Consider the following 522444-nt stretch of genomic DNA (forward strand, 5'->3'; position numbering starts at 1 on the left):
GTTTGAGCCTGAGAGAGACTGACTGCTTCCTGCAAGGTCACTTCAGTGGGAGGTGAGGGCACTCAGCAGCCTGCAGGCTTTAAAAATCCTGCCCTGCCCTCATTGACATGAATGGCAAAACTCCCACTGGATTCAGGGGCAGGCCCTAAATTTGTCAGTTACATCTGTGATTTATGCATGGCCCAACCAAGAAATTAATTCCCATAATAGATGAGAGCACGATGGCCTTGCTTCACTCACGTGTTTAATAAGTAAGGGGACAATAGCAACAGAAGATTCCATTAACAGTTTGGGGGTGGACGTTTCCCTAAAGTTTTCTAATAATTTTATATCAGCAATAAAATAATAAAAAATAATCTCCAATAGTTTCCCATTACTGACAGGTGAAGAACTCTTCAGAACTACAAGAAAGTGAGCTAGTAACACCAGGCACTGAGGTGTTATGAATCATAGAAATTTCTAGACAACTCACGGTAGCTCTTATGGCTTTCTAATTCGATTATTTTCAATGGATTTTCATTTGGGAAAACTGCTTATGCAGATTTAAAAATTTTATTAAGATGATGTTTAAAAAAAGTGAACGGTACAGAGTTTAAGTATAGAAGTTTCTGTTTATCAGGGAATAACGTACAGATTATCAATGGGTGCGAAGTTTGGTTTAAGATCGGGTGGCGTAAGGAATACATAATCTGCAGTATCCCCGACTCGGGGTAAAAGGTTGATGGGTCAAAGTACAGACATTGAGCTATGAGGGTATGTTGTTCAGATAATGGCTATGTTCAGGTGTGGAGTATAGTGAGTGGATACAATGATAAGGATGGATTGACCCTCGTTTGGTGAGATTTAATGTTCAGTGAGTTTATGGTTCCAGTTCATGGGGTTGCTGCTCACCCGAGCCGTGCCTGCTGCCCCCTCCGCCCCGCGAGGCTGGGGCTGGCATTGATCAGCTGACAAGAGCAAACGGGACAAATGCGCACTTTTGTCAAAAAAAAAAAAAAAAAAGTCAGGACAGCTGGAACAGGGCTTAAAAAAGGGACTGTCCCAGCCAAAAGGGGATGTATGGTCACCCTAAGCAGTAGGCCAGACCAATTAAAACTGCTGGGACTTTTCTTGTTGTCTGTCTGCTCCTCTCAGCCATGATTCCTGTTTGAGACTGACTTACTCCCATCTGTGCTCCCTTTCTGCCATTGTGGGCAGACTCAGATTGTTGCCCTGCAAATTGAAGAAATCTGGGTGAGCCTAGAAAAGCTGCTAACTTTCTCCTGGATGCCTTTGCCTCTGTTGAGGAGGGCTTCTGCCTAAGAAACAGCTCTTCCAAAACTTCAGTAGACGTTCCATGTCCTCCTGTGACATATGCAGGCTCTGTAATCATACCCTAGTGCCCTTGGCCAGAAGACCAGGGGTAGGTCTCCCTTCAGAGCATCACCTGCCATATAAAACAGCCAGCTCAGGCTACTACTGTTGCAGCAGCAGGAAATCTTCCTACTTCTGTGAAACTCCCAGGCCTTGCGGAAGGGGGGAAGATTCTGGATTCACACGCTCAAACATCCTGTAAGTCAAATATTTGAACTAGCCAACCTCCCTTCAAGGCACTGTGGGCTGCCATCTAAACCCAGTTCACTACAGAAAGTACTGGAGCACGGGTACTTTCCAGACAGCTGTAACCCTATCAGGTATCTGTATCTAGCCAATACTATGTCACTCCTATAATGAGCACCTTTTAACATTCCTGTTTTCCTGGAATGACTAACCGGATAATGGCTCTCTGGAGTTTGATGTACCCATGGATAAGTCCGAGTTTGGGGGTGTAACCTGGGTAGCTGAGGAATACGAGTTCCTATGTGTTTTTATAGCAGACCAAGCCTGGTTAAAGTTTACAGTATGCTTTTCTCTCAGATTTCTATGGCCTGTATCTGGCAATAGGATGTATTGGATCTTGTACTGGGATGAATTGTTACAGTTCAGTATTTCTTTACTTATCCCATTAACTCTTCACACTCAGTGAAAGGGACAAGCTCACTGCTATTAAATTAAAGGAAGCTTTTAAAGATATGATTCTTACACATGTGCAATTAGTAACTTCCCCGAGGAGGCAATCTGTAAAAAAGTGAAACTGCTGGTGTAACAATTATGGAAAATAAATCGACATCCAGGGTTCAGAACACTGGGATGTATGTTGTGAATCTTAAAAAGTGTGAGTATTCAACTTGCATAGGACAGAAATGTGATTTAAGAGTTGTTGCACTTTTAGCAAGTTCTATGAAATGTGACAGCATCTGCTACAGCTGGCTCCTAAATGGACTCAAAAGCATTACTCTACATTCCAAACGTCTACCAAATTTTACCGGTGGTGTTACCAAAACTCTGTTTTTACCCCTCTGCTATACAACTCCCTGCGCAACTGTGCTTAGAAAACTGGACACTATGTTGTGATAGATATTTTTATAAAGCAAGAACCAAACTGGGCATTGAAAGAAATATGGTATTAAAGACGCAAGTGTCTCCTGAGCACCTGAGCACGGGTACTGAAGTAGCTGTGTTTTTTCCTGCCACTTGTTTCTTTTTTTTTTGTTGTTGTTCTTTTTAAACCCAAGTTCCTTCATATTCAGGTCAAATAGGTATCCCAGTAACACCCTTTGTTAAATAGGAGTTCTCAGTTAATATTGACACTATATTAACTGCACAGGCAGGCAACAGGAAGGTTACTTGATAATGGCTATTATGATTTTGTGACTGTACATAGACCTTACATAATTTTGATGGCAATGTGCATACTATACCCTGCATAAACATTGCAAAAATAGCATGGTCATCAGTAGGCTTTATAGCTGTTTGTGGAAAACGTCTTAACCTGCATTCATGATTATTGTATCCACCCCACTCTGATGCCTTTTTATACAGTTGTGGTGACCCCTTTTGTCAGTCATGTTCAAGCTAATTTACCTATGTATAGAATTTATATATTACAAACCTAATTTATACTGTGTTTTAACAGTTTGCCTGAACTGTCTCTGGTTTCTAAATTTTGTAATGTGAGTGTCAAATAAAAAAAAAATCAATTAAATGTTTTTGGTCTAGCTGTTCAGTTTTTTATGCATATGCAATTTTATTCTTGGAGGAGACTTAGGTAACTGGATCATCAGAACCGACAGCAAATTCTTGCTACTTCTAAAGTCCCTCTAAAAAAAGACAGACAAACCTCATTGCACCAGGCAGTTTTCAAATAAACAGATACATTGAAAAACACCTTGTAATTTCTGCAGTTTTTTCTGGGGTTTCCACTTCACTGTTTTATTTTTTCCTGTGTAGGTATGAGATTGCACTGCACTGTACATCACAATAAAAGCTAAACACTGATTGTCTTGATTACTAGTTATCAGACCTTAAGAAAATGTTGCTACAAACATGAATCCAAGACCCACAACTTCTTCTGACTCACAGGTGGTATGAAGGTTGAAGATTTTACAGTCATTTAATATACAATTCACTTGTACAACCACGTTTCATTATATTATTATTGTTATTTGCATTTCAGTAGTACCAGTTGAAATGCTTACTGTGTGGTAAGCATTCATAGTAAGAGTCAGCCCTGAAGAAGCAAAGTGATGTGCCCAGTTGCACAGGAAGTTAGTGGCATAGAAGTCCGGTCGCTTGTCCCATCCTGTGTCCTATCCACTGAATCGCACTGCCTCTCTAATTGTACTACTTTTACTTAACATGCAAGCTGATCCTGCATTGCTTTTACTCATGTGAGTAGTCCTTACCTATTGAATCACTGACTTCAAATCTTGCAAATCCTTATTCACACAAGTGACTTTTGCTATTGAGTAGTTCTGACTCATGTGAAAAGTCCCACTGTCTTCAGCTAGATTACTCTAGTGAGTAAGGTTTTGCAGGCTATGAGACATAGTAGCAAAAGAACTAGTGATTGCAGAGGAGGAGGAGAGAACAAATAACACGAGAACTGTGTACTCATGTTATTACTGGAAGATAGTACACTGAGCGGTATAAGAACCTATATAGAATAGAAAAGGGGTGGCAGTCCCACTCCCCTCCAGCCTGCCCCTTTTGGGGATGCTGGATAACATTGCCACCATCTCTCTCCCCCTTCCACAGTCTGTCCCGTAGCATTACCCTTCCCCAACTTGCCAAGATTAGAACTCCTCTGCTTTTATTTCCTCATGGTTAGCTAACAACCCCCTCAAAAAAAGCCATTTGTAGATAGGCTATTTCCACCTTTGATACATAATTCTGCCTACATAAACCTGTCACGTTGGGTGAAAATACGCTCACAGATTTTATTCTCTATATACGACACTCCTAGAATACCACAGCCTGATTCCCACTACTGATGTGCCACCACTGTCACCTGCTGAACAGAAAGGAAAACTAAATAATCATCAAAACAAATGTGATTTTTGTTCCCCTTATTGTTTATATTACGTTCCTTTTTTAACTGATGTAAAAGTTTGTGTGCAAGCATTTTGTTCTGCACACCACACACACAGGTGCGATGTTTGAAGTGCTGCTCTCAAATATGTTGCTTTATCCAATTAAATGAATGGCTACATTTTTGTTAACAACAATTATATGTACAGAAACCCACTCACCAGGCAGCACAAGAGAGCCTAGTAAAGTGAGCTGCAGGAAAGGCACTGGCAGAGGCAGGAAGAGAATGCAGATACCTGTCCATTTTCTTCTGTAGCACCCATACATGTGAACTAGTCTGTAATGCCACTACCTTCTCCTCTTCCCAAGCTCGAGGGTCCTCGAGACCCACTTAAAAAAGATGTTCATGAGAAATTGTCACTGGTATTGATTAGGTAGCAGGCCAATGGCAACCAAAAAAAAAGCTATTGTGCTTTATCTTTCTTCCTCGCCCTTCTCCTTCTAGTGCTTGTTTTCTGAGATTGTGAGCTCCTGGGGCCAGGGACTGTCATATGTTTGGAAAGCTCTTAGAATATTGTAGATGTCGTTGTAATGGTAATAAATACTATTAATTAATCCTCCAACCCCCTAGATGTTAGTTCCTCTTCATATTGAAGAACAAGAGGAGAAATGTTTCAGAGTAACAGCCGTGTTAGTCGGTATTCGCAAAAAGAAAAGGAGTACTTGTGGCACCTTAGAGACTAACCAATTTATTTGAGCATGAGCTTTCGTGAGCTACAGCTCACTTCATCGGATGCATACCGTGGAAACTGCAGCAGACTTTATATACACACAGAGAATATGAAACAATACCTCCTCCCACCCCACTGTCCTGCTGGCAATAGCTTATCTAAAGTGATCATCAGGTTGGGCCATTTCCAGCACAAATCCAGGTTTTCTCACCCTCCACCCCCCCACACAAATTCACTTTCCTGCTGGTGATAGCCCATCCAAAGTGACAACTCTTTACACAATGTGCATGATAATCAAGTTGGGCCATTTCCTGCACAAATCCAGGTTCTCTCACCCCCCTCCCAAAAACCACACACACAAACTCACTATCCTGCTGGTAATAGCTCATCCAAAGTGACCATTCTCCCTACAATGTGCATGATAATCAAGGTGGGCCATTTCCAGCACAAATCCAGGTTTTCTCACAGCCCCCCACCCCCATACACACACAAACTCACAGATTTTCAGTGTGGTGGAATCCGTGTTTAAAGCCTTACCTCCAAGAAATCTTCCTCCAAGGAAATCTTAATGAAACAGTTCGCACAAAGCTAAAATGCCATGCTTGTCCACAGTACGTGCATGACTATTCTCTAGTACCTGGCAGGAGTGAAAGTGAAATTGTGCACCTACACTAAAGTCATGTTTCACTTTAGGTATACAGTCAGTTATAGTAAAAGCCATGCTACACCTTAGCTGTTCAGTACTAGTTCGGGAAGGTGTTGCTCTGGGGAAACAAATCCCAGAGTATGCATCAGTCTTGCCAGCCCTGCTATGCCAAGGCTGACATCTCCACAGAGTGCTCTGTGGACAAGTCACTAGGAAGGAAATCCTAAATATATCCACTTTATCTTCAGAGACTTAAATTTCCCCTCAGAAAGGCTACTGTAAATAAATGACAGGTTTCAGAGTAGCAGCCGTGTTAGTCTGTATTCGCAAAAAGAAAAGGAGTACTTGTGGCACCTTAGAGCCTAACCAATTTATAGCTCACGAAAGCTTATGCTCAAATAAATTGGTTAGTCGCTAAGGTGCCACAAGTACTCCTTTTCTTTTTGTAAATTAATGAGTCTGAGTACTGATGTGTTTGAATAATAGTTCAGGTCCAGTTTCCCCTCATTTGGACGTGCCTTCTTTCAGCTGTGTGCAGTGTTCCTTTAATAAAAACTGGGTTGGTTGGGATTCATCAAATCACACGGCTCCGTGTGTGTGCTGAGTGCCACAGGAGTCAGGAAAAAAATTTTCCACTGTACAGAACTGTACATGTGGTCAGGTGCACTACACCAAGGGTTTGCTTACCTCTCCAGCATCAGTGCTGGAAGCAGGATACCAAATGTTATTCTTTATCAAAAATTCCATGTTCCCACAGATATCAAGTGCCTATTGGTCAATATTGATCTATAACAAGTTATATGGAACCAGAATCTGCCACCCTTCCTCTCTGATTTTGAAAGTAGTTCCACTGAAATCAATCAACTGGATCCACCAATTTTGGGCCCCATCAGAAATAAGCAGTAGAGGGTCTCATTGATTCACTGTTGCTGAGTGATGCATATATTCTCTCTATTTAGAGTTCCAATCAATTCTCCCATGGTTAATAATGGCATGGAGGATGAGTGGTTGTAGCTTTCTGGCTTAGATAGGAAATCAATTGTATTACTGCAAGGCTTTCTGGTGTTATGTAGGAGAGAAACCCTGAGGACAATCTGTTAGCCATTTGTTTAAGTCTGTCCATGATAATATAATTAGTCAACCTAGACACCAAATTGCCACAGAAGAATTTAGAAACAGGAAAAAACTTTCTCTGGCTCTCACAGAGAATATGAATCACCTAGCGAACAAAGTGAGAGAATGTAATGTTTGGTCAATTTGTTATGAGGAATTGAGGCTGTATTCATAAATGGAGATAAACAATTTTTAGACTGTACAATTCATTATAAAGCCTGACAAAGACAGTAATAAATTGGCCACTGATGCTAGGTGAGGGATGAAGAGGTAGAGATGTACAGCCCTGTCATAAATATAAAGGGAAGGGTAAACCCCTTTGAAATCCCTCCTGGCCAGGGGAAAGCTCCTCTCACCTGTAAAGGGTTAAGAAGCTAAAGGTAACCTCGCTGGCACCTGACCAAAATGACCAATGAGGAGACAAGATACTTTCAAAAGCTGGGAGGAGGGAGAGAAACAAAGGGGCTGGGTCTGTCTGTAGTCGTCTTGGCCAGGGACAGAACAGGAATGGAGTCTTAGAACTTTTAGTAAGTAATCTAGCTAGGTATGTGTTAGATTATGATTTCTTTAAATGGCTGAGAAAAGAATTGTGCTGAACAGAATAACTATTTCTGTCTGTGTATCTTTTTTGTAACTTAAGGTTTTGCCTAGAGGGGTTCTCTATGTTTTTGAATCTAATTACCCTGTAAGATATCTACCATCCTGATTTTACAGGGGGGATTTCTTTATTTCTATTTACTTCTATTTTTTATTAAAAGTCTTCTTGTAAAACACTGAATGCTTTTTCATTGTTCTCAGATCCAAGGGTTTGGGTCTGTGGTCACCTATGCAAATTGGTGAGGCTTTTTATCCAACATTTCCCAGGAAAGGGGGGGTGCAAGTGTTGGGAGGATTGTTCATTGTCCTTAAGATCCAAGGGTCTGGGTCTGTAGTCACCTAGGCAAATTGGTGAGGCTTTTTACCAAACCTTGTCCAGGAAGTGGGGTGCAAGGTTTTGGGAAGTATTTTGGGGGGAAGGACGCGTCCAAACAGCTCTTCCCCAGTAACCAGTATTAGTTTGGTGGTGGTAGCGGCCAGTCCAAGGATAACGGATGTAATATTTTGTACCTTGGGGAAGTTTTGACCTAAGCTGGTAAAGATAAGCTTAGGAGGTTTTTCATGCAGGTCCCCACATCTGTACCCTAGAGTTCAGAGTGGGGGAGGAACCGTGACATCTTTTAGCCTTTAAAAAGGGATCATTTCAGAATCTAAAGCTGATGCAGCGCATGAGATACTGTTTGTTAAGCATGTATCTCACTATCGGCATGGCACCAGTGCTTTGAGATCTGCACTGGCTGCCTGTTGCTTTCTGGGTATAGTTTAAGGTGTTGGTTCTGAGCTAAAAAACTTTGAATGGTTACAAGCAGCAAGGGTACCACAACATACTCCCAGTCCTGAATTTCCCCAAAACCATGTGTTCTGCAATCCCCAGCCCTCTCCTGGACCACTCAGAGAAATAATAAGGTTTGTTGCTCCTGTAAAAAGAGAAAAGCACACTACAGCTTATTAACTTAACTGGGGTAAACACACCCTTCCCTTCAAACATAGCACTGAGTTGGTTTATAGTAACAATAAAACAAATGTATTAACAATAGGACATAGATTAAGTGATGCGAAGTAAACGGAACAAAGTTAGAAAGGGTTAAAGCAAATAAAAGTGAAAACATACATCTAAAAGTCTAAAATTTAATCTGATAAGATACAGGCCAGGCTTTGTTCAAGATGAGTTCTTTCACCAATTTTCCCTTTTCCCAGCCATGGCTAATTTTCTCTCAGTCAGGACCTGCCACAGAAGCACAAGGAGCTAGTCACCCTTGTCTTCCTAGGCAAAAGATCTTTGCCTAAGCAGGTTTCTCACCTATATTCAGTTTCTGGAGACTTCAATCCCACCTTGTTTCTCCCTTTGTTTGGACATAGATTGTAAAGCCTAAGATCAGTGAGTATCCGTAACTCTTTATATAGTGCTAATACATACATTTTACAATGACATTAATCATCAGTGTGTCATAAGCTTTTATAAAACACCTCATTCGATAAACTTTTATAATACAGTAATATTGTAAGCAATCAGTTGATTCCATTTTTTATCACTTGATGTTCAGACCCCTGGTCTTTATAGCCCAGATAAAGTTTCTCTTTCCTGATAGAAGCTGTCTCCACCCTGAATTGTTAGCAAGATAGCCTTTTGTTTACCTAATATGTAAATGGACCTTCACTGTCTCTCCCTGACAACCAGACTGGTCAGAGAAGCAAATACGCTTTCCTTTATCTAGGGCATACCTGTTTAACAATTTCCCCTGATATGCCTGGTTTAAACACAGTTTAGTCATCATTCCAGCATATATCCATAACTCACGCATACAGCATGAAAGAGCATTATTGATCAGCGAGTTATTTGTTTTCCAATGACATATTACATGATACCTTTTAGGTACAGATTATAACCATAGTGAGTTGGTCAGGACAGCTGAAACCTATTACCTGATACCAGTGAGCCCTTGCCCTCTGACACTAGTATGCTCTAAGGGTCACACAACCTCAGTTAGTGGGGCTGATATAATCTTTACCTTATCTTCTGGTTGCTTCCGTTTGCTTACCATCATCACAGTCTCCTCAGCTAGCTCACTCTCATCCATGCTCGTATATTGAGAATGAAACTAAACCACACTCTCTGGGTCAGGCAAAATGGATAGATGGAGCTGAGTATTATCAGCATATAGAAAATATGAGATTTCATCCCATGTCTCCTCCCTATTTCCTCCACCTTTACTGAAGAGGAGGGATATGACGGGGCCCTGTGTGGTACCCCCAGGAGAGAAAAATAATTACCTAAAACTACTCTCTGGGATCTCTTATATGGAGAGAATGAAGCCACCACAGCAGCTAAGTCCCCAAGTGAGCTGGCAGCAGTCCATGATCAATGTGTAATAGATCGAGTAATATCAGTATGGCCAGCTGATCTTTAGCTATTGCCAGAAAATCATTGACCAGTGCAGTTTCAGGTGCCGTAACCTGTTCTGAAGCCAGACTGACAAGGATTGAGAAACTCAGAGGCATCTATGTAACCTGCTCCATAATCCTAGCCAGAAATGGAAGATCAGGATGTCCTTCCTTAAAGGAGGTCATGACATTCTCCATCAGAAAAGGACTAAGTGTTTCCCCACTAGCCTTCACCAGCCAGGCGGGACATGAGTCCAAAGCATGGGTTGTGGAATAGAGTTCTTCCACGAACGTAACGGAGCAGCACCAGCACAGGTTCTAGCATTGACCTAGCGGCCATCTGCTCAGGGTCCTGCTCTGCTGTCACAGATACAGACAGCTCAGTATGGAGCCTGAGCAAAATTCTCTGCAAAATAGCAAAAGCTGTATCCTCCCAGAGGGAAGTGCAAAAATGAGTCCCCAGCGGAAAGCAGCCTAGACAGAGCGGGCTGCGTGCTTTGCAGGTAGATCGGCTGAGAGAGATGGTGGAGATACTAAACATCTTCATCTCCTGCACAGCCAAGGGCATAGGAACTCAGGAAATCCTGGGTCAGGAGCAATAAGGACATGTTACTGCATTATTCACTGGTGTGGTTAGCAGCAGCTGCCCTGGGTGCAGCTATCACAGTATTAATTCTCTCACATCCTTCCTGGGGGGTTGTTTTCCTCCAGAAATCAGACTCCCCCATGGGTCCGGCTGCCAAGGGGCAAGGAGAGCCACTGGTGGTGCAGGTCTGTGAGTAACTGAATGAGTCCAGTAGGGTGGGATAGGTCCCCAAGGCCAGATCCTCAGAGTTATTTGGGTGCCCAAACGCCACTGAGTTCAATGGGAGTTAGGTATGTAAAATATCTTTGAGGTTCTGGCCCACAGCGCGCAAGGGCCTGTGGGCAGCTGAGTGCTTTCCACAGCTCCCATTGCACAGCCTCCCTTTAACTCCCCCCTCCAGCAGGGCAGAATCCTTCTGCCTCGCTTTACAGAGCCCCACAAATAGGGGATAAACCTCTGCTCCTCCTTCGTCCCCCCACCAGGTGGGCAGTCGGGAGTGTCTCCCTTTCCCCCCAACAGGGGGCGGAGTCTCGGAGCCTCAATGCTTCCCTGCCGCCGCTCCCGCTAAGGGGCGGAGTCTCGTTCTTCCTTTCTTATCCCATCCCCTGCTAGGTGCGTGTGACGCCATCCCGCACCGGGGGCGGGCGGGAAGCGAACTGCAGGTACCTAAGGCTGGGCGCGGCCGCCATTTTGTTTGTGTTTGTGGAGGGTTTCGGTCAGCTCCTCGCCTGCCGTAAGTGACGACGGTGACCTCTCCCGCATCCCAATCTCATGTCAGGGGCCGGGGGAGGCCGACGTCGTGGTGGACTCGAGGCGGCTGAGCTCCAAGCTGGTCGCTAGGGCGCTGTGGCGCGGGGCTTCGGGAGGGGCAGGGCGCTGCCCGAGGGGTGGGTAATTGTAGCGGGAAAGGGCCTGAGGGGGGTAATTTGGGGGGGGGAAGGGCCTGGAGGGGGGGAAGGTGAGGGCTCGTGGGGGTGATTCATTTCTGGACAGGCTTCGTTGGGCTGTCACAGGGGTGGCGCTGGCACCTGCCCAGTTTGCAGATAACCCCCGCGGTGAGAACCCTGCTGGTAAAACCGCCCCCGCACACCCCACCCCGGAAATGCCAGGGAGACTTGGGCCTTGGACCCTGACTGTAGATCGCGGTTGGCAAAGGAAGCAGGTGTCAGTAGAGGAGCCTTCCCTACCCATGCTGGGCCATCGGCCTCCACAGCTCTTACATCCGGGGGCCCTTTGCAGGAGCGTCCCAGTGCGCCTTGGCTCCCATGGTAGCTCATGGGGAGGAGGATGGCCTGTGATGGACCTGGGATACAGGCAGTTTAGGGGAATTGGGTCTTCCCTTTCCTTGCACGATTGGTTAGTACTCTCTGGGTACCTTTTTTACATTTAATTTGCATACACTCGATATGGTACAGTGACACAGCTGAACCGTTGCAGCGCTTTAGCATAGATGCTGCCGAAGCCAATGGGAGGGTCTTTTCTTGGCAGTCGGTAATCCATTTCCCTAAGAGGCAGTAGCAAATTCTTCTGTTGATTTAGTCTACCTGTCTACATGGGGATTTAGGTCAACTTAACTATGCAACTCACGGATGTGGATTTTTCACACCCCTGAGTGAAGTAGTTAGGCTGACTTAATTTTCTGGTGCATTCCGGGCCTAACAACTGCCTCACTTTTGCAAGACTGAATTGGTTAGGGTGTGATGATAAAAACTGGAATCCTCATTAATTTGCAGCTGAATGAAGGGAAGAGGAAACTTCCTCATCCTAAAAAGAGAGAAATTGAAGTCTTCAATTAATAGGCATGGATATAAAGAGGAATGGTTTTGGAGTAGGGCATGGAGACAAAAGGTGAGGAGTGGAGGGGTATATGGGGGAATGGCTTCTCGCTGAAAATATAGTCAGGTAGGCTCTGATTCTGGAAATGCTTATGCATGTGCTTAACTTTACTACCCTGAGTAACTTCATTGATTTCACTGGGACTACTCACAGTAGTAAAGTTAACCACGTTTGCAGGATCTAGTAGATCATTTTTATACCTTTTGATTCATCCTCTCTTGTAACACTGTGCTTTCTCTTCTTTTAAAAACTGATGATAGAAGTGATTTTTTAAAAATCTGTTTGAAAGAAAATTGGTAGGAAGTATTTCTTACCATTGTCAGAAGTCAAAAAAAAGCGAATTTGATCAAATTAACAACATTCTGATGCTGTTGTTTCATAATATTCTTTGTATAAACTTCAGAGTTAAGAAATGCTTCCAGGTGTGGAGAGACAAGTCAGAATTGCTGATATAATTGTCAGTGATCAGTTTCTGAAATGAGTGGTCATTCACTTGCCTTCTCATTGCAATCTTATTCAAGTATGATGATTGTAGTTTTATACTTTAATTTTAGAATTTGTCTTAATATGTGGTATGAGTTACTAGCACGCTATATATGTATGTGTGTATATGTTTGTTCCACATTTTAAAATATGTATTCAGAAGACCACTTTGGATGTACAAATGGACTTTGATTTCCTGATTGTATAGCTGTTCCCTAATTTTTTTTTCTGCTTGTCAGTAAGGCCATGTGCCTGTCTCAGCGGTCACTACATCGAACACTTGACAGCAGAAACTCTGTATCTGCTCCTGCACTTCTTTCTGGCAGAGCAGCTAACTTGAAAAACACCTGCATAGTTCTGTGCTAATGGAGTTTAAGAACTGTGGTTAGTATGGATTATAGTATTGCAGTGCTGCATATTTACCTAGGCACTAGGTTCAGAATGTGATTCTATAGATAATTCTAAAATCTGGCTCCGTGTTACAGTAAGACTGGCAAAATAAATCTGTGCAATATCTTAACTTATATTCTGAATTAATACATATACAGTTACTGGTTTATATATTAGTTACATATAAAATAACATATAAAGAGCTAATTGTATAAACTTTGTTATAATGTGGATTTTATTGGAAAAAATGTTTGAAGATTGTTTACTTTTGAGTACCCAAGTTAACATACAGCACAAAAAACAACAGTTACAAGCATACACTGGTTTATGGCATAAAGTTTGAAAATAAACATAACTTCTATAAACTTCAGTTCTGTATGAATAAATATTTTTAAGAAAATGTACTTTATCTCAGTCTTTTCCTGATCACCATACCATTGCCTATTCTCATTCTTGTTCATTCCTCGCTCTCCTCAAAAGGATTGACTTAAGGGTTCTCTCACTTTCCTTGCGTTAGTGAATTGGAGCCAGGAACAGTGAAAAATTGATTCTTTCACTTTATTTTTTCAAGTGAGGAGGTGGTTTTCTTTTCCTCCTCTCCGCAAAGCATACTGATATGGATGTGAGGCCTGAAGCTACCATCTCCACCTACGGTGTTCCTGTGAGCCCCTACTGGCCAATGACCAGGAAATCATATTGCATAAGAAACCTGGAGGAGAGGAGGGAAGGAGGTGTATTGCTGTTGGCTTTTATGGAGGCATGAGGGATAAATTTGGACAGTTTTGTTCCATCTTTATTTGAAGATCTCATTTATTAAGTAAATTATTTTTTTCAGTCACTTAAGTCGTCACTTAAGACAAATGTCAGTGTAATCATAAAATGTAAGATACTGAGGGAAGATAAGTTAGACAACTTATCCCTGTTTTATTTTTCCTTGTAACTAAATGTAACAAGTTTAGGGCGAAAAAAGATTTATGTACACATCCAAGTCTTAAACAGTCAGGAAAAATAAAAAATAAAACACAAAGCATTTATATAAAACAAGTAAGTTATTTGTGGAAACATTTACTCACTTCTTCCACATTTTCTCAACCCTGAGTGTTTTAGGATAACCTGTTTTTTCTAGCCTTTACCACCCCTTTCCTTATTTTACGTTTAGGAAAGTATTCTTTCTGTCTTGAAAAAGCAATGAACACTTGAATTTTGTGCTGCCTTCCAAGAATTATTCTCTCTAGATTCTAATACACCAAAATAAAATCCCATCACAACCTCTTGAATTATCGGCAAAGACATTTTTTTTTTTTTCTGTTTAGTCACTGACTATTTTCTCTTCGGAAGTTTAAACCCCAATGGAATATCAGACTTGTCCTTGTGGGTTACTTTGCTGTGATTGATAGGTTTTTAAATCTTCATTCATCCACATCCTGTCTTCAAAAAAAGACTAGACACTAAATTAACTTGAAATTGTTATGCTTAATCAAACATCCTCCAAGCGAGGTGCCCCCCCGCTATATAATGTGTAGGATTTCTTTGTGTCACAACTAGCAGCACACCTCTGATTTACTCAGTGTTCCCTTAACAGTTTGATGCTACCTGTAATTTTGTAAATAACACATTTTAAAAGTCCATAGTGGTTTGCATTCCATAGATCTTCCTTAATTTGCATAGTGATGAAAAACATTCTTTGAGTTTTTGAAGTGAACTAATATTCCAAAATGTCTTCTAAAAATTTGCTCTAATAACAGTAAGATCTATTAAGTTGTACATTTCATATAGTATGTAGTTCGGAGTACAGTTGGGAGGGAGGTAGAGGGCAGCTGAATAATGTGTAACAGGATAAAAAGAGGTAAGCTAGCCAGGGGGAGGGACTTGAAGGGGTACAAAATAATGGAATTTGTTTAATGGAGCTAATTTATGGTGGAAGGGGAAAGCTGTTGCTGACGTATATCAGGAAATTTTGTCTAGAGAGTGGTGGATATCTTGATCATTTCAAGGATAAAAATTCTACCCTGGGAGTTTTGCGGGATTCCATCTGCAGAGAAAGAGAGAATAATTTTCAGATCCTGAGCAATATATAGTTGAATGGAAATAGGTCCGCTTTTTAAAAATGGGTTTCAGAGTAACAGCCGTGTTAGTCTGTATTCGCAAAAAGAAAAGGAGTACTTGTGGCACCTTAGAGACTAACCAATTTATTTGAGCATGAGCTTTCGTGAGCTACAGCTCACTTCATTGGATGCATACCGTGGAAACTGCAGCAGACATTATATACACACAGAGATCATGAAACAATGCCTCCTCCCACCCCACTGTCCTGCTGGTAATAGCTTATCTAAAGTGATCATCAAGTTGGGCCATTTCCAGCACAAATCCAGGTTCTCTCACCCTCCACTCCCCCACACACAAACTCACTCTCCTGCTGGTAATAGCCCATCCAAAGTGACAACTCTCTTCACAATGTGCAAGTATCCATTGTGAAGAGAGTTGTCACTTTGGATGGGCTATTACCAGCAGGAGAGTGAGTTTGTGTGTGGGGGAGTGGAGGGTGAGAGAACCTGGATTTGTGCTGGAAATGGCCCAACTTGATGATCACTTTAGATAAGCTATTACCAGCAGGACAGTGGGGTGGGAGGAGGCATTGTTTCATGATCTCTGTGTGTATATAATGTCTGCTGCAGTTTCCACGGTATGCATCCGATGAAGTGAGCTGTAGCTCACGAAAGCTCATGCTCAAATAAATTGGTTAGTCTCTAAGGTGCCACAAGTACTCCTTTTTCTTTTTAAAAATGTTTCTGCCAACTTTTGGTATGTAAGCACTTTGCTCCAAGTTTGCATAGAGGTTCACTATTGTAAGACCCGTGCACCTGTGTGGAGTTTCTAAAATCAGTGGGGGCTCTCTATCTGAGCAGAAGTCTACTCTGGAAAATCTCAGGACAGGTCTGTACTACAGACCTATATCGGTATAACTGTGGCTCAGGGGTGTGAAGAATGCACATTCCTGAGCCACATAGTTATACCAACCTAACCCCCTGTGTAGACAGTGCTGTGTCGATGGGAGAGCTTTTCCTGTCAACATAGCTACCACCTCACAGAGAGGTGAATTAACTTCCAATAGGAGAAGCTCTCCCATCGGCGTAGTAACACCTTCACTAAAGCAATATAGCAGCACAGTTGCAGTGCTGTACATGAAGACAAGCCCTTAGTGTAGGATGAGGACTTAATCTGTAGCCATTTTTATATCTTGACAACACAGAGTCCTAACTATATACAACTCTTAGGCTATATCTGCACTATGGATCTTACAGCTGCACTGCTGTAAGGTCTCCTATGTAGCTGCTCTATGCCGGCAGAAGAGAGCTCTCCCACTGATATGATTAAGCCACCCCCAACGAGCGGTGGTAAACTGATTTCTGTATGAACCAGCCTGTTGAATCTGGATTAGTAGACTGTATCATTTCAGTGTATACTAAAATATAACCCTTCTTTCCCTTTAAATGTTTCCATGACAGATGCGGCATTCAAAACGAAGTCATTGCTCTGAGTGGGATGATAGAAAAAGCTGGGATCAAGGAAAGCACAGTGCTCCCCATAAACGCAAAAAGAGGTCCCACAGCAGTGTACAAGAAAGCAAACCCTATAAATCACATCATCTTGAAGTTTCAGACAGGTAAAAGACTTCTTGGGTTACCAATTACTGATATCTCTAATTGTAAATAAAATTAAATCAAAAAAATGTTTTGAGCAGACAAGACAAGTAATTCCTTTAGGATTTGGCTCATTATTTGCCAGATTTGAGAGAATTTGTTTTGCTGATACAATGATCTAAATTATTTAACTGTGATTCTCTGACACAAAATATTAACATGTAATCTGTTTCTGTGAATACCCACATAGCAAGGATTTATATTGAAATACAATATGTAGTATTAAATTTCAAATAAAATGTTTCTCATGTATGAGGATAGGGGAGGGAGGTGAAGTTTAGCTCTCTTAGAACATTTCATAAGAGGGTAAGTATGGGTTAGATTGCTTTAATTCATTGTTCAGGTGTCTTGCTTTTCTCTCTCTTTTTCCTTTAAGAGGGGATATAGTGTTCTGTGTCCTTCCTTTGAAAGCGGAAGACCACATTTTAAAGAGCTCATCAATTTGCTTCTAAAATGGTAGGAGTGGATGTGCGGCAACACGAGGTGCTCTTTTCCTTGCTCTGCAGCTTTCATGGCCCCTGCTTTGTGAGGGGAGAGTTTTAAACCCAAAAATCTCTCTGGTTCTTAGTGTGTTAATGGAGAGTACTAATAATAAGAGTAGCTCCCTTTTAGATTTTTCAGGATGGCAAATTGGTTTTAAGTTTGTGTCTTTTATGCTTGTGTGTTTTAAGGACATGGAAGAGGATCATTGGTGTATACCAAAGAAAGGGTGGGTTTGCACTTTATCTTTGATTTTTTGTATGTTTTAAAGAGACATTTTGAGTTGTTGGAATGGAATTATGCCAGCTGTTGAGACAAATATTTCCTATTTGGATCTGGATTTCTTGTTACTTGTACAGGTTATTCTGCTTACCCAGTTCCAAAGTAAGGTAATATATGTTAGACAGATGACTTAACCAGCTTCCTCATATAAATTAGCCTGAAAATCTCTAGCTGTTTGCTAGAGGGGGAGATGATATAAAGCAGAATTCGTGCTGTAAATAAAAATGCCATAAATGTTCAGTTAAGCATTAGCAACTCAAATTTTTCTTGTCGGAACATAAGTATTTTTAAAGTGGAGAAAATTCACTTTAAATGTATTTTCAGTCATTATTTGGACGATAGATCCATAAATGAGAGAGATCATCACGACCGGAGATATGTTGAGGAATACAGAAATGACTTCTGTGAAGTATATGACCACAGGCATTATCACAGAGGCTATGAAAAGAGTCACCATCACCACTATAGCAAATCCTCTGGTCGGGGCAGGAAAAGTAGTCATAAAAGGAAGCATAAGAGACGACATTGCTCCAGTCACCATTCACATTCGGTATGAGTAATTTTTAACTTTATTATTAATAGATTAGTGATTAAAACTTCAATCCTAAGCCACAAGTACCTTGGACAGATATATTTTATATATAAAGGGTTCATAGCTGAATCTCTTCCTGTGTACATATAAAGTGTGTGTATATATACTTATTAGATGAGAATTTTGGTACAGAGTAAACAGATAATACTAGGAAAAATTTTATCATTAGTACTGTTCTATCCAAGACTTGGTTCCATTGGAAATATCCTTTGGCCAATAGTTAGGTTACTGACATCCTCTAAATTCTGTTCTGGAAACAAATGCAGGGACCTTTCCTGCTTCACAGTGTGGTCAAACAGCTATTTTGCAGCCAGTTTGAGACACTGCTGAATTCCAGTACTAAAAAAGAATTGAAATAATGTATCCTTGTATTTAAATTTAATGGATAAACATGACATGTAACTGATGCCTGTAATGTGCTAAGAGAGACCTTTCTCTTCCATATCTTGCTCCTCGCATAATTTTGATCATTCATGTGTCTGACTGATGGCTGTTGAATGTTTTATTGAAGATTGGATAAGCAAATAGGCACAGTAAAAAAAAAAAATCCAGATAGCATGAATATCTTCAGCTCTAAGTTTTATGATTCTAATTATTCATACTTCCCCACTCTTCAGTAGAAGCAGAAAGATGTGTTAGATTATACATGGCAGTTCAAGGGCTTTTTGAGTAAATTTTTCTCTTTTGTTTCTCTAAATATGAAAAAAGTAATATTTAATTTCTAAAACCATTGTTTTAAAACCTTTTACTGGTCAGTCAAGGAACTCTCCCCTGGTTAAAAGACTGTATATATACACAATACAATAAAGATTATTTTTTCCAGTTTAATAGCAAGCTATTACTAAGTAATGACATTGCAGTCTTAATCTTTTAGTCTTCAATTAAACCAGTGTTTGAGAGACAATTGTGTTTTGTTTTCTGTTGCTTTATCACTTGAAGTATTTATCTGAAAATCTGTTCCTTGCCATGTTTTTCTTCTGTAACATAAACTGTGCCCTGTGAATTTCTGGGGACTGAATTTGAAATTGCTCCTGCCAACTGTTCGTGCCCTGGTGCGTAACTGAATGCCTGAATATCTCCCTGCTGAATGAATTGCGTATTCTGCCCTGAATTCACTGTCATATATTGATTGGCTGGACGATCTTGGTGCCGTTTCCAGAAGAGTCACCGAAGGAAAGGATCCAGGAGTGTAGAGGATGATGAGGAGGGTCACCTGGTCTGTGAAAGTGGAGACGTACTAAGAGCAAGATGTATAGAACATTTTTCAACACTTGTTTTAAAAAAGCTTTTCAGCAGAAACTCTGTTTAGAATAGTATGTCAGAGGAGGGGGGCTAAAGAAATCTTCATTGTTCTTTGTTTTGTTCTTTTGTGCTTTTTTGTTCTTTTGCATATCTTTTCTGTATAATTTAAATACTATTATTCAGAAAGTTCCAAAGTAGTAACTGAAGCTTGAGATTAGATCAAGAGATAGTTAATTGTTTCCATGACACTTGTCCAATAACGTAACATATTCAAATGCTGAGATTTAAGTTTAATTACGCTTTTATAATGGCACATTTTAAAATCTTACATTAATAGCATTCATCATTGGTTGAGTAGGTCAGTAATTGTTCTAACTTGTGTTTGTTCTTTTTAGATGAAATTATTGCCACGTTAGGGGAAGGAGCATTTGGAAAAGTAGTGGAATGCATTGATCACAATATGTAAGTATGTTAGTTATCTTCTTAAGGGCACTGTCTCAACAAAACCCTTGGCTGGGATCAGAAATGATAGTCCAAATGTTATATTGCTTTGACACAAAATGCAGATTCAGATAAAATGTAATGTCATATATTCTGAGAGAGTCTTTTTGTTTATCAGTATTGAAGGGACATCACAAACCTGAAATCTAGTCACACTTTAAAAATAAATGTAGTTTCAGATACTATTGCACCTGCTGCTGAGTTTGCCCATCAATTTTTGTGTGGTTCTTCAATTATATTTTACTATCTTTAACTGTTTTCTCTATCCTGTTGCTATGCAAAAGACACACAGCACTTACAACATTTGGGAAACAGTGAAACTGTGGTTATACACAAAATGCTGGCCAGCGCACTAAGTAAGCAAACTGAAAAATATATGAAAAAATATTCCTGGTTATGGAATATTTCTTTTTTTTTGTTTCTCAGACAGCATAAGCTTGTTCTGTGATCACATTTCCCTTGGGAAATGTCTGCTAGCACAGTGTTTCCTTCAGAAATAGGCCAGTTTATAATATTTAACACTGCTTTTAAAAAACTACAGTACAAACATCAACTAAACAGCAACTCCTCGTTAATTGCTGGGCGGATAAGTAGTAGTAACTCTACATCACAGATGGGGAAACTGAAATTGCTGTTGATAAGGCCACAAGTGAGTGAACCAGCATTATTGTTGTTGAAGTTACTATTCAGGAGTTTGAGACTGGAGTTTCTAGCTCATAACAATTTATTCAGTCCACTAGATAACGGTGGTTTTTTAACGTATTCATCAAACCTCTTACGAACACACAGTAAGACAATGTTGTTCTTCCTCATAGAATATTATGATTGTTTATCAAGGAACTGGCATATTTTTTGATCAAAACATTCCCCTCCTTCCTCTGTGTGTATTGGATCATTTCAAAAATGTACTTCAAGCTGCAGATTAAAGTAATTAACCATGTTTCATATCTCCTGTTCCCCTATCATGGTTATAGTTGATTTCTTCATCTCCTTTTGATGGTTAGTTCATGCTGTCATTTGACTGGTCCTTTTCAGGATTTTGGTGTCACATCCTGAATGATTTTTAAATCATTACCATTCAACTAATCAACTGGAGAGACAACATCTGAATGAGCGAGAGAGGATGAATTGCTTGGATCTGTGCTCAGCTTTAAGCAAGACTTTACAATTAGGGCTGTCCATTAATCGCAGTTAACTCACGCGATTAACTAATTGCAATTAAAAAAATAATTGCTATTAATCACAGTTTTAATTGCAATGGTAAACAATAGAATACCAATTGAAACGTATTAAATATTTTTGGATGTTTTTCTACATTGTCAAATATATTGATTTAAATTACAACACAGAATACAAATACAGTGCTCACTTTATATTTTTATTACAAATATTTGCACTGTAAAAATGATAAACAAAAGAAATAGTATTTTTCAATTCACCTCATACAAGTACTGTAATGCAATCTCTTTATCATGAAAGTACAACTTACAAATGTAGATTTTTGTTGTTGTGACATAGCTACACTTAAACACAAAAACAATGTAAAACTTTAGCGCCTGCAAGTCCACTCAGTCGTACTTCTTATTCGACCAATCGCTAAGACAAACCAGTTTGTTTATGTTTATGGGAAATAATGCTGCCCTCTTCTTATTTATGTCACCTGAAAGTGAAAACAGGCATTAGCATGGCATTTTTGTAGCTGGCACTGCAAGGTCTTTACATGCCACATATGCTAAATATCCATATGCCCCTTCATGCTTCAGCCACCACTCCAGAGTACATGTTTCCATGCTGATGATGCTTGTTTTTTTTAAAAAAAATTAATAAATTTATGCGTTAATTAAATTTTGACTGAACTCCTTGGGGCAGAATAAAAACAATGAGGAGTCCTTGTGGCATCTTAGAGACTAACCAATTTATTTGGGCATAAGCTTTCGTGGGATACAACCTACTTCATCAGATGCATGGAGTGGAAAATACAGTAAGCAGGTATAAATATACAGCACACGAAAAGATGGGAGTTGCCTTACCAAGTTGGGGGGGGAGTGGTCAGTACTAACAAGGCCACTTCAATTAATTCCCAACACATAAATACGACACTGGCTACAACAGTGCCATGCGGGCGGGTACCTGTTCTCACTTTCAGGTGACATTGTAAACAACAAGCGGGCAGCATTATCTCTTGCAAATGTAAACAAACTTGTTTGTCTGAGCTGTTGGCTGAAGTAGGACTGAGTGGGCGTATGGGCTCTAAAGTTTTACAGTGTTCTATTTTTGAATGCTGTTATGTAACCAAAAAAAAAAATCCTACATTTGTAAGTTGCACTTTCATGATAGAGACTGCATTACAGTACTTGTATGAGGTGAATTGAAAAATACTATTTCTTTTGTTTTTTACAGCACAAATATTTGTGATCAAAAATAAATATAAAGTGAGCATTGTACACTTTGTTCTGTGTTGTAATTGAAATCAATATATTTTAAAAGGTAGAAAACGCCCAAAAATATTTAAATAAAGGATATTCAATTATCATTTAACAGTGCAATTAATCACAATAAATTTTTTTTAATCGCTTGTCAGCCCTAATTATAGTGTTAACATTATAAAATGAAAAACATGCAGATTTATCAAATTACAATAGTGGGAAACAAGCCTTCAGTCTAAAAGCAAGCTAATTCTTATTCCTTTATCAAAGTTAATTTTCACTGCTGCCAGCACGGACATTAGAAAACATCAAGAACAATGTGGTGTATATTGCAGAGTAACTTTTTGCAGTACTCTCCCCTCTTTGGAAATGAAGACCCTTGTTCCATATTTTTGTCACCTTGAGACTAGACTACTGTAACACGTTCTGCTTGAGGTGAAATCTTGAAGCTATCTGGAAATGGAGGCTAGTGTAAAACCTAGCTTCCTGCTAATTAACCAGAGCTCCTGTTAAAAACCATATAACACTTGTTTTGCCTTCAAGTGCTAAAATTAAATGCCCAAAAACTAATCTGCAATTCTCCGTTGCCCACAATCTTCCAGTGTCCTTGGTGGTCAGGGTGTATTAGAATTTTGCATGTTTGTTTGAGAACTAATGTAGTTAATCTTTATTTCAAAGGAGAGGAATGCATGTAGCAGTTAAAATTGTGAAAAATGTTAGTAGATACCGTGAGGCAGCCCGTTCAGAAATACAGGTATTGGAGTATTTAAACACCATGGATCCCAGCAGCATGTTGTAAGTATAAACATGGAATATAAGCCAAAGAGTTAAGGATTTGCAAAATGAGCCACATATGAGATGAGTATTCACTTTACTTTCTTTTCTTTTTTTTAAAGCCGCTGTGTCCAGATGCTGGAATGGTTTGATCATCATGGTCATGTTTGCATTGTGTTTGAGCTGCTGGGACTTAGTACCTATGACTTTATTAAAGAAAACAGCTTTTTGCCATTTCATATTAATGACATTAGACAGATGGCATATCAGATTTGTCAGTCTATAAATTGTAAGTAAACTTTTATGTCTGCATGCATGTCTAAAAAGTTTAGGAAATATATATATAATAGTGTGTATGTATATATGTAATATTGATTTCCATTTTCTCCTTCTCTTGTAGTTTTGCATCATAATAAGTTGACTCATACAGATCTGAAGCCTGAAAATATTTTGTTTGTGGAGTCTGACTATGTAGTAAAGTACAACTCTAAAATGGTAAATTTACATCTTTTATTCCAATTCCCATTGGACTGTCCTTACCACTGCCTTTTACTTTGGTCTTTTAAAAAATAACTTGCCATGTGTAAAAGTTATAGTGATAAATTGTCTTTGCTAGCTTCCATATGTTCATTGAGATGTGCTGTCTTTCCTCTTAACTGACAAGATTGGTCTGATTTCAACAAACGATCTCTATAAAGTAGCAGAATATTACCTGATAGTTCTCACATGGCTAGTGTTGTTTACTGAGGTTCTGGGGGTTCATAGAGAACTTTTGATCTAAGAACTGAGTGTTGAACTTATGTTTTTCCTGGCTGCAAAAGTCCAGCATGGAGATATGGTGTTAGGTCCTGGCTCAAGAAACTCTCTAGATGTTGAGAATTGTGCCAGTTTTGTCCTGAATCTACTCCCATTTTCAGGAAATCTTTTTGGAAGGTTGTAGAGACAGTAGTGATGATGCCTCAGATTTACTTGACCTCTATCAATTTGGTTATGGTATGGAGAACAGTTTGGTGGTGTTGGTCAGTGTTCTGGCAGTTGACAAGGACAAGTGTCCATGCTGTTTTTTCTGTGTCTGTCAGGTGGTGCTATGCCAGTGGGGCCTGACCAGGGATGGAGAGGGTTGCTTTCCATTCTTTTCTGAGAGAGACCCAGAGCATAGCGTTAGGGTAACTGCTTGTCTGCCTAATAGGTTTGCTATGTAAGGTAACAATAACATAGTGTTCTGTTACGTTGCTCCTCCTTTTTTAATGTGCACAAGTTGCTTATGGAAATAGTGAGGTAATGTGGACTTTGCTGCCCTCAGTTTGTGGATGAGATCCAGTTCTGTTTCAGTTTCTTTAGATCTACAGTGGTGTAAGTTACTGTGTCTATCAGCATGCACCAAAGATTTAGAGCATGGAAAAGGATAGTCCTGGATAAGAGAGGTGTAATGTTAAGGATAACAAACAGATGAAAGGGCAGAGGTAATATGTGCCTTTTCTGTTGAGTTTGCATTTTGTCACTAAGGTTTGCAATTTTGGATCTTCTATATTTGAATGGTCAGATAATATGAGTAAGAGGGCTTTTTTACTTGCATTTTAGCAAGAAGGTTTTGTAATTGTATTTTGCATGTAGATTTTGCCATAGCTATCCATGCCTTGTGTCATATTCAGATTGACTTGCTCTTATGCACTATACCTGGAGATGCTGGTACAGAATGTGGCTGCCCACTTCGTCAGCAGAGCTTCGCCCAGAAAGCATAATGTCTGTGATTCAGAGATTGCTCTGGCTTCCAGTTAAGTTAGAGTTCATCTCAAGTTGTTGATCTAAAACCCTCTGTGGTTTGGGTCATGCATTCTTTGGAAACCACTTTATGCCTTATGTCTCATTGGTTGGTTGAGTGTAATAGGGACATTCTAAAATAAAATATTAAGATATGTTCAGCGAAGGCACAGAATTTTCAGCAGTGGATGTTGATTTTTGGAATTTTCATTAGTGCATATGTGCACATGCACTGAGCAAAAGAACCAGGGTGGATTAAAAATCAATGTTTTTTAATCAAAAACAGTAGTTTTTCCTCAAAAAGCATTCTATAAAAAAAAATCCACTGAAAGATAGTTTTAATTAAGATACATTATAGCGCAAAGATATCTCATCATGGAATAGGGATTATAAATTCTAATTCTGTAGTATGAGACAATATATTCATGTAACGTTTAAGAAAAAGTTTTATAAATGAGTTCCAATACTTCATGAATTAGGGATCCAATCTTATGGGGTTCCACAGGCTTCTGTATAGATTTAGGTTAATTTTCTATCTACCCAATGGGACTCGGTGCTCAGTATAGAAGATACCATCAGAGATGCTTAGTTTTTCAGTTCTCAAACTGTGGATTTGTGTCTCCAGAGGTAACATGCTTGTTAACAGCAAAAATGTTGTTTTTAAATAAATATATAGAGGTGAGAAATAACAGACCTCAACCCTATTGTCCCTCTTCAAATTTGTGTACACAGAGTCAATCCCTTACCTCTCTCTAAAAGTGCAAAGTTTCAAAAAGTTCAATGAATAGAAGATTGTTGGGGGTGGAATAGATCTGGTGGACAAGGAGAAGAAATCTGGAGATAAATGTGAGAAGTGAGGGACATATGCTTGTTTTGTTAAAATATTATATGTTTGATGTTGAAGAAAAAATCCAGAATACTTAACATTGTTGTTTTAGCTAAATAAAACGATTTAAATGTATATTTGATGATGATCTCCTCCTAATACAGCGTGGCAAGAAAATCCTCCAAATATTAATGATTAACCTGTTGAGTTGGAGATAGTTCACCTCCCAATGACTTCATAAATACCTGCTTCGATTACCTTTGGTAAATGAAATAACGAAACAATCATTCATTTTCTAACTGTAAAACTAATCTGAAGTTTTCAAAATAAATCACTGTTTAAAAATGTATAGTGTGTACCTTCTAAAAATGAAACCTTACATCTATCTCTGAGTTGTGAAGAATATGCATTAAGGTTATAACAGCCAACAAGAATGCACTTTTATGTAGAAAACCATGATTAAATCGAGTCTTCCTGACTAATAATTTAAATCATGATTTAAATCAAATCCACCCTGAACACAGCCCATATTTGCTCTGACAAGTTTCAGGACAAGTTGCACAGCTTGTTCCTTTTGCTTTGTCTATTGTGGGATTTTTTTTTTTTTTTTTTTTTTTTTTTTTTAGAGTTGGGCTGAATGGGAGTGAATGTAGGGAGGAAGTGCTGTTTTATAGGGCCGGACTGGAAGTTTATCATGTCATTAGGTCAATTGGAAACCTGTAGGTATTTTAAAATTATATGTGTATGAACCTAGAGCTTTAAATAAGCATGTCTATTAAGAAAATGTAACAAATGTGCATTTTGATTGTTACAGAAGCGGGATGAACGCACACTAAAAAATACAGACATCAAAGTTGTAGATTTTGGAAGCGCAACTTTTGATAATGAACATCACAGCACCTTAGTGTCTACAAGACATTACAGAGCTCCTGAAGTTATTTTAGGTCAGTAGAGACTTTCAGACCTTCTCATGTATTGGACCTTGTTTCTTAACTACTGTTCACTCCAGAGCTTTGTAATTTTCCATAAACTGCTCTAACTAGTTGTTGATAATCCTAATTATTTAATATATGGTCCTTTCTGCTATTACCATTTAGTAGGTAATGATGGCTTACCCTATTAATAGCTCAACAAAAAGCCACTTTCTTATTCTTAACTATTCCTTTCCCCACCTATGACCAGAGAGGTGTTAACAGGCCATTTCACCTTAAACGCCCCCTTGAAATATAGGTTAACTACTTCTGCTAAACCATCTGTTCTGCCTTATATTTGGCTGTGACACTCTCTGGGTATGACTACACTGTAATTAAAGACCCATGACAGCTGGCTCAGGCTGTGATGCTGTAAAATTGTAGTGTAGATGTTCAGGCTCAGGCTGGAGCTTCAGCTCTGGGTCCCCGGGGTGGGGTATGGTCCCCGAGCTTGGGCTACAGCCCAAGTCCATACATCCACACCTCAGTTTTGTAGGCCCGCAGCCCAAGCCCTGCAAGCCTGAGTCACCTGACGTAGGCCAGCCCACAGGTATTTAGTTGCAGTGTAGACCTACCCAAGGAGTACATTTCCCAGACCTGAAGAAGAGCTGTATATTGCTTGAAAGCTTGTTTCTCTTGCCAACAAAAGTTGGTCCAATAAAAGATATTACCTCACCCAACTTGTCTCTCTACTATCCTGGGACCAGTATGGCTACAACAATGCTGCACATTAAAAAAACTGAGTTCTCATTTTTTTCCAGCCAAATTCTGTTTTCTGTACTGTCAAAATGATTTCAGGGAGAGAAAAATGGTAAGGACAAATGGGTTAGGAATTAGGCAAACAATAGGTGGAGGTTGATTGGTGACTTATACAGTTTCAGCCTAAGCTAAAAATTAAACATGCTTTGGAATTTTTGTTTGTCTTTTGTAGCGCTGGGGTGGTCACAGCCCTGTGATGTTTGGAGTATAGGTTGCATTCTAATTGAATATTACCTTGGTCTTACGGTATTTCAGGTATGTATGTTAAGCAGTTATGTACCATTTTATTATGGACTCTTGACTTGATTTTCTAATGCCATCTACTTAAAAGAATGTAAATATAAGAGGCATAAAATATGTTTGCAAATTTAAGTATTATAATAGAAAGTGTAAATAGCGATACATTTTATATAAAGATAACATGATGTTACATGCAATGTCTTACAAAATATAAAGTAGTCATTCTTTTTTAAAATCCTCTTAGCTTTTATAACTTAAGCAAAACACCAAAAGTTACATAATTAATTTATTTGTAGATATGGTGATTTACAGGGAGGAATTAAGTAGATAGAACTAGGTTCCAGTAGTCTTTTGGTTGATGTTAAAGTTTCAGAAAATTAATTCAGATGAACATGGTGAATTGCTAGGTATGCCACAAGTCCATAGGCTTTGTGGTGGTCTTATACTGTATATGATCAGGAGAGTATAGGGGCAGTTATATAGCTGAGTAGGAGGAGATATGATATTGAAAGGCTTCCTATGCTTTCAAGAACCTTTGACGTGGTAGTTACATGTCTTAATGGGTTAGAGCATGGATGGAGTCAGTACCTCTAGGTTCTGCCCAAAACTCTGTCTCTGACTTAGTGAGTGATCTCAGGCACATCACTCATTCTATCTGTCCCTTAGACTATATGTCAGTAAAATGGTTCTAATAAGAATAGGTATTTAAGCTTAATGTTCAAAGGAACTTGAGCTCCTCAGGTGAAAGTCACTCTAAATTCAAATTCTTATAATATAGATCTACTCAGAAAACTCTGTTGTCTACAATATCTTTAAAAAAATTTTGCTGCTAAAGTGGGTACATATTAGTTTCCTAAACACAGTCTATAATATAAAGAAGCTGATAAGATTGGAATAATTAAATGTGAATGTATAATCTTATTTAGATAATAAACTTTTGTTCAGGGAACACTTTACTCTGTCTGGAAAGCATAGTGTATATTTATAGCATTGCATCTGATGAAGTGAGCTGTAGCTCACGAAAGCTTATGCTCAAATAAATATGTTAGTCTCTAAGGTGCCACAAGTACTCCTTTTCTTTTTACAGCACTGCATAACTGATTTTTTTTTTTAGTAATGTGTAATGATTCTGCGATTAAAGCAATGGATGACATTTGATGTGTAGATTAAGTATACTTAAGTGGAAGGGAAGAAATAGTATATAAATTGTAATGACTTTTTTTTTTCCTACAGACACATGATAGTAAAGAACACTTGGCAATGATGGAGAGAATGTTAGGACCTCTACCAACTCACATGATTAAGAAATCAAGGTAAATATGGTATAGAGGGAGCTAATAGCAACCCCTATATTTAGGTTGTGTGACACTTTTGATTCTTGTGACCTTTTTAGAGAAACTGTAATGTTTCTCTTGGTTGCTGCAGTACTTTGAAATTCAGCAGGGAGAAAGTCCTAGAGCCAGAGAAGTGATATAAATTATGAATTGTGCTTAAGCAGCGAGATGTTTGTTTAAAGAGCTATAATTTGTGCTGAGAAATTCTGGAGCATCAAAAAACAGCCCCTGAAAATCTAAATTGTGCAAGTGATTATCCATAAGACCAATTCCTAAGTCCATCAGTAACTCACCAGTCAGAAGATTTATTGTACTTTCCAACAGTGTTTAAAGTGCATGCAAAATTTGGGTAGCAGAAATGGGAGGGAGATAGCTGTAACATTCCAAAAATTTCCAACACACAGCAGTGTTGAGAATACAAATAAAGATGGATGGATTTAGAGAAAGAGACTTCACAGTTAAGTCTCTTTGAGATGAAAGATGTCTGTTCATAATTCTATTGGGGCAAGTCCTCTGGGTCTGAGGACACTGTCGTAACTGGTAGGAACTGGTGTGGGTCTGCAGTGTAGTGGGTCTAGGATGTGGGGAGACAGTGCATAGACTGGACTTCAGAGCCTAGTTCTTTATAAACTCCCTGCGTCTCTGTGCGCAGTGGGTTTTGGGCGATGGAGCTGGAGAGAAGCTAGTGGATTTTCTGCTGTGCCAATCCATTCCAAGCACATTGGGAGTGAGGGGTGGAGTGAGAGCAAATAGCACAAAGGTTACTCCATTTTTGAGACTAAAGAAGCAGACATGGAGTAATTTCAATACTGTGGAGTGGTCTGGTCTGGAAAGGAAGGATTTCTTCCCCACAACATAACAGGCACCTCTAGAAGACAGGCTTGGATGGTTGGGCTCCAGGTTGTGCCTGGATTTAAGCTTTAGATAGCTCACTCTTTTCTTCTTTAAGGCTGTCTCCGTAGATTCAGGAAGATAGCACTGTTAGTTACATTAATTGCTTGCTTGTTGGTTACTTTTACAAGTAAGTTTCAAAAGTTATTTTTTGGAATGGATGCTTACATTTGGCAGAAACTGGATAAGATTCCTGAGTCCTCCCCTCCCCCTCTCCCTCTCCAAAAATACATCATCCTACTTGTTGTTGACAAGTGTGTTTGTCAAGCTTTTATTTGAACCCAGTAGCTTTTAGGTGTTTTGGGAGTACAGTCTCTGAAGACTTTGAGAATATCCAGTTGTACTAAGAATTTCACTTTGACAACTTTTTTCAAAAACTAAAAAGATTAAATGTAAGAAACCAAAATTATGATACAAGACTAATAAGAGTTATAAAAATAATTAAGGTTGACATCCTCTCCTTTACATGTACCAGTCTAAGCTGAGGACAAATCATTCTCTTCTTTGAAGCTTCTGGTTCTCTAACTTGTCAGTCATGTAAATATAGTTTAAATGTTTGTTTTAGTGGTTTGAATGCCAAGGAAAAGAGAGTAATTAACCTGCGTTGTCAGTATTCTGCTGTAGCAATAGAGAACAGGTTTTCTCATGTATGTATGTTAGCTGGAAAATCTGTTCTTGAATCCAGGTATAGAAGGATATGAAGTATACATAATTTTTATGCTGTTTCAGAATTACTTAGAAAAATGTAGATATTTCCAAGATCAAACTTAGAAAATATTGCTTAATAAAACTGTTTCTATGCAGAAAATGCTATTTTCAGCATGATCAATTGGACTGGGATGAACATAGTTCTGCAGGTCGATATGTTAGGAGACGCTGTAAACCATTAAAGGTAAAAAAAAAAAAAAAAAAAACACCCCAAAATCATTAATTTCTTTCTCAGCTGGATTCATATTTGTGAAGGATCTATGTAAATGAGTTTCTTTCTTTCTTTCTTTCAGGAATTAATGCATTGTCATGACTCAGATCATCAGAATCTATTTGACCTTGTTCGCAGAATGTTGGAATATGATCCAGCCAAAAGAATTACTCTTGATGAAGCCTTGCAGCATCCTTTCTTTGACTTATTAAAAAATAAATAAATCAGAAATCTTATATATTTCTCTGAGGAGACTACATAGACTGTGTCAGTTAACAGAGCTAGCATGAGATTTTTGTAAACTTTAATTTATTTTGTACAGTTAAGTTTAAATATGTCCATATGTTTTGTATCACTGCCATGTTTATCTTGTTGGTCAGTCTGGTTTTAATCATGGATGCCAAAATGTAAAAATGAAAAGTAACAACTATTTTGAAACAGGTTGCAGTTTTTTAAACTTGTTGGCACACTAATACTCTTTCATAGAGAGGTCTAACAAATACCACCTTTTTCTTTAGTCTGAAACATGAGTCCATGTGTTTAATCATTAAAGTTTAAACAATGCTTGAAAAAATGTTGCTTATATACCTAACATTAGATATGTACCCATACATTTCTGTATGGAGACATGTAACATTATAAACTAGTGTCCTTTTAAATATTGAAATATTTTACATGCAGTTTAATTTTAAAAGCCCTTAATTGTTTTTTGTTTTTCAAATTCAGTAGGTCTTACTGTAACCTGGCTATTTTTACCTACTCAGCAGTAATCTTCTGAACTATGGTTAATGACACAACTGCAAATCTAAAGAGAGGAGAGCGTACATTTGCATGGGTCATTTTTTACCAAATGTTTGGCATGATGCATATGTGCATAAATATAATCTTGACTAGTCCGAATTCCTGGAAACTTCTGTTGGCCCTGGTGCCCATACTGGCAAGTACTCCTTGGTTAAGATGAGTCTGCTAAGAGTATCACTGACGTTTTCACTTTGTTTGACTCTCTAAACACCAACAGTTTCCTTAGTAAAGTGCCTCACGGTAGCATTTTTGTGGGACTCTCCTGCTCATGGCTCCCAAACATAAAACCCGTCCCTTTACTCCTAATGAAAAGGAGGGTAGAGGAAGTATTGCCTACCCATGAATTTCAGGGTGAGGGAATCTGCATCACTAAACTTCTGCCTACCAGAAGAGGGACTCTTTACAAATTTGTACTTCTGTTAAATAATTTTAAGTTGGCCAGCTGTGGATAAATACAGCAGGAATATGGCTGTAAAAGAAGTCATGCTTTTTTCTATGAATTGCAATGTGACTTTTCTGTCCTAGTAGCAAAATCATCCTCATTAATGGATCAGACACTTACATGATCTCCCTAAGTATTAAATCTTCATGACTTAAATATTCTCATGGAGTAGGTCTGTATTTACTTAAGAACTAATATTCTGCTGTAGCCTCAGAAACTGGTAACTCTTGCTAATGAACATAAGTTTGGCAGGCCTTTTCAACAGTGCAAAGGAGGGGGGAAGAGAAGATGGATTCTTAGTCATAATTGCTTAGTGTGGAAACCAAGTCATTTTCAGACATATTTTCAAGAAAAAATTGGCAGTCATTGCCAGCTCATCTCCTAGCTGCATCACCCGCTTCATGGTTTCATTGTATTACTCAGTGCTACTTAACTCACTTGACACAGCATGATTGGCTTGTCGGGTGGGAGGGTCTGTGCTTCTGGAATATCGTTCATCTAGTGGTTCCTATAAGAGTCTGGGTTGGCGATGTGCAAGATATATCTATTTATCCAGGTCTTTACTACATATTCTGTAGGACTGCACTGCAGCAAGGTATGAAAATTAAGTAAAGCCAAGTTAAAACAGGAAATGCACCCTTTAGAATTCTTTACAGCTGAAGTGTTGTTCAACCCAGTCTTCCTTAAAAGCAAAAAACAGAAAAAGGGTTTGTTCAGCCTTTTCAGAAGGCTGATTGCAGCCTCAGCACTAGGCTCCAAGTCTGTTCCTTTAAGTGATCCATAAATCAGAATAAGATTCAGATTAGTGGTCACGTTCCATTAAACTGTTTTTGGGTAGGCGTCTGGTTCTGTCTCATCTGCTGTCACCTCTCTTTTGAAACAATGGAATTGTGCTGGGGAAGATCTTCCACAGCCCATTCTTCGCTGTAGACATACCAACTCACCACATATGATTATCTTTCATAACACTCACCCCTTTAATATAGTCTTCCCCCTCCACTCCCTTGCAAGCTCCACCTCTCTCGTACCTTTTTTTCCACCTTACCTAGCTGACCTAATAGAAGGAGAGAGAGGTGATGTACTCTTCTCTATCTGCAACACCTACTGCTGTGAAATACAGGCCTCTTCCAAATGGGTAATTTCCCTTTGTTCTTAATTTATCAGTCCTCCTCTGAAATTTATTTACCACAACTATCCCTGAGGCAAAGTGGGAGAAAGTAGGCTCACACTGGCAAATCAGAGGCAGCTGTTGGGCTTCTGCCGAGGTAGCAGTCCATCCAATGACGACTAAATCTAAATAAGTGCATTGTTATAGTTATCCCATCAACCTCCAGGGTTGTACCAGGCCCACAACAGTGTAGAAATTAGAGAGGGAGAAGATCTCTCTCTCTGCTCTGTCCTGTTCAACTCAAAAGTGAGTAGTGTAGCTTTCAATAACACAGCTACTAAAAGATGCTACATAGGCTCCTACCGTGATAGATTTGAAAAGGAAACAGCACAGCCACAAGCACTAGCTTGTTTACTCTGAGATGGAAATGCAATAATTTTTTTCAACTTTAACACACACAAAAAGTAAAATCAAGATACACATAGCAGCTCTGCTGGGGGTCCCAAATGGTGATGCTGGTGCTGTAAGTGTGGAATAAGACCTTTCCTGGCAGAGTGCAAGAGGTTCCACACATAGAAGTACTAGGGAGCTGTGGATGCAGCTGGGGACCAGAAAACTGCCAGAAGCTTCTTCTAAGATGTCTGTCCAACTTGTCTTGCTTTCTCCCTTGAGTTCCCACAGTGGTATTATCTTCACTTGAAAAAAATCAAGGGGATTAGGGAGGGAGGTTTAACCATTGTTAGCTAACACATCTTGAAATGTGGACAAGGCAGGTTCTAGGGTCCCCCTATGTGTTCATCTCAACCTGCTAGCCTATATGTAAGCTAGAACTGCCCTGTCTGCACTAGAATTTTATTGCATGTTGGCTAATGCGGCAATAAACCCACCCTTTTTTCTAGTACTGAGATACCTGTGTGGTTTTGTTTCCATGTGTGGCCACCAATAGCTTCCCTTTCCTTCCAGAATGCAGCCCTCTGGTGAATAGTGGTAGAAACAACATAGAAGCTCTAAGGTTAAGGGGTGGGTGGGGGGAAGCAAACTGGAAAAGAGGATGGGGAAAATAAGGGTTAGGAAAGATGGAAAGGGAATTAAGAATAGGAAGAAGAGATAAATAGGGAGTGAACTGGAAGAAAGTTCAGAGGAAAGGAGAAAACTGAGGTAACTGAGATGGAGAGAAAAATAGGAACAAAAATAAAGCAAAATCTATATGGAAAAAAATAAAGACAAGAAGGGAAAGGAACTGATGGAAAGGGAAGAGGTGGGATCCATATCAAGGTTGACATGTAAGCACCAGGTGCAAGAGACAGCCACATAGTCATCACAGATATGGAGCAAGGCATGTCTCCCATCCCAAAAGGTTGAAACCATGGTCTGACCCAGAGAAAGAATGAAGATTCACAGCAAGCCGGGAAGAAAAGGCTTATCTGGAAAGAAGTGGGAGAACAGTCCATGCCATAATGGTGATGGTACAGATGTGCAAGAAGCCATTGATGCATCCTCAGCATTCGAACATTATTGTTGTTCTCCATAGTGATCTAGTCTGTATTTTCTCAAAGTCGTCCAGCTTGCTGAGTCATTTATAAACCACTTACACAAGCCTACGTACTTTACTGCACTGCTCCTCTGTGCATGAAGCTGCTTATGCTAACATTGCAATTCTATTTTTCTTACCATCAACTAAACCTCATTCTCTCAAAAAGTACTTGGGCACCTAAGCCACCTGACTGCAGGCAGTGGGTTCCCATGCCTCCCTGGAGCTTGCATTTAAGCGACTAACTAGGAGAAAGGGTTGAGGCCTAACACATTCCCCAGCCTGTGGGCATCTCCCATGGGCTAGTTTAGGCAGATTTCATTTGCAGTCATCTAGCTTTCCCCATTCACTGTATAGGGAACCTAGGTGCCTAACTCAGCTTTGTGGATCACAGCATTGTTCCTCTGATATTCTAGGTGCCTAAAAGTTAGGTGCCATGATATCAGTGTTGTGATCCTTAAATCCCTTGGTGGATCCCACCCCCCTAGAGATTAAAAGAAAGTTCAGCAAAGTGCAGGCTTGCTCAAAACAATTTACTTGGGGTTTCCTTTCTAGCATCTGTTTTTCAGTTGTTGGAATTCCAAAAAATCCTCTGCTCTGGTGCTTATCTGCAAATTATATTAATTTCCATGGCAACAGAATGAACAAGTGCAATGAGGTGGTTTACAGAAGAGGAAAGTATTATTTAAATGTATACCTGTTTGTATGTGGTGTGTTAGGAGTTGATTTGTGTATATCATAACAGAGGCCAGGGATTTATTCATATTTTCTGCCTTCTCTTTTCTTTCCCCACTCATGCGGTTGCTCCTACAAAACTTTCTCCCTAAAATTATGCCAACATCTCTTAGAAATGCACATTCTGCCACCCTTACATGGGTCTATGGGACTAACTCACTGTGAGTAAGGCTGGCAGACTCTGTTCCCCAAAGAGGAATTACAAGTTACATTTTATAGCATGTAAAAAGAAAAGGAGTACTTGTGGCACCTTAGAGACTAACCAATTTATCTGAGCATGAGCTTTCGTGAGCTACAGCTCACTTCATCGGATGTAGCTCTCGAAAGCTCATGCTCAAATAAATTGGTTAGTCTCTAAGGTGCCACAAGTACTCCTTTTCTTTTTGCGAATACAGACTAACACGGCTGTTACTCTGAAACCTGTCATTTTATAGCATGTGTATCAGAGGCTAGGAAAACATAAAATCATCTGAGCATTACTTTTTCTAGGTTAGGGGACTATGAGGCTCCTAAATTAATAGTTTACATGATACATTACAATGCAAATAATAAAAGGGGGCCAGTTTGGTATAAACAAACTGCAGGAAGTGTTTTTGATAATCATAATATGAGTTTATGTAATGACTTTGTCCAATACCAGTTTCCTTCAAACAAACATTTGCAAACAAGATGAGGCACTTTAACCTGATTAAACTATTACACGTGCATGGCATCAGCATTATTACTTTAGTGCCACCACAAAAGTGCATGGTGTTTGGCAGGTAGTCTTTGTTGTTGTTTACAATCTAAACTTTAACTTTTGTAGAAGGCAAATATTTTATCTTGTAGATATCGCTCAGCATGAAAGATAGTTGGAAGAAGATAACACGATTCTTTTCTTTATAGCTATCTTGTCACTCAATCCGCATGATAAGAATGCCTGATGTCTCTTTTCAATTTTCTTTTCCTTGAAGTAACCAGGGAAATTCAGTAGGATTGGTCTGGCCAGTCTTCTGCCGCTGGAGGCCGCTAAACTCTACGGGCAAAACAGCGACAGTGCAACGCGGAAGTAAGAGCCTACACTAAAATCTATTGCAAAGTTGGTTGAGGAAGCTTTCCCGAACAGAACTGAAGGGTTAGATGTCCCCGCGTCCAAGAGCCCCACTTCTCTGATGAGACACAACAGAATGCCTCAGTTCAGTCTCCTGTCTTCCTTTGCCTTAGGCGTTTTAGGTTTTCTCCTCCCCCACGCTGTATTTGACTCTTGTCGGGGACTGTGGGATACAAGGTGTGCGAGGCAGGCGAGGCAAGGTAAAGTCGGATGGCTGCTTGTCTGCCCTTACGTGGCGCAGCGCCCTGTACCCAGGCTGGCGTTAGATCAGTTTGCCCCCGGGTCTTAGCCTACGCAGGGACAAATGCCAATACCTGCAGCTGGGGGAGCGGATTGGATACCGACTCTTACTGTGCAACGGCCTGGCTAGAGCCCAGCGCAAAGCGCATCCCCAGCGCACTGAAGGCCACCCCTGGGGCAGCGGATTTTTGTCAGCCCCTTGAATGGCCGGGCGATGAAATTGTTTTGGGGCTGGAGTCTCCCGGCAGGGGCTGCGGCCGGCAGCCAGGCTCCCGCTCCCCGGCACCCCCCCCTCCCCCCGCACGCGCGCGCCCGGTGGGGGCAATCTGGGGGGGGGAGGGGCGGAGGAGAGAGGGCAACGGCTGCTGACGAGAGACCCCAGCCCAAGGCGGGTGAGGGGAGCCCACCTCCACCTGCAAAGCCAAGCCCAGGGAGAACCCTCGGGAATCCCAACGCCCGACCGGGCGGGGGGGGGTTTAGCTGGGAACCCCCAAGCTTCGGGGGTGCGCCCACCCCACAGGTGAGGAATATAAAGGGGCGTGGCTGGGTTTGACCAGGGGGTCGCTCGTCCTTCATCGCTCCTCAGGCAGCGGGGCTCTCCCCTTCCTCGGGGGGGGGGGCGAGGCCCTGGACCCCGCTGTGGGAAGCCTGGGGGTGGGTGTGACAGGGTCCCCGGCGCACGAAAGGCGGCGGAGGAGTGTCTGTGCCCCCGCCCGTCTGTCCCGCCAGCCTGCTCCACCCCTGGGGCGCGCAGGAGGCGCCCATCTCCTTTTCTGGCCGGGGCTATTTGCATAGCCCCCGCGTGCGCTGGGAGCGCGGGGAGGGGGTGGGATTATTGCCGAGTTCCCTTCCATCCACCCCCCGGGGGGGGGTTACAGAGGATCTCCCCCCTCCCCAGTTTAAGACACACTGAAGGAGAAAAGCGGCTCCTCCGCCGCTTCCCGCCCCACTTCTCCCGCAGCCGGCTCCCAAGCGCCGCCGCCTCTTGCTGCTGCGGCTGCTGTTGCGCGCCCGGGGCGGGAGCCGCTCGCTGCAGCCCGAGGGCGGATCGGGGCCGCCGCAGACCCGGTCTCTCTGCTGCGGGACCATGAGCCAGGGCGACGGGAGGCTGCGAGGGGCGGCGGCTGCCGCCGGGCTGCCCCCAGCCGGCGCCCGGTGGGCGGGGGGCGGCGGCTCCGCAGCCCTCTGCCTGCTCCTCTCGCTCACCTCGCTGGCCGCCTGCCTGCTGCTGAGCGCCAAGACGTGCGAGCTGCAGGGCAGGGTGGCGGCGCTGGAGGAGCGGGGCAGCCCCGGCTGGGCACCGGGAGCCCCCCTGAGCCCCGGACCGCTGCTCGCCCTGCTGCAGCCCCACATGGAGCAGCTCTTCCGGGAGGTGAGTGTTGCGGGGGCCGGGCATGGGCTGCGGGCTCCCCGCAGGGGATTTTGCCCCCGGCGCTGGGCTCCGGCCCCAACTTGAACCCCCAGGGATGGGGCTGAGCCCAGAACCCCTGAGTGTGTCGGAGGGAGCACTGCAGCCTGGGGGCTTTGCAAGTCTCTGGGGGGTGTATGGCACAGCTCTGGCTTGGAGGCTGCCTGGCATACGGCAGAGAAATGGGGGCCTTGCGGGGGGGGGGTCCCAAGACGAGCCTCAGCTCCCCCTGTGCCAGGGGGCTGGGGCCAGAGTGGCCTTTGCGTTCCCATCAGTACCTGACCCCTGTAGAGCCTAAAGGATGCCCAAGCCCCGCCCCGTAACATTAAGCCTCCCCGGCTTGGGTTCTGGCTATGCCGTGGGTTCAGTTCCCAGTGAAGTGAGCGGGAGCTGAAGGTACTAGTACTAGGCAGGATCGGGCCCAGCTGTGACTGTGAGGTGGGCGAGTATCATTATCCCAAAGGGAGACAGGAGAGGTTCCATGACGGCCCGAGGTTACATGAGTGCAGTCAATATTACCTGCTAACTGGTGGCAGGGTGCAGACTGGTTTCAGAGTAGCAGCCGTGTTAGTCTGTATTCGCAAAAAGAAAAGGAGTACTTGTGGCACCTTAGAGACTAACCAATTTATTTGAGCATAAGCTTTCCTGAGCTACAGCTCAGGCACAGAGATGGTTAAATGAACTGCTTAAGGTGATATGCTGCCTAGTGGCAGGGGGCACAATAAACCCCCTAAAGTGCAGTAGCTCTTGATTACAAGTTTGAGTAGCAGGCCATGAAAGATGGGATTATTGATTACTTACCTTGCAGCTAAAGTAATCGATTAAACAGTATAAGCACCTCTGGACTCTGAGAAGAATACTGTTGATATAAATGAAAAGTGTAAATACTGTGGGTCAGATTCTGCCACCTTTATTCACACTGAATACCTTACTTTGTGAGTAGCCCTGTTGATTTCAAGGTGGTTAACTTGTGGAGTAAGATGTGGAAGAGTTTGGCCCTTCAGTAGTGATTTATAAGGGGGAAAAAAATCCATGAATATAGCAAATTTTATTCCTGTGGGAAAAGAGAATCCCTGTATTTAAAAAAACATTTATCTTTGGCTGTAATGGACAACTATTTTTATGTTACACGTACATTAACGTGGTCCCCCATTATTTTACAGAGTATCATAAAGCATCATATAGTACAATGGTGCTGAGTTGATTTATGGATGATAGGAACACCAACAGCTACTGTTCTTGTATTTACTGAGTCTTTTGCTATGATCCCATAGTTTCTTGTGCTGAATGAATTGTTCCGCTTCCAGAGTGAGTTTCTATATTTGTTTCTATCTTCTAATACAAAAACTAACACTACTCAGGAGATTATGAGTTTTGGTGCCAACTGTAGTACTTAGTTCAGGTGGATTTTGTTTGAGTGACTTTTGTCCAGTAGTAAAGAGTTTTGGGATACTATTACTGATTAGCTAGTTTAGAATATAACCTTAATTGTTCATAAAACTGAAGCAGGTTATAGTGAGATTCCAACAGGATATTAGTGGGTAGTGTAAGCTTGACATCTGTGGAAGTGCCTACACAATGGAATATTGGGTTGGCTTTTTATTCTTGTATTGCATCACTGGTATATAAGAGATTGTCTCTGCCCCAAGAAGTTTGCAATACTGAAGGCCCCAATACTGCAGAAAGCTTACATATAACTTTACCCTCTTGAGTAGTTCCATGGAAGTAAAGTTACACATGTACTTGAGGGTGGAAAGGGAAAGGAGACAACAGTAAACAGTGGGAAGGGACTGTTGAGAGATCACTGATTTAGCAAGGAAAGCAGAATGTATATGTTGCTTGCTTGCTTACATTTTAAATTATGGGTAGGTGTCAAAGAAGGGAATAGGTGAAACCACATGGAGGTCTGTGGTGTGAAGTTAACAGAAAACTGAGAGATGTGAAGGAAGAACCCATCGTTGCCTGGCATTCAGAAAGATGGAGACTATTCCAGGCACAGAGGGTAGTGTTAATACAGGGGTGGGGGCCATATGCCTTCTCACCTATCTATCAATCAGTCATCTAGGTATGATTTACGGGATAATACGGAGTATCAGTGCAGAGAGGGTGCTTGCAAACGAGACACTTTCAGATGTGTTTAGATTATTTCAGTCAGTAAATATGTGTGTACGTGGGGAATTATACTTGCTCTCAGGCAATGCCACAGAAACAGTTTCTCACTGAGACTTAGTAAAGTGTGGAAAGCTTGCTTTGTATTGTGAATACTCAGATGGGGATTGTAGAGGGAAACTAAAGTGAAACCACATAATTGAATTCCTAATGCAAGAATAAATATGTTGAAACATTTAGTGTGACCAAACGTCTGTCAATAATGAGAGCACAAATTTTTAAATGAGTAACAGATTCAAGGAATGAATGCTAATTAGTCATTCTGCTATCTTTTTAATATGTACAGTAGGCGTCAGTCCTGCTAAACTACATCTTCATTTATGTTCATTTTAAATAACAAAAATGCTCTTTGATTAACTTCTTGTTAATTATATAAAACATGACTAGCAAAGTAACTTTTTTTTTTGCGCTTGAGAATTTCACTATAGGTAAGACTGTTTTACCAGTCTATTTCATGACCATAAACTGATATTTACAGGTTTTTTTCCTTTCAAATTCTACCACCAAATCACAGAAGAAACAAACCTAAAACTAGATATAATATTGTGTCCTCTGTTACTGCAGAGCATTAATGTACCCTGCTACTAGAGCTCTGCTGACATAACCTTTGAAAGTGAGGCACATTCAAGGGCATAAATACAATACAGCCGTGCTGGGATGTGTTCCATAAAAATACGGCCGGGGGGAGGGGGGAATGTTTGTCAAGAAGAACAGGATAGGAAGTCAGTAGAGTAGAGAAGAAGGATGGTCTTGTGGCTAAGGCACTGGATTGGAATTCAGGTGACTAGATTTCAATTCCTGCCTTCGCGACAGAGACCTCCCCTCTAATGGTATGTCTACACTGGCAGAGTTACAGTGCTGGCCGTTACAGCGCTGCTCAGAGAATGCTGAAGGGAAACCATTGTTGTGTGTTCACACTGTCAGCTGCCTGTGCAGAGCATCTCTTCCTCTTCTGCTGCTAAGAGCTGTGGGAAGGCAGAGGGGGTCGTGGGATATCCTGGTTCCTGTCCCAATGCCCCGTGATGCATTGCTTTGCATCCCAGCAATCCCCATGCTTCCATCTGCATTTGGTGCCATCTTTCAACAGTTTGTGTACTGCATGCTCTGCTCTGCCTCTTTGGGCTGCAGGAATGGATTCCACACTGTTGACCAATGTGCTGCTTGCTCTCACTACCACGTCATGAGTGGCAGTGGAGTTATTCCTTAAACTACAAAGGCAAGAGTAGTGCAACATTGATCTCACCATACTTACCAGCTACGACACCAGATTGCATGTGGCATTTACAAAGGTGCTGACGACAGCACCTTTGGGCTTGGGAAACAAGCACTGAGTGGTGGGATCACATCGTCATGCATGTCTGGGATGATGAGCAGTGGCTGCATAACTTTCGGATGAGGAAAGCCACATTCAGGGGACTGTGTGATGAGCTCACTCCAATCTTGCGGCGCAAGGACACGAGAATGAGATCTGCCCTGCCCTTGGAGAAGCGTGTGGCGATTGCACTGTGGAAGCTGGCTACTCCAGACTGCTGCCGTTCGGTAGCTAACCGGTTTGGAGTGGGAAAGTTGACTGTTAGACTCGTGTTGATGGAAGGGTGCAGGGCCATTAATTGCATCCTGCTCCGAAAGACGGTGACTCTGGGCAACGTGCCTGACGCTGTGGATGGCTTTGTGCAAATGGGCTTCCCTAGCTGCAGAGAGGCGATAGCTGGCACGCATATTCCAATTCTGGCACCAGACCACCTAGCCACCAAGTACATTTATCAGAAGGGGTATATCTCATTGGTTCTCCAGGCACTTGTGGATCACTGTGGGCATTTCATGAACATTAATACAGGCTGGTCCGGAAAGGTGCATGATGCACACATCTTTCAGAACGTTGGTCTGTTCAGGAAGCTGCAAGCAGGGACTTTCTTCCCAGACCAGAAGATTACCATAGGGGAAGTTGAAATGCCCACTGTGATCCTTGGAGAGTGTGCGGACCCCTTAATGCCATGGCTTATGAAGCCATACGCGGGGCACCTTGACAGCAGCAAGGAGCGGTTCAACAACATGCTGAGCAGAATGACTGTTGAGTGTGCTTTTGGCTGTTTAAAGGCTTGCTGGCGCTGCCTATATGCTCTGGCTGATGACAATATTCCTAGGCTTATAGCCGTGTGCTGTACGCGCCATAATATTTGTGAAGGGAAGGGTGAAAGCTTCACTCAGGGCTGGACTGCAGAGGCTCAGTGCCTGGAGGCTTATTTTGAACAGGCAGAGACCAGGGCTATTAGAGGGGGACAGCGCAGGGCCATAAGGATCAGGGATGCCTTGAGGCAGCAATTTGAATCTGAAAGCCACTAATATTTGTTGCTATGCTCGGGATTGCAGTGCTTGTAATGCTAGGAGGTGACTGTGATTGGTGCAGATGATGTACTATGAAGGTTTAAGAAAATTGCCTGTTGCTTTGCAGGGCTCTGTTTACTTTCAATTAATGAAATAAAAGATTGCTTTCAAACCAAAACAATTCTTTTATTAAAAAGCAACAACTGGAGGAGAGAGACAAACAAAAAACCACATCAGCGCTGAGGGGGATGCGGGAAGGGAGAGGGTCTTAGGAGGAGGTGGGGTCCCAGGATGGTTAAAGATTTGTGTATGTCCAGGTATCATATCCAACCTTGTCCTTTAGAGTACAGTGCTGCGGGTACTGTACTTCAGCAGGGCTAAACTGCAGAGGGACGGGTGTTGAGTGCAGTGGGTACTGGGAGTACACGGTGCTGGACTGTGACAGGGGAGGAGTAGAATGCAGCAGGTACAGACTGGAGCCACGAGGTTAATAAGAGTGTGTTGGCTGTGTCTGGGGGGCACATAGGAACGAATTTTGCGACAGCGGCTGCAGGGGAGGGCGGGCACGGAGCTGCTTGGTTTGCAGCGCTAGTAGCGCCTGGAGCATGTCTGTTTAGTGCTCCATAACATTTAAGAGCTGCTTCGTGGGTTTGTTCTGGCATGCTGCATTCTCCTTTCAGTCCCTCTTCTCGCTGTCCCGCCACTCTTTCAATTCTTGTTTTTCAGCTGCGGAGTGCATCATAACGTCACGCAGAAAGTCCTCTTTAGTTCTTTGTGGCCGCTTTCTAATTCTGCGCAGCCGTTCAGCCAGCGATAAGAAAGAGGGAGACTAGGCTCCCAAGCTCATATCTGTGAAGCCAATATGCAACATTTTACAGAAGCAGTATTGTTTGCAACACACACACCACTGATTCAGTGATTTGAAAGAGCCACTTTTCACATACCTATCACTAACTGGCTTACCCCAGCAAGCACACATGAGCCATAAGACCCCCAGAATGGTGAGTAACTGCAGGAGCAGGGGAAATCTGTGTTCCAGGACCATACTGTACACTGGGCACATGGCTCTTGGGGAGAGCCAGCACTGTGGGGGGGGCCTTATGATCATTACTGTCCCCACATTTTCCACAGGCTGTATTCATTATGGAAGATACCTCACTCCTGAGGGTGAGCAGGGAATCAAGGGAGGGTCTTCTCCAAGACTGTGGCTTCCACCCTGGCCCTTATGGAAATCTGAGGCAGATTCCTGTGAAGTGAGGGAGTCAATCAACACCCTGTTCCACAGCTTAGACTAGACATGTGGTGGTACGTGCATCATACAGACACAAGCCTGCTTTCTGTAACCCTCCTGCCCCCAACAACTTGCTTCAGCGATTCCCAAAATCAAAGAGAAGAGCTGCTGGCTGCATGCGTCTCTGACCTCCAAGTCGTCCTCTGCCTCTGGGTCCCCCTCCACATCCTCATCCAAGATTTCCTCCTCCTGACTCGGTCCACTCTCAACTGGCATGTGAGCCACCCAAGTATCCACAGCGGCCTTCACAGTGGAGGTGGGGTCACCACCGAGTATCACATCCAGCTCTTTGTAGAACTGGCAGCTCGTGGGCGCAGCACTGGAATGCTGGTTTGCCTCCTGCGATTTGTGGTAGGCGTTCCGCAGCTCCTTCACTTTGACCCTGCACTTCAGTGTGTCCTGGTCATAGCCCCTTTCTGTCATGCATCATGAAATCTGTCCGTAGGTATCAAAATTCCTATGGCTGGAGCGCAGCTGGGACTGGACAGCCTCCTCTCCCCAAATGCTGAGGAGGTCCAGCAGCTTGGCATTGCTCCAAGCGGGGGATCGTCTGGTGCATGGAGCAGGCATGGTCACCTGGAAAGATACGCTGAGACCACTGCACGCGTCACTGAGCAAACAGGAAGGGGACTTTCAAAATTCCCAAGGAATTTAAGGGGTAGGGCTCACAGTTGGTCACCTGAGGACAGGGCAGTAGAGGTCAAACTGATGACCAGAGAGGCGAGAACAGGCATTGTGGGACACCTCCCAGAGGCCAATCGCAGCGCTGTAATCAACCAGGGTCACTGGCACCACGGCGCTGTAGCCCTGGCACAGAAAACTATACACCTCTCATCGGGGTTTTTTTTGTTTTTTGTTTTTTTGTTTTTTACAGCGTTGCAACTGTCTAGTTTCTGCACACTAAGTGGCTTGGCAGAGTGTACACCTCAGGAGTTTCAACGCAGAAAGCTGCTTTACTGCGCAGAAACTTGCCAGTGTAGACAAGGCCTAAGCTTGGACAAATTGCTTATTCTCTCTGTGCTTCAGTTCCCTATCTTCTGCTTGTGTATGGTATCTCTTTCTCCTGCCTTTTATCTGTCTTGTCTATCTAGATTGTAAGGCTTTCTTTGAGGCAAGGGCTGTCTCATACTATGTGTTTGTGTAGGGTCTAGCACAATGGGGCCCTGATCTTAGTTGAGGTGTGTTGACAGGATTTCTTCCCCTCCCCTGCTTTTCTGAATGGAGATTCAAACAATGGGTAAATAAAAAACTCAACCTCATGAAGTTTATGTGCAAAACAAATATCTTGGTGCCCAAATTGGGGTTTATGCACCCTTTTAGTTGTAGACCCAATCCTCAGGGATTTCATGCATGCTTTTGTAAATTTGACCCAATAAATACACAGACCTACGCTAGTGTTCTCTGAAGTCTTATTTGCATAAAACCTCACTGAGAGTTTATGTTGCTCTTTAATGAAAACATTCTATAGATTCATAGTACAGTGTACTCAGTGGTTCTCAACTAGGGGTACATCTACCTATGGGGGTACACGGGGTCTTTCAGGGGGTACATCAGATCATCTACATATTTGCCTAGTTTTATAACAGGCTACATATAAAGCACTAGTAAAGTCAGTACAAGCTATTTCATACAGGCAATTACTTGTTTATACTGCTCTATATACTATACACTGATATTTAAATCCAATATTTATATTCCAATCAATTATGGTAAAAATGAGAAAGTAAGCAATTTTTCAGTAATAGTTTGCTGTGACACTTTTGTATTTTTATGTCTGATTTTGTAAGCAAGTCATTTTTAAGTGAGGTGAAACTGGGAGTACGCAAGACAAATCAGACTCCTGAAGGGGATACAGTAATCTGAAAAATTGAAAACCAGTGCTCAATACAATATGTATTTAACCACATGGTGCAGGTATAGTAATATCTCCGTTTACTCCTTAACAAAAGCTTGAATTCAAAAGGCATAGTTCTCATGCATAAAAATTTTAATGCGAGGATTGAAGAAATATTTAGTTGTAATCAGAGCCGGACAATTTAGTTCACAATGGATTTATTGTTCCTTATTAGCCATATAGTGTTCAGATTAATCAGTTTAATGCTTAGGAAAATTCAATAGAAGACCGCAACACTCATTTCAGAATTAAAGAGATGCAAATATTTTCCTTATTCCCCAAGATATCTAAATCTAATGAATGGATTAAAAATGGGCTAATGTACATTCTTGCCCTGGGCACTTTCATCAGTTTTATAATAGGGATGACTGTAAAAGTCATAAATGACTCACCTGTAATGCTCAAACTGCAATATGTGGTTGTCAGAGAAATGCATGATGGATTTGGGAACAAGAATGGTCTAAACTAACAGTTGACTGAACTCTCTGTATTCTTTTAGGAATTTGTGCAGTTTTATAATATGTGGCTATAAAGCTCTGCAATCCAAACCAATACAAATGTATGTACAATTGCAAGCACTGCACTGTGTCAATAAAATGACTTTTTCACCCATAGGACACTAGGGACACTTTCAGCCTTGGGTCAGGAGTACTGGCTTGTCAGTCTTAAGTGCAAGTCAGCAGCTTGGTTTGAGAGCAGTGAATAATTAGGTTTCCTATGTCTGGACTGAGTTATGTGGCTATCCCAGGATTCTGGACAAGAGGGTTTTTCCTAGCCAGTTAAGACTGATGAAAGTTTTAAACACAGTTTTTTGGGGGCATTTTCAGATGACAGATAACCCTTAACTTGAACAAAACATTTTAATAGATATGTTCCTCTCTCCCTGCTCCCCACCAGAATCAGCGACAGCCAAGTTGGGGGTCTGATTCAAAACCCATTCCGATCAGTGGGAACCTCTCTGTTTACTTCAAGGGACTTTGGATTGGGCTCCTACTGGATAATAATGGTCAGTTTAGATGAGCTATTACCAGCAGGAGAGTGAGTTTGTGTGTGTATGGGGGTGGGGGGGATGTGAGAAAACCTTGATCTATGCAGGAAATAGCCCGACTTGATTATGTAAAGAGTTGTCACTTTGGATGGGCTAGCACCAGCAGGAGAGTGAATTTGTGTGGGGGGGTGGAGGGTGAGAAAACCTGGATTTGTGCTGGAAATGGCCCACCTGTTGATCACTTTAGATAAGCTATTACCAGCAGGACAGTGGGGTGGGAGGAGGTATTGTTTCATGATTTCTGTGTGTATATAAAGTCTGCTGCAGTTTCCACGGTAAACATCTGATGAAGTGAGCTGTAGCTCACGAAAGCTCATGCTCAAATAAATTGGTTAGTCTCTAAGGTGCCACAAGTACTCCTTTTCTATTTACAAACCTGCTGTTGTGATAGGTGTACTGCAAGTGTGCCCTTGTTTTCTCTAATGGATGTTGTAATGCTGTTGTTGTAGTACAGAATATTTGAAAATGAGGCAGCAGCTTCCATGCTCTGTGACCAAAAAAGGAAAAAAAAGGCTTTTAATGTATGATGATATATATGAAAGTGTTTGGAGAAAACAATTTTAAAACTCAAGCAGTTTTCACCCTTCCATCAGTACAGCACCCTGTAGTTGGAATTGTTCTACTGTGTGCCTGAAACCAACAGAAATATCTACATATATGCAGATAACATGGGCTTAAAAATATGCAGTCAAGTAATATACCATCAGTGCTACCACCATGGATTTATTATGGTGACTTCTAGGGGACATTTTTACATCTCTGTGAATAGGTTGTTTCCTGCAGTTTGTGACAAGCTGGAGGAAAACTTTTGGTTCAAATATTCCCAGTGAAAGAATAAGTATCAGTATTATGCTGATGTTTGCTGACGGAGGAGGGTAAATAGTGCCTAATGTTTTCAGTGTCCCATAAGCTTGTAGAAAGCAATGTAGCCTATAAGTGAACTTGGGAAATGTCATCTAGATGAAATTACTAAAAGGTGGGTGCACAGTGGGTTGAAAGACCATACTCAAAGAGTAGTTCTCAATGGTTTGCTGTCAAATTGGGAGGGTGTGTTTAGTGGTGTCCTGCAGGGGTCAGTCCTGGATCCAGAACTAGTCAATATTTTCATTAATGACTTGGATAATGGAGTAGAGAGTATGCTTATAAAATTTGCAGATAACACCAAGCTGGGAGGGGTTGTAAGCATTTTGGAGTACAGGTTTAAAATTCAAAAAGCTGGAAAAAAGGCTTATGTGATTCTGGGGTATATTAACGGGACTCTTGTATGTAAGACACAGGTGGTCATTTTCCCACTCTACGTGGCACTGGTGAGGCCCCAGCTGGAGTAGTATATCCAGTTCTGGGCATCACAGTTTAGGAAGGATGTGGACAAATTGGAAAGAGTCCAGAGGAGAGCAACAAAAATGATGAAATGTTTGTAAAACCTGACCTATATGGAAAGGTTGAAAACACTGGGCTTGTTTAGTCGTGAGAGAAGAAGACTCGGGAGACCTGATAAGTCTCCTAATATGTTAAGGGCTTGGGGGTGTGCACAGGGGGGGCAGGCAGAGGCATGGTCCCACCCCAATGGTTGGCGGGGGCATAACTCCTCCAGGGCCGCAGTGCGGGCACAGAACGTGTCCTCCAAAAGCGGTCAAATTTAAATTCCTGTGCTATTATAAAGAGGATGGCGATGGATTGTTTTCCATGTCCACTGAAGGTAGGACAAGAAGTAATGGGGTTACTCTGTAGCAAGGGAGATTTAGGTTAGATATTAGGAAAAGCTTTCTAACTATAAGGGTAGTTAAGCTCTGGAATAAGCTTCCGGGGAGATCATGGAGTTGCCATCGTTGGTAGCGTCTAAAAACAAGTTGGACAAATGTCTGTAAGGCATGGCCTAGGTTTCCTTGTCCTGCCACAGTATCTCTGGGCCAGATTCTGCCATGCTTAAGTAGTGTCTTATTTGGCAAGTAACTTCTTTGCTTTCCAAGGGGAAAGGTTTTACTCTCCATGAGTAAGGGTGGCAGAGGGACCAATTTTGAATGTCTTGTGTATTATTTTAGAAGAAGCTATTGTTAAACTGAAAAGGAGTACTTGTGGCACCTTAGAGACTAACCAATTTATTTGAGCATAAGCTTTCGTGAGCTACAGCTCACTTCATCGGATGCATACTGTGGAAAGTTTAGAAGATCTTATTATATACACACAAAGCATGAAAAAATACCTCCTCCCACCCCACTCTCCTGCTGCTAATAGCTTATCTAAAGTGATCACTCTCCTTACAATGTGTATGATAATCAAGTTGGGCCTGGATTTGTGCTGGAAATGGCCCAACTTGATTATCATACACATTGTAAGGAGAGTGATCACTTTAGATAAGCTATTAGCAGCAGGAGAGTGGGGTGGGAGGAGGTATTTTTTCATGCTTTGTGTGTATATAATAAGATCTTCTAAACTTTCCACAGTATGCATCCGATGAAGTGAGCTGTAGCTCACGAAAGCTTATGCTCAAATAAATTGGTTAGTCTCTAAGGTGCCACAAGTACTCCTTTTTCTTTTTGCGAATACAGACTAACACGGCTGTTACTCTGAAACCTATTGTTAAACTGGACTGACAAAAATAGAGGTGGAGTTTTGTCCATAGCATGAAGAGGATTTGTTTTGTAATTTGGCCCTTTGTACGCATGCAGTGATTATATATTTATTCTCTAAATATCTTCTTTTTTTTTTCTTCCCCCTCTCCCTCTGGACAGAAACTGGGTGAAGGATTAGCCAAGCTGCGGACAGTGCGAGAGGCTCCATCTGAATGTGTCTGCCCACCAGGTATGTGGAACAGTGACATCTTTATACCATTACCACCAAAGTTTGACTGTTGGTAAATTGTTGATAGTCTTACTGGGTTAATACTGCCCACATTCCTCTTCTTTCTTTTAGCTGCTCCTTTATATTAAATGGAATATGCTAACAAGTTTAGATACCTCCAAAAATGAAGTGCCCTCTTCTGATCAACTGGATTAACTTTCCTTGGCTTGCATTTGTGTGTTTACATGACTATGGTGTTTGGGGCTTGAGTGGGGGAGCCATGTGCACTATTAAGTAACTGTTTTACTCTAACAGATGTACTGACCTTGTGCCCTACACAGTCCACTGAAAGACATTCAGAAAAAGACCTACCAAAACCTCTGCAGTTTAAACATCAGTGTGATAATTAAAAGCTGTATCACCACCTCCTTTTAAGATGCGAGAGTAGCTTCTCCAGCATTGCTCTGCATATGAAAACTCTCATTGGCTGTTTAAATTCCCTCACACAGTTTAATGAACTTCCTAGACAATCAAGATCTTCCTGTTTTGTTTTGAAAGAGCACCCTCTTTAGAAACAATAAACATCTTCAATTAGTCTGCGTGGTAATCACATTTACACAAATGTACTCGAAATATTCAGCGGTTGTAGTAAATTGTTTGTGATTCGCCTTATGGAGCATTTCTAATTTTTTTTGCACAGATGTGTTGTGAAGATGAGCTAGATTGGACAATGTTTGATGATGGAAAATGCACGGAAGTGCTAAATTTTCTTTAAAACATTTATTCAATCATTATTGACTCAACATTGACTGTAATCTCTTTAGAACAATATGGAAAGCTTACGGTATGTAGAGCTGTCTGTACATTGTGCACGGAGGGATAATTTTAACATTTGAGGTCAAAAGCTTCCATATGAGTGTATTTTAGTCTTGTACAGAAATCAAAGTCTACCTAAACAGCACTGATTAAGATGAAATTACTTTTGTATAAAAAGCTGAAAGTTCCAGCATTTGAAAACCCAGTAGATAAAAAATGTATTCTGGGATTTTCCCAACACACTGGACAAGAAAACTATCACAGTCTGGCTCCCAGCATTATTCCTTACTCATGAGACAAAAATGGTGTAATGGTGTTTTTCCTTTTGCTGTTAAGCCTTAAAATTATACATAATAGCCTATAAAATATTTGACTCATGGCTCTTTTAAAAGCATTAATGCAATTGTAGTAATTGTATTTAATTTATTTGCTTGTGGTTAGCTAACGTGAATGGCCTTTATGCTCCATGTCTGGGCTGACTGTCTTGCAACCAGACTAGATTAGTTGAGAAACAAATCAGGGTTATTTCAGCCCATATCTGAATGTCCGGGAAAGTCTGGAAGAAAGGCCTTTTCTTTTTCTCATGCACATTTTGGCTCAGAGGAGGGAAAATTAACTTTATTCCCTTGGTGTTCCCAACTAACAATAGCTGACCTGATGCTCTTCATCTCTGTTCTGTGCTTTCCTTCTGCTGACAAGGCAAATTATCGCCTTGGGACCAGAGCTGGCAAAGTCAGTGGGGCTCTGGGTGCACACAGCTCACTGCAGGATCGAGGTCTTGAGCTGCAAAATTTGTTAACCAGAGTACTTGTAATCAGGAAGGTACTGATGCCTGCTGAGTTAAGTGTTAAGCACTGAAAAATCCTTTTAAGCACAAAAGGCAACTGAGATCCAAGAGTCTCTTTTGTTGCATAGGTGAGCCACCACTCTGTTACAGGGCCGATGGATTTGTTTGAATGAGTGGGGGGAAGATATTCAAAATAAGTATTCTATATGCTGGTCAAATACTTGTTGCAATTGTAGTAGAGTAATTTTGTAAGGAAAAAGAAAGAAGAAAAGCTTTTGTGAAGCGACTGGTGATACACGGTTACTGTGAACCTGCTACCAATCCTGACTCCCGTCAACCAATAATAATATTTGTACCTGTGTAGTACTCTTCCTCCAAAGAGATGAGTGCTTCGTTAAGTTGGTGGTGGTGACCACGCTTCCCCTTATATAAAACTGAAGATTTTTCAGTTTTTTCTGAAGTTCAGCTGACAGCCATTTTTATTTGTCGTAGCAGCCTTTCCTCCAATATTCTTTGCTGAGGAATATTAAATTCCTCTGTGACCCCTAGTTAAATACTCTGATCCTCAACAGTGCTGATCACCTGCAACTGTCATTGAAGTCATCTGGAACTGCAGGGATAAGTCACATCTTTAGAAAGCTGTGGCCAGAATCTGTTCTCAGATCTGGCCTTTCTGCAGCAGTCAGGAGGTGCAAAGGGGCCAGAAACTGGCTGCCACTGGCCAGTAGAGAATTCCCCTGTAGGAGGAGAGTTGCTGGCTGGTGCGGGTGTGCTGGGTCTAGGTCAAGGATCGGCAACCTTTCAAAAGTGGTGTGCCGACTCTTCATTTATTCACTCTGATTTAAGGTTTTGCGTGCCAGTAATACATTTTAACGCTTTTAAAAGGTCTTTTTCTATAAGTCTATAATATACATACAGTAGTTTAGTTATAAAGTAAATAAGGTTTTTAAAATGTTTAAGAAGCTTCATTTAAAATTAAATTAAAATGAAGACCTTATCAGTTTCGTGTGATCCTTGCCCTTCCTTTTCCTTGTTGAGTTTTCCAATGTCTGGCACCTCTTTGGATACTTTAAGTTGCACACTTCTGAGTGATTAGTTGTTCACCAGCTCGAGAGGGACAGAGGACAGATTTCATGTGTGAAAATATCTGTTCACACAGGTATGTGGATCCAAATGCTGAAAGCATTACAATCGCAGTTTTCTTCAAACAGTTAAATTTCACTGGCAGGGACATCCAGCAGGTCAGAATAGAGGCCCCATGATCTCTCTCGGTAGCTTCGCAGATCTCCAAACTTTGATGCCCACAATTCTGAGCTTTTTAACTGAATGAGCTGCATTTTGAAATCTTCAACACCCATCCACTGAAATACAGACCAATCCAAGTCACTTTCATTGAACTTTTCAGCTTTACTTAGAAAAGAAAGCATTGGGCCAAATTGCTGGAAATCTTGAAATCTGTCAGAAAATTCTGATTCCAGTTCTTGCAAGTAAATTCTAATCTCAACTTCAAATGCAGTGCACTGTTCCACGTGGCGTGATAGCGATGTAAGCAGCAAATCAGGACTTTAAAATATCCCAGTACAGTGGCGCTGGAACAATTTTTAAGGTGGGGGTGCTGAGCTGCGCCCCCTCTTGCCTCTGTCTGCACTCCTCACTGCCCCAGGCTGGGGCTAGTGGGCCACAGCTGGGGGCAGCTGCAGACACCCGGGCCAGCAGCCGGGTCCCTAGGCCAGCAGCAGAGCCCCCCGGACCAGTGGCCAGGACCTGGGGCTGGCAGTGGTCTGAGCGGGGCCGGCAGACGGAACTCCAGCTGGCGGGGGCTGGCGGACCGGACCCCAGGTCGGCAGCAGAGCCCACAGGACCAGTGGCTGGGACCCAGGCAGTGTGAGTGCCACTGAAAATCAGCTCGGGTGCCACCTTTGGCACGCGTGCCACCGGTTGCCTACCCCTGGTCTAGGTGATTGGAGTTGGGGGACCAAAGCAAGGCAATCCTCCCCTTCTACAGAGTCAATTAAGGACCCTTGGTCAGTGGTGCAAGTTAGAGCTGCTTGCAAACTGCTCCAACTCTCGTTGGGGCCAACAAGCCAGAACTGAGTGGAACTCAGTCACAGGAGAGAATCAAGTTCATAGGCTTAATTTTACCCTTTCCAGAACATAGGCTAATGTAAGGTGATCCTTCCTTTTATTTGGAGCCGTATTTGGTTTTAAAGCAATACTTATGCTAGCTATTGTAACTTTGTTTGCTACGTTTGGTATACGTTTGTGTTTCATGTAACTCTCCTTCTTCGCATCTTCTATACAAAGAGAACTTTTCTTGCTGTCCTCCCTGCCTTCATTATGAGGCTGGGGCGCTGTTGCTTGATTGAAAACACTTCCTAAGGGAAACTGGCCAGGCTAGGGAAAAAGAACAATTCAGCCACATATAAAGATGTGAGAGCTGGAAAAACAATCTCCTGAAGGGAAGGGGTTAACCATGATAAACCATCAAGTTAAAAGAGACTCAGAGCTAATGTGACCCGTGTCCTAGATATCATAAAATCACATGCAGGAGCCCTAAATCAAGGTTGAATGGTGGGATAGGACACCAGTTAAGCACTGATTGTGCTTTGACCAAATGGCTAATAATTTTCTAGATATTTTCATATGGCTTAATTGTTTTTGTTTTTTTAATAACTTGGCTTGTTTTATATGATCAGCTCTCAGTACTGATTTAAAAAAACTTTTAAAAATGGTAAGAATGAGTGACTCTAATTATAGAGTGTGTATGTGTGTGTGAGAAAATAAAATTCTTAATAAATAGAACCCCAGCAGGCTTTCAGTTGACTCTGTTTTGAAATAGAAAGTAGACAGTTGATCCACTGAGAGACACTTTTGTTATTGTCTATAGAGGTATCATTGGCCACCAGAGGGAGCCCATATTATTTCATGAATACCATAGAAACAAAATGAGAATGACAAGGAAAAGTAGCTCATGAAAAACCTTGGCTCAAGTCTATGATGCTAAAATGAGGTACGTTCCTAGCTCCCTGCAAGGTCTGCGAGTTTGCAGAACTTCATGAAAATCCAACTTAATTTACATTTTGTTTTCATTTCTTCAACAACAACAACAAAAATTGCCTAAATGTGTGGCTAGAAATTTCTCCATAACTTGTTCAGCTCCATAACCTGAGTGTGAGAAGGTTGTTGCACAAGTTCCAGTGTTTGGTACCCTCGGGGCAGTACCCCTCACTGGCCAAGTTTAGTGCTGAGTGAATAGTAATGGTAGTGCTTGTTTTCTGTCTTGGCTTTGTGTCACAACTATGACCTTTCATTTTTCAATGTCTCCAACTCCTATAGCTTTGGATACAGCTGTTTGTATTCAATCCAGAACTAGTAACAACCTCCTTACGTCAACTCCATGTGAAGCACCACCTCAGTTGAAAGATTTACTGGCATTCTCTGACTCATGCCTGTTATAATTTGCAGAGGCCTTTAACTCCTGTGTGCCAGTTTTTCTTTTTCTGGCTTGATCCTCATGTGGCCTCTATTAGATAAAATTTGGCAGGTGCAAGAACACTTGCTTGAAAGGCACTCAAGTGGTGGAGCTCCTAATAGCTTTTCAACTGATGCGTCCTTGGAGACAGATTAAAAAAGCAAAATGAAAACCCTCTGCTTTGTTCACTAACAGTGGTGAAACCTGTGGCTAATAAAAAAAAAATCATTGTATTTTCATCCACAGTGGTTTGAAATATTTTGCCTGAAAGACCCCTTATAAATCTAATATTTGCCTTATGAGAAGTTTTTCTGCAGTACTAGTAATACATGAACTCTTCCAAACGGTGGTAACGGAGCCCTAAGAGCTTGAGATGTTAGATCATCTTAGAACCAAGCAAGTACTTCCTTTTAAATGCGTAGATTTAAAAAAAACCTGAATGGTCACCTCGTATGTAGTTTAGACAGGGCCTTGAGTGCTGCACGTGTAGAAGATGACAGCTGCTTTGCTGGCAGAAGTAGAAGGCAGACATCTATGATATGTTGTTTCCGGTTACTGTCAGTAAAAGAAATGAAAGTTGGGCCGTGATGGAGGAAATTCCTGCACACATCCCCCTCAAAGAGTTCCCCTCTGACTGCTCTCCTGGAGACTGGGAGGAGGGTTCCTTCCATAGACTAGGTCTGCTCCCAAATCTGGCAGATCCTCTGACATCCACTGAAGGTCAGGGCCATCCATGAAGTGGCTTTTGTACACCACCTCATTTGCTATGTGTCTCGGCACACTTCCCCTGAGCCTTCTTCTCTCCCACACTTACCCAGAATCTCTGTGCAAGTTTCCCCCTGATGGCATGCTCCAATCTGTTGTGAATGGGCAGCCAGAGGAGTAAGACAGTTGTCCCCACCACCTCAATCATTCTTTGACCTCTGAGATGAAGGTGTCTGTTTCACTGGTTTCTTTTGGAGTTGATGCTGCTCTATTAGACACTGGATTGAGATCTCCAACTCATGCCCAACAGCCATCAAACAATGATGAGTTTTGGAGACTGTCTGATATGTATCAACTTTGTTTTGATTCATTCATGCCTCTCTGAAGTGTAAGAGCAGTTCCACAATCACACAACAGTTCTGTCATCGATACATTCAAACAGGCAGATGTACAGAGAAAAAACCTTAACTCACAATTTCTCGATTTCCGTATGATAAAATTTTCTAGTCTTCACCTTGAATTAATGTTGGATTTTTGTGTGTGTATAACAAGCTGCATAAAATGTTCAGTATAATTGATTGGAACATCAAATTAATACATAAGTATTTCCTAATAATGTCTTGGCCGCAAAAATTGTGGAATGGTGCTTCGTACCTGCAGGAGAGCAGATGGTTTTAATTGTCTAGAAATGGAACCGTGTGTGCCTGGGAAAGAAGATTAGGTGAATTTTAATACACCTCTGCAGGCTGAGTGGCCCCATACTATTTTCCCCTGTTGCAGAGCAACTTAATAGCTTGTGCTTTCCCTTCAAACATTTCTGGGATTTTTCTAGGAGCCAAAGGAAGCCTGGGACTTAACTCTCACTGAATTCGGTGGGATTTGGATGCTCAGTTCTCGCAGGCAACTTCAGAAATCCCAGCTATCATGCCTAAGCCTGTTAGGGTATGTCAACACTGCAATACAAGACCCACAGCTGGCTCATATCAGCAGACTTGGGCTCATGGGGCTTGGGCTGCAGGGCTATAAAATTGCAGTATAGGCATTCAGGCTCCAGCCTGAACGTCTACACTGCGGTTTTATAGCCCCACAGCCTGAGTCTGCTGACATGGGCCAGCCGTAGGTCTTCTCTTGCAGTGTTGATATACCCTTATGGCAGGGGTCTCCAACATGGTGCCCGCAGGTGCCATAGCGCCTGCCGGGGCATTTTTGTGCACCCACAGGACATCCCGCTGCCGAAATGCCGCCGAGAAGCATTGCCGTTTCTCGCCGGCATTTCGGCGGCGGCGCTTATTGCTGCTGCCACTTCTCGCTTCCCACAAGAAAGGTTGGGGACCACTGCCTTAAGGTAGGATTTGGCTGTACAGAACTTATATCAGGTTGTAGAACAGTTAAGTGTACTAGTAGATCCTATGGCTCCCAGTTCATTGAAATACCTGGCCAGTAAAATCATCATTTTTGTTGAGTGGGGTCCTCAAACATCTCTTGCTATCTGAGCCCCCTAGGTTGTCTTCCCCACGTAAACATTGAAATGGAACTTCCCTAATTAGCAGAGTTCAAAGGTAATGGGGCTCATCTCATTTTTTTAGTGTTGACCACTCACAGACTTTACCCAACAGGGGGCAAGATGTTTACTGCTGAGTTTGCAGATTGAATTGAATTTTAACTAGCAGGGTCTCTGTTTATCTATGTTCTGCAATGCCAGGCTTCTAATATCTTTCCTGGGCTGTGTATATGAAAGATATATCCTTGTGTGGGTTTCAAAATCCTAATTTTTGATCGCTTAAATGGACATAGTAAAAATAGTGAATGGTGCATCAAATGGAAAAAAAATCTTGAATTTCCCCTTAAAATTCATGGGGTCCTATGCTCCTTTATTGTCTTTTTGTGTACTAGTAAACTTGAATGTCTCAGATTTTTTTCCATTCTGTGAGATTGATTTCTCTGGAGCAGAGTAATGATCCCTAGCAAAACACAATATTTGTTTTTATTAATTCCCCAGTTAGAAAAAAACACACAGATTATCCCCCAATAAATCTTGTTTTTAAAACTCCACTATTTTGTATTGTTCCTCTCTACAGTAATTTCATCCATGTCTTGGCATCTCCCTGCACCCCAACCTTCATTTCAGCAAGGTTCATCTTTCCGTTCCTCCTTTGCCCACTGGAGCATTAGGCAAATCATACAAAATTAGGTCGAATTTATAGAAGTTGGTTTTGTAGAAAGCGTTTTTATACAGTTGATTGTGTGTGTCCCCACACAAATGCTCTAAGTGCATGTAGTCGGCGGAGCATGTCCACAGTACAGAGGCAACTGTCGACTTCCGAAGCGTTGCACTGTGGGTGGCTATCCTGCAGTCTCCGCCGCCCATTTGAATTCTGGGTAGAAATCCCAGTGCCTGATAGGGCTAAAACATTGTCGTGGGTGATTCTGGGTACATATCGTCAGGACCCCGTTCCCTCCCTTCCTCCGTGAAAGCAAGGGCAGACAATCGTTTTGCGCCTTTTTTCCTGAGTTACCTGTGCAAATGCCATACCACAGCAAACATGGAACCCGCTCAGCTAACCGTCACCGTATGTCTCCTGGGTGCTGGCAGGCGTGGTACTGCATTGCTACACAGCACCAGTTTATTGCCTTTTGGCAGCAGACAGTGCAGTATGACTGGTAGCCGTCATCGATGTAGTCCTGGGTGCTCTTCTAACCGGGCGCCTGGGCAAACATGGGAGTGACTCAGCTAGGTCATTTCCCTTGTTTCGTCACGTGGCGATTCAGTCCCGCACTGTCTTTTAATCTGCAGCTAGTAGAAGATGATGGCCAGTAATCATACTGCACCGTCTTCTGCTGAGCACCCAGGTGTTGATGATGGCTAGCAGTCGTACTGCACAGTCTGCTGCCAGCAAGATATATAATGATAGATGAAGTGGATCAAAACAAGAAATAGACCAGATTGGTTTTGTATTCATTTTCTCCTCCCTCCCTCTCTTTGTGAAATCAACGGCCTGCTAAACCCAGTTTTGAGTTCTGTCCTTGAGGGGGCCATTCAGTTTCTCACAAAGCCACCCCCTTTGTTGATTTTAATTCCCTGTAAGCCAACCCTGTAAGCCATGTCGTCAGTCGCCCCTCCCTCCGTCAGGACAATGGCAGACAATCGTTCAGTGCCTTTTTTCTGGGCAGACGCCATACCACGGCAAGCATGGAGCCCACTCAGATCACTTTGGCAATTAGACAGGTTTCAGAGTAACAGCCGTGTTAGTCTGTATTCGCAAAAAGAAAAGGAGTACTTGTGGCACCTTAGAGACTAACCAATTTATTTGAGCATGAGCTTTCGTGAGCTACAGCTCACTTCATCGGATGCATACCGTGGAAACTGCAGCAGACTTTATATAAACACAGAGAATATGAAACAATGCCTCCTCCCACCCCACTGTCCTGCTGGTAATAGCTTATCTAAAGTGATCATCAGGTTGGGCCATTTCCAGCACAAATCCAGGTTCTCTCACCCCCTCACCCCCCTCCCAAAAACCACACACACAAACTCACTATCCTGCACCTGGATTTGTGCAGGAAATGGCCCAACTTGATTATCATGCACATTGTGTAAAAAGTTGTCACTTTGGATGGGCTATCACCAGCAGGAGAGTGAATTTGTGTGGGGGGGTGGAGGGTGAGAAAACCTGGATTTGTGCTGGAAATGGCCCAACCTGATGATCACTTTAGATAAGCTATTACCAGCAGGACAGTGGGGTGGGAGGAGGTATTGTTTCATATTCTCTGTGTATATATAAAGTCTGCTGCAGTTTCCACGGTATGCATCCGATGAAGTGAGCTGTAGCTCATGAAAGCTCATGCTCAAATAAATTGGTTAGTCTCTAAGGTGCCACAAGTACTCCTTTTCTTTTGGCAATTAGGAGCACATTAAATACCACGCGCATTATCCAGCAGTATATGCAGCCCCAGAACCTGGCAAAGCAATACCGGGCAAGTAGGTCACGTCGGCGCGATGACGTGAGTGATGAGGAATGGGGGGGAGGGATAGCTCAGTGGTTTGAGCATTGGCCTGCTAAACCCAGGGTTGTGAGTTCAATCCTTGAGTGGGCCATTTAGGGATCTGGGGCAAAAATTGGGGATTGGTCCTGCTTAGAGCAGGGGGTTGGACTAGATAACCTCCTGAGGTCCCTTCCAACCGTGATATTCTATGATTCTATTCTATGATTCTATGACATGGACACAGACTTCTCTCAAAGCACGGGCCCTGGCAGTGTGGGCATCATGGTGCTAATGGGGCAGGTTCATGCGGTGGAACGCCGATTCTGGCTCAGGAAACAAGCACAGATTGGTGGGACCGCATAGCGTTGGAGGTCTGGGACGATTCCTAGTGGTTGCGAAACTTTCGCATGCGTAAGGGCACTTTCACGGAACTTTGTGACTTGCTTTCCCCTGCCCTGAGGCGCAAGAATACCAAGATGAGAACAGACCTCACAGTTGAGAAGCGAGTGGCAATAGCCCTATGGAAGCTTGCAACGCCAGACAGCTACCGGTGAGTCGGGAATCAATTTGGAGTGGGCAAATCTACTGTGGGGGCCGCTGTGATGCGAGTAGACAACGCAATCAAAGATCTGCTGATGTCAAGGGTAGTGACCCTGGGAAATGTGCAGGTCATAGGGAATCCCATTGTGGCAAAGCCATCCACTAACTGTGGTGGGGCCATAGACGGAACCCATATCCCTATCTTGGCACCGGAGCACCAAGCTGCCGAGTACATAAACCGCAAGGGGTACTTTTCAATAGTGCTGCAAGCACTGGTGGATCACAAGGGACGTTTCACCAACATCAATATGGGATGGCCGGGAAAGGTACATGATGCTTGCATCTTCAGAAACTCTGGTCTGTTTCAAAAGCTACAGGAAGGGACTTTATTCCCAGATCAGAAAATAACCTTTGGGAATGTTGAAATGCCTATAGTTATCCTTAGGGACCCAGCCTACCCCTTAATGCCATGGCTCATGAAGCCGTACACAGGCAGCCTGGACAGTAGTCAGGAGCTGTTCAACTACAGGCTGAGCAAGTGCAGAATGGTGGTAGAATGTGCATGTGGATGTTTAAAAGAGCGCTGGTGCAGTTTACTGACTCGGTTAGACCTCAGCGAAACCAATATTCCCACTGTTATTACTGCTTGCTGTGCACTCCACAATATCTGTGAGAGTAAGGGGGAGACGTTTATGGCGGGGTGGGAGGTTGAGGCAAATCGCCTGGCTGCTGGGTACGCACAGCCAGACACCAGGGCGGTTAGAAGAGCACAGGAGGGCGCGGTGCGCATCAGAGAAGCTTTGAAAACCAGTTTCATGACTGGCCAGGCTACGGTGTGAAAGTTCTGTTTGTTTCTCCTTGATGAAACCCCCCACCCCTTGGTTCACTCTACTTCCCTGTAAACTAACCAGCCTCTCCACCTCCCTTCGATCACCACTTGCAGAGGCAATAAAGTCATTGTTGCTTCACATTCATGCATTCTTTACTCATTCATCACACAAATAGGGGGATAACTACCAAGGTAGCACCAGGAGGGGTGGTGGAGGAGGGAAGGACAAGGCCAAACAGCACTTTAAAAGTTTAAAACTTTAAAACTTATTGAAGGCCAGCCTTCTGTTGCTTGAACAATCCTCTGGGGTGGAGTGACTGGGTGGCCAGAGGCCCCCCCACCGCGTTCTTGGGCGTCTGGGTGAGGAGGCTATGGAACTTGGGGAGGAGGGCGGTTGGTTACACAGGGGCTGTAGCGGCAGTCTGTGTTCCTGCTGCCTTTCCTGCAGCTCAACCATACGCTGGAGCATATTGGTTTGATCCTCCAGCAGCCTCAGCATTGAATCCTGTCTTCTCTCATCACGCTGATGCCACCTTTCAGCTTCAGCCCTCTCTTCAGCCCACCACTTACTCTCTTCAGCCCGCCACCTCTCCTCCCGGTCATTTTGTGCTTTCCTGCACTCTGACATTGTCTGCCTCCACACATTCATCTGTGCTCTGTCAGTGGGGGCGGACAGTATGAGCTCAGAACATTTCATCACGAGTGCGTTTTTTTTCGCTTTCTAATCTTTGCTAACCTTTGGGAAGGAGAAGATCCTGTGATCCTTGAAACATATGCAGCTGGTGGAGGGGAAAAAAAGGGAGAGTGGTATTTAAAAAGACACATTTTATAGAACAATGGCTACACTCTTTCATGGTAAACCTTGCTGTTAACATTACATACATAGCACATCTGCTTTCGTTGCAAGGTCATATTTTGCCTCCCCCAGCGCGTGGCTAGCCCCTCCCTCCTCCCCGTGGCTAACAGCGGGGAACATTTCTGTTCAACCACAGGCAAACAGTCCTGCAGGAACAGGCACCTCTGAGTGTCCCCTTAAGAAAAGCACCCTATTTCAACCAGGTGACCATGAATGATATCACTCTCCTGAGGATAACACGGAGAGATAAAGAACGGATGTTGTTTGAATGCCAGCAAACCTACACTGCAATGCTCTGTTGTACAATGATTCCCGAGTATGTGCTACTGGCCTGGAGTGATAAAGTGTCCTACCATGGTGGATGGAGTCAGGCTGCCCTCCCCCAGAAACCTTTTGCAAAGGCTTTGGGAGTATATCCCGGAGAGCCAAGAATGCCAGGGCAAAGTAATCATTAAACATGCTTGCTTTTAAACCGTGTATAGTATTTTAAAAGGTACACTCACTAGAGGTCCCTTCTCCGCCTGGTGGGTCCGGGAGGCAGCCTTGGGTGGGTTCGGGGGGTACTGGCTCCAGGTCCAGGGTGAGAAGCAGTTCCTGGCTGTTGGGGAAAAATGGTTTCACAGCAAGCAAGCAGAGAGCTATCTACAACCTCATCATCATCAGCTTCCTCATCCCCAAAACCTGCTTCCCTGTTGCCTCCATCTCCATTGAAGGAGTCAAACAACACGACTGGGGTAGTGGTGGCTGAACCCCCTAAAATGGCATGCAGCTCATCATAGAAGCGGCATGTTTGGGGCTCGGACCCGGAGCGGCCGTTCGCCTCTCTGGTTTTCTGGTAGGCTTGCCTCAGCTCCTTAAGTTTCATGCGGCACTGCTTCGGGTCCCTGTTATGGCCTCTGTCCTTCATGCCCTAGGAGGTTTTGGCATTTCGAAAATTGGAACGGAGTTCTGATAGCACGGATTCCTCTCCCCATACAGCGATCAGATCCCGTACCTCCAGTTCGGTCCATGCTGGAACTCTTTTGTGATTCTGGGACTCAATCATGGTAACCTCTGCTGATGAGCTCCGCCTGGTCACCTGCAGCTTGCCACGCTGGCCAAACAGGAAATTGAAATTCAAAAGTTCATGGGCCTTTTCCTGTCTACCTGGCCAGTGCATCTGAGTTGAGTCCTGTCCAGAGCGGTCACAATGGAGCACTCTGGGATAGCTCCCGGAGGCCAGTACCATCTAATTGCGTCCACAGTACCCCAAATTCGACCCAGCAAGGCCGATTTCAGCGCTAATCCCCTTGTCGGGGGTGGAGTAAGGAAATCAATTTTAAGAGCCGTTTAAGTCGAAAAAAGGGCTTCGTCATGTGGATGGGTGCAGGGTTAAATCTATTTAACGCTGCTAAATTTGACCTCAACTCCTAGCGTAGACCAGGGCTAAGTTACGTTAACTAACAGATTTTATCAAATCAGATTTTTTTTCCTGCACAGTGGTACTTAGGCCAAGATTTTCACAAATGGGGGCCTAACATTAAGCTCGTATATAGGAGCTGCTGGGTGTGTGACACATTTGAAAAATCAGGCCATCTGTTTAGAAGCCTACTCTCAGGCAAGCTATCTTTTGATTTGATTTGGTAACCTTGGCCCTGGTTAATATAACCCCATCACGGATCTGTTAGCAACTTCATGTAACAAAGCAACATCTACAGCTCAAAAATGCTGTTAACACTATTGCCAGTGGTGTCCCCATTATGGCTGTGTCCAGACAGTGAGCCCACTGCTCTCCCTAACTCCCTTTGGGAGGTGATGAAAGACCTCAAAGGGCATCTGGAGAGGTATCTGCGCACCACATGAGCGCTGCAACGTCTGGCCTGACTTTCCCATGACCTACCTGCAGTAGCTAGTGACACCCTAAAACTCCTTAAAAATATTCTAATCTCCAAGGCCATGATCCACTCCCTCAGATAAAACAGGGACTCTCTAGTGTTGCATTCTAAGAGGTACACAGAAGGCTGTGCTGTTAACTCATTCAGTGCTAAATTGTCTGTCTGAGTTAGGTAGGAACCATAAACGGTTGCAACCTCAGCTATGGCGCAACTGCTATTGCTCTCTCTAATGTTTGAGTGGCCTCCATCACTGTAGCATCTGTGACTCTTGCCACTAACAGGAATCCACTAATCATGAAAGCTTTCCCCACAGAAGCAAGTTAATTAGTTAATGATGTTTGCTCTGTATTAGTGATGTGCTTGATCTGTGCCCCATAGAGTGGTCTCGCCAATATTGCAGCTCCAGTGGTCTCAATGCTGCCTGCTGGGATTTTCCTCACTGCAGCAATGTGATTCTTCCACCCTGAGGGGTATCTTTGGCAGTGCCTGCTGCTGCTTTTACTGCTGCTTCACTCCTATTCTGGGGGATCTGGTGGGGAGAGGTGGGAGAGAACAGCATTAAAGGGGCATGCAGAGGGAGATGATCTTTGGCTGGCAGAAGGAAAGAAATGCAGCTTCCATCGAATAGGATAGTGACTGATTAAGAGCTGAAAGGGCTGCTCTCAGATAGGGGTCCCCCAAAATTACTGCAATTGTTAGTTCAGTGAGGCATGTCCTAGATTCTAAAAAAATCTGTCGCTGTCTTCTAGTAATGATGTTAATGTCTCTTGTGGGCCTTTAAATATGTTGTGGGTGGGTGCTCTCTTCTGGTTGCTCAGCAGCTGTGAGCAGGCTACAAATACTAGTTCCAGAGTGGTACTGACAGCAAGGACACTGGTGCATGACCAAGGAAGGAATCAAAAAGTCCTGTCGCCTTAGTTTTCAGCTCTCTTAAACACACCAAAATAAAACAATGGGCTTGAACCTGGTCCAGTTGAAGTCCCAGGGCAAAACTCCTGTTGATGTGAAGTGGGAGCAGGATACAGTCCCAGAGTTTACCAAATACAAAGGTCCAGAACAGTGGAGTAATAGTGGGCCCTTTCATAGTGCTATTCATCTCCAGAGCACTTTAACTTATTAAAAACGATGACATCAATGGAAGAAGACTTCTAACATTTTTCTTAAGGCTCCCAAAGCTATTTTGTGAGTAATGAAAACTATAAAAATAAACATGATGCCCATGGCCTCTAAGAATCTGTATGTAACTTTATCTTTGTCTTGACGCATTAAGTTAGTTAACTAGACCCAGATACCCTTGATGTAGACCTCATTTAGTTCTGGGTTTCCGAAGATTAGATGAAACTAGAAACTAGACTGATGAAACTAGACTGATGGTTGTTTTTCTTGTGTTGATTTGTCTAGGAATTTCCCATTGGCTTCCCCTCGGTGTCCTTCCCCCCGCCCCCCTTATTTGAATTCTGTCTGAATGAGTGGGAATTGAAAGTAGATTACATACAGTTTGGCAACTACTGTATCTTTATGCCATCTCAGTGAGTCAATCGTGCTATCATTTCTGATCAGTCCTGTGTGTATAATGGGATTAGAATGCGTTTAAATGTACTTTAGGTTGATTTTATCATGCATGCAGTGTTGAGAGAAGCAGTTTTTAGCACAAGCCCTGTGTGAAAATGATTTTGGCCTGTCAGCTGCTTTTGGCAGCATTCCTGCAGTGATAGCTGTGCCACCAAGAAACGGCAGGCTGCTGCTATTTAACGGTTTGGGTTTTAGAACTGTGCACTGCATAATGAGCATCATCACCTTGTGCTTGGTGTGCTGTACTAAGGGGTTGGGAAGTGGCTACGTAAGTCAAAACCAAATGTGAGCTAAAGCATGGTTAAATTTATATTAATGATATTCTGCACCCTCCCCCCAGACAGAGGAATCTGCTTTGTTTGATATCTGTTTTCCTAACTGACATTCTGGGGACCCCAATGACTCATGCCACTAACTCCTTTCCAGAGGGGCAAAAATGTACCAGCTCAGAAAATAGGTGAACAAAGCTGCTGCTGCCACTACCAACCTATGGATTGTTCAGAAGCAAGAGTTGCACAGTGAGGATTTACTGTTTCTAGAATCCAGTGGATTAAATTGTTCAATCTGCCTTCATTTTAGGATGCATGAAATCCTGGGCCATTAATAAATTCTCATCTCTTGCTCAGCTGTGCTGCTGCACCCAGCCCAGACGGCATGGTCTTGTATTGGTTGATTGGTTTGTTTTCTGTTGCTTTAAGATAACAAGGTGTGGGGTTCAGATGTTGCTTGCAATTATTACAATTGGGAGCACTGGCTGTTTGGGAGTCTGAAAGGACAGAAAACAGGAAGGAGGGGGGAGGAGTTGAGAGGCTGGGAGAAATCTACAGAGGGTGCAGCAGCAGCTCGGTAAAGAGGTTTCCACATTGAAAATAAAGTCCTGTTGAAGCTTGTTAGTACCTTGCCTGGTTGATGCAACATTTTGGTGATGAGGATGGATCTTCTGCCTCTGAACACACCTGCACCCTTTCTGTAAAGCCCTGATGAGCCTCCAATTGCTTTAACCACCTGGATCCATATGTTTGAGACTTGTCTACTTGCAATCAGTGCTACAGAGATTTCTGAAGTAAGAAAGCATGCTCTGCTAATCCACTGCCTTGGAGCAGAAGGGCAGAGTATATTTTACACTTTTCCCCTTGCAGATGATAAATATGAGACTGCACTCACTGCATTAAAGATTTTTTTTGTACCAAAAGTGAATGTAATAGCTAATCACTACAGATTTTGCTAGCGTGAGCAGAAACCAGGAGAAACTATAATGCAGTATATTGCTTCTCTGAGGAGTCTGATTGTAATTTGTGACTTTGGGAATATGGCAGATGAGATGATTAAAGACCAGCTCATTAGAAAACAACCATGCTTCATGTAAGAGAACACTTACTTCTAGAACCACAATTTACACTAGAAGAAGCAATAACCATTGCTACTCAGATTGAATCAGCTACAGCTGAAGCCACAATAATGAGCATGGATACAGCAGCCACAGTCCAGGCTGTGACTCCTTTGCAGAAAAGTTCGCTACCACTGCAGACACACAGTTGCAAGAGGAAAACTAATGAAAAAACACTGCATCAGCAAATTCAAAATACAGTAAAAGCATGTTTTTGCTGTGGATCCCCACAGCACCTTGCAAGCTACACAGGATGTCCAGCAAAAGTAGCTCAGTGCAATCATTGCAAAAAGATTGGACATTTTGCTAAAGTATGTCGCAGTAGCCAGTTCAATCAAAAGGTGCATGCAGTTCCATTACCAAATGTTATTGTACTGCGCGTGGACAAAATCACAACTGCACATATTCCAGAACAGATAAAGTGCACTGTAAACGTTTCCACCATACCCTCAAGCAAACCACACTCTATTTAGCTAATGTTGGACACTGGCTCAGCAGTATCTATCTGCATTACTTTAAAGGTGTGCCTCCTACTGAACCCAGACTTCACTTGGTGTGCTATTTGAAAAACCATATTCCAGTACATGGCTGCCTGCCAGTAATAGTTACTTTTGGTGATTGCTGTGTAACTGCAGAGTTCTACATTGTCCACAAAGGCACTCCTATCCTTGGCAGAGATTTATTGGCTGCTTTAAATCTCAGGGTAGTTAATGGACGAATTGATCTTCCTCAGCAAAGCACTCTTGCAGTACACACACCAGTTTCAGCTGGGACCCAACACCAACTTGAGGAGAAACTCGGCTGTGCTTATGGGTTTCCGCATAAAATGCGGAGTAATGTGTTGCCTGTATGACAGAAGTTACGACGCTTACCATTTTCAGTCAGGGAAACTGTTTCAGAGGAACTTAGAAAACTTGTTCAAAAGGACATTATTGAAGAGCGACTCCTCGGAATGGGTTTCACCTATAATAGTGACGCAGAGTGGGTGGAGGCATTTGCCTTTGTGTGGACTTAAGGGAGCCAAATAAAGCTATTGTGATTGACACTCATCCTCGCATAGAAGTATTTGCAGAACTCCATGGAGCAAAGATGTTTTCTACTCTTGATTTGCAGAGCGCATACAACCAGGTTATGTTGCGTGAAGATAGCAGAGACTTCACAGCATTTATTGCACATGAGGGACTATTTCGTTTTAAATGTGTTCCATAAGGTCTCGCATCTCCCCCAAGTGCCTTTCAAAAAATGTCATTGATTCTGAAGAATCAACATGGAGTTCAGTGCTATCTGGATGATATTATTGTGTTTGGAAATACTTCTGAGGAGCATGATGATAACCTGCAGTCTATACTAAACTGCATCAGCACAGCAGGCCTCCAGCTCAATAGGTCCAAATGCAAATTTAGGCAAACTGAATTCTCCTTTCTGGGGCATACAATTTCATAGGCTGGACTAAAACCTGATCCAGATCATATCCAGGCAATTTCAAATGCTCCTCCTCCAACAGATTTGCAAACCTTACGTTCCTTCTTGGGTCTTACCTTCTGGTATGCAAAATTCATTCCCAGTTACGCTTCTATCATTAAACCGTTACGGGAATTACTACGGAGAAGTTCAACCTTAGTGTGGACAATGGATGCACAAGATAGTTTTGAAATGGTGAAAGACTTGATTGTACATAGTCCTGCATTGAGTCCTGCATTGCCCACAATTGTAACTACTGATGCTTCTGATTATGGACTTGGGGCTGTTCTCATACAACTGCATGAGGACAACACAGAGAGGACTGTTGCATTTGCTTCAAGGACATTAAGTAATGCTGAGGGAAAATATTCTACAGTCGAAAAAGAAGCACTTGTGTCTGGGCTACTGAAAAATGGAGAACTTACCTGTGGGGCCGCATGTTCAAGTTGCACACAGACCACAGGCCTTTGACATTGCTCCCCACGAAATGACTGGGAAGAGCAGGATACCGTATTGCTCGATGGTCTGCAAGACTACTCTTTCAATTATGAACTGGAATAATAAGCCTGGAAACCAAAATGTGGTCGCTGATTGACTTTCTTGCCTGCCTTTGCCTTCATCAGATGGTCCGCCGGAGGATGAGGATGTAGCGGTTGTGCTTATTACAAGCACTCTCATTGCAGTTACAAGAGAACAATTTCAAGTTGCTTGTTCAGCGTGTCCAATTCAACAAAAACTATGGGAATTTCTGACAGAGATGGCCCAGTCACCCTAAAAACCTTGACCCAGTTTTGCTGCCTTATTTTAGAGTTTGGGATGAACTTTCTTAGTGCCAGAAGAATTACAGTCAAAACTCATACATCTGGCACACGATACTCATCAAGGAATTGTCCAAACGAAACAACGATTACGGGATCTGTGGCCAGGGATGGACTCTCAAACTGAAGCAATCCTAAAATCCTGTGTCACTTGCCAAATGCATAAGACAGTAGTAACATGTACCCCTCCATTATAGCCTGTTCCTCTTCCTGAATCTCTATGGGAAAAAGTGGTGATTGACATTGTAGGACCCTTTGATGCTCCTCCAATTTACTGCCGTTATGCCATCACTTTAATAGACTATTTCAGTAAATGGCCTGAGGTAGCGTTTACACCACAAATATCTTTTGCTACTGTAATTAAGTTCCTCTCTTCAGTTTTTAGTAGGGAAAGTAACCCCAAAGAACTGGTTTCAGATAATGGTAGTCAATTTACTTCCCTGGAGTTTGAAACTTTTCTAGCACAGAGGAACATTTTACATAGAATGTCATCCCTATATTACCCTCAAGCCAATGGGGAAATCGAATGGTTTAACAGAAGTTAAATGGTTTAGCCATTTGCAAACTCAGAGTTTGCAAACGGCTAAACTAGAAGGGCGATTGTGGATACCCTTCACTGTTGATTTCTTGCAAGCATACCGGGCTGCACGACATGCCACAACGCAAAGATCACCTGCAGAGTTACTGCATGGGAAACAGATGAATACTAAACTGAACATTGCTGGATTGTTAAAGGCACAACCTGATGCTCCAAACGAGGATGATGTGAGAAAAACAGCTGAATAGAACCAAGCAGAGTCTAAGGCTTTCACAAACAAGCGGCAGGGTGCTAAGAAACCAAAGTTTGTGTGTGGTTCCTTTGTTAGAATACGAAAACCTGGAATTTTACACACAGGGGACCAAAAATTCACAGCTCCTCTTAAAATCATAGAGAAGAAGGGACCTTACACCTGTCGACTTTCTGATGGATGGGTATGGAATGCTTTTTATCTTGCACCTGCCTATGCACCAAGAGGAGATTATGCCAACACCCAGTCTGCATTGGATGACTTCGCCGTAGTACCAACACAACAAGACACTGCACTGGAACCGGGGCTTGAGAGACGGCCTGTCAGACCCACACGACCACCTGTCTGGACTAGAGACTGTTATGTAGTATCTACAGTGTTTTCAGTGTAATATTTCTGCCAACAGTATAGTGTCTTGTTTCATATTTGTTCCTGTGGTTAGAACAATAATGTTTATTTTAATTGGGAGTTTCTTAAGAGAGGAGGGAATGTGCTGTTTAAATGTCGCTTGTAATTATTAGAATTGGGAGCACTAGCTATTGAGAGTCTGAAAGGACAGGAAACAGGAAGGAGGGGGGAGGAGTTGAGAGGCTGGGAGAAAGCTACAGAGGGTGCAGCAGCAGCTTGGTAAAGAGGTTTCCACTTTGAAAATAAAGTCCTGTTGAAGCTTGTTAGTACCTTGCCTGGTTGATACAACACAAGGGCATATCTTTTTCTTGTAAGGACTGTAAGGTTAGTGGGTTTAGGGCAGTCTAAGCTTAAAAGAATCCAGCAATATCTTCATTGCACTTATCAAAGACATAGCAGTGTTGTCCTGAAGAATTAGGCTTTGATCTTACCAGAGCTACAGGTACAACAGTCCCAGGTAGATGCTGGGTTTTCTGTTGCTTTGTTTTCCAGAACAATTTTGTGCTAGAGAAGCAGAGTTGGTTCTTGCTCCTGAGGATTTTCTGTAAAGGAAAAGATCCTTCTAAGGTCTAGGAGTATAAACACTTAGCACATAATATCATACTTTACATCTTCAGACCTCTAACTTGCTAATCACCATAAATATTACAATCACCATTTCACTTTTGGGAGTAATTCTGACAGTGTGGGTTTGTCTAAACTAGCACTTTTGTCAGAAAAACTTTTGTCAGTCAGGGGTGTGAGAAAAACCACACCCGTGATCAACATAAGTTGCACTGGCAAAAGCACTGGTGTGGACAGTGCTATGTTGGCAGGGGAGGCTCTCCCGCTGACATAGCTACTGCCGTTTGTTGGGGGTGGTTTAATTATTGCCAGTCGGAGAGCTGTCTCCTGTCGGCATAGAGGAGCTACACAGGAGACCTTACAGTGCCACGGCTGCAGCAGTACAGCTGTGCCACTGTAAGGTCTGTAGTGTCAACATAGTTGAAGACTCGCTGTTGGGGATAAACTGTGGCCATAATAGGATTTTAACTGAGTGAGACAACTGGTGGTGAATCCAGCTAAAAGGACTTAAGTGTTGTTTGAGAGACAAGGTGGGTGAAGTAATATCCCTTATTGGACCAACTTCTGTTGGTGGAGTGGAGAAGCTTTCAAGTTTACACTGAGATATTCTTCAGTTCTGGGTTAGGTGGTGTTTGGCTGACCAGCGTGGATGGGGATGTGCTGTGATAAACCATTTTAGAAACATGAAATGGCTCAAATATGGATTTATCGCGTTGTTTCACCACCCCCAGCTGGCCAGCCAAATCAAGCATAGATAGATCTGCCAGACTTGTTCTTGGAGCTTTAAAGCAGCTCAGCTTGTTTGTAGTTAAATTCTCAGCATAGATGGAGCCGCACAGTGGTTAGATGATTTGCCCAGAATCCTAAAGAGAGTCTGTAGCAGAGATGGAGGCTGGGAGTTCCTGGCTTTTGGTCTCATGCTTAGTTCACTTCATTATGCTCTCTCTACAGCTTATACTATTTGGCAACGAGCAGAAAAATGTTCCTGTGCCACTTACTTTTTGATGGAAATTTTCCACTGAAACATTCTTTTCCCAGCTTCTTGTGATGTGAAAAGTGAGGCCCCTAGCATCTCCTGAGCATAGGAGACCAAGCTCTGTGGAGGCCTGTACTGTGTAGGCCAGAAGCTTACATGTATGCTGCATTCAATCAAACAAAACAGCCAACTTTCATTTGTTTGTGACTGCCCTGGTTTTTGTTTTATGAGCAAAACTAGTGGAAGATCCACAAAAGCGGGCAGTTGAATTCATTGAGGGAGTTGGAGAAGTTTACCTGGGTGATCAGAACTTATCCCTAAAAGCCATGAGGCAAGAGTCTCCTTTACCAAAGGCTTAAATGATCTGAGCTGAAGCCATAATTGCTCAGTTTACGCTGAGAATCTTTATAGCCTGTCTGGAAACCCTGCTCCTTTGAGGGTTATCTGGAGGGGTTGTCAGTTAATGATTCTGAAGTGTTCAGAGAAGCAAGTTCAGCAGTATTGTACCCCCCTCCCCCGTCCTCCAAGGCTCTCTGCCTGGCACCAGGATGCCAGAAATGGCTGCAGAGAAGCCTGTTATTTCAACCTGGCAGTGGAAAAGGAGCCTGTTGTAGGCTGTGTGCTGGGTCTCATGTGGTGCCCTGAGATGGCAAACAATTGAAGTGACCTTTCCATGTGTGTACGTTAAGGTAAGCTCTTCTTTGAGTGACAGGTCCTGCTGGTGATACAGTGCATGGAAAAGTAGGAAAAGAGGATGGATCCGTCACTCTTTTGATCGCTGTTGTCCTAACTAAATATTTTGGTGACTCTCTAGTTGCTAACTGTTCAGGAGGGGCTAAAATGTAGCAACAATGTACTGGCTCAGAAAGTAGGTGAATTGCTGCTGCTGTCTTTACCAACCTATAGAGCTGTCATGAAGATCATAGAATGATAGAAATGTAGGGCTGGAGGGGACCTGGAGAGGTCATGTGGTCCAGTCCCCGCCTCCCCCCCCACCCCCCGCCCCGGCCGAGGCAGGGCCAAGTAAACTAGAGCGTCCTTGACAGGTGTTTGGGAATTCCAGACCTTCTCTTGCTAACCTGTACCAGGGCTTAACTATGGAGGGTTTTTAAAAAATTCGATCAGACCTAGTATGACAAATGAGATGTGGACATGTCAGAATTATTTTCTAAAAACTCTCACGGTTTTCCCTCAAGATGCAGTAATCTTCCCACCCCCGCTAAATGTGTCTACAAAAAAATCACAGAACGTTTCAACCAGCGGCATGTCTCATGTATGTCTCTATAACCTATTTATATCTGCCATCCACTCCAGTGTGGAGGAACTCAGCGAGCACAATAACTCGCATTACTACATCCTTGCAAGTTACAATCAAATGGTTTCAATGACCTAATTAAACCTCCACCTGTTCTTATATGTTTGTCATAGTCAGTCTTTTCCCTGCATGAGATAGAAGCTATGCTGGTGCCATGGTATCCCTCAGCATTAGCATTTGGCAGCATTCAGAAATACAATGTGCTTCTTTAATTTCATCCCTGCAGTAAATGAGTTTAGCTCCAGAAGTCCCTGTGTATATGAACTGTTAAATGGGCTCTTGGAAATTCAAGGCTAACTATCGGTTTGAAGTCTCATCAACTTTGAAAAATGAGTTGAAGGACTGATAAGTGTTGAATTGCCCTATCACATGTGGTTTTATTTTTCTACCTTTAAATCTTTTCCTCTTCACTGTCCCTTTGTGAAAACCCACCTGAAAAAAGGGGAAAGTGACTATTGAAACTGACCATATTGGCTTGCAACCTGGATTGTGGCCAAAGAGTGCACAGTACAAGCCAGGAGAAGGGGTAAAAAAGTAGTATTAAGCCACCATTGCTCTTGATCTTGGGCCAGCTGTGCATCAGGTAAGGGAACAATGGGTCAGTCAGGGATCAGTGACGTATACAGAGACCCTGGCCACAACCCCGTTACCCAGGCCAGGCTCCCTATGCTGTCAGCACGGAAAGAGGTACCATAAGTGCCACTACAGTGGCTTTACACAACTGGAGGATTCCCAGGACCCACAGTGCCAACGTTAGGGCTTCTTTGCATCATGGCATGGTGGAAAGTGGTCAGAGCACAGTGCAAAACCTGGCTCAATCTGCTGTCCTATGCACGGACTAATCAAACTGAAAAACGGGGGCCAGGGAGAGAGGGAAATAAATATCTCCTGGTCACTTACAGTTGCAATCATTTTTAGGAGTTACTTGTACCAACTAATTAGATTGTAAGCCCTTGTAGGAAGGCGCTGTCTTATTTGTGTGCCTAGTGCATAGCACAGTGGAGCCTTGATCCTTTTTTGGCCCCTCTAGATACTACCTCAAATAATAAATATTAAGAGGGAAAACATTTTCAGGCACAACTGTTTGTTTGTTTTTGGTTTGAAGATGACAGAATCTCTTTCAGAACTAAAGTTTTCTTCAGAAGCTTAATTCCTGGAGATAGTGGGCTCATATTTGCCTGTTGTTCATTGCCATCTAGATGCTTAGGGCGAGACCCTGCAAAATGCCAAATGCCCCAGCCCCGTTCCAGCAAAGCATAGATTTTACTTTAAGCACGTGAGTATAGTCCCATTGAAGTCAGTGAGATTACTTGGATGCTTAAGTGCTTTGCTGGATCAGGGCCAGAGGACTCAGCATCTTGCCGGATCAAACCCTTGGAAGACAGATGTAAAGAACTGCAGAGAGCACACCAAACATGCTGTTGGTTTTATACAAGTAATACACACAGCAGTAAATCATCCAAACCATTTCCCTGGTAGTGGAGGGTTTATCCTCCATGCTACGCTGCTGTATTGTCCTGTCCAATGTAGTTTTCGAAGTCTCAATTAATGGACCTGCTGCTCCGTCCTGTCCTTTGGGGGATCCTGTTCCTCAGTCTCGTATATCTTGCTGTCAAGAATTTTTTTTGTCTAAATATTAAGCCAAAAGTTTCCGGAAATAGTAGCACAAATTTTTGGTTCTTGCTCTGATATTTATGTTCGGTGGTGGTTTTCTTTCTGCAGGATGAGGGAACGAAGTTGTGGGATTGTTTCTCAGAGGCAGTGGGGGTATGTTGCTGGTTAAAAAAGTCAATCATCATCCTCTTGATACAAGTGGCAGAGTTGTAGACATAGTGGTTAATTGGCGGAATAAAATCTTTTTCTGGAGGCTTCCCAAGGCACATTGGCCATGCTAGATTTTGGGTAAATCTTGTTGGTTGGTTGGTGGTGGTTGTTTTTTTAAATGTTTTGCTAATATTCATGTGCTTCCCTTTTTGTGCACAATATTTCAAAAAAATTATTCTGAAGACACTAAAAAAAGCTTGGCTTTTGCTGAGCAGCAGCTGGCTCTTATGTTAAAATATTAGAAAAAGAGACTGAAATAGTGACATGGATTAAAAAATCCCCAAACCCTACAAGCCAAATCGTTGGCTAGATGCAATTGAATAATATAGGCTTCTCCTTTCATTGTTCTTCCTTTGCTCCCAGTTCTGTAGTTCTTACTCACACAGGTATCTTTCTTGAGTCACTGAAACTGCAGGGAGTAAAGTTTATCTGCCCATGTTTGTCAGGTAGAAGCTCTGCTAAATGTAGGTGAAATCTGTGTGCTATTCCTTGGTAGATACATTTCAGTAAAGGAATATTTGAAAACAAAATAACACATTTTCCATGCTAATTAAGAAACAACAGGTAGAGATGCCTGTAGGTCCTGATACTGTGTTCCTTTCACACCCCAAACTCCCACTTACTGGGATTTCAGGATGCACAACAAATGTGGGGTCTGGCCCATCTGATGCATAACTACTCAGACATGAGCTCTTGAGAGGGGAAAATGTGCTTTGTGATGTGGGGATGGGGTGGGGAATCTAAAGTATACACGTGAGCCTGACTTCGAACTGATCGCATCAGGTTGGCAGACACCTTTCCGTTGTTTCAAACTATAGGCACAGCATAATTGTAAATAGTCCCTTTGGGATTGCAATCTGTATGGTGGTTTTTGTTTTTTGTCACCAGTTTGTTTTGTTTTCAGCTATTTAATGAAGAGGCCCAGGCGTGCCCCACAGATAATGGGAGGTGGGGAATTCTCCGGTTCAGAGCATCACTTCTCCTAACTGCCATAAAATAGCATCCTTTCCCACCCTCTCAGGCTACTTCATTTCTAAAATATGCCTCAGTCAATCATTTTTAAAAAATGAATAATAATTATACTATAATAATGATCATAAAGAATTCCCAACCATCTGTATATCTGTGGGTAGGCTTTAAAAAAAACACTAGAACATGTCTACCAGCAAAGTATATACTTCTGGAAATGTTTGTTTATTTATTTATTTGCGTGTGTATTTTTCTCTTTACTGTCCTGTTTGTGCACAGTGACTACAAGTGCTCCCTAGCAGTACTGCCGGGCGGTGGAGATGGATTGCCCACATGTTGTGTAGGGAAGGATCTAGCCGGTTTGTGTGTCTTGGCTGATAAGAATGATTGAAGAGCCTGGGTGAGTTTGCTGTCCGTGGAGATGTTGAATATATTCTCCTGGATTCAGACACACACTCTCTGAATAATTGGTATGGTGACTTCTATATGCTTTGCATCCTACTCATCTTAAATTGGTTGTATAGTGTCTGTGCTGCACACAGGGACACTCTTGGGTCTCTATCCTGCAGACACTTACATACATGTTTAATCTTAGCACCTGCATAGTGCCAGATCCACTGAAGTCAGTGGAGCAAAACACACTCTTAAAGATTAGCATGTGGGCCTTGATGAGGAGATGTAATGAATGGGAGTTGAACATCCCTTTTCTTAAGACACTGAAGTCTGTCCTGTTGGTTAATGGCAGTTACTGTCAACTTGTACGAAAATGGCGATTAGATGAGTTGCCTCATCAGGTGGAACTAGGTGCTGGGTGTGCTTTTGGAAGGAGTGGTGTTGTGAATAGTGCAGAGCACCTGTACAGAAGGTGATCAGTTTTCCCCTCCTCCTGCCCCTTCTCACCCTGTTCTAAGATGTGTGGTTTGAGAAACTGCCTTTCCAGCCATCCTGATTATCACTACAAAAGGTAAAGGAGTACTTGTGGCACCTTAGAGACTAACCAATTTATTTGAGCATAAGCTTTTGTGAAGTGAGCTGTAGCTCACGAAAGCTTATGCTCAAATAAATTGGTTAGTCTCTAAGGTGCCACAAGTACTCTTTTTCTTTTTGCGAATACAGACTAACACGGCTGTTACTCTGAAACTACAAAAGGTGTTTGGTATTTTTTCTCCTGCTGATAATAGCTCACCTTAACTGATCACTCTCATTATAGTGGGTATGGCAACACCCATTTTTTCATTGTGTGTGTGTTGTGTGTGTGTGTGTAATCTTCCTACTGTATTTTCCAATGCATGTATCCGATGAAGTGGGTTTTAGCCCACGAAAGCTGATGCTCAAATAAATTTGTTAGTCTCTAAGGTGCCACAAGTACTCCTCGTTCTTTTAGCTTTTGAGAACTTTCAGCCCCTACATAAGCCTCAATGAGCAACTTTCTCCCTGTTCAGAGCAATATTATTATTACAGTGATAACCGGATGATTTAATCCTGTGATTTGAATATTCTCTTTCAAACACTGCTTTTTAAAAATCACTCCTTTGTTTGGCTCTTCCCCAAGGACAAATCTGGCTTGCTTGATAAAGTGTGGATTGCATTCAGCTTGAGTATTTTTAGTGCCCTTCCATGCAAACAGTTAGCTGTCTTTCTCTGGTAATAGCCCTTGCTATAACAGTCAGCAAGAGGTTCCCTTTGTCAAGACCAGCAGGACATGAACTGAAGCTAAACGCAGTTAACTCTATCTCCCGGTGGGCTGTGATTCTCAAGTTTCTAATGGGTTTGAAGTAGCCTGTTGTGTGCTCATTGCTTTGCAAATAGCATCCTTGAGGACCACAGAGCACATTTTAAGGGCAGCTTCTCTCTACCTGTGAGGGAAGTTCAAAGCTTTCCATAGCAATGCAGAAACTCTGGACAGAGGAACTCATTAGGGCTTATTAGAGTAAAATGAGTGAAGGAAAATGAAATGAAAACAAAGCTACAGAGAGAGAACCAAATTCTTTTACCTCACTGAATACGTTTTCATGGCTTTTTTTTTTTATTGGGTCTTATTCTGGGCTTTGATTTAGTGCAATTATTGTTGACAGTTTTTCCTTTTAGTGGATTTTTGGATGGACTATTTTGTGTTCTGGAAGCCACCATTTTGGGGCTCAGCAGCTCATAACTGTGTGCACTGCAAGGACACTGGCTCTTGGTTGGTTTTGTAGCTTATTTGTTTTTAGTTTCCGTTCTCCCCCCCAGAAGGATTCAGTTACATTAACCGTCTTTTAGACATATATACGATTACATTATAGGGATGATACTTTATAATATTACATGTAACTAAACAATTCCAAACTCTTCTCTTGGTTCGAGCTGTTCAACAATAAAACAAGTTGCGTGTTTCCAGCCAAAGCTGTCCAGTTCCCTGCTCTGCATTATAGCTGATTTGATGAATAAATATAGCAAAGACCAAGTATCTGTTTAGGATGTTGCACATCTTCCTGCAATATGTTACCCCCACTCCACCACCTGCCCATATGCTTTGCCATATTACAATAGTTTTACCTCATCTTCACAACATTGACGTTATCGTCTCCACAGACTGCACTGACCCGTGTATATAACACATTGAGTTTTTCAACTAAAATTCATTCAGTCAGCTTCCCCACGCTGCCATATCACACACATCATGGGCTCCCACTTGTTCTAATAATTTGCTAATTTTTATAGGGACGACAGCAGTGTCACTTTAAGGCAACACTGCTGAAACAGTAAAGCTGGTTATATATAACGTACTCTTGAAGCCAGGGCATTTAGAGTCTATTACAGCATCATAATGTAGCAATTTCATACACATGACTATTTCATTCTCTTCAAATACTGTGCTCACATCCAACAGGTCATTGGTCTCTGATGTGAGTGAGTTGCACCTATAATTAAAGGTCTGTGAGCATTTTCATTAGGGATTTACGATCTTGGCCAAAATAAGACTTAGTCTGAAAAGTAGTGGTTAAGGTCTTAAATTGGGTGCACTTAAGACAAACTGATTGAAAAATAGTTGTCTACAGTTCGAGAAACCAGCGAAATAAGATTTCTTGGGTTAGTTTTATAATTCACAAAAAAAAAATTATGAAATAACGAGGGCAGTTGAGCACGTTTGGGAATTGTCTACTGAGAAAAAAGTTAAACCTATGGAGACTTGAATTACAAGAAGAGCTGTACATCTGAATTGGGGCACAGGGGCACTCTTTTTAATACGGTATCTGGACCTGCTGAGCATTGTTTGCTGTTTGATGTGCATGGTATGGAAGGAAGTATTGTCTAGTGATTTAAAGACCGTTGGTCATTATTAAACAGTGACAAGTCTTGGCAACCCCAAAAGCTCAAAAATTATATCAGAACGCAAAAAATATGACACTTTTTTTCCCTCCAATTATTTTTGTGCCTTTATGGTTTCGTCTTTATATTTTACTTTTAACTGTCCCTGTCCACTCTGTGTATTTGGTGGGGAAGGGGGACAATTAGTGTTGCCGACTCTTCCAAATTTATTGAGGTCTCCTGGCTGTCTGATGGTCCAGAACATCCACCTTCCCCCCCAGCCCAGCAATTAATTATGCTCTGCCTACCTCCACATCAGTTCTGCCCCCAGCCCCACCTCTGCTCTTCTTGCAGCTCCTGGGGTTCTTCTCCTCCTCCCTGCAGAGCTAGATGGTGGGGGGGGGGCAGCAGCTCCAAGAGTATGTTACACCCTCTTCTCCGTTGTGGGGCTGGCTGGTAATTAATGCATGCGCACAAGGGGGCCGAATTAAGGCTGCACAGGAAAACTTAATTCTGCCGTTTCCAAACTTTTGAATGCTTAACTTTGCAAGTGAAATAATGTTCTCTGAACAGTGTTTGCATGTGTAAACTACAGATAGATAAATAACGCACATGTGAGAGTACTTAAATACTCAGTTTAAAACTTAATTTGGTTCCTTAAAGCTGTGGCTTCCAAGTAACACATTTTACCCATGATTTTAATATATACACTGCATATAATTTTTCTTCTCTTACACATTCTTTGATGCGAGCACTCTGTATGACATGCATTCTGCTGGAAATTATGCAGTTAGTCCTCTGCAGCTTTCTCTTGTTGACACTTGGCCCATTGAGCTGTCATGTGTGAGAGAGAGAAGAACCTTGTCTCTTTAACAGCAATCACAAAGCTGATTTCTCTTTTTCTTATCTCACTCATAATACCAGGGTGTTTGCTTACAAGGGGATTCCAGAGCTGGGTTCTGGGTAACATCAGAAATTTAACACCATGAACCAAGAAACCACAAACGGTCTCTGAGACAAAACGTGAAAATATTTTTTCACAAGACCCCTTTCTGCTTCCAGACAGACTGATCTTCTGATCCTTATGTGAGAGTCCCTATTTGTGATTCTAATCTCATCGATTTCAGTGAGATTGCTTAGGCCAATGAGGGTTCCAGGATCAGGGTCAATTTATCTCTTTTTGAATCCAGTTATACAACCTCCTCTAGAAAGGTGGTGACTCAGCAGAAGGAGTTTTTGAGACTTCCTGATATACTTGGAAAAAGAAAAGGAGTACTTGTGGCACCTTAGAGACTAACCAATTTATTTGAGCATAAGCTTTCGTGAGGTACAGCTCACTTCATCGGATGCATACTGTGGAAAATATGGAAGATGTTTTTATATACACAAACCATGAAAAAATGGGTGTTTGTCACTACAAAAGGTTTTCTCTCCCCCCACCCCACTCTCCTGCTGGTAATAGCTTATCTAAAGTGATCACTCTCCTTACAATGTGTATGATAATCAAGGTGGGCCATTTCCAGCACAAATCCAGGTTTCCTCCCCCCCTCCACCCCACTCTCCTGTTGGTAATATAAGCTATTACCAACGGGGGAGGGGGGGACCTGGATTTGTGCTGGAAATGGCCCACCTTGATTACCATACACCTTGTAAGGAGAGTGATCACTTTAGATAAGCTATTACCAGCAGGAGAGTGGGGTGGGGGGAGAGAAAACCTTTTGTAGTGACAAACACCCATTTTTTCATGGTTTGTGTGTATAAAAACATCTTCCGTATTTTCCACAGTATGCATCCGATGAAGTGAGCTGTACCTCACGAAAGCTTATGCTCAAATAAATTGGTTAGTCTCTAAGGTGCCACAAGTACTCCTTTTCTTTTTGCGAATACAGGCTAACACGGCTGTTACTCTGAAACCTGATATACTTGGATGTTCCTAATTCTATTTTCTTTGCCCCAAGACAGGTCTCAGATCACGATGCTGCACCTCGCTAGATTTACTGTACTGTGAGTGCATCTTTTCCAATGAGCAGTGCTGCTTGGCTGAGAGAAATCTTTTGAGATGGGAAGGAAAGAGCAGATGATTTTTGTCTGGTTGAAGGACACGCTCTATACACGTTGTCTTAGGAACCCTCACAAATTCACATGTATCGCAGATGGGAGCCTCTCCCTGGTAGAGCTCTGCTGGAGGAAGAATGGTTAGTAGGTTTGGAAAGTGCAGAATTTAACAGCCCATATTCAGAGAACACAAGACACATCCTTGGAGTCTGCAGGGCAATTTCAGTGAAGGGACCTCAACTCAGGGAGATGCTTCCCCTCTTGGTTTCCCAGAGCTCCTGTTGGGGTCTAGTTACAAAGCTTATCTATTTTCCCAGACCTGTGCTGGATGTGGGCACTGAGTGGCTGATGACAGCATCTGTTTTGTTAAGCTAGGGAGGGTTTTAATTATGTACATTGGTCGAATTTGTATTTTGCATGTTTTGGGTATTTTGCATGTGTTGCACATATGGTCAGAGCTGTGAGTGGGGCACGTGATAGATAAGTACAACACAAATTTCCTGCATGAGACCTCTAAATTAAATCTAACATGCCTCTACAAGCCCCTCTTCTCCCTCAGCTCTTGTCACCTGCACTAACCCTCCCTTCACTTAAGTCTTGATTTCTTGTATTATCTTTACAAATTAGATTACAAGCTCCTTTGGTCAGGAAACTTGTGCTAATCTGTACTGATAAAGAGCCATACACATCCCTATTATAAAGATAATGGAGAGATATGTTCCATTGTGTGTGATAGACTGGTGTGGATCATATCTTTGAAGTGTAAAAACACCACACTTGTAGGCTATTTAAATTTTTATCAATGAACTTGTTTTAGTCTAAACCTCTTAAAGGTACTGTAGCAGTAAGTTGTTGAACTTAAAGATATTTGTTTTGCAAATAAAGTAGTTTAGGTCTTATTAATTAACTTGTCACTGAGTGTGTGTGTGTGTGTGTGTGTGTGTGTAAAAAAGGAGAGGGGGAACCCAGAGGGGAAATACCAATTTTGTGGGTTTTGCTTTTAATGAGTTTGCAAAGAGCTGCTCATATCAGGTGCCTAAGAATCTTACCCTTAAACCCGTGTGGTGTGGGCAGACCACAGGGCTGGATGTGGGGGGCAGAGCTCAAAGCAGGTACAGGGCAATGTGTGTTGGGGAAGAACACAGGACTGGGTGTGAGGCATTGAGACTGTGGGTCTGAGTGCAGGATGGAGGGCAATATGCGGGGAAGAATGAGGGACTGGGCATGGGGCAGCATGAGAGAACTCAGGACTGGGTATGAGGGAGCAGCAGGGGGAGGGAGCTCAGGGATGGGTGTGGGAGAACGAGGGGAGTACATGGGGCTGGGTGTAGGCCAGGGGAGGGAGAGTTTGTCTGGGCCCTCTCCTTAGGCAAATTCTAGTTGCACTTCTGGTTAAGCTTCTGGATTTGAAGTGAGGAAGTAGTGTTGTGTTGCACCCTTGCAGAAGTAGGATTTTATGTTTTTGTCTAACATCGCTGTCTGCTGTGAACATCACACTGTGCACATTGTTTAGTATGTTGGACCGCTCTTATATTTAGGAATTGTACAGTGCAAAAGACTAACGAGCAGCCTAATGAATGAGTCCATCTGAGAGAGGGCTTTGAGCTGCAAATTGCTCAGAAAGCCCTCTGATCTAGGCCATGTATCCAGGCGGATCCCACTCAGGTTTGTTATGATGAACTGACCTGATCTTTAGATGATACCAGCCACTATCACCTGAAGTTACTTTAAATAATTAACATGAAAGGCAATTTGTACTTGACTAGTTTGACTTGTGTAAGTGTAAAAGCTGAGAGAAAACAGATGAACAGACAGAGCCGCTTAAAAAAACAGCCCTAGAATGGAAGGGCTGCCAATACCTTGAGGGGGAGCCAGGAATGTTGTGGGCCATGAAATGTTTTTGTTTTGCTTTACCAGCTTTATGCAGCCAAACCGTAATCAGAGATGTCATGTTTATAGGAAAAGAAAGGTCCCTGTTTAGAGTACCTATGTGATTAATGCAGGGAATGAAGATCAAGGAATCCTTTACTCTCTTAACAAGAGGACTTCTGCAACCCCTTCCCCCCCGCACCCCGGCAAAAAAAAAAAATATCTAGGTTTACTTTTTCCAAATCTTCCCTTTGCTTTTGCTGTTGTTCCTCTCTTGTTGTAGCAGCACAGCCTGACTAGCTAGATTGAACCGTATAAAAGACAAAAACCAGAACATGTTTGCCTAACATCGGTGCTGGGTTGGAGAGCTGTGTCCAAATCTTGTACTTTCAGTTCATTCTGTAAAATATATTTGGGGGATGAATGCTCAGTGAGATGACTCAATCTAATTATGCATACTTAGAGCATCTCAGTCATACCACTGCTTCCTAAAAGATTAAAATGGGTAACATTAATGTCTGGTCTTTTTTTTTTTCTTGAGAATTCTCAGCTACAAATAACCAGTTTTAACAGGTCAATAACACTCTGGGGTGGTTTGTTCATGGGGATTTGTGGTTCGAGAAGACCTTGTAGCTCAACTCACCTTCCCTAGAGAACCATTACATTTTTTGCTGGTCTGTATTGCACAGAAAAATACTTCGGATAATTACCCTAGTAACTAAAAATAAAGGAAAAAAAGAGAGTCAATATTTTTATCTCAAGTGTTTGAAATAATTAAAATAGTATCTTCTTCACCTTCTGTCATTTGTAAGCTAGAGAATGCTGATATAATTCATAATCAGAAAGCTGGAGCCAAACTAGCAAACTAAGAAAAGAAACACTTTGAGAAGCATTTTCGATGATATAGTGGGTAGAGGCAGCAAAAATGTCACAAGTTAGTGTACCATAGTGTTTGTCCAGTTGTAAAAAGGACTGGCCCTGCAGGCAATGCCACTGAGCTGTGATTAGACCAAGAACTCCCATTGTGAACAAGGCATGTCCGTTAAAGAGTGCAGTTTCACAAAGTCTAGCAATCAGGATGGTGAGTCAGCTAATGATAACACAGTGAGTCATTTAAACTGCATCCACACTGCAAAATGTTAGTATGAACCAGAGTCTCAGTGGGACTTGGGCTTGCCCCCCTCGCTCCAGCTACCCATAGGGTGTGGGTCCTGAGGGCTTACTGACTCAAGTCAAACAGATTTCTGTGTGGACGGAATGGGGGTTTGGGCTTGAATCAGAGTCTGAGCCCGGGCTTACGCTGCAGACATATACCCTTATTGATCCAGTCGTCTTGTAATGCCTTCGGGGGCATCCTGCTGCTAGTGCACTGTTGTGGAGTGAGATAAAACTGAGGTTTGGTCCTGGCACCTTGGGATCGTAAAAGACCCCCTGGCATCCTTTGCAAGAGTGAGGGTGTAGATTCCAGTCGGGGAATTTCCTGTATTTAGTATTCTGCACTCAGTATTGTTAATTTCCAGTCCTGTTGCGCACATATTAGGGGATACATTGTAAGCTCCTTGGGACAGGGACTAGGTTGTCTTTATATGTTTGTTTAGCATCTAGCACAATGGGGTCCTGGCCCCTAGACACTACTGTAAGAAGCATTTAAATGATCACCATCTGCCAGTTTTCCACCTGGGGAGTTTGCCTTTCACTAGCGAATGAAGTGATTTGCTTGTGTGTTTGCATATTCACCAGGGCTGACCTTCATATTTTTAACTTTCCTCTTACCTCTCCAAAACATGCACACTTTGTGTGCATATTTGTCCATCGTGCAGCTGCTAGGGTGTCATGGAGGTTAAGTCCATTAATGGCTGTTAGCCAGGATGGGTAAGGAATGGTGTCCCTAGCCTCTGTTTGTCAGAGGGTGGAGATGGATGGCAGGAGAGAGATCACTAGATCATTACCTGTTAGGTTCCCTCCCTCTGGGGCACCTGGCATTGGCCACTGTCGGTAGACAGGATACTGGGCTGGATGGACCTTTGGTCTGACCCAGTATGGCCTTTCTTATGTTCGTATGCTAGAACCCTTTTCTTCTGCTCTGCTCACCTTCCCTCCTTGAATCCCTGGGTTGCCTTCCTGTCTCTTATCACTTTGGGTGAAGAAGAGGGGCTTGAATCTGCAGACCTGGATCCACACATCATCAAAGGGTGTAGACAGACACCCTGGGAGTTGCTGGATTCTTGTTTGAATTCTTCATCAAGCTTGTATTCTGATTTGAACGTCTTTAGGACTGCATACAGTGTGCAGATCCTTCAACTCTAAATTCAGGCACCATTGACCTTAGTAGAATTCTGTCAAGTATCCATTAAAATAGCTGTAATATGTGGCTCTGGCATGCTTGGGCAGGACCCCAGAGTCAGGCATGTCCCCTTGTTATGGGCATAATTGGGATGGGGGTGGTTTTCAAACTTCACTCCTTAGTTGTGTATATTAATAAAGTCTGTCTCTGTTTTGTGGCATCGATGCAGTGAGAGATACTAGTGGAAATCTGTTTTCTTTTGTGTTGAGGGGATCTTATTTGTTTCTCCTGCATGTTAATATTCAGGGTTTGCATTTGTTATCCAGATAGAAACATAATTCTCTGGATCCATACATCTGTATGATCGTACTATACAGAAGTATTTTGTTCCGTAACATCTGACCATTTTAAATTAGATTTTTCAGCTGTATCATACTGAACCTTGATCACTAATATAATAGACCAAACGCATTATATTAGCCATAGTATGTGTGCCAATGTAATTGTCATGGTGGGGGATACTCACAATAGCAGTGTTATGATGATTTAAGTTCTCTTTAAATGGGGGAATTGGTATGCTCTGAAAAGGGGAAAAAAGAAAAAAACTCTTCTTCCCCTCCCCCCCATCCCCAAGTTTATAAGTGGCTGGGTCCTGTGATGTTTTTTTGGAAGCCAGCAAATGAAATCTTGGTTCACGTTGAATTGGGAGATCTTGGCATAACTCACTGAAGAATACGACCTTTTTAAAAATCTGTATTGCTTTGTAGGTTCATCTCTAATATACTGTCTGAGCTGTGACTCTGACATTTTAATGGTAAAGCACAGATGTGAAAACTTTCCACCGGGCCCTGGCAGAAATCCCAAAACACTGTTTCAAATGGGGAAGACTTGGGTTTTTGTGTGTGTGCCACTAATAAACTCTTTTTCCCTCCCATCCCCACGAGTCTGTTTCAAAGAGCCTGGGTTTATAGGAGGCTATAAACAGAGTGTTGTGTCTTTATTGTGGCAAGGACTAATACTGTAGGAGCATCTGTTTAGATGTATGTTTGAGTTTGATGAAAACTTATCCAACATTGTGAAAGCTAAATAAATATTATAATACTATTGCTCCTTTAAAAAACACTGGAACCCAGTAACCAATAACTGAAAGGGACATAGATATTATAGTTTTAGAACTGCTGGTTTGAATATTATTCATTTGTACCTTATGTTGTAGAAAAGTCGCTTTTCCATCCGCCTATTCAGCAAGCAGTATTGTATTTTTTTTCCAGTTGGGGAGCCATTCTCCTGCCAGAAAAGATAGGAAATATGTGTAAAATTTATGGAATATGCATATTATGTAGCGGTTTCAAGATTTTCAGAGTCTGTTATGGCTACACTTAACATGGTACAGCTGCGCCACTACAGAGATTCAGTGTAGATGCTACCTACACCAACGGGAAGGTTTCTCCCAAGTCCCATCACTGTAGGTAATCCACCTACCCAGGAGACTGTAGCTAGGTCAATGAAAGACTTCTTCAGTCGACCTAACACTGTCTACACTGGGGGTTAGGTCACTATAGCAGTGTCTGGTAGGTGTGTGGGTGTATTTTTCATGCCCCTGAGAGACATAGCTGTGCCGATGTAAGTTCCCAGTGTAGACCAGCCCTGTGTCTGCTCTTAATGACTAGATGCCTGAGCTGAGTCAGCCTAGCCCTCTAGCCACCTTGTGTTTATTTGGGGTGTGATGGGAATGAAGCAGTTCCCTTGATGCTGCCCCACTGGCTCCTTGTAGGGAGGGAGGCAGAGCTGAAGAAGAGCTCTGCTCCCTGATTGCTGACAGTTGGCGGAAAGGCTAAATAGAACACCTTCCTGCCACTGTTCCCTCTAAGCTGTGTGCGTGTGCGCACGCACACAGATCCTAAACCCCACGCACATGGCGAAACACCACACGCACAATTTGTACAGAAACACAACAATTTGCACAGAAGAAATTTTTTGCGTTCATGGCCTGTCAAAAATTAGAGGGAACATTGCTTCTTGCCTGTGTTAAAGGTTTTGAGTTCAGCAGATGGCTGCTGCTCCATGGTTGGATGGCTATGCTTTTGTGTAATTAGTGTAGTTCATGCTTAACCTACCTGTGTGAGTTCACAGTAGAGCAGGGTGAAATTATTCCACTAAAATTTTCTTCAGCGAAAAATGCAGACTCAGCAATGCTGGAATGTTTTGGGAATTTGTGTTGATTTTGCAGAACAAAATCCCCTCCTGAAAAGTCAAAACATTTTGGTTTGACATCTTCAAAATGAAACGTTTTGATATTTTTCTGTTCTAAAACTTTTTGTTTAGCCATTTCTTGCAATTTTATTTTTAATTAAAAAATGTGCAGTTGAAATAAAGCCATTTGATTTCAGCTGAAACAATGTTTTGTTTGTGCCAAAAATTAATTTTTTTTTGGAGCTTTCAAAATTGTCAGTGAACCAAAAAAATCCATTATTTGCCCAGTTCTCACCATTTTAGGTGCACTCTCTGTAGCTGGTAGCCCTTAAAACAGGTCAGAATCAGTCAGACTAGGTGAGAAAGAGTTTCCAATTTTAGGACCTGCTCTACCTCCCAGTCAATGGAAAACCGCCTATTGCCTTGAGTGGGAGCTGGAACAGGCCTTTATATAACTGGGAGGAAAGGGGATCACTTGTGACATGAACTAGAAATAAGCTGAGCATTAAGGACTGGTCTGAAGTCTGGGGTAGGGCAGCCTCATCTCTCAGTATGACATATGGCCAGGCCACTTTTATATGGCCGAGCAAAGCAAGGCCTATACTCAATTTGGTGTCCTTCTGTCAGTAACATGATAATTTTGAATACTGCTTCTGATCAATTCCAAAATTTCAGGGAATGTTCTAGGCATCACTGGGCAGAATCCTATTGATTTTGGTGGAAAATTGGAAAAATGGAAGAGGAAGGTGAGGGAAGAAACAAGGCATCTGGTTAGTAGACTCATCAGTGGATAATTAATGTCTATAGATCGAAGAACCAGTTGATAGCAACCTTTAACTCCTGTTAGTACAACACCTCATCTCAGATCTGCCTTTTGCTACAGTACAGTTTAAATTGTTGAAACCCTAAATACCTGAACTGCCAGCTTAAAAAAAAGAAACAATAATTGTAAGGGGAAAGAGGAGGGCACACGCAGACCCTGGCCTTATGGGGATGGAGAATAGGGGACCCTAGTATGAGGGAGGGAGGAATCGGGGGGGCAACGAAGTGTGCTACTCCCTAGTGATAGTACTTGTAATTATTTGTTTGTATCACTGTAGCACAGGGAGTCATGGACCAGGAGCCCACTGAGCTAGGCCCTCTACATGCTTTATCATCTACCTGGCTTATTGAATGCCCCAGCCACTATGGCTTTGACATGCTTGGACAGGACCCGAGAGTTGGCCATATCCCCTTGTTAGGGGGATAATGGGAATGAGGGGATCTTATCAAGCTTCATTCCTATGTTAATTTGTGGATTTGTGCTGGAAATGGCCCACCTTGATTATCATACACATTGTAAGGAGAGTGATCACTTTACATAAGCTATTACCAGCAGGAGAGTGGGGTGGGGGAAGAAAAAACCTTTTGTAGTGATAAACACCCATTTTTTCATGGTCTGTGTGTATAAAAACAAACATCTTCTGTATTTTCCACAGTATGCATCCGATGAAGTGAGCTGTAGCTCACGAAAGCTTACACTCAAATAAATTGGTTAGTCTCCAAAGTGCCACAAGTACTCCTTTTCTTTGTTAATAAAGAAGTTTAGTCTGAATATTTCTGCTTTTGTGCCTGCTAAAATCTGCTTTTCTTCTTCATTGGTGCCACTAGATCTTGATCAAGACAAATGTATATGCTTAAAAATGACCCCCATTGTTTGTGGATTGTTGGGCATTCAATAAGTTCTATCTCCAGTGCATTGATTTCAAGTCTGCAGTTGACCTGAGGAGTCTGCAGAGCTCTGCTAACATCTTGCATTTCCATTAGCATGGCATTGCTGCTGTCGTATGAAAGATGTTTCTTGCCTACAAGAAAATTTATGGCTTTCTGCAAATGATGGTGTGTTTTAGAGCTGTCCGCACAAAATGACTGGAAAGATTCAGTCCTCCTGAGGAGTGATTTGCAGATAACTTTCACTGTAAGCAGGCCTGTAGTATGACACACACAGGAGAGGGGTTGGCTTTTCTTTGGGGTGGATGGAAGTGTTCCTAGCGGGAAAATAAGATTTAAGATTAAATAGATTGTGACATGACACTTTCAAAGCTTATTAAACAAGAAAATGCAACAATCATGATTAAAATTCAATAAGTGGTGTTTTTCTAATATTGAGAACTGTTCCACAGCAAAGCCTAATTAATACAATCTGTGTTAAAGGAATTAATCTGTTTAAAAGCAGAAACTTTCCATGCGCCAAACCAAGACACACAAACACAAGAGTAATAACAGACACTATCTAAACCTAAGAGGAAGAGGCAAACTTGCTTTTTCTTTCTGGACAGATCCTACACTTTTATGTGGAGTGCCTAGAAACCATGATCAGAGGCACTAGAGAAGGGGCTATAAACAGAAGTACATTAAAGCCCTTTTCCTTTTTGCTGTGAAATATGTATGTTTTAATACATGTGTATGAGAGAGAATAGGTTTCTAGTGTACTAATTTTTTCACAGAGGCAGCATGTTGCTCTGTGGCCATGGGTTCAGGTTTGTATAATTTTTTTGGTAGTGACCAAAACGGGTCCAAGCAGAGCTGTCCCATCCATAGGATGGCCCTGCACTTTAGTGGGCCCCGTGCTCCAGGGGAACACAGAGTCCAGGGCAGTCTGGGGGATTAGTGGGGGGCCTGGTGCTAGCAGCAGCGAGCGACGTTCCTGGATTTTGGTGGAGCGCAGGCACCACGGGCCCATATAACTCCCTGCCTATGTCTGTGGCACCACTGGTTCCATTCCCTACAATCGGCTAGTCAGAATTCCACAACATCAAAAAAAAAAAAAATTTGTTGGGCCTGGCAGTTTAATGAACTGAGTTGACCATGAGCAGGGGCCCATTGTGGTAGCAGCCCTCCATGCAGGTAAGTGACCATCCCTGTCCCAGAGAGTTTACAATTTCAAATCACAAGAGAACCAAAGGGCTGGAGGATGTTACTAGTAGTATCCACATTTTACAGATGGGGCACAGAGAGAGTAAATGACTTGTCCAGAGTCACACAGGAAATATAAGGCGAAGCTGGGAGTTGAACACCACTCTTCTGAGTGTGTGTTTGATGCTCTTTCTTTATTGACCGAAGCAGTTCCTTAGTTCTGGTTGGAATGTCTCACTGACATTCTCAGAGCGTTTTAGAGCTTATGTGGTGATGAAGATTTTAGAAATAAATAGTGAAACCCTTAGTGCAAAATTCACTTTGAATCTCCAGTTCAGTATTAACTTACTCATTTCTTCATTAGTTGGTGTGCTGATAAGCATCCTACAGGGGAGTGCTTCAGTTCTTCTTGTCTCCCATGTTTCTGTTGGGGGTGCATTGTGGACTGAAATATGTGATGTGGAAAAGGGGAGCACCCTTGCACGATATGTTCTAAAACAGGGAGACTTAGAGGGAATTGTTTGATTGTAAATTAAAGCTGACCTTAGCTGGAATAACATGCATTCTTTATCCTCTTCTGATGTGTAGTCAAGAGGGAACTGTTTGGCAGCTTATCTCTCAGTCAAATCAGATCTCCAAATGCAAAATCCTTCACTCAGGGGCATCATGGGGGTTTGTGATCCTTCCTGTAGGACTCCAAAAGCCAATTGGCGGATTACACTGAGAGTACATCTACACTTATGGAAGCGTGTAGAGAACAGACACTACACACCCAGCTAGCACCGATATAAGTAGGAGTGTAGATGGGGAGGAACAGCTTTGGTGGGTAGAGTAGAGTGCCCTGCACACTCAGGGTATACATCCTTCATGGCTCTCCCTGCCCCCAGGTAGGGCCTCCCTTGTCTACGCTGCTGTGTTTAGTAGTATAGTGTCTCGCTGCCTCCCTCCTGCTGGAGCCTTTTGCTGCAGCATGTAGCTACATATGGAGTGCCTGTTCTCTACACGCTGCCGTAGGTGCAGGCATAGCTTGAGACATAAATACAGTATTTTAATCTGTGACAGATGCTGTGCTTTTCATGTTTGTAAAAGGAAAACAAGGCCAGTTTTCCTTGAGAACCAGTGCTTCGGAAACTCCAAAGATGTGACTCCTGGGGTGAATAATTTCAAGTATAAAAAAATAAAAATTCTGAAACATAATTTGTGGCTGAGCAAAATGAGGCATGCTTTCTGTTGCCTGGATTTGCAGCACTGTAGCAGCTGAGCTTTCAGGGCCCCCTTTGAAGTAAGTGGGAGCTACAGGCACAAGTCCAAAGGCAGAATTTGCACTAGCAAACACGAGTGGAAAATGTGTTGGGGGATGTAGCGTTGGACAGCACGTAAGGTGCCTGTCAATGGAACTGGCATTTGCAACTCATCTTGCAACCAGGGTGTGAACCAGCTGTCAGGCCACTGATGCTGTGGGCCAGATTCTTAGCTACTCTGTTCCTGCACTTGAGAAAAGGACAGTGGTGGGGCAGCAGGGAGTTAGCTTTAAGTCACCTTTGAACATCCTGTATTTTGGGGTTGTGCGAGGCCTTGCCTGGCCTCTGGTGTGGCTGCTCTAATTTACACTCTGCTACCCATAGCCTTCTATGGGTCCCGGGCAGCAGAGAATAGCTGTAGCCCAGTGTGCGCTCTGGCCATGCTCGTGACCTGCCGCAGATCTGCACCTCCTACACAGGGTGGTTTGGAGTAGGGCTGATGTACAGCCTTTGTACCAGCTGGGAAGGCTCCCTGAACCAGGGGGTTGTTTTCACCCAGGCCTCTTTTTACATGCTGGCATGGTGGCAAGGGCCTTTAGTATAACAGGGACTCGGGTCCTGTGTGCGAGGGCATCAACTAGGTCCGCTTTGGAGGGGAGACCAGAGAGAAGGAGCTTGGTTGCGAACCAGCAAATCCCAGCTGGACACCACATGGTGCGTGTCCAGTATTCAGAAATTGCCTTTAATGTGCTATGCGAGGCCAGGGAAATAACTGAGTGGCAGCTGGACTTTTCCACGGCCTTACGCAATGAGGTTCATGTAGCAGTGCAGACAATAAACTTTAAATGACTTACCTCAGAGGCACTTTGGTCTTGTGCATGCGTGATCTGGGTTTTTTTGGTGGGTTTTTTAAAAAAATATTTATAAATTGACAAACCATTCCCAGTGAAGTGAAGAGTCCCTGTTTTAAAGCATGAGCACATGGGAACAGAACCCAGGTTCAACTTTCAGCCTTAACTCTGGCTTTTGAGAGCTCAGATTCTCAAATGTAGATGTTGCACTAATGTCAGCTGTTTGCATGCAGTGAGGTTGGGTGCAGGTTATAGCCACAAAGTTTGAACCTGAGTCCAACATGTGTTGCGGGGATGTGATCGCATTGGGATACCTCTGCTTCAGGAGCTTGTGGAAGGAGTAGGAGAAAGTGGGGCCAAGTGCCTAGGGAAGCGGCAGGCCCTCTTGTCACCTGTGCTCGGAGAATGAGCTTCGAGAGCCCTGGCTTTCCTGTGCTGGCACTGTGCATGATGACAGGTGACACAAACTACCTCTCGTGTCTGTCATCACACTGTTGTGAGTTCATGTCTGCCCACCTTGGACTTGTGGAGTTTGAGTTAGTGTCAGCAGGCTGGTTCGGATGACACTAGATTTGGATCAATGGTAGGGTTACCACCTTTGACATGCAAAAAAAACCTGGCACTCACCCACCCCCACAAGGCAAACTCATTGCAATCCCAACCACAAAGCAACTCCGCAACCCTCCCCCTAGCCCTCTTCAACAGCCACTCATAGTATCTAGAGAGAGAACACACAGATAAGATGGGTAACACCGCAGTTTCCTCACTCTCAGGTGACTCAAACCCTCTCTCAGACACATGCGTGCTGTTTGCATGGTAGTGGGCAGACAACTGCTGTATGTTTGAACAGTTTTGATCTGTTATCACTTAAACTGTGAAAGTAGGAACACTGCAGCATCTTTAGCTGGGCACAGAAACTTTTAACGTTGGATATCCCAGTGTATTGTGGTGGTAATGCAAATCTTTAGACCCATTTAAAAAACCCCTGGCAGATTAAATTATTTTTCTGGCAACTGGCAAATCCATAAAAAAAAACAGCCAGGCCGGTCAAATACCGGCCAGGTAACCCTACTCCCTGCCCAAACTGATTGAAAAGCCCTTGTTCTGAACCTGTCACTTCTATCCTGCCCAGTCAGCTATTACACGGTTCACAATTTTCTGTAGTTAGAGAGCAAGCGATCTGCTTTGTTCTGCATTTAGTTTCCTTGATGAAGCCACAGAAGACACTTGTTCCCTATGATTTGTCTTGCTCTTAGAGCTAAGCACTACAAACCATTACACAAATATGTGGGCTAAGAGTATTTTCAGCATACCTTACCTCTCAGATTTTATACTGCTTCAACCAGATGGCCTCGTGTACAGTGTTACAGAAAAATGATTTTACATTAATAATTTCACTTCAACATAAAGTGTCAAGTTGCACACGTGTATAATTTTAAAGAAATATCCTGGGGGGGGGCAAGATTACATTATCTTGGGGGAAAGCAAGTTGCTGTATATGCCATTTAATTTCTCGAGAGCTGGCACAGTGCCTGGGATATTTGCATTGCTGAAATTAATTTCATACTTGCTACATATACCAAATAGTATCTACATTGAAGTGCACCTTTTCAGCTCTGCCCAGATGTGGTTTTCCCAGTAGGTGTATTAGAAATAGACCAGAATGCCAAAGAAAACACAAAGTATTCCACTGGATGGGAAAAGAGAATTAAATTCTGTTTCCTAAAGTGGTGGTTACGTTTCACACAGGCAATTTTTATACCTAATAAAACTCCATTCTGGAATTTGCAAACGAAATAGATTTTATATTGGCACTGACGTGGCTTCAGTCGCTGCATTTTGGTTTCATTCAAACGCTTTCTGTGATTCCAACATTTGACTTCAGAGAAGACACTTTGATGGAATGCACCAGCAGCATTTTTTCCCCTCAAAGTCTCTACTTTTATTATTAGGACTGAAAATTCAATGGAAATGGGTGGAGCAAAGCCTTCTTGCTAATACACAAGTGTCTCTTTTGTTGAAATATGATTGATGGTGATTTTGTTTGTCTTCCGTTAGGGAAGTGGTGCCTTGAGTTAGGCTGCTGAAGAGGGCAAGTCAAAATAGCAAAGCTCGATGGTTTTTATACAGTAAGGTCTGGCAATCAGCCCTTAGCACATCACTTCAGCGTTGCAAGGTTTGAAAGATATCAGGCTACGATTCCCCCAGACATGAGCCTTCTACAATAGCTGACTAACCAGACAGAATCTGTCGGGGGGGTGGGGGGAAGCAACGAACCTTAAACACTTCTGATAACGGAGACTGTATCAAATCCATGGCCTTTTAGTATTTTACAGTCATTACTGGTGCCACATACTTTTATAATTGAGAACTTTCAAGGTAGCCCTAGGGCTAGAATCCACAGGTTCCTCTTGGGCAGACAGCTCCCCTCTCCATTGCTTTGATTAAAGGAGAATCTCTGTTAGCTGTACAGGGTATATGGAAAACAGTTGAACTGCTCTGGGGAGAAGGGCAGTAATGCATGAACACACCAACCAGTTTATTGCAAAAAATACATTCTTATAATCCACTAAGGAAAACTGCTGCAGATCTGTTTCTTCCTACTTGCAAAAGTAGCAGTGACTGTTTTAAAACTTCAAAACACAATGGCTTTTTTTTTTTTTTTTTTACTTTAAAGAACAAGTGTCTTATAACTGTTGTAACTTTTTCCTGATTATATTTCTGGCATTTTGAGTTTGTGGTACCATCCTTCCCCTCATTCTAATACTAGGTAGGCTACATACACTTGCCAGATGAGGAAGTATTTGTTAGATTGTAAACTCTTTGGGTCATGGAGTATCTTTTAATTCTGTCCGTGCCTAACACAGTGGGGTCGTGGTCCGTGGCTGGGGCTCTGTGGTGCTAGTATAGTACAAATAATCAGTATTATTATTTAATATTCATGGTATTTTTACTGAGATTTTTTTCCACCTTCTTTAAAAATAACCTAGAAGGCAGGGAAGAATCAGGGCCTACTTCCCTGTAACAGACAGATGGAGCCCAAAGAGCATTAACGATCTAGAGGATGGCATGGACTGCACCCTCAGCAAGTTTGCAGCTAACGCTAAACTGGGAGGAGTGGTAGATATGTTGGAAAATAGGGATAGGATACAGAGAGACCTAGACAAATTAGAGGTTTGGACCAAAAGAAATCTGATGAGGTTCAACAAGGACAAGTGCAGAGTCCTGCACTTAGGATGGAAGAATCCCATGCACTGGTACAGACTAGGGACCGAGTGGCTAGGCAGCAGTTCTGTGGAAAAGGGTCTAGGGGTTACAGTGGACGAGAAGCTGGATATGAGTCAATAGCGCAGCCTTCTTGGCAAGAAGGCTAACAGCATTTTTGGCTGTATAAGTAGGAGCATTGACAGCAGATCGAGGGACGTGATCATTCCCCTCTATTTGGCATTGGTGAGGTCTCATCTGGAGTACTGTGTCCAGTTTTCGGCCCCACACTACAAGAAGGATGTGGAAAAATTGGAGAGTCCAGCGAAGGGCAACAAAAATGATTAGGGGGCTGGAGCACATGACTTATGAGGAGAGGCTGAGGGAACTGGGATTTAGTCTGCAGAAGAGAAGAATGAGGGGGGATTTGATAGCTGCTTTCAACTACCTGAAAGGGGGTTCCAAAGAGGATGGATCTAGACTGTTCTCAGCGGTACCAGATTGCAGAATGAGGAGTAATGGTCTCAAGTGGCAGTGGGGGAGGTTTAGGTTGGATATTAGGAAAAACTTTTTCACTAGGAGGGTGAATGCGTTACTGGAATGCGTTACCTAGGGAGGTGGTGGAATCTTCTTCCTTAGAGATTTTTAAGGTCAGGCTTGACAAAGCCCTGGCTGGGATGATTTAGTTGGGGATTGGTCCCGCTTTGAGCAGGGGGTTGTACTAGATGACCTCCTGAGGTCCCTTTCAACCCTGATATTCTATGAAAGTTTAGATCTGAAGCACTGCTGAATTGAGGAGGGGGAATCAAAATAAGAATTTGCCCATACTTTCCTGGGATAAATTGCAATTGTCAGATTCAACTCATAGGTAGTTCTGGAAGGGTTAGTTTTTTATTGGTAAATGTTGATTTCATTGTACATGAACAAACTGACCAAAAAGTCATTCCATCAATGATGACTGAAATGTACAGATCAGTAGCATTTTTCTTGCCTTGCCTGAGAACTTATTAGAAATTGATTTAATGATATTTACTCAGTATATTGTGGCATGTGATATTGACAGTTTGTTTTTAATGGTTCTAAAGCTTTAACTTTTTGAATCTCAAAATCTACTGTCGTTAAACAGTTTTCTAACCCCCCACCTCCATAATTTCCTGCAACTGTGAACATTTAAATAGACAAAAATCTGAAAAAATGCTTGAAAATAACACCCATGTTGTTCGTTGATATTATATAAAAAACAAACCATCGAATTCTTCCAAGCCGATTCATGGGGTTCAGAGCAGTGAGCTTGCATCCAGAACCTGTTCTGAGTTCAGGCCTCTTTCTCTACAGCGTAACTATTGTTTGGACAAGAGATCATTGTTTTTACTAAATCATAAGGAACAAACTACACAGCAATTCAAGAAAGTCCTAGTTTTAAAGAGGAAAATATGTAGCTTTACATGCGAAAGTGTCTTTTTGTTTGTTAATTTAGGATGCATGACTCAAACCTGATGATTTGCAAGTCTAAACATTCCCTGAATGGGTATATCAATGACCTGTTTGTTTAGTGAACTAATTTAGATTTGTTTATGGTGTCCACAATGTTTATGGCTGTTCCTAGAACCCTTCTCACAGGCTTATTCATGTGGTTTCACATACCTAAACTTTTTTAAAAAACAAAATAGTTAAATGTTTATTGAGCAGTTAACCATAAATTAATTGTACCAGATAGAGTTCACTGTTGATGCCTGTATTATTTACCATAAGTGTTTCTGCAGTAAATTACCTTCTCTGTTACTGCAGCTACTTAGTAGAGACACTGAGGTCATTGGCTTTTGAACACAGAGTGTGGCTGGTTTACTTGCAGTCCAAGATTTTATATATTTATTTAATGCAGGAACCTTTTGAGATAGTCTTTTTGTTGTTGTTGATGGAAGAATTTTTGTTACCAAATTCTATTATTGCTAAAGTCACATTTTGTTCATTTAACCATGGGACAAATTCTGGGACAAGATGCTCTTTGTAAAGCACCATATACCCCGATGGTATTATGTACAAATAGTATTTCCAAAAAGGTTGGGGGAGGGGCTGTTATACCTTCTGTGGCAGCCCTCCATGCACACACATTATTATAATTAATTTTTCATATTGCAGTAGCACTTAGAGGTCCCCAAGTGAGATTGGAGCTGCATTGTGCTAAGTGCTGTGCAAACACATAGAAAGTCAGATCCTTATCTGTAATGTTTAGATTGCAAACACACAAGACAAAGGGAAGAGAGGGGAAATATTATTCTATCCTATTTGCCAGTGTCAGAGATTAAGTGACTTAGCCAACATCACATAGGAAGTTGTCTGATTGTACATCCCCTGTGTTCCAGTGCAATGCCTTCACCACAATCCCTCCCATCCTATCGCTTGGCAGTGAAGAGGCACAGCTGGGGATGTTGCCAACTATCCAGCATTGTATGGGTTTAATTCCAGCTTAAGTGGGGGCAGCCCTATCTTGCAGATACGTTTCACCATCCCATAAATGACTGGCTGGTAAGATGCTATTTCACCATGTTTCCTAATATGGTGACACACATACGCTACACAAGGATGTTGTCTCACTGTCATCTCATAAATGAGTTGATCTTGTGGGTCTCTTTTTATCATACTGATGTGAAACACCTAGATAATGACTCCTTCCCAGTTAACTGTTAATTGAACTAGATAGCACCTATTACAAATCTAAGTGTGTGTCTAGATTTGGGCCTTGATCCTACAGACACTGAAGTATGTGCTTAAATTCACTCACACCAGCCTCATTGTAATCGATGGGACTACTGGTTTGAGTAAAATTAAGCATATGCTTAAGTGTCTGCAGGAACTTGGCTATAGACAGTGGGCTTGATTCAGCACACCCTCCACTTGCAGAGTGGACTGTGGGTTTGTAAATGTGAACACAAAGGGTTTACTGGATGGGATTTTACATGCACTTTGCAATATTTGTTGGAGCAGTGAGGCTAAACAAAAAGCTTTAGTCCTGAATTCTCTGGAGAATCGTTCCTGAAACACTTCGTGCATAGATTTCCGAGTAGCAGCCGTGTTAGTCTGTATCCGCAAAAAGAAAAGGAGTACTTGTGGCACCTTTGAGACTAACAAATTTATTTGAGCATAAGCTTTCGTGAGCTACAGCTCACTTCATCGGATGCATGACCACTCTTGTTACAGTGTGTATGGTAACACCCATTGTTTCATGTTCTCTGTGTATATAAAATCTCCCCACTGTATTTTCCACTGCATGCATCCGATGAAGTGAGCTGTAACTCATGAAAGCTTATCCTGAAATAAATTGGTTAGTCTCAAAGGTGCCACAAGTACTCCTTTTCTTTTTTCAGGTAAGGTGAGCTATTACCAGGAGGAGAGAAAAAAAAAAAAACCTTTTGTAGTGATAATCAAGGTGGGCCATTTCCAGCAGTTGACAAGAACCTGTGAGGAACAGTAGTGGGGGGAGGGGAAATAAACATGGGGAAATAGTTTTATTTTGTGTAATGATACATCCACTCACAGTCTTTATTCAAGCCTAAGTTAATGGTGTCCAGTGATTTTTGTCATACAGGAGACTAAGCTTTAAATAGATATGGTTTTACAGGCAAGTGACTCCACTAAAACCAGGCAGCAAGCAATATACTGGGTAAACAGAATGGTCTCTAAATAGAATTCAGAGTGGTAGCCGTGTTAGTCTGTATCAGCAAAAACAACGAGGAGTCCCGTGGCACCTTAGAGACTAACAAATTTATTTGGGCAAAACCCTCAAAAGCTTATGCCCAAATAAATTGGTTGTCTGTAGGGTGCCACAAGGACTCCTCGATGTTTTTTCTAAATAGAATGTTTACCTACTTTTCCCACCGGGTTTCAGTAGGTCTTTGACCAGTTCTGACTTCTCAGCTAGACAAATATTTTAATCAACATACGTGTTGCTTAATCCATGAGGAAAATGCACTTGAAAGAAAATTTACTGTTTTGTTTGAAAAGCTCTAAATGGCTCGAATAGTTTTAAACTGAAAACATGTATGTTTATATTAACACGTATCTCTTATTCACCCCTTCCCAGCTTTCAAAGTGAATGCAAAATTCAAGAGGAAATGCAGTCCTTTATAAATGTGATGGGCAAATATCCAGATGCATTCCCTCTCAGTCTGAAATCTCCTCAATACAAAACATAGCCCTGACTTTCTGCTCTTCTGTACAGATTGTGTTTGGGGTTTACTGGTATTTTTGCAAGCTGATATAATTGCACCTGAGTAGTTTCTAACAAATTAAGAGCTAGTACTGTCCTCTCTCTAAAAATCATACTAGCCCTTTGTTTGTTTTTCCATTGTGCACCCTTTGTAGCTAGCAGTTCAGAGCAGGTTTAGGCCAGTGGAAACTGCTTTGAAACGATGGACTTTAAAAAAGAATACTTGCTTCAGTGCAAGCTTTATAGTGACTGAAGTGAGTGTGACATTCCCCTCATGTTATCTGGACCGGTGATCTGCTAGGTCACTCCAATCCTTGATTCTGGGAGTCAGCCTTACCCTGCTCAGCTGTGAGAACCCCTCAGCTGTGAGAACCCCTCTGTTCACGCACAGCCTCTGGCATGTAAGCTGCTTGGATTGTGCAACCGAATGACACTAGCCAATATCTCCAGTCCCAGATACAACCCTAGGAACCTCTGTCTTGCAGTGTCCAGTTATGCCTGCTGGACGCTGCAAGCTTATGTGAGTTTGTCAATTTAACAAAGAAATTGATATGTACCAGGCTTGTTATTTTGGCTTTGCGCCCCCTCTTCAGGGTCAGGTGAACATTACCTCATCATAGTCCCTAACTGACCAAGGGAAGGCGGGGTGACTAACTCGAGAGTCCAACAGATCCTTTGTTGCTGCCTAGGCAGGTGTCCTTTGTTCCTGTGAAGCTGGGTTTGTCCCATACATGCCCTGATGAGGTGTGAACTGCCCGTTTGTTCCTGGAGAGTTTTGCCCGGGCTTGTTTTAAGTAATGAGGACACTCAACCTCATAACTATATACATGAAATTACAACCTATAACATTACTGTAACAACAATGCTCAGTGCATCATGAGCCTTCCGAAGACACCCAACATGACAAACTTTGCATTGGATGCCACACAATCATATTATAAGGATGAACATGGGGGTGCAGGGTGGTTCCCCCAAGATACAAAGTGTCACAGTGAAATATTGCAAAGTTGATGTAATAAGCGACTTTCATACATTTTAAAATCCCATTAATATTGAAGGAAAAAAATCCTCCAAAAGTATTTTGAGGGGAAAAAAAATAGTGGTGTGTCCCTATGTCATTGCACAGGGGAGTAAGAGGTGTAAGCGTCTTGGTATTGCCACTCTGAACATGGCAGAGAGATAGACAGACACCCTATAGAGCAATTTACACACGCTTTCCATGTGCAAGTGGGTAGGGACACAGCATAGGCTTATCTCCACTCCGCAACATATCGACCAGCACAGTGAGCTGGCTTAAGAGGGAAGTAAGCTGCACCCTGCAGAGGGCAGATACAGCCCTATTTCCCCCACAGAGCAAGGGGGAGCTGGGGAAGGAATCATGATAGCATCTCAGTTTCCTCCCTAGACTTCTCCTGGGGTGATGCAGCTATGCACTGCCCCTTATGTCTTGCGAAGTGTAAGTCTCAACCTAACCCTGCATGAGGATCTCTGTAGAGCTATTAAAGGTTGCAGTATGAGAATATTTCTATTCCTGGAGTGATGACTGTGAGAGGAACTCTCTCCGGAAATTCCCTTCCTCTCTTCTCTCTAGTCTCTGTTTTCAGTTCATTACTGGAACAACTGGTGTCCTGATCCCCACTGAAAGATTTAAGGCTCTTTAAAAGTTGGTTGAAGACCTTGTTCTTTCTGGTAGTCCAGCTAGGACGATGTCATCTAATTTGTTAAAAAAACAAGAAGTAACAATTTGTCTATGGTATATTTAGGACTCATCTTAATTGTAATGGCTTTGCCAAGTCAGTTTTTACAGTAAGTTCTAAAATTCAGCACAGACTCTCAACCTTTGCCTTCTAAAGACTTCAGTGCAGCACCCTGACATGAGAACTGTGACATGGGCATCCTTGGAGTTGCCATGTGTGATAATTTGAGGTTCTCGTCTGTACCAGTTCTGAATTGTGGATCATTTTATGAAATGATCATTAAATTATTTAACTGTGACACTGAATACGTTTCCCAGACCTGAAGGAGAGCTCTGTGTAGCTCAAAAGCTTGTCTTTTTCACCAATGGAAGTTGATCCAATAAAATATTACCTCACCCACCTGGTCTCTCTGTCTCCTGGGAAGCCTACATATACGGCTCCACCGTGAGTTAGCAGGGTTATGTCATGTCTTTGCCAGGCCAGAGACAGTGGTGAGTGGTCAGCATTCAAATGTGGTCTATTGAAAGTAAAACACCTTGAAATGATGGGTTTTGCTCTAGCTGTGAGAAGCACACTTCCTCCTCTTGTCTGAAGGGATGGGCATGCATTGGTGTAATGGAAAGTTTCCAGGAGTAACAAAACAAGCAGATGCCCCTAGCAGGCATGTATAAATGTATTTGGGGGGGGGCCTGAGGAAGAGAGACATAATTTTTGTACCAGATTAAGATAAGGGAGGCTGCTGCAGGGGTAGGATAGGCTAGGGGCAGAGGACCCTGCTTGCTGTAACATAGATGATTTCCCAAGGGAAGTGTGAGCTAGTGAGGGACATCACGTTTTGGATGCTTCATTACTTTGTATGTTCTGTACTCTCCGGTGCTTTACATGATTAAGGATTAAAGAGCATAAAGATGTTGAACTGAACAAAGTGTACATATGTGTGTATGCTTCACAACTACTGCATGTCTCTGCGAGAGTTAAACTGTAAGCTAGAAGCTTCATACCTTTGGGGTGGGGTTCTTGGAGTCTGAAAGGACAGCAGTGCCCCCTGAGGGGCTAGGCAACGGGACAGCAGGTCCCAGGATTTGGACTGGGTTGCCAGATATAAGGTCTGTGCCCTGAGTGTGCACCAAGGAACCTGAAGATTGGGACAGTGGCTGGACTTCGTTCAGGCTCCAAGAGTCTGACACACCCAAGGGATCCACAGGCTTGAATTCCCCTCACAGCACTCCCAGTGGGTGGCCAGGAAGGGGTGCTCACTAAGATCTGAGCTGCATGGAAGTGACACAATGCCTACTCCAGTAGAAGTGTGCTAGCTAGCATTACCTTCTGTTCAGACTCAAGCTTGTGGGGAAGCCCGAGCTACGCCATCTTGGCGTGGCTGAACTGCTCTCTTTCTAGTTTGGCTCTTTTGTACACATGAAATATTACTATGGGTTGGACAGTGGAGTGCTTGGCTCAAAAGACAGACAAGGTCCCTCTCTAAAGCACTACTTAGTGTTTGTACGGCACAATTTGCCCCATCCTGACTGGAGGCTCTTGACACTACCCTGATATAGATAATGACAGTTTCTAATGTTGCCAGTGAGCCATTAGGTTAAAGCGTGTGAGCCTCGGCATTCTAGACTGAATATACTTAGCCTAGTGTGTAAAAGAGGAAAGAGCCTTCATGTTTTGATGAAGATAAGCATCATCCACAGAATCTGGGGACAACTCACTATTTCTGTCTCATGCTTCATTCTGTTATCTTTATTGAGCACCGCATTGCACTTGATTTTCTGCAAAGTAGAGAAGATGGTATAGTCTCTGACCGTACCTTTCTGATTCCTCTTGGATTTACCAAGCAGATGGTGACTCGCAAAGTGAGGGAGGTAACTTCTAAACTACTTTCCTTGCTGAGTGAACCTTGATAGGTTTTCCAGAAGCAGCAAATGGTAGCCCAGATGTAAGCATAAGCCTCAAGATCCTCTAGCAAAGTAGGTTGTGGGTGTCATTGAGGTTATCTATAGCTATATACGGAATGATTTTAAACCTTCTAATTGAAGGCTCTTGACCTATGCGGAGAACTAGTTGTGGGTCTCATGCTGGGGTAGAAGGATGCAGGAAAATGTTTAAAAGCAACCAATCTTAACTTACTCTTGTGTTTTAGAGACTCTTACTCTAAAGTTGCCCCTTGCATCTGTTACAGGTTAGTTTGCCTCTGTGTTTCCAATATATGTCTAACTTTTCAAGGGTTTATAATTAGACTGCAAAATTTCAGAGATCAAAGTCTGGCAAATATGGTTTCAGCCTGAGAGGAATATTTCCAGGGAAGAAACAAATGTAGTGAGTTAGAAGAAAAAAAGAGATTTTGTTATAGCTCAAACATTTGCATTAGTTCAAACAATGCAGTTTAACTAGTGCCTAAGGGACGGTCCTCAGATGGAGTATGTTGACATAGCTCTATTGAAACCAATGGCACTATGCCCTGGTCTACACTAGGACTTTAGGTCGAATTTAGCAGCGTTAAATCGATGTAAACCTGCACTCGTCCACACGATGAAGCCCTTTATTTCGACTTAAAGGGCTCTTAAAATAGATTTCCTCACTCCACCCCTGACAAGTGGATTAGCGCTTAAATCGGCCTTGCCGGGTCGAATTTGGGGTACTGTGGACACAATTCGACGGTATTGGCCTCCGGGAGCTATCCTAGAGTGCTCCATTGTGACTGCTCTGGACAGCACTCTCAACTTAGATGCACGATTGTTTGCCCTTGCTGTGACACAGGGAGGGCGACTGACGACATGGCTTACAGGGTTGGCTTACAGGGAGTTAAAATCAACAAAGGGGGTGGCTTTACATCAAGGAGTATTTCAGGCAGGACTTCACGGAGGGTTCCAATAAGAAATGGTGCACCTAAGTTATTGTTCTTATTGGAACAAGCAGGTTGGTCTGGCCTCTGATTGATACATGGCTAGATTTACCTCGCTGCACCTTCTCTGTGAGTGACTGCAGTGTGACCTAGAGGAATGAGTCCCCTAGACGGGGGGTGGAGAGGGTGTTGCAAATGAGTACAAAACAAATCTGGTCTATTTCTTGTTTTGATACACTCCATCTATCTTTTACATCTTTGGCTGGCAGCAGACGGTGCAGAAGGGCTGCATGCTATCCACATCTCTTGCCTGCTCACCATAAGATGGTTCAATAGAACTGACTGCAGGACTAAAGAGAATGACCTGATGAAGTCACTCCAAATTTAGTCCCTGCACCCATGTCTGCCCAGGCGCTCCTGATCGACTTCACAGAGGCGACCAGGAGCACCTCGGACATGACGATGACGGCTACCAGTCCTACTGTACCGTCTGCTCCCATAAGGCAATGGGTGCTGCTGCTGTGTAGCAATGCAGTACCACGTCTGCCAGCACCCAGGAGACATACGGTGATGGTGAGCTGAGCGGGCTCCATGCTTGCCGTGGTATAGCGTCTGCATGGGTAACCCAGGAAAAAAGGCGCAAAACGATTGTCTGCCCTTTCTTTCACGGAGGGAGGGAGGGAAGGGGGGCCTGACGACATGTACCCAGAACCACCCGCGACAATGTTTTAGCCCCATCAGGCATTGGGATCTCAACCCAGAATTCCAATGGGCAGCGGAGACTGCGGGAACTGTGGGATAGCTACCCACAGTGCAACACTCCAGAAGTCGACGCTTGCCTCGGTACTGTGGAAGCACTCCGCCGAGTTAATGCACTTAGAGCATTTTCTGTGGGGACACACACACTTGAATATATAAAACCGATTTCTAAAAAACCGACTTCTATAAATTCGACCTAATTTCGTAGTGTAGACATACCCTATGACCATTAACACCCACTGAGGGGCTTCCCAGGCTTGTTTTTGTGTCTCTTTTCTCCTAAATCGTAATGATTGCAAGTTTCTTTATCTTTGAGAAATAGACTTTGTGCATGAGAACTGACTACTCTTCCTAAGGATTTTTACTAGGAAAAAGGATCGTTTACATAACTGTTTATAGTAACTAGTTAGGGATTTTTCAGGTCTAATCAGCAACAGGTGTTTTTCAAAGTCATCTTTGTAATAGTGTGTATACAGTATGTGTTTCCATGCTAGGTTGACTCTTCTTCTTGGTACCTTTTTAGGTAAACAAAATGCATTTTAAATTTCTTATTACCCGATTACACTGCTGCCGTTTTGTGTTGTGTTCATAGAGCAAATGTGATGTCAGGCCTCTGCCCCCAAAACAGCTTACAATTTATCTGTGTGGTATTTACATATCAGACACTTGCCGTCTATTGCAGGCACTCTTGTACCATGTTTTAACACATTCATATGTTAAATCATATTCATCAAAGAGCTAATGCAATATGAAATCAACTTCTCTTCCACTAGGCTGGATATAGAAAGAATACACTAGATGTTATCCTGTGTACTGGTCACTTTCCCAGCTGGTAGCCCTTCAGCAAATCCACCTGTGAAGACTTTATTTCTGGATCAGTTTTGCTTCAGACAGGTGATCCTATATTAATATGTGGATTTATATAGCTTTTGTCTGGCAGCTCAGCTGGTAGTCTGTGATATGAATACACAGATCAAATAGTCCTTCAGATTAAAAAAAAAATAAAGTTCCTTGTCAAATGTTTGACTTGAGCTTATTTAATGTAGTGCTCTTGAAAAATTATGCCAGCTTGACAGCTCTGGAAAATGAGGTCCTCTTTACCCCAAACAAAAATCTAGCATGAGCAGCAGCAATGCCAGTTTCCCTAAACTGCCCTGCAAAACTTGCCTCAATCTGGATAGTCAACCTGGGGGAGTAATTGTCTCTGGCTTCTCTGCTGATTCTCACTTGTTAGGTGGTATAGGCCAGGCCTACACTACCAAGTTTTCTTGGCATAGCTATGTCAGTCAGGGTTGTGGAAAAAAACCACATCCCCCTAGCCAACAAACTTATGCCAACAAACTGGGGTGTAGACAAGCTCTGCTGATAGAAGAGCGCTTCTAATAGGTAACATCGTTTGGGGAGTGGTCGTGTTACACTGGGAGAAAAATTCCTTCTGTCAGCATAAAGTGCATCTACGTTAGGGAGTTCTGCTTATACAGCTACACTGGATAAGCATTTGTAGAATAGACAGGAGCTTACCTTCTAGGGATTGGGCTGAGGCAACCAACTCCAGTAACTTTTTGGGATGTGGACTATCTCTTTGTTATAGTTGTGTATGGTGCCTAGCCCCAAGGAGCCCTGATCTTTGTCTGGGGCCTCTAGGTGCAACTGCAATATGAATGACAGTCCTCCCTCAGAGGTCATTGAACATCCATCCAAATGTAGTGACTCTTGGTTGCTACCCACCTAGGCTTGTTTCAGACTACAGAGTTAGGCATGAAAGGCTCCAGGTTTCATTATAATTCCTCGGCGCCAGCTGTTCCCTCCTTCTCTTAGTTTTCAGTGTCAAAACAATGACAGCAAGTTTTCTTGACAAACTATACGATTTCAAAAAAAGAAAAGGAGTACTTGTGGCACCTTAGAGACTAACCAATTTATTTGAGCATAAGCTTTCGTGAGCTACAGCTCACTTCATTGGATTTCAAATATTCTTCCATAATGTGCGCTCTTTAGAATAACATTTGCTATTAGGGTAAATAAATCTTTATTACAGAAAGGAGTCGCTTGCCACTGATCTCTGCTCTCCTACCTATAATGGAATATATTGCCTGATAAAAATCACTCCGAATTTCCGACTGAGGAAGGCATGTCTCATTCTGCATTTTCCCTTCCTTTGAGGAAAATATCCAGGTGGACCATAAAATGAGAATGAAAAAGCAAAAGGAATGACCCAGGTTTAGGATGAAGACTGGTATTGATGAAAGGATACAACTGGATCACATATACTGAGAGTGTCCATACCTGAGGGAAAAGTGCCAGATGTCTTATCTCTCTGCTGTTTGATAACGTGGGAACACTTCATGGGATCAGACATCTCCTCCACAAAGTAAAAAAGATCAAGGTGTTATCCCAGTGTCACACAGATTTTTAAATCTCATATGGAGGAAAAATATCTTTTTAAGATAAGCTTTTCTGAAATTTCTGAAAATATTTGCTTGACTGGCATCAGCTGTTCATGTAACTGTATAAATATGAATTTCATAAACAGTAACACCCAGAAACAAAAAGACTTTGCTGTACTGGATTAAAAAAACAATTCAATGGGCCACATTAATCACTGGCATAAACCCATGAAATCAATTGAACTAAAATGTTGTAAAATTCAGTCTGGAGATTTGTATAATACATCAGTGTTCCCTTTTAGGAACAGTTTTGCTCATAATATTGTTATTACAACTTATATTGGGGTAGCATCTCGGAGCCTCAGTCATGGACCAGGCCCCCGTTAGGCTAAGCGCTGTGTGAGTGTAGAACAAAGAGACTGTCCCTACCCCAAGAAGCCTGCAGCCTAAATAATTACTATTAGGGTTGGGATGGGGGTAATGAAGACAGGCTAAAGACTTGAACGAGAAACGTAGCTTGCCCATTAATTTCAGTATCTGGTCGTGAATATGCAGTATAGCAAGTACTTTGACATATGAAGTTTGATTCATAATGAGTCACTAGTCAAGGAAATAACTAACTCCTCCTCCATTGGCGACACACAAAAGTCTCATTGCTGGTTTTCCCCGGTTTGTAAATGGCACTTTAGGGCATAATTTATTTCAGCGCCCAATTACACACACACAATAAAAAACTGGCCTCGACCATTGCTCTTCAGGCTAGGTAAAGCAGCAAAGACCAGAGCAAGTCCATCTGGCTCTCGTTTGGAAGCTCTATGCTGTTCTTCCCTTGTCCTCTCAAATGAATGTTAGCTGTATGTTAATTTCTACTGTTTTAGGGATTATGATCTTTTGATTTCCTTGCTTTTTCATTTGCTTTGACTCCAGATATACATTGCAACTTTATGACGCAGCCATCAAAGTTAAAAGCTCACATTTAGGCTGTCTGGAACAGCAGTGTCTCAGAGGGGATTGAATGAAAAATGCATCTGTAAAGCTCAGATGTTTTATAGGGGATGCTTCATTTCTGTTTTCATTTGAAACCATAAAGAGGGTTATGGGTATTTTTGCATAACATATACTTATAAATCTATTAAATGTCAGCCAGTTTACATGCTATAATGGAGCCCTGAGTACTCTTCTGCCTTTAATAAAAAAAAAGTTGAATGACTGAAATGAATTAAATAGCCACACATCCCCTTTTTTAAAGCTACAAAGCTGAAATAAATGAATGTTTATTGTAAATTATAGCAGAGTGCTTGCTTTCCATTCCAGTTCATGTTAATGTATCAGCTGCTTTTGTTTAAAAGCTTAGTTGGGTAATCAAAAGGCTGAACCCCTAACACCAGCCCCTTTTCTCTTGCCATGTGCCTGATAACACAACCCCAGTACTTTGTAGTGGCAGCCAGTTCTTCCTTGACTACTGCAGGCTTCATAGCCCGTTAATTTTGTTTCCAGACTTTGACAGCAGACAAGAAGGGATCAGACATCAAGAACCTCTGCTCCTTTACAGTCACTGGCACAGCACGTTTTCCATTTGACTTTGTCATTTTTAATTCATTTATTGGCATAAAGCAATGTCTAGAGTGTCTGGTGTTTTGACCAGATGCAGCATATGGGCCCCATAAAATCATTGTCCATGGGCATCCCTGATTTTGGGCAGGGAGGAATCTCCCTTTTCACCAATCAGTACGTTTTCTAAGCTGACTTCTAAAGGTGGTGACAGTGCTAGGTTCCAAACACTTCTCCTTCATGCCAAACAAATATGACTTGGCTCTGTTCTGGCAGTACCTTGGTCATAGGTAACAAGGTGGCTCAGTTGCCATGCCTATTCAGTTATTGTTCTCTGTGCTAACCATGGTGCCCATAAAGGAACTGGCTGAGATTACAAACTGCTTTTTATAGGTGTCGCCAGACAGCCATCCATGACTGTTAAGTCCATTACTGACCAGGCCTTAATCTGAATCACTGACTTATACCCGAGAGACTGTACCTCGATACCACTCCCCTTAACATCCTTGTCTCACCCACAGCAACTACTCTCACAACCCCCGCCCCCTTTCAAAGGGACTGTCGATGATGCTGTGTCAAACGGAAAATGCTTGATCACTGACTAATTGAAGGTATGTGCATCTAGGGGACCACTATTGCAACCTGTGTGAGGGTTGTTCTTTTTTTAGTGTCTCAATTGTACTGACACGGTTATGAAGCAAATACAATCACCAGTGTGATCTGGTGGTGAGAGCACCATATTGGCTCTTGGGAAACCTGAGTTCTGTTCCCACCTCTGCCACTGGCCTGCTAGATGGCATTGGGCATATCACATCCCTGCTCTGTTTCCCCATATGTAAAATGGGGATAATGATACTGATCTCTGTAAAGTGATTTGAGATATGCTGATGAAAAGCACTGTGCAAGAACAAGGTACTATTTTGACACTTGACTCTAATTTCCTTTTTGAAGGCACTGACATAAGACAGTTTCACACACGTTCCTCTGGTTTATTTTAAGATGTGGGCTGGCAACCATTCAGATATCTTTGCCCATGTGAATGACATGATTCATCAGTTAAAGGCAGTTTCTAGCTCACCCAACTCCCTGACATCCGTAATAAACTCAGTGGTCATTGGGGGTTAATATCAAATATGTCAGGGGAGTGGTAGGATGACAAGCATCTCTGTATAGCTTCAGTTTCTTGATCCTTCTTCCTGAAGCCACAGGGAAACCGGGGAAGGCATAGCCTTTGTTTGGAAGAGAGAGAGAAGATTTTGATTATTCACTTAGAGCCAAAGACATTGTGGCTTGAACTGTTACTTCTTGGGTTAAGTATCCCTACAATGGACAAAATGCTGGTTGCAATGCATGCATCTGTCTCTGTGTTTATGCTCTTTATGTCACTGTGGTATCCAAGTGCCATACACATTTCGAAGTGAGCACACAAAGCTGTGTCCAACCCCTGTACAGTGGGGATTGTTTTATTGTGGGAAAACTAGGGCTCTAAAGAGCCATGGCCCACTCATTCTATCCCAGACATGAGTTCCACAGTGGTGGGTCAGCTGTAGAGAAAGTTCTGTTTCCTGTGTTCGTGAGACATGGGCTAGCATCCCTGGTGGAGCCTAGACTGTCATGCAAAAAGAAAAAGAGTACTAGTGGCACCTTAGGGACTAACCAATTTATTTGAGCATAAGCTTTCGTGAGCTACAGCTCACTACATCGGATGTAGCTCTCGAAAGCTTATGCTCATATAAATTGGTTATTCCCTAAGGTGCCACTAGTACTCCTTTTCTTTTTGTGAATACAGACTAACACGGCTGCTACTCTGAAACTGGTAGACTGTTATGGGAGATTAGGGTTGCCATCTCTGAGACGCATCAAAGGTGGCCACTAGCTGCCCCACCCCACCACTAACAAAAAGGGGCCCAGGACTGACTCTAGCTAATTATTACCAAAAATGTTTTAGAGAACAATTTACACAAATAAAAACAGTTACTTTTCTTACCTTATTAGTAACACAGTGTTGCAGTCCAGACTCTGGGGAAGTGAATTATAGTGCACTCTGTCCCAAGGCAATACAAAGATTGGCCAGGCTGGTTAAAGGCTTGTTGAAAACCAACCAGATGGCAAACCTATTGGAGGTCATTGCAATCTTGCTATCCTCAAGTCACTAAAGCAATCATGAGATTCATTGTCTTCTGGTTGCTGAGTCTTTCTGGTGCGCTCAGGTCACGTTTTTTGTCTCTTCTCCACAGCTGTGTTTTCAGAACGAAAGCTGAGATTCTCCTATAATCACTTGACTCCACGAGCTGGGGCTTCAAGAAAGATGCCAAATAACGGAGACTCCTAATTTAAAAAATCAAGAGAGGTGGCAACACCATGCAGTCTCTTTTGGGTAGGCTGGGTCAATCCTATGGAGGTTTAGGGATTGGCTCCTGGAATATATGTTAGCTTTCAGAAATCTGTGTGTACTCCTCATGAGATGTTTTCATTGCAAGCTAATGACGGATTGCGGTCCTTAGAGAGATTCTGTACCATGGCTGCTCAAATTCCGGGTGGTTTAAAAAAAAATATTGGATGCATGTATTTTAATTATTAAACCAGATTAGTGAGCCTGCTGCATCTTCCTTCCTGTAGACTCTGAAGTGTTATGCCAAGAGGTCTCCTGAGGTGTCTGTGTCCTTGAACCTTAATTGGCCTTTATTCTTAAAAACAGAATCTTGGCTGCACTTAAGAGTAATACTCAACATCAGTTTACTTAGATTGTGTAAAGAAATTCTCCTGGTCTTTGGTCTGTGAGGATACTATTGAATGTCTAAGTACAAAGAAAAAGGGTTCTGTCTCTTGGATGCTGTTGTGCACATGCAGCTGTAGTGCTCAGAAAGGCAACAATACGTTTCTATGCTAATGCTACATTTACAACTGATAATTCTCTTACCACTCCTTCTTTTTTCCATGACTCTTCTGCTAACTGCTTTTAATTCAAATCCTTGTGCAGGTGAAAACTTCTTGCCTTATGGTTTCTTGCCATATGCTTTTTCTATACATAATATAGTGTAATGGAAAAATAAATATAATTTAATAAAAGCCTATTGGTATCAATACCAATGCGTGTTTTGTTCTTGCTTATTGTTTAGTCTGAACCCCTGGATGCACTGACAAAGTGGATATTGTTCCACAGGATCAACTGGCAACATGTGCCAGTCTTCCTTAATGTGGTGCTGACATGGAACACGGCTTGAAACAAAAAGTAGAACAGAGTCATATGGCTCATGTCTGGGAATTATGCTATTTCTGTCATTCAAACCCACCTCTAACTGGAGCAGGGAAGTTACCCGGTTAGTGTAATGGTTTTAAGTTGGATGTATTTGCAGTTTCACTTGTTTGCTACTTTACTTAATGTTAGGGGTTTTTTTTAATGTAACATACGTTCCCTTCTCTCTGTACTACGAATCATATATTAGTATGGAGTTCTCAACGCATGATTCATGGCTGTAAGTGTGCCACAAATATTTCAACAAAGGGCTATGTGAAACTTACTATTAAAAAACGGCACCTTCATTTTTAGCAGATGTTGCTTAGTAAGATTGTACATAGCATTGCAGAACCTGCCTGGCTGTGAGAGAGGGAGCTAGATTTTTATTCTGGTTAATGTACCATCAGCAGAATTACTGACTTAGTTTCATTTGTAGAGCTTTTCCTAGTGGTGATCATGAAAGGCACCCAGCTTGACTTTCAGATCCCTGTATGAATTTTCAGGTCTGGTAATTAGAGAAACGTTTTTATTTGCAGACTGGTCACTTTTGACAAAGGAATCATTGAGTCAACTGTTAGGATGACATCTTTATAGAGTTGCTCTTCATTTGTGCTTCTGGTATCAAGGAATACCGGAAAAGAATTTTCTATTAATAATAGTCATAATTGTCTCCCACATGGCCACAAAAATGGGACAAAAGTCTTGCAAAATGGGGAACAACTGTGGGATTACAGCAGCATAAAACTGGTGTAAATGCTGTAAGGAATCTAATATTTTTACCTTCCAAAGTCAGGCATGGGGGTAAGTTTAACAATGTTTTGGATTTCAGTTGCAATAATGGTAAAACAATCATTAAAAGTTAGCAGCACTGTTGTGGTGTTGGGTGTGTGCTATTCCCCTCTATTTGGCACTGGTGAGGCCACATCTGGATTATTTTTGTCCAGTTTTGGGCCCCACACTATAGAAAGGATGTGGACAAATTGGAGAGAGTCCAGCGGAGGGCAACGAAAATGATTAAGGGGGCTGGGGCACATGACTTAGGAGAAGAGGCTGAGGGAACTGGGCTTATTTAGTCTGCAGAAAAGAAGAGTGAGGGGGGATTTCATAGCAGCCTTCAACTACCTGAAGGGGGGGTTCCAAAGAGGATGGAGCTCTGCTGTTCTCGGTGGCAGATGATAGAACAAGGAGCAATGGTCTCAAGTTGCAGTAGGAGAGGTCTAGGTTGGCTATTAGGAAAATCTATTTCACTAGGAGGGTGGTGAAGCACTGGAATGGGTTACCTAGGGAGGTGGTGGAATTTCCATCCTTGGAGGTTTTTGAGGCCTGGCTTGACAAAGCCCTGGCTGGGATGATTTAGTTGAGGATGGTTCTGCTTTGTGCAGGTGGTTGGACTAGATGACCTCCTGAGGTCTCTTCCAACCCTAATCTTCTATGATACAGCTCCATTTTTTGAGTGCCCAAATGCAGGGGGCCTAGTTTTTCAGAGTAAGTATTCAGCGCTTTCTGGAAATCAGGATCCTGTAAGTCATGCTACGTTGGGCAACTAGGAACAGAGGCCTGATCTACACTACAGAGTTAGGTCGACGTAAGTGCCTAACTCTGTAAGTGTCTACACTGAAATGTAGCTCCCACTGATGTGACTAGCCCACTACCAACTTAATAACTCCCATCTCCATGAGAGGCACAGTACTTAGGTTGATGTAGTTAGGTCGACACAGTATCAGTGCAGACACTGTGTTGCTTGCATCAACTGTTGCTGCCTTTCGGAAACTGTCCCACAGTGCCCTCACGCTGACAGGACGTGTGCTACCGACACAAGGAGCATAGTGTGGACGTGCAAGAGTGATTCAATTACTGTGGTGGCTGTATGTCTATGTAACTTAGGCCAACTTAATTTTGGAGTGTAGACTTGCCCAGAGATCTGCAAAATCACTAGTCCCTTCTGAAAGTCTTAGCAAAGCCCCAGCTTCAGAGTTTCTGTAGTTCTCTCCACAGTGAAACGCTTTGGTCCACTGAATAACACACACCCTTCAAGGAATGAAAACTCGAGATTCCCCGAGGCCCAGTGCCCACTTCATGATATTGGTTTCTAATGCATTGCCTGGCTAAGGGAGGAGATGACATTTAACAACTGTCTGTGTTGTAAAATCCATTCTCTACATTTGGACAGCCTCAAATGTTAGGAAAAAAATAACAATGAAGGGTGAACTTGTATAGTGCACTATTGCTTGGTGCCTCTACTCAAGTGTCCTAGCTAATTGCTTGAGATCTGTATTTTCTTTCACATTGTGAAATCTGTTGCTGCTCCATTAAATGCTCAGAGCTACTGTGTCTTACAGTGTGATAAGCCATGGCATTTTAATTCTGTTACTAGAATTGCTGCTTAAGTGTGTTTCGGCTGAAGAGCATTTACAACTGTTTGTTGTGGTCTGACTATGGTTATCATGTGTTGAAACTATAGACAATCGCTCTCCCTCTCTCTACACATAGCACATGATGTATAAGAAGGGAGGAGAACTTTTTTTTTTCCTGAATGTGGAAAATTGGTTTGACGTTTTTAGTAGTGATGAACGAGCCTAAAGAAGTTCAAGGGTCCAGTTCAGGTAGCACCCGAGGTTCCCCCCTTACTGTCAGTGTTGGACTGAACTTCCTAAAAACTCTGCACACCACCCTATGAAACTTGTGTGAAAAACCCAAAATTAAAAAGATAAAGTACAGCTGCAAAATCTGGATTTCAAACACCAACTGTTCTTCCTAAATTCAGATTTGTAAGTGGATTCTAGTTTCTGATGCTCACAAATTTGGTATGTTTGCATCCAAGTTTTTAGTTTGGATCCATCTATCCATCTCTTCATTTTAGATATTTTTCAATTGTATGTATGCGTGGCCGCGTAGCCATGCAAATAATTCAGTGTGCCATGTGCGACGGATTTGGAGCTGCTCGGTAATAATGTATGAATGCTGGTTATTGGGATGTTTACTGTATGAATATTTTTTTTTTAGTTTAATAGGGGTCTGTTGAGGGGATCAAGTTGGAGAGGAAGGACTGGCTCAAGAAAGCTACTTCTCTGCAAATAAGTGATGGTTGTTAAGAGACAATATCAGGACCGGAAGCTTCCCAAGAACATGAGATCAAAAGAATTATAGTGCAGTTTAAAGAGGGACTGATACTCTCAAAACTGAGGGGGGAGGGTAGCTGTTCAGGGGAACCATGTTGTGACACAGCACCACTGGGGAATCTGAAGAAGCTACGGCAGCCTAGCTTGCCATCAGGGAATGTAAGGACTTCAGGTAAGATGGGTGCGTGCAGTTTATTTTAAAGTTTTGTTTTGTTTTTTCCGAAAGGCTTTAGTCCTATTGTTAAGTAAACAATACTTTGGCTTAAGAAGGCTGTTTAGTTGCTCTTTATTTATTTATTCTTGTCATAGACTCCCAAAGGGAACAATTGCAGGCTCCGAACTCCGTCAGGTGTGCAGTGTAAGCACAGTGAATAGACCAGGTCAGTGCCCTGTGGAAGAGGGGGAAAATTGCAGAAATCCACTCTCAGGATAGATGAAGGCAAGAGGCTTTCTGGGTAAGTCTGCACTGCAACGTAAGCCCAGGGTTCGAACCCAGGCTCAAGCCTCAACCTCTACCATCTACACACAAATTGTGCTTCCCCAGGACTTGGACCCAGGGTCCAAGTACTCCATGGAGGGGTGGAAGATCCAAGTCTGAGTCAAGCTGGGACCCCGGGTTCAAGCCCTATTGCTTTGCAGTGTAAACGCAGCTCCACTGGACTTGTGCTCTGGGAGTCCACCAAAAGTATCCCACGGTCCTGTGAGCTGATTTTCTTTGTCCTCTGGACAAAGTTTGGTGGATGGTCGAGATTTCCCACGCTGCAAAACCACCAAAGGGTTGGAGTAGACACATTTTGGGAGGGTGCTAGAAAGTCTGGGATATGGGTGGTTGGACTCATACTGCATAATGCAGTGTAGATGCTGCAGCCCCAGGTTGGGACCCGGGGATACAAATGAGTGTAGACAAATCCAGGGTCTGCGAACTTGAGTTCTATTAAAATGGTTAGCAGAATAGGTTCTACTAACCATGCAGTGCAAACATAGCCTCTGAGACCAGGAAGGGGACCAAAGAGCAGCTAGTCTTGTCACTGTGACACCTTTTATTTTGAAAACCCACACAAATGTGTTTATACATATGTGACTGTCATGTACGTTATAATTGACTTCTGACAGTCCTAGTGACTTGCATATCCACACCTGAGTATTTGGTCCATCGTGTCAGTCGTTTTAAAACAGACCAGATACAGCTCTGATGGATAGTAGGGCAAATCCAGAGTAACTACTCTGATGTTTATGGAATTACTGTGGATTTACACTGGTGTAACTGACAGACTAATTTGGTGAATATCTTTATAGCTGTTGCTATTTGAAAAACAGGAAAATGGTTTTGGAAAAAAAGCTGACATTTCCAAATTGTTTCTGTATATCAGGGTTTGAAATGGACACATTGTCCATTTTTATTGAAATTTTTTCACAAACACCCAGCTTTCAGTAAGAATTTTAAATCAATTTTATAATTATCAGTAAATATCATGGAACATTTTAGCAAGAAATGTGCAAAAACTTGATAATTTTTCAGTTTCATTTTTTAAAAAGCCTCTTTTCAACAAACCTCATTTAGAATTTTTTTTTTTGACAGCTTTACCTGTAATCTCAGATTTGTTGCATATAGAAACAGACTTTGGTGAAAAATTGAATATTCCCTGCTAGTGTGGAAATATTGCTGAACGCTTTCCATGTGGTATTGTTGGACAACACTTGCAATGGGACCATCATGGGAGTTAATTGACTTCTAGTGATTTTTTTTCTGGAAACTGATGTTTGGCCATTAGTTATGGTAAATCTGAAACAGTAATAGCTGGGTTTCTTGTTCAAGGATCTTGTAGCCCTAAGCCAAACACTATCTGTGTAGTGAAGGGAACTGTTCTACCATAAAACATGAGTTTTTTCTTTCTGTTTAGTGGAGAGTTGTAAGACACATTGTTATGGAGTAGCTTTTCCAGTTCCTAAAGGTCCTGCTAAGGAATCTTTTCTTTTCTGTTCTGTCTGAGAGCAAGAGTCTCCAGGTGGAAATGCTCAGACTTTGCATTTTGGATTGCAGTTCAGAAACCCAGATATTTCTCACGATGAAACCGAAATTAGTCCTGGGGACAGATCCTCAGCTGCCAAAAGTCAGTGCAGTTACATTCACTTAAATGCTTATTTACAGTATATGAGGATTTTGGCCCGTAATATCTAGTATAATTTTCCTGCAAGTTGTTTTTTAATTATATCTTAGTTAAGAAGCAATAAATAATTGTCTGTTAGATTTCACATAGGGCTTTCACCCCCTTGCCAAATGTGGAGAGTTTCTGCTAACAGCAGGAGTTGTTTATGAAACCTAATATGAGATTATAAGATTGCTGGGTTTACTTGTAATTGAATTTTACAAAGTGCCTGATTTGCGCACTGAACAGTAAGCAAGGGACCACAAACACGAATGAGGCAAATTATAATGCAATTATTTAAATGCTTCCAGAACACTTCTGATCACATTAGAAAGCCATTTAACACTCAACTATGCTGCTGTGTTTTTAAAAATATACAAATAGTTCTCATCTCTAAGGCGATACCATCCTGCAAGCCCTCTGTGCCATTTTAGAGGGTGTGTGCCTTAACACTGTAACTCTGACTGCTATATAATTTGTCTGGAGATTCATAGATGGACATGTAAAGTAAAAATGATAAATGACTTGAGGAAAAACATTTTTTGCAAACTATGGAAGAGTTTTAAAACCATGGGCATTCATAATGCTTGAAAAATGGGGCTATATGTAACCATCACATAGGGCCTGATCCTGCATGTGCACTAGCATGCTTAAATCCTATTGTTCCAGGAGTCACTTAACAAGTCCCTTTACACAGGCTGGATGGGAGGTTACGTCAGGGTGGAATTTGGCCCGTGATTTTTCAGTTATGCTTTTTTGATCCTTCCCTGTATTGATTAGTTCACTATGAAAAGGGCCCCTGTTTCATTTTTAAACTTTTTAAAAAATTCATCTCAAACAGATGGCACTGCTGCCAACTCTTGTGATTTTTATCACAAAGCATGTGATATCTGGTGATATTTTAAAAGACCCAGCTTCCAGAGTCATGTGATTGTGAGAATCTCAGCTTTCATTTAAAAAAAAAGGTAATTTTTTCTCTCATAGTTGTAGAAGAAAGCTTGAAAACACACACCCTAAAGGCTCAAAAGGGAAATGAAGAGATCTCAGAATGCATTATCATTTAAAATAATCTCATGAACTTTAAGCCAATCTCATGATTTTAGGAGCCTCGCTTATGATTTATGAATGCTTGGGGTTGGCAATACTGCAGATGTCAAGAAAACAGGATGGTTATTGGCACTGAATAGGAAGCATATGGGATTCAGTGGGTGGGATGGGGGAGCTAAAGTGGCAGGAGTCTCTGGAATGGCTGGGAATGGGATACTTGGCAAGTTGCAGAAGAAGCTCAAGAGAAGTTTGGAACCTGGAGTTTCCTTTATGACCAAATTCTTATTTATATTTTTTTTCTAAAAGTTTCCCAGTATTCTTTCATTGGGTGTAGCAGTCTCCGAGCTGTGTTACTGATGATCATGCAGAGTATTGACAGTGCTGTGGGAACATAACACTTTTCACCCAACTGGAAGATGGTTTTGCGATTGAAATCTATCTGTGGGGTGTGATCCATGAATTGGAAGCACAGTCATGTTGCACCAGAAGAATTAGAATGTAATTATCGGTTTACAAATTCCACAGACATGCACACAGAAAACATCTAGGGGAAGTCTATACTGAAAATGCTGTAGCGCGTTAGAGAAGATGCTTCTACGACGATGGAGAGCTTCTCCTGTCAGTGTAATCTGCTTCCCTGAGAGCTACTAACTATGTCAGTGGGAGAAACTCTGCTGTCAGCATAGCACTGGCCTCAATTTTATTTTATTATATTTTAGTTCTTGTGAGAGCACCTTACTCTTTCAGGACAATACTTAAGCGTGTACCTGAGTTTCAGCATGTGAGTAGTCTCTTTGGGCCAGATTTTTAAAAGTACCTTAGGTACCTATTGCAGTGGTTCTCAACTGTGGTCCATCGTTTGTTCAGGGAAAGCCCTTGGTGCGCCGGGCCGGTTTGTTTACCTGCCGCATCCGCAGGTTTGGCCGATCGCGGCTCCCACTGGCCGTGGTTCGCCGCTCCAGGCCAGTGCGGGAAATAGAGCGGGCCGAGGGATGTGCTGGCCGCCCTTCCTGCAGCCCCCATTGGCCTGGAGCAGCGAACTGCAGCCAGTGGGAGCCGCGATCGGCCGAACCTGTGGACACGGCAGGTAAACAAACCGGCTTGGCGCGCCAGGGGCTTTCCCTGAACAAATGGTGGACCACAGTTGAGAACCACTGACCTACTGGGACTTTCAAAAGTGACACTTCTGAAAATCATTCTGTGCACCCTCAGTACCTTTTAAAAATCTGGTCCTTTGACTTCAGTGAAAGAACTCATGTTTAAAATTAGGCATGTGCTTAAGTACCTTGCTGAACAAGGGCTCAAATTTATGTTCATCATTATCATGTGGCTTGGGGAGCTGAAATGTGAGATGCAATGCATCTGGTGATTAAAGGGTTTATGAGAACCTTTTTCAATCCTTTTTTTTTTTTTTTCACACAAGTGTTTATCATAGCTGTCCTGTTAGATTTCACTGTGAAACAGAGGAAATTTGGTTGAGCTTTCACAGCAATGGAATATCCCCATAGCGTCTCTTAGGGGTCAAACGAGTTCAGTAAGGGGGTATGACTCCATTGTGTCTGCCAGCAGGCTGCAGTCACATTGTCAAATACTATAGGAAATTGTTTAAGTTGAGCAGAGCGTAAGAATATCTGTGCTGCTTACATTTTAGAGTGTGAGATCCCAGATAATGTGAATCGGGCCATGTTCACAATGAGGGAGAGTCGTAGGGCAGAAATTTGGCATTCCTTTCCTGCATTCACTTGGCAGTGAGCAGCAGCATATAAAGGGGTGGGTGAGGTTGGCTTTCTTTTTTTTTTTTTTTTTAAATTATAGCTGGGGATTGGACTCACTGGTGATGGGAGAAGAGGCATAGGCCTACAAAACATCCTCACTCAACGCTAAATTTGTTCTGAACGGATAGCAGTTTTGCTCGTGATAATCATAATATGAATCCAGATCCCAGACTTGCTCAGCAGCTGCAGCTCTGCTGAAGTCAAGGATGGCTGCAGGGTGGCACTTAAGAGTTGGTGTATGATCATTTGAGTTACAAAGCACCACTGCCCCCACCCAATGACCTCCAACACATTTGAGGTGGCTCTTGGTACTAAAAAGAACAAATTGTTAGCCTAATAAAACGATGGTCTATCTTTAAAATGTGCTTTTGTTTGAGAGATTACAGTTCTGTTACACAATCAGAGCCTTTGTTGTCTAGACCGTTTGTGTGATGGCTTTAAAAATGAAGCAGCCTGGAGTGCAGCTGATAGAAGTAGAAATCATTTCTTTGGAGGGATGATAGACTATTTAAATGTTGTACAAATAGGGCCCAATCCCCACTGCCTTACTTGTGCAAATAATCCCATTGGTTGAAAGAGGCTACTCAATGGGTAGAATAAGCGATATAACAAGAGCTGATGGCTGAAAGTGGACGCTAGACTAATCCAGGATGAAAATAATGTGTCCATTTTTGACAGTGAGGGTAACTAATTGTTGGAACAATTTATCAGGTATTGTGGTGGATTTTCCATCTCTGAAAAAAGAAAAGGAGTCCTTGTGGAACCTTAGAGACTAACCAATTTATTTGAGCATATGCTTTCGTGAGCTACAGCTCACTTCATCGGATGCATACTGTGGAAACTGCAGAAGACATTATATACACAGATACCATGAAACAATACCTCCTCCCACCCCACTCTCCTGCTGGTAATAGCTTATCTAAAGTGATCACTCTCCTTACAATGTGTATGATAATCAAGTTGGGCCATTTCCAGCACAAATCCAGGTTTTCTCACCCTCCGCCCCCCCCCCCCCCCCACACAAACTCACTCTCCTGCTGGTAATAGCCCATCCAAAGTGACCACTCTCTCTTTACAATGTGTATGATAATCAACGTGGGCCATTTCCAGCACAAATCCAGATTTTCTCACCCCCCCCCCCTTTTTCCAAAAACCACACACACAAAGTCACTCTCCTGCTGGTAATAGCTTATCCAAAGTGACCACTCTCCCTACAATGTGCATGATAATCAAGGTGGGCCATTTCCAGCACAAATCCAGGTTTTCTCACCTCCCCCCCCACAAACTCACTCTCCTGCTGGTAATAGCTCATCCAAACAGACCACTCTCCTTACAATATGTATGATAATCAAGGTGGGCCATTTCCAGCATAAATCCAAGTTTAACCAGAACGTCTGGGGGGGGGGGGTAGGAAAAAACAAGGGGAAATAGGCTACCTTGCATAATGACTTAGCCACTCCCAGTCTCTATTTAAGCCTAAATTAATAGTATCCAATTTGCAAATGAATTCCAATTCAGCAGTCTCTCATTGGAGTCTGTTTTTGAAGTCTTTGTTGTAATATTGCAACTTTTAGGTCAGAAATCGAGTGACCAGAGAGATTGAAGTGTTCTCTGACTGGTTTATGAAAGTTATAATTCTTGACATCTGATTTGTGTCCATTTATTCTTTTACTTAGAGACTGTCCAGTTTGACCAATGTACATGGCAGAGGGGCATTGCTGGCACATGATGGCATATATCACATTGATGGATGTGCAGGTGAACGAGCCTCTGATAGTGTGGCTGATGTTATTAGCCCCTGTGATGGTGTCCCCTGAATAGATATGTGGGCACAGTTGGCAATGGGCTTTGTTGCAAGGATAGGTTCCTGGGTTAGTGGTTCTGTTGTGTGGCAATCTCTGGCAATTTTAAAATCAAGATTGATTTTTCTAAAAGATCTGCTTTAGTTGAAACAGGAATTATTTCGTGGAAATTCTGTGGCCTGTGTTATATAGGACATCAGACTTAGATGGTCCCTTCTAGCCTTCCAATCTATGAAGAAAGATTTGGCTAGTATTGTTCCCTCACAAAATAGGACTCATGTCCTGGCAAGTGGAGTGCTGAGCCCACTGCCTATCATGATCTACGCTGACTAATAGTGTCTCATTGCTTCCTTGTGCTTTCCCATCTGTCTATGGATACCTGTATGTCTTTTGTTTTATACTTAAATTATAAACTCCTTGGCAGAGGGACTACCTTATTATGTCTATACAGTGCCTAGCACCATGGGATCCTGCTCCATAAGGCTACCTAACCACCACCACAATACAAATAATAATAATAAGAGTGGCATAGTCAAAACAAATAATGGGATTAATGTGTACAATTAATGTTGCAGCGTGGACAAGTGTGTGACTGCTGACATCTTACTGGACTTTCTACACACTTGAAAAAACATCCATGCAAACTATTCAGTGTCAAAGTAATAAATATGTTTAGACCATTAAGAAAAAAATATTTGACAGTATTTACCTGATCGAGATTAATGACTGATCTATAGATCTCCTTGTCTTCATGTAAATATATGAAGTGATTTTTTTATTTAAGCGTGTATTATTTGACAGGCAGTTATAATGGCCCTATCTATCACTTGCAGTAAATAAATATTTAGAATTTTAAAAACCTTCCAGTAGATTCAGTCTAGATTGTAACTGGCCATTTGGAGTTTTGTGATCTGCTGGTGTAAATATGTATTTTGGCAGAGGTACTCTGACATGTGGACTAAATTGATTGCTGGTTAAATTCCAGTTCCATCAATGAAGTTGCACCAGGGATGAGTTTAGCTTAGCATGTTTAACAGATATCTTATGTATTATAGTTCCTGTGTTTATGCAGTAGGCACTTCTCAATATTAAACATCTTGGCCATTTTTGTTTCCTCTCTGAAAATATTGAAGGCTAATGGATGATATGATGAACTGCCAAACTTCACATCTTAAACTACATTCCTTTGGAGCTATAAGAAAGAAATGAGCATCTCAAACTGCTTGTGCATTTTTTCACTTTATTGTATTCTAGCTCTAAAAATAATATAACATAAAACATTTTTGTTTTTAGTTTGTGCAATGAAATGTGGTTTTATGCTAAAACTGCCCATGCTAAGATTTTAACATGCAGTGAATGTTTGTGGCTGAGTTATAAACTCCTGCAGATCTGGGTTTGCTACACAACTGCTGGGCAAGGTCATCCAAAGGCTGTGTGTATGCTGAAAGAAAGATATGTTCTTAACACGGGTTAGCTAACCCGCATTAACTAATTTGGGTTCAAATAGCAATGAAACTCATGAAAGCTTATGCTCTAATAAATTTTTAAGTCTCTAAGGTGCCACAAGTACTCCTGTTCTTTTTGCAGATACAGACTAACATGGCTGCTACTCTAAACCTAAATGAAGACATGGTAACTCTGCTTTTAACTTGGGTTAGCAGCTCAATTTCAACCCTAGCCTCCCTTAAAAGTTTTAACTGGAGCTGCTAACCTTAGTTAAAAGCAGAGCTGCTGTGTCTTCACTGCTATTTTAACCTGAGTTTGCTAATGAAGATTCGCTAATCAGAGTTAAGAACAAACGTGTGTTTGTTTGTTTGTTTGTTTGTTTTTTTTATCCCGGGTGGACATACCCAAAAAGAACCTGACCTAGCGTAATCCCCAGCCTTGATTTCCAGACAAACCGGAACCTTGCTAATGGGTTGGATGAGCACCTCCCTAGTCTCCACCCACCTTTCCCTCAAACTCTTATTAACACTGTTTGTTCTCTCCTGGATCTGATCCAGTCTTGCTTCTGTCCTCTCTGCTCCACTGACACTACTTTCACTTGGTGGCCAGCTCTCAGGCCCTCTGCTCCATCCTCATCCTTCCAACCCCCCTGCTAGTTTTCACAGTGTGGATTATGCTCTGTTTCTCAAATGGCTTCTGTCAGGCTGTCCTCTGTGGGTTCTCCCACTTCTGTCTTTTCCTTTAGAACAACTTTTTTTTAGACCATGGTTCTCCTCCCCTTTTTCATGCTCCAGAGTCAGATGAAGGAAGAAAGAATTCTCCCAGGGTTCTGTTCTTGGTTCACCACCCCGCCCCCCTGTTCTTTGGATGATCTCATCCAGTCACACAGCTTCAACAGCCATCTTTGTGCCAGTGACTTGCAACCTGAACTCTCCTTGTTCCCACCCTGACTCTTGAAGTGAATAGACTGTAGAATCAAGTGAATCAGAATTGAATGTAGCGTCTGTGTTAAGAATAGGCCTCCCACAGAGTGGCTGTCAGTGAGCTACCTGGATTTGTGCAGGAAATGGCCCAACTTGATTATCATGCACATTGTGTAAAGAGTTGTCACTTTGGATGGGCTATCACCAGCAGGAGAGTGAATTTGTGTGGGGGGGGTGGAGGGTGAGAAAACCTGGATTTGTGCTGGAAATGGCCCAACCTGATGATCACTTTAGATAAGCTATTACCAGCAGGACAGTGGGGTGGGAGGAGGTATTGTTTCATATTCTCTGTGTATATATAAAGTCTGCTGCAGTTTCCATGGTATGCATCCGATGAAGTGAGCTGTAGCTCACGAAAGCTCATGCTCAAATAAATTGGTTAGTCTCTAAGGTGCCACAAGTACTCCTTTTCTTTTTACTTACAAAGCTGTTAACCTGAAGTATCGGATATCTTCTTAACGCATGTCCCTAGGCTGACAGCGGTGAGGCTGGTGGGATTTGGGTTTTAGTGCATATGACCAGATCCAAAAGACATGGTATGCTGATGGAGTAACTTTGTTTTAAAATATTGTTCACACTAATAATTACACATATTCTGGTAGCCTATTCTGTGTTTGCTAATCTGTAGTATTTCATGTATGTACTAGGCTCCCTAGAATGTTTCTGGTTATCTTGTTTGGAAACGTTATTTTTGTACATATTGAGCTCTGTGATGCAAGCTGGGACTATAATGCTTTGCTCTATATAGCATTTTCCATCCACAGATTTTAAAGCAGTTTACAGATGAAATTTAGATTTCATTTTATTTCTCCTTAAAATATGTCACAGGCTATGGAAAGATTTGTTTCAATCAACCGCATGAAGTCATGGTGTTGGGGAGGAAGAGAACAGAATCACAGAAAGAGGGCAGCTGCTTTAGAAATGAGAGACATGTTTCTTCATCTTCTTTCCTTGCAAAATACGTGATGAGAATAACCTGAAAAGCTGCTGTGATCATCACTATGGCACCTTAAAGCCTTGTGGCTGAAGCATTCTTGTCCTGACGCACTATGTGCTGCTTTATGTAGGAAAATAATTTTGAAAAGGGATAAGCTGCTGTTATGCTGGTATAATACTGCTGTTAATACAGTGTGCTTTTAGCCTGTGGATTTATAGATTTAAAATGTTAATTGATTAAATGAACCCTTATGCTGGAAAGCCTATAAAATGGTATTGTTCATATTTGTGTTGGAACTGTCCTCTGCTGTTCAGCGTTCAATAGCAGATTAACTCTCTGGTTGGAAGCCTCATATTTACTGCAGTCTGCTGGCTATCAGTTAATCATGGTATTCTCGTATGCGTGTAGTTCCTTTGAGGATAGAATGAAAACTCTGGTCCAGCAACTTTTCATATGGAAATATTAAAGAAAGCAGAACTGAGAATCATGGGGAGAAGGGGGGTCTTTTTGTGTTTGTATATTAGATTATCCATTGGATTCCTTCTAAAACATAAGTCTATGCTTCATTTTTATCATTAGCTGAAATTTAGATAGTATTTATGCTACAGCTAGATGGCACATGGTGGATGATCATTTCGTATGGACGAACCCCCGGACAGTGTATGGACTCTAATAGTCAGTAGCAGACAATTAATAAATTAGCTAAAATGTAACATGGCCCAACCTTTGGCTAAAATGTACTTGAATTTTTATCAAATCAAAAGGGAGCATTTAAGTTTATATTCAACCAATAGCAGAAGCACCTTTTCGAACAGTGTACACAGACCAGATGACTCTGCATTATCAAATAATTCTGTTCTCAAAGAAATCTGCTTCCATATCACACATCTGTTTCTCTTGGCCTGTTTCATTAGTAGAGGACATTTTCACAAGAGACAGAATCTTTGTTCCTTAAAATATAATCTCTTCTTTCTGCTTATTTATTCCTGACTTGAAGTCCTAATCTTATGCATGTGATATGATGTCATAAGTGAGGGATTTGTGGTAGGTTCCCTAAGAATCCAGAAAACATCCACACACATTTAAAACAAAAAGGTGTATTCTGACGTTGTGCATGAGTGTTTAGTGACCTGAAAAAATGTTGCCACAAAATTTTGGTGGATTTTTATTTTGAAGTGTCACCTTACACAGGCAACTTAGGTAACTGTGAACAAAAATACAAATCTGCTAACTGTTGGGAAAAGGATGCATGGCAGACATACCCGCTGCAGTGTGCAAAGTCTGGAGCCTCTGACTATTTTCCTTACTTGCTACATCAAACATTTTTTCTCAAGCGATGGGGTGAGAACATAGCACGTTTCCATTCTGACGCTGAGAGGTCTTGATTTCTGCATCGTTCCCATGAGAAGTAGGAAAGAAAAGTCAGTACTGGATGAAGAGAGCAGTCATCAAACCATGACTGACCTTAAAGCTCCATGGACCTGCTTGTGATCCTGTGCTCTTATGTAAGTCTGTGTTTATACCTGGGGAACTGCTGTTTAATATCGGCTGTCAGTGTAGGAGCCCCCACTGCCTTCCCACAAACTGCAGTGGCTGCTGTTTGACACCCGATTTCAAACACAACAGAGTGCAGCATAGGAATGACCTAAGAGTGCAATGCATTGCCCATGTTATGAGACATCATTTGGGATGTTTAATGATTTTGGTTCAGCCAAGCACTTAAACACATGCCTATGTGGGTGGTTGAATCAGGACCCTAATGAGGGATAGACCCAGACACGACTTAGCACTGAATAGCCATCTATCTCTGCTGAACTACCTTAAGAGCATCTATCACTGTACTCTCTGGGGACCTTACTCTGGTTTGCCTGGAAGGGAGCTTCTGAGATCTGGCAGCATTATACTCCTCTCAGTGAATGAACGTCTTCATCAGCAGGCCCCTAAAATTATAGTAATCATTCAGACATAGAAAGAAGAAATAAATTAAACCCTTAACAGTGTTGTTAAGAAATGTCCTTGGAATACCTTTGGTAAATGGCTATAGTGAGTGGGCAAACTGCCATAATAGTTTTCAGCCATCACTGAAAGTTTAACCCCCTGCAGCTGACAACGTTTTGCACAGTGTGAAACATTTGGAGAATTATAGGTTTCTTGGTAAATAGCTGAGTTAAAATGACCACCATTTCATCTTACTGCTGCCTGGGAAAGGGAGATGCAACATATGCAGAAAAATGTAGTGCTATTCACTGGTGGTCCCAGCTATCCCAACTCTTTGCATAGTAGGCAGACAATTATTTCCTACACTTAAAGATCCAACTTACCTAAAACTTATATTGGTCTTACAACTTTGTGTAGCTGGTACAAAGAATTTGGTTCAGCACTATAATATGGGCACATAGATTAAACTCCTTACGGAAGATGTATTAACGTAAAATGTTCCCTGGATTCACTCCTCTGTCCAGAAGTCTGCCTTGGACATAAATTAAGCTCACTAATAAACCTGTGAGCACTTACGTTTATGAAATAAATGTCTTTAAACACATCAGTGTACTCCACTGACAAATTTTCACATCGAGGAAGTTTATAAGTTTGAAATCTAACCCATTTTAAGTTACCAGAGCACAATAAAATATTTCAATTTTTTTTAAACTAGGTGGCGATTTTAAATAGCTTGATTTTTTTAAAAAAAAAGTTAGGGTTTTGTAAAACTAATTTTGAAAACCTGTGGTATTGCAACTTTAGATTACAATTTATAATGACTCTAACTGTAAATGTTTGTTTTCTTTACGTAACACTCTGGTATCTTATCTGAATTTTCCAGAACATCAAGAATTAAGACCTTGATCCTGCAAGCACTTAATCAAGTACATAATTTTAGTGAGTCACACCAGTAGTCCCAGTGGGTATGTCTACACTGCAAAGAAAAATCCGTGGCAGTGAGTCTGAGTCCAAGTCAATCAATTTGGGCTCATTGGATTTATGCTGTGGGACTGAAAATAGCAGTGTAGATGTTTCTGCTTGGGCTGAAGCCTAGGATCTAAACTCTGGGAGAAGGGAGGATCTCGGAGCCCCGGTGGGAATGTCTGCACCCCTATTTTTAGCCCAAGTCAGCAGGGCCGTCCTTACCCATACGCAAAGCACGCAGCTGCATAGGGCACCAGGGAATTTGGGGCACCAGGACCAAATTTCCTGGTGCCCTGCGCAGCTGAGTGCTGCTCCAGCCCCTGCACTGGCTCTTCCCCAGACCCCTGCCCCTGCTCTCCCCCCAGCCCCACCCCCACTCCCCTGAAGATTGCAACTAGGCCTGACCCTGCACTCACAGTGTGGTAAGTGGAGTGACTTGGCCCTAACCTGCTCTGCTCCCCTGGCTCCCAGCTGCACCACCGGCGAGTGCTGGGAGGCAGTTTCCCCCTTCCCCCAGGCCTCCGCAGGGGACAGGGGCTGGCCACTTCCTGCGGAAAGTGGAGTGACCCAGCCCCAGCCTGCTCTGCTCCCTGGCTCCCAGGCTTGGGGTCAGAGGGGAACCGCCCCCCCCGCTCCTGTCTGCGGAAGCCTTGGGGCTGCGTAGGGCACCAAAATAGCTAGGGATGGCCCTGCAAGTCCGTTGACCCTGGCTTTGAGACTTGGTGCTGAGGTTTTTTCTTTGTAGAGTACTCATTGACTTCCATAAGACTGCTTATGTGCTTAAAGTTAGCCGTGGGTACAAGTGTTTGGAGCATCGGTATTTCAAGTTGTGTTATTAAAAACTTTTCTCTTATTGATATGAAATCTGTTACTTAAAGCTGCAGTATTAGCAATAAAAAATTACTCAGGCTGTCAATACATTAATAATGTTGTTGTGACCTTTTTATACACACAGACCAACATTTTCACATGTCTGCAAAAATTCCTCCCTCAGATGAGGTGCCTAAAAACACTTATGTGATTTAAGAGCATAAGTGCCACTGACTTCAAAATACAGTACCAGAGGGAGTACAGCCTGCTCTAAGCATTTCAACTTTCTTAATTAACATGGGGAAGTTAAATACTGTAAATCGAAAGGTGGTAGTGGTTGTAAATGAAGTACAGGCTGTGGCTTATCAATTTTGTGTGTGGGTTTGTGTTCTTTTCATGGTGAGAATGTTAATGAATCCCTGGTCTTGTCTTTTTCAGCAGAAGTGAACATTTCAAAGTGTGAAACTTGTTAGTAGTAAACAGCTCTATGTAAAATCTGAAATTTGACGATGGGGCAACTAACAATAGGCACATGGAAATAAAACAATCTTGTGACCCCTGACTAGTAACTCCCATAGTGTCCCCTCTTTCAAGCAAGTCCGGTTTTCTTTTCCTTTCCTTTATAAACCTAATACTCTAAGGTTTCAGAGTAGCAGCCGTGTTAGTCTGTATTCGCAAAAAGAAAAGGAGTACTTATGGCACCTTAGAGACTAACAAATTTATTTGAGCATAAGCTTTTGTGAGCTACAGCTCACTTCATCGGATGCAAGTGAGCTGTAGCTCATGAAAGCTTATGCTCAAATAAATTTGTTAGTCTCTAAGGTGCAACAAGTACTCCTTTTCTTTTTGCGAATACTCTAAGAGTCTGGTCCTGGTGTTGACCCACAAATCCTCCCCCACCATTATGGAAGATGAGTCTTAAGTTTGGGGGTGGCACAAAGATTCTTTTGCTGACCCTTGTGCTAATCTTAAGGCTGGCTGTCTAGATAGTAATGTGCTCTTGGTGGATGGGAGTCAGTAACATTGGGAGGAAGAAGTGAATAATTGTTTTGCAGGACCATTCAAAGTCGCTAAGGACAACTCTGGGACTAGATGACCTCATATATCCCTAGTTTTGGACGTTCTAGGGGATAAAAGATATTGTATCATTTGGTAGGCCTTTTTAAGGGAGTTTGGGAGGAAAGAAAAGACATTGGTTCTGTTTTTGGTTAGAGAAATCCACTCAGTCAAGAAAGTAAAGTATATGAAAATAGTGCTATGTGGATGATGTATTTAACTTTGGGAAATCTCTTAAATAGGTGTACTAGTTTTGAATAAAGTAGCTCTGCTTCAATAAGTAATAGTTCTTCTGAAAGTCTTTGTAGCACTGCACCAGGATGTGTAAGGAAATGAAGTAAAGCAGACTCTGACCTGCTTATTTTTATCTGGGTGCTGTCAGTTCAACCGCTCTTGATTGTTGACTTCTGCGTTCCTGCAGTTTACTTGTTTATCTGAGCAGAGGCCAAATCAAACAGCACCAGAATGTGTCCTTACTCTCCAGTGATAAAGAATACCTCTGAGAGGAAATTACATTGTAATGTTGGGAGCAAAGGAATAACTGAGACGTGCATGTGAAAGCATTGGGTTTGCTTTTCTTAGAAACTCTTCCCAGAGCATTTTCTCATTAGATCATTAAGAGTTTTTTTGTATTTTATTTTGTTTTTTCCTTTCAATAGGCAAATGTGAAACCCCCGTTACTAAAGTAAAAATTATATTTTTATAAGAAATTAATCTAGTAATGGTAGAAGGAAACTAACTTTCTAAGACAATGGGACTTTGTACTGATGGTGCTTGGCCTTCTCTGATGAGGATTTCTGAACTATGCTCAGAGTTGATGATTTTTCATGCACTGTTAATCGATGTGACTAATGTGGTGCTATTTATTTGCTCTAGAAAATCATCTTGGTCTTGGCTTTAAAGTTCATACAAGCAAGGAAATTCAACCCAAAATTTGGGTTCATGCTAACTTTTTGACTACTGTTTCTGACCTGTTTAGAGATCTTCTACGAGGAAAAAACCCAGTGTGACCACTGTTTATTGTGTGATCATAATCATCTCACTGTTACTTTTTGCTTCCTCCCTCCTGTTTTAAAGTATCCATCTAATATACTTAGGCGCCAATGTGGCAATTCACTGCTGTGCCTGTGCTGAGTTCCATTTGAAATCAATGAAGTACAGGATCAAGGCCTTAGATCGTAAGCCCTTGAAGGCAGAGACCATCTTGTCATCATGTGTACAGAGAGCCTAGCATGGAGGGGTCCCAGTTCCTGATTGGGAAAGTCTAATGCAGGGGGTGTAGACAACTTCTTTTCATTTGGGAGGGGAAGTAAAGTAAAAAAAAAAAAAAATAGCAGTCGAATATGCTTTAAGGACCTCTTCCCCCACTTCTAATAAAGTAGATAAGCTTCTGTTCCAAACTCAGCGTTTCCTCTGTTTACTAATGCAGTCCCTATATTTGCCATCAGTTGTCAATACTCACAAAAGCCTATGTGCTAAAATGAGACACAAAGTATGTGAGGTGATATCTTTTATTGGACCAACTTTTGGTGAGAGGGACAAGCTTTCGAGCTACACAGCCCTTTTCTTCATGTCTGGGAAACGTACTCACAGAGTGCCACAGCTAAATACAAGGTAGAACAGATTGTGTAGCACAAGTAGTTAACACATTCCAAGGGACCTTTCAAGTTAACGCTCCTCCAGTCATGGGTAAGGTTGCCAACTTTCTAGTTGCACAAAACTGAACACCCGAGGCCCGCCCCTGCCCTGCCCCTTCCCTGAGGGCCCGCCCCCCCCGCTCACTACATTTCCCCTCCCTCGGTGGTTTGGTCTCTCCTACCCTCACTCACTTTCACAGGGCAGGAGGTTGAGGTATGGGAGAGGGTGAGGGCTTTAACTGGGTGTGTGGGCTCTGGGGTGCGGAGAGAAATGAAGGGTGTTCAGGGTGCAGGAGGGGGCTCCGGGCTGGGGGTATTTGGGGTGGAGGAGGGCATGAGGGCTCCGGCTGGGGGTGCGGACTCTGGGGTGGGGCTGGGGATGAGGGGCTTAGGGGCAGGAGGGGGCTCCAGGCTGGGGGTTGGGACCGAGGGATTCGGAGTGTGGGAGGGGGCTGCGGGTTGAGGCAGGGGATTGGGTTGTGGGAGGGGGTGAGGACTCTGGGCTGGGGGTGCTGACTCTGGGTTGGGGCCAGGGATGAGGGGTTCAGGGTGTAGGAGGGGGCTCTGGGCTGGAGCAGGGGGTTGGGGTGCGGGAGGGGATCAGGGCTCTGGGCTTGGGCTGCAGGCTCTGGGCTGAGGATGAGAGTTTTGGGGTACAGGACAGGGCTGCAAGCTTAGGGGGTGCTCAGGGCTGGAGCTGGGGGGTGTTGGAGCTCAGGGCTGGGGTGTGGATTTACCTCAGGTGGCTCCCGGTCAGTGGCACCAGCGGGGGGCTAAGGTAGGCTGCCTGCCTGTCCTGGCACCGGGCTGTGCATGCCCTGGAAACAGCCAGCAGGTCTAGGTCCTAGGCTGGGGTGGCCAGGAGGCTCCACACGCTGCCCCCCTCATGCCCACAGGCACTGCCCCCCATATAGGTAGCTGGTGCTCGGGGTAGGGGCAGCGCGGAGCTCTGTGGCCCCTCCGCCTAGGAGCCAGACCTGCTAGCCGTTTCCGGAGCGCCGCATGGTGCCCCAGGACAGGTAGGGACTAGTCTGCCTTAGCACCGTTGACCGGACTTTTAATGGGTGTTCTGGCTGTTTTGGGAGGGAAAAAGTGGGGCTTGGGGGAAGGCAGCTGGGTGGGTTATAAGAGGATATGTATGTGTGTGCTTTAAAAAAAAAAAAAAAAAAAAAGTATCTGACTTTTTAATGTGAAAAATTCTGAAACAATTCTTTTTGTTTGATTTTTCCTTCCACCAGTAAGGTCTTTAAAACAAGATAAGTCTGAAGTTTCCAACTTCTGCAACCTTTAAGTCCCACAGGGAAAAAAACAATTTGATATTCTTGTTCTAGTTTTCTTGCTGACATAACTCAAACATAACTTATTTTGCTCAGGCTCTTACAAACAGATTTGCCTTTGAGCTGAGACCAAATATGGAAAACTTTAGCCCCTAAAAGAAGTTGTTTGTGAAAGTTATTTGCAGCTGGAAAAGAGGAGTTAATTTGGAAATACCATCTCAATCCTAACAGTAACATTCTCAGTAACATAGTCCCGCACATATATAATAGCTTATATCTTTACCATAACCTCTTGCTGTTCTGGGTGGCTTATCCCAGCATGAAATTCCTGCTCAAATATTTTCAGTTAACAAGTTAAATAAGCTGATGGACAATTACTTTTCCCCAATCTCTTCTATTATTTGGCACTTGCAAAATTCAAAGCATGAAATTAAAATGCTTTCTATGATTTTAAATTGGAAACCCAAGGAGAAGGCTGGTATATGTTTTGTTTTAAGTGGAATCAGGTTTTAAAATAATCACCTCCCTAATTGGGTCTCTAATTATTGTTTGTACTATAGGTCTGTAATTCGTTGGTCAGAATGATGACTGACAGATATACATTTGAGAGCGAATGCTCTGTATTGAATAACATGGGAGTGTTGTGGCTGCAGTTCATGGCCAGCTAGTGGGCTAGATCAGAATTCCCCCATCCAGTGGCTGGATTTGCTCTGTGTAGGTGTCATTACTACAGCCTAGACCAGGGGAGGGCAAACTTTTTGGCCCGAGGGCCACATCGGCGTTGCGAAACTGTATGGAGGGCCGGGCAGGGAAGGCTGTGCCTCCCAAACAGCCTGGCCTCTGCCCTCTCCCACTTCCCGCCCCCTGACCACCTCATGGCAGGCCATGAATGCTCACGAAATTAACAACTCAGAGCTATTCAAATAAACTCTATTTAATAAAGATACATTTTAGTGGAAATAAACATAAAACCTTACTTATTATTATAAATATACCATCATAATGTATTACAATAGTTAAACCAAACTTAACCCCTTTCCACACCCTCTTTGATTAATGTGAACAATGCAGCTGGTTACCCTTTTTTACAATGGCATCAAAGTCCAGTGTCATTTTTGTTGTAGAAATCTGCAATACTGAGGTGAGATGCTGATCAGTTAACTGGGATCTGTAGTGAGATTTGTTATAATTCAGCAGGGAAAATGTTTGTTTGCACATATAGGTGGAGCCAAACAAAACAAGGATTTTCTGTGCCACCTTGTGGATATTTGGGAACTTTGTTTCACTCAAGGGGGCATAAAACTCATCCAGTTTTTCTGAATTGTACTTTTCCTTCAAGGTGGAATCACACTGGAGATCAATGAGCTCCAGTTGTAATTCTTGTGGGGCTTTCTTGTAGTCAAATGACAGTGGGCATGACACCAACTCCAGTGTCTTCTCTATCTTCTCAAAGTCAGAATCGATGAGAAAATTCCCCGTGCACGTCACTCAAAATTTTGCTGTACTTTTCTCTCTGGTCTGGTGACTGTTCCAAGTATTTCAGTGTTGGAAAGTGAGCGAACACTTTGTCCTTAATTTGTTTTGAAAACCAGGCTAACTTGGCTTTGAAAGCTGTCACACTAGAATACAATTTGTGTACAAACACATTCTTTCCTTGCAGGTTTACATTAAGTTCATTTAAATGTGCCAAGATATCCACACCAACAGTGAGGTTGCACACCCAGTTTGAATTCTCTAATTCAGGAAAATCATTTTCTTTCCCCTGCATCTCCAGAAAACTGTGAATTTCATCTCTGAGCTCCCACACTCACTGCAATACCTTTCCTAGGCTAAGCCAGCGGACATTTGTATGATGGAGTACGTACTGGTGTTTGGTGTCAGTGTCTTCAAGAAGGGAAATGAATTGCCAATGATTAAGTCCACTCGCTCTTATGTAGTTCACTATTTTCACTACTGTGCGAACAACATGATCAATGTCCAGAACATTTTTACAGAGGGCCTCCTGATGTATAATACAATGCAGAAAAATCACCTCTTTATCAGGGTCATCTTCTTTTACTTTGTCCTAAATTCTTTTTAAAGTCCTACGTTTTTCCCTGTTAAATTTGGTGATCCATCTGTGGTTACGTTTGCCAGTTTACTCCAGGGAAGCTTCAGATGTTCAAGGCACCCAGATACCCTCTCGTATAAATATGATCCCTTAGTTGTGCCTTTCATTGATTCCATTGATAAAAATTCCTCTGTGATTTCAAATTTGTCATCAATTCCTCTGACAAAAATCAGTAACTGTGCTGTGTCCTTAATGTCAGTGCTGTCATCAAGAGCTAATGAAAACAATGTAAAGCCCTATGCTTTCTTGTTCAACTCAGAAGCCAAATGTTCATCAGTCACTTCTACATGGCGAGTAACTGTTCTTTGTGACAAACAAATTTGAGAACATTAGTTTTGGTAGTCCGGGCACAGCATGCCAGAAACATCAACCATGCATTCTTTAAAAAACTCCTCTTCAGCAAAAGACTTACTTTGTTTAGCAATTTTAAACACCAGAACTTGCCTTTCTAGCGGCTTCCTGAATTGCAGACTGTCACATGTAAATATTTTGCTGAGTTTTTAAGTTTGTGGCGAGTTGCTCAGCTTTTCTTGCCCTTTCCTCAGTTGTTAAATTGCTGCCATAATTAGGATGTTTTGTTGAAAAATGGCGATTCAAGTTGTACTCCTTGAACACCGCAATGCTCTCCTGACAATTCAGGCATACAGCCTTTGAGTTCATGTTTGTGAAAAATATTTTGTATTCCATTCTTTGTTGAAAACCCAACAGTCATTGTCCACCTTTCTTTTCTTTTCTTTTCTTTTCTTTTCTTTTCTTTTCTTTTCTTTTCTTTTCTTTTCTTTTCTTTTCTTTTCTTTTCTTTTCTTTTCTTTTCTTTTGCAACACTCAGTTTTGAAAGGGAAAAGAAAATCCTAACTGCTGCCCTTATTTCAAACTGCTATTTTACAAGATGCATGCATTGTGAAAAAACTGGGCCTTCTCTCTAGACTGGATTTGTCAGGCATCAGTGCCCCTGACAATTTTGAGCCATGGCACTCTATCCCAGAATCTATGTGGACAAGAAGAGGCAGGTGTAAACTCACCTGTAACTTTATGCAGCAGCCTCCCCGCAAAAACGTTCTTACTATTGTACTTTGACTTCTGTTTGCATGGTTGTATTCCTTAAAAGTTTGAATATAATAAGGGATTTTACCGCAGGGTGGCGAGAGGACTTATGAGGGGTGGCGCACGGGGGGCTTCACAGAGTGGTACCAGGGACTCCTACAGGCTCTGCTGGCAGTGTGACACCAAGGCAGCTGTGCCATGTGCAGACAGGAGCAGCTGCGGCCCTGGGTGGTTTCCCTCCACTTGAGGCTCTCGAGGGTGGAGCCGTAGGAAACAGGGAGGGTATTTAACACACTGCTGCGTAAGGGTGGTGAGGTCATACCTGAGGAATGTGGTGTTTTGCGTGCAGAATCTTCCCTGAAGATGGTACTGAAAATGACTGCTCATCACTGAGGAGTGCCAGGCAGAGTGCGGCAAGCCCCCGGCCCTGCTCCCCCGGCGGGAGTGCAGCAAGCCCCCGGCTCTGTTCCCCAGCGGGAGCTCGCAGGCCAGATAAAAACGGCCCGCAGGCCATAGTTTGCCCACCCCTGGCCTGGATTCTCATGGCCCTTATGGTTATGTCTACACTGGGGGGGTGGGAAACGGACAGACCTCGAAACATCACAGCAGTGAACCTGGTAAACTGACTTGGAGTCACAAGTCTCGTGCTATGGGGTTAAAAATAGCAGTGCAGAGATTCCTGCTCGGGCTGGCCCTGGGCTTTGAGACCCCCCTCTTCCCCTTGCCAGGTTTCAGAGCCCAGACTTGTTGACCCAGGCTCTGAGACTCGCTGGTTTAGTTTAGTTTTGCTCTTTTCTCCCTCCACCCCCCCCCCCCCCCCGGTGGTGTAGACATACCCTAAGGGCCTGTGCTGTGCTCAGCAGGTCAGCCTTCTGTGTGTACCAAGAGTCAGATCATCTCACTTCAGTGGATAAAATTATATCGTTCTCTCATAGCTGAAGTGCTACTGATGAACAGGATTGTATTTCGCCTTGTGCATTGGGGACAGACCGGTTTGCTGAGTTCTACGGAGGTATGGTGACCTGTACAAACCTATTGAAGACCTTGGAGTTTCACAGAAGTCAATGAGGCCGTCATTTGAAATCTGTGTGGCTGTAGATGTCACTGAAGGCTTAACTTGGCCTACAGAACTTTTGTTGCTGATGACAGTACATCAGAAGAAAAGAGCTCAGCTTACTCTAAAACCACTTCTAAAATGTCTCAAAGCCATCTAGGTGTATCTTGGATCATGTGTCCCTATCACATACTGTTGCCTAGCGTCAGATTGCTTGTTGACCTCCTCTTCCTGTTTATTTAAAGTTAGTTGTAAACTACTGCAATATAGATATTAGTTTATGATCATTGTAATAAACTATCTGGTTTGAACAGATTGAACAGGTAAGAGGTTTCCTATTATGCTGCATTGCTAAAGGGGAAGTGGGCTGTGGAGCAGAGATTACAGGGATGTCGGTAGGGAGAGAGAAGAGATGCTTATTACTCAATGGAATATTGCTTCCTTGCCTTTTCATTGTATTTTGTGTTTTGGGTTGGCCTCAACAAATCAGGCAAATGTATTAGACAAACACCTGTCAGGGGTGGGCTAGGTACACTTAATTTTGCCTCAGCACAGAGGGGTAGCCTACATGGCATCTGGAGGTGCACTCCTGCCCTACATTTCTGTGATTCTGTGAAATAAGGAGTACTTGTGGCACCTTAGAGACTAACCAAAATATTTGAGCATAAGCTTTCCGGTGAAGTGAGCTGTAGCTCACGAAAGCTTATGCTCAAATAAATTGGTTAGTCTCTAAGGTGCCACAAGTACTCCTTTTCTTTTTGCGAATACAGACTAACATGGCTGTTACTGTGAAACCTGTGAAATAAGGGAGACTTGGAATTTGGAACTCTAGCTTCTCAGGTAATAAAAGGAATAACTAGTTTTCAAACTAGTTGAAGTCAGTGGGAACATTGGCCATGTAATTTAACCCCTCTGGTTTTCAGCCTGTAGGATAAACTAAGAAAAGTTTTTTTTAATAGTTCCCCTCAAAGGAAAGCCTGCATACTCTGATACTGTGTACATGGTGGAATAAAACCTGTCCTAGAAATTCACTGTAAGGCAGCACTCTTCTGACTTCAATATACTAAGGTGGAGATGAAAACGAACTTCCTCCAGTGTGTGGAGGAGCATGATCACTGGTGAGCTCATTTTAATGACTGAAGGCAGAATTTGCCTTCGGAGAGCCACTTGGCTGATCTCAACTCAGATAGTCTGCTCTCCTTGGGAGTTCTGAGCACGTAGGGGGAGCCGAATATCAGAATCCAGATCTGCGGTGTGCCTCGGAGAGGAAAATGTTGCTCTTTGTTTGTTGCTGTTATGTAATAAATTCCCATAGTGACTTATACATTCGTTCCATTTGGGGAGTCAGATGGGATGAAGTTACTTGTTTGATGAAATTTCCTAGCCAAGTGGAGGGAAGGAAATAGAGAAGGCTTCTTAATTCCCTGTAATCAGTATGTTTTTGTTAAATTTTCTTTGCTTCTCAAGCTGGAAATGAATATACAGTTGTCTTTTTTTAAGTTAGATCCCATAACACATTGAAGATTAAATGCCATTGAGTTCAAACTTAATGTTGTCTGAACATGACATTTCAGCCATAAGATATCAATCATCCGGTTATATAGCATTGAGGCACACTCAATGCCCAAGCAATTACATTCATCTGAATCACAAAAGACGTGCATTTAAATACTCTGCCCCTGCATTTTATTAGAATAATATTGGACATAGAGGCATCTTAAAGGATGAATCTGTAATGTCTAGCTCATTGCCACTTCTGAGTTAAATGGAGTACATTTGACTCTTGGTTGAAAGTGACGCATGTTAACTAACTTCATTCTGCCCAGGTATGGCAGCACACATGATAGGTGGTATCCCTCATCTTATTATTTTATCTTTAACATAATGGAGGGAACAGATGGCCAGAAAATAAGGAGAAACGAGTAAACTTCTTACATTTCAGAAAAACCATTTAAAACTTGAAAATCTCACCTGATAAGAATATGATCAAAAGCGTCTAAGTAATTTAGGAGCACATTAAATTGAGACTTTTGTTCCTAAGTCACTTAAGATTTTCAAAAGTACCTATCTTGGGTTGTTGTGGAATATTTTATAAACCCATATTTACTAGATGTTTTTGAGAGAACTGACCATAAAATTTCATGCAAACAAATAAAATCTCTACACGCTTTATTCTAGTGAAAAGTTACTGCAGATTCCAAAGACAGAGCTGCGCAATTTCAGGATAACAGGGCAAGGCTGTTCTATCCTAGGTTAACCTCTTAGCCGTCATTAGTTACCAGACTGATTGTTAGCTTTCAGTGGATGTAAAAGGACTAGAGGATGACCAAACTGCTGTATTCAGATTTTCTCTTTCCTACATTTATTTATAAGTGAGTGCATTAGGCACTGTTAACAGAACTTCCAGAAACCGCTCTGTGTGCTGAAGATCATAAAAGGTTCCAATATAGGGACCTGAAACTCATTTCACACTGGCATATGTGAGATCAGAATTAGGCCCATAGTTTTGGAAGTGTCAAATACAGTAAAGTTCTTATTTCAGTCCCGCTGAATGACTGCACCGAAATTTGGACTTGAAATCATTTTCAAATTGATTCAGAAATAGCTTAGATTCCCCTCTTCCCCACCCCATGCCCTAAAATTGGATAGAAGATCAATCTAGAATTATGTTGACTAAAATGATAGTGTTCTGCATTATCAACATCTTATCGGTGGACAATTTAAAATGTATTAACTTGAGCATGGCTGATAATGTCTAAACTAACTGGTGAATCATATGCAGTAGTAGTAGAGTAATCTAAATTTCATATTAATGTCTACATTTCTGTGTGTGTGTACACACACGATAGAGAGAAATGAAAGCTATAGCAGTTTAATTTGTACGTAAGGATCTGGCTAGCTAGTGAGCTCTTTCTGTGAGTGCCTCTGGCTCAGTTTCCTTTTCTGTAAAACAGGGATCATGATACTGGCCTCCCTTGTAAACCACTTTGAGATCTACTGATGAAAAGAGCTATGTAATAGGTAGGTAGTGGTGGTATTATTATTATTTATTTTATTTATTTATTATTATGACATCGATAAGTGCTCCCATGGAGGAGTTTTGTAGGCTCCTGAAGTTAACGTCCGTTTCAGAGAATTGCTAAACCTAGGTAGTTTTTCTGCTCTTGTCCAGAATCTGGGAGAATATTTCGGTGGAGGCAAATGTTTAACTGGAATGAAATGTACCAGCGTAGAGATTTAAAAACTCCTGTGTGGTCCACGGCAGCCACTTGTGCAGATAATGAGCTTGAAATCATTTTATTCCTTGACAGTTTACTTATGCCAATCTCAAATTTCCCAACAGTTGATTCTATTTTTAGTATTCGTCATTCTTTCCATCCAACTTTTAATAGATTTAACTAATCTAGAATAAATTAAATGTTGCAATCCTTGTCGTCCCCCCCCCTTTTTTTTTTTTTTTTTTTAATTATAAGCATGTGGTGGTGGTGTGGTTTGACACTAATATTAGCTGTTATGCCTTGTAATCATGAGAGAGCATTTCTTGGTGTCAATGTTTTTGAGGCTATGCCTGGACTGAAGGACACCTGTTTGTTCAGGCTTCCACCTCTGACAAGTGTGGCCCGTTACTGCATGGAGCTTTTTGTGGTAAACTGAACGTTCTTTTTGCCAGCAAGTTAAAGAAGTATGGGCTGGATGAATGGACTATAAGGTGGATAGAAAGCTGGCTAGATTGTCGGGCTCAACGGGTAGTGATCAATGGCTCCATGTCTAGGTGGCAGCCGGTATCAAGTGGAGTGCCCCAAAGGTCGGTCCTGGGGCCGGTTTTGTTCAATATCTTCATAAATGATCTGGAGGATGGTGTGGTTTGCACCCTCAGCAAGTTTGCAGATGACACTAAACTGGGAGGAGAGGTAGATACGTTGGAGGTTAGGGATAGGATACAGAGGGACCTAGACAAATTGGAGGATTGGGCCAAAAGAAATCCGATGAGGTTCAACAAGGACAAGTGCAGAGTCCTGCACTTAAGACAGAAGAATTCCATGCACCGCTACAGACTAGGGACCAAATGGCTCGGCAGCAGTTCTGCAGAAAAGGACCTAGGGGTTACAGTGGACGAGAAGCTGGATATGAGTCAACAGTGGGCCCTTGTTGCCAAGAAGGCCAATGGCATTTTGGGATGTATGAGTAGGGGCATGATCGTTCCCCTCTATTCGACGTTGGTGAGGCCTCATCTGGAATACTGTGTCCAGTTTTGGGCCCCACACTACAAGAAGGATGTGGAAAAATTGGAAGGAGTACAGCAGAGGGCAACAAAAATGATTAGGGGACTGGAACACATGACTTATGAGGAGAGGCTGAGGGAACTGGGATTGTTTAGTCTGCGGAAGAGAAGAATGAGGGGGGATTTGATAGCTGCTTTCAACTACCTGAAAGGGGGTTCCAAAGAGGATGGCTCTAGACTGTTCTCAGTGGTAGCAGATGACAGAACAAGGAGTAATGGTCTCAAGTTGCAGTGGGGGAGATTTAGGTTGGATATTAGGAAAATCTTTTTCACTAGGAGGGTGGTGAAACACTGGAATGCGTTACCTAGGGAGGTGGTGGAATCTCCTTCCTTAGATGTTTTTAAGGTCAGGCTTGACAAAGCCCTGGCTGGGATGATTTAGTTGGTGTTGGTCCTGCTTTGAGCAGGGGGTTGGACTAGATGACCTCCTGAGGTCCCTTCCAACCCTGATATTCTATGATTCTATGACTGCAAAATTATAAGGGCTATTTTTTCTTAAACTATGTCATATTTTGAGCTATTCTGTAATAATGCATGAATACTGTGTGGTGACCTTATTATCGGGATGTTTACTTGTATGCCTATACTGGTGTGTATAATTGGATGCTGGAAGAAAAAGAAGCATGAAGGAAACAATGGCTCAAGATAAGCCACTCCAAGGTAAACACTTGGGGGTTGTTATGAAACAATGGGAGAACCACTGTGCTGAGCCTACCAAATTAGTTTGGACAAGTAGGACAAAAACCCTGAACTGACAGGAACAAAGGAACTCCAGCTGGATTACAGAGGACTTTCTCTCTCACGGGGGAAGGTAGTTGTTGGGGGGAACTCTTGAAGGAAACCCGTGACAATCTAGGGTGACTGGAGAAGTCAGGCCTGTCTAGGGTACCATCAGGTAAGACCGGCGTCCATATAGAATGTTCTAAAATCCTTTTCTTCTAAAGAGTTTATTCCACCTATTTAAAATTAAACAGTACTTTGGTGGAAGAAGGCTTTCTCATCTCTGTATTCACCACTGGCAAAAGACTCCCAAAGGAAAGAACGGCAGGTGCTGAACCAGACCTGCTAGGTAATCATAGTGGATTAACAGAATGGTGTAGGCCAGGGCCTGGTCTAAAAGTGGGAGAACTGCAAAAATCCTCTCCAGGATAGGTAAAGGCAGGAGCCCTGACATCTGAGGGCCTGTCTACACTTGCCTCCAGAGCAATCAATCCAGCAGGGGTAGATTTATCGCGTCTAGTGAAGATGCGATAAATCAACCGCCGAGCGCTCTCCCATTGATTCCAGTACTCCACCAGAGTGAGAAGCATAGGCGGAGTCGATGGGGGAGTGTCAGCAGTCGACCTACCGCAGTGAAGACACTGCAGAAAGTAGATCTAAGGACGTTGACTTCAGCTGTGCTATTCACATAGCTGAAGTTGCGTAACTTATATCGACCCTCCCTTCTAGTGTAGACCAGGCTTGAGGGTGTGTACTCTGAGAGACCAGGAAGGGGACAAACATGCAGTGAGCCCTGTAACTGTAACACTAATAATGTTTTATTTTAAATAAATGATTTTCAAAAAGTTTGTTGACATGCCACATGTGCATAAGTTGAGTGGAATTTCCTGGAAGATCTCGTGGATATGGAATAAGACACGGGTCTTGTGAAATTAATAGGATGTGGTATTGTTAATTAAAGTTTTCATCAATTAATGCATTATGTGAGTTTAAGGTTCCACGGTCAATTTTATAGTTTGCATATCCTGATGTTTAAAAGCTTCACTTTGCAACTTTAATGTTCGTTTGACAGTATTTGGTATGGAGTGTGCAGTATACTGTTGTCATAAATATAAAGGGAAGGGTAAACCCCTTTGAAATCCCTCCTGGCCAGGGGAAAGCTCCTTTCACCTGTAAAGGGTTAAGAAGCTAAAGGTAACCTTGCTGGCACCTGACCAAAATGACCAATGAGACAAGATACTTTCAAAAGCTGGGAGGAGGGAGAGAAACAAAGGGTCTGTGTGTCTGTCTATAGTCTGTCTTTGTCGGGGATAGACCAGGAATGGAGTCTTAGAACTTTTAGTAAGTAATCTAGCTAGGTACGTGTTAGATTATGATTTCTTTAAATGGCTGAGAAAAGAACTGTGCTGAATAGAATAACTATTTGTGTGTATCTTTTTTGTAACTTAAGGTTTTGCCTAGAGGGGTTCTCTATGTTTTTGAATCTAATTACCCTGTAAGGTATCTACCATCCTGATTTTACAGGGGGGATTTCTTTATTTCTATTTACTACTATTTTTATTAAAAGTCTTCTTGTAAGAAAACTGAATGCTTTTTCATTGTTCTCAGATCCAAGGGTTTGGGTCTGTGGTCACCTATGCAAATTGGTGAGGCTTTTTATCCAACATTTCCCAGGAAAGGGGGGGTGCAAGTGTTGGGAGGATTGTTCATTGTTCTTAAGATCCAAGGGTCTGGGTCTGTAGTCACCTAGGCAAATTGGTGAGGCTTTTTACCAAACCTTGTCCAGGAAGTGGGGTGCAAGGTTTTGGGAAGTATTTTGGGGGGAAAGACGCGTCCAAACAGCTCTTCCCCAGTAACCAGTATTAGTTTGGTGGTGGTAGCGGCCAATCCAAGGACAAAGGGTGGAATATTTTGTACCTTGGGGAAGTTTTGACCTAAGCTGGTAAAGATAAGCTTAGGAGGTTTTTCATGGAGGTCCCCACATCTGTACCCTAGAGTTCAGAGTGGGGGAGGAACCTTGATAACTGTACTTCAGAGTTTAGTGCTTTTGTACAATGCTGTGGATCTGTGTTACATCATAGTAGCTGAATCACTTAGCTTGTAAAAGCACCAGATAAAATACGCAAACCACTACGAAAATGCAAGTCTGCAAGTTATGACAGTGGGGGGGTATTGGAACATTTTGGAGTAGGGCTAATAAATAAGAATTAAACCATTAATACCACTGCATTTTTGGTGATGGAAATAGCTTAAGCATATGTGTAGCTATCATCATGGAATGCAGTACAGATAAGTGGGATTTCCCTGCTGATGAGGCGGAAGTGTGGCAAACAGCCACTTGAAGGGAAGGGAAGGAAGTGTGTGTTTGGAGGGGGAAGTTATAAAATACTGTGATTTTTATAGTAGGTATAATAAAAGATAAAGAATAGAATGCTTGTCTTGAAGTTACTATATAAAGTAATGAATATATAGAATGCGACTAGCAGGGAATAAAATGCTATATGGCAATAGCTGGGATGCGTCTCTGAGCTGATGGATTCTTAAAAGCTTTGAACAGACTGGTAGAGCTGGGTGTGTGTGTCTGCTTGGGAAGCTAGATGAATAAACAGAAGAAAGTACCAAGACAGGAGTCTGCATAGAAGACTAAGGGAGTACAGAGGAAAATTGGTTGGGGTGTAGGATGGAAGAAATACTAATGAAAATGAGAAGCAGTGCTGAGATTCAAGAAGCTGGGAGATGTGGTCAGAGAGAAGGAGAAGGAAAGAACAAGTGGTTACGTGTTTGTTATAAACTGCAGTGATTTAAAATTTAAAATTAAGTCCGCCGCTGCTTAAAAGGTCCGAGGAAGACTCTGCCCATAGCTGGCATCAATTTCAGGCCTGAGGACAAGGATAGTCAGATAGAGGGGCATTTGGCCCTAATTATGGGATACAGGCAGCTAGGAGATGGACCACATCTGGGAAATATGAAACACTTGGTCACCCCCAGTAGTGCAGTCTTCATGCTGTGCCCAACTTTCTCGCAGGGACTGAGGTTTAAGACAATAGAACATGTGAAAGTGTGTCTATTTCAGGAAAGATACAAATGGGGAATTGTCAGTCTAAGGGCTTGTCTACACTGTGATGTCGTGGACAAAAGTTTTGTCTTTCACGGGTACTTAAAGCCCCTGCCCTCCGCCCCCTGCGAAAGACAAAAGTTTTGCTGATGCAAGCGGCAGTGTGAACACAGCTCCTGCTGACAAAGCTAATGGTGCTCACGGTGCTGGAAGTATTTTGTCGGCAAAAGTGCCGACAAAATACTGACAGAGCGTTCACACGCACTGACTTTTAGAGACAAAGCTGTGTCGACACAGCCTTGTCGCTAAAAGCTGCTTAGTATACACAAGCCCTGAGTTAGTAACTCTTACAAGAAATAAAAAGTGGAATGATTTCCACGGTGTGCAATGTACCCAATGAATGTAATGTAGTCTTCTATAAAGTTTAGCTCTTGCTTTAAACTTCATACTAATATGGTGCACTTGCAGTGCTGTAATTAAGGTTTTGTTAATGTTTCCATTTTAGTGTCCATATTTTTAGGACCTTGGAAACAAATCACTCCAGCTAGCAGCTTGGCTTACATCCATTACACCGTTTCTGTGCAGGCACGACTGTTATATTCCTAACTATATGATCATGTTCAGCTGCTTTGTTGCTGTTCAGAACAGATAATTAGAACCATCTAAGTTAGTAGGGTTTCAAAATCAAGAGCTGTATGGTATGTTGAATCCGTCACCAGGCTGGCAATGTGTGAGAGACAGCCTGACTGACACAGGAAAGCCATCAGGGTGTTTCAGTTCCAAATGCTACAGAGAACGGGGGACATAACAACAATGATCTGCCCTTTATGTGAATAGTACCTGTCATCCAATAATTTCAAAGGATTCTACTAAGAGGAATACATATTATTATTCCCATTTTGTAGGATGCGTTCAGGTTCTATTTAAATCAGTTCAGGACTGCAAGAGTTTGAACCTCAGCAGATGCTCTTTTAATACCCCTAATTTCCCCTTTCTCCAGAACATCCCAAATTGTGCCTGAAGACAGCAACTCCAGGACCTGAAATTCCCTCTCCTTGGGGACCACTATTAATCCCCCAGAATGGGCCCTACAGGATTCAGATTGTGCATTCACCCAGAAGGGGTAGTAATTTTAGATCGGGCTTGGGCATAAAGAGATTCTTTATCTAACATTGGTTGCACCCAGATAAGGGCCTTTGTTCATAAAACATATGTCAACATTCCACGCCAAAAACGTGGCAGAAAATAAGTCCTTTTCTCTATGAATTCTCAATTCCCTGCAGTGTCGTTGGGCACAATTCAGACATCTCTTGGAAAAGTCTCCATAGCGATTGTTTTAATAAAAGATGCGTAGCAGTAACGCGTTGTACCTTTCGTAAATGCTCTCCAAAAGAGCACACCTTTATGTATTGAGGCCCATGAAAGCACTGGGGAATAATTTTCGTTTCTCACCGCAAAGGAGGATGACTTTACCTGGAGAAGCCCTTCACAGACCCAAACATGGCACTTCTACCACTAGACACCCTCACTTGTGGAGTCCCATGAGGAACTGTTCTCTCTCTCCCTGGTCCTGTTCAACATCTTCATGAAGCCACTAGGTGAACTGGTAAAATTACATAGACTCAAGTGCCAGCCATATGCAGGTGACACACAGCTATCCCTATACTTCACCACTTACAACCACACCACTACCAGCAAGTTGGTCCAGTGCTTGGCAAGATCTGCTTGTGGTTAAAGAACAGCTGGATGAAGCTGAATCTGAGCAAGACAGAGATCATGCTGGTGGGCAGAGGGAGGCACTTTTTTTGCAGCCACAGTGTGGTCTCCTTCGTGTTAAGGCCCATGCCTTTGATTGGTCAATTGAGTCCATAGCTTAGGAGTGCTCCTGGACTCACATAGCAGCATCTGTCATGACTGCTTAGCTAAGAGACTCTTTTCCAGCCTGATAGTTTAAGACCTGGCCTCAATTTTATACATGCCTTCATCACCTCCTGTCTGGAGTATAGTATACCTGGGCAAGAAGCCATCAGCCCTTGGGGAAACTTCAGAATGCTACCACGTCTCCTTAGTAGTGTTAGCTACCATGAGCATATCGCACCTTTCCTCTGCTCTCTACATTGGCTTCCTATAGAATATAGAGTCGAGTTCAAGGTCTTGGTCCTTATCTTCAAGGTGCTCAATTGCCTCGGCTCAGGATATTGAAAAGATTGCCTAAAGTTCCAGGATGAAGACTGCGATTGACAACTCTGCTCCTCAGGCACAGTGGAACACTCTACCGTAAGCGTCAAGCTTATCTGTGCAGGAAATGGGGCTTTCTCAGGCTGGTCTGAAAGTGTGGTACAAACTCCCATAGGAACTAAAGACCATTGCAAACGTCACCACCTTCCATTCCAAGTGTATGGTGCACTTCTTCAGCTTCCACTCTCTGTCATAAATACATGGTGGCATGTGCATTTTATAGACGAAACCATACCAAATCAAAACATCACACTGCGCACAAAGTTGTTGATAGAGGGGACAGACACATGTGACAGATGGTAGTCACATCCCTTACTGCACGACTGGAAGGTGTTTGGATGCTACAGTGATGAGGACAGTATCAGAATCTATCACTGCAGATGTTGAATCAAGTTACAGGTGACCCATGGAAGAGGAAGCTGGTGACTAGGTGAATGTGTTTTGCTTTATATACCATGAAGAAATAGGAGTATTTCTTCAGACTTTAGGAATTTAGTCCATGGATTTAAGCCCATATTTTCCAAGGCATATGGGTGTCTAGAGATTAGATATTAGTGATTAGTGGGATATTTTCGAAAGTACCCATTGATGTCATTGTTCTTTGAAAAGCTCACTAGGGTTATGCCAACACTGTAACTGGGAGCAACCCTCCAGCCATGTGGACAGACTCGTGTTAGCTAAAAACAGTTGTGATTCATAGATACTAAGGTCAGAAGGGACCATTATGATCATCTAGTCTGACCTCCTGCACAACGCAGGCCACAGAATCTCACCCACGCACTCCTGCGAAAAACCTCTCACCTATGTCTGAGCTATTGAAGTCCTCAAATCGTGGTTTAAAGACTTCAAGGAGCAGAGAATCCTCCAGCAAGTGACCCGTGCCCCATGCTACAGAGGAAGGCGAAAAACCTCCAGGGCCTCTTCCAATCTGCCCTGGAGGAAAATTCCTTCCCGACCCCAAATATGGCGATCAGCTAAACCTTGAGCATATGGGCAAGATTCACTAGCCAGATACCCAGGAAAGAATTTTCTGTAGTAACTCAGATCCCATCCCATCACAGGCCATTAGGCCTATTTATCATGAATATTTAAAGATCAATTAATCACCAAAATCATGTTATCCCATCATACCATCTCCTCCATAAACTTATCAAGTTTAATCTTAAAGCCAGATAGATCTTTTGCCCCCACTGCTTCCCATGGAAGGCTATTCCAAAACTTCATTCCTCTGATGGTTAGAAACCTTCATCTAATTTCAAGTCTAAACTCCCCAATGACCAGTTTATATCCATTTGTTCTTGTGTCCACATTGGTACTCAGGGTTTCAAGACCACCCAACCCCCAGCTTTGAGAGCCCGAGCTGCAGCCCTGAGCCGCAATGTCCTTGCTGCAATTTCACACTAGTGCAAGTCTGTCTATGCGGACTGGGGACGCTCACTCCCTGCTGAAGTGTAGACATACCCTAGGTATCTGTTCTATAACATTTTTGAAAATATAGCTCTTAGTGGTAAGATATTACACCCTACCACATACTGTATGGACGTTCAAATAAACATAATTTTTGTCGCACTTTGTTTTCCATTGGTATCATTGTTCTGACCATTAGGTGTTCATTATTTTGTTCTTGGGTATCTTTTTTTTTTTTTTAAGGAAAATAAAAATCTAGCGCATTTAATTTTTATCTGCAGATGTAGTCTCAATTTTTCTACTGTGCAGCTGCTGCTGCCATTTCCCCATGGTCTAGTAGTATGTCTGTGTGTGAGCATTGCTTTAACAAACTCCTGCTATTGAAATGTTTCCTGAGTTGTTTTAGTTTATAGGGGGATTTCAGAAGTGGATCCAGTCAATTTCAGCTTTTATTTGTACAAATTTTAAATATTTTTATCTTGAGACCCCAGTTTTACAGGAAGTTTCCAGGAGCTCAAGATAGGACAATTTGGAGATGCCAGACTACACCATAGAGTTGGCTTCTCCCTCCTCCCACCTCACCCCCCAAGCAATTTTTCCTCAAGCCAAGGATATAGCAGGTGGGTTGGGAGCCCTGGGACTTGTCTACATTGGAGTTTTGCACTGATGTGATTTCTGATGTGTCTATACTAGTATATACTTCCAGTGGAGTTGCCTTGCGCTGGTTTCAGGCTAGGGTAAGTTGCATTTGTGTAAGTCCTAGCCTACATTATTGGCAGTATATCTATCATAGGGTTTTGTACTGCCTTAGCTACATCAAGCTACAACCCCTAATGTAGATCCAGTCCCTAGAGATCTCCTTGCTTACTATGGAATGTCAGGAGTATGTAGAGACAAGGTAGGATTGGAAGGGATGTGAAATGCCCCATCAGGGTGGATTTGATTTAAATCACTAGTTAGGAAGACTCAATTTAATCATGGTTTTTCTACATAAAAGTGCATTCTTATTCACTGGTGTAACCTTAATACATATTCTTCACAACTCAGAGATAGATGTAAGGTTTCATTTTTAGAAGTACAAACTATACATTTTTAAACAGTGATTTATTTTGAAAACTTTTCAGATTAGTTTTACAGCTATATCAGCAAATGAATGAATGGTTGGTTGATTATTTCATCTACCAAAAGTAATTGAAGCAGATAGTTCACCTCCCAATAACTTCATAAATATCACCAATTCAACAGGTTAATCATTAATTTTTGGAGGATTTTCTTGCCATACTGTATTGGGAGGAGAACATCACCAAACAGACATTTAAAATTGTTTTATTTAACTAAAACAAACAAAAGCGTTACATATTCTGGATTTTTTTTCTTCAACAGCAAACATATATTTTAACAAAACAAGCGTATGTCCCTTGCTTCTCACATTTATCTCCAGACGTCTTCTCCTTGTCCAGATCTATTCCACCCGCAACCATCTTGTATTCGTTGAACTTTTTGAAACTTTGCACTTTTAGAGAGAGGTAAGGGATTGACTCTGTGTACACAAATTTGTAGAGGGACAATAGAGTTGAGGTCTGTTGTTTCTCACCTCTATATATTTATTTATTTAAATACATTTTTGCTGTTAACAAGTATGTTACCTCTGGAGACACAAATCCACAGTTTGAGAACTGCAAAACTAAGCATTTCTGATGGTATCTTCTAGACTGAGCACTGAGTCTCATTGCGTAGATAGAAAGATTAACCTAAATAATCTAAACAGAAGCTCCTGCAGCCCGTAAGATTAGATTCCCTAACCCATAAACTATTGGAACTCATTTACAAAACTTTTCTTAAACATTCCATGAATATATTGTCTCATACTATAGAATTAGAATTTATAATCCCTATTCCATGAGATATCTTTGAGCTATAATGTGTCTTAATTAAAACTATGTTTAGATCAGTTTTTTCCTCAAAAAGCATTTTATCAAAAAAATCCAATCTAAATAAAAAAATTCAATTTTTATTTTTTTTTAAATCATAGATTTTTATCCACCCTGTGCCCCATGAACACAAAGAGCAGAAGGGTTATTGTAAATGTACTTTAAGCCCATCACTTTTCCCCTGCCCCCCACCCCCCAGCCAAACCCGGGCAATCTTTCACTTTTGTGCATGCATGTCTGTTTCTATCTAAAATATAACGCCACGGTGATGAACACAATAGAAATCCTTTGTATCTATGTATCATCTAATATATCGGAAAGAAAAATCCAAAAATACTGTCACTCTAAGCATTTGTAGCTGGTTCTCAGTGTTGTTCTTGGTGTGTTGTAGGTTATAATTTTTCTGCACCAATTGTTACTGCATATCTTGTAAATATTTATAACCTAGGGCTTGGGAAAACTTGTTTACCAGCACAATGTGCAACTTGAAACCTTCTGAATCTCTGACTAAGATAGGATGTAGCCAAGACTTTTTTTCCCCAAGTTTGTGTGTGTATGTACCAAGTTGCTATTTCCCAGCAGCTTGTACTACAAAAGGGTGACATGATGATAGCAGAATACTGGCAAATAATGTATACATAGGGCCTGATCCACCAGTGATGGAAATCAGTTAAACGAATCCACTGAATCTGACGGGCTTTGGATCAGGCTTGTACTAAGTTCCATCCTTTTTTTTTTTTTTTAAAGCTGCCATTACTCCAGTAAGAAGTGCTCCTTTGAATTAATTTTGAGACCATTCCAGGCCAGTCATGGCTGTGCACAGGACATGGAACACTTTCTGAATCACTCATTAACTGTGGTTATTTCCTTTGTGTTGCTCCATGCTTGGCAGTAGAGTAGACTGTTTATCAGCATTGCTCTGAGTGGGGGCATCCCAGGCCATGGTCTTTTCCTGAGCGACCTTGTGCGCGAGGGAAAGGCTTGGGTCTTTCTCTCCTTTGGGGCAACGTCCACACAGAAGAAATAATCTCAGCACTTCTGAGCTCAGATGATCTGCCCTTAATATATTACTGATTTGGTCTATGGAAAAATAGGGCTCTGTAGTGTCAGGTGAGAGTGAATAATTCTAATGGGAAGCTGTATGTATCTCTCAACAGGGCAATGCACTTGCATCCATGCTCCTACCCTCACCCAAACTTTGCCCGACTAAGGACTACACCGTGGCTTACTGGGATCTAAAGTTCTGCCCCAACTCGCAGCTGCCATCACCACCTTTAATGTGGAGATGCAGCCCACAGAGATTAGTGGAGCACTGCACGCTTGGACCACAAGCCACATTTTAGCATGCTCTATGGAGTACATTCTGGCCACCTAGAAGGGTGTAAATCAGGGTCTGAAATGACCCTCCGCAGTTGCAGACAGAGATGTGAAAGAACAGCCCTGGTATTGAGGACAAGGGCAGAAAGTGATGGGTGGTTGTTGTTGTTTTTTTTAAAATACCATGCTACGGGAGGGCCCATCATACGATAATACATTTAGTAAAAAGTGCAAGTTGAGGTTCAATGTATTTAATTGTAGTTCTGCATTTTATTCCGCAGGTGGCTAGTTTGTTGTAACATTCAGCCATGTTAGTGCTGGCTGAAGTGTTATTCCACGTTCTTAGCAATTGCAAAAGAACCAAGTTCCTTCTGTTTTCATCAGAAGATGATGTACTAAATGGGAATCTCCCATTTGCTTCATCTCCAGCTTTGCTAAGGAACTTGTGCAAAGTAATTACTTCCCTCAAAAAAAATCTCCATTAAATGTTGCTCATGCTATTTGGGCACCAGCTGATTGCACTGAAAAACCAAAGCCTCCTTTGACAATCTCACAAGCTTTCAGCTGATGGGCAGTACCTACGTAAGTAGAGAAGTTTTTTCAATGGACAAGAATTTCGTTATAAGGAAAACAGTACAACAAGTCACGTAGTAGGAGTAAACACATGAGGAGGACATGGGAAGGGGGAGAGAGGAGGAGAAGGGAGACGGATGCAGAAGAGAGCTGGCATGCTACTGAGAAACTATATAACTTGCTCTGACTTGGCAAGGCCCTATCCTACAGCAATAGCGACTCCTCTTCTCCAGAATTTGCTGCTGTGAGATGAGCACCCTTTGATCAGAGAATTCTGATTAGTGAGCACAGTGCTGAAGAAAGAAGAAGTTAGCCATCTGGCCAGTCCTGTCCTCATAGCTGTAAATTAGAAGGAGGGCACGTGAGAAGTTGGAGCTATTGTTTTCTGTTTGTTTAGCCTTGTTTACCTGTTGGTAAGCCAGTGGAGGTCCACCCCTCTATCTTCCATCAGCAGGGTTTTTTTAAATACATATTTCTTACATATTTTGTCAGTTGGCATACGTCAAAGCAGCTGTCCCCAGAAATACAAGAGCGATAGCAAATAACAATTGTTTCAAATTAAATTCTAATTGGGTGCAGATGCTGTCTGTGTTCTCTAGAATTTCTTTTGAAACGGCAGATGGTCTGTTAGTTTTGGGGTATGGAGGGGATTTTTCCATCTCATTTTCCCTCTTGTGCCATTTGCATGACGTGTTAAATTAGAGTAGGATATAAGTGGGAAAGTAATACCCTGTTTAGACCTGTCTTGCCTATGAAAACACTGCTTCCACGGTGGCATTGTTTGAGCAAATTCTCAAAGTGACTCATGTGCATAAGCAGTGCATCTCCATGCTTTGCCTTCAAATCTAGCGGAGCCCTTGGGAGCTTGTGCTCAGTGATTAAATGTAGCCAAGATTATATTGTGACTTTAAATGGAGTTGGCATGTACTGTCATGGTCAAACTGCAGGTAATTTCCCCTGCTTTGTTAAACTCAGTGAAATGTAAAATCTTTCTTCTCCCACACTCTTGCTACTCTCAAAGGGGACTAGGGAGAATCTCAGTAGATCAGTGGGAAATAAATCGAAGGTCCATCTTTAGAAGACTTGCTGTGTACTGCTTGTGTCTTTATAACAGAGAGATTGTCATACACCTCTCAGGAGAGAATCCTATGTTTGTTGCTCATTTTTTTTAAAAAAAAGTCACTTGATGTGATTCTCCACCCCTCCTCCCCGCCCTCCTGGACATTGAGCAGCATCCGCTCCCACTGAAGTCATTTGTAGCTCTAGGCTCTCAAGACCTTGAGAAATCAAGATATCTGTTAATATTGTTGAGTCTTGATGGGTGTTTTTTAATTTGTTGTAGCCTTATCAGTAGTCCCAGGATATTAGAGACAAGTTGGGTGAGGCAATACCTTTTGTTGGACCAACTTCTGTTGGTGAGAGAGACAAGTTTTCGAGCTTACCAGGAGCTCTTCTTCAGGTCCGGGCATCGGTGCTGGCTTGAAGTGGTTTCCATTATATACAGGACTTACAGTTTAGTTCAGTGGCTCTGAGCACCCTCCCTCCTCCTCCCTCCCCCCCACCCCCCCGCTATACAAACTGTTTTAGCACCCCGAGTAAGGGTGGTTTTATGTCATTTTGACACCTGAGCTAATGAGAGGAATGAAATGAGTGATGCTGTTCATTTCATACCCCTATCAAGTTGCTGAGCACAGAAGTTGAACTACTTTATCTAATGACCCTAAGTTTGGTGGTCACTTCAGATGTTTCTCTAGTTCTCATCAGTCCATGTCCCTGAATACATTGCCCAGAATTCAGTCTCTAGAGCACCCTATCCACAAAACTAGAGAACTGAGCAAACATGATGAATGTATTGTGTGTGTGTGTGTGTGTGTGTGTGTGTGTGTGTGTGTGTGTGTGTGTATGCATGTGTCCCCCTCAGTCAGTCAAGAAGAAGGATATCAACTATGTTCATGCTATGGTGGCTTGCACTGGACCTTGCCTCTGAGCTAATAGATTGCTTTGGTTGACATTGTTTACGCTTGCTGCCTGTGACGTTTTTTCCCCACTCTAATGTGAGGCAAAACAGTTCAACCTAGAAAGTCCTTTTAATGGTTACAATCCTTCTCCTGGCTTTGCCTTTCTTCTTCCTTTATGCAATATTTTATTTATTTAGGTTTAAAATAATTAAGACTCCTGTCCAAGGCTCTAGACATCCTGACGTAATGAATTAAATTAAGTACATTATATAAATACATTATATAAATACAATTACATGTCAGCAGCATTAAAATCATTAGTTCCACAGGAATGCAGCCAGCCATCCTGTTTCTTTCATCATCTAGGAACCATACGCTCAGCTCTCTCCAAAACTCTCAAACAGATGTCTTACATGGCATGCCTGGACAGTCACCAAATTTGGGCTATTTTGGATCAAGGGGGAGGAGCAAGTTCGGAGCCCTGAGACCACCTTGCCAGCCATCCCCCTCTCTTGTATCACTGTGGAGATCGACTGTCAGCACCCCTGCTGACCACAGTTGTGTCTTTGTGGCCCAAGGAGAAAGGCCTTTTGGCAGAACTGGATACATTTCTGATGGTATTATACCTTCCTTCTTGGGTCACTGGGAATTTTGGGAAATTTTAGTGGAAAAATGGTCAGAGAGAATGTTAACGTACCCTTCATATTTATTCAGCACTGCACACACCATGAACTTCATGATTTGTTTCATTTCATTCCCACTAGAAAACTTGGCTATCCAGAAAAAAATAAATAATTTGTGTAAATCCCAGTGAAGCTGATGTTCTGTTTCTTGGGATGTCTATCTGATGATCAGGTATTTAGGGTACTCAGAGCTGATTGGAAAATGGAATTTCCATGCTTTGGGAAAAGCTGGTATTTCTTTGTTTTTGTTCTGAGTTAGGAAGAAATGTTTTAAAAAAATGAAACCTGTCATGGCATGAAAAGTGACAAAAGTTTGATTTGGAACTGTTGAAAAGAAAAACTTTATTTCTGTTGAAAATGAACCATTTCAAGATTTTGACTTGTGACATTGATTTGAAATGAACCTTTTATATTGAATTGCCATTTTGATGTAGCATGACAAAATATCAATTCACAGCTTTAGTTTCAAAAGTTTTTAGTTTCAAATCGGTATTTCGATGTTCCTTCAGAAAATCAAAAGACTTTGTCAAAATTGACATTTCCAGTTTTGAAAAAAACACATTTGCTGATGGAAATTTTTTTTTCCCCCATCAGAAAATTTTGACCAACGAGCTATAACATAACAGCGAAGCCTTGCTAAAGACACTGAGATACAACTCAACCCCACAGTGACGCAGAATAAGCATATCAAGTGAACAGTCAGTATCATGGTACAGGGCTGACTGCAGAGGGACAAAAATCACTATAGTAAAAACTCAACACAGCCAGGTGACCGGTGGGATTCAGGAGGGGATGGTGTCACACCGGGGAGCTCTAGCAGGGCTGTGTGTGAGGCACTGTAAATGTATCCAAACTGACAGATGTATCGCAGTGCATCATACAGTTTTGGTAGGAAGTGCTCTGTTGGTTTGAATGATACCTGGAGAACACAGAAAAACTACTGCACGATACTTGGCGATTATCCCAGAATGTTTCATAACTTTGAAGATCACCTGGATTTTCCATCTGTACAATGGTGAGATAGGAGAGGCTCCTACCGAGCTAGTGACTAACAAACAGCTTCTTCCCAGCAAGCAATAATAGCCTCCTGCTGTTAGAACCTTCTGATTCTAGCAGTCTCTGTGCATAGGCATCATTCATCCACCTCTAAAATGCAGCTATTTTGAGCCAGCAACATACACGCTGGTGTTTGAGAGGGAGAAAGGGAGAAATTAATATTAATACCTAGCACTAAAAAGGGGGCGTGTCATTTTCAAAGTGGCTTGCAAACTCATCCTGACAAACACCTGTAAGAGATGGGTGGAGAAATGATGGTGGAGAGTGATGCTGTGTGGCAAGTGGCTTACCCAGGGCCATAGGAAGAGTCTGTCTCTGAAAGAGGGTTAGAATTGAGGATTTCCTGGTTCCCAGTCCTGTACTCAAGCCAGGAGGCCAGGCAAGGGGGTGGCGGGGGAGGAGAGAGAGAGAGTGTAATTCAACAGAGAAAATGGCATGGAAGATGGAAGGCAGTCTGGGTATTCATTCAGTTTTCCCCCCAGACACCTTTTGAAGGCAAACTGAGCCCAAGGCTAAGGGTCATTGTGACTAATTAGTTAATATTTGCATGGTTCTTGAAGATGAAAAGTGCTGTAAACACACTCTGGCCTGCAGTGGACACCCGTAGAGCAAGAAGCCAGTAAGTATTAATCTACTTAAATTCCTCTTGTTGTTTCAACTGGATAAATAAATCTTACCAAGGTCTCATACAGTACTGGAAATGAGGAGCTCTTGAGTTCTAATCCTGGCTCTGATTGTAACTGTCTGACATATCTCCCGGTTCATCCATCACTGATTATATTAAATAGTTAGGGGTAAGTGGCAAAGGCTTAAAATTTAGGTTCAGATTAGCACCCAGGGTTTTGCATTTGTACTCAGAGTTTATCTGAACTGTTCAGACCTTTGGAGTCTGCAAAACTGGGCTGGAAAACTAACAGGAACAGGCTTTGACGTGATTTTCCTTGCACTTCTCCAGCCCTTCATGGGTGCAAATAATACAATAGCAGCCATTCTTGCTGTATTTAAACACTTTTGGTTCCAGTGCCAAACAGAAACTGGAATTGAAAGAACCCATGTACCTAAGCTTTCAAAAATGTAAAGGTTCAGATGAAGAGCTGCTGTTCTAAGCCAGGGGTGGGCAAACTTTTTGGCCTGAGGGCTGCATCGGGATTCCAAAACTGTATGGAGGGCCGGGTAGGGAAGGCTGTGCCTCCCCAAACAGCCTGATCCCCACCCCCTATCCGTACCCTCCCACTTCCCACGCCCTGACTGCCCCCCTCAGAACCTCCGACCCATCCAACCCCCCCTACTCCCTGTCCCCTGAGTGCCCTGCCCTCTGTCCACCCCGCCCCCTCACAGGCCCTCCAGGACTCCCACGCCTATTCAACCCTCCCTGTTCCCCATCCCCTGACCGCCCCCCCCCCAGAACCTCAGCCCCATCCAACCGTCCCCTGACTGCCCCCCAGGACCCCCTGCCCCTTATCTAATCCCCCCCACCCCTTTACCATGCCGCTTAGAGCAGCAGGACCTTGTAGCCGCACCACCCAGCCGGAGCCAGCCAGACTGCTGTGCTGCCCGGCAGGAGCTCGCAGCCCCACTGCCCAGAGCACTGGCAACATGGCGAGCTGAGGCTGAAGGAGATAGGGGACAGGGGAGGGGCCGAGAGCTAGCCTCCCCAGCCGGGAGCTCAAGGGCCAGGCCGTAGTTTGCCCACTTCTGTTCTAAGCCATAGTTCAAGGGTGCTTTTGTGACTTTCATTAGAACTAGTTCCTCTCTCCCCAGTACTAACATTAGACTGTTAAGTTTAGCAATAAACAAAATGTAGGTGAAAACCATAGAGAATCTGTTATGAGTTAATTTCCATTCTCTTTGGACATGCTAGAGGCACACGGGCTTTGGTTTTTTGGTTTTGGATGTTTTTTCATCACTTGGTTCCCTCCCACAAGAGAGAGGGGATTTATAGGGAAGAAATCGGAGTCGTTTATACTTGAATTGAGTGTTTTTGTGCTCCTGAGTTAGTGAGTTAGCAGCTGCTTTTGATCTCTCTTAGGGAAAGTGAGAAACTGCAGTGACATAACGGCCTGTCACTTTACCTACAGGGGAGAAAGAGGAGGAATCAAGTTAAGAAAAGAAACACAAAATCAGCAAATAGTACTTCAAATTTCCTTTTCTCTGGGGCATGTTCAGAGGATCCACCCTTAGAGACAGGTTTCAGAGTAGCAGCTGTGTTAGTCTGTATTCGCAAAAAGAAAAGGAGTACTTGTGGCACCTTAGAGACTTTAGTCTCCAGAGAGACAGGAGCAGTTCCAGGAGGAAAAGGCTGTACTAGATATTGTGTTACAAATATGATTGGTTTATTATCAAAGTATATACAGGAGCCATCTGCAGTTTTTAACCTAAAGAATATGTTTCTATATGGGCTTGGAAATGTATCCAATTGTAAGGCAAGGACTGGGAAAAACTTTAACCAGTGCTAAGTGGGACTGTTACTGTCCTCCCTCCTGGCAAGTGGTCTTGAATTGGATTTGAAAGATGAAAGCAAAGTGGAGATAACTGATGGGCGGTTATATAATTAGTATTGTGGTCTAAGTTACAATTTCTCCTGACAAGGTTGACTGGGTGCACTTAAAATCATGTGGTGGTAAAATGTGACCAATTATGTAGATGTTAACTGTTAATGAGGTGCTTTCTGAATGGTGAAAGGCAAGGGAAAGGGGCTTAGTGAAGCAGAAATCTTTTCCGTTATGTGGTTCACAAAAGGACTTTTCTTTGAAAGTATTTCAGTCGCTATGAGCTAAATTTGGGCTAAGTTTTCTTTTGTTGTTCATGTTTCCATGAAACTCCTTTAAGTGACATCTCTGTCTTTCTACTATATGAAATGAGTTTAAATCTCATTATTGGTACTTTACTTTTGTGTAAAATTAAAACCTCATACTCCTTAAGAGAATATTTAGGATTTTGTTGGTCTTTGTTGTGTGTAAAAGTAATTTTTTGTTATTTTTGCTTACTTTGATTCACTCATTGGCATATTTGCTATGAAAAGATGTACAATTTAAATCCCCTAATCTGGAATATTTGTGATCTTTCCTTAAACTGCCTCCCATCTCTGAGAGAGTCAAAGCCCCAATGTCGTCTTCAGGCTATCCTTATGATGTTGTTAATAGTGCTTCTCTAATCAGGGAACAGAAATAATACCAGGAGACTCATGTGACCAATCAGAGCTCAGTAATATAGATCAAATTTTGAAGGAATGGTTAGTGATATAGGCCCTGATCTTGCAATCAGCCATGCATGGACAGACTGCTGCGCTCAGTGGTAGAAATGGTCTGCCCATGGAGAGTTCATTGCAGGGGTGGGGACTTCAGTTAAAAACAAACATCACAACAGTGGATAATTTTTTTTAAAGAAGTTTTTTTTCTCTGCTCCCAGACATTCCACAAGCAGAAAGAGGCTACACTGATCAAGTAAATTAATTGCTCCACTGTAGTCTGAAAAAAAAATCAGGTTTTTTACTACGGGAAACGAAAGTAGAATACAGGGTCCTGCAACTACAAATAACCTGTTCCTGAAAGGTTTCAGAGTAGCAGCCGTGTTAGTCTGTATTCGCAAAAAGAAAAGGAGTACTAGTGGCACCTTAGAGACGAACCAATTTATTTGAGCATAAGCTTTCATGAGCTACAGCTCACTTCATCGAATGCATCTGATGAAGTGAGCTGTAGCTCATTAAAGCTTATGCTCAAATAAGTTGGTTAGTCTCTAAGGTGCCACTAGTACTCCCTTTCTTTCTGTTCCTGAAAGTATATAATGTTGATTTAAAATTAGAGTGAGGGTGGGTTGTAATTTGTCACAGAAGGGGGTTGAACTAAGCACAGCATGTGATGATTCTGTGTAGAACCTGTATTTACAGTTGAATAATTAAAAGATAGTATTGCCATCTATGGTCTGATCACTTACATTCTTGTTGACATTTCATTGAGGTAAGCAGCAGGGCAACCAGTTGGGAGCTCAAGGAAAATAATCTGTAGTCCTGCCAGATGCAATGTAATGATTTTAGCATGCTATCAGCTCTGTCGGATTTGTCAACTGTTCTTTGTTGACCCTGGTTTTTGTAATTGGTTAATCAAGAAATCAATTGCAAGGTAAAACAAATACTCCAATTTGGAAAGGATTAGACATGATGATAAATTATGTGATGTGTCACAAAACTGAAAGCAGCTGTCATGCCGCAGCCCATGATAAACCAGTACTCCTTAATCACTGCAGCCCATGCAGCAGCAAAGCCATTTGTAGCATTCAATGATTTTGCTTGATGCCGCACAAGTATCTTTAAAAATGCAAGTGTTTTTAAAATGCTCAGTGAACTGTAAGGTATAAGGATCATGCCCCCTGCCTACAGTTCAGGTTTTAAAAAAATGTTCAGACAGAGAAATTTAGATCTTTCCCTTGATGCAGCACATTTAACCCTTTCTGTTTTTGTTTTTTTCTGGTTTGTAAACTCAGTAAATTAATAAACAAATTAGTTTTTTCAGGCAGGTTAACTTTCCTTCCCATCTGCTCTTCCCAATTTGGGTTGAGGATGGGAAATGTTTTCCACCTCAGTTGTGTATTGGGTCAAAAGATAGGGAGAATTCTGTTCTATGATTTTAATATGCCCCTGTGTCACTATGCCCCATATTCTTCATAGTAATATTATTGTGATACGATTATTGCATAACTATGATGTATTGTGTATGTACAAGAGGTCATGTGAGATATCATTGAAAAGGTTATGATTTACTGAATATGATTATCCAATTTCTATGCATGTATCATTTTGATATCTGAAGTTAGGAATATTGTCTATGTATCTATTACAAATGCGTTTACACCTGGGGAATATCCACTAGTCTAGATGACAGGCTGGGAACAGCCCATTCAAGTCAATGGACCATTAGGGAGAACAATAGGTATTAGAAGAAGCTAATCTCCCACTGGGGAGCCTTCCTAAGGATGCTACAAACAGCCTCAGAGTCATGGCTGCTGTGACTCTACAGGGACATGTGACCAAGTCACCTGGTACTAGACTCCATCTTGGAATACCAATGTTTTTCCACTGTCCGGGCATGTGAATCAAGCTTGGAGAGAAAGGGTTCCTGCCATATGCAAAAGCTTTTTAAAGCAGGGGAGTGGTTCTTCACTGACTCCCCATCCAAAGGAGACTCTTGAAAAAACATGAGGAGCAAGGACTAAACTGGGGGGAAGTGCTGGACCCAGGCTAGAGGGATTTCTATCCTGTGAAAGGAATACTTGGGGTTTTAAGCTGCAAGCAAGTGCAGCTTGCCCTTAAGAGCCTGCAGCCAGCTTAAATCATCATTTTAGGGTGAAAATTTTGCTACTTGTATCCAATCTCCTTAGTATATTAAGCTTAGATTACTTTTTGTATACTTGCTAGGTAATCTGCTTTGATCTGTTTGCTAGCTCTTATAATCACTGAAAATCTCTTTTTGTAGTTAATAAATTTGTTTTTGCTTTATCACAAACCAGTGTGTGGGGAATTATAACTTGGGGCAAAAAGCTGTTGTATATTCTCTCTCTCCACATTGAGGGAGGGGGCAAATTTCATGAGCTTACGCTGATCTCTGTGCAGCACAAGGCAGTATAACTTTGGGTTTACACTCCAGAAGGGGGTGTGCTCTTGAGCAGCTGGGCGGTTCCTTAGCTGTAGCCTCGCCATGCAGAGCTGATCACAGTAGCCTCTAAGTTCTGCAGTGGGTGTGTCCCTACCTGTGTGTATGCCGGTGAAAGACCAAACTTGGCAACTTGTCACAGCACCACAGTGTGAGAGGGAGCCCAGGCTGGTGGGCCAGGGGAACTAAGTGCAAAATACACCAGTTCCAGGTGGCACCCCACAGGGAACCCGTCACAGTCCCCTCTAAAAACAGGCTGACAGTGTGATAGGAATTCATAGATAGTTCTTTGTGGTGACTTGCTGTCTTGATTTTGTACAAGTCAGTGGATTGTGACATCTTTACAGCTAAACCGCTCAGCTTGATTTGTAATGTGTATTGAACTCCAGACAGAAATTACTGTCTGTCCTGATTTTTTCTTTCTCTTAACATTTACCTGAAGTTGCACATGTTCAAGAAACTCTGAATCTTATTTTATTGTATTGAAATGCTAAGCAAAGACATGTCTTTTCCCAAAGCACAGAGTTTAACAACAAAAAGCAATTATTTTAAACTGTTTACCAAAAACAACAAAAAACAACCCAAACCCATTATTGAAAAAATTGTGTGTTTTCAGTTAAATAATAGGCAGGTTCCTCCTTATCAGCTAATAACTTCCTGGGGCCTCCTGGTTAACCAGAACTTACTGTATAGATCTAGGTCTTGGTTCTTATTTTTCAAAAAGAAAAGGAGTACTAGTGGCACCTTAGAGACTAACCAATTTATTTGAGCATAAGCTTTCCTGAGCTACAGCTCACTTCATCGAATGCATCTGATGAAGTGAGCTGTAGCTCATGAAAGCTTATGCTCAAATAAATTGGTTAGTCTCTAAGGTGCCACTAGTACTCCTTTTCTTTTTGTGAATACAGACTAACACGGCTGCTACTCTGAAACCTGTTCTTATTTCTGAGAGCCTGGGCCCAGGCCATAGAGACTATCTAAAACCCATCTAAAGCTCCAGAATGAAGACTGTGGTTGACAGCTCTGCTCCTCTGGTACAATATGGAACTCTCTGCAGTAAGGGTAAAGCTTGTCTGCGCAGGATGTAGAATTTGTTGGGGGCTGTTCCGTTACACTCAAATGAACTCCCTCTGGAGCAAAGAACCACCCCAAACCTCATCATCATCTGCTCCAAGTACAAGGTGTATATCTTTGACCTACCCTCTCCAACATAAATAGATAGCAATGTGTATCTTTAAACCAAACAAACTCTACTAACATGCTTCTCCCCTTGGGGAGAGGATGAGAGAACAAATACATGACAGATGTTAGTCATGTCGCTTAATGCACTACTGGAAGGAGCTCAGATGCTACAGTGATGAGCCTGGCATAAAACCTATAGAGAACAGAACCTAGTTTATCTGCACTAACCTGTACTGGCACTAATGTGTGGAGGAGATGTAGTAAAGGAGAGTAATGAGTGTTTGATGGCATATGTATGTACGGGGAGCAGGACCACTGGGTAAAGTGGTACTCTGTCATTGGCCTCTGACATCTGTACTGGCATCTACACCGATCAGCTGAAATGCAATACCCTGTGCTTCAGTATACTGTCAACAGGCAAATCTGTTCTTGGGGTGGCATTTTACTAGCACAGATTGGCAAGATTCTGGTGTATTTTGTTAAATAAACTTTCATGTTATAAAGCCGTGCAAGAAAGTATGTGTGGTGGTGGTGGGCGGAGGGATGGAGAAGGGTGGTTATGTCATTCTTAAAGGAACGTTTCCTTGCTTAACATGCAATGTAAGTATTGTTATTGCTGAAATGCAATGCAACTTAATTGAATTTAATATGTGCAGACCAAGGAGTTTTTCACTCAACGCTTCAGCTATTAAATCAGATTGTGATGAAATCGTGTGCTTCCCTGTTTCAGTTCTAAAAATAAATTGCAAAAATGGTGTCAGTTTTCCCATCTTGCACAAGTCCCGAAAGATAAATATCCAACCCTAGAGCATTCCAGTGTTAGAATACTGCTGTGAGCCACTCTGTTATGCTGTTCAGTGAGTGATGTGGCAAATCATATTTTACAGAAGGAAAAGGGATATCAGCCACAAATGCTGAGATTTCAGCTGTGTAATGATGACTACTGTACATTATTTTCTCCCTATATCTGTCCTGTATAAATAATGCTCTCTGTATTTTCTTCACTGTGGTTTGAAACTTACTTGTCTCCGTTGTTGTTGCTGTAAACTGGTGTAATTTTACCTCTTCACACCCCCCACCCCGCTTCCATGCTTTAGATTTTTAGGTCAAATGTTAATGACAGAAATAGTAGTATATCCCTCCTTTTTTAAAAAATTCTATTAGAAAACATAAGGGTCTTACAACTCTGTATCAAGTCAATGGCAGCTGTGGATATTCAGAACCTCTGAAAACTAGTCCCTAAGTTTCTACAAACCATATTCACAGTGATCACTGTAGCCAAAGCACCATCACCTGGGTAGAGCTGCCTGAAATGTTCCACTCCAAACCACAAACACTCTTAAGACCAGCTCTGGCTAAAGTCTGTCACATCTGTGAACAGTCGTGCTATGAACTGTGGTGTTCAAATCAGAATGTACGGACATTTTTTCAAGCTGTGTGCCGTGTCCTTGAGTTGTGCATTTCCAGTTCAGTGCTGTTCTTGATTCAGTTCATGTCAGCTGTTAATAAGAATTTTGTTGTTTCAACTTGCTCATGACATGTAGGAAAGCAGTTGTTGTGTAGATACATGCTCCAGCTGTTGTTGCTTGGGTGCATGTGTGTAGTAACATGATACACAAGTGTTGTAAGGGAAAATTGGGATTTATTATACATTAAGTTACTAATCACATGCTTGTGCAGTTTTCAGTTAGCCAGCTATTGGCATTCATTTATAGTAGCAGAATCTGCTATGCCTTCTGGCTTCTGAGCCATTAAGTTACACTTTGTTACACAATCATGAGAGTGAGAATCCACTCCTTCCTCCCACCTTCTGTTCCCCCAGTGGAAGCTGAGCTTTCTCATGTAATCCCATGGCTCTGGAAACTGAAGCTTGAAGAAGAGCACCAGTTTTTATGAAAAACAAAAACAAAAAAATGAGGAGTACTTTTGGTACCTTAGAAACTAACAAATTTATTTGGGCACAAGCTTTCGTGGGCTAAAACCCACTTCATCGGATGCATGCAGTGGAAAATACAGTAGGAAGGTATATACAATGAAGTGGGTTTTAGCCCATGAAAGCTTATGCCCAAATAAATTCGTTAGTCTCTGAGGTGCCACAAGGACTCCTCGTTTTTTTTGCTGATACAGACTAACACAGTTTTTATGAGACTCTTAGTGAAGTTGCCAGAGTAGGCAACATTGTAATAACACTTTCGTTCTGATGAGCTGCCCTGGCAGCTCTTCAGTATGGATTGGCTGGTGCAGAGAGTGTGTCATCTTTCTCTTACTCACCTCCCACCCTGTTGGTTTAAAAAAAAAAAATGGGCACAAGGCTTTGGTTGGCTCACTTGGCACTGCCCGCGATTGTACTCCATGTACATGAAAACAAACCCCGGTTGCAGTGTAATTTTAGAAGTACTGAGTACATGGGGTGGCTATTGAAAGTTCTGAGCGCTCGATACCTCTGGGCCGTAGGTGTATATTATTGAAACTAAAAGATAAGAGACACCATCTCTCATTTACTTAGTGCTCACTAATGTGCCTTGCCCTTCACTGTGTAGAATAATCAGAATTGTTGAGGGCAGTTGGTGGGGGTGTGTGTGTGTGTGTGTGTGTATGTATGTATATATATATATATATTAGTCCACATGGGATTCTGTATTTGTTCAGTCTTGTAAAAATGGCTCTCATGTTGATATTTACATTTGCAATGGTATAATTTTAGTGAAGAGGGTAGAGATTTAAGGACCTGTCTCATAATCTTAAAAAAACAAACAAACAAAAAAACCCCCAAGACCTTGGCAGATCTGTTCCAAGCCGATTTTTGGATGGGTTAGCATAGCTCTTCCGCTCCCCGCCCTCTTTCATTACGGCTGTTGCCTGGTGCTCTTCTTGCAGAGATGCCAACAAGTGAACTGCCTTCTTCATAAATTGAACCAATTGCCAGACCCACTTACTGTGTTGCCAGGGTGTCAATTGACCTGCTGCCACCAGTGATTGCTTATTTCCCCTCTGCAATGCCTGCTGGGTTTGCCAGTTCAGCTCTAATGCAGGAGACCTGAAGGGGAGATGGGGGATTGTCCTGTATCCAACTCCTTTTCTGAATAACTTTTATTGTTGCACTTCGGTGCACAGATGCAAAGTGATCTTATCTTATCTTATCAGATTTTATCTGATCTAACCTAACTTAAGGGTTTCCGGTATGACCCATCACTGTCGCATCCAAGCACTTCCCAGAAATATAAATCTGCATGGTAAGCTCACTAGGGGACTTCAAGGAGTTCGCTGCCCGTCTCCCCTCCCTGCCTGAGGAGCCTCTGCTTGGGAAATATCCCCGCCCCACCCCCCCATTTCCCCAGCCAGCTATCTTTAAGATCAGGGCAGGAAATGAAGCAGGGTTGAAAGGTCAGGAGCATACGGAGAGTGCTAAGGATAACCTGCTGAAAAACACACTGCAGTCTTCTCGGCTGTCCCACAAATGGAGAGTTTTGCTGCTGTCCAGGCCGAAAAGTAATAAATAAATAAAGGCAGGTGTCCCTGGAGAGAATACCATTTAATGTTCACTGTGTCATAGGTCAAAATGCAATAACTGTGTATATTTAGGGTAGCAATGGGGAACAAGATGGAAAGGAAAAGATCCTTTAACAACCAATAATCAAAGTTGGGGGCATAAGGTTTACCTTTTATAGCTGTATGTCAGTGCCATAAACATTCAGTCCATTTGCATTGGTAAAAAAAGCAAGAGAACTACCAGAAACAGAGTCTAAAACTGGGCAAAAGCCCTGTTCTGGTTTATCTATAGCACTGATCTCTTACCATAAATTTCCCCGCAATTGTTTCTATCAGACTGGTAAGGGGAAAGAGTTAGTTAATAAACTAGGTCCACAGCAGCACTTGATGGAGTTTGTAAGCAGCTTTCCGAAAGATTCACCGTTCATGAGGAAATGCTCTAAAGAAGCTTTTCTCTGAACCTTGTGAGGCATTTCTCTGTTTCATCCTTATTTTAAATTAAGGCTAGACTGGAATGAGATGCTGTGCAGAGTCATACAGAGCAAGATCAACTCGCCAAATAATAAGTTATTTGGGTTCTAGGTGAATGAAGTGCAAATCTTCTCCCTTCCAGGTAGCTGGGCTTGGCCATGGGATTCTGCATAGAGCAGGAGGTAGGAAACCTCCATCATAGTCTGTTGGGTAGCAGCAAGTCTGCTCAGCTGCCACTATTCCACCTTGCCTCTGAAATGGGCCGTATTTCGTGGATCTGCAGATTGGAATCTACCACCTCTGAGGTGGGCAGCTTCTGCAGACTTGAGTTACAGAGTATGCATGTCTGTGCAGCCCCCGCATGTGTAAACAACTCCTTTTGGGTTGACAGCAGGAATGTGTAGTACAAAATGCATGAGCCACCAATGATGTTGTCATGGCATGCTGTGTGTTTTTCATGTGGCTGTTTAGTCCAATCCATGAAAAGCAAAGGATGTCACATGGGAATGTGCAGGCTCCCACTGAAGACTTGGTAAGATGCTTGGGCTTTTTTCAGTCCATTTTTTGTGACTGTCTTCCTCCAAAATGTTTTGAAAGTTGTTTCTCCACCCAGGTCTGTCCTTGACTTCGAAGTTATCAATATTATGCAGGATCTCCCATTATGCAACATAAAGGATGTCTCTGAAGAGTTTTTGTTGACCATCCTTCCTATGAGTTCTGTGTGGCACCTTGCTACAGAAACCTTTTTTGAGGAGTCTGATTGTCTTTGCTCATTCTGATAATGTCCATCTAAGATGAGCTTTGATAATCGTTGCCTCCATGCTGATTGTTTTAATCTTTCAAGGATGTTAGTGTTTGTGTGTGGATCTTCAGAATAGAGCAGAGGCAGAATATGTGAAATTTTTCAAGTTGCTTAATGAACCAGTACCTAGAGGAAACAAAGTCCATGCATGACTCACAGATTTTACAGGCAGAAGCCCTTGCCCACATGGAATCTTGAATGTCTTCAGAAAGACTTCTTATGTGGATTGAAGCATTCCAAGATGCATTGTTCCTTAAGTGCTTCTTGATTGGGCACTTAACTTTGTGAATTCCTTTCTCCAAAAACTGACCAAATCCTCTACTAAGGTTATTTAGAAATCAAGCCAGTACACAGCCAATATTCATAACTTCGAATACAAAAATGATACATGCATAGAAATAGGATTAATAGATTCAGTAGGTCATAACCTTTACATAGATATGTTACATGGCGTATGTAGCATAGAACATATTCCAGTTATGTCATATATATTCATAAGCATGTTTCCATAAAGCCTTATGGGGGGCACTGTCACAGGCTCCTATTACTCCCCACCCCCTGTCCCGATTTTTCACACATGCTGTCTGGTCGCCCTATTCCCCTTACTGATTCATCTGCCTTTGGAACCCTCTGCATCCCTGGAGTGGGAGGAGGAGACAGGGTTTGCTCAAAAGTGGAACACTCTATTGTATCTTTCATGTGATGTGAGTTGTTGTTGTCGTCTTCTTCCACATGACTTAAAAATATCAATGTTGGATGTCTTCGTCTAGGGTGGTTATTCAGTTGATTGCTTCATGTGATGCAGAGTGGAAGATATCACCAAGATAAGATCATTTTGGGCATTGATTGATGAGATGTTCCATACTTCTGAGTCTGTTTCCCCATTAACAAATAGGATTGTGTCTCAGTCCCCATTTATGGTGAAGTTAGCATCATCTGCTATGTGATGTGCAGATGCGATTCATAGCGGACTATATTTTCCGTGGGGAGTGAAAAGCCACTGAGTTCTTTCCAACCCTGATATTCTATGATTCTATGATTCTATGATTCTTTGGTTAGATCCTTGATGGTGTTTGTTTGGGATGTTGGTGTCCTTCCACTTTGCTCACTATTGATCTTCAGGGAAAACCTCTGAATCTTCGAGCTCTTGTGTTTGCAAGCCAAAAGAGTTTTCTCGATTTGAGTTGGAATTGTGGTATTTAGATCTTCAGGTATTTGGAAGATCCTTGTTCGCTCGAACATGATGGGACTCCTGAAGAATTCTCATGTTGCGGGATGAATTTGGGTTGGCTGGATATGCGCCAGTGTGGGAAGCCATGGTTGTAGCATTGATTTTTTTTTTTGTGTGCCCATAATGTTCTGCATAGTGGTGTTAAGCTGAGAATTGACAAGTGGAATGTGGAAGCTGTGTCCAGCTGGGTGAGCAGTATTCTGCACTAGAGTAGACAAGGTCCAATTAAGAGGTTCATAGAGTTGTTGCATCGGCTCCCCAGGTTGTTCTGCCAGTTTCTGGATGAGATTTGAATGCATCTTTATTTCATTGTGAGTCTTATTTAGGTGCTGCTGATATGTAAGGCTGTGGTCTAATGGCGCACCAAGGTACTTTGGGGCGGGATCATGTCTTATCTGCTGGCCACCCTAACCCAGTGTGAAGTGGATGTGTCAACAAACACCCACCCACATGTGGATGAGCAGGTGAAACTGCTGTGAATGTTGTGCCTTGCCACAATTGATACGGTGATGGTGTACAAAATGTGAAGTGAGCCCATGGAGGGGAAAGAGCCTGTAGCTTTTAAAAGCCTTAAACTAATTAGGAGCATGATATTTACAGCTCAACCTGGTGGCCTGGGTTGCTGGCTGCCTCTGCACTGTCAGCATGAATTGGTATCACTGTGCAATCACAGCTGAAATATCCAGGCATATCATATAACATGCTTGATGAAGCTCCCAGAAGAAAAGTTTTTATAATTGGGTGTTAGGCAGATGCCAGACGGCTAGCTAAGTTCATGGTAATTATGGACCGGGAAGAACAGACTTGCTTCATAACACAGATGTGGATTGGCTTGTTCACATGCTCTAATTGATTGTTTGGGGTTCAGTTCGCAGAGGATAGCTAATGTCCACTAGTCTGGAGCTGCTGTGGGGTGGTGGTGGTTGTTGTTGGTGTTTTTTTTTTTTTAATGTGCCGTGGAGTTTGACCCATGGAGAGCAGTTTCTTTCTTGGTGAGCTCTATTTATCATGGGTAAAGCTAGTAGATTCAGGCCCATGGAGTGTTTTCTCTTTGCAAGGGTGTTTTCTCTTTGCAAGGGTGTTTTCTCTAAGTGATGAAAAACTACATTACCATATGGTTCATTATCTTGCCTGACCCCAAGTCAAAACGGCTTCCTGGAGAGAAGAGCCCCATGTTGAAACCAACTTCATGGAGACGTTTTTTATTTAAAATAAGTTCTTAACAGGAGGAAAATATTTTTGTGGCTTTTTACTGGAAAATCTTTTTGATACTCTTGCTGCTTCATGCATGAGAAATTGAACATATGTTTGCTGCCTGTTTCTCTGTGGTGGTTTGAAGTGATCACTTTGGTTGAATGAATGTATTTTTCTCCTGAAATTTCTCAAACTCTTTCGTTAAAAGAACATTTGTTCTTTTCTTCCTTTCCTTTCATTGCTTCATACTGTGTGTTTTTAAAAAGTGCATATGCTCAGAGCATTTGTCTAAATTGGAGCTGTAACTAGGCTCTTCAGCGCCTGGGGAGAGCAAGCATACTTGTGTCCCCTGCTGTTGGGTCCCCATCATTTCTCCACCCACACAGCTTTGTTCCCTTAGCAGCTGCCTCACTCGCTCCACCCTGGTTACGACCCTAGTCTAAATAGAAGAGTGCTGAAACGTTAAGCACACATTTGTAAAGCATCAGTGTCAGAATTACTAGGAACAACTTGGCCATTCCATCAGATCTCAAGACTCTTTCTCTCTAAGCGTATGTTTACCCTGCGGTTAAAAACCCAGGGCTGGCCCAGCCCAACTTGGGCTAAGGGGCTGTTTAATTGCAGTGTAGACACTGAAGCTCAGTCTGGAGCCCAGGCTCTAGGACCCTGTGAGGTTGGAGGGGAATATATCTACATTGCCGTTAAACAGCTTGTTAGCCTAAGCCCTACAAGCCTGAGTCATCTCACATGGCCAACTGTGGGTTTTTAACTGCAGAGTAGAATATCCAAAGGCGAAGATTTTCAGAGGCACAAATGGCATGTGGGCACCTAATGCCCATTGATTTTTAGTGGGCGTTAGATGCATTGTGCCTTTGACAATATTCTCCTAATATACCAAACTCTCCTGACTTTTGATAATAGCTCATCTTAATTAATAAGCCTCTTACAGTTGGTATGGCTACTTCCACCTTCTGTCTGTGTGTGTGTGTATATATATATATATATATATATATATATATATATATATATATATATATATATAATCTTCTTACTATATGTTCCATTCTATGCATCTGATGAAATGGGCTGTAGCCCACGAAAGCTTATGCTCTAATAAATTTGTTAGTTTCTAAGGTGCCACAAGTACTCCTGTTCTTTCTTATTGCGGATACAGCCTAACACAGCTGCCACTCTGAAACCTGACTTTTGAGAGTCTTTGATATTTGTTTTTTAACGTAGCTACTACTGATCTAGAGGGTTCGTTGCTTATAAACACAATGGTTCACAAATACATTGACCTGTTATTGTGTATTATGCATTTGTCTGCGTCTTAAGATTGGCAGTAAATGTAAACATTTGTTGTAGGCCACAGTTCTGGGGAGAACGAGAAAACAGTGGCCGTGTAATAACACAAATAACAATCACATCCGTAGTGTATCTCATAGGAAAGCTAACAAGTTTTTAGTCTCCTGGTGGCTTTCTTTCCTTTCATATGATCTCAGATCACTTCCCACAGATTAGTATCTTATGTCACATTCCCTTTTGTTGGTACTGGACCCTTTTTTTGATCTTGTCAGGCTTCTTCCCTTCCTCTACCTGAAACAGGAAATCCCTCGCTTAGGAAGATCACTGGCTCCACCTAGCAGGAAGCAAAAATTGGCAAAAAAGCCCTCCTATGCCCAAGGAATTTAATTTCCCATCTGCATTTTGGGTGCAGGGCAAATGGGACAAATAACAGAAGTGTTACTATGCAATAAAATTACCAGACACTTAACCAATCTAACTGGTTATCAAAGGCTTTGGCACAGCATGCTACCTTTATAACTATGTACACCTGTCAGTACCAAGATTAGCCAGCCCATTCACAGTGGGGCAGTGGATGGTGCTCAGCACTTTTGGCTTTGTCTTCATTGCAGAAGAGGTGTTTTTGTTTTGTTTCTTTTTTCCCATCGAGGTAGCTCAAGTGAGATAGCTATTTCAGTGTAAAATCCCAGTGAAGACAAGACCCAAATAGTTGTTACCTCAAAGTCAAGATCAATCCTATACCACCATGGTAAAAATTGCCAGCTCCCAGGAGACTGAAGCCTTCTGTTTAGCCACAAAACAGATCCATCATGGGCAGTATAAATTTCCATCTGTTTCCCAACCAGTGATGTGAGATGGTAGATCCATTTCTAGGGGTCAGAGTCTAATTTTGCCTCTGTGGTCTTTTCAGTCCTTAGCCTTTCTGCTGAGATTATCAACTGTAATACAAGTAGTAATAATAATTGAGCCAATTAGCACTGGTTTTTATAGTGGTTGTTTTATGTGGCCCCCCCTGTACACTGGATATTGGTTTGATACCACTTGCACATGAGCCCAAAGAATAGAAAGGGAGGAGATTTCGCTCATGTCATTACTTGTCTTGTCTAAATACAATGAGACATCCTTGTATTTAGCTGGCCTCCTTATGGTTGACATCAGAGTTCCTATATTGTCTTCAAAAACTAAGTGAAGAAAATATTTTGCTTTAAGCCCATGTACAATACCTTCTAATATAGTCCTTGCTGTGCATTGGCCCCTGGCTAGCACACAAGAGTGCCTGTGATTGAGAGAGAAGTCCACTACAAATTTAGAGACTGAAGCAGTTGGGAGGATTATTTATAAGATCTGAATATGAAAATATTTTCATTTAGATTTAAAATATTTTCCTTTCAATGGCTCTTTGACTCTACGCAAGGGCAGAATGCAGCAAAGAGACTGCTAGTTAGAGAGCGTTCCAACTTTGCAGCTGTCATTCTCCAGCATCTTGACGTGACAGCTTCACAACCCAAGATCACTTTAGATACAAATGGTAGATCAAAAAGGATGCATATAGGAGGAATCATCACTTTGGAATCGTCACTTGGCTGTCTTCTTGACTTCCCTTGTTAATAATTCGCTGTCCACCGGGAGCCCCATTAAGGTAGAGATGTTGCATGCAGCACTGTTTACAGAAGTAAACATAACACCTAATATTAATGCAGATAACCAAAAGGCTGCACTCATGATTTATGGCATGGTGTGCACAACAGCGTAACAGTATCTCAGTGCAAGTGCTGTGGCATGACAGCCACTCAGGAAGTGTCTGTCTGAGAAACAGGTGGTCACATAAGATTTGGGGCTCTAAATCTCTTGCATTGTACGTTTGTGTAGGCTGGAACTTAACTTAAGGTCAGCTGTTGGGCTTCTTTGATGATCATGTAAGGGTTTGTCTACATGGGAAAATTGTATAGCTATAGTGGAATAATTACATTGCTATAGCTGTGTCGGTATAACTCCCCTATATGGACCTCTCTTCTGGAATAAGCTACTTTATGGCATAATTCCTCTGCAGTAGCTATGCCAATCAATTTCCCTGTGTAGCAAACCCTTAAACAACAAACCCAAACCAGGGAGCTATTAAACGAATGGCTCTTGTCAAATGGTCATTCTGAGGATTTAACACTGAGTGAACTGCACTTTTTTAATGAGCCTATTTTTAAAAATGGGCAACAAAGTTTACGGTTACGTATAAACAAAAGTTCATTGGCACGTATAGCATTGCAAAATGCTAACACGTTTCCAGCCTAATGCACTTCAAAGGGGATAAACCAAAGAGAGCCTTAAAGAGCGCAAAAACAAACACGCTGTGTGATCGAGATGCTGTAAAGATTTTATTGCCTCTTGTTTCGGAAGGTCTTCCTAACTCAACTGGGCTGTCCCAAACATAGCACAATAAAAATTTTATATAAATGTGTACTGTACTGTCCTGTTCTCTCTCTACTAGTATTTCATGAGCAATGTTAACGTGGAGTTTTACCAGGCTTTAGTCTCTGAGGGAGGGTCTGAGTGTGCAAAAAGGGAAGCATTATTAATGTGTGTTCCCTTTTTTTTTCTTTTCCTTGCATGTTTGTTTATCCACTTTGATTGCTTGGACTCTTCTTGGTCCCTCATTTAAATGAAATCACTACTTCCAGGTAAGATTTGGTATATATTGTTTAAGAGTAACAGCCGTGTTAGTCTGTATTCGCAAAAAGAAAAGGAGTACTTGTGGCACCTTAGAGACTAACCAATTTATTTGAGCGTAAGCTTTCGTGAGCTACAGCTCACTTCATCGGATGCATACTGTGGAAAATACAGAAGATGTTTGTTTTTATACACACAAATCATGAAAAAATGGGTGTTTATCACTACAAAAGGTTTTCTCTCCCCCCACCCCACTCTCCTGCTGGTAATAGCTTATGTAAAGTGATCACTCTCCTTATCACTCTCCTTACAATGTGTATGATAATCAAGATGGGCCATTTCCAGCACAAATCCAGGGTTTAACAAGAACGTCTGAGGAAGTGTGTGTGTGTGGGGGGGTGGGTTAGGAAAACAATGTACTACATAGTTACCAATGCATTTATACATCTTTGTATAAGAGAGAGAGTATTTGATAATGTAGCACAGGACTTTCAAACTCAAATGACCACGAGAGCCACATGAGGACTAGTACATTGGCCTGAGGGCCGCATCACTGACCACCCTCCCCACCGCTGCCCTGCCCTCACTCCACCCCTTCTGTGAGGACCCGCCCCTGCCCTGCCTCTTCCCACCCCTTCCCTGCCCCCATTCCAACCCCTTCCCTGAAATCCCCACCCCAACTCCACGCCCTCACTGCCCCCAGGGAGTGCAGGAGGGGGTTGGGGTGTGTCAGGGGGCTCAGGGCAGGGGCTCGGGATGCAGGAGGGGTGCGGGGTGCAGCAGGGGGCTCAGGGCAGGGGGTTGGGGTGCAGGAGGGGGTTGGGGTGCAGCAGGGGGCTCAGGGCAGGGGGTTTGGCTGCAGGAGGGGTTCGGGGGGCAGGTCTAGCCTGGCACGTACTGGGGGCAAGGCAGGCTCCCCGCCTACCTGCCTGCCCCACCCCCCGCGCTGCTCCGAGAAGCGGCCAGGACCTGGGAGGGGTGCACAGGGGTCTGTGTGTTGCCCTGGCCGAGCCTCCAGGTACCTCCTCCGAAGCTCACATTGGCCGGGAACGGAGAACCGTAGCACGGGGGCAGAGCAGGCAGTCAGGGAGCCTGCCCTCCCCCCGGTGCTTGCTGGGCCAGAGCCGCTCTAGGTTAATGCTGGGGGGGCCCGAGGGGAGCTGGCGGGCTGCAGAAAATAACCCTGCGGGCCGTGTGTTTGAGACCCCTGGTGTAGCACAAAGATTTTGGGTCTGCCCTTTCTCAAAGATTAGTCTCATGGAATACATATACATATAACGGAAGTCAGTGAAACTACCCTTTAGTAGGCCCTTTAATGCAGCCATTGCAAACAAATGCTGATTTTTTTGAGAAGTGAAGCTATGCATGAGTTATGTTTCCCCAGTGAGAATTAGTGAAACCTTCAGACCACATCATTTTTAGTTACTCTGAATGTGGCATGTGTAGTAGAAGCTATTTTAGAAAGTTTTTTAGCGAATTTCCAAAATTTGTTTGGATTATATTTTTCTGAGTTTTGAGTCTCCAGAGTCCCTTAGTACCATATATCCAGATTGGGTAGCTTAATTCTACTGTACAATTTGAAATCTTTCCAAAACCACCTAAGATATGGTGTGATTTTTGTTTGTTTGGTTGGTTTTTTTTGACACATAGAAATGTCTTGGTTTTAAAATGTGCTGGGTCTGGCACTTCCAGGTGTAGAAGCAAGGGCTATGAGCCCCATTTGAAAGCTGGGAATCTCCCATTTCTCATGTTGAGCCCTGATAGATCATAAGATATTGACCTTTCAAACCTCTGACTGTGGCCAGGCCAGTGTAATTATGTGATGGGGTATGGAAAAGTTCTCATTTGGGAGGGAAGATGGAAGCATTCCTCTATCAGTTAGAAAAAAGACTCAGAAGCTCCTCAGAATTTGTAATGATTAGAAATGATCCCACTGGGCATGGATTCTAGCCAGCATGCAGGCGAGGCAGAGTGAATGCAGTTGATGACATTCCAGTACAATTTTTGCATGGAAGAGAACAGGGAATAGGGAAGAGAGAACAGTGCACAGATCAGAGGTCGCCAAACTGTGGGGTGTGCCCCCAAAGGGGGGCAGGAAGGAACGTTGGGAGGTGAGTTGCAGAGCCTTGGTCAACCTCCCCAGGGAGCAAGTGTCATCTAGCCCCACTTTGCCCTCAGCTCTGCTCCTGGCCGTGGCTCTGCTCCCAACCCCGCCCTCAGTCTCAGCCTCCAGCCGGGCCTCCACTCTGGGACCCAGACCTGCCCCCAGCTGCAGCCCCAACCTCGACCCTCTTACCCATGTCTCCCCTCTGCCTCCCCCCAACCCTGAGCCATGGCCCTGGCTTGGGGAGGGAGCGCAGACAGGTGGGGCGTGACACTGAAAAGTTTGGGGACTACCAGCATAGATTTTTTTTTTCTTTTTGGTAATTGTCTCTTCATTTCTGACCAATCTGAAATACATGAATTCTTATTACTACGGTGAAATGTTCCACAAGCAAAACGAAAGGTCTGTGTTATGAATATGCAGCAGGGTGATAACTTTGATTGTGGAACAGGGAGCTCTGACAGCACCTCTGAGGAATCCTATTTTTCTTTGCACTTTTGGGGGGACAAGGAGGAGGGGCTATTGTGTATTTAAAGTATCTGTTCTTGACAAGACTGGTTCAACTAAATCTGCTCTCTGCAGAGCCATTCAGTTGAGCCCCGTCTTCAGAGCCTAAGACTCAGTGTATGACCTCCTTCCTGACTCCAGACTTCCGAGGGTAAAGCAGTCATCTGAGTGAAAACCTGTGCTGTGCTGTTTTGTTTCCACGACAACAGGACAAGCCTGTGGGAAGCCTCTGCTGAAAACTCACCAGTGAGATCTTTCCTCCAGGTCAAAGCCCAACACATGTTCTAAAGAATATTGTAGTTTTTCTAAATCGAGGATGATAAAATCTTCTAATTTACAGACAGCCTTAAGTTTCTTGAATAAATCAGGAATTGCAACTGTTGTGGGCATGTGGTGATTTAGCTCCTTGCCCGTGTCATCAGCGCTCTGTGCAAAACTGTAAACAGTTAAGCAAGAAAGACAAAGTCCTCTCTTCCCTAAGAATTGCTGTGCTCTGAGCAGCACAGCCGGAAACCTTTGGCTCTGGAGATCAGATGCTTGATTCTCACAACCATAGGATCAGAGTAACTCCCATTGGCCTCCATAGCAGCCAATCATGTCCTGCCATGGGGAAAACTGGAATCAGAAAGATTGGTCTCAAAGTCACTGTCTTAAAATGACCTTCTTAGGTGCCTAGCACTCACTAACTTTAATAGGAGTTAGGCCCTAACTACCCTATGCACTTCTGTAAATAGCCCAAATACCTTGGTAAATCTGGCTTCTTGTGCCTACTTCACAGGTCAGCAAAGCCAGCAGCCTGTGCTCAAGAAAGGGACCCTGGAGGAGTTGTTTCAAATAGAGAGTCCGGCTTATTGAGAATCTCCCATTTAATCTCTGCTGCATTGTCACCAGAACTGCTGGCTGGAAATACTACAATTTGACCAAAAAGAAAAGGAGTACTTGTGGCACCTTAGAGACTAACCAATTTATTTGAGCATAAGCTTTCGTGAGCTACAGCTCACTTCATCGGGAGCTACAGCTCACTTCATCGGATGCTGTATTTCACGAAAGCTTATGCTCAAATAAATTGGTTAGTCTCTAAGGTGCCACAAGTACTCCTTTTCTTTTTGCAAATACAGACTAATACGGCTGCTACTCTGAAACCTACAATTTGACCACACATTCTAGAACAAAAATTGCTTGTAATTAAAGTTCACTAGTGCGGATAACTGAAAAAATGTAACGTTCACCTTCGTGCTACAGTCTGCATGGCAATTGCTGAATAGCTACATGGACATAGCTAAAAAGAATGAACAGTCTGAGTAGTGAGTCAGCAGTGCATGCAACTGGACTGCAGGGTAGCAGCTGTGATTTAATAGCAGAATCTTCTCCTCAGTGGACATTATGAAGATCATTGTTTCGTGGTAGCTATTCCACTAGACATTAACTTCTTATAAAATCAGTTAAGTGTCTTTCCAATTAAACTCAAGAACTCAACCATATCTACTGTCTAGATCAGGGGTCTCAAACATGCGGCCCATGGGGTTATTTTCTGCAGCCCTCCAGCTCCCCGCAGACCCCCTGCCCCCATCAGCATTTACCTAGAGTGGCTCCCTCTCGGCATGCACCAGGGGCAGGGCAGGCTCCCTGCCTGCCTGCCCTGGCCTCGTGCAGCTCAGGGAAGCGGCCAAGACCGGGGTGGGGGGACACAGGGGTCTGTGTGTTGCCCTGGCTACGCCTCCAGGCACCACCCCCGAAGCTCCCATTGGCTGCGGTTCCCCATTCCCGGCCAATGGGAGCTTCGGGGGAGGTACCTGGAGGCACGGCCAGGGCAACACACAGACCCCTGTGTCCCCCACCCCAGACGGCTGCTACTCTGAAACTCGTATTCCAGTTCACCTTCCCAGCTGGTTACATGCAAACTGCTCTAGAGTTGTAATTAAGTGTCTAGTGTTGCATCCAAATTGTCAAACGATAGCAAAATGCCATCTGGATGAATTGTTCTGTAATGACTTGGTTTATAGTGTGTATGTAGCCCTGCCTTCTGCGGGATAGGGATAAGTACTGCTTAACTGTGTGTTGCTACGGCTCGGGTTGGTGTACAAAGGATAAAGTTAAAAGAAATTATTGTTCATACGCCTATGTTCTAAAGACCCTACATTCTTTCTTTGGTTCTGTGTGTGCGCAAATGAGCTGCCAAGTGCAGTGCACGTTGTTCACAGGCACACGTTTGTTATGGCTGTCTCTTGCTCCTCATGTTCTACTTCAATATCTCTGTTTCAGTGTTACCAACAATTGCAAGGGGCTTGAGGACTACAATAAGAATTAGAAGGGACAGTGGACATCTAGGTTTTGTAACCCGAGCAAAAGAGAACCTCAAAGCCAGACACTCTTGGTAGCTGTAGGCATACTTCAAACTGTCCGTTTCCAAATGACAATATTGTGGACTCTTTCTTAGCTACAAGGCAAGACTCTGATTCTGCTGGTATGCGGCAGCACAGCACAAACTCTGCTTTCGTTGTTGTTTTTTTTTCAAGTTGCTCGCTGTTACAATTGTAAATACAACCTCCGAAACGTGCACTGATTGTAACCCATGCAGAGATATCTTCCTGAGTCAGTGCAGAGTCTTGAACAATAGTTCTGAGAGGTGTGAACTGCCCTGTTAATTTCAAGGAAGAATGATGTCCGATGATGACGATTCAAATGCCAACATTCGCTTCATGATTAGGCCACAGAGGCTAAATTCAAACTCATTATTTGCATTGTAAATGGGTCACCAGTAGACTAAAATGTTGTGGATTAAAATTTGTAGATGCAAAGGTATTAAATGTGATATTGGGCATAGTTATTGGTCTTGTCCACATAAATATATGCTATAATTGTCATTCAAATAATAAAAAAAAAGCCTGCTTGTTAGCACCAATGTCATAGAATCATAGAATATCAGGGTTGGAAGGGACCTCAGGAGGTCATCTAGTCCAATCCCCTGCTCAAAGCAGGACCAATCCCCAATTTTTTCCCCCAGATCCCTAAATGGCCCCCTCAAGGATTGAACTCACAACCCTGGGTTTAGCAGGCCAATGCTCAAACCACTGAGTATCCCTACCCCAACTCCATGTCATTTTAGCACCTCATGCTGAAGTAGTTCAGTGTTATGCAAAATGTGACTTTTTAGGAAAAAATGGATAGCAACATCAGCATGTGTTAAACCTGTTTTGATTCATCGGTGATGATGCATTTTCCATTCACTTTGAAGTATTGCTTTTTCTGTTGATGCCCAACATTACCTCTCCTGTAGAGATGATACACAGAATGAATGGCACATTTTCTACATACAGGGAAATGTGGGTTAATTTTCAATTATACATAGATCACAAGCATGATTAATATTGATTTGTGGTAACTTTTCACACACACTGTTTGTGTTAAGTGATAGAATATATACTATATTAAATTGCGTGGTTAGTAATTGCTTAGACATGGATTCAGTGAATATTGCAATTCTTATTTATTCATTTATCTGTTCATTCTACTTTCTACCTTGATTGGATTTTGTTGTTTTCTCATGATAAACTGCTTTTATTCTTTCCTATATTTTTCTTTAATTTGTTTTCTGTGGAGGTAGCCATTCCAGGCAAGCACAATGAGATGGCTAAAGTAACATTGCCAACCTGCTTAAAATTTGCCTAACATCCTGTTTTTAATGTGTAGTGTATGTATATATATATATTGTTGGCTTTTTATTTTGCAAAACCATTTGGAAGTCTTCAAAAAATTGTTGCTCTTTCTATTGATCTCTCATTGCTGTAGGTGGCTATTTCTGATGTTCTTTTCTGTTACAATATTTATTGTCTTGTTTAAAAGAAAGTAAGTAAGTTGCTGCATTTAGATCAGCTTTGATTTAATACAAAGTGTATTTTCAGCAGTGTAGTTCCACTGTGTGCATTGTAGAAAACCCATCTGTCTCTTTGCCTATTTCAACATGAACTGGCTCTGGCCCTGTACAAGGATTTGTTTAATGGGAGAAGAAACATCTTTGTTTTGGTTACTAAGAAAAGTTGTTTTCCTACAGACCCTTCAATCTGGAAATAGAAGGCAAAGCACGGGGAGAAGAACATTGTAAAGCTTGGAAATGGTGGGGGGATTTCAGCTTAAGAGGCACCAGGCCTCCTGGTCACCCACTGCTGAAAAATGGTGACATCTATCAATCCATCAAAGAGTGGGGCAGCAAGGTAAACAACCCCAGTAAACAAGAACATCTGGCTCCCATAAATTAATTGGCCATTTACACAGTGAGGGTTGTTTGCATGCAGAAGCAGCCTTTCTTGCTAATGTTGTCATACGCTTTTGATTCTCCCAGGTTCATCCATGAATTAGCTTGGCTTGTTTTAGTCAGCTGGCTTTCATTTATTTTACTTTGTCACTCTTGAAATGAACAGGAACCAGGCAGTCATGAATCATGACATTGACACTTTGTCTTTTGATCCTCCATAGTCTTGCTTCTATTTTCTCTTATAATAAGAAACTCAAGAAAGCTGGAAAAAGGGATGTGGGGGGCAGGGAGGATCTGTTGAGCTTGTCTCCACAAATACAAGTTCAGCCTCCAGGTTGCCCTCCACATTCCCACAAGAAATCTTTTTTCCGCCATGCTGTTGACTGTGATAGATGGTCTGAAGTGCTAATGAGTTTCCCTTTTTACCAGCAACTCACTTGAAAAGCTGCCACAAACGTGGGAGCATGTTGGGTCTTCTGAACCTGACATGGCCTTTCTTGAAGACACCTTGTAAGATTGACTAACCATTTGTGGCAAGATATATATTCCCACAAACAACATTAATAGGTTTGCAGCACACTTTGCGTCTGAACCATGTGAAGGACAGAGGTACCAGTACATGAAGAGCTTGATGTAAGGATGGACAGCATTTTGGAGTGCATCCAGTGGAAAGACTGAAACAAACTCAATCCAGAATTTATATTCATGGGCCCAAAGCCAGTGCATGCTGAATGAATCCCAGAAGTGATATACTGCTCAGGTCATGTGTCTTTGAAAGGGAAGGGGAAGTTTTGCCCTTCTGTAACTTTTTCCTGGTGCGTCCATTCAGTGCTTAGAGAAGTAGCTGCTTTCATGCTGCTTTGGCCAAAGATAAAGTACAACTTTCTTTTAGGAGGCAAAATATAGCTGCTGCCATGTTTGTCACCCTGGATTGTCTTCTGGGCCTTGGAGCCTTACACATCATCTATTGTCTCCCCTTTTCTCACCTTTCCTTCAACTGCATATTGGTTTCACTTTCCTTAAGATGAGGAGTTCTGGTTGTGGCTCTCTGGAGTCCATAAACTGTTACTCATAAATTGCTACTGTGTCAACTGGATGGGTGGCTAGATAGTGACCGTAGGCCTTTCCTTACTCACAGGAGCAAGAAGTGCCTTATTTATTCAGTGCTTACAATTTTCAGCACCAGTCAATGAGAGAGAGGGGAGGTGGAGCATTAGTCCCAAATTCTGCTCCCCGGTCAGTAATGCATTGTGTCTTCCACATTTAAGAGGAATATAGAGCCCATGATTAGCGCACCTTTTTCAGATTTTTGTAACCTACATTTAAAAACAAATTTCTTTCTAGTAGATGGTAATGGCTGAAGATAATGTATGAATTCCACTCTTAACAGCTGGGATTAAGTCTTGCTAACTTGTCTTTTTGGTAAAAGACTGTAACACAAGATGCTGCTCATGTGGCAGATAAATTGAGGATAGTCTCTTGAAAATCTTGAGCTAGAGCTAATGGGATCCAACTGGTTGATGGGAATAAGGCAGCACTGTTTGTTTTTAAAAACAGAACCCAAGGAATTTTGAGGCAATTCCTGCTGCACGTATCAGGACTTCAATTTTGCAAACATAGAACCTGGTCCTACATTCTGATCTACCCGGATGGACAGATCCCCTTTGTCCATATGGAACCCCACTGCCTGCCTGAGTCAGATTGTTGCCTTATTAACATACGGAATGTATGTTGCTTGTGAGCAGGGGTGAAAGTAATTTAAAGGATTTACCAATGCGCCGGAGTCCTGAGGGGGGTGTGGCCTTTTAAATCAAGATTTAAAGGCCCTGGGGCTCCAGCTGTGGCTGGGAGCCCCAGGGCCTTTAAATCACACTGGAGTTACCAGATGCAGAGGCGGCTGAGAGCTCAGGGGCGAATTAAAGGGCCCAGGGCTCTGGCTGCTGTGGAGCTCCGGGCCCTTTAAATCACCATGGGAGCCCAGCCGCCGTTACCCTGGGGCTCCGGCAACTGGGCTCCAGTGGTGATTTAAAGGGCCTGGGGCTCCCCATAGCGGCTGGAGCCCCAGGCCCTTTAAATCACTGCCAGGGAAGCCGGTCTTGTCTGGCATGGTGTACTGGCTCTTGCCGGTACGCCGTATCGGACCGTACCAGCTTACTTTCACCTCTGCTTGTGACCATCCTCTGTATGCTTGTGAGCATCCTGTTTCTTCCAGTAGCAAAAACTGAAACCTAGAAAGTATTTCAAATCCGAGAATGGATTAGAGCTGTTTGATTTATATATGTATTCCTATTTCTATTGAATTTAATAGCAATTGTGCTGTTTACAAAAACTTAAAACAGAAATGCACACAAGTTCTTCCCACCAAATTGCTGTACAAATTAATAGTACCCATCAGCCCTTTCCTTCACAAATTTAGATAAGTTTGACATACAATAAGCTCTGAAGGTTAGCAAATTCTGGCTCTCTGCAGAAGAAAAATGGAATTCGAGATCCTGTGGTCCTTCATGGAGAGTGCCTTTTTTGCAGCATGGTCTCTCTGAACCAAAGAGACTGTTAGCTTAAGCACCTTCACTCATCATAGCTATAGCGATATCATACAGGGAGGGAGGTGGTCTCTCAAGATAAGTCTATGCTGCCAAAAAAATCTCACGGCAGGTCGTAGCCTGGATCAACTGACTTGGGCTCACTCTATGGGTCTAAAAGTAGCAGTGTAGATGTTTCCACTTGGGCTGGATCCTGGCTCTGAAACCCAGTTAGTGGGGATGGTTTCAGAGCACAGGCATCTACACTGCTATTTTGAGCCCCCCAAGTTCCATGAGCCTGAGTGAGTTGACCAGGCTCAAGTCAATGCCATGGCTTTTTCTGCTATATTGGTGTACCCTCAGGCATCAAGGTTCCAAGCCATTGAGGGCTTCATAGGTTAATACCAACAACTTAAAGTTCCATCTATAAACCAATAGGTGTCCAGGTTTACAATCGAGAGTTTACTAATTCAGAAAGCAGTGATCGTTGTTTGCTGTGCAGTAGATGAATGTGAACCAAAAAACGTCTAGAAAATAAGGAAACTGTAGATCGGCATAAAGATGTTAACTCTATCAGTGTATCTATGCCTTTATCTGGATTAGCAGTTGTAGCCAGCAGGGAGATGCAAGGTCTAGTTCAAAGTTTCTCAAACTGGGGGTCGGGATCCCTCGGGTTGTAAGGTTATTACATGTGGGGTCATGAGCTGTCAGCCTCCACCCCAAACCCTGCTTTGCATCCAGCTTTTATAATGGTGTTGTAAATTGAAAATACTTTTTTATATATTTAAGGGGGGGTTGCACTCAGAGGCTTGCTATGTGAAAGAGGTCACCAGTACAAAAGTTTGAGAACTACTGGTCTAGTTGTTGGAACATGAGTCTGACTTGAGAACTGAGGTTTTGTTTGTTTTTAAAAACAGAATCCAAGGAATTTTGAGGCAATTCCTGTTGCATGTATCAGGACTTCAATTTTGCAAACATAGAACTTGATCCTACATTCTGATCTACCCGAGTGGACAGATCCTCTCTGTCCATATGAACTCCCACTGGGGTCTGCCTGCCTGAGTCAGATTGTAGGGTCAGGGGCATACAGAGTGCAGTGAAAGGCATCTGCTATCTTATGCCATTGTATTTAAACAAGGAATCCAAATTTCTTGAAAAATCATGTTATTTGTCAGTTTATAAGCCAGTTGAGAGAATACAAACTAAACTTGTACATTCTTCTCATGCAGGCTCTGTCTCAGAGAGGAACTTATTAGATAGTATTCCTAGAATAATAATCATAATCGAGGACTCCTGGGTTCTTTTGGCCAAGGTTTCACAAGACCGTGTTTTAGCCAGGGTTAGTCATTCAGCATATCTGCCTCAGTTTCCCCATTTTAACATTGTGATACTTCCAGTCCTGCCTCCACAATGCTGTTGTGAGAGAGTTTGTAAATTGTTTTGAAATTAAACAGTGCTACAATAGAATATAAATGGGTATTTATTTATTTATTTTATTTATTTATCTAAACCCAAAATACTGTTCTTTCATGGGCTTAGCTAGCTCCTGTTTTAAAATTGTGTTGATTGCTACAGGGCTGCCACTTTAAGTGTAATAATCCCACAAGTCCCTGCATTGAGGGAGATGTATTATTCCACTGTATTAGATTGTGGCTTCCATTTTCAACTTGTTCCTCTGAGTGGGTAAGCTTTTTAAATGCTTCATTATGGATGAGAGATGCATATTTCAACAGAGACCACTTACAGTAAGACTCTTCAAAGCATAAAAGTGGCTATGACCATTCAGGTTGTGCAAATCTCTGAATCACATCCTGTGGCAGCCACAGGCCTTTTTTCAACTGCCAGCACCGTTGTGTTGCTGCTCATTCCGTATGTTAACACGTCTACGTTTTGAGTTCTCATCCAAAATCCATCAGTCTCTGATCCTTTCAACAAAGTTTGCTCCCCTTACTTTCCATTTGATGCTAATCCAAATGGCCTTGGAACTAGTGGTAAATGAATCCCATGGTATTCAGTCGACCTTGGGCTAGGTGAATCAGATCCTGAAGGGGCTGGCACTGGGACAACTCTTGCTAGCTCACATGGAGGTTTGGGCTCTGTAGAAGGGGGAAACACATTCTGTTACCCCAAGTCCTTCCCTAGTCACTCACACCCTGAACGTCCCCATTCTTAGATGTCTCCTGGGATCCAGTGACCTGTCTCACAGTCCTTCGTGAGCCAAGTTACTCCATCAGGGTTTTCCAGGTGGCTGCTCCTCCATTTTCCAGATTTGAGGATGCCATAGGCCAGCACTCCTCTCGTTGAAATTCATGATAATCTTTGGCTGTCTTCACTGATGAAAAAAGGTACGTTTTAACTATGAGATAACGAATGCATGTTACTTATCCCACTGGAAGAAACTTAGTAGAGACCAGTCACTTTAGCTTTACTGTGAGGTAAACTAGATGAGGTCAAACGCAGGCCGGGGAACATGATGCTGACCTCACCTAGCTAGCTTATAATAAACATTACAAGTGCCTTGTCTCCACTTAGGGTTTTACAGCGAAATAACTATTGCAGGTTTATTATCTTGCTGTACAAAAACTCCACGTCTGTGTCAGGGAAGGCAAAGTCTTTGTGGATGCATCTTCATTAGGAATCTTCACTTATCTCATGTTAGCTAATGTGTGTGACAATTATCAGGAGGAAAAATCCTAGTGAGGACAAGGCAGTCTGCAGTTTTTAATTCAAGTTGGCAGGTCAAGGTAAAGACTATGTGGGAGCTTCGGGTTTACCTTGACATCCTAATTGATGGTAAAATCTCAAATTGCCTCATCTTCAATAGGATTTTCCCCCAGATAGTTATCATGTGTTAGCTACCTTGAGAGAAGAACACACTTAAATTCTTCCTAATAAAGACAAGGCCTGTGGAGAGCAGGAAGCAACCTGACTCTCAATCAGATAGTATATTGGATACATTTTTAATTTTGTGAGGTGAATTTTTTGGGGCTAGGACTGTCTTCTTTTGTGTCAAAATGGTGCTGAGGATATAGTTGGTGCTTAAACAAAATGAGATGCTTTGGGCCTAATTTTGCCCTTGAAGTGTGATGTTCCAGTGGATTCTTATTTTACTAAGATCTATTGGGGGGGGGGAAGGGGGGCAGGGGGCAGGGCGACCAGATAGCAAGTGTGAAAAATTGGGACCTATATAAGAAAAAATCCTGAATATCAGGACTGTCCCTATAAAATCAAGACATCTGGTCACCCTGATTTGGAGAGGGAAACAGGAGTGGTATATTAATGTGAGGCAAGTAAAGAATACGGAGGGCACCTGCCTGTGGGTCGTATGTGATCTGGCTAAACTGTAGGATGCAATGAGTAGGTAAACCTAGGAGAGAGAAGGTTGCAACTGCCAAGAATAAATATGGTGTTAGTTCATCTTAACTAATTAGCCTCTCACAGTTTGTATGGTAACTTCCAACTTATCTGTGTGTGTGTGTATATCTTACTATATGTTCCATTCTATTCATCGATATGTTCCATTCTATGCTGTAGCCCACAAAAGCTTATGCTCTAATAAATTTGCTAGTCTGTAAGGTGCCACAAGTACTCCTGTTCTTTTTATGGTGTTAGAATAACAGTAAACCAAGAAAAATTACTGGCTTTTCAGTGTCAGAGATTATCGAAGACATAGGCAAAAATAAACCAGAAGATGTCAACACTGAGTGTGCAGAGAGATGTGATCTAAGCATTTTGGCTGACAGAATAGACCATTTGGACAGAAGCTAAAGACAATAAAGATAGCTACTGGGTCATTCTTGGCCATTACTGTAGACCTCCAGGCAGTTAAGATGTTTCTTTTAACATCTGAGAAGTGTAAAATGGTCCAAATTTTGATTGAGTAGAGTTTTTACTTTTGGGTATTAAGTGGGATAACAAGTGTGCAAAACTAAGGACCTGTTCTTAGAGGTACTGTAGTCTGTAGCCCAGTCTTGATTGGAATTGCTTGCTTGAACAATTGATTTAACAGTCTACAGGGTCAGAGGTAGTTTGGACCTAATTTTAGTAAGTGAGCCAAGTATGATAAATAAGGTTGAAGTAGGGGAACAGCTAGGATCTAACAGTTACAGTATTCTTCCATTTAAAATATTCATTGCAAGTGTAAGAGGAAGCGGCAGAAGGTTTTGACTGTAGAAAAGACAACGTTGAGGGGATGTGAAATGCCCCAAGGAATTTTGATGGGAATTCATTAATGTCTGGGAATTCTCCTGGAGAAAGTGAAAAATATTTAAGAAATAGTTGGAATAGCTGTAATTGTAACTTATCCCCATTTAATCTAAACAAGATAAAAGGCAAGAGAGGCCCATGTGGTTAAGCAAGGCTATAAAGATTAGCATAAGCAATAAGCAAGACTACTCTACTCTAAAAATATAAACAATCCAGAGAAGAGGAGCATCAGGAGAGCTGTAAAAATAACCAGAAGTAAGTTAAAAGTTTAATAAGAGAAGCATAGAGAAATTAGTACTGTTAGAAAAATAGTCTCTAAAGGGCTTTTCAAATCTGTTCTCAATAGACACAAGAAAAAAGGGAAAAAGGAACTGGAGATGTTGAATAATGAACTGGCAGATTTGATGAACAGCTACTATACCTCTTTGTTTACAGAGAGAAGAGAAATCTATCAAAGTTTGGTGTCCTGTATTTTTCAGCAGGGTGTCAAGGTGCTGGTAATACTTGTGGGAAAAGTGGGGGTTTGTCTACACACAAATTTGCACCAATTTAACTAAATGTATGGTTTTAAACAATTTTAGTTAAATCAGTGTATGTTTGTGTGTAGATACACTTTTATTCTGGTTCGAGTGACTTCTGTTGAGTTTAATCCATTTTGTAAAGCTTAACAGAAAAAAAGCTACTCTTTAAACTGGAATAAGAATGTCTACACACAAACTTGTATTGATGTGGCTAAGTGAATTTTCAAACAGAACTTTCACTAAACCAGTGCACGTTTGAGAGTATACAGTGCATGGTTAGCTTTAAGGCAGAGGTCCATCTATGAGGATGATTTTTAAAAGACTTGCAATGGTTGGATCCTGCTCCCATTAAAGGCAATGGTAGCACTCCCATTGATTTTAATGGTGTGGACTCAGGGCAAGCAGAGTTTTAGAATTTCTCTAACTGCCTGGAACTGACATATTTAACACAGTGTATTTGTTTAATCAGTTAATTAAGTGGAAAGGGCTAGGAGATCAGAGCTGCGAGACATTCTCCTGTTTCAGAATGAAGGGGAATAATGTAAGCCCTCTCTTCGCTTTGTTTCTGTTCACACACTCCTGAGCTCTATCTTCAGTTTCGGATACTGGATGCCAAATGAGGAGTATGTTTTTAAAAAAGTGTTCTCTGAAGCTATCAAAGCTGATTCTCAAGGGTCAAAAGCGGGGGGGCGGGGGATTCTTGGTGATGCCATGTAAATATTCAGAATTATTCATTTGTTAAAATGAAATGGCGAATAGGAGGAACAAATTAAACTGCTTTTCCCTTTTAAGCAATCAGGGTATTGTGTGGGAGTCTTTTACACTGGGATTTACAAAGGAGCCCTGAGGGATTTGGATGCCCATTTCCTTTGTCTCCTTTGAAAATACTAATTTGGGTGATTTCGGCAGTCATAGAAGTTGCTAGTGCGTGTAAGGGAAGATGTGTATCTATAATCACAAACCTGACTTCACAATAAACCAAGTGGATCCATGTGTATTTTCTCTTAGAACTCACATGATAAAATTTGCATATTGAGTTGCATACCCCATATGTCTTTAAGTGCACATAAGAGCACAATTTTCAAATGTATTTACCCATAGTGCCTAACTTTAGCCAAGATTTTCTAAAGTGCCTAATAGACTCCTAAGTGCTTAATTCTTTTTGAAAATGAGACTTTAAGCTCCTAAATCACTTAGGCACTTGAGAAAATTTTGCCTCGAGAGCTTTTATTTACAAACCTAAATTTAGTGAAGGCCTAATTTTCTGAAAGTCTGCTCCAAGTGTTCAGACTTTCAAAGGGTCTGAATACTTGCAACTGTCATTTGAAGTCACCTCTGAAAATCAGACCACTTATTTAGGTGTTTAAATATGGATTTTATATACCAAACTTTAGGGAAACAAAGTTAGAAAACTCTGCCCAGTAGTGTTAGCTCAATAAATGGTTATTTAAAGAAATTAAAACTGTCATATTTATTGCACTAATGCGTTTATTGAAACCTCTAACATTAACAATTAAGATTTCTAAAAGAGGATGACTCTCAGAGAAGGGGAAATGACAAAATCCAGGAGTAAGTCCTCTACTACATTTCTTCTGTATTAGTTGAAGTAGCGAAGATCCATAGAAATAGTCTATTCTATTTCTGCAGAAGTGGAAAGATTTCATAGAAGCCTCATCAGGAAACAAGAGTGACAGAAAACGCCAGACACTTTTCAGCAACTCCTGGCCCCTCAGCCTCAGAACTGTGATGTGCTTCTAAGAGTATTTGTTTTGCTAAAACATTTGTTGGCAGCTTGGTATAATGATAAATAAAAAACAAACAAACAACCAGTGTGCCTTTCAGTGAATGGTGTTGAAAGAATTCCTCCTGTTGCTTTCTTTTACCTACTAATTTGCTAAATCTGACTTTCCGGCTTCTCAGGATGGTATAGGTTGAATCCACTTAACTCCTCTCCTATGGGCTAAAGGAATCCGTTGATGGGGTGCTTATTACTTGGTTGAAGAGATCATGCTACAATTCATTTACACCTAGGATGTATTTGTGGGTTTTCCTCCATCTCCCCTAAAATGGAACAAGGTTTCTGGTGCTTCAAGACCGTGCTGAGCGTGATGGCTTTGAAAATATGGGTACAAGAAATGTATTAGGGCTTTGATGCTGGAGATAAATGCAAAAATGACTGCTTCTTGTGAACTTACATTTAAAGATCAGAGTAGTTTGGAGATTGTGTTCATGCTACCAAAACTACCTGTGGAAAGAACAATGTAGCTCTGTGTGGCTAAATATTAATTCCATTAGTGTATTTCTTCTCAGATTACATTAATAATAATCCTATTCTAAAGTAAATTTCTTAGTGACATTCAGCAATGTGTTTGCTTATGAACAAATTGAAATATATTCATAAATTTCAAGCAGATTCACCGTTATTCACCCAATAACATTTGGCTCAAGCATTTGAATCCCTGTCCAGCGCTGTAAAATGTAAGAAGCGACTTGGATATGCACTTTGGCCTAATTTTGTTTTACTGTGGAAGTTTTCCCTTGTATTCCTGAATAGGTTATGGCTCATAGTTGCTAAGCAGAGAAATCTTATAGCTGGCTGACATATATTTAAATAGGAAAAAGGTTAAAGCAGAAAATGTCTATTTTAATGATGGGTTGTTGTCATTGCTCTTTCTTTGGGATTTTATGAGTCTTTTAATTAGCTTTATGGTGCTTGCTTTTTGTCCTGACTCTCCTTATCCTATTGTAATAAATAGAAAATAACTTATTAATTGAGGAGCTGGAGTTCCTTTTCTGAAGGCTAACTCCCTGTTTTAAAATTCACTCACATACAGATGTTGGACTGTTGCACTTTTAAGTGACCAGTGGATAGAATGATCTATTTATTTTAGTTACTGCTTTGACAAAGAAAAATTTTTCCCAGGGAGCAGTATTGCACAATTAACCTTTCTCATTAAAGACATTTACCTCCTTCCTTTGGAGTAGGTGGGTGAGTCTATTTCCCATTTAGCAATTGCTATGTAACGCCCCCCACACACCCACACATCCGTTGATTCATATGTTAGCCAATACATGTATGTTGGGCACAGTATACACCACAGCAGTGGGCATTATGCACATGGTTTTGTGTGGTGTGCACACATGTATGCATGTATAAAAAGTGTTGGAAAGTTATGGAAACTGAATGTATTGTGTTCTCCCCACAATTCTATTCACCTATGTCAAGTAATAACACTTTGCAAAGCAGAAGTCAACTTTGGCATTAGAAAATAAGAAGTCTGTCAAAAGCAACATATGTGAATGGTGTGTCCAAGCACCAGTTGGGATATACCTTCATAGAATCATAGAATATCGGGGTTGGAAGGGAGGAAGTCATCCTCAGGAAGTCATCTAGTCCAACCCCCTGCTCAAAGCAGGACCAATCTCCAACTAAATCATCTCAGCCAGGGCTTTGTCAAGCCTGACCTTAAAAACTTCTAAGGAAGGAGATTCCACCACCTCCCTAGGTAACGCATTCCAGTGCTTCACCACCCTCCTAGTGAAAAAGTTTTTCCTAATATCCAACCTAAATCTCCCCCACTGCAACTTGGGACCATTACTTCTTGTCCATGCCCAACTGGTTTGGACTGTAGTATCCAAAACAGAGATAAGAAAAGTACAGAACAAAACAACAAGTTAAGGAACTATTACAAACTGGTAGGTTGGATTTTAGTAACTTGTAAAGAGTTTTGTAACTCGTTATATCATAGTATAAATATTACTAGCTGAAATGCGTATCTTTGAAGCATACCTTCTGTGTAAGGCGAACATCCTACAAGAATTTACTTCTCTGAAGGAATATACGTATGTCTTCTTTTCATATTGTACTGCTTGGTCTTTAGACAATAATCTTGCCTAAATTCAATAACTTGGTCTCTTGAACATTTTTAAAAACTAATCACTAGTGTAGTTAAACAATTTTAGTTAAACACTTCGTAGTCAACACATGCCACAATGATACAAATTCTATAATTATTTAGAATGGGATCTATCTTATTGTTTTACCTTGAAAATCTGGGCATCAGTCCTGTGACTGGCTACATGGTCTACTTTTAAATTTTGTAACCAACCTCATTTTAGGGGACTGTAGGCTAGCAAGAGTGGTATGCTCCAATCATGTGGATGGATATATTACCTTTTCATGTTTTAGAGGTAAATGACAAGTTAACCACTTGTTATGTACTCATCTCTGTAGACTTTGGTTTAAATTTTAAAAGATGAAGATACATACAAGCCAACAACAAATAAGCAGTATTTTGAGCCAGGAACATCATTACGGTGCTAAACAAAGTGATGAAATAGAGTCTCTAAGGTGCCACAAGTACTCCTTTTCTTTTTAAGGATTTTAAGACGTGTCCAAAAAGCTAGCTCTGCATTTGATTTTTCTATCTATCTATCGCTGGCATCACTGTAGTATCTGAGCACGTGACCATCTTTAATGTATTTATCTCCATAACACTCTTGTGAGCTAGAGATGTGCTCTTATTCCCATTTTACAGATGAGACAGAGACTAAGTGCCTTGCCCAAGGCCACAGGAAGTCTGTGGTTTGAGCAGGGAACTGGACCTGGGTCTCCCGAGTCCCAGACTGTTTCCCTAACCACTGGACCATCCCTTCTCTCAGTTGTATGATTGCATGGAAGCAATGTGGTGATTATTTTTGTACCTATCTGTAATGAGTTGTGATCACCTCACCAACCTGTGATTTGGAGCCAAGACATGGATTTGCTACCAATGTTGTATGAAAGTGCTAGGAACTTCCATATAGAATATCTAGTTGAATGCAAATAGTACAAGGTTGCTTACGAGATAAGTTCATTCTATGGCACTGTGGTCTTATTTTTAATTTAGGCAAAACTAGATCTCAGTACTGGTAGCCCAGAGTGCTGTGTTTAGTCTGTTGCAGCACTGTGAGACGACAAGAATGAGCTTTCAGTGAAATAAGTGGGTTGCTGTTGTTTTGTAACTGAGACAATCAAAGCAACCCTAAGGCTAACTCTCAGCCCTGTTCCTTGCTTTGTGTTCTAGCTTTTACAAACTGCCTCTTGTGAGGGAATTTGATTTATCTTGATATCCAAGAGCTTGACGTGAACACAGATGGTGTTGACAAGGACTCCCCAAGAATTAGCACCATATCTGCTTCTTTGTCTCTTTAGGACAAGCAGTCGGGCTTGCAAGAGTGTTAAGAGGAGCACTATGTTACGAGGAACAGACTCTAGCCTCCTGTTTTTGTACACCTGACACATCTCTTGATTTAGTTCTTCATAACTTTTCTGACTTGATTTTTGCTCTTGTGTGTCTGGGTTTTTTATTTATTTTTATTTCCTTTTGGCTTCCCTCCCTTCTGATATCCATTTACTCTAAGTTATGCTTCAATACAGAAATCAACAACTAAAGTCCTATTTCCAACAAGTTTAATGAACAACAGAAAATGAGAAGGAACTACTCGCACTACTGCCAAACCATAATGTATCACTTCAGTTCCAGAAAACACCACAAAATCTGGTACATGTAGAACTGGAGTCGTAACAAGATGGAAATTTATAATTTTTGTGGGAAATCTTGCCACTACAACAATTTTCTTAACAAATGGCGTCAGTCATACTGAAATAACCAAGAATTCATCTTCACCTTGGCTCAGCTGTTGTCAATTTACTTTTTTGGATGGACTGAGTTGTTTATCCTGAATTTTAAATATGATAGTTATCTGTCTGCACACAATCGCTGACAAATTTAAAATCAAGATTGAATGGTTTTCTAAAAAGATATGCTCTACAAATAATTTTGGGGAGGCCAATGTTATACAGGAGTTCAGACTAGATGATCAGATCACAATGGTCCGTTCTTGCCTTGGGATCTACAAATCCATGGCTTACATCATGCTTTCAGTGGTACACATGGAGAAAGCCTGGAAACAACGATGTTTGCTCTTCCTCAGATAGTAGAGGTACTTTCTCTCCTTTAGGTTAGATATCAGCTGAGTTGTACTGTAGTCACACTTCATAACTTTATAATATACAATATGGTTGGCTCAAGGACCCTGGTTACAAAAAGGACACTTCAGCCTGTAAATTATCTCAGTGCTGGGTTTCACCAGGCTAGAGAATATTAGCTGTGCCAAAACATACAGTGGTCTTTATCAGATAAGCTCATCAAGGACTAAAATGTTCATCTCGCTACTAGAATTTAGGCATGTCTGTGAATGTCCTGTCAAACGGTATGTCTGTTCTTTGCTAACATATATTTTTCCTGGGAAAATATTTTGCCTACAAACACCCAAGATTTTTTTACACAGTTAAGTATGTCAGAGAAGCCTACAGACAACCGTGGTAAGGTTGTGAAGTGATAGATGACTGCTGAAAGCAGCAGTGTTTATCTGATGGTCTGCAGTTTTTAAATAAGTCTAAAACCTGCACTGAAATAAGAATCTGCCCAGTCCCCATCAGGCTCATAAATTGTTTAGTTACTACTTATTCTGTCAATCACACTAGATTTCAGAGAGATCTAGGACTCACAATGAGCAGGGAAGTTGGAGTCCATCAGAGGAAAGATCACCTTTCAGACCATAAGGTCAAGTTTTGTGAGGGTTTCTTTTTATTATTTATTGCCAAAAAAGGAGAATTGAGGAATTTTAGCTCTATAGCATTTCTTTTGAGGTTCTTTAATAATATCCTTTTTAAAAAAAAAACAAAGAACACACTTGTGTTCTTGATTATTTTTGGCATTTACCTTTGAGTTTATTATTATTTGCAATGAATGTTTTCCTACTAGGAAGAAAACTAAAATTAGGATTCTGAGAGGGAGACACTGCTACCATGTCCAAAGTAATGGGGTCAAACTCCTTCAGACAGGTTTCTAACACTTGGTCACGCTAAACTTAAATGCCAGTGAGTAGTCCAGCTTTGGTGCTAGCTTTTGTAGCCAGTGGTGCTAAATGCCACGTGGACTTTACATGATAAACAGATTCCAATCCAAAGCACCACTTCTAGTGCATTTACTGTTTTCATCTGCTTTCTATATTAAACAACAATATTGTCATAAAGCTCTTCAGTGTTCTCCCTACTGTGAGAACATGAGAAACCACATCAAGGACCCTGAGACTTTTCTATAATTTTTTAAAATAATTACTCACTGGTTTTTATAGTAATCCATGGAAACTTGCAAAAGAAACTGGAGCACATAAAAGTTGGCTTTCTCCATTATGTATAAATCCAAGTCTTTGTGTAGCTACAAAAAACTTCCAAAAGACCATCAATTAACTCCATCCATACTTATCCCTTTGCCTTCTTGTGGTTGTTGTAGTTCGGTACCACCTAGACCCCAATGCGCTAGACACTACAAAGCTATAGTAAGATGGTCCATAGCCTGAAGATCTTATGACCTCAATAGACAAGGCAAAGTGTGGGAGGGGAAACAGAGAAGTAACTTGCCCAGGAATTCAGCAGTGGGCAGAGCAAGGGGTAGAACCCAAGGCTTCTGACTCAGGTCAGTGTCCTATCCAGAGGACCATGGTACATTCATGTCTGATACCCTGCTCTGATCCTGGCTTGTTCATGCCAACTCATCCAGGTATTCCCCATGTTTTCCCCTATCTCATTCTAGCCCTGATGTGACTCAGTGTAGACATTCCCTTCAACTCCACCTTTCTTATGTCTTCCCAGCACACCACCTCTACTGCTAAATAACCCATTTGGTTTCTTCTGCATCACTTCTCTGTTGTAGCCTCTGCCTTTCAACCCAGTTTGTGGCTCTCCTGTCTAAAGATGCCACAGAATTCACCCCTCACTTTGGGAGCAGAGAGATCTACCTATGTCTTTAATGCTAGCTTTCTTAATAGCCCTAGTGAATAGCTCCTTCATTTGCTTTATAATCATATCTTTGGAGTTTCATCTGAATGAGCCTTCTTCAGTTGGTTTGTATCAGCAAAGATTTCTCATTAGTACACTATTGATTTTGCAGCAACTGGTTGTTACAAATTTTGGAGTGGCAAAGTTCACAAAATATTTGCAGAAACTGCTAAGTAATGTTTTTGACCAGCGTGTTAAGCCAGATTGCCAGTAACAGTTTGTCTTCCACATCAGGGGCCTGATTTTAAGAAGCACTGAACATGCACAACTCCAGTCAAAGCCAGTAGGAGGTGCGTGAGCTCAGCACACCGGAAGATGAGGCTGTGCGTGTCACTGACACATCATATCCTGAATCCAGCATGACTTTTTGCAAGGGAAGTGTTGATGAGGACACACAACATGCTAAAATTTGGGGGTTTAAACATACACTGCGTGTACATAGGCATAGTGGAATATAGTCTGCATAGAGCACAAAAAGCTGAAGCCAGTGGAAAAATAAATTTGTACTTTGACAATTTACATACACTACTTCCAGAAACAATAAGATGTAGTTGGTGTACAAATAAACAGTTCCTTGTCTCTGATGAATTTGCGTGGCTCAATTCCAAACACAATCAGTTTCCAGGGAGGACATCTTCAGGAAAGGGTGTTGGTTTACTACTTGTTTTCCTTTTTATCTTTGGAGAATGTACAGTTTTGAGAAATTATGGGGTTGTTAGAAACTGTGTCAATAGATGGAAGTTGGTGATCCTGTTGTTTCTGTCAGAATTCCAATGAATAATTCTGAATTGGTTCTGAAGGTCCTGTTTCTTTTAAGGAGTCTCAATAGACCAAGGTCAGGATTTAAATGACCCAGCAAGGCTGGATATGAACAAGGTTTTGAATCTTAAATCCTGGCCATTTTAGCACATTAATCTCGCTGTTTTGTTTTGAACTTTGATAATTGTGTCTGTGCACCTGTTCGTTCAAGATAGCAGCTTGTGTGGGCTGAGGAGGCAGAACTCCATGAAAATATTTGGCACTTCCTCTAAGAGAAGTAGTAACAACAAACATGGTAGCACTGAGAGATTCCTTAGCTGTGCTAGAAAATGATTTTTGTAACACTATCAACAGCTCCGATAAAATATTCTGAATTAAAAGAGGAAAATATTAACTAACAAAGTTGTCTTCAACCTTCATCCATCCTAAGACTATATCCTCCCACTGAAATAAAACTCCAGGGCACAAAACCACATGGGAAATTCTGTGAGGTGACCCTTATAGGCAGAAAAGAAGCAGAAGAGCCAATGGATTTGGCCACCCAACAGAAGGATGTCCCAAGACCTGTGGGCATGTGCATGGAGGACTAGTATCTTCATGTTGTTCTCTGGGTTGCTGAATGTCTAAGCCTTGCAGTTGATGGCTACATAGTGCAGAACGCTGTGCAATTTAATCCTGACTGTCAACATTAACTCCCATAGGAACTTTCCCATAAGCTTGCTGGGGGGATGTGTAGAGCACCTGCGGCCAGCCACACAACTAGAGATCACCTGCAAGATCTTCTAAGGTCTGCTAGCAATGAGGTCCTCTGCTCACTGTCATTTTGAGGGACATAAGAGATGAATATCCTCCCCTTTTATCTCATCTCTGCCACAAAGAGGAGGGCATACTATCGTCCCTTGCTGTCATAGAATCATAGAATATCAGGGTTGGAAGGGAGCTCAGGAGGTCATCTAGTCCAACCCCCTGCTCAAAGCAGGACCAATCCCCAACTAAATCATTCCAGCTCGGGCTTTGTCAAGCCTGACCTTAAAAACATCTAAGGAAGGAGATTCCACCACCTCCCTAGGTAACGCATTCCAGTGCTTCACCACCCTCCTAGTGAAAAAGTTTTTCCTAATATCCAACCTAAACCTCCCCCAATGCAACTTGAGACCATTATTCCTTGTTCTGTCATCTGCTACCACTGAGAACAGTCTAGAGCCATCCTCTTTGGAACCCCCTTTCAGGTAGTTGAAAGCAGCTATCAAATCCCCCCTCATTCTTCTCTTCCGCAGACTAAACAATCCCAGTTCCCTCAGCCTCTCCTCATAAGTCATGTGTTCCAGACCCCTAATCATTTTTGTTGCCCTCCGCTGGACGCTTTCCAATTTTTCCATATCCTTCTTGTAGTGTGGGGCCCAAAACTGGACACAGTACTCCAGATGAGGCCTCACCAATGTCGAATAGAGGGGAACGATCACATCCCTCGATCTGCTGGCAATGCTCCTACATATACATCCCAAAATGCCATTGGTCTTCTTGGCAACAAGGGCACAGTGTTGACTCATATCCAGCTTCTCGTCCACTGTAACCCCTAGGTCCTTTTCTGCAGAATTGCTGCCGAGCCATTCGGTCCCTAGTCTGTGGCGGTGCATGGGATTCTTCCGTCCTAAGTGCAGGACTCTGCACTTGTCCTTGTTGAACCTCATCAGATTTCTTTTGGCCCAATCCTCCAATTTGTCTAGGTCCCTCTGGATCCTATCCCTACCCTCTAGCGTATCTACCTCTCCTCCCAGTTTAGTTTCATCTGCAAACTTGCTGAGGGTGCAATCCACACCATCCTCCAGATCATTTATGAAGATATTGAACAAAACCGGCCCCAGGACCGACCCTTGGGGCACTCCACTTGATACCGGCTGCCAACTAGACATGGAGCCATTGATCACTACCCGTTGCGCCCGACAATCTAGCCAACTTTCTATCCACCTTATAGTCCATTCATCCAGCCCATACTTCTTTAACTTGATGGCAAGAATACTGTGGGAGACAGTGTCAAAAGCTTTTCTAAAGTCAAGGAACAACACGTCCACTGCTTTCCTCTCATCCACAGAGCCAGTTATTTCATCATAGAAGGCAATTATATTAGTCAGGCATGACTTGCCCTTGGTGAATCCATGCTGACTGTTCCTGATCACTTTCCTCTCCTCTAAGTGCTTCAGAATTGATTCCTTGAGGATCCGCTCCATGATTTTTCCAGAGACTGAGGTGAGACTGACTAGCCTGTAGTTCCCAGGATCCTCCTTCTTCCCTTTTTTAAAGATGGGCACTACATTAGCCTTTTTCCAGTCGTCCGGGACTTCCCCCGATCGCCATGAGTTTTCAAAGATAATGGCCAATGGCTCTGCAATCACATCCGCCAACTCCTTTAGCACTCTTGGATGCAGTGCATCCAACCCCATGGACTTGTGCTTGTCCAGCTTTTCTAAATAGTCCCAAACCACTTCTTTCTCCACAGAGGGCTGGTCACCTCCTCCCCATGCTGTGCTGCCCAGTGCAGTAGTCTGGGAGCTGACCTTGTTCGTGAAGACAGAGGCAAAAAAAGCATTGAGTACATTAGCTTTTTCCACATCCTCTGTCACTGGGTTGCCTCCCTCATTCAGTAAGGGGCCCACACTTTCCTTGACTTTCTTCTTGTTCCTAACATACCTGAAGAAACCCTTCTTGTTACTCTTAACATCTCTTGCTAGTTCCAGGTGTTACTTGGCCTTCCTGATTTCACTCCTGCATGCCCGAGCAATATTTTTGTATTCTTCCCTGGTCATTTGTCCAATCTTCCACTTCTTGTAAGCTTCGTTTTTGTGTTTAAGATCAGCAAGGATTTCACTGTGAAGCCAAGCTGGTCGCCTGCCATATTTACTTCTTTCACATTGGACTAATGGATGAACTGCTGATTTCAGCAACTGTCTTGATTATTCAACCAAAAGTTGAATACAGATTTCAAGTGCACTTTCATTATAACTGGGAAATGATTTTCCAGCATTTTTTTAAAAGGACATGTAAAGAAAATACACATTTAATAATAAATGTCACCATCTTTGCTGGAATTGAATGCATGTACTTTACCTGCTCTATACTGATAGTGTTGCTGGTTGGTTTTATACAACTGAGAAAGAGAGACAACAATAGCACATGGTGGAATACAAACCAAAGCTCCAGTGTTGCAAGTTGATTCATGTGAGTGGACCCTTACACCCATCCAGAGCCCCCCAGCAGCCACTGATGCTCCTCTTGAGCATAGGGTCCATGCTTGTAGATCAGCTTGCTTGATCAAGGCCCATGTTACTGTTTTAGACCGCTCTAATGACAAACGTTTTTTAAAAATTCTCCCGTAGAATGTTGTGCTGCATAAGCTCTGAAACCATTTTGATTTATGACATAATGAAGTTATGTGGCTTTGAAATAAGTTCATGTGCATACTTTACCAAGAGATCATTCCAAACTTCCTTGTTCTATATCCTGCCACAAAATACCATGACCAAGCAGTGGCTTGTATTGGTCTGTGGTTTGGCAAATAGACTCTGAGATTTAAGTGAAAAAGCTTAGAAAATATCCCTAGCTCTATGATAAGATTTGTAACTCGAGAGGCTGGGCCCAAGTCTGCTCTTGATTACATGGCTGTGTGTCAGGAGTTACTTCAGATTATGCAGGTGTATCGGAGAGCAGGATTTGGCTCACTAGCCACATAAAGTAATTTAGCAATCAGATGACATTCAGCATAATTTTCTAGGAAAATTGTCAGCAGAATCCATTTCAGTGCACGCTTGGGGCCTGCTCCCGCTGTCCCTCTGTTCACAAGTTCCACTAAAGGTGATGGAGTTCTGTGTGCACAGGGCTTGTTGGTTTGGACCCTTACACTAGTCATCTTGTCTATATAATGTGGTAGTCTTATTCATGAACATAGCGTGTTCTGGATTTTGCAATTTCACTGAGTCACTCCAAAGTGCATGAGGTGTGGTTTGGTTTTTTTTTGTAGTTTGTTTACCCAGGAAATATCAGCTGAGATGTAGCATCTGGTTTTCAGCAAGGTCCTGCCTTTTTTACCCATATTTCCAGCTGGGTTGACTAAGGCATAAGGAAGTCTATGGTGACCTTGCCCTGGGTCACCCAGTGAATCAATGGCTTATTTTAGATTTAAAAAAAAAACACCTCTCATAGCTCCTAGTCTTTAGTAGTAATTACTAAAATTACATGGCTTTTTTTATTCTGATCTTTAAAACATAATGGTAAGGCAATACCTTAATCTTCTGGAAATATATGGAGATGAATCCTACTGAAATTTTAAACGGTGGTTGGAGTGTGTCAATTATAATTAAATTTGAAAAATAACCCCCCCCCCCCATTGAATGTCTGTATTTGATATATTTAAAATATCTAAATTAGGAAGTCCAAATAAATAGAAATACTGTTCTTTATTCTATTTAGAGTGAGCTTTAATTCAAATTTCCTATTAGAACACTTAATTGACTGTAGAGGAGCAGGTATGTATTGCCTAGAGACTTGGACAATATTAAGCCACCTTTTTGTGGTATAAAACTCCACTAATTTGTTCTTTTGCCATAGGATCCTTCTGTGAAGAACTACTGATTTTTGCCCTTTCCCATTTGGCAAATATTTCCATGTCGTTTGAAGGCAGATGACATTGACATGCCTGGTTTTGTTTAACAGCCTTTTCTGCTTCTAGAGAACCATGTCATGCAAAAGCATCTTTATGCATCAGCCTCCTTGGATGATGTCATCTCAGCTCTGGAGATAGTGTCATTTGTCAGCATCTGAAGAAAGCTCAGCAAAGCGAGCACAGCACCTTTGCTTTTGTTTGAGGCCATTTTCATGCTGAGACATCTGCCTATCATCAGCTCGAACGGGGTGAAGGAAGGAGATTTGTCTAGACTCCAGCCTTCTAGTCCTGTCTGAAATAACCCAAAGGGCTAACACAGTTTTTTTTATGCAGAGAAAAACTGCCGTCTGTCCATAATCTAAAGTGGGAAGTTAATTGCTTTGATAACTGCATGGGGCTGTGAGAAAGTTCAGGAACTCTGTAAAATAAAGGGAAAGGATAAAAAATAAGAAATTAAATATATAGTGGCTTAATTACTTGAAATGGTAATAGTTATTTTTAGTAACTGGATGGGTAATTTGGGGCCAGATACTGCCTGGTGCCCAGGGTGGGAGCGGAAGGGGATTGTTAGAAGAATCCCCATCCCTTGCACAGTGTGTGCAAAGGCCAAGCAATGTACCAGTCCCTGTATCTGAGACCACAGGGGCCACTCCTTCCCTAACTCCTGGGGCATGTGGTTCTGCAAAGTGGGGATGGGTAGGCAATGAGGCTATAGAGTCAGAGATTCCAAGGCCAGAAAGGACCACTGTGATCATCTAGTCTGACCTCTTGTATTGCACAGGCCGAAGAACTTCCCAAAATAACCCCTAGAGCAGAACTTCTAGAAAAACATCCAAATCTTGATTTAAATATGGTCAGTGATGGAGAACCCACCATGACCCTTGGTAAACTGTTCCCATGGGTAATTACTCTCACTGTTTAAAAAAAAAATGTATACCTTATTTCCAGTCTGAACTTGTCTAGCTTCAACTTCCAGCCATTAGGTTGCACTATACCTATGTCTGCTAGATAGAAGAGTCGATTCTGGTTCTGTCCTGCATTTACCCTCATTGTCTTCAGTGGGAGCTTGGTCAGGCCCATTGCTCTTTAAGTTGCAAATGTGTAAACAGTAAGATTTTTATGATGCAACTTTTTATATTGTTTTTCTAAATGCATATTCTTGTAAGACTGCCACTCACAATACTCTTCTCCCAACTCTTATGCTTTCTACGCTCTCCCTATCCTACAGGCCAGTGGTTCTCCAACTTTTTGTATTGGCGAACCCTTTTCCACAGTAAGCCTCTGAGTGCAACCCACCCTTACAAATTAAAAATTGTGTTTTTTTTATTTTATTTTAATTTAACCGGGGCTTGGGGCTGACAGCCCCACCAGACAGCCAGGCTTGGCGCTGACCGCTCATGACCCCCATGTGACCCCCAGCAACCCACTCAGGGGGTCTTGATCCCCCGTTTGAGACCCCCTGCTGTAGGTCCTGCAACATATCAACTGGCCTATCCTCTGGTGAGGAGAACTGGCAAGAATTCAACCCAGAGTCTGTCATCTCTTCCTCTGTTGGTCAAATACAGTCATTCTTCCTATGCTGGAGCTCAGTGTGCTGTCTCTACAGCACTCCCAAGTCTCTGTTTACTCCAGGAGAGATGGATCTCGTAGAGGAAACTGAACTTGCATCTCCCTCATGGCGATGTGTTGAGCTGCCATTAGACTGCTAGGTTAGACCCTAGATTCATGGCCCAATTCTGCCACACTCTTACTCATTAGGGATGAAATTCACCCCTATGTGGAGGGCAGCAGAGGACTATGCATCATTTACATCAAAATAGGGTTTAAGTGGGATTTCAGTAGGTGCACTGGTCTTGAACTGGCCTCTGTGCAGGGGAGAATTTCACCCTAGGAGTATTATTTTGCAGTTCTGTTGATTTCAGCTACTTGGGAGAAGAGTACCACTTAACCTGAAAAGAATCAGCCCCACTGTGTTTAACAGTGGAAGCTGAACAGTTAGTCATGTCGTTGAGTGAAATCTTGTACTGAAAACAAGCCTCCTGAAAACAAGTCTCCTGCTGCTGTTTAATCTTGGATGTTAAAAAAGGAAAAACACAGCCAAAAATGTCTATATTTTTGCATAGAATTTAATCTTGTGTGTCTCCTGCAGGACCAGCCAAATTCCATGCTCTGCACTTTCAGTTGTGTTTGTGCGTGAGTTCAAGCAGTGCTGCTTATTTGACTCCATCCACCTCAGAGCCAAAGCAGAGCCTTGCTGTAAATCTCAGCAAACCTTACATAATGCAGATCAGCTAAATGCGGATGTTTAGGTTGCTCTGCAGTTGGCTCTTTGCATTCACATGTTGCTTTCATTAAATCTTAGCAGCTATTTTTTTAAAGGAGGGGGGGAGAAGAGGAGTAAATTCAGAGCCAAAATTAGTCATGTGAGACTCAAAGTTTGTTTGTCATTTGTTTGCAATTAAGGGTTTTTTTGTTTTTGTTTTTTTAAAAAGATGGTGGGTCTGGCGAGATCTATGCAATGAGTAGGGAAAGGAAAGGCAGTTACTTTGCAGCTATACCTACTGTACTGTGATGTTAGTCTTGCTGCTTTTAATACGATTTTCTTCGTATTGCTCTCCTAGCTACTTTTGCTCCCTTTAAAGAATAGATTAAGTTCTGCAGACTGCAATCTCCTCTGAACAGGTAAGGCATAGGCAGTGCAACGGAAGCTTTCCCTGTCTCACCCACATGCTTCAGCCTTATCCTGGAAAGTCCACCTCCCTGTGGAAAGCCAGTTTATTCTCCATTTTATTCAGTCCTTGGCTTCTCTGTGACTGCGAAGAAGATACAAGTTCGACTTGATGTTATTCTAATTGGTTCTTGTAGTAACCTCATCACTGTAGTATTTGAGCGCCTTTCAACAATGCATTAAGTGATGTGACTAACATGGGTCACTTGTGGTTCATTCTTTTCTCCTGTTCTCTTCCTGGGGTGGGAAGGGGGGAATGGTGCGTGCAATGGAGTGCTTTTGGTTTGGTGGGTATTTGGTTTTAATAAATTATATATAAACTCTGTTGCCAACCCCAAGCTTTGAGAGATCATGAGTCACCCCCTACCCCTCAAAAATGAAGAAATTGGCTTAGAAATAATGAGATTTGAAAATATATATAATTTTTATTTTTTTATTTCTGGCTTTTGAGCCTTTAGGGGTTGCTCAGCTCATGTTGTCAAACTTTTTTCTGCAACCAGGAGGGCGAGAAACATACTTTTCTATGAAAGCAGTTTGTCACATAATCTCGTGAGTCCATAAACTTAATGAGAACCACCAGTGTCACAAGACTTCAGATAAAAATGTGAGAGATGGCAATGCTGTTACTGATGTACTGATAGAGAGTTCTTCCCAGGCAACTGGAGTGGGACCACAGACCCATTTAACCTAGGTTCTTAGACCCCTGTTGGGTAGTAAAAACTAGTAGTCATTTCCAGTCTGGGTTGGAACTGAACTGGTCACCTGGAGATGAGACTTGAAACTTCATTGTCAGTCCCCTGAGCTGTTCATTTTCCCATTACTGTTCTCTCACCATCCTTGCATGTTAAGATACATTCTGATTTGAAACCCTAATGATATGTAAGGATTCTATCCAGGACTCTGAACCAGTTCTCTGCAGCAGTTGTTCTGCATGGAACCAGTATGTCAAGGCTGTGTCTGTGTAAACACCCCTGTACTGCCCAGGAAACATGCCACAATCTTGGTTTGGAAGAGATCAGAGATAATTCAGCCTCCGTGTCCATTTAGTCAATGTACTCTCTGCTGAGAACATCAACAAATGTGCCAATAGCATATCTTGGAAATTAGAAATAGGATAAACCTATTAGATCTTCTAGTCCTCCTTCACCCCCATTCCACCAATGCAGGATTGTTTCCTCCAGCATGTCTCTGGTGTATTTAAAGTACCAAGAGACGGGACTTCCACCACTTCTTCTCTTGGGAAATTATTCCACAGTATAATAGATCTCATTGATGGGATATTTCTCCTGATTGTCAGCCTAAATTTTAGCACCTTTTACTTAGTCCCTTTTGATGATGATTTCTAATGCACACTAAGTAATTCCTTTCCTGTCAGTTTATACCTCATTTGGGTGCTGCTTAATCAGTTGCTGTTTAGTCCTTGTTAATTTTGCCTTCAGCCATGTGATCACTTTTGTTTTTCTCTGAACTCCAGGTGTTAATACATTTTAGGTGCATAGAATCAAAAGCAATATTTAATTAATGCCAGAGCTGAAGTGTGTGGGACTGTTAGACTGTTATTTCCCTATTCTCTGACAGAATACCTTTTGTGTATGCGGTCTAAAATTATATTGCATTTTTTTTCTTCTTGGCAACTATGTTGAATTGCAGACTCCTGTCTAATTTGCTTTCCACTCTCACAAACTAGGTCTCATTCAGCATTATTTCTCCCATTCTTTCTCAGCATTATTTCAGCATCTCATTCCCACTGAAAAAGTGTGAAAACTGCCTTTTCCAACAAAAAATACAGTGTATGGTACAGAGTATTGTGCCTGCATTCTGTGGCTGAAGATTTGTTATAGTTATATCAGTGAAAGCATCAGCTATGCATATATTTTAAATGATAAATTGCCTTAGATGAAACCTAATTTGAGATTTATAAGGAGAGAATTGAAAAAGGGAAAACATCTGATTGAAAATTGAACTAAAATCGCATTGATGATGTGTTGTTGAGTTCAATGTCAACTAAATGGCCTTAAATTATAGTAAAATGAAAGCAAGCAGTGAGCAAAACATTTTACTAACCATTGGCTTCAATAATTTAGTTCATGAACGTGAATGTAACTGTTTCATTTAGGTTGTATACATAATTTTTATACAGATTTAAAAAAAAACAAATAAACTACAGGGGAAAGGTTTCATAAAAACTGTAACAACTGCTCTTAACCTATTTGATGCAGTTCATAGAATCATAGAATATCAGGGTTGGAAGGGACTCAGGAAGTCATCTAGTCCAACCCACTGCTCAAAGCAGAACCAATCCCCAACTAAATCATTCCAGCTAGGGCTTTGTCAAGCCTGACCTTAAAAACCTCAAAGGAAGGAGATTCCACCACCTCCCTAGGTAATGCATTCTAGTGCTTCCCCACCCTCCTAGTGAAAAAGCTTTTCCTAATATCCAACCTAAACCTCCCCCACTGCAACTTGAGACCATTACTCCTTGTTCTGTCATCTGCTACCACAGAGAACAGTCTAGAGCCATCCTCTTTGGAACCCCCTTTCAGGTAGTTGAAAGCAGCTATCAAATCCCCCTCATTCTTCTCTTCCGCAGACTAAACAATCCCAGTTCCCTCAGCCTCTCCTCATAAGTCATGTGTTCCAGACCCCTAATCATTTTTGTTGCCCTCCGCTGGACGCTTTCCAATTTTTCCACATCCTTCTTGTAGTGTGGGGCCCAAAACTGGACACAGTACTCCAGATGAGGCCTCACCAATGTCGAATAGAGGGGGACGATCCCGTCCCTCAATCTGCTCACTATGCCCCTACTTATACATCCCAAAATGCCATTGGCCTTCTTGGCAACAAGGGCACAGTGTTGACTCATATCCAGCTTCTCGTTCACTGTCACCCCTAGGTCCTTTTCCGCAGAACTGCTGCCTAGCCATTTGGTCCCTAGTCTGTAGCTGTGCATTGGGTTCTTCCGTCCTAAGTGCAGGACCCTGCACTTATCCTTATTGAACCTCATCAGATTTCTTTTGGCCCAATCCTCCAATTTGTCTAGGTCCCTCTGTATCCTATTCCTGCCCTCCAGCGTGTCTACCACTCCTCCCAGTTTAGTATCATCCGCAAATTTGCTGCTGGGCACTCCACTTGACACCGGCTGCCAACTAGACATGGAGCCATTGATCACTACCCGTTGAGCCCGACAATCTAGCCAACTTTCTACCCACCTTATAGTGCATTCATCCAGCCCATACTTCTATAACTTGCTGACAAGAATACTGTGGGAGACCATGTCAAAAGCTTTGCTAAAGTCAAGAAACAATACATCCACTGCTTTCCCTTCATCAACAGAACCAGTAATCTCATCATAGAAGGCGATTAGATTAGTCAGGCATGACCTTCCCTCGGTGAATCCATGCTGACTGTTCCTGATCACTTTCCTCTCATGTAAGTGCTTCAGGATTGATTCTTTGAGGACCTGCTCCATGATTTTTCCGGGGACTGAGGTGAGGCTGACTGGCCTGTAGTTCCCAGGATCCTCCTTCTTCCCTTTTTTAAAGATTGGCACTACATTAGCCTTTTTCCAGTCATCTGGGACTTCCCCTGTTCGCCACGAGTTTTCAAAGATAATGGCCAATGGCTCTGCAATCACAGCCGCCAATTCCTTCAGCACTCTCGGATGCAACTCGTCCAGCCCCATGGACTTGTGCGCGTCCAGCTTTTCTAAATAGTCCCGAACCACCTCTTTCTCCACAGAGGGCTGGCCATCTATTCCCCATGTTGTGTTTTCATTTTCCAGTGGGGCCTCCCCAGGAACCGCCAAAGATTGTGATTCGTTGTTTCTGTAGCCAGATCTCACTGTTGTATGTTCCCCCTCCGATCGCCATATTTAGTATTCTCCTTTCAGCACTCACTGTATTGCAGTAACCCCTTTAACTTAGCTATTTTTTTTAATATTCTGATGCTGACACCTACCTTAAATATAAACACATTTGACTGCATGGTGAAGCACACTTATCCAGAGGAGGAGGGAGGGTACGGTTAAGTAGGACACTGTCCCAAGACTTTGGACACCTGGGTTCAATTTCCAGTTCAACCACAGATTCCCCATATGATCTTGGGCAAGTCACTTAAGGTATGTCTACACTGCAGCCAGGAGCGAGCCTCCAACCTGGGTAGACAGACTCGTACTAGCAGAGCTCAAGCTAGCTTGCTAAAAATAGCAGCGTGGACAATGTGGCTTGGGCTCTCAAGCTCACCCAATCCCCTAGGCTTGAGAGCCCAAACTGCAACGTCCATACTCCTGGCTTGAGACCCACTAGCACAAGCCTGTCTACCGAGGCTAGGAGGTTGGTCCCAGCAGCAGTGCTTGCATACCCTTAGTCTGCCCTGGGCCTCAGTTCCCCATATATCAGTCATGCTTCACTACCTCATAAGGGTTGTGTTGGGTAATCATTGATGATTGTGGGACACCCAGATGCAATAGTGATGGGGTTCATTTATGGCCTTCCTCTATCCTTGTACTGGCTCTTCAGAGTTCAGGGGAAAAACCTTCTGGGCTAACTGCATTCTCCTCCAGGCTGATGCTATTGCTGCTTCTGCTATAGGAATTCATCTAGGGCCAGCAGGGGGCCATTTGTTACCCTGCCAATTAACCTGTTTGATCCGTTGACCTTGCCTGGGGGTTCTAAAACCAGCTCAGGAGCCCACAGTAAGAACTATAAGACAGATTGCCAAGCAGGGCAAGGCTTTCAGAGTGAAAACATATGCTAAGTTAGAACTTGCTCTTGCAAACTCATACTCATGTGAAGTCAGTAAGGCTACTCATGTCAGTAAAGGATTACAGGCCTGGACCTTTCCTTTGCTAGGCAGTATTAAGTGAAGATGTTTAAAGTAAATCTTGAAGAAATTCTGTATGTTTTCTCCTCCTCTGTCCTCCTTGGTGATGTGACTGTATTAATGCTTCAGTGCTGCAAAATAAAACCATGCTGCAACAAATAGTATGCTTAAATGTTTGCCTATGTTGGCTTTTCAAAAACATATTTCTGAAATCAAAACCACTGATATGTAATAGGGGTTGAAAATAGACTTAATTTGCTACACCTCTGAATATCCCCTGATTCGATATACATAGAAATGTCATCACATCATCCTTCAGAAGCAGTTGAATGGTGTAAACTATAACTTGCAGAGAACAGTCATTTCAGGCTCCAGAAATTGTGCTTCAGAGAATGTTAAAACCCCTCCTAAAAATTCAAGTGAGAGGAATGCATAATGTTCACAAGCAAACTAGATGTGAAAGTGTGAAGCATAACAGACATGATGCATGCTTCCCTGTAGCTCTTTTAGTAGCTTTGTGAATTCTTAGCCCAAAGGCAGTGAGTTCATAACCTACTCTGGGACTCAGGCTTGTACACAATGTTCACGCTCAAGTGCTAGGAGAAAGTTGCACTGTGAGATTTGCCATCATTTAGATGAAATATTGAGAGGTCTCTTTAACCCGTATTTGGTGGCTGTCCAGATAAAAACTAAAGATCCCATGGTATGTTCAGAAGAAGTATAGGATAATCCCAGGGCCCTGTAGTCTTTCCTCTGGGTTAAAAAAAAAAAAAAAGGTTCTGAGGTCCAAAGTTATATGCGAGTTTTTGCTAAGTACAACTGTTCTATTTGCCTACACAATCACCAATGAGACTTAAAGCTGGCACTGCTTTTATGCTATGGGAAGCACAACTATGCAGAATTAAACAGTTTAACAACCCACAAAAATCTTGCAGTTGCCAATACACTTCATCAGTTTTCATGAGGATTAGGTTAGATTTCTTGATTAAAAATGTGATGGGTTTGTACAAGAACTGTGTGTGTGTGTGTAGTCTAGCGCTTTTGGGTGAATTCATGTTGCCTGTCAATGATGTGCTAACATACAGCTAAAGGCAGTTGAAATGTACTCAGTGGATTTCTGAGGTGAGTCTGATGAAAAGCCCGCTCACTCAGACCGCTAGTGGGTAGTATTCCCTCTGTCGATCGAACTGTCTAATGAGACAGAGTTGTGGCAGCCTCTGGGAAACCATGAGAAGGCTCCAGTGTGGAGTTAATAAGAAATTAGAGACACTGCCAGAAACAGTTAGATAAACAGAGATTAGGTTTAAGATATTTTTCTTTCATTTTGATTTATGACAGCTGCTCCGTTGAATCTAAATAAGTTAATCTTGTCTAAGGCAAACACGGAGTCCTTTATTTGGTGGAGGAACACAGTGGTGGGCAAGGGACATCTTGTGACAGTGGTGGGTGGTGTGGAGACGCAAGTCTAGTACTTTTTCCTTGATAAATTTACTGCTTTCGTTTGTGTTTGTTAAACTGTCTGATGTTTATGCTGTAAATTAATTGGCTGGGTTTGGAGCATCTGGACCATGGCCTAGGTATAAAGCTCTGAGACAGGACAGACACTGGGATCAGTAGTAACCTTTGAGCCTATACTTCCCACAGTAGCTTTAAGCATTGGATGAGCCTCATAGGATTCAAAGGTGATTTTTCGCTAAGCAAACTTTATTCAAACCATCCCTCCCTGGGTTTACAATATTGGGCTGGAATGGCCTTCCACATGAACATAGCATCAAGTCTAGGCCAGAACCAGGAATTGTTAGAGGTGCCTGAAAATGGAAAGATAGCATGAAAAGCCAGACTTTTCCAAACTTCAACAAAACATTTTGGTTCAAGTTTTGTGTGCAGGCTGAACAACACTGCTCCAACTCATGTCAGCTTTAAAAAATGAAACGCCCTTCCCTAAATCTAAATAGTCGACAAAAAAGCCAGCCAACACAGTCAGCTTTCCGCCAGGTACTTTCAGCGTAAAGGAACAAAGCACTGGAATGGCTGGAGGGATTTGCTCCACTGAAGTAACAGATTTGTGGCAGGGGCTGCATGTGTTGCAGCTGAATTTCCACCACACGTTTTAAGCCTGTGTACTTGTCACTAGAGGAGAATTAAAATGTCTACTCACTTAAACCAAAGAAGCTCACCTCATCTGTGGCTTGAACTCTGAAAAGAAAAACAAGGGATTTAAAACACAGTTTTAAAGTACTGTTGTTGTTAATATGACTGTTCCTTCCAAGTAATAAAACCAGTCTTCTTTGAAGATGACACTGTGGTATTGTATTCACTAAACAAACACATTAATAAATTCCATATTTTAGGTCTTTGCTCTGAAACCATAGATTGTCATGCTGTCAGTAATTTAGCCTTTTCCATATTTGTTCACTCCACTGTGATGTGTTGATACCCATTTAGAAGCTTCAAGAAAGGGAGAGAGGAGTTAGAGGTTTTTTGGAGAACGTTTGCAAAAATGCAAAGACATAAAGACAAAGCATTTGAAATGCATTAAATACTAAGTAGAAAGATAATCATTTATAAAGTGGCCCTTCCCAGCCAATTGCTGAATTATTCTAGGTCCAAGATTAATGCATTCATTTCAAAATGTGACTATTAGCCGTTTGTAGATAATTCATCTTAAATAAAACCAGTCTCTTAAGAAAACAGAGTCATACATAGTTGAAAGTTCAGCATTTTTTAAAAGGAGCATATACATGTTCTAGGATTTTCTGAGCTCTAGATTCAATGCTTGAGTGAATCTTCTACAGTGCAAATATTCAAAACTTATTTATTCATTATCTCACTTCCTACTGCCTATTGCAAGGTGTTTGAGCCAAAAGCACATTAAAACTGCCCTTTGGGCGTTATATGAGGACATCTTCTCTAGATCCTTACTTGTGCCTGATACAGCAAAGATTATTTCAGATGCACTGGACTCCCTCCTAGATTTTAAAAGCAGGGATCAAAGGCCCAGAGAACTGATGGAGGTATTGGAAGAGTCATAGGGTTGTTGATCCATGCATTATGGAACTGTCCTAAAGTAATTACTTTTTGGAGGGACATGAGCTTGAGGACAAATCTCAGAACCAGAAATATTTAGTTTGGGCCTTTCCAGTTTGAAAAGAAGCCTTAATAAACATCTGAAGTGGTGATTTCTCTCAGCTGAGTGACTGTTCCTTCAAAAGTGCAAGTCAGCTTATATGCCGAGAATCAAGGACAAGAACATTGATTTGCTGGAAATAGTAACCCTTGAAAGATGGGCAACCAAAATACAAGAGGAGCTTAACCTGGAGGAAATGGAAGAGGCAGTTTTCCAAAGACACAAAAGGGCAGCGAGGTGCCCAACTTCCTTGAACTTTTGATGGAAGTTGGGCATGTAACTTTCACTTTACTTTTGCATACCTCTCCCATGGTATCTCCCAGATAACACCTTTCCTTATAATTGAGATATTTGTTTGTTTGGTCCATTTGACCATCTGTATTGCTCTCCATTGTTTTTATCCTTGCTTTAATTTGGGGCAGGGGGAGGGCCACTACTCCTCTGTTCCCTTCTCTCCATCATGTTTACCTTTTCCTCCATTTTGTCAAAAGGCAGCAATGATGGGTGTTTGTCATGTGGTGGGATAGGAAGAAGCAAGGGGCCCAGAAATGCACCCATGGCTACCACAAGATCAGAGAGAGAGGGCCTGATCCAAAGCTTGTTAAAGTCAACGGAAAGGCTCTTATTGACTTCATTGGGCTTTGGATCAGTCACTATTCTGAGTAAGACTAGAGTCTTAAATTCTCACGTTCTTCCAGCACACCCCTGTCACTCTGCTTCAGAAACACTTATTGCTAATGAAAAGCCCAATGAGGCCTAACGTCTAACTTTAACTGGAGGATAGGATTGTGCACCAGAACTTGCTGACAGGTCTTTCTGCCTCGTATTCAGCTGGCTTCCTATTGGAATCCTTTCACCTCTGACTTTAGATTTGTTCTTTTTCTTTCCTTTTGCTTCAGAGTTGTCCTTTCTTTTTCCTTTGACTTTGGACCAGTCCTCTTTCTTTTCCTTCTCTTTGGCTTTATTCTGTGTCTTCAACATACTTCTCACATCTTCTACCTCAGGACTCTCCTGCATGGGACTGATTCACCAGTCAAAATTTCTTAACCAAACTGACCACTTAGACCATCATTTTCTGCATATCATCATCCACCATATAGTTCATTGTAAAACTCTCATTACAGACTTGCCCCTGTGTCTCTTGTGAGATCCCCAGAATCTGTGGAAAGGAAGCTCATCCTTTGTGATTTCACTAACAGCAGCTCTCTAATGAGCCAGATTTTTTTTTTTTTTAAAATGTGGAGTGGGACCAATATCTTTTGCTGGGAGCTTCCCGTTTGACATCCAGCCAATGAGCGAACTGTGCTTTATCTGCCTTAAGTTCTGTGCCCTTGGAAGCTTTCATCTCTCTTAACTTTGAACATGGAGAAATTCTGCTGGTGCTGGAAAAAGGGGAAATGAACTAAACATTGGAGGAAAAGAGAGGAGGAATACTGATTCACTAAGAAGTATGGTTAACCTTGTATCTCTGCAAATGTTTCCTGTTGGCCTCAGAGCTCCGGTCACTGCCAGAATATGGAAACTTCAACAAAACCTTAATTCAGACATTGATTTGTGAAATGACAGATATACTTTAAATGGCATCTGTGGATTCATGTCGCAACTATGGACGGTTCAGTGTTGTTGAAACTACGGAAGTGGCATCCTCTGCTGAAATACTGTGCAGGGCTCTGGAAAGCAAAGTGTATGATTCTGTGTCTCTGTGCTAAATATTAAAGTGATATATTTAAAAGAGCTCTGGCTACAAGGACAATATGAAGTATAATTCCACATTGCTTTCAAAACATTAGTCACTAAAAGTCAGACTGCAGCAACTCCCGGTCTGCACGGCAGGAGTTTATCATGATGTGGAAGTGTTGTGCTGACTGAAAGTAGAATTTTTCCTTTCATATTACTTTTTATCTGGCTTTTATTATCACTTGAATGCAGTTTTTAAAGTAAAACAAGAGCTGTTACAACCTCCAAATTATTGTTGTTCTTATAAAACTCATTCTTTTACCATCCCTTGTTGTGCAATTTTGTCTGGTTTGGAAACTGTATTTCTTGAACCCCTGAGTGGGAGATGATAGGAATTTCTGAAGGAGAAGGGATTGTATTAGATGTACTGATAAGGGCTTCATTTCTGGTAACTTGTTGATTCTGAATGCTCTCTGCTTTGGACAAAGGTTCAATTATAGTCTGGCTTGAAGAGTCATACAGGTCACTCATGGACATGCACACTAGTTTTGACAGACATTTTAGGCACAATTTATCTCCCATTGATATAATCAAACATCTTAGGTTTCCCCTTAGCAGCAATTAGCCAAACTCTCATTTTTTCGGAAATCAGTTTGGGAAGGTGTATTTGTCTAAGACAGATTGAGAGCTTGATTGTGCAGTGAGGTAGAGGGAGGTGGCATGGTCTAGTGGTTAAGACATTGACCTTGAAGTGAGGTGACCTGGCACCCAGTCCCAGCTCTGCTATTGACTTGCTGTGTGATCTTGGGCATGTCAGTTACCTCACTTGTAAAATATGGATCATAATACCTTCCCACATCTATAAAGTGCTTCAGGTTCCACTGATGATAAAAGCATAAGTGCCAAGCTGTAAACCTTTCAACTATTGAAGACCTGGGTTAAAGTTCTGAGTTATATTACATATGGGAATATTACTAATTAATTCTTAAATTCACCACTTTTCACAAGTGTGTTGGAGCTTGCTGCAGTTCCACAGCTCTGTTACGTGCTGTTGTTGCTGGTGAGTAGCACTCTTTGTTTGCCTTGTTTTGTAGCATAGTGTAATTCTACTAAGGCCTGAAATAGAAAATAAGCAAATATGGGACAACAGACTAAGATTAATAACAAAATCAATTACAGATCAAGGCAGGGGAGGTTAGGTATGTGGTCAAGTAATGATAAAAACTGTGAATTAGATGCAACATATAAAACGATTAGATATTTAAAAAATCTTGACCATTTTCTCCCATCCCTTCTGCAAATTGTCTAATTGGATTTGTAAATTCTAGGGTGCAGAGTCTGTTTTTCCATGTGTTTACAAGGTGCTTAGCACACACACATACACTGTTACTGTTTAGTAACATACAGATTATATATGGGCCTTCTTTCTCAGGCCTTTCCAGCTAGGTTGCAAGCAATACTAATCACTAATGAGCCTATTCCTTTAAGAATGGACATTATCTTGGATAAAGCTGAATGCTTTATCTCTTGATTATTTAGGCAGTTTCAAAATGTTAGGATAATTGAATGACCAAATTCCTCACTTGCATTTATGTAGAAACAGTTGAAATCCTCACACTTTGTTTCTTTACTTTGGGAAACAGCAATCAAGGGTTAGTTACCAGGTTAAATAAAGTATCTTGTAAAAGCAGTTTGTCTTTATGGCATCATTTGAACTTTAGAAATATATTTTCCTTTTGGGCTAAAAGAATTTGCAAAACTGGCAGTTAAAACCCCACAGGAAAACAGACTTCCACTGTGAATTATTCCCACCAGGGCTCCCAGATATGTAATGTCTGACCTAGCATGGCCTATTTTCAGTTTAAATACAACCGGATATCAACTTGTAGTAACACAATCAGGCTGGTAACATGCATATGGATTAGTGCTTCCTTGGCCTTTTGAAGCTGTAGAAATTGGAACTATTTTATAAATGCACAGAAAAGGCATTCTTTTGTAAGACAGGGCAAGAGTCAAAAAGTCTTTACAAGGCTGAAAGGTCAAAATCTGGTGTTCAGAGGAAGGACATTAGAGTAGGTGTCATATAGACACTTTTAAGAAGTCTCCACAACTTCAAAGCACAGACAACTGGGTGTTCAGGCCATTGGGTCACTTCCTGTAGGAGACTTAAAGTTTGCCAGAAAAGTGTTTAGAGAAATCCAGGATTTAAAAATTAATGACCAAGTCGATGGATTTTGATACACACTGCATCCGATGAAGTGAGCTGTAGCTCACGAAGGCTTATGCTCAAATAAATTTGTTAGTCTCTAAGGTGCCAAAAGTACTCCTTTTCTTTTTGCGAATACACACTGTGTCATTTTTTACTTTAGAAATCTGTTGGAGAGAGGGAGGTTTTGGAGGGTTTATATATATAATATAATATAATTAATATATAAAATATATAATACAATAAATCTCCATCCATCCTCTGGTCCCCAGTAATACCTGGCAGGTCCTTGCTTTTACATAAAGAGATAATGCTGAATGTGTTTGTTTTTTCAGTATCATGCCTCATTACAATATTTATTCTCAAGTTACCATTAAATTTATATAATTAATTTTTCTTAGCTCATTACGTTGCCCATTTGTGATTAAACTAAGTGGTATCATTTGCTGGTCAGCAGGTAGTGTTTTCCATCTTGTCCCTCTTCCTCTGTCAAGCTGCATACTTGAGAGATCATTACATTTAGTTAAAGATGTTCCCATCTATTATTCCACTAACTTGGGTCTATATTGTGCTTTTTAAGGCAGGCCCTACATAGGGGCAAGTGCACATATCCACTGCCCCAGCAAGAGCTATGGGAGACCTGCACCAGGCAGACACAAGTGTGTGTGGGGGAGGGAGGGGGGAGGTGAGTGCGGCACCACTCTTTGTGATGTTGGTTCTGATGTTCTGGAGATCCAACAGACTGCTGGGAGGTGGTCACAGGCTGACCCCTTCTGCCCTCCATGAGGAGGCTACCTGCCTCTGTGTGTACTGGCATCATCATCGTCTTCAAGCACCATCTTCCACCGTTTGCGCTTTGAGCACTTGGGGCTGGGCACAATCCCATCTGTCACCTCTTGTGGGCACAGTTACTGCTCAGACAGAATATGTATTTAATTACTCTGTTATCCACTGTAGCATGACCAGCAATGGGCTATTTGAAGTACCCAACCTAACTGCAAATAATACCAAATCATTTCTTACTAGGAATACCAGTGCTTCCTGAAGCACCTGGACCTTCAGAAAACAAACCATCTCGAAGGGACAAACTGGGCTCACAAATCTAGAGCTGTGTTTCCAGGGCTACCACTCTGGTTAAAGGAACGACTGGCCTGTTGCTCTTTTCTTCTGAGCTGCTCCAGGGGCTAGAGCCTTGAACATCCATACAGAAGGGCAGTAATGGAAGAGAAGTTAAGGGGAAGGGAAAAGTATGTGCCTCCCCATCATAGAATATTGATGGGGGCCTCTGTCTCTTCTGTGTCCCTTCAGCAGTAGCCCTTTCCTGACAGGGATCACTTGTGCCACCTCCTCCTACGACAGGAGAAGACAGGTCTGAAGAAGCTGTGTCCGGTAGAGAAGTGGCAAGTATCTACGTGTGTGGAACAGCATGGACTACTCATGACTGAAATGACAGATTTATATTTGTTTTGACTATTCTCAACCATTCCCTGACTCAGTCTCAGACATGTTAGCCATGATACCCCACTGCCTTGGCTGGCTTCCTTTAGGGTTTTTTGTGGGCACTTTTTTTTTTACTTTCCGTTTTTGCTTGTATGTTTTCAATTTGGTTATGGCACCTGAATCCCATGGCAATGGGTGGGGCATAAAAATAGGTGAAGAAACAAATCAGAAGATTTTTGAGACTCTTTGAAATGGTTCTGCTAATAATTGTAGGCCTTAGTTGATGCTATTATTTATTTTTGTCACCATAGGTCCTGAGAGCCCTAGTAATGTACCAGGATTCCACTGTGCTAGGCATTGTGCAAACACAGAACAAAAAAAGATGGTTCCTGCCCCAGAGAGTTTACAAGAGACCATAAGTGGATACAGACTGTCTGAACAGGGGAGACAAGGACACAATGAGACAGAATTAGTTAACACGATTGGCGGTCACAGCAGTGCATTGGCAGCCTAAGCTTTCTCAATTTTTTTTATAGGCATCCTGGCAAAAAGGTGATTTAAAGAGTCAAAAAATAGACAAAAAGGCTGCTTTCGGCTTTAAGTATTTAGTCCTGTGAGCGATCATTGTTAAACGCACCACACTGTGTTTAAATCAGACCTCTTTTCCAGCAGGAATTGCTGAACTAGACAGGTCTATTGAAGACCAGAAAACTGATGCCATGTGTGGCCAGAGGTTAGTTCAGTGCCATGCCCTCAGAGAAAAAATCCTGCCACTTATTGCTGTCTTCAAGCTGGAACTTAATTATATTCTGTTTTTCTTAGGATTTTCCCAAATCCTTTTCCTTTCCATTGGTACATAACTATGTTGTTTTTGTTTCTATTTTTAAACAATCTCTGCATAGACACCTTCCAGCTGATTTTAATCAATTAGGAAAAGATATTGGAAACTTGTCTGTTTTTGTCTGACTCTTAGACTTGATTATGAAACATATCCTCTAATGGGCACTAACCAGGCTTGGTTTTTTGTTGTTTTTTTAAACTCAAGTACCATTGCAGACCAGGCACCATTTCGACAGTCACATGAGTAAGAAATTGAATTCAGTTGTCTTTTCTTTATTTGCTAACAATTTGGAGGCATGCTTTGTGGGTTCTGTTTCATCTTATTAAGAAATCACTACCAGATTGCTGGTAAATCAGGCTCCTACGGTGAGTCACATAAGCAGTTGGTTTGCCTTTTACATGCGGTATAAACAAAATAATTATAATCAACAATAATGAGATTTTTATTGGTTTGTAAATTGACTCATACCCCCACTGAGCTTTGAGTGTTTAGCAAGAGCCATGCCAATATTTAGGACAGCATCGCTGCATGTTGGCTTATAAAAATATCAAGTCTGGAAGCACAGCTGCTGGGTGCAAGTATGTAGGCTCACTAATAATAATGAGACGACCAAGTGTTGTAAACCTTTACTTGTTTCTCCCTCCAGGATAATTCCCCTGGGGCTGAGTAAGGACTTCAGGATGTGGTTCATACAGGGGCTTATATAGGTCATATTAGATTGAAAAGCCACCAATAGAGATGTTTGAGCTATGAGGTTGCTTATAGGAGCTTCCTGACTGAGCAAGCAGCAATGGCTCAGTCCCAACCTCAGAGGGCTGAAAATTTTAACATGCCTTAGCATAACAGAGGGGAGGAAACGGGGGGCTGTGAAACTGTATTTTGCGGCCCTTGCTACCCCAGAACCTACAAATTCTTGTCCTCCATAATCCCACCATTGTGCACAGGGCAGGCCTACAGATTTTGAGACGGGCTGGAGAGAAGTTTCCTATGAAACTCAGTAAGCCAATTTTCATTTGAAAGGTTAGCATGTATATGTGGTGAGGGCTGAGGAGAGGGTATGGATCTTGAGGTCTTTCCCAACATCCTGCAACTGATACTGGCCATTGTCAGGGACCAGATACTGGGTTAGATTGACCACTGGTCTCCTGAGGCATGGCAACTCCTATGTCCCTAAGAGGAAGTGAGCTCCTGGTTCCTTTTTGCTCTAATAATATGCTTATATCAATTGACATCTTCAAGACTCTCCACAGGGAAAAGGGTTTTTTCCCTGAATGAAAGCTGAGATTGCCATTTATGGGGTCCCAAAGTTGACTCACTAATGAAGCGCACACTGGAGTGACCTCCAGTGAATCTCAGCCCAGAATATACTGAAAGGATCTTTTATGACAACTATAGACCCGCACCAGGAAAATTTTCCCAATGAGTGGCAGGGAATCATTTTGCTTGCATAGCCCTACTCAGGTTGGTTGATGAGACAAGACCCAAACTAGCAATTACTATAACCATCCAAATAAGCATGATAATACTAACAGGTTTTGAGGTTGTACTTGCTAGTGTTAATGGAATTGTTACTTTACTTTGTTTTAAATTCTCCGAACAGCTACGGCAAATGTTGTTTTCTCCCTGTCATTCAGCTGTACCAAGCACCTCACTCTTTCAGGAGGAACTGGGAAATCTTCTCAGATTATACATCTGCTGCAAACGTTTGCACCTTGGATGATGTAGCCGATCAGAGAGGCTTTGTTGGCAGCTGCATTTTTTCAGAGAGTGGAATGCTCTTTTGGTCTTTCTGTGAAACATCTGTGGGTGATTTCTTCCTTACCCCAACCTGCACTCACCACCTTTCCCCCTGCTCGGTTTCTGGGTAGCCAGCTTTCAAATACAAAGTGATTCATCTATATGCCAGAAAAATACATTTGTACGAGTGCCACTACGACTCCAGCTGCAGAACAGAATACATGCGAGTTACAGTTACTTCAGGGAAACCTTCAGTGATTCGTTCCAAAGCCTTATACCATTAAAGGAATATTAATTAAAACCAAATATCTGAGGGGGAAGGAGATATTGAAGGCCCTGGGTGCTGTTTTATGAGTAAAGGATTTCAGAGTTTGACCCACAGGATGGTGTGAGATAGTATAAGGGGTTCTATGGGCATGAGTTTGGGATATCTGTATTACTCCTATTTTTAAACCCTCTCTACCATAACCTCTCCCTCCCCCTTCCTCCCCTCCTCCCCCCCTCCCCCCCAAATCCAGTGGCATTAGATGTTCCTTGCCCGGGTGGCTCATGAAATAGTAAAACTTAAGAATTCCTCAGTCAGAAAGCTCATTGGCAGCAGCAGATTTGCTGTGCAGTGAGCCCATGCTAACCAAGTTGCTCAACGCAGAGTGCAATTGTAACACTGAGTGCAACATTGTCAGTCCTTGGATCAGTGTAGCTTACTTTAAAACAACCGTGGAAGTCTCTAGCCCAGTGGTTCTCTTTCAGACTACTGTACCCCTGAAGCAGAACCCTGTTGTCTGGGGCTGAAGCATGTAATTTAGCTTCATGGTGCCCCTGTGGCAAAGGGCTCTGGGCAGTTGCCCTGCTTGCCACCCCCAAACACCAGCTCTGCACATGCAAACCCCCTAAGCCTGTCCTGTGACCCCCCTGGAATCACGACCTCCAGGTGGAGAAACATTGATCTAGATGAGTTGATGTACCCCTGGTTGAGAACCACTGCTCTAGCTTTTCTAACTCCTTCATATGTCTAGCAACATATATACATTGTAAACTATGGGCTTAATCTTGCTCTTGTTTCTTATGTGGATGGACCATTGATGCAAACAGGAGTTGAGTGTGGACTGAAGTTGACATGGTTCTTAGTCTAATTGGTAAAATGGCAGCTTCCTCCTTCAATTAATTTTTTTTAAGCTAAGGAAACGAATTATCTACTCTTCTATTTAATTAGATGGAGCAATTCCAAAATCAAATCCATAAATTGCAGTTTTCCTTCAGTTTAACCTGGGGAGGAAAGGAGAGTCAGTTGAAAAAGAGTAAGAGTCCATCACAGTTCGGAAGCTCTTTTCTAACTCACTTGTATGCCAGTGCAGGCCAGTAGTGGAGCATTGCTGAATGATTTGTTGAACTTGCTTGTTGAAGAAAACAAATGCCAAAGAGAGAGCAATAAAATGTGTCTTCTGAGTTCTTAGATATCCTTTTCCTCCTTTCCTCTTTGAAATCCCTTGTAGACATTGTTCTCTAACTTAGTGGCCTCTAAGCACAAAGAAATATATTTTATGCATCTCTTACTTAGCTTCATGGGACCAGCTGACAGTTTGCCATAATCAACTTGTCCATGACTTGCTTGTATATCTGAGATCCTCTATTGCTTTTGAGCTAATCTTATTTTTGTTCATTATTATTACTACGCTGTGCCAGTTGGCCTTCCATGCTGATCAGATGGGAGGTGGTCTAAGCCCAGGCAGTTATGCCCAGATGGTTTCTTTGGGGTACTGGATATGCAACTAGCAATGTTCTAAGGGCCAGATTAACTGGGGCCATTATGACAACACCCCAAGCAGGCTGGGCACTTTGGTTTCAAGCCATCTCTAATGAGAAACATGCATTATACTTAGAAAGCAGGAGCTATAGGAACTCTTGATAAGCTCACGTTACATTACGTTAGGAGAATGTTATTTGCGCCCTGTGACATTGCACTCAATATGATTTTATGGAAATATGCTAATCTGTGAATATAATATAACTGGAATATGCTTCATGCAAAAGGTCTCTTGTAAGGTTGTATTACAAAGCTAATAATCTACTGAGTGTGGTCATCCTATTCATATGAATGTATCATTCTTGTATCTGAAACCAGAAATATGAAATATAACTCTGAGGTCCTATTGTAATTATGCAAAGTGTGGACCATTAATGGTGGTTTGGAATCTTGATGGCTCCCATTAACCAGGACAACTGACTGTAGATGGCTCTGTTTACTTGCAAGCCTTCCTGTGAGTCAGGCCAGGAAGAATGAAGGCTTGGGGTCTCACAGGACATGTGACTATGTCACCTGGTACTGGAATCCATCTTAAACCTGGGGCTTTTCCATTTAGGAGGAGGGGTGGGGACCCTGAGAGACAAAAGATCCCTGCCTTGTGCCAAAGTTGTATAAGGGGGTTGAACAGAACAAAGGGGGCTGCAGTCACAAGAAATCCCCTAGCTACCACCTGAGCTGGAACAAGGACTGTACTGGGGGAAAGGATTGGGCCCAGACTAGAAAGGAGTCTAGTCTGTGAAAAAAGCTTATTGGAACATCTCTGAGGGTGAGATTTACCTGCATTTAGTTCCCTACTATATTAGGCTTAGACTTGTGTGTTTTTGTTTTATTTTACATGGTAATTTACTTTGTTCTGTTATTACTTGGAACCACTTAAATCCTACTTTTTATATTTAATAAAATCACTTTTTACTTATTTATTAACCCAGAGCAAGTAATTAAGACCTGGGGGAGCAAACAGCTGTGCATATCTCTCTATCAGTGTTATAGAGGGTGAACAATTTGAGTTTACCCTGTATAAGCTTTATACAGAGTAAAACGGATTTATTTGGGGTTTGGATCCCATTGGGAACTGGGTGTCTGGGTGCTAGAGACAGGAGCACTTCTTAAGCTGTTTTCAGTTAAGTCTGCAGCTTGTTGGGGACGTGGATCAGACCTGGGTCTGTGTTTGCAGCAGGCTAGCATGTCTGGTTCAACAAGACAGGGTACTGAAGTCCCAGGCTGCCAGGGAAAACGGGCTCAGAGGTAGTCTCAGCATATCAGGCGGCAGTCCCAAGGGGGTTGCTTGACCCAGCCCGTCACACACCCATCTTTAACTTCTGATGTTCCCATCTAATTATTTAAGTTTGCTTGTGCAAAAGTGTGGAGCGGGGCTGGGGAGATCTCTTTCTGCTTTACTAAAATGCCATCCTTCCCCAGCCCTGTTACAGAACTGCCATTCAAGTTAGCATCTGAGAAACTGGTTCCCCAACAGTAGCATTCTGCACCAACCATTCTGCTTTGGTCAGTAATGTGGCAGCGGTGCTCCTCCTGGCAAGCTTGAAATTTGTGTGTTAGGTGCTAACAGTGACAATTTATGAAAACCAGCCCCAGAGGATAGTTTGACAGCACTGCAGGAGCTTTTAGAAGCCAGCTGTTCATTCTGGTGATTCACCGTATGAGTAAAAAGAAAAGGAGTACTTGCGGCACCTTAGAGACTAACACATTTATTTGAGTATAAGCTTTCGTGAGCTACAGCTCACTTCATCGGATGCATTCAGTAGAAAATACAGTGGGGAGATTTATATACTTTATATACTTATATAGAGAACAGGAAACAATGGGTGTTACCATACACACTGTAAGGAGAGTGATCACTTAAGGTGAGCTATTACCAGCAGGAGAGAAGGGTGGGGGGGAGAAAACCTTTTGTAGTGATAATCACACACCACACAACAGAAGCATTAACCCAGGAACCTATCCTTGCAACAAAGCCCGTTGTCAACTTTGTCCACATATCTATTCAGGGGACACCATCATAGGGCCTAATCACATCAGTCACACTATCAGAGGCTCGTTCACCTGCACATCTACCAATGTGATTTATGCCATCATGTGCCAGCAATGCCCCTCTGCCATGTACATTGGTCAAACTGGACAGTCTCTACATAAAGAATAAATGGACACAAATCAGACATCAAGAATTATAACATTCAAAAACCAGTCGGAGAACACTTCAATCTCTCTGGTCACTCGATCACAGACCTAAAAGTTGCAATTCTTCAACAAAAAAACTTCAAAAACAGACTCCAATGAGAGACTGCTGAATTGGAATTAATTTGCAAACAGGATACAATTAACTTAGGCTTGAATAGAGACTGGGAGTGGATGGGTCATTACACAAAGTAAAACTATTTCCCCATGTTTATTCCCCCACTCCCCACACTGTTCCTCAGACATTCTTGTCAACTGCTGGAAATGGCCCGCCTTGATTATCACTACAAAAGGTTTTCTATCCCCCCCCTGCCCCCCGCTCTCCTGCTGGTAATAGCTCCTCTTAAGTGATCACTCTGGTTACAGTGTGTATGGTAACACCCATTGTTTCATGTTCTCTATGTATATAAATCTCCCCACTGTATTTTCCACTGAATGCATCCGATGAAGTGAGCTGTAGCTCATGAAAGCTTATGCTCAAATAAATGTGTTAGTCTCTAAGGTGCCACAAGTCCTCCTTTTCTTTTTCCGAATACAGACTAACACGGCTGCTACTGTGAAACCTGTCAGTATGAGTAAAGTTTCCTAAGCTAATGACTATGGTTTTGTTATGGTAAAGTCACTCCTCTGTAAGCTCATCTTCAGCAGCAAATTTTCCATGCAGTGATCCCATGTTGGCCAGGATAATTGACATATAGTAGCTCAGGGATAGACTGTGGCTAGCTGCACACAAGGCCAGGATGGGGAAGGACACAAGGTATTTCCTTCACATGCCTATGCACAGAGGTTAGTCACAGTCTTGTGCAAGGTATGCAGGAGATCAGTGCCTACCGTAACCCTAATGTCCCGGAAGGAGTGAGGAGGACTTTGTGGTCCACCATGTCAGTCACCTATTTTAAAGATCTGCATATTATGCCAGTTACTGGCAGCCAGTAGCATGCATTAGAGTGGCATGTTAGCCTTTCACTATATCTCTCACTGCATAGGGTACAGGTGTTTTTATGAAATATGGATTTGCGCAGAGATATTAACTGTTTCCTGTTTCTCCCCCACGGTCCCAGGCCATGTTAATTCACAATTAAGTTTATTTTTGAAATCTGATAAATATAGAGCAACTTAAATTACTGTAGTTTGAGGCATTTTGACACGCTGTGTGGTTTCTCTTCTGATAGAGGGAGATTGGCTGGTTTAAATGGTTGTAGAAATTTTCTATAATGACTGAGTGGATGCATTGACAAAGCAAATAGCTTTTCCTCTTATAATCACTTCATCTACTATGTGTAGCAGTTTGAGAAGAGGGAGAACGTTTCTAAAAGTCTTAGAAATTACGCAACATCATACACTGAATGGCCAAATTCTATGCCTGTTGCACTGAAGTCAATCCAGATGAAAGTTCCCTGACCTCAGCAGAATCACTATGGGTTGACACTAGTGTAACTGAGAGCAGCAGCAGCATTCATCTCAGTGTAGTGATGAGACCTTCAATGGAAAGGATTCATGTTCTCAGTCTGATTGGAGAGAGTATATCCCCAGATTACATATCAATATGACTTTTTCTTAATGGTGAGGTCTGTTAGAAGGATGGTTTGTCAAGGAAGAAGGTGGAAGCACCACTGTTCGGGAGTCCTTAAATCATTTTATCCTGTCTATACACTTCTCCTATTGGCACACCCTAAGGCACTTTTCCCCTCAGACAAAGGGAAATAAATTTCCCGTGAGCCCAGTTCTGTGTACCACTCAGAGCTGTTAAAATTGGCATATGAAGGAGCCTTGTGGGATTGCATTTCCAAGTCCTAGGCTCTGTTGTGTGCACCCTTGTCATGGACTACCAAGCAATAAGAGAACTTCAGTGAACAATTTACCACAGCAGATTGCTGAGGCATTTGCAAAAGTGGCCTTAATTAGTACTCACAGAGCCAAAGCACCTGACGTTTTGATTTAGAGCTGCCACTGCATTTAATTCTAGAGTAGGCAAAGCGGCTGAGCGTACAATGTAATATCCAGGAAACGGATGAGAGGATTTAGTAGATCTTTAAAATCTAGGACTATTTTATACATCTCTAGAATTTTAGGACTGTTGAGCTTTGAACGCTTAAGGCTTTGGTTCGTTCATTGATTTTCTTCTTCCTTCAGCCAATTTGCCTTGTATCAACCCTAGGTGTTGGTAGCTGGATGTATTATAGATGCTCAGGATTGTTTACAGCTATGCCCGTGACCTGAGCGATGGTTGCTCTGCTATCTCTATGAAGTTTTTAGCATCTGCTACGCATTTGTCCATGGCAAGAATGATGATTCCCCAGGGTATAGCTGTCTGGTGCATAGATGATGGCAGACCAGGGCAAAAAGCAGCATTTGGCACATTCCAAATCAAAGCAGCCCTCATCTGCGGATGACCGTGTCATTCGGAGATGATTTACATAGTGACTCTTGCCCTAGATGAGGGTGTCTGTTCTCAGTATGCTGCTTGGCTTGTAAAACTTGGATGCAGCCCAACTAATTAACCATACTGTGTGTTCTAAAACATATTTAAGAAAACAAATGCAGAGAAACAGCTCTTTCCTCATGTTCTACACTCTTCAATTGCACTGGAAGCCAGAAGTGGAGGAGTAACATTTTCCTTTGACATGAGTGTGAAGAGTTCAAGCTTGAACTCCTGAAAAATAATAAAAGGGTATTTCCATGGGAGAATGAAAATTAGGATGGAGACATTATTAGGTTCATATATGTTCTATATATGAACCTAATATATATGTTCTATATATGTTCAAATTTATTTGAGCATAAGCTTTCGTGAGCTACAGCTCACTTCATCGGATGCATTCAATGGAAAATACAGTGGGGAGATTTATATACACAGAGAACATGAAACAATGGATGTTACCATACACACTGTAATGAAAGTGATCACGTAAGGTGAGCTATTACCATCAGGAGAGCTGGGGGGACAGGACCTTTTGTAATGATAATCAAGGTGGGCCATTTCCAGCAGTTGACAAGAATGTCTGAGGAACAGTAGGGCGGGTGGGGGGGGGAATAAACATGGGGAAATAGTTTTGCTTTGTGTAATGACCCATCCACTCCCAGTCTTTATTCAAGCCTAAGTTAATTGTATCCAGTTTGCAAATTAATTCCAATTCAGCAGTCTCTCGTTGGAGTCTGTTTTTGAAGTTTTTTTGTTGAAGAATTGCCACTTTTAGGTCTGTAATGAAGTGACCAAAGACACTGAAGTGTTCTCCGACTGGTTTTTGAATGTTACACATGAGTAACTTTCCCCGTGCAAGTATTTTCACTGACTTCACTGGGACTATTCACATGCATAAAGTTTTTCATGTGTGTAAATGCTTGCAGCCTTATACCCTGTGGCATCATGGGATAATGTTGGGCATAATCTGGTTGCAAGAGAAGGATAGTCAAACACAAGAAATACCTCAAGCCAGAAGTAAAATCTCCCTCTTCATTCCCCAGAAGAAAAGTATGATCTTGAACTAAACTTGGGGAATTCAAGAAAGCTACTGAAGTCTGTTTTCCAGTTTTGTTCTGGGGAAGCTAAGTTAGATCTCTTCAAAGGGACCAAATAAAATAACCTAGTCTTTCTTCCAAACTTTCCATTCTATCCTTGTTGCAGCATCAGAGTTTCTATACAAAAGTGAAAATTTTCAACTGTGAAATAATTATCTGCCTTTATCAGCATTTTAGTGGAAAGACTTATTAAAGCTCTGATACAGTATCTTAAACTCTTCCTTCCATTTGTGTGGACTTGAACTTTTCATAGCTGCTTTGATAAACCTTTCAACAGGTTTTAAACTACTAACAAATGATCACATTACACTCTCCATTAAAAATATATTCATCTTACATTAATGATGTATTGTATCTGCATATAATAAAATATCCATTCATCTGTGCTGCCCCTTATATTGTTTAAATAGTCACTGCCAGAGAATCTGGCTCCAAATTTTGGTTCTGTTTAAAAAATTAAACATATTACAAACTAATATTTTAATTATTTTTTTTATATCAGAGAGGGTATTTTTCAAAACATTTGTGCCATGTTTGCAACCTAAATTCTTTGTCTATTAGAAGAGGTATAAAGTGTGCAAAACTGACTAGAAACGCAGAACATTTTTTTAATTATCACTACAAAAGGTTTTTTTTCTCTCCTGCTGGTAATAGCTCACCTTATCTGATCACTCTCGTTACAGTGTGTATGGCAACACTCATTGTTTCATGTTCTCTGTGAAAATAAAATCTCCCCACTGTATTTTCCACTGCATGCATCCAATGAAGTGAGCTGTAGCTCACGAAAGCTTATGCTCAAATAAATTTGTTAGTCTCTAAGGTGCCACAAGTACTCCTTTTCTTTTTGCAGATACAGACTAACGCGGCTGCTACTCTGAAAAAAGAACATTTTCATTTCATGATCCTAGATGAGCAAAATGCTGAAGTAATATAAATGGCAATAAGTAAAGAAATAGTATAAATCAACTTCACCATGTTTAGATTTCATTATTAAAACAGATAAGAATTATTCAAGTGTTTTTTCCAGCATGGCATTATCCATTTACAGTGGTACCTGTATTGCAGAATGTTTTAGTAGTAAAAAATGTTGTCATCCTATTGTATGATGTTTCATATACTTTTTTGATCACTGTTTGGTTTCAAGACATTCTTTTCACACCACTGTAATACTGTGTGACTGATTTCTCTCTCTCTCTCCCCCTCTCTCTGATATTTTGATGTACTTTTTACAAAAAAAGTGACACTGTCAGTATTCATCTTTGTCATCAAAAAACAATCCCAGAGAGGGCACTGAGCATTAAGAAACCCCGAATTCGTGCTTGGACTGAGGGTGCAAAAAACCTGGCTAATTTCATATGTAATAGAGAAATTACTGATCAATATGTATTGGCTAAGGAGAAAATATATATTAAGTAATAACTTCCTCTTTCCTAGCAACTTCTGGCTGTATTGTCTCCTGTTCTGAAGATACATCATCAGCATACTGTTTCAAATTGATGTGTTCTATTTACCTTTAGGAATCTGATGCAATTGATGTTTGGAAGAGAGAAATGAATAGATTGTGGTAACTACAGTATTTAAAGTAATATTCATGAGATATTCTGTGTGGATCAGACAGCCAGGTCCTATGTTGAAACAATCACACAAGTGAGATATAATTACCAAGAAGACTCAGGTTTTTTTATTGCAAGTCAAGCTTGGTGATTGGAGAGTAATTTTATGGAGTGTGTTCTAACATACTACCTGCAGGCAGCTTTTTGTTCAACTTACAAAACTACATTTCATTTGGATAAGTTTCAAATCACCTAAAATGGGGGGAAAAGTAGGCCAGAAGACCGATGGACTCAAAGTATAAAGAAGGCATTTAAGGAGGAATTGTATCCCACTGCAAGCCTCAGACAGTGCATCAAACTATTTTCTTATTAATATTTATTGGCTGTTGATTAATATGATTTACTAATATGGTTGTCTGTGTGCTTGGCACACATTTATAAGAGGTGGTCTCTGTCCCAAGCATCTTGCATGAGTGTGTCACATGTTTGCCTCCTTCTACTCTGAGTTCTCGTGAGGCTTGTTGTGAGTCTAGCCTGCCCACAAAGACATTTTAAAACCCTTGCTGGTAAGACCAAGTTTTTCCATAAGTGAGGGTGAATGTGGAAGGGAAAACTTAGACTGTGACATTTTTGTGGCAGTGACCTGCTTGTTCTCCTATAAATTTGTACAGTGTTTGGTGTAATGGGGCCCCAATCTTGAGGTTGCTACTTCGGTATAAATATAAAATAGCATTAATAAACCCCGCAGTTTTAATCAGTGTACTTCCCTGTATGAAAGATGAGGTAGTTAAAAAGCAACAAACATTTCAAAAGACAAAATACACTTGAACAACAAAAGCCTTTGTTTAAAATGTAACTTCACGGCTCATTCTAGTAACTTGCAAACTGCTCTTGACCATGAAGTTACCTTCTTGTGACAGATATTTATGTGAGTAGCCCCCTGATTAATTGAATTAGAATATACTCACATTAAACGCCATGGCATTTTAACTATGCTAGCATGTCAGAATGGCTTCTAGAGCGGGTAGTGCATCAGAAGGAACTCTGAACTCAGCCTCTGATCCATTTTGAGGTTTGCTGATCACCAGCTCTTAGGGTCTCAGTTCTCTGGACTTGGATTTGAAGGCAAAAGCTTTTAGAACATCAGAAGTGGCAACATCTGGGATATTGGCGTGAGCGGACTGTCCTGATCCTGAACCATCTGCTTTGTCTGTGTTTTGTGCAGTATTAAGCCTCTTATGAGTGTGACTGCAGATTTGTTTTTTAGGACCAAGACCAGTTTTGGGTCAATTAGAAAGAGGAGTTACTATTCCTGTATTAGAAACCCATACAGAACAATATACTTACCCCCTTCAAACCTAGTGCTGGGGTTTTGTGTGGCATTTCAGCCGAATACCATGCAGCCAAAGCACTTATCCTCCCTCATAAGTTATGCTTAAGGGAAAGAAAACCTCTATGCAAAAAGACACAATGTCTGATGTAGAGTCCTTGGAGCGTGTAGAAAATACAGATTAATATTCATTAGTGACTCAGGGGAGAAAAAGTCATCACTGTAAAGAATCCACCATGCCCCATGAGGAAATGAAGCACTGCTAAGGACTGACTTCTGGGGGAATTAAGGGCACTCAGCACCTTTTTAGGGGGCACTCAGCATCTTGCGGGATTCTGTTCTTCGGCTTCAATTCATCAAAGCATTTATGCACATGTTTAAGTCCCTTTGAAGACAATGAGACTTAAGCACATGCTTAAGTGCTTTGCAGTATAGGAATGAACTGCTGACTTGGGCTTAATAATCAGCTCCATTTCATAAGTGTGTTTAAAACCAAAGCAATTAAATTTTGTCACTAAATAGTTCCACTAAATGCCATCTTCAGAATGCAACAATGAATGAAGGATCTTTTCCGAGTCTGATTTATTTAAAGTTCTACTCTATTTCCTGATGGCAATTTAAAAAATATGTGAGAGATGCGGGCTGCGGGTGGGTAAGTGTCAGTACTCTGGTATGGATCAAAAGAGCTTTCTTTTAAAACAAAGTGTGAGTGCATGTATATAGATGATGCACAGACTTTGGTGAAAATCTCATGCTGTTGTTTTATTTCCTAGTTCTAAGGCAGTGATTGTGCTGGAATCAAGTCTAAGAGAATGAAAGAAAAGTCAGATGCAGTTGTATTACTTTGACGTTATTTGTAAACAGCATTGACTTGCAGTTAAGTAATTTAATCATTTAAACATATTTTTAAAAAACCACCCTCAACCTTAGCAAATCCAACTAGGATTTTTTCAAAAGGGAGAGAGGTTGGTTTTAAGAGTTATTTTTTGGAATCATTTGGGTTCTTTATTTTTTTTTAAAAGGGAAAAGAAACAAAAATTTACGAATCACCAGGGTTATCCTAGGAAGCTGGTATACTTTTAAGAAACGTTGATAGATTGAGGATATCTTTATTCCATGCTGAAGATGCACCTGGATTTGAAATGGGACCAAAGAAGTGTCCTACAAATGAAGCATGGGTGCAGTGCATTTTTCTGTCCCTATAGCTAAACCGCAGGTTAGTGTGGTAAAATTATTTATTGAACTGTGCAAACTGCTGTCCTTAGAAATGCTGTCTTGAAACCAGCTGTGTAAACGTTTAAATGCATTTTTGTATTCTGATTATTATTCTTTTCCCCCTTTGTTATAGCAGATTGTTCACTTCTTGTTAGTAAATGAGTTCTCTCTGCAGCCTTTTGTAGAGAAATCACTATTGCATTGGTCAAGATATAAAGCTGAAAGAAGGGAGTTGAACATAAGAAGCCTCAATTCTCTGTATTCCTCACCAGAGAACCATATTTCACACACAATGACCAGAACTCAACAGTCTGGCCAAATGCTGCTTCACTCCCAAATCTTTCGTGGCTGGGTCCAAGTGACATTTCACACAAGCTCCTAACTTCATTGACATTGCTGTAGCTGGTAGAGACTGAACACATTTTTACTGAGATACCTACCCTGAACAAAATAACAGAATTGCCAAGCATAGAGATGGAAAAGTTCCCCTGTCCTCCCCATTTCCTGAACAGTGATTGTTCCCTCTGACAGATTTTTTGTGTGTGCTTTGTTCAGTCTGGTTTAAATATCCCCAGTCATAAGGCTTTTGCTGCTTCCTTTGGGAAGAATATTCCACTGTCCAGTATACGGTCATTTGAACTGTGAAAAATCCAATAGCATGAGACAATCTGTACCCCCTGTGGCCTCAATCCTACTCTTATTGATAAATGTGGGAATTTTGCTGTCAACTTCAAAGATAACAGGATCCTCCACTCAAACCTTCTGAGTACAAAGTTTATTTTAAGCTGACTTGTCTCTTTTGCACTAAGTGTATAGGTACTTATCTTACAATTTATTTCAGCAGTTTTAAAATATTAAAGACAAGTATGGTTTTATATACACAAACATAAGCCTAAAGGGAGGGAATCTCCAAACTTTGTTTTCCTATTTTGCAGTGAGGGCTGTTGTTTCTTTATGAGCGAGTGGTTTTGGATGTGTCGTTGAGTCATTAAGTATTTATCAACTTTGGTTATCAGAGAAATGGACAAAGAAAACAAAGTATATAAAGAAATATGCTTCAGAAATGTAGTCGTTGCTGTGTCAGAATAAACTAATTGTTTACATAGCCCCAGTATCCTGCCTCTACAGCAGTATATATTTGATGCTTCTGGAGAAGGTGTGAGGACACTCCATACTGTACTAGAACAATTGCTCATTATGGGGGAAACTGCTGCTTAACCCCCAGCTGGTGATCAGTTTATGCCATGAAGCATGAGGACTGATAACATTTGTCTTTTTTTACACGAGCCAATGATCTGGATTGGCTATTCTTATTCATATGTATCTAATCTGCAGGATTAAAAAAAGTCCTGCCTAACATTGGAGCCAAAGATTTATTTATTAAGTCTAGGTTAGTAATGTAGTGGTAACAGATTCCTGGCCAGGACCTTGTAGTCAATCGCATGTCAGCCGTACTTGAATTTTTTTTTTCAGGACTGAACATATTTCATTCCCTCTGTGCCACAGATTAGTTTTATTGTTCACTTGCATCCTGTTTCTAACATCTGAATGCCATTAAGCTTGATGCCCAGTTTGGTACACAATATCTGACTAGGCCTGACATGGGTCTTGTATTGTGGCACCATCTCCTTTACTCTATAGTCAATTCCAGTATTTATCCAAGAATCTTGTTGGCTTTCTTTACTTTTTCAGTGTCCTCTTGTGATTGCTGACTAGAAGCAATACTATTGTCACTCTATATATCAGTGTACCATATTTACTGTGTACTTTGCTTTTTGACCTAATATATTAGGCTGAAAAAAAACAGAGGACTTGAGAGACTAACAAATTTATTTGGGCATAAGCTTTTGTGGGCTAAAACCCACTTCATCGGATGCATGCAGTGGAAAATACAGTAGGAAGATACACACACACACACACACACACACTCTGAAAAAATGGGTGTTGCCATACCAACTGTAATGAGACTAATCAATTAAGGTGGGCTATTATCAGCAGGAGAAAAAAAACTTCTGTAGTGATAATCAGGATGGCCCATTTCAAACAGTTGACAAGAAGGTATGAGTAACAGTAGGGGAAAAATTAGCGTGGGGAAATACTTTTAACTTTGTGACCCATCCACTCCCAGTTTTTATTCAAGCCTAATTTAATGGTGTCCAGTTTGCAAATTAATTCCAATTCTGCAGTTTCTCGTTGGAGTCTGTTTTTTGAAGTTTTTTTTGTTGGAGGATCTACAACCTATCCCGAAGGAAGATCCCTCACTCTCACAGATCTTGGGAGACAGGCCAGTCCTCGCTTACAGACAGCTCCCCAACCTGAAGCAAATACTCACCAACAACCATACAACAAAAACACTAACCCAGGAACCTATCCTTGCAACAAAGCCCATTGCCAACTCTATCCACATATTTATTCAAGGGACACCATTGTAGGACCTAATCACATCAGCCACACCGTAAGAGGCTCGTTCATCTGCACATCTACCAGTGTGATGTCTGCCAGCAATGCCCCTCTGCCATGTACATTGGCCAAACCAGACAATCTCTACGCAAAAGAATAAATAGACACAAATCAGACATCAAGAATTATAACATTCAAAAACCAGTCGGAGAACACTTCAGCCTCCCTGGTCACTCAATTTCAGACCCAAAAGTTGCAATTCTACAACAAAAAAACTTCAAAAACAGACTCCAATGAGAAACTGCAGAATTGGAATTAATTTGCAAACTGGACACCATTATATATATATGTATTACATTATGTATATATATCTTCCTACTGTATTTTCCACTGCATGTATCTGATGAAGTGGGTTTTAGCCCATGAAAGCTTATGCCCAAATAAATTTGTTAGTCTCTAAATTGCCACAAGTACTCCTTGTTTTTTTTGCTGATACAGACTAACACAGCTACCACTCTGAAACCTATATTAGGCTGGGATTTCCAAATAAGCATCAGGGACATAGGTGCCCAGTTCCCATAGAACTTCAGTGAGATTTTAGGTGCTTAACTCACTTAGACTCCATTGAAAACCCCCACCTTAATGACGGAATGATACTCTTTTCACTAAAGAACAACAAAGGAATTGATGAATCCATCCAACTTCTTAATCTGTAATATCCTAAATCAGTTTGCACTTCTGAACTAACTATAGAAATAATTGTAGAAAGATTGAAGCCAAATACATGTTCTATATTTTACCTACAAATCCAGTTGCTTTGTTAAATCTGGAATCTTACAAACAAAAGCCTTGTAATTGTAATATCAGTAACAGATATGATAAACTGAAAAATGCACTGTGCTAGATGTGTGCGCTCTGCCTATTAGATTTCTTCTATAACCTGATGGTTCAGGAGTTCTTTTGTTGAAGAAAACCTTTGAGTTTGCAAAAAGTTCCTATAACAAACGAAGATTTTAAAGTCTGTATTTTCTTCAGTGCATTTTCATTTTCACCTCCAGATCTAGAGGTTGTGAAGGGGGAATGTTGGCATAACAATGTACTACATGACATTAAAACATTGTCTGATTCAGTGGTGACATAAGTACCTGTCATTAAATCACTATCCAAACTCGGACATAAGAAGATGATCAGTCAGACACAGCTGGTGGAATTGAGAAAGGCTTGGAAATACTAGAGTTGATAATATATTACATTTATAAACTGTCTTTCATCCTAAAGGATTTTACAAACTTCATACATGCAATGTAAAGATCACTCGCCCATTGCTGAAATGCAGTTTGGAATATGGGTTGAAGAGAACAAACATAACAGCTGTTTAACAGTCCACATTAACATAGCATTGGAAATTTAATGTGAAAAGTGTGTTCTGCTGAAACTGTAGGGGGAATTGTTAGTTGAACTGAGTGAAAGTACACAACTGGAATTTGGCTGGCATATCAGAGTTCACACTCCAACAGGGCTGGGGCCGAAATCTGTCCTTAGCATATCCCGCAGGGTAGACATGTGGTTCCTCCCCACAATGTTCTATGTAACATACTTTGTAAACTCATTATCAGACTAGTAGTGGTGGTGGTGATAAAAAAAATATGTAACTGGCAGGTTTAATAAGGCAGACTAACGACAAGTTCATAAGAGAAAAATCTGCAGCTGATGCAGTATGGTAGCAATTTGCTAAAATGATGGCAACCTGGTCTGTTGAATGATGACCAGACGTTAGAATGGGCTTAACCATCTGGCTGAGTCTCTAACTAGGAGCTGGGATGCACTGGGTGGGTATCCCGAATATTAACTTTTTCAGAACTCAGCCTAGGATGCCTGTGGTCTTGTTGGCAGCTCTCTCAGATGAACCAAAAGGAAATCTCCTCTGGCCAGGCTGGTAGGAAACGTGCAAGAAAAATCTCATCTGGAATTTGTAGAATCCATATTTTCCATTTTCTTCCCTTTCTGTTAGTGCACATGTCAGCCAGACACTAGAGCAGACTAGCCATAAGGCTTGTGTCAGAGACAGGATTTGTACACCATGTACATTACTACAGATGAGACTCAGAGAAGAATCTCTGGTCTAAGCAGCAGGTCTGGCAAGTAAGCTAAAAGGAGGAACTAACTAGAGCTGGTTGAAAATTTTCCATTAGAACTGTTAGTTGATGGAAAATTGAGCTTTCAATTACATTTTTATGCCCCCCCAAAAAACGGGGGGGGGGGGGGTCCAAAAGCTTTCTGTGGAAAATTTTGACTTTTCATCAGAAAAAACTAACAACTGACAAAGTTTTTGGCTGAAAACCAAAAAATCAGTACTGTGCTTGGTATTATTTCGGTGTTGGGTATAGTTAAGGGCCTATTAGCTTACTACTTTTGATTCTAATTTAGAGGACTCAACAAGTGTGCATTTATATTCTTACTTAGCGAACTGTGCTTATGATTAATGAACCATTTTTCTGCTCTTTTTCTCTTTCTAAAACTGATTTGCTTGGGGTCTAGAGAGATTCTCAGGAACACAAAGCGCTGACTGTTGTTCATTTAAATTTTTGCAAGTGTTACTTACAAATAGACTGTAACAAATGTGGTCACTTCACTATGCGTATTGTACCTAGTATGTAACTAATCTGGATAAAAAAATGGCTCAAAGACCATTTTATTTTAGCTAGGCCAAGGTAATGTCAATCTGGTTAGTGCTTGATAATAAAGATGCTTCTGATTTCTGAAGTCACTACTGTATAATCTGATTACAGTTGATGTAGTTAGCTAAAATCCAGCCTCCTTTCTCACAGAATCCTCCTTCCACTGACAAGTGGAGCTGGAATGTTCTAAAGGAAAAAACCCTTTGAAACAGAGCTGAAAAGTCTTATGTATTAGTCACGTGACATGCCAGGGACAGTGTCTCACACCAGAACCTTTCGTTTTTCCCAGGAGAGCATGAATTGGTTTTTGTCCCCTCAAGGTGACTTCCCAGCTCCCTTTATGTCTCTTTCCAGCGGCAACTGAAGAACCAGTTGGGACAGTGATAGAGCATGGCAACTTCTTCAAAGGATTTCTCTGAAGGATAAATAATTTCTAAATGTACATGGCCTGGGTGGATAGGGTCTTCTACTCCAGAGGGATCAAATTCTCCTACCAGATTAATACTTTGGGGTCTCTAGGAGATTTCTTTGTCAGACACCAAGAGAAGTGCTGCTTTTGGAACACCTGTTCACTTCCCTATTTAACATTGAACAATAGGAAATAAACTGTATCATTTTCTGAATAAAAGAATTTGGGGGGGGGGGGCGACCCTCAAAACAAAAGCCTGTTGTCTTATAGAACTGGCTTTTTCTGTAATAAATCATGTTACTTGATAGCTAGGTACAGTTTACTTATTGATGGCCTTTTTAAAAAAACACAACCTTTTCCTCATCTGAAATGAGGTCTACTGTAGCATGATCTCCAACAGATGGCATTGCTGAGACTAAAACACGATTAACCCCATGTGGAAATCAGCTCCAAGAAAGGGCTATTGGAACTTTGCTTGTACAGAATAGCTGAAACACATAGTTATACAGGGTTGCTGGAATTGTACTTGTGCAACATAGTTATAACGGTCTGTTATAAAATTGTATTCTTAAAAAAAAAAAAAACTGCTGGGAAGCTTGGGAAGGCTTTTCTGCTACATTTGGGGAGAGTGCTGGAAAGCTATATACCATGAGAGTGATCTAACACTCAAGTCAAGTGCAAGGGATCATCCATTCCAGATATGCTTTAGTTTACTCCTGGGCAGCTGATGTGTAGTCAGTGCCCAAAAGCCTATTCAAAGGCTATAATAAGTGAACCATGTGCTTGTAGTTGACTGATTTTGCCCAAGATTCTGTTCTCCAGATGCTATAATATATATGTACTAGGTCTGTTTCTTATATTCCCCAAAACTGCTGTATAAAGGATAATATAGGAAATTAGATTTTTTTAATGTCTTCTGCATTGCAAAAACTGGTAATATCTTTAACTGGATGAGGCCCTTAGGGACTAAAGCTGTAAATTAAATAAATAAATAGTCAAAACTTTGCTCGGCACTGTCAAAACCAGCCGAGTTCTGGCGTTCTCAGAACAGTACATCTTTCACAATGGCAGAGATGGTTTTTTCCATCCACAGACTTCTCCTACGCACTGGGAGAAGCATGGGAGGCTCAAGCTTTTAAGGAAGAAACGTTCAGTGAGGTTTCAGGTTGAGCTGATGGTTTCTGGGAGAGGTTGAAAGTGACCAATATCCGATGTCGGAGAGCCACAGCATTCAGGGGGCCACAAAACAGCACCAGTTTGGAAATGGAGGCTATGGGCATTCAGAGCTGTTCAGAGCACACACTCGTGTGTTTAAATAGGCTTTTGAATGAAGAAGGGCCAAGGGCACTTGTTCTCTTAGGCTCGAATCCTAGTCCTCTTGAAAGCAGTGCTAAAATACATTTACTTCCAAGGAGCCAGGATCTGGCCTGTGAAGGAGCATGATAATGGTCATGAGTGGCATTATAAAATGGCTCACAGGGTTGGCAGTAGGATGTGTTGGGCCTTTCTCCAATAGGCCTCCACTTAAATACCAGAAGATGTGCAAGTCTTGGTTCACCTCAGAGTGGACGGATGTCGAAGTCTCTGGCAGCACCATCATCATTTGCTCCCTCATGGCAGTCCCAGTGCACAGGGCAAGGACTGGTTGGGTGTTGAGACTGGACTTTGCATGCCTAGAGCTGATCCCTTCATGTTGAGATTGCGGCTAGAGTTGTGCAAATAATGGGTTTATTGGTTCGCTGGCAAGTCTGAAAAATCAGAAAAAATCATTTTATTTCTGGTCAAACTGAAAATGAAATTTTCCAAAATGTTTGGTCAATCAAAAAAATTGAAAAAAATTGTTTTGGGTCAAACAAATTGTTTCACTACTGAGCTCTCTGTAATGTTTTTTTTTTATTAAAACAAATTAATTAAATTAAAAGAAACTTCTCTTCAAAAATCAAAATGTTTCATTTTGAAAACGTTGAAACAATGTTTTGAGTTTTTTTCAGAGTATTTTTAGGGTTGGTTTTTTTCCCCCCCAATCAAAACAATTCAGCAAAATTGGCATAAATTCACCAAATGTTTCAGGTTGAAGTGAGTGCATATTTCACACACACACAAAAAATTTCAACCAACGCCAGTTGAGACACACTGGGACACAGAGAGCATTCACTGCCGTTGTGCATGTTTCACCTGTCCTGTGGGTTGGATTGTCATACTGCACCTTTCATGAGCAATAAATTCATTTAGAAAAAGTCAGTGGAGGAGAGGGGGGGTCAAATATGTGTTTATATATTTCATAATGCTAACTAATATAAAACAGAACTGCGCTTGTTACATGCAAGTCTCTTACAGCCATTACACTAAAATGGATGGAACATTTATATACCAGCTGAAAAGTATTAGAAATAGTTGACATTGGAAATTGAAATAGATTGGGGGCACAGTGGGAGAAGAGAATGATGATGACTTTTTAAAGAGCTAGCTCTAAAAGTGCTTTAAAAATTACTTAATGGCTTACTGAGACAAAAATCTGAAAGAAATGATTGTACATAAATTCCAGGCCACTAGTATAAGGAGAAATCTTACAGTGATGGAAATGCAATGGGAATATGAAAGATCCCAAAGAAGAAAAGGGGAGCAGGAGTGCCGGGGGTTGTGAAATATAACAACTTCTTTAGTAGAGAGATTAAAATACTCCAAACCAGTGGTGGGCAACCTGTGGCCCATGGGCTGCATGCAGCCCGTCAGGGTAATCCACTGATGGGCCATGAGACAGTGTTTACATTGACCATCCACAGGCACGGCTGCCTGCAGCTCCCAGTGGCCGCGGTTCACTGTTCCTGGCCAGCTGCGGGAAGTGGCGGCCAGTACGTCCCTGGAGCTTCCCACAGTTCCCATTGGCCAGGAATGGCGAACTGCAGCCACTAGAAGCTGTGGGTGGCCGTGCCTGCGGACAGCCAATGTAAACAAACTGTCTCATGGCCCACCAGCGGATTACCCTGACGGTCCACAGGTTGCCCACCACAGCTCCAAACAATAGTGTTTCAGAGATGTTGAATTCCAAGAAAGGTTTTCTTTCATTTTATTTAATCAAATTAGAGAACGTCTTTGGTTTCAGAGAGTCACTTTAGAGCACACATTACTTTAATATAAAATTCAATCCGCTCACTCCTCCTCCTCACCGAGGAAAGGTGGTGAAAATGACCAGTCTCTCTGTCTTTTTTCAGACTTTCAAAGCAGTGTGTTTAGGATTCCAGTATCTGACTTGCAAAATGGGAGGAGATGGATTGGCTCTTTGAACATGTGGTCGGTCTTACGTGCGGCTCACACTGCGTTTTGCAAGAGTACATCTGAGACTCTGTGCACTTTTTTTACAGTAGGAAAATTTGCTTTGCTAAGAGAAAAATGAGCTATTTGAAAAGTTTCACTGCGTTGTCTTGCTCTTTGATATTGTATGCAAAATTCTTACAGATTTAACTTTCATGTTCCTTGGGGCTGCAAAGCTTTGGGTTTTTTTATAAATACATATTGCTGCCAAAGCAGACAAATAGCCTCAGTGCTAATAAAGACATGGAAATTAGCCCCTTTTTTCCTGACCTGTGAATGTTTTTGGTTTACATTTGTTTCTATTGCATTTAAACACTCTCTATTCAATAAAACTGGGCATAAGGGAGTGCCATTATTTGCCCACAAAATTGTCAGGAAGTGACTTTGTTGTACCTTGGTTTCATCCTGGAAGCAATGGCTGGAGTGTTTCTGAAAAGGTTTAAGTTGTTATAACATTGTCCATTCCAAAGATGGGCCCAAGCGGGAAAACTTAGATCCACTTCCCCTCTCCCTCAGATTTTGAGAGGTTCAGATTCAAATCCAGACTCTGTCTTGGTCCCTTTTCTAATCCCTATGCGTATGTATCACATCTGGTCATGCTCTGCTACTTGCGCTATCCCACCATCAACCTCAGCCTGGACCAGTCCACTCAAGAGATCCACTTCCTGGACACTACAGTGCTAATGAGCAACGGTCACATAAACACCACCCTATACCAGAAACCTACTGACCGCTATGCTTACCTACATGCCTCCAGCTTTCATCCAGACCACACAACACGATCCATTGTCTACAGCCAAGCTCTACGATACAATCGCATTTGCTCCAACCCCTCAGACAGAGACAAACACCTACAAGATCTCTATCAAGCGTTCTTACAACTACAATACCCACACCCTGAAGTGAAGAAACAGATTGACAGAGCCAGAAGAGTACCCAGAAGTCACCTACTACAGGACAGGCCCAACAAAGAAAATAACAGAACGCCACTAGCCATCACCTTCAGCCCTCAACTAAAACCTCTCCAACGCATCATCAAGGATCTACAACCTATCCTGAAGGACGACCCATCACTCCCACAGATCTTGGGAGACAGGCCAGTCCTTGCTTACAGACAGCCCCACAACCTGAAGCAAATACTCACCAGCAACCACACACCACAAAACAGAACCACTAACCCAGGAACCTATCCTTGCAACAAAGCCCGTTGCCAACTGTGTCCACATATCTATTCAGGGGACACCATCATAGGGCCTAATCACATCAGTCACACTATCAGAGGCTCGTTCACCTGCACATCTACCAATGTGATATATGCCATCATGTGCCAGCAATGCCCCTCTGCCATGTGGACACAAATCAGACGTCAAGAATTATAACATTCAAAAACCAGTCAGAGAACACTTCAATCTCTTTGGTCACTCGATTACAGACCTAAAAGTGGCAATTCTTCAACAAAAAAGCTTCAGAAACAGACTCCAACGAGAGACTGCTGAATGGGAATTAATTTGCAAACTGGATACAATTAACTTAGCCTTGAATAGAGACTGGGAGTGGATGGGTCATTACACAAAGTAAAACTATTTCCCCATGTTTATTCCCCCACCCCCAACTGTTCCTCAGATGTTCTTGTCAACTGCTGGAAGTGGCCCACCTTGATTATCACTACAAAAGGTTCTCCTCCCCCCCCCCCCCCCGCTCTCCTGCTGGTAATAGCTCCCCTGACCTGATCACTCTCATTACAGTGTGTATGGTAACACCCATTGTTTCATGTTCTTCATGTATATAAATCTCCCCACTGTATTTTCCACTGAATGCATCCAATGAAGTGAGCTGTAGCTCACGAAAGCTTATGCTCAAATAAATGTGTTAGTCTCTAAGGTGCCACAAGTCCTCCTTTTCTTTTTGCGGATACAGACTAACACGGCTGCTACTCTGAAAGTTATGCTAACTCTCATAAGTTACCCACTGTTGTTTATAGGATGAAGAATTAGTTTGACCAAAGGGGGCATAGTTATGACCACACACAGCCCTGGGGATGTAAGCTGTGGCCCCTATGCTATAAACTCTTAGCTATGTGAGTAGTTCCATTAAGTTCACTTAGATGTGTGTACAGCTACTCACGTGTGTCAGCATTTGCAGAATAGAGGCCTATATCATTAACTCCTAAAGAACTTCATTGGTGCTTGTGTGAAATTCTGGTTTCATCTAGGCCTAGGAGAGGGTATCAGTGCTCCTTGTCAGTTACTATATGAATAGTGAGTTGAATGAAAACTTTCAGACCACCAGTTCGTTGGTTGTTTAGTTGTTTTTCTGGTCCATGCTCTCTAACCTGAGTCAGGAGTGAGGATGGAGAGGCTAAAAGTTTCAATAGTGCGCTAGAGATTAGAGTGAAATGTGAGGGACAAGAATATTTTGCAAGAAAGAATATTTTTGATAAAAGCCAGCCTTATATTTTCTCATTCCCTTTCATTTCCCTCCTTTTTCCAGCACACACAACCCTTTGCAGCCCTCTTTCCTCTGTTTCAGCTGCCCAAAATTAATACAAAAGATGCACTGGTGTTTCTAACATGAAAACAGTGCATGTGAGAAGAAACTTGTGCAAATGCAGAGAGAAACAGAATCATATTACTCTTTAAATACACCTGTGGCTACTTCTGTCAGATGAAGTAACCAGACTGGGTGAGGCAGGCAGGCTGGTGAGCCCAGCACATGTCGTGAGACACTTTCTCCTAAAGGCACACTTTCTGTACAAGTGGGAAAAGCAGTTCTCCAGGATGGCAGCAGGAGTAGCCCCTGCTCACTAGCATTGATTTAATTGTAGGCATAACCTTTTCCCTCTTGCTCAGCAGCGTGCGCATTTCTGTGCACGGGCAGAGGCTTCTCTGCCTTAAACAGAGCAAACCTGAGCACTTGGCGTGCATGCGCTCCCTCCAAGTGTTCAGTTTTAATTATTCTGATCATAATTCATAGCACGCTCACAAATGTCCTGTTGTTAGACTTTAAAAGCCTGGGAAATAGGAGATTTCCCTACTACAGTTAATTCCTGCTGAGGAGTTTGGTGAGACAGCCCTTTTCCCCTTGGTTTAGAATTATCACGTTTTGGGCTTAATGCAATGAAAATCTGCAACTCCTCAGATCCACTAGCCAAACTCTCACGGCCTAAGGGAGGCACAGCAGCTTTAGAAGCTGCTGCAGTCCTAGCCAGGAGCAACCGCACTGCACAATTGCACCACAGTCTGCGGGACGGCATTCCTCCTCTTCTACCCAGAGTTACCGCTGTGCCAGACAAATGCCTAGTGGCTTTTATTGTTGAAAATGAATTCCTTTAGAAATAAAAAACACCATATTGGGTGTATAGAAAGAGTCATAAAGGAAGGAATCCCAGAGCATTTTGAAGTTTCTGACATGAATGATTTTTCTCTCTCCCTCCCCCTACCCCAGGGTTTTTTGTCCCACTCTTGTCCCTTGGCAGGTTGAGATACTCTGTAGTCTTTGGCTATGAGGGCGGAGGTGTGACCTAAGGGCCTCTCAGTGCCAACTGGCGGAGGGCTCCCACTCTTCTGTGACTCCTCTGAGGCCTGACATACTCTCTACACCTAACACATTGCTGTCATCATATTTATATGTAAAGAGCATCATGTGACATATCAAATAAAAGCTGGTGACTTGCTGGTCATTAATACCACTGGGTGATGTATGGACGGATGATGTATAAAGATTTCCAGCACACATACATAACTATGTTCCTGAAATATGTTTTGGGGGCAGACTTGGTAAACACGTTTGTCCTAGGAAAAGGAAGGTTGGTTTGCCTCTGTCTGGAATCTCAAGGATGCCAGAGACAATGGGCAGTTCATTTGCATTTGAGGTAAACAGCAAGTCACAGGAAGATGAGGAAACAGCTGGTTTGCACACCAGCAAACACCCTCCGCAGTCTGAACACAAGGGGGTCATCTGACTCTTGAAGAAAAGACAATGCACTTTGGAGAGTATAAGGAGAAGCAATAGGGCATCTTGTTATCTGACACTGAGGGACCAAAGAGGTCAATGATCTTTGCATCCATGAATGGTGGATCCCCAACTGTGGGGGGCAGGGACAAAAGTAACTGAAAGTGAGAGGACTTAGACAAACGAGGAACCTGCTAAGGTTAATATTCAGTGTCTTGAAGCATATATTATATTTCTGTTTTACTTGTAGGCATTTTCTGTATCTGTTATCTCTGTTTAGCAGCAGTTAATCTCTATTCTTTATTAATAAATTTATTCTTGTTTTAGTATAAATCCATCTCAGTGCTGTTACGTTACAGGAGGTGAGCAACCTCAGTTGAGCCTGCAGGCTGGTGTTTATTCTGTCCCTTTGGAGTCAGTGGACTTGGTATTTCTGTAGGCATCCAGTGATTGGCTGGAGGAAGACACTTTTGGAGAGTTTGTGAACTGAATTATGCCAAGAGTTTACAGGCAAGGCAAGGACGGGCGATCCTTTGCTGGACTGGCTAACAGACTGAAATGTCAGAGAGCTGACACACAGTTTAGCAGCTGGAAATCTTTCACTGAGGGAGAGATATAACAAGGTGGTGTATAGTTCTGGATGCCCCAAAAAAGCATCACAGGAGGGTGGTGGTCAGTTTGCTCCCTCTATCCTGCATCGCCCTTTTCCCCCAGCCCTTTGAACAGCTCATTCCCCCAGGCTATGTAGGCAATGAGGATTTGGCTTTGTGTGTTTGGCCATAACTGATAGGCCTTGCAGTTCCAAGCACCTTCTCAGACTGAACTAATGACGGGTACTCCAATAGTACAGGCCCACTGCCCCTGGGCTCAGTTGCAGTGCTTTAAAGCATTAAGTAAATTGCAGTGGGAAGGATGCACAGTTGGGCTATTTATAATGCCCTGGGTATTTTTTCTACCAGTGTGGGTTTTTTTTTTGTTTTGTTTTTTTTTAACTGGCTCTTTATAGAACAATTATTTGGTGATTGCCCAGTGCGTCCATCTGTGGGTTTGGAATCAGGGGCAGCAGGTTTGTATAATTTTTGGTGGTGCCCAGAACAAGTCCAAGTCCCGCTCCCCGCCCCACACACCTGCCTAAGGCTCTGGGAGGCAGTTTGGGTGCAGGCAGGGTACAGGCTCTGGGATGGAGTTTGGGTGCTTGGTGCAGGCTCTGGGCTGGGGTAGGGGATTGGGGTGCAGGAGGGGATGTGGGCTCTGGGAGGGAGTTTGGGTGCAGGTTTTGGTATGGGATGGGTTTGGGGTGTATGAGGGGGTGCAGAAGGGGGCTTGGGGTGCTGGATGGGGTGGGGTTGGGTGCTGGGTGCGAGCTCTGGGCTGGGACAGATGGTGCAGGAGGGGGCGTGGGGCTGGACCGGGCATGAAGAGTTTGGGGTGCAACAGGTAGGCTGTCCTGGATCTGGGGCGGGGGGGCAGAGAGGAGGACTCTCCCCGCCCCGCCCTCTCCCTGCCGGCAGCAGTGCACTGCAGAGGAGTGGGAGGGCCTCCCTCCCTAGCCTGACACTCACGCAAGTCCCCCGCAGGCTGCTACTCAGGAGGTCCAGCCAGAATAAGCCCTTCCCCACCTTGGAGACAACTCTGAGTTGGGGCTGCCATGCACCTCCTCCCTCTGCGGGTGCAACAACCACCTCAGCCTGCCCCCGGCACCACTCCCTTGTAGCTGGCAGTGGCTGGCGAGGGAGCGGAGGGCGGAACTGCAGGGGGCAGCTGCCTGCTGCCCGGGGCAGGCAGGGATACTCGAGGGAGGTGCACAGGGGCAGCAGGCGGGGCCTGGACACACTCTGGGGGAGGCGCGCAGGTGCGGCAGGCGGGGATGGGGAGAGACCTGGCTCCGAACATTGGTGGAGCCAGGCTCCCGGGCCCTGAATATGCTCGAGCCCGGGCACCACAGGCCCATATAACTTGCCACCCCTGTTTCGAACCACAGAAGGCTTTTTGTTTTCTTTTGTAACTGAGTCATAAAAATCTGCTGAGAGCTTTAACTCAGCATGTGTTTCTAGCACTGCTGTTCTGCAGCTGTATGGTTATTGAAATGTTTTATTGTTTCAATATCATTTCAAAGGAAAGTGATGCCCAATTTGAAGGGATATATTGAATTCTCTTCCTGTAGATTGATGATTAAAACATGGGATTAAAAATGATGCAGGTGCTCAGACTGCATTTCAAAATTTACAGGGCCAAAAGTGCAGAGTCTAGACTGCCAGTGCCCTTGGACAAGAGCCTGAAAGAAGCCAGTGTGGCTGTCACGTATCAAACCTTACTTTCGAGAGTAAGTCTCTGTGGATACTTGCTGTCACAGTTCAGGGAAGTTGTGCATGTATATTCCCCTTGTAATCCACCAAGGCCACCCACTGTAAGCTCTGGGCTCCTCAGCAGTTTCCTCTCTTGGGCAAAGACCTGGGACTCTCTCCCTCCAGACCGGGGTATTTTAAAGCTACCTAGTTTCCTGCCTATACTGTCAATTCCCCAGCAAGTCAGACTATCTAAGCAGGCCTGCTCTTCCTTCTCCTCAGAAGCTATTAACCATGTAATTGCTCATAGGTATAAATTATCACACATTTATTCTTCAGGTGATCACATTTAAAACAACAGCCCACACCAATAGATTTACCAGAGATCACTTGAACTCCAGCAAGGGCTCTTTTTTTAATCACAAATTAATAACAGCTGTTAGGTAAGAACAAGCACCCCTGTGAATCTGAGAGTTGCTCCTTTAGACAGGTTTCAGACAGTTTGGGTCTTTGATCTGCAGAGACCGTGAACAGGTAACTGGCCAGACAATGGTCCCCTCCTCAGGGCGAAGCTTCAAAAGGTGCCAGATCTTTGCATAACTGGAGGTGCTAATTTGCATTTACCTTCCCCCCCCCATTTCCTAGGCATCCACTTTGTTTGTCTGGCACACAGTTTTAAAGTAGTCAGTTAACGCTCATAACACTTCCCAAGGCTTCCTTTGAGAGAGTTATGTACAATCCCAAAATACTACATACACTTTGTCAAAGATACTTGAACTTAATTCAGTAGGATTTTTAATTCAATAGGGTTTGTGCAGGAAATTGGCATCTCTGTCTGTCACACTTGTGTAAGAAAGACTTTGCAAAATTGGGTTCTGAAGTGTGTAAGAAAACTGTGCAGTCCACTCACCAGAGTAGTGGTCTGTAAATGTGTTGAGGATAGTGGGTAATCTGGTTAGCCCACACAAGTGCTCTATGAGATCTTTTCATAAAGAGCACCTATCGCATAGGATTATAAGCAAGAGTAGAATTAATTTCAGTTTGTGGTGAGAGCAATAAACTCCCCTCTCCCTGCAGTAACTATTGGGGCGGGGAGGGGGCCATAGAAGAATCCAAGAATGCTTCCACATGTTGCCCAGTGAACATGTGATGATTTGTCATGCACATTCTGAGTGATTGGCATAGCACACTGGGCAGAATCTGGAGTTTGGTTCATGTTACTCATTGGATTTTATGACCCATAGCATGCAGAATGTGATTGATTGGCAAGACACCCTGGCAGAATTTAAAATGTTCTACATGTCACCCTGTGGGTTTTCTGACTCATCAGACATGCTGATTGATTAGCACAGCACACAGGCAGGGACCAAAATTTCTCTTTGAAGTCACTTCTGGCAAATGTTGCACGGGTTCCATTGAACAAACATGTAGAAGGACCTTGTTGTTTTGCTGCTGCTTCTCTTTATTGTACTCATAGAGTTCCCGTTTCATGTCTCTGAAAAGGGTTGTTGATTGCTGATAGTAAGGCAAGGTTTGTGGTGTTGTGTTGTGTTCCATAGTGAGATCGGAATGTGCACTGTGATGTGAGAGCAGGCTTGTTTCTCACCATTCTGCTTTTCCATCATGTGGTTGTTTTGTGTCCTCTCATGAAAGCAAGAATTAGCACATGCAGACTTGAGGAAAAACTGAAACTTGAAACAAGCAGAATAATAGCTGGTGCTTTTGTAGCATTGATGATGTCTTCTCTCCCACTCCCAACGGCATATAACTGAGAGACAAGAGATCAGGATAAATGGTAGCTCTAAAAGGAAAATTGGTAGGTGCTTTCCAAATACTAGCTGTTCTGCTTACTCCTAGTGTCTAAAATGGTAATTAACAGTAATAATGAGAACTGGACCTGAGCCAGCATCCCAGATCCAAACACTCTCCCTAAGTTTGGGGCAGGTTGGATTTACATCTCAACTGTGCTGCTCAGACCCACTTCTGGTATTAATACAATTATGCTTGCAGTTTTTAAAGTGTGTCAGTAGAAACTAAATGTATCCATTTCATTTCACACTTGTTTGTGGCCAAGAGTGGGTGAATGAATCAGGTCATATAAAACAAGACCATCCCATCTGCCCTGAACCATCTCCGTTTAAACGTGCAGGGAGAGGGAGGAGTCTGATGACCCAATGGTTATTGAACTGAGTGATAGGAAGGATGGTGTCAGCAGTGAAAGGGAATGTGGGGAGTGGAGGAGGTTTGGAAGGAAAGATCAGGAGTTCAGCATTTGTCCAACTGTGATGTCAAACAATAAAAGACACTATCCGTCTTGGGTACTTACATGATGCTATTACCATAGTACCTGGGCACTCGACACTATTTAATGAATTTATCCTCACTGACTGGTAGGCTGTTTAAACCCCATTGTATCCCCACTTTCCCGGAAGTCTCTACTGAGAAGATCTCCCACATCCTAGGCTAGTGTCCTAACCACTGAACCATCCTTCCTCTCTGTCAGGTCCATTTTCAAGTGGGTTCTTAAAGTCAACAGAATTATGCAAATAGTGCTTTATAGACCAGAACTCTCACAAATGGGCTAAGGCACAACATGAGTTACTCCTCACAAGAGACAGAAAAGGCAATAAGAAGAGGTTCTTTAAATACATTAGAAGCAAGAGAAAGATGAAGGAAGTATGGGTCCTCTACTTGACAGTTACTGACTTGACAGTTGCTGACATTGACAGTTGCTGAATGCCTAGTTTGCTTCAGTTTTCACTAAGAAAGGTTAATGGTGACCACACACTCAACACAATTAATATTAACAACAAGGGGGATGGAACGCAAGCCAAAATAGGGAAAGAACAGGTTAAAGTATTTTAAAGAAAGGGAAAGAACAGGTTAAAGTAAAGAACAGGTTTAATGTATTCAAGTCAGCAGGGCCTGATGAAGTTAATCGTAAAGTGCTGAAGGAACTAGTTGAAGCAATCTCAGAACAGGTTTCAGAGTAACAGCCGTGTTAGTCTGTATTCGCAAAAAGAAAAGGAGTACTTGTGGCACCTTAGAGACTAACCAAGTGAGCTGTAGCTCACGAAAGCTCATGCTCAAATAAATTGGTTAGTCTCTAAGGTGCCACAAGTACTCCTTTTCTTTTTGCGAATCTCAGAACAGTTTGCAATTCTCTTTTTAGAACTCCTGGAGGATGGGTGAGGTCCCAGAGGACTTGAGAAAGGCAAACGTAACACCTATCTTTATAAAAGGGGAGCTAGGAGAAATTGGGGAATTATAGACCAATCAGCCTAATGTTGATACCTGGAAAAATACTGGAATAAATTATTAAACAACCAATTTGTAAGCACCTAAAGGATAACATCCCTTGGCCCATGCTGCTTCCCACAGCCCCTATTGGCCTGGAATGGCAAACTGCAGCCAGTGGGAGCAGCGATCAGCTGAACCTGCAGATGCTGCAGGTAAACAAACCGTCCCAGCCCGCCAGCAGATTCCCCTGACGGGCCGCATGCCAAAGGTTGCCAATCCCTGCACTAGACACTGTTACACAACAAAATCCCTTCTGCAAACTTGCACGTTTTTGGAGGAAAAGGTTAAAAAACTGTCAAAAGACACGTTGCTATAAAAACACAGACAACTGCTTATTGGCTGAACATTTGAGGTGGCTCCAGAATGTGTGTATCTATAAAAAGTCAATTACAACTTAATTTTCTGAAATAGAATCCAAATGCGCTTGGTAAAGAAGGTAACATTATAAACTTCCATGTTTTACTAACTCTGCCTACTTCGGGTTAAAAAAACCAAACTAAACTCCTCTTTGGGGTGTCTGAGAAAACAGACAGGGGTAATATGAGATTGAAGGGCCACACACTTTGGAGGACACCAGAACACAGTCTGATTTCATGCCTTTGGTTGCTTGATTTGCCCGCCTTCCCCAATTATAGAACCTGTAGAGCTGATGGCAGGAGCTGGGACTTCATATCGAAGGCAAACTCCTGGTTCTGGAATCATCTACAAGATTAACAGAGTAGGTTCTTATAGACACAGTGACAAATGAGTCCATTTCCAAGAAACTGTCCTCCTAATGAACTCTGTAATTTATCCATTTGAGATACCAGAAAATGGCAAGCCCTTATGTAGCTATATTATAGTACAGAAAAGACCTTAACTGGAACGTACAAGATTTTCTCTGAGTAAAATCAGGAGCTGACAGAAGTTGAAAGCAACAGATAAGCGGATGGGGAGAGAGACCTGTGGCCTCAAGCTTGTATTTGAAAGGGGGAAGGGAGGGAGAGAGTCCATAACCAATAAGGTTTTAAAAAAATGTTCATAATACTGAATCCTATTCAAAATTCAATGCATCATTCTGCGCTGGTATGAAGACAAGCCTCAATTAACTCCAAATGTTTTTAAACATGTACCTAATATAGAGTTGCTGCTTGTCAGTGTCTATCTTTGTTACTATGGTCAAAGACATAGAAGCATGTTGCTTCTCAAAACAGCTCGAGGCCTTGACTTTAGACGTTACTTCAATGTACGGTTTCAGAGGAACAGCCGTGTTAGTCTGTATTCGCAAAAAGAAAAGGAGGACTTGTGGCACCTTAGAGACTAACCAATTTATTTGAGCATGAGCTTTCGTGAGCTACAGCTCAGCTGTAGCTCACGAAAGCTCATGCTCAAATAAATTGGTTAGTCTCTAAGGTGCCACAAGTCCTCCTTTTCTTTTTACTTCAATGTAGTGGTCTTGTTAGACTGTTTTACACAGTCAGTGAGCTGTTTTTATTTGAAAAGGATTCCTTAGTAAGCAGTAATATAAGATGGAACACAAAGGCTTTCTCTGTTCTCTTTGAAGGCTGCTTTTCCAAAGGCATTGAGTGGGAATAGGAAAACTACCACTTTCAATGAAGTAATTTAGAGTGGCTGGGAGAGAGGGTACTTGTGTTACTGGAATTAGGTAATTGTAATCTCTGATGTGATGTACATTGGGCATTACTACTCATTTGATTCTACATCTCTTTTGATAGACAGTAGATCTACGATCCTAAGTCTTGTACATCTCCTTGTTATTGTACTGCTAGCATTTCTTGTGTCCACAACAGCCACGTACAGCCAGGTAACTGGACTTGAGCAGGAGGGGTGGCAAAATTTTTCTTTTTTTGTAAAGCAGAAAATTGAGTTTTCAACAAAACAGGTTTTTTCACTGGAAGTGCTCTCCTAAAAAAAAAGGATTTTTATTTTTATTTTTTATTTTTTGGTCAGAGAACAAAAATTTTGGCCAAAACCCAAAGATTTCAGTTTTTGTGTTTTCAGTTTTTTGAGTAAAAGTTAAAATCCTTCTGAAAATTTCAATGAAAATTATAATTTTGTTTGTTTTCAAAAATTTCAGTGGGGGGTAGGTGGGTGGGGAATATCTCTTTTCCTACCTGCTCCAATGAGCTGGCTAGACCTCAGTATTTTAAACCTGGAGGTTGTTCGTCTCATCCTTCAGCTGCTTGGGAAGCTTGACCTTGACCTCCCCTGTTCCTTTCTGGTTGATGTAGACTTTGTGAGGCTTCACCAGCGTGAATCCTGCAGACATATCTATTGGCTGGTTCTGAGAAGTATGGTCATTATTCCAGGGTGGAATTAAATGTAAACGGTGGAGCTGTTTTCTACAAACTGCTGCTCCAAATAGTACTCAATGCATTTAAATTAGAACACATCAACCTGCATGTGAGCATAATTACAGAAATTCTACCTTGAGTTACTGGCTCTCTTTGGAGTGTGGTGGTATCTGAAAGTTACTGCAGTGTAGGAAGAACCTGCACTGTCCTTGCAATTGATTAAAGAAAGAGAGACTGTAAGTAAGGCAGAAGGTTGTAGCGCAGATGGTTTGGCTAACACAAAGAAGCAGTTTGGCCCTCTGGACTGGAAGCCAAGAGACCTTCTTTTGGCTTCTGTTCCCAACTCGCACTGGCTTCTTCAGTGACCTTAAGCAAGTCACTTGAATATTCTGTGCTTCGGTTTCTTGATCCATAAAAAGTGGATAATGATACGTATTGTTCTGTGTAAAGTGCTTTGAAGATCTCAAATAAAAAGTGTTACCTAAGTTTTAAAAACTATATTAGCTATTTACATCAGCTGGGGTATAAATTGTAGTGTGCACCAGTGTGTCACACATTAACTGGCCTCTGTGTACCCCACTGGTGCACACCAAAAGTTTCCTACTACTCGCTAACATGCACTATGTTAACGGGCACACTAGGGAATTTTTAGTGTGCGCCAGCAGCATCCACGTGGGCCAGTTAGTGCATAACACGCTGGATCACACTACAATTTGCACCACTCCGATGAGCACTAACACACTGTGTAGACAAGTCTTGAGAATGAAGTGCGCTTTGAATGACTGGCACATGGGGTGTGTCATCTGGGCCACACATGCATTCATTATATGCTGCGACCCATTTGTCCTTGTTGCTGCAGGCTGGATTGTAACACAGTACAGACTCTGCTGCTCCAGAACAGGGTATGCCTTTTAGCTATTAATTGTCTTTTCTGAAGTGTGTCATTAAACTAGCAGCTCCATTTAATTACACCCCTGACCTTGTATTTCAGAAATGCATCTTGTACAATTAGGGCTAAATTGTGCCTTGTATGAGGCAGCATTCTGCCGGGGAGAGGGAAGGAGGTGCACCACCCAAGTGGTGGCGTCAGGCAGCATTGGCCTTTTGGAAGCCTGTGGTTCTGCACCATCTGTTTGTCCCCAGCAGCTTTTGGCAGCATACCTTCAATTGTGCATTACCAGAGTCTTCGCTGACCACGGCTGCCCTAGGAACCTCTATAGAAGAAGGTTCCCCACCACAGAAGAGTCTATGTGGAAAAATAACACAACCCCAGGCTATGTTAACTTTTCTAGGAAATCTTTATCTTGCCAGCAGGGTCCCTTGGCTTACCCATTCGTCCTGCAGCCTGTCACAGCTGGGGCATGGGTGGAGCTGGCGTCAGAGGCCAAGGGTCAGTAGCCGGAGCCAGAGTCAGAAGTCAGTAGCTGGAGTCGGAGCCAGAGTCAGAGGCCAGGAAGCAAGAGCCAAAGCTGGAGTCACAGACCAGGAACCAGAAGCAGCCTGTTGGGGAATCTGCCTGGTTGCACAAACAACTTCCTGGTGTCCTCTCCAAGCTTAAGAGTGTCGGATGACTGCATAGATGCAGCAGTTGTCCAGGGACCAGCAGACCCAGGTTTTAACCCCATGGATTCGCATGAAGCCTCTCCAATTCCATCCTGCCACTGATGCTAGTTCCACCAAGTATACTCAACAATGTCTGCAGTGGAAGTAGCTGGGCCCTTTCTTCCATGCAGGAGAGGAGCAATCCCAGCCTGGCGAGGAGGCTTCTGCTGTTAGTTTTACGTTTGTGCTGCTACACTGAAACACAAAGACTCTTTCCAAAATAACTTCACTGGTGGATGTGCGGAGATCACAACGCTCATTGCAAAAAAAAAAGAAATCAATTACTTGATGGTGTACCTGAGACCCTCTTGTAACACTCAGTAAAGAAATGAGTAAAGCAATAGAAACTGAACATTCTTCACAAATGTTTTCTGATCACTCCCCTCTGAATTGGTGAATTAATTGGGCAATAGGTGGCAGTAACTCTTTGGCTTGGAGGATGATTGTCGTAATCATAGTTCATAGCCATTATAAATAAAAATTTAAAAATGCAGATTAGAACTTCATCCAGAAAAACAATAACTCTAGCTGATGACTCTACATATGGCAAACATTTCAACTATATTGTAGAGGTACACTTATATCCTAAGGAAACTTGCTGGATATCTGAGAGTCAAGTAAAACATTCAATGATCTTATGAGGGCCGGTCTATACTTAAAATGCTTCATCAGCACAGCTGCGCCATTGTAGCACTAAGTGAAGATGTACCTGCGCTGATGGGAGAATTTCTCCTGTAGGTGTAGTTAATCCATCTCCCTGAGAGGCAGTAGCTATGTCGACGGAGCTCTCCCATCGCATCAACATGGCACTGTCTACACTGGGGGTTAGGTCGGTATAACTACGTCACTCAGCGGTGTGGATTTTTCACTCCCCTGAGTGACATAGTTATACCAATATAGGTCTGCAGTGTAGAGCTGGCCTACGTCTGCATCTTAATCTGAAGGGTAGGGTGGGAAGGGAGATTGTAGTTAGGGCAGCAAGTGAATGAGAAATGCAGTTGGATTTTCCTGATTTTTACTTCTTTCCAGGAGTTTAGGATCAAAACTAGAATCCTCATGTACTGAGATTTACAACAGATAACATGGATGCATGATAAAATGAATTTCAAATTAATTTTTAAAGTTCAGAAGATCCCCTGAAGTGGACCACTATTTGCTGAAGTGCCAGCATTTTTTTTTAATTTTTTTTTTTTTTTTACAACTTGCTTTCTGCCTGCCCCATGATATCTACTGCCTTTGAAGTAGCTACAACTTAGGCCAAAAATTGTGACCTCAGAGAAACCATCAGTTCTGCACAAGGGAAGAATCTTTGTCGTCAGTTCACAAAGAGACATGGAAACAGACTGGAAGTCTGCCAGCATTTTGAGAAGGATTTCAACTTAGTAATAGCTGCATGCATGGAGTAATGCTGAAGGGAGCATGACAGATGCTAGGCCCTGGTCTAGGTAGAAACTTCCTGTATAAATCCTCTTCACACCAGGTGGGGCCTTTAGGGGAAGTAATTCTGGGGCTGAATCCTGCAAAATGCTGAGTGTTCTGGCCCTGATCTAGCTGACACTTTAAGCAACATACATGGTACCCTTAAAGTTAGTGAAATTATGCTTATACTTAAAGCAGTATTGCTAACACCAGGTGTTTACAAATTGTGAATCAGGCCCCCAAATAAGTGAAATTTAGCTGAAAAATCATGAAATTTAAAAAATAATAATTCTGGGTTCTTTTAGGCCTCATGTTTTCAAGCTTCTCTTTGCAACCAGGAGGGCTTGAATTTTACCTTTTTTTATGTTTAAGTAAAAGCTGAGATTCTGTGGGATCAGGAAGGAATTTTCCCCTAGGTCAGATTGGTGGTGACGTTGCGGTTTTTTGCCTTCTTCTGCAGCATTTTGGAGTGGATCCCTTGCCAGGATTATCTGGGTCTATCTCATCTAATCAATTCCCTGCCATTGCAGTGCCATCCCGTCCTTTCTGCTGGTACCTCCTGTCCTATCTGCTGTCTGTAGCACAAAACAATCTGGCCTCCTGTGGGTCTCATTTACTTTGGTCTCATTTCCATTTTTGGGTTTAATGTGAGGTGCTGGGTGGTGCTGGTGGTCTGTGACATACAGGAGGTCAGACTAGATGATCTAATGGTCTCCTCTGGCCTTAAACTCTATAACCATATGATTCTCATGCAGTCACCTGACTCCAAGAACTGGGGCTTTTCAAAAAATACCAAATGTCGCATGTCTCATGGTAAAATCATGGGAGACAGCAACGATGTTAAAGTTAAGCATGCATTTAAGAACTTTGCTGGATAAGGCTACAGTGCTCAGCCTTGGAACAGACCCCTCAGAAAAATTCGTAATACAGCAAACCGATCATCACGTGCAGAAATTGAAATTAACAGAGCTGGTTTTGCTAGGGGGTTACCATAATTAATTGTCCTTTGATGTCTTATCCCTTCTAAATTAACCAAAATGAATTAATTAAAATTAACTCATCAAATACAAACAGTCCAGTTGTCCCCTGGATTGTATTTTACCTCTTGCATTCACCCAAAGACAAGAAACAAACTTTATTTTTTTACAGTTTTTTTTATAAGAGGAAAATAATAAGAAACTCCATAAATGGATTAAAGCCAGGCCATGATGTTTGGGTATGAGAGTGTTGGAGTGAGAAGTAGGGTGACCAGGTGTCCGGTTTTCAACCCGAACACCTGGTCGAAAATGGACCCTGACAGCTCCAGTCAGTATTACCGCCTGGGCTGTTAAAAGTCCGGTTGGCGGTGCTGTGGGGCTAAGGCAGTCTAGTCCCTTCCTGTTCTGGCAACACACTGTGCCCCGGAAGCAGTCAGCAGGTCCGGCTCCTAGCTGGGAGGGCCATAGGGCTCTGTGTGCTGCCCCTGCCCTGAGCACCAGCTCCGCACTCCCATTGGCCAGTTTCCAGCCAGTAGGAGCTGGGGGGCAGTGCCCACGGTCGAGAGCAGAGCCTGAAACCTCCTACCTTCCCCCCCTCATCCCCGCTCCAGATCTGCTGGCTGTTTCCAGGGTGCGCGCAGTATGGTGTCAGGGCAGGCAGGCAGCCTGCCTTAGCCCAACTGTGTCGCTGATCAGGAGCCGCCTGAGTTAAGCCCAGTTTCCCAGATGCTATATGCTAAGTTTCCCTTGGGAACTCTGCGTGTTTGTCAGGTCTCATGGGTGGACTCTGGGTTATCCTTCAGCAAAACAGGCTCTTTCTCCAGAAAGATTCAAGGGGCAAGTGTGACACCAACAGACCCTGGTTGTCAGCAGGCGAGATTGAACCCAGGAACTTCTGGAGATTAGTGCAAGAGCCTCTGCTGCATGTGGTAAAAGACGACTGGCTGTTAGTTAAGGCTGTAGAGCAGACTTATTTAACTCTCTCTCTAAGTGGTCTCGGTGCCACTAGATGGGGCAGAACACCACGCCCAGGAGGTGTCTGGGTTACACAGGGACAGAGGAGTGTGGTCAAAAGTGAGTAATGGGTGAACTTCATGTTACGGAAAAGGTTCATTTTGGGGAAACACCCCAAACTTCAGGATGATTTTCTAAACTGTCCAGACCTCTTTCATCTGCAGAATTGGGCTGGAACTCTTGTGAGAACTGAGTTTTCTCTTGAGATTCCTCGTCTTTCCCTAGTTTGATTAGGCCAGAAATACCAGAGTAGCTGATGTTTGCACTCCTACACAAACATTTTTGAACCTCCACAGAAGTTTAGTTCATTCTTGAAATGAGGGATGGACTAATATTGGAGTCTCTTCTTATTTATCCAAATACACTGGTGAAGAAAGTCAAGCCTCTGTGTGCCAGGGACATGTAGAAGTAGGGTTGTCACTCATCCAGGATTGTCCTGGAGTCTCCAGGAATTAAAAGATTAATCTTTAACTAAAGATTATGTCATGTGATGAAACCTCCAGGAATACATCCAACCACAACTGGAAACCCTATGTAGGAGGTGTCTGGTTCAGTGAAATTAATATGCAAGTCTCATTTATTAGTGTTTGTGATCACTGTGGACCACACTGTAAAGCAATACAAGTTCCCTCCAGGGATGTATTCAAAAATGTTTGTATTTATGATTAGACAATTCAAGCTGACAAGCCATATAGCTGAGGGTGATAGAAAATGAGGAATGTGGACTTTTTTTGGCAGTCACAGGATAGCTTGGAAATTTTTCAGGAAGAGGATTAAGTCTCACCGCTCTTTGGGTCAGGGTTAGGGTAATTGACAGAGCCAGATGTTGATATTGAAACAGGGGATTATAACAAAAGTGTGGAGACAGTCATCTGTAGCACCACTACAGACTGGCTATCAAAATAAAAAATGATGCACCCTAGAAATCCCATAATCAAACATGGTATTTTTGGGATCCTATCATTTGTGTATAGAGGGAAGCAGCAGGTAAATGCATAATTAGCAGATTTCTGATACACATTTTCACCTGGGATTGGGGTGGAGATGGATGTGAAGGAGAAACAAATGGACAGAGCTCTTAAATTGGCTGTGATGAAAAATGGGCTTTGTGGCCCATTTCTATTTGGAAAACTGCTAGCTTGTGCATCCTGAAATCAGCCATGAACCCTGTCCATATATAGTGGAGTTTGTTTTGTTGGAAAAGAATGTATTGGAAAACCAGAAGTAAACCAACAGCCACCATTGTAGTAAAGATTTTAAAGCTGATATTTGATGTGAATTACAGATCCCTTAACAATCAGAGAAAATGGTCAAAAAACTATTTCTTCAGGGAGGGAACTTTTGCATGCATACTGGTATGTGTAAGCAAATAACAAATTGATATTTGGGAAATGGATTAATACCTCTCTGAACAATTGTAATATCCCTTGTTCCCCCAATGTGTTCTTGTCTAACCTCTCCTAGATAAGTTCTTATATTACACTCATCACTGCGGTATCTGACTGGCTTGGTAAAAGGACATTTCACTTTTTCACTGGGCAACACAGAAAAATACAGTGAACTACAGTTTGTAACATAGCAAGAGTTAGAAGTTAACTTGTCCAGAAGCTGTTGTGTGAAAGTAGTGTGGGTGAGACAAAATTGGTCTTAGCTGAATATTTGAATTCTTCTTCATGTGCTGTAGCCATAAAATATGTCAGAGCAGGGGGAAAAACAGCAGCCTGAAGTCTGAAATGAAAACTCATTGAGCCAGACCCTTATTACATGTGATTACTTTCTAACAAGAGATGGGCTCAAACCAAAACACAGGATCCAAACACCCCTGAATTTTGGCTCCACATCCTAATCTGTAGCTTGGAACTCATCTGTAGCAGTATCAGCTAGTGATTAAGAAAGAGAACTGCAGCCAACTAGCCAGCATTATATTATGCACAGTAGTTAGCTGCCTTAACTGATGTCCAGCCACAGCCATAGTGCTGCTTGTAGAAAACTGCTTTCTTTCCATTCAGCCATCTAGCCCTCATAATTGTTCCAGTCAAATGTCCACTGAAGTAAATTCCTGTTTGTTTTTCAGTCTTACATGATTCCAGATAATTCTGTGTTTCAGCATTGACACAAAGCTGGGAGGTCTTGCCAATATAGAGAAGGACCGGGATATCATACAGGAAGATCTGGATGACCTTGTAAACTGGAGTAATAGTAATAGGATGAAATTTAATAGTGAAAAGTGCAAGGTCATGCATTTAAGAATTAATAACAAGAATTTTTGTTATAAACTGGGGACGCATCACTTGGAAGTAACAAAGGAGGAGAAGGATCTCGGAGTATTGGTTGATCACAGGATGACTATGAGCCGCCAATGTGATATGGCCGTGAAAAAAGCTAATGCGGTCTTGGGATGCATCAGGCGAGGTATTTCCAGTAGAGATAAGGAGGTGTTAGTACTGTTATACAAGGCACTGGTGAGACCTCATCTGGAATATTGTGTGCAGTTCTGGTCTCCCATGTTTAAGAAAGACGAATTCAAACTGGAACAGGTACAGAGAAGGGCTACTAAGATGATCTGAGGAATGGAAAACCTGTCCTATGAAAGGAGACTCAAAGAGCTTGGCTTGTTTAGCCTAACCAAAAGAAGACTGTGGGGAGATATGATTGCTCTCTATAAATATATCAGAGGGATAAATACCACAGAGGGAGAAGAATTATTTAAGCTCAGTACTAATGTGGACACAAGAACAAATGGATATAAACTGGCCATCAGGAAGTTTCGACTTGAAATTAGATGAAGGTTTCTAACCATCAGAGGAGTGAAGTTCTGGAACAGCCTTCCAAGGGAAGCAGTGGGGGCAAAAGACATGTCTGGCTTCAAGACTAAGCTTAATAAGTTTATGGAAGGGATGATATGATGGAATAGCCTAATTTTGGCAATTAATTGATCTTCAACTATTAGCAGTAGATATGCCTAATGGCCTGTGATGGGATGTTAGATGGGGTGGGATCTGAGTTACTACAGAGAATTCTTTCCTGGGTGTCTGGCTGGTGACTCTTGCCACATGCTCAGGGTTCAGCTGATCATCATATTTGGGATCGGGAAGGAATTTTCCTCCAGGGCAGATTAGCAGAGGCCCAGCCCGGGGGGGGGGTTGCCTTCCTCCGCAGCGTGGGGCACAGGTCACTTGCTGCAGGATTCTCTGCACCGCAAAGTCTTTAAACCATGATTTGAGAACTTCAATAGCTCAGACATAGGTTAGAGGTTTGTTACAGGAGTAGGTGGGTGAGATTCTGTGGCCTGCGTTGTGCAGGAGGTCAGACTAGACTGTCATAATGGTCCCTTCTGACCTTAAAGTCTGTGATTCTATGATTTTTGTTGTGTGGCTTTGGGCGCTGAAGCGTGGTGGCATGACTATCCTACTCCTACTGTCACACAAGTATTTCTAATCTGTTCTTAGTGCACTACCCACTCCTGGTGACAAGAGAAGGCGTTGTGGGGATGAAGGACTCTGAGCATCATGTTTGAAGGTTAGCCATGAACTCAAAATATGTCTCCAAAGAGTCTATTATACAGGGGAAAAGAAGTCCCCCAATCCTTTTTTTGGCTGTAAAGGACTCTGAATCCAGTGACACTAACCACACTCACAGTTCCAAGATAAACTTCAGAATCACCATTCATCAGAAGCTGAGGGAAGGTATAGTGGCTAAGAAGAATCCTTGAGTTAGCCACACAATAGCTTTGCTTCAATTCCAGCAGCTGTTGATATTGTGGTCTGCTTGTTGAGAGTTTTGTGCTATTTTGAGGCAGATATAAATCCAGTCATGCTGCTTAATTGAATGAATTTTCCAGTGTCTCATGCAGGAGTTGTATCTTTCAAATAATGGGTCCCATTGTAATTAATTGGAGCACCGGGTAGGAAGAATTAATTATTTCTTTAGACTTTGAGGCTTTTTTTTTTAAATCAAACCTTAAAATACGTGCAATGTCAAGTCTTCTATGACATGCATCTGGCACTCAATAGGAAGGGAGACTGTCCAGTCAGGAGCAGAGCAGACTCATCCAAGCCAGCTCTTTCAGCGGCAATAGGCAGACATGTCAGTTGTATGCACACTGAGGATTTTGTTACTGATTCCATCTACTATTCTTCTGTTTATTTCTCTGATTCCAGCAACTTAATTTGTGTTTCCGGCAACTGTTTGTTTGCTTTGTGCAGTGGTAGTTATTTTAGCCTAAATATTTTATATATTCTGTCAAGTGTCCAATTTATTTTTGTTTTATGCAATTTCCTGTTTCAGTCAATATTTTTCCAAATAATGGTTCTCCAGAGAATTGCTTCATGTAAGCATCCCACAGCGCTTGCTCAGGCAAAACTCAACCCTCCCCTTGACTTCAAAGGGAGTTTTTCCTAGTTTGAGGACTTTAAAAGCAAAGCCATGTCATGTACAAAGAGAGAGTTAGTTCTTCCTCATTAAAAAGAAAATTCTATCTAGATGTAATGCGACCATTGAGAGGCACTCCGGGAATTGAGTAACCATGGGGTGGTGGTGTTGTACCTTTGCTCTTCTTTACCTCCTCCTTTTATTGCTTGCTAACCTCACTTTGTGTCATGTATCAAATTAGACTGGGATCTCTTTGAGATAGGGTCCTTATCTTTCTTCTGCAAAGTGCCTAGAATACTTTTGGGTGCTATAAAAATAATAAATACTGCAGAAAATTTGACCAATACTGAATATAGGTGGCTGGGACTTCATTATCCTTTGCCTTTTTCAATGTGAAGATACTCTTCTCCCTAAACAATTCTTTGTTCTTAGCATGCCAAACTCTGGTGAGTCATTGAATTCCTGCATTTCTTTCGGAAGCCTGATTTGGAAATTCACTTTTATGTACGCCCTTTTTACAGTAAAATGGCACTTTAGCACATTTTCCAAGAAATGTTATCCCCAACTGAGAAATAGACTTAAAAGCACTAGACCAAATTTTAAACCCTAAAGAACAGGAATTCTAATGGACGTTATATACAGTCTTCTGGTTTGCACTCTAATAGGCTTCCTAAACTTGTAAAATTAATTTGTCTCTTGCTGGAAAATGAGACTGATGACTAGATACTACTTACTTTGTAAAAGCCAGTTTTCAGTGTGAGGACAATGATGAAATGATTATGGAAAGGAAGTTCAGCAGTTTGTTCCCCAACTCCTATAAATAAGGTCATTAGCTTCTCCAAAGGGAAAAGAATTGGCAGGAGTTTCACTGAGAACTGCTGGAATATAGTGTTTGTTCATCTCCTTTTACATGGTTTACCAAGCAAAATCAGGAAACTGACTTGTCCGTCAGCATCATCACATTTGTTATAGAATATTTATTGCAGAGGTGTCAGTCAAGGCAAATGGCAACTTACCTCTGAAAAGTTGGTGGAAGGAGAGAAGTTAACATTTGAAGAGTGTGTTTTTTAAAAACTCCCCATCTTGTCTTTATTCCGTCTGAAGTCTGGATTCCTTTTTTTTTTTTTTTAGCGTCTGATTTATCATTATATAGCTTCAACAGAAGTGTTTGTAAGATTTACTCTCCTTAAACTGTTACAGCAAAATGTAAACATGTATAACTCACTATAGCAAGGAAAAAATGAGCATAGAATCCAAGCATTTTCAGCAAGATGTTTAGTAGATTAAAAAGAGAACCATGGAAAGGAGGCAAGCGGGTTGAGCTGCCATCTGTATTTGCCTCACTGCTGCAAGTGAACAAAGTAGCTGAAGCTTGTGAAATCTGAACTTTTTAAGGGGAAATTAATATAACTGAGCTTTATTTACCAGCTTCATCACTGATACAGAAGTTCTGTAGTGGTTATTACTTCAAAAACAGCAAACATCATTCTGGGACCTAATAGCAGGAGCTGGAAAGACATGACAAGTAATTCTTCCACTCTGCTCAGTACTGATAAGGCCTCAGCTGGAATCTCATGTCCAGTTCTGAGCACTGCACTTTGGGAAAGATGTGGACAAATTGGAGAACGTCCAGAAGAGGGCAACTAAAATGATTAAAGGTCTAGAAAACATGATCTATGAGGAAAGATTGAAAAAAATTGGTTTGTTTAGTCTGGAGAAGAGAAGACTGAGGGAGGACATAAGTCTTCAAGTACATAAAGGGTTGTTATAAAGGGGATGGTGATAAATTATTCTCATTAACCACCAAGGACAGGACAAGAAGTAATGGGTTTAAATTGCAGCGAGAAAGATTTAGGTTAGACACTAGGAAAAGCTTCCTAACTGTCAGGGTGGTTAAGCACTGGAACAAATTTCCTAGGGAGGTTGTGGAATCTCTGTCATTGGTAGTTTTTAAGAACAGGTTTGACAAATACCTGTCAAGGATGGTTTAGATCAGTGCTACTCAAAGTGGTGGTCTGCAGACGGGCATGCCATCAGCTGCCAGTCTGCGCGCACATTGAAAAAAAAAATGCCAATCCCCCACATCAGATAGCTTGAGAGCCACTGGTCTAGATAATACTTAGTCCTGCCATGAGTGCAGGGGACTGGATTAGATGACCTATCGAGGTCCCTTCCAGTCCTACATTTCTATGATTTCCATGACAGAACAAAGAGTGACCAACATCTACCGCATCATGCTATCTAAGATGCCCTGTAATTTCCTCTGCTAAGTATAGGGAAATACTGGAATGTCTCAGACACAATGGTGCTGACTATTAAATGCGGCCTGTGGTGTGACGTTAGCCTATTTGCAGGCCAGTTCACTAAAATGGAACTCATTTTACCTTCAAATGCAAGCAGAAGAGTTAAATAAATAGATATGGTTGAGTTCCTGGCTGGATGTAAGAGAGAAGTTTCAGAATCACATTCTGTACAAACTGAATAATATTCTTTCCATTTATTACATCACTGTGTCTTACTCAGTGTGACATATACTCAACCAATCAGTGTTTTGATAATGAAGGGCTAGATTCACAAAAGGATCTTCACCTTACTGCCACCCAGAATCAGGCCCAACTGGGACTCTCAAAACCCTGGCTCAGCCGCTGCCTGTAGGCGCCTACATTTTTGTACTAAAAGTTCTCTGGGCACCTGTGTTTCTGCCTCTGCCAGATGCCTGAGCCCCAGAGCGATGCCCAAACCAGAAGGTAGGTGGTCCTCCAAAGAACATAACTTCCAGATCAGGGCCCTATACACAAAATGGCCAGGAGAGGCAGGAGGTGGAGGAGGAGAACCTTCCTCATAACTTTCAGCCCAGTAGTTAGGGTACTCACTTGGGACCCCCACTTCAAGTCCCCCCTTCCACCTGACAGGGAGAAGGGATTTGAACAGGGATCTGCCATCTCTCAGGTGAGCGCCCTAGTCTTTAGGCTATGGAACATTCTGAGGTGGGGCTCCCTGTCTTCTGTTGAACCGGTTCCACTGTGGATAACTAAATAAGAAATTCACTGGAGCACTGGACCCTGGGTGTCTCACCTCACAGGTCGGGGTGCTCTACCCAGCAGATGACAGAGTCATTCTCATGCCTGCTCGCTTTGATCCAGTGATGCCCAGACTTAGGTGCCTATCTCTAAGAGAGGGAGTGAGGTTTAGCACACAACCCTTGGCTTGGCATCTCCCATTGGCTATTTTAGGTGAGGTGCCTCATGGCATGCTGCCTTTTGTGAAACCCATTCCGAGGCATCTAGCTGTCCCCATTCGTTGTATAGGGAGCCTAGGCACTTAACCCAGGCTTTGTGAATCCCATAGATTTTTCTAGGTGCCTAAAAGTTAGGTGTGGTGATGCTGAGCATCACTGCACCTGTGTCTTTGTGAACCTAGCAGCTCAAAATATCCCTTGTTCAACAAAAGGTTCATAAGACCAAATCTTCAGCAATGGTTGCAACAGGATCCAAAGCAAAATTTGTATGAACCAAACCTGGATTGGAGAATCTCATGATTAACTAGTGTGCATGAAATTAAATGGTTTGTGGGTGCAACAAGTGCATGTCTGTTGTTTGTTAGACGTGGCACCTGGAGCTCAAAACATGTCCTCAGTCTATTTTAAAGAGTGCTAGGTGGAAGTAGAGCAACAATTGCAGAGTATAAATTACAAGTACTTACATGCAACTACCGTTGTAAAAGGCAGCTGTGCCTCAAAAGAATAGTTGAAATCACTGATGATGGTTCCAAGAGTGAAGTGAATTATGAAGATGAGGAGCATGAGTAAAATTATATTGTCAAGTGTTCATAGCACAAAGTCAGTTTTAGGGGGTAACTTGGCTACTAACATGCCAGCAGTAAGTATCCCAAAAAAGGATGATAGCGGTCACCAAAGTGAAAGGGAATTTGTTCTGTCACATAATCCTGTAAAAAGACACTTGAATGTATTCCCTTCACAGGTGGAGATAATTATTGGTGGATCAGGGTTCTCCTGGGATAATCCTTCTTGTCAGTTTTATTCCTAACAATCTAGCAGATAGTCATTCTGAAGACTTGTTTTATGAAAGAGATGTTGTTTTTCACTCCCGAATATAGTAAAATGGATTACTCCATGTCAGATTGGCTTGACTTTGGTTTCACACATCAGAGAGATGTATGAGTCAGATGAGATACCTGCTATTAATTATATAGCATACTGTATTGGATCCAAAATAGAAGCAGCTGTCAAAAATAAATATTGCAGTATATATGCTTATTTGGTTGAACAGTAACCACTCAGATTATGTACAGGTAATATAATTAAAGGGAGACTGCCTAGTAATGTGGGTGAGTTGAGATTGTGTATTCCCTTATGGTAAAATCTGACAACCTTTCTATAAAATTTTTTAATTAACATATAGAATTCTAATGCAGGGTTATAATTCTCTGCTAAGTTCTGTAGGACTATTTAATAGAGAATGATATTGCGTTGTTTTTAGAGTAACTTCTTTAGAAACTCATTTAATTTCTGTAGAAACCTGATGATTTCATGTCTATTCAGCTCTGTGGACCTTTTTTCTATATAAGGGTTTCACAAAACATTTTTGTGAGTAGAAAAACTTTTTTTTTATTCAGATTTGGTTTCTGTTGCTGCAGAATAATCTTTTAACCCATTAAAAGAACATAAATCCCATCTCATAACACCCAAACTGATTGTGTTGTATATTATAATCTGAATGTGATAAAAGTTTAAAGGATAATTGACAGTTAATAATCAAGCAGCATGTATCCACACTTGGGACAACTGAATTAAACATGTTATGCTAGCAAATTATTATCTCAGAAAAGAAGCATTGTCCAGAGCAGGAAACTGGAACTCGGGATCTTCCTAGATTCTATTCTCATTTCCACCAGTAATGTTACATACCTTTAGGTAACTCGCCCTCTTTGGTCCTCCATTTATCCATCTTACCATGAAATGACAGCACTTCCTAACATCGCACAGGGCTTTAAGGGTTCATTAATGTTGAGAAGCACTCTGAGATCCTCAGATGAAATAAACTCTGGTTCTCAGGGCAGATTTATATAGCGTAAAGTGAAGTTTACTGTGACCAGAACGTGTCCAAACAGTCTGGATTTAGCTAATAATAGTAATGAGGTCTACGATCTTATGACTGGATTTGTTATTGGCTGAAACAGCTCGCCTTCATAGGCAAGCCTAAAATTGGGTCATTTGCAGTCCATGTGTCATCAGTGTGGATTTAACTGGAATCAGAATTCTGCCCATTGTATTGCAAATTAACCTTTAAAACTAATTTGACTTTATTGGCAAGACGTGGAGATGGGTCACATACAATAATCAATTAAAAAAAATTAAGGCCATCCCCACTGTCCCACCCACTTCCCTAGTGGAAAGGAGTATTGTTGGCTTTGTTCTTGAAAGATGATATCACAGTAACACAGATGTTTAGCAAAAACCTTGCATAGAGCATGTTCATATGAAATGTTGCCAGTCCAAAATCAGAAGCTGTCCATAAAGTGATAAATTAGTTAATTAAGCAAAGTAGCAGCCCAAAATTAGTATAACTGGAAGTGAATCCCAAAATTGTGCTGAATTCATTGATTCTGTACTTTGTAATTCTTGTCTGTGTTACATGACCCTTCTCTCCCCATTCAAACTACGTCCATCCACAAACTTCTACCATTCAGTTTCCATCACTAAAGTGGAAAAGATTGGCTATTACGAATGTTTTCCTGTCTTTATTTTTCTGGCTGTGTTTCATGTTTCCACAGTATTTTGTACCATTTTTCTCCAATTCTGACACTTCAAGTGCAAGTGGAAACTGACAGTGATGTACAAATTTAGTAACATCTTGTATAGCTTCACTCTGGATACTTGCCCTTATTGCTTTTCATTGTGCTCTCAAAATTTAAAGAACAGCAGTACTTCATCTCGACTAAAACTGTGAGCCTTTCCTGGATGTTAAGTCGAACCAGCAATCTATCATTCATTCTGTTGATCTGTAAACTGTACAGATGTTGTGAAGTAAAGTACTGAAAGAGCAATCTTTTTACCTGCAAATATTGTCATAAATCATTTAATTTTCCTTTGACATCTTTGGGATGTTTTCCTCCACAAAAAAGTAATGTACATCTCCTCTGTTGTTGTATCAATCCTGGTCTTCTGTCTTTTATTGTGAAATATTTAAGGGTGAAAGTGTTTGGTTGCCATAAAAGAAGGATTTATAGCCCCTTTGCTCAACAGAGGACTGAAGCTTTGGAGCTGAAATGGCCAGTGTATCACACAGAAAGATGTTTTCAGTTGTAGATAATAGATTATTCATCTGGAAGAAGCAGTCAAGCAATGCTACTCACTTCATAATAGCTTTCTCATAACATTCGAAGCTGTTTTCGAGAGTAGTTGACATAAAGCAGCCAAATAAAACAAACTGTTAATCAAATAAGATGTAGTGAGGAAGCACAACAAACGTGGTTAAACAAATCACAGTGGTAATTTATTAATTCACAAATTGAATATAAGCTTGCAAAGCTCCACAGAGAATCTCTTAGGCCCGGGGAACTGTGCAGCTCCAGTACTTGATTGTGATCACACAATTCTCTCATTTTGTGCAGTATGATGACTCCTAAGAAGTCTTCTGTCTAAAATACAGTAATTGTTGTATCCTTGCCCATGTCCCTGCTTGCAAACAATACATAATCTCCTCTTCACACGAGAATTAAAAAAAAGTAACACAACTCCAAATTCTGTGTCACCAGAGAGCCCAGAAAGTGAGGGCCACTGTATGTAGTAACAGTTACAGTCTCAGTGAGTGCTTTTTGGAAATACTGGGCCATGGCTCTTCATTAATTTCTCCTATTTGCCACCTAGTGCCAAGCACCTATTGTGCATGCTGCCTGCCAGAAAGCCTTCAGCATACCTTTTGGTGCCTCTGCTATGTTTTTATACATGCTGAGGTGCCTTTCATTTCTCCAGGCCTTCTTCATTCATTTACATCCATTGCAAACTGTATGCTCAGCAACTGGGTCCTTGATTCTGGAACACATACTCCTTGCCCAGCAAGTTGGGATCTGTTTACCTTCAGGGCCTGTTTACTCAAGCCTATGCATAACTAAAGATTTGAGGTATCTTGTATCTATATGTACCTTTCAGAGTAACAGCCGTGTTAGTCTGTATTCGCAAAAAGAAAAGGAGTACTTGTGGCACCTTAGAGACTAACCAATTTATTAGAGCATAAGCTTTCGTGAGCTACAGCTCACTTCCTCAGATGCATATCGTGGAAACTGCAGCAGGCTTTATATATATACAGAGAATATGAAACAATACCTCCTCCCACCTCAGCCTGGTCCAGTCCACACAAGAGATCCACTTCCTGGACACTACAGTGCTAATAAACAATGGTCACATAAACACCACCCTATACCGGAAACCTACTGACCGCTATTCCTACCTGCATGCCTCCAGCTTTCACCCTGACCACACCACACGATCCATCGTCTACAGCCAAGCTCTGCGATACAACCGCATTTGCTCCAACCCCTCAGACAGAGACAAACACCTACAAGATCTCTGTCAAGCTTTCTTACAACTACAATACCCACCTGCAGAAGTAAAGAAACAGATTGATAGAGCCAGAAGAGTTCCCAGAAGTTACCTACTACAGGACAGGCCTAACAAAGAAAATAACAGAACGCCACTAGCCGTCACCTTCAGCCCCCAACTAAAACCCCTCCAACGCATTATTAAGGATCTACAACCTATCCTAAAGGATGACCCAACACTCTCACAAATCTTGGGAAACAGGCCAGTCCTTGCCTACAGACAGCCCCGCAACCTGAAGCAAATACTCACCAACAACCACATACCACACAACAGAACCACTAACCCAGGAACTTATCCTTGCAACAAAGCCCGTTGCCAATTGTGCCCACATATCTATTCAGGGGACACCATCACAGGGCCTAATAACATCAGCCACACTATCAGAGGCTCGTTCACCTGCACATCCACCAATGTGATATATGCCATCATGTGCCAGCAATGCCCCTCTGCCATATACATTGGTCAAACTGGACAGTCTCTACGTAAAAGAATAAATGGACACAAATCAGATGTCAAGAATTATAACATTCATAAACCAGTCGGAGAACACTTCAATCTCTCTGGTCACGCAATCACAGACATGAAGGTCGCTATCTTAAAACAAAAAAACTTCAAATCCAGACTCCAGCGAGAAACTGCTGAATTGGAATTCATTTGCAAATTGGATACTATTAATTTAGGCTTAAATAGAGACTGGGAGTGGCTAAGTCATTATGCAAGGTAGCCTGTTTCCTCTTGTTTTTTCCTACCCCCTCCCCCAGATGTTCTGGTTTAACTTGGATTTAAACTTGAAGAGTGGTCAGTTTGGATGAGCTATTACCAGCAGGAGAGTGAGTTTGTGTGTGTATGGGGGTGGGGGGGATGTGAGAAAACCTGGATTTGTGCAGGAAATAGCCCAACTTGATTGTCATGCACATTGTGTAAAGAGTTGTCACTTTGGATGGGCTATCACCAGCAGGAGAGTGAATTTGTGTGGGGGGGTGGAGGGTGAGAAAACCTGGATTTGTGCTGGAAATGGCCCACCTGCTGATCACTTTAGATAAGCTATTACCAGCAGGACAGTGGGGTGGGAGGAGGTATTGTTTCATATTCTCTGTGTATATATAAAGCCTGCTGCAGTTTCCACGATATGCATCTGAGGAAGTGAGCTGTAGCTCACGAAAGCTTATGCTCTAATAAATTGGTTAGTCTCTAAGGTGCCACAAGTACTCCTTTTCTTTATATGTACCTTGTATCTATATGACTGGTTGCAGCATCTCTTAATTCCCTTGCATTATTATGATATTTGGGGTTAATCTGGTGAGGGTCTGCTTGCTGCTTATCATTTTTGTTAATTGTAAAGATGTCCAGATACTTGTGCAGTTGGTGCATGTCTTCTAAATGCAACTGATTATGCTTTTCTTCCTTCATTTTGCTTTTTTAAATAAATCCTCTGCATTAGCGGTCATCCCTCTGTTGCATGATTGGTTCAGATTTGAACTTGATCATAGTACTGTATCGGGAATTCCTAGCCAACAAACAAAAAAAACTTAATATACTGAAACACTTTTTCTTGATCCATCATGTCAACCATACTTTTCTCTTCCCTACCTAGGGCTGCACTATACTTCAGCTGATATCTTCAACTGAGACCTCCTCTTAGGTTTCTGATGAAAGTTGTACAATGCAGTTCAAACACACTGCACTGGAAATAATTACTGTATTGTTCTGATCATTCATACTTGCTTAATGCTTCAGAGGACTAAATCTATTTCCAAGTGTAGATAACTATGTATTGACTATGTCTTGAATATGTTGTGGTGGTGTAGCCATGTTGTCCCAGGATATTAGACAGGGTGAGTGAGGTAATATCTTTTACTTCAGTTGGTGAGACAGACAAGCTTTCAAGCTTACACAGAGCTGTTCTTCAGGTCCGGTAAGCCCAAAAACCTCTCTCTCTGACCAACTGAAGTTGATCCAATTCAAGATATTACCTCACCCACCTTGTCTCTCTATATAATGAATACTGTATTTCCCATAAAATTTATACTTCATTTCCAGATTTTTTTTTTTAATTTTTATTAAAAGCATGTCTCCCTGCTGGTCAAACGGGTTAGAAACAGAGTGAAATTGGTGTTTATTCATGATCCTCGTGGGGGGGCGGCTCACTGTAACTTTAATTATGTTTTCAGGTAAAGTTCATGTGGCTAAAATCCTATTTAATATGTTGGAAATTCAAGAACTAATATGTTTCAACACAACAGAATCAAAGCTAACCGAAGAACCTCATCAGTTTTTTTAGTCTTTCCTGTTAAAATTTTTCGTCACTGATTTCATTCCATTATCAGGACTAAAATATAAAATGCTGCTTGCGAACAAATATAGCCCTTGGGTTTGGGCCAGAATTTCTTTTACGGGATAAACTTTTGTCTGAAATGAAAGCCAAACAGCTGCTCACAACTTGGGTTTGACGAAGTGATCTAATGCTATTGCCCTGATCTCAAATGTGAAGCTAAACGATTTCTGTGCCAGAGTCTCTGTGCCAATCTCCTGGTCCCAATTTGTCAGAACAAAGTGTGTTGTTGTTGCAGATCTGGAAGTGAAACCTTTTTGTTTGATTTTTCACGTAATTTAAACTTTAATTGGAGAACCCAAAACTGTTCAGAGACTTTTTCCCCAAGCAATATATCCTGAATATTGGTAGGAGAATAAAACCTTTGCAGACCCTTCCCACACACCCAAAATTCTGTGTCTGCATATACACATCTTTCCTCTTCAAAATGCTATGAAGAAAATATCCCGTCTTAGCCATTGTTTTACTTGACTTTCACTTTCTCTCTACTTAGTTATTCTCTTTTCCCAACTTTTTTCTATCCTTGCTCTTCTTCAGTTTTCTTCCCTCTTATCTGTCTCTCTCTTCAGCTTTTCCTCAGACTGCCCTTTTACTTTCCTAGCCTTTGGTGAGTGAATTTTAGTTCTGATAAGCAAGGTTTAGGCATCTGAGCCAGATGTAATGCTGGCAGGTGTTGTGAGAGCTTGTCATTGTAGGTCTGCCAGTCCATCTTAGTTGCTCTCATGCTGCAGCGCTGGGACTGTTTTCTCAGCACAGACTGCCAATTGCACGGCATTGTAACAAATTATGTCTGATTTTTATTGCGTGAAGATTTTTCCATGAGGAACTTGAATGAGACCACAAATCAAATTTGCAACCAGGTCTCTAGCACTGAAAGATTTGTTAGTACATTAACTTGCAAAACCACTTGGTCCTAGAGACACCACAGTCTTCAGGAAAGAGCTTAATTTGGAACAATGCAGCCGTGTTAATATTAGCAAATGGGTTTTGTAAAGGTGTTTTGGTGAGAATTATTGCATACAGTAGAAAGCCAGGAGTTGATATATCTGCGGTAGAAGGCCTTGCAATAATTTTTCCATTTAGATGAATTCCTTTATTCCAGTTACAACATTATTTTTGAAGATTACAAAAATAAAGTGTTCTGGCTCAACAGTTTGTCTTAGAAAATGAACTTAGACCTGTGGTAGCTCATTTAAGAATGTAATAATGTCACACTGCCAAGAAGCGAGTCTCTCTCTGGTCCCCATGAACCTATCCCCATGAACCTTCACAGCCACAGACAGTGGAGTCGCATCTTACACAGGGGTTTAGGTTCTAAAGTCAGCGTGTAAGGTAAAAAGTGCCTATAGTCAAAATTACCCTTGAAAATCCCTTAAATCGCCCATAAAGTACAGTATACTGTACATGGTTTTGTGTATACAACCCTGTCCAGTAATATGTATAATGTATACAGTAATGTACAGTATATAATAGAGTACATATGCAAAATATAATTTTACAGTACTGTATTTTTAATTACAGGGAATAATTACAGGGGGCCATCAGGGCTTGATGTCAATCCAGGAGACAGAGGTGATAGAGAGCGAGTGGTAGACGAAGTGGTTGGCTCTGGTTCAGCTCGAGAAGTTGATTGCATGGGCTCATCTGCTACTGGTTGAAAAACATGGTGATCGGCAGCTGTCTCTGTTGTCTCTTGAGCTGCTCAAACATTTCTTGATACGGTCTTAAATCATCTGTAATACTACTTGTGATTTTGAGGCTTTGTTCCATAGAGGAATCGTATTCAAAAATTAAATCATTCAAGTGTTTCACTGCTTGGAACACTTCAGCAAATTTATGAAGATTCCAACTTGCTGGCTCTTCCGGTTTGTCGTCATCATCTTCATCTTCTGTAGATGATTTTATCAGTTCCTCTAACTCTTCGTTAGTCAGTGTTTCTCTGTGGCCCTCAATTAATTCTTCAGTTTCTTCCTCAAGGATGTCGATGAAGCCATCACCACCCACTTGCCTGACCACCTGAACAATGCATTTCACTTCTTTGTCAATGGTCGGGAAACCCTTAAAATCATTCATACATTCTTTCCATAGGTTTCGCCAAATGCATTGACTATTTCAGGCTTGATTGCATCCATTGCCTGTTTAATATAAGTGATGCAATCAGTAATGTTGAAGGACTTCCAACACATTAAGATTGGGATCAGCATCCATAGCGCTACATATCCGTGAGAACGTAAACCTAGTGTACGTGGCCTTGAAACAGCGAATCACGCCTTGGTTGAGAGGTTGGAGGATAGAGGTGGTATTGGGGAGGAGAAGGACGACTTCAGTGTCATTATACGCAAACCAGAGTGTTGCAGAGTGGCCAGGAGCATTGTCTACGATCAGCAACACTTTAAAGTCAAGTCCTTTCTCTTCGAGGTAACGCTTGAGCTCCGGAATGAAACACTTGTGGAACCAATCCAGAAATAATGCTGCTGTCACCCAAACCTTTTTATTTGATTGCCAGAACACAGGCAGGAGATTTTTGTTCTTGCCTTTTAGAGCACAGGGATTTGCAGCCCTGTAGAGCAAGCCTGGCTTTATTAAATGCCCAGCTGCATTGCCACAAAACAACACAGTCACACGGTCTTTAGCTGCTTTGAAGCCAGGGGCTTGTCTTTCTGATTTCAAAGTGTAAGTGCTGTTGGGAATTTTTTTCCAGAAGAGCCCAGTCTCGTCAGCATTAAAAACTTGTTCCGGAAGATAGCCCTTTTCTTCTATGATTTTCTTTAATTGTTCAGGGTAGACTTTTGCTGCCTCTTCACTGGCAAATGCAGCTTCACCGGTAGTTGCACTTTTTTGAGGTTGAAGCGGTTCCTAAAACTGTTAAGCCAACCTTGGCTGGCTTTGAATTCCTTCTCATCAGAAGGCTGTCCCTCTTCGGCAGGAGGTTTGAACAGCGCGTAGAGGCTAAGAGCCTTTTCTCGCAACATGTTGCCATTGATAGGCACACATTTGCGGTTCATGTCCTCCAGCCATAAGTTTTAATGCCTTTTCAGTCTTCACTAAAGTCTTATCACGCACCTGGCTCATCACGTTAGCACTTATTGGAGCACTTGATGCCACGGCTTGACGAATTTCTCTCTCCTGAATCTTGAAGGCATGGATGCTGGATTCGTTGTGGCCATATTTATGTGCCACATTGGAGACCGATATACCATCTCTCAATCTCTCAATAAGTCCAACACAGCCAGTTTTTCATCCAGCGTTGGAACAGATCACTGTTTGTTAGGTTGAGCACCAGATGAAGTAGTTGGCTTGCGTTTAGGGGCAATGTTGTATGAAAAATATGTACAGTATCTTTAAACACTAGAATCACACTCAGCGCAGCGAGATGCTCACACTATGAGAGGCACAAGGGAACTGAGATCAACTGAGGGAACAGCAGATTCATGTCTCACACTCACTCTGGGGCATATGCTAACTGAGTGGAATGGTGGGCAGAATCGCCAGCACTATTTACAGGTATCTTGTTCTTTTTTTTTTGCCGAGTGCGTATAGTTGAATTCGTGTTAAGTTAAATGCGCGTGTGATATGACTCACCTGTACTGTGTATCTGCAAAATACACTGTTTGATACTCGCCTTGCACAAAAGGTTTTGATTTCCAAAGAATCTAAAAATAAATTATTGCGTACACATTGAGACGAAATGTGTAGCTGGAATACAGCTATATTTTTAGTTTCTGCAAGATTTATTACAAATGAAGTAGCAAAAGGTGGAGGGAATTTAAATTGTGGCCAAAATCTGCACCTTGGTTTAATAAGTTATTGTTAACTGAAGGAAGGTGTACTCTCCTGGCACAGTTTGCAGCAATTGAGTTTCGTTACCAAATATTTGCTAAAAATACTTAACGTAGCTCTGTTACCATTGTAATTGCAGACATAAATTTACTTTGAATCATGCATTATTTTAACAATGAGGGTAATTTGCCGCTGGAACAATTTACCAAGGGTTGTGGTGGAGTTTCCATGACAGGATATTTTAAAATCAAGATATGCTCTAGTTCAGGCACTGCTCTTGGACTGCAATCAGGGGGTCAAACAGCAGATCAAACTAGATGATTGTGATATCTTGCTCAAGGCACCCAGAACTGTGAGCCACTGTGTCACCCCCCCCCCCTTCCTCAGCAAGTGAGGGCTCTGCTGCTGCCAAGGTGCCTGTCAGCTCCCTGACACATCAGCCTGACTGCTCTTTAGGAATCTGCCCGTCTAAACCTTGCCTTGTAGGTAACAGTCAGTGAAAGCGAGTTCCCCCAGAGGTATCTTTCTGCAGTGCCCAGTCCCTCTTGCTGCTTGCAAAGGGACAGAGCACATGCCAGCCTGTCAGGTTAGCTGAAGACTCTCACTTCACTTTAATACAGAACACTGAGCGGGTTTTGTAATAAAACAAGAACAGGTTTATTAACAAAGAACAGAGATTTCAGTGATACTAAGCAAGAGAAAAGGAGACGGGGTATGGTTACAAATAAAACATGATTTTCAGTGACGAAGTTAAATTTAGCAAATTACAATCTATGCCTAAGCAGTTTTCTTTCTCGCATCAAGTTGCCAAGGGACCCAACATTCACCGAACCAAAGCGTGCTGTTCCCTTTATTCCCTAACTCAGAGGTGGGCAAACTATGGCCCGTGGGACCCTCCTGCCTGGCCCCTGAGCTCCTGGCCCAGGAGGCTAGCCCCAGGCCCCTTGCCCATAGCCTCAGCTCACTGCGCCGCCGGTGCCATGCTCTGGGTGGTGGGGCTGCGAGCTCTTGCCAGGCAGCACAGCTGCAGAGCCGCAGCCTGACCCGGTGCTCTGTGCGGTGGTGTGGCTGGCTGCAGCTGGGCTGCCTGTCCTGGTGCTCTTGCCGTCAGCCACTGGTGCTCCAGGCAGCGCAGTAAGGGGGCAGGGAGCAGGGGGGTTGGCTAGAGGGCAGGGGAGTTCAGGGTGGTGGTCGGGGGTAAGGATAGTGGTTGGTGTGGTCAGAGGGCGGGGAACAAGGGGGTTGAATGGGGGCAGGAGTTCCGGGGGGCAGTCAGGAAGAGGGAGGGTTGGATGGGAAGGCGGGGGGCAGTCAGGGGCAGGGGCGGTCAGGGGACAGGGAGGGGTGGATGGGGCAGGATCCTGGGGGGGCTACCAGGGGACAGGGAACAGGGGGGGTTGGATGGGGCAGGAGTCCCGGGGGGGGGCCTTCAGGGGGCGAGAAGCGGGGGGGGGGGTCGGATAAGGGGCAGGGTCCGGGCCACACCTGGCTGTTTGAGGAGGCACAGCCTCCCCTAACTGGTCCTCCATACAATTTCGGAAACCTGATGTGGCCCTCAAGCCAAAAAGTTTGCCTGCCCCTGCCCTAACTTACAGATAACTAAAATGCCTTTGTGCTCCCTGAAAATTACCCAAAGTCTATTGTCTCTGTCTCCAAAGCCAAGAAGGATTTCTGAGGTGCAGATTCTTCCCCCTGGTGTGCTTACTAAGCCCCAGCTTGATAGCTTTGTTCACTGTGTGTGTAAATGTGCTTTCACTGTCCTCTAATCAAAATGAAGCCAGTCAGACCGGTAAATATGCATTCCTTTGCCTGGGGCAAGCTGGATTCATGTGCTGCATCTCAAACACATTTTAATAACCTATTTCCAGCACATATGTCTAACTCTTTGTACACAACCCGTACATACATCACTCAGTGATTTTTCAGGACCAGCGTGTCATCAGTTTACTTACGATATGTGATACCTTTTACGTACATATTATGACAACAATGTGTTGGGGGTAATGAGTATGCCAGGTCTGATATGAGTTAGTGTTGTGGGCCCTCTGCCAGTTGGCATTGAGGGGCTCCCAGGCTCACACCTCCCCTCTTACAATACAGCAGCAAGGTCAGAGTCCTCTTTCCTGGACAGGGCATCTGCCACTATATTTTCTTTCCCTTAATATGCACAATTTCCAGTGTCATAGTTTTGCACTGTTACGCTCTACTGGTGCCTTCTGGCTTTTCAAATCTATGGAATAGTCTACTACTTTTAGTGTAAATTCATAGATTTTAGGGCCAGAAGCAACCACTAGATCATCTAGTCTGACCTCCTATATCACACAGGCCACAAAATGCCATCGTGACTCCTGTAATGAGCCCAATAACTTGTGGTAGACGAAAGCAGATCTTCCAGAAAGGCCTCCAGTCTTGATTTGAAGACTTCAAGACATGGAGAATCTACCACTTCCTTAGTAGCTTATTCCAATGGTTAATCACCCTCTCCCAGTTGAAAAATCATGCCTTATTTCTAATTTGAATTTGTCTGGTTTCAGCTTCCAGCCATCTGTTTTTATGGCTTTCTTTGCTATGTCAAAGTGCCCTTTCGTACCCAGAATTTCCTCCCTATATTGAAGGAGGTGGGAGGGGTTGGAATGAGAGTAAGTTTGTGAAATGTCCTGCATTGCATAGAAAAGTCAGTTGATCCCTGGAAGTAGAAAGCAATTACAAAATCAGAGTTTGGAGATAGTAACCATCAAGTAATGGTGTTTGAAAATGTATCTACCGATACAACAGCTATCCAGCTTTGAGGGAAAGGTTTGGGATTGCCATAGGTCTGATGTATTCCCCCCCCATTTGTGATCCGCTCTGAGGGGAACACCTTTCTCATTGCCAATATGGTAATAATGCTTCTGGAACCTACGGTTTTCTTTCCCCAGACTTCACTTGGTTCTCTGGTAACGGAAGCCTGTACCAGAACATCAGCAACTTTATGTGAACATTGTATGTGAAGGCAGGGCAGAAATTGGTGTGTGTTCTGTAATTTAAAATACAATTGAGTTCTTATTCCACATTTCCTTTAAAACACACACACACACCACACACGCAAATACAAGCAAATATTGGGTGTGTCTCTGTTCATGTTCATTTTAAAACTATGTAAGTTTGCGCATGCAAATTTGGTGCGGCTGCCAAGCAATTGGCAAGGTGCAGTGTCTCAGAGTCTGGGCATCCCTGCTATAAATGAGCTGCTTACTATGTCATGAATATCTGAATTTTTGTTTTTAAATCATTTGTTTGTGAAATTGAAATTCGTTTTAAGAGCTCTCCCTTGACTAGTACTGCCAATATTGCACATTTGTTTAGTAAACTCTTCAAATTAGATTTATCTTATGTAGCTTCACACATCAGAATCTCTTGTCTGGTGTTCTTTAATCCCAAATAGCTATCACCTTTTCTCCTAAATATCTGTCATCTGTGTCCGGTTCTCCACTAAGTGTTGAAAGATGTTGGATTCTTCAGTAGATAGTGCTGTAACTTCATTGTATGGTTCACTATACACTTTATACAGGGTAAACATACTTAGAAACAGCCTTCATTACTCGTATTTTAACCAGAGCAAGATCTTAGGTTTATTTGTACTATCTTTCTGTGTTCATTAATAAATTGATAAACTAAATCATAACAGATTAAGTTTATCTTCTTCTTAAATTTCATAAGCCTCATCAAAAATTGCTTGCTGCTCATCTCTTGGCTTGATTAGAGAGAGTTCCCAGTCCCCTACAGAAATCTAAACTGACATTATTAATCTTCAAGATGAATTGTTACTGTTTGCGTTGACCTTGCGGATTGGGGGCATGGAAATGTCAAAGGGCTATATTAGTAGAATCACAGCATGTCGCTTTAGAGCAAAATTTCTCTCTGACTAGTATTCTCAAATTTCCCTTGACTTATAGGTGCGGTAGCATAACCTGGCACCATCATGTGGTATTGCTAAATCTACATATGGAATAAACTTACTTACTAACTATGGTGCTTCCATTCCATGTGTTACAAACATGGAAGGATTTTTTCTTCCGGAAGGTATATTTATAAAAATAATTAGCATTTCCAGAAGCTGTCTAAAACATTTTTGCATGAAACATGCATTACTCTTGATCCTTCATTTGAAAGGAGTTAAGGTTCTTATTAGTGATGCTTTTGTGAGGTAACACATGCAAAACATGTTAATCCTTTAAAGGTTAAAATAAATATACTCTGCATGCTGAAGGCGTTATGAAGGGATTTTGGAACAGAAAGGAAATGTGAAGTTTTTAACAAATTTTTAAAAGATGTTGAAACTGTGCTATGAAATAGTGCAAGACTGGATGAATTTTGAAACAGGAAAGCTAATTTTGTTAAACATCATTTGTAACATGAATGATAGCTGCAAGTATTGCCCATGGAACCATCATGGACTTATATTTAGGATAAATCTGTCTGTTTCCCCCAAGCTCTTTATGGTTTGCATTTGCCAGGTTTCTCTTTTAGGGAGCGTAGAGACAAAGAGTATAGAAAATCTTGTCAAAATTCTGTATTGCCCATTGATTGTGTCCTTGAATGTGTTCACACTATATGGAACAGTGTTTTTAAATACAAAGGACATGTATTTTGGTTTAAGCCTTTATCATATACGTACTTGTCTGTGTAGTTATGGGGATCATTCCGGGGATATGTGAACAATTGCACAGTCCATCTGTTGTCATAATCTGTTGTCAATTTCTCACTGATTGACGTTCTGTCACATTGAATAATACTGGAGATTGAACAAGAATATTTTTTCTTGGGGTGAGATTACATGAGGCTAATGCACATGGTATACATTTCCTTAATTATTTAAATGGTCTGAAAATGCATCTCTTATCAAAGATGAGTCTAACCTTGTGTGAGTGGTAAGTGCCCCATTAGAGTTTAAAAATATAACTAAATTGACTTAATACCGTAAACTGATAAACAAACTGTATTATCTTACAGATATTATGGAAATGTCTTGCAGTTCTTGGAGCGATCAGGAAAAAGAATTACATTGTTGCCACTTACTAGAAACACGCTAGCTAGACAGAGTGTTCTCCACATGCATGTACACCTGTTGGCTGTTTGTAAACAAGCTCATAGTTGGATGTGCAAATTTGCTTACTCAACTAGAGCAATCCTTTGCTTTGTATACTTAAATAAGTCCGTAAAAGCAGAATGACTTTGCAGTGTGTGGTCTTGTGTTGTTTTTGCCACTAAAATTCTATTCTCTACCCACAAATGTTATTTGTGTGTGTTGACCAAATATATCAATTTGACCTTGCTTCTGGTTGACCATGTGGTGGTGTGTCAAGTTACTGTGAGAATCAGTCACCCACACAGTGCCCTCGGCACTACAAGTGACATAGTGTTGCTGACACTGTGTGGATGATTGATTCTTATCAAAGTAAGGAGAGCAAACTCCCTCTTATGTACATTATAAGATTTCTGGTCGTTCGCTATTGTCATTGTTGATGAGTGTTAAACCATTTCCTCTTGATGTATGGCAGAAAATGCAAGTCTCTTTCATTCCAGACTCAAGATGATGATGCTATTATGTTTGATTTGCTCCACCCTTGAAACACGGTACAGTGCCACATGAGACAATGGAATAATATCATAAGATTCATATTGTGCTCTCAAATAACAGGAGTTTGCCAACTGGTGGTGGTAACTTTATATTGACAGAACCTTCCTGGGCACATGTTGAGTCCTGTGGTGATTTGCTTTTGTTCCAAACGTCTGCAACCCACTATTTCCACAATACAATGGGCTCCTAACAAATGTAACTCAGGACTATAAATCTATTATTGGACAGAATGGCATTCCTTAGTGCATGCTGATGTTTATTTTGTGGTATCTGTTTACTGTGGGCATGTCTATACTTAAGGGTAGATTGGCACTGCTGCAATCGATGCAGTGAGTACTGATTTAGCGGGTTTGGTGAAGACACACTAAATCAATGGGAGAGCACTCTCCTATCGATATGTGTACTTCACCTCCCCGAGAAGTGTAGAGGAAGTCGACGGGAGATGCTCTCCAGTCAACACAGCACAGTGTAGCCACCATGGTAAGTGGATCTAACTATGTCGACTTCAGTTACGTTATTCACTTAACTGAAGTTGCGTAAATTAGATCAATTTACCGCGGTAGTGTAAACCAGCCCTGTGTCTCTACTATAACCAATCTGAAATCATAAGGAGCTCTTATATAAGGATAGCTCTACTTTGGGATTTAGGCAAGTTATAGATAGTAATAGACCTTTTGGGATAAAACGAGAAGACCTTATATTTATTATTTATTTTTTCCTACAGCAGTAGAACCTAGGAGGCCTAGTCAAGATACAGGGATCCCAGCTGGGCTAGGTTCTGTATCCACATAACAGAAGAATGGTCTCTGCCAAAAAGAGTTTTCAATCTGTTTAATTTTGATCCAAATCCTTTTAGAGGCTTTGAAATGCCCAGATGAATGTTTCTATTTCTCATTTCCCGCTACAGTGGTAAGTGGGACTCTGTTCTTGTAAAATTTTCCAGGCCAATTTTGCAGACCTAGCAAGGATTTGATAGTTTGCAGGAAGATCTAAACTTTTCAGTAAAAAGAAAAGGAGTACTTGTGGCACAGACTATTTGCGAATACAGACTAACACGGCTGTTACTCTGAAACTTTTCAGTGTTTATTTTAACAATTTGAGGCTTTCCCATTCTTTGACTGAAATGCTGGATTAATTTTATTATCTGAGTTGTCACTTGCCCAAGTGCAATGTTAATTAGTGCATTTCTTCTGAATAAGGGAACAGATGGTACTGAATTCTAAACATGTTACTGCCACGGAAATCAGTTGCATTGGAAGCTACTGACAATAGTTTGCATTTAGTAGTGTTAAATTACTGAATTCAGTTACAAACTGTGAGGGATCTAGGAATCTAAAACTTGCTCCTTGTTTTGGTCTGATAAAAGTAGAATTTGAGGGCCTTGGACCTTGAGGACACACACAGCAAAAGCTGGCTTTGGACAGGGTTTTTGGAGAGCTATTCGTATGTTCCTGGAGAACAATGAGGGTTGGAAAGGTGGTTTCTTGTAGCTGATTTGCTTGTTAAAGTGAGTTAATTGTTTCAGTTTGGTTGCTTTTTAATGCTGCAGGATGCCATGGTGACATTAAAACGTCAGTTAAGCATCAGGACACAAAGAACGTTTGTATAGATTTCTTCTTTATTATTATTTAATTCTAAATAATTAAATAATGACATTTGTAACTATGGAAAGTAAATTTCCTTTAGGAATACAGTGAATTAATCTGTCATTGCATACACTGGGTCAGATGAATGGGGAGCGCCATTGTGCTGACAAAGAAACATGAAGCTGTGTGTGTGCGTTTAGTTTATCAAAAGTGGCAAAGAGTCCTGTGGCACCTTACAGACTAACAGACGTGTTGGAGCGTAAGCTTTCGGTGGTGCCACAGGACTCTTTGCCGCTTTTACAGATCCAGACTGACACGGCTACCCCTCTGATAGTTTATCAAAGGTTTTCAAAGTGATCAGCCTCGTCCAGGATTTGTACTGAAGCAGCTGTCTAGAAGGAAATGTGGAAAATAGAAATCTGTCACTTAAGTGGTACAACCTGCATATGGCAGGATGCACAGCTGCCAAAATATAAGCGTCCTCTTGTCTTTATTAAAAAAAAAAAAAAAAAGTGTATTCCATAATTCCATTTCTGCCCTCCACCATACGTGTTTTGTGCTGCAGCCATGCCAGGGTGTTATCTGAAAATAGCAAGAGAGAGAGCAGTCATAACAAAAGAAGGGAAAAAATCAACCTAAGTGCAATTGTGGCTTTATTCCAGTTACTTCTTAACGTATATCTTAAATAAAAATTCATTTTTATCTTGGATGCTAATGAATAAACAAAAGAGCTGAATCCACTGACAGTCTGAAGAAGCTGTCTGGTGTGGGTAGAAAAGAGAACCAATTTCCTAAAATAGATATTACAGCATTCAATTCTGCAGTTTTAGGGCTCAGACTTGCTCCCATTAAAACCAATGGCATAATCTCCATTACTTCCAAAGGGAGCAGGGTTGGGCTTTTCAGTAGTTTAAACATGTGGTAAAATGCTAAGATTCCACTTCAGTTAGCTCTTCAAATGATCCGGGATGTTTTGTTCATTGCAAAAAGAGTTTGCTTAAGGTAAGAGGAATAGGAGTTAACCAGACTTAAGAAATCCCACAATATAACTGGTTGTCTCCAAAGATGCCTCTGGCCTTCTAGATGAGCTGTAATGTCTTTAACTAAAGTGCACCACTCTCCTCAGTCTCGGTGAACATTCAATGTAGTCAATTTACTGTTGTTTGGTTTTCCTTAAAGGGTGGAATTCACTCCCTAGGCAAGGAGATAGCACCTGGCCTATGCACCACATGACCCTCTCTTTGTGCTGGTCCTCTGCACAGAAGTGAGTGTCAGGCTATGTGAATAGACTGACATCTTGCCACTCGGTGTTCACAAGATACTGAAACATAGAACGTGGGGTCTCTCCTGATCATCGGGACACGTTTTGTCCACCCCGACCTCCGTGCTACCCCATTGAAATCAATGGAACTGAGACCGTGAATGAGAGAGGATTTTCTTGTTTCCTTTCTTCAATATTCTGTTACGTTTGGAGGGAAAAATCAAAATAAATTTCAAATGTGCATTTCCAGCATGATTAAATCAGACTCGTAACCAGTCACTAGTAGTTGTGCAGTGCAACGTATGGGAGTGAAGGCTTATTCTCTAAGGCTGAGAATAAATGGGTTTTGAAGGGGAAACTGGGATTATAATTTACCAGTTTTTTTCCAGGCCTGACAATGTTGAACAATTAAAATCTAAAAATTAATCTATTGTCTGCCTTGGCGCTTACATAAACCTTCTTAATAGATACATTCTGACCTGTGGGTAAAGGGAGAGGAGAGTGGTTCCTAAATGTGCTTCTACTTTGATGTGCACAAACCACTCTGTAATGATGTGGGAAGGTTCATTTTAGACATCCCCATTCATTTAATCCTTTGGTGTCTTTTGATTGAATCCTGTTGGATGCGCTTAACGTAGTGGTGTCATCTTGGTTCAGCCCTTTTGCTAGTAGTAATTAGAAAATGAAACGTTTCTCATTAAGTTTGCTAGTGCAGCTTTTGGAAGCTAAGGTCAAGTTTTTCAAAAGTGATTAGTGATCTTGGGTGTCTGTTTTTGGGAGCCCTGTGTGAGATGCTTTAGGGAGGCCTAATTTTCAAAAGGCGAGTGCTCAAAAATTTCTGCAAACCACATCTGCTTCAGGTGTCTCAAGTTGGGAACCCCACATCAGGAGTCACTTCAGAAAATCTTGACCTAAAGGTAGTAAGTGCAATGTGTTCTTTTAATGGTGCTTATCACATTTATCCTCAAGTCAATTTTTTTTAGAAATTTGGTCAGGAAAACCCATGTGACTTGTTCTGTGACTAGGTAGATGGAAATGTATTTCCCTGTACTGAAGATTTTTATGCTGCTGTATCTCAGAGTTTGGGATGCCAGAGTTTTTTATATGAAATACTACTTTATTGGAAAGGGATTTCATAATATTTAGCCTGTGAGTGAGGGGGAAGAATTTTGATAACCTGCAATTAAAATAACTGATACATCTTTTGAAATATGTCAGCCTTCAGCTAATGCAGTTTTTCTTTTGTTAACACTCCAGCAAAGGCTACAGGATGTTTGTAACACATGAAATTGCAAGTACAGTGCTCTTGTGGGAGACATGAAACAAACAGAATGAAGGAAAATGTGTATTTCATTTGTTTTAATCAGGGGCTTTATCTAAAGTTACATGGTGCAAAGTTGGATTTTTGAAGTATTGAATACTTTTTTTGGCAGTTGTCATAAGCAGTGTGACAAAGTTCCTCCTCTGCCTTGGTGGGTCCTGTGCTTATTGGTGTATTTTCTCGCCTCAGAGGTTCACAGCAGCCCTCAGTTTGGCCACTTTCATGGCTCAAATCTGCCGTTCACTCAGTTAGCCTCATCATGGGCCAACATGGGGAAAGGAAGAAGAGCAATCCCCACAGTCTCTGTTGATCCACCTAGTGGATCGGGGAACAGGCCAGAGACCTTCCCCTCTGGTGGAACCCACAGTCCAGTTCAACTCCTCCAGTATCAAATTGGGGGGACGGCCCGCTCTCTACTCTGGGTTCCAGCCCAGGGCCCTGTGGATTGCAGCTGTCTACAGTGGCTCCTATAATAGCTGCGTGACAGCTACACCTCCCTGGGCTACTTCCCCACGGCCTCCTCCCAACACCTTCTTTATTCTCACCAGATAGATAGACCTTCCTCCTGGTGTCTGATAATGCTTGTACTTCTTGGTCTTCCAGTAGTACGCCTTCTCTCTTTCAGCTTCTTGCGCCTCTTGCTCCCAGCTCCTCGCACACGCACCTCAAACTGAAGTGAGCTCCTTTTTAAAACCCAGGTGCCCTGATTAGCCTGCCTTAATTGATTCTAGCAGCTTCTTGATTGGCTGCAGGTGTTCTAATCAGCCTGTCTGCCTTAATTGTTTCCAGAAAGTTCCTGATTGTTCTGGAACCTTCCCTGTTACCTTACCCAGGGAAAAGGGACCTACTTAACCTGTGGCTAATATATCTGCCTTCTATCACTTTCCTGTATCCATCTGGCCCGACCATGTCACAGCAGTCATACTGCCTTTCGTTTCCATATGGATGATGCACTCAAAGGAGAGGGGTTTTTGATACCGATTAAAGGGTCAAGATAACTTTAGTCAATATTTTCAAGTTATTGATGATCCCATTATTACTAATGTATGGCCAAACTGAAGAAAAAGAAACCCCACAGTCACACACACGGAGGTGTAAGCAGTGCAACCTAGTGGTCAGAGCAGGAGTCTAGCCTAGTGGTCAGAGCAGACTCAGAGGGCAGAACCACAGATGTGGTCAAGAGACAAGCCAATAGTTAAAGCCAGGAAGCAGGAGCCAGAACAGAACCCAGGGGCAGAGTTGCAGTTGTGGTCAGGAGACAAGCCAGGGGTCAGGAATCAGGAGTACATGGGCAGGAGTGGAGCAGAAGGGGTTGGAGCAAGGGCCAGAGAGGAAGCAGGAAGTAGGTCTGGCACTGCTGCAGGAGTAGAACACATTGAGCACCCATTGTATTGCTCCAGGGTTTAAACACTGATCAGTTGGCTCTTCTGACCAATCAGGGAGCACAGTCACTTAGTGGGCCCAGTGGAGTCATTGAAGACCGAACCCAAAGGCAGCAGAATTCCTGACCCCACTAGCACTTATAAAATACGGGATAGTGTAACCTTGCCATAAGATATACCATGGTCCTCCGAAGTTACAAATTTAGTAGGCAACCTTGTTATCGATTTAAAAACACACACAATACACAGAAGTTGGGAATAACTTATCTTTCTTTGAATTCTTTGCTAACTAGAGACATTTTTGAAAAACTTCCCACTGTTGATAGAAGTGATCAGGTGAACCAATGTTGCCAACATCAGCTATCTGGTGTACATGGGCTGTGGGCTGCTGATGAGACTGTCAGCATCTTTTCAATTAGACTTTCTCGCATGCAAGGTTAGAATGATGTGGTGCTATCCTAGGCACTAGCTCATAGTGGGCTGTCTCTACAGCTGATGTCCCACTGTTGTTATCTCCAGTTCAGCTAGATGCTAGCAACGGCAAGAAACATTTTAAAAAAAAAAATCTCCCTAGCGTAGAAAAGACTTAAAAAGCCAGGCTTAGTTTCAACTCCTGTGTAGTGTGGTTTTCCTAGTTATCCTACTTAAGTTCTGTTAGAAGAACACAAGGAAAATTGTGGTTTTATAATTCATTTGAAGGTAATTGTTAAGGATTATAAATTATTTAACCTCATGTAATTTGATGCTGGTTCAATATCATTAAGATTTATGTTGCATTACTGTCACTTGCGTAATAGCTATGCCTTTTTTTTCTAACCTCATCAGCTATCCCATATCAGTGCTAAGAGTTCTTTATTTACATTTTTATGCGAGATATTTTTGGAGAGGAGAATAAATACAAAGTATAAAGCAGTCTATTTCTAAACATCTTGTCACATTCAAACTAAACAGTCTTATTCCAGCACATGAGATGTGAGCACTGACAATATCAAAGCATTAGTAGCTTTCTAGTAAGACTACAAGTTTAGTAACGTGGAATACAAGAAAAGACCATGAAAAATATTGCTGTCTGGAAACATTACAAGGAATAGCTGATATGCACAATGAAATAGTTGCCATTCAGTAACAAGGTAAAAAGTTCACAGTGCAGCGTAGAACAGACTAGTTATATTGTGTAGTGGTCATTTATATTGTCTAGCATTGGGCTAATAAGTGAAACATGAAAATCAACACTGTTTTAAAACTCATAATGAACTGTAAAATATTGGGAAAGTTTAAAACCTCACATTTTCCAGCAGTTCAGTAAATTATGGCTAGTTGAGCTAGTCTGCCCAAGGGAGTTTGCAAATAGGGCAATGTGGTGCCAGACCCACTCAATGAACTGCCATAATTCTCTCCATACCAGGAAAGCAGGTCCCATTGTGCCCCATGTGGGTGACTCTTTCCCCCTTGTAATCAAATCAAATCTGGTTCCTTGACCTTTGTCTCCTGTGCACATTCCTGTTCTTGTGATAAGGTAGAATTGGCACTTGTCACTGAAATTTTATGGGTAAACTCCTGTCCACCTTACCCTTGTAAAAAACAAAACAAAACAAAAAGGGTGGGGGGTGAGCGTAAATTGGAGTTCTGCAAAAGTAAGGTGAACAGGATATATCACTACATGACCAGTCTGTGATTGTGCAGTCATATGCAGGCAAGACTCCCATTTGAAATGAACGGTAGTCTTAGTTGTGGGAGAACTTTCAGCCCCGGGGCCCTCAATCATTAGTCTAATTTTTCAGCTGCATGGTTCAAAATGAATAGGGCACAGTTAGATGGAGAGGCACTAATTTTGTCGGTCTTCCACACACAAAAATTGTATTCCAGGAACTGACCTGCACTTGAGGCACATTCATTATTCCTTGTTCTGTGAGTAGAGTTGGGCAAATAGCTGATTTTTTTCAGTTCACTGGAATTTCCAAAACATGAAAATAAAACTGGGTCAGGTTATGCTGCAAATGACAATTTTCAGATTTTTTTTGTGAATACAAAAAGTTGTTTAAATAAACAAACATTTTGTTCAAACCAAAACCGAAACGTTAGTTCCCAGGCCATTGTAACCATTTTTTTTCCCCACAAAAGCAAGTGGCTAGATTCACAAAGCCATGGGGGGAAGAGAAGTGTGCTTACCTTATGCCCTCTAGCCCTCTGGTTAGGGCATTCCCCTGGGATGTGAGACCCCCAGCTGCAAGTTCCTTGATCCAATTACTATTTATTTATATAAATTGGAATAGCTTCAACAGGGAGACCCACTCCAGAATAGCCATTAGCCCAGTGGTTGTCTGTCCTCCTGGTCACCCGGAGGGAATTGTGGGAAGGCACTGGAAGACTATCAGCATTCAAGTCATTTAGAGTGCATCCACGCTACAAAGTGGGGGGTTACCAGCCCAAGTGACAGCAGCACCCAGGATCTAACCCACACCCTCAGCCAGGCCAGCTAGCCTGGGTTGAAAGCACCACTGGACAGGAGTGGGGAGCAGATAGGGGCAACTCGACAGACCCTTAGTGTGGGGCTTCTCCAGGGTGTGTGCCCACGAAGTGCTGAGCCTATGGGTTACCGTAACACCAACAGACCCTGGGCATCGGCAGGCAGGAGCAAACCGGAGACCTCTGGAACTTAGTGCATGAGCCTCTATCACATGAGCTAAAAGCCAACTGGCTGTTAGCTAAGGCTGTAGAGCAGACTCATTAATTGCTCTCTAAGTGGTCTCGGTGCCACTAGATGGGACAGAACACCACACCCAGAAGGTGTGTGGCTTACATTACGACTTAATAAATAATCATAATTGTATAGTTAGTGAACTTGCCTTGGATCCTGTTTCTTCTGCAGATGCGCTTACATAGCTTGTATTTTACTTTGGAAATAGATTTTATATCACTATGCCAGTTCCACCTAGAGATATGATTTATGACCTTCCATTCTCTTCTGTTCGTCTTTTAGCTTGAACTGGTTAAATCCTTTTATTCCCCCTCCCCGCTTGCCATCCCAGGGTCTCTAGCCATTCTTCAAGTTGTCTTTATCTACCAGTCCTTTTTAAGTTAAAATGAGTCATCTCAGAGGATAGCCTGAACCAACTGATTGGTTCAGCACGCCAAGTAAAGTGGATTGTTTCATATGGCTTCACTTAGAAGGAAGGAGAGAAGGAAGGAATTTTGCAACACAAGTCCACTGTCCAGCAATCGGCATAAGGAAACTGCAGTGCAGTTTTCGCAATCTGTTCCAGCATAAAGACCAGTTTACCTTCTCATTCTTTGGGGAAAAGTTCATGGTTCATGGGCAGAAGTCAGGGTAGAAGGAGTCTGTGATGCTTGCTCAGCTGATATCCATTGGTTATTCAAGTTATACAACAGAGGTTTTGAGACCACAGCTCTGCAAAACTGAGCAGTTTGGGGTCACAACATTTTGTGTGAACCTTCTTGGGTTTGGAGTCAATCAGACCCAAAGACTCAAAGCAAAACACAACTAAAGGCCAGCTATGGGTTGAAACCACGCAGAACCGACAATCCATCCATGGTTTCCAAATGAAGCCAAGACCCTGCCTAGGTTCACTTCAAATTTGGACTAGGTGCTGTGAAACGTTTCTGAAAACCTGGGCAATGTTTTCTGTTTACTACGGAAAGTTCCTTTTAGATCAGTGTCAGAGACAGATTCTTTCAGGGTACAGAAAAAGGTCTAAAGTTCTCCACTGTCTTGTACCTCCCACACCCTTTTTGAATGAGAGTATTTGGGTATAAGTTCAGCAAAATTTCCCCCCAGAATATGTTAGAAAATTTTGAAATTTGTCATCTTTTGGAGTAAAAACTATGGAACCACATACTGCAGTGAATTAAAACTATGACCATCTAGCAAAAGCTGGGTTGTTGGGTTTTTTTCTTTTTTCTTTTTTTTTTTTTGGCTAGCAAACCTCTGGAACCTAAAACAAAAAGCTTTGCAGATCACAGGAATGATGAGTAGAAATTAAAAATCCTTTATTTGCAAATGGAATTGTATTTCTTGATACTAAACAACACTGAAGAGTAATATCCTCCTTTCAGTTTGCCTCTGAAATGTACGTTTGTGTCAATGGGAGGCTTGCAAATAAAATAATTGGAGACTATGCCTAAAAATGTGTTAGCACTAAGAAGGGCTAGGGACTCCAGAGCTTGGCTAGGGACTCCATTACTTATTAAGAAAAGGAATCGTTCATGCAAATTGTGAGTTCTTTGTAAAAGGGCAGGAATATTTAATGACTCTGTTCCCCATCAAATAATAGTAGGCAGGGCTGGAAATAGAATAGCTGCATAATTGGGAAACACTGGGGTTTTCATGATGAAAATGAGCAGTGCTGTTTCTTGCTTTTTATTTTTCATTATCGTCTGTGTCAGATGGTGAGAACCAGACCAGAACCAGCCAGCTAAGGGTAGACCACCAACCTCAATCACGTGTTTTCTTTTGGCCTCATCATGCAATTCACATGTCTCCAGGATCATGGGAATTGTAAGCTCGGAAAAATGGTTGCCTTATTCCAACAGGGCAATTGAAAATATTATATAATGAGAATGCGACAGGTTGGACACCCCACCTCTCCGTCCGAGTTGCCACCTGATGTGCTGGGGTTAAACTGAGCCTCTCCTGCTCAACCAGCCTGGGTTCCATCTCCCTGCTTTGTGGAATTAGGCTCTCTGGCCTCTTGCAGCACACACACAGGCAGGGTCACACCCTGCTGCAGACACAGACTGAAGTCAGCTCTCTGTGAGAGGGCTCCCCCAGCACTCACGTGCCCATCCCTTTTGGGAGACAAACCCAAAATAATACAGTCTTGCACTGTATAGAACTATCTGTACAGTGCAAGCTCATAAAATTCACCCTCTTCCTCAGTGTGAAGACTTCTTGCCCCCCTCCCCAGTTAGAAATTGCATAAACTGGGTTTAATAATAAACAAAACCAATTTTATTAACTATTAAAGGCAGGGTTTAAGTGGTTCCAGGGATAGCAAACAGAACAAAGCAGATTTCCTTAGTAAATAAACAAAACCCACTAACTGAGCTTGACACCAGGTAGGTTGAATAGAAATTAGCAGATTCTCACCCTGAGTAATAAACAGACTGGCAGATTCTCAAGACACAAGTGGCCTTGGCTTTCTCAGGTTTTCATACAGAGGCTAAAAATCCTTCCAGCCTGGGACCATCACTTCCCACAGTTCAGTCTTTGTTCTTCAGGTGTTTTCAGGTGTATTGTTGTAGGGAAAGTGAGGATTCCTCTTTTATATCTCTTCCCCCCCCCCCCCACCACTTGGTGGAAAGCATTTTTGCTGTGACCTGGGTCAAAGTTCCCATTGTGTAGAGCGATCTCTGAGAGGTTTCTGTTGCACACAGTTCCTGGGGTCATCCTTATGCATGTGTGCATTTCTTCAGTAAGCCACTAACATTGTTTGGCCTCATCTAAAGTAGCACATTTGGAATACAGAGACATGGTTAATATTCCCCGCTTCAGATACAAAAATGATACATGCATGCAAATTGGATAAACACATTCAGTAAATTATAACCTTTCCAATGATATCTTACAAGACCCATCTTGCATAAAGTATATCTGTTGTACCATGTTCATATCATAACCATATTTCTATGAAGAATATGGGGTGTAACAACACAGAGCACTCCCTCCAAATGGAGTGGTAAGGGGAAGAGCATTCCCTTCATGTGCTTTAGCAATGGATCAGCAAAGAGAGGCATTTTCTCCAAAACAGTTTTTTGCTATAGTGGACATACTAAAATGTATCTTAAGCACCTACTGTTTTTCAGATGATTCATAGGGGAGGATGGCGCAGATGTGAGGAAGCTTTTGAATGTGAAAGGAATGGCTTGTTGCATATTCTCTCCTGGTCCTGTTGCCTGTGAGGTTTATTTCCTGACAGTGATTTCCATGTAATAAATAGCTCTTTTCTCTCATTTCCACAGGCCCTCCAGGAAGGCGGGGAAAACCGGGACGACGAGGAGAACCTGGTAAGCCTCATGTTTCCTCCTGTGGAGTGTGGTGCACCCAGGTGATGATTGGAATAGTACTTAAAAGTACTTGAACTGCTTGATAAAGATACTAGCCACCTTTATCTAATTGACCTGTGAAATGAAGAAGTCCCATCTCCCATGAACAATAGGTTATCTATTGATTTAAACCCTTCAGCTCTACTGGTACCTAGCCACAGTGACTTAAAGGGGCACTATCACATTGATTATGCAGGTGTGTGTCTGTCCGTGTGTAATTTATTAGTCTGCTGTTTTTTCCTTTAGCCATGTGTGCCCCATTCTTTTTCAAAAAGAAAAGGAGGACTTGTGGCACCTTAGAGACTAACCAATTTATTATAGTCTCTAAGGTGCCACGAGTACTCCTTTTCTTTTTGCGAATACAGACTAACACGGCTGTTACTCTGAAACCATTCTTTTTCAAAGAAAGACAGTACAGGGAGAAGGGAGGTGGGCATGTGAACAGTCATAGCAGGTAGTAATACAGAGAGAAATATAAAAGGCACATATACAGTGTCTCGGGAACCATACACCAGCTTATTATTTTAGGATTACTTATACATTATACACCTGGTGTGGTCTATTAAAATGTTCACAGACTGGGAGTCAGGAATGAGTGAATTCTAAGCCTAACTTGTGTTGGTCTTGGGCACAAATTCTTGAGATTCACGTTCACCCATAGCCTTTACCTCAGCTAGCTAACTCATATAAAAACTATAAACTTCCTCATCCTTCGCAAGGATTTCCCCTTTTGTTAGTCACCATGTTTTAGCTAACTCGAGATAAGAACACACCTGTCTCCTTGTGAAGACTGTTTTTCTGCCTTTCTTGTGAAATGGGGCTAATGATGCTTCTATATCAGCTTCAAAAGGGTATTTGCTTTATGCTTTGAAGCTAGAAGGTACTACGGAAGTAGAGTGGAACGAAGTTGGATTTGGGAGGTAAAAACATATCTAAAGAACTACATGGAGTTTGTGAACAGTTATACAAATTAAAACATGGTGGATGAAATTGTTGGCCTCCCAACTTTGACAGTGCCCTTTTAATTTGGTCTAAGCAAACGTGGCACTGTAAATATGTATTTTTAATTAGCAACAGGGTTTCTGTGCCTTGGATATAGTTTCATTTCAAGGGCAAGCCAAAAATATTCTCAGGTGGTGCAACATCTGGGGCTGTAAGCCCAAGCTGGTCATATCCCAAACTGATATAAACACTCAGCTATGAACTTCTAGAACACACATGATGGAATTAAGGGTAAGTAAATTTCGTATCAATAAAAGTGTAGCATGTTGTCAGCCTGTGGAACTCAGTGCTGCAGGAGAACATATAATCATATACTTTCACTGAATTTTCAGAAAGGGCTGAATAATTTTTTGACCATCAGTATTTGCAGTTAAGAGGAGGTGGAGCGAGGTAAATCATGCACTTCAGGCCACAGAACTGATTGCCATAGAGGTCAGGAAATAATTTCCTTCGCTTCCTCACTAGAGGACATCACATATTGGGCCAGGTAAACATCAGAGATTGTTGCAACCAGCAAAAGGATATTGGACTTCATGGGACAGCGATCCAATCTGCTACAATGAATCCTGTTCTGCTTGACTAAGTCCAGCTGTCGAGGTGGAGTATCCTGTCATGTGGTTTTGATTTCTTAATGTTGCACTCTGCTCCATAAAGTTATTGGTTGGCTATAAGATTCAACCAAGTGCTAACTGCAACGTTCAAACAGTGAATAGTGTTTAAATACTTCAGTTTATTGAATTTTCTCTTACGACATTGTCCATCTATTCAGTCGTCAAACATTTTAAATCAGGGGTGGGCAAACTTTTTGGCCCGAGGGCCACATTGGGGTTGCGAAACTGTATGGAGGGCCGGGTAGGGAAGGCTGTGCCTCCCCAAACAGCCTGGCCCCCCACTCCCTCCCACTTCCCTATCCCTGACTGCCCCCCTCAGAGCCTTCGACCCATCCAACCTCCCCTGCTCCTTGTTCCCTTACTGCCCCCTCCCGGGGCCCCCCCATCCGACCCCTCCTGCTCCCTGTCCCCTGGCTGCTCCGACCTATCCACCTCCCCACCCCCTAACAGGCCCCCTGGGACTCCCACGCCTATTCAACTCTCCCGTTCCACGTCCCCTGACTGACCCTGGAACCTCCGCCCCATCTAACCGCCTCCTGTCCCCTGACTTCCCCCCGGGACCGCCTGCCCCTTACCCAACCTCCCCACCCCCTTACCATGCCACTCAGAGCAGCAGGACTGGAAGCTGCACTGCCCAGCCTGCGCAGCGGCGTGGCTGTGGGGAGGGGGGGACAGTGGGGGAAGGGCTGGGGGCTAGCCTCCCTGGCCGGGAGCTCAAGGGCCGGGCAGGACAGTCCCGCGGGCCAGATGTGGCCCCCGGGCCATAGTTTGCCCACTTCTGTTTTAAAGACATCATTGAGCTTCAAGATGGTGACCTCTGAGAATTTGTACTCAAACTATATTTTAATATTTCATGTGAACAGCCTGAAAATATGATTATTGTGATGCTAGTAGCAATCGTATTAAAATAGCATCTAGGGTCCAAATGTGAGATTGGGACCTTGTTGTGCTAGGCACTGTACAGATACAGTAAGAGACTAACCCTGCCCCAAAAAGCTGCTTACATTTTACATATACAGCACCAAGAGTGAGAGAAAGAAAGTGCTATTATCTCTAATTTACAGATGGGGAACAAAGGCACAGAGAGACTAAGTGACTTGCCGCCGGTGATACAGGGAGTCTGTAGCAGAGCAGGGACTTGAACTGAGGTCTCCTGAGTTCCAGTTCAGTGCGTTAACCATAAGAATATCCTTCCTCTTAAGGAACAGAAAATTGCCCTGGGATCAGACAACAACCAGCAGAGAAATTATGAAGAATTAATGAGACTCAAGTATGTCTCTTTAGATTTTTCTGTAATTGGGGAGGGAAACCAAGGAGAAACTGTGGTTATTTTTGGCAGGGAGGCTCATAGGGCACACACTTGTGGTTAAACTATGCCTTACACTGAGATGGAACAAGAGCACACAATGCAGTACACTAGATACAGCAAAGTAGTTAAACACAGCCTATGTAATGAAGCCCATGAGAATTGTCATGCTGTATTACAGATATAAAGAAAGGCAAAGAGCAGACTTCCCTCTGCATATTGGTTTTGGCATAGCTGCCAAAAGTTTGTTTTCATAGATAGCTTGAACATATATTTATATATTTGTTTCATAATCTTACCACACATAAACCAGGTCCTTGTTCTTTCACCACAGCTGATAAATGGGAATAAAAATTTGTTTGCCTAGCATGATAGCATCCCTCCCTGGAGACTCTATGTGGTTACAACTTCACAGCCTCCAGACCAATAATGTCTTAGTGCCAGAAGGCTCAGCACTGGTTCAGGCTTACCCTGGGGGAGGTCTTTCTCTGGCAGCTGTTAAAATTACAATGTTAAAGCTTTCTAATACATATGAGGCATTCAATAAATTTGTTCTAAAATCAAGCAGCTTTCCACAGTGATGTTGGAGAGATCAGCCTGGTTTCTCCAACCACACCCACTTCTTGATTTAAAACACGACTGAACCATTTCTTTTCTGTTTAGATTTGGACAGTATAAGAATTAACCAGACAACTATAAGTGTATAGGAATTTACAAAGAGTTCATCACTCTTGAAGCACACTGAAGACGACTGATGATGGGCATTGTTTATGGGTGGATAAAATACTATTTCAAAATTAATTTAAAATTTCCTTAGTAAAACTAAAGTACTTAAAGGACATGTCTGAACTGTGGCGCCATTGGGCCAAACGCAAACCCAAGTTAGGTGGTAAAACTGCTGATACTCTGGCCATGCTAGCACTTCCACTGTTGCCACTCACGGTGACATTGCACTCGGGCTAGACCAGCCCTGGCTAACAGCGCTAGTGCAGCCAAACATAAATGGGCTCTCTCTGCTAATCTGCTCCGAATTCAGCAATTCTTACCAAACAATATAGGTGCTCAGTACTACGTTCCAAAGGGATTATCACCTTTCCCTCCTCCTCTGCTCTTACTGACTGGGGACAAAAAGATAAATTGTTTCTACCCCATGAAGGGAGGAATAGGAGGGGAATTCCTGGCTCCTGGTCTTGCTGCAGCTGCTTTTTGAGATAATAAAGAGGGGATGGTCTTGCTGCAGCTGCTCACTTCTGGAAGTGATATGGTCTTTCAGAGCTGTCCCCTCCCCACATACATAGATAGGCCTGTCTGCCGGCCAGGACTGTACTATCCGTGGGATACTGTACTTAGGCTATCCGTGGGATGAGTGCTGTAAATTTTCAGTGCAGAGGCAGCCTTTAGTGGAAAGAAACTTCCCCATAAACCCAGCCAAAGCCCTGCACTGGGGCAGTTTGAAACGCTCTCCCTGTGAGTTCCACTGCATGTTCCTGCTCTTGTCCTTTGGCCTGGTCAGGAGGTAAGTGTGTTAGGAGCCAGGACTGTACACTTCGAAAGTAAATGCAGAGGCACATTTGTACATGGCCTGAGTGTTGTGAAAATCTCTACGGAACAAGTAAAACAAATGTGAATTTGGGGGTTTCTTGAGTCTCCCAAACCCTTCTTGTCCATTACAGCTACAGCCCAGGTTTCTTCTAATGGTCTTCACCGACCTTCATGTTTAAACAGGAACAATGCATAGATTTGGAAAGCATTTTTGTCAGTGTCAGTACAGTTAAACAGTCCACAGATTTATTGAGTCGTTGACTCTATCCGACCCGTTTTATTTACTCCTGCAGTCATCTGGCTCTTATTTAATTGTTTCCATGTCTCTGACAGAGGAGCAGCCGGTGCCATGGATTTCACATATGTCTCAAAGCTATATGCAAAGAAGGAATCACCTTTGTAAAGGGCATTCAGGTTACAGCTTCCTGGAAGAGGCTGCTTTTTTAAAAAAGTCAGTGTAAAAAATCAGTGTAATGTTGCAACTATGGGACCAAGATACCTTAAACAACTAATCGGTCTCACTTGGGAAGCACCATCCTGCCCTCACCTTTCAGGTGTGTCTACAGAAAGCAAGAAAGCCACTACATGAACACTGAGTGCATCAACTGGCTTGTGGGTCTCACTTATCTTTGCAACTGTTTGACGTGTTCAGGCAGCCAAAACTGTTTTGGACAGAACTGCTACAGTACATTTCTGTAGAGCAGTGGTTCTCAAAGTTTTGTACTGGTGACCCCTTTCACATAGCAAGCCTCTGAGTGTGACCCCCCACCTTATAAATTAAAAACACTTTTTAAAATATATTTAACACCATTATAAATGCTGGAGGCAAAGCAGGGTTTGGGGTAGAGGTTGAGAGCTCATGGCCCCCCGAATAATAACCTCGCAACTCCCTGAGGGGTCCCAACCCCCAGTTTGAGAACCCCTGCTGCAGGACATACTACAGATCCATGGCTGTCCCAGTGCTTTCTGGGATACCTGAAGCATTTATCCTATAGTGCTCATCACTCTTGCTGGGACTAGGGGGCTTCAGGATAATTTTCTATATATGAGGCATTGCAGGAGACTGACTCAACGGATTCATATGCAACACAGGTGGCTTCTCATCTGCACCGGGAAGAAACCATTGTAGATACCACCTGTTAAGTAGTATCTAAGCTAAAGAACTCATCCAAGGTGTTGCCATCAAAGCAAATTTCTACAGAGGGAAAACGCATCTTGTTAGAAAATGTGTTAGCTGACATGTTTTAACTAACACAGCTTGGCACCCTGGTATAGACAGGGAAAAGTGATGTTTAAAAATGTTAGCTTGTTCATGGTTATCCTCTGCAGCCAGCTAATATATTCGTTAAATATAACTGTCCTTTTCCACGCTAAGGGCAAAATCTTATTCACATTGTGTTAATATGTTCTCAAACATTAAACATTTTCCCTGTGTCAATAAGGTCTAACTGATTAAGGCCACGTCTATACGTACAGCGCTGCCGCGGGGAAGTTTTACCGATCCAGCGCGTCTGGTGCAGACGCTCTGTTCCGACCTCTGCAAATGGCAGAAGCTCTGTCAGCGGGAGAAGCACAGCATGTTTGGAATGAGCTATATGCCAAAAATAATGAAAGCAAAAGATTCTAAGTTCTTTGGGCCTGGGGCTGTCACTTACCACATGTTTGTATAGTGCCTGGCACCACAAAGCCCATCCTGGTAGGCCTTTGGGCACTACCCCAGTCTAAATATATATTAATAATAAATAACTAAAGCTGGATTAAAAGAACAGGAATACTTGTGGCACCTTCAAGATTAACAAATTTATTTGAGCATAAGCTTTCATGGGCTGGATTGTTAACTAATTTGACTTCTTTTTCCTCCAACATATCCACCTTTGTGTGCCTGTGAGCATTTTCAAATACTTTGATATGCATTTAGAGTTCTGGCTATTTAACATAAAGTCATAATTATAGGAGTTGTTTAAATCTAGCAGTAATAAATGCTGCAGGTTATAGATAAGAATGGCATCCTGCCAACGCTATGTTTGTTAATGGGGTATCTGTCAGAAACGGCTCAGACTTTGTTCCGTAGGTTATTTTGTCTTCCCATTTTCCTTTCTGAAATATGCCTCTGAAGTAATTTGTTGTGGAATCCCAAATTTACGAAGGCTGTTTCCAATTTTTGCTTGTTATAATAATAATAATTTCCAACTGGTTTCATTCTGTCTGTAGAATGTTGAAAATAAACTGATCAACTTTTTATTCATAATTTTGACAAATTTCTCAGAAAGGGAGAGTGCCTCATGCAGTGTACCTACATTTAAGGGAAGGAGAGCGAGCCCCTTGGCACAAGGCTAACTTCTTTGCTTATTGCCTTGTTAAAAAAAAAAAAAAAAAAAGACTTTCTTCTGTAGCAGACAAGTGTCTCATGACCGGCCTGTGAAAAACATTGAGCAAGTCAGAAACGATGTAGTTCTTGGACAATATTTAAAAAAAAAAAATCAAATTTGGTTCATTCATAAATCCCTTGAGGGACTCCTATAACTTTTAGAATTAATGAAATCTTCTAGCCAGTTCTGCCCTTTATCAGTAAAAGTTTAGCATAACTGATATCAATCAGGATATCAAGGTACTACTGCCCTGAGCTGCATGTTGCAAAAGATGATCTACAGCGATCCACGCAATTCAGTTGAGCCTCATGACCAAGGCTGAGGCATTTTATAAGAGCACGTGGCAGATCAGATATCATAGTTGCTTGCCTATATTTGAGGGACACTGTATCTGAATTAAGGCAAAAAGACAACAAAGTCTAAGGAAATTAGGTACACCATTACAATCCCATATTAAAATGCCCTGACTACGTCACTTAATTTGGTGTTCATTAAGATGAAAAGGGGCCTTGTGTGGGTAAATTGATAGAAATTAGTGACTAAATCAGGTTTATGTTAAGAGCCAGATTCTCTGCTGGTAAATTGGCTTAGGTCCACTAAGTTCAATGGAGCTACGCCAATTTACAACAGCTTAGGATCTGGTCATAAGAATTTAAATCTGTGAAAGTACAATAACAGCCATGTCATAGCCTAAGGTAAAGATAATGGTCCTGATCCGAAGATGGGCCAAGTTGCCCCCGTAACAAATTAAACTTTGGATGTATGCCCTTCTAATATATGCCCTGCATCATTCACAACTCACAATGAACTCACCATGTTCAGGCCCAGATGCTATCAGGTCTTGTGCTGAATACATTGAGCTGGCCTATTGATGCTAACAGGCCAGTTCCTGGCAGTATGTACCCCGTGCCGTAATAAATAGTTGGTTTGGATCCTTATTCTGCACAATTATTTCGTTTTTATTGTTTCATTTTTAAACACTTACATGTTTTAAACTAAGTTTTTTTAAAAAAAATTGAAAGCTTGAAAAGATTCATAAAAAGAAACAGAAATATGCTTCTCATTTAAAATTGAGTTTCCAGTAAGCTGCTTTTTTTTTCTATTTTAATTTCTCCCACATTTTTTTGCATTGAATCCATCTCTGGTTTTGATCATGTAGGAAATGGAGCATGAAGAGGCCCAAAAACACACAGTGTAAAAAGCCTCTCAAACAAGAGTGGAACATGGATGTCATTGGTCCACAGCCCAAATGTTCACCCCTGCTGCACAGTGCTGAAGGGATGGGAGTGTGGGAATGCTGTAGAAATTGGTCAGGAGTAGGCACCTGCATGGTGGAGGTGGTTACGCAGCAGGAGATGCCATGTTTCCCACTGCCACCATCACCACTTGAGACTTGAGTTCTGTGGGTCTGATCTAAAGCCCACTGAAGTCAAGAGGAGTCTGTCTTTCTTTTGTTTTCAGTTACCTTGCCCTGTGTGTGACGCACAGCATGTTCCCCTCTTGTGGCAACATAAGTGAGTAGCAGCAGCGTGACCCAATGGTTAGGTGCAGGAGTGGAAGTCAGGAGAATGTTCAGTGAAACATGGAGCCCAGTAGCTGAAATGTGGTGATGGAATTTGTGCCTCGTAAGTTGCTATGCATCAGTGGCTCCCTTCCGTCGGCCAGGTCTACTCTAGGAATGCTTGGCTGGTATAGGTATACTGACGTACTATAGCAACAACGCACTCCTAGTGGGGACGCAGCTTATCCCAGCAAAACCAGTGCAGCCTTACCCCTAAGTGAAATAAGCTATACCATCAGAAGCGCAGCTGTGCCAGGATAACTGCATCTATGCTAGGGGCTTTTGCTGGCACAGCTGTGTTGGTCAGAGGTCCCACTCAGCTCCTCACTCCCGTGAGTTGACATAGCTATGCCAGCGGAAGGCTGTAGTATAGACCTGGCCGCCTCCTACAGACACCAGAAATGGGAGCAGAGAACTCCACAGTGGCAGCTGCACGGTTCACAGACTTTTAGCTGTATTGCACTGCCACTTGCTGCTGCCAGCTCCGGGCCTTCTCCAAGGCTCACACGCTAGAGATAAAGATTCAGTTTTATCCTAGTGTGGGAGCATTCATGTACAGCTGCGTAACGCTCGCTCCAAAACCGGGTCGTAGATGCTGTGTTTTATCTACATGTGGAATGCTGTCAAACTTGATGCAAAGTAGAAATATCCCTGCTACGTACTGTGTTGTATTCCATGATACTTTGCTTTCTTGTGGTTAATAAGTGTTTGGGGTTTTGCTTTTGTTTTTCAGGACCTGCAGTAAGTACCGTGGATTTTACTCTTGGGTCAACAAAGTTAAGGCAATTTTTTTCCTTTCTGTATCATTTTACAAGAACAGCCTTTTTTGGTAGAGGTGTGTAAGGAAGGAAAATTGGTACCAGATGCTGTTTCCCCCCCGCCCCGCCCCCTTGATTGTAGACAACTAGTTTAAAAAAAAAAAAAAGCTTCAAAAATGCTTAACTCGCTGCCCTAAGGAGCCTGTGGCAATTTAAAACCCAGCAAATATTCTGTAAAACACATTGTTCTCTTTTTTTAAAGAGTTCTTTGGTCAGTTTCCATGCTCAAAAAATGTGCACACTGTATTAATATTTTAATGTTTTGATGTTTTAAATTTGAAAACTGTCCATCTCACTTCTCCCACCTATTGTGTCTCGGTTACTGCCTATCATTAGTGATGTTGATAGTCCCGCACTACTGTGATTCAGCCAAAAAAATTTATAGCTTTCTTCTCTCTTCGGGGCTGCTTGGCCAGTCATAAACATCCCTTGCAGCATGGCCAGAACCTTTATGGTGAATGCATTGTTTGAAGGGATGGTAGTTGAATATGTGCTAATCCCTCCTCCTAAGAAAACTTTCAGACACATCCCTCTTTATCCCCTCCAATGAAATCCCCAAATCTGTTACTTTCCCAGTGCTCTTGGGATGAGAAGTTAGCCTTACTGGCACCAGTTAAATGCTGTCATGGATGGGGTTTTCAATTGAACCTAAGGGAATTAGGCACCCGCCACCTTCCGTTGACTTCCTGAAAGTGAATGAAAGGCATCTAAAACCTTTTAACAGCTTTTGAAAGTCCTGCTCTTTATATTTCAAACCTGCCATGCTTTTCTTGATAAGCAATGTAATGTCAGTCTCAGTTTCTTCAAATACCATTCCCTTCCTGCTAAGGGCCAATGAGACTGGGAGGGAGTTACTCCAGTAATCTCTGCAATGCATTGATAAACCATCTTTTGATCTAGTTAATCTCCAAGTCTATATATTTCATTTAAATCCTTGAACTGATGATGAAACACAAGTAAAATGTTAGGGTGGTAAAACTCAGCAGTGTTGGTTCGTGTGGGTTTGAACAACATTTTGTGTTTATACTTTCAGTTAATGTGCGTTTATGTCCCTTGAGGTTTCATTTTTCTTTCAGGTTCATTTTTGAATCTGAAAACTTTCGCTATGTTGGCTTGGTTTTCAGTGGGAACCATAGAAGAATGTGCAGTTAACAATGATTTTGACCGATAACCTCCCTGAGGGGAGGGAAATGGGGCTTGTCTGAAACTCTACGCAGGGACACATTCTGTTATAAAAGTTGTGCACGATATTAGCAATCAGTCGGTGGCGGTATCTGTCTGCAGAAGCCTAGGTAAATGAATTTGTCCGAGCTCACTAGTATTTAGGAGTTTAGTCTGTCAGTGAAATCATTTTTCTGTAAATATTTTCTAAATAAAAAGTTCAACAGTCTGTTTATCCACATAGTACAATGAGTATATGGGTCTCCATAATATTAGCAAGGGAACATTTATTGGGGGGAAAACAATTGAGAAGCAAGTGATTCCAGATTACTTGGCACTGAGGTGAGCTGGGTATTGGCTCCTGAGCTTCCTTGTTATGCACAAAATCCAGAGCATGTTTTTGCTTCTTCAGCAAAATCATTATACACACTGACCTTCTAGAGCTAAGCCATAGGGCTCCGTCTTCGAGACATTCTACTCTGGATTTACACCAGCACAATTCAACCACACAGAGCTTTGCATGGTATATTTTGGGCAGTTTCCCCCGACTAAGGTACCCTATGGATAGGGTGACACTATTTCCTGAAGGGAAAATGAGACAGTGCTTGGGGCTAGCCCGAGTCCTCCCCCATTCCCCACATGGGGCTGGCATGGCCACTTCCCTGAGCCCTGCCTGCCCCCACACATGAGGCTGGGGCTGGCATCGCTGCTCACCCAAGCCCTGCCTGCCCTCCACACGGGACTGGGGTCACTGCTCGCGCGAGCCCTGTCTGCCTCCTGTGCAAGCCCTGCCTCCTGCCCCACGCAGGGCTGGCATCGCTGCTCATCTCCCTGCGCGTTCCTCTGCACCCCACGTTTTTGACAAAAGTGAGCATTTGTCCCATATGCTTTTGTCAGCTGATCAAGTTGGCAAGAGCAAAGGGGACAAATGTCCACTTCTGCCAAAAAAGTTGGGACGGCCAAGACGGGGCTTAAAAAAGGGACTGTCCTGGCCAAAACGGGGTATATGGTCACCCTACCTATTAATTAAATTTGTGTTCTGCAATGTATTAAATTATTTGAATTTGATTGGAATTCAGAAAAGTCTTTTATTATTATTATTATTTATTATTTTATTTGTAGGTAAACATTAAAAAGATGATCTGCTTCCAACTCCCTATATATTTTAAAAGACACATTTCTTTGCATTTGTTGCTTACCACCCCTTAAATTACTAAAAGTGAATATTTTAACAGTTTAGGCTCCACTCCTGCAGTTGATACCACAAGGTGTATGCAGTCTGCCTTCATCCTGTCAATTATAGGATTGAGGCCTGAAATGTCACTGTATGTGCTGTCCGTTCACTTCTATTAATCTGATTTAGCTTGAACAACATATTTAGAAACTATTTCCTTTTGGTCTCCAGTTACTTTGATTTTGCTGGTTATCACGCGCTGTTGAATTGCAGACACTGCATAGGGGAGACTGGTGAAGCAGAGAGGCCCCGCGTCAGCAGAGAAGGGGCTAATCAGATCCTTTGGATCCAGCTAGCCCTGTCTGCCATACCTAAAGGGGGAATAAAAGGAAAGAACCTGGCCCAGTCCAGGGCTGACTGGCCAGGTAGAAGGCTTGAGCTCTGTCTCTTTGCACAAATGGACTTTTGCTGGTGGAGAGTTAGCTGGAGCAGCCCCTGCGGAGTAGCAGTTCTCTCCCAGGAGAGAGCAACGCTCTACTAAGAGACTGCTTAGGAACCAAGCCCAAAGGAAAGGGCAGGGAACACCCCAGGGGAAGATTGGGGGTGGTCCAGTACTGAGTTGATTTTCCTATTTTACATCAAAATGTTTCAAGGCTGAGCCCCTCCAGTAGCCCCCGAAGGGGTTAAGACTGAAAGAACAATTAGCTGGTGGGCCAGAACCCACTTCCGTGGACACTGGAGACAGAGACTTCCTCCTCTTGGGGAGATCCACAGCCATGACAGGCAGCTGGGAAGGTCCACTAGGGGGCACTCCTGCAGCTATACCACTACGAACATTTTACTCACAAACAAGACTCTCTTCCCCCTGCACTCTTTTAGACTTTTTTTTAATGTTTTGTAAAACTTTTCTTAATAAGCCCTAAATCTGTGGCTTAAGACTCTTTAAACTCTTAAAAAAAAAAAAAAAAAAAAAGTCCTAAAACCCACAGAAACACAATGTTATTTTATGTCAGCAGCATTGCAGTTAAGTCTATTACTTTCTTATGTTTCTTGATTTTTGGCCATAAGGAACTGATTACATTCTATACATATAGCGTCACATTATGCTAAAATGCATTCTCAATTATGTTGGCCACTAGTAGTGGTTGTTCTGGTGTTTTATTTTTGGCTGTCATAAATTAGTTGCATGTATGAAGTATTAGAATCTGTGGTACAGTATTTAGGTCTGTTAGATGATGGATCATTCTGTCTGTAGAAGAAGGAGTGTGCTAGTCAAATACTCTATAAAGACTCAGTTACAGAGGATATTAAAATCACATGCTGAGTAGGAAGTTTCTACAGTCTGAAGGATAGATTTACCATATACTATAATTTAACATTTACTGTAACAGATATTAACAAACACTTTATGTATTAAGGTACAGACCATGGAAACTTACCAATAAATGAGGGTTATGATTTACACAGCGTTTCCTACTTATATATTTATGCTTCAGTTGTCCGGTACCATAAACCTTCATAAAAATTACACTGTATATTTTATCTGAAGTCTGTAATTTGTTAAATGAGTTGTTATAATTAATGTCTTGTTCCTGGAAGAACCTACATCTCTGTAGAGTGTGTGTTAAATACTGCAGTGTCTCTTTACTAGACGTGGATGCTACTGTATTTAGATTGGAGGAAACTTGAGGAGAAAATATAGAAAGTTGACACAATAAGAAATGTATGAATGCACCTACCATTGTATAATAACACCATGCCAATAAAGTCCACGTATATACAGTATCACATGACATTGCTATACTAGATACAACCCTGAAATTTAACAGCTCTGTACTTGGAATCTGTATGACTTGTACACTCGTTTGTATATCCAGATGGGCAGCTAACTACATGTTTAACCATATATCTAGCTGCAAACATCCCTTTGGAAAACAAGGAGACTAGAAAATGAGAAATGTCCTTGGCCAGCTGTGTTTTGTGTCCCTTTTCTGATGTTGCATATCTGGATCATTAAATAAGATCTTTTCTGTGTAGAGCCCAACTTCTATTTTAACTTCACCCTAAACAGGTGCAAAACCTTGAGCGGGGTTGGGAAATCGCCTCCTCCCATAGAAAAAACAATGGAAGGGGGATATAGAGAGGGGAAATCCTCACAGAAGTGGTTCACCCAAATCCCTCCATCAAGAGAGGGCAGGGCTTGGTGTTTGTCCTCACACACTGCTGAACTGCCCCAGGTCACAGGTTGGGCTCCTAATCCTGCAGATTCCCCTGAGGTCTTCACAGACAGGGAGACACAAAGCCATAGACACAAACGGAGACAGTCACAGGGTTCCTCCTGCTTCTCCCCATTGCTTTTCTCAAGAAAGGGTCCTCAACCCAGAGGGGGCACTATGCCAAAGTGCATCTATATCTTGCCATCAGATTGCTTAAAGCAGAGTAATGTTCCTCATTACTTCTGTGGGGAACTCTGCCTGCTGGCCTGCAGTGGCGCCTGGCAATATGTCCCTGACTCCACTGTAGGATTGCATGAGAGGAGGGGATGGGTGGGTGGGAGCAAAGCCCTTGCTAAGTAGCAAATGTATACAAAAAGTCAAAAACAGTTGAAAGGTGAAGAGATGTGTATTTGATTCACACTTGTATCAGTTTCCCCTCCAATAGGAAAAGTTCCTCTTGTGATAGCCTGCACTTTAAACGTTGGTGAGTTCTTGCGCCTCCCACTGGCTGCCAAGGATGCAGAAGGGACTAAGCCCTCCGGGTGGGTCAGGCTCTGAGTTTTACATATTGCAGTGTGTTGTCAGGCTACTGAGAGTAGAACTGTGACTGACTTTTTTCTTGTTGTCTCGCTTATTCACTCCGCACAGGGGCAGTCAGGACGAGATGGCTACCCGGTAACTCTGCCATGCCATTTATATTTTACTCTCTTCTAAGCTACGCCTCGCATTTTGCTCTTTTTCCATCAGCCATCGCTCTCTTTGCCTGTCTAAGATTTTTTTCTTCCTTTTCTCTCCCTTTAGTGGATATGGTATTTAAGGGATTTAATCTTACAGCTCTAGAGCAGATTGTGCATTGTATACTAATGATTATTGGCTAAATCCTGACTCCCTTCATATTTGTAGGGAGGCCTTACTCAAGCAAACCACTGAGAGCTTGCCGGAGTATAAACTGAGTGAGGACCTTGGGATTTGTCTCCATGTTAATGCTCAGCAGTAGAGGGGCCTCGTTTGGGTGTTGACTTGCTGAAGGAAATGCACAGATAGCTGAAAATGAGCCTTGATGTATCCATATCTAAAAATATCCCAATTGTTCTTTTCTAAAGTGTGTTACAGAATGGGGCACCCTACCACCTCCAACTGTGATCTCACAGCTAAGCAATGCTGACCTCAGTCCCTTGGTGTCAGAGCCATCCCTTGGGTACAGCAAATCGGGGCGACCGCTCCGGGGCCCGCACTTTGTGGGGCCCCACGGGCCAGTGCAGTTGGCTGGTGCAGTCAGTCCCGGAAGTGACGGTTTGGTCCCAGAAGTGACGGATTTGTAACGTCCACCCCAGGCCCCCTGCCCCACTAGGGACAGCCCTGCTGAGGGTTAGACAACTCTGGGAAGACCCAGGAGTGGTATGAAGCAGTATAGGTAATTCAGTATGTGGTGCTGTTCCCATTTGCACTGGTTCTAAAGGATGCTGCTCAGCCAGAGGGTGTCTTCTTTCTGAGGAGAGAATAAACCAAGGTCCTGGCTATTTTTTTTGTTATGATTTTGTGACACTTATTGCAAGAGTAGGAGTATTAACCTGATTCTGGCCAAATCCCAAATTGTGGATTTACATGTGCCCCACTACCCCATTGTGTAGCTACTGTGTATTTTTAAACACCTGCCATGTTCCACCCCAGAATGGAGCAAGTGCCTGCAATTCAGTGGTGAGCAAAGTGATTGCTCCGTATGCTGTGTGTGCAATCAGTCAGTGAAATCACAGTGTACATCCATTAGGGTTACAGTGCACTGCAGTTTTGCAGCTGTTTTTGTGAATAATGTACAGTTCACACTGTGTTGCTTGAATCTCTGTCAGGGCTTCTTGATGTTCCTGCTGTTCCCCTTCTAAGGGACAGGAGATGATTTAGGCTTCTCCTTGCTATGACAGACATCTTTTTAAAAGAAGCTGTTGGGAAAATGCACTTTCTTGTTTTCCTCCTCCTTGTGCTCTAGCTTAATTCCATTTTGGACTCATACAAACAGCAAAAAGAAAAGGAGTACTTGTGGCACCTTAGAGACTAACCAATTTATTTGAGCATAAGCTTTTGTGAGCTGCAGCTCACTTCATCAGATGCATCCAATGATGTGAGCTGTAGCTTGCGAAAGCTTATGCTCTAATACATTTGTTAGTCTCTAAGGTGCCACAAGTACTTGTTTTGTTTTTGCGGATACAGACTAACACGGCTGCTACTCTGAAACCATGCAAACAGCAGAAACTTGCAGTGTGTGATGGATGGATAGCTGAAGTGAAAATGACTAAGGGAAAAAAGAAACACTTTTCACTTTTCATTTCCCTGGAACTTGTTTTTGAGCCGCCCTGGGAAAAGATTTCCTCTGAGATGCTGGCCTCGCAGATTGGGCAATGTAATAGTAAATTAATTTCTAGGACAAGCCTTTTGTTTCATTACATCAATAGCAGGAAAGTATGCAGTTGCCCTTCTAGTTGGTTTTAATAACTTAAACTCAGTATAAAAACCCATTCTGAAAGGAACAGTAGGAGACCTGCAAGATTCTTTGTAATAATTTATAGTCAATCGGACTGCTTATTTCCAGAGGAAATTACAACTACCATTCATGTAACCTACACCCACTCAGAGTGGTACCCTGTCCCCCTCTAGTGGTGACTGGTTGCATATAGTGGTTGATGAGCCTGCTACAACCTTGGTTAATAGACATAAGTCTATTAGCTCAGGCAAGTAGAGGCACATGCTTTAAGATTCCCAGGTTCAGTGCTCCCTGCTGGTGGTCAATGCAAGGGTGTGGTATTTGGGGGGTATCTCTGTTTAAACGGTCAGTGTTTTCTAATGTAGTATCTGACAGAGTGTAGCAATTCCTGGGGGTTTTGGTCTTTTAATGGTGACCACTGTGTATCCCTTTTAAAACCTGTCCTGCCTCTGCAGGTCCTGCTCTGACCATATCAACCCCTGCTCCCTCCCCCACATAGTACCATGCACTTTTCCTGAGGTGCTTGTCTGCCCCACACACCACTGTTTAGAGTAGCTTCCTTGGGTTGTGTGAACTCAGGGTTAAAGACTTGAGAGGATGTTTGGAGGCAGGATTACTACCTGAACCCATCCTGATTGCCAGTGGCTCCAAGGTCATGGTAACACACTGCAGTTGGCAGCAGCTTGGGAGTTAACCTCTTATAGCTGTGGAAAAGGTTTCTAGGAACACTCCAGCGACAGCGTGGTGAGGTCTCTCAAGCTCCTTGCACTTTCTGCCCAGAGTAGCACTGCTGGCAAGGCCTCAAGTACCTACACATCATCCCTCTCCCCTCGAAAGGACCCAGTCGTCGTGACCAGGGGGAAATGCCAACCCCAGAATGCACATTCATAGCAACACGGACAACTTTTTGCTAACTGTGAAGTGCCAGGGAACAACCAGTAGAAATCCCTCTGAAGAACAGCAAACATGACTGAACAGAAGTTTATAGAAATGCTTAAGTGGCTTATCAGAGGTTAAGAATTTAATTTATTAAAGATTAAGCATGAAGGTTTTGCTCTAATTGGACCATTCAATAGCAATTTTAGAATGACTTTCTTCTTCAACAGGATGCTGACTAACCATTTATAAATTAGTGCTGCCCTTGGGAAATATTGTTTTGTTGGGTTTGGGGTTTTTATTTTTTTTTTTTATCCCAATGATATTTTTGGCACTGCCAAATGCAGTTTTAGTCGCAGGCTCCTGAAAACCAGAAATGATGGAAGGAAATAAATAATTCAGTTTACAGGGCTAGGATACAACCTTACAATCTGCCCTGAGGGAGCATACTAGTCACAATCCCCTTCCGGGTGCCCCCATCACCACAGCTCAGCTGGTCAGAGTACTGGAGGGAAACAGAGTCAAAGCTCCACCTATTCCTCACCCCTGCCTTTCTGTCTGCAAGAGGGCAGGAACCTGTTGCTGCCCCACTGTGGCTGCTGTTTCCCTCCTACCCCACTGGGCCCTGCACTCAAGGTAACTCATGCAGTTTCGCTTTAAGAGCTTGGTCAAAATAGGTGCAAAACAGAGTGAGCCAAACCTGCCAGTGAGGCTTGCCAAAACTCATCCGAACCCCAGGCTGCTGCTTCCACAATAAGTAGCTTTATCTAAGAAGGAGGCAAATGTATCTCTCTTTTCTGAAGAGTCCAATGCCCTTTGGAGAGGAAAGCTTAAATAAAAGCAGGCACTTGTGTCTCAGATTCGGTAGCAGCACATGCTGGCCTCCATCACATCCAATTGCTTGATCAGACTGGTCTAATGATTTAGTCACTCCTGAACAGGTAGATGTTTGGGAGGTGGTCTGTGCTACACATGCTGCTGTGGTTAACTCTGTTACTCATTTGTGGTTTATAAAAGAGAGATTAGCTAGCTAGCGGGCTTGCTTTCTGTCCTCTAGCTGTCTCATACTGCGTATGGAAACCTGAATTCATGTGCAGTCTCTTTAGTGATCATCACTGTGTCAGGATGCCCTTTTGTGAATTTATGATATACAGATGGGAAACACTTGGCAGTGAGGTCAGTTCAGCAGCTTGCCTTCAAGTTAAGTGCAGCTCTGTTCATTGCAGGACATTTCAGGCGGGGCGGGGGGGGAATGTTATTTACACTATCTGAGGTTTTGACAGTAAAAGAAGAAACAAAAACTTCCCTGATATTTTCAATAACAGGCATTGTTGTGGTAGAAAGGAATTTTGGCTTTGTGTCTGTCGTGTGAGTTTAAAGGAGGATAAAAAGTCCTCCATCTGTTGTGATGCATGGATGGGATGTCTGCTGTCTATTCCACACACGGCTTTTTGACAATTGATGGAGCTTACATTTTTGGGTCATATTCTACCCTCAGTTACGATTGTATGAGTCAATAGGATTGCATGGCTGTAACGTAGGGCAGAACTTGATGTAGTCTTCTGAGCAGGTAGAGGGATGCTCTTTCTACCGTCTTCTAAATTTCCAAGAACAGTGTATTTTAACAAAAGTTGAAAGCAATTCCTTTTAATCTATATATCCCTTATCCAATGAAATAAATACATGTAACCTCTGGCATATTAGGAAATAACAAGTCTAAGTCAAATGGTTCTTCATCCAGGGTCATAAATGCACATGACACTTAAATTTCTGGGACCTCAGTAGAATCCAGCAGATGTACTGGAGTGTTTTGTTACATATGTGGCTATTTTAATCTTGAGTTGAAAAAGTTATTTCTATAAGAAGATAAAATAACTATTGTAGAATTTGAAAGGAATGAACCATTTAGAGTTCTATAGAAATGTAATAGGGTTATAAGAAAAAATATAGAATTTAATAGTGAATTATCTTCTTTCAGGAAGCTTATTGCACCATACTGTAAAATTCTATAGCAGAGGTGTAATACTATATGAAATTCTGTCGGATGGTTGAATATTATATTAAATTCCATGGACCACAGGTTGGAAACCACTGCTTTAAAGCATCCTGAAAACCAGTTTTAAAGACACTATATAAATAGGCTTGGGAGGATTAGATTTTTATTAGTAAATGTCGATAAATGTCAACTTCACCATACACACACAAGCCAAAAACAAAATATTTCCATCAACGATAACTGAAATTTACAGATAGGCAAATTAAGAATGTAATACAGTAAATATCCAGTGATTTAGACTTTCCAGTAAAGTTTGTTACAAATGGACTAGCAAATGAGTAGTAAAAACGGGTATGATTTGTTGGTTTAAGGATATTTAATTTGTATATTTTGATGTATGATGTTGATGATTTCTGTTTTAATGGATTTTAAAGCTTTAACTCTTTGAAACTCAGCATCTATTGTCATTAAATAACTGTCTCATCCCCTGTAATTTCTTGCAACTGTGAAAATCTAAATTGATAAAAATTGAAAAAATAATGCTTAAAAATAAACATTGATATTGTCTATCGAAATTATAAAAAATAAAAAGCATTCTGCCAAGCCTATGTATAAAATAAGGCCCAGATACTGTAATGACATAAGCACATGCATAGCTTTTTGCACAGTCTTGATTGGATCAAGATCTAAGACTAAGGAGAAGTGAAGGAGTAAAACGTTTCATTTTAACTCTAAAACAACTAAAAATATTTTATTGTGCTCGTCCTAGCTATGTAGATTGCAATTAAAAACAAAAAAATCCTAAAACTTCTTAGGTAGTTTTAGGCTAGGATGTAATCACTAATTATAGCTTCTGAGTTATTCTAAATGCAGACTTCAGCTGGCAAAACAATAAAGTTAGTAAATTGCCAGAAGACTAACTTTAGCTTTTATATATTTGGTTCAAAATTGGAAAGGAATAAACTTTGTAGCATTCTTGGCAGAGAACACAGCAGAAAACAGCCCTTCTTTTTGTAGCTTTTTTTATGGAAACAATTTTATCATACAGATTATTAAACTATCCTACCCATTGCCAAAGTGATCAACTGTTATTGTCTCTTAACGTTCTCATAACAGCTTGGAGGAGAGGAGGAAAGTGTTTTCATTATGCCTCGTGTCATTGAATACTCTAGAGATGCACTGTTATTATTGTGAAGCAGTTTGACTCAATCCAATAGTCTGATTATAATTATGATGACTGGGGTAGATGCGTAGTGACCTCCTTGGGGTACTGTTCCTTCTCCCCATTGCTTGGGGATCTAAAACAATTTGAGTTTTAATGTACCATTTTCTCCCATACATAGCCTGAAAACCAGAGGGTGAGGGTGAAGTCCCAGTTTCTAAGAGTCTATCAGATTAGACCTGGAGCAAGTCCACGTCAAAGATTTGCCTAGAAAAAATCTTCATTCAAATACTATAAAACTTTGACTTTTTATATTTAATCTACTGTTAAGCCTGTCCATACAATGGATGGAACCATGTTAACATCTGACATGTTTAACTAGTACAGTTTAGGCCCTGATCCTGCAAAGACTTGACACGCAAGTGGTCCCATTGAAGTGTGTAAAGTTAAGCACATGCGTAAGTTTTGTAGGATCAGGGCCATAGTAAATTTTCTTGCTATCAATGTAGCTGTAGTTCCTTTTATTTTCTGAAATGTTATGAAACCCTGGTATAAACTACTAGGCCACTGATAGCAGAGTTTGATTATCATAGCTCTTAAAATATCCAGTAGTGTGGCTGGGACTAAAAGGAGAATGCCAGAATCAGGATAAACAAGACAAATCAGATATATTCCTTCCCTCCACAAATGATTTGTCTTTTGTGCTCTCTTTCTCTCCATGATTCATAGATTCACAGGTTCCAAGGCCAGAAGGGACCATTATGATCATGTCTGTCCTAGAGCAGATCTTTTAGATAAATATCTAGTCTTGACATAAAAATTGTCGATGATGGAGACCCCATTGTGACCCTTGGTAAATTGTTCCAATGGTTAATTATTCTCATTGTTCTTCCACTCTGAATTTGTCTAGCTTCAATTTCCAGCCATTGGATCATGTTATACCTTTCTCTGCCAGACTGAAGAATCCATTATTAAATAGTTGTTCCCCATGTAGGTACTTAAAGACTATAATCAAGTCACTGCTTCAACTTCTCTTTGTTAAGCTAAATATATTGAGCTCCTTGAGTTTGTCACTGTAAGGCATGTTTTCTAATCCTTTAATCATTCTCATGGCTCTTTTCTGAACCCTCTCCAATTTATAACCATCCATCTTGAATTGTGGGCAGCAGAAATTAACACAGGATTCCAACAGTGCTCACACCAGTGCCAAATATAGAGGTAAAATAACCTCCCTACTCCTACTCGAGATTCCCCTGTTTGTGACTCCCAGCTGTTTTGACCATAGCATCACACTGGGAGCTCCTGTTCAGCTGATTATCTACCATGATCCCAAAACTTTTTCAGAGTCATGGGTTTCCAGGATAGAGTTTCCCATTCTGTATGCATGGCCTACGTTCTTTGTTCCTAGATGTACGGATTTACATTTAGCTATGTTAAAATGCATATTGGTTGCTTTTACCCAGTCTACCAAGTGATCTAGATTGCTCTGAATCAGTGAACTGTCCCCTTCATTATTTACCACTCCCCCGAGTTTTATGTCATCTGCAAACTTTTATCAGTGATGATTTTATGTTTTCTTCCAGGTCATTGATAAAAATGTTAAATAACATAGGGCCAAGAACTGATCCCTGGGGGGACCGCATTGGAGAAACACCTGCATGATGATGATTCTCCATTTACAGTTACATTTTGAGACCTATCAGGTAGCCAGTTTTTAATCCATTTAATGTGTGCCATGTTAATTTTATATCATTCTAGTTTTAATCAAAATCTGCGCTACCCAACTCAAATTCCTTACAGAAGTTCAAGTATATTACGTCAACATTATTACCTTTATCAACCTAACTAGTAATCTCATTTAAAAAAACCGATATCAAGTAGTTTGAGAGGATCTATTTTCCATAAAGCCATGTTGATTTGCATTAATTACATTACACTCCTTTAATTCTTTGTTAATCGAGTCCCCAGTCAGCCGCTCCATTATCTTGCCCTAGACTGATGCCAGGCTGACATGCCTATAGTTATTCAGGTCATTCCATTTACCCATATGAATAATTGGCACGATATTAGCTTTCTTTTCTGCCTTCTGGAACTTCTCCAGTGTTGGAAAATCAACAATAGCTGTCCAGTGAGCTCCACAGCCAGTTCTTTTAAAACACTTGGATTCAAATTATCTGGACCTGCTGATTTAAAAATGTCAAACTTTAGTGGCTTTGTTTGACATCCTCCAGAGATACTAATGAGCCATGCAATGTTCCAATCCATTCAGTAAAAATAACTCTGATCATTTTGGCTAGCTGTCTCCTTTTTCTAAAGCAGTGTATGACAAAGGAGCCAACATGTTCCAAATGAGATCAGGGCCCATTGTGCTAGGCACCATACAAATACATCTCCACCCCACAGGGCTGTCTAACTAAATAAGACAGACAAACAATGGGAATGGAAAGAGACACAGAGTAGTGATTGGTTTATGGTCACACAGCAGGTCAGTGGCACAGCTGGAAATAGAATTCAGATTACTTGATTTCCAATCCAATTCCCAATCCAGTGGACTGGAAAAAGCTACAAAAGGTTCTCACAAAACTGGGTACCTGGGCAACAAAATGGCAGATGAAATTCAATGTTGAGAAATGCAAAATAATGCACACTGGAAAACATAATCCCAACTATACATAAAAAATGATGGGGTCTAAATTGGCTGTTACCACTCAAGAAAGAGATCTTGGAGTCATTGTGGATAGTTCTCTTTTAAAAAAAAACAAAAAAAAACCCCACTCACTGTGCAGCAGCAGTTCAAAAAGTGAACAGAATGTTGGGAATCCATTAAGAAAGGGATAGATAATAAGACAGAAAATATTATATTGCCTCTATATAAATCCATGTTACGCCCACATCTTGAATACTGCGTGCAGATGTGGTCGCCCCATCTCAAAAAAGATATGTTGGAATTGGAAAAGGTTCAGAAAAGGGCAACAAAAATTATTCAGGGTTTGGAATGGCTGCCATATGAGGAGAGATTAATAAGACTGGGTCTTTTCAGCTTGGAAAAGAGACGACTAAGGGGGGATATGATAGAGGTCTATAAAATGGTGACTGGTGTGGAGAAAGTAAATAAGGAAGTATTATTTACTCCTCATAACACATGAACTAGGGGTCACCAAATGAAATTAATAGGCAGCAGGTTTAAAACAAACAAAAGGAAGTATTTCTTCACACAATGCACAGTCAACTTGTGGAACTCTTTGCCTGATGATTTTGTGAAGGCCTAGAATATAATAGGGTTCAAAAAGGAACTAGATAAGTTCATGGAGGATAGGTCCATCAATGGCTATTAGCCAGCATGGGCAGGGATGGTGTCCCTAGCCTCTGTTTGACAGAAGCAAGCACAGAATGCAACTGCACTGTGTTGTTAGGAAGTGTGCAACGTACGACATTTCATATATAATAAAGTAAATTTTTCTGGGGTTACAGCTCTCTAGTTTTCCATCACCATTCACCACAGTTTCTGACACATAATAACTGACGTGCATATGTCAGTGCACGGTCCTAGTGGGAGAAGATGTGAACAGAACCTCATCGTGAGGGAGCTTTGGAACATTCCAACAAGCTTGTCGCCCTCACGCATTGTTCTGGTAAATATGGATTCTGCAACTGGTAGTCATTGTGTACACAGTGACTGAGAGTTGAGGAAGCAGTGGGTCCACCAGAAGGAGACAGACAAGGGCAGGAAAATTAGGAAGCCTGCTGCTTCTACTTCCACCGAAACAAATTCCGCTGAGTCACAAAACTGATTTTCAGCTTCAGTCCCGAAGTCCATTTTTGGCTCGGGGAAAAGTCAATGCAAAAAGGACACAGGGAAAGAAAATGGATTGGGGGGAGGGATAGCTCAGTGGTTTGAGCATTGGCCTGCTAAACCCAGGGTTGTGAGTTCAATCCTTGAGGGGGCCATTTGGGATCTGGGGCAAAAATTGGGGATTGGTCCTGCTTTGAGCAGGGGGTTGGACTTGTTGACCTCCTGAGGTCCCTTCCAACCCTGATATTCTATGATTCACCAAAATGTTGGCACAAGGCTGGATTCTGTAAAGATTCACATTGAGTAGGACTTTGCTCTGCGAGTAATCCCATTGAAACCAAGGACGCCATTCATGGAGTAAGGTACTACTGCATGGGATGAAGGGTGGCAAAATCTGGCCTAGAATGTTTCCAGCTCTTGGCTCAGCTCTTTATCCTTGATTTAATGGCTTAGACGGGTCCTCGTATGTGGGCTGGAACAGTTACTGTCTATTTGATAGGCTGTCAGTCGGCTTGTTGGTGGGCATTTACATTCATAAGGCTAAAACAGCAGTATACAGATTGGCTTTATAGGAAGCAAAGAAAGGGATGCCTTCTCCTGCTTATGTTAGCAGTGTAGACAGCTGAATTTTCAGGGAGTAAAGAGAAAATGAAGACCAGATGCAAGAAGAATACCATAGACCTTTCCCGCTAACACTTAAATGCAGTGAGATCTTCCCATTATGGAGCCAATTAATGAATTCAAGTCACGTAGGGAAGAAATAAGAACTATTCTATTTTATAAAGGTTCTTATGCATGCTCATCACTCTAGTTTCTAAGCGGCCTGATTCCTTTAGCTGTTCACACTAGTGCCTTACTACACGGTGCTCTGGGACTTGGGAATAGATCGGGGCAAAATATGCGAACTTTGGCCACCCCATTTGCCCTCCAGCTGAGAAACCCACAGGCATATGCAAGAGGGGTAGGACAACTCAGTCAGGTGAATCTTGTGGAATTTCTGAGGCATCATTCCCTAGACATTTGTGGGGGAGTGTTTAGAAGCAGTGGGGCTTCACAAGGAAGAAGGCATCCCTAAGTTCCCAGAGACAAAAGTTGCCATGTGAATGGCTCCCGTCTTCAAGGCTGCTGTCTCCGTACAGTTCAGCTAACTGCCAACATCATGCTATGCAGCACGGCTCCTGTAGTCCCACTACAGTGCCTCCATAGTAGAGGAGGTTAATATGCTTCCAGCTACTAGAGAAGGTACCTTCAAACCATCACCACTCAGCCCCATCACCATTCTGGAAACACACTCTGGGATTTTAACAGCATGTCTGAACTTCAGGGCTCAGTCCTGTAGGTGGCCTGGCTTCAGGCAGTTCCAGGCAGGTGGTTGCACTGTGGTGCCAGCAGCCAGGATGATGACTGGTTTACTAAAGACTCACTCATGCTACGTGGAAAACTTCAACAGCAACAACAAAAAGCCTGTTTCTACTGAATAGCTTTTGGCTTTGATCCAAAATCCTGGTTCTGAGCTGAACTTCCCTTTCTATAAAGAATGGAACCAATACGTGGGATCCAAACAGAGGGAGTTGAGATCTGGATATGAACTTTAGGAAGGTACAGTGTGTTCACATTCCACGTGTTAGAGAGAGGCTTGTGGTCAAGTCTGGGTCTCGAGGTTTGATTCAGACCCATCACTACTGTTAAGGAATGATTCTCTTAACACAGTAGATCTTATATTTCTGGACTGCGTTTTTCTTCCCTTTCTCATTTCAGGAGACCTTTGAAGCCTTTTTTTCTGCAGGAGTTTCATGTACCTCTGCTCCTTATTCACCGCCTGATGTCATGATCCTTCTGTAACATTATAATAATCTCACAGCAACAAATGGCGATGTTGCAGATTAGAGGATTATGTCTTTGAGTTGGGAAAGAAGCACCAAGATCAGATGAATTCAAGAACCAAGAGTCTGTCTTTTTGCAAATGGCCTTATTAATAGAAAGCACAGGGGGAGCAAATTACAGAAAATGTGTGGTGTAATAAAGAGTTGTCTCCTATTTTTCTAAATTTTCCTTGCAGCGTTAGTGACACGAGGGGTGTTAATTGTTAATTTGTCGCCTTCAGTTTGTAATTTTGATTGAGAGAGTTTTATAAACCGTAGTTGTCATGAGTGCTGCATGTGCACCTAACTCGTTTCTTACTGTGATGAGAGCTCCTGGGGAATGACCAGAGCAGGAAAAGGAAAACCAGAATTAAATTCTGACCTCTGGCCAGTTGGAACTTTTGCTGCTTTTGGCTGAATTTTAAGAAATGCAAGGAATCCGAACGCAGGCAAGGGTGAAATGTGGAGACCTTCCCCAAATTAATACAATAGCCTCAATCTCTGCAGTAACAACCTCCTTTTCTTACGACGGCCACTGGTGCTAATAGAATCAGCTGATGGTTGATCCTGCCCAAAACTGTTCAATAAAATAAAATAGAAAAGAGGGAAAGTGGATTAATATTTATTATTTGTACTGCAGTAGCACCTAGGAGCTCTAGTCGTGGACTAGGGTGCCATTGTGCTAGATGCTGTACAGACAGAACAAAAAGAGACTACACTGCAGTGCTTCTGTGCATTAGGGCCATTTCTTCCATTCTCTGAACAGCTGCCCAATGAAGAATGAGTTGTTTGAGACGAATTTTCTAAATACTTCTTCATTAGGAAGAACATTACTTGTAAGGTTACGATCAGCCCCAGTAATGACGTGCTGTAACTAAACAGCTGAGACTCTTTTAAAAATAAGTAAATAAATGAAATAGTTTTTAAAGATACATACAGTGGGCTAAAATCTTCTTTGGGAGCCACAGTTGTAACTCTGGTTGTCTCACTGAAGTCAGTTATATGTATGTAGAAATAGAACTGGAACACAACAGGCAGGAGAGGTAAACTCAGTTTTTAATTTAATTATAAAGACAAAAATTAAAGCCTAATGTTGGGCAGCTTATGTCTGGAAGGGAAAGGAGTAAATGCAAAAAAGGAACTTGATCCCTGTAAGTTTCCTAATGCAGAAGCTCTGTAGAACAGCAGAATAATGGAACTGAGGGCAGCTTTAGACCTTGGCCGTAACCAATCGAGGTTTTTTTTCCCCCCTGAGCTATTAGGAATTTCAGTTTGTGTAGATAACTAAGCACAGGAAAGCCTATGTAAGACCCAGTAAATGTGTTAAGACTGTAGACAGGCTGATCTACAAGAAATGAATAACATATGCCAAGGAATAAATCCTCAGAAACCCCCATTCCTTATGAAGGGCACTCTATTAGTGTACCAGAAAAGCGCACACTCCAAGACACATGGTTAGCTAGACTTTTTGAAAAGAAGGATACTTGAATGCCAGCAGTCATGCCATAAAGAGCTGCTTTTACAGGGAGAAATTAGAAATTACTCACAACTTGACAGTCTGGTAATTTGATGAATTGTCAACATGTGTGATAATCACTTAGTCCTAATAATTGAAGATATCCCCTTAGAGTATTAAGCCAGGCATATTGAGAATGCAACAGTTTGTCTGAAACAGAGCTGCAGCTACTGCATAACCACAGACCGTTCTGTGCAAGATATAGTATACCAAGCAGCTGTTTAACTCTTCAGTATTTTAAGACATAGTTTGTATTTTATGTGCTTTAATCAGTGTCCATCCTTTAAATGAGGACTTTGGCTGCTGTGTTAAACACTTAGTTTTCCTAGGTAGCTTCACCATGGTTTATAACACTGTAATTTAGGGCCCTTTCCTGTAAACACCCATTTGAGTATCCTTACTCACACAAGTTCCATTTACTTCAGAGGGGTTACCTTTGTGAGTCAAGTCACCCATGCACATGCTTTCAGGATCTCTTTCTCAATGAGAACCTGACCTACATAGTGACATAAACATGCATTTTTATGAGGGGATAGAGGTAATCTATAGAATACCATTAGTTTTATTGTCTTTCACCGCAATTTTAGTATAACTTTTATTTCTTTGTGACCAGGTCCAATAACATGTGACTTTAGAAAAACTCTTTAAGCAGAAAGTTACCCTCGAACGTACTTGTGAATTTCTCTGCCATATTCATTTAACAATAATATAAGTGGGGACAACTTTAATTTTGTAAGACCAGTCCTCTGGGGAAGCAGGATGTTTATGCTTGGATTTAGGGGTGGTTCTTCCATTGGAAAGACAAAGCGCCCCGCCCCCCGCCCCACCGGGACATTGCAGTTGCATTCATTTAGCCTTTCTGATCCCTGTTTTTTTTCCAGTGGGCATAACAAGGCAGTGGGGGTCCTAGCAATGACTGTAGTAGGCACTTGGGTTCTATGGTGATGAGCACTGTTCAGTACAGGTTACAAGGGTAGGTTTTGACACAGGCATAAACGCTTTCTCTGGTTCTGAAGGTGTATATGTTTCATATATCATCAGACCAAAGGAGTAACTCCATTCAAGTATATTTAATTACACCAGGGATGAATTTGGCCCAATCAATTGCCATTCTCTTTCTAAATGTGGTGCCCATGTGTCCAAAGTTCTAACATAGGCTAAGTGTGGTCCGGCTGGGCACTCTTCAGGCTTGCCAGTGGTGCTCTGCCAAATCTTGGTTCCCTCTTTCCCCTGTGGTATCATACCCACATCTTCAAGTGATCCTTCCAGGGGGACTCCTTAACCCTCCCATACCCCATCTTGATGGTGCCCCTCAGAGGAAACAGTCGGAGATGCTCTCAGCTTGGGAGCTAATTAGGTCCAGCTGGTCCTGGTTCGGCTCAGCATCTTAAAAGCGGGGTGGGGGGTGGCTAGCTTCAGGCCATGGGAAGAGGATAAAGTGGCTTTACAGACTAGACACCAAAGGAGGGAGTTCTGAAGAAACATTAGATCTGCTTTTTTTGTTGGCTTGTGCATTTGCTTTGGAGTTTACTTGCTGTAATGCTGCATGGAAGGAATACAGAGTCCTCAGCCAAATGTGTGTTTTCCTGCTTAAACCAGAACTTCTGAAATAAACCCCACTCCTATTGAGGTATTTTGTGTTCAAATCTGAGCTTGCTATGAAATCTCTCCTTTTACCTTTTTACACCACGGTACTGCCATAGTCTCCAGCCAGGGGTCACTGATACTTCCAGCCTGCTCCTCCACACGAGTACAAAGTGCACTGACTACATCAGGATCCAACATACTCAAAAGACAAATGTATACACAAACTAAGCTTTGGGTGTCTACCTCTATCCTAGTATCCTCCAACCTAGTATTGTACTTATCCAAGACCGGTAGCTGCTCATGCTACCGGTCTTGGATATTCCCTATTTGTGTTTGTGAGGGATGGCTGATGTATTGGAACATTGCTACCCAACCAGTTCTACTACACTGTTGTCTGCTTTCCTGCTTCCAGTGTGTTTGTGCGTGGAAATTGTGTTGGAGGTTCTGCTTGTTGCGCAAGAAAAGCTGAAGATTTACTCCCACGCAGCAAATGTGGAGGAAACCCAGCTGGAATCTAGCAGCACTGAAAAACAGGGAAGGATTGGCACCAAAAATATATATATAAAGGAGTCAAGAGATGAAGTGCTTGGATGAAATGCCTACATGAAACACTGCTCCAAAATGGTGGCTTACCTGCATTAAAACCGCACAGAATCGGTGTCCTCTCCTGTGTTTGGGCATTAGGTGAAATTCCAACCAAGGTTTAAACACTTGAAAAAAAACTTGCAGGACATATGGAAGTCATTTCAAATCTCAGAAATTTGAGGGGAGCCTTGGGACTGGTTCCCCCATAAAAGCACTTTGTTGTTCTGGAGGAAAATTGGTGCAATGTGATGCACAGATGAGTGAGCAGTGGCTTTTGAAATGAAGCTTAGCAGCCAAGAAGATGTGGCATGTCTGAGAGCTTGGCGGGGTTGGGGGTGGGGCTCTGCTTTCAGAGCTTACTGTGACTTGATTCGTGGGCTAGTTATAAGCTACTACTACTCTTCAAACTCTGCCATTTTCATTGGACAGAGTGGAAGAAATAAATCGTTCTTTTGTTGGAACTATTCACTCTTTTTGCCGAGATAGATCAAAACTTAGTGCCAAGCCTACTCAAGATCACTGTAACAGTCACAAACCCAGAAACCCCTTTTAGCTTCTGTCTTTCAAGAATTTTGCATTTTCAGGTCACTACCTTTTTGATATTTAGCATTACACTTCCAGGTGTATTCCTTAATATTTTGGAGAGCACACCCACCCAAGCAATAATAACAACAACAAAAAATCATTGTCCTGTGCCAATCTCTCAGTCATGTCCTCCACAATCTCATTAAGACAGACATCTGAGAGTAGACTTGGGGCATCCAGGTAAGAGTTGTCATAGGCCAGAGGACTGAACATGTTCTCAGTAAAATGAACATATGAATCATGTCCTCAGTGTGTTAGTGAAGTCTGTTGGTCCTCTATGACAGTGGTTTTCAAACTTCTTTCTTTCTGGCAACCAAATTGAAAATTGTTGATGCCCATGACCCAATGGAGCTAGGGATGAGGGGTTTGGGGTGTGGGAGGGGCTCAGGGCTGGGATAGAGGGTTGGGGGTGCAAGGGTGAGGGCTGCAGGGTGGGGCTGGGAATTAGGGGCTCAGGGTGGGGGAGGGGGCTCTGGGCTGGAGCAGGGGATTGGGTGCAGGAGGGGTTCAGGGTTCTAGCCTGGGGGTGCAGGCTCTGGATTGGGGCTGGGGATGAGGGGTTTGGGGTGCAGGAAGGTTGGGGGCGGCTCAGGGCTGGGGTAGAGGATTGGGGCGTGGGGTTGGGGTGTGGGCTTACCTCGGGCAGCTCCTGGTCAGCAGCACAGCTGGGGTGCTAAGGCAGGCTTCCTGCCTTTCCTGACACCGCAGACTACGCTGCACCCCGGAAGCGGCCAGCAGCAGGTCCGACTCCTAGTCGGAGGCGCGCAAGCAGTTCTGTGCAGCTCTCGCCCACAGGCACCGCCCCCGCCCCCTCATGGAATTGCAGAGCCGGTGCTCAGGGCGGGGACAGCACGTGGAGCCCAATAGTCCCTCCCCACCTAGGAGCTGGACCTGCTGCTGGCCGCTTCCAGGGCACAGCGTGGTGTCAGAACAGGTAGGCACTAGCTTGCCTTAGCTGGGGAGCACCGCTGACAGGACTTTTAACAGCCCAATTGGTGGTGCTGACCAGAGCTGCCGCAACCCAGTGCCTTAAATTCCATGACCCAGTACTGTGTCGCGACCCGCAGTTTGAAAACCACTGCTCTATGACAGCTGTGTCTGCTCCTTAGGTAAAACAGAGTGAAGCTTCCTCCAGAGTAGAATGAAAAGCTGCAACACTGGATTCTAACAACACTTTGATTATTCACCCTCCATTAAATAACATAACCTCTGCAATGGCTGAGTTTAGTTGCAGAGTTCTCCTGTTTATTTTGTATCATGGATATTGGTGTTAGCAATTTATTGTTGCTTTCTGCTCTTTTTTCATCAAGGACCTGATACACAGAGTCCTGCAGTCTGGATGCGTATCTTCCTAGAAACAGAGTGAGGAATTTTAACCTTCATTTAATGCAGAACTCTGGCTTATCAGAGGTTGTCTTGTTATGTGTCATCTGATACCTCTGTGGGGAGAGAGTTTGTTGCTTCTTACTTCTGGTATGGAACACAGCACCATCAGGAAAATGTAGTAATGAGGCAAGCTGAGGGGATTTGGAGACTTTCAGGGTCCCAACCAGATCTGGCAGAAGTCATCTTTAGTGTCTTCTCTGAGTGGAGTGAATGCAGGTGGTCTTTTTAAAAAGGCATACAAGGATTTAGCCTTTGCCAGGGAAAATGCAAGATGGTGGCTGCAGCCCAGTCCCCAAGGAATACTTTAGAAATTCTCTTGTTAGTGTGGAGGGCTTCCTTTTGCAACATTGCTCAAATAATCCCTTTGGAACCAAAAAATGAAGCTCTTAAAGTGTTTGTTTGGGGTCGTATATGATACTGTGTGCAGGACTTCAAGAGTCCCAGGGGGATGGATTTCATGGAACCCATAATTCCCTTATACTTTAAAATGATGTACAATATGTCAACTGAACAGCGAGAGACTGGCTGTGACTCTATCCGGAACAGTGCCAAAAAGGGATCGTAATAGGACCATGTGCTTGAGGTGAAAGATTATCAAGAAAGCAACTCATCAGTAAACATTTGTGCCACCTAGTCAGAACAATCAATCATCTGGTAACTATTTCCTTTATTCTGGGTGGCTCAAATTAGAAGTATAATCACAAAACAAAAGCAACACTGAAATGTCCCCAGAATTTAGGATAACAAGTTGGCTTGCTGATCATATAGAAGGCAAATGTCTCATTTTCAATACCCTTCCTTGTTTTAGGCTGTGTGGAGGGAGGTTGCTGTCATAAGAATAAAGTAAAGTGGAATACTGTGCAAATTCCTTAAGAAGCCACAGGCTCTGTAAAATGCATATATTTCCCCTGGGGGCCTTAAATCAAGCATCACTTCCAAATGCGAGAGAGCAGTCTCTATTCATTGTAATTACTGTCTCCTTCTGTTTTCATGGTGATGGGGCTGACAACCTCTGAACAAAGACATGAAGTAGCTTTCGTTCCAATAATGTGGCTGTTTAAATAAATAACCACTTCTTACTTATCCCTTATTCCCATGATATCTTGCCTTCCTGTCAAATGGAGAAATTCATACACCTCCAAGCCGATACTGTGTACACAACACCTTGGCCTAATCCCTCCCTGTAATAGTCAGTTAGAGAGTACTAAATGCCTTTTCAAAGCTGTACAGCAGATGCAAAGTGTTGTTCTCTCTAACGGCTGGTTCAGTAGTTCAAGGGACATAAATCTTTCTGCTTAATTTACTATCAGGACAGAGAGTCCATGCAATGAGGAATGAATTATGCTAACAGTACATTGGCTGCAGTGTGGCCATTTGTCCACCCGAGTCTTGTTTTATGTTATGCTGGGACTGTAGCCAACTTCAAAACCTCTGTCATTTTGTGATAAAATTCTCTCTTCCCTCACACCTGCTGCTATTTTTCAAACTAAATATCTCCCTTGCCTACTTAAAGAGCCAAAGGTCTTCACATAACTCTGATGGTATCGCTGCTGTTTCTCCGACGGCCATACACGGGTGCATTTTTTATATGAAGTAAGTTTTGTGCTGCTACTTTTTGTGCAAGTCCTGCCGGGTAATTCTTTGGCCCATGCTATGGTCATTTTGCATTGCTCAAGGGGCACAAAGACACCTTATATGAGGAATCCTGAGTTGGTGCAAAGTCCTCCCTCCATGGTATATAGCAGGTATTTCGGAAACTGGATGGGGTAGAAGCAGCGTCAGAATGCACTGTACTCCAGTGATCCTTAATGCTGTAATGTTCATTAGGCTGCTATTACAAATTGGCACAAGTTAGAGTAGCCCTTAGGCTGCTCGGTTCTGCATTAAGCCTGATCTTGGAAAAAAGGTCCACATTCCAAGTCCCATGGGCTTGAGTGGGACTCCATTGTAGGAGTTGGTATCTGTGCGGGGTGAGACTAGGTTGTGGAATTGGGCCTTTAAGACCAGAACCCATGCCTTCTATCTGTCTGTAAAGTGCCCTGCACACTCTAGCATTACAGTAATCATGATGATAAAGCAAATCCTGTGGCTTAGTTTTATTCAGAAGGCAGTTGTGTTTCTTGTGGGGCATCTCTGTTGAGTAAATATTTATCTTTGCTTAACTGTGATGTATTTAAATTTCATCTGCATGCATATCAGGCACCCCATAGAATTCAAATGGCTTGCCTGTTAAATCTGGCAATAAGGAATTTGCCGAGACTGGCTTTGGAATGATGCTCTTTGTAATAATTTTAACAAGAAAAACATTTGATTGAATTACACAGAAAATATTAAGAAGGGGAACAGGTCTTCCTTTTGGGAATGCCATGCTGGTTAGTTTCAATCATTTAAAATATAATTTGCTTTGCAAAAGTATTTTTATGCAAATACACTGACATGAAACATGACAAATGCAGGTTCTTTTAGTTATGCAATCATTAAAAAATAGCATATCAAACTTTTTTGGTTTAATCATAAGTTCTACAAAAGCAGGGGAATGGGGGTGGAGAAGATGTGGTAAATTCCTTTCCAGTTGGAGAGCTTGCTTATAAATTTTCAGAGCCGCATAGTATTTTAGAGACTTAATTCATAATGTTGGGAGACACTAATGTAGCCTTTTACATACACAGAAGTTGCATCAAAATCAAATGAAACTTAAGTTACATCACCTTGCTACTTTACTTTAGTTCTTCATTGCTGACCTATGGGTGTGAAAGTCATCTCAGAATGTTTGCAACATCCTTGCTCCACCCTCGCAGCTAGGAGTTTGCAACATGCTCACGTGGCAGAAACCAGCATTAGTCTGCTCATAACTGTATATGCAGCTGCCATGACTTTTCTCCTTAGTATAGTGAGGATGTATGATGGGTCAGGCAAGCCATGGGTGGGCAAGCCCCCAGGGTCTGCAGTCTTGCTGACTAATGAACACCAAGCCTGGGCAGAACAAAACAAATCACATTCCCACAGTGAAGTGTGTAAACTAAGGGACAGGCCCTGCTGACATTTCTGTTAATGAAGAGTAACTACAATGAAGTCAGAGCTATGTTAGTGTAAGTGGGACGGGACTCAGGCCTGAAGTGTTCAACAGGCTTCCTTTCGCTGGGTCTCTAAATGTAAAACAAAGAGGATGGCTTTGTATTGCCAAGGTTGGAGGCTCTCAAAGGGCTTTTTCTTGCTTCTCCCAAGTTTTCTGGCTTCTCGCAGCAGCTGGATTGTAGCACTCCCTGGAACACTTCCCTCTTACAGCATGTGCTGGAGGAACTGCCTACTCCATTGCAGCCAGCCCAGCAATACCTGCTGAACAGTCCTAAAGTAAGCAGCTGAGGTTCTTCACTATATTCAGGGAGAAAGTGCTACCCCTGTCTGCCAACCCCTGCCACAGCATCATATGAGAACAGGGCAGTATAGGATGAGGACTGGCACTCAGGGGTGGAGTGTGGGGATGTGCAGGCTTTGGAGCTGCCAGCTGACACTGTTGCTTTTGTACCAATGTCAGGATTCTAATTTGTTGTTGGGAGATTGGATTCTAAAAGTTAGCACCCCAGCTGTGCTTACAGTTGAGTTTGACTATACCTCTGCAGATGGGACCAAACCATGGTATATATAATTGCCAGGGCTAGTAAAACGGTTTGGTAACAATCAGGAAGCACAGTAGATTAGCCTCTTTCCCCCCCCCCCCCCCCAATAAGCGGAAGTCTTAGGATTCTTCCTATACTGTCCTGTGCTTTGCAGGAATCCAGTCTCATTAGAAGGTCTGCACTAAAGTTAAAATCAAACTAGCTGCAGCCAAATTTAAAGTTTAAAAATGGCTGCTGTTAGCATGTTCCTAAGAAGTTTTCCTGAACAATAAAGATTTGCAAAAAGAAAAGGAGGACTTGTGGCACCTTAGAGACTAACCAATTTATTTGAGCATAAGCTTTCGTGAGCTACTTATGCTCAAATAAATTGGTTAGTCTCTAAGGTGCCACAAGTACTCCTTTTCTTTTTGCAAATACAGACTAACACGGCTGTTACTCTGAAACCAATAAAGATTTGGATGTTTTTGCCTAGTATCAAGCTACAGCTGAACCCCCTAGCAATCAGCAGCATGATTTTATAATATGGATTCTCGGAGGGGGGAATCCCTCTCTGCAACGGATGGGGAGTCTATGCTAGCAATAATCACATTTAAACAAAGTCTCAGTCATAGTGTGGGCATGGCCTTTTCCCATTTCTGACCAGATCTTACTCATTTTGCAACTAAAACCCACTTCTTAAGCCTGAGAATGCTTTCTGCTACCATTTAAAATTACTGACAATTACTACAGGATGGTGACGTTAAACCTAATAGGAAACATGCTTTTAAAATGGCTGTCAATCCAAACAACACAATAAACTTTTAGAGGAGGATGTACCGAGTAAATTGGTATTGGTGTAGGGCTTGGAGCTAGTCAAACTACAAAGGGTACATGACAACAATTGTGTCTGCTGTTACTAGGCTTATTCAGTTAGTGCCAGCGGTCTAGTGCTGCTGCCTAGGTTATTAAAATTTGGCCCTTCATTTCCTGATCTTTCCCTTTTTCTCCCCCATTGTAAATTTCAAAGGAGTAAAGTAATTTAACTTCCCCTTTTTCTTATGTGTTTTGTTTTATTAAATTCTCGCCATAGTGCAAGTACAGAACTGAAGCGATTATCCGTTATGCTGCACATACCAATGAAATATAACCTAGAGTGAGATGAGAGCAAGTTCTATTAACTACAGCCCTGTTAGCGCCTCCCCAGTACCGTCAGTGGTATTTTAGTATTGAATAAAGCAAAAGTGGGGAGGGGGAAAGAAAGGCCATTCATCTCTTATTCCCAGCACTCTTCAGTCACATGCAAACACTGAGCAGACGAGAAGGCTGTGACTGCCAACAGCAATCACAAACTAATCCTCCATTCAGCAGCCTGCAGCAGCCTCATTTTGCTAAGCTGACTCCTCCCACTGCTTCCTCCACATGTGACAGGCCCGCTCACTTAGGCCAGATCTCCACTAGAAAAGATTAGCTAGGATAGCTATACTGGCGACCACACATCCATGTCCACCCACCCACCGGTGGTAACATAAACCCTGTCCAGAGATCGAAGACTCAGGCACCTTTCAAGTCCCACGTAAGCCCGATTTTGAAGGGTATGTCTACACTACAAGCACTACAGCGGCACATCTGTGTTGCTGCAGCTACGGCGCTGTAGTGTAGAGACTTGCTGCAGTGACAGAAGGAGTTTTCTGTTGGGGTAGTACATCCACCTCCTAAAGAGGCTGTAGCTAGTTGATGGAAGAATTCTTCTGTCACCCTAGCAGTCTCTACACCAGGGCTTAGGTTGGCTTAACTATGTCTCTCAGAGTATGTGAATTTTTCATACACTTGAGCAGCATAGCTTAGGAGTAAACCAGGCCAAAGGTGTAAATGTTTCACAGGCCTTGAGCTGGCTTTCTGCACAGGCGTGAAGTTCAGCCACTGAGAATTAAAAGATAAATCTGAAATGACGTTTCGGCATTCCACTCTCCCCCTCCCCAGCTTGAACTATAAAACAGCCACGATTTGTTTTTGTTTCAAAATGTGTCTGAATAAATCCGGTTTACTCTGAGGTTGAAACACTGCATGTCAAGTGCTGACATGGAGAAAATGGTGATGGCCCAGCACAAACCCCACATCTTATTTTACTACTTTCTATGTTTTAAATTAAACTATAAACAAACCATTGCATACACTCCATCGCAGAACAGATAGGCCCCGGGTTTTATTTTTAGTCTGGAAAGAAGTCTTTATGTGTGCATATGTACCATTTAGATCGTAGAATCAAGGAGAATATATTCACTTATCATGCACCTATCACCCCATCACCTGCAGTCTACATCTACAGTACCTCCTTCCACACCACTTCTAATGTTCGAAACCTCTGAGTGGCTCCAAACAGATGTTGGGTTTTTTAAATCAAACTGACTGAGAAATAGTTCCTCCTTTCCCTCCAAAAGTGGATTATTTCCCACAAAGTTACACTAATCTGAGCCCCAAGACAGGCAATGTTCAGTACTGTACCAGTCACAGAATGGGGTTCAATTACCAGGGGAAAGCGTCCTGTCCTCACAGCATGTTCAGCCAATGGGAATGTGTTTTGATGATGTCCTGCTTGTGACTGGAGGCCCTCATGAAGAGTGTTGGTGGATCGGATTTCTCTGGAACCAATCAGAAATGGAAATTTGCCTCAGGGCTTTACATTTATTCCAGACACAGTAAAGCTATTTTTATTAAGTTTTTAACAATGGCTAGAGTGGACCAGGATAGCTGAAGTGTGTCTTAAAATAAAACGTGGAGGAGACTATGTGGATGAGGTGTGAAATTCACCCCTGTACAAAGTGTTAGTATAAGTTCTTAAAACAGGGCTTAAGTTGAATTTAAATGGTGCTTTGGCCCCATGTCATTTTCTGCATAGGGATGAATTTTACAGAGGAAACTATAGTTTTTACTTTTTAGATTAGAAATGAGTTAAATGAAAGACTACTCCAAATTCAAATTACGTAGCCCAAAATTCAAATTGCGTAGACCAGTGATCTCAGTAAAAGGATGCTTTTGAAAATTCAAGGCTTGGAGTAGATGCATATGCAAATTTCAGTTTGGCAGCACTCAGATGTCATAGCTGGGGTGAGGACCCTTTGGAAATCTGTTCTAGTGTGCCTTTTGTACCAAACACACATTAAACACCTTCCCACAAACAGAATATTTTCCCTTAAGAGAACCTCCCTTCCCATCCCTTTTGGATACTGTTTTGTGTGTTTGGTACAAAATAGCAATTAAAAGCAACTGGATTGGGATTTGAAATGAAATGGTTTGCATCTTTAAATTCTTGGATGATTATTTTTTTATAACTTGCTTCTGAAAACTAGAATTTGCTCCAGGTTCCAGAGCTACTTTATATCAGGCTCTACCAAAATGTAACCAGTTCTGCATGCCATGTGAATTCTTCTCTGTCTGTTTGCCTTTTATTTGGTTAAAAAACTGAAAAAAGTTCACTGGGTAGCATTGTTCTAAGAAGATTAAAACACCATACAAAATCCTTAGAATGTGTGCGCATAAAGGAAAACAGAATCACACTTTTTGAAGATTACTTCCAAAACTAACAAGTGAATAGGCGGAGAGAGATTTTTTTAATGTATTGCTTGGGATTCTCTTACACAATTTTTTGTCCTTTTTTTTTTTTTAAATTAACTACAGCATCACAAGACTTTGAGTTGAACTGAATTGTTTTACCCTATTTTTTGCTTTATGAAATCTGGAGACTCTTGACAATATATTGTTGTACAGGAGTGATCCAAACTCTGCTTCAGAAGGGTTACTCCAAATTTACATCCCTGTCATGTGAAAGCAGAATTCAGCCCGGTGTTGCTTAGAGAAAGAGAGGGGGGGGCAGACATATGTCAGACAGTTGTAGCTGTGATGTGGAAATATAAAAGAGTACTGATTCCAAGCTATAACTTAGTGACCATGGCCCTTATATTACCATGAAGTGATGAAAGCAACATCACATTCAGTTATAGCAATCAAAATTGCATGTTTGTTTGGGGACACAAATGAGCAATTCCTTTGCTTCTGTATGAGCATGTGGATGGCATGGTTCTTTTGTGGATTCTTGTAGTTGGGTTTCTCACATGACATAGTGACAGCTGCTCACCAGCCTAGGGAAAGGCTGAACCATAAAGTTGTTTGCAGTGTTGTTGTAGCCGTGTTGGTCCCGGGATATGAGAGAGACCAGGTGAGTGATATTAATCTTTTATTGTACCAACAGAAGTTGAACCATAAATGGCATTTGAAATTACTGTAGAATTCCAAGCCACGCTGCTGAGCTGGATTAGACTTTGCCACTGGAGAATCGCTGTGCTCCAAAGCACAGTTGTTTAAAATTAACCTATTAAGGCCCGATTCAGCAAAGTATGTCACACATGCTTAAGTCCATCCTTATCTAACAAAGTGCTTAAAGCATGTGCTTAACGGTTGGCCTATATTTAACCCCCTTTGAAGTCTGTGAGACTTAAGCAGGTGCCAAAGTGAATCGGGACCTCAGTCCCTTATCTGCTTAGGAGATTGTTGTAAATCAAATTACAGAAGATATGAACGGTTTCAGAGTAGCAGCTGTGTTAGCCCTGGTCTACACTAGGACTTTAGGTCGAATTTAGCAGCCTTAAATCGATGTAAACCTGCACCTGTCCACACAATGAAGCCCTTTATTTAGACTTAAAGGGCTCTTAAAATCGATTTCCTTACTCCACCCCTCACAAGTGGATTAGCGCTTAAATCGACGTTGCCGGCTCGAATTTGGGGTACTGTGGACAAAATTCGATGGTATTGGCCTCCAGGAGCTATCCCAGAGTGCTCCATTCTGACCGCTCTGGACAGCACTCTCAACTCAGATGCACTGGCCAGGTAGACAGGAAAAGAACCACGAACTTTTGAATCTCATTTCCTGTTTGGCCAGTGTGGCAAGCTGCAGGTGACCATGCAGAGCTCATCAGCACAGGTGACCATGATGGAGTCCCAGAATTGCAAAAGAGCTCCAGCATGGACTGAATGGGAGGTACGGGATCTGATCGCTGTTTGGGGAGAGGAATCCGTGCTATCAGAACTCCGTTCCAGTTTTCGAAATGCCAAAACCTTTGTGAAAATCTCCCAGGGCATGAAGGACAGAGGCCATAACAGGGACCCGAAGCAGTGCCGCGTGAAACTGAAGGAGCTGAGGCAAGCCTACCAGAAAACCAGAGAGGCGAACAGCCGCTCTGGGTCAGAGCCCCAAACATGCCGCTTCTATGATGAGCTGCATGCCATTTTAGGGGGTTCAGCCACCACTACCCCAGCCGTGTTGTTTGACTCCTTCAATGGAGATGGAGGCAATACGGAAGCAGGTTTTGGGGACGAAGAAGATGATGAGGAGGAGGAGGTTGTAGATAGCTCACAGCAAGCAAGCGGAGAAACCGGTTTTCCCGACAGCCAGGAACTGTTTCTCACCCTAGACCTGGAGCCAGTACCCCCCGAACCCACCCAAGGCTGCCTCCTGGACCCAGCAGGCGGAGAAGGGACCTCTGGTGAGTGTACCTTTTAAAATACTATACATGGTTTAAAAGCAAGCATGTGAAAGGATTACTTTGCCCTGGCATTTGCGGTTCTCCTAGATGTAGTCCTAAAGCCTTTGCAAAAGGTTTCTGGGGAGGGCAGCCTTATTGGTTGAAATAGAGTGCTTTTCTTCAGGGGACACTCAGAGGAGCCCATTCCTGCTGGGCTGTTTGCCTGTGGCTAAACAGAAATGTTCCCTGCTGTTAGCCACAGGGAGGGGGGAAGGTTGAGGGGGTAGTCACGCGGTGGGAGGAGGCAAAATGCGACCTTGTAACGAAAGCACATGTGCTATGTATGTAATGTTAACAGCAAGGTTTACCCTGAAAGAGTGTAGCGACTGTTGTATAAAATGTGTCTTTTTAAATACCGCTGTCCCTTTTTTTTTCTCCACCAGCTGCATGTGTTTCAATGATCACAGGATCTTCTCCTTCCCAGAGGCTAGTGAAGCTTAGAAAGAAAGAAAAAAAAACGCACTCGCGATGAAATGTTCTCCGAGCTCATGCTGTCCTCCCACACTGACAGAGCACAGACGAATGCGTGGAGGCAAATAATGTCAGAGTGCAGGAAAGCACAAAATGACTGGGAGGAGAGGTGGCGGGCTGAAGAGAGCCCTGTCTTCAGCCCAAATGTGGCGGCAGCGTGATGAGAGGAGGCAGGATTCAATGCTGAGGCTGCTGCAGGACCAAACCGGTATGCTCCAGTGTATGGTTGAGCTGCAGCAAAGGCAGCTGGAGCACAGACTGCCACTGCTGCCCCTCTGTAACCAACCGCCCTCCTCCCCAAGTTCCATAGCCTCCACACCCAGATGCCCAAGAACGCGGTGGGGGGGGGCCTCCGGCCAACCAGCCACTCCACCACAGAGGATTGCCCAAAAAAAAGAAGGCTGTCATTAAATAAATTTTAAAGTTGTAAACTTTTAAAGTGCTGTGTGGCATTTTCCTTCCCTCCTCCACCACCCCTCCTGGGCTACCTTGGTAGTCATCCCCCTATTTGTGTGATGAATGAATAAAGAATGCATGAATGTGAAGCAACAATGACTTTATTGCCTCTGCAAGTGGTGATTGAAGGGAGGAGGGGCGGGTGGTTAGCTTACAGGGAAGTAGAGTGAACCAAGGGGCGGGGGGTTTCATCAAGGAGAAACAAACAGAACTTTCGCACCGTAGCCTGGCCAGTCATGAAACTGGTTTTCAAAGCTTCTCTGATGCGTACCACGCCCTCCTGTGCTGTTCTAACCGCCCTGGTGTCTGGCTGCGCGTAACCAGCAGCCAGGCGATTTGCCTCAACCTCCCACCCCGCCATAAACGTCTCCCCCTTACTCTCACAGATATTGTGGAGCACACAGCAAGCAGTAATAACAGTGGGAATATTGGTTTCACTGAGGTCTAAGCGAGTCAGTAAACTGCGCCAGCGCACCTTTAAACGTCCAAATGCACATTCTACCACCATTCTGCACTTGCTCAGCCTGTAGTTGAACAGTTCCTGACTACTGTCCAGGCTGCCTGTGTACAGCTTCATGAGCCATGGCATTAAGGGGTAGGCTGGGTCCCCAAGGATACATATAGGCATTTCAACATCCCCAACAGTTATTTTCTGGTCTGGGAATAAAGTCCCTTCCTGCAGCTTTTGAAACAGACCAGAGTTCCTGAAGATGCGAGCATCATGCACCTTTCCCAGCCATCCCACGTTGATGTTGGTGAAACGTCCCTTGTGATCCACCAGAGCTTGCAGCACTATTGAAAAGTACCCCTTGCGGTTTATGTACTCGGCGGCTTGGTGCTCCGGTGCCAAGATAGGGATATGGGTTCCCTCTATAGCCCCACCACAGTTAGGGAATCCCATTGCAGCAAAGCCATCCACTATGACCTGCACATTTCCCAGGGTCACTACCCTTGATATCAGCAGATCTTTGATTGCGTGGGCTACTTGCATCACAGCAGCCCCCACAGTAGATTTGCCCACTCCAAATTGATTCCCAACTGACCGGTAGCTGTCTGGCGTTGCAAGCTTCCACAGGGCTATCGCCACTCGCTTCTCAACTGTGAGGGCTGCTCTCATCTTGGTATTCATGCGCTTCAGGGCAGGGGAAAGCAAGTCACAAAGTTCCATGAAAGTGCCCTTACGCATGCGAAAGTTTCGCAGCCACTGGGGAATCGTCCCAGACCTGCAACAGTATGCGGTCCCACCAGTCTGTGCTTGTTTCCCGAGCCCAGAATCGGCGTTCCACAGCATGAACCTGCCCCATTAGCACCATGATGCATGCATTGGCAGGGCCCATGCTTTCAGAGAAATCTGTGTCCATGTCCTGATCACTCACGTGACCGCGCTGACGTCGCCTCCTCGCCCAGTATCGCTTTGCCAGGTTCTGGTGCTGCATATACTGCTGGATAATGCGTGTTGTGTTTAATGTGCTCCTAATTGCCAAAGTGAGCTGAGCGGCCTCCATGCTTGCCTTGGTATGGCGTCCGCACAGAAAAAAGGCGCGGAACGATTGTCTGCCGTTGCTCTGACGGAGGGAGGGGCGACTGACGACACGGCTTACAGGGTTGGCTTCAGGGAGCTAAAATCAACAAAGGGGGTGCCTGTACATCAAGGAGTATTTCAGGCAGGACTTCACGGAGGGTTCCAATAAGAAATGGTGCACCTAAGTTATTGTCCTTATTGGAACAAGAAGGTTAGCCTGGCCTCTGATTGATACATGGCTAGATTTACCTCGCTGCACCTTCTCTGTGAGTGACTGCAGTGTGATCTAGAAGAATGAGTCCCCTAGACAGGGGAGGGGGGGGAAGCAAATGAGTACAAAACAAATCTGGTCTATTTCTTCTTTTGATCCACTCCATCTATCTTTTACATCTTTGGCTGGCAGCAGACGGTGCAGAAGGACTGCATGCCATCCACATCTCATGGCTGCTCGGCAGAAGATGGTACAGTACGACTGCTAGCAGTCCGTATCGCCTGTCCGCTCACCATAAGACGGTTCAATAGGACTGACTGCAGGACTAAAGAGAATGACCTGGTCAAGTCGCTCCAAATTTAGTCCCTGCGCCCATGTCTGCCCAGGCGCTCCTGATCAACCTCTCAGAGGCGACCAGGAGCACCTCGGACATGACGATGACGGCTACCAGTCGTACTGTACCGTCTGCTGCCACAAGGCAAGGGGTTGCTGCTACTGTGTAGCAATGCCGTACCGCGTCTGCCAGCACCCAGGAGACATAGGGTGACGGTTACCTGAGCGGGCTCCATGCTTGCAGTGGTATGGCGTCTGCACAGGTAACTCAGGGAAAAAAGGCGCGAAATGATTGTCTGCCCTTGCTTTCACGGAGGGAGGGAGGGAATGGGGGCCTGACGATATGTACCCAGAACCACCCGTGACAATGTTTTAGCCCCATCAGGCATTGGGATCTCAACCCAGAATTCCAATGGGCAGCGGAGACTGCGGGAACTGTGGGATAGCTACCCACAGTGCAACGCTCCGGAAGTCGACTCTAGCCTCGGTACTGTGGAAGCGCTCTGCCGAGTTAATGTACTTAATGCACTTAGAGCATTTTCTGTGGGGACACACACACTCGAATATATAAAACCGATTTCTAAAAAACCGACTTCTATAAATTCGACCTTATTCCGTAGTGTAGACATACCCTTAGTCTGTATTCGCAAAAAGACAAGGAGTACTTGTGGCACCTTAGAGACTAACCAATTTATTTGAGCATAAGCTTTTGTGAGCTACAGCTCACTTCATCGGATGCATAGAATGGAACTAGTTATGCGACCCCCGAGCATGCTCAAATAAATTGGTTAGTCTCTAAGGTGCCACTAGTACTCCTTTTCTTTTTGCGAATACAGACTAACACGGCTGCTACTCTGAAACCTAATAGTAAGAAGATATTTATACAAACAGAGAACATGAAAAGGTGGAAGTACCCATACCAACTGTAAGAGGCTAATTAATTAAGAGGAGCGATTATCAGCTGGGGGAAAAAAGCTTTGGAAGTGATAATCAAGATGGCCCATTTCAGTCAGTTGACACGAAGGTGTGAGGATACTTAACATGGGGAAATAGATTCAATTAGTGTAATGACTGAGCCATTTCCAGTCTCTGTTCAAACCTAAGTTAATGGTATCTAGTTTGCATATTAATTCAAGTTCAGCAACTTCTCCTTGGAGTCTGTTTTTGGAGCTTTTCTGTTGCAAAATTGCCACCTTTAAGTCTATCGCTGCGTGATTAGAGAGATTGAAGTGTTCTCATACTGGTTTTTGAATTTTATGATTCCTAATGTCAGATTTGTGTCCGTTTATTCTTTTGCATAGAGACTGTCCAGTTTGGCCAATGTACATGGCAGAGGGGCATTGCTGGTACATGATGGCATATATCACATTGGTAGATGTGCAGGTGAACGAGCCCCTGATGGTGTGGCTAATGTGATTAGGTCCTATGATGCTGTCACTTGAATAGATATGTTTCAGAGTGCAGCCCAGTTGGTCTGTATCCGCAAAAAGAAAAGGAGTACTTGTGGCACCTTGGAGACTAACAAATTTATTTGAGCATAAGCTTTCGTGAGCTACAGCTCACTTCATTGGATGCAAAATATATGTGGACAGAGTTGGCATCGGGCTTTGTTGCAAGGATAGGTTCCTGGGTTAGTGTTTTTGTTGTGTGGTTGCTGGTGAGTATTTGCTTCAGGTTGGGGGGCTGTCTGTAAGCGAGGACTGGTCTGTCTCCCAAGATCTGTGAGAGTGAGGGATCATCTTTCAGGATAGGTTGTAGATCTTTGATGATGCACTGGAGGGGTTTTAATTGGGGGCTGAAGGTGACAACTAGTGGCTTTCTGTTATTCTCTTTGTTGGGCCTGTCCTCTAATAGGTGACTAAGATATGAAGTTATCTGGGTGGCAAGGAGACCAGCTGGTAACAGCACTGTCTTTCCAGAGATTTACTGCAACTATTCAACTGCTCTGATTGAGGAGTAGTAGGACTAAAGTCAGTGTCTTTGCACAGGTTCTCCTAGACCGCAGCAGTATCCTGGTGCTCAGGACTCCCCTTCTCATGTACACTCAGTCAAGGGACAGACACAATTTGATCTAATATGTTTAATGACATTTAAAAGCCATGTAAGGGATGAAGTGATTGTAAATAATAAATCAACCTTTACTCGGGTTACTTACTGTGCATTTCCTTTGGGAATCCTGGAAGGGTAGATTTAAAGGATAGTTAAGATTGCTAAGGCCCCAATCCTGCAAACACTTATTAATGCATCTGACTTTATGCGACTACTCTGGTGAGCGAAGCTGAGCATCTGTGTATATGTGTGTGCAGTATCGGGGCCTAAAGTACCATGCTATATGTTGTCTCTGTGCACAGCCGAACTCCTGTTGCTGTCAGTGGAAATAATGCAAGGCAATAGGTGGCCCATAGAATCTGGGTAAATGATAAATTCTTGTCCCTATTGTTTTGAAAAATAAAGGCCCAGTTCTGAAGTTGAATCACATGTGGGATCCATCCTGGATTCTGTGCTGCTCTGCTGGGTGCTTTAAAAATCCCTGACAGATCTAAGCACCATGCCTGAAGGGAATCATCTTATTCTTCCCACCATACCTTTGTTTCTTTTCACACCCTTTCATACTCTCTGTTATATATTACTTGACCTCCCTTATTTTATTGTTCTCTTGAGAAATATTATTGAATCTTGAAAAAGTGATAAGATCTATTAATATCCTTAACAATGTACTAGATCTAATCTAGAGCCTCTTTTAGAGCATGATTGAAATAACTGCATTCACAAATTAATCTCCTTTTGTAATCTGGTATCTTTGCTTCCCTTTTCAGGGGCCCCTTGGTTTGGATGGCAAGCCAGTAAGTAGTGCGTTAAGTGTCAAATGTACTATTTGTTTATTTCTAGTTACTCCATGAGAGACACACATACAGAGCCAAATATTGTAATAATGGCGCTCTGCAGTATGATTATTACAAAGTGCAGTACAGCAAGGTCACTCTGTGCTTTGTAACACAGACTGACTTCAGGATTTACCAGTTTAGGCCCTGATCCTGCATCTGGGCAAATTGCAGCACTTGGGTGAAATCCCAGTGACTTCAGTGGGACCAATCACAGTGTATAAAATTCAGCACTTTTGTAAATCTGTCCAGAATCGGGGCCTCTGTGAGCTTTTACTCTGAAAGGTGACTGTAACGTAACGCTGTCATTCTGGAGTTCTGTGGTTTTTGACTCTCTGTCATTTTTATATACAGTGTGCTGAGTTTACAAATAAAAAGATGTACCTTTCTAAGTGCCAGCCCTATAAACTCAACTAGGGATTGGTAGGGAAGCAAAGTTGGATTCTTTCCTCTAGTAAAACAAATTATGCCCTCAGTAACATCTGATGAACCCCATTGTTTTCCATGCATTTGCACAGATTGTAAGGAACTTAAGAAACAACTCTACTGATGCATCAGAGGGAACAAAATCAAGTGTACACTCTTAGCTGGGTGCTAATGGGAGTAAAAAAGTGTCAATAAATTTTTTTAATTGCAAAAGTGACCAGTCTGTCTGAATGCACACACTGCTGAATAGGGGTGTACATTTCTCCAGAGTGGTTTGGAGCTGGTCTCAGGGTGCATGATTACTGAAGTAGCATGTTGTGAATTATTGGGATGGGGCACAGTCTGGAATCCATTTTTACGCGATGTTTTCTTGACTTCTTTCTTTTGCTTGGAAGCCTATTGGAAATCCAGGTACATGTCTCCTTATTGTCTTTACAAAATCAGAGCCTTTTGATAACATGCTAATTGAACGTTGGTCAGTTATGATTTTTTTCAGAAAGGATATTTAAGAACTGTCACTTGTGTGTATTTTGTTTTCAAACTACATTTCCTTCCACGATCACTAGAGGGCCGCATTTGAAATCTTTTTAAGCTACAAATCATTAAGTGACTGTATTGAGAAAGCTAGTAGAGGCTAATTTCATTCATGCAAAGTCGTTCTAGATATTTTGTTAGCCACTTTGCGAATGTTTCATTATAGCTGCAAATATGCTCTATTTCTGTTGCTACATTTAAAAAAAACAAAAAGACTACTAGTAGAAAACAATTGGGGTGGACCAACCAATTAGACCAGTACGAGAGTCTCTTTGCCCACAATTCAAACCAATCCGGAATTGAACTTTTTTTTATGTTTGAAAAAGTTGGTATATGTTTTTATATATAGACACACAAAATTAATTTTCTGTGCTGTTCTCAGTATTTTTTGGCCTACCTGGAAAGAAAAAAAAGAGTAGAAGTTTCATGAAAGAGGCAGGTCTCGTGTGTTTTCCAGCCCTGTTTTCAGGACACAAAGGATAGGATTTTCAAAGGGGCTGAAGAGACCTAAGGGCCAGATTTTAAAGGTAGCTAGGTGCCAAAAGCTGCAGGTAGGTGCTTAGTGGGATTGTCAAAAGCATCTGGGCACCTAACTTCCATTGATTTCCATTGGATTTAGGTGCTTTTGAAAATCCCAGTCGGCACCTATTTAGGCACCTTAATACCTTTACAAATTTGGCCCTAAATGCCTAACTTCCTTTGGCTCCTTGGAAATTTCAGCCAAGAACTTTGAATAGATTTCCCTGGGCTCCTTTGTTGTCAGCATACACATGGAATTGAATGTTTGCAGGATAGGACTCTGAGTGAGGAGAGGGGCGTGAAACCCACGTGTATTATAGTGTGATCTACTTTTTGTACAGCCCAATAATTCCTTTGGTCCACATAGTAAATATCCACTGGCATATGGAGAGGCCGGATGTCAGGCTAGATCATCGTAATGGCTGCTTCTGGCCTTAAAATCTATGCATGTCTGTAAGCAGGATGTCCATGTGTAGAGCAAATATAGGCTATAACCCCAATCTTGCAACAGGCTCCAGAGGCATGGACTCTCCTGCAGAATTGGAGCTCATGTCCCATACTTGTTGTTCTCCGTTTGTTCCCCCATGAGAAACATTTGATGGTTATTTTTTTCTTTAAAAAATTAAATTAAAATTACAAGGTTTGCTTGGACTAAAAGGAGAACAAGTGAATCTGATTTTTCTTTTTCCAAATCATGTTAATTTCTCTATCACTAATGCTTTTAATTTCAATAAATGTTTAAAATGTAAAAAATAAAAAACCAAAAAAAACATAGCAATAGACTTAGACTGGAACCATTTTACATACTCCAAACCCACCTCACACTTTGGTGGCAGTGAGAAGGGTGAGAATGGTTACTGGATGTGAATAGCTTGAATTAGTTTTGCAAAGCCAACCCCCTCTGGCTTTTGCCCATCCCTACAGAGAACACATGGGAATAGAGAAAAGGCAAATGCGGTGTTTAAAAAGAAAAAAAAAATCTAAACCCAAGAAACTGGGGGCCCAGGTTGTGCAACATGCTGAGCATTCTACTGTCCAAATGGGATCTGGCCTTAAATTAGCAAAACCCTAAGGCAAAAGAAGACCCATAAATTAAAAGAAGAAACAGAAACCAAAAACACATACAACATGTACTACAGGGCCCATTCTTCTCTCTGTGCGTATGTTGATGCTGATGGTCGGAAGTTCAATGCAAGCCCCAAGGCTGGAAGAGACTCCTCTGGGGAGGCAAAAACCAAACTGAAAGAAAAAGCAAACCTAGCACATCAAATGGCTGTATTCAGACCAGGCAGCTCCTGAGCTTGTCCATGGAATGCCCTTGAAAGTAAGGGGCCAACACTATTGCCTGAGGCCAGACTTGCAGCGAATGGGCTGCAATGCAAGTAGGCGAATGCTTCTGCCATTGCACCTCCCTTTTGACCTGCTGTCTCCTCTCTACCCTGTGGCACATGAGATCTTGCTTTAGCTAATGCTCACACCATTCACTGTGCTGAATGGAAATGAAATTCTTCTTTTGCCTTAAACCTTGAGTGAAACACACATCAGAGCATTTTTCATGGCTCTTTGGGGCTCTAACTCCCTCTTCCTGTCTATCTCAGACAGAGCTATTTTGAGGGAACAGCAAATAGGCCAAAGAAAGCAGCCTGCTCTCCTTATATGTTTTGAACAGTTGTATAATTGGGAATAACACACCTGTAATGACGTACTGAGCATGTGTTTCTAGAAATGATTTTAATAGCTCAAGCAATGTCTTGTTTATAGTAGAGATCAATATCATGCGTGCTTGAAATGCAGATTAAAAATGTTTTTTCTGTTATTTTAGTCTGGGGGTTTCCTGCTGATGAGAGGGAAACAGAATGGTTGATCTTATTGATGCTTCATTAGACATACAACTTTTATGTAAAAGAACATGTAGCTTAATAAAAAAGAAAGAGAAATAGAGTTGAATGGGAATCAAATTGTGAAACAAAGAATCTTCTTTCTAGTCAAGACATGGAACAAAGATGTGTGTGCTGATTATATATGCAGCTTTTTTATTCTGCTCTCACTTATATTTACAGGGACCTCCAGGACCAAAAGGGGAAAAGGTAAAGACTAAACTCATCAAAATGCATCTTTAAAAACCCTCTACACTGCATTAGCAAATACTTATTGTTTCCTGGGCACTGGGATTTTTTTAGTTCAGAATACCCTTATATGGTATAGTCCTGTCTTCTAATTGTTTCATAGTGGAGCATGGAGCCATAAGGCTAAATTCTCCCTTTACCTTCCCATGCAAAGGGAAAAGTTACAGCAGGAAATGCTCTGAAATGACAGGGTAGAAATAGTGTCACATTCTCTTCAGCGGGGGAAAGAATTAGCAGATGCTAACTCTTCCAAGTGATAAGTTTCCTGGTGATCCCCACATAACCTGATACATCCACGTGCCATCCTTTTCTCCAGCAGCACAGATAGCTTAGTGGCTGTGCTCTCCTATTTCTATGTTATGCTCTATCTCTCCCACTGAGATTTAGAAAAGTTGTTACAATAAACTATCTTAGCCCAGGCACCATTGTTCCATGTAGGTTACAGGCAGTGGCTGTGGGAGCCTTAGAAATGGAAAATACCTGGAGTTTCTGCTCATCTCCTGCCAATGCAGAATTGTTCCCTGTCAAATTGTCTGAAGGCCTTATCCGACCTGGTTTTGAATGAATTAAGCTATGGGGCTCTTTCCATTTCCCCTGGGGTACGATTCCACAGTCTACTGCCTCCCACTCTGTCTTGCATGTCTGAGATTTGAGCTCTAATTGCTGTACCTTGCTGCTTTGTGTGACATGTAGGGTGAACAAGGGGACATCGGCCCAAGGGTAAGTACCAATAGCACTCATTCATTTATTTTTGAGGGGGGATTTGATAGCTGCTTTCAACTACCTGAGGATGGCTCTAGACTGTTCTCAGTGGTAGCAGATGACAGAACAAGGAGTAATGGTCTCAAGTTGCAGTGGGGGAGGTTTAGGTTGGATATTAGGAAAAACTTTTGCTCTAGGAGGGTGGTGAAGCACTGGAATGCGTTACCTAGGGAACTGGTTGAATCTCCTTCCTTAGAAGTTTTTAAGGTCAGGCTTGACAAAGCCTTGGCTGGGATGATTTAATTGGGGATCGGTCCTGGTTTGAGCAGGGGGTTGGACTAATGACCACCTGTGGTCCCTTCCAACCCTGATATTCTATGATTCTAAAACACAACCAAACCCCACTGTGGTAAAGGAAAGCAAATCTATGTGTAATATTTGTCAATGCAAACTGTAATGCAGTGAAGGTTTAGAAAATATTCTGCCATCACTATTGAGTCTTGGGCATCATTTTTCTTCCCCAGATAATTATGGTCAGGAGACATGAAAACTTTAGTTAAGAACCTTCAGTCCTATGAGCCCAGGTCACTTTTGTATTGGTTTTCCAATATTAGGTCTTCTTTTCTTTGAGAAAGGAGAACAAAGAAATACCAGCAGCTTCCATGTTTCACTTGAGACAACTATTGTTCTTTGTATTGTGGTCATACCTGGAGTTGTCAGTCAGAGATCAGTGCCCCCTCTGTGCTAGACACTGTACCCATATGAATAGTGAAAAAGACACTGTCCCTGCCCTACAGACTTTACAATGCAAGTACATGATGAGAGACAGCAAGTAGATACAACAGACACATGCAGGAGTGTGAGGTACCAGTAGGGTTACTGGTGTTATAAGTTTCTTTCGTCTTCTCTCCTCTCAGGGTCTCTTCCATTCTTGTGTATTCTTTCCATGATCTATTCTCACTCCCTCGTAATTGCTCTGGGCTGCTTCTCATTGAGCATAAAGGTAACCAACCCAAGTGAGGAGAGAAAACCGTTTCTGCCATAATGTGTGGAAATTAATGACCCGTTGTGGGAATGACACTAACGCATATTGTTTCTAACCTGTGAAGTAAATCATTGAAAATATGGGATCAATCCTCTAGCTAGAACAGAGCCGCTGGTTACAGGTATGGTAAGTGAAGGCTCAATATGTCAAGAAATAAGACATGATGTGGTGTGGGTGCCATCAGACACGTGCTTTCCACAGTACTATGTTTTACTCAGGTGAGTAAAGGTTTAATTAGCCTGCAGTGTATAAATACAGGCTGAGCTGGAGTTCTTATGTCTGCTGGAGGTGCCTGGGAACGCTCAACATTGTTAAATTAGCGTGCACCTCTCTAAACCTAGAGGCTGACGCAGAGAGAGTAACCTAGGAGTTGGCTGTTGGAAGATGGCTCGTCTGGTGCTTTGATGTGTGGTTTCTTGGAATCTTCTTTTTGTGTTTAAATGCAGGGTAGGCACTTTGCGAAGGAAACCCATATGGGTCCTTCCTGATTATTAAATATACAATGTTCTCCTTTGCACAGCTGTGTTCAGACTGAGAGTCTCTTACATTCTGGTGGCTTTCCTTTGAGGCTGGAAGAGGTTGTTGTTAGCGGTGCTGTCACTTTCAGAAGATCCAGGACCCCAGGCTTCCTCCAGACTCTCCATCTGTGGAGTCTCAGAATATCCCACGCTGCTCTGATTGTACCACATAGTTAATATTGTCATTTTAACGAAGAGTATTAATTACTGCTAGCTAGACAGCATGTGAGCTGGTCACAGTCTGCGCATGGGGAGCCGAGAAACAAATTCCCACCGATCGTCAGATCACAATCAAAGATGCAAAGGCCTTGAAAAAAATTGCAACAAAACAAGGGCAGCCCAGATACCCAGCAGCATACGGTGTTATTGTTATTGCCCTTGAGATTCAGATGTGAACTTTGGTTAGCAGTTGCTGGGATCAGTGTGCTCAGCAGGAAGGGTAGAGTCTGTACCAACACCTCTGTGCTGTATTGGGAGTAGGCATCCAGAGGGAGCGGTTCCATCCCCCAGAGGAGCGAGCAGCAATCACAATGCAGGGACATGAAGGAGAGAAGAGCGGATAAAGTGAAGGGACCCTTGGGACACCTTCAGCCTGAAAAGGGGAGGGAACTTTATACCACCCAAGTGGCTTTTCCATATTACCCAATTAAAGGAACACTTGTGTGGTAATTACTCTGTTACTGCACAGCACTGTCTGTGGGAAGTGTATTGTGAGGATACGCTATCATTGTCTGTCTAGCACAACAGTTTCTAGGGAAATTGATGGTTGATCTGCAGAGTTCCCTGTTGTTTCCTCACAAGCTTATTCTTGGGAACTTGCTGCAATGAACTGTGTTCTGCAGGAGAAGTGTTTTGGGTGTGTTTCTGACGGGGAGAACAGAGCCCCTGTTAAACTGAGCCAGCAGACTATTAGAATTGTCTAATTCCGGGTGCACCTTAAGAAGAGGGTTTAAAGCTTTGTTGGGTCTTGTCACCACGCAGTGGTGGATTGTGGTATTTTGTGATAGGGTCTTTCAGCATCTTTGGGGTGAAGAATTATCTTTTTCTTTATTTACAAACAAAATTATTAAGGCTGTCAATTAATCACCTTTAACCCACGCCATTAACTCAGAAAAATTAATCGTGATTAAAAAAATTAATCATAATTAATCACAGTTCTAATCACACTGTTAAAAAATAGGATACCAATTTAAAATTTATTAAATATTTTGGGTCTCCATCCTTAGAGGTTTTTAAGTCCTGGATTGACGAAGCCCTGGCTGGGATGATTTAGTTGGTGTTGGTCCTGCTTTGAGCAGGGGATTGGACTAGATGACCTCCTGAGGTCTCTTTCAACCCTAATATTCTATGATTCTATGTTTTTCTACAGTTTCATATATATTCTGTGTTGTAACTGAAATCAGTATATATTATTTTTTATTACAAATATTTGCACTGTAAAAATAATAAACAAAAGAAATAGTATTTTTCAGTTCACCTCATACAAACACTGTACTGCAATCCCTTTGTTGTGAAAGTGCAATTTACAAATATAGATTTTTTTTTTACATAACTGCACTCAAAAACAAAACAATGTAAAACTTCAGAGCCTACAACTCAATCCTACTTCTTGTTTAGCCAATTGCGAAGACAAACAAGTTTGATTACATTTACGGGAGATAATGCTACCCTCTTCTTATTTACAATGTCACCAGAAAGTAAGAACAGGCATTGCAAGGTATTTACAAGCCAGATATGCTAAACATTTGTATGCCCCTTCATGCTTCAGCCACCATTCCAGAGGACATGCTTCCATGCTGATGACGCTCATTAAAAAAATAATGTGTTAATTAAATTTGTGACTAAACTCCTTGGGGGAGAATTATATGTCTCCTGCTCTGTTTTACCCACATTCTGCCATATATTTCATGTTACAGCAGTCTTGGATGATGACCCAGCACATGTTCATTTTAAGAACATTTTCACTGCAGATTTGACAAAATGCAAAGAAGGTATCAATGTGAGATTTCTAAAGATAGCTACAGCAAGGTTTAAGAATCTGAAGTGCCTTCCAAAATCTGAAAGGGATGAGGTGTGGAGCACAATTTCAGATATCTTAAAAGAGCAACACTCTGATGCGGAAACTACAGAACCCGAACCATCAAAAAAGAAAATCAACCTTCTGCTGGTGGCATCTGACTCAGATAATGAAAATGAATATGCGTCGATCCGCACTGCTTTGGATTCTTATCAAGCAGAACCCTTCATTAGCATGGATGCATGTCCCCTGGAATGGTGGTTGAAGCATGAAGGGACATATGAATCTTTCACACATCTGGCACGTAAATATCTTGCAACACAGCTACAAGAGTGCCATGAGAATGCCTGTTCTCACTTTCAGGTGACATTATCTCCTGCAAATGTAAACAAATTTATTTGTTTTGACCAGTTGGCTGAACGAGAAGTAGGACTGAGTGGACTTGCAGGCTCTCAAATTTGCCTTTGTTTTATTTTTGAATGCAAGTTTTTTGGTACATAATTCTACATTGGTAAATTCAACTTTCATGATAAAGAGATTGCGCTACAGTACTTGTATTAGGTGAATTGAAAAATACTATTTCTTTTGGTTTTTACAGTGCAAATACTTCTAATCAAAAATAAATATAAAGTGAGCATTGTACACTTTGTATTCTGTGTTGTAATTGAAATCAACATATTTGAAAATATAGAAAATACCCAAAAATATTTAAATCAATGGTATTCTACTGTTGTTTAACAGTGCAATTAATCACGATTAATATTTTTAATTGCTTGACAGCCCTAAAAATTATATAAACTCCTCCTGTATAACTCAGAGGTGAGACCAGGTTACCAGGAATTCACTTACTGGTCTCATGGGAAAGAGATGTAGGAATGATCTTTGTGTTTTTTCTCATCCTCATGAGGAATATTATGCTTTGTGACATCATGCAGAGATAATTGTTTATTAAATGTTTATTGAAAGTTCTGAATCGGAGCTAAAAAAATTAGGGCTTCTTCTGACAAGGTGCTGTGGCACTCGGCGCTCAGCAGAATCAGGCTCCTAAGATTGGATGTCATTTTATAAACATACCTGGTGTCACAGTGACTGAGGTAAACTGACAATTCAGGCTCCTAAATAAATTGGGACGTTAAGACTTATTTTTCAAAAGTGGATCCTAAGTGCCCAAGTCAAAGTTTCATTGACTTTTAAATGGAGATTTAGGCTCCTAAGTTACTTAGGTCCTTTTGAAATGCTTAACCTGCCATCCCCTGCACAGAGGATCAACACCAGGCTTAGGCACCATTTAAATTCCCATCCAAGTCCTCAAAATATGATCTAAGAGGGGTGTGAGCCTTGTGCTGGATGTGGTTTCTACCCTTTGACCCCGAATCCAGATTGAGAACGCTTTGTGGCTCTGAACAGAAACACCAATCTGTCCAAATAGAGACCCATAATGGCCTGCATAGATCACAATGCAAGATCAGGGCCTATGTGAACTACAGAAGAGATTGTTATTAAGGCCAGAAGGGACTACTATGACCGTTATCTGACCACCTACAGAACACAGGCTGGAGAACCTTACTTAGTAACGTTGGCATCCAACCCATAGCTTCTCTTTGCACTATAGTGTACATTGAAGAAAGATATCCAGTCTTGTCTTAAAGTCTGCAGGTGATGGAGAATCCACTACAAACCTGGGTAACTTGTTCCAGTGGTTAGTCACCTGGAGTGTTAAAAATTGCACCTTCTGGCTAGTCTGAATTTGTCTAGCTTCAGCTTCTAATCATTGGATCTCATTATGCCTTTTTCTGCTAGATTAAAAAGGTGCCCAAACACAAACAAACAGACAACAAAAAATGAGATCCTGTGTGTCAAGAGAGAAACACAAAGAAGTCTAATGATTGATGAGGACTGACTCTACAATGAGCTGCTCTGCTTTTTTCTAGAGTATCATGGTGATGGGTTAAATACAAAACCTCCTGAGTGATTGTGCAGCAGTTGTCTTATGTAACTAAAACTAGGCTGAAAGCAATTCACAGATGTTCTCAATTACATAAAAACCATGTGCATTCAGAAGTGTCCATGTTATGAAATATGTTTGTGCCCCAATTTCTCAATGTGTTGTGTCCCTGGGGAATCCCTGGCTCTGGGGCCTCAGCAGCACAGTTAAGCAATCAGATTCTGAAGCTAAAAGTTTGTGGTTCACAAATAAATCAGATGTCTGGGTTTCTAAGGCACTTACTCACTGCGCAGCATCTCTGTTCCTGTCCCTAAAACATACTGTCCTTCGATACCATCTGGCCTAGAGTAGTTCTGTTTCCATAACTTAGTCTGTATTCGCAAAAAGAAAAGGAGTACTTGTGGCACCTTAGAGACTAACCAATTTATTTGAGCATGAGCTTTCGTGAGCTATAGCTCACTTCATCGGATGCATACTGTGGAAACTGCAGAAGACATTATATACACAGAGACCATAAAACAATACCTCCTCCCACCCCACTCTCCTGCTGGTAATAGCTTATCTAAAGTGATCATCAAGTTGGGCCATTTCCAGCACAAATCCAGGTTTTCTCACCCTCCGCACCCCCACACACAAACTCACTCTCCTGCTGGTAATAGCCCATCCAAAGTGACCACTCTCTTTAAAATGTGTATGATAATCAAGGTGGGCCATTTCCAGCACAAATCCAGGTTTTCTCCCCCCCCCACCCCCCTCCAAAAACCACACACACAAACTAACTATTATCTCTACCGTCTCAGTGGTCGCTTTATTTTCTAAAGTTGTTTCCTAGCTGATAGAGGAAGCTGTGTCACAACTCTGTGTTGATAATCAAAAAGAATAAAGAATCAGATAGAATAAATAATTGGTGGTAATAATCCAAAAGGATAAATAACTGGTAATGTATCCAATAAGAGCCTGATCTGTAAAATAGCATGGTGGGGAAAAGAGCCTATTTAATGCAAAGCTTAATACAAAAATAGTATCACTATTGTGACAGGGTTGGGCCAGATGGCTACAGGAGAGTGATAGAAGGCAGATATATTAGCCCCAGGTTAAGTAGGTTCCTTTTCCATGGGTAAGGTAACAGGGAAGGTTCCAGAACAATCAGGAATTTTCTGGGAACAATTAATACAGACAGGCTGATTAGAACACCTGCAGCCAATCAAGAAGCTGCCAGAATAAGTTAAGACAGGCAGGTTAATCAGGGCACCTGGGTTTAAAAAGGAGCTCACTTCAGTTTGTGGTGTGCGTGCGAGGAGCTGAGAGTGAGAAGGCGTACTACTGGAAGACTGAGAAGTACAAGCATTATCAGACATCAGGAGGAAGGTTCTGTGGTGAGAATAAAGAAGGTGTTGGGAGGAGGCCGTGGGGAAATAGCCCAGGAAGTTGTAGCTGTCACACAGCTGTTACAGGAGCCACTGTAGACAGCTGCAATCCACAGGGCCCTGGGCTGGAACCCGGGGTAGAGGGTGGGCCCGGGTTCCCTCCATCCCCCCCAACTCCCTACTTGATACCGGAGGAGTTGAACTGGACTGTGGGTTCTACCAGAGTGGAAGGTCTCTGGCCTGTTCCCCGATCCACTAGGTGGATCAACAGAGACTGCAGGGATTGTTCTTCTTCCTTTCCCCATGCTGGCCAGTGATGAGGCTAACTGAGTGAACGGCAGATTTGAGCCATGAAAGTGGCCAAACTGAGGGCTGCCGTGAACCTCTGAGGCGAGCAAATCCACCAATAAGCACAGGACCCACCAAGGCAGAGGAGGAACTTTGTCACACTGTGTTGAGTATGGAAACACTAGAAAAAATAAATACTCATGAATGTTCTTGAGAAAACAAACAGTGAAAATGAGATCAACGCAAATAAAGATTAACTACTAAAATTCATTGCTGTGCACTCTATTTCTGTCCTTGGGTGTAATAAACTTTATTAGGGCTTAATTTTCTATAACCTGCACCTATGTAAAATGTGTGTCCAAAACAGATAATTGCATAAATGGATGTAACTCTTGCTCACATAGTTACCTTATACAGGTACTATGTGCTAATTTTTGAGAATTGAGTGGCCAATTCTGCAAACGCTTACACGTGTGAGTAACTATCCTTAGTAGCCTACTCATATGCATAAGTCTTTTCAGGATCAATAACTTTAGCTGTGACCTTTTCTTTCATTTATTTACTGAGAGAGATGAACAGTAGATATTCATCTCATGTTGGATCCCAGCATAATACTGGGAGAGATGAACAGGATGTTACCTTAGGGAATTTTTTACCCACCACTTAAATATGGAGTTCTGTTTCTCAAAGGTATGGTTATTCTTTCTAATCAAGCCCCTGTTTTATCTACTCTAGATTTATTGATTGTCCTATATCATATGATCTCATTTTCTCTGACAATACAGATGTGTAGACAAGTGACTTACACTCAAGTGAGTGATGGACTTGGGAATGTTTAAGCCAGTAGAGATTTGTTGCGTGTGGCCAGTGACATGCTTTGTTCTTGGGAAGGAGAAAATGTTATGCTTTTTGTGTGTGTGTTACTGACTGGCCCAAGTAGTAGACTTCTTAGCAGCAGGGCAAAAGACACTATAGTGGGAGTCACTGGAGATGTCAGGTTAAGGCAAAGTTAAAGGAAAAGTTGTAAGCTTTGCCAGAAATGACGAAGCCACTTCCCGATCTGAAGGTAACAGCCTGGTTGATGATAGCTTAATTGACGTCATATTGGCTTAGCAGTTTAGGAGACAGGAGTTATCAGCTGGACATGTCATGAAGGTGTCAAGAACTGTGCAACTCAGTCTCATACCCACTCAGCTGCCAATATCCGACCACTTCCACCTTCAGTTAAGTGTTCAGCACTTGTCCTCAGCATTGTCAGTGCCCCTTGAAGAAAGATGTTATTGATAATGTGTGTTATATCCCTCTGGTACCTTGGGAAATTATAGAAACAGACACTGGCTAGCAACAGGCTGCATGGTTAAGCTGACAAAAATGTTCCCAGAGTCTGTAGTTGAGACGGAAGTTGGAAAAGTATCACTTGCTATCCTCTCAAGAAAGGAAAACTAGGTGATCTACACTCGCCGAACTCAAATTTCAGATAGAAAGTTAGAACACAAATCTGTCATATTCAGCTACATTCAGCTCACAATATTTTGACTTAAAGTTTCATGCACATGAATCTGGTGGGGGAAGAGAGCTCTTAAGAAATGAAATGTTTACAACATTATTTTAGCTGTGTTTGGCCCAGGATATGAGAGAGAAGGTGGGTGAGGTAATATCTTTTATTGGACCAACTTCTGTGGAGATCAAACTTGCCTCTTTCACCAACAGAAGTTAGTCCAATAAAAGATATTACCTCACCCACCTTGTCTCTTCAGAAATTAAATGTCTTTTGCACTTCTCTATAGATAGATACATATCCAGCTTTTAAAAAGCAGCAATGAATGGTGACATTTTCTTGAATAGATTGTTTTTCATCCAGTAAATTTGTAAGATGTATTAGTAGGTTGGGGGCAGAGGAATCAATTAATATTCATTATGGCTACTGAGGAAATATAATGTATTTGCTATCTTGAGATCGGGGGGGTATCTTCCAATGGGCTATATCTTCCGTTGTGTCTTGTTGGAATAATGTATTTATTGTATAGTGAAACTCTGACATGTGGGAACCTCTTCTGTACCCTGCCAGCTCTGAATTCCCTCCTCTGCATTAAGCTAATGAAAAGACTTCACTCTCATGTGTGTGTTTGCTACTTACAAAGCCTCCAATTGAATCAAAGAATCTCACTATTTCTCTTTCTTGGTTACTTACAAAGCCTCCAATTGAATCATTGAATCTCACTATTTCTCTTTCTTGGTTATTTCCTCCAGTGTCATTTCTTTATTCCTTGGTGAAGTTACTTTGTAAGATAATATTAGCTGAACCTTTTAAAAATCACTCCCATGCTGTAACCTTTGTCTTGACTTCTTGATCTTTCACGCTCTACGTCTCACTCACCTGGCTAGATGGTTTTTCCTCGCCTCAATCATGGATTTCTCTCTAATGACCAGCATGTCTTTAGCCGACGAATCCTTAAGGTAGATGTGTTGAATCTACGTCTTCTGGCTTGCTGTGCTTCCTTCTGAATTATGTTTCCTTATTAGCTAATAGCACCTTATTGCCATTGTAAGTTATAAATACAATGAGCCAAATCCTGAGAGGCCTGCTCAGTTTTTAACTCAACCAAAATTCCGTGTGAACATAGTGAGAGTTCTGCCTATGTAAGGAAGGAGTGAAAACTAAGGCCTTGAGGGTCTGGCTCTTTGTGTGAGTCATGGGGGGGAAGAGGGGAGATTAAGGATAGTTCTGTATGCTATACTTGCACCATATGAATAATAGTAGTAATCACACAATAAAATAGATCAGTCCAAATCCACAAGTCTTAACTGGAATTTCTTTACTTAGGCAAAATGCAGTGGGAGATTTCCTGTCTGAGACAAAATTGGGTAGAGTCTTCAGGATTTGCAGTGGAATTTTCAAGTCTCTGAGTCATTTAGGAGTATGAATCACATTGAATGGCAATAGGATTTGTGCTCCCAATTTACATAGGCACTTCTGAAAATCCCTCCCTGATTTGTGGGTGGACCATATTAAACACAATTCTGTTCCTGTCTTGTTCAGATTCGTATCCTGTCCAGATGTTGTTGAGAGTTATGATCTAACCTTTTCATGGGGATTTCTACTGTTAACTCTGCATGTCAGAACAATCAGCTTGGATCCTAAAGGCTGGGCTATTGGCGTTCACCAGGGGATCAGTAGCTGGTAATCTGAGTAGTGAAATTCATTCTGAGATCAGGAGTGCTCCTGCTTCTGAACAAGCTTTTCTGGCTGTTTAACTGAAACAAGTGTATACTACTAAATTCTTTAGTGTTAAAATTTCAAGTAGAGACATAGGCTCATCTTTTCTTTATCTCCTGGCAAAGTATGGTGCAAGTGGAGCATTTTAATATCGTTACATTTCAGTTGTATTAGAGCAGTGGTTCTCAACCTGTGGCCACTTGTGGCCCATTCAGCATAGAGCTGCGGCCCATGTGACATCCTCAGAGCCATACAGGTAGTAATGGATGCAGCCCACGTAACACATTGTAGGCCACATATACGGCCCACAATGGTAAATAGGTTGAGAACCACTGTAGTAGAGGGATGTCATTAAATATGTTTTGATTCCTTTATTATCTACTAAATGGTGGTAGTACAAGTGTTTTCTATGCTCGTATTTGCTATGAGGCCCAGTCCTGCACAACTTACTCAGACAAAACTCCTGCTGGAAGCTGTGGGTCAAAATCCTGAATAAGGGATCAGTAAAAACTGGAAAAAAAGACCTTAATGGCCCATTGGGAGTCTTGTCTGAATAGGGATTGCGTGATTGGGACATTCAATGTTAAAATCCTTTGGGATAGTCTTTGGAAAAATATGGGTCAGATCAAAAGGAGGTGCTGAGTACTCAACACTTCTGAAAATCAGGTTATTCCATTGCCTAACTATGGACTGTGGAGCCTAATTTAGACACCCAGTTTTGAAAATCTTTGAAAATCACCCACAGAGCTAACAGGTTCCCTGCATGCCAATAAAACTCTAAGGGGCAAACTTCTCTTGGATATGTGAACAAACCATCAGCTTTGTGCATATATTAGAGATGAGATCTGCTTGGCAGATCTGAACAGAGAATTTTGACCTACAGTTGTAGCCTTCTAATTAGACACACCCCTGCATGCCACAGTGCTCTTGCAGACTTTGGAGGAATCTGAGTCTTTTCACAGGTTCTCTCTACTGTCTCTTATTTAACCAAACAAAACCTTTCAGTAGCCTACAGTAATTTCACCCAAACCATGCAGTGTCCCCATGCAGTGTTTGGGGCCATTCTTCCAGGATGCTATAATCCTTTACTATAAGGCTGTATCCAAGGCATTCACCTTAAAAAGCATCCAGTCAAATTTGCCTTATTGTCACCATGCATTAAAGCTAGGGTGAGATGTGATCCATGATCCACGTGGAAGAGCTCTCCTCACCCACATGTACGCACATGCACCATAACTGGCTGTCTTCAAATCTTAACCATCACTATGGGACAAGCCATTCAAACAATTTTGGCATTGCTGTCAGAAGGACCTATCCCCCTACCATGCCCCCTGCTGGTTTCTCTCCTACTCAGTGTAGTTAGTTTGCTGTTAGCATTTGTGTTGTTTTTTTTTCACATCACAATGTTTGTCTGAACTTCCTACAGGGTGATCAAGGTCAAGATGGAGCTGCTGGCCCACCGGGTCCCCCAGGACCACCGGGTGCAAGAGGTCCCCCTGGAGATACAGGAAAAGATGGCCCCAGGGGACCACAAGGACTCCCTGTAAGAAATGATAAATACAGAGTATTCACATTGTAAAACAGAATGGGTGCTCTCTAAGAATGCCCACAATGTACTTCATCTGGGAGCCACCTGGCACATGGCCATGCCTCTCTGGGCCATGTGGAGGTACTAGTAGGGGAAGGGGATATTAGGAGCCTTTTCCTGCCCTGTGATGCTGCATCAGGATATGCTAGGATTCTCACCTAGCACTTGAGATCATTAGGAAAGGGAGCTATGACATAGGTGAATAAAGTATGGCTGCCAGGAGACCAGGTCTGGCAGCTGGGGTGTCTAACCAGGCCCCAGGGTCTCCAGAACTTGCTAGCAGGGAATGTGTGCTTCTCTTTAAAGAGGGCAAAAGTGTGTACCCTACCCTGCAGCATGGATGCCTGCCCAGAGGGCCCATCCTGCATGGTGCCAGCATGCTGGCTCTGGTTACTAGCAGTGCTCACCACTGCTAGGCTTTTAGCCCACAAAGTTTGAGTTTCTCTTTCCCTATCACAACTGGAGGAGAATAGTCACCATAGGTGGCCTCAGAGCTGCTTCTAATGATTCCTCTGGATGTAACCTAATAAGTCTCTTTAATTCTCTATAACTGTCTGGTCGTTAGAGAAATGGTAGCTTCACAATAGGTGAAATTAATTATCCTGGAAAAGTTGTGGGCTAGAGATGGGAGCTGAAGGGGGAGGGAGGCTGTGTAGTATTCTGAGCCGAAAATCAGAAGTGAGAATATTTTTTTAAATTTATAAAAAAGCAAAGTTTATTTCCTTCCTGATGAGCAACCTTCACCCATCCCATTGCAAATCTCCAACTCATTGGTAATTCATTTAAAAAAAAAATCAGAATGTAAAATCAATGAACTTCTCAGTAATTATTTTTTAACTTTTTGGAGGATAAAGGGTTTTGGTGCAAATATCCGTAATTAGTTTCACTGACTTGGTTAACCTCTTTCCCCAGGGCTTAAAAGGAGAGCCAGGGGAAGCTGGAGTGATGGTTAGTAGTATTATTCCTGCCATGTAGTGTCAGCACAAATGGATTCATTATGCTTCATTAGTGTGGAATGTTTGCCTAGCTCAGACATGCATGTAGTTTTTGGCTTGGGTGTCCTATTTACTCCCCTCCATAACTACACAGAGCAAATTATTTTGTTTGTGTCATTGCTTGCTAATTAAAAAGTATGCTAAGCTACACATTACCAGAGATGGACAATTGTTGAGCTTAGAAAGTTGTACAGGAAACTGAAGCAATCAGATACTGCCTTGATACTTCAGCCCTCTCAGATGCACCATAAGACCCTACTTCACCATAAAGAAAAGAGGTGAGTCTCTTGTCTTCTAGCTCTTCTAAAAAGCTCCTTTGCTCCCACTTTCCCCACCCCTGCCTCCTCTGTCCCCCTGGAGATACAGGAAAAGGTACACTTCCAAAATTTGGATTCTAATTAGTCAAGGAAGTAGTTTTGCATTTTGTGAATTTTGGGGTAGTTTTTATTTCCGCTGAGATTTTTTTTTTAATTGGTGAAAATGTTGTTAATGCTACTTACCAGCGTCACTACAGCTACAATGCCAAGATGAGTTTCACAAGTATCTAATTGTGAAATTTGGGAACAGAATCTGGCTGACATGATGATGATTCATTGGTGCCACCCACTTCCCCTAGGACACAGTTTATATTTTTCAGGGGAGGGTTAATTCTTAAGGGACACCGTTGGTAAATGTGGATTATTTTCACTCGTTTTCCTGCACCTTCCTCAAACCAAGAAAAGAAGGTTGAGAGAAGAAAAAGTTCTGAGCACGGAACCGCGTAGAAGACCATGAAGTATTACACCTTTGCAGCTTTAAAAAATATTAGGTTTTGGTTTTGGTTCTTGGGGTTTTTTTTACACCTCTGGATTACCTACTTCGTCATATGCAACAAAAAGCAAGATCACTCAGTATCTGAAAGTTGGTCAAAGAACCAGAGAAAAAAATTATCCTGGATATCCCAAGTAAAAGCAAGAGAAGAAGCAGAGAAATCACAGCGAAGACTGTGAAGAATTTATTGTCAACAGACAAAAGAAGGTATGGAAGAGAGAGAGGGCCCCCTGGAGATACAGGAAAAAATGGACCCAGGGGACCACCTTAGGGGGTAGTAAGTGCTGCAAGGTCTTTGCCGAATCTACTTGGATGTGTTTGGTTTAGCATAGGTATCACCCACAGTGGAGTGGGTAAGGTCATGTGCAACCACAAAATGGGGAATAACTGGCGAGGTGGTAGTACTGTGGAAAAGGATCTGGGGGGTTATAGTGAATCACAAATTGAGTCAAAAATGGAATGCAGCTATGAAAAAGGCTAATATCATTCTAGAGTGTGTTAACAGGAGTGTTGTATGTAAGACATGGGAAGTAATTGTCCTGCTCTACTGGTAAGACCTCAGCGGGAGTACTGTGTCCAATTCTGGGCACCACACTTTGGGAAAGATGTGGTCAAATTGGAGATAGTCCAGAGAGCAACAAAATCAATAAAAGGTTTAAAAAAACCTGAAGAAACTTAAAACACAAAACAAAATTGGGCATGTTTAGTCTTGAGAAAAGAAGATTGAGGGGGGACCTGATAAGTCGTCAAATACGTTAAGGGCTGTTATAAAGAGGATGGGGCTCCATTGTTCTCCATGTCCACTGAAGTTAGGACAAGAAGTAACTGACTTAATCTGCAACAAAAGAGATTTAGTCTAGCTATTCAGAAAAGCTTTCTAACTGTAGGGGTAATTTAACTCTGGAATAGGCTTCCAAGGGACGTTGTGGAATCCCCATCTTTGGGGGTTTTGAAGAACAGGTTAGACAAACACCTGTCAAGAATGATCTAGGTTTACTTGGTCCTGCCTCAGAGCTGGGGGCTGGACTTGATGATCTCTTGAGGTCCCTTCCAGCCCAACATTTCTATGATTCTGTGGTGACGCTAGCACTGTAATGAACTGACTGTTTACTCTCTATCACCTTTTAAATTGAACAGTAGTTCATTTCCACCTGTTACAACAACTCAAACAGCTCTAAATTCATCTCCTCAAACCATGGAGTGAAGGGATTTCCTTCCCAGCTAGGTACAGTTGTTGTAACGCCCTTTGGACCATTTTCCCCTTCCTCGCATAGGATAGCCACTTGGAAACCTGTCTGTTAAGATCCTGAAACCCACTAAATAACTAGTGTTGCTGACTCACAATGTAACAATAGATCATGGCAGTTGTGCCTGTTTATGTCAGGGATGAATTTGTCCCACCGCCTGGAATCTAATCTATATTATCTCATAAACAGCTATATTTACAAACTACTCTAATGTTGCTTTACTGACCAATCACCTGCTTCCCCACCAGCAGATTATTGGAAAGCACTGGTGTTGTGGACATCCTCCGTTGACCATATTTTTGAGTCCCACTATGGAATATAAAATAGCTGACATAACCAAGCTCAACAAGTTCACCTGTAACATTTCAATTATTTGTTCTGTGCAGAGGTCTAGCATGGAGTTATGGTACTGAGTCAGGTTCCAAAACACTTTATGGGTCATTTTTCATACATAAAATATAAATCTTTAGGGAGCATTTTCTTTACTATTTGTGGTGTAAAGTGCATTGATACTGAGAGTGTTTGTTTGTAGTAATGTTGATAAATAACAAAAACAGACATAGGCATCCTCGCCATTTTCTACAGAGCTGTAAACATTTGTAGACATATATTTTTAAATCCTGTTATGCTTTTATTTCCAAATAAATATACTGATAAATTTGACTTTTAACAGGGTGTAAGGGGACCTTCAGGACTAAAGGTAGGTGGTAAACATTTTATTAAACCTCTAATTTTAACAAGGCCAGAATCTTCAAAATGCCTGTATGTGCCTGGGCAGGGTTGCACACATTTTTTCAGTTTGATGTAATCTCATCCTCATCAGTTGCATCTATGAATGCCAGAGAATCAAACTGGCCATAGCCTGGAAACTGAAAAGTTAATTTTTTATTGCATCTTCTGGACAGAAAGTATGCTAATTGTTAAGAGAAGTAAAACAATGAAATTTCAAATGAGGAGGGGGGAATTTGCTTTTTTAATTTTAGCATACTGTAGGCACACTGGTTTTTTTGGCATTTCAGGAGAAGATAATGTAGATCAACAGCAGAACAATATTTCTACTTCAACTGATAATTTTAAAAATGAGTATGATTATTTCATGTTATCTCTCTCTTATTTCCCTTCCTTTGTTTTTCGTTTTTGAAGGGTGAGCCTGGTTTTCCAGGGAGAAAGGTAAGATATTGATTCTTCTTCCTTTTTTAAAAAAAAAAAGTTCACCGCCACACAAAATGCTTTGTGAGCCATTTGTAGAAACAAGGTTCAACAAGGCCCTAGTCATGGTTGATTGCACTGATTCACACTTTATATTCTTCAGGATTTCTAGCACGTGTTCAATTAAAGAATAACAATTCTGTGACCTTGAAACAGACATTGTTGTGCCATCAGCATGTTTTTCATTATGGTGATCAGCCCAGAAGCAGTAATTACATTAGCCCCATCGACAAAGAATAAAATAGCCAAAATGCCACACAAGGTTGTAGATGTGAGTCCTTTTGCTGAATTAATTGAAAATAAAATGGGTGAATTTTTGAGAATGCTTCTCTCCATCAGGCCAGCATTGGTCAGTCTGAATCTCTCGTAGGACTGACCAAACAAAGACATCACCATACTCTGAGGAGTGGAGCCCACTGGACATAATCTCTGTGTTTGGAGAAAGTATACTTTCTGGCAAGGAAGGAGAGCAGCTTACACACACACTGTCTGCTCTTCTACAGGATACTGGCCTTTCATCGAGGAGGACAAACTGTTGCTCTAAGTAGCCCACTGAAAACCAGGGAGCCTTGCATGAGCAATCCTGTCTATCCAGTTTTTATACTGGTGCCCAAAGGTGTTCTATATCAATGCCTCCCAGAGAATTGAAACCAAAACTCCAAAAGGCTCATGCCTTACTTCCTCCTTACTTCCCTAAGGCAATCAAGGACTTGTGTGTTTCTGGGCAGAATTTGGCTCCGAATCTTCAATATATAAGGGTTAAACTCTATCATTCTCTAGTTATGAACAATCTTTAATTTAAATGTAACAATGAAAGCAAGTGACTAGCTAAACCTGTGAATCTCCTTTTTGACAAGTTAGAATTCTTAGTGAATATAATGCATTCAATTTCCAAAATGCAGGTAGAATCTTCATGTATATTATGGGCCAGATTTGCAAAGGCCTGTTGACTTCCAATCAGAGTTAGGCACTTAACCTGCTTAGGCTCTTATGAAAATCCCAATTGGCACCTAAAAACCCTGTAAATCTGGCTCTATCCCATGAGCGCATCAGAGTTATGGTGATAAGTATAATTGAGCTCTTACCCAGTGGTAACATTGGCTGGCATATTGACACCTGTGTATTTTCACGGTTTGATAGACACACTATGTATATTTTTATTTCACCAGGGTGATGATGGGATCCCAGGACAGCCAGGGCTTCAAGGGCCTAAGGTAAATTTCAGCTCTATATCTGTCTGCCTGGTGGCTATTTTTACCATCTGGTACCCCTTGCTGGCCAGATATCACAGTCAATGCAGATTGCTCCTAAAGCAGAGAGTCATAAGCAGACACTTTTGATCTGAAACTAAAAAGAACAAAAAAGGAACAATAGACGTGTAATCTAAACACCTAGGGTATTAATGCCAATTAAAATATTTTCACTTGTTTGTTATCTGTTGACTTGAAAGTGCTGACAGTCACTAACTAAATGATAACACAGGGTTTGTCTACACTGCTATCAAGGGGGCATATTTGCAGCTTTTGGGGACATGCCTGCACTTTAATCTAGCTAGCTTGGGTACCTGAGCAGTGAAGCTGCAGCAGCACAAGCTTCAGCACAGGCTAACCCTGAAAGTCATAACTCAGATTATTAAATTAATGAATTCATGGTTGTGATTGCGGTGCAGACATACGCTACAAGTTGTCATTTAGAACCTGATCTTGCAGAACTGAATCAAGCAAAGCCAGTGGGAATTTCCTTGACGTGGGAATTCAGGATGTATGTGGTCTTTATAATAACTTCACTTCAACAGTATAGCAGACTCGGTTCTGTGGAAGTTTCCCATTGTTCACATGTTCGTGGTGGCTGCCTACTAGGGACTAAGTTTGCTGGTGAATGTGTCCTCCCCTACTGTGTTTGAAAGCCTGAAAGCTTTATTTTAGTTTTTCAAATTCCCTTTTGGGCATGGGCAGCACTTGAAGACCTTTTAGAATAAAAGCAAAGCTTTGATCATTCCAGTATCTGTGTAGAAGTTTAAGATAAGGCAAAAGTACTGTAACCTTAAGAAAATTGCTTTCTGTCCTATCAAGTTAGACTTAAGATATTTTGGCTTCCAAGTTCATATCTGGTAAGGTTCAGTGTGAATTATCTTATTTTCAGGGAGAGCAAGGAAGCACAGGTCCCAAAGGAGAGAAAGGAATAGATGGATTGCCAGGATCAAAGGTAAATAAAACACATGTTCATTAAGCTGGAAGTTGGTCACAACAGCATTGAGGCAATGGGTTTCAGTTTAACAAGAGTTTTAAACTTTCATTTTCTAAAAATTGCATTAAAATGGCAAAAACCAAAACTTTGCCTGTAAACTTTCACTAACATTTTACCTTTTCGTGGTGGGTTGAGACAGAGAATAGAGTTCGAAAATCACCACTTTCTGACATTTTTGGCTGCATTGTCTTGCAAGAAATCTGAAGATTCTGTCCTCTGCTTTGCGTGTTTTGATTAATACTATATCCATTTTACATAGTTAGCATTAGTGTGTCTCACAGTTTTACTTTTTCTTCACAACTGAAAAGAAATGCACCAACATGACCACGCTGTATTGAGCAGTGACAACATAACATGTCTGCCCTTCATGATCAGCTGTTCCTCTACAGCTGCTTTTGCTTTAATGGAATATGCATCCAAGTATGTTTCTGCTCAGAGCAGTCATACTCCCCATCATGCATAAAACTATTCAAAACTAAGGGCTGGAGACAACCCTTAGCCATTCTACTTCTAAATCCATAGAAGCAGTGCTGATTTGTGCTTGCTGGTACTTCTGCTTCAAGCTGGTATCACTCTATTAGGAACTCTTACTTTCAGGTTTAAATGCTTGGCTATTGAAATGGCATCACTTTGTGACTCGGAAATACATTAAGTCAAATCTGTATAAATGGTTTTGCTGTCTTATATCTGATCAGGCTGGGTTCTTTTGTTGCCAGCTAGATTATTTTAAGGTTATTTTAGCAAGGCATATGCTTCTAAATATCTAAAATCCATTTGTTCTTGACCAATTGGAGTTTCTTATTGAGACTATACTTTTACCTAAAATAAGTATTTGACATGCAGTAAATGACTTTTTTCATAATACTTCTGACTTTCCTTATTATTTCTGAATAATAAATGTGATGTTCATTTTCAGGGTGATCCTGGTGAGAGAGGAGGAGATGGACCCATTGGACCAAGGGTATATGATCGTTTGTTTTTGCCTCACTAATTTAGACTCTTGTATTCTCCTTAACATGGGTCAGTTTCCTCCATCCAACTCTGTCTGTCATCTGTTGCCATATAGTTGAAGGGTTCAGTACTGTATAAGAATAATATGGAAGATGGAGCATATTAAAACAAATCACCATACAGATATTGAGCCAAATTAATGCAGATAGCTCCTGTGAAGTCAATTAAATTGCATCCACTTTTACTATTGACCTCAGAGAGGTGCTGACCACTTGCTGTCACTGAAAGATCCCATGACTTTTTTTCATAAGAATGAGGCTGTACCAGTCAAATGCCAGCTTAGGTAATTACATTCTGCCTGTCACTCAACCTATACTTCCAGATCCTTTCCGACTTTGCTCTGTATAGTTGCATTCTTGGTATCGATTGCATGTATATGGAGACAAATACCAAAGTATCTAGGGGCCAAAATAGTACTTAACCCTGTTCTAGCTGTTGTTTTCATGCTGCCCACTTTTCAGGGGGTAACACCATAGCTGTTACCACAAAGTTTGCAATTTGCCTTTGTCTCCAGGGTCCACCTGGCCTGAAGGGTGAACAGGGAGATACTGTAATAATTGACTACGATGGCAGAATCCTGGATGCACTCAAGGTACCTCTGCAATAAGATGATGATGATAATTTGTTGTGTGCTCCTGTTCTTAATTGGAATTGAATTAACCAGCTGAGATTACTGCACCAATTGAAATCCAGTGAATCTGAGAGAGAACTGATCTTGAGACATATGCTAGAGTAGCCTGGGGAAGTTAGTTTACCCTGCAGAGTTTGGTTGATGCAGTGATCAGGACCTTGCAGACGGATGAGCAAGAATTGCAAGATACCTAGGAAGATTGAACCTCACATTGTCCACACAGGACCCTCTCTTTCCTCAAGCTACTCCTTCCCCACTGATCACCGTAGATCTGGGCCTGAGAGAAGCCCCATAATCATTAGCATGGCTGCTGGGAAAGACACCCAAAAGCCAAGATGCCCCAAAACCGCTAGTGTGTATTGTTAGGGAATCCCTGTGCTAAGGATTTTGAGGCTTCTTAGAGTCCCAACAGAATAGAGCTGTCTGGCAGTGGGAGCAGAAGTGTTTTCCTTGCTCTACTGGGAGTGGGGGAGTCATCACACCCTGCAGAAGATAGAAGAGGGGAACAGGGACATAGTGGACATAGTTGCCTAAACCATATAGCCACACCCAAGGCACTTCTTTGTAGGAATGACCACACAGTGCCCCCAGAGATGTGGGGAAATGGTGAAGGTCACCCAGTCTCTAGGAAGAAATGGGGAGCTGTTAGGCCAATGCTTCCTCCTGACCTAGGAGGCCATTTAAGGAACAAGGGTGGCCTGGCAGGAGGGCTGAGTGAGAGGACAGAGGGCATCAGGTGCGTTCCTAGGAGTTTGCAGTGTTCGGAGACCACGCTGATGTGTGCACTAGAGAGGGCTTGGTTAGATGGATGTACAGAAGCAACACACACTACCTCAGCCTGATTTGCTAATGTTTACAATATGTGCTAAGGTGCATGAACATATTGAGTCACTGTGAGTGGGTTTGAGGTCAGATGCCACTCTGTTCCCTGTTAAGCATGCAGGTGTAGCCTGTGGTATCATCAAATCGTAGGACTGGAAGGGAGTCCCCTGCACTCATGACAGGACTCAGTATTATCTAGACCAATTAGACTAAGTATTAGCTAAGGCTCCAGGCTAAAGCAGCCACAACAGTAGGAACAAGAGGTTTTCCCACTCAACTGCTGCAGGGTGGAGAGGAAATGCAGAGGGAAATAGACACATTTATCCCTAGAAGACCTGTTTGGGACTAAGGGAAGCAAGCCAATCAGGTGTTCTTACTCCCAACTAAGCAGAGACTGTAGAAGTAGTAGTCATCCAGCCCCAGAAGATACTGGAGCTAAGAGTACAGAGGGATTGCAGGCCCCAGCAGGACTGTGTCAGCCTGGTGATGATTGGGAGTGGAAGGACTGAGTGCAGTGACAAAACTTGACCAGGAGCCCTGAAAAATCTGCAAATGTAAATCAAGTTTCAGAGTCCCCACAAAACCTTGAATCAGGTGAGTCTCAGGATTTGCAGCAAACATTTTGCATAGCACCCCCCTAGAGACGACTGAAGTACTTGTTCTCTAAATGACACAAAAGTGACTTGAGCCAAATCTGATCTGTGCCCATGACTATAGTGAGATCGTACATGTAAAGGAGGGTACCATTTGCCCCTTTGTCTCTGTCAGTTATATAAAATGAAAACAATAAGACAAAGTATCCAGAAGGAAAATTTCATGAAGTTCATGTAAAGGAAAATGATGCCCCTGTTGTGTAGCCTGTATTTGCTATGCAAGAAAAGAAGTGAGACCACGTTTAATGCTGCCATTTAGCAAAGATTAAAGAAGCTGAGTAGAATAAATATTTAATTACAGACACATTTGAAAACCATTTTATTGTTTTATAACAGGCTGCAGGGAAACATAAAGTGATGGTAATTACTGTATGCCAGATGTCTACATGGGTTGCTTGGACAGAATAGCACAGCATGTGGCCTTGTGAATGGAATTTGTGGACTGAGATCATTGGAAAGCTTCCACCAAAAGTTTGGAGTTTCAGTTTACTAACAAAATGACCCACGGTCTCTGAGTCAGTTGAGTTTCATGTGTGCTGCATGTTGAGATGCTCAGGGGTATATTATTAAAATGTCACTGACCTTGCCTTTACCGTTGTTCTGCTTATTCACTGGGATCTCAGCCATTTCTCCTATTTACCCATTCATTCCTTCTCAGTGAACAGGCCTCTTAAAAACGGTTTTGTTTAAATGTAACCTTGTGAAGTACAACAATGGGGACTAGGAGCTCAGAATAATGCAACATGTTACTGTTGGTTTTCAAGCTGAAGGGGTAGGTGTCTGATGTGGTGCCATTTAGGGATCCCTTATAAATGACAAAATGCATCCCCATCAAAGGATTTTCAAACTCCTGCTTTGCAAAGGTCTCTAGTAAGAAGAATAGTTTACATGAGCTTGCAAACTTTTAGCAGAAGGTTTTCCTGCTCTTAGTATTCATGTACACGTTTCTGTTTCCACTACTTTTTAATCACTTCATATGTGGCATAATGGAACTCATGTTTCACCTGCCAGTAGAGTTGAGTTGAATTGGCTGGTTGATTTCAAACATCATGGTCACGTTGAGCCATAGATAGGCAAAATTCCCTCATCTAGTCTACTGTCCATCTGAATTGGTAGGCACCATTCCTCTTGGATGTGTTTCCAGCATAGGATTGGCCAGTAATGAGGGGATGGAATAAGTAAGATCCCCACAGGCAGGGCCGGCTCCAGGCACCGGCTTTCCAAGCGGGTGCTTAGGGAGGCATTGAGAAAGGAGCGGCACTTCCTCTGGCCGCAGCGGCAAATTGGCGGCAGCTTCTTCCTTTTGCCGGCCGCGGCGGCAGTTTTTTTCACTGCTTGGGGCGGCAAAAACTGTAGAGCCAGCCCTGCCCACAGGCAACAAGACAGATTTTGGACCAGATCTACTTATATCTAGAAATATGTGCCTTTTAAGCACGTGTATTTCAGTGCTAGCATGGCCCTCTACACCAGATTGGACACAGTCTTTTTTGAGTTAACATTTCCTGTGATGTGGGAAACAGCATTGTCTGTTTAATATCAGCTGATCTTGTCATGGACATTTGTGCTATGATAAGTTAGACAAACATTACTATAAATCTATGGCTATGTCCACACTTGGAGTGTGTGTGGGGGGGTGATTTCCAGCTTGTGTGGGTATACTGTGGGTACTAGCCTATGCCAGTGCTTGCTGCTGCCCCTGCTACCTCAACTATGTTACCATTTTTAGCATCCCAGCATGATGAGATCAAGCTGGGAATCACACCCCTGGCTCCAAGAGCAGACGTAACCTATAAGAGAAGCTCGCTCATGGTTGATCCCCAGAGTGAAGTGAACGTGTGCTGGATTAGTAATGATACTCTAGACAGTTATATTTATGCCATCTTTCTTTGCTGTGTTTTCAGGGCCCACCAGGTCCCCAGGGGCCACCAGGCCCTCAAGGAGCTCCAGGACCAAAGGTTGGATTGACCTCTGTTATACAGCATGCAGCAGATACTGTGCCCCCTCGCCACACCCTGACATCGGTCCTCATGCAAACCTCCTATCAAAATGAATGGGAGTTCTCCATGTGGAACTATGGCGGGATGTGTCCCCTTGTGATGACATCTTAGAGCAAGACAAGAAATGAAATGTCTCTCAAATCACAAAGGGTGGGAGGCAGGAAAGGACTGAACCTGGGTATTTTAACTCATGAGTCTGTCTGCAGGAAAGAGAGGATTCTAAATTCTCCTCCTCTCTGAATAACAGAAGCCTTTTACCTAGATGCAAAAGTATATTTGTTTTTGTTTTTTTTCTCTGCATCGCTGGGCCAACACCCTTCTGCTGGCTTTGTCTGAATGAATGTGTTATACTGTACTTGGAAGTGAGCCCATACACATTCCTGTATATACTGGAGTGAAATTCAGGCCCCACTGAAGTCAATGGGAGTTTTGCCATTGAACTCAGTGGAGTCTGGATTACGCCCATTGATAAAGAAAATGCTTGTGAGTATGCACTGTGCTTGGCTATTGATCATCCTAAGTTCTAAGTTTTATCTTGTTTTCTCCTATCAGAAGCCATGTTCTCACACCTAGCATGTCTGAGTGTTTCGCATACACATATTTAGTATCTTACAGTACCAGTACCATCCACTCTTTGTGAAATGGTCACCCTCATTCACAGTCAAGATCAATAGGCAATAAATAATAGTCAATCAGTTATAATTTCTTATAACAAATATGCACAAAAGTATCTTACTAGGAAATGATATTTAGATTGGTTCAGAATAATGTATATCTCTGCCCATCGGTTCAATCCAAATTCTACTTGACTAATGTACTGGTACTTCACTTGAAATAAAAAGTTGCCATTTTCTACCTCATGCTGCTCATAAGCTGATGCCCGTCAGACTCCATACAAAAAGAGAATTTACTTTTACATCCAGTTCTTTTGTGAAATTATTTTCTGGTTTCATTTGATGTTATACCTTTATTCATTTGTACTGCTTTAGGGGGAGCTTGGATTGCCTGGTCCACCTGGAGTTGATGGGGAAAAGGTACTAGATGTATGGTTTATAAAATTATGACTGTTGTGGTATGATAGTAGGAGTTGAGTTAAAAGAATTCCTTACGTAGCCATGCAAAGTGCAGTTTGCAAAAATAAATCTGAGCATGCAAAGACAGCAATCTTCATTGCCTTTTGCTTATGGCCCCTTCAGTCAGTTATCAGTCTACAGGATGCTGTTCAGATCCCACACAAGTTGAATTAGTTTTGTGTAGTTCATGAGACACTCTCTCAAATTCTTTAGTAAATCTTAAATTTCAGCATTCTCTTCAGCCACTAAATTAAATTCTACTGCACTGCAAAATCAGTATTTACAATGTTTAATATTAAGGGATGTTTACTGATGTGTACTGAAGAAGTAGTAATATGGAGAAGAGGGAGCAAAAGGGGGAGGTATCTGTTGCCCTTTTATATTTAGATTGATAGATCTGTATCTATAGATATAGATCTACCTTTCTCCTAATAAAGCTCTGTTCTGTGTCCTGCAGGGATCTAAAGGAGACTCAGGAAACCCTGGGATAATGGGACAAAAAGGAGAGATCGGAGAAATGGGCTTGTCTGGCCTACCGGTATGTCTGTCTGTCAGTATATACACATTGGGCTTATTGCCTCCAGCATATTGTTTCCATAGATGTGTGTTATATATCTAGATGCTTTGTTAGTTTAAATTACATCCCTATCAAACCAATATTGCTGTTAACTCATAAGCTTAGTACTCCTTGTTAATAGTAAAATTAATTCTATGATATGTCAGAACTCTCAAGGAGCTGAAGAAATATTTGCAAATGGCATTGCTTAGCTAACATCACTTTTAGAATACATGAAATGATTCACAGACGGAAAACAAAGGTGATTAACTGAATAAGAAGAGGTACATTTTTAGCGAGGGGCATAAGGAGTGAGCTGCATGTTCACCACCAGTGTTGTTTCTTCATCAGTAATACTATAATCAGTACAGTACAGTAAGATATGATTATTATTGTACAAACTTATGCTAGGCATTCTCCCCATGTTCTTCTTTCTCCATCTATGTGTTTTGTATCTTGAGTAGCAGTCACGAAAGATACCTTGTTCTTCAACCTGTTTTCCATCAGTACTGTAAGTTGAAAAATGCACTAGCTCTTGGAAAATGTGAAGCAAACTCACTTGAGGGGACAGAATTGTGTTGATTTAATAAGGAGCAATGTGTGATGTCTCAAGAGGTTTTCGATGGAAGTTGAAGAAACACATTCTCAGCTCCCCAAAGAACATAGTTCTCATAGACCCATGCAAAGCTCTTAAAATTACGTGCTTAACTGCCATTTGAAGTCAGTGGGACTTAGGCATGCCAGTGCCTAAGTGATGCAGTTCTGGGTGCCACACTTTTTAGGAAAGATGTGGACAAACTGGAGAGAGTCCAGAAGAGAGCAACAAAAATGATAAAAGGTTTAAAAAACCTAGCCTGTGAGGAAAGGTTAAAAACACTGGGCATGTTGAGTCTTGAGAAAAGAAGTCTGAGGGGGGACATGATAGTCTTCAAATATTTTGAGGGCTGTTGTAAAGAAAATGGGGATCAGTTGTTCTCTGTATTCACTGAAGGTAGGACAAGAAGTGATGGACTTAATCTGCAGCAAGTGAGATTTTGGTTAGATACTAGGAAAAACTTTCTAGCTATAAAGGTAGTTACACTCTGGAAGCTTCCAAGGGAATTTGTGAAATACCCATCATTGGAGGATTTTAAGAAGAGGTTGGACAAACACCTGTCAGGGATAGTCTATGTTTACTTGGTCCTGTCTTAGCCCAGGGACCTGGACTTGATGACTTCTTGAAGTCCCTTCCAGTCCTTTTTAGGGCTTAGAGTTAAGTATGTGCTTAACTGCTTTGCTGAATCAGAGCCATAAACATTAAGGATCCAATGGTGCAAGTTGCCCCATGTGGGTGAAAATCAGTGCAGCTCTGTGGTGATGGCGGGGGGGATCGGGTCTATTCATGCAGAACACAACATGCAGGATCAGAGCCTGACAAGTCTGTGTCATCCCTGAGCTTCAGCAAGACAATGGAAACAGTAGCTTTCCCAGTAGGGAGGCCATGTTAAAAACCTTATTTCAGCAAAATGCCCTTCACTCATGTAACAGTCCCACTGTAGTGAATGAGAATTTTGCTTGAGTAAAGACTTCAGGATAAGGTGAAGAAAATATATTTTTCTCTCTTCTTATAGCCTTTTTGGAAGCCTGGGATGTGTAAACTCAGCATTATATTTTTACCATTTAGGGAATTGATGGGCCAAAAGGAGAGAGAGGAGAAACTGGATCCCCGTGTTTGCAGAACAATCATGTAAGACATTAGCACAGTGTTGTTGATGCTATCAGTATTAAAAGAAGTCGGTGTGTGCATAGGCTGCAGTTATATTTTTAGTTCTTTAGGTACAGTAATGGTAATGAGCAAAACACTGCATTTTCAACTAGAACTGATGCACAATTCTTCGTCACAGATGCAAAGTTAATGTTCTTTTTAGCCTTGGATTGTACATTGATCACTGAAGTGTTGAGCAGCGATGTGGTAATTAAGTGCTATTCTTGTGACTTTATTGCCGTTTTATAGTATATACACATATATTTTGTTTGCTCATTTTTAATTATTTTTTAAAGTTGGTTTCAATTAAAGCTTTTTATTAATTACACCAGAACTGAGATTATTTGCTTTTAGTCAAATAGGAAGCCATTCTTCTCAGGTCTGCATGAAAAGGGATAGATTCCTAAGAAAATTAGAGAAATCACATTTCAGACACTTGTATTTTGTGACTAGAAAATGGATTGAGTTTGAATAGGTTCTTCAGTTGTTTAGGGCCGGATCCACAAAGGTACTTAGGTGCCTAAGTCCTGTTTTTAGGCACCACTATGATCCAGCTTGGCTGCTGCCTCACCTTGTAAGCACCTAAACTCACTCAGCACCTAAACTTTTACAGTAAAAGTTCCCTTGGTGCCTGCCTCTAGGCCCCAGCATGATCCAAGAACAGGAGGAAGATAGGCACTCTACGCCTAACTTGCCTGTAGGGCCCCGTCAGGTAGGTATGCTCAGAGGCCACCTAGCTCTACACAAAATCCTGAGAGCGGGAGGGAGGACATCCCTGATCTCCTTTAGCTCAGTGGATAGGGTGCTCACCTGGGATGTAGTAGACCACTAGTTCAAGTTCCCCCTCTGCCTGATGGGGAGAAGAGGTTAGAGTAGAGAAATGCCACCTTGCCAGTGAATGCACTAGCCTGTAGAGTCATTCTTGCTTTCTCTGGCCCAATCAATATTTAATTAAAGTGGAACTTCAATAGGAGTGTTTGAGAAGCACCCATCTTAGAATATCCCATAATTCAGCTGTCATATTGGTCCAGCAATTGTCATTCTTCTCCTCCTTGACAAGCCCCTTTGTGAATCCAGGTGTTGTTAACTAAAACTAGTTAAACAATAATCAATGACCACACTAGTCATGTGTTAATATGGCACAATACAGTACATGCTAACAACCCACTTTAATATATAATGAAATTCCTATTTTCAGATCATACCGGAACCAGGACCCCCTGGATTGCCAGGCCCTATGGTAAGTTTATGACGAACGGCACCTACAGTAGAGAATGTCTGAAAATTCACTGACACATTAAATTTATTAAAAAAGGAAGCACTTTATTGTCTGCTATGCTATGCATTTCAGACTTCATTGAGCAGTCCGAAGAATTAGGGACTAATGGGCCATAATGTGGTTCCCAAACTAACTTGAGCACTATTTCTTGTGTTCTGTAAACTTTTCTCTAGAAAGGTATGAATGCTGTGTTTCAGGCCCTGATTCAGGAATGTACTTCGGCACTTTTGTGTAATTGTATGCAAATGCACATGCTTAAGTATCATAGGGCTTAAGACTTGTATTTGCAGTTGATATCAGCGCATGCCCCAGCATTTTAGGAATAGAAATGGCAAGAACTGTCATCAGCATATACACATGTACAAATTAGGCTGGATTGTGGTCCTACTGAAGTCAAGGGAATTTTGCCATTGTAGGATTGATACCCCCTGAGCTTCTTCAACAGAGACCTCTAAGATGTCTGGGAGGTGGCAAACATAGGACAAAACAGAGCCTTGAGATGTGCCAGAAGATTACAGACTAGTCAATGTACTGATCACATTTGTAGGTGGGAGGAGGAGGCAGCATGTCTTGGGAACTATTCTGAGGCACTGAATAAGGGAGGACTTCTGAAAGACCGTTTAATTAAGATACCACCTATAGCTTCAGGAGAAGGGATCCTGAAGGTCTTTTCCAATTCACTTGGATTCAAAAGGATATTAATGTTGGGGTACAGGTTAAGCAACAGAACGCTTTATAATTTTCCCTCTTCAGAAAGCCTTCTGTAGCCTTCTTTATCCGAGGTTAATTTCCAAGGATTTTGTGTGATTATGCAAGAAATGATTTTTCATTCCTATTGAGTTGGTCTGAGAGAGACAAAAAACTACCATCCACCTTGAGAAGAAATGTTTGAGATTAAATAATTATAATATATCACTGCCAAAGACAGATCTGTGGGTCTAACACAAAAAATGATTGGGGAATTGCATTTGATTATATTTAATTGACTTAAAAATCTGTTTTTTCAAATACACCGTTGTCTTCCCTGCAGGGTCCTCAAGGAATCCCAGGTCCTAAGGTGAGTCAATAAATTAAGTGTTTGTCACACAATACTTCCAGGCTGCTGGTGCATGACTGAGAGAGAAAAAAAAGGGCTATGATCAAACACAGGGGCTGGGTTTTAGAATTGCTGAGCACCAAAAGCATTCATTGCCTTCAGTTGCAGTTGTGAGTGCTCAACATTTTTGAAAATTAGGCCCATATTGTATCAACAATATTTCCTCCAAATCGACTTATGAACTTGAATCCTCTTTGTTACTCTGCGCAGAACATGTGATGTAAACTGTTTCCTAATTCACACATTTAAACTTTTAGTTCCAAATATTTCTCATGTGATGTATTCAAGAAAACTTACTGTCCAACTGTATATATAAATGCAAAGTATGATATGTTTACAGGGAGGCAGGGAGATAAACTTCAGATAGATCAGAGGTATCGACTGTACTGCTTTTGCATGAAATGGAGTTGATGTAGTAACTGGCCTTTTCCTTGTCCAAGTACTGTAATCCTGATCCTAGATAATGCAGTTCACTTTTACATTGGTCCTGACCTGTCCTCAGTCACATTGGCACAATTCCTCTGGCCTTCAATGGCAGTTTCACCAAAGTATATGAGAAAAGAATTGAGCCCAGGGTATTTATAACCTACCCAGTCCAATGCTATTATGTACATGCTCTCCCCTTGGTAACTGTCACCATCTTTTCATGCAGGGCTTGGATGGTGTAAAGGGAGAAAAAGGTGACCATGGTGAGAAAGGGGCAATTGGTGACGCTGGGCCACCTGTGAGTAGCTTGGTTTGTATGTGGGAAATTTGCTAGCTTGTATTTTTTTTGCTACAAAAAACTTTTAGTATCAGTTTTCCAAATCCTTCTGATAGATCACTTTTCTTTTTAGGGTCCTGCTGGTCCCCCGGGACTTATTGGCTTACCAGGCACCAAAGGGGAGAAGGTAATAATTCAGTAGGGAAAGGGAAGATGAAAATATATTGTAATTATAATGAACTGACTAGAGTGTATATGCAAACCTGCTCTCTACTGGGTATAATCAGAATTTTAAAACTGTGGGTCACAGGCACTATACTGTTAACCGCTAACAGGTGCTCCTTTAGCTCAAGTAGCAGAGGCCTGTGTTTTGGGAGCAGCAGGATCTTAGTTCTATTCCTGCTATTTCTTTGACATTCAGAGTGGCCACAGCATACAGCATGGTGACACAAAGGAAGTCCTAGGTACCCATGGAATTGTTGGATTATGAGTACTTCATAATCAAATGAAATCAGTCCTTAAGGGGTGTACACCTGCTTTGAGACATTTTTACTTTGACACAAAAATATTAAATTAATTTGAAATCTACTCTGCAGTCTGCTTTGGCATCCATCTCCTAAGCCAGTTAGCTAATGGAGTGAAGAGAATTCCTAAAGATCTAACTCTCAAGTTGAACCAAATATACCCTAATTATAGACTATATTGTCATTTTAATTATTAAAAAATCCAATTTTTGCTGAGAAGTAGACTGTCAGCCATAGAGTCCTCAGCAATCACTGGGTTCCTGTTAGCCCTGTTAAATAAATATCATAGTACATATATTCAGACTTATTCATATATTCAGATGACTTAAATCACTAGCGAATAGATATCTGATGAGAGAGCTTTATAGGCTGAGCAGGGTTCCATCTACAGAGCTTATTCATAAGACAGAAAGGTAAGCCAAATGTGGTTTTGAGCAGCAGAATGCAGCATAAGGCCCTTTACCTCCCTCCAGTTTTCCTTTTGTGTACACATTTGTTATTCTCCTAGTATATGTGTATGACACAAATGATGGCAATCTCAGATGCTGTGTTCTCTAGGACATTACTGTATTTAAAAAGATAAAGATAATCATAGACTTACTGAACCAAATTCATCCCTGGTATAAATCCAAAGAGGTTAGTTTACTAGATTTCTTCTTTTTCAAAGGAGTCTGTAGTCAGCTGTGCTGTAATTAGTATCTTTAAAATTCTCCAACCACCTTCCACGTGAATAGATATTAATGCTTTCTCCCATTACACCTTTCTCGCTAGATTTCTTAATTCCCCAAAATTTGCTTTACAGAAATCTAATATGCATGTACAACTGCATTCTGTGATGCTGTCCCTTATCATCTAGATCTAGCTAGCTTTAGGTCACGGTTCCAAGCCACCCGATAATTCTCTCTCTCTTTCTTTCTCTATCACTTCCTATCAATTGGAAGTCAATAGAGTTACACCAGGGACAATTCTGACCTACTTTTGTCACACACAGAAGATTCTAAATGGTCCTGTTTAACTTGTCCACATTCCCCATGTTCCCAGGTAACATGCACCTGCATTAAGGAGCATTATTATCAACAACAATACAAAATCATTTGCCTATCAGAGCTGCAAAAAATACTTTCCCTTTAACTCTCTCCAGCCGTTTGCTTAAATATTAGTTATGTACATTTATATTGAGTCCCAACAAAACTACAAGACACAGAGTTGACATAGTTATTTTGCCAAATAGTTCTAAGTTTACATACAACATAAGAGACACTTAACGTGACATCTTTTCTTCTTCTTTATTTTTTTTATAACCCCAGGGCAAGCCAGGGGAACCAGGATTAGATGTAAGTATTTGATATGTTGTTTTAATTGTGGCATCTGGGAACATCAAACATTAAAATGGGTGGTGTGTTAATTTTACAAATACTTATTTTCCATATAGGAAATATAGCACTTTATCTCTCATTTTCAATTAAATCTGCTGTGCCCAGAGGAGAGATCTGGTGGATGAGAAGTGGACTTACTGTAACACACTTATTGCAGTACAGCCATTAGACCACTCTACTTCATGCCCCACAGATGTAACTGTGCCACAGCTTGATTGAATGCTACCTAATAGCTGGATGAGGAATTTCAACTTCATTAAGAATGTATCAGAATAACTAAAATCCCCATCCAGGGGATAGGATACCATTAAGGTATATTAAACCATGAGCTTTCCCCCAAAGAAATCAGCCACTGATGTGTGTAAAGTATGTGATTTCTTTCTAATTGACCTTGTGAGCTAGCATGCATTTGATGGAGTTGTTTGGAACTGAACTTACAAATACCTTTCTCATTTTTAAAATTCTCTTGATAGGGTTTCCCAGGACTACGAGGTGAGAAAGGAGATAAAAGTGAAAGGGGAGAGAAGGTCAGTATATTTTATATCTTTTCTGGTCACAAAGGGCCAGATTTTGTCCACAGTCATGGCAACCCTTTTAAGCCAACAAGGTTAAAACAATGTAAATAGAAGAAGTTGTTTGCCCAAAGTTTATCCATGAAAATACATTTTTTGGTGTGTATCTATATGTACATACATACATATATGCCTCTTTTTCAATGGAAATTCATCAAAATCAACATTCCAGCAGAACATTTAGATTTTGATGAATCGGCATTTTCCAACAGCAACCCATCCCATTGGAAAATTTCCGACTGGTTCTAATTATGGGGTTTGTATCAGCGTAACTACTTCAGTGTATCTATTCCCCATTGTGAATCATTCCGTGAAAATGGTAACCCTGGAAGTCTTTCTCACATTAAAATTGAACTGTCATCCTTCTGTGTCCAGTGTGGCTTAATCTTTTTATTGTGTCAACAGGGAGAAAGAGGAATACCTGGCAGAAAAGGAGCCAAGGGGCAAAAAGGAGAACCAGGCCCGCCTGGGTTGGATCAGCCTTGTCCAGTGGTATGTCATTGTTTTGCACAAGGCGAAAGCTTTTCCTTACATTCCATGTCACCAAGAGTACCCATGACACTCTTCTCTTGACTCTGCTGTCTGTTGGAGGGCTCTGTTTGACAGCTCATTTAATTTTCACTAGATCAGAGCAGACTGCTATTGTTTTCTGACTTTTTTTTTCAGTGTTTCTTTCAATCTGCACTGCTGAGGCATCAGTGCTCAAGACATATCGGCTCACTGTCATGTTCCTTTACTTGCCAGATAAGAACTGGCTGCAGTAATAAAGATAAGGATCTTGTGTTAAGGACCTTCTCGTTATATTTAAAAATCAAAGATAGATGTGCAGTAGATAGTTCACCCTTTTAAAAGAGTGGTGAGAGATTTTAGCCCAGCACATCTCTGTTCAAATCTTGGGGATATGGAGGACAATGTGGTACTGTGAGAAGATTAGATATTGAGTCAGATTTATTCCTCAAGTCACCAAACATTACTTGAGGTTGCATTGGGTTAAATTTGACCCGTTTTTTCCTTCGGAAATTGATAGTTGATTGCAGTGCAAATTTCTCAATTTATAAATTAACTCAGGTTAAAATTACACACCCTTTCCTGCGAAATAAGGACAGTTCATGCATTAGTCCAAAGGCCATGTTTTAGGGCTGGTTTGGCAGTCTTGGCACATTGTGCCACCATGTACAAGAGGCATCTTTTCATTGTGAATTCCCCAAGCTGTCAGTGAGTCCAGGCGAGAAGGCATGCTGTTGACTGGTCCCTCTGATAGCTTCTCAGAGTGGGACAGCGACTAGCACCAAAGGGCTGTCTCTCCTCAGATAGCAATTGGGACCAGTTGAGAGTGAGAGAGAATCAGAGAATCTTCCTTCCACTTCCTCAAAACAGCTGGTTTTTCGAGACCAACATTAATCAAACTTACTGTGTATGTTTCCAGAGTTCCACATTCATTTGATAGGGCCTAGATCAGTGGTGCGGCCCGTGAGGGTAATCGGCTGGCGGGCCACAGGATGCTTTGTTTATCTGAGCGTCCACAGGTACAGCTGCTCACAGCTCCCAGTGGCTGTGGTTTGCCGTCCCTGGCCAATGGGAGCTGCAGGCAGCTGTGTCTGCGGACGGTCAGTGTAAACAAACTGTTTCACAGCCCGTCAGTAGATTGCCCTGACTGGCCGCGTGTGGCCTACGGGCCACAGGTTGCCCACCACTGGCCTAGATAGAACAGTTAGATTCTGTTTTATGTCAAGGTAGACAGGTGATTGAGTTAATATCTTTTATTGGACCAACTTCTGTTGGTGAAAGAGACAAGCTCTCGAGCTACAAAGAGCTCTTCTTCAGGTCAAGATAGTCCTCCTTTTCTAAACTACTGTTTTCCTTGTATCTGTAAAATGGGTATGTTGTTGCTTATCCATCTTGGTAAAATGCTTTGAGAATTATGGATGAAAGTTACTGTTGTTATTTATTAAAGGAACATTGTTCAAATCAGTGGTTATAATTTACTCCAGCCATAGTGATCTAGTGTGAGGTACTTGCTTTAAACAAGGTAAAGTAAATGATTCTTTGTTAGGCCTGGTCTACGCTTAAAACTTTTGCCAGCATAGCTTGTCAGTCAGAGAGGTGGTATTTTTTTTCTACCTTCTCCCTACCTGTGCTGGCAAAAGCTCTGGTGTAGATGCAGATATACCAGCAAAGAAGTGTTTTTGCCGGCATATCTTACTTTGTTCAGGAAACTGGCATAAGCTATACCAGCATTTGTAACTCATTTTGGCTTCTGTAGATCAGCTTTCTTTGTATATCAAATTATTTTACTTCCATGGTTTTAACTTTGCTGTTACAAAGTTATAAGAATCTTGTCTGATGACAGAGTTGATAGTGTCTAGATGAATTTACTATTCTTGTAATCAAAAATAGATTTACAGTAATTTGAACCCATTTTCTTTCTGTTGCTGGTTAAATTATGTCTGTTTAAGTAACTTTTCTGTGTCCTTCATCAATCTCAACAAGCAGTTCATTTTTAAACAGGGAGAACGTAATCTTAAAGACGATAAAGGGGAGCCAGGCTTACCAGGCCTGAATGGGTTGAGCATACCCTGCCCTTTGGTATAGTATCTCCTCTCTTTTCCTTTCTTGCATGGCTCTTATGTCTAATTGTTTCTGCAGCTGCAAAGCCCTTTCATGATGGATATATGAGTGCCTTCTCCTAAAGAGAGAAGGAAACACACATTAGATTCAGAGCCAGTTTGTACTTCTATGGAATGGTGGTCATAGGAGTACACTGACAGGCCATGCATTGAAAGAGCATTTGCAGTGTCAGAATCCAGTTGCCCGCACATATTGGCTGTCAAGTCAACAGGTTAAAGTGCAGATTATGTGAAAATGTGTGTGCTTGGCTGTGCTGTGGAAAGTGACTCTGCATGGCCAACTGAAGGAGTTTGCTGTAAAAAACACAGAAAAATATGCATGTTTAGCTGGTCTATATTTTTCTTCCAAGCAATCAAAGGGCAGTACACAGGCATTCTTCCACAAAGTTAAACAGGTTCCTACATGGATCAAGGAAACCAAATATATACGCAAAAAGAAAAGGAGTACTTGTGGCACCTTAGAGACTAACCAATTTATTTGAGCATGAGCTTTCGTGAGCTACAGCTCAAGCTCATGCTCAAATAAATTGGTTAGTCTCTAAGGTGCCACAAGTACTCCTTTTCTTTTTGCGAATACAGACTAACACGGCTGTTACTCTGAAACCTGTCAAATATATACGGGGGACCCCAGTGAACTTTTGACCTTTGCCCCTCAGAGTAGTTTTATCTACCAAAGTATTTCCCATTCAAATTACAGGGAATACTTCAGTACAGGTAAATACCGAGGTGTGGTAACTATCAAGATTTTAATGGTATTCACTATAGATGGAATCTTGTTTCTTCTGCATGTAGACAGTATATACACTTGCTGATACAGTATTTCCATTTCCTAACTACTATGCATGTGGATTACAGGGCTGTCCAGAGCGGGGGAGCAATTTGCCCCAGGCCCCACAGACAGGGCGGCGGCAATTCGGCGGCGGGTCTTTCAGTCCCTCTCTTCCTCATCGGCAGCACTTTGGCGGCAGCTCAATGGCTCCGCTTCAGTCTTCTGCAGCAATTTGGTGGCGGGTCCTCCTGTCCTCTTCTTTCTTCGGCGGCATGACTTGAGTTTCTCTTTTTTTTTTTTTTCTCTTCGACGCTTGGGGCAGCAAAACTAACTTTTTTTTATGGAAGGGGCCCCTGAAATTGCTTTGCCCCAAGCCCCCTGAATCATCTGGGCGGCACTGGTGGATTAACCTATACCTTATTGTTTCAAGACCCTTCGTTTGAGTAGTTGTCATCCTGCACTTTCTGACCTGCTGCATAATGTTGCTGTGTGCTACTGAACAGGTTTCAGACCAGGAGTAGATAGCATGCTCCCTGTGTAGTGTTTGCAAACTAGTTTTTACGTCTGTAAAGTGCTTTGGGATCCTTTGGGAGGAAAGGTGCAATATAAATGCAGGTGATTATTAATTATTATTATTATTATTGCCAAAATAAATATATGGGTTGTATATTTTTAATTAAAAGTTCCTGTCTGGGGCAAGATGCTGACTTTTCTGTACTTAATAAGCCAAGGAAGGAGAATGGGTCATACTTGAACCCTGAGTCATCTTGCCAGCAGGAAGTGCAGGACAACACAGAGTAGGCTCAGGGTTGGCTTTGACTGATGGTCGTCTGAATGTAAGAGCGGGATTCCTACTCCAATCCTCCAAGCTCCTCCTATCCCACTATACCCCCTGCAGCAGAGGACAGGAATTTACCTCTAGCAAATACAGTGTTCAAATGGTTTGGCGAAGTGCTCTCTTTCAAAGGTACTTCATCAGAAATTCAAAGTTTTATGTGGAAGCAGCACAAAGACCAAACATGTTGTTATCACTCTGTAATGATATAAAAGATGTGTTACTATAGCATGACCTGTGTATCATAACATGCGTAATGTTGGGAGGGTGTCATTCCCCTGCCACATCTGTCACACTGGGCTTCATGTAGGTTAGGTTATCTTAACTTATGAAAGTTAATGCAAAATATAAGTAATAGGCTGTGAAATGATGGGCAGTAGCGGCCTGGTTTTTAAAAGGAGCAGCCCAAAGTCTATGTGCATTTTTCACTTATATTTACCCAGAGTTACCATGACTGTGCACACAGACCTGGTATTTGCACACACAGTAGCTAATTTGTTACCTTTCTACCGACTTATGTGTGAACACCCAGTTTTCACATGCGCACCCACAGTAATTACATATGCAGAAATGCACAGAGATGGACCTCATGCTCTTTAAAAATCCAGCACCAAAAACAGAGTATATATAGGTGACTTAATCTACTATTTCTTCCAATGTGGCTTTGAACTGGAGAGTTGGTTCATATTCACATCTAGCCCCTTTCCCTTCTAAGGATAGGTTAATTAATTTGCTTGTCACATGCACGTGGTTAATTTTTTTCCCCTCACTATAGCCAAACTTTACCACCATTCTGATCTTTACAGGACTCTGATACCTCTGTCAGTAACTAAGCATGAAAGGCCCAATCTTTACATGCATACTCCCACTGAGTAGTCTGTTACGCCATGAGTCATTATTATTTGTATTACCGTAATGCCTAGGCAACCTGGTCATGGACCAGGACTCCACTGTGTGAGGTGGTGTACAAAAACACAACAAAAGGATGGACCCTGCCCCAGAGAGTTTACAAGCTAAGTGAAATCTTATTGAAATCAGTGGAACGACTCTGGACTTCTCAAAGGGATTAAGTGTTGCAGGATCAGACTAAGAGAAACTGAGATTTCATTTAAAAAAAAAACTAAAACAAGAAAACCACCAAGAGCTGTGTTCCTGCAGAATTCCCTCCATACATGCTTCTGACCGCATAAACCCCACAGCCTTTTAAATCAGGTTGTGAAATGAATTCACCATGATTCCAGGTTTTTTTATTGCTCCTGATAACTAATTGTTTCTCTTGCATATGTATTTTTGTTTTTATACAAATATATGTTTTTGCATGGTAATTAGCCAGTCTTTGTCGGTTGTTCTGCTGAATCTTACATCATCATGATGAATGGCCTGAGTTTTTTTCAGCATGAAAGTCAGGTAACTTCCAATAGAAATGATACCTGTGAATTAATTTTTTCAGGGACCAGATGGACTGCCAGTACCAGGATGTTGGCACAAGGTAGAGTGAAACTCCCAGCTTTGTCAGTGGTTTGAATTTTGTTGCATTTTGAGTTTTTGTTTGTATTTCTGAGCTTCATTTAAACTGTGCAATGGAGAACGTACCTTACTTAGAAATTGCCATACCAGCTCAGAGCAGAACTTCTGTATCCTGTCTCTTACAATAGTAGAACCAGATGCTATAGAGGAAGTGCAAGAAAGAAGAGCTGACAATTGCTGAATACCTTACTCATAAACCGGGTCCATAAAGAGCCAGCTTTTTTTCAGGCCTGGCTTTACCAGGGCTCCATTTTTGCACTTGCAGTTTAGGGACCCAGTCATGTGCATAGTTAGTTTAGTAACTTGATTAATATGGGTAGCTCACATTTAGGTGAATGGGATCATTCATGTGAAGAAAGCTATTCAGTGTGCAAACATTTGTTGGTTTGAGCCCTGGGTCACTTAGAGCTCTTTGTACCTGATTTGTAGGCACACTTAGATGTTTATGCATCCAAGTTGCCTAAATTACACTGACAAATATTTGCACCTGCCAAACAGCTAATCTTCCCCAGAGAGTGTAGGGGTATGTGTACAGCATGTATATATAGTCCATTTAGGAAATATAATAAAATGAAAAAAAATGTAAATGTTGAAGTTGTTCTGCACAAATGAAAACTAAGTGAAGCCCAGATTTTTGAAATAAATGTTCCCCACTCTAACCAGGCAATGCAGAATAGGGATTGTGCCAAATGCTTCCTCAGCAATGTTTCAAATAAATGTATTAAAATTATTTTCTCCCAATGTAAAATCCTCTTGATGCCATCAACGAACCACAAAGTATTTGAGAATATAGCAATTTTTAAGAGTGTATCATTTTATGACAGCACAGATGCCATGGTTTTCAAGGATGCCATAGTGCTTGTGAAATTACTGTCAGGGATAGCTTTAATGAATCGGGAAAGGTGAAAAGCTTGTTCCTGTGCTGAATGTTCCCTGCCACCTCATTAGTGAAGGTGGTTGGCTCAGCAATCTGGGTTTAACTTAATTTTCATTCTAGTTTTACAGTTCTCTGTTAAACCCTCCCCATACTCTACCTTTTAGCCATGATTTAGAAACCAGATAGAGTTTTGGTCTCTTTAACCAAGTTACAAATCATTCGGTTTCATACAGGACGGGTGCTGGAACAATTTTATAGGGGTGGTGCTGAAAACAGTAACCCTGTATTTGGCTATTACAACTTCAAGGCAGGGGGTGCTCCTGCACCCCCAGCACCCTGATACAGGAGCTTTTCTGCCATCACGATAGTGCGACCACACCTACCACATTGCCTGAAAGTGTTTGTACCAATGCATTCTAGGAAAATCTGGGCAGCTATTCCATAGTGCCTCAGTAGTGGGGATAAAGCACCAAAATGACATGCATACAAAAGAGCAGCAGCACACGGAACAGTGCATCCTGGGATACCTAATGCAAAGACAGCTAGGAAGGAGGACTGCCCAAACCAATTGCCTGGGTATGGTTAGGGCCTTTTCTCCATACCACTAAAGGACAGTATTGTAAACTAGTTACAGGCAGAGAAGCATGTGGCAGACTAACACTCTGGCAATGCTGGGACATTAGTAACTGTTCAGCTACCAATCAGATTTTAACCAGGTGATGTGTGGATATAAATCAAGTTCAGAGCCAACCACATCACTAGCTGGTTACAAACTCAAGAATGTAGGCAGGGCCTTAAAAGAACAGTATTTAATTCTATGTTGATTCATTTAGTTGTTTAATATTAAAAAGCCAAAAGGGATCAATTCTTACAGCATTAACAATAATTAACTACTTTGTGGTAAATGAGTGTAAAGAAACATTCCTGTCTTTGTGATTAAAACATTGTCTGTCTGTGTGTTTTTTTTCAGTGATCTCTAATCATGAAGCATAAAGTATGTAAATAATGTGACATATTTTGATCTTTTAATTTTTGTAAAGAAAAAATCAACAGTAATATATTGAACTTTTTTATACTGGATGCTGTCATTTATGGACTTTAAAAATGTTATAAAGTTTCCCAAGCCCATAGGACATGCATGGCAACATTGGGAGTTTATGTACAAACAAGCTGCAGTGGATGGGAATAATCGTATTTGCTGCTAATGCTACTGTGTGGACTAACGGTACTGAGACAATTTGTTGCCTAGTGTGCCTTAGAGCATGGAGGAGAGAGATCCCTCTCCTAAATTTGGCTTTCAACTCTCATTTCTGTTGCACACTCACTAAAAGGGTGAAAAAACATGGCTGAAAGCAAAAAAGAAAAGAAGAATGCAGCCCTAGAAATGAAAGAAACTCATTTGTCACCCGGCCGAGTGAAAGGACTTTCAGCGGGCAGAGAAAACAAGGCCAACCCCATTCGCTGCTACATGCTCCCACCCTGATGGAAATAGTAAAGTTTTGGCTCAGTATGATGAACTCGGCCATGTGTGCATGCTTCAACTACTAATGACAAAACTTGTATCTCGGGAAGAAACATACATTTAACTTTCTGGGGTGTGTGGCTGAAGAGCTGCAAGAGTCTTGCTGGGGATTCCGTCTTTGTTACTGCAGAATCCAGAGAACCTGGGAAACCTCATCTGCCAAACACACTTTTTTAAAAAATTGCTATCGTAGGCTCAGTGCATAGTGAGAACTCTGCTAAAGTCTTTTCTAAAGCAAGAGAGCACTTAAAAGTGCTACACTGGGGGGATCCCAAAACTTGGAAGAGGTCACAGTATGAAATACAGTATTCAATTCCCTTGGTTGGTAGGGCTTGTTTTGTGAACACTGTATAATTTGATCTGCATACTCATACTCTTCCTCCACCTTCTTCTCCCTGTCTTTCTCTCTCTTTGCTATAAATGAGTTTGAACTCAGGCTCAGTCTATACCACACAACCACTCAAAAATACTCTGTGAACTGTGATCTGTGACACAGTAATCCCATTCTGCAAGTTACCTTGACCAGCTCCATTCCATTCTTGAAGAAATGAGAACATCCAAAAAGCCTAATGGTTTCTCTTTATTGGATGGGGACAGGGCTTAGCAGTAGACGCCAATGACATTGAAAAGTGGATAGACAAAACTTGGATGTACTGGTAAACAGGTCATCAGAGCCTATATCAGGTAAAGCCTAATTAAACAAAAGGTCAAGACCCAGGCTTTTAGGACATGCTGATTTTGTAACTGATGTACTAGTAGGTGAGGGAACAGGAGTAGTAAGGTAACCAGGCAGATTGGAGAAACCTAGAGTGATTGCATAGCCATCAAGTACACTCGTCTTGGATAGGAGCTGCAGCTGCATGCCTAGCTGTACAGAGTGGAGTAGCAGCGTGCCACCCAGGGGGAGGGGAAGGTGTTCCCATCTTGGACAGAGCTGTAGAACTGGCTGAGGAGAGTTGGCTCTGAAAGGAAAAAGTTGCATGGCAAAGCACTGCAATCCTTTGATCTCTATGCTTCTCCCAATGCACTTCTTTAGTAGCATAATGTAACTAAAGAATAAAGAGAGAGGAAACATCAAAATGTTGTGCCTATGGTGCTTATTGTTTTGATACAAACCTTGTGTTTAGATCATTATTCCATTGAGTCTATTGGGCACATGCAAGCTTGTGATGAAGTGAGGATACTGGGATAAAGGCAAGAATTAATGAGCTTTGCCTCTACAAGTTAACCTAGTGCAGAGTTAATTCCAGCTCTAATAAAATGAACAAGGATAAATGTGCTCGGTACTGTATGCCGCTCTCCATTTATGTCTCCAAACAGATAGTAGAAAGTTTCAGAATTATGCCTATGAATTATCATCAATGCCTTGGTGCATTATTTTTACTGGATTTGTTTAGGAAAGCCTCCTAGACAACAGAGAGCATTTCCTGTACACAGATTAATGTTTGAAATGGACATACAGCTCATCATGATAGATGTGGACTACATAAAAGATTCACAGGAATATGCAGTTAACTTTATTTCTTATATTTGTCAGCCACTCTGGTTTTGTATTACTTGTCTTTTTTTTGTTTAAAGACTATAAAGATGTATGTTGTATTTTTTACTTTTCTCTATAATTATATTGATTAAAACTCAGATAAACTAATAGGTCAAGAAACAGGAATTATATAATTTAACCAGCAATAAAAATGCATTGTAATTATTTCTAATTCATGAGGTTAGCTATCACTTTAAGGGGAGATTCTGAAAGGCACAAAGGGCAGTTACGCACCCAATTCCCTAGTTCGCATTAACATACTCCTGCTTGATTATGTTAACACGAACTTAGATATCTTTTAGAGTACACCAACGGGATCTACATGGGGCATTTAGAGTACAGCACACTGGAGTGCTTTACAAATCACACCCTTCTAATGCGTTTTGCCAGGGCAATGTAAACAAGCCCTAAAGCTAGAGTGGTTTATTTCATTCACTGTTGTTCAGGACAGTCCTGGCCATATGCTGCACCCTGTCATTTCAGTCATGTTAAATGCCCAATTGTTGTTAACAGAGTTCCAGTACAGTTGCCCTGTCTGGCCTAGTCTATGCAGAATTTTAGGGAAATCTTCCGCTGTTGGTCTAGCATTCGTGTAGCACAGTCGGTGCAAGCAACAGTGTGATTGCACCATTGCTATAGTAGTGGTGGGAGATCTTGCTATAATTCCCAATGGGAAGATATCCTCTGGCCTTGACTACTTTCCAAATATTTCCCATCATTGCAAGCTCCAGTTCAGTGCCACCAGCAATACAGACATTGGGAGTCTGAGGTTGACTCACTGCCAGCATTTTAAACAACCTGATGATTAAGCCTGCCCTTGTGGGGGGAACTGTAGTTTGCAGTTGATGCAATTATGTACTTGGAGGTTAATCAAGGAATGTTTCTCCTAGTTAGGAAAGAGATTGGGAGAAAACCCAAACTGACTCCAAACTGAAAATATTTCTTTCCAAGCCGTGATAGTTATTTTTGATAATTAGATCAAGAAATCAAGATGTTGCCAAATACTTTATTTTCTTTCATCCATTCATAGATGCTGACATTTTCTGTATATGTAATGATGATGAACTTATTTCTCCTGTATATTTAAAATCTCTATCTATGAATGTTTTTTCCTAATACTAAAGCTGAAATATTTCTTATGTGTTTTCTAGAAAACCAAAGGATAAAATGTTTCTTAGTCAGTTTTTCAGTTTTATAGTTTCATATGTTTGGTGTCTGATGGTCTTTAACTAAACAAATCATTGATATGTGCTTTTTGAACTGGTCATTCCTGTTAATGCTAAAACTGAAAAGGATGGAATCTACCCATGTCAAAAATATCTATTAAGCATATTCCATATTTTTTAAGCCTGTCAGATATATTACCATGGTTATCTACTATAAAAAGGTTGTACGTTTGTTATGGCCAAGACTTCCATGACAGAAACCCTGCTCTTAGGGTTGCTTTTGTTGTTGTTGTTTGTTTGTGTTTTTGTTTTATTTAGTCACAGGGTCAAATTCTTAGATGGTGTAAAACTGGCATCAGTCCACGATGGAGCAAGGATCTTTCATGAATTTTTACAAATTTTGGCCCCAATCCTGCAGTTAGACCTCTGCAGGCAGACCCTTCCACCAACAGAGATCCAACTATAGGATCAGGACTTTGGTGTTCTCTACATACCATGTAGTGGAGTTTGAGTTTTCAACTATTAGCTAAACACCACTAAATTGTGTTATGCAATTCACTATAAAATAAATGGTATTTATTTAAATATTCTCATCACTTCCTATGGCAAACAACTTAAAGTATTGTTATGCCATGACACTTCCAGATTTATTGCCATGACAAACAGCCAGCCTCTGCCATAAATAACCTTTCATAATATATAATTATGCATCCTTTTGGTATGAAAATTCAATAAACAAAACTAGATGTACAAAATAGTTGATTTTGGTAGATTGCATGGCAACTGAACTGTTGTTTAATGCTGCCCTCTGGAGGATATGTTTTCTAGCAAAATAAGTAGCTTTATGTCAGGGAGAAGGGAATCTGATTTTTCTGATGTTCATTTGGGGGAGAAGTATGGATAACTCTCATGTATTTTTATGGTTGAAATATCTCTGTAAAACAACAGAATATTTATTTAAACACAGTTTCATATTTTCAATTTTTTTTTCAGTTTGTATATTTTCTGACATGTCACCATAATGAGAAACACCATAAACTTCTCATTTGTTCTTATTTAATTGTTGTCCTAGTAATTAACTCACTGTGCTTCTTAAATAGACAAAAAAAAATTTGCCTTAGATTGCCAGCCAAACTTCTTTGAAAGGAGAGAAAACTTTTAAATATTTTCCATATTGTCAACAGATTTATCTGAACAATGAGCCAAATGTACAAATAAAGAAAATTACAAATCTGACTATAAAATGTAAACAATAAAAGCTGCTCTTAAAAAAATTATCCTTAGACAAGTACTATATGTTCTTGGCCCAATTCTGCTCAACAGAATTTACACCAGTAAATGTGGCAAAGAGTAGAATTTGGCCATCTGTCTTCTTTTTTTTTTTTTAATGGTACTTGTTTCCATTAGGATGCACTGTAACCTCGGTGTTGCTTTCCCTCATTTTATGCATGTGATTGTTTTTACTTCATAAGCATTTTTTACCTGACAATGATAAAAACAGTAGATTTATAAGTAAATATTTGCTGGTGCACTTAATAAATGGGGCTTCCTATCTGTTAGCAATAAAGTTTTTGATGTATTTAATGAAATATTTTCACTGATTTCAAGCTGCCCAAGTCACTTTAATTTGCACAGCTGGCACAGATGTGGCATATTGCCTTGGGTGTTACTGACCTTGGCAGCCTTACAAGACAACCTTTATGCAGAGATGAACTGTTCTTGAACTGTTTCACTGTTATGCTAAGAATAACTATTCTACTAATGCAGAAAATTAGGAAGCAAGAACAACTGATCACTTTAGTCCATCCCCACTGCATTTTATTAGAGGATCAACCAGTCTTTGGCAGCTGTACCCAAAATTGTTATAAATCCCAGATATGAATCTAATCCAGTTTTAAATACTTTGGTGACTAGTAGCTTCATCTACTTCCTTTGGTAGTCTACTGAACATCCAAAGTAAACCACTGAGTACAATTACTCTTCTTAATTTGCACTCAGTCTCTCTTGCTTATAGTTGGTTCATGATTTAATACATAGTTTTAATTGTGTGACTCTTGCATGTATTTGTATTCCATTTAATCATCATCAGCAAAAATATTCTAGCATTATTTTGTGGAATATGAGCACAGTAAGCAGTGAAAACCTGTCATTTCAATAATTTAAAACTGAGCTGAACAAGGCACATGAGACTATACGGCAGAGACTATGCAGTATTCTAGAGAGTTTAGGGGGAGCCAGAAAAAGATATTGAGGCATCAGCTTTCAATGCATTAGAACTGGCAGTTATCAAAACCACTGACTGTAGGTAGGGAACCAGTATATCGGCAGTTTACAGTTCTCCTTTCATCTGCTGTAAAACCAATGAATCCCTGTGTACTACAGGCTGGTAGAGGCTGCCTCATTGCTGAGTTTCATGTAATGTGAACAATCAGCTAACTATTTTTATGAGGCTCCATTATACAACAGAGAGTTCTTAAAAGGAGGGAAGTAAAAATGGAGTAATCTCATGCATATACTTAAAATACATAATCTGTAACTCACTAAAACCTACCCTGCTGCTTTTTCTGATGATAAATACTGATTTGTACCTATCAAAAAGTGATATGTACAAACCTTAGGTTTTGCAATTTATTTTATGTGAGTGTAAAATTGAGTTTGTATTTTCAGATTTGTTTTCTTTAGTTAAACATAAATATAGTTAGGACCTGATTTTGCAAAGTGCTTAGCACCCAATTACTCACTGAGTTTCAGGATCAGGCCCATTAGCTAAAATTAAAACTGGATCAGCCTCTTACTGGGTGCATTCTGGTTGGTAACTTCAGTGTGGCGGAGTGCAATATTGTAGAAATTCTCAGAATACAATAATTTTTATCTTGCACTGTTTGTTTTTTCTCCATTTACCTTTGATGTTTTACTTTCTGCATTTCACAGGAAAAAAGATATATTCAGTATGATAAAACATACAGCTGGAAATGCCACTGAGCAGGAAGTTAAGGCTACAATCACAGTTTACAATCCAAATAATCAAAGTGCAAACAACCTGCGATCTGTTGCCCCATACAGTATTATTTGGGGTGGAGATACAAGTCTTTTTAAACTGCACTCATTCTATAATCTAAGTGCAATTATCTGCCGTTGAAGAAGCTACAACTGTTAGTATTTTACACTCAATGAAAATCTGACCTATTTATACGGTATTTAGAAGAATATAAATAAGTGTATTAGCTCACCAGGTTTCATTATGTCAGTGGGGTCTGATCCTATAAACTGTTATGCAAGCATTCCTTATTCATGTAGGTAATCTCATTCACTTCAGTTGCGTCTGTTCATCTACCCACATGAGTAAGTGTTTGCGTGCTGGGCCTCTTGTGAAGAACAGTTCTGTTTGAAAGTATTTACATAATATCTTATCCGAAGCTTTCCTAAGTTTCAGTAAAATGTATTGCTTTTCTAAAACAAAAATAGGTACCTTTATACAAAGGAGGTATTTAGCAAGTCTTATTTTTAAACCCTTTTATAAACTGTTAAAATGTACATGCCAAGAGCAGTGTTCGACTTAGTCATATTTTTGGGGAACAACTGTTTGTTTTTTAAAAAGGCATTAATAGTGTTTCTTATCCATTGTTTATTATGTTAAAATCGTATTAACTAGTACTCCATCATTTTATTTCTATTTTATAACTGCAATGGACAGTGCATTATTTTGAAACCTTCAAAACCATTGCTTCATTGTGTTTTAATCTGTAATAAATTAATATTTGGACTTTTAAAAAAAATAAAACTGCCTCCCTTTCCAAGTTGTTTTTATGATGGTGTGAATATATATCATAAACTGCAGCATCTGTAGCTAAGAATAAACTTTCCAAATTCTAAATGTTTGTTATTTTAAATAACTATTAAATGTTTTTAATGAGGCAAGAATTCAAATAAAGATTAACAACCTTATTAATGGCGAGTCCTGTGGCACCTTATAGACTAACAGACATACTGGAGCATAAGCTTTCGTGGGTGAATACAGACGAAATACCGCTGCATCCGACGAAGTGGGTATTCACCCATTCAAGAAAGCTTATGCTCCAATATGTCTGTTAGTCTATAAGATGCCACAGGACTCTTTGCCACTTTCACAGATCCAGACTAACAATGCTACCCCTCTGAACCTTATTAATGTTCCCTTTAATGTATGTTTAATTATAAAACAAATGAATTTGACTTTAAAATCAACGTAGTTTTGAGTCCATGTTACATCATTGTTTCCAAATCATCCACATTTACACAAAAATTAAATTCCTCTTGTATTTATCAAGTAAATCTATCCACAGCTGCAATTAAAGATGCAATTTATAGATGACCCTATTTTCTAATCAGTAACAAAATCTATCAAGCTGTTTCAAACAGTTCACAAAGGGCTCAGGCCTACAATCTCTGCAGACTGCTTACTCCAGAACGTTAGTGGTTGCAGGCATTGTTTTGTAAGACCATTTATGTTTAAAACAGGGCAAACGTTTTAAGCAATGGGTGGGAGAATTCCCCTCAGGCTTTCAATAGTTCTTCCACTGTCCTCAGTGTGAACAAATCCGTGCAAATAAGTCAATGTAACCAATCTGAACTAATGATAGTATTTCCCCCTGTTATTCATGCACCCTCTTCACCAGTTTGAGAGTAAACCATTTTTCTCCAGCATTGTCAACTCTGGTGCTCTTTCGCTGAGCAAACACAGGAATGTGGGAATACAAACTTTTCTTTGCTTAAAACTATGGGGTATATATCGTGCTTCCAATACGTTTGTGATATCGGACAATGTTCTGAAAGGTAGCCCACAAAAACACACACCACAATTAATTTTTAGATACAAAAAGAAACACCCACCTTAACATACAAATATTCAAAAGAGAAAACCGTACAATACAGATAATGAGGATTTGGAAGGGCCCAGGCCAGTGACATAAAATTATTTGTATTAACCCATTGTGAATTCTAAAAAAGTGACACGTACTTCACTGGTATAATCTCCACAGAAAATTAGAATCCAGACAGGAAGTCTCAAAGTGATCACAGAATCATAGGACTAGAAGGGAGCTTGAGAGGTCATCTAGTCCAGTCCCGTGCACTCATGGCAGGACTAAGTATTATCTAGACCAGAGGTGGGCAAACTACAGCCCACAGGACTGTCCTGCTGGACCGTTGAGCCCCTGGCCCCTCCCACACAGCCTCAGCTCGCCATGCCACCAGTACTCTGGGCGGCGGGGCTGCGAGCACCTGCCGGGCAGCACAGCTGCAAGAGCTGCTGGTCTAGTGTATTAAATTGCTCCCCGTAGGAATGTGCTACTTACTGTGTACTACTTACAGCTGCCAGTCCTGGTGCTCTGAGCGGCATGGTAAGGGGGCAGAGACCGGGGGGTTTGGATAGGGGGCAGTCAGGGAGCAGGGAGTGGTTGGATACACGTGGGAGTCCCGGGGGGCCTTTCAGGGAGTGGTGGTGTGGATAGGACTTGGGGCAGTCAGGGGACAGAGAGCAGGGGAGGTTTGAGGGGGGGTGGGGTCCCAGGGGGCAATTGGGGGGGATCCTGGGAGGGGGTGGTCAGGGGACAAGGAGCAGGGGGCATTGGATGGGTCAGCGGTTCTGTGGGGGGTGGGAAGTGAGAGGGGGCGGATAGGGAGTAGGGGCCAGGCTGTTTGGGGAGGCACAGCCTTCCGTACCTGGCCCTCCATACAGTTCAAAACCCCGATGTGGCCCTCAAAAAGTTTGCCCACCCCTGATCTAGACCATCCCTGACAGGTGTTTGTCTAACCTGCTCTTAAAAATCTCCAATGATGGAGATTCCACAACCTCCCTAGGCAATTTATTCCAGTGCTTAACCACCCTGACATTTAAGAAGTCTTTCCTAACGTCCAACCTAAACCTCCCTTGCTGCAATTTAAGCCCATTGCTTGTCCTATCCTCAGAGGTTAAGAAGAATAATTCTTCTCCCTCCTCCTTGTAACAACCTTTTACGTACTTGAAAACTGTTATCATGTCCTCTCTCATTCTTCTCTTTTCCAAACTAAACAAACCCAATTTTTTCACTCTTCCCTCATAGGTCATGTTTTCTAGACCTTTAATTATTTTTGTTGCTCTTTTCTGGTGAGTTCTTTTCTATTGGAGACACTATGTATTTGTTAAGGTGTTTTTTAATGGGATCAGAAAGCACATGAATGCAGTGATGCTCCTGCTGACATAATACCATCACTAGAATAGCCTGTGCTAAATGCCAAAAGTTCTGAATAATTAATAATTTGCAGCATTTAATCTATCACTGTTCAAAGCACTTTATAATTTACTAAGGCCTTGTCTACACAAGAAAGCTGCATCAGTTTCACATAAATATAACCACATTTTTAAACCAATACAATTAAGCTAGAGCAAACTGTGTAGATACACTTTCAGTTTGAGTGACTTATGGGTTAGCTTACGCTTGTTCCTAACTGACCTAAACTAAACCAGAATAAGTCACTCTTAAAGTGTTCCCAAGGGGTTTTGCACCTCTTTAACAACATGATCTTCAATTCATACTGTAGGCTGGAACAGTGTAATTTGCTCCTGTAGACAAAGCTTAATTCAGGGGTGGCCAACCTATGGCTCCGGAGCCACATGCGGCTCTTCAGAGGTTAATATGCAGCTCCTTGTACAGGCACCAACTTTGGGGCTGGAGCTAAAGGCACCAACTTTCCAATGGGCAGGGGGGTGCTCACTGCTCAGGCCCAACCCCCACTCTACCTCTTCCCGAGACAGCCCTGCCCTCGCTCTTTCCCCTCCGAGCCTCCTGAATGCCAGGAAACAGCTGATTGGGGGTGTGGGGAGGGAGGGGGAGGCACTAATCAGCAAGGCTACCAGGGAGTGGAAGGCCCTGGGAGCAGGGGAGGAAGCTGATGAGGGGCTGCTGACGCATTACTGTGGCTCTTTGGCAATGTACATTGATAAAGTCTGGCTCCTTCTCAGACTCAGGTTGGCCATCCCTGGCTTAATTGCTACGGTTCCCATCTGGCTGGTTTTTATTGCTGTCAGCACTAGGGTCCTTTTCTTTGTGGAGGGCCTGGCCAGTGACTGAGTTTTCTGCCCCTTGGAAGTGACAACCCTGGGGTAACAGCGAGACAGACTGGCTCTTACATGCACAAGCAATAGCAGGGCTGGGCCTGAGAATTAGGAGACTCCAGGGTGCCCATCCCCTCTCTGCGGCATCAAGAGAGGGAGGCAGGAGAACTGGTCTAGGGGGAGCGTGGGGCCAAGGCCAGCAGGGAGGGTGTGGGAAAGCTGCAGGGCCAAGGTGGGCCCAGGTCAGCGGGGAGGCAGCAGGGCCAGGGTGGCAGGCATAGGGAGGCTGTGGGGTGAGGCAGGTAGGGTGGGTACAAGTCGGGTGAGGCCGCGGGCCTAGGCTGGCAGCAGGGAGGCCGTGAAGGGTTGCCAAACGTCCAGGATTGTCCTGCAGTCTCCAGCAGCTAAAGATGAATCTTTAATTAAAGACGGTCAGGTGGAGAGACTTCCAGGAATACAGCCAACCGCAGCTGGCAGAGCCCTGAAGGGCGGGCATGGGGCAGAAATACTCCGGAGGGTGCCAGTCTAACGCCACCCCTCCCAGCCAGCGCTCCCCGCCCTACCCTTGCTCTTCTCGCCTCCCAGCTGCGGCCTCAGCAGCGGGCGGCCGACCGATGGGCGGGGCGTGACTTGGCGGGAAGCGCACTGGGCCTGGCGCTCCCCGAACGAGGCCGGGCCCGGGCCTGCTACGCTGGCAGTTTCCCTCAGGAGCGCGGCGCTGGCCTCGCGGGGGCGGGGCTGGCAGGTTGGAGCCGAGCCCGCCCGCCCGGAGAGAAGGCCGCTCGGCGGGGTGGGGCTACCGTGCCGGCCACCGCTCTCCGCCCGCGAGAAGAGCCATGCAGGCCCAGCCGTGTTCCCGGCGGGAGACGCTGGCTCTGCGGAGGCAGCTCATCGGGTAGGTGCGGCGAGAGTAGGGGCCGCCCAGTAGGGCGAGAGTAGGGGCGGGCTCAGGTGCGGCGCGGGGCCCCGGGCTGCGGCCAGGCGCGGCGCTGCTGGAGCATCAACGGGTCGCCTCTTTCATTCGGGTCCGGCTCGGGCCTTTAAGGCGCCGGGTTCTCATCTGCGCCCGCGGGCTGCGAGCCTAAGGAACCCACCGAGGTGCCCGTGGCCCTCCCCGAACAGCGTCCGCGGGTCGAGGGCAGGCAGCCCCTTTCCTGGCGCAACTCTCTCAATGTTTGCATTGCTTTGAAACGGAACTTGCCGAGGCTAACTCCGCTGCGCCGCCTGGTAGCTGGAGAATGTAAGCAGAGCTCTTGGGGGATCTTGTCTTTTAACGTCTACGGCTGCGGTGCTTTCTACAGAATAGAAATAATAACCCGCAGCCCAAATCTTCTTTGTTTTGTCTCCCAAAAGATTTAGGTTTTTTTCCCCTAATTCATTGATCTGAGGATTTGGGGGTTTTCAGAATTCCCTCCTCCTTTGGATTTCTGCATTAACCCAGGTTACAGCTGAAAATAATTTTGAATCCGCTTCTTTAAAGTACTGTAGTTTAATCACTTCTACTGTCTTGATAATGCTCTCAGGCTATGTCCACACTCAGGGTGGGGTGTGGAGTACAGCCATTACATGTGTAACTACACGCTGCAGTGAAAGGCAGACTGCATCATAGAATATCCTAGAATATCAGGGTTGGAAGGGACCCCAGAAGGTCATCTAGTCCAACCTCCTGGATCCACACTTGTCACTGGTGTGTAGCTACAGCGCTGCAAGGAGAGGCTCCAGCAGAGGGGAAAGGATCTGGCAGCAGGGAAGCAGTGAAGACACTACATTGCTAAAATAGCAGTTTAAACAAGAGCAGCACTTCTTGGGTATATAAAGGGGTGTGTAGAGTATATGACCTGTGGGTTCAGGTCCATGGGGCACTCTACTCACCAAAGCCTGGTAGTGCTGGAACCGGGGTTGCTCCTGCACCCCCTGGCTTGAAATAGCATTAACAAACACCAAATACATGGTTTCCATCATCAGCATCCCCCACTGTAAATTGTTGCAGAACCCCTGCCTAAGCCGTGTCTCACAGTCTATACTGCTGCTCATACCTGGGCTAGCTGAGTGTGCTGTGTCTGTAGTCTACACACTTCCATAAGTGAAGAGGTAGCCTCAGTTACACCGCTGTAAATCCAGAATGGTTATTTTGGATTAACGCTGGGATAATTTAGGAGTAATGCCAGCGCTGTTAATGTGCTTTATGTGGATTTATGCTGGTGGAGTTGAGATGATGATCAGGCTCTTAGTATTTTGTAAGGAGTGAAAACAGATACATCCATATTTTCAAAATATAAATATATTTCATTGTTTGCTTAGTTCATATTTTCAGTATATTTAAAAAAACACGTATGGTGTTCAGAACGGAGAGAGATAAATAGTGGTGTCCCCCAGGGGTCTGTATTGGGACCAGTCCTATTCAATATAGTCATAAATGATCTGGGAAAAGGGGTAAACAGTGAAGTGGGAAAATAGGCAGATGATACAAAATTGCTCAAGAGAGTTAAGTCCCAGGCAGACTGCGAAAAGGTACAAAAGGATCTCTTGAAACTGGGTGACTAGGCAACAAAATGGCAGATGAAATTCAATGTTAATAAATGCAAAGTAATGCACATTGGAAAACATAATCCCAACTATACATAAAAAATGATGGGGTCTAAATTGGCTGTTACCACTCAAGAAAGAGATCTTGGAGTCATTGTGGATAGTTCTCTTTAAAAAAAAAAAAAACAAAAAAAAAACCCACTCACTGTGCAGCAGCAGTCAAAATGAACAGAATGTTGGGAATCCATTAAGAAAGGGATAGATAATAAGACAGAAAATATTATATTGCCTCTATATAAATCCATGTTACGCCCACATCTTGAATACTGCATGCAGATGTGGTCGCCCCATCTCAAAAAAGATATGTTGGAATTGGAAAAGGTTTAGAAAAGGGCAACAAAAATTATTTGGGGTTTGGAACGGCTGCCATATGAGGAGAGATTAATAAGACTGGGTCTTTTCAGCTTGGAAAAGAGACGACTAAGGGGGGATATGATAGAGGTCTATAAAATGGTGACTGGTGTGGCGAAAGTAAATAAGGAAGTGTTATTTACTCCTTCTTATAACACAAGAACTAGGGGTCACCAAATGAAATTAATAGGCAGCAGGTTTAAAACAAACAAAAGGAAGTATTTTTTCACACAACGCGCAGTCAACCTAAGAATATGGAGTGTAACGTCACAGTTGTGAAGGCCAAGACTATAACAGGGTTCAAAAAGATCTAGATAAATGCATAGAGGATAGGTCCATCAATGGCGTCCCTAGTGCCCTAATGCCAGAAGCTGGGAATGGGCGATGGGATGGATCACTTGATGATGATTACTTGTTCTGTTCATTCCCTCTGGGGCACCTGGCATTGGCCACTGTTGGAAGGCAGGATACTGGGCTAGACTTTGGTCTGACCCAGTATGGCTGTTCTTATGTTGTTAGGCTACGTTTGTTTATATTGCAAAATGTCTCATTTATATTTAATTTCACATATTCCGCTTCATTTTATAATACTACAGCTCAAAACCTGAAGTGTTGCTGAGACATTATACCAAACAGAAGTACCTTTATTGTACTAGATTTCCTCAGCAGAGTTCAGTAATTGGCAACAGAAGAAAATGAACTATTGGAAATTTCTTTGCACTTCAACAAGACCACAAAAGCTCCTTTAACTGTAGAATGCAACAAAGACAATAGCAAGCAATCTGTTTATGTGACTGTTGACCTTTGAAATTAAGACTAAGGACAGACTTCTCTCAACTGGCTTTTCTTTATATGTAAAGGTTTTATGACAAGAAGGATATGGGTTGAAAGTGAGCTCTGGTGTTAAAAGAAATGTGTTATGGATTCAGTCATACACACAACATGAGGAACAACTTTTCAAAATGTAATCTTCCCCCTAATTGATGTGTCCACAGTCATCGACATTGGAAGCCAGATTTCTTAATAAGTGCTAAAGGAACACTATAAACTTAAAAATCAGAAAGAAAAGGAGTACTTGTGGCACCTTAGAGACTAACCAATTTATTTGAGCAAAAATATTTATGCACAAATAAATTGGTTAGTCTCCAAGGTCCCACAAGTACTCCTGTTCTTTTTGCGAATACAGACTAACACGGCTGCTACTCTGAAACCTTAAAAATCAGAGTATGTTTTACCTACTGTTCTTATATTATTGTTACAAGTAAGATTGCTGTCACTGAGTTAGTTATTTTTCTGAGTTATTTTTCATTTTATTTGTGTATTTGACAGCATTTTGTGTGTATGGTCAGTCAGTGTCCCCTGTGATTTGTGTGGGTCTTTCAGACAGCAATAGAATCAAGAAAAATAGATTTGTGACAATAGAAATATATGGTTCTAAATCCACACAAACTGGCACAGGTACTATAACTAAGGCTATGTTTATGTCACAGAGGTCATAAAGTCACAGAATCCGTGACTTCCAGAGACATCCGTGACATTCTCTGCTTCAGCCCCAGGGGCTGCAAGACTCTGGAGCTGACAGCCAGTGGGGCCCTGGCAGAGTTCCCACAGACAGACTCCTGAGGGGGCCCTCGTCAGGGTTCCAGTGGTGGGCGACAGCCTCACGTGGGCAGAGGGGGATGCCTCTGGCAAGAAGCTGAGGTATCCCAAAGAGAAAATGGGAAATATAGTCACCCTGCAGCTCCCAGCTGCCATTAGCAGAGGGGGAATCCCAGAGCTACCAGCCACCACGGTGTTGGGAGAAACTATGGAGCTGCAGCAGCAAAAGTCACAGATAAGTCACGGCTTCCATGAATTTTTGTTTATTGCCTATGACCTGTCCATGACTTTTATTAAAAATAACCATGACAAAATCTTAGCCTTCCTATAACATATTCTCCTTCACTAATTTCAAGTTGATGGTGTTCCTTTAATAACTACTTGAAACTACATATTTTCATCAGGTGGGAATTCTCTCTCCTGGTCCCTTGGGCAGGCACTTAGGAGCTTTACTTGTTTGGGCACCTCATTATAAAAGAACACTGATCAGTTAGGCCAGAGGTGGGCAAACTACGGCCCGCGGGACCGTCCTGCCCGGGCCTTGAGCTCCCAGCTCGGGAGGCTGTCCCTTCTCCCCTGCAGCCTCAGCTCGCCGTGCCACCAGCGCTCTGGGCGGTGGGACTGGCTCCAGCCGGGTGCTGCAGCTGCCAGTCCTGCTGCACAGAGCAGCATGGTAAGGGGGCAGGGGGTTGGATGGAACGGAGGTTGGATGGAACGGAGGTTCTGGGGTAGGGGGGGCAGTCAGGGGATGGGGAACAGGTGAGGGGTTGGATAGGCATGGGAGTCCAGGGGGCCTGTCAGGGGGTGGGGGTGTGGATAGGGGACAGGGAGCGGGGGGGTTGGATAGGGGGTGGGGTCCCAGGGGGTTCCCAGGAGGGGTCAGTCAGGGGACAAAGGGGGGGGTTGGATGGGTCAGAGGTTCTGAGGGGGGTGGTCAGGGGGTGGGAAGTAATAGGGGGCGGGGGCCAGGTTGTTTGGGGAGGCACAGCCTTCCCTACCCAGCCCTCCATACAGTTTCAGAACCCCGATGTGGCCCTCAGGCCAAAAAGTTTGCCCCCCTCCCAAGTTAGGCCCCAATCTTGCAAAGAAAACCATGTGGGCAGACTGCAGCAACCATGCAGAGACTTACAGAAGTCACCAAGGTTGCATGTGGGCACAGGTCCATCCATGTGGTTCTATTTGTAGGATCAGAACCATATAGAGAATACAAGGAAGGTGAAAAAAATTATGAAAAGTTGAGAAGATCGGATTTGGGAGGAGAGCTTAACAGAATTTAGTGTATGTGCCTCTTGAAGGAGACAAAGGGAGTGGAGACATAAAGCTCTCTGAAATTTTAATGTAATAACAACATAAAGAGGGGACCACAGCAGTTCAGATCAGATGAGACACTAGATATAAGTCCCTATATTTAAACACTGGAGTTTGGTGGTCAGACATTCTCAGTGAAGGTCTCTTCATTTTGAAGTTGGTTTTCCCTGCTGGTCCACCAAAGTTGGCTGACTGTTAAAGAGCATGGTACAATGCCTGTCTCTCTTCTCCAACCTTTGCTTGAGGGGACTGAAGTAGAGTGCAGGCAGTTCATGTTTAGTTTATTTTGAGAAAATATTGCTTCCTTTTTGCCTTTGGTTAAAATTACAAAAAGATTGGCAATAGTTAATTCTATGTGACTTTTAGATGTTTTATCAGGATCTTATAGTTCAAGAAGTTTTGTGGTTTTGATGTTTGGTACAGCTCTTCCTGCAAGCTCTTTTTTCCTGAAGATCCAGTGAAGATTGTTAGGGCAAAAGGCCAGTATATATATGATGAACATGGAAGAGAATACCTTGACTGTATCAACAATGTGTCTCATGGTAAGTTTAAAATAACATTATTCATTACCAGGTTGTTCTAAACGAAGGCAACAGTATTCTGGGAGAATTCAACCAGACAGAATAAAAACAATGAAGAAGGCACTACTATGTTGCATTGCAGAAGCCCAATTTTTATGTCATTTGGTTGGAAAACATCTCTTGGGTCTGTAATTTGGGCAATACTATTGACACACCTTGATTTCTGGGTGTGTATACATGAAATTATCCCCATTTGCTGTCTGCTCAATCTTTGTAAAAATGCAGTAAACTAAAATTCACAAGACTCCTGCTTATGCAGCCAAAAGTAGATCGACTGTTTAGCTGAAAGCAATGAGTGACTTTATAGGGTCTGTTCCATTTGTGTACGTTTTACCGTAAGGTGGGGTTTTTTGTGTATATCCTCCTCTAAGACTGTTTCTTTGCTTACTCCTTGACCGCTGCTTCAGTGGAAAATCCAGATGTTTCCTCTTGCATGTATTTGGAATCTATCAAAGTGGACAAAGGCTTGTAGTCCTATGCAGAACTATGCATTTGAAGGATTTAGAGGACAGAGTGCACACACAGTTCAGTGGATTAAAAATTGGATACTACCCCAGATTTAGCAAGCTGATTCACAGGATCCAGGAAATCTGGTTAAGAATATGAACTAAAGCAATTTTTTAACAAATACAACCAGAACTTGTGAACCAGATGATGCACCCTAAAGTAGACTCTCCAAGCATACCAGCACTGTGTCTTTGCCCACTGACCATACTTTTGATACACTACTGCTGCAATACAGGGAACAATGTCAGCTTCTGCACCCTAAGAAATATGTGAGCATGTCAGTGGATATCAGTGGTTCCCAAACTTTAACAGCCCATGAATCCCTTTCACTAAATTGTGAAATCTCATGAACCTCCATCCTAAAAATGAATATTTCCAGGGATTTAAGTTTAAATTTCCTCCACACTCCATGGGGCTCCTGCTGCTGAACCCCATTGATCACCCTGGTCAACTGAGCTCAGGCTGCAGGTCCCACTGACGGTTGGGGCTCAGGCTGCGAGCCCCAACTGCCCATCCCCGCTCTCCCTGGGGCTTGGGCTGCCAGCCCCACATGGAGCACTGGGGTTCGGGCTGCCAGCTCCCCCCATTGACGGGGGCAGGGCTCGAGCTGCCAGCCCCAACTGCCTGGTCTCACTCTTCCTGGGGCTCGGGCTGCCAGCCCCGCGTGGAGTGCTGGGGTTCGGGCAGTCGGCTCCGCCGCTGATGGGGGCAGGGCTCGGGCTGCCAGCCCCAGCTGCCCTGCCCTGCCCCACTCTCCCTGGGGCTCGGGCTGCCAGCCCCAGCTGCCCTGCCCTGCTCTCCCTGGGGCTCGGGCTGTCTGCCCTGCACCCAGGTCCCACCTGCTGCCTCCAATGCCCGGGGTCCTCCGGCCGCTATTAGTGAAATTTTTCTGGCAAACCCCCTGTAATGTTCTGTGAACCCCAGTTTGGAAACCACTGGTGTATATTTATCTATTTGTCAACAATAGATGTCATAGGGAAAGAACTTGTGAGAGAATGGAGAGAACATTAAAACTCCCCCTTTTTTTTTTTCAGTTGGGCATTGCCATCCTGATGTAGTAAAAGCAGCACATGAACAGAATCAGTTGCTAAATACAAATTCTCGCTATCTCCATGATAATTTGGTGGATTATGCAAAGAGACTTTCTAAAACACTGCCTGAGAAGCTGTGCACATTCTATTTTTTGAATTCAGGGTAAGTATGAGGTATTACTAGTGATAAACTCTTAGCTATAGCTGAGGTACAGGTATAGTGACTATACACTCCATTATAAGTAGTTAGCTGCAGGATCTCGTAAGTATGGGTGTAGATCATGCATTGTCTGGTTTTTCAGATAATTTCAGACTTTTTGAGAAAGCTGCTGGAGTTCATCCTTTTTAAACTTTTGCTGCTCTAAAGGTTTAAATTACCAAATTATTAGGAAAACACAGACACAATGGTTTTGAAAAGCTTTTAAAAAGCAGCTTATAGAAGAAAAGGGATAGCTCAGTGGTTTGAGCACTGACCTGCTAAACCCAGGGTTGTGAGTTCAATCCTTGAGGGGGCCATTTGGGATCTGGGGCAAAAATTGGGGATTGGTCCTGCTTTGAGCAGGGGGTTGGACTAGATGACCTCCTGAGGTCCCTTCCAACCCTGATATTCTATGATTCTATGAAAACATGAACAGTTCATATTATTTAGATGTGTTCTTACTCTGTCATACTAAGGGTTTTTTCCTTTTCTTGATCTGTCTGTGGTTGCTCTGGCTTATGTGGACTTGCCAATATTGTTTTAAATTATTTTTGAGGTATGGGGATATTCAAGTACTGGATGCTGACATTTGAAATTTTATTATTACATTTAATTATGCATTTAAATGTTTCTATTAATGTTCCTCATGCACCAAACAGAAGTGTATACTATATAATCTCAATATTGCATTACAGAACAAGACTAAATTCCATAATGTGCGTGTCAACTAACACACACAATTCCAGCTGACTACTTTTGCCAAGAAAATCTACTATACATTAGGATATGAACTAAAATACACTTTGGATACAAAAAACTAATTAAGAGTATTCTGGTTTTGAAGAGCATTTTATTCTATGTCAAAGGCTCTGCTCTATCAGTTAATAATTTTTTTCAAAAAATTGTCAGTCTTTAAAGGCAGTACTATCTATACTGCAATAAAAGCAGTCAGCGTAAATTTAATTTTCATAGTAGTAGCCTCTATAGCTTCTTGTCTAAACTGATTTATCACAGAATCCTAGAAAGGAAGGGCTGGAAAGGACCTTGAGAGGTCATCAAATTCAGCCCCAGCACTGAGTCAAAATCTAGTAAATCTAGACCATCCCTGACAAGTGTTTGTCCAACCTGTTCTTAAAAATGTACGGTGATGGGGATTCCACAGCATCTCTAGAAGCATATTCCTGAGCTTAAGTATCCTGGTAGTTACGAAGTTTTTCCTAATATCTAACCAAAATCTTCCTTGCTGCATCTTAAGCCCATTACTACTTTAAGTGGATACAGAGAACAATTGATCCCTGTCCTCTTTATAATAGCCCTTCACATATTTGACAATCTTCCCTCTCAGTCTTCTTTTCTCAAGACAAAAAGGCCCGTTTTTTTTAACCTTTCCTCATAGGTAAGGTTTTCTAAATCTTTTTATAATGTTTGCTGCTCTCCTTGGAACTCTCTCCAGTTTGTCCACTTCTTTAAAGTATGGCCCTTGTAACTGAACACAGTAATCCAGCTGAGGCCTCAGTGCTGAGTAAAGTGGGACAACTACCTCCCAGTTTTACATATGACAATCCCATTAATACACCCCAGCATACACCTTTTTTTACAACTGTATCATATTGTTGACTCATAATCAATTTGTGATCCACTATAACCCCCAGATCCTTTTCCACACTACTACCACCTAGCTAGTTATTCCCCATTTTGTAGCTATGCATTTGATTTTTTTCCTTCCTAAGTGAAGTACTTTGCAATTGCCTTTATTGAATTTCATTTTGTTGAATTCAGACACATTGTTTAAATTGTCAAGGTCACTTTGAATTTTAATCCTGTCCTCAAAAGTACTTGCAACTCCCTTCCAGATTGATGTCATCTCAGATTTTTATAAGCATTCTCTCCAACTCCATTATTCAAGTCATTAATGAAAATATTGAATAGTATCAGACCCAGCACTGATCTTTGCGGCACCCACTAGCTACATCCTCCCAGTTTGATAATGAACCATTGATAACTACTCTTTGAGTATGGTCTTTCAACCAGTTGTGCACCTACCTTATATTAATTTCATATAGACTACATTTCCCTAGTTTGGCTTATGAGAGTGACATGTGAGACAGTATCAAAAGCGTTACTAAAATCAAGCTAGATCACTTTTACTGCTCCCCTCATTCACTAGGCCAGTAACCCTGTCAAAGGAGGAAATTAGGTTGGTTTAACACGATTTATTCTTGACAAATCCATGCTGGTTATTCCTTATTATCCTCTAGATGCATACAAATTTATTCTAGTATGTTTCCATGTGTTGAAGTTAAGCTAACCAGACTATAATTCCCTGGGTCCTCTTTGTTCCCCTTTTTAAAGATGGCTACTACATTTGCCCTTCTCCAGTCCTCTGGGACTCCCCCTGTCCTCCAGGAGTTCTGAAAGATAATTGGTGAGGGTTCCAAGATTGCTTCTAGGATTGTTATTTTTATCAGGCCCTGCCAACCTGACTGTATCTAATTTATCTAAATATTCTTTCTTTACCTATTTGGTTTGCACTCCTTCTCCCTGGTTGTTGATATTAATTGTGGGGAGTATCTGATCACATCTTTCTTTTTTTAGTGAAGACTGAAGCCAAATAGGTATTAAACACCTCCACCTTCTTGATATCATCAGTTATTAGCTCTCCTTCCCTGCTAATTAGAGGATTTACACTTTACTTCATCTTTCTCTTGCTCCTAATACATTTAAAGAACTTCTTCTTACTTCCTTTTATGTCTCCTGTTAGGTGTAACTCATTTTGTGCCCTAGCCTTTCTGATTCTGTCCCCATGTGCTTGTGCTGTTCTTTTGTCTTGTTCCTTAGCAATTGTCCATGTTTCCACTTTTTGTAGGATTCCTTATTGATTTTTCAGATAATTGAAGAGTTCTTGATGCAGCCATACTGGGATAGTTTGCAGTTCTGCCTTTAATATTGTCTCCTTGAGAAACTGCCAGATCTCCTAAACCCCTTTTTCCCTTGATTTTCTTCTTATGGGACTTTACCTACCAGTTCTCTGAGTCTGTTAAAGCCTGCTTTTTGGAAGTCCATTGTTCTTATTCTGCTGCTTCTCTTTCTCTCTCTCTCTCTCCTTTGATTTCATGATTCTAAGAAAAGGATCATTACATGATCACTTTCACCCTAATTACTGTTGGTCAGAATGAAGTCTTAAGTTGGCCATCGCCCTGGTTACTTCTACTTTCTGAAACAAAAAATTGTCTCCAAATACATTACAAGAACTTTCTGGAAATTTTATCTTTTGTTATATTCTGTTTCCAGCAGCTATCTGGGTAGTTCAAGTCCCCCATGACTACCAGGTCTTGGATATTTCTGTTGTTTGTTCTAAAAATGCATCATCTACCTCCTCTTCCTGATATAGTATACCATGACATCATCCCTCTTCCCACTCCCGCCTCCCCCCCATATCCGAGACCTTCAACTGGTTTGTCTCTCACCACCTTCTGAAGCTTAGAACAAGTGTATATATTCTTGTGATATAATGCAACACCTCCTCCCTTTTCATCCTGCTTCTCCTTCCTAAACAAGCTATACCCCTATATTCCAGTCATAACACTTATACCGCCAAATCTCCCTGATGCCAATTAAGTCCTATTTTAGCTTATGTACTAATACTTCCAGTTCTTCCCATTTATTCTCATATGCCTTGCATTTGTGTATAGGCATCAAAGCTGTTAAGCAGATTCTCCCACTGATTTCCCTCTTGTTGCTCCTATGACATTCTAATTTTCCATGTCTACTCCAACACCTAGCCCTCTGTTCAAGTTGCATTTTTTATGCTAACTTTTGTCACCTACTCTCTTTGAACCTAGTTTAAAGCTCTCCTCACTAGGTTGGTAAGTTACTGCATGCAGATGCTCTTCCCTTTCTTGGTCAGGTGGACCCCCATCTTTTACCAGCAGATCTTCTTCCTGGAAGAGCATCCCATGGTCAAAGAAGCATTCTAGCTAATGTTATCCTTAGTTAGCCTCTCTGTGGATTCCTACCCTAAAATATAGTTCTTTTCAGGTAGTCAGATTTCTGTATAAGGGTATTCGTTTCTGTTTTCAGATATAATAATTTTTCTTTCAAACTAACCAGGGCTATGATTGTTTTGGCCTGCTTCTGTGGTAATTTATATTATGTACTTATCCACTGTTGTAAAATGTTTTCAGATCTTCTGTTGAAAGGTGCTATAACTAGGCTTGGCAGAATTCAATTTTTATTTTCTTTTAATCCATTTAAATTTTCAGTTACGTGAAACGGGGGGAGAAGACAATTATTTAATGGCAAACATTAAGAAAAACATTAAAGCGGAAATTGTCAATATCACATCAGAATATACAAAGTAAATATCCCTGACTCAAACTCTACGTTCTCAAGCAGCATTTTTCTTATTTTGATTATCGTAGATGGAAATATTTTCCATTTGGTTGTGTGTACAATGAACATTTACAAATAAACACTCTAATCCAGGGGTTCTCAAACTGGGGGTCGGGACCCCTCAGGGGGTCGCGAGGTCATTACATGGGGGGTTGCAAGCTGTCAACCTCCACCCCAAACCCCACTTGCCTCCAGCATTTATAATGGTATTAAATATATTAAAAAGTGTGTTTAATTTATTGGGGGGGTCACATTCAGACGCTTGTGATGTGAAAGGGGTTACCAGTAAAAAAGTTTGAGACCCACTGCTCTAATCCTGTATCTAGGAAGTGCACTGTAGTATCATAATCCTAGTCATATCCAGCCCCGTGGGCTGCAGTTTTGCATCTGTGATTATTTGCATGTGCAACTGATGTAATTTGTGGATGCAAAATAGCACAGCATGGAGGGCCAAGGTTTCATATCGTGTCTGTGTGTGCAGTGAAATAGCTTTTGAATTGTCAATTGCAGATCAGAAGCCAATGATCTTGCCTTGAGATTGGCACGACAATATACAAAACACGAGGATATTATTGTTCTGGACCAGTAAGTATATCAAATAATGTTTAATATCTACTGTATTTTATTTTTGATTAATAACTTTAATTTCCATTTCTAAAGAAAAGGCACAATTTTATTCAACTACCCCATCTGCAAATTTCTTTGACACCTCTACAGGGCAAAATTATGTCAATGGTACTAGTGACTATAACAAAAAATAGTCCGTTACTACACAGTAGCTAGCAAAGCAGACATAAGAAACAGCAAAGATTCTGCATCTGGAGTTTTGGGGCTTAATTCCGATTTGATTCCTGATCATGGCCAACAGATAATATACTTCTCCTGATACAGAGCTGTGATGGTAGAAACAAGCCATTGAAAAGCCAAAGTGGGGGACTGATGTCAATTTCTTCTACCAAGTAAACAGGGTGGAAAGTAGGAGCCAAAATCCCAAATACAGTCGACCTGGTTGATAAATTCCTGTTCAAAGCTATTTTGGGCCATGTGACCAGATCTTGGTCTGCTGGATTGTCTGACAGCAAAGGGTGCAAAACCAGATTAATTCTAGAGAACTGTGATATTATGGAACTTACTGTTTAGCTCTGCTGCTACATTGTTTTTGTTTTAAGTGCTTACCATGGACATCTGACATCCTTGATTGACATAAGTCCATATAAATTCAGAAATCTAGAAGGACAAAAGGAATGGGTCCATGTGGTATGTACATATTGCAGCCTATATACCTCGACTATTTCAGTTAATTTATTATCCACCACATCTGTGGCATTACTAATCATAAGGCATTGTTCCCTTGTTCAGGCTCCTCTCCCAGACACATACCGCGGAATATACAGAGAAGACCATAAAGATTCAGTCCTAGCCTACGCCAATGAAGTGAAAAAAATAATTGAGCAAGCACAAAAAAGGGGCAGAAAGGTGAAAAGATCTTTCCTAATCTATTTGCTGACTCTTTAGCAGTGGGAATTAGTAGTAGAGTTTATCAGCAGCAATAGACGTTTCAGGACCATCCATGTCAGGGAATTAAGAAGCATGTAGATGGCATAAATGACCATTATATTTTCATATTACGTCCATCAGATATAATTTCTGAAGATTTGACTATATATAGCAAAGTAATAGTTTAAAAACTATTCATCTAGCTAGGTAGAGTCTGCAACTTGCCTATGTTACCTCAGTAACCTTTATTATTTAGTTCAAATATTGCATGTTACTCTTCCAGATTGCTGCATTTTTCATTGAATCTTTGCCAAGTGTGGGTGGTCAGATCATTCCACCAGAAGGTTATTTCCAGATGATAGCAGAGTAAGTAGATGCTTTCAGAACCCTTTATGCATGTTTTGTGTTCCTGTTTATCTAAACTGAGATGAAACCACTGTCTTTATCACAACATGCAAATAGCTTAGATTAATATGCTTTTTGACATAAAAAGAATAAAATGCTTTAGTCCTATTGAATTGTAAGCTCTTCAGGGCAGCAACATTATTATTATTATTATGTAATGAAGAACAAGCATACTGGATTTTTATTTACCTGGTTTAGATATTTTCTGTTAAACTGTGCTGTATAATTCAAGTATCAGCTGAAGTATCACAGTTTTGCAACAAATTTTAGAGATGGTAGTTGAGTGCCAAAAGTCTAATATGTCCCTATTATGTTACAGACACGTACACAAGGCAGGAGGAGTTTTTGTTGCTGATGAAATTCAGGTTGGCTTTGGCAGGGTTGGCAAATGTTTTTGGGCATTTCAGCTTCAGGGAGAGGATTTCGTACCGGATATTGTCACTATGGGCAAACCAATGGGAAATGGGCACCCCATCGCCTGTGTAGCAACAACAAAAGAAATTGCAGAAGCATTTGCAGACACTGGCGTGGAGTATTTTAATACAGTAAGTAAAGAGAGTTAACCAAATCATTGTTTTCTGGTTACATGACCAACTAAATGTGAAAGAGGACATCACTGTTTAAGTGTCACAGTACTGTAGGATACAGGTAACATGTTAACTGAAAGCAACATTGAGCAATTATAGTCCACAAACAATGGAGGAAGGTTTTCGGCTGTAATGTTGAAATATTTATTGATACATAAAGACTGTCCTTTAATTTTTTTTCTTTCTCCCTAAGTGCCTGACACTTTTTTTTTTTTTCCTTTGAGCTTAGTTTGGAGGAAATCCTGTTTCATGTGCAATAGGTTTAGCTGTTTTAGATGTGATTGAGAAGGAACATCTTCAGGCCCATGCCACACAAGTAGGCAACTTCTTGATGGAATTACTGAATCAACAGAAGGTCAAGCATCCTATCATTGGTGATGTCAGGTATCAACAACCAATTCACATTTTCAGATAGTTTGATGGAGCAAATCACAGGTGGTGGCAAGGTTTTAAATCTTGTGTTAACAGGCAATGTTTAGCATCAACTAACATTCTAATGTGGAACTACAGTGGGCCTGTGTTCTTCACTAATTCAGCATCACAAATGTTTTTTGGGTCTCTCTCCCCATCCCCATCCAAGCTATTACAAAGATTGACTGACTTGAATTGGCCTAGAAACTGACACCCTTATGATGCACTGCCAGATCCAGATTAAAACACAGAAATGGAAACGTACATTGATTCTGCCATCACTAAATTCACACACACAACATAAACTCAATCAGGGAATTAGCGTGACCAGGAGGAAAAAATTAAAATCTTGTCTTGCTGTATTAATTACATTGACAGCACCTCTTCTGTGTTAAGACAACAAGTAGTACCCTTTAACAAACTAATCACATTAGTAATAGAATTAGTGAAATATGAAAATAAGTACAACAGTATATGCTCATAGGACAGTAGCTGCTCCACTTCTTTGTAAATTATTCCTAATTCCTTCTTGCTGATTTTAGACTGAATACCCGTTTTTCTTTTAAAGGGGTGTTGGATTATTTATTGGAGTGGATTTGATAAAAGACCAAGAGAAAAGGATCCCAGCTACTGAAGAGGCTGAGTATTTAATAACAAGGTATTTTTTTTAAAAAGTACATACATCCATGTGATTTCACAATATTGTAGCACTTAATGAAACTTAATGTTGTGAGAGACAAGTACTAATCGTTCAACATTTATACAGCATATATATGTGCATAGCCACTGCGGACTAAAATATTATATTGACACCAAGATGATAAATGGGTTTTAACCCTGAGCTTGTCAGTCTCCACATACAGCTCAAAGTGATGTCTAATCCTTAAAGACTCACGTCATTGGGAAGTTTGTGTGAAGTTCATAGGTAAAATAAGACTTATGTAGTAACCAAACTTTTACAACCACTTCTTCAAAAAGTACTGAGGCTCCAGTAATGCCTGGTTTGTTTGGGTTTTGGTTTTTTGTTTTTTTTTTTAAATCTTGGCTTTAGTGTATGCCAGTGGGCTGGTGTTTCTTTAAACTATAAAAAGAAGCACAAAGGATTTCAACAGTTTCAAATTACACTTGGCTGACACTTGGTATATAAAATGTCAGTCAAAACATCAAAGCATGTAATTTAGATTGTATCTTGCATGCAGTCCTTAATGTGAATTTCTGTTAAAACAAAATAATCCCCTCTCATCTCAGCTTCTTACATGTCGTGAATATTAGATGATCTACAACTTGACACAATTTGTGGTGATTGGACCACAAAACTTAGAGGACAGAGAATTTTCTGAAGTCTCCATCATGCCGACACTGCTGTAATTAATATTTTAAAAATAAAAAAAAATTACATTTTAGGTCAAATTATTAGAAGTATTTAGATTTTTAGACCAATCTTCTTCCATCTCTAGATTAAAGAGAGACTATATTCTGTTGAGTACAGATGGTCCAGGAAGAAATGTGCTTAAATTCAAGCCTCCACTGTGCTTTACTATGGACAATGCCAAATTAGTTGTGGACAAAATGGATGAAATATTAACAGGTAAGACTGTCAGATTAATTTGCAGCAGTTTTGGTTAGCAAAGTGAGCAAGAACCTTGGCTATGTCACTACTAAAGTGCGACCAAAGGGAAGCAATTTAGGGCAGCTTTTTCAAGATGGTTTCTAACTTGACGAATTTGAGGCAGTTGGGCCTAATACTCAAAACTCCTCTGCACCTGTGAAAGCTAGGCCTTTGTTACCTATATTAAAGCACCCAAAATTAAAGGCCATTTTAGAAAATTTTGGCCTTAACCTGTCCAGTGAATCTATTTAAGAGGTGAACACAATTGTACTTAATGGGGGATAACTGTACTAGTCTCTCTTAGCAGAGAGAGGCCTAGTAAAGGTGGTCACTTGCATAGGTTCATTATATTTATCTACTGACCAGGCACATGTTGAGAATTAGTTCAATATTTATATAATACTTTGTATCTCTAAACTATTAACTTTTTTTACATTTGCACAGTTAGCTCAGTAGGGTCATTAATGTCTTGTCTGAACATTATGAATTTGCTTGCATTTCAGACATGGAAAGAGAAAAGACATGTGAGCCTGTAGGAAAACACCATTAACTTTAGGCCTCAGCTCTATCTGGCCAGGTAAGCATTTTATCTTGTGCAGTTTGTTTAATTAGAATGCTCAGATCACTAAACTAGTAATGACAGTGCATTTGGTGTAACCAATCAAATGCTAACCAATCAAATGTTTCTGTAGTATTTTTGCAAAATAGATGACCCCTTCTGCTATTCTAATCACTATTTTGATTTATGTAGGATCACTTTGGCTTCTCAGTCCCCCCAACCATCTATTCTCCCTCAAGTCAAATGCCTGTTTTTTGGTATAATTAAATCTTTAACCTTAAAGCACTTCAAAATTTGACTACTCCAATAGCAGCTGGATCCTTTAGAACCTGCTGCTATTAAAAGAATATCACCTACTGTGCTGTCTGTTTATGGTGATGGAGAGGGTAGTTAGTTTTCAGTGTGTTTCATTGTGTTGGTTGCTGCTTATGTGACTATTCTACTTGAACCCTTGAGTAAGACAAGCACAACTAGGTCCATGCTGGAATCTACTCTATTCTCCTTGAGTAATCAAAGAAGAAAAAACAAATACTCTTTCTCCTTCCTATAAGGCACAGTATGTGACAGAGCCCTACCCTATTTAAGTTGATGCCATTTGGAATTTTGCCAGTAAAGGGAGTGGCAATAAGACCAGAAGCAAAAACACAATGTGGTGAACTAAGGAGAAACCTTAAAATCCTTGTGCATTGCACCGGAAGTTAACTTTAGTTCAAGCAAATGCTGTATTATCAGCTACAAAAGGTCATGCCAACGTTATCTGTTTTATTCAAGCATGAAAAAGTTGCTTCTGAATTAGCATATAAGCAGCATACCTTAACTAGTATTTAGTCTAGGTTTGTGAAATTAAACAGCAGGCAGAGGAATCTTAGGGCCTAATTTGTCATTAAGATTAGAGACACTGACTGCTGTAGGGGCTGGATGTCAGCTTTCAGGTGTATGCAATATAACTGATCACACACCTTTATGAAGGTAGTTCTCCTTTTTAGTTGCTTATTTCCTACATCATACAAGAAACAGTTGCTACAGTACATGGCAATATGTCTGCAACTTTGCTTTAAATACAATTTAGGAGGAGAGGTATTGATGTAGTTTATTTCCTCCACATAAAGAAAATATTAAACCTGATACATGCTTTACAATGTCTTATCTTTCATCTATAGTTCCAGACAGTAATTTGACAAAATGTACTATAAAGGATCATTAAATCGATCATGTTTCCCCATAACTAGTGCATATTTAAGCTAAACAATTACGTTTGAAGCTGCAATGTTTAGTAACGCTTCTTTAGCAGTGAAAAGTTTTCGAGAAAATACATAGGCATTATGACATAAAATTGTTTGCTTCAGCTGTAGCAAAGGTGGTGTGGGATTCTTTTAATTAGCAGCCAGTTTCAGAAAACAATGACTACCCAGGAGTTATTTTCCTATTCTAGCTCTTATCTACCACACTTTGCAGCATTTCATTTTTCTGGGTTGAGGTATCCCAGTGACTATAACCATCTCGGCTAGGCCAAACATTCTACCATCCCATAGTACCCAACTAGAGAGCATGCAGACCCCAGTAATCATATGTATCGGTCCTTATTTTGCCATACTTCAGGGTCTCACCGGCTATACCACCTGATTTTGTGCCAATATAAGGTTTAAACAGCTAGACTGGTTTTCAGCCATAGTTTTCAAACAGATGGCTCTCAGCACTTAAGTTCCCTGTGAATTGCCTTCCGAGGACATGTTTAGTGAGGAAAGAGGAGGTCCAATCTAAACTGCCCACAGATGGCAGAGTACGTATGGGCAATGAAGATACCTTTGTACATGCATGCTCTCACGGGGTAGCTTGAGGTACTCTTCAACAGCAATGGAACACATTTCAACTACAACAAAAAAAGAATGCTAAACTCTGCTTTGGAGTATAAGCACCCTCAGTTTTTGCTTTAGGCTCTAATCACTGCACCCAGGATCCAACTCCACAAGTCTCAGTGTGACAGCCTGCTCCTTAACTCACAAGCTGCTCTACATGCACTTGCTGGCTAATGTACACTTCATGAGGGATAATGGTGTGAGTCTTCTCTGCTGAACTGTTTCTAGAACTAGTTAAAATATCTGCTTATTTCTCACTCCCCAAACCCCCATGGTTATGTAATTATTTAAGTTCTCAGAGTTCAGCTTGATTATTTTTTAGCTGTGTTTTTACTGATTTAAAAAAAAAAAAATCATGGCATGTAGGATTACTTGTGTTCCACTTTACTTTGCATGCTCCCCTACCTTGAGGTAAACGAAAAGGTAGTGATCAGGGAGGGAAGAACAGCAACAAACTACAGCATTTAGCTCACATGATCTACCTGGGGCACTTCTATAGCAACTTCAAAAGAGTCAGATTCACAGGGTGTTTCCTAATGGCAGTGGGATACTACAACAGTAAGATACAGGAAGTTATATACAGTCTGGAGGTTTAAGTACTTTCCGAGAATAAGGTCAGAGGGAGGGGTAAATTTTGTATCTGGTTATTTACTTTCTGCTAGCCTCTACTTATCAAATGGTGGGAGATGCAGCTCTTTCCCTCCTGATTGCAGATTCCAGAGGGAGTTCAAAGCTGTAATACACCTGTGCTAGCTATGCCTCCTTTTCCAGCCTGCTGCCAGATAGTTCATTCCACATGTGTGTAAAAACTTGTAGAATAGTATTAGTAAGTTAAGTGTACTCCCAACAGTAGGCCAGGGTCTACATCCAGAACTACTGAAATTAAATACTGTTCCCTGGCTAGGAACCCATCCAGGGAGAGCAGAAAGATTTAGTCAGGTAAGAGGTTTCTAGTGCTGCAGTTTAGTATCTCTCACACTTCCATTGCTTATGAGAAGCAGTGAGGAGTTAACTTCTCTCACATCCCTCCCTATTTCAGTTAACTGCACAAAATGGCAGTGCTACTATACTAGACCATGGAAGCTGCTGCAGAGAACAAAAAACCCACTTTTTACAGAGTCTAATAAAGATGTTAAATAGATGATCATGTTGCTGCCTTGCATATCTCTATCATGAAAGCACAAGCTCTTTCCACCACAGAGTCACCATAGATCTTGTGGAGTGAGCCTTGATGCTATCAGGAACAGAAGCACTGACACCTTAGCACCTCATTTGAAAGCAAGTAATAAGCCTGTTTTTCTTGTCAGTTCAGTGCACCGGATATAGTGCTCTTTAAACATCTGAAGTATGTTACAGTTTTCTGTTTGGTGCTGTGCCTTTGGACAGAATGAAGGGAGTATAATTTCCTTGTGAGGTAGGGAATGCTGATTCTGGGATTGTTAGCAGCATGTTATTATGTTACAATAGAGTTCTACTATTGTATAGAAGTGACACTTCAGGAACTCACCTAGCAGATATAGTAACTAGAAGACACTTTTCATGGATAGGCAGAATGGATATACAGGTCAGTGGCTCAATAGGTTGTGTGGCATGGGCTTTTAATGCCCTTGGTAGGCTTCCATAAAGATTGGCTGAACCACTTGGACTGCTCTGCGAAGTCTGAATACCTGACAGTTCTGTGTCAAGGAACCAGAGGATCCTGAAAATAGGATGTTTCTTATAAGCAGACACATGGCATATTATGGTGCTGGGCAAAAGTCTCTTGCCTACATCTTCCTGAATAAAGTCCAGGATCCTTGATATTTGTTTTACTGTTAACACCATGAGCTAAACCTAGTCCACATGGAGGAGCTGGCCTTTAGTATTGAAGCTCACCTAGTACAGAGGATGATTCCACTCCCAGTGGAGGATAGCTCTAACACAGCTAATACTTCCAATCTCAATAGCCAGGCAATCAGTTGTAGATGATTTAGGTGTGGATAGAGGAATAGGCCATGGTAAAGGATGTCTCATCTCACAAGTAGCTGCAACAGTGGCTCCAAGTTCAGTTCTATCAGCTTGGAAAACCATGGTCTCCTTGGCCAGTGAAGACCTAGCATTATCAGGTTTGTTGCGTCTCTCCTTATCTTCTGTATCTTTTCTGGAATTAGAAAGGGCAGAAATGCATATGCAGGCCTTGGGGCTATCTTTGCAAAAGAGCATCTGTCCCCAGGGATTCATCTGATGGAGTATTTCAAATGTTTGTTCTTTTGATGGGTGAATAGGTTGACTACCAGAAGGCTGAACTTGTGCAAAATCAGCATGGGCTTCCTGATTCAGGCACTGTTCTGAGTCTGCTGAGCCAAGTCTGTCTTATGGTTCAGCTCTCCTTTTACACATATTGCTCCTCTAGCAGGGAGAATCCTCTTTGCCCATTCCTTATGGGTTAATATACACCTGAATGGGAATCTTGTCTGACTGATTCAGAAGCCCTCTATATAGTTCTGGAATCTCCTAACACTAGTTTACACATTTGAGCTCCACAGGTTGATGCTCCTTCCCCAGGGTTCCAGATGCCTGGCACTGTCCTGTGCCCCAGATGTACTTCCCATTTCATCTAGGCACAAGTACCTGTGAGTCTGGAATGCATACAGGGAGACTCTTGTCAATGTTCTGTGGGATAATGCATTAGTTGAGTGTCCAACACAGGGCTCAGAAACAGCACCTGATGCTGCCTGCATTCTTGTGAATGGGTCTATGCTTTTATTAGCAAGTACTAGAGGCAATGTATGTGTCCTTGTCCATGAAATCAGGCAGACCAGCATCTGTGTCAATATTTAGTTATGGTCTATGCTATGCACAAAATTCTGGATCTTGAGGAATTTGTCTAGGCATGGGTAGATCTCTGTAGTTGCTGAAGTGGATGTCATGACCCTTGTACAAAGTCTCATTGTATCCAGTGAGATCTGCCACAAAGGCTTCATAATGAAGTTACTGTGGCTCTTGCAAAGGACAGGATACTCTGGGGGTAGCTACTGCACCTTTGAGTCCCTTTTACTTCCTCTAGCAGGTGGATCTTTAGGAGAGAGAGATTCAGTATGATTACTGCAGCATCAATTTATACCAGCATTCTGTTTGGCTCTTACAACTTATATCTACAGCTGTGCCTGCTTATACTGTGAGCCTTATCAAGGTATAGCCTGTTTGTCTTTGATCACATCCTTAAAGGGCTGCAGCACTATTGTTGTCTCAGGCAGAGATTTAGAAAGTAGCTCTTTTAAGAGCTGAGTTAGCACCACAACTTTTGTCATAGCTGAAGGGAAGTTAGAGTCCAGAAGTTAAGCACTGAATTGCTGGTTCTGGGTGGTGAAGGCTATCCCCTGCTTATGCAGGGGAAGAGTAGCTTTCTATGCCAACAAAAAAAGCTAAGCTGCTAAAGAACAGGTGGGAGCAAAGGGGTGGTTGACTGCTGCTGCCACCATCAAGGCCAGAGACTAGGTAGCAGTTTGGGGGGTGGGGGGTGCACACATTAGCTCTGGCCCTGCTACAGCTTTGAAGTGCCTCTGGAAATTGCTGTATTAAGCATTTAGGGAAATGATGCAGCTGTAAAGCCAGAAAAGGAGATGAAAAGTTTCAGATACTAAAGCTGCTTCCTGTTAAATCATGGTCACAATGCCCTTTAAAGTAACCCATCTCTAAATACATTCTACTGAAAAAAAAACTTCCAAAAAACCTTAATTTGAGCTCTAATTTGTAAATATTTAGATAGTAAGTGCTAGAATTACATCTGCTGCTAGGCCTGACAATTTACCTAATACTTCTACAGTAGATGGCTTCCACCAAAAGCCCACTAGCATTGCTCCCCAGTAACACCATTGCCTTTTTGGTACACTTACTCCAAATAGAGTTAAGGTTGCATTCAATAGTACAGAAGGTTATTAAAGTGGGAAAGGAAATGCTACAGAAGTTGCAACAGAATGAGCCATTAAGAGGAGTCAGTTAATTGTGTGAGGGGGTCATCTTGGAGTCTTGATTTTCACAGTTGCTCTGTTGGTTGAAATTCTAGTTCTCAATTTTTTTAAATTATGTTTAAATAACTGCTTCAAATTTAGGTGTCTCTGCTACACTGAAATATCAAAGCTATGCTAGATTTGTGGCAATGTGACTTTCAAAAGGTTCCTCCAGCTTCCATCAAGAAAGCATAACAGTGGGTGCCATTAAATAGAGTACTCTGACCTGGTATTTGGAGTAGTCAGTAAGCCTAGAATAAGAAAGATTAACTATACTGCAGTGAGTAGAGGTGCAATGTAAGATTTAAAAAAAGAGGAATTTTGATATTAGTGGCCCTGGAGAAAGTGTAGTCTAAACAATTTTGGACTGGCATTTAATATGCCAGTTTTAGCTTTACAGGTTGTTTCCTTTCTGCTTTAATTTATATAAAGCCAGAAAAGTTCAGCTTGTCTTGAATTTCAAATATAAAGTTGTCTCACTTTTCCTGGAAGGCTGGAAAACTGGAAAAGATTGTCACAAGTTCAAGGAAATGAGACCTGCACACAAATGAGCAGGATTTTAGTCACTGTTTAAGACACCTTTTAACAATGCCTGCTAAAAGCAGGTGGAAAGGGATTCTTCCCAACTTAGTCTCCCCTTCACCCCACAGTTCTGATTCTTCAATGAAGCCACCTGCAACAAACATACACTCTCAATTTGCAGCCCACTCAGCAGAGCGCACTGCAGCCTGTGACATCCTCAGGACCATACAGGTAGTATTGGATGCAGCCCACTTAAAAAACAATGGTAAATAGGTTGAGAACCACTGGCTTACAGTTTGGCTTTTCTAGGAACCAGAGGCAAAGTCAACTACTAGTACCCAATTAAGCTTAAAGGAGAGTTAGTTGTCTGGAAGACAAGATATTCAAAAGCCACCACCACTCCTGGATAGCTCAATTTAAGTGAGGGATTGCTACTGAATTTTCTGTTCTGTAATATCACACTTGAGTTGGGAGCTGATGGCTCATTTTCAAGTGTGAGCACACCACTGACCAACACAGTCCAGTTTTAGAGTCCAGCCTTTAAACTGTGACAAGATTGCTATGAACAACTAAATTTTACTTCAGTTCTGGAAGCAGTACACTAGAATGGTACACGACACTAGATTACACCTTTTTTATTTCAAAAGCTAGGATAGCTTCAATATCCATGTCATGGTGAATCAGAACACATGTAAAATACCTTACAATACATTAGATTCCAAAAAGGTACCAAAAAGTACAGTAAAATTAACACTTCCATTACAGGAAATGTATGACACAAAAACAATACAAAATAAAAAGGTGGAAAGTGACACTGGTTCCCTAAGATACATCTCATTCTGTACAACTGGAGTAATGCAGAGTCCATAGTAAACTCCAAGAGGCAGTCCCTAGTTGCAGAGCTGCAGCTTTAAGCAGACCCTCAAAATCAGTTTCAGTTTAACCTATTAATAAAATCATTAATTAATATCTTCAGGAAGGCTGAAGTTTACACACCACACTGTCTAGACAACTAGTTATCTGTAAATATTAAACATGTAAGACATTTCCAGGGAGCTCTTGAGTAAGATGCACATTTAACAGGCCATAGAAATTTATTGTAAAGTTAAATTTGGTACATAATTGTAATATCCATCTACAGCATTGAGTACAAAACCTATGCAGTCATTTTCTAAAAGAGACCATGCCACTGCATACCTGAATAAATTTGATCAATATGGCTTGTAATTATTCTGATGACCACCACGTCTTGGACTTTTCCCATAATTTGCACTGCCTTGACCTATGAACAAGAGATCAAATGCATTAAACTGCTATTACTTGTGTGCGCTTATACCCAATACATTTCTCTTTACTTACTGTAATCATAGCCTGGTCCATATTCATAATACCCACATCCTGAATAATCATAGCCTCCATAGCCACCATAACCTTGCTGATAGCCGTATCCTTGATTCCCATAACCCTGGGTCCAGTAATTGCCATAACCTTGATTCCAAATTTGACTTTGAGCTACAGAAGGGAAAACCATCCACAAAATCCCATTTTAGTACAAGCATCTTAGTTCTGAATGCGTCCATACTTAAGTAGCGTGTGCAACACTTACCACCTCTTCCACCTCTGCCTCTTCCTCCATAGCTGCCTCTTCCTCCACCACTACTGAATTGTTGCTGCTGGTATACTTCCTTCGGCTGTGCTACCTTGATCTCACACTAAAAAAAGCAAGGAGAGCAATGTGCTTAAGTACAACTCTGCCTTTGTAGTGGAAAATATAAAGTAGGTGAGCTGCGATTTTACTGGTCTACTACAGTGGCTCTCAACCTTTCCAGCCTACTGTACCCCTTTCAGGGGTCTGATTTGTCTTGTGTATCTCAAGTTTCACCTCACTAAAAATTACTTGCTTACAAAAAAACATTACAAAAAATTGCTTACTTCCTCATTGAGAGAGCCACCGGTCAAGAGGATCCAAATAAATGCAAATACCAAAAGTTTAAGTTGATACTCTTTTGCAGATTTGAGGTTTTAAATGAACAGTGCTTGTGGATATTCCACTCTTGTTTACTGTTTCAAGGTCACCAGGGAGTGCTATTAAAAGGGCAGTCAAACTAAAGAGGTTTGAAAGAATCATGTTAAATTCGCTACAAGCTATTAAATTAAAGCTTAAATTTTGTCCTCAGTTTTAAATTTGTGCATTTAACAAGCACCTCAGCTAATTTGTGTTGGTCTCACAATGAAGTTATCTACCCTAAAATATTAGGGTTATTTTAAAACTGCAAGGGGACTTTTACAAGTCTAGCAGCTGAACTCCTTTTGAGGTTAACACAGTCCTTTACACAACTTGCTGCAGTATCAGCAGAAAAAAGTTTGAGAAATCCTAGAACGGTAATGCCAGAGCCCTTCAAATAATAGTCCAACTTAACTAACGAAATACAAATTGTCCTTATTGCATGTGTACCTGAAGACCAGAAACAGTCACTAAACTGAATCTCATACTTTCTGAAATAGTGTTGTAAACTAGATACCAACTTCCAAAATTGGGGAAATAATTGCTTCAATTTGAATCATTTCCTACCTTGCTTCCGCTAACATTATGGAATTTTTTTTCCAAGATCTTCTTGACTGGATCTTCTTCCTTGAAAGTGATGAACACAAAGCCTCTCCTTTTGTTGGTCTTTGGATCCATTGGAAGTTCAATTGCTTCAATCTGAAAACATGAAATACTACAACTTCAGGACAATTACTTTTCACTGTATTGTTACCGTTCTGTATTTCATGCTGAACACATTACATACAGATACCATGATTATGCTATTCTGTTGGCTTTAACTTCCTTAAGCCAATTCACACAAGTTTAGAGCTCTAGCCTTGCAAAATAGGATTTAAATATGGTGACAAACAAGTGCACATCTGGCAATTTCTGCATGGAGCTGTAGTGATGGTCATCTTTTTATGTGCATGACTTTTTGAAAGTCAAACCCTTCATTTTAAGTTACTACTATAAAAATGCTTAATGTTTAATAGTTGAAGGCATTTTGGAACAGATGTAAACTTGAAGATCCAGTCTATGTTCAGTTTACAAAATGTAATTACAGCATATTCTGTTGTGTTTCAGCATGTACCAGGATTAAGTTACATACCTCTCCAAACTCTCCAAAGTATTCCCGGATTTTCTCTTCTGTGGCTTCAGGGTTAAGTCCACCAACAAAAATTTTCTTCACTGGATCTTTCTTCATTGCCATGGCCTTTTTGGGGTCAATAAGTCGCCCATCTAACCTGTGTTCTTTCTGTTCCAATACCTGCAAATAATTTGGTATGGCAAGATTAATTCACGCAAAAGGAGATTTTTCACTAGACTTTAGAAAGCTCAGAGGTATAATCTTAAACTCACCTTGTCAACACTTCCAGCTTCTTTGAACAAAATAAATCCAAAACCTCTTGATCTTCCTGTGTTCGGGTCCATCTTTATTGTACAATCAGCCACTTCACCAAATTTAGTGAAGTAGTCTTTCAAGTCTTTTTTGCTTGTATCCCAGCTGAGGCCACCAACAAACATTTTCCTGAAATTTCATAAGGGTAAAATTACTACATTAGGAATTGTTACAGCAGCAGACAGCATGATGTACATTAATATCTATATGCCTCCTGTGCATTGAGGAACAAGGCCAAAGGCAAGAAGTGCATTCAATGGCCTGTTAATATATGCCATTTCAAAGGTATTGCTGTTAGAAGACTCTGCAGTCTTTTGTATTTCAGGAAAAACCACATAAATTCTTTTAATTTGGATAAAGGTCTTTAAAATGAGAGTTTGATGCAAGAATAGGAGTACAGAGACAGTTATTGTTAGAAAACTGAGGTTCTCCCTCAGCCTCAATATTCTATTAACAGCACTTCATTGACTGCCACTTATAACTTTCTAGCTCACAAAAAATAAAATTTAGTTTTCGCGATAAGAGTTAACATCCATAAAGTTGAAGCATGTGCTTTTTTGTGTTCAAGAATTTTGGCCCAGTTCCTACATGGTTAGTGTCACATCTACATGACATTTATACCATTTTGTAACACAGGGAACAACTAACTTGTAATTCCATAGATAGAACCCTGAAAGCTTAGTTAAGAGTTTATGAAAGGCAGCCAGGTTTCCCTTCTCTTGCATTGTAAATTCAAAAAACCATCTAGTTTAGAAAACTGATTTGTAAAGTTGACATCAAGAGTAGGAAGTGAAAACTGAGTCACCAGAGACTTAAATCAAGACATTTAGAACTTAAAGGACATTCAGCTACCCCCCCAGCTCATCTATCCAGATTAGAGCTCAGGAAACAATCCAAGATCCAACAGGAACTCCAGCAAAACCCAGGAAGATGGCTATACTTCACATCATGTTATTTCCAAGGTAACATTTAACCTTAGCCTTTCACACATCTCTAGGGCTGAATTCAGAGCCCTGACACCGTAAAGGCAGCCCAGCTGCTTAGTTCCACAGTTTGGCTACTTTTAAGTGAACTGAAGTAACTGGAGTTACTGGACATTACTTTTTGGCTTCCAGTTCAATCTATTTGAAAATTTAAGTGTTCCCACCTATCTACAAAAGGATAAAGCCTTAACAAATGTATATTATGCCATCTATTTTTTTTAATAGAAAGACCTGTAATCAGGTAAAAGGACCATTTCCTGATTACTACTTCCTTGTGGAGAGATTCTAGTTGTGTACTCTTTAAAGCAGTTGCAATGTCATTAGTCCAACTGGAAAGTCGGAATGTGTTTTTGACCAGTTAGTCCTCAGTCACACTAACCTCACCTTTACAAAAAGGGTTGAGAATTTACCAAACCAGGCACCCACTTATTACCATGAGGTGTGAAGATCATGTAAATCTGTGATTTTATTCTCACCAAAATGCTTGCTCACCATGAGCAAATGGAATTTTTGCAAGGCTTCTTTAATCTGTACTGACTGACAATAGGTAGCTATCCCACAGTTCCCGCATTCTGACTGACAATAGGTTTGAGTAATCTACAGTGGCACTTTTGCTTTAATGGCAAGACAATTCTGTAGGTACACTTTAGAGTTGCCAAAACTCACCATATAACGCAGTTTAGTATTACAGGATACTGTAATGCTTTCAAATCAATATAAGAATTGCAGACAGTTTCATCCCTAGATTTTGGGCCAAATCCTGCTCCCTGCACACTGTATGGAAAACAGATAAAAAAATCTCCTCCTCCCAGTGAGGAAACGGGTAGAGTCGCACTATCACATCTCCTCTTCTGCTGCTACTATAGGTGTGCACTGCACTTCAATGTATAGGGCAGAATTTTTGAAGTATTTGATTTGCACAGTAAATTATCCAGTGGCCTAGCTCCTACACTCCTCCTCAGTCCTGCTGGACAGGCAGTCCTAAGGAGCAGAACCATGCCATTGTGAAGCATCCAAAGATCTGAGGCTCATGTGATTATTTGGACCTTAATCAGAAGGCTTCAAACCAAGGACAGAAGGTAAGCTTGAATGGAAAGGAGTGGCTTAATCCACAACTCTGAAAGATACACATGTGCTGTATTTTGGAAGCAGGCATAACTGCACCAGTAAGCACCAATATGGGGGTGGTAATAGTAAGTCCCAAGAGACAGTTGGATGAGAGCCAGCACTGGAAAAACTACACCCTCTCCCCCAAAGTCAGAAGAGATCAAGGCATTGTGTACACTAGAATGTACAATGTAGATGAAAATTAAATTCTCTTAACTGCATCTCTCAAGGGAGTGAAAAATCCATGCTTCAACTGCATAGTTACACCATCCTAACCCCCAGCATAGACAGTACTAGATTGACAGAAAAATTTACCTATGCCAGCAGGCAAAACCTCTTAGCAGCATAGGCAGTTGCATCTACACTGAAGTGCCACAGTGGTGCTGTTACAACTATGCCACTGAAGCATTTCAAATGTAGACAAACCCCCATTAGCTGACAATGCACCAAGAAATAGACCCTAGTAAGTGGTGTAGGACGTGTAACGCTAAGTGCTCCCGTTCTACCCTTATGATGCCATCTCTTCCCCAGATTCCCCTCAACAATTTTCACGGAGAAGGCATCTCCGCAGACCTTATTCAAAAACCGGCCGATAGTGGGATTTGCATCAACAGTGGAGGGGGCCCGGCCCCCATTGCGCAGAGGGGAAGCGCTCCAGCCCGTACAGCGGGAAAAGCAAGGCCCTGCCAAGCTTCCCCGCTCGGAAACCCCGGGCGGCGCAGCCGGAGCGGGAGCGAGGGGCGATCTCTGCCATTTCACAGCGCGAGGAGCCAGCAGGCTCGATTCCCCGCCCCTCCCCCCCCAGCCTCCACATGGCGCCAACAAAAGGCAGCCCCAGAACAAAGGAAAGGCCTCCGCCGCGGCAGTGACCGGCCTGCCCATTGGCCGCCGCGCCGCGCCGAGCCTGCCCTCCGCGACGGGGCCGTTCGGCGGCCCTACCCCAAGGGGCCGGGACGGTCTGAGCGGCCGGGCCTTCTACCCTCTCCGCCCCCCATTTCCGTTACGGCGACAGGCAGGAGCGCGCGCGCGGCCTACTGATCCGCGACAGCGCGGCACATGGCGGCCAAGAGCGGGGCCCGCGCCTCCGCCTCCGCCAGAGGGGCGACACCTACCCCGCATCCTCCTCGTTCTTGCTGGCGTTGATCTGGTCGCCCTCGGCTCCGTTCTGGCTGGCAGGCGCCGGCGCCGCCGCTGCCGCCGGCGCCCCGCCGCTCTCGGCCTGCTGCTCCCCGGCGCCTTCGGTCGCTTCGTGCCCGTTCTGGGTGGCGTCGGCGGGATCCGCCACCTGCTGCTCCACTTCGGACATCCTGCCCCTCTCCCGAGGCTGGAGACAGAGCCGCCTGCGACACAAGCGTAGCGCACGGTCAGAACGGCCGCAGTCCCCCCGCCCGCCCCCCCCCCCCCCGCCGGCTCTGTCCAGGCCCGCCCGGACTCACCTTAAAACCCGCTCGCGATAAAATCCGGGCCGGCCGGAATCGGATTAAAATCCCCGCGTGAGCTCGACGTGGGATCCCTTCGCGCGGCGCTCGGCTGCTGCTCGTCGCCCGGCCCCGCCGTCACCCCCTCCCCCGCCAGAGACACGCACTCTCCAGCCCGCAGCGCAGCCTTCCGCGCGTGGCCGCCTTTATAGAGCGAGCGCTCGAGCCACCCGGCAACAAGGCGCCTGCTTATTGGCTGTCGTCGCTTGTCACTCAGGCGGGTTTGCCTCTCTCATTGGCTCCCTGCAGACCAAGAGTGGGGCGCGCAGCCCTGGGGAGTTTGGGAGCGAGCAGCGCGGACCGCGGGGCCGAGCTTGGGTCAGGCCGGCCGGCGATGCAGGGACGGGCGCGGGCGCGGGCGCGGGCGCGCAGCGGGGCTGGCTCCCCCGGCCTGGGCCTCGTGTCCGGGCGCTGGCGTGGAATGAAGCTTCCCCAGCCAGGGTGTGTGTCCGCCCCGCCCGAGTGCTGAGGGGGAGGCCGTTCCTGAGCGGGGGGGGGGGAGCAGCCCGCCCGTCTCTTGGCGGCGGGGGGGGGTTCCTTAATCCCCCCATTGGCCTCCATTTAAAGGGGGCGGTGAGAATTGGTTTGAAGCTTTGCCCCCTCAGTCAAATGCACAGGCCCTGTCTGCACCGCTGGTGCTGCACCCTGTAGCATAGATGCTTCCTGCATCAGTGGAAGGGGCTTTTCCGCCGATGTGGAGATAATCCACCTCCCCAAGAGGCAGTAGCTAGCTGTGTCTACACTAGGGGTTAAGCCAACCTAACTACTCTGCACAGAGTGCGAAATTTTTCACAGTCCTGAGGGCTGTAGCTATGCCTACATTTTAGGTGTAGACCTGGCCTGAGGCACAGAGGTGAAGTGACTTATCTAAGGCTATGTCTACACTATGAAATTAGGTCGAAGTTATAGAAGTTGGTTTTGTAGAAAGCGTTTTTATACCGTCGATTGATTGTGTGTGTCCCCCCCCCCCCCACAAATGGTCTTAGTGCATTTATCCGGCATGTAGTCGGCGGAGTGCATCCACAGTACCGAGGCAACTGTCGACTTCCGGAGCGTTGCACTGTGGGTAGCTATCCCACAGTTCCCGCAGTCTCTGCCGCCCATTTGAATTCTGGGTAGAAATCCCAGTGCTTGATGGGGCAAAAACATTGTTGCAGGTGGTTCTGGGTACATATCGTCAGGCCCTCCTTCCCTCCCTCCCTCCGTGAAAGCAATGGCAGACCATCGTTTTGCGCCTTTTTTCCTGGGTTACCCGAGCAAACGCCCTACCACGGCAAGCATGGAGCCCGCTCAGCTCACCATCACCGTATGTCTCCTGGGTGTTGGCAGACGTGGTACTGCATTGCTGCACAGTAGCTGCTCATTGCCTTTTGGCAGCAGATAGTGTAGTATGACTAGTAGCCATTGTCGCCATACTCCAGGGTGCTCTTTTAACCGACCTCGGTGAGGTCAGGGGTGCCTGGGCAAACATGGGAGTGACTCAGCCCGGTCGTTATCCTTTTAAGTTTCGTTCATGGCAATTCAGTCCTGACAGAAGTCCTACTACACTGTCTTTTAATGAGCAGCCAGGAGATGACGATGGCCAGTAGTCATACTGCGCTGTTTTCTGCCGAGCACCTAGGAGATGACGATGGCCAGCAGTCATACTGCACAGTCTGCTGCCAGCAAGATGTATAAAGATAGATGAAGTGGATCAAAACAAGAAATAGACCAGATTTGTTTTGGATTCATTTTCTCCTTCCTCCCTCTGTGAAATCAAAGGCCTGCTAAACCCAGGGTTTTGAGTTCTATCCTTGAGGGGGGCCATTCTGTTTCTCCTTGATGCAAAGCCATCCCCTTTGTTGATTTTAATTCCCTGTAAGCCAACCCTGTCAGTCACCCCTCCCTCCATCAGAGCAATGGCAGACAATCGTTTCACATCTTTTTTCAGTGCAGACGCCGTAGCACTGGGAACATGGAGCCCGCTCAGATCACCGCAGCAATTATGAGCACTATAAACACCACACACGTTATCCAGCAGTATATGCAGGACTATAACCTGCAAGAAAAGCAAAACCAGGCGAGGAGGAGGCAACTGCAGCGTGGTGATTAGAGTGATGAGGACATGGACATAGACTTCTCACAAAGTACGGGCCCCTACAATGTGCACATCATGGTGTCAATTGGGCAGGTTCATGGCGTGGAACGCCAATTCTGGGCCCGGGAAACAAGCACAGAGTGGTGGGACCACATAGTGTTGCAGGTCTGGGACGATTCCCAGTGGCTGCGAAACTTTCGCATGCGTAAGGGCACTTTCATGGAACTTTGTTACTTGCTTTCCCCTGTCCTGAAGTGCAGAAATACCAAAATGAGAGCAGCCTTCACAGTTGAGATGCGAGTGGCGATAGCCCTGTGGAAGCTTGCAACGCCAGATAGCTACTGGTAAGTCGGGAATCAATTTGGAGTGGGCAAATCTACTGTGGGGGCTGCTGTGATGCAAGTAGCCAGTGCTATCACTGAGCTGCTGATATCAAGGGTAGTGACTCTGGGAAATGTGCAGGTCATAGAGAACCTGGATTTGTGCAGGAAATGGCCCAACTTTATTATCATGCACATTGTGTAAAGAGTTGTCACTTTGGATGGGCTATCACCAGCAGGAGAGTGAATTTGTGTGGGGGGGTGGGGGGTGAGAAAAACCTGGATTTGTGCTGGAAATGGCCCACCTGATGATCACTTTAGATAAGCTATTACCAGCTGGACAGTGGGGTGGGAGGAGGTATTTTTTCATATTCTCTGTGTATATATAAAGTCTGCTACAGTTTCCACGGCATGCATCCGATGAAGTGAGCTGTAGCTCACGAAAGCTCATGCTCAAATAAATTGGTTAGTGTCTAAGGTGCCACAAGTACTCCTTTTCTTTTTGCTTTAGTGGGATTCCCTAACTATGGTGGGGCAATAGATGGAACCCATATCCCTATCTTGGCACCGGAGCACCAACGCAGCGAGTACATAAACCGCAAGGGTACTTTTCAATGGTGCTGCAAGCACTAGTGGATCACAAGGGACGTTTCACCAACATCAGTGTGGGATGGCCGGGAAAGATACTTGATGGTCGCATCTTCAGGAACTCTGGTCTGTTTCAAAAGCTGCAGCAAGGGACTTACTTTCCAGACCAGAAAATTACTGTTGGGGAGGTTGAAATGCCTATAGTTATCCTTGGGAACCCAGCCTACCCCTTAATGCCATGGTTCATGAAGCCATACACAGGCACCCTGGACAGTAGTCAGGAGCTGAGCAAGTGCAGAAAGGTGGTAGAATGTGCATTTGGGCATTTAAAAGCGCGCTGGCGCAGTTTACTGACTCGGTTAGACCTCAGCGAAACCAATATTCCCATTGCTATTACTGTTTGCTGTGCACTCCACAATATCTGTGAGAGTAAGGGGGAGATGTTTATGGCGGGGTGGGAGGTTGAGGCAAATTGCCTGGTTGCTGATTACGCGCAGCCAGACACCAGGGCGGTTAGAAGAGTACAGGAGGGCGCGGTGTGCATCAGAGAAGCTTTGAAAACCAGTTTCAGGAATGGCCAGGCTACGGTGTGAAAGTTCAGTTTGTTTCTCCTTGATGGAACCGTGCCCCCCCCCCCCAGTTTCACTCTACTCTCCTGTAAGCTAAGCACCCTCCCCTCCCCCCTTCGATCACCACTTGCAGAGGCAATAAAGTCATCGTTGCTTCACATTCATGCATTCTTTATTTATTCATCACACAAATAGGGGGATAACTGCCAAGGTAGCCCAGGAGGGGTGGTGGAGGAGCGAAGCACTGGGTGGGGTGGTGGAGGAGGGAAGGACAAGCACTTTAAAACTGATTGAATGCCAGTCTTCTGTTGCTTGGGCAATCCTCTGTGATGGAGTGGCTGGGTGGCCAGAGGCCCCCACCATGTTCTTGGGCGTCTGGATGAGGAGGCTATGGAACTTGGGGAGGAGGGCGGTTGGTTACACAGGGGCTGTAGCAGTGGTCTGTGCTCCTGCTGCCTTTCCTGCAACTCAGCCATATGCTGGAGCATATGAGTTTGATCCTCCAGCAGCCTGAGCATTGACTCCTGCCTTCTTTGACGCCACATACCATCTTCAGCCTGCCACCTCTCCTCGCAGTCATATTGTGTTTTCCTGCACTCTGAGATTGTCTGCCTCCACGTATTTTGCTGTGCTCTGTCAGTGTGAGAGGACAGCATGAGGTCAGAGAACATTTAATCACGAATGCATTTTTTTTCACCTTCTAATCTTCGCTAGCCTCTGGGAAGGAGAAACATATCCAGCTGGTGGAGGGGGAAAAAAGGGAGAGTGGTAGTTAAAAAAACACATTTTATAGAACAATGGGTACACTCTTTCACAGTAAACCTTGCTGTTAACATTACATAGCACATGTGTTTTCATTACAAGGTCGCATTGTGCCTCTTACTGAGGGTTTGCCGGTTTGGTGTGAGAGATCACTCACGCAGGGCCGGGCAGCAGAATTCGGCTTGCAGGCAGCCATGGTAAGCCACAGTCTTTTGGCTTCTTTAACCTTCATAACATATGGGAATGGCTTCAAACAGCAGCGCCCTCATTTCCCATACGAAGTAGCCGTTTGGTTGCCCATGAAAAATGGGCTGGCAATTTAAAAGGAGGGGCTGCGGTTTCCGGGTTCATGTGCAGCAGAAACCCAACTAACCACCACCTCACACACACACATACCCAATTCTCTGGGATGATGGCTTCATCCCTCCCCCACCGCATGGCTAACACCAGGGAAGATTTCTGTGCAGCCACAGGCAAACAGCCCAGCAGGAACGGGCACCTCTGGGTGTCCGCTTACTAAAACCACCCTATTTCAACCAGGTGACCATGAATGATATCACTCTCTGGAGGGTAACACAGAGAGATAAAGAACGGATGTCGTTTGAATGCCAGCAAACACCGGGACCATATGCTGCAATGCTTTGTTCTGCAATGATTCCCGACTACGTGCTACTGGCCTGGCGTGGTAAAGTGTCCTACCATGGTGGACGGAATAAGGCTGTCCTCCCCAGAAACCTTTTGCAAAGGCTTTGAGAGTACCTCCAGGAGAGCTTTATGGAGCTGTCCCTGGGGGATTTCTGCTCCATCCCCAGACACGTTAACAGACTTTTCCAATAACTGTACTGCCCGCAAATGCCAGGGCAAATTAATCATTAAACATATTTGCTTTTAAACCATGTATTATATTTACAAAGGTACACTCATCAGAGGTCCCTTCTCCGCCTTCAAGATCCGCGAGCCCGCCTTGGGTGGGTTCGGGGGGTACTGGCTCCAGGGCCAAGGTGAGAAACAGATTCTAGCTGTTTGGGGAAACCGGTTTCTCCACTTCCTTGCTGTGAGCTATCTACAACCTCATCATCATCATCATCTTCCTCGCTTCCAAAACGGACTTCCGTGTTGCCTGCCACTCCCTGGATGGAGTCAAAGCACAGGGTTGGGGTAGTGGTGGCTGCATCCCCTAGAATGGCATGCAGCTCATCATAGAAGCGGCATGTCTGGGGCTCTGAATCAGAGCGGCCATTTGCCTCTCTATTTTTTTGGTAGGCTTGCCTGAGCTCCTTAATTTTCACGCGGCACTGCTGCGGATCCCTGTTATAGCCTCTGTCCTTCATGCCATTGGAGATTTTTTCAATTATTTTGGCATTTCATCTTTTCAAACGGAGTTCTGCCAGCTCGGATTCCTCTCCCCATACAGCGATCAGATCCCGTACCTCCCGTTCGGTCCATGCTGGAGCTCTTCAGCGACTCTGGGACTGCATGGTCTCCTGTGATGATGAGCTCTGAATGGTGACCTGTGCAGGTGAGCTCGCCTCGCTGGCCAAACAGGAAATGAAATTCAAAAGTTCGCGGGCCTTTTCCTGTATACCTGGCCAGTGCATCTGAGTTGAGAGTGCTGTCCAGGGCGGTCACAACTGAGCACTCTGGGATAGCTCCCGGAGGCCAATACCATCGAATTGCGTCCACAGTACCCCAAATTCGACCCGGCAAGGCCAATTTCAGCGCTAATCCGCTCGTCAGGGGTGGAGTAAAGAAATCGATTTTAAGAGCCCTTTAAGTCAAAAAAAGGGGCTTCATCGTGTGGACGGGTGCAGGGTTAACACTGCTGAATTCAACCTCAACTCCTAGTGTAGACCAGGCCTAAGATTGCCCCTCACCCCAGGCCAGTGGCAGAGCTGGGAATAGAACCCAGTCCTGTGCTCTGTCAACTAGGCCGTCATATTGTCTGTGTAAATAAACGTAGATGCCTCTCTATAGTTTTGAAGAAAAACAGAGCCAAAAAAACTAACGGTAATTATCTCATAACACTGCTACATACCTCAAAGTGTCCCATCACTTAAGAAAACATATATTGTCTTCAGCATGTTGTTTATTTTTAGAAAGAAAATTAGGTTAATTAGGTTTTTTTTTCGGGGGGCAGGTGTTAATTTGTAAATTTCATAGTTCCCAAGCAGCCTGCATTTTAAACTATAAAGTCTCACTTGGTCTTGTATGAAGGTGCCACAAGTACTCCTTTTCTTTTCACTATGGAAGGGTTATTCCATATAGCCTGGTACAACCAAAACCCCTTTGAGACAAGTGACTTTTAATTACTTAGGCCCAACCTTGCACCAATTTACATAAGTAAGTATATCTGAGTAGTCCCATTGATTTAGGTTATATCTACATCTCAGACTTCTCCCATCATAGCTTTGCAGGTCAGGTGTGTGAACGCTGACATAACTGTGCTGGCAAAAGCCCTTAGTATAGATGCAGTTATACTCACAAAACTGTGCTTTTATTGATACAGCTGGTTTTGCTTGTGAGGTTTTAACTATACCAATAAAAGTGTAGTTTTGCCAATATAAGCTATGTTCACACTAGGAGCGCTTTTCCAGTATAGTACCTAAACTGGTAAAGCACTCTTATTGTAGACATGGCTTTTATAGTGTATGTCTAAATGCATTGATTTAGTTAAATTGGTGAAAAATGCTGTGTGGACAGTCTTATTTCTGTTTAAACCCGATTATTTATGTTTCTTGCCCTCCAGGTTTTGCAATCAGGAGGGCTAGATACTTTTTTTCTAAACAGAACCTTAGATTCTGATGTTATCGTGTGACCGTGGGAGCTAGAGCCTATGCCTTAATCTGGCTATCCCAAGAGTGCAGCTGAATCTCACTGACAAAAAAACAAGCTTGAGAAGTCCAGGAGAGCCCATGTGGTCATATTTTTCAACATCTGCAGTCTGTTGGTATCCCATTTTGGCATCTCATGAAAGTGGAGCATGGCTTTTGGGCAGAACTTCAGAGGGTACCACCCTTTTTTACTTTTCCTGTTCAAGCCTTGATTTGATTTAAGGATGAAAGTGACAATTGCCACCTAAATTTCTCTGTAAATGTTACTAATTGGCAAAGAGAAATGATTATTTACTTGTCTGCCCACTGACGCTTGTTACTCTGGTAAATTTCTCTTCTGGCTCCACTCAAGTAATTGCACGCTCTACTGCAATTCAGAAGGAACACCGGTGACTGGTTGTGGTTAACAAAAATAAAAATGTGATGGTGTATTTTCTTGCTCAACAATCAAATCTAAGATCCAGGCCATCCTTACACAAATCATTTAAAAACATTTTTAGGCCCCCCCTCCTCCATTTTCAAATTAAGATCAAAACAGAGAAATGTGGTTTTTTTCCATGTCTTTGTAACAAGCAAAGAATGATTGCAAAATAATGTTGTACTCAGGATGACCACAATTCCATAACATGCTATTTTTAGAGTAAGGGCCTAATCCAGTTCCTTTTGAAGTCAGTAGAAAGATGTCATTGGGTGAGGACCTAATGGAGAATTTCTAAATAAATAAGCAAACTTACATAGTTATGAGCTTACTTGATAAATCTGGTGCCTCTCAACATAATGAAGAATTCACCATTTTGAGTCCACTTCCCAGCCCCTGTTGTCTTGGTGCCTATGGCACTTGTCATGAACAGAATTTTAAAGGCCCAAGATGGCCTTTTGTTTTGAATCCCATGAATGTGTGCAATGTTTGATTAACAACTGCTGGTGAAACTGTAACAATTTTTTTTTTCATTTTTGTGTGGTTAAATTCTCAGCCATATTGTTTGTGTTTGTAAACCTACTTTTTATTTTCACGTTCTCATTGGTTACAAACACAACATTATTAAAACAATCTAAAATTCAGTGACCACTCAAAATGAATTTCCAGCCCGAGGAGTAAATTAAAATTAAACTGAAGTAAGGCCACTTTAATTCTATATGACAGCCTAATCCACTTTCAGTTCACACCTTTAGTTAATTCAGATTAATTTTCCTGTGTCCCCATATAGCCAAGCTCTTATTTAAACTGAGTTTAATTCCATTCATTTTAATTCATTTAGGAAGTTAATTAAACTAAATTGAATTAAGACCATTTTAATTCTGAATAAGAGTGTCTGCTATGATTTTAATGTGATTTAACTAAACCACTTTAAATTCCCATTATTAGTTAATTCAGATTAATTTTGCTGAGTGTCCCCGTTTAGACAAGCCATTAGCTTCACACACCCTTATTAACCAGGAGTTATACACTTCTCTTTTCGGGTGAATTTCTCCCTCTCCTTTCCTTTCTTTCCTCTCACTTTTTCCCTAGTTCTCTTGATTTTTTGTTTTGCTCTATCAGTTTTCTTTTCTTTGCCTCACCTTCACATCCCTCATATTGCTCTTCTCGTACGCATTATCCTGCTTCTGATTAACATTGACTCATTGACTTGAATGCCCTTCCCTTCTCTTCTACAAATGGAAAGTGTTGCTATAAGTTTCCTTTCTCCAACTGCCCAATTTCAGCCATCATTTCTAGCTGGCCAATTCCAAGTCTCGCACCTATCTAGACAATTCCAGCTGGCTACACCCCAACTGTCCACTTCTAGCTGCCATTCCGAATTGCCCCATTTCAACTGCCAGTCCCAAATGTCATTCCTAACTGCACTGTTCCCTCTGATACTCCAAACTCCCCAAATCCGACAGCAAAGCGTAAGACTGGTGTATCTTTGTATCCTGGCAATCCCTGGCTACCATTGGCAGTTGACACAAATTAGAGTGGCTTTTTGGAATATGGGGCCTGCAAAAATCCCTTTTGTATACCTACTTTGTATCCCACTGCACTGCTTGTTCACAGAGTGCTCCACAGTGACAGCTAAGGATCTAGGAGTTGTTTTGGACAATCCTTCCGGGGTGTTAGAGTAACTAAACTTCCTGGTCTTGTGCTTCACTCGTATTTAAAGGGTGTGGTTATTTCCCAATAACCACACACCCTCTTGTGTGTTACTCCTTGCATAACATGCCTTCTGCTGTGAAAAATAACATCCTGTTTTCACACACCGTGTGCCTGATCCTGCAATAATGATGATTTTGATGAGGATGATGATTTATCATTGAAATCAATGTGTATGACCTCTTGATTCTGGGCCCAATTCAGCCATTCTTATAAGTAATACCTTATGTATTTGTGGACAATGGTATTACTCTAGGTGAGTAAGGGTAGCAAAATTGCACCTCATACAATACACAGACTTCAGCTGCAGGAAAAAAAAAACAGTTGTAAAGGAGAACTGAGGATGTGACTTCTACAAAAGCCTGGAAATCCTCCCATGTTATCTAATATTATTCTTATTTGAAAAAATGTATGAGTGATGCCAGAAATATTTAGGAATAGATTTCCAAAGGCAAAAATTGATCCACACCAAATTTCCATGCATGCAATTTTCAAAGATGGTTGGGCACATCATAAAATTATGCCTTTAAAAATCTGCCACTTGACTTTGAATATCTTGCTGTGGTGCATTTAACTTGAAATATTAATTTTCCTTACAGGTTTTTTTTTTAAGTCTTTGATTTCAGTTTTTATTTATGTATGCCCCTTTAACAGAACTTCTGAAAACTCTTTACTTCTATATTTAGCTAATGGTCTGTAATGGCTCAAAATTTGTAAAATACATATATAGAAACATAAGAACATAAAAACGGCCATACTGGGTCAGACCAAAGATCCATCTAGCCCAATATCCTGTCTTCCAACAGTGGCCAATGCCAGGTGTCCCAGAGGGAATGAACAGAACAGGTATCATCAAGTGATCCATCCCCTCTTGCCCATTCCCAGCTTCTGGCAAACAGAGGCTAGGGACACCATCCCTGCCCACCCTAGCTTATAGCCAATGGTGGACCTATCCTCCATGAATTTATCTAGTTCTTTTTTGAACCCTGTTATAGGCTTGGCCTTCACAACATCCTCTGGCAAAGAGTTCCACAGGTTGACTGTGAGTTATGTGAAGAAATACTGCCTTTTGTTTGTTTTAAACCTGCCGCCTATTAATCTCATTTGGTGACCTCTAGTTCTTGTGTTATGAAAAGGAGTAAATAATACTTCCTTATTTACTTTCTCCACCTCAGTCATCATTTTATAGACCTCAATCATATCCCCCCTTAGTGGTCTCTTTTCCAAGATGAAAAGTCCCAGTCTTATTAATCTCTCCTCATACGGAAGCTGTTCATACCCCTAATAATTTTTGTTGCCTTTTTGTGAATCTTTTCCAATTCCAATACATCTTTTTTGAGATGGGGTGACCACATCTGCATGCTGTATTCAAGATGTGGGCGTACCATGGATTTATATAGAGGCAATATGATATTTTTCTGTCTTATTATCTATCCCTTTCTTAATGATGCCCAACATTCTGTTTGCTTTTTTGACTGCCGCTGTACATTGAGTGGATGTTTTCAGAGAACTATCCACAATGACTCCAAGATCTCTTTCTTGAGAGGTAACAGCTAATTTAGATCTCATCATTTTAAATGTATATTTGGGTTATGTTTTTCAATGTGCATTACTTTGCATTTATCAGCATTGAATTTCATCTGCCATATTGTTGCCCAATCACCTAGTTTTGAGAGGTCCTTTTGTAGCCCTTTGCATTCTGCCTGGGACTTAACTCTCTTAAGTAGTTTTGTATCATCTGCAAATTTTGCTACCTCACTGTTTACCCTTTTTCCAGATCATGTATGAATATGTTGAATAGGCCTGGGCCCAGTACAGACCCCGGGGGACACCACTATTTACCTCTCTCCATTCTGAAAACTGACCATTTATTCCTACCCTTTGTTTCCTATCTTTTAACCAGTTACCAGTCCATGAGAGGACCTTTCCTCTTATCCCATGACAGCTTACTTTGCTTAAGAGCCTTTGGCGAGGGACCTTGTCAAAGGCTTTCTGAAATAGAAGTACACTATATCCGCTGGATCCCCCTTGTCCACATGCTTGTTGACTCCATCAAAGAACGCTAGTAGATTGATGAGGCATGATTTCCCTTTACAAAAACCATGTTGACTCTTCCCAACAAATTATGTTCATCTATGTATCTGACAATTTTGTCCTTGTCTATAGTTTTATCCAGTTTGCCCGGTACTAAAGTCAAGCTTACCAGCCTGTAATTGCCGGGATCACCTCTGAAGCCCTTTTTAAAAATTGGCATCACATTAGCTATCCTCCAATCATTTGGTACAGAAGTGAATTTAAATGATAGGTTGCAGACTACAGTTAGTAGTTCTGCAATTTCACATTTGAGTTCCTTCAGAACTCTTAGGTGAATGCCATCTGGTCCTGGTGACTTATTACTGTTTAGTTTATCAATTTGTTCCAAAACCTCCTCTAATGACACATCAATCTGGGACAGTTCCTCAGATTTTTCCTCAGAAAGCTTTACATTTGGTCACTATATAGCTAGTGAATTATTACTAACACACAGAAATTATTACAGTGTATAACATCAAAAAGTAGGTAATGTTGGATTATGTGCAAATACAAATAGCCTGACATTTTTTTATTCATGGTACTAGCTAGCGTCATTCCCTTAGTCTTTCTTTAACCTATTATTCTGGCATATAGGATAGTATTTGCTGTTATACTCTTCTATAAAACAAACTACACCCAATTAATTTCTCCATATTTTTATGACAGTACAGAGAATACAAAGCTTTGAAACAATATTGGAGGTTAAAAGTTATATTTGTCTTTTGTTACCAGAATGCAAACTTAGCTGCAACCAGAACCCTTTAGTGTTTTTTTATATTTCAAGCTGGCTAAAAATAAGTAAGGACAACTAAGACTTCTTAAACCTCTTAACAGATAAAGTACAGCAGCAAAGCTAGGTGCAGAGATATATTCAGAACTGTAAGTGATATTCATTGTGCTGTAATCATAATGTTTATTGCAGTGTTGTTGTAGCAGTGTTGGTCCCAAGACCTGGAGAAGACCTCTGTATAGCTCAAAAGATTGTCTCTCACTAGCAGAAGTTGGTCCAATAAAAGACATTACCTCACCCATTTTCTCTCTCATGTTTATTGTTATTCATTCATAACAAAGAGCCAGATCAAAAGTCTTTTGAAATCAATGGGAGTTGGATCAGACCCTGGATGGTTTTTCAAACTTCATGATGATATTTAATAATATTAATGCAGTAAGTTGTAGGGTCAGAAGTTTTAAAGCAGCAGGATTCTGTCAGAGTCTAATACTATAAAAAGTTTCCTGCGTGTTAACTGAGATATATTTATTCCTTTCCTTTGGTAAGTAAGATAAGGCTACGAAGACATCGTGTGAAGTGCAGCATGAGAAAGCCCAAGATAACTGGCTGAACCTTTGGATGGAATTGCCATCTCATTTGTCAATGCAGGATTCTCTTGGAAACTAAAAATACACATTTCCAGAAGTGCTTCTGGAAGCTGCCAGCAGGAGGAGTAGCATAAATGCCAACATGGGTACACAGATCATAACAAGAAAAAGATTATTGGGAAGAACAGAACTGGAACCCTCTCAAATGGAAATCCATTTAATACTAGGATGTAGATATGGGGACAGATTTTTGAAAGCTGTCGATTGACAAAATGTATACCTAACGTTTAAATACAACTGCACTTACAGTTTGTGCATTTGCATATGAAAAGAGCCAATTCTTGTCATGTGCATATAAGAACCCAATGCAATCATAGTAATTACACATGCAAAATAGAGGTCCAGTTGTACAATCTTGACAATGATAAACAAGCACTCCTGTGAAATGTCTCATTGACTTTAACAGGGCTGCTCACAAGACTGCAGAATCTGGCCTTAAGCGTGCAGTCATGCATATATTGGCCTACTATAGATATAGATCACATTACAGATTGTCACAGGTTGAGTACAGCTCTGACTTATACCTGGTTTTTCCCTCCCCAAAACTGAGAAAGCAGATAACTAAACTGAGCTCGAAGACAGTTGGGAGATACAAAATTCAGCCTTTCCTCTGTGTAGTGGGATATCTTTGGGAAAGTGGCTACTTGCTGTGGAAACTCAGGGAGTCTCAAATATTTAGCTTTTTAGTCTTTTAAAAGAAATCTTGAACAGAAACGTAGTGTACATATTTAACTAAGGCCCTGATTCTTGAGCCAGGACTCATACGTACTCTGAAGCAAAGCCCCCTTATTTCTGGCGCAGGAGTGTGATGGGGCATCTGCCCAACACTGACTTGTAAGGGGTTAATGGAGCCCTAGGGAGGCTGTGCAGAAAGCAGCCAATAGGAGAGGGGCTGCAAGGAGCAGCCAATAAGGGCCAGGCAGACCCACACAAGAAGAGCTTCAGGGCAGAGCTGGTTCAGTTTCTCCCTAGATTTTGAGGATACAGGACTGGCTGCCTTGCAGGTGGAAGAAAGCTAGCATCCTGGACTGAGCAATGCTGGGTAGGAATAGGGGAGTGAGAGCAAGTTCTTTGTTGGCTGCTAAGACTGCCATGCTGAGGCCCTGAAGTAAGGATGAAGAAGGTGCTAGGACTGTAGGGAAGTGGCCCAGGGAAACTGAGTGGTTGGAGGGGATGCAATACATGGCTGCCATCTACAGGGTCCCTGGGCCCAGTACCCAGAGTAGTGGGGCAGGTCTGGGTCTCCTCCCCACCACTGAGGAAATGGCTGGGCTATTGGACTGCACTACATACCCCATGGAAGGGTAGAGCACAGAGTGCGGCACAGCTGGAGAGCTGTGTCATGAAAATGATGCCATGGTCCTGGGAGTGATGTGGGTCCTGGAGCAGAAGTGACAGCGGTGAGACACCCCCAGCAGAGGGTGCACTGACTAGCATAGCTAATCCCTGGGACAGTCAGCAGGAGGTGCCATAGTGGTGAGCCCCACCCATTGCAGGGTGATTAGAAATTTTGTAGTGGATTCCAGTAACTTTTTGAAAAGATATCATATTGAATTTCATATGAAGATGAATGTTATAATCAGTACTTATTCTAATGTTAAACTCAATTTTATACAGCCCCAAAACATTCAGTGTAGCACAGAACTGTATGCTGCAAGAGCACCAACTCCATAGTATTTGTTGTTAACTAGGTACAGAAATGCAAAATTTATTATGCATTCTATAAAAATAAGAGAAGTTGAGTATTTACATGACTGTTCTTTGTTGAGTAGTTCAGGGTAGAAACCAAAGCCCGTAGAAAGGTTTCTTTGCCTTTCTTGTCCTTAAGGGCTAGATTTTGATACACATTGGTAAATCTCCTTACCCCACTACAGGTAGTCTTATTGAGTAAGGTGCTGCTAAACTGGAGCAAAGATATTAGAATCTGGATCTTATAATATTTGTGTTAGAAATGGGTGGTGGAATGGGTTTCTGAGACCAGTTTCAAGAAACTGCTGTTCTGAAAAGTCATTTGTCCACATGATAAGGCACTAGTTAGTATGGTGAGACATTCAGTATCTTCTAGAAATGCCCAGAGACTGGGTTATCAAGGGTGAAGCAGAACATCTCAAAAATGAGAAACAAATTATTGTAGTAGAGATGAATTCTACATTTTAGCGGAAATGTTGCAGACACCTTAATTGCCACTCTAGAATATTTTCCACGCTACACAGTGAGGCAGATTTCTGAGGCTCAATAGTGACATCTTGTGGCCACTTAGAACCAATCCCCCCATTTCCTCTTCTAACTGCTTACATTCTTTGTCTGCTACAGTATCTAAAGATAAAGGTCAACTGTATGCATAGTGACTATCTCAGTTTTGTCCTGTCCTGCTTCACCCCTGATAATCCAGTCTCCGGGTATTTCTAGAGGATACTGAATGTCTCACCATATTGACTAGTGCCTTATCATATGGACAAATATGCACAAAGGACCAGAAAAGAACAACCACTGAATTTATTTTCCTGTGATAAAACAAGATTGAATTAACTTCTCTGTAAACTGAAGACTAATATTTTAGCTCGCTCCACTGCTTACCTTCTCATTTGCTGTTTTTTAGACTAAACAGGAGTAAACCATTTGTTGTTTTCTATATCCTATAAATCAGAGATGGAAGAGACAGTTTCAGTCTTCGAGTCTTATCTCCCTGCCAGTGTATGATTTTTTTTTTTCTGATTGTACCCATCTTATTGTACACAGAGTGTACCAGGGAAGGGGGTGAATGGAGATTATGGCAAAGGATGTTAGAAGGGTGGCAAACCCTCTTCTCTTACAAAAAGTGCATTGGATAGGATTCCTCAGACTGGTCAAAATTTCCCTTCTCTCCCCTCTATGTTGTGTGCCACCTGACTGCCATCCTTTTCCCCAGAGGTGGCTGGATTGCAGGGCTCCTGTAAATATTTAGGTTATGAACTAGGAAGTGCTCCACATGCGGAATTCTCATTGATTTTAGCCCGTCTGCGTTCAACTGCACTTCCAGGACCAGGTTTAGGGTGAGTAGTAAAGCACCGGGGGATCCTTCCAGCTCAGAGGTAGTATATAAATACTTCACAGTATGTATGACCCGAGTGCAGAATTCAAATGAGCCAGCTTTCAAAACCGTGAGACATGAAACTTAAATCTCAATGACAAACACCCACCAAAACCCTTTGTCACCAGACAGAGAGGCCTAAACCGCCTCAAACCCACAAAGCCTCCAGAGGGCCTGGGTCTGACTGAGCAGGGGACCTGGCCAGCTGGTTAGTGCTTGACATCCAGGCGGTGGTTAATTTGTAATGAAAGAGGTGCCGGGGCTATGAACGGCCAAGCCTGCAGGTGCTGGGGCGCAGCCCTGGCATAAATTAAGCAGAACTCCGGCAGCTCCCCCGGTGCTTCTCGTAAGAGGGCGGCAGGGGTTGGTGGCAAATCCGGATTCCGCACGTCCACACGGGGCGGCTGGGAGCTCTTACCCAGAGAAAGGCGCAGGAAGGAAGAGCCACGCGCAAGCGGAGTGAGGGGGCGGGGGGGCGGGGGGAGGAGGAGGGAGTCGCTCTCCACCCGCCCTGACGCGTTGCTATGGGAACAACCCGAGCGAGGACCTGCCTGGAGCAGCGGGCGCCGCCGTCCCCCAGACGCCGGCCCACGCTCTCCGCCCAGTCGGCCCCCGCCGCGCGCCGGGGCACTGAACGCGCGCTGGGCACGGACCTCGGCCGGCCCCGTAGGGGGCGGCTCCTTCGGCGGCTGCCTCGGGTCTCTTAGCAACCGTAGGCGGGGCAGGAGCTGCCGGGCGGAAGGTGTGTGGGGGGCCGCGGGCAGGGTGTGGGGTCGTGGCCCGCTCTACCCCCGGGCTCCCCACCGTGGGTCTGCGGGCTTCCGTGCGGGGAGAGGGGCTCGCCGGGCCGGGGTAGTCTAGGGAGCGGGCTGGCTGCGGGGGCAGATTCTGCCCCCCTCCCCCCCCCCCCAGGTTCAGCGCCGCAGGAGAGCGGGGTGGGTCCGTGGGTCGGTCTCGCGGGGCAGATCCCCAGCTCAGCCCTGAGGCCTGGATGTCACGGTGTCAGTAGGTTCCCATGCTGACGGGGGTCCGATCCGGCGGGTCTGGCACGCGCACAGTTCCTGCTGACTGCAAGTGCAGCGCTAGAAGCTGCAGGATCGGGCCCCTTGTTTTGCTTCTCTTCCAGTGACACCCCGGCGTTAAAGAAACGAAATGGTTTACAATGAGAACCAGCTCTTTTCTGCACGGATACCGCTGTGGTAGCTCCCATGGATGAAGTATTCGCCAGTTAAAATCCATTTTCAGGGAATAAGCCTCTCATTTCTCTCTGGTGGTTTGGTGGTGCTCATCCATGACACGTCAGCCAGGGCAAGTACTTCCGGTGTCCTGGATTGGACCCTAGGACAAGAGCTTGCATATATGTTTAGTTTATGAGCTCATTAATGGCCCGACATAGTACAGTACCATGCTCTTTTATGTTTAAATTAAGTGCTCAAGGTAATCTTATAAATTCCTAATCAAAGTGAGAAAGACGTTGAAGTTTAGTTGGGCCAGATCAGAGTAAAAGGGTCCCAGCCCTCATTCAAGTAAATAGTGCCTTTGGCTTCAGTGGGACAATGTGAGTGGCTATGGGTTGCAGGATTGAGCACTTTCTGCAGTCCTGCATCTCCCACAATTCTGCTCCGTCTGGGTGCTCCCCTCCATGCTGCAGTTTCCAAAGGCAGTTCAAAGCTGCGGCACAGCATTCGCTGGCCACTCCTTTTTCTCCCACTTAACCAGAGGCACAGCAGTCAAGGAGCAGTTTGTTTTCTCTTCATCTTTTTTGTCTTTATTATTTTTTAACCATTTTCAGGCAATAGCGAGCTTTTTTTCTTTGTTCCAAACCTTCTGCTTGGTTTAGGGTTTGTGCAGCATCAAGGCCACAGCTGTGGGGAGCCTCTGCAGCAGTGCTTCCCTGCTGAGGTCCTCTGCCCTCTTTTATGTATGGCACAGCAGCTGTGCAAGTACCGGGCAAAGCACAAAAGGTGCTCAGTATGTGAGGGAGCTTCCCCAGGCTTGGCAGAGGGTATATTATGTCCAGCTTACTGCCAGCCAGCCAACCCACAGGACTCTGAATTGGACAGGCATGTTGGGGCCCCTACTCCCCCCCGCCCCAATAGCTATGACTCCACTGCAAAAGTCACAGAGCAGAACAGGGGGAGGCTCGGAGGAGGAGGACTTTATCCAGATGACCCAGAGGGGGAGGTAAGTCTTGGAGTCACACAGTTAAGACCCTTGCAGGGCTACTGGTCCCCCTCCACAAGTCTTGAAATGGGTCTTAAGCGCCTTAGGAAGAGAAGCAGGGCTCATAACCAGCCCCTTCCCTCCCAATTAGAGCCAGGGAACTCTGACAATGAGACCCCATCTGCAGCTTGGGGGAGTGGGACACTGAAGGGAAGGACTCAGAGGAAGAAGTTTCTAGAGAGCTCTGGGCTGTGCACAAAGCAAGCTGCAAAAGATCGTGCTCTGATTACAGCCAGGCAGTAATACTCTTAAAGTAGACCAAAAAGTGAAAAAAGCCCAAAAGAACTAAAAAGGGAAAGAATCCGGAAGGTTTTTTTCCCCCTGTGAAGTTTGAGGCCATGTGCAAAGAGGTTGTGATCACAATCCAGACCCATCCGAAGCAGATTCCTGAGGATAAGCCTCAAAGCAAATACTGTTCCTCAAAATCTTCCCCCGAGGCAGCAATTCTCCTGTATTTCTCTTTTGAGGATCGATCAGGGAGGAATGGGAAAAACCTGATGCAGATAGCATATTAACAAGCCTGACCTTAGGTTCTGCAAGCTGCAAGAACCAAAGAATGCTCTTACTGAAGTCTCAGCAGGAATCAAGGCACACTTCACAAGATCTATAGCAGCGATTCTCAACCTGCAGGCTGCATGCAGCCCAATTAGCAAATAGCTGTGGCCCGGCTCAGCTCTGGGCCGAAGGGCCAGCCCGCATGGTTCCTGGCTGCCTGGTGCAGTGGGGTCCGGGCTGCCCGGCCCCTTGGGGTCAGAGGTCTGGGGCTGCCCGGTGGCCCCACAAGCTCCAGGGTTTGGGGCAGCTGCCCAGCCCTGCAAGCTCTAGGGCAGCTGCCCAGCCCTGCAGGGTCAGAGGTCTGGGGCTGCCCGGTGGCCCCACAAGCTCCAGGGTTTGGGGCAGCTGCCCAGCCCTGCAAGCTCTGGGGCAGCTGCCCAGCCCTGCAGGGTCAGGAGTCCCGGGCAGCCACGCAGCCCTGCAAGCTCTGGGGTCCGGGGCTGCCGCTCGGCTCCAGAACACCTGGCCAGCCTTGCATGACGGGGTACCGTGGTGGGCAGCCAGCTGGCCCCACACAGGGTCCTGGGTCGGGGTCAGGGCTAGGGCTGATGCTGTCCTGCCACCCAGTTTCTGCATCCCAGATAACACATTGTGGGCCACATATGCGGCCCACAATGATAAAGAAGTTGAGAGCCATATAGCAACTATCTATAGCAACTTCATGGGCCAAACAAGCAAGTGCTTCCACTGTTGAGAGATGCAGAGCAGACATATGGGCATCAGCTAACACCTGTATCAGACTTTCTCTCTTCCTTATAGGCCTTCTTTGGCAGAAAGGTCTTGCAGGCGGTGGCCCAGTAATAGTATTGCTTTCTGAGCAACCTCTGTAGGTGTGGGGGATTCCTTTTCTATCTCCTATATATGAGTAAACTGTCAAATTTTAGAAAGGTTATATAACAAAAGATGCTGGTATGTAATTGCATGTTCAGCTAACAAGAATGTAATGTAATTATAATAAAACACTGTGTTTTCAGTAAGGGAGAAGCACTGAAATTTTAATCTTGAAGCAAAGATGCAAGCGTTAATGCCTGAGCCTCAGATTTATGTAGAAAGAACTCTGGCCCTCATCAAACCAGATGTAATTGACAAAGAAGAAGAAATAGAAGATATAATTCTCAGATCAGGATTCACCATTGTTCAGGTAATATGCTTTACATAAAACAAGATTCTGCACATTGTTGGTTTTGATTTGAAATTTGTTTATGATCTGATAAGCAAGATGCAAACACCACCAATTTGGATGACTTAATGTACCCTTTCTACACACATGCACATCATATATCATTTGACAGCTTATGTCTACTTTAAGATGAGGTATGATGTGGAGCTGTCACGTGGTACCATTACCATAGAAATGGGGATAAACAATAACACTAACATCATCCTGTTAAAATGGCCACTATGAAATATTTGCATTCGTTTCTGTTAGTCTAATGACTCTATGTATTATTTCAAGACCTAAAATTGGATTTCTTTGTGACATCAAAGAATCACGACAACAATCCAAAGGGTTCAACAAAATCTAATACATTTGTACAGGTATCATTGAAATGTAACAGCACTGGTGACATTTCTAGTCAACATCATTATCATCCATCTTTTCATCATTGTGATCTCTGTCGAGAGGGCGTGGATTATCACAGTCTTCGTTACATAAGCAAGTACACCGTTCTGTGCAGGGAAGATTGTTCTGAGTACAGACGCCAATTATTATGCAGCGATCTCTTCTTTTACTGGCACAGATAAGATCTTGTATAAGCTCAGATGCCATTGAGCCCATGAAGAATGCAAGAAGCAGTTCATCATCCACCTATTTCCATCCATATTGCAATGGTGATCCAATGTCTGGTTTACCTATGTGTGAAGACATCCAAATCTGTGTTTGCCAAGATGCTCTTTTGACATGTTCTTCAAAACTGTCCTCACCTGGTGGGAGTTGGCCAGTGACTTGTCCTTTTTGATGGCTAGATTGAGGTGTGAACAACTCATGTCTCTGGGGGTCTCCTTTCCTTTCTTACTCTGGTCATACAACAGTGCTACCAACTTTCTGCCAGTTTGACAAGATCTCTGAAGCAGTAAGATCCCTTTGTTTTGGCAGTGTTAGATACAGATTTTTTTCCCCAATACCAAATAGGGATGACAGAGTCATATCCTGCTAATGTGTGTGCAGCAAGAAGGATGCTGCAGAAATCAGGAGTGAGTGCGTCACAAATTGCATGCACAGGTATGAAGCAGTGCTTGTCAGCATGCTGGTAATGGTGCCCGTTTCAATCTACATGTTATCTTTGTGTTCCAGCAACGGCCAAAATATCTGTATCAGGTAACCTAATTACTATGGTTTCTTTGACACCAAAAGATCCAAAAGCCATGTTGGTACATACATCATGCAGAAGCATCCTTGTATCCACTTTCTCTTCAGTACTGTACAAATCTTGAGCTTCTTCACGGACTTTGCTACCTCACCATTGGAAAAGCCTCCAGCAAGGAGTGTTTGAGTTGGAGGTGCTCCTACACTCTCAGGTGCATTTTGAACCATATGTTTACAGAGAAATTTTACAAGTGACTGCTTGTATGCCACATTTTAAAACTTTTTCCACCATCCACCAATCACCTGGTATTTCTTGCATCCAGTCTTGGATCCTGTCCAGGCTCTCTCTTTATGAAGTTTTCACAGAGTTACAGTTGTCATATCCATATCAAAGGCTTCAGTTACAGAATCAGCTTTGACAAATCTTTTTAGGACCTGCCTCAGGTACTCAGCAGCCAATTCACTGAATGTGTGGAATTTGTCTCCAGCCATCACTTGTATGAAAACCATGTCATCTCTGATGTACACTGATTTCTTTGTTGCATGCTCTTAGCTCATGGATTTCTTCAGCTTGAGTTTCCAGATGATGCCCTAATTAAGCTTAGTCTGTTCTTCTTAGAGTTCCATGAGCATGGAAGAAGGACATAGACTTAGGTCCTATTGGAATACTAAGAACACTTGCCATTGAAACATCATCTCTGCATCTTGCTAAGGACAGGGCTGTGCAGAAAAAAAATTCTGGACTGATAGCTGCTGTGATTCTCTCTCTTCCTTCCCCTCCCCCCATGTCATGTCAGACTTACATTTGGTCTACGCCATTTCAGCATAGGTGCTGACTTCTGCTCCCGCCGGTGGGTGTTCAGCCTCCCCACTGCCCCCGGCCCTGCCCCAACTCCACCCCTGCCCTGCCCCCATTCCAACCCCTTCCCCAAAGTCCCTGCCCCAACTCTGCCCCCTCCCTGCCCCTATTCTAACTCGTTCCCCAAATCCCCCACCCTGCCTCTTCCCTGCCTCCTCCCCTGAGCATGCCATGTTCCCGCTCCTCCCCCTCCCTCCAAGTTCACCGCCAAACAGCTGTTTGGCGGCGGCAAGGCAGGAAGCGCTGTGAGATAGGTGGAGGATCGGAGACACGGCACCCTCAGGGGAGGAGGCGGAGGAGGAATGGGGTGCGGGGTGGAGGGAGCTTGGCTGCCAGTGGCACCCACTAATTTTCCCCCGTGGATGCTCCAGCCCTGGAGCACCCATGGAGTCGGCACTATGCATTTCAACTAATGTTTTGACGCCAGATTTCTTGACTGGGCTGAAGAGGCTATGTGTCTCAAGTACACTTCTTGCAAATCTCTCCATTTGTTCACCACCAACATCTGCTATTTTCAGTAGAGAATCTTGTACATCTATTACATGCAATCTAGTAGATATGTTGATAAGCATCTCTGAATGTGATTCCGGATCAAATGAGTTTTTGTCATATTGTTGATGACATGGTTGGTGAGATCTGTCACATGCTCCTCATCCCTCTTCAGTACAGAATCAAGGACTGTTTGTGGACTTTGTCTTCACTACTTCTTGTTAGGCCACTTCTTTCTCTCTTAGCTTTTCCATATTCATAATAAGTTGTGTATTGTCATCTCTAACACTAATACTAACCTGTGCATAAGTGTCACTGAATTCAAAAGCTAGTTTCTAGAATATTTCAAAGGATAGTACTGCATGCATAGGCAATTATAAATTAAAACTTTCTGTGAGGCAGACTAGATGCTACATTATATGTACAAAAGCTTACAAATGAAGAAGCATCCCTTTAGGAATTCATATATTTATATCTACTCACTGTGCAGCACAAATTATGGGCACGTAATCTAGTGTTACTGGTGAACAGCCTTCAGTGTTAAACTGATCTGGTCAGCCAATTTCAACTGAAAAAATAGAAAACGATTATAATCACTTGCGACACTTCGACAATTAAGAATATGCAATGTGAAAATATTTCATGTTAATATATTGCAAAATGTTGATATTCGCTGTCTTTGCCAAATGCTAAACAGCTTAATCATTTCTAGGGGGGGGAAATTTGCCCATGCAAAACCAATACAAATTTTTTAATGCATTGTCATTTGGTAGCTATGACCTATAAACACCACATTAAGGTGTTGAAATTAACTGAAACAGTAAAAACTATAGTCATAGTCATGTTGTTGTGTTTCTAGAACTGTGCAAAAAATGACACTTCCTTATTTTGAGTACTATAGTTTCAGCTTTCCTACAGGCTTATGACCCCACTTGACAGCTCAACATCATGCTTCAGCTAAACACACATAAAATAAGCTTTCAAATGAGGTATAATGAGCAGGGGCGGGTACGTTAAATTAAAAAAATATGGGCCTTTTTGGAGAATTGCCTCACACCTAAGAAAAGTGATTTCAAAAATAGCATCTTGCTGTTCCATAGTTATTGTCTCAGTGGGTTCTATAGGCAATAGCATCCTGAGGTTCCATATTTATTATATCTGGGAGTTCCATATAAAATGGCTTAGTTTACAAGGGGGGATGCTGGAACAATTTTTATGCTGATCATGAAAACTATAGAAACCATGTATTTGGTGTTTATTACTACTTCAAGCCCGGGGTGCGGCAGTACCCCCAGCACTCATAGTTTCAGCACCACTGTTTACAAGTCAGAACAAGATTTTTCTAACTGCCAGCACTGTAAATAAAACATAGAATCCTAATTGATTTTCAGATACTTTATATTATCAACAGCCACCATCACCAGAAGGAAAGATTCTATTCGTACAAATGAGCTGGTAATTCTGCTGCTGCTGCAAGAGGCGGAACAGAATGCAGCTTCCATAGAAACATTGACTCTGCATTGCTGGCAGCAGGGAAAACATTGATTTTGTCAATAAACTCTGTACCCAGGACTTTGACAACATATAGGGAGCAGATACATGCAAATGTCAAGCAACAATTTAAAATTTTAAACTGAATCACTTTTCTAAGAATACAGCAGAACCCCACCAAGTCTTTTCTGCTGTGTGCATTTGCTAAGTTCATTGCAAGTCATTGATTTGCAATTGGTTTCCCAGTCACTGCAGTTCTTAAACTCTCTCTCATTATAGAACAGAAGTGAATTAGCCCTGTCACTTCAAGATGGAAGTGGAGGCACCACCTTCCCTTGCAGCCTCAGGAGCAGCTCTGATGTGAACCCAGAGCATTCTGAGCAGTGTTTATCTCTTTACTGCCACAGCTGCCAAACACCTGGCCCCTCAAGAGAGAGAGGAGAGAGTAGCTCAGGCTCTTCCATTGCCTACTTCCCTGCCAGGCCATTGGAGGCCCAGTGGGAGTTGGAAAGAAGATCAACTGGCTGTGGCTGAGCCTAGGGAAATGTCTAGCAAGGATGTTCCAGGAGCTGTGGGGAGGGAGCTATAAGAGTTGGCAGTGCCACTTCTATACCAGCAGGAATTCCCAGTAGAAGACTTGTAGGGTGCATTTGCTCCTTTTTCACTGCAGAAGAAGCAAAGTGGAGCAAAGATGTACCCCAAAGTATGGCTTGTGGTCCCTTGACCTCTGAATTAATATGTGCATCTCTCAGGCTGTAAAGGTTGGGTATCACTGGCTTAAAGTAGTTACTGTTCATTGGATTTTAGGAACTGGCCACTAGATGTCACCATTATACAGCTGTGTTGAATTATTTTGTCTTTTAGAGGTGGCAGTTCAGAAACCTAAGTGGAGCAAGTTGAGCTGCTCAGAAACAGCTTGATAGACAAGTAAAACCCTTGTATTCATCTCAGTTGAAATGTTCCTTTTCAGCCCATTAAATTCCAGCTACTAAAATAGTAGGTGTCAAGTATAGTATATTTGCTATGGAATTGTACATGAAGCTTTAATGGAGTAAGGACTAGAAAACTTTACCTTCTTTTTTTTTTCAAAATCATAATTTTCTGTATCATTTTTAGTACATCAGAAAAGTTCCCCCCCACCCCAAAAAAAACATTTTATTTGCTTTACATGTAATGTATCAAATTTCACAAAGACAAAATCTGAGACCTGGTAACATAGAGTGCTTAAAGCTTCCTGTGAGGTACCCAGTGACCTCAACATTAAAGTCAATAGTAACTGAAGGTGCTCCAATGTCAGAGGGCTGGGCTCAAAAAGCACAAATTTTTCTTTAATTTCTTTTGCTTGCTTTCTTTAGTGAATGTTGTATGCTTACTCAGTCCCCACTAATAATCTGCCACTGATAATTGCTTTAATCCTTGCTATTTGCAAGCTAGTTAGTTATTCTGGGGAATATACAAATATATATACTTTGAATGAAAAATCAAACAGTCCTATAGGTAGTGGTCTAGGATGAAGAGAAGATTGCATAAAAGTGCAAAATAGTATTGCTGAGCTGAATAACTAAACCACAGACCACTGATAATGCATTCAGTTTCTTGAATACAGTCTAATTAGAATAATGCATTAGGTCAAACATCAATTTTAAAAATGCTATAGCATGTTTATGGTTAGAAAATTGACTAAAATGACATCTTGTGTGTATTCTGATTTGTGTCTGCTTACTTTTTGTCAGTAAATTAAGTTTTTACTGCTCTTTACTCTTGTAAGCACTGCAGAACCAATACAGCTGTGGGAGAGTGAGCTGGATTATTTTCCCAGTTGTACATCATCAACAGAAATTGACACTTCCATTTGTGGAATATTTATTATTACTTGAGACAGAAAGAAAGAATATAACTTGTCTTTCAGAGCCCAGTTGAGCTTGCAGGGTTGGCGGTCAGAAAAAATGTTTTACTTGTACGTTGCTCAGATTTTATGTGGAAGCTACCAAGACACAAACATGAGATCCCACAATACCATTTTGTCTCATTTCAGCACATTTTAAAGAAGACATAATGGCTGCTGATAAATAGCTTAATGTAGGAAATTGGAGAGTTATAAATTCATTACAAGTGCTGGAAAATATAAATTATGCAATATAGCATTTTTATGTAAATCTTGGTGGTGTTCATCCATGACTAATACAATATATGCTTAAAATAGAAGCTTACTTTTTCCTTTTCTTTGTTTTTTAGAAACGAAAGCTCCAACTAAGCCCAGAGCAATGCAGCAACTTTTATGCAGATCAATATGGCAAAATGTTTTTTCCTAATTTAACAGCATATATGAGTTCTGGGCCTTTAGTTGCTATGGTTCTTGCCAGACATCATGCTATCGCATACTGGAAAGAGTTGATTGGACCATCAAATAGCATAAGAGCTAAGGAAACGCACCCTGACAGGTAACGTACTGAAAAATAGATTTAGGGTCAAATTCTGGCCTCGCTGAAGTGAAGGGTTGACTTCACTAGGATGAGGATTTCACCCTTACTGTAGAAAATTAATAAAGGTTTGGGCTAACCTTTTTCATTTTGAAATTATGGCACAAAAAAGAAACAAAAGATTTTGTTAACTGGAAAGATTTTGTTTATTGGACCTCATTTATTGCAATCTGAGTGAGAAAGCTTTTCTCTGTTGCTTTTAGTTTAAGAGCAATCTATGGAACAGATGATCTGAGGAATGCAGTTCATGGCAGTATCAGATTTTCCTCAGCAGAAAGAGAAATTCAGTTCATGTTTCCTGAAGGTACAGAGTTAGCATTTATTTGCCTGTAAACTTCAAGTCGTCTTTAGGAGTGTATGGCTCCTGCCCTATTCCTACCTGTCTGTAGCCAAACATTCAGTATAGAACATAGGCTCGTAAAGGGGGGTTGAAAAATGTTTTAGAACAGTTTGGTCCCATTTTCATTGACTAACTAAACTATGGCTGAGCTGCTATGCCATGTGGAGCAGAAAATAGCAAAATCTATTTGAAGAGCTACCCAAATCACAGTGGTTGGGAATTAATTTCCCTTCTGCCCCACAGATACTGCAAATGCCCCTCTATGACATTTGAATTGGGGCAGGCAAATTTAGGGAATGGGAGGAACCGTGGAGCTACTTCATATCAGCATGTTTCACTGGGAGCAGAGCGGCTTTCCAAATGAAAATCTGCCCTGGAGTTACTGTTGATCTGAAATGGTTGAATTCCCTCTTCTGAGACTGGGGTAGGGGATTCATGCTCATCCACTGGTGGAGGGTCACATGGCAGTACAGTTCAGGAGCCAAGTTCCAATTGGCGTGGACAAAGGCACCTGTGAGCTTTGGGACAGAGCCCTTTGCTTGTTCCATAGGTTAAGGGGAAGGATGATACAATCCTCAAAGGAGTAATTCTAAGCAAAATCTGTGATTAGATACTCGTGGAGTTTCCTATCCACTACACCAGAAAACCAAATAGGAGTAGCATGTGGTCCTGAGTTTAAAACCATTTTAGTTGGAACTATGTTTAAACAGAATTCAAACCACTTGAAAACCTGCAAATCCTGTCGCAGGTCTTTCTTTAGTATGAATGTTAGTCTTTCTTCCCCTGGAGATCATGCATTTTCCCTCTTCAGAATCCCATGTAAACCATTCTATCTCTGTCCCTTGCCCCACAATAAAAATGCAATATCTGATGTAGGTCCTCCAGGGTGACAAGCCAGCTCCACAGCGGTAGTGGGGCACTGAAGAAGTAGCCCCCAATGGGCTCTCCCAATAAATATCCAGTGAAGTGGGTGGGTCCTCAATTTGTCTTATTTCTTCCTCTCCCCCAATCATCTATAAGGGTGCTTTTTTTCCCCTGGACCAACCACTGCCAGTGTATGATCACCAAGATACAATATCCAGGAGCTCCATCCATCTTAGAACTGCTTTGGGGGCAACACACCACAGTAGCTCTGTGTCATGGTGTATGGCTTGCAGAGAAGCCATACAAAGGGTTAAGTATTATCAATTACAAGGAAAATATAACCACGGTATATTAAACATTTGAAGGAAAGTAATTTTTTAACATTATAAGCAAATTGCTTTGCAATAATTCAACTCACATGGCTATTCTTTCCAGTGATTATTGAGCCAATTCCAGTTGGACAAGCTGCAAAGGATTACCTGAACCTCTATGTCAATCCTACGCTACTAGCTGGGCTCACCGAGCTTTGTAAGCAGAAACCAGCAGATCCACTGGTTTGTACTCTGTCGTACAAAATTCTTCCCTTGTATTTTGTTTGCTTTGTGGTGACGTTCATGGCTCCTGATAATATTTCACGGAAAGCTGCTTTACCTCTCTTCGTAGAAATCAAGGGCCAGCTAAGGTACACTGATGTCAAATATCTGCCTCTCTACCTAGTTTAGCTGGGAGAAACCAGTACTGGGTACCAGTAGGCATGAGTAAGATTAAATGCTTTGTGAGTTTGCTAATACAGTGAAGCTCTGGCAGCTTTTTAGACAAAAAAAAATTATATATATATATGCCTGCAGGATCCCTCAAAAAAAGATTTCTGTATTTTAACTTCTGCTATATGTGCTACAATTAGTAATATCAAATTAACTGCTTATCTTAGGTTGGGACTCTCTTGGTCATGTGATCACGTTCACCCTAGTTAACATAAACTTTGACCCCTGAGTAGTTCTCCAATGAAACCATCTACAGGTGTCCAACTGTTTTCTTATGACCCCTTTCCAGTCATCTATACTGCTGCAATGAATTCGGTATAAAGGCCCACATCACTGACTAAACCTCTTGACCTTCTGTCATCATTAATCTCCTTAAATAAGCGTCTTATCCAAAGCCCATTGAAGTGAATAGAAAGACTCCCATATGACTGTATGAACGTTGGTGCAGGACATAAAAAGTTTAATTTTCTCCGAAGCTGAAAAATTTAGAAGTCTTCCTTGCCCCTTAACTATGCTAACTTTTTACTCCTACATCATCTTGTCTGTACATTTGCTATCACTGTTCTCTCTGCCTTGACTCTCTCTGCTGAAATACTTATTCTTATTGTTTTAATCATTTCTCTAAAATGCAGTAATCTATAACCTCTTCCTCCCAGTTGCACCACTTTTTGTCACTGTGTATGAATTCAACTGTTTTGTGTTTAGTGTTCAGATCTGCTCAATGCCCTAGTCCCTTAGATTCTTCCCTGTAACCTCCTAGGATTATTTTATTTAAAGTCTACCTGTCTGTAACCCTTGTCAAAGCATTGTATTCATATCTGATACTAATCCCTGCTTCCATTTCCCTTCTACTACTCTATCAATTCTCCTCTCCCTTCACAGTACTGTAAGCAATTTACTAGTACTTAACACTTGACATCCACTAATTAGTGTTCAATAGCCCTATGAAGTATGCAAGTATGTGTGATAAACTCCATTTTACAAATGGAGAAATCAAGGCAGAGAGGGTAAGTAATTTGCCTAAGGCCAGAGTGAGTCATTAGCAAATGGAATTAGAACTCAGGCATTCCTGCCTTTCACATCTGTGCTTAGATACCATTACAGTTTGCTAGAAAATTTACAGGATGTGTTGCGTTTTCAAAAAGTACCAGAACATCACATTTGTTGACTTCTCAAGGGGTCCATTTCCTGCCTGTAAGGGTTACTGTAAGGTACTCAAACATGATTGCGGTGTGGAAAGTTGTGACACTGACTTTGTATGAAGGGCTCAATGTGTTGAAGTAGCTGGCAGTGTTGATAGAACTGACATAATTTAATAATACTTTTCTGTAAGCATTTGAGTGCATATTCTATTTTCAAAATAGAATCCTCATACTTATTATTTGTCCTGAGGTAGGGCTAAAATGCCCCTGTACAAACACTTATATAGAGAAAGTCCCTGACATGAAAAGTCTAAAATTCATTTTAAGCAGCTCAAGACTGAAGAGCAATATGTAGTATGAATAGATTAAAAAGGCAAACTTGGTAAATAGAGTTTATGGCTTACTATAAACAGGGCTGTCCAGTTTTGCATACTTTAATAGTGTCTCAAACAAAGGGTGTGTTGTGTTTAGTAGTGTCTGTATCAAGATAGTGTCTTTAATAAAAAGGGTCAGTTTTTATGGAAGTGAAATGGTTTTTCATGTTTTCTTTATATAGTTATAGAAGATGTTCTTTTCATCCTGTAGATTTGGTTTGCTGATTGGTTGATAGAACATAATCCCAATAAACCTAGGCTACAGCAGTGGATGACTGTGGAAGAACCTTAATGATGAAAGTCCAGTGGAGATTTTTTTAAACACTATCAACTTAAGATGCTTATTAGTATCATTTTAAGTGTATTTGTGATTAATATTACATGAAATAAATGTTAGTGTTATAACCAACTACAAATTGACTAGTAATCATTGGATAAGTTGAACTAGTAATTATTTGTTTTAGGATCTATTCCCATTAAATTAATAAACATAGAATCACATGCTGCAGTTTATTGTGCTGGGTGATAAATGACATCATACTTTTAGTGACATTTTCCCTCTCTGCCTTGGTTTAACCTACCCATAGAGAACCAAGTTCTTATTTACACCGCTGTACATCCAAAGTAATTCAGTTGTTTCTAATGAGTTACTCATGTGGCTGTTTCCAAAAGACACTTTTGACCTGTACTTTGTGAAATCAGGTCTTGCTTACAGCATCTGCTTATACCTCAACATAATGTTAAGTGACTAGATGCACTCCAAGAACCATGTATGCATGCCTGCAATTTCAGCACAGTGGTTTGATCAGCAATGACAAGTGGCAAAATTACTTTGAAATAATCTGATTCATTTATGTCTGGTCAAGATACTCTTTGGAGGAAAAAGAAAAGGAGGACTTGTGGCACCTTAGAGACTAACCAATTTATTTGAGCATAAGCTTTCGTGAGCTACAGCTCACTTCATCGGGTCTCTAAGGTGCCATAAGTCCTCCTTTTCTTTTTGCAGATACAGACTAACACGGCTGCTACTCTGAAACCTGTCATCATGCTTTGGAGGAAAGAAGTTCAAGGCAGATTTCAGTAACTGGCAGCTAATGGCACAGCCGTTACAAATGAAAAACCTAAGGTTTCTAATTAAAAGCCACAGGTAGGTGTTTATTCTGATAGAGATCCATAGTTTACTCCATCTCCAGTTTTTGTTGCAGCATGTTCTAGTAGGAAGAAGCACTAAAATTTAATCTTACCTTTAGTGAGAAAGTTCTTGAATTGCTTTACGTTAGTTATGTTAAAGGTATACCTTGAGTTCTGATTTTTCCATATTATCTCTATATTTTTACAGTAAAATTAATTTATTCTACAGCTAGGGAGTTTTACCAAGAATGGGATATGAACCACACAGTTCAAAGTGTGACAGGCTGATTCTCCTCCTCTACTGCCTTTACTCAAGGAAGGAAGCTGATTTAGAATATTGTAGTCACACCTTTTCCTTTAGGCTTTCTATACAAGCACTCCATCAGTTCATAGTTTGCCTGGCTGGCATGGATTGAACATAACAGTTCTGAAACGTTTTTGCAATTCTGCTATGCTTGATCCATACCAGCCAGAAGAGCAATGTTACATACGGCTTTAGTGCTCCCATGGCAGGAGGGGGCTTTTTTTGAATAAGAAATGAGTTGTCCACATTCACAGAATATTGCATCAAGATAAGATGCCCTCCTGTTAGGTATTTTCTTCTATCTGCTGGAGTAGCAAGATTAATTTTCAAATATCTGAACTTTGATATGTTGTGGACATACTAGAACAATGTGACTATTTAACACAGGCCACTTGTTCTTCTCCTCACCTTTCACTGGAGAATACTGCAGTCATGCCAACTAAAAGCTTTCAGAAACCACAAGTCAGGCCCAAAAAATCATGAGAGGGGCTTAAAAATAGATAATATTTTTTTAAAAATGGGTGCCTTTTACTTGTCTTTTGAGTCTTTAGGGGGTCACATTTTCAAGCTTTTCTCTACAACCATGGGGATCTAGAAATTAACTTTTTTTTTTTTTAATGAAAGCTGAGTTTCTCCCATAATCCTATGACTCCAGGATCTGGGACTTTAAGAAGAAAACCAAATATCATGAGAGTTAACAATACCACTATAAATAAGTCGATTTTTTCCCCCCTGGTTTCTTAGTGTAGCCACGAAACTGAAAAATCAGTAATTCACACTGCTCTATATAGGAGTCCTACTCTTTAAGGTTTGAAGCAGCTGATGGTGCTAATTTTTTATAACCCTAGCAAGAAATAAGATGCTTCAATCATTCAAGGATTTGTTTATTATGGATATATCATTTCAGTTTTTCTTTTCTGAGCTTTCAGAAGCTTCTTCAGTCCAATAATGGCAAATGTTAGTGCCAACTCCTTCTGTAATGAATAGCATTCACTCCCATTTTTCTAAGATATAACTGATCCCTTGGGAGTTTGTGGAAGGAAAGACCAATAGAGGTTAGATGCTTGTTCTGAGGCAAGAGTCCATAGGTTATTCACTGGATTGGACATTGCTGACCAACAGCTCTTTCTTAGCTTGCTTGAGTGCTGCTGAAAGGTAGGGTTACCATATTTCAGGTTCCCAAAAAGAGAACACTGCTGGCGGCGGGGAGGAGAGAAGCAGGAGGGGGGCACAGTTGGGGTGCTGGAGGGGGTATCAGAAGCAGGAGTACTCAATGGAGGTAGGGGGGAAATGTGGCTCCCCATCACGGTGGCAGGGTGGCTGGCACAAGCCCAGGATGCAGTGACAGCCATAAGTCAGCGACTCCCTGTGGAACCCCTTCCCCAGAGCTGGGAGATGGAGCCTGGGTGGGCGGGATCCAGGAGATGTGGCTTGCAGGGGAATGAACCAATCAGCTGCAGATGTAGGGGAGCGACCAATCAGGAAGTGGACCAATCAGGGTTCTTTCTGAACTGCAGCTTGTATGCTCTACAAAAACCTAGGACATTTCCTGTTATATTTAAAATCCTCCCCAAACAGAAATGAAATAGAGGCTTTGTCTGGGAAAATTCAGATGTATGGTAACTACAAAGCAGAAGTTACCAATTTCTACTCCTGGCTGGCTCACTGTCACATTGTGCGCTGTCCCTTTAAGGGCAGGGCTGGGTCTAGCACATGCAGGTTCCAAGTACCAGCCTCTTAAAGACTGGTTTTCTGGAAATTGTAGTCCTTGGAAGGCCATGTGACTACAGATTGGAAGCGAGTCCTGCTTGGAGAAAATGTCAAGCTATATAAAAGCTGCCTCTGGCTCAGAATAGTGAGAAACTCAGAAAGAGTAGGGAGAACCTGGCAAACTCTAAGATGGCCCAAAGAAGAAGACTGGGAGAAGGCCTAGGAGACTTAAAAGCAAGGTGTCCTAGCATGTGACCCTGGGAAACTGTATAGTTTGGAGTTTGAGGACAGACATCTGACCAGGATTTTCAAGATCCAAGGCTGGATCCTGGAGTAATGGAAGGACCATAGCTCTCCACAGTGCCACCTAGTGGTGCAAATATCTCTACAACCAAGGGGGCAGGATGTGGAAAAGATATTGTTACACCTTGGAGAGGTGAGAAGATGGACAGACCTTCAAAGGAGGACTGTGACCCAGCAAACAGAAAAGGTTCGAAGGACTTTGCGGTTTCATTTGGATTTTGACTTAGATTTTTATTTGCGCCAGATTCTTATTCGTTTGGTGGGCGGGGTAAGCACCAAATCACCAACTCGCTGAAGCCCAGCTACCCAAAGGTGAGAGGAAGCTAAGGCTTGACTAAGATTGGAGAGCTGAACTAATCCTGGTACATACCCCATGTAGAGTCTGATGATACATATATCTTTCTATATTAACTCAAAATAGTTACACTACCTGTTTAGAGTTATTTCTCTACCTACATGCAGGAATACAGCTCATGAAGCCTAGATCTATAAAACAAGGAGTTTAACCTCTTACATTTAGACATTTTTCAACAAAAATTAAACTGAATTTCTTGCAGGAGGATGATACAATCTGTTTCCTAGCACATGGCATGAAGGCTATTCTTGGAACTGCAGATCCAGCAAGATTGGAGTGCATGGCTGCTCATCAGCCCACCTTGGCTGATAGGCTATGCTTAAAGATAAGAAATCACTTATGTAGACTGCAGTGAGCCTTGAACATGCCCTCTAAGATGGCAACAACTTCAAGCAAAGCTTCTTCCCCACTGGCTTTTATTATCAACCAGTGTAGGAGGCAGAGATCATAGCCTTCTGAGTGAACTAAGTCGTTACTCAAAGCTTATGGAGATGGAGTCATTACTCAAAGCTTATGACTTTACTTCAGCATCTGTGAGGAAAGGAGAGAATTAGATGGGTATTTGCTAACCCATATTTCTCACCTAAGACTAGAGGAGAAATTTAATTCTTAGGACCATTTAGTAGCACCTTCTTCCCCCCAATAAAGTAGCTACTAATCTTGCACACCCTCTAGGGACTAGAGGCCTAAGCAGGTCATCAAATTGTTAATGAACTGATTAAACTGACAGATATGACAGGAGCAGAGTAAGCAAACCAAATTACTTTTCTGTCTTACATTTGAACAGCTGATCCTATCTAGAGGCAGACACAGGAGGCTTTATTGAACTTGCTTAACCAGAGCAGTCAGGTTAAGATAAGTCATCTCACTCTGGAGGATAAACTGCAGTTTTCCATGGCCATTCTCAGCAATCAAGTGTCCTCTGGAAATTCCAAGCCCTTGAATCTCCACTTCCTCTGAGCTTTCTATTGTAAAACATGAGCAGAAAACATGTTGGATGTTTTCTTTTGGAAAAAAAACCAAACTCTTGGCACATCCTAAGAGCAGAAACAAACAATTTTTATTGTTTTTCCTTTGTAGTTCACTTTTAGGTGACATGTCCAAGGTTACACAGTAAGTGGCAACTCTGGCAACAGTAGCTCAATCTCGTCTACTAACTTATTAAAGTGAAGGCTTGAATGACAAGGACAATACAGAGCAGGGGGAAATTAACCATAAAGATTTTTCCTTTCTATGCCATTTTCCATTACTTGCTATGTTGTGTTTTAATAAAATGCACTTGGCTCTCAAACTGAGGTAGCAATGACATATGTAAGGACTGGAGCATAGCAGGAAATAGGTAGTTGATTCGAGGTAAAGGTTCGTGCACTTCTCTGTTTCAGCAAGGCCCACCATTGCCTCGGGTAGCCCAGAAAGCTCTCAACTTGAGATCTCTTTGCTGGGGGCTTGGTGTGTCAGCAACATGATTGATACGGAGTCTCCTAGAGAGGATGCCTGCCAAATTCTTGTGTTATTACCTCCTGCTCTCAGCTCAGGGGAGAGCCTTTTGTTGGTCTTCCCCACCAGAGGTGAGGCATTGTTACAAACAAATGGGCAAATGATATTCTAATGATAACACTGAAGGACCAAGAATTCTCTTCAGTTTTACTTCACAGGAGTGTTTCACAGATGAAGAGAGGTGATGCTATTGTATGAAATAGTTTGCATGACCTGTTAGAAAGATATGTTTACGTAGTCTTGTCCTGTGTTCTATTTCCCTCCTCAAATTATCTTAAAATGTGCCCGAACCATAGCTAGCGATGGAGAAAACTGGTTTGCTCACCCTTAGCTTACTGTGTGACACTACTCTGAAACCTGACAGTAAAAATGGGGATGACTTTTATTGTCTCTCTCTGACTCCATATCAGATTTGCTTGATTTAAGGTTTTTTTTCCTGTTTATCTTCTTTTCAAAAATCAACCTCAGATTTGAAACCTGAGCTGGGAGTTATATTTTTTTTAATTCCTTACATATAATCAGAAATAAACATTCTGCAGAGGAAACTTGGGCTCAGATTGTGAACCCCTTACTCTCATGGGTGAGCAGTTGCTCACATGAGGCAAACTCTTGAAGCCAGTGGAATTTGTGTGTGCCAGGGCCTAATTTAGCTTTAAATTCTTTTGACTTGGAAAAGGATTTTCCAAACTACCCATCCTTCTTTGCAATCGCATTTATAGTCAATGCCTAAACTGTCATTTCCTTAGTAAGGAAACAGTTATGTTCTGTGGCATTTCCAGAACCTGTATTGATTGTCAGGTTGGGAAATTCTGCACTTCCAAAAGCAGTTTCTTATTGCTATGCTGGCCGGTGTTTCTTATCTCCTTTAGGAGTTGTAAAAGCCTTTTCTTACTGGGTGGCATTTCTGTTACAGCATGAATGACAGCAGTGTTTTGAATGTATTTAGTTTCTGTGTTAGGCCTCTTCTCTTCTTTCTATGTGAGAAGATTCCCAGGAGTTTTTAACATACGCATGTGGATAAATCTCCTCCATGCACCATAAAGTCATTTGCCGTAGACCAATGGAAAGTAGTCATTACTGACTGATGTTTAAGCTTCTAAAATTAACACAGCCCCACAATTGCAGTTACTTATTTTTATAATCTGTAATTTAGCAAATGAGCTGTGAAAAGTCTTAGGCATGGCAAAGGCTGCTTTAAAAGCATTGAGCCCAACTATGCTTTCAGTTGTACTAGTATAAATCCAGAAGAGTGACTCCATAGTCTGCATTCACAAGGAAAAATGAAAATCTGTGCAGCTGTGAGATCTGCTCAGCTGATTTATTGTGTACTTGAAGTGCATAGTCTGTCTGTAGGGAAGGTATAGAGAACCTTCAATTCCCACTGAAATCAATGGGAGTTGTGCCTGATTACTCCAATGCTGATCTTGGCCAATGTGCACCAACACCTTCTTATGGCAAGCAGCACTTTGATAGAAGTACTAAGCCCAGTCAGTGGTAGTTTTGCCCCTGCAAGGAAAGTTTGATCAGGCCTACTCAGTTTAAGACCAGTTTCCTCTTTCCTTGCCCTCCACAGGTCTGGTAAGCACTGAGATCATTCTTTGTCAACTTATCACTTCCAAGTGAACCATTCCATTAGGGCGTTTCAGGATACATTTTTCTCCAGGGGCCTCCCATGCAAATATATGGAATTGAGTTTTGACCATGACTCTCTTTGTTTTGCAAACTTCTCTTGTAAACAAGACACCATGCTGGCTTGCCTGAATAGCACCATCAACTCAATTCAATAGGAGCAACAAAGGCTTAGGAAATGAAATCCCCATTCAATTTCCTATTCATGTAAATGATAGCTTATCATACTGATTATTAGGTTCATGCATTTAAGATCAGCCTGATGGTTTTAAAGTCTTTTATTGCTTTTTTATGAACTGCAATAAAACATATTGCCCCACCTGAGCAGAGTGCGTCTGCATTGAATAAATGTTAACTGAGTGCTACAAAAGCTGCAAACCCATCATTACATACAGCAAAGAATGTCACTGAACTACAAAGCCAACCTGAATCCCCTTCTTTGCTGTTTCAATTGCTAGTTCACTTCTGCAAAATATCTCTTTTAAATGACAACAGATCCTCTGAACTATCAATCGTGTTATTTGCAAACGTATTTTTAAAATACATCCCTCCAGTGAAAAGCACCAACTTGTACTCAAAGGACAATAAGCACTAAATATTTGACCTGGCCCAATTTAACCTCTGTGGAATTCATTGGGAATCTTTCTGTTTTCTTTGAGCTGGATCTGATCCGTAACTACGAGAGCAGAACAGTGCATGTCAAGGCTACTAGATTTTAATTCTGCCTCCGCCACTGAATCTGTGTGGCCAGTGCCTCAACTTCCCTATCTGTAACATAGATGAGTAATTATCCACTTCCCATCCAAGCAACAATGGAATTGCAAGGCTAAATGGTTCTGTTTTCAAAGAGATGGGGCTAATGCACATGCACCTGTTGCATGTACTAAACTTTGGAGTGGAAATTTGGGTAATTGTGGAGGGAAATGGGAAGTACATATGCAGTAACCTGATCTGCACATGCAAGTACCCACTTGTGTACAGAAGTGCTGAGTTTCACACCTGTATTTTGCATAGTTTACTAATTGCTCAAGGCCTTGATAATTTGGTCATCGGTGTTTGTAAATGTTTTGCTATAATGGCCATCATCCAAATAGAGAATACATGAATATGAAGTGGTATCAAGATTTTCTTAGTGTAAACTTGGGATCACTCTTTACTCACCAGTACAAAGGTATTAGTGAGTCACGCTGGGTATCCCAAATTAGTGCCCACGAAACCAGGTTATATTGGCCAGTTTACTTTAGTCCAACAAAGGCTTATTTTTAACAGTAAAGTTTATGGAACTGAAAGCTTATAGAGTTAGTAAATTGCACATCTGGCTTGATTTTGTAATCCGTTCTGAAAGTAAATGAATAGAATGTTATTTTGCAATCACTATCTTCTTCCCAATGCATTACTTTAACAACTGAAAGAGGAAGAAATCTAATCTTTGAGGTGGACATAGAGTGACAAACTGCTACAGTAAGTAGAAAAAGTCGTAAGAAAAGCATTTGTATGGTACCAGTGTGTGTGTGAGCATGATATACACAACCAGGGGTTCCATTTCTGCAAACAAATACTGCTAAGTGTATTTCTCACTTACAGATGTCTCCTGTCCATGTTAAAATATGAGGCTTACAGAACAACTTGTCAGTGGTATAAACTAGCTCCAGTGAGTTCAGTAGGGCAATGCTGATGTACGCCAGCTGAGGATTCATAGGGTATGTCTACACTACGGAATAAGGTCGAATTTATAGAAGTTGTTTTTTTAGAAATCGGTTTTATATATTCGAGTGTGTGTGTCCCCACAGAAAATGCTCTAAGTGCATTAACTCAGCGGAGTGCTTCCATAGTACCGAGGCAAGCATCGACTTCCAGAGTGTTGCACTGTGGGTAGCTATCCCACAGTTCCTGCAGTCTCCGCTGCCCATTGGAATTCTGGGTTGAGATCCCAATGCCTGATGGGGCTAAAACATTGTTGTGGGTGGTTCTGGGTACATATTGTACATATTGAGGTACATATTGAGGCCCCGTTGCCTCCCTCCCTCCGTGAAAGCAAGGGCAGACAATCGTTTCGTGCCTTTTTTCCTGAGTTACCTGTGCAGACGCCATACCACGGCAAGCATGGAGCCCGCTCAGGTAACTGTCACCGTATGTCTCCTGGGTGCTGGCAGACTCGGTACGGCATTGCTACACAGTAGCAGCAACCCATTGCCTTCTGGCAGCAGACGGTGCAATATGACTGGTAGCTGTCATCGTCATGTCCGAGGTGCTGCTGTGCAGACATGGGCGCAGGGACTAAATTTGGAGTGACTTGACCAGGTCATTCTCTTTAGTCCTGCAGTCAGTCCTATTGAACCGTCTTATGGTGAGCAGGCAGGCGATACGGATTGCTAGCAGTCATACTGTACCATCTTCTGCCAGGCAGGCAAGAGATGAGGATGGCTAGCAGTCGTATTGTACCATCTTCTGCCGGGCAGGCAAGAGATGAGGATGGCTAGCAGTCGTACTGTACCATCTTCTGCCGAGCAGCCATGAGATGTGGATGGCATGCAGTCGTACTGTACCATCTTCTGCCGAGCAGCCATGAGATGTGGATGGCATGCAGTCCTTCTGCACCGTCTGCTGCCAGCCAAAGATGTAAAAGATAGATGGAGTGGATCAAAACAAGAAATAGACCAGATTTGTTTTGTACTCATTTGCTCCCCCCCCTCCTCTGTCTAGGGGACTCATTCCTCTAGGTCACACTGTAGTCACTCACAGAGAAGGTGCAGCGAGGTAAATCTAGCCATATGTCAATCAGAGGCCAGGCTAACCTCCTTGTTCCAATAAGAACAATAACTTAAGTGCACCATTTCTTATTGGAACCCTCCGTGAAGTCCTGCCTGAAATACTGCTTGATGTAAAGCCACCCCCTTTGTTGATTTTAGCTCCCTGAAGCCAACCCTGTAAGCCATGTCGTCAGTCGCCCCTCCCTCTGTCAGGGCAACGGCAGACAATCGTTCCGCGCCTTTTTTCTGTGCGGACGCCATACCAAGGCAAGCATGGAGACCGCTCAGCTCACTTTGGCAATTAGGAGCACATTAAACACCACATGCATTATCCAGCAGTATGTGCAGAACCGGAACCTGGCAAAGCGATACCGGGCGAGGAGGCGACGTCAGCGCGGTCACGTGAGTGATCAGGACATGGACACAGATTTCTCTGAAAGCATGGACCCTGCCAATGCATGCATCATGGTGCTAATGGGGCAGGTTCATGCTGTGGAACGCCGATTCTGGGCTCGGGAAACAAGCACAGACTGGTGGGACCGGATAGTGTTGCAGGTCTGGGGTGATTCCCAGTGGCTGCGAAACTTTCGCATGCGTAAGGGCACTTTCATGGAACTTTGTGACTTGCTTTCCCCTGCCCTGAAGCACATGAATACCAAGATGAGAGCAGCCCTCACAGTTGAGAAGCGAGTGGCAGCAGCCCTGTGGAAGCTTGCAACGCCAGATTCGGTCAGTTGGGAATCAATTTGGAGTGGGCAAATCTACTGTTGGGGCTTGCTGTGATGCAAGTAGCCCATGCAATCAAAGATCTGCTGATATCAAGGGTAGTGACCCTGGGAAAGGTGCAGGTCATAGTGGATGGCTTTGCTGCAATGGGATTCCCTAACTGTGGTGGGGCCATAGACGGAACCCATATCCCTATCTTGGCACCGGAGCACCAAGCTGCCGAGTACATAAACCGCAAGGGGTACTTTTCAATAGTGCTGCAAGCTCTGGTGGATCACAAGGACGTTTCACCAACATCAACGTGGGATGGCCGGGAAAGGTACATGACGCTCGCATCTTCAGGAATTCTGGTCTATTTCAAAAGCTGCAGGAAGGGACTTTATTCCCAGACCAGAAAATAACTGTTAGGGATGTTGAAATGCCTATATGTATCCTTGGGGACCCAGCCTACCCCTTAATGCCATGGCTCATGAAGCCGTACACAGGCAGCCTGGACAGTAGTCAGGAGCTGTTCAACTACAGGCTGAGCAAGTGCAGAACGGTGGTAGAATGTGTATTTGGACGTTTAAAGGCGCGCTGGTGCAGTTTACTGACTCGCTTAGACCTCAGCGAAACCAATATTCCCGCTGTTATTTCTGCTTGCTGTGTGCTCCACAATATCTGTGTGAGTAAGGGGGAGACGTTTATGGCGGGGTGGGAGGTTGAGGCAAATCGCCTGGCTGCTGGTTACGCGCAGCCAGACACCAGGGCGGTTAGAAGAGCACGGGAGGGTGCGGTACGCATCAGAGAAGCTTTGAAAACCAGTTTCATGACTGGCCAGGCTATGGTGTGAAAGTTCTGTTTGTTTCTCCTTGATGAAACCCCCCGCCCCTTGGTTCACTCTACTTCCCTGTAAGCTAGCCATCCTCCCCTCCTCCCTTTGATCACCGCTTGCAGAGGCAATAAAGTCATTGTTGCTTCACATTCATGCATTCTTTATTCATTCATCACACAAATAGGGGGATGACTACCAAGGTAGCCCAGGAGGGGTGGTGGAGGAGGGAAGGAAAATGCCATACAGCACTTTAAAAGTTTACAACTTTAAAATTTATTGAATGCCAGCCTTTTTTTTTTTTTTGGGCAATCCTCTGTGGTGGAGTGGCTGGTTGGCCGGTGGCCCCCCCACCGCGTTCTTGGGCGTCTGGGTGTGGAGGCTATGGAACTTGGGGAGGAGGGTGGTTGGTTACACAGGGGCTGTAGTGGCAGTCTGTGCTCCAGCTGCCTTTGCTGCAGCTCAACCATACACTGGAGCATACTGGTTTGGTCCTCCAGGAGCCTCAGCATTGAATCCTGCCTCCTCTCATCACGCTGCCGCCACATTTGAGCTTCAGCCGTGTCTTCAGCCCGCCACTTACTCTCTTCAGCCCGCCACTTACTCTCTTCAGCCCGCCACCTCTCCTCCCAGTCATTTTGTGCTTTCCTGCACTCTGACATTATTTGCCTCCACGCATTCGTCTGTGCTCTGTCAGTGCGGGAGGACAGCATGAGCTTGGAGAACATTTCATCTTGAGTGCGTTTTTTTTCCTTTCTAATCTTCACTAGCCTCTGGGAAGGAGAAGATCCTGTGATCATTGAAACACATGCAGCTGGTGGAGAAAAAAAAAGGGACAGTGGTATTTAAAAAGACACATTTTATAAAACAGTGGCTACACTCTTTCAGGGTAAACCTTGCTGTTACATTACATACATAGCACATGTGCTTTTGTTACAAGGTCGCATTTTGCTTCCCCGCACCGCGTGGCTACCCCCTCAACCCTTCCCCCTCCCCGTGGCTAACAGCGGGGAACATTTCTGTTTAGCCACAGGCAAACAGCCCAGCAGGAACGGGCTCCTCTGAGTGTCCCCTGAAGAAAAGCACTCTATTTCAACCAGGTGACCATGAATTATATCTCACTCTCCTGAGGATAACACAGAGAGATAAAGAACGGATGTTGTTTGAACGCCAGCAAACATACACTGCAATGCTTTGTTCTACAATGATTCCCGAGTACGTGTTACTGGCCTGGAGTGGTAAAGTGTCCTATCATGAAGGACGCAATATGGCTGCCCTCCCCAGAAACCTTTTGCAAAGGCTTTGGGAGTACATCCAGGAGAGCCGCGAATGCCAGGGCAAAGTAATCCTTTCACATGCTTGCTTTTAAACCATGTATAGTATTTTAAAAGGTACACTCACCGGAGGTCCCTTCTCCGTCTGCCGGGTCCAGGAAGCAGCTTTGGGTGGGTTCAGGGGGTACTGGCTCCAGGTCCAGGGTGAGAAACAGTTCCTGGCTGTCGGGAAAACCGGTTTTTCCACTTGCTTGCTGTGAGCTATCTACAACCTCCTCCTCCTCATCATCATCATCTTCTTTGTCCCCAAAACCTGCTTCCGTGTTGCTTCCATCTCCATTGAAGGAGTCAAACAACATGGCTGGGGTAGTGGTGGCTGAACCCCCTAAAATGGCATGCAGCTCATCATAGAAGCGGCATGTTTGGGGCTCTGACGCGGAGCGGCCGTTCGCCTCTCTGGTTTTCTGGTAGGCTTGCCTCAGCTCCTTAAGTTTCACGTGGCACTGCTTCGGGTCCCTGTTATGGCCTCTGTCCTTCATGCCCTGGGAGATTTTGACAAAGGTTTTGGCATGTCGAAAACTGGAACGGAGTTCTGATAGCACGGATTCCTCTCCCCAAACAGCGATCAGATCCCGTACCTCCTGTTCGGTCCATGCTGGAGCTCTTTTGCGATTCTGGGACTCCATCATGGTCACCTCTGCTGATGAGCTCTGCATGGTCACCTGCAGCTTGCCACGCTGGCCAAACAGGAAATGAGATTCAAAAGTTTGCGGTTCTTTTCCTGTCTTCCTGGCCAGTGCATCTGAGTTGAGAGTGCTGTCCAGAGCGGTCACAATGGAGTACTCTGGGATAGCTCCCGGAGACCAATACGGTCGAATTGTGTCCACAGTACTCCAAATTCGAGCCGGCAAGGCCGATTTAAGTGCTAATCCACTTGTCAGGGGTGGAGTAAGGGAATCGATTTTAAGAGCCCTTTAAGTCGAAATAAAGGGCTTCATCGTGTGGACGGGTGCAGGTTTACATCGATTTAACGCTGCTAAATTTGACCTAACGTCCTAGTGTAGACCAGGGCATAGATTCCAAGGCCAGAAGGGGCCATTGTGACCATCTAGTCTGATGTCCTGTATAACAAAGGCCACAGACTTCCTCAAAATAATTCCTAGAGCAGAACTTTTAGAAAAACATCCAAATCTTGATATAAAAATTGTCAGTGATAAGTTGTTCCAATGGTTAATTATTCTCACAGTTAAAAATGTCCACCTTATTTCCACTCTCAATTTGTCTAGCTTCAACTTCCAGCCATTGCATTGTATTATATCAACTACATGTTGTATATACTAGCTGCATCCCCAGCTACCTCTTAGTTTTCCTTTCTCTGTTCCTTTTAGTTGCAGCCAATAAGAACTCAGAAGAAGGGATCTAAATGTGAAAGCATAATAGAAATGAATAACCCTTGGAAATTATCAGATTCTTTCTCCGCTTGAAAAGCTCAGAACGCACTTCAGTCCAATAGAGGTGTCCTGCCACAGCTACATAAGCAAAAACCACTCAAATCCTGCTGCTGGGGTCTCTTTCACTGTGGATCTTCTGTTGGGGTGATGAAGTAAAAAGGACAGGTAGAGGGAAGGCAAAATGGGAAGATCAAGGAATATGTTTTTCCATTCTGGTCAAAATGGGCTGTAAGTAATATATCCATATTCTGCTTTCACCTCAGTTTGGCTTTTAGCCTGCCTCCTCCTCTGTTCCCACCAACCACTTAACTCAAACATTTACCTAGGCCTCCACCCTGAAAACACTTATGTACCTGAGTAGCCACATTCAACTAGCCCAACTCAGTGTGAATACTTGCGAAAGTTGCATGTTTAAGTGTTCACAGCTCTCACCTGGGCAGCTTGGGAGATGTCAAACAGGCTTGGGGGGAAACTGAACTTCCCAGCTGATTGTGCTCCAGTTGCTGTTGTCTGGGTACACACTGTAAACAAACAGCTCCTCCTTCACCGTGAGACATGAATGGAAAGGCTATTAGCTAGGGAAGGGTGAACCAGTGTGGGATAAGAGTATTGTGCAATCCATGTTTAGAATATAATATCAGAGGTGTGCTCTTTTATAGTTTATAGATTTACTGTACGCATACAGAAGATATTGAGCTAGATCCTCAGCTTGTGTAAATTCGTCTAGCTCCATTGAGGTCAATGGAGTTATACTGATTTGTACCAGCTGGGTTTCTGGCCAGCTGTCTTGATACAGAGTCAAATTCCCTGGCGGTGTAAAGCTTCTGGAGCTGCATTAATTTACACCAGCAGAGAACGGGGCCCATACTTATCCATCATAATATATAGCTTACTAGTGAGAAATTGCCTTTCATATTTCTGTACTATATTAATTAGCTGTTTTGTTACAGACTCTGCTCCTTAGTTACAACTAACAAAGTTTGAACATAAAAAGATCAAAATCACTATCATTTGCATCTGCAACTCATTTGTCCATGCGAAATAAGACTAGTGGGTTTTGCACAAGTAAAACCTGTCATTTGTGCCAAAAATGCAACATGCAAGAGATTGTGTGCTGGGATCTTAACACTTGGCCCAGAGAGGAAAGTCTGTTTAAGGTAAGAGCAATTTCAGTTTTTGAAGAAAAAGGGTAAAAACTGGCTTATAAAAGTTGCTTATATTTTAGGCATTGGTGATTTTGTAAGGCAAACCTTAAGTCAGGGGTTCATTGTTTTCAATTTCATTTCCAACATAAAATGGACAGTCTTTCATAAAATACATAGATTGGTTACAGAAGCAGGTTTCTGTAACCAAAACATGTTAACACTTCTTCTATTTTGCAAGGGAAAAACCAAAACGTTCAATACAACTAATGTTACCACTCTGCGGGTGTCTTAAGTTCAGGTCACAGCAGGGGGTGCAGACTCATAGGGAGAATGCAATAACTTTCTGCATCTCTTCTTGGAAAGAGGGAAGAATTAACCCATTCAGCTAAATTAGTTAGCAAGGGACCCAGAGCTGAGGGAAGACAAAAGACTCCTGAAGAATCTCGTGATAGAAAGAAGCGGAGTTGGTTTATTAAGCTCAAAGATCTTTGATATTTGGAGTATTCCAAAGCCTATAGGCTGAGTAATCTGTTACTTGCTTAACAGTGCCATCATGTTGCCTTTTCTTGGATTCCCACCTCTGGAAAGCAATCACCTCTGCAGTCGCCTTACAGTTTTGGAAACCTGACACTGTAACAAAATTGCTGAAAGCACTGAGGCAGAGCTTCCAGGAAGGACATCCAGTCCTAGTCTTTGAAGGGCAAAGCTGGTATTTTGTATGAACCGGATAACCAGGGTACAGTACAGTTAGTGGTGTGTGTTCTGAAGTTACAAGACTTACACACTTAACCCACTGAGCAAAGCTATGAAAATTGCCTTAAAGTTTATTATGTTCTTATTTCTTGCCTCAGCCGTCCCATAGAAAGTTGATTTCAGGTCTGGGTATTGGGAACTCTAGGTTCCATCCCCAGTTTAGCCACAGACTTCCTGTTTGACCTTGGGCAGATCATTTAACTCCTCTGTGTCTCAGGTTTCCTATCTGCAAAATGGGGACAGGGATACTTAATGCAGTTCCACTATTCATGGCATTGGACCCAATAATCGGGTAGTAGTTTTGAAAAGTTCTGTGATATGCTGGAGGCCTACTGAGAACAATTGGACTGAAGTAGATTGAAATATTGTTTTGTAGAAAGACCAATATAAAGAACAGGATCAGCAAAAAATCTCTTGCCAACAGCTTCTGAGGTGGTTCTTTTCTATATCTTTTCCAATGCACTAATCTACCTAGAAGCCAAGTTTTGATTTAAGTGGTAGGAACAGGTCAGTGGCTTTACATACGATGGCAAGATAGTTAAATTGTTAGACTTGGTTTACAAGTTAAATAGAGCCATCACTCATCCATATGTTGTGTTTCAGCCTTAGGCCTATTAGTTCCAGTGGTCTGCCCTGCAGGAAGCTAAAGACCAGGCTCTTCCTTTGTCTGTTATCCATTCAGACCCAATCACTAAGCCTATCTCCACTGCAGGGGACATAAATTCCCTCCTTCCCTGAAGACATCCTTCTCTTACATGTCCCTGTTGAGGTATCTTGATCTGCTTCAAAGACAACCAAGAACTGGCTTTGATGGACTTTTTCTTCAAACTCTGGCATGCAAGCACATTTGGACAATATCGTGAGGTCCTCCCTCAATTTTTCTTAAATGACAGTTTTGTCTCATTAAGGACTCACTAAAACCTGAGTAAGGACTTCACATTATGGCCCATTGTGAGCACCAAAAGGTCCTGAAACACAAAACATTATTAGAACATGACTATACAGTGCACATACCAGTGCATAGGATTGTATGGGTGTGTCACTCTTACATAATTAGAACACAGTGGGTGCTATGAAATGTACCATTCATCTGCAGGGGACTGCCCAAGCCAATATATTTTAAAAATTCAGTGACTATGAAGAAAAATGTTGTGGTTGTAGTCCATAAGGTAACTGGAATCTCAGATAAATTAATATTCAACTGTGAAAACAGATTACTCTGTCCTATACTTTCGCCACCAGCTAATCTGACAGAGTCGAGGACACAAGTTGTCCACTCTTCCAGAGAAGTAGGCAAGTGGTCAAATAATATCAAAACCAGTGTTGGGGATATTTTTGCTAAATGGAAGCTCAAGGCCAAATCAATACAATCTGGGCTTCTTGTCCACCCCAAACAACCCCTCACACATTAGAGGACGAGCAGGGTGCACTGAGCAGGAATAGAAGGGAAGGTGAGTTTTTCACCATTAATGTCATTCTGTGCTATCTATTTCCCTTCTGTCTATTACCACTGATATATCTACTCATGCTATTAGGTTGCCCTTGTAATTCTTAGCTTATCACGTTTAATGCCACTTCTGGAGGTGGCCAGCAAGCTGTGGGCTCCGTAAGAACACATCAAAGGGCGATAGGTGTGGCAGACTAACAACGGCAGGTTTATAGATGAGTGGAAACATCGCAGAGGGATCAGGAGAATTAAGATATTCAGGGAAAGTTTGCTGTGCTCTGAAATTGATGATCTTGGGGTGGGGGATGGGGACCAAAGGTCAGTGATTTGCTAGATCATCTGGTGATCGTGATTTCTTCCGAAAATTCTGCAGTGGATCTCAGTGGAGCATTTCATCCCCTCCAGCCTTTTCTGAGCCAGAAATGCAGCGTGGTGCTAAATTAATAACAAATTTTAAAAAGTTAATCAAACTGTTTTGAAACCCAGAAAGGTTCAGATTTGGGGAAATAATTTCCCTCTTCTATATCCTCCTTGTAGAAGAGACCTGTCTAGGTCTGATCCTGCAAGGTGCTGGGTACCTTTGGCTGCCAGTGATCTAGTTGTAGGAGGTGCTTGGCTAGAGTTGCTACAGAACGTGATCAGCAAGGGGTAGCATCGGACTGAGAGGAAGAATGGTCCATTGTCTAGGATAGTAGCCTGTGAATTGGGAGACCTGGGTTGAATCCCCTCCATGGATTTCCTGCGTGACTTTCGGCAAGTTACTCAGACCTGGTCTACACTACAAAGTTAGGTCAATGTAAGCTGCCTTGCATTGACCTGCTTGTGCATGTATGTACAGTTAAATTTGTCTCCCACCAATAACAACGAGGAGTCCTTGAGGCACCTTAGAGACTAACAAATTTATTTAGCCCACGAAAGCTTATGCCCAAATAAATTTGTTAGTCTCTAAGGTGCCACAAGGACTCCTCATTGTTTTTGCTGATACAGACTAACATGGCTACCCCTCTGAAACCTGTCTCCCACCAATGTAATGTAATGTCAGCGTATGTAAGCTCTCCATTACGCTGACATAGTGACACCACCTCCCTGAGTGGCCCTGAGCTGTGGTTGATGTGTTGAGGTCAATGCAGCACGAATGTATGCACTGCGTTACCTATGTTGGTCCTAACAGTCCTCCTGCAGCTGTCCCACCATGCCCAACACTGATCACTCTGGTGATTTAGACTGACAGATGCGCTCCCCTCCCTGCTTAGAGCCCCATGAATTTTTGAAATGCTTTTTCCTGATTGGCCAGCTTGCTGAGCACACCTAGCATCTCTCCATTATTGTGCGCAACGGCCCAGCTGACTGCGCTGGATACACGCTCCAGACATACTCTGGCTTGGAGTAGACAGGAGATATTGGATATCATGAGCCTGTGATGAGAAAAGGCTGTGCAAGGATAGCTATGGACCAGTTGTAGAAAGCAGACATCTACGAGCAGATTGCCATGGGGGATGCAGGGAAAAGGGTATGACTGGGATCAGCAGCAATGGCACATGAACGCAAAGGGGCTGGAGCAGGCTTATCAGAAGGCCACGGAGACCAAGAGTCGATCCAATGCCAAGCCCTAGACCTGCCGCTTTTACAAAGAGCTGCATGCCATACTTGGTGGAGACCCCACAACGCTCTGCAGACCACCATGGATACCTCAGAGGAGCCCACGTCACAGGCCTCTGGTGTGAACAGCGTGGACGTGGAAGAAAAGGAGGATGGGGGACATTCGACTGGGGGGACCAGCCATGCCACGAGCCAATACCTGTTTGAGACTCCATCACAGTCCAGTCAGTCCTGGCAGTCGAGCTTGGGGGAGCCCGATGCAGGGGAAAGAAACGTCAGGTAAATGTGTAAATTTATTTTCCATTACCGTGATGGTACTGCCAACTTAGCAGGACACAGCTATCGACTTTTCATTAATTTACTTGTGCTAGAAGAGGTAGGGTACAACAAAGAGAGGTGGAGTTGTTTGCATCTGCTTTTCATTCCCCTGTAGAGTTAGGTGGGCAAAAGAGGCACGCAGAGCAGTTTGTTTATGTACACAGGGATGTCCCTTGAATTCTCCTGATAGATATTGACAAACCTTTCATGGTGGTACTCCGCAATCTTCTCCCAAAGTTTCTAGGGATGGCAGCCTTATTTATTTCTCTGCAGCAGGACGCTTTCCCATTCCAGTCATAGGTGTCAATTTCTCCTGGCGCCAGTGGGTGCCCTGGCCCCACCCTGACTCTGCCCCATCCCACCTCCTTCCCCCTCCCCCGCCCCCATTCCAAACCCTTCCCCAAATTCCCGCCCTGGTCCCGCCTCTTCCCCGCTTGCATTGAGGCGTAGGTGCAAACCCAGGCTTGCAGAGGCCTGGTCCCACCTCTTCCCCGCTTGCACTGAGGCCTAGGTGCAAACCCAGGCTTGCAGAGGCCTGGTCCCACCTCTTCCCCGCTTGCACTGAGGCCTAGGTGCAAACCCAGGCTTGCAGAGCTTGGGCCAGCACATATTCCCACATTGCTACTGGGAGTGCATGCAGAGCTGTAGCCAGGGAGCATGCTGGAGATTAGGTGCCACAGGAAGTACCACCCAAAGGATCCAGAGTGACAGTTCTCTGAGGCCCTGTGATTGGCCAAACTCACAATTTAATCCTGGAGGATGGCCCAGGAAGTTGTCTGGGTAACCGCACAGGCTTTTGGTCTGCTGTGGCTCCTGATTGTACCTTGTCTTCTGAAATCTGACCCTAGCCTGACTCTTGCTTATTGATCCTGGCTCTGGCCATTCCTCTGACCCATGACTGCTGTCTTGTAGCTGTCCTTGATGTGTGGACACCAGCCCAGCTGTCACTGCTAGGCAAAACTGCCTACACCCCAGTCCCTTACACCGTGGTGCACCCCACTGTGCATTGAAACACTCACTCCTGGGGAGTATATGCAGTGGCAACGCAAGAAGCCAAGCGTATACATGCACAAGCAATATACTAACTGTGTCGTAACTTGTGTTGGCAAAAGTCTGTAGTATCTTAGCATCTCTGTACTTCAGTGTCTCCAACTGTAAAACAGGAATAAAAGTACTTTAAAGGTTGCGGGGCTGTCAAATAACAGGTTAATGGGGGCTGTATAAGTTCCTAAGAAAGGCTTTTAAACTGATGCCAAATGTTAATAATACGATTCCTCCGTGCAGATGCTGTCTTTAAAAATAACTGGAGAAATGTTTTACAGGTATTGGACAATTCTAGAAGGGCTCCTAATGGGCACGCTGCTCTGGTTAAAAAGCAGTAATTCAAACCATAATCCAGGGTGGCATTTGTCCTAGTGAATAATGTCTGAAAGATAATTCTGCCATGGTTGTCAGTACATCCTATGTTAAAGTAGCTGATGTCTTTTCAGGAGCTCGAATCCCATCTCTAATACACAAGTGGCCTGTCAAGGAAACTGAGGCAAAATTTGCAGGATGATGTAACGGGACTGTAACCTTCAAGTTAAACTAAAGTAAGTGCTTATGATGAAAGGATGGTTGTATTTTCATGTGTACTTTTAGTAGCCCAACAATATCTAGCAGCCTACCGATACATAACTGTACTTCCATTGCTAGGAAATATGATCTCTAGGGAGATAACAAAGTAGCTGGGAGGACATAGTTCCCCAAGGGCAAAGCCACCATCTGCTTGCAGTCAAGTTTCAAAGAAAAGAAATCAAGATTTTTGTCAGCAGTTAGCTTGATTATCAGGCACAGCAGCTAAACATTAAATACTGTAGTAATCACAGTGACATGAAAATGGGTTACTTTCAAAATGGTTTGCTACAGTACATTTCCATGCAGGGCTAGAACCCTGCTAAAACAGCACTGTGGTATGTATTTAACCAAGCGAGAGGGGTATTTCATTACTTTATTAAGAAGTGATGTGCATTTAAAAATAAGAGTGCAGATTTCTAAATGTCTTCCTCTGGAAAAAGGAATGAGGCAGAATTCTTCAGGCTAGACTAGCATTTTATATCTTAGCACTATGATTAATGATATACCAGATCCCACTTAAATAAATATCGATTAAAGAATAGATCTTCTAAAACAGTTACTTTGTCCCTGCACCAAAACAAATGACAAAAAGGTCCTTACTACTGGCAATAAGGAGTGAATACCTACTACAGAATGTCTCTTAAGAGAAGACTTTTTATATCCATAAAGGTTATGGGGTCAACAGGTTTTTTCTGCATATAAAAATTAGTATATGTTGTGTCATATTTATCTATATATTTATTATGCTGGCTTTGTGTACTACACCTTTAAATCTCTAGGGACTCTGGGGTTTGCTAGTACAATGCCAGAGGGGAAGTGGCTGGTGCCTTCCCTATTTGGGGAGCACTGGGGTGAGCTAAAGAGGGCCTGGCATAGAACCTCAGGCTTGCCCTATATTGTTTTCCTGATGTGATGGGCCTTGTGGGTTGCTGCAGGAGTGCAGAATCACCTCACTGTAAGACCTGAGGGCTGGCAGCCATTTTGTGTTCGTCAGTACTGTTACAGAAGCCAGATATGCTGTGTGCTCTTATTTGGAGACTTTACTCTTGTTCTTGTTTTGTCATTCTCTTAATAAGTCATTTAGACCAAAAGTATCTGGGTGCTTGGTGGAATGGAGACATACCATACAGGGAATTCCAGTGAAATAAAAATTCAGTTTTGGAGGGATGGACTAGATGATCTCTTAAGGTCCCTTTAACTTCCAGTCCTACATTTCTGATTCTATAATCTCCCACCTCTAGGTGACATTCTTCCTACAGATGCCCATGCACAATTATCCACCTGTGTGGGAGCGGGCCTCATGTAAGGGAGAACTTGGCTGTCACCATTATCAACATTGCTGATTTATCAAGAGCAGAATTAGCTTCAGAACCTAAGCCAACACAAATGATTTTGCAATTATGAACATCCACAAGATGAGTTCTCTGACCTAAGTAACTAAGGTAGATTTTAGAGATCACTGTCAGGCTAAATACAAATGATAAGCCCTGCGGGGGGGAGGGGTGTGTGTGTGTGTGGAGGGACAGGGTTTGATTTTGTAGCAAAATTCATTCCAGTTTCAACTGGTGCAGGATAAGAGTCCCTGTTATGATGACAGCTTGTACATTTATGGGATTTGAAACAGACTCATGATCCATCTTCCAGCATCCTGCCTCCAATAGGGGACAATGCCAGATGTCTCACCAAAAGGTGAGAAACTCCTATAATGAACCTAACTTTGCAGTACTATATCTTGAGGGGAAGGTTCTTCCTGGTGCCAGCTGGTGATCAGTTCATGTCCCAGGTGATAAGGATTGATAACCCTTGTAATTCTATTGTAGAGGCTGTTCCTATTCTTATCATTGCCTGACCTTTAATTATTTAGGAATTTAGTGAGCTATTTGCCCCAATAATATCCTATAACACTGGGCTTTTCTGTTCGTCTGTTTTAAATGTGTTGCCTTTATGATTCTGTAAAGCACCCTCTCATTTTCTAGAACAGAGTAAATGGAAGTGCCCCACTGATATGAAAGAGTTTAAAACTGAGTTCATCTTTAAAAGAACACAAGAATGGCCATATTGGGTCAGACCAATGGTCCATCTAGCCCAGTATCCTGTCTTCCGATAGTGGCCAGTGCCAGATGCTTCAGTTGGAGTGAGCAGAACAGAGTACTTTATCAAGTGATCCATCCTCTGTCATCCAGTCCAAACTTCTAGCAGTCAGGAATTTCTAGCAGTAGGAACTTCTGCCATTACCGGTTCTCTTGAAAGCAATATTTTCTGTCAGAATTCCATGCTCTATAAAATATTGTTTTAGAATTACATCCTTGCTGAATATGATCACAGTATTTTGTGTTATAAGCAGTTGTATTTTTGTGAAGCTTGAAAGAGACACTCCCAACAGGTAACAGAGAGAGAAACTGCACTGAACTGTGGAAAATGCCTCACTCAGGGCAATCCCTCAAAGAGTGAAATAATCTGAGATGACCTAAGGCAGGCTCCCTATTGATGTGACATTTTGTGGGTTAAAGTACAGGAAGTCTTGAGCATCCATCTTCATCACCCCTTTATGTTCTCTCTCTGAAGGTACCTGGCCTGTATTTGAGGAGCTCTGGAAACTGGAGGAGCAATTTAGTGCTTCCAACTGCCTAAAAGGAATTGGACTGTGATTTGTGACAGTCGTCTGGTGATTGATGAGATAAAGCTGCAATATATGCATGCACTCTTCCTATCCCCTGATCATGCAGGAAAGGAGTTGTCTCAGACCCTTACAGTTGCAGATCTGAAAGATGGGCCTGAACTAACATAGCTAATCTGATCAACCCCGAACTGTGGGCTGTTTGAGATCTAGCTTCAAGTCCTGCAGCCTGAGCCCTTCTGCAGTAGATGGAAATTTTAGATATGCATGATCCAGTGAAGCGCGCATTAATGCTTGCTGTCTCTGCAGACACACCAACATTTCATATGGGAATTCCATCTGTCATGCTGTATTGTGAAAAGGGTGTTTGTTGCCTCACGTGCCTGACGGAGGGTTACATTTGCAATTTACTAAGAACCCCCGGGCTAAACTTGAACTCTGTCACAGAGGTATGGTCCACAGCAGTGGCAGATGTAAGCTCCCTATTCAGTGTGAGTACTCCTCCCCTGCTGCTGTCACCTCCTTGCCCTGCCGAAGGGGCATTGACCACCCACAGAAGCACCCTTTACCCTGGCACTGCAGGCAGCGGACCCAGATGCACGGAGTTGAAGAGTGAGGCTGCCCTGCACTCACCCAGCAGCAGCAGCTCCTGTCCGGTAGAACTGGGCTTGGCTCCCTGCTCTGGTCATTGTGATCTGGTGCACAGGGTCACAGCATCATTCAGGTTTGGGCCATATTTGAGTGAGTGGTGTTGCAGCACGGCACATGGGGTCTCAGCGCCCAGAGTGGGGAGCTGGGTCCAGCCCTGCAGGGCAGGAGCTGTTGCTGCTGGGTGAGTGTGGGGTGGGCTTGCTCTTCAGCCCCCCTCTGGGGTCTTTTCATCCTGGTCCAGTGTAGAGGGTGATGAGGGGGGATGGAGGGAGCTGCTGTGCGTTGTTGGTGCCACCAGGTCACAACGCCAAAGTAGGTAGCTGGGCCCAGCCCTGTGGGACAGGAGCTGCTGCTGCAGGGCTTCTGTGGGCTCAGTTGTGCCCATGAGTCACCACTAACTTCTCCCCTGGTGTGCAGAGAGCACAGTCCCCAGCCTGCAGTGCTGCATCTTGTTTCAACGGCTGGGATTGTTCCAAATTTTGCAAGAGGTGCTCAGCACCTCATGGGGTTGAGCCAGCTAGTTCCCCTCCTGCTTCCTGCCATGCTGTCAAACCAGGACTTCCTGTAAGTGATCCCAGGCCCACACAGTTGTTGAGGAAAATTGGCAAGGGTGAAAAAGAAGGATGGCGTGAGATGGGCTGAAGTGGGAATGGGGAGTTGGGCCAGAACAGGGTGACCTTCAGGAATTGTGTGAGAGGGCTGAGAGTGGAGTTGTCATGTCTGTGTGAAGTACATGTCAAGGACATAAAAGGTTGCTACAAAGAGGAGGGAGAAAAATTCTTCTCCTTAAACTCTGAGGATAGGACAAGAAGCAATGGACTTAAATTGCAGCAAAGGGCAGTTTAAATTGAACATTAGGAAAAACTTCAGAACTGTCAGGGTGGTTAAGCAGTGGAATAAATTGCCTAGGGAGGTTGTGGAATCTCCATCATTGGAGATGTTTAAGAGCAGGTTAGACAAACACCTGTCAGGGATGGTCTAGAACAGGCCCGCGCCGCTTCCTGCAGCCCCCATTGGCCTGGAGCGGTGAACCGCGGCCAGTGGGAGCTGCAATTGGCCAAACCTGTGGATGCAGCAGGTAAACAAACCGGTCTGGCGCACCAGGGGCTTTTCCAGAACAAGCAGTGGTCCGGCTTTGAGAACCACTGGTCTAGAAGATAATACTTAGTCCTGAGTGCAGGGGACTGGACTAGGTGACCTCTCGAGGTCCCTTTCAGTCCTACAATTCTATGTTTTATGCTGTGAGTTGTATTCCTGAAGGATCAGTACTGGCACCTGTGAGAGATTTGGGCAGATGCCACCAGTGTTGGGATTTGGACTGAACTATGGGGAACAAGACCCACCACCTGAGTCTGTTTGACTAGAATATCTGGGCTTTATTGCTGTCCAGAGTGGAGTAGGGATGGTGGGAAACCCCTTGCCTCCTCAACAGTGCAGCTGAATGGTATTGTGAATAATAATGAGTAGTGCGGCTTGGGGTGCTCTGCATTAATAGATAGCAAAAACACATCAAAAATACCCTCTTCAAAATATGCATGGGAAAAAGTTGGTCTCACAAATGATAACCAGAGCTGGTGTGGATAGGCACTATAGGCCTGAGCAAACACCCATTGAAATCAATGCCAAGAGTCCCACTGACTTCAATAGGACCAAGTCCTAGGGAAGCTGCTCCGCATTTCAGAACTCGCCTCTTTTCTGTCCTAGGCATGCTCCAGTTCTGTGTTGAGAAAAGCCTGCTCAGCAGAGCCACTCTTGCAACGATTTTGAGATGCAGTCCAATTGTCTCCAAAGAAACAAGGCTGAAGCCAACAAACTTATGCTGCATATGGCCTGTGTTTGAGCCCAATCTGAGGTGAAAGGTTAAAGCATTAACCCTTTGTCTCTCTCCCCACTGTTTTTTACAGTCTTTATTCCATCATCATCGTCATCTTTTATTGCATACCAGGGGCTGCTGAAACCATTTGAGGAGGAAATTAAGGGCCATATACTGCCTAGACTTTGCACACATATGGCACTATTCTTTCCTGGATGTGCCCATATATAGCTTCCATTAATGTTAACAGGAGTCACAAGTAAGCACTGAAAGGAGACTAGAGGGAAGAACTCTTAAAGAAATGAGAAGAAATCTAAAAGGCCACTGCTCAGTTCATTCCTCCCTCCCACCATGTAACCCTCTCCTCTGAACTTCTTCATTCACTTCCTCGCCTTCCTCAACAGGTTCCAGCTCCTTGTCCTGACCTCCTAGGTTCTGCACCACTCTGCTCCTGACTACGTATCTGCTCTCATTTCCTCCTAGCTGCTCTCTGGGAAGTCTTCTCCCACTCTTGGCTGCATTTGTCGTCCTTATACTGCCCACTACTCTCGGGAGCTGCCTTCTACTTCTCAGGCATCAAGTCTCCTTCCTCTCAATATCCCCTTGAGGAAAAAAATAGTTATGGGTCCAAGCCATAAAGCTGGCTCTAGATCTGAATTTCTCCAAAGATCAGGCCCATCTCTCCAGGAAGCGCTCTTCATCTATGAAGCCTTTCAGTGCTGGTCTTTCTGAGGGTCCCCACTCAATGTAAAACTGTCTTCTGGCCTGTCATGGGTCTAAACAGACTTGTCTGTTTCAGAATGACGTTTTAGGCAGCTGGGGACTGTCTCCTTACTCATTCATGAAGTAATGAGTTTACTGATGGCACTTTAGCGGTCTGGGGGGAAATTGCAAATATATATGGAAGTTATATCTATTTGGTTGTCGCTAGCTCCCTTTACCTTTCATCATATTGCTCATCATCTTAGGTCATATGTTATTTAGGACAGGGACTGTGCCTACCTCTGGTTGTACAGCTTCTAGTGCAATCCTGAACAGGGCATCTGGATGCTACTAGAATATAAATGTTTAATAATTATGAAGCTTTCCTCTCCAGTCATTCAGGGTCCAAATTAAATACCTTCAATTCCAGTATTCTCTCCCCTCTCAAAAAATATCTGGGCAATACCTGTAACGCTTTTCTTGGGTTTTGCAAAAGGTAGCAATTTTGTAAATGCTGAAACCATTAATTACCTGGACTCTAATGAGACTGAAGTGAAAAGAATTTTGTAAGGTTTCACTGCATTGTGCTGGCTATGACACATTAGATAGGCCTTGATTGTGAATGGATATCAAAACTCACACAAAACTAGTTCCACTGTCTAAATGGACACAGTTAATCTAGACACTTGCTTAGCCAAAGATCTGCATTAATGAGATCTTATTTTCTGAGCAAACCTTTGTTGCTAAAAAAGAGGAGTTTTTTTCAGTGATGTCTTTGACATGGATAGTCTTACAGGCTAGTTTCAATATATTTCAGCTTCCTTCAAGCCGTTCAGTCTAGAATGTTCCTGAATGCAGCACTGCTGTGTATGTAGGGAAAGAAAGAGAGACAGGAAAAAAAACAACAGGAGAGTGGAGAGGGCTAAGGATCATTGCCACTCGTGCACCTCCCGCTCCCCACCTTGCCAGAGCCCAGGAATAAGTGTGGAGACTGCACTTCCTGAGTTAAATTTGTTGGGAAGTGCAAATGCTTGACAACTTTGAAAATCAGGCCACTTTGGTTTAGGGGCCTAATTTTTAAACACACACTTGTAAAAATTTTAGCTAAAAATTACAGGTGGGATTTTCAAAGGCATCTAATACGAGATGGGAACCTAACTCTCTTGCATGTCAACAGGATTTTGGTACCTAACTCCTGTAAGATCCTTTAAAAATCCCAGCCAACAAATCCTGCATAGTGCATCTCGCAGACACCATCATTGTCCTCCATCCCATTCATGTATATGGAGCTGACAGAGGCTATCCAAGTGGTGATTAAGACCCTTTAACTTTGTCATGCTAAAGAAGGTTTTTGCAAGTCGAAAAGGGCCAATGACTTTTGTTTGAAGGCTTCAGGGAATTGCTGGGACTCATTGGTTTCACTGAACAAGAGGCAGCGTGACCAGTGAGTCTCGCTGCATATGAAAAGGTCACTCACCATGTTCAAGAGAGGAGATCCTTACACTTGTCAGCTTGAGTGATGGAGTTTCTCTACTCTGAGAGCCATAATATTCATGTCATACAATTGCCAGAAGCACTGGAGATGGATGGCCAAAGAATATATTTTCCTGACGCTTTAATATGATGAGAGGGGAGGATACAGCACAATCATCCAATACAGAGTAAAGAACCAGAGCGGGGCCTTGGCAGAGCAGACAAAAGGCCAACACAGTGTACACAGAGCAAGGCCTGTCCTCTGCAGGACACAAGCAACTGAAGTGGGGCTGGCCTTAATAAAGGCAGCAATTGTCTGTATTGGGATTATAGTGGGAGAGAAACTGAACATAAGAACAGCCATACTGGGTCAGACCAAAGGTCCATCCAGCCCAGTATCCTGTCTTCCAGCAGTGGCCAATGCCAGATGTTTCAGAGGGAATGAACAGGGCAATTATCAGGTGATCCATCCTCTGTTGTCCAGTCCTAGCTTCTGGCTTCATATGCATTCAGAGAGAATGGTGTTCCTGTGCAAATGAGCAGTCATCCTCCAAGTTTTTTTGCAAACTTCACACTAGCTGTTTCAGGACGCACCCTTCATGTCCCCCATGCACCTGTCATATGCAACAGGCCCAATCCCATTCTCTTTGCAGTCTGTAGCAAAGCCCCTATTGATTCGACCTGCCTGATATTGAGCTCACTTACAATGGTTTTATGCAGGTGTGACTCTTTGGTTCAGTGGACGTAGTTTTCATTTCCAGTGGGCCCAACTGTGATCACACACCAGTGTAAACAGAATTGAGCCCAATATGAACCACTGCACGGAGCTGAGAGGAGAGTTTTGACCTTAAACTAGCAGTGCCCAGAGACCCAGAAAGCTTCTTGGTTTAGCCTGTTCACTGTACAAAACAAACCAACATATGCACAGACATTTATCTCCTCTACCGTCAGCCAATGGCTTATGCCACCCTACTTTTGTCATCACCTGTTGTCTCTCCATGCAGACGGCAACTCTTGGGGCAGAGATCTTTTTATCATTATACCTGTGTACCTAGCACAAAGGGGCCTTCAGCCCTGATGGCGGACAGTCACAAAACAAATAATGATTTTTCAAAGTATTCTATAGTTCAGTGTGACTTAAATATAGTGGGCCAAATGTATCCCTGGTGCAACCTCACTGACTGGATGAATTTTACTGAGTTTATTTTTAAAACTTGCTGTTTATCACTAAATATGGAGTACAAAAAAAAAAAGATTTTGCACACTAAAAGCCACTGACAGCACACTGAAGAGGAGTAAACCCACAACACTGTGTATATGTGCGTGCTGGCGATATATAATCACTACTTTAGGCCAATCAAAAGTCCAGTCATGAAGTCACTTATAAAATACATTACTTTTCCCATACCAAATGTATTCCACGTGAAAAAAATTCCTTGTAAAGATTATCAGATTCTGAATGCTTCATGTCCAGGGCTGCTCTAAGTTACTCAGGCTAGAACAACTCCCCTAAGAATCATCCCCTGGGTGAGGGTCAGTGAAACATATCATGCTCTAATTCTGCCTCCTCAAGTTCTTCCCATCTCAGAAGAACATCCTTTTCCTGTGTCTTCTGGCCGCAACGAGCTCCTTAGGGGTGCGTGGGGGAAGCAGGCAGTGTAAAGCTGCCTATAAGGACTCCTTACACCATGGCAATACTCAGCTGCCTCTTTAGGGCAGCTTTAAAGTCACTTTGTCACCTTTGCTCCAGGAACATAAAATGACCTTATGGGGCATTGAGAATCAGGTCTCTAGGTTTGAGTTGACTTCAGTAATAATGTCTTTTAAAAAAGGTGGTGACTTCATCGTCTGAGGTGGAAGGTTTCAGAACAGGAAGTTGCAGTCCTTATTGTAACCTTAAAAAGAAAAAAAGAGGGGGGGTTGGTTGTCCTATGTTATATGAAATTTTGCTGGATAAAATGTAGCGAACAGGGCAGCAGTTTAGGTAAAATTGCCTTTCAAAGAATTAAATCTGTCTGCTGGATCGGGTCTCGGGGCAACCTCAAGGACTATTAGAATGTGACAACTTGTATACATGACATTTGCAAATGTGAATATTGTTGAAAGTGAGTAACAGTGCCCTGGGGTGTAATGGCTCTCTGTCAGTGCGGTGATGGATTGAGATGATCTTAAATTTCTATTGTTTCTTACTGAATCTGGCAGGGATTGATTGAATACTGTATCTAAGCAACAAGATGGATGGAGAAAGAATACTGAAGGACTATAACACTGAGCTTTATTCAAGGTGTAGCTTTACTTAATGTGTTTATCATTTGTGTTCTAAGGTCTTTCCTAATGACTAAGAAACAGACATCAATTGTACCGCTTCAAATAATAATTAATTCCACCAGAGTTAAAGTATCTTTATGCCTTTGGTTGGAACATTATTCAGTGCATGAGTATTCAGTGCATGCTCATTCGTTATTTATATAGTAATACTGGTTTGCCTGGTTCTATACAAATAAGTAGGAAAACATGATGGGGCCATATTGTGTTCTCAGGTACAACCCCATTGAAATCGGTGGAACTGGACCAGTGCAAATGACTGAAATTTCAATTGCTCCCTGCCTCAAGCAGCTAACAGTCCACGGTCCTATTCCTGCAGACACAGATGAGTTTTACTTTTCGCCTGTGAGTAGGGTTGTCAACATTGTATTTCAAAAATAAAGGACTGTTTTCTTAGCACCCCCTGCCCATCCATCCTCCCAATATTACCATCATCACCTACAATAATAATTAATAAGCAGTACTCACCTACATTCGCCGGGGTATTTCTTGCTGCTTTTTGCAGCACTCAGCAACTCCCAATCTTGTTGTACAGAGATAAAAAAAATAAGGGATGTCCCTTGCAATAAAGGACTGGGGGAAAAACTCCATCCGTGAGTAGCCCTGTTGAAGTCAATGGGACTATTTACAGGTGTGAAGATAAGCACTTTCATAAGAGTTTGCAGGATCAGGGCCCTAATTAGACCAATAACATGACTATAGATTCTGGAGGAACAAGGAGTGGGAACTTAGACTTAAATTAAGAGTTGCTCTAAGGAGAATAACATGCAAAAGGGCTCAGATCTTACAGACTGGGATTTTCAAAGGTGCCTAAGGGAGCAAGTTGCCAAAGTCTATAGGAATTTACAAACCCAGAAGAGCCTAGCTCCCTTAGATGCTTTTGAAAATCCTAGCCCTGGTGAATAGCTGTCTTGTGGTCTGCATAAAACAATCCTCTCACATACACACCCTCAAATCCTCCCTCCTCTCCCTAGCAAAAACAAAGCCCTTTTGTGAGATGTCTGATAGAAAACCTTCTCTAAGCTTCTGTTAAAACGTTTGGTCTTAGGGCAAGTCTACACTATCGCGATGCACAGCTGTGGTGTGTCTGGCGAAGAAACACTACGTCGAAAGGAGAGTGTTCTCCCATTGGCATAATTATTCCACCTCAGCGAGAGGGAGAAGCTATGTGAGCTGGAGACTCTCCTGCCAACATAGCACAGTGTGGACAGCATTTAGGTCGATGTAACTTGTGTCTCTCGGGGGTGGCTTTTTTCACACCCCTGAGCGCCGTAAGGTACATCGACTTAAGCGGTAGTGTAGACAAGCCTTCAGTCTCACAGTTGGGTGCATATGGCGCACTTCTTTCTCTAGGCGCTTCCTGGGCTCATCTCTTTTTTGGGGACCCCAGTGTTTATTGTGTCAGTCTGCTTCCACAGAAGCCCTCAAAGGGATAGCTCCATCAGACAGCTCTGGCCCTTTGTTAAAAAACCTTATCACAGTTCAGTGATTTAAAAAAAAACCCAGACCTGATCTTTAAAGATCAATATCTCTGTATTTATTTTAATGTCCCTCCCCCAGGAGCATGGGGTTATTGCTGGGGACTGGTTGATCACTTGATTAATGTAGGTTTCAGAGTAGCAGCCGTGTTAGTCTGTATTCGCAAAAAGAAAAGGAGTACTTGTGGCACCTTAGAGACTAACCAATTTATTTGAGCATGAGCTTTTGTGAGCTGCGGCTCACTTCCTCTAAGGTGCCACAAGTACTCCTTTTCTTTTTGATTAATGTATTTATTAACTTAGCTATTTTAATTTTATATCAAGGGAATCAGCCAATTTGAAAACAGGTAAATAAATACTTACAAAATATTTTGCTTCCTGATTAAACCTCATATGTCAACCTCAGACTTGAGCAAAACTAGTAGCAAATTAAACCCTAGAAAACGTGGCTCAGGCTTCTCTAGCATAAGCCTGTTGACTCAGTGGAAGGATGAATCAGTCCATTAAGTTGAGCAATGGCGAAATTATAAGGGCAGTGTCACAAATGAGGAGAGCAGAATCCACACTTAAGAAATAAGCGGCAGTAGCAAGTGTCTCCTCCTGTTCTCCCAGGCATGCATGGCATCAGGTTGTTTATAAGCAGCATCAGCAGGGAACCTTAGCAGACACATTCACAACTGTCCCCAAGTTTTCTCTCATGCCTTCTAGTTCAAAGGGCTCATCTTGTTCCTTAGAATAAAGAATTTTGCAACAAGTGCTGATACTTACCACATCAAAGTACAATGGAGTTTGCATTGTTTGTAGAACGTTAGGCCATAGACAAATTAAAGAGACATGTGGAGTTTCAAAATTTACTTTAGCAAGCCAGTGCTTGCATGCTTAGTACTCAGGGAGGGTTAGATACTACAGTGATAGGTACTACAAAATCCTCTGTAGAGATTTAGAGCCTAAGCTAAAGCAAACTGAAGTAAGTGTAAAAGTCTCCCATTGACTTCACTAGGCTTTGGATTAGCAATTAAAACTTGTTGGCTCTTTTATAAATATATTCATACTGTACTTTTATGAGTCCAGGAGGAAAAAGTCATTGATTTAATTCAAATGTTTATTGCAAAATATAGTCCAACATCATAACCTTTTGGATACCATCAGAATATATACAGCAAACAAATTGAGTTGAAGCAATAATACAACTTGCTTAATAATCAATATGCAGAGAAGATGCCAAATTCTTCTTTACTGATTTTTTTTTCAATTGGTGCGCTATAAATTGTGTTATTTCATCCGATACAGATACATAAAACTGTCTGGGTTTTTTTTCTATATATATAGATAGCATGAAATCTGTACATATTGTCCGTAAAGCTAGGAAAGCACTTGAGGTGAAAAACGTTGTAGTTGTCCCAATATAAACCATGATGTTGTGAAGACCCTTTTTACATCAGAAAGTGCATAAGTATTACATTAAAAATATTTACAAGCAACACGTGCATCAACCACCACTGGTTCATATTCTGCTTTTAGGCTTGTGCGGCATCACTGAAGTCAACAGGGAAACACCTAGGTACTTGAGACCAGATTTCAGCCTGGAATAGCAGATTCTGATCTCTGTTACACTGATGCCTGGAGTTAGTCCTTCAGTGGATTTACTCCAGATTGACAGTGGTGTAAATGACATCTGAATCAGGCCCACAGACTATCATCTGACATCACCAAAAAATGAAACTACTTCTTCACCCAGATACACAGACACAGTGACTATGAGGAAGAAGCGAGTTAAAAGGAAATATAAACACCAGGAAACTAGGCAGGAAGGCCCTAGGTCCACCAGGGCCCATGGCCTACTCTGTGTAATCACACAACATGGGTTGTGGGGAGTACACCCACCTGACCTTGCCTGGACAATCACCACTTAATGCTTCAAGAAGAAGATTAGCCCCCCCCCCTCCCCCGCCCCGCACCATGTCCCTTAGGATCCTAGGGAAATTTCTTCCCAATCTCAAATTTGGTGATAGGATGGCAACCGCAGGTAATTGGAAAGGCAGCTCTTTGTCATGAGTCCACTTCTTAACAGCAGCGAGTTGCCGATTATCTCTTGTGCCCCCGGTTCCGGCGCCTGGGGGTGCTGGGGGAAGAGCCGTCTCTTCTGGAGCAGTAGTGCTTGGTAACCACCTGCTTGCACTGCTGGCATCTCACCACGCAGCACCAGTGGAACTTGCAGTTGCAGCTGGTGACAATTTCAGTCCTCTTCTCTTCCACTTTCAGGCCGCACTCCGTGCAGAGCCTCCTGCAGCTCCTCCTCTCCCACTGAGACAAGTTCTTGCCACTCTGCAGGCATTCCCGCCCCTCAGTGCCATGGAGGCCCAGGCTGGCATTCCTGACGCAGTAATCGGGAGAGTCTTCCAGGAAGACAAGTTCCGTGGCTAGCACCATGCTGAAGGTCTCTGCGGTGGCCCCACGGCTGTCGGCACTATTCCCAGCTCTCATCCTCTTCTTGTCCATCTCCAGCTTCTGGGCCTGGTCATATTTGATCTTCAGATAATTCCCAATTTCTCGAAACTCAGCAAGCTGGAGCCAGCAGGTCTGGATGCTGCAGCTGCCCGATACCCCGTGACACTTACACGTCCTCTTCATTGTTGCTTTCACAGACTGGGATGAAAAGGCACAGCAGTTAGGAGCAGCAGAAAACCACAGCACAAACAGTGTCTGTTGCAATAAAACTTCAGATAGTGCCATAAGGGGTTGCTCATTTCTCAGTCATCAGTTCTAATCCAGCTCACACTGTTTGGGGCTGAAAGTCATTACTGTGTACTGGCCCGTGTGAAATGAACTGGTGCTCTCAGTTCAGTTCCTGACGGACATATGTTCCATCGCTAACTGGGAGCTGGCAGAGATGGGCATGAGCTACTTTACCCCCACAAGTGGAGTCTCTTCAGGCTGCTTGTGAAGCACATTGGCAAGGTAATGCTATTGCCTGGGCTGTCCCAGGACTGTGGATAACTTCCATGTGCGGAGCTGTTAAACCAGCACCGTTCACGCAGACGATACGCAATAATCTTAGATACAGAATGACAGTACTAAGTATTCATGCAGCACCTTTAATCCAAGCACTTCACCAATATCATCTACGAATCCCTCTCTATGATAATTATAGGGGGCCAATACTGTAGTATCTATGTCAGATTGTTAGGCTTTGATATATCCTGTGAAATAGGTATGCTAAATGTTGCCATCCTCAACTTTAGAATCTAAATTGCCTGGCTCCTGCTACCCTGCTCTAACCAACAGACAACATTTCCTCCCCTAAAGAAGGCCCTGAGCTGCACATTACAGGAGATGAAAATAAGGTTTGCTCTATTTTACTGTCTGATCAAGTGGTTACCAGCTACAGGACTGCAAAGGCTAGGTTTTGCAATTCTTGAGAAATGGTGCATGTTACTATACTGGCTGTTTGCTTTGCTTTGAACCAAAGTGCAAGTGAAGCCTACTGCAATCATTTTCTGATGTCCAGGTTTTGGGGCCTGATTCCAAAAGCCTTACTCCATATGCACGTGCAGTATTACTTATTCATGCAAGCAGTCTTACTGAAGTCAATGGGACAACTCAGGGTTGGAGAATGGGACCTTAAAGCTTTGTAGATGTGCTGATTATGAAGATATTTTGGATACAGACAACCCCTTTTTTTTTCTTTTTTTTTACTTACAAGTCTCCCTGCTTCATTGTTATGCAGATTCATTAAAGCTCTGGCATCTTGTCCTGTCTCCAAAGCATCCACAAATAGTTTGGAAATTCTCTCGCCAAATTCCACATTATCACTGCAGCCTCCCCAGACCCATCCTCGGCCACCTAGGAAAGGATGCATCGTTCACAAATAATAACTATGTGCAGAAGCTCAGGGTGTAGGTCGATTTCAGTACAATGTGTAAACCCAGAGCTCTAGGAAACATGTTGGAGGAGCCAATCCTGCATTGGCAGGGAGTTAGCTGGATGAGAAGAACCACAAAATCATTTCAATGTGTAATTCTTATGAATGTTAAATGCAGGAACAGTCCTTTGAGCCAATTGCTCACTCTGTTACAAGGAAGTCAATGGGGCTGCACAGTTGAAACAGAGTTGAATGTAGCCCTACATGTTTTCAAGTCTGAAAATTGTGATGCCATCAACCCAAAAGCAGACCAGTGTACTAGACCAGTAAAATCACAGCTCACCTACACGGCCATTCCTGGAATCGTCACAGCCACAGTTGTCGAAGTCCCCCATGCTGCAGTTTCTGGTGAGCGTGTACATTACTCCAGCCGAGCTGATGGCATGAACAAAAGAGGTTTCTCTGGTAGCTGGAAAGAGACGAAAAAAGACGCTGTCACCCTCAAGAACAGAAACCCTCAGTCCCATTTTACTGGTAAGAAGGCCCCCTCGTGGAGCTTCCAACAGAGCAATCGCTGAGTGTGTGTGTATGGGCTGGGGTGGGGGGGGGGGAAGTCTTTGCATAAGGCAATTAGGACAAAAGATAGAGGAATTAAACCCTCCATTGAACATGGCAAAGCGCTTGTGAATTCTGTCTTCTGCCAGCTTTGTTTCAGTTTCAACAACAGTTACTGGCATGACAAGGTGTCACCTTGTGTGTATCTATGTATGGAAAAGAGTTTCATGGGGACAATGAGATTTAATATAGGCCTGATCCTAACCCCACCAAGATCAATTATCACTGACTTCTCTTGATACCCAATCAGGGTTACTCTCTAGCAGCTTTCTGTCCCTGTCATTTTCTGTTTTGGTGGCAGGCTCCAGCCTGGTCTTCTCTACACAGTAAAGTTGCATCAGTTTAACTTAAATCAGTTTTTAAACTCATGCAAACTCCTCTCTGGACACACTTTTTAATTTCACTTTAAGAGGTTTCATTTCAGCTTAAACCTGCTCCCACCATATAAGCTAAACTGCAAGAAGCCACTCTTAAGCCGAAGTAAGAGTGAGTGTGTGTGTTCATTGGTTGAACTAATTTGGGTTTAAAGTCGCCCCTGAGGTTAAACTGGAGCAATTTTCTCATGTAGACAAGCAAGCCCTTAGTGTGAGGCTGTGTCTGCAGTCTACCTGTCTGTCTCCCTCCTGCCCTGCTCCAAAATTTGCTGTCATTCTAATATATGTATCTATATAGTCTAGACCCTACCTAAATATAAACTGGCTGTATCCGGTACACAGAGATGGCAGGAGGGAAAGAAGGAGTTCTAGGTAAATCCATGCTCTGCCTCTAAATGCACACTTACCACTCCGCAGTCTGTTATGAGTCGAGAGCTGCAGGGCACTTTCTGGGCAGTTCCAGCGCTCCCAGGTGAACTGATGTTTACATTCTTCAATCCCGCTGTGGGCCCCCACAGCCACGCTGGTGGAGTAGGTCAGATACGCCTTGCATAGAAAAAGAATGGGTCTTAAACTCCCAAACCTTTCAAAAGGCCACTTGAAAGCAAATTCAAATGGGTTTCAACTGTTTCCCCTCATTACACAGAGGGAGCTGGTGCCTATATGCAGATCAGTAAATGTGGTTCCTTAGAAAGGCAACATTTGGTTTGCTAACAGGAAAAAAATCTATAATTAAATTCATAATAATCCATGTATAAATTACCTTTGGTCCCGTCATCAGAAAGTTGTTCACAGACCTGTAACAAATAAAACAGGATAAGTGAGGTAAATACAGACTCAGAAGCATCACCAAAAAGTCCTCGTTCAGCTGGGCTGAGACCCTACCATGCTGACGTCTGGAAAGTGGCACAATAGATCCCAATGCTGGTGAAGATGATAAAGGTGTGGCTCTTCATGGTTGTCAGATAGGGTGAAGTTTTATTCCACTAGCTGATCTAAAGCTCTCCACACCGGAGATGGTTGAATGAGCAGTGCAGCTCTGCTTCTCTCCACATCCAAAGGGGGGGATACTCAGGACAAGGAAAGTTACAAGAATCCAAATCTCAGATATTTATAAGGTGAAGTTCTGAAAGGCCAATACCCCCTATTCATTTGCTACCCAATGACCCTATGTGGTAAAGGAGCCTCTGATCCAATGGGTGACAAGATAGCAAAGGAAACGCCTAAAGCTGCACTTCAAAAGACAAGGAGCAGTTGTCACCCAGAGCCTGTGATGATTCTCAAGGAGAGTAAACTTCCCTAACAATGGGCAACCTTTAATTCTATTAAGCACACCAACATTCATTTCTCGCTGTCTCTCTCTAGCTAAGGTCCACTTGCCTTCTTCATGATACTTTGCCTCTGCACAGAGGCTCACTTCCCTGTCTCCTCTCAAATAACAAACTGCCATATTTCTACAGTTCCCCCACTATCTTAGTGCTCCTTGTTATGAGAATTTCCTGAAGTATTCAGTGACAGTTTTATAAAGATCTGTTGGGGCCGGATCTCCAGGATTTGAAGGGATTTATTTATAGGCAGACTCCCCCTACCCCCCACACACTTTCATCGATTAAAGAGTTTGTGTTCCAAAGGGCAACCAGATGCTGCAAAAATGGCATTTCATCCCTCCAGGATGTTTGGAAATCTTACTAATTTACATTGCTGTAGCCTGACAGCCCTGTGCAAAAAGTCTGCAAGAGGTTTGCTCCTTGCCTATATCCCCATATGCGAGACACTTTTCTTTTTAATAGTGAGGACAGTTTTCAGGGGGAAGCAAGTTCTGCACAGTAAAGTTCACCACAGCAAAAGCATGATCACGTACCGGCTTCAGATGTGTGAGCCTCACAGGTATCCATCAGCACATGTGAGTTTCTTCTCACATACATGGGTGTAAGTGGGGAGTAATTCACTGACGTTAAAGGAGTTACACCAGTATACAACCAATATTTGGGAGAGGAGAATCAGTCCCAAGGATCCAGTCCTGGATATAGGTATGGGCAGTATTATTAAGGGCATCAAAAACCAATAGTGCCAAGGCTGGAGTGATGTCTATTGATGACAGCAGGCCTTTGTTAATAGGTACTCTGGCGTTCTATTCCTGGGTCTGTCACTGAATTACTGTGTATCTATGGGCAAGTGATTTAGCCTCTCACTCTTACTTAGTGTTCCCCATGTATAAAATGTAGATTATGATGATTAGCTACCTCTCAGACATTTGTTGGGTTAATAACTAAATATGTGCCAAGTGCTTGGTGGTCTTCAAAAGAAAGGCACCATAAAATTGCAATGGATTAGTTAGGCTGCCTTATATCTATGAAACGCTTAGCAAAAATATACCCAATTCCATCTCACTGTGTCTGTAAGTGTCACGCACCCACAAATACACATATGGGTCAGCTCTCGGCTCCTTTGGAAAGCAGAAGGAAAAGCTCATTTCTACAAAGCTTGGTACCAGCTTTATTAGCAAGCAACAGAAGAAACTTATCACCCTAGATCATGTGTAAGGGAGACCTGGAGCCAGTGTAGCAAAGCTGCAAACAGCAATTTTGCAATTTGAGGATTAAAACTGTAGGTTGGTGAGAACGTAATGAATGCAAAATAAAAATACCTCTTCATGAGCACAGAGCGTTCACAGCCCTAGTGTACTCGTGTGGGGATGACAAAACTGGGCCTGAGTCAGCATCTTAAATATTAACATTCTGAAATGACATCTTCCTTGTACAGAGCTACAAAAGGACAATGTATTAAGACTAAAGTGTTGCCAGTGTATTTAGAGAAGCTCAGTCATTTAAACCCAGGTATAATAGCTTGGATTATATGATGCATTTTTATATACAGCTGCCTTTTCTTAGTTTTAGTGCAGCTATCTATGCAGGCATGTTAGTGTTCATTATCTGATAGAGATTGTGCAACTCAAAGATTTTGGAGCATCAGTTAACTCAGTTCATACTTGATCCTCCTAACCATGTGATAGAAAAATAGCTTTTAGGGGTGTGGCACTCTTCAGGGGGAGATTGTGTTGTTTGCAGGGTCTTTGTCAGGTTAAAAATCCTGCATTCAAACCACACATTTCCTTGCCTGCCTGGGATATTAATAATACTGTCTACTCTTTAAAACACATGGATCTTAATTCCCTGTAACTTTTTATCAGCTATGCTGGTTGTTGACAAACAAGAGAACATGTTCTTACAAGCCTGCCAGCGCCAATTAATTGTTCTCCATTTACAGCAGCATAGCTGAAAGCAGAACCTGCCCCAGTGTGTGATCACAAGCCGTTCAGGGCAAGAATAAGACTATGAAGCCACAAATGGGTAGAACTGAAATATTCACATTTTTTGTAGAACTCTCCCCCCACCCTACCTCCATTGTAAAAGTGAACAGAGTTCGATTCACATGACAGGCATATTAAGTAAAGCGAGATTTCCCCAGATATTTATAGTAACAATAATACTTTGCACTTCTCAAGCTTTTCATCTATGGATCTTAAAGCAAAGGAGGGTAACTAGAATTATTTCCATTTTACAGGTGGGGAAACCAAGGCAGGGAGCAGTGGAATGACTTGCAGAAGGTCACACAATGAATCAGTGGCATCGCTCCACTGGACAGAGGTATTTTGAAACTAAGCTTAGTGCTCTAATCACTAAATCCCTAGGTCTCATGCATGGGTGAAGTTCACTAACACCTGTGTGAACACTGACCATTTTGCTTTGCAGGGACTGTTTCATGGATTTTGATCTGCCTGGTTTTAGCATCACCCAGAAATCTGCTTTGAGTTTTCGCTTCAGATAAACCTAAAATCTCAAAGCAAAAGTCGAATGAAGTATTATTGTAGCTGTCTTGGTACCAGGATATTAGAGAGACAAGGTGCTCCAATAAAAGGTACTACCTCACCCACTTTGTCTCTCAAAGCAAAACTCGGTTACTTTCCCCTTGTTATACATCAAAACCCATTTTCACTTGAAGAGGTTGGCTAAACCTTTTGACATGCCCAGTCTGAGCAGCGCATACAGCGACAAGCAACCGATTGGGTGCAGCCAAATGTTCAGTGTCTAATGTTGTTTGGGTGATTGTGGGTTGATAAACTGGCAAACGTCCGTCCATTATGTTGGGCAGCAGGACTCCGAGAACCAGTCTTGAGTCTCAGTTTCAAGTTTGCAATGAAACCAAGTAAGTTTCATATTGATTTCAGTTATCACTGGAAACAATTGATCCAGAGAACACTGGTTTGGTAGATATTGTCGAGTTTCAGCTGAATTCTGTTGACGTTACTGATAAAATGTTAAGATGGTGTTTCTGGTTTTTTTTTACTGTTTTGGTTTGTTAATCCACTCATGGTCTGGGCTTTTCACAGCCCTTGGCACAGGAGGTAATCAATGCAATGAAGTATATGGACACGTTCCTTCCAGCTGTGACATTCATTAAACATGCAGCCTGTACTTACTCCTGTGTGCCCTATCGACTTTAGTGTGTGCTTTGTCACCCAGATCTGCCTTCCTTCATGGGTGCATTTTGTAAACTTGCATTTCATTGCAATTTTTTGTCTTTCACCGGGAAACTAAAGGCCACATTTCAGAAATCTGATAGGCAGAATCCTGTGCAAACATGAAAGGGTTGTTTGTATGAGGTCCCCACGTTGAGATAGACACACTTGTATTGAGGACGCACTGATGTTTGGGTTGGGATCTGGGTTCAGAGCTGCTGAGTCACAGCTGGCAAGTAAACTCTGCATCTTGTACTGGATCAGCATCTTGAGCATTTGGGCTTTCACATGTGTGAGAGCAGAATTTGGAGCCCTATGGTTAAGTAAAGAAAAAGGAGAATTGGAGCCATTATGTGGCATGGTGGCATGGCAGATTAACCCAATTTTGTTTCTTTGAGTAATATTTTTACAAACTCTATATTAAGTGTGGAAAAATGCATGGAGGGAGTGGAAGGGGAGTGCAGCGGGATGGGGGAGAGGAGGAGAAGGTGGCGGAGGTCTTTGAAGAGATGGGCCTGAACCAAAATCAAGACCCAAACACGCCTGCAATCAGAGGTATTCAAAATCTGAATCCCAATGAAGGTTGCAGATAGCTCCTCTCTTTACAATGGGCTGTAGAAAACAGCCTTGTTCTGGATTCTAGTGTGTAGGAAATCTGGATCCATCTACATATGCTGTGACTTGAACCTATCTCTAAGTGAGGATAATTCTTAGCAGGGAGATAACCGTAACTTCAGGCTCAGCTGAAAGGGCTGTATGGACTGGAACAATAGTGTTTTTCTCTGAAATATTAAAGAAGATGTTTCTGTTCATATTAGGATTTTTAACTCATGTTTCCAAAAGCCTACTTGTTGGTCCTGAATTATGCTGACCATGTACTTTAACTGGAGGCTGATGGCACAGTAATTTCTGGGGTGGGGTGAACTGGACGTGTTTTAGTCAGATAGTGGACAGTGTGGAGAATTCACCCAGCACTAGAGACTGGGAGAAGGCTAATGCTCTGTTAATATTTATATTGCAGTAGCACGTGGAGGTCCCAGCCAAGACAAGAGTCCCTTTATGATAATTGCTTAACGACGCACAGTCCCTGCCCTGAAGAGTTTACAAACTGAATAGACAAGACAAACTATAGGCTGGGAGAAAGTCACACAGCTGGGGGTAGAATCCAGGTCTCTAGACCCAGATCACTGGAGCCATTAGCCCCTGAGGAACACCCATGAAACATGTGGCAGAAGCAATGCAAGCCCTGGAACCACCACCATGGCCTCAGAGCAATCTGGCTGGCTGTGTCTCCAGGCCGACTAGAAAATCCAATATCTTTGTTTCAGCACTGGTGCAACCTACAAGCACTTGTGTGGTCAGGCCTCTAGCATTTCCAGCGATGTATCCAAAAAAACAACCCAGCCCATGCACCTGGGTGGTAGGAAAGCTCGATAAGAATAGCATTGGCTGTGTTGTTCTTAGTAAGTGACACATTCAGACCCCCAGCGTCAAATCCTGCCTTGCTGGCTCCGTTACAATAAAAATCCACCTGGGTGATTAGAAAGATTCCCTCCCTTCCTGGAAGGCTTCATTTTATTGTGTTCACCTGCTTTGTTCTCCACGGGAAGCCAGCATGAGTCCCTACGTGCAATGCCATATACTTGTTTGTACACAGAAAGTCTCCCAAGCAGGGTGCATGGATGGCTCTTTCCCTGCCACATTTTTTGTTGTTTTAAAACAGTCCCTTGCTGAGAGCCCTGGCCCGGATGAAATCCTCCCGCACATGCAGTTTCACACAGGAGCATTTTTCTACTCTTCCCAACTAAAGGTCCCAAATCTCCCATTGCCTTGGCTTCCCATAAATTGCCACATTCCCCAGGCAGGTGAGCAGGCTGTGGGGCTTGAAGTCAGTGGGAGTTTTGCCTGGATAAGGAATATGGGTGAATTAACTAAAGCTGAACTGGGACATTCACATCAGAACTGAAATGTGCACTTTTAGGCTGCAGTGTTGAAACCTACCCGAACCAAGGCTCCTAACTCCATACTTAGGCACCTACCTGGAAATGGCCTGAAGTTCTGAGGTCAGTGGGAGCTACAGGTGCTCAGCACCTCTGAAAATCAGGCCACAATAGGCAGCTGGGTTTCACTGTTTGGCATGAATTCTTTTGGTTCCAGTTAGTGAGCCAGATCATTCCCTTCCAGAGCCACAAACCCGTTGGAGGCATGAGGGATCCTTCCAGACGTCCATGCCACTCACCATGCTGACAGCCTGAGGCACTGTCTCCTGAGTGGGAAGAGAGTGCACTTTCCTAACTGTGAGCCTGAGGAATCCCAGCCCCAATACCATGGCCCCCTGCAGGGCATATGCTTAGAGCGTTAGCCCCTTCTCATGAGACCCTAAGACTCCTTCTACCCCAGGCAGCATAGCTGGGAGAGCAGAAGCTGTGGCTGGAAGTTAATGCTGCAGAGAACAGTGTTAATGTCCAAGGAAAAATCCAAGTGAATATCCATGATTTCCGTAGGGAGCATGCTGCTCTCTGGCTCCACCCCTTCTGCAGCTGGCCCCGCCTCACTGACACTGTGATTAGAATACATTTGAGTCCCTTGGTACCAGGAGTTGGAAACCAGCCTTTGGCCCAATGGCCCAGCTCCTCAGGTATTTAGGCAGGGAGCTAGGCACCCAGATACCTTTGAGGATCTGTTCTTATGATGCTTCTTATGTAGGACTGCCAACTCATACTGAAGCTATTCCAGGAGATTATTTTCCCCAACATGATGTAATGTCATTTCTTAAAATAGCCTATTAAAATCTCCTGGATTGCTTTCAGTGGTCATCGGGAGAGCAATGCCAATTCGGGGAGATTCCAAGCCAATCCTCGAGGGTTGCCAACCCTATTCTTATGTGTTAATCAGGAGTGATACTTCATTGCTTTTGCAGGTCATCTGCAGGTCCCCAGAAGGCACAGAGGTTCCCAGCCCCCATGACAGCCTCTCCATAATTGCTACTCCTTGTCTTACATCCAAGTGCTGCAATCAGGATCAAGTCCCATTGCGCTGAGCCTTGTACAAATACACGTCTCTGCCCTGTGGCAGGTAGTGCTTTTAATCCAGAGGTCGCCAAGCACTTTGCTGAGCTTTAATGACTGGCCCAAGGTCACACAGCCTAGATGCTGAGGTGATGGGCTCTCTACAACTACCCAAGACTGATGGCAACTCATTGGTGGAGCCAGAAGTAAAGCCCAGTTTCCCAGCCTTCCAGCCCCAGTCTCAGGTTGCTGGACCTCTGGGAACTGGTTTCTAGTCAGAGTCAAAGGCAGGGGGAAACAATTCACAATGAACTGTACGTTTTCTCTCAAAGATTTTTTTTTTTTAAGTGCCACCTCTTTAGCCCTCCAGTACAGTGAAATGCTGAGATTAGCTGGGCCATGACATGGGCCAGGCCCTGTTTGTTCTGGCTATCTCTCAGGCTGGTACATGTTTCTAAAACTCATTCTATGGAAATGCTAGCTGGAGGAATTTGCAGCCTGTGATAAGATATAGCTAGTGTGAGAATTCAGTTACGTTAAACATTGATCATACCAGACCCTCTAATGGGCATTATCGACAGCCCCTAGACAGAGAGGCAGCCGCACAGGAGTCTAGCCAGCACCTTGTTAATGGCAGGACCAAGGCTATGTGAACACGGGACCAGACAGAGGACGCCCCCCGGCCCCATACATGACACTTCTTAAAACTGAAGTTCTCCTCTGGTGATGTTCCTGCCCCACCCCCTCTTCCAAGCTTCTGCTTCCCTCCCTCCTTGTCCCCTGCCCCTTCCCCAGAGGAACAGACCATGTTCTCCTCAGCCAGGGAGCAATAAGCAGATTAGCTTGCAGCCTCAAATGCCTTGATAAAGTTCTAGTGTGTTGTTCTGAAGCACGGAGGCACCAGCATCCTGTCTGAAGTGGGAGGGAATAATTACACTCTCCCTCCCAAAATTCCCCTGGTAGTGTCAATGGAATGAGTAATTCCTCAGTCCCTGGCTAGAATGCTTGTGAAGTTGTAGCTGTTGGCTGTTTAAAGGCGTCTTGCTCCCCACCCCAGAGGTGGTTGGGTTTTAGTGACAGTAACTGTATTGCAGAGTTCATGGTAGCCTAGAGGCAAACTGGCCAGTGGAGAGAGAAGCAGAGATGGGTCAGGAGACATAGGAGGAGGTTTTCAAAGGCACAAAGGACAGTTAGGGATTCAACTCCCGGTGAAAGAATGTGCATCATAAAACTAACCACAATTCTCCAAGGACTGGGCATTGCACACACACTAAGAAAAAGAACTTGTGTAACAATGGCACTTGGTGACACCTGCCCTAACAATAATCACAAAGCTTCCTCCTCCTTACCTCCCCATGCCCTTTGTTCAGTTGCAGATGTTTGATGCTGTTTCCATTCCTAACCGGAACAATGAAGTGTGATCGCTTTAATATATATTTAAACAGTTTGTGGATCAACCTGATGCAGTATCTCTTTAATACACTGAGGACTGTGATATCTGTGAGATCTGAGAACATAAGAATGACCCAATACTGGGTCAGACCAAAAGTCCATCTAGCCCAGTATCCTGTCTTCCAACAGTAGCCAATGCCCCAGAGGGAATGAACAGAATAGTGATCCATCCCCTCTTGCCCATTCCCAGCTTCTGGCAAACAGAGGCTAGGGACACCATCCCTGCCCACCCTGGCTAATAGCCATTGATGGACCTATCCTCCATTAATTTATCTAAGTCTTTTTTGAACCCCGTGATAGTCCTGGCCTTCACAACATCCTCTGGCTACGAGTTCCACAGGTTGTCTGTGTGTTGTGTGAAGAAATACTGCCTTTTGTTTGTTTTAAACCTGCTGCCTATTAATTTCGTTTGGTGCCCCTGGTTCTTGTGTTATGAGAAGGAGTAAATAACACTTCCTTATTTACTTTCTCCACCCCAGTCATGATTTTATAGACCTCAATCGGATTTATATAGAGGCATTATGATATTTTTTGTCTTATTATCCATCCCTTTCTTAATGATTCCCAACATTTTGTTCACTTTTTTGACTGCCGCTGCACATTGAGTGGATGTTTTCAGAGAACTATCCACAATGACTCCAAGATCTCTTTCTTCAGTGGTAACAGCTAGTTTAGACCCCATGATTTTATATGTATAGTTGGGATTATGTTTTCCAGTGTATGTTACTTTGCGTTTATCAACATTGAATTTCATCTGCCATTTTGTTGCCCAGTCACCTAGTTTTGTGAGATCCTTTTGTAGCTCTTCGAAGTCAGGTGATATGGCCACTCGTGACCAATTCTCTGTATCTGGTGTTTTAGCTTTAAAAATGGTAAGAAAACTGTGGTTAGATGATGCATGTCAGCTCACGTCTTGTCAGCACCCTCTTTGAACGGGAAATTCCTGGGATTTCCTGCATGCTGGATTTCTTGCAAGGGGGGACTTCTAAAGTAAATTTCCTATGTTAACAACTCCCGATCCTGAGGTTACAAGTGTTAACCTTAACTTCTAGAGACCAAAATGCAACAGTTTTGGAGGGGACACTTCTGCGTGAAGCTGCAAGAGCTACTTGTTCCCCTTGATAGTTCTGTGAAATCACAACTTTTTATATGGTGGGTGAGTCTCTCTAATATCTCTAGATGTCTGTATTTAATATGTCTCTCTAATATCCTGGGACCAACACGACTACACCAACACGGCATGCAACTTTTTATAAGAGCGTTAATTTTCAGAAAGGATAGAAATGTTGTGAATCCCCCAGAGATTTTATGAAAAGAGATGCTTTCCAGTTAGATTGTTTTGTTTTTCAATTATAAGGCTGGCTGTTGATCAGAGCGAATGGCAATGTTCTGCTCCCAAAGATGAACTGTATTGACTTCATATATTTGCCTACTCTGTTCCAGGAAAGAACTTGAGAATGTGCTTCCTTGGTAATATTTTTTTGGTAGCAAAGCACCATCTAGTGGAAGAATACAATATTCCAGGTACAGAGTTACTTTCCAGCAGTTGAAAATAGAGGGAGAAATAAAACAAGTTGTTTTATGGTCTAACCTGCCAAAATATCCTTCTGCTCTGGTTGCATAGTCTTTTCTGAAGTGTGCTATCTTGTTGGTTTCTCTGACTTTCCTCTCTCTATATTTTCAGGCTACCTAAATAGTGAAGCACATGCAGTTGCTGTATGGTTGACGTGGCTGCATTCTTCGAAGGGAGAAGCACCTGCATTTTAGGATTTCTTTTAAAGATAAACTATGCTTGTCTGCATATAAACTCTGTGAGGCCAGCAGATGACAGATTCATGTGCTTGTTTAATATGAATTGTAATCAGTAAGGACCAGAGCTTGTTCACACTGGAGTTAACAAGAGTTTGGATATTAACTTCTTTGAGAGCAGGGTTCAGTGATGATAATACCTAGCTCTTATGTAGCACTCTCCATCAGGAGATCTCAAAACCCTTTACAAAGGAAGTATCATTATGCTAATTTTATATATGGGAAAACTGACGTGCTTCAGGTCACCGAACAGGCTAAGTTGGGGACAGAAGCCAGGACTCCTAGGCCACACTAGGTCACACTGCCCCTCACAGATAAGTGAATACAAACTACTTAGAAGTTGCTTACATTTCTGCCTTTTGTTTTTAAAGTGCCTTAACAATAGCTAATAATGGCCAAGGTATATCTGCCATAATGCATGGCTGTTCTGTAGCATAAAACCTTTCGAGGGTCCTACAGTGCTTTTTCCATTTATTAAAGCTGGAGTCAGGACCACTGAAGCCAATGGAAGTTTTGCCATTGACTTCAGCAGAAGGAGGATCAGGCCCTAAGCCTCTCATCCCCTTGAAGTTGGTGGTATTATATGTATCTGACAGATGGGTAAACTGAGGCACAAAGGATAAGGGCCTGATTTTCAGAGGCACTGAGCACCCACAATTCCAGCTGAAGTCAATGGGTGCTCCAAGTGTTTCGCACCTCTGAAAATCAGGTCCCAAGTCATTTGCCCTATATCACACAGTGGGTCACTGGGAAAACCAGGAGTACTTGCTCTCTGTTCAGTGTTATAAATGCTAGACCCCCTTTCCCCTTCAATCAGTGGATGAACCTTTAGAGAGGAGGGCTGGGCCATGGTTAGGGCAGTAGTCTAGGACCTTTGAGTGCTCAGTTCAATTCCCTGCTCTGCCATGTGCTTCCTGTGTGACCTTGGGTTAATCCCTTAGCCTCTCTGTACCTCAGTACTCCATCTGGTCAATTAGGATAGTAGCACTGCCCTGTGGGATGGCTGACGGCATGAGACCCTAATAAGGTGCCCAGGCATTATGATGATGGGGCCACTTAACTGTGTTAGCGAGATTTCAGTCTTCTGTGGGTACTAACAATTTATCATATACAAGCTGAATGTCTTTAAGGTAAAGACTATATAGAGGCCACAGAAACAGCATGGATGGCAGTGGGAATTCCAGGTGCACAGCAAGGATAGTGGGGGACATCCTGGCCCCATGGAAACCAATGGCAAAATTCCCATTGATTTCAATGGGGCCAGGGTTTTTCCTGCTGTATGTGGCTGAGAATATCATTGGATTTGCAGACCTGCAGTAGTTGTTTTAATACTGTCCCTATTGTACTAAGAAAGAAATCATTCCTTTGAATTTAGTATAGTGCTCTCTTTTGTAAAAACTTGTCTCGTCAATACACATCAAGATTGATGTGTTGATTCTGAGCTCACTTGCACGCCGTAATCAGTCACTGGATTTACATTCATGTTACGGAGATCAGAATCTGGACTAGTATTTTAATATGGATGTAGGATCCATCTCATAGATATCAGTGCATTGTATAACATGCTATTAGAGGTTAAAACACACTTCTTTCCTCCAGGGCCTTGCTTTGCTGAGTGCTTTAAAATCTTAAGTTTACCAAATCAGGCACTGGAGGAAGTTACGGCTGTATTCCCCCCTCTATACAGGTGTAAAATAACATGACTAAAGCTGGGTCAGCACAGTATGGAGCTAATAATCACACTGTATTTCAAATTGGGGCCAATTCAGTCTCCAATTACCCATTGTGAACATTAGAGCAAACTCATGCTGGCAAATAAAGCTGAGCCTTGTGTTCTGACATTTCAAAGTAGTTAGGTATTTTTAAAGCACACTACAAAAAAAAAAAAGAAAAAAAGCTGTAAAAGTCAAATTGTGATCCAAGCACTAGGCATGATGACTGGGCTGTTAAAAAAGAACCCTTGGGACAATAAAATGGTGTGGAATGTGCTTTGGAACGAAGCAATGGCGATTTTCAGTTGGGTGTCTTAAAATAAAGATCCATCTGCAGGCCAAAAAAAAAAAGCTCCCTTCTTGAGGCTTTGTTTAAAGCCAAGACATATGTGGTCCACACCCTTCTGCAAAAATGTCTGATGAATATCTTGGAGGCTAACACCATGGGAGTGAGGTTTGGGCATGCGTATGTTTACAAGGCAGCTCTCAGTGCACTCACAACAACGCCCTGCTCACCTACAGCCTGTGTACACTTTCCTCCAGGGAAATGGTCTGCTTTCCCATTTAAAGCCAGCTGCAGAATGAATCCATCCTTTCACTACGCCACCAGGAAATAGGCTGGAGAAACTCACGAAGGCCAGGCACTGGGTGCAAACTGAACATCAGTTACCCTGGTGTAAATCTGGAGTAATTGTGGAAGTCAGTTCAGTGACACCAGATTTGTGCCAGTGTGAAAGAATGAGATCTGGCTTCCTCTTCGGCATGTTCCATTCCTCGCCACCCCAATCCAGGACTACCTGAGCACTAGTCTGGGAACATGAGTGCAAATAGGTAGTATGGTCAGCAGTTGAGGAGAGGAAAGGAAGGTACCAGATGGTAAGGGTTACCTGCTCCCTTTGTTCTAAAGGGGGACAGCCCCCTGAAGAGTCCTGTCCCCTGCAAAATCTGGCCAGGGGCTAGGGCCGAAATGAAGCAGTAGCCTAGCTCTGGAGGAGTCTCTGGCCTTGGCAGAGTGATGCCCTGAACCTGCCATAGAGACCTCCTGAATGGAGAGAACAATATGTTTTTGTCATTTGCTGCCTCTTTCTCATGTATGCAGAGTCTCTCAACAGAGTTAAATAACAGTTTTCCCACCTTCGGACACTGGAAATGCTGGGTGCTCGCTTTGCTGAGGGACCATGGCAAAGGTTTCCCTCTCAGCTGGAAGAGGAGGAAGGAGGAGAAGGGAGAGTGGAAGGGGCAGCCCCCTGCTAATTCCTGCCCCTGGAAAGAAGAGCCAGAGTTTCCAAAGTGCAGATGGGCTTCCTCCATCCCTCCTGCCTCAGCTGGGGATGCCCACGGATGTGCTGCACGCTGCTTTCACGTCTGAGTGGGCCTCTCTGGGCTGGTGCTGCAGGTGCACAAATAGGCTTTATAGATACACAGTTGTCTTGCCTGATTAGATCAGTAAATTCTTATAACCTAAACAAAACCGAAATGCATGCAAAGGGCAGATGTGACTAGTTCAGCTGAAGGGCAAAGCCCAAGCTTTATCTTATAGAGCTGTGGGGTGGGGAGGTGCTAGACCTGGCAGGCAGCATGTCCTTGTGCCATCCAGCCGGCACTGAGCCAATGTGCTCTCTTGCTTCCATTGTTCCTGTGTGCTCCCTTTAGAGCTTGCTGTCAAGGGAGGGTGCGGCCGGGGGCCTGACCACACCAGCAGAACAAGCCCCTTTGAGGGAGGCAGGGCTGTGCCCGGGGCTCCATTTGCTACACCCTCCCCCTAAGTATTTGGAAGCGGCACTGGATGACTTGAGTCTGGAAGGGAAATGTCTCTCCCAGGCCTTCGCTGCACTATTGCAGCCATGCAATGCAGGGCAGGGTTTTGCCTGAAGGATTTCACTGCCATCCACAGGCCAGAATATCAACACACAGCACAGTGTCAACAAGTCTCACAAATCTCATGATATTTGATGGTTTTCTTAAAGCTCCAGCTACTGGAGTCCTGTGAATACGTGAGAGGCTCGGCTCTAATTTTATTTTAAAAATTCCCTGATACACATAGGTGAGAAGGGAATGAGGGAACAGGGTTTTGCAATGCAGATACATGTTGAATAAATAAAAACAAACAGGTGACTCTACTGTCTCTTTGCACTATACTTAGGGCCTGAGCCAAAGCTCATTGAGACACAGTCTCCCCCCCTCACATCACTGACTTCAACGTGCTTTGAATCGGGCCTTTACTTCTGTGGTTATACTTTACGTTACATCTAGAGGTGGTTTCACTGCGGGGACACATCTGAGTACTAAAGAGGGAGGCTAGGTTGGTGGCACGAGTCACAGAGGCTTGCCGTCTAGCTGGCTGCGAGCAAGTGGAGTTGCCAGAGTCCTGTCTGCTTTGTATACCACAGTGTCCCTCAAGAACATGGTTTATTTTGTCTAAGCAGGGGCATGTGCTGCGTAGGAGGCTCCCTTGGGCTTGGCAGGAGACAGTGCTTTTTAAAGGAGCATTGTTTGCTCCAATTTAACCCCCAAACAAACTGAGAGCTGGCCAGAGCCACCAGCTCCACACTTGCTTTTCTCTGGACTGTCTACTGCCTTGTGCATTTCTTTCTGATTCCCACTCCCAGCTCACACCCAGCTCTTCTGTCTGAGCTCCCCTGGTGCCTTTGATGTTCCCATGTAGCTGCTGCACTGCAGCTTAGATACTTGATCCTGCTAACCTTCTCTATTAGATGCCCCTTTTCCTCAGGCCCTGCTTGCTCCTTCGGCCATTCCCTCAGCTCTGCCTGGCTCTCCCTCACATGCCTCCCTTTTCTTTTCAGGGGGAAAGATCTCCCATGTCTTGGGAGCAACAGGAACTGAATAGTGGATACAATGTTGTCAACTGTGATTTTTTTTTTAAAGTGCATGCCTCATAGGGTGACCAGATGTCCCTATTTTATAGGGACAGTCTGATATTCAGGGCTTTGTTTATATAGGTGCCTATTATCTCCCAATCCCCATCCCGATTGTTCACACTTGCTATCCGGCCAACCTAATGCTTCACCACATTTGGTATGTGAGAAAGTTTGGTTCTGTATCTGAAGGTGTGGCTTGTGCCCAGCTCTAATTACTGTACTACAATGCAGCTGTTTAATGAGCTGTGTGAAACTGCATAACTTCTCAATTTATAATTATCCCCCTAGGAATGCAGAGGGCTCCTGTGCTGAGCCACCCTGTGATCAAGCACTAGCATCCTGCATAAAGATGGCGAGTAATTACAGCTGACTCATGCTGGCAGGTGGCTCCTGTTAGCTCCAGCCAGGATATGAGAGTGGATGGCAGCTTTCTGAGATAGAGTGGGAGCAGGCTTTGTGCTGGCAGTCAATTAGCAAAGCTGTGTTTGGATTATAATGTTTGTGTTTTCTGCCAGGAGTAGCGTGGGAACTCCACCTGCTTTGGAGGGCTGGAAGGTAACTTGTTGCTACATAGATTGTAGTAAGAGGTTGAGCTAAATAATGAAGGGGTATTAGTAATGTTGGAAACTTTTATATTAGTTTCATTCTAGCTCATAGAGTTTAGTGCTAGAACTATCCCTAGCTAAATAGAGGGTTTGTTGGCTGTGGTAGAAAATATTTGTGGTACCCCCTGAATGGCTGAGGGGACAAAAAAACAAACCCTGATTAGTCTGTCCCCCTCCCCCTAGCTGTTGATCTGGTGCCCCAGGAAGGTGGTATCCAGGGTGGTCACCCTGATAGCTACAGGGCCAGTCTAAGGGGCAGGCAAACTGTCTAACTGGAATTCAAGTGCTGGGGAGGGCCTTAATTTCTGAAGTGACTCTGAAGCCTGGTGATTTGGGTCCTTATCCTGTGAGGTGCTTTCAGAGGGTGCTGAAGTCAGAAATGGGCAAAAACAAATGAGGGTTACTAGCCTGTGAGCACAGTGACATGGTGTTTGCTTGGTACAGCTCATCTTTTTACTGTAACATTAAGTGCAAGCTAGTATTTTGCTAATGGAATGGTCAGAACCCACTTTTCTTCAAGGGGAATAAAAGCCTAAAGCTTAAATAGATAGATCATGGCCAGAAACTCTCTAGCTAGCAGTCCCAGCTTTCTCTGTGTGGTAACCCAGTGTGTCAAAATCCAACCTTCCTGTGACTGACTAGTGATAGAACTATTTGAAGAATAAGAGGATGAAAAGACTTATGGGAAAATTAGACCTATATCTGTCCCTGGCGTTTGTAAATTCAAATTAGCCAAATCTCCTGATCTAGTTATGGGACTGGAGGGATTTCATCCAGCAGCAGAAAGGACCCCTTGCAGAATCAGTGTCTTCAAAACTGGCAGAGACTCCTAGGTCGGGGAAAGAAGTCATGAGGTTAGGATTTATATAGCCTTGATAGAGCTGCATTTCATAAAGAAAAGAGTTGTGTGAAGCAATCAATTCCTGCATGGCAGGAAGCTAACAAACCAATGAGGAGGCCATGAGGGAAAGCAAGTCCCCGCCCCAGTCAATGTAAACTCCTCCCTGTACTGCTCTATTAGCAGCAATATAGTAGGAGCCTAATTCTGCTTTTGTTGATGTGAGTGGTGAAGCTCCCACCGATTGCAATGGTAGCAGCATTGGGCCCAAAATCCAGAGGGCTTGGATGTTATAGTGAGTTAGCACACTTTCCTTTCACCTCTGGAGGCAGGGCTTCATAGGCTGGCTCCTGCTCCCAAAGACCCTAATGGAAGGGGGAACCCCCTGCCATCTGCCTTGACTTATGCTACTTGTCACTCCAGTGCCAATAAGGTGAAACTCAACTCAAGATTTGTCCATATTGCAAAACTGCCACAATTCAGCAAAACTTGGTGTCTGCTCCAGAGAGACCCAAGGATTTGGGGCTGATCTTTAACTCCCTGATGTAGTTCTTTCACTTCAGTGGGGATACTTGTCTGAGTGAGGTGAGCAGGATTTGGCCTCCGGTTCCTGAGCCTGATTCCCCCTGAAGTCAATGGCAAAACTCCCCCGGCTTCAATGGAAGCCAGATTGAGCCCACAGACCATGGTAGCTCTTGTCTGAGGCTCATGAGCAAAGCTGTGCAGATGGGCCCCAGTATTAGAACAGGAAGATCTTCCAGCTCCGGAGTGAGGAGGGCTGTGCTGTGAAGCTCTTGCATGGAGCCTCCCTGAATTCTGCCTGGTCCTAGTCAGTCATACTAATCCTTTGCTTTGTGAGCACAAAATTCACAGAGACAAAAAATCCTCCTCACTTTCCTATTTTGGACACGTGATTTCCCCCCGCTCCACCACCAATATACTTAAGTACATCTATTAAAACAAAGTGGCCAAACCTGTAGCCTAGAATGTGGGCTTCCCCAGAGGAATGGGGAAGGATGTTTTCCTGCAATGTTTAGAGAATTGCTACTGAGGAATTTTTTTGTGATCACAACTTAATTTGAAGAGTACAAATACTTCTAAAGCTCCAGATACAATCTCCAGGCTGCCAAGAGAATGCAAGACTTGTCAACTGAAATAAAACTCAGTCCCAGGGCTTGGGCATTGACTGGCATGGCTTTTAGAGATATAGGACTATACTGGTATAGTTCACCACATGGATATCCTGTTCTGGAATACAAATCACTCTTATACAGTAGAATTACTCTGTTTCCCAATGGAACACTGACAGACATAGCTATGCCAGTCACTTTCCCCATGTATAAAAGTCCTGAGTTAACTTCCCTCCTGCCTCCCACTAGATGGACTGTGATATGCTGCCTAAGCAATTCCAGCGAACCATAATGGCTTATCTGACTGAGTGGAATTTGTTTGTTTCTGGGAGCCGTTGCTTCTTTTACTAGTAGAAAAACTTAATGTCACACTGAGGAATCCTCATATGGAGCATCTAGTGGATGTTTAAAGTAAGGTATTTGTGATTTGTTAACCAGGAATGAAGTAGTGACTCTTTTTGCCTTATCCTTTTCGAACATAGCACGGCTTGCCTCTGCTTCACTTCTTGATCTCCTGAGTTTCCCACCTCTGCTTTGAATAGTTGCTTATCCTAAACTCTAGCTAAGATGGGAAACAACTCCAAAGGCAGGTGTCTATGGGGAATGTGGTCTTCAGAGGAGGGTGTATGTGATTTTTGGTTATAATAGCAATGTATGCTTCATGATAAAATCTCAGTGCTACTGACAATAGTGGACTACGTTCTGCTCCGTTACAGTAGTTAAGCTGGAATAACTCCAGGAAAGTCAGTGGAGTTAGATTGGTATAACTGAGATCCCTGGACCTCTGTATTGTAAGACAGAGAGCACCATACTCCCCTTAGACAGTGCATTGGTTGGTTTTCTGCTGTCACTGGAGACAATCTGTGACATGGCTCTAATGGAAACTTATTGGCAAAGAATATAATTCATGGAGCTGACTTATTTTAGAGGCACTGAAATGAAATAGTACCGTTGTAGTTAAATATAATGGGCCAAACACCCCCCACTCAGTAACTTTATCCAGGCTTTCCAAATATTGGGCAGATTGTATGCTATTGTTGAATGGGTATATATTTCAAGTAACTGCAAAGAAGTCACAGCACCAGTGTAAATGAGACCAGAACTTGGCCCAGTATCCACTTCAGTAACCCATCCATGGGCCAATGGATATGCTTGTTCTCAGTGATGCAGTGAGTGGTATAGCAACAATGCAGAATTAGAGAAGAACAATTCCTCCCACAATATCTTAGGTCAGACTGACCTTCCATTGAGGCAGCAAGATTTAACTCCTGTAGTTACTGCCCAGTGGTTCCCACGGGGAGGAGGAGAGGTGGGAGCGCTTGAGTGGGAAAAGAACAAGGCCTCCCAGCTCTTCCTCCAGGGGATCTCTGTGTAAAGGCAACACCACATCTGCAGAGTTGTCTGCATGGGAAGCTCCTAGGCACTGCTCCTTCCTCAACCAGGGGAGGAATGCAATCCCAGAAGGAGTTAAGCCATGTTGACTCTCTCCCTGAATTCCATGCTGCAGTACAAAGGATGGTACCATCGAGTGGTTCTCTTCAGCCCTGCCTCAAACCCTGCAGCGCCTAAGGGGTTTTGATGGGGATTAAACTGCCACATGGTTGGCATTCCTTCCCTTCTGCACAGGCAGGGGGAGAGCTGTGCAAGCAGGCACCACGATGGCGGGGAGGTTGGGGTTGGGGCTTGGTTTTGTGTCAGACTTCAGTATACTGTGACTACAGCCTGCAATCACTCTGCTGCTACAGACAGTAAGCTCTTCAGAGCACAGAGTGTCGTAGGTCTACATGGCATCTACCACCGTGTGGCTCCAACCTGGCTGAGGCCTGCAGATGCTAGTTTAAAGCAAACGATGAATAATACTTGGAAGGATTTCAGAGTTGTAAACCTATTGTGTTGGTAAGTTTCAAAGACCGATATTTTCTCTTCAACACGGAAATAGACACTTTTTGCAAGTAAGAAGGCTCATACGGGACTTTGAGTCACAGTTTTTCTAGGACTCTGTAAAAGCAAGAGTTCATCGGTTTCAGAATATTTAATTAAAACTCCTCCTCCCCCCCCGACCAAAAACCAAACATTTGTTTAAACAATTAAACAGGCCCCTAACAGTGAACTGAAAAAACAGAACGGGAGCAACCCCTCCCTGAATGAGAAGCCTGTCATCTTTTCAGTTTTACGTTCAGGATGTGCTTACTTTGCTTTTCTGTTCAATAGCTGCCAGATTTGAGAACAAAACCAAGTGTCAATAAGGTACTGTTTTGATCAGATTGCAAAATGCAGATTTGTACAGACGCTCGTCAAGAGGGGATATCTGTGCCTTTTCTTCTGATATGATGAAGTTGAGTCCTTTCCTTTCGCATAGAGCTCACGTTATTTCTTTATACCGGCTTGTGGACCAGTATGCCTGTTGCTTTGAACAGGGGATCACTTTGTCGGCATGGAGGGGAATGAATCCTCTCATTACACAGGGGCAACCACTGTTATAGGAGGCCAGGCGCTGCCACCCTCTGCCATGCAGTTCTGCAGTCACAGACCCACTGGGCATTCCTCCCTACCCCTAAATCTCCTCTCCAGATCCCCCATACTGCCACAAAGCAGTGCCTTTGAGAATGGAGGGTGCGGTATACAAACCATCCTTCCTCTTGCAACTGAACCACGAGTGCAGTGGAGAGATGAGGCCAGGATTCCAGACAGTGCTTGGCTGGTGGGATTAACCCTGATGTGGTGGCTAGCACTACTGCGCCTGCCAGGGCCGGCTCTAGCGTTTTTGCCGCCCCAAGCAAAAAAATTTTTGGCTACCCATGCTTTTTGTGTGTGTGCCCTTCCTCTCCCCCCGCCCCTTCCCCAAATCCCCGGCCCCGACTCCTCCCCGGGCGTGCCGCATTTCCCCCCCCCCCCAATTGCTTCCTGCAGCTCCCCCCCGGCCCTAGCTCACCTCTGTCCCGCCTGCTCCCTGACCATGACGCACCTCCGCTCCTCCCCCTTGCCTCTCAGGCGAGGGAGAGGCAGCACATTCAGGGGAGCTGGCGGAGTGGAGGTGAGCGAGGGAGGAGGGGAGCGCAGGAAGTAACGGGGGGGGGTAGAGGAACCACTCCCCGTCCCAGCTCACCTCCGCTCCACCACTGCTGCCTTCCCCGAATGCGCTGCCACTAGGCTTCTCCCTCCCAGGGTTGCTGCGCCAAACAGCTGTTTGGTGCGTGGCAAGCCTGGGAGGGAGAGGGGAGAAGTGTCGCGGAGGCGAGCTGGGGTGGTGGGGGCACATTTCTAGGGGCGGCATGGCCGGCGCCGGAATGCCGCCCCTAGAAATGTGCCGCCCCAAACACCTGCTTGTTTTGCTAGTGCCTAGAGCCGGCCCTGACGCCAGCACATCAGGAGGTCCCTGTCTCAAGCCAGGACTTGGTTGTATATCCAGACAGAAGGCTTTTGGTGGTAGGGGAAGTGCTGCCATTCAGATGATCTGTTAAAAGGAAGTCTGGCTCCACCATAGCATCTCTGGATGCTGTTAGATGGAGGCCAGGACACTTCGTGCAAAAGACGAGACCTGGGTTACTTTTCTGCCCAGCCATCCTCCTCTAAAGAGAACCACTCACCAAGGTGCTCCTGGAGCACACCATGGCTGTCATTGTAACAGTTCAAAGATATATACAAACCACGTTTACAAGCAACTACGTACATGCAGGGAGAGGGCTTGCTGAATTCTGCTCTGTGGGGTGGGCAAAAAAGCCACACAGGGCACTGCTGCTGAGCTAAAGAAGAGTCCTGGTTAGCTGAGGGTGGAGTAGGTCTCCCCTGCAATCTAGGCTTCTCCCATCTACAGCAAGAGAGAGAATTACACTTGAGCAAGTCGGACACATAGTAGGCAGGAGAGGGCAAAGAATGTTTCCCTTCTCTTCAATAAGGGCAGGAACAGTCTCACAGTGAGGAGACCGACATGTAAGTGCAGACAAAACATAAAATCAGTTAATGACTTGTGTAGTCAGAGGGCCAACTTAATCCCTGGTGTAACTCCCCTCATCAAGAGTTATACCAGAAAGGGATTTGGGTCATTAATCCCCTAATTAGTATTCATTTGGTATATTAAGTGGAATACACCGTCTGCTGGTTGCCTTGTGTCCAATCAACCTCAGATGCACTCACTTTCTTTGCATTTCACTTTCTGCAAAATCTGGTTTGTCAGACATGATGGGTTCTGACAAAGGAAGGAAAAACATGTCCGCAGCTTTGTTAGCTGGTGCCATATCCGCCACAGTAAAACATTTTTTGCTTTAAAAATGTAAATAATTTAAAGCTGACTTTTAAAATCAATCTAATGTGAGTCATTCTGGGATAAGTCTCCCAAGAGTTCAGTTTTTCAGAACAAGCAGCTGAAGAAAGTTATAGCTGTCTCTGAATCAGTGTGTAAAGAAAGTATTAAAAAAAATGAAAATGTAAGAATATCTTTATATTTAATGAAAGACCATGCATTAATTTACGATAATCACCCTTCTCACTTAGCACAAACCAATATTTTCTAGAATATCTGCTACCAGTAAACCAACAGTGAAGCCACAAATCCAATAGGAGCAAATAATTTGAAATATGATTTCTTACTGACTGGAATTTAAAAAAAAAAAATTCTACTTCCCTGAAGCCTATTTTAAATATATACATGCACTTCTGGCTTAGCTGGTGTGAACAGTTGTGCTTAACAATAGGAGGACTGGTTCACAGAATGCTTTGTAGCTCCTGCACTCAATATTCAAGTTGCATGCTCAATGTTTTTGATTAGATTTTCCTTTAATAAACATCCAGCAAATGTACCTGTAATAAACACTGTATTAAACAGCAAATGTACCTGTATTCAACACTCCCCTGTGCTAACTGCTGTTGTTTAGAATAGAAATTTAGGATAAAAGTCATCCTGTATGTAATTTCACTGACTTCAATAGAGCTTCCATCGTGGATGGATTTGTCTCAGAGATTGCAGATAAAATTGTCTTATCCCTTCCTTAAAACTGTCTGCTTTTAATGCAATCTGCATTGAAGCAACAAAAGTAAATATTCCCAGGCACAACAAATGAAAAGCTACTAAAGCCACATGCTGTTACGGTTTTGCTACTCTCTCCTCAGCTGCTTCATGACTGCGCCAGTATGGGTTTAAGAAGGTCATGCTAATCCCTCCTCTCCCTCCCATCTCTATTAATATTGATTAGTTTGCTGCTAGGCCAGCTCAGCCCTTGTGCAAACCACTGACCGTTGCTACAAAAAAGAGATGGGGAACATTAAGGAAAAAATCAACCTGCACAAAAATGAGATTAAATTCTGATTTTTAAGCTACTCGAGCACAGATATATAGAGCTAAAGTTTTCTCCCCATCTTTCACTTGTTTTATGAGGCCCGGATCATGAGTTATCCTATAATTTAGCATTCACAGTTATAAGGGTATGTACCATAGTATAGTATTTAGGTCCCAATTCAGCAGAACGCCTGAGCATATTCTTAAACCCCATTTAAGTCAATGGAACTTTAAGTCAATGGAACTTAAACACATGCTTAAATGCTTTGCTGAATTGGGGATATAGGAAACAATTTAGGACCAAATCCAGAGATCAGCAATGGCCTGACTAGGGCTGCTAGGAATATGTGTTGGAGGGGAGGGACAAAGAATCTCTCTCCCAGTCATGGAGGGGCTACAAAGCTACATGGAGGCTACTTCAACCTAATCTCTAAAGAGACGCCCCACAATCCCTTGAAGGAGAACAGGAGACTTGCCTATGAGTGGACCCTAACTCAGTTGGTACAAGAAGCTTGCGTAGCCTTCCCCTCTCATGTAACTGAATCCCTCTGGTTCTGCTGCCAGAGGAACTCCCTAGCTTCAGAGATAAACTAATATTGTGTAGACTATCATGTCTCTGAACTACTGGAATTTCCCCCCCACCCCAGAACCATTAAGAGTGGTTGGTAACTCCTTAGGGTACTTTGCTCAGCCCTGAAATGCATTTTATTGTATAGGGTAGCTGAATGGGAACACACAGCATGTGGAATGTAGCTCGGCCCAAGCATTACAGCAGTGTTTGCTAATGCCATTGGATTCGATTCAGCAGCATCTCTGTGACGATAAATCCTACTGTCAAGGCGGTTTAGCTGCACCCCTGGACATACTGTACAATATCATCTGCATAATCCATTTTGCTGTTCAATCTGGCTACTCTCAATCCCGTTATTTTAAAGTTATTGATTGAAAAAAAGAATTCCTAGCTGTTTGGAGCCTGATGCAAAGCCCATTTAAGTCAACGTGGAGTCTTTCCATTGGTTTCAATAGCCTTTGGCTCAGGCCCTGGATGAGTCTGGAGACTGACATTAATGCAAATTCCCTTTGTGCACTGAGGAAAATTAATTAATGTGTATTTATAAAGAATGTGCCCGAACCTTTTGGCCAAGATGCACCGACATTAAAATCATGAACATAATATTCAAATAAACTCATGAGTGCCCCCCTTTTACCTATTGGGATCAGTATTACAGCTCTCCAACCTTTTTCCACCCTCTTTAATGCATCCTCATCTCCCCACTCCTCAGGAACCAGCTAAGCCTTGAGGTCTGACCTGGCAATTAGCAGACCGAGATGGGGGCTCTGTATTTGCATCATCCAACTTTTACATGTTGAACCAAACCTAAGAGCAACAGTTGTCATATCCACCCCCACCTTCCCTCCAGAAATATAGGTATTCATCATTGGGGTTGACAATGTATCTTTTTATCAGGTGGGAATGAACAAGCAGATGGCTGCTGGAATCTTCACTATTAATGGTAACTAAGAGTTGGCATTTGAACAACCTGACTGTCCCTTTAAAGGGACACATCAACTTTGTCTTATTATGCAGGTAGTCAGACTAGATAATCATAATGGTCCTTTCTGACATTAAAATCTATGAATCACACTTAAATATGTTCTATTGTTTCAAGTAGCAGTTACGATTGTTACAATTCAAAGAAATGAGGGGGAAACATTTTGTTTTTTCAGATTGTTGGGGTTCTGCATCTGACAGGACTTTGGCCCCAGAGTTTTCAGACAGGCTCAGCACCCTGGAGAGATGCCAGACTTTCCAAAGAGGGGTGATGCATTTTTCGAAACTGCTGAACTCCCAGAAGCTCACGTGCAGAGCAATGGGTTAGGTGTGAAAATGGGAGCTTTTTGACAATCTGGCCCCCCCATTGTAGGCACTGAGGTCTTCTGAAAATCTGACTGAGCACTTCGGAGAATCTGGTCTCCTGTGTACAGTCAGTTTCACTGTTTCTCCTGCATAGTCAGTCAACCCCCAGTCCCACCCATGCTATTTGTATAGGTCTTTCACAGAGCAAAAAGGAGAGAGTTGTTTTGTTTGTGTCACTGTAAAATCACAAATTGGTATGAGAATTTTGGGGTCGGTCTAGTATTAAAAATAGGTTCAGGCACACTTTTTTGAGGGGGAGCTGACTGGATTTCAAACTGATGGCGTTCCTTTGGTTGTAGCAGGACTAGCTAGTAGTATTATGTAATTATGAGAAGAAACATGCCTCCTGTGAATTCAAATCATCAGCCACCTGCAGGGGTAACACCTTTGCTGCTGCATGTTGCCTCTGCTAAGTTTCCACAGTTTGTTAGGACATTACTCGCTATGGTGAAACAAATGTACTGGACTCAAACATCACTTTCATGTTTCCGGATGCTGTACACAGTACAATGCCACTTATTTTCACATAGAAATCTTTGTGTACAGTCTGTCAGAACCCATCTGAGGGAAGGGCAGACCAGAGTGCACTTCATAGAGTTGGGTACAGTCAGGGGTTATATTAGGGAAGGTGAATGGTGAAACTTGCAATTCCAGTGGAGTTGGTTGTATTTGCTAATGTGATCAACAGTTAAATAGTTAATGATACTGCTATGAGAAATCATCAATAGGTTTCAGAGGCAATAGTTTAAATGAAACAGAGGCAGAGAATTACCAGCTTTCAAAGCTATTGTTATACAAGTGAAATGTAGCAATCTCTGGGGTGTGGAGTGTAAACTGACCAACGCACAGAACACCGCAACAACCAGGGACAGGAGAAATTTTGCCAAGTCCAACAGAGCAAATCCTTCCTCTTATTTAAAACAAACACATGCACCAAACCATGGGAACTTTACTGGCCACAAAAACTTGCTTATGGCCTTATTTATAAGGTTTTGAGTGGGGGTGGGGGGAACCACCTCCTATACAGCAAAAACTGCATTTTACTTAATTTACCACAGAAGGATGAAAGTCTGAGTCAGCCCTTCCTAGGTTCCAGTGCTTCATAGCTCTCATGATACTCACAGCACTAAGCCATCATCTCCTGCACAAGGCTACTTAGAAGGACTATCAGGATGCAGTAATAGGGAAAAGGAAAGGTTTAAAGAGGGATCAAGTGAATAGGAAAGTTTAAGGGGGGATTGATGAGGCCGGCAGTCTCTTTGCTCCTGGGCTTGTTTCCTGGGCTGCAATGATTTGGAATGGATGAACTCAGTCACTGTCAGAGACACCCTCTACTGACTCCTTTGGCCAGTTGGGTTGTTGCATTCAGAGGTCCTGGAAGATGCTATGTTCAGCCCTCTTCATCCCATCAGACGTGAGGTCTGGAGGAACCAAGTTTCAGTATAACAGAGATGGACAGTTTCTCTTTGGATAATGGATGCAGAGGAGGTTGATATGATTATGGAAATTGGATTGCTAGCCTTTCTGTGTGGAGACAAAAGGGGACAAGGTACCCTAATGAATGCAGCACTTTAGAGGAATAGATGTGGTGGCAGATCAAAGTCTGTAACTGAGCCAATAAACTGACAACTGATTTTATTATGTTAGTGCTGTCTCAAAATAACACACCCACTCAACTAGGAAAGTGATTTTATTTTCATAAATGTTATGCTATTTTTGGTGCTCAAAGTAGATTAATTTTGAGATTATAGAAGAAACATATCCTTTTATTTTCAAGACCAGAAATGCTGGACCTGATCCTATGGAGTGCTCGGTACTCCAGTTCTCATTGGCTTCAATGCAAGTGAGGGTGATCAGCACCTGCCAGGATTGCTCTGTCCCTGGCATGATTGAAAAAGAAAACAGAACAGAGCTTCACTGAAAGGATTTTCTTAGATCACGTTGTGCCTTTTGTTTCGTCTTGCTGCCAGTAAAAATATTCATGTTTGGGAACAGAGACAGGTTCCCAGCCTGAGACAAAGAATTCTGGGTGTGTAGCTGAGGCAACAATCCCTCTCTCTGGTAGGAGGCTGGTCACGATGCAGTACTGCTATGTCTAGATCACCTGACACTGGAAGGCAAGTATATGCTCTTATTGTTTCCTTGACTAAACTGTTAAGCCTTGTCTATCATCTCCACTGGTGCTAATAAACCAGGCCCTAGTGTAGACAGCCCTACTGCTCTAGCTGTTGCTTTTAGCTCCAGGACAGTTAGACATGCTCTGAGCTTCTTTACTAGTGTAAACAGTCTACAAATATCTTCTGAACCCAGGGCTGTCTATACCTGGACTCCCGCTGTTGCTATACCGCAGTGCAATGAACTGTGACTAGCATGGATAATATGTACTTAACCTATGCACTGGGATGTTGTGGGGCTTAGTTTGTTAGTAAAGGCCAAACTTTCCAAAAGTGGACATTGATTTTGGGTGCTCAAACTGTGATGCCTTAGGCAAGATTTTTGGAAATGCTGTGCACCCACACCTCTAAATGAAGACTATAGGAGCTGCAGCACTTCTGAAAATTAGGCCCAAGTCATCCCAAGCTGGGCATCCAAAAAAGAGAAACCAGGCACTCCTAACTCTAATGAAGTACCTCCGACAGAAACATCTGTAGATGGACAAAGTTAAAAAATGGCAAATATTTTACTAATAGGGATTGTCTTTCCCAAATCTGAACAGCTGGCAGATATGCTATGGATATTATAACAGACAACATATCTTGTTTATTACTATGTCTCCAATTTCTGCAGTCCTTCAGTACACTAATGACTTGGTATGAAGACCAAGAATGAGCAGTGCTACTGAATAAACTGTACATGATTGGATGTTAATGTAGAACTGATTAAAATGCCAAAGTATCCTATCTTAGTTTCCACAAGGTTTTGTATTATACTGGGCATATCCCCAAATAATCTCTTTCAGTTATTCCAAATCCCTAGTGAGGAACTGGATGGGGATATTTCTGGGAGACTATACTTATCTGAGTCTGGAAAGCTAAAGTTTTCAGAGAGTGCATCAGAGCAAGTTTATGGTGAAAGCCATATTAGGTTGGAGCACTGAAATCAGTGGAGGCAAAATGGCCCCCAATTCTGCTGTTTACCCTGTGTAAAACATGAGTAACTCCTCCTGAAATCAATGGAATTGCTCCAGGGTAAGACTAGAATCCAACCTACTGAGACACTTTGTGGATGCCTAGCTCTGGAAGCGCTGCAGGCTTCTTGGGCTGAGCAGTTGTAGAGGATGCCATAAGTCTCCAAACATGAAAACTGATCTTAGCCCTAAATACTGGCAAGTCTTCTTAGATCCTCCATGCTATTTAACTCTGCTCAGAAAAGACCTATTCTACATAATGGTTATAATGCTGGTGGCACCTTCTCTATACCAATTCTCTCTCCATTGCTACCACTGGTAGAGCTGAACCAGTAGTAGTAGCAGCAGCAGTGGAATAGTTTAAGAAAAATGCTAGTGTAGACATAATGAGACAGGACATAGGTTTAAATATGGAATAAACTACACACTTTTCATGATCTTTTGTCTCCTGACCTGGGAAGTTGACATGGAACCCCATGACTATGTAGTTGATCATCTGTTTACAAATACTTAGAAGAAATAAGGGTGTATTCATTAGTAATTCAAGCCTTTTTGTTCATTTTTGTATTTTTCCCCTTTATAAATATGGATGTGGAGCAGCTCTGTAATTTATTAATACTGCAATTTGACCTATTATTGGGATGGTTACTGTATGAAAATATTGATTTAGTATAAGAGGGGGCTGTCAGAAGAAACATGCAGGAAGGTTAAGAATGACTCAAGATAGCCACCCTTCTGTTTACATTTCTGGGGTGGTAAGGGACAATGCCTGAACTACTAGTTCCAAAAATTTTATCGCCTCTCCGGCCAAAGCTCAGGAATGGAGAAGAATGAATGAACTCTGGCGTTTAAAAGGATACAATCTCTTCTCTGGAGGGGGTTGGTAGCTTGGGGGAACCAGACTGAGACACGGGCACATGCTGAGAGTGTTTTAAGAAATTAGGCCTTCCTAGGTTACCATCAGGGATGGGGAGCCTTTTAGGTAAGACAGACATGCATGTAGGCAGTCGGTCATAAAATCCTTTTTTTCTCTAATTCTTTGTTCCTACTGTGAAATAAACAATACTTTTTGTTTAATGAGGACTGTCTGATCACTGTAGCCCACTGGTCACAGACGCCCAAAAGGAAGAACCACAGGTACTCCAACTCAGTTGGACCTGCAGGGTAAGAACCGTAGACACAGAGAGTACTGTAGCCCAGGGCCTAGTGGGAGAATTTCAGGTCTAACATCTGAGGAGGTGCACTCAGAGAGGCCAGAAAGGATACTGAGCTGCAGCTAGCCCTGCGACTGTGACACCTACTGCTTTACTATTGGCACTGCTGTGTGATATTTTCAATACCTGCATGGTTGAGACTGCAGACACAGTTTAGTTGTCATTTTGCCTCTTTGAACAATCTCATTCTTCTCCCCTGTATGTTCTCACTGATTTTCAACAAGATTATGAAGCACCAGAAGTCCCTCTTTCCCTTCAAAACTTTTGAAAATAGGGAATTAGGACAGAAAAAGAGCATACTGGTGAACAAATGAGACTGTGGGCAGAAAAACACCAGACTAAGAGCAGCAGCCTAGGACTGCATATATTTTTCCCCTACAGAGAATGTTGAAGATATCTGAAAGGAGGTAGGAGAAACTGGCACAAAAAGGTGCACTCAGAACCAGTTTAGAGTAGGAATATACTGTTTCAGTTCCAAAACAGTGAAGCCAGTGCTGTTCCTACCTGTCTGACAGGAGGAGCCTCCACTATCTCCCTCACCACCTGTTCGGTGTCAGATTTCCTTTGGTTTTACTGCTGTCAGTTGGCCAATCTAGCTGCAGAAGAGTCAGTTGGAGTCCATTCTCTCCTGTGCATCATCAACAAAGCAGCCAGCTAAGTTCTGATTCCAATATCTTTATTGCTGCTTATGAGGTTGTACAAATCAGAAAGAGTACAGCTTGAATTTCATACACCAGGGTGAGCTCAGTTCTATACAGTGAGAAATCTTACTGTTAAAGTGGGAAAATCTGCTGTGGAAGCCAATTGACAGTGAATAAACATACACCCCCACTAAGAGGTCATTTTCCCCTGACCATAACCATGTTAAAAACAGAACTAATAATATCAGTATACTACTTTCGGAGAGAGACAGAGCATTAAAAATGGGAAAACTTCATAAGAAAATTTGACTTTTTCTGTCAAATTCTGAATTCAAAACATTGACCAGGTTTATGAAAATAC

At 42.4% G+C, this 522444-nt stretch overlaps 6 protein-coding genes and 1 long non-coding RNA gene across 37 annotated transcripts; 4 read left to right on the forward strand and 3 right to left on the reverse strand.

Moving 5' to 3' along the window:
* The first annotated feature begins 11047 nt into the window (after positions 1-11047).
* On the forward strand, positions 11048-32727 carry CLK4 (CDC like kinase 4). Of its 23 annotated transcripts, none has more exons than XM_073355444.1 (14): positions 11048-11106; positions 13003-13147; positions 16660-16817; positions 17941-18166; positions 19368-19458; positions 19846-19912; positions 23056-23172; positions 23274-23440; positions 23552-23646; positions 26553-26682; positions 27641-27723; positions 28942-29021; positions 30738-30825; positions 30935-32727. In XM_073355444.1, the coding sequence occupies exons 3-14, from the start codon at positions 16660-16662 to the stop codon at positions 31073-31075; spliced, it is 1443 nt and encodes a 480-aa protein (XP_073211545.1). In that variant the 5' UTR covers positions 11048-11106; positions 13003-13147; the 3' UTR covers positions 31076-32727. The 23 variants fall into 23 exon arrangements, with proteins under 23 accessions (XP_073211545.1, XP_073211560.1, XP_073211548.1 ...); XM_073355438.1 differs by lacking the exon at positions 13003-13147 and adding an exon at positions 12178-12292 and having other exon boundaries at positions 11090-11177; XM_073355440.1 differs by lacking the exon at positions 13003-13147 and adding an exon at positions 12178-12292 and having other exon boundaries at positions 11090-11106.
* A 5120-nt stretch (positions 32728-37847) lies between these two features.
* COL23A1 (collagen type XXIII alpha 1 chain) lies at positions 37848-391266 on the forward strand. Its single transcript, XM_073355469.2, has 30 exons — positions 37848-38171; positions 49667-49736; positions 293071-293115; positions 302279-302286; positions 307563-307589; positions 339720-339746; positions 343325-343351; positions 344084-344110; positions 355916-356032; positions 356990-357025; positions 359803-359829; positions 360273-360299; positions 361508-361552; positions 362481-362543; positions 363502-363546; positions 364111-364188; positions 367604-367657; positions 368689-368733; positions 369230-369310; positions 370992-371054; positions 372271-372312; positions 373382-373408; positions 374100-374171; positions 374284-374337; positions 375982-376008; positions 376524-376577; positions 377028-377114; positions 379131-379208; positions 382304-382342; positions 384228-391266. Exons 1-30 carry the CDS (start codon positions 37887-37889, stop codon positions 384228-384230), a joined length of 1680 nt encoding a protein of 559 aa, XP_073211570.1. The 5' UTR covers positions 37848-37886; the 3' UTR covers positions 384231-391266.
* Positions 391267-395299: 4033 nt separating this feature from the next.
* Positions 395300-421985, forward strand: PHYKPL (5-phosphohydroxy-L-lysine phospho-lyase). Of its 5 annotated transcripts, none has more exons than XR_012160206.1 (13): positions 395300-395452; positions 400825-400943; positions 402524-402683; positions 407622-407696; positions 408281-408587; positions 408892-408974; positions 409333-409558; positions 409830-409984; positions 410580-410669; positions 411469-411599; positions 412124-412197; positions 418675-418777; positions 421156-421985. XR_012160206.1 is itself a non-coding variant. In XM_073355464.1 (13 exons), exons 1-12 carry the CDS (start codon positions 395394-395396, stop codon positions 412168-412170), a joined length of 1350 nt encoding a protein of 449 aa, XP_073211565.1. In that variant the 5' UTR covers positions 395300-395393; the 3' UTR covers positions 412171-412197; positions 421156-421985. The 5 variants fall into 5 exon arrangements, 3 of the variants coding, with proteins under 3 accessions (XP_073211565.1, XP_073211564.1, XP_073211566.1); XR_012160207.1 differs by lacking the exon at positions 411469-411599 and having other exon boundaries at positions 408281-408368; positions 408471-408587; XM_073355464.1 differs by lacking the exon at positions 418675-418777 and having other exon boundaries at positions 408281-408368; positions 408471-408587.
* On the reverse strand, positions 409526-425673 carry HNRNPAB (heterogeneous nuclear ribonucleoprotein A/B). 2 transcript variants are annotated; one of them, XM_073355466.2, is made up of 8 exons: positions 425501-425673; positions 425177-425404; positions 421935-422103; positions 421684-421842; positions 421119-421250; positions 420153-420258; positions 419906-420058; positions 409526-419828 (listed from the first exon to the last, which is right to left on the reverse strand). In XM_073355466.2, exons 2-8 carry the CDS (start codon positions 425368-425370, stop codon positions 419758-419760), a joined length of 984 nt encoding a protein of 327 aa, XP_073211567.1. In that variant the 5' UTR covers positions 425371-425404; positions 425501-425673; the 3' UTR covers positions 409526-419757. The 2 variants fall into 2 exon arrangements, with proteins under 2 accessions (XP_073211567.1, XP_073211569.1); XM_073355468.2 differs by lacking the exon at positions 419906-420058 and having other exon boundaries at positions 425501-425669.
* Positions 425674-429250: 3577 nt separating this feature from the next.
* LOC140915591 (uncharacterized) lies at positions 429251-442037 on the reverse strand. Its single transcript, XR_012160208.2, has 2 exons — positions 441892-442037; positions 429251-429836 (listed from the first exon to the last, which is right to left on the reverse strand). It is a non-coding gene; the product is annotated as an uncharacterized LOC140915591 (long non-coding RNA).
* Positions 441268-455634, forward strand: NME5 (NME/NM23 family member 5). 4 transcript variants are annotated; one of them, XM_073358135.2, is made up of 6 exons: positions 441268-441302; positions 445093-445259; positions 451501-451706; positions 451949-452049; positions 453385-453503; positions 455441-455634. In XM_073358135.2, exons 2-6 carry the CDS (start codon positions 445131-445133, stop codon positions 455519-455521), a joined length of 636 nt encoding a protein of 211 aa, XP_073214236.1. In that variant the 5' UTR covers positions 441268-441302; positions 445093-445130; the 3' UTR covers positions 455522-455634. The 4 variants fall into 4 exon arrangements, with proteins under 4 accessions (XP_073214236.1, XP_073214238.1, XP_073214234.1 ...); XM_073358137.2 differs by lacking the exon at positions 441268-441302 and adding an exon at positions 441857-442082 and having other exon boundaries at positions 453385-453477; positions 455441-455531; XM_073358133.2 differs by lacking the exon at positions 441268-441302 and adding an exon at positions 441859-442082.
* Positions 455635-489121: 33487 nt separating this feature from the next.
* On the reverse strand, positions 489122-492915 carry WNT8A (Wnt family member 8A). Its single transcript, XM_078854159.1, has 6 exons — positions 492845-492915; positions 492723-492756; positions 492367-492505; positions 491314-491439; positions 490809-490951; positions 489122-489754 (listed from the first exon to the last, which is right to left on the reverse strand). The coding sequence occupies exons 1-6, from the start codon at positions 492913-492915 to the stop codon at positions 489194-489196; spliced, it is 1074 nt and encodes a 357-aa protein (XP_078710285.1). The 3' UTR covers positions 489122-489193.
* Between the last annotated feature and the right edge of the window lie 29529 nt (positions 492916-522444).

Source organism: Lepidochelys kempii, chromosome 8 (genome assembly GCF_965140285.1).
Source record: "Lepidochelys kempii isolate rLepKem1 chromosome 8, rLepKem1.hap1, whole genome shotgun sequence".
Taxonomy (NCBI): domain Eukaryota; kingdom Metazoa; phylum Chordata; order Testudines; family Cheloniidae; genus Lepidochelys; species Lepidochelys kempii.

Bases quoted from the DNA above. Each gene is read 5' to 3' on its own strand.
- CLK4 (XM_073355438.1), top strand. From the start codon at position 12,182: ATGAAGGGAAGAGGAAACTTCCTCATCCTAAAAAGAGAGAAATTGAAG. The intron at 19,459-19,845 runs GTATAGAACATT...TGTTCTTTTTAG, and splicing joins AGACGTACTAAGAGCAAGAT to ATGAAATTATTGCCACGTTA. The intron at 27,724-28,941 runs GTATGTATGTTA...TTTTTCCTACAG, and splicing joins TTGGTCTTACGGTATTTCAG to ACACATGATAGTAAAGAACA.
- COL23A1 (XM_073355469.2), top strand. From the start codon at position 37,887: ATGAGCCAGGGCGACGGGAGGCTGCGAGGGGCGGCGGCTGCCGCCGGG. The intron at 362,544-363,501 runs GTAAATAAAACA...GTTCATTTTCAG, and splicing joins ATGGATTGCCAGGATCAAAG to GGTGATCCTGGTGAGAGAGG. The intron at 369,311-370,991 runs GTATGTCTGTCT...TTTACCATTTAG, and splicing joins TGGGCTTGTCTGGCCTACCG to GGAATTGATGGGCCAAAAGG.
- PHYKPL (XM_073355463.1), top strand. From the start codon at position 395,394: ATGCAGGCCCAGCCGTGTTCCCGGCGGGAGACGCTGGCTCTGCGGAGG. The intron at 408,975-409,332 runs GTAAGTAGATGC...ATTATGTTACAG, and splicing joins TATTTCCAGATGATAGCAGA to ACACGTACACAAGGCAGGAG. The intron at 409,559-409,829 runs GTAAGTAAAGAG...CTTTGAGCTTAG, and splicing joins GCGTGGAGTATTTTAATACA to TTTGGAGGAAATCCTGTTTC.
- HNRNPAB (XM_073355466.2), bottom strand. From the start codon at position 425,370: ATGTCCGAAGTGGAGCAGCAGGTGGCGGATCCCGCCGACGCCACCCAG. The intron at 422,104-425,176 runs GTAGGTGTCGCC...ATGAAATTTCAG, and splicing joins AAGAACGAGGAGGATGCGGG to GAAAATGTTTGTTGGTGGCC. The intron at 421,251-421,683 runs GTATGTAACTTA...TCATGTTTTCAG, and splicing joins ACTTTGGAGAGTTTGGAGAG to ATTGAAGCAATTGAACTTCC.
- NME5 (XM_073358135.2), top strand. From the start codon at position 445,131: ATGCAAGCGTTAATGCCTGAGCCTCAGATTTATGTAGAAAGAACTCTG. The intron at 445,260-451,500 runs GTAATATGCTTT...TTTGTTTTTTAG, and splicing joins CAGGATTCACCATTGTTCAG to AAACGAAAGCTCCAACTAAG. The intron at 452,050-453,384 runs GTACAGAGTTAG...TATTCTTTCCAG, and splicing joins TCAGTTCATGTTTCCTGAAG to TGATTATTGAGCCAATTCCA.
- WNT8A (XM_078854159.1), bottom strand. From the start codon at position 492,915: ATGAAGAGCCACACCTTTATCATCTTCACCAGCATTGGGATCTATTGT. The intron at 491,440-492,366 runs GTAAGTGTGCAT...GTCTCTTTCCAG, and splicing joins TCATAACAGACTGCGGAGTG to CTACCAGAGAAACCTCTTTT. The intron at 490,952-491,313 runs GTGAGCTGTGAT...ATCCTTTCCTAG, and splicing joins TTCCAGGAATGGCCGTGTAG to GTGGCCGAGGATGGGTCTGG.